We start from the raw sequence: 542502 nt of genomic DNA, 5'->3' as shown, positions 1-542502 counted from the left end.
GAGTTCCTGCTTCTTTTCGCCCCAGGAGGAGAAGACCTGCATGGAGCCCGCCGGGGCCAAAGTGCATGCGGAACACCGGCCTCACCCTCTCGCCCAACCCTTCTCTCTGGGGCCACCGCCAACTGGGAGCGCAGCAGCAGCGGCACCCACCGGGCAGGCCAGCGCCACCCACCGCTACCATCCAAAGAGGCTGGCGGGAGCTAAAGGCGCGACCTCGCCCAGCCCCAGCCCCAGCCCCCACCCGCAGCTTCACCATGGAAACTCTGGGCTGGGCCCTGAGTGGGCCACCACCCAGAAGACCATGCTGGGCAGACTTTGTTGCCCCCATCAAGAGTTTCCTTCCCACCTGCCCCCTCCCACCTCAGATAGAGGGTTCCTGCCAGCTGCCCTTTGCTTCCTCTTGGGGAGGTACCAGCTGTGTGCCAACTGCCTTTGCCCTCCACCCCCAGCCAAAGCCACCCCCCAGCCCTCCTCCACCTTCTTCCTTCTCAGCAAGATCAGGAGGGTTCCCTTCCCACCTGGCAGCTGGAGAACTGCCACCCACCATCTCTCCCTGGCCACATCCAGGAGGAGCCTCCCCCCCCACCCGCGACACATGAGCACCCAGCACCACCTTCCAGGAATCCAGATCTTCCGACCTGAAGGCTCAACTCAGAGCACTGAGTGGCGGGTGGCCTTTCGGTCCAGGCAGAGAGAGAAGAGCTTGCAACCTCATCTGCCTATTTCCCTCCAGCTGTAGGGCTGAGAGCAGCTCAGGGCCCTTTGCCTGGCGGTCAAGCCACCCCATCCGACCCTTCCCTCAGGACAGGCAGCTCTCTGCCTCCCCAGCTGGGCAGCAAAAGACCCTCTTCTGCCTCCCTGCTGCTCCACTCCCCCCCCAAGAACCTACAGGTGAAACTTGAAAAATTAGAATATCGTGGAAAAGTTCATTTATTTCAGTAATTTAACTTAAAAGGTGGAACTAATATATGAGATAGACTCATGACATGCAAAGCGAGATATTTCAAGCCTTTATTTGTTATAATTGTGATGATTCAGGGTTCCTGAGCCTTTAAATGGTCTCTCAATCTGGTTCAGTAGGAATCACAATCATGGGAAAGGCTGCTGACCTGACAGTTGTGCAGAAAACCATCTTTGAGACCCTCCATAAGGAGGGAAAGCCTCAAAAGGTAATTGCAGAAGAAGTTGGATGTTCCCAAAGTGCTGTATCAAAGCACATTAATGGAAAGTTATGCAGAAGGAGAAAGTGTGGAAGAAAAGGGTGCACAAGCAGCAGGGATGACTGCAGCCTGGAGAGGATTGTCAGGAAAAGACCATTCAAACATGTTGGGGACTTTCACAAGGAGTGGACTGAGGCTGGAGTTAGTGCATCAAGAGCCACCGCACACAGTCGGATCCTGGAGATGGGCTTCAAATGTCGTATTCCTCTTGTCAAGCCACTCCTGATCAAGAAACAATGTCAGAAGCGTCTTACCTGCGCTAAAGAAAAAAAGAACTGGTCTGTTGCTCAGTGGTCCCAAGTCCTCTTCTCTGATGAGAGCAACTTTTGCATCTCATTTGGAAACCAAGGACCCAGAGTCTGGAGGAAGAATGGGAAGGCACACAATGCCAGATGCTTGAAGTCCAGTGTGAAGTTTCCACAGTCTGTGTTGATTTGGGGAGCCATGTCAGCTGCTGGTGTTGGTCCACTGTGCTTCATTAAGTCCAGGGTCAACACAGCCGTCTACCAGGAGATTTTGGAGCATTTCATGCTTCCTTCCGCAGATGAGCTTTATGGGGATGCTGACTTCATTTTCCAGTAGGACTTGGCACCCGCCCACACTGCCAAAAGTACCAAAACCTGGTTCAATGCCCATGGGATTACTGTGCTTGATTGGCCAGCAAACTCGCCTGACCTGAACCCCATAGAGAATCTATGGGGCATTGCCAAGAGAAAGATGAGAGACATGAGACCGAGCATTGCAGAAGAGCTGAAGGCCACTATTGAAGCATCCTGGTCTTCCATAACACCTCAGCAGTGCCATAGCCCGATAGCATCCATGCCATGCCACATTGTGGCAGTAATTGATGCAAAAGGGGCCCAAACCAAGTACTGAGTACATATGCATGCTTCTACTTTTCAGAGGTCCAATATTGTTCTATTTGCAATCCTTGTTTTGTTGATTTCATTTAATATTCTAATTTTCTGAGATTGTGAATTTGGGGTTTTCATCAGCTGTACGCCATAATCATCACAATTATAACAAATAAAGGCTTCACATATCTCGCTTTGCATGTCATGAGTCTATCTCATATATTAGTTTCATCTTTTAAGTTGAATTACTGAAATAAATGAACTTTTCCACGATATTCTAATTTTTTGAGTTTCACCTGTACTTTAACAAGCAAAGACCCTCGCAGGCTCCCCCCCTTGCACAGCATAGAGCAATGGGGGTCTGTGGAATCCCCTGCTTGCCCACCTTGCCGCCCCACAGAAGGGCTGCCCCCCAGGCCCACTTGGCTTGCTTCTCCCCCCTTGGGAAGGGCCTGCCTGGCACAGCTCACCCGGGGAGCTCTGGAAGTGGCTTCAAGGTGGTGCCAGACTGGTGAGCCCCAGGCAGGTGAGCCAGGAATCCCAGCCCAGGAAGGAGACGGAAGGTGCTATGCCCCCCCCCCACTGTGTGCCAGTCGAGCTCACCCAGAGCTGGCCGGCTGTGCCACTCGCTGCCCCCTTTCCCCCATGGGCTGAGGCCTCTGCAAGGAAAGACACCCAAGTACAACAACAGTAGAAATGGTTTATTTCCCTTTAGAAAAGGACATTAAAAACTAGTCTTTTTGCTACAAAGCTGTGATTTGGCAGTGATGAGCAGCTGGTGGGGAGGGGAGGGGGCTGCCTTCCCACCAGAGCTGGACGGCGGGGGGGGGGGCAGCAGAGGGAAGGATTTATCTACACTCAACACAGCCCTCCTCAATATAGGGTGGGTGAGGACTGACGGGAATCTGAATGCTGCCCCCCCCCAATGTTCAGGCCTCAAGAGCACCATGAGGAGGCCTAGTGCACCCACCCCCAAGACTCATGCTGCCCCACCCTGCAGAAGAGGTCCTGGGGCTGAGGATCCCTGCTGAATGCCCCACGGGCCAGCTGGGTGAGGGGCTGGCCTGGGTTGCTGCTGAGGGTTCCCAGGGGTGGGGGGCAGCTGGTCCTTTGTGGGTGACAGACAAGGGGCAGCAGAGGCTGTGCTGGAGATGAGCAGTGGAGACACGGCGAGTGGCAGGAGAAGGATGAGGAGAAGCAGCCTCAGAAAAATGTCCCTGGAGGCAGGCAGCTGCTGGGGGGGCTGCAGCCCCAGGCCGCCACTGACTGGAAGCGGGCAACTGGGGAGCCCCCAAATGCAAGCCCCCCCACACCTGAAACACACAAGGGCATCAAGAGGAAGGAAAGAGACAGAGAGAGAGACGGGAGGGAGAGAAGCGTACAAATGGACGAGTCCGTGTGAAAATGCAGGCCTCCCCAGCTCCCCTGGAAGAAGGGAAATGAAAGGCCTTCAAAGGGATCCCCCTGCCCCTTCATCCCAAGCAAAGGTTGAGGGCAGGGTCATGCTGGGGGGGGGGTCAATGGTTACCTGTGGTGGGGCGGCCCCTCTCCTCTACGCAGCTTGGGGCAGAGAAGAGAAAAGATCAGAGCAGCAACAGCAGCAGCAGCAGCAGCAAGGAGAGCCCCCCAGCCAGACCATTCCTACTCCTGCAGCAGCCCTTCAATGTGTCCCCCCCCGAAACAGAAAACCCACACCTCTGACTGCCTTGCCCCCCAACAAACAGGGGACCTTGATACAGCCATCAGGCCCCTACCCGGAGAAGGCTTCATTGAGATCTTCTTCCTCCTCCTCCTCGTCCTCCTCCTCTTCCTCCTAGGGCCAGAGGAAGCCAGGTCACTGCCAGGCCCCGAGAGAGAGAGAGAGAGAGAGAGAGAGAGAGAGAGAGAGAGAGCAGGCAGCCCCCGCTGACATACAAAGGTCAGGGTTGGTGAGGGTGGGAGCCTCTCGGCCATGAGAGCCAAGGGGGCCTGGCAGTGGGGCAGCAGGTCACTCCCAATACCGTACCTCAAAGTTGGTCTTGAAGGGGGGGCTGCCAAGGGGAGACCTGCCAGGTGGGCGGGTGCTTTCCACAGGGGGGCACAGCGGACTCAAGGAGGGCTTCTTCTCCTGCTCCCCTTCCCTGGAGCCTGGTGGAGAAAAAACGCCCAGAGGCTGAAATACCCAAGACCCCCAACAGCGCCCCCTCCCTTTCCCACTTGCTGGAGACTCAGAGGCAAGAGGCACTTCGCATCCCCTGCTGTGCCCCCTGCCATCCTCACCACCCCACAACCTTGGAAAAGAAGGGTGCACCCGGGATGGGTGGCACCTGAGCCACCAAGGAAGCCAGACGGGAGCAGTTGACGGGTCCGGCATAGCGATGGCAAGCGGCATGGCCACCATCCGTACCTGCCTGCGCAGCCTCCCAGAGATCCAGGGCCACCTGGAAGGCCTGAGCCACCGTCAGAGTCACAGCCTGGGCCTGCAAGGGCGACATGAGGCAAGAGAAGGCGACCGGGGCAGCTGGCGAGGCAGCGCCCTGCCAAGGGCCCCGGGATAGAGGTGGGCAACCCTTCTGCAGGGCATGCAGGAGCAGAGGGGCCAAGGCACTGAGGCCAGCCAGTGGGCAAACCCCACCCCAGCCCTTCCCAGAGGGAGAACGCAGCGCTTACTATCTTCTTCTTGGGTGACAGAAAGGCGTGGCACTCGAGGGCACCGCTCTGGGGGTTCTGTGCCACGTAGGCAAAGACTTTGTTCTGCAGCTTGTCTGTGGTGCAATAGGAAATCCTGAAAGGGGGGGGGGAGAGAGGAGGCAGCACTTGGCATCCCCACACACCAAGCGCCCCTGGCAGGTCAAGAGCAGGACAGGGGGCTGTGTTGCTGCCCTGCCTGGGGAAGGAGTGGGGCGGAGAGGGCTTCGCCCAGATGTACCAGGGGAGGTGCCCATGGGAGATAGCCACCCTACTGGGCACGCAGGACTAAGGCGGAGACGCAGCACAATGAGAGCATTTTGCGCCAGCACTGGATTACGGAAACAGAAAGAGCAGAAAGTGTCCCTGTCCTGCAGGCAGCAGAAGCTGGAACTGGGGAGCAGCCCCTCCGCACACACCCCAGGGAGCAGGGAAGGACCAGGATGAGGCTCCCCAGCAAACCACGTCCCCCAGGACAGCAGGTCTTTGTCCCAAAGGAGACGCCTGTGGGCTGCCCCTCACTTGCCTTTCCCCAGTGCCCAACTGGGAGCATGTCTGCTTGCTTTTTATGCAAGGGGAAGTGGCTGCTCACAGCCAGGCAGTCATGCTGAAAGGGGCTCAGACGGGCAGCTTCCTGGTCTCCTACAGCCCTACCTTGCAGGAGCATCCTCACATACCTGTAGATGGAGATGGTCTCAATGGTCTCCTTTGTCTCAGCATCTTGCAGAGAGAGTCCTCGCGGGGAGACAGTCAAGATCACCTTCCGGAATTTCTTGGGCCCCACCCGAGCCTGAGGAGGGAAGGGAGAGATTGGGAAGGAGGTCTCCTGGATAATCACAGAAGACCCCCTAGCCCAGTCCTCAGTTCCTAACAGACTTCCAAGAAGCCCACCCCTCCTTTTGCACATACGAGAATTCCCCCTGGGAGGCATCTCCTTCTCCATAGATTTGTCCAATCCCCTTTCAAAGGTAGTTCTAGGCTGGTGCTCATCCAGACACCTGGAGTCAGCATGTCATGATAAAAACCTTCTCTCCAAATCAGGAAGCCCCAAATGCAGTAAGGTTTCTTCCAATCCCTGCATCATTTGGGCTGCCCTTAATTCTGGCTCTACAGTAGCTTATTTTCTTAGGCTGGGAAACCAGAACAAATCTGATCTCCACCAAGATCTGTAGCCAGTGGCTCCTGAAACCAGCCACCACAACAGTAGCAGCAGCAGCAGCAGCAGCAGCAGCAGCCTGTCTGAGGGGAGCAAGACCTCCAGTGAGACCCTCAGCAAGCAGCCAACTTTCGCAGATTCCTCAATTACAACATTCCTTTAAGAAGGCAGCTTTTTCTCAGCTACTTCCAAATATATTAGCTGCAATGTTCTTTATACAGGTAGATAGCCGTGTTGGTCTGCCATAGTCAAAACAAAATATAAAATCAAAAAAATCCTTCCAGTAGCACCTTAGAGACCAACTAAGTTTGTTCTTGGTATAAGCTTTCGTGTGCATGCACAAATACACAGGTGTATCTGAAGAAGTGTGCATGCACACGAAAGCTCATACCAAGAACAAACTTAGTTGGTCTCTAAGGTGCTACTGGAAGGATTTTTTAATGTTCTTTATGTAGGTCTTCCCTTAAAAGGAGCTTGATCTGTTGACAGTTTTGCCTGGCACCAAACAATCCAAGCACATGACTCCTCCAATCTTGTCCCAGATTCCCTGGTTACTGTTGATCATGTCGAGGCTCAGTAGAAAACAGGAGAAACCCAAGAGCAGGATTTCCAGCAACTGGAATCCTGCCGCCTTGATTGTGGAGGCAGAGCAGTAGCCATGGACAGCCCTCTCCTCCTCTTACCCCAGGGTCTCCCAAACTTGGGTCTCCAACTGTCTTTAGACTATAACTCCCATCCCCCCTAGCTAGCAGGGTCAGCGGTCTGGGATGGTGGCAGTGGTACCGGTAGTCCAAATGGGAAACCCTGGTCTAGCCCCTCTTTGAAAGCCGCCTCCTGCGTGCCTCGGGTCTCCCTTTCTTTCGCCTCATACCGTGGCGAGGATCCGGTGGATGGCGGCGCTGGCCATGTCCTCCCCCTTGGGCTTCTCCACCAGCGTCATGCCCAGGTACTTGAGACCGAAGCCCATCCCCTCCAGCAGCGGCTCCCGCATGTCGGACCACGACTCCGGCAGCTCTGCAGGGCGGGAGGGAGGGAGGGAGGGAGGGAAGGGGCGCGGGAGCCCCGTCAGAGCAGGGCGAAGGCAACCCCGAGAGACCCCCTCCGCAGTCGGGGGAGCCTTCTCCGGGGCTGCTCTGGACCCCCCGGCCCGGCCCCCACGTGGGGAGGGGCGCCGCCGTCTCCCGGCAACGGCCGCCCCGGGAGGGACGGAGGGACTCACGGTGGCGGCGGAGGCGGGCGACGCCCAGGCGGTGTCGGGCGAGGCTGGGGCTCCGCAGCACGGCCCGTCCCGCCGCCCGCAGCGCCTCCATCGGGAAGGGACCGGACGGGACGGACGGACGGACGGACAGAGGGAGGGAGGGAGGGAGCTCCAAGACACCGCCGCCCGTCTCCTCCTCGGCTGGGCGAGGGCGCATGCGCGGCCAGCAGCCCTCTTCTTCTCCCCCCCCCGCGAGGTCACCCATAGAGATAGAAACAGGTAGAGAGATCGAGGAAGGGAGAGTTGCCGGGAGGACTCGGAGAACTCCGCCCGGCACAAACAGCTCCTCCTACACGAGCCCGGAAATCCCTATCCAGGTGGTGGCGGGCGCCACTCTGTTTAGTTGATCTCTGTGCCTTGGCGCGCCCTTCCTCCTTCCACGCCTCGCGGCGCCGGTGACGTCATCAGTGGCGGCCGCCTTCCCGGGGCGGTTGCTGGGGCAACGGGCGGAGACGCCGCGCGGCCTGCGGGGACTGGAAGGCGATGCAGCTGCGCCACGTCCGGACCCTGCTCACCCCGCAGGTGGGAGCCGCCCGCCCGGGCCCCGCCAGCAGCGACCCTCGCGGGGACCTCTGGACCGTTGGGAAGCATTAGCCTCCGGGGGCGGCCCAGAGAGAGGGCCGGGCCAGGCGGGGAAGGCGATCCAGTGGCGGGGGGGGGGGGGGGGGGGCGCAGAGTCCCGGACCCGCTGTGCGGGACCCTCTTGGTGGCGGCGCCTGCCGTGACTGGTCCGGCCTGGGCGGCATCGCTGAGCCTCGACATCTTCCTCCTCCTCCCAGGATGGGGCCGCCAAGGTCACGTGCATGGCGTGGGCCCCCAACAACGCCAAGTTCGCCGTCTGCACCGTGGACCGCGTGGTCCTCCTCTACGACGAGCACGGCGAGCGGCGGGACAAGTTCTCCACCAAGCCCACCGACCCCAAGGTAGCTCAGCCAGCGCCTCTCCCCGCGACTCAGGTTCCGGTGCCCTGCTCAGTCCCGAGGGGAGCTGCCATCGGAGCCCGGCCCCCAGCGGACATGGCTCTGGTAGCTGAGCCCTTTTATCTGCCCCGGTCGTTGTTGGTGGGGGGTGACCCCCAGAGCCTCCGGGGAACAGGTCCTGCCTCAAGCCAGAGCAGGCGACTTGCCCTAAGCCAGGGTGGGCCCCTCCAGATGTGGCTGAACTGCATTGTCCCCAACCACTGGCTGTGTCACCTGAGGCTGGTGGCAGTTTGGAGTACAACAACACCTGGAGGGCAAGGGCTGCTCCCCACCCCTGGCCTCAAGAAGGGGCTGCTGCAGAGCCTGTGGGTTCAGTCTTGAGCCCCAGGAGGTGGGGTGGGGTGGGGTGGGGGAGACAAGCAGCCTTGGCTGCCAGCTATAGGCTTCTTTGGGAGGTAGGACAGAAATGGGATTTTTAAAAATGCTTCTAGTGGCAGTAATTCAGCTGATAAGCAACACCAGGAGAAAAATATTTAATGGCACTGGAGCTATTGGGTCTTCCTGTACCTGGAGCCAGTCAAAAGACAAAACTGTCATTGGGCAACACAAAACTGTGGGATGAAGGTGTTGATGCCTCCCAGCCGTCAGAGCAGCTCCTGAACTCATAGCTTGCCACACATGTGTGCTCTCAGCTGCCCTAACCCTGGAGCAGAATGAACCCCCAAAGCCCTCCCAAACCCAGGGACAGCTCAGTGACAGATGAGGGCAGTGGCAAGTAAACTTGCAAAGCAACTTAAACCAAATACGCACAACTACTCACTGTGGCAACGATGGCAAGTGAGTCTGTGGAATCTCAGAATGGGTCCTCACTCCCGCCTTTATCCATGTGTCCTCTCTTCTCCTAGTATGGCAGGAAGAGCTATGTGGTGAAGGGCATGGCATTCTCCCCAGATTCCACAAAGATTGCTGTTGGGCAGACGGACAACATAATTTTTGTCTACAAGATTGGGGAGGAATGGTAAGAGTCTTTGCATGGAGTAGGGAGACCAATCTGGGGTGGCCCCTTTCCCCACTTCTTTCCATCCCAAGAGGATGGAAGAGTCCAGCATTCTGCTCTCACAGTGGCCTTTTCTGTAGTATTCTTTTCTGTAGTATGATTGGAATGTAATAATAGAGGGATACAATCTATTTCAGAGAAATAGACCAAACAGGAAAGGAAGAGGAGTGGCATTATATGTCAGGGATGTGTATACCTGTGAAGAGATCCGGGATTTAAAACTTCAAAATCAAATTGAGAGTTGTTGTTGTTGTTCAGTCGTGTCCGACTCTTCGTGACCCCATGGACCAGAGCACGCCAGGCACACCTATCCTCCACTGCTTCTCGCAGTTTGGCCAAATTAGGAGTATCTGGGTCAAAATGAAGGGAGAGAAAATTAACAGTGATCTCATTGTGGGAGCCAAACTGAGGACACAGATGATGCCTTCTTGGAACAGATGACCAAGCATTCAAAAGGAAGTGAGATAGTAGTAATGGGGGATTTCAACTATCCTGATATTTGTTGGATGTCAAACTCAGCCAAGAGCATAAAGTCAAACAGATTCCTCACTGGCCTTGCAGACAATTTCATTGTCCAGAAAGTGGGAGAAGCAACAAGAGGATCAGCCATTTTAGATCTGGTCCTAACCAATAGTGATGACCTGGTTAGTGGGGTAGAAGTGGCAGGATCATTAGGTGGGAGTGATCATGCTCTTCTGGAGTTTATTATACAGCGGAGAGGAGTAACCAAGCATACTAAGACTCAAATTCTAGACTTTAAGAAAGCCGACTTAAGGAAACACTGGGTGTGATCCCATGGTCAGTAATACTAAAAGGGAAGGGAGTTCATGATGGATGGGAGTTTGTTAAAAGGGAGATATTAAAAGCACCTGGCTTGAGAGCAGTACATGTGAAAAGGATCTAGGAGTCTTGGTAGACCATAAACCTGACATGAGTCAACAGTGTGATGGAGCAACTAAAAAAGCCAATGCAATTCTGGGCTGCATCAATAGGAGTATAGCATCTAGATCAAGGGAAGCAATAGTACCACTGTATTCCGCTCTGGTCAGACCTCACCTGGAATACTGTGTCCAGTTCTGGGCACCACAGTTCAAGAAGGATACTGACAAGCTGGAACGTGTCCAGAGGAGGGCAACCAAAATGGCCCAAGGCCTGGAAACGATGCCTTATGAGGAACGGCTTAGGGAGCTGGGTATGTTTAGCCTGGAGAAGAGAAGGTTAAGGGGTGATATGATAGCCATGTTCAAATATATAAAAGGATGTCCTATAGAGGAGGGAGAAAGGTTGTTTTCTGCTGCTCCAGAGAAGCGGACACGGGGCAATGGATTCAAACTACAAGAAAGAAGATTCCACCTAAACATTAGGAAGAACTTCCTGACAGTAAGAGCTGTTTGACAGTGGAATTTGCTGCCAAGGAATGTGGTGGAGTCTCCTTCTTTGGAGGTCTTGAAGCAGAGGCTTGACAGCCATCTGTCAGGAATGCTTTGATGGCGTTTCCTGCTTGGCAGTGGGTTGGATTGGATGGCCCTTGGGGTCTCTTCCAACTCTATGATTCCTGCTGCAAGGACAGCTGCCTGCACTCATAGCCCAGGTGGCTGTTGCTGATGGAGGCTTGCTTTCCTCTCTGGAGCCTCACTTGCTATGGGGCAGGGTTGAGGGGTGCAGTGCTCTTTACTGCTAGATGCTCTGCATCATCTGATCAAGTGGGATGTCTTAGCAGCCCTATGACATGTTTCCTGGAACCACAGTGGTTTTTGAGGATGACTCTCTCTCTGTTTGCTCTTCTTCAGGGGGGACAAGAAGGTGATCTGCAACAAATTTATTCAGACGGTAAGACCCAGCAGCCATCCTCCATGTGCCTGCGGAGACCCTCAAGGCTGCTGTTGGGGTCTCCTCACCTCCAGGTTTTCATTTCTGGGCAGTTGGGAGTTCTCAAACTCCAGGGCATGTGCTCAGTGGCTGCAGGGTGGTTCCCGGTTACAGAAGACATGAGCCTTTCACCCAAGAACTCACCAACAGGGTTGCAGATAAAGCTCAGTCCAGACAAGCCAAGGCCAAGCGTAGAGAACCAGTCTTGGTCCCAACATGATCCAGAGACAAAGTCACTCCTCTCTTCTTTTCTGTGCTCCCTTTTTCTGCTGGGCAGGACCCATCATGCTCCAGCAGGGTGGGGGCGGAGAGTAGGCGGGGGTGGGGATGACGTGCATCCTGAGGGTGGGGCGTGCCACCTGCGGGGGGTGGGGCGCCCAGCGTGGGGGGGGCAGCCACGATGGCACCCTGCTGTGATTGTGCTGCCAGGGGCAGTGCGCTCCCCCCGCACTTCTCTTCCTCTGCCTGTGGCAGGACCCCCACTCTCTTTTGGTGCTGGAGGGGAGGGGGCAGCATCAAAAGGGCTCTGTGAGAGAAGCCTCCTCTTCCAGACTCCTCCTTCAGAGGAGTCCAGGTGCCTCTTTGCAGCTCCTCCTCCTTGAGCCGCCCATCAGAGGTGGAGCTGGCCCTCCTCCCTGCCTGCTTTCCTCCTCCTGACCCCCTTCTTTTTGCCCTGTTCCCCACCAGAGCGCTGTGACATGCTTGCTGTGGCCGGAGGAAAACACCATTGTCTTTGGGCTTGTTGAGGGCAAGGTAGGAGTGACCTGGCCATGGGCTTCCACCTCTTAGCTCTTGGAGTGGGAAAGAGCCCACCTGGAGCCTCCTGCAGAGGAGTCCCTCCATCTGGCCCTGATGCCTCCTGGGACTCCATCTTCTCCCTAGCTCATTGCCCTGGAGGGAGTGTGGGGTTTCCGGAGGTGCCTCTCCTCTAGCTTTGCTCCCTTGCACATCAAAGACTGACCAGACTTTTCTCTCTGGAAGGTTCGCCTGGCCAACACCAAGACCAACAAATCATCCACCATTTATGGGACAGACTCCTACGTCGTCTCCTTGGCCTCCAAGTGAGTGTGGGAGGGTGAGGAAGCCCCACGGGGCATCCCTGACCCCCCCCCCCCGGCAGGTCTCTCTGATCTGAGGGCAAGGCCCCACTGGGGCTCCCTGATGACCTCCTTTTGTCTTTCAGCATCTCAGGGAAGGGAATCCTCTCTGGACATGCAGATGGAACCATCGTGCGCTACTTCTTTGACGATGAAGGCTCTGGGGAGTCACAGGTGCAGGCAGGCTCTCTTCTCTCAGGAGCCCCTTTCCCCAGCCAGACCAGGCCTGCACGGAGACCAGGGCAGGGGGAATCATACAATTATAGAGGGAGAGGAACCCCAAGAGCCATCTAGGCCACCCTCCTGCAATGCACAATATGCATCCAACCTCTGCTTAAAAACCTCCAGTTAAGGAGACTGGTCACACTGGCTGCCTCTGAGGCATGGAAGGGCCCCAGAGAGCACCTTCGGTTGGGGGAGGTGATGGTGAGAGGGGAGAATTATTCCCAAGCAGCTGTTCTGCCAAGGTGGGTGGAGGGGCTGCTTTCGGCAGGGAGCTCATGGGGGGTGGCTCTCTCACACTCGTTTCAAAGCCCTTGTGTGCTCTTTGCTTGTACCAAGCACTCAGGCAGCCCTTTAAATGAAGCGGGGGCAGATCAGTCCCAGCAAGGCTGCCCCCGCCACCCTCCAGCAACGCCTACTATAACATTCAAGTCTTTCCTGCCTTCCTGGTTTCCCACCTGCACCTAGTGGTGCAGTGCAGGCCTCCCCTGGCATTCAGAGAAGCCAAACGTCAGGTGTTGCACCCCCACCCCCTTGCTGTGCTAGGTGGGGAGAGCAGAGAGTTTGCTGCTGCCCAGGGGTCTCAGATGGCTTTAGCACCAGGAGGAAGGGTGGGAAGGTTCTAGCTTTTTCTCTCTCCGGCTTTGCATTGCTCACTGTTTCTTACTCCTGGTGCCTGGACAGGGCAAGCTGGTGATCCACCCCTGCCCCCCCTACGCCATGGCCTGGGCCTCAAACAGCATTGTGGCCGCCGGCTGCGACAAAAAGATGGTGGCCTACGGGAAGGAGGGCCACGTCATCCAGACCTTCGACTACAGCCGCGACTCATCCGAGAAGGAGTTCACGGTGGCGGCAGCCAGCCCGGGGGGTCAGTCCGTGGTCATCGGCAGCTTTGACAGGTGCAGCTGAGCCAGAGGGCTGGGATGGGGGGTGGGCGCTGTACTGAGGGGTAGACCTGTTCCCCCTCAGACCCTCACTGCTTGCCCCCTTGATTTCCCCAGGCTGAGGGTGCTGAACTGGAGCCCCCGCCGGAGTGCCTGGGAGGAAGCCAAGCCCAAAGAGATCCCTCACCTCTACACCATCACCGCCTTGGCCTGGAAGCGGGACGGCTCGCGGCTCTGCGCGGTGGGTGGGGCAGGCCACCTTCACTGCCGGATCATGCCCGCTTGATGCAGCTTCCCTGCAGGGCATCTTGGGTTGGCGGGCAGGAAGGGTCTGAGGGGTGGTGGGCTGAAAAGGCTTTTGTTCCCGCAGGGCACCCTCTGCGGCGGAGTGGAGCAGTTTGACTGCTGCCTGCGCAGGAGCATTTACAAAAACAAGTTTGAGATGACCTACGTGGGGCCAAGCCAGGTATGTGTTGCGGTCGTGAGGTAGTGACCTATGGCTGCAGTGGTGGGCTCTGGCCATGGACTGTGGGGTGGAAGAAGAGGGAGGGGGCTGCTGGAGGGAGGGCCGGTTGCCCAGAGCAAGGCCTGTCCTGCTCCTTTTACTCCTTGCTGCTCTTACTGAGGGTAGGTGTAAGAACTCTAAGCAAAGGTCAGTTTTGCTGCAGACCACGATGCAAGTGAGGTCCTTGATTTGCTAAGGGGCCGAAAGAGTGGTGAGCAAACTGCAGAGGCTGCACTCTGTTCAGAAAGATTGTCTTAAATACTGTTAGTGGTCCAAGCCAACTTTTGGGAAAATAAAAGCTGTATCCATCCAAAACTGTTCATGAGCCAAATATTCAGGCCCAAGAAGGTTGACTCAAAGAAAATGAGTAAGAGCCATTTGACAAACGGAGGGAGGAGCAAGATCAAAGCAAGAACTCCAAGAAAGGGCCAGCTGGGTTCCAAATCTCTGAAAGATGGCAATCCAGCTTTGTTCAAAAGCCACCACTTTCTGAGGAAGTCTCAGGTTGTAGCATTGAGTGTAGTCCCCCCCCCCCCCCGATCCTCCTTTGTCACCCCAGATTTTCTGCATTCTTATTTGTCCTTTTCTCTCACCAAATTTCAGTTGGTTCAGACGTCACTATTTTCTTTCTAAAACATTTCTTTCTTTGCTTTTTACCTGGACTAATATTGTCTTTGGATTTTTCTGGATCATGTGGCACACATCTAAGACCCCGGGAGCCTTTTCCCTGGGATTTGACTCTAGATTGGTGGCTGTATTCTTCTCTTAAACTCAAAGGCAGCTAATTAAACTAATTAGGGCAGCTGGGATCATGGAGTCAGCTTATTAATGAGAGGGCTGGCAGAGTTTAGCTGGGCCATTGTAGGATTCATTTTAATCTTGTATGTTGTGAACCTGGCATGTAATAGCTACTTAATCATTTCTTAGATTTGCCCCTCAAGATGCATTTTTGTATTATGTGCACGTACTTTTCCTCTTTGATATATTGATTCTGTCTTTCATAAACCAAAATGCATTCACTAGTCTTCTGCTGATGTGGTTAAAGTAAATCTTTCTGAATGGATTATAGCCCCTCAGGCTTCATTTGGCCATTGTCCCTCTCGCTCGGTGGGGCAAATGAAGCCTCACTTCCAGCCCTTGCTGCTTTTCCAGGCTGGAGCCCACAAAAGCTCCTGCCACCCCCAGGGTAATACTTTTTAAGGTGCTACAGGAATCTTCTCCTGCTTGGCGTTTCCCCATATGACTCAAATTGAAAGCCCTCAACGGCCTCGGCTCAGTGTACCTGAAGGAGCGTCTCCACCCCCATCGCTCCGCCCAGATACTGAGGTCCAGCTCCGAGGGTCTTCTGCTGGTTTCCTCACTGTGAGAAGCGAAGTTACAGAGAACCAGGCAGAGGGCCTTCTCGGTAGTGGCGCCCGCCCTGTGGAACACCCTCCCATCAGATGTCAAGGGGATAAACAACTACATGACATTCAGAAAATACCTGAAGGCAGCCCTGTTTAGGGAAGTTTTTAAGGATTGATGTTTTTATTACGTTTTTAGATACCCAGCCAAATTGGTGGGGTATAAATAATAAAATTATTATTATTATTATTAAATTGATGAAATCCCACCTTTTTTACTTGTTTATCCTTGAAGGTCCTCAACCAAATATTTCAGAACGTATACATTTTCTTTAAGAAAACAACCACACACACACGCACAAACATGAAATGCAATTTCTTCCATCAGCATCTTTTAAAAATATGAAATAATAGAAACCGCAAACTTGTTTGGAAGCATCTGTGTCCCCGGAAGGAGGCTGCCTCCTCCTGTCAGCCAGCCTTGCTTCCCTCTGGGCTGCAGAGTGGGGAAGGGACCGGCCAGCTCCTTCTGCTGCAAGTTGCCCTTCTGTGTGCCGGGGGGGGGGCGGGCGGAGGCAGGAGAGGATCTGAGTTGTGTCATCTGTCCCCCTCTCCTAGGTGATTGTGAAGAACCTCTCCACCGGGATGCGGGTCGTGTTGAAATCCCACTATGGCTATGAGATTGACGAGGTGAAGATCCTGGGGAAGGAGCGCTACCTTGTGGCCCACACCTCCGACACGCTTCTCCTAGGGGACCTCAGCTCCACCAAGCTCAGTGAGGTGAGCATCCTGCACCTGCAGGGAGGAATTGGGCAGACTCCCAATGGGCTCCTGGGGTCTTCGTGCAAGAGAGCATCAGCGGGCTCCCAGAGAGTCCAGAGGCCTGCAGCCAAGTGGGGCGGCTTGGCCGATGCCCAACCTTGGTGGGAGGACAGTGGGGGTCTCTGGGTCTGTTTGGCAGGGAGTGGGCTGGGGGATGGGGCAGCCTTGCTGAGGGGTGGTGTGGCTGGCCTGGAGCTCATGGGCACCTGCCCCTCTCCCCGTCTCTCTCAGGTCGCCTGGCAGGGATCTGGTGGGAATGAAAAGTTTTTCTTTGACAACGAGAATGTAAGTTGGCAGGGCCTGCAGTAGTACAAGGAGAAGCCTTTTCCTTCCTTCTGCAAGGAGAGCAATGGCATTGGGGGATGGGTAGTTGCTCTGAGGGTTTGTCCCTACACCTCAGGGCCTCTTTTGTGGGGCAGAGGTGGCTTCTCTCTTCCTTCTCCCAACCTCTCCTTTCTCCTAGGTCTGCATGATATTCAACGCAGGGGAGCTGACCCTGGTGGAGTACGGGAGCAATGAGATCCTGGGTTCCGTGCGCACCGAGTTTATGAACCCCCATCTCATCAGGTGAGCGAGGAGGCCCTCTTTCTCCCCTGGGAAAGAAGAAGAGGGAGCAGGGCCCCCCCATGTATTATTGCCTTTCTCTCTCTCTCCCAGTGTCCGCATCAATGAAAGGAGGCAGCAGGGAATGGAGGAAAACAAGCGTCTGGCTTACCTGGTGGACATCAAAACAATAGCGACAGGTGAGCGAGGACCCCCTTTGTCCCAAAACTCCCCACCCCCTGGCAATGCTTCAGGCTGGCCCCAGGCACCTCTCCTGAGACACCTGCCTTTTCTCTGCCTCCTCTCAGTGGACCTCGTGGGCAGCTACAATATTGGCACCGTCAGCCATGACAGCAAGATAGACTGGCTGGAGCTGAATGAGACCGGGCACAAGTTGCTCTTTCGGGACAAGAAGATGAAAGTGAGCAGGAGGCCCAGGGGTGGAGCGGGGGCTGAAGGCACGGAAGATTGGCGAACTAGCCTCCCTCCCCGCCTCTGCTGATCCTGTGCCTTTTCTCCCCCGCCCTCCCCAGCTGCATCTCTATGACATCGAAAGCGCCACCAAGACCACCATCCTGAGCTACTGCTCCTACGTGCAGTGGGTCCCCGGGAGCGACGTGGTGGTGGCCCAGAACCGGAACAGCCTCTGCGTGTGGTACAACATTGACACCCCCGAGCGAGTGACCATGTTCCCCATGAAGGTGAGGTGGCTTCCGTCCCGAAGGGCTGAGAGGTCCCTGGGTGGGGCAGAAGGCAGGGCTTAAGGTCTGGGGCTTGGCTCCCGGCAGGGTGACATCGTGGACCTGGAGAGGAGCAACGGCAAGACCGAGGTGATAGTGACTGAGGGGGTCAACACCGTGTCCTACACCCTGGACGAAGGGCTGATCGAGTTTGGCACCGCCATTGACGACGGCGATTACCACAGGTGAGCGGCTGGGAGAGGAGTTTGGGGGGGGGGCCTGTGTCACCAGCAGAAAGCTGGAACCGGCCAGGGAACAGTCCCTGGCAAGGCCTTGGCAGAGATGGAGCAATATGTGAAGATACAGAAGGGGTGCAGACCAAGGGATAGACAGACTCCTGTAAGCTGCCCAAAGTGGCTGGAGAAACCCAGCCAGATGGGTAGGGTATAAATCATAAAATTATTATTATTATTATTATTAAAGAAGAAAAGGATTGTGTAGTATTACCTCAATATAATCACATATAGTATAAAAAACCTTTATTGTGATCATCTTAAATATATCATTAAGTTGATGGTATTGTAAACAATCAGTTAATAATCCTCTTATATCTTCAGAACTCTTTAATTTCAACTCATGATCTATTTCCATTCATAATTCTTTATAAGATACCCAGTCATTTCTCATATATATTTTTTTAAGAATATCCCCTCCAGTGGGTTTGAGCCTCCAGGGTGTTTTTTGTTCTCATAAAATTTTACATTTCCCCATACTTCATACACCGCTTCCCTTACTACATGATTCAAAAAAGCTTTATGAACTTTAAAAAAGCTTTTATAACGAATTAATGGGGGTGGGGAGGAAGGAAGCTCCTTTGAGCAGCTGGGCTTCCCCCTCCCTGTTAGCGGTCCCAATCCTCACCCCCTTCTGCCTTCCACTCCCAGGGCTGTTGCCTTCCTGGAGACACTGGAGATGTCTGCCGAGACGGAGGCCATGTGGAAGACGCTGAGCCGCCTGGCTCTGGAGGCCAAGCAACTGCACATTGCAGAGAGGTCTGTGGGGAGGGGGGAAGGGGCCTGGTTGGCCTCAGAGAGCAGCTGGCAGCCCAAGGGCAGTGAGGCAGCAGCCTGTGGGCTGGTCGGGGGATTCCTCACGGCTCCCTGCCCCCTTGCACCAGAAAACTGCCTTGCTTAGTTCTACACGCCCACCAGGCGTCCTGGGACTCAGCTCATCCTCACCTCCAAAGGGAGCTGCACCTCTGCCCATGTCACCCACTCAGTTTTGTTTTTGTGTGGGGCAAAGATGGGCGAGATGACCCAGCCCCACCCCCTTCCCCATTGCTGCTTCTGCATCAGATTCAGGCCGCACAAAGTATCACATGACCCCCATGACAGCGTCTCTCTCTGTCCCCCACCCCCCCAGGTGTTTTGCTGCTCTGGGCCACGTCTCCAAGGCCCGCTTCCTCCACGAGACCAACGAGATTGCTGACCAAGTGGCCAAGGAATATGTGAGTGGGTCACGGGGTGGGGGGTGCTGCCCCTTTGCGCCCTTGTGTGCTCCTGACCTGCCCCTCCCCAGCCTCGCCTCCATCCTGCATCCCACAGCCTCTTTCCCTGGCAGGAGGCAAGAGTCCTGCGGGGTGTCTGTGCTGCGCCTTGCCTTGCCCTTCTTGCCCACGGCAGAGCCCCCTGTCCCCTGCCCTGGCGCTTCACCTGATTGAGAGCTGCCCACTTTCTTCTAGGGAGGGGACGGCACAGACTATTACCAGGTGCGTGTCCGCCTGGCCATGCTGGAGAAGAACTACAAGCTGGCGGAGATGATCTTCTTGGAGCAGGTGAGGCCCAGAAGTGGGCAGGGGGCATGTGTGGGCAGCTCCAGAGTCCCCCACCCACCTGCCCTCACGCTGTGCCATCTCCTCTCCCCGCTCCAGAACGCTGTGGAGGAAGCCATGGAGATGTACCAGGAGCTCCACATGTGGGACGAGTGCATCTCGGTGGCCGAGGCCAAGGTAAGGAGGGCCAGTGTTTGGGGAGGGGGCTGCTGGGGAGCAGTCACAGCCATGTCCCTTGTGTGCTGCCACCCTCCTTCCCTCTGCCCACAGGGCCACCCTGCGCTGGACAAGCTGCGCCAGGGCTACTATGAGTGGCTGCTACAGACCCAGCAGGAGGAGCGGGCGGCGGAGGTGCAGGAGGGCCAGGGGGACCTGCAGGCGGCCATCGGGCTCTACCTGAAAGCAGGGCTGCCAGCCAAGGCGGCGCGTCTGGCCACAGGCCGGGAGGAGCTGCTGGGCAACACCGACCTGGTCAACCGCATCGCCACGGCCCTCATCCGAGGGGACCTCTTTGAGCAGGTGAGGCCCCCTCCCCGCTCCGGAGCAGGAGGGGGCAGGCGGAAGGGAGCCGTGGGGTGAGAGCAGCTGCCTGGAGGGGAGATGCAGGCGCCAGCAGACTCACTCCCTGCTCTACCCCAGAGCCCTTCTGGCAGGGGCGGAGGAAGGGGGCAGTGGGGGCGGGCGCCCCGGGTGTCACCACTGAGGGGGGTGACAAAATGCCGGACAGCATTCACCGTGGGGCCTGCAATGCACCCAAGCCACGCGTCTCTCCTGGGAGTGAATCGGTGGCTTGGGCACCCGCAGGATTCACACTGCCCCAAACCGTCCACCTGTCACCTCCCCCTCAGCTGTAATGCGGCTGAGGGGGAGGAGGCAGGCAGACTCCTCGGAGGCCATGCGCAGCTTCCTGCCCCGGCTGGCCCCGCCCTCGCCCTCTTGGCTTGCCTCCTGGGAGTCACCTGCCTCTCACTCATCAGCACCCGCACGCTCAATGGGTTACAAGGGAGCCCGTTCAGGTGCAGAGCAGGAAACGCCAGGCAGGGCCAGATGATAACGCCCTTTTCTCCTAGACATGCCTAGAACTGAAGCTGGAGGGGACCCCAGGGGCCATCTAGTCCAACCTCCTGCAATGCAGGAAGGGCTCAGCTCCCTTGGATTCCACCTGTCAGACCTGGAGGCTGCAGCTCAGGGATAGAGCATCTGCTTTGCATGCAGAACGTCTTGGTGACTTGTGGAAGTTCAGCGCACCTCAGCCAGCATGATGCATCAGCAGAGGCCTCAGAGGTTTCCTGCTGCCAGCAGAACAGCTTCTTCCAGAGGCCCCTCCTTCCTTGAAGGTTCCCCAGGATTCTTGAGCTGTGGCTCCTGCACTGCAGGGGGTGGACTGCATGACCCCTGGGGGTCCCTTTCCACTCGGCCATTCTGTGATTCTATGACACCTTTTACCTCCTCACATCCAGCTTTGTTGGATGATGCTCCCGCTGGGCTCCAGGATTATGAGATGGAGAAAAGGTCTCTCTAGCCAGCATCTCCACACCCTGCAGAATCTGCTGCACCTCTCTCATTAACCCCTCACTTGCTCGCCGTCTTGCTAAAAGACCCCCCTGTTGTTTCCTCCCCCCTCTGCCTCAGGCTGGGGAGCTCTTTGAGAAGATCCGGAACCCCCAGAGGGCCCTGGAGTGCTACCGCAAGGGCAGTTCCTTCCTGAAAGGTATTGCGGGGCCTCCCCTGGCCAGCTCCAGTAGGCAGGCGGGCATTTCATGTATTTATTTAAAGTTGACCCACACCCTTTCCCCTTAATATTATGAGGCAAAAGAAGCCAGCAGAGTCCTTGGGCACGCCTCCCCCTCCCTTGATCCCAAGGAGGAACATTGCGTTTTCTCAGCAACGGAGGCTGCTGGGTCTGGCCTGTGATTTGCAGCCGTGGCCCCTCCTGCCCAGGCTGGCTGCCCCTGGCAGCTGCCCCGCTTTCCCCAGCCCCGCCTGCCTCTCTGCTCCCTAGAGTGCTTGTCCTGGGCCAGGAAGGCCCCATCCTGGCCCCAGGCTGCCTGCCCATGTCTCCCCCCCCCCCCGCAGCCGTGGAGCTGGCACGCTCCGTCTTCCCTGCCGAGGTGGTGAAGCTGGAGGAGGCCTGGGGGGACCACCTGGTGCAGCAGAAGCAGCTGGATGCTGCCATCAACCACTACATTGAGGCCAGGTACAAAGGCAGCTGGGGTGGGGGTCTGGCAGGGCCTGGCCTGGGATCCTCTCTCCTGCCATGGGGACCTGGCCCTGGGGAGAAGCCTGGTCTCTTCCAGGGGATTCCTGCCTTGCAGAGGGTTGGGCTGGGTGGCCCTGGGGGTCCCTTCCAATTCCTCGGTTCCACGGTTCAGGTGTGCCATCAAGGCCATTGAGGCAGCCATTGGTGCACGGCAGTGGAAGAAGGCCATCTACATCCTGGAGACGCAGGACAAGAAGACAGCCAGCAAGTATTACCTCCGCGTCGCCCAGCACTATGCCGCTCTGCAGGAGTATGAGGTGAGAGCCTCCTCCCTAGAGCCCCGGGCAGCAGCAGCAGCAGCAGCAGCAGCTGTCCTGTGGGCAGGAGCCTGACAGGAACCTCCTTCCTCCTCCTCCTCCTCCTCCTCCTCCTCCTCCTCCTCCAGATAGCGGAGGACCTGTACGTCAAGGGAGACCACAGCAAGGAGGCCATTGACATGTACACGCAGGCGGGGCGCTGGGAGCAGGCACACAAGGTGAGGGTTTGCGCTTGGGGGGCTCATCCCGCTTGGGGGATCTGGCTGCAGATCCACAGCCAAGCCTTCATGGGAAGCAGTGCAGGAGCCACAGATGGTGTCCTTTGGCTGTTCCTTGAGCTGCAGCCATTGAGGCCCTCTGGAATCATAGACTGGTAGAGTTGGAAGGGACCCCCAGAGTCATCTAGTCCAACCCCTGCAGGGCAGAAATCACAACAAAAGTCTCTGGGAAGCAGGAGAAGGAAGGGGTGGCATTTGGACTGGCTGGCCTTGTTCTTGGGAGGTGCTCTTCTCTCCTGCGGGGGTCCCTCCTTCCTTCTGGCGCCTGCTCCCAGCCCCGACTCTCCTTGCAGCTGGCGTCCAAGTGCATGCGGCCGGAGGACGTCTCTGTGCTGTACATCACGCAGGCCCAGGAGATGGAGCGCCAGGGCAAGTACAAAGAGGCCGAGAGGTGGGTGCTGCGCAGGCTCCTTGCTGGGGTGGGGGGCCCATACCCTTCTCCTCGGGGGCCTTGCCAGTGAGCCTGGCCCTCAGTGCCCAGCTCTGCCCTCCCCAGGCTCTTCATCACGGTGGACGAGCCGGACCTGGCTATCACCATGTACAAGAAGTGCAAGATGTACGACGAGATGATCCGCTTGCTGGGCAAGTACCACAAGGACCTGCTCAGTGACACTCACCTCCACCTGGGCAAGGTAGGTAGAAGATGGGGAGGGGGCAAGGAGGAACCAGGCTCAGGGGGCATCACTGGCTTATTTGTGCCCCAGGAGCTGGAAGCTGAGGGGCGCCTGCAGGAGGCGGAATATCACTACCTGGAGGCCAAGGACTGGAAGGCGAGCGTCAACATGTACCGCGTCAACAGCATGTGGGATGAAGCCTACCGGGTAAGCAAGGGCAGCTCCCAGCATGGACTGCTCCACGGGGGGCAATGGACTGAGCCATCGCTCTGACCCAGAGTGGTCCAAACACATTAGCAGGTCTGCTGCACTCACTAGCGTAGCTAACTGGGGGGCGCACTAGGCAGCACGTGGGGGGAGGGGGGCACAGCTCCAGGGAGGCAAGGCCAAGCTGCTCCCAGCCGCCCTTTGGGTTGCTGGTGGTGGTGGCTCTTCCTCTCGGCCTGCGATGGGATGCCCACTTGCACCGCCTGCTGCCCCTGGGGCAGGCAAGAGGGAGGGAGGGCAAGAGGGTTGAGGCCAGGGCCGGGCCATGATGGAGACCTGGGGAGGAGGTGGCTCCAGCGCCTCTCTTCCAGCCTCATATGATGGCCAGGCAGTGCCACTCCTGGGTCATGCCTCACCGGGTGTGTGTGTGTGTGTGTGTGTGTGTAGAAGCAGCGGAGGGGAGAGGCAGCGGCTGCATATCTTGCCCCCCCCCCTCTGCTGGGTTGTGTGTTGCACAATGGCTCGGCACCACCAGGCTGAGCACTCCTGGGCCAGGCTTGCCACAGGGTGGAACCAACAGAGGGGAGAAGCAGCAGTTGGGGCAGCATTCTTTTCCTGCTGCCCCTCTCCCCAGCTGTGCTCCCTCCGTGCCCCCCCATGTGCGCTCACCCAGCCGTGTGTGTGCCCATCTGTCCCAGGTGGCAATAGGGTGAGCTACGCCAGTGGCTGCGGTGCGTAGATGTGTCATGCAAAGGCTCCCTGTGCTCCTCCTGGGGCTGGAAAGGGGTTAGGTTAACCTCCAGTTTGCTAGTAAAACTGAATTGCTGTGTTGCGAAATGATGCATCCCTAAAAAGTGTGTCACCAACAGGAAAAGTCTGGCTAGCTCTGCTGTAGCCTGTCCAAAGGGGATGTTGGAGGCAAGTTGGTTCCCGGGTCCCCCCCCCCAATGCCCTGTACAGGCTTACTCCTGGGGGGATTTATTTATTACTATTGTTTATTAAATGTGTGTACTGCCCTATGCCTGTAGATCTCAGGGTGGTTCACAGCATAACTGAAGGATTGAGCGTTAATTCGTAGATTAAACCCTCCTATTCTATATGTGTGGGAGAAATACAAAAAGTCGATGGGCTGTGAAGCTTTTTAGCAGAGTAAAACACTTAAATGTTTTGCAGTTTGCTAAAGCTTAGGAATTAGGCAATTGCACCTTTTTTATCCCCTTTATTTGTGGTCTGCTGACCTCCACCTCTTCACCCCTGTTGCAGAGAATGAGCCATTGGTTTTTAGCAAGATAAACACACAAACAAAAAAGGTTTACTTACTCAGTGCAGGCAGCAAAGCAGTATGCAGAAAAAAGAGCTTCAAGAAAGCTCGTTTGCTTAGCTTGAAAGCGTGGTGAAAAGGAAGTTAAAGGATTATCTCATTGGTTACAGAATTCCTGCCCAGAGGAGGCAAGGGAAGTGGGTCAGACAGAAGGTCCTCTCTGGGAGTTTCAGAACTCTCTGTGCCCTCACCCTCTGCTTGTCTAGCAAAACAGGCAGTTGTGATTTGGCTGCAAACCCCACAGAGAGAGGTGGGTGGGAGGCCTTCCATCCTGCCTTGGGCAGTGAGTTAGGGGGGCAGGCAGCTTGCTCACCCGTGGCCTCCTTTCTGCCCTGGTCTGAGACAGGTGGCCAAGGCTCACGGTGGAGCAAACTCCCACAAGCACGTGGCCTTCTTGTGGGCGAAGAGCCTTGGCGGGGAGGCCGCTGTGAAGCTCCTCAACAAGTTTGGGCTCCTGGAAATGGCCATTGACCACGCGGCCGACAACAAGTGAGTAAATGGCCTCAGCTGTGAGTCCCGCATTGGGGGTTGGGCTGGATGACCCTCAGGGGTCCCTTCCAGCCCTGTGATTCTGTGGCAGAAGGGCTTCAGTGCCCTCTTCTGCCCACATGCTTCTCCTAGTTAGGTAGCGCAGGGTGGGATCCCAGGATGCTTTGCTGCAGCAAGGGTGGCTGGGTGGGGCAGGGTCTTCCTAAAAACCAGTGGTGGCCCCCATGTCCCTGTCCTCCTTGGGGCCGCCTCCCAGCAGGGGCCTGTGGGTGGTGGCTCCACTGCCCAGCCCATTATCTTCTCCTTGCTCCTCCTCAGCATGTTTGACTTTGCCTTTGAGCTGGCCAGGCTCTCCCTGAAGCAGAAGCTGCCAGAGATCCACTTCAAATATGGCTCCTTCCTGGAGGACGAGGTAGGAGGAGGCGGGTGAGGAAGCTGCTCTGTTGGGCACCGGGCAGAGAGAGAGGCTAATCTCTCCCCCCCTGCATGCAGGGCAAGTTTGAGGAGGCCGAAGTCCAGTTTGTGAAGGCCGGAAAGCCCAAGGAGGCCGTTCTGATGTGAGTGCCGCCCCCATCTCCCAAGACGCCCATCTCGGCCTGGCCTGGCTCAGCCACCTGGGAGGATGCCCTCCGTGGCTCCTCTCCTGGCTGCCTGGCCACCCCTTCACTGGCCACCTTTCCTTCCCGCCCTGACCCTGTGTGCTCCCCCAGGTATGCCCATGCCCAGAACTGGGCGGCTGCTCAGCAAGTGGCCGAGGCGCACGACCCCGACAGTGTGGTCCTTGTGCTGGTGGGCCAGGCAGATGCCGCCTTCAAGCAAAAGGAGTTCCAGAAGGCCGAGGCGCTGCTGCTGCGGGCTCAGCGCCTGGACCTGGCCGTGAAGCACTACAAGGTAGCGGGCGGGGGGGGGGGGCTGGATGCTCTGCCTGGGGAGGGCGGGAAGGGTTCATGCACCAGGCTCTGGCCCCTGGCAGAGGTCCTTTCTCGCAGGGCACTGTTGCTCTGGGGCAGCTGCCTTCCGAGGCGGCGTGTGGTGTCCTCCCTCCTCCCCAGACGCTGAGGCCGGAGGGGATCCCACAACCCTGCCCTGGCTCTCTCCCCCAGGAGGCTGCCATGTGGAGCGACGCTCTGCGCGTTTGCAAGGAGTTCCTGCCAGGGGACCTGGAGGCGCTGCAGGAGGAGTATGAGCAGGAAGTGGCCAAGAAGGGGCCCAGGCAAGCAAGGGCGGGGAAGGGGGGCACGTGCCCGGCTGCCCAGCTGTTCCCAGGGGCCCAGTCATAGAGTTGGAAGGGACCCCAGCCCCCGGCAGTGCAGGAATCTTAGCGAAATGCCTGCACCCGGTGGCCGCTGTAGGATCCAGCGACTGCACTGTCTGCTCCTCCACCACTGGGGCTGCCTGATCCAGGATACCGCAGTGGCCCCCAATGCCTGTATGCTTGCCTCCCCACGTGATGATGGCTCCCCAGGGAGGCTTTAGTTGCAGGCCCTGCGGTTCCAGGGGCTGGACTAAATGACCCTTGGGAGCACCTTCCAACTTGACAGTTCTGGGAGTTCTTGTTTCCACCCAAGACATATGTGTGACTCAAGGCAGCTTACAAAAATTCCACCCCCTCCAGCACTGCAAGAATCAGAAGGTAGCCAAGGAGGGCATGGCAGAGACCCAGCCATTAAGCCCCTTGAACCTGTCCTGAAGTCAGTGAAGAGCCGTCCTCCCCAAGTCTGCTCTTTTTGGGGATGGCGGGTGGCAGGGACCCCCCAGCGCTTCTCCTCCTCCTCCTCTCCCTCCCTCCCTCCCTCGGATGTTGATTTGGGTGCTGTTGGCCGGCAGGGGCGTGGAGGGGATCCTGGAGCAGGCGAGGGAGTGGGAGCAGGCAGGCGAGTTTGCCCGGGCCGTGGATTGCTACCTGAAGGTGCGGGACCCCGGAAACAACCCCCTGATGGAGAAGTGCTGGATGAAGGTGCGTGTTGCTGAAGGCCAGGATCCGTTCCCTGCCAGGCCCCATTGGTGCCCCTGGAGCCAGAGTTCCAGCAGGGGGCCCAGAAGTAAGAGGGGGTAGCAGCCCCCCCCCAGCAAAGGCAAAGGGCTGTGGCCAACTCACCTCGGGAAGCGGTGGCCTCTCCTTTGCTGGAGACTTTTTAGCAGAGGTTGGGCATCTGTCTGTCTGGGATGCTGTCACTGAGATCCCTGCGGTGCAGCAGGTTGGACTAGATGACCCTGGGAGCCCCTCCCAACCCCACAGGTCTGTGATTGTGCCTCCCCCCCCCTCCCTGCAGGCGGCTGAGCTGTCCATCAAGTTCCTTGGCCAGCCGCGGAGCATCGAGGTTATGCGGCTGGTGGGGCCCCAGCTGGTCAGCATTGGGAAGTTCAACGTGGTAAGGGAAGGGCCAGGAGGGGGCTGGCCTGGGAGGAACCATGGTGGGGAGGGCTCCAGGCCCCTGGCCCAGGCTGACCCCCCCCACCTATGCCCTCCGCTCTCCCAGGCAGCCGAGCTTTACCTCAACCTGGACCTCATCAAGGAAGCCATAGATGCCTTCATGGAGGGAGAGGAGTGGAACAAGGCCAAGCGGGTGGCCAAGGAGCTGGACCCCAGGTAGAGTGGGGGGGAATCCCCCAGGAAACCCCCTTCCCTCTAGGCTAGCCAGGGCCACTGAGTTGGGCCCCTGGGTCTTCCAGCTCAGGATGTCTGACCTATTGCTGTTATGAAATATTGGCCTATGGCCTTATGAACTGGGGGGTATTGCATTGTTTACTATGTTATGTGTTTTTGTGTTTTTATATTGTACACCAGCCAGAGGGCAGTATAGCAGAGGGCAGTACAGAGCTGGGGGGCGTCTGGATGGGTTCCTACCTGCTCCAGAGGGCCCAGCCCTCCACTTAGGGGCCCAGAGGCTGGGTTGGGCCCCAGGTCACTGCAGGGGCCTTTCTCTGCCCGGCTGCGAGTGATGGCCCCTCCCCCTGCTGCAGGTACGAGGAGTACGTGGATCAACACTACAAGGAGTATCTCAAGGACCAGGGCAAGGTGGACTCGGTGAGAAGATCGGGGGGGGGGGTGATTTCAAACACACAGCCAGCCCCTCTTGTTCCCTGGGGGTTCTGCATCCCACACATTCAGGCTACAAATGGCTGTGAGGTTTCTTGAAGGGCCTCCTAAGGAACTGACCCCCAACCTGCCCCACATGCCCCCGGTGGTGAGTTGTGAGACCTGCCATGGGAAGAGCTGTGTGGTTAACCAGCCAAGCCCAGGGTCAGAGCCTTCCGGGGGGGTCTCCGTGCCAGAACAAAAGGTGGCAGTTGGCTTTGGGGAGACACAGGCTGGTTTTGCCCCCCCCCCCCCCGCCCATCTGGTCAGCGCTTCCTTTCCCCCCGGCAGTTGGTGGGAGTTGATGTCATGGCTGCCCTAGACATGTACGTGGAGAGGGAGCAGTGGGAGAAGTGCCTGGAAACAGCTGCCAAGCAGGTATGGGGCAGGGACTCAGGGGGGTGAACGGGGGAGGGGGGGCGCTTGCCTTCAGCAGACCTGCCTCAGTTTCGCCTGCACCCAAGAGCTCCCACCCAGCAATACTGGCCGGTGTCTCCACCCTGCTACTGAGGGGCAGGCAACGTGCTGGGATGTGGGGCAAAGGACCTGGGAGCAGGGCTCCCTCCTCTGGGCTGCGGGAGCCACAACCTCTGGCCACCCACTTCCCGCACAGCAGCAGCTGGGAGACCAGCAGAACCTGGGTCACTTTGGGGGAGCGGTTGGCCAGTCTGCCCCTTCTCCCCACCCCCAAGAAAAGGGAAATGCTGAGCGTGGGCCCCACCAGCAAAGAAGGGGCCTGGCCTCTGCCCCTCGGAGCCCACCGTGCGTCTCCTGCTCCCCCTTGCAGAACTACAAGGTGCTGCACAAGTACGTGGCCCTCTATGCCACCCACCTCATCCGCGAGGGCTGCTGGGACAAAGCTCTGAGCCTCTATGTCCAGCATGGCGCTCCCTCCAATGCCCAGGTAAGCGGAGACCCCCAGTGGCCTGCCTGACCCACGCAGGGGGGGCGGGGGGCTGGTGGCCCTGGGACAGCATTGCAGCATCCTTCTGGCTTCTCCTCTCGGTGGGGCAAAGGGGAGCTTGGCTGTGGCAGCCCAGGCTGCCATGGTCAATGAAAGAGATCTAAATGACAGGTGGCTCCTGCAGCAGTGGGGTGGGCAAGGGGGCAGCCCCACCCAGGACAGGTGGTGCACCTGACTCCCGGACCAGAGACCACCCACCAGGTTGGGGTCCCATCTCAGTTGAGCTGCCCCCGCTGCCCCTCTCACACCTTCCTTTCCCCCCAGAACTTCAACATTTACAAGCGGCTTTTTGTGGAGATGGTGAACGTTCCTGGCATGAACTGCGCAGAGGCCTATCACAGCTGGGCAGACCTGCGCGATGTCCTCTTCAACCTGGTGAGAGCAGTGGCAGCCTCAGGACAGGGGCTGGGATCTGGATGGGGCCGGGGATCCTGGTCCCCCCCCCCACTGCGTCTTCGCTTGGGGCGAACTGCCTTCCGGGCCCAATGGGGACCTCTCTAGGCCTGCCAGATGGAGGCTCCTCCCCTGCTGTGGGGGTGCTTCGCTCTGTAGGGGGGAGGCTCCCTCCTTCAGAAGCATCCAGGCTCCCACCAAACACGTTCTGCTCTGAGGCAGAAAATCCTGTACCAGAATACCACCAATATGGAGTTGGAAGGGGACCCCGAGGGTCATCTAGCCCAACCCCCTGCAATGCCCCCGCTTTGGGCAAAAGATTCCTGCATGGCAGGGGTTGGACTAGATGACCCTTGTGGTCCCTTCCAACCCTACAATTCCAGGATTCTGGGAATGCAGCAGTTGCTGCTTGCATTTCTTGGCCCTCCCATTGAAGGCAGCAACGGGCTCCTATCTCCCCCCTCCCCAACTGCCCTGCTTTGTGTGCCAAGCCCAGTGTCCCCTTCTTCCCACAGTGTGAGAATATTGTGAAGTCCAGCGAAGCAAACACGCCGGCGCACGAGGAGTTTGAGACCATGCTGGTGGTGGCGCATTACTATGCCACGCGGTCAGCAGCCCAGAGCATCAAGCAGCTGGTGAGAGAACGACCGGGGGGGGGCAAAGAGGAGGGAGGTTTGCATCCTGCGCCACAGCTGCTCCCCAACAAACAGTGTCAGTGTGATGTAGTGGTTACGAGTGGTAGACTGGGGAACCGGGTTCGCGTCTCCGCTCCTCCACATGCAGCTGCTGGGTGAACTTGGGCTAGTCACACATCTCTGAAGTCTCTCAGCCCCACTCACCTCACAGTGTTTGTTGTGGGGGAGGAAGGGAAAGGAGAATGTTAGCTGCTTTGAGACTACTTTGGGTAGTGATAGAGCAGGATATCAAATCAAATCCAAACACAGTTCTGGCCCAGAATCCTTTGCTCCCGAGGGCCAGAGGTAGCCAGTTGGCTCCAGGAGGACCTTCCTCCAAGGTGGGAGGCCAGTGGGGTGGGATCCGAGTGATGGGGAGGGAGGGTGACAACTGTCCCTTTGCTTCCAGGACACGGTGGCAGCCAAGCTCTCCATCGCCCTCCTGCGCCACACAGAGCTCATCCCCGCAGACAAGGCCTTCTACGAAGCCGGGTTGGCAGCCAAGGCAAGAGGCGGGCAGGGCACCTTGGTCCAGGGGGCAGCTGAGGCCAGGCTGGGGGGAACAGGCTGGCTCCTGGAGCCCCTCCTGGGGATGGGGCTTTGGGCGGTCAGTCCCATCCCGGGGGGCGCAAAGAGCCCAGCTGGGGACCCAAGAGGCTGCGGCCCTCCCACTCACTGGCCTTTCCTTCAACCCTCTGAGCCCCACAGCTGGCCATCAGAGCTGGCCTCTCCTGGTCCCATGCCCAAAGACCTCGCTCCAGAGCAGCCTCCAGGGCCCAGTGGGCAGGGGACAGGCAACACCCCAGCAGGAAAGGCCCCTGGAGCAGCCGCAGCCTTGGCCTGGAGGAGCTACAGCCAGTGGCATAGGGAGCCACTTTGCCGTCCGGAGTGGCAGTACCCCCCCCCCCTTAGCACACGCGCACACACAGCATCCAGGGTGGAGTGCGCATGTGCGGGTGCGGTGGCGCCCTTCTGTGTGGGTGCGGCGGCAGCAACTTTGCGCACTCCACCCAAGATGTGGCCGGCATCCCTTCCGTGCGGGCGCAGCTGCGGTAACTTTAAAGGCTGCAGCACGTGAGCAGCAGCACAAACTGCTCCTCGCACGCTGCAGCCTTAAAAGTTGCTGCCGCCGCACGGAAGGAGTGGGGGGGCAGCTTGGGAGTGGGGGGGCGGCGCCTAGTGTCACCCTCCCCCCAGACTGGCACCCGGGGTGCTCCGCCCACATCGCCCCCCCTCGGTACGCCGCTGGCCACAGCTCCCTTAAACTCCTCCACCCTCACCAATTTCCCCCCAGCGGGTGGAGAGAGTTTGTGTGCTGTGGCGGGAAGAAGGACCCCTGCCCGCCCCCCCCCCGGCACCCCCATTCCTACCCCCTGCTCCATCTCTGGGGTTTGGGCGGCTGCCAGAGCGCTTCTGCTCTGAGGTGGCTCCTTCCCTCGCCTTGGTCTGCCTGGCCAGGAGCCTCTGGGGGTGGAGCCTGGGACCTCCAGCACGACCAGCTGGTGCCTCTCTGGTGCGGGAGCGGGCAAGAGTGCTTTGGGCTGCCCCCAATACCCCCTCCACCCTCCCTGCCTCCTGGCATCACTCGGCTGGCTCACCGAGGGACTAGTCTGGCAGCAGCCCCTCACGCCGCCCCTGTCTCCCTGCAGGGTGTTGGGTGGGAGAACATGGCCTTCATCTTCCTGAACCACTTTCTGGACCTGACGGACGTGAGTGTTTCCTTTGGAGGGGGCAGGGAAGGGGGCTGGAGGGGAGGGGAGGAGGGGACGGCCTTGCTCAGAAAAACCCCTTCCTGTGTCTGCTCTGCCCAGGCAATTGAGGAGGGCTCTCTGGACGCCCTGGACCACTCCGACTTCCAGAACACTGACATCCCCTTTGAGGTGCCACTGCCTGCCAAGCAGCACGTCTCGGTGGGTGCCCAGCGACAGCCGGGGGGAGGGAAGGGGCTCCCTAGGCAGGAACAGAGGGGAAGGCAGCCCTTCCCGGGTGCCCAGTCCTGCCCCTGCCCTTGCCTCGCGGCCTGCCTCCGTCTGAGAGGCCCTTGCACTCCCCCCCCCACCTGGCAGGAGGAGCAGCGTGAGGAGACCCGCGACTGGGTCCTGACCGTCTCCATGGACCAGCGGCTGGAGCAGGTCCTGCCCCGCGACGAGCGCGACACCTACGAGGCCTCTCTGGTGGCAGCCAGCACCGGCGTGCGCTCCCTGCCCTGCCTGATCACAGGTGAGAGGGGGAACAGGACCCTCGCAGGGGACCCTGGTGGCCATCCAGCCCTGCCCCCTGCTCCGTGCATCCCGGGGGGGGGTGGCTGGCTGGGGGGTGGCCACTGCTGTGCCCCCGTCCTGTAAGAACATAAGAGGAGCCTGCTGAATCAGGCCAAGGACCCACTTAGTCCAGCATCCTGTTCTCACAGGAGCCAAACAGATTCAAGCACAAGAGCAACACTCTCCCCTCCGGCAGTTTCCAGAAACTGGGATTCAGAAGCATCCCTGTCTCCAGCTGTGGAGGCAGGGCAGAGCCATTGGGGCTGGGAGCCTTTGAGAGCCTTTTTCTCCTCCATGAATTTGCCCCATCCTCTTTCAAAGCCATTCAGCCTCCTGCAGGAGGGAGTTCCACAGTTTAACTATGCTCTGCGTGAACAGGGACTTGTTTCTCCCTGTCCTGAATCTAACAATATTCAGCTTTACTGGACGTCCACAATTTCTGGTGTTGTGAGAGAGGGAGAAAAACTTTCCTCTGTCCCCGCATGCCATGCATCATTTTATACCCAAATCATATCTGCCTGCCTTCCATGCTCCAAGAGATTAGCTGCTTGCAAGTGTGTTTCCTTGAGCCTCAGTCAGGGGTTGCTGGTCTTCTGCGAGTCTCCAGGGGAGGCCTCCCAGCCTGAGCCAAGAGGGGGTCCACACCATTCCATGCGCAGAGCCCAGGGGCAGCAGCTGTCCCTGCCCCAGCCGAGCTCCCAAGGGAAGTGCCTTTGTTGGGGGAGAGCTGTGCCCAGCCCAGCTTCTGCTCCAGCCCAGCCTCCCCGACTGGTCTCATTTCCCTGCCCTTTGCCAGGCTACCCTGTGCTGCGGAACAAGGTGGAATTCAAGCGCCCTGGCAAAGAGGCCAACAAGGAGAGCTGGAACAAGTTCTTGATGGCGGTCAAGGTGAGAGGGAGAGCGGTGTGGTGGTGGTGGGGGGCTCCAGAGTCTGGCCTGGTCCCTACCCTGCCCTGACTCTCCTGCCCTCTCCTGCAGATGTCCCACAACCCCTCCTGCCAGGACGTGCTCAAGTTCATCAACCAGTGGTGCGGGGGGCTGCCCGGCACCAACTTCTCCTTCCAGTGACGCAGCCAGGACCTGACACTGGAGCCTTCCTCCTTTCTTATTAAATGTTATCGTTTCTACATTTCTCTAACCATCTTTCTAACCAGCTGGAGGGAAGAACTGGAAGCAGCCGAAGCACAGAGGGTTGGAGGGGGTCACTCTGTCAGTCCCCTGGAGAGAGTCACATTCCTGCTGATCCTGTGGCTGGGCTGGGCAGGGATGTTGAAACCCCTTTGTCCAACCCAGCACCACACTCAGGATTGAAATCGCTCCCTCTCCTCCATCTCTGTGTGTGTGTTGGTATACAAGGAGGGTGACCCTGTCTCTGGGTGAAGTTGGGGGTGTTCTTCTCAGATAAGAAGCGCTGTGCCCAGTTGCAGTGGCCAACCTGATGCTGGAAGGGAAGCCTGCAAGCCTTCTGCCCACTGGCACTTCCCAGCATCTGGTTTTCAGCTGGAGAATCATGCTTTTGGTGCCCCATCCACGGCTCACACACACACACACACACACACACACACACACACCCGGCAAGGTTGGAAGGGGGTGGCCATGTGAGCTGCCTCTGGTCTGGGGCTTGTGGTGCAAGCAGCACGCAGAGCAGCCCTAAAAGGAAGGTGGCAACTTTCGTGCAGGTGCTCCAGGTAGAGATAGGGGCCCTGGGGGTGGGGAGAGTGAGCAGCTGGGGAGCATATGGCACTGCCAGAGCCCCAAGCAAGGGTGTTTGGGTCCTAGTGGGAGCAGAAGAGACTGGGGGGGGGGGTCATATGAAGGAAATGACGGTCCACTCTGAGTCTGTAGAGTTTAATTCTGCCACAGCACTTGGATTCTGAGTTCTCAAAGTCCAGTACAACTGGCTGGGTGGGGGCCGGAGGGGCCCAGCTCTGGTCCAAAGGCCTCCTGGTGTGTGGGAAGCCACGTTCTGCTGGGCAATGGGGTCTGAGGCCGCCAGCCAGCCCCAGAGCAAAGGGACAGGTGACTTTCCCTCAGGAAACAAACCAATTCTCTCTAGTCTGATCCCCGTCTCTGTGCTTGCTCTCCTTGGAGTGATGGCTGCAACATGCCCCTTCTCCATCTGGGCATGGGAGGGGCAGAAGGGCAGTTTTGATGGCAAAGTAGGTGCAAGTGCTGCTCTTCACAGCGCCAGGCTCCACAGCGTCACTCCACAGCTACTCCCAAGAGCGCACAGCTGCACTGAGGAGCCCCAGACACAGGACATATTACAATGTGGGGAGGGGGGAATAAGTATGGAAGAAGCATCTCTCCCCACCCCCCTTGCAAAGGGGTGCCAGTTAAGAAGATTTCTGCCTGGCTCTCCTCTGCCTTGGTCAGACCCCACCTGGAGTCTTGTGTCTAGTTCGGGGCACCACAATTTAAGGATATTGACAAGCTGGATTGTGTGCAGAGGAGGGAGACCAAGATGATCAAGGGTCTGGAAACCAAGCCTTATGTGGAATGGTGGAAAGAACTGGGGATGTTAAGCCTGAGAAAGAGGAGACAGAGATATTTGAATGGCGGTCACACGGAGAATGGAGCAAGCTGCTTTTCTCCTGCTCTGGAGAGTAGGTCCTGAACCCATGGCTTCAAGTTACAAGAAAGGAGATAATAACTAAACATCAGAAAGAACTTTCTGATGGTAAGAACTGTTTGATAGTGGAGAATGGGAGAATGGACTACATTTGAAGTTGGTGGATTCTCCTTCTTTGGAGGTTTTTAAGCAGAGGTTGGATAGCCATCCGTCAGGAATTTTTCAGCTGAGATTCCTGCAATGTAGGGGGTTGGGCTAGACAACTCTCAGTGTTCCTTCCAACTCTATCATTCTGTGTCTGGCCATCCCAGCACAGCCCATTGTAATGGGCCTCTTGCAGCAAAAGTGGGGCAGGCTCTTTCTCCCCACCCCACCCCACTAAAGACAGCTCTCCTCCTCTTGCATGTCAACCAGGAGCTGGTGGTGAGGGTCTCTTCCGGAGCCTTCCTCTGCTGCCTCCTTTGCTGGGACAGCCTCCTGAAGCTGGAAAAGGAGCCCAAAGAGAAGCTGTTCAACTGCCCACTGGCCTGGGACAAAGCAGGGAGCAAGAGGGCCGCACTGGGTGGCCTCCAGGGGTCGCTCTGCAAATGCTGGGTTGGGGAGGATGTGGGGAGAGGGAGAAAGGTGCCCTCTTACCAGTGCCACTTTGTAGGAGGAGGTGAAGGGGCCGTGGCCCGAGAGAGAGAATGATGCTACACAGCACCAGGCGGACAAGCCAGCTTCCACTGCTGCCATCACCAAGGAAGGGAGCCAGAGGGCCAGGGCCGTGTCCTAGGGAGGAAAGGGAGGCAGAGCAGGGTCAGCTGGGGAGCCACCAAGAGCTTAGCTTTTGATACATCTCATTAGAACAACTGGACAGATCTTTTGAAACTGAAAATATACTATTACTTTCTATAGATATTTGTTATTTACTAGTAAGTTTGAGATGCAGACTTTAAGAAATGATTGGAATAAAGAACTGGATGCTCCTATACTGTTTGATAGTGGGAAAGTGTATGGATGGATCTTGAATTACAACTTTTACAACAGAAAATAATATTGGATTCCATACAATTTTCATACAAAAGGACTGTCTAATGCAGCTTTTTGTTGAAGATGTAATAAAGATAGTGCTTCTTTGAAAAATTAATTCTTACTCCCTAAGTTTTGGGAGAAAGTGCTGGACTGTATCAATATGAATGTGCAGAAAAAAATGAAATTTTGAATTATATACCTGCACAATTAAAACCCTATGGCCAAAAGACTGGTATGGCTGAACAGGAGGAATAAAGATCTGGTCCTCTTTAATCCAAGGAACCAAGACATGACAGTCCTTGCAAAAGATGAACAGATTGCTGAGAGATGCAGACTTTGGATAAATATACTGTATTGACATTTGGAATGAATTTATACAGAATATAGTAGGTTGTCAACAATCATGTATGTATCAGGGCAATAACAGTACATAACAGATGCACATATCTGTATCTGAAGAAGTGTGCATGCACACAAAAGCTCATACCAAGAACTTAGTTGGTCTCTAAGGTGCTACTGGAAGGATCTTTTTTTATTTCTTACATGCACATATATTCCTTTTATATTTTTCTTTGCACTTTTTATTCTTCTCTTTACTTAAACATTTTAAATATTTTTACAAGTTTTGATATCTCTATTCTATTAATGCTAATTAATGTTAATTGCTTTTTAATTATTGCTCCCCCCCCCCGTTTTTAGCTATAAGCCACCTTGAATCTCTGTTAGGGTAAACTACGGGATTCAAATAAATATCAATATAGTACCAGCAACTCACAAAGATGCGGGTGGTGTCGAAGGGACACTCGTCGGTCCTCACGGTGCGGGCGTCGGTCGCCAGAGCCGAGTGGTTGCAGCCGGCAACCAGGAAGCGGCCTCTGTTGGCCACGGTGAGCGAGACGGCGAGCAGGAGCCCCGCGCAGCAGGCGCCCGACACCAGCGCGTTGACCAGGGCCGCGCCTAGCAGCACCCAGCGCTGAGTAGGGAAGGGAGGCAACGGGTGAGCGAGCTCCGGGGGCCCGGAGCCCACCCTGTGGCTCCCCGCCCAGGGCGCCCTTTCCCCCGCCCGCCCTCCCCATGCAAGGTGCCGGTGCACCGGGAAAGAGCCGCGCGGCGCCCTTGGGTGCTCCGGCGGCGCCTGGCCCCTCCTCCTCGCGCAGGTGCGGAGAGCGGCGGGTCGCGGGGGAAGGGCCGCGCGGGCCGCACTCACCAGCCAAGGTGGGGAGCGGCTCCGCGACACCAGGATGGCCACGACGCCGGCGGCGATGCTCTGCGGGAGACACGGGGAACAAGCGGTGGCTCTCGGCTGCTCCCTCCCCAAAGGAGCTCGCCTGCTGCCGGGGCCAGCGCCCGAAACCCGCCCCGCCGCACCTCACTCACCAGCAGCCCCGAGACCACCGCGATCACGTTGGCCACCGCGTACTCGGAGGTGATGGTGCGCGCGGGGCGCGACACGTGGCGCAGGACGGAGCCGTGCACGATGGCACCCAGCACCAGGTTCAAGTGGCCCAGCACCACCAGCGAGATGCCGCTGCGTACCAGGCGTCGCGCGCGGGGTCCCGCATCTGCGGACGGGATGGGGGGGGAGAGAGAGACGTGAGGAGGAGGAGGAGCGCGGCGGGGGGCGCAGCTCGGGATCAGTGTCCTCATGGGCTGCGCGGGATTCGCTTTTGCTTGCCGGCGGGGAGAAAAGAGGGACAGCCGCGGGTGGGGGGGGGGAGGGGACTGCGAAGCCAAGCGCTCACCCATCCCGCTTCTCGCTCAGCCCCGGAGAGACCCGGCTGGCCCCGCAGCGCTGCGCTTCCGGCTCCTCCCGCAGGTGTGCGGGACCTTTGGCCCGCCAGGTGCGGCTCCTGCCATCCCGGCCACTGAGCGCGCTTGCTGGGCCTTGTTGCAGTATTTCCCCACACATGTTACATAAGCACCACACGCAGCTTCCCTGAACCTCAAGCCCTTTATTGCATGAGGCCGTCCTTGTAAATAAGAGGAAAATAGGCCCGAAGATCCCGTCCCTTCTCCTTCCGTGGATCCCATTCATTCATAAAAATGACGGTTCTAAATAGCGCCCCTGGTGGCTAGCCCGCTGGTACTGCAGGCCCTCCGCTTTGACAGCTCTGACAAGGTGCAAATACATTGTTTCCGTTTTCAATCGACCGTGACTAATCCAATCACAAATGTATCAATTCCTTTATACAATGTTTCCGCTCTATTTCTATGTACTTTTGGACCTTTTTCTGACTTGTATATGACTCCCTGCCACCGGTAACCAGCAGGGCTAGCTCAGGGCTGCCTCCTCCATATTGTTCACCCTCCTCCATAATCCTCGAAGCGTGACCCCACGTCCGCAGGAAGACAGGATTTTCCCGCCTCAACTCTGCCAGACGAGGAAATCTGTTTAATAAAGGACTGCCTCTTCGGAGTGGATTCCACTCAATAGGACTGTGCTTGGCCCTACCCTAGGGCAATATCACCTTTTGTCTTCTTGTGCCTCACTACCTGGAGGGGGTAGCCCAGGTGTGAAACCACTCAGGTTTCTGCTCCTAGCCCCTCCCGTCCTGGAATCTTTAATGTAGTCTGATGTAATTTGGGGGTGTATCTATGTGGGAGGGGGGGAAGGCAATAAAGGTCGGGGACACTTCCTTTTCGGGGCTTCCATCTTTCCTTCGTGCTGAGGAGTGGGAGCCCTGTCGCGACAGTATTTCTACCAATAAAGACCAAGCCTACTGGCTGCTGTTTGCTCTTTACTTTGGTGGTGGTCTCCAGTTTTTGCCCAAGGGAGCCCTCGAACTGCTGCCTTTAACAGCCTGATGGGAGTTGTGGTTCAGCGACACCTGGAGGGCCAAAGGTCCCGCACGACTGTCCTGCCAGGGAAACGGCAGGTGGCACAGAAGAAGCCTTCCTTTCCTCCCAACGTTTTGGCTTCCTGGTTCTTCTCACCGGCCACATTTTTTATCAGCAGCAACCAGGAACGGGAAAGTGGGTCGACAAGGAAGCACCTGAGAAGCAGCGACCTCCTCAGGAACAGAACGACCGACCCCCGGTGCCGAGAGGCGGCTACTCTAGATCGCGAGGGAGGCCGCCAGCTGCTCTTCCGCTCGCAAGGCAGCCGCTGTGGCGCCGCAGAACTGCAACCAGGCGGTGGCTGGAAGTGGCCGGCCTCGCTTCAAAGGCCGACTCTCTGCCACAGAGGTCGCTACTGACCTCTTGGGTCTGCTGTGCTTTAGAGCAGAGCGGGGATGTCCTCAGGCCGGGCTGGGGAGCAAAGATGACTGCCAGGCCTCTTCCTGTGCCACACTGGCTGCTGTTGCATCCCTCTCCCCTCACTGGTCAGCTCTCCTGCTCCCACCTCCCCTGCTTTCCCCTGGCTGGAATGGGTCCTTGAGCTGCAATTCTTGTTCATTTATAAAAGTATTTCTGAACTGCTAGATCATAAAACATTAGGGCACTTTACTACTGCTATTATTATTGCAATGTTAGAACATGGAACAGTTATAAAATGATACAAAGAACAATGCAGATAATTGTGTGATTGGCTAAGGCTGTCTATATAAAAAGGATCGAAAATTCTTTCTAGTAGCACCTTAGAGACCAACTGAGTTTGTTCCTGGTATGAGCTTTCGTGTGCATGCACACTTCTTCAGATACCTGAAGAAGTGTGCATGCACACGAAAGCTCATACCAGGAACAAACTCAGTTGGTCTCTAAGGTGCTACTAGAAAGAATTTTCGATTTTGTTTTGACTATGGCAGACCAACACGGCTACCCACCTGTAACTGTATATAAAAAGGGGCATCTGCTGAGGGAGGATTCCTTTGCATTGCAGGGAGGGAGGACCCCAAATGCCCAACTTCCAGCAGAGGCCAGTGGGGTATCTGGGACATTGCAGGGACCAGCGAGAGAACTGACATCACCCTTGAATAATGTCTCTTGCTTGCTGGCTGGAGAAGGATGTCTGCAGAATCCTCTGACTTGCAAGGCAGCCAGCTGTACAAAAGCCACATCCATTGCCCTGCCCAGGCCAGCATGTGGCCCCCCAGGAGGCTGTCAATGACAGAATGCAGTTTCTCTCCTGCATTTGTCTGGCACCAGCTTGGCTGCAGGAGTTGCAGGAAAGAGGCATACAAGATGCTATTCAACTGTCTTAGGGACTCGACTCTGGATTTGCATAAGGTCTACTCCTTAGTAACTTAAATTAAATACTGTAACAACTGAATTTCCTTCCCTTCTACCTGATTTAAGGAAGAAATGTACAGCACCAACAGTTCTGCTCAGGATGACAGGGGCCAGCTAGCTTCTATCACAAAGTGTCCACCTCTTTATTAAAAGAGGATAAAGGTTTTTGGGTGACCGAGGGAAGGCGGAACTGCTCAGCACCTACTTTGCCTGTGTGATGCCCAACCTGGTGATAACAGAATAAACGATGCAAGGAGGGAGCTGCAGCCCAAGATAGGAAAAGAGGGAGAAAGGGAACATCTGGAGACTTCAAATGAATTCCAACCTCCGGGGCCTGGTGAGCTGCATCCAAGGGTGCTAAAGGAACTTGCAGGTGTAATCTCAGAGCATCTGCCTTAGAACCTTGGAGAACAGGTGAGGTCCCTTCAGACTGGAGGCAGGCAAATGTTGTCCCCATCTTCAAAAAGGGGGAGAAGATCCAGGCAACTTAATCCAGTCAGCTTGATACCAGGAAGGGTCCTAGAACAGGCAAATAAACAGTTGATTTGTGAGCCTGAAGAAGACTGAGGGAGGAGTGATGTCAGTAATCTTCAAATATCTGAAGGGCAAGCATGTTTTCTGCTGCTCCAGAGGGTAGGACTCAAACCTATAGCTTCATGTGACAAGGAAGGAGACTGACTAGACATTAGGAAGAACTTTCTGAGGGTAAGAGCTGCTCAACAGTGGCACAAACTGCCTCTGAGGGTGGCTGATTCTCCTTCCTTGTAGATTTTTAAGAACAGGTTGGGTGGCCATCTGCCATGGATTTTTCACTTGATTCCAACTCTTGTGGAAAAATAATGACATATCACTAACGATGCACAGGGATAGTAATGTGGCAGGAGCCCTTCTGCAAATGACCATCTCAGTTAAAATGGTAACAAAATAGTCAGTTGTGCCTATTTATAGCAGATGCTTTCACTTAGCTCCGTTCTACCAATGAATCCATCAATTTATTGATGAAATATCACTTTACCAGTAAAACCTGAGCTGAAATAGTATGGAGAGCAAGATGTTTTTGATAAAAACTTTCCCTATAGCCTGGCTGAGTTCTGGACAGTGACTGGGGGTGGGGTCAAGGGCCAGGTAAAAAGCAGCGGAGCCGCTCAGCCAGGCCCCTTTTGACGCTCTGCTAGGCCCGAGAGGGCACCCGGCATCTCTGGGACCAGGCCGCTTGGCGGCCTCTCATTTACAGTGGTGGCCTTTTTGTCTGGCCGCATGTGGTGGTCTTCATTTGGGGGGCTTCAGGCCTGGCGGTGGCGCATACATTTGACCTTAGGAGGGTCCAGTCTATGGGATGCATATGGCGTGAGCTAACCTGTTATTTCCTTTTTCTCGCAGTTTTAGAGTGTGTGAGCAGTTAGGTTGGCTGGTTCTGTCATTAACCCCCCCCCCAATCTTCATAAACATAGCAGTTTAGCAGCAAACTTGACATGAGTCAACAGTGTGATGCAGCAGCTAAAAAAGCCAATGCAATTCTGGGCTGCATCAATAGGAGTATAGCGTCTAGATCAAGGGAAGTAATAGTACCACTATATTCTGCTCTGGTCAGACCTCACCTGGAATACTGTGTCCAGTTCTGGGCACCACAGTTCAAGAAGGATACTGACAAGCTGGAACGTGTCCAGAAGAGGGCAACCAAAATGGTCAAAGGCCTGGAAACGATGCCTTATGAGGAACGGCTTAGGGAGCTCGGTATGTTTAGCTTGGAGAAGAGAAGGTTTAGGGGTGATATGATAGCCATGTTCAAATATATAAAAGGACTAGTGGTTTAAGCCCATTAAAATAATGGGCGCTAGAACATATGTGTAGACCTGCGATGCTTGGGGGGGGGGCGAGCGAAGAGAAAGGCTGCCGAGTCGAGAGGGTCTGCGAGCCCGCCCTCAGCCCGTGCCTGCCTGAGGGGAAGCGGTGTGGGCAGAGGAGAGAGGCGGCAAGGTGGCCGGGCAAAAGAGGCCTGCCGAGCAGTGTCTCGCTGCCCCAATAGGCGGCCACGCCGGCGGGAGCAACCGGCAGCAGCAGCGTCGGCGGCGTCTCGCGCAGCCTCCTCAACGCCATAAACACCCGAGCCCAGCCACGTGCTCCTCCCTCCCTCCCGGGTCTGCTTGTGGCGCGCGCGCCTTTTCCCTCTCACCTGCCCGGGCCACGTTCTGCTCCCCGGGGGTGGGACGGAGCAGCTCCGGGGCAGAGCGCCGGAGCGGAGGGAGTCAACATGGCGGAGGCAGAAGGAGCGGCCGCCAAGAAGAGCAGCGGTGTTCCTGCTGCCCAAACAGGTGAGTCTTGCCCGTGGCTCTCAGCCGAAGGGGCTGAAGGGGGATCAACAGCAGCGGCAGCAGCGGCAGCAGCGTCTCGCGCAGCCTCCTCAAGATGGCCGCCTCTCCTGAGCGACCTGCGGAGGCAGCGTCGGCTGCCACCCTCCTCAGCGGTGCCACGTCGCCAATCATGATCTAGAAGTCCCCCGGGGCCGAGAGGGTGGGAAAGCGGCGTCGCTTGCCTGCACTGCCCGGTACCTGCGAGCCTAGGAAGTTTGGCTGAGCCCAGCACGGCGGAGCAGCAGGCGACCCCCAGCGTGGCGCAAGAGCGCGACTAGGGCGCAGATCATGACCCCGCTCCTGGGCAACGAAGGGCGGCGCTGAAAGGGATCCCCCGGAGCGGGTTTGGCGGCCAGAGATAGGCAGCGCCGCTTGCCCAGGGAGGAGGAGCCTGGCTCTCTCGGTCGCCGGGCTTGGGGGGTGGGAGGGACGGCCAAGTTTCTCCTGATCCTCGGGTAGCGGTGCAAGAAGCGCCAGCCAGAGCAAGGGTCAGGGAACGGGTGTGACTCTGGTTTGAACCGGGAGAGGAAGGAAGTTCACCCAAGGCCCGGGGAACGTATTAAACATATTAACCTCCTCGGATGCCTACGCTACCGCTCCCGGGCCGCTAGTCTTCGAGGCTCGGCTTTCAACGGCGAGAGCGGCAGCGTGGCCTCCCTTATCGGCCTCCCCTCGTCCTCTGCAGTGCCGGCGTTCGGATTCAACCGCCCCGCTTGAACTGCCAACGCTGCTCGCGGCCAATCTCTCTCCATCCAATCCCTGTGTCCGTGGGGCACATGCGCAGTAGCGCAAACCCAGAGATACACGGACTGGACGCAGAGACACTTGCATTTTATATATATAGATGTCATATAAAGGAGGGTGAAAGGTTGTTTTCTGCTGCTCCAGAGAAGCAGACACGGAGCAATGGATTCAAACCACAAGAAAGAAGATTCCACCTAAACATTAGGAAGTACTTCCTGACAGTGAGAGCTGTTCGGCAGTGGAATTTGCTACCAAGGAGTGTGGTGGAGTCTCCTTCTTTGGAGGTCTTTAAGCAGAGGCTTGACAGCCATCTGTCAGGAATGCTTTGATGGTGTTTCCTGCTTGGCAGGGGGTTGGACTGGATGGCCCTTGGGGTCTCTTCCAACTCTATGATTCTATGATTCTATAAGCAAAAAATAAGTAAGTAAGTAAGTAAATAAATAAGAGGAGTGTTTTAGTGTTCCGTCGCTTTAAGGCACAGCATGTCTCAGGCTGAGGTCGCTGAGGGCACCCTCAAAGCAAAAGGCACCCGGAGCAATACTGTGAAAGCAGCTAACAGGATTAAAAAAGGCAGGAAGGTCCCTCCCATGAAGCTAGTAATACCGAAGAAAAAAGCGAAGGGCGTCCCATGTGACAGCCCCTCTACTTCTGGTGCCAAGCCCTACAGGGCTCGCCCTACGAAGGCAAAGCTTGTTTCCCCAGTGGAGCTTGCTACGGAGAGCAACGACTCCCTGTCCAGCGAGGACGAGGTGCAGGATTTAGCCCGTCAGTGCAGCATCCTGCAGGGTCGCCTGGCCCATGCAAAACAGTGTTTAGATAGGTCCAAATCCCCTCGCCAATGCTCTCGGGTGGGCAGGCGCAGGCATAGGTCCCCTGTGTCAAGTTCATCTGACAGCTCTTCCAGCCCGGATTCGCACAGAACACAATGCAGGAAGAAGAAATCACGCAAATCAAGGAAGCATGGGCATAAGCGCCAGAGGGACACCTCTGATTCTTTGGATTTTTCAGGTACGTCTGATTCCTCCAGCAGTGAGTCAGAGGAGCGTTGTAAAGGGTACTGGGTTAACACACACAGGGCTCTGGGCCTTCCTAGTTGGATTTGGGAACGTCGCACCCGGCGCCATCGCCGCGCCTTTGGGGACAGTGAACCATGGGGAGAGGGTGGGCAGGACGCAAAAGGCAGGGTGAAAGCTTCTAATTTCAAGCAAATGGATCAGCCACCTGGCATGAAGTTTAAAAAGAATATGCGCAACCGCATCCTAAATGGGGAATTTGTCGATATCTTTGCGTTGCTGTCCCTGGCCGTCAATCGCAGTGCCAAGTTTAAACCAGAATCGCGTCGTAAAAAAGACAAAGCAGTAGAGATTGACAGGACGTTTGATAATTGGTTAATTGCCTACGCATCATACATGGGGGTGGTGTCAGCAGCGTTTCCTGACAGGGCATGGCATCTGGCTAACTACCTGGCCATTATCTTAAAAGCCAGAAAAATGGCAGGGGACGAGGCGGCATTAGCATACGATGAGGAGTTTCGCAAGAGGGCTGCCGCGGACCCTAAGGGGCGGTGGGATATCAAAGACAGTGATATTTGGTCTGAAACTGTGGCACCTCACTTTGAAAAGAAGGCCTCCGGACAGGGCCGTCTTAAGGAGATCGGCCGCCGTGGTGCAGTGATATCTCCGGCACTCCCCCGGCGTACCGCCTCTCCGTTGCCTCCCTCTCGCGCTTGCCGCCCCTCGGAAGGGGGGGTGGTCGAGCAGGGGATGAGGGGTGTGGCGCTGGAGCTGCGCGGGGCTCTGCGCACCCTTCCAGTGCTCCCGGGACGAGAGGCGAGGGCGGCGGCTCACAGCCCGCCGGGGACCGGCATGGGTGGCAGCGGTTGCGCTGCCGGTGTGCAAGCGCCCGGCCGACAGCCCGCCCTTGGGTATGCCAGTGGGCTCGATCCTTCCGGCGCCCCATGTGTCCGGGGCGTACGGGGGAGAGCGCTGGTGGCGCAAGCACCCGTCCGTCCGTGGGGGCGGTGGGGAGGCCGCCGGCGGGGCCGCGCTACTCCCCCCCGTTCACTGCGCTCGAAGACGGGGCTGTGCCGTCGGCACGCGAGCGCCCGCCCACCCGCCCGTGGGGTCGGGTTGGGGAGGGGGCACCCGGTATGCTGGCGGGCTCGCGGGGGCGCCCCTGGGGGCCCGGTGCCCCGGTGCACCGCACCACCAGCCGAAATGGATGAGACGGCCCTCCCTTCGGAGATAAGGCAGGAAAACCCCCATCCAAAGTCCAGAGGGTGGCCAATACAGCATGCTGGGAGTTTAATAATGGGCCAAGTAACAGGGACAGATGCCGCTTCGACCATGTCTGTGAACGCTGTGGCGGTTCACAGTCTCGCACCAGGTGTTTTAGGGCGAAACTGCCTTTTTGTGGCTTTCAGAAGACCGGAACAGGGAGTGGATCCAGGCAACAAGGGAGGCGGGGGAGCCTCTGGTACCCAGCAGGACAAGGCCGTTGCCAAGAGATGAAGTTTTTTCCTCCCTAGCCCCAACCCCTGCATGCACACGAAAGCTCATACCAAGAACAAACTTAGTTGGTCTCTAAGGTGCTACTGGAAAGAATTTTTTTTTTTTTTTTTACTATGGCAGACCAACACAGCTACCCACCTGTAACTGACTTATAGTGGACATCTGAAGGCAGCCCTGTTTAGGGAAGTTTTTAATGACTGTTTTATTGTGTTTTTAATATTCTGTTGGGAGCCGGCCAGATGGGCGCTGTGTGTGTGTGTGTGTGTGTGTGTGTGTATATATATAAATTTAATTGCTGGAGACAAGGGATCCTCGCCTAGGAAAGCCTTTCCTGCGCCCCTCCCGCTTAACACGGAGCCCCGCAAGCCTGTGGGATGGACAGGGGAGAGGCCTCATCCCACCCCGCCCTAAGCAGCCCACGGGCCGGACGCTCTTCCTAGGGGAGTCCGCACTGCGCACGCGCCGCCCGGCAAGAGAGCTCCCTGCCCCGCCCCCTCCTGCGGGCGCACGCGCACTTTGCTCCGCAGCCCCTTCAGCTCCTACGTCCCGGGCAGACAGACAGGTAGCAGCCCGAGAGGCGAGAGGCGGAGCCAGTCCCGCGGCTGCGGCCAATCCGAAGACGCTCCGGGGCTCGGCCCGCCCGTTCATTGGTCGACGTCGGGTCCCGGCACGCCTCCGCTGGCGTCGCTCCGTCCGCAGCGCGTGAGGCGGCGCGCGGCTCCGTCTGCTGCCCGTTGCCCCTCACTGGAGACCGGCCCGCGTCCGGTGAGTCCCGCGGCGCCGCTGCCCCGGGCCGGGGGGGGGGTTTGAGGGGTCGGGGGTCGCCGTCCGACACGCCCAGGGCGGGGCCCCCCCTCCGTACTCCCGCCCGCCCTCCCTTCCCCCTCCCCTGGTTGCCAAGGGGGCCGCCGAGGCCCCGCCCCGTCCGCGGGGTGAGGGGCGACTGGCCCCGCCCGCTGCGCGTGGATCCCCGCGCAGGCCTCGGTCCGCCTGGCTCGTCCCTGCGCCGCCCCGCCCCTCTTCCCTCATTTCCCTCCCGCCTCCTCCGGTGCAGGTCGTCCCTCTCGGTTCCCGGCGATGTCCGAAGGCGAAGCCAAGCAGGCCGGACACAACAGCGGAGGCGGCTCCGACCCGAAGGCCGAGGCGGCGGCGGCGGGGCCCGGGATGACCTCGCTGTCCCCTCCGCTGGCGGCCTCGGCGGCGCAGGAGGAGGAAGAGGAGGAGGAGAGCGAGGACGAGTCGGAGATCCTGGAGGAGTCGCCGTGCGGAAGGTGGCAGAAGCGCCGCGAGGAGGTGAGGGCGCGGCGGCAGCAGCGACGCGGAGCTTCTCCCCGGGAGTCTCGCCGCGCCCGGCTCGGGCTTCCCAAGCGCGGCTCCGGAAGCTGCCGAGGCCCTCCAGGCACCCCGGCAGGAAGAAGCGGCCCCTGGGCAGCCCACGGAGGGCCGGCTTCAGGGAGCCGCAGCAGCAGAAAGGAGCCTCTGCCTCTGCCTCTGCGTCCAGTGCCGTCGGGCCTGCCAGGGCTGCCTTCCACAGTCGGGTTCCCAGGCTGCATATTGGCTCCCTGAAGCTTCAAGGACAGGGATCTTCCCCACCCCTCCACGGAGATGTTGGGAGCTGAGCTTGAGACCTGCTGCTCGCCAAGCAGCGCATTTTGCTGTTCAGCTGCAGCTTTCCCCTGGGCACTGCTGTTTGACGGTGCAGTGGACTCTCCCCTCCTTGGGGGGAGAGGCGGAGGTTTTTAAGCAGAGCTTGGGTGGCCATCTGTCAGGGATGTTTTAGTTGAGATTCCTGCACTGTAGGAGGTTAGACTAGATGACCCTCAGGGTCCCTTCCAACTCCACAGTTCTATTGTTCCTTGCCCCTGGGCCTCTTTGCTTCCCAAGTTTTCAGTAGCTGTGGACTAGCAGGGGTGCAGAGCAGTTTCCTGCAAGGTGGGAGTCTGCTCTTTGATTCTCTAAGTCAGGCATCTGTGGTGGGGGCAGCTTGGTATTATAATTGATTTATATACCGTTTAATGCCTGGATGGCTTCTGAGTGATTTATGAAATTTACTGCTGAACATAGAGAGAATCTAGGTGTCTTAACTGATCGTCATAAAAGGAACGGGAACAAACCAATGGCTCATCCAGTCCAGCATCCTGTCCCCACAAGGGCCAACCAGATGCCCCAGTGGGAAGCCCACAAGCAGGACCTATGGGGTGGAAGTAGAACATAGTTGGTGACTAGCGGAAAGAGCTGCATATGCTTAGTATGGAAAAAAGGGGATGAAGGGATGAAGAGGTGATGATGATCTTCTGTTAGGCAGAAGATGGAGCAGACACCTGCTCTGTTGCTCTGGAGGGCAGGGCAGGAAGCAATGCATGGGAATTGCAGTAGGGAAACAGATTTTAGTACAACATTAGTAGAAAAGTTCCCAAGTAGAGGAGCTGCTTGACAGTGGAACAGAGGTGCCTCGGGGGTGGGGGGTGGGCTGGAGGCATCTGAGCAAAGGCAGTGAGCAGGGGGTTGCACAAGATGGCCTTCAGGGTTGATTTTTAAGAATATTTATAAACCACCTACTCATAATAGTATTGTATCATACATGCAGTATACGAAGAAATAATTAAAACACCATAAAAATTATAACTAGTAAATCAACATTTTCAGCAAGCAACAAAATATTGGAATTTTATAAGAGTATTTTGTCAAAGGTTTCTTGCCTGCTTCATGTTCATGTTGCTTCTTAGGGAGGGTGTGCCAGGTTGTTTGCAGATGAAGGGTCTCTAGAGTTGAGCCTGTCTTCTAGTTCAGCCTCTGTTCTGTATTGATGCACCATCCTTTATTTTATACCCAGCTTTCCTTCAAGGTGGCTGTGGGCTTTCCCCCCAGGTGGGATATAACTACAGTAGAGATGGACAAGTGACACGACAAGTAAATCTTACGTAAGAGGCCATGAATATATGCACATAAGGAAGCATTGGTATTAGAAACTGAATGCCGATCTCAGCATTATGTGCAGTTCTATATCAGAGTTGCTTATGAATAAAATAACTCAATAAAAATTAGCAGCTGCAGATCTGGCCAGCTGAAACTCAAGCTGGAGCTTAAACAGAATTTCAAGGTCTGGGCCAATCAAGTTTTCACCCCAAAACGACAAGTTTTCACCCCAAAACGACAATAAGGACTGCCGCAGGCAATCCTTTCTGGGAAAAGGAATTCCGATAGAAGTGGTGGCTCTGAGGCTCAACTTACTGGTCAGGCAGGTTTATGTAGGAAAAATTAGGGGCTACAACTCCCCTTAGCACCAGCCAGCCAGGTTAAGGAATGGGGAGTTGCTCCCCAGGTACTGTGGAACTCTCACCTCCTGCCATCCGTCCCACAACATCTGGAAGGCCACGGGGTCCCCAGCCGTGCTGTAGGTGTCATGGTTCAAAACTGTTTAGAACATTTATAAGCTAAAAGCAACATCTTTAAATGTGCTCAGATTAGAACCAAGATTTGTACGCATGTAGCTCCTGGTGATATTCTCCATCCATAATCCCGTTTAACAATTCTTATGCTATATTCTGCAGTCCCTCAACTTCCTGAACAATGTTCTAAGACAGCCTTGTACACAGCTGTGGTCTAAACCACTGAGCCTCTTGAGCTTGCTGATCAGAAGGTTGGCAGTTGGAATCCGTGTGGCGGAGTGAGCTCCTGTCTCTTTGTCCCAGCTCCTGCCAACCTAGCAGTTCAAAGGCACACCAGTACAAGTACTGTAGATAAATAGATACGGGTGCAGTGGGAAGGTAAACGGCATTTCTGTGTGCTCTGGTTTCCATCACGGTGTCCCATTGCGCCAGAAGCGGTTTGGTCCTGCTGGCCACATGACCTAGAAAGCTGTCTGTGGACAAAGGCCACCTCCCTCGGCCTGAAAACAGAGATGAGTGCCGCACCCCAGCCTTTGACTGGACTTAACCATCCAGGGGTCCGTTACTTTACCTTATACAGAGCTCTTTTCTCTCTTCCCCTGCCCCCCCCCATTTGAAGCTGGGTAGGGCCAGGTGGTGCTCAGTGTGTGTGCATTTAATTCCAGCCACCTACCCAGTACTTCTCTCTTCAAGGAATGGCACTGTTGCCTTGAGGAACTTTATTCCATTTCCATAGGTTGCCTCTGTGGGCTGTCCTTTGGAACATATGGGAAACTCCTGTTGGCTTTAGTAGGCATTGGTAGAAATGGCACCAGCTGCATCTAGAAGCTTTGGGAGCCCTGACTTGTGGGTGCAAAGGTGCTTTGCAGTCTCAGGATGTGGTTCCACACTTAGCTTCCATGCCCTTTCAGGAATTGAAAGGCTTGAAACCTACGGCTGCCTCCTGCTTCCTTGGCTCATGCCTGCCCAGAGAGCTTGGCATTTCCAGGAGAGGGTGCTCTCCCCAGGCACCTGGGTGCCAGAAGATGTTCCTTGCTTGGAAGGGACTTGTTGCTCACCCAGAGGCTGAATCGTCCTTTGGAAGTTGGGGGTTGGGAGGAGGTTGAGAGCATAGCTCCCCTTTTTGTACCAGCTGGCTGAGGCTGGGAGTGGCAGGATGGTGACAGGTTTCACCAGTCAAGGCGGGCTGACTGCTGGTCTTGGGGGGCAGCTGACATGCCCGCTTTGCACAGGGCATTCCTGGGGCTATCCTGGCTGTCTTGTGGTCTGGAGCCTTTGATGGAAAAGCCTCCCCTCCCAGGGAGCAGTTCAAAATGGCCATGCCTCTTACACTAAAATGGGATAGGGGGATCTCCAGAAAGACTGGCCATTGCTAGCCTGGCCTGACTCTTCTTTGGCCTCTGTCAAAGCTGGAAGCAGGGCGAGCAGTTTGAGAGCCTGAGACCAACACAGGGGGGCTTGTTTGGCTTTCAGGGGGCTGTGCCTTTGGTTGGGGGTGTGACTATTTGATTGGCCTTGGGTGGGGGAAGTGTGTGTGTCAGGAGAAGAGGCACCTTGGAGGGAGGACAAGGTGGGAAGGAATTCTGGGCAGACTCTCCTGGAAGCCTTGTCTGATGAGCGTTTTGGGGGTGCAAAGCGGCCTGGGAGCTTCCTTGGCCATGGGCTTGGGTTGCCCTCCTCCCCTCCCTTTCCCCAAATAGATCTGCCGCCAGCAGACCTGAGTCTGGGGGCCTTTTTTGCTTGGCTGCAGTTTGGCCCTCCCTCTTCTTGCAGCTGTTCTCATTCATTGTTCCTTTGCCCCTCCCTCTTTGGGGGGGTCGTGTTGCTAGACATCTCTGGGCAGATGGTGAGGAGCAAGCCTGCCTGCCCTTTAGTATTATTCTGTGTCAACTCACTTTGGCTGACTCACTGTGGCTTGACCTGGTGAGGACTAGAGGAAGTGGCTGTGCCCCAGAAGAGGGTTGGGCCCTGGGGAGGAATGTGGCCCTGATGCAAGGCAGGCTGCTGCGTCATTTCTGTTGCAAGCTGGGGCAGGGAGGAAGCCAGGCTGGCTGGCTGGGCAGGGGCAAGGGAAGCAGGCCTGAAAGGGCAACATGGGCCCCAGAGGCAGGAGGGGCTCTGACCTCCTGAATGGAAGGCCAGGGAAAGGACCAGAGGAAAGATTCCTGCCCTCTTCTGCAACATCAGGAAGGAGATGTCTCTCCTGCCACTGCCCACCCAGGGAAACTGTCTCTGCGCAATGCTCCAGGCTGCAGAGGCAGCAAGAGGGACAGGTGCCTTTCTCCAAACTGGCTATAGAAGGAGGAGTATTAGGCAAACCATCCAGGCCAAGCTTGTTCCAGGTGTGGGTCTAGCCAAGCCTTGGGGTGCCCCCATACCCCTGGCAGCCAGAGGCAGCCCTGTCTTTTGCAGAGGCACAGGGAGGGGGGCAAGGGGAGGAGGAATCCTGGCCCATTCTTGCTCCCTTGCCTCTCCTCTGCTTGGGGAAGGGACCAGCATGGCCTCTTGCTCTTGGCGTTGCTGCTTTTGCTGGTTTCTCCCATGCCACAGGGACAGGGGAGAAGTGGAAGGTGGCAGGACCATCAGAGGTAACCCCACCATTCAAGGGATCCATGGACATTGTAGACCTTTCAGCCGAATGTCTGTCCTAGCATAGCTGGGGGAAATTCTTGCAATGTGACTTGTTCAGCCTAGAAGAACAAGCCTTGTTGAGGAGGAATGACTTCCACAAAGTCTTGCCTTCCAGTCTTCTTGATTTGTTTCTCTTCAAATGTGTAGATCTACCTTTTTTGGCTGGAGGGCCATACATAGTATTGTAACTTGGTAGTTTTTTTTTTGGGGGGGGGTTAAAGTGTTGCAGGGAGACAAAACCTCCGGCATCATGCCATCACATCCGGGGACCCATGGGAGGGGGTTGTTATCAGAGTTACGGTTAATTGAGGCATTGCAGGCTTTGTGGTCCCCAAGGATCTGCATTGGGCTCAGTTTAAAATTATTCTGAATTTTCCAGGGTATTGCCATTATTTTTATCATCAGCATCAATTCAACTTACATCTCACTCTTTCTCTCAAAGGTGCCCAGGGTGGCAAACACATTAATAGCAATATCATTGAAAGCATTTAAAACAATTAAAAACATTTGCCCCAACAGGGATTTCAGGAACAGCATTTCAGCCATCAAATGCTTGGAGAAGCAGGAATGTTTTTAATTTCCTCCAGAGAGTCAGTGATGAGGGAGGCAGTCTCCATAAATGACCCATAATTGCTCATGGTGGTGAAATTTCAAGCATATTGTGAAGAGTACCAGAAGTCTTTTCCTGTACTCTAGTATCGGAACATAAATCTTTGATATGGAATAGGATGTCAGGGAAGCTTTTACTGTTTGATGTTTTATTGTGTTTTTAATATTCTGTTGAGAGCCACCCAGAGTGGCTAGGGCAACCCAGTCAGATGAGTGGCATATAAATAATGAAATAAAATAAAATAATTAAAATAAACCAAAACAACCCCCCCCCTCCTATGGGAACCCTGCAAGCAGGGCCTGAGCACAAGACCCATCTCTCCTGTCAGAAAGCTCTTCCTGATGTTGAGTTGGATTCTCCTTTCTTGAAACTGGAATCCACTGGTTCAAGTTCCAGAGCAGGAGAAAACAAGCTCATTCCCTCTTCCATGGGACAGGCCTTCAGATAGTAGAATATGGCTTTCGTATTTCCTCGCAGTCTCCTCTTTTCCAAGGTAAACATACCCAGTTCCCTCAACCATTCCTCATAAGGCTTTGTTTCCAGACCCTTGATTATCTTGGTTTGGATATTTAGTCAACCATGGTTTCCATAGAATCATAGAATTGTAGCATTGGAAGGGACCCCAAGGGTCATCTGGTCCAGCCCCTTGCAAAACAGGAATCCCCTTTAGCATTATGCCATTCACTTTCCTATTTTCCAGAGTCCTTACTTCGTTCTATTCTGCTTTGGGCAAGATTTCTGTTCTCTGAATGAAGGCACCCTCTGTCATTAAATCTCTCTGCTGGGCTGGGGGGGGGCATCTCCTAATCAGTGGTCTACATTCTAGCTGAGCTTCTGTCATCATGGTGTTAAATAGCCACTGAGCACCTTGGGGAATCTTCATCCTCTCAGTTATTAACTGATCCCCACATTTTTAGGTTTTCCCCTTCAAAACTGTCTTGTGCTGACTTGGCAACCTTCTAGTCATGTCTTGAAAATGATAAATGTCAATGAGATTGAGATCCTGCCCCAGATCCTAGGCATCACTCAGGATAAAGCCCAGGCTTCCACCCCCCTCCAGTTGGTTCCAGGACTGACTTTCTCAGCCACTGTCATTTAGGGCACAAGAGCTTTTTGACTCTTTGTGACATGAATCTCTGCTGTGATTCTCAGAGCAGCAAGACTGACTTGCCAGGAAGAAGTCTCTGGAACAAATCTTTCTGGGCTGCTCCTGTCCTCAGGAGTTTCCTGACTCAGACGTGGGGGTCTCTGCGGGCACCAGCCCCTCGTCTCCACAGCTCCCTGAATCGCTGCTTTTATTTTTGGCCCTCTCCATGCAGGTGAATCAGCGCAATGTTCCTGGGATTGACAGTGCTTACCTGGCAATGGACACAGAAGAAGGGGTGGAAGTGGTTTGGAATGAGGTCCAGTTCTCGGAGCGCAAGAATTTTAAGCTTCAGGAGGTTGGTGAGCCTGGGATGGGAAGGATGGGGAGTAGGTGGCCATCATGCTCAGGACGCCTGGGAGGTAGTGGCATAAATCCCAGCAGTACAGAACCCTGTGGGAAGACTGGCTAGCCTCCCTGTGGCAGGTGGGTGCTGGTTGCTGCCTGCTGCTGCCTGGCCAGCCCTTGGGGGTTCTCCCATAGCACTGCATCCATCCTTCCACAGCTGTGAGACTGGGGTAAGCCAAGGGCTCTCCTCTTCCTGGGGTCTGGCATTCCTCTGCTTTGTCCCTCCAGGAGAAGGTCAAAGCTGTCTTTGACAACCTGATCCAACTAGAACACCTGAACATTGTGAAGTTCCACAAGTACTGGGCAGATGTGAAGGAGAACAAGGCCAGGGTAAGTGGGGTGCCCCCCAATGTCTTCCTGATGGGCTTGTGGAGAAGCAGCAGCAGATGGTGACTTCCTTCTCCTTCCCAGGTGATCTTCATCACAGAGTACATGTCCTCTGGCAGCCTGAAGCAGTTTCTGAAGAAGACAAAGAAGAACCACAAGACCATGAATGAAAAGGTGACCCTCCCTTCTTTCTCCTACCTCCTCCCTCTACTCCTGGGTACCAGGCCTCCTGCTGGGGCCATCCTGCCTTTGAGCACAGAGAAGCAGCTTCCTTTCCCAGAATGACAGGAGGCTGGGGGGGAACCAGGAAGTGTCTGGCCTGTTCCTTCTGAGTGGCATGGAAGGAAGCAAGGAAATAAGGAAGGAAAGTGTTTGCCTGGTGCAGTCAAGCTACCTGTTGTGGGTGTTGCTTAGAGCCTCTTCTTTTTATCTGTCTTTAGGCCTGGAAGCGCTGGTGCACCCAGATCCTGTCTGCTCTCAGGTACATGCTTTGCATCCCTCAAAGGCTGGGGTGGCCTTGATTTGAGAGCCTGGCTGCTCATGCCTCCTTTGGTTCTTCCAAGGCCAGGGTGGAGAGCAGTTGCTAGCACTTGTGGCAGGACTTGGCTTGCCGCTTTGCCTGCCTGCTTGCCTCCCCTCCTTCTCAAGCTGACTGAGGGTAGGAGAGTGATGGCTATTGCTCTCTTGGGGAGACCCTGGCAACCTCAGGCACAAGGCCTTGGTTTTGCCCCTGTGAAAGTGGCCTTTTGTTGGGGGCGGTGAGTGCTGGTGCCAGCCTCTTGGGCCCACCATTCCTTGTGTTGCCTTTCCAGTTACCTTCACTCTTGCGATCCTCCCATCATTCACGGAAACTTGACTTGTGACACCATCTTCATCCAGCACAATGGGCTGATCAAGATCGGGTCAGGTAAGCCTCTCCTCCAGAGCCACATGCCAGTGATCTAAAGAGTCACTGGAAAGGGAAGGAGCTCCCCAGAAGGCCCAGGGGCTTGGTGGGCTCCTGCTGCCCTGCTCACCTGGGATTCTGAGCCTCAGCTGGTGCCTCTCTCTGTAGCCTTCATTACTGACTTCTGGAAACCTCCTGGAGAACTCTGCCACCTGGACACGTGTGGCCCTGAGCAGCTACTGCTGCTGCCGCCGCCACCTTCTCAGGCTTCCCAGCCCCCAGCTTCCTCCCACCCCACGCTCTGTGTCTGGATAGGCTGCCCAGACCATGGGTGCCTGCGTCCCTCCAGGGCATGGGGCAGGAAACTGCTTCCAGGTGGCCTTTGGTCCCTCAGGGAGAAACCATCCTTCCTCTTCTTGCTGCTTCCCTGCCAGCTGGGCGCTTGGACAGGCAGGTAGCTGGGGCTTTGAGGAAAGGGAAGGGCAGCTGGAGTGCTCTGCCGAGCTGCCTTTTGGGTATCTCCAGCCCCCGAGAGCTCTGAGGAGGAAATGGGAGCGTTCCCCTTGGGCTTTTTCTGTGGCTCTCCCACTTGAGATGGTTCTGGGAAATCTCTGGATTCTCTTGAGAGCTCCTGGGACAGACTAGCCAGAACTCTCTTGTTGCCAAGGGCAGTTAGGTTGACTTTCCTGGCAGAAGACAGGGGCTGGGACTTGGCTGGTGAATGCAATTTCCTGGGCACTAGGGGGAGACCTGTGGCAGTTAAATCGGTAGGAAACCCATCACAGTGTAGAGCTGCCCAGGGATGCAAGGGGTGAGGAGTGTGTGTGTGTGTGTGTGTGTGTGTCTGTCTGTGTGTGTGGTGCATGGCAATGGACTGCTGGCCTCTGTGGTTTCAAGTCCTAAAACTCCTTTCAGAACAAAGCCCTTCAGTGGTTGCAGAATTCCCAGTCCTGCCTTCACTTAGCAGCAAAGGTTCCTGCAGTTCTGGGGCAGCCAAAATGTCACCCGGCTGAGTGCAGAGGCCTTATCTGATAAACTGCCTCTGAGGGTGGAGATTCTATTCTTGACTTTGAAGGGCCTGTCCCACCACCACCACCCTGTGACTTTGCCTTTTCCTGGCTCCCACCCCCCCAAAAAGGAGTTCAGGGTGGTGGTTGTTTTTTTCCAATGGAGTTTTGCATCACCCTTTTTTGTAAATGGCCCTGGGAATTTTTGCTGAAGGGCAGCATAGACCTTTCTAAAATAAACAAAGGTGGCCTCCATGGTTTTCCCTTTTATCGTCACAACAGCCCTGCGAGGGGCCCGCCTAGACTCATGTCCCTTCCCTTGCCACAGTGAGGCAGGGAAGGGCCCAGAGACCTGCCTCCCAGGGATGCTTCTACCAAGGCTGAGGAAGACCAGCCCTCCTGGGGGAACAAAGACTCCTCTGACGCAAACTGCAAGATTGACTGGCCTGCTTGCTCTGTGCTTGGGATGCCTTTGGCTGAGTGTGGTGGGCAGAGAGTTTTGTGGGGGTGCCAAGGGATGCCCAGTCTTCCCTGCTGCTGGATCCTTTGCTGCTGCTGCTGCGCCTGCAGGGCCATCGCTTGGAGCCACTCACCTCAGGACTCTGCCCCAGCGTAGAACAGACTTCAGAACCAGTTTTGAGCAGAGGTTCCCCCCCCCTTTCCAAGAAAATAATGTGTGTGCAAGTTTTCAAGAATTGCTAAGATCACCACAGAGCAAAGAGCTCACTTTTTTGCTTTGTACAAGTTTGGGTCTACGATATTTCAGCCAGACAAGACCAGCCATAAGGAGCTATGGGCCAGTGCCATCTTCTGGCCATCTCTAGCGGAAGAAACTCGTCACTGCTTCCAAGAGAAGAGCCTTTCCTGGCATGCTTTGTGGGTGAAAGAGAGCATGGATGAGGCCCCCGAGGTGCTTGGACAGGGAACTCACTCAGGCTAGAAGAGCCACACTTGGGATTGGGGAACTACAGGGCGGTGGCGGCTGGCAACCTTGCACAATGCTCAGAATCCGTCCGAGCACAAAGGCTAAGATACAGGAGGACCAGACTGCCGGATCATGGCAAAGCTTCCTGCCTGCCTCCACACGGGGACAAACGCCGCTTCTGCTTGACATCTCTGGCAGAGCTCATCTCACAGGTGTTTCTGAAGCAGCTGAGTTGAGGGGCTGAAGCACCTGCTCTTTCAAACTCTCTTGCTCCCCAGGACATGGCAAGGGACAGCAAGTGCTGTGATTTAGGAAAGCTCCACGGCACCATTTGCGCTTGCCAGCAGCGCCTTTGGGTGGATGGGTGCAGGGGCTGGAGCCCTGCTCTGCCGTTGTCGGGATCTTAGTAGCTGGTGTGAGGCCAGCAAATGCCCTTGGCTCTCCCATTTGAGAAGAGGGAAGAGAAGGAAGCGCGGCTGTGGTATGACTGGCATCTGTTGCGTGGATCTGGCCCAGAAGCAGACTTGGAGGGCTCCACCTGTTCCATCCTCATGTGGGGCAGGTCTTGCTTCAGTCCCCACGGAACTGGGTGGCTCCTTTGGGTCCCACCTGCACCTGGGCATTGGCACGCTGGGCTGGGCACAGGCGGCGGAGGGAGAGCCTTTGGCTTCCTGGGTGCCACTTTCCCACAGCCTCTTGATGAGCCATTTTTGTTGTCTTATGGGTTTGGTGAGCTGAACCTAGGGAGGAAATCAGGAGGTGGGCCAGGACTTTGCCCTCCTTTTCCAGGGCCTGCAGTGCTGCTTGGGAGGCTGCCTGGCTTTGCCACCTCCTCCCCTGTGTCTGGGAATAAGTGGATGTAGGCTTGGTTGTGGTCATTGTCCCAGCACCTGAACCCTGACCTTAGGATCCCCCCTCTGTCCTCCGCATGCACCTTATTCAGAGACATTTCTCTCCCTTCATGCCTCCCCCAAAATCTGTTAAGATTCCCACCCCACCCCACCCCCCAAAGCCAAAAAATCTTTGGAAAAACACAGAGCCCTTTTCTGCCTCTTTCCCTGCCTCTGTTTTCTCTTCCCTCCATCTCCACTCCCAGCCCCATTGATGATTCAGGGGTGGTGGGGAGCTTCTTGCAGCCCCAGTGGCTGGCAGTTTTGTCCAGGAGGTTCCCACTGCTCAGCCCCTGAGGCTGCCTGTGAGGTGTGCAGAGGAGGCCCTGAAGCGGTGTGGGGGGAGGTCAGGGGGGCTAGTGAAAAGAGGGGAGGGGGAGGCTGCTGGACTCCTTGGACTGGAGAGGCCTCTGAGCTTGGCTTGGCTGAGGGTAGCCGGGCACTCATGGGCTCCCTTTTTCTGGCACCCATGGAAGAGGAGCTGCCTTGGGGAGAGGACTTCAGGCCTCTGTGTTCCCCCATGACCCACTGGAAATCCGGGGGGGGGGGCTTGGAGCTGACCTGGGGGCAAGGGAGATGGGAAGGCAGTGAGGATCCTGCACTACTAAATCACATGTCCTGGGGGGCCTCCCCTGCCCAAGAAGCGCCTGGGCCCCTTCCCTACCCCCTTCTCCAGGCAGGGAGTCTCTGGTCTGCTCCTGGGCCCACATGGTGGCTGAGCCAGAAGCAGCTCCTGGCTGTGCTGCCCAGGTCAGCCACTTTTCCTGATGGCCTGGTGGGGTGGCCAATGGGCAGCTTCCTGGGGATTGAACTCTGTCCTGGCAGGAGCAGGGAAGGGCCTTGTCCCAGGAGCCCCCCCACCCTCCATCGCCTTCTGCCTTTCCCTGCCCGGTTGTGGTGGCCATGGGCGCTGGGGCTGCTGAGGTGAAGGGCTGACCCTCGGCGCCCGCCATGTCTGTTTTTACTTCCTGCTTTTATGGGCTGCCTCTTTCTCTCTCTCTCGCCAACAGTCTTTCATAGGATTTTTGCTAATGGTGAGCAAATCTCTCTGCTCTGTGATGTGGCTGTGACCTTTGGAGCATCTATCTATAGAGATATAGATACGAGAGCATCACTTTGTATAATGGCATATATGATGCTCCTTTTCCTCCCCGGTGGAGGCTGGCACCTGGGCTCTCCACCCCAGTCCTGCCACCTGTTGGGGCTCCTTGTGTGGGGTGGGGGGCTGCCTTCCTGCTGCATGGCTGCCTCCTGCATGTGTCCTGGGCTGCTTGTGCCCTTGTGGCCCTGGGTGGGGTCCTGCTTGCTGTTTGCTTGTGGCTTTGCTGCCAACACCAGCTCCCTGGGGCCAGCTGCTTGGCAATGGGTCGGACGCGTGTGTCGGAGCTTGACTCTTGGGCAGCTGCGTGCCTGGTGTTGCCTGTGCAGGGGCCTGGAGGTGCTTGGGAGACCCTGGTGGAGCCTTGGAAGTGCTCAGGCCCTGCAGTTGCTCTGCTGCCGCCCCCTCTTTTGCAGGGAGCTTTTGGGGAGCTGCCTGCCTCTCCTGCCTTAGTGGTAGGGAGGCCTGCCTTGGGAAGGGCCTTCCCTTGCTTCCAGTGCCAGCAAGCAGAAGACAGGGCTGGCAGAGAAGGCCAATGCCTGGTGCAAGATGAGCTGTGCCCTGCAGGCGGAAGGTTCTGGCGGTGAGACAGGGGCCCTGGGGTGTCCTCCCCCCCCCCCCGGCATGGCCAAGGACTGAAAGAGCCCTTCGCTTTGGGCAGGCAAGAATTCCTTGGGCACGTTGGTCCAGGCGAGCTCAGTGGAGCGGAGCAGGTGGAAGCTGGACGGGAGCAGGGCCGAGAGGAGAGGTGGCGCTCGTGGCGCAGAGGCGGCAGGTAACGAGAGGAGGAGGAGGACGCTGGCGCTGCTTGGGCTGCATGCAGGTGGCATGTCTTCTGTGGAAGGGAGCCTGGGCCGGGAGCAGAGCTCAGCTTTTCTGAGGGCCCGTCTCTGGGGTGGGTGAGTTTGGGTGGTGTGCTCAGTGAGTCTCAGGCGTGGCTGTGTCTCTCGGTGAGGATGAAATTCCAGGGTCTGGCAAAGGCCTTGCCCTGCCCAGAGGCAGAAGGAAGTCTGCAAAACCAAGCCCGCTTGCTTCCTGGGCGTACCACTGGACGGTGCATTTGATTTGGACACTTGAAGCACTAAGTCCGGCAAAGACACGGCAGCTACACCGGAGGGACCTCTTTGGGGCAGTGGGCGCCTGCTATGCCCCCCCCCATTCCTGGTGGGCCAGCCTTCCCCAGAAGACACTTTCCGGAGCAGCCAAGGTGGTGGTAGGGGGATGGGTCTTCATCTGCGACAGAGAGAGAGAACACTTTCAGGGAAGGGAAGCCCAAGCTTATTGGACTGCTTTAAGAAAGTGAAATGTTTTGAGCTGGATCCCAAAGACGGTGGGCCGCAGGAAGATAGCTGCTAGCTGTGTTGGCAAAGGCTTGCCTGGGCAAAAGTGAGCCCAGCGCTCCAGGAAGCAGAAGGCCCTGCCGTTCTCCGCAAGAGGAAGGACAGAAGCTGCCCTCTTCCGAGTCGAGAGCCGCATGGCCTTGTCTCTCTTGCCTGGTGCCAGCAGCTCCGCCTTGCTTCGTTTGCCTGCCTGAGAGCCTCAACTGCAGGTGCTGCAACTTGAATGCCAGACTTTGTTCCTGAAAAGCATGTTTCCCCACCGCCACCTGCAGCAGAAGGAAGCCTTTGAGCAAGTTTCTCACTTTTGGCATGAGGGATAAAAACACCTTTCTGTGACTAGAATACGTTGGCTGTGTACAGAAACTCTGCAGACAGATGGGATTAGCACATACAATTATATTTGGTGGTATATTTCTGAAATTAAAATTATAGGTGCCTTACATTTATTCTGATCAGGACAAGTGTGCCTGAGCTTTTGCTGGTTGAGAAGCTAAGGTGAAAAGCACCATTTTAAGCTCGTCAGTCTTGAAAATTGAAAGCAGAGAACATGAATCCTGCCTTCCTGGCAGTGATCTAAGTGTAAAGAAAATATTGTAGGGTGCCAGTCAGGAAGTGTTTGGCTTCAGTGTCTGGGAAATGACCTTTAAAACCACATCTGAATTGGTGGGGGGGGGAGTAAATTTGGGGCTCCTCTAGCAGGCGCCTCTGGCCATTGAAACCACTAGGTTGGTAATTTGAGTTGTGTTGAGGTTGTCCTATGATGGTTTACTGCTTCCAGAAGGGAATCTGGGGCACTTTAGGAGAACGGGAGAGCTTTGCAGCAAAGGAGGTGGTGGCAGCAGCTAATGGAGCTCCAGCTTGCCTGAACTGAGCTCTGTCTGCATTCCTGTCATGAAGTCTCTCTCTCTCTCTGCCTTTCCACGCCAAAATTGAGCTTCCTTCTCAGGTGCAGGCTACCAGGTCACAAACTGGATTTTAGGGGTGCTTTGCCACAGGCCGTAGCTGGTATAATCATCCCTTCTAAGGCAGCAGCAGCAGCAGCTGTTGTATTAGAAAGCGACTGGTTCTGCGTCTGGCTTTGGGTGCCGAGGAGGAGGAGGCTTGGTGTGGCTTTTGCCCCAGTGTCCATCTCCTCCTGCTCATCGCTGTTACCCTCAGGGTGCCCACCAAGTTCCGCCCTCTGTGTGGATCCCTCCTTCTGGTTTCAGAAGCTGCTTTGGGGCCTGGGTCTGCAGCACCCTTGGCTCCATGGCCACTACCCCCTCCCCTTGGCACTTCTAAGGCGACTGGGCCATTGGGATCTTTGATCTTGGGTGAATGGATGGGGCAGCAGTGGAGGGGAGGCAGCCCTCTTTGGTGGGGAGACAGTGGCTGGTGCAAACCGGATCAAGTGGGAATCCCCCTCTCCGTTGCTGGGCTTTCAGGAAAAGGCCTGAAGCAGGCCAGTGTGTGTGTGTGTGTGTGTGTGTGTGTGTGTGTGTGTGTGTGTGTATGAGAGAGAGAGAGAGAGATGAGGACTGTCTTGTCTGTACCCTACCCCGTCATTCAGGTGTCTGTGGGTGGGTCAGTGTGGGCGTCTGTGGGACATCATCATCATCTGCTGCTGCTGCTGCTAAGGATCCTCCCTTCTTCTGCAGCCCCTTGCGCCTGCCTTAGTGCTGGTCCAGCTGATGCTCCCCTGCAGTGGAGACCCAGGAGCAGCAGAAAGGGCTTCCTCTGCCCTCTTCCTCCAGCAGTGCTGCCTTCCCCCCCCCCCAGCTCCCATTGGGCTCTTCTGCTTTCCCTGGTGGGGTTGCTTTGGCTGCTGGGGCTTGGAGCTCGCCCAGGAAAGATGGAAGATCTGGAGGAGCATGTGGCCCTGCCCCCCCACTCGCTTCTGAGCTGCGCCTGCCCTCGTCTTGCACTGGGACTGGACTGAGGTGGCAGCAGCTGTGCCTGAATGCCTTCTGCCCGCCCCTGATTCCTTGCTGTGTTTTCCCCCTCTTCCAGTGGCCCCAGACACCATCAACAACCACGTGAAGACGTGTCGTGAGGAGCAGAAGAACCTGCACTTCTTTGCCCCGGAGTATGGCGGTAAGAAAGGCGGAAGAGCGGCTGAAGTGGCTCTTCAGTGTTGGTGTAATTTGGGGAAATGGGTGAAATTGCACTAAGTATCCATGTCTTGAGGGCCCCCACGTTGGGTTTCTGTTCAGAGTTCACATGCCAGCTGCACTGGGTGGCTTAGATGCAGTCCAAGGCTAAATGCCCGGAGCATGACTCATCCACCCTTCCTTTCTCTAGGGCAGTGCTTCTCAGCCATGTTGTTGGACTACAACTCCCATCATCTCTGACACTGGTCCTGCTAGCTAGGGATGATGGGAGTTGTAGTCCAACAACAGCTGGAGACCCATGGTTGAGAAACACTGCTCTAAGGAACGCGTATGGGCAGAGGCGGCTATAAAGCTGAGGTTGCATTCAGGAGTGCTGCCAGGAGTGTGAGCTCTTCCCTGAGGAGAGCTTTTGCTCAGTGCGAGGTATCAGTGGAGAAGCTGGAGGTTACATGCTGTGTGGTTCAGCACAGAGAGGTGAGCTAGCAGGGTAAAGTGCTAGTGGATTTCTTTGGAGACTTGTACTTTGGAAGGTCTACTTCTAAGACCAGAAGAACAGTATTCTAGTAGGTTAGCTCATAATGTACCAGCCTCTCTTAAAGGTTCATGCTTGGCCCTCTAGCTGTTTGGGGACTACAACTCCCATCATCCCTAGCTAACAGGACCAGTGATCAGGGATGATGGGAATTGTAGTCCCAAAACAGGGCCAAGTTTGGCCATGCCTGAATTGTAGTTGGTGTCAAGTGGGAAAGGAGGTTTTTTAACTGAGAACTCTGGGAAAGGCTGGCTACTGGAAAACAGGAAAACACTGATATTCATAGAATCATAGAGTTGGAAGAGACCCCAAGGGCCATCCAGTCCAACCCCCTGCCAAGCAGGAAACACCATCGAAGCATTCCTGACAGATGGCTGTCAAGCCTCTGCTTAAAGACCTCCAAAGAAGGAGACTCCACCACACTCCTTGGTAGCAAATTCCACTGCCGAACAGCTCTCACTGTCAGGAAGTTCTTCCTCATGTTTAGGTGGAATCTTCTTTCTTGTAGTTTGAATCCATTGCTCCGTGTCCGCTTCTCTGGAGCAGCAGAAAACAACCTTTCACCCTCCTCTATATGACATCCTTTTATATATTTGAACATGGCTATCATATCACCCCTTATTCTGCTAGAAGACTCTGCTGGATTCTGGAGCTTTGCATACTCTGCTGTTTGCCCTGGTCAAAGTGGGGTGTAGTATCAGTTACAAATGGTGGGTCCAAATTTAACAGGTTATGGGCCAATAACAACTGGGCCCCCCAACGCCCCAAGCCCGATGACTGAGTGGCTCTGAATGGCCATTGCCATCCAGCCAGGGGGGTCCTGATTCCTGGTTTTGTGTTCCAGAAGTTGCACATGTGACGACCGCGGTGGACATCTACTCCTTTGGGATGTGTGCGCTGGAGGTAAGGCAAGGAGAGCTGTGAAGAGGGAGGGTTGGGGGGCATAGCTGCTTCCCCCCCCCCGCCAACCTCCAATCCTTATGGGCAGGGGTGGCTTGTTTGGCATCCTGGTCTTATCTCGACAGGGTTAGGAGTGCACAGTGCATCTCCTTGTGTTGTGGAGGGGGTGTCATTTGGTCTCTGTGATTTCTGAAAACTCTGGGAACAGAGGTGTGAGCCAGTCCCCTTTCTCTCCCTCGTTGTGTGTGATGGCGGCTGGTGGAGCCCTTTGGTTTCTCTGGGATTGCAGCATGCCAACTGTGGGGCTCAGCCCCCCACTGAGCTGTGCTTCTGCTGTCCCTGCAGATGGCGGTGCTGGAGATCCAGGGCAACGGTGAATCCTCTTATGTGCCCCAGGAAGCGATCAACAATGCCATCCAGTTGCTGGAGGATCCCTTGCAGCGGGTGAGGCGCCTCTCCCTCCCTCCCTCCCTCCCTCCTGGGACGGGCACAAATCTCAGCCTTCACCGCCTTCTCCTTACTTACTTTCCCTCCTTCCAGGAGTTCATCCAAAAGTGCCTGGAGCTGCAGCCCAGCAAGCGACCCACGGCCCGCGAGCTCCTCTTCCACCAAGCCCTCTTTGAAGTGCCCTCTCTGAAGCTCCTGGCAGCCCATTGCATTGTGGGCCATCAGCGTGAGTGGAGGCTGGGGTCTGCAAATGCAGCTCCTCAGGGAAGTGGCTGGGGAGGCCTCATCCCTTCCTCCGGAGGCAGAGAGCGGAAGCAGCCAAGGGCACTGAGCAGAGCAGCCCTTGCTGGACCTGGCCTGACCCTTTGGCCCTCTGTGCCTTCCCAGCTCCTGGCTAGAGTCCTCCTGCAGAGCTCTTTGGGGCAGGAAGGAAGGCTGCTGGGGTCTGGGGCCTTCTCAGCCCCGAGGGCCCTTGGAGCTGCTCTGACAGATGGCCCTGGGTGGGTCCCCTCCTTCCATGCATCAGCCTGGCCCTCAGTTTGTGCTGTGATTTACATCTTGTGGTGCCGCATTCTGCTTGGGGAAGGGTGGTGGCACCCACCCGCTCTGAAGGCAGGAAGTCCCTGGACTACTTTCTGGAAGAACCTGCAGTTTCAGAAAGGGGCTTGGGTTGCCACAGGTGTCCCTGCAGCCAGACAACTGCATGGAGGCCCCTCCAAGAGTGTTTGAAGGGGAGATAACTTCCCCTGGGCTCCGTCCCTCACCCCACTCTGGTTGCTTCTCTTCCTAGTCCTCCTCCTCCTCATTTTCCCTAAACTGAAAAGGCCCAATTATTTTCACATTCCATTTTTAGGGAAGGTTCCCAGTATCTTGATTGGCCTTTTCCAGCTCTGCAAAGCCCTCTTGGAGATGCTCAGTCGTCCGCGCCCCTCTCCTGCCTTTATGGACAGGCGCTAGGATGTTGGCAATACAAAAATGCCTCGAAATTCAGTTGCTTTCGTAACACACTAGGTGTGGTGTTTTTCTTCCTGCCATCACTCACTGAGCCAGCCTTTTCCACTGCAGCCCAAAGGCCTCTCTCATTGGCCAGCCCCCGTCTGTTTGGATCCCATGGGACATCTGGGAAGTGTGAATGTTTCTGCCCCAGAGGCCACTTGCTTCACTCTGACTTCCACTGCACTTCTTTCAGCCAGTTTGGAAAGATCCTTTGGGGGCTCTTTGCAAACCACTTAGGCTTCCATTGTCCTGAATATTTGCAGATTGGGCCACTTTTGATGGCTCAGATCATTTCTAGTCCAAGTCATAGAATTGGACCCCGTAGAGACCCTTGAACAGCCTCTCTCCTGCCTTCCATCAACTGCGATAACCGCCTGCGCTTCCTGTCCTCTATTAACCCACCACCCGCCCTTCATAGGAGGCAAGGAGTGTCCTTTGCCTTCCTTGCAGAGAGCGAGGGGATGTTTGAATTGTAGATGGGGAAGGGACCCTGAGGGTCATCTAGCCCACCCCCTGCAATGTTCCTGAAAGACTCCTTTGCCTCCTGACAGACATGATCCCAGAGAACGCCCTTGAAGAAATGACCAAGAACTTGGACATGAGTGCAGTGTTGGCTGAGATCAACCATGCTGACCGCGAGGGCGTCCGCATGATGTGAGGCTTCTCTGAGGGGGGCAGGCAGTGGGTGTCCCTCTGGCCCATCCCCAAGGAGGCCGGGGGGGGGATTTTGCATTCAGCACTGAGGTCCCCCTTTATCTAACTCTGTGCTTTGCCCACCTCGCAGCTTCTCCCAGTCCCCAGCCCTGGAGCTAGACAAGTTTCTGGAGGATGTGAGGTGAGAATTTTGTTCCACCACTTTCTTGTGTGCCAGGGGGCCTCTCCTGGGCTGGCCAGCCTAGACCCTTGCTGCCTTCCCTTCTCTTCCAGCAAGTGGAAGGCCTGCAACTTTGCTGCCCACTTGGGGAACACAGCCTGACCCCTCTCTCCCTCTAGGAACGGCATCTACCCCCTCACGGCCTTCGGCCTGCCCCGCCCTCATCAGCCGCAGCAGGAGGTGGTGACATCTCCCATTGCGCCCCCATCTGTCAAGACACCCACGCCGGAGCCTGCGGAAGTGGAAACCCGCAAGGTGAGTTGCTGTCGTGGGGCCTGGCCAGCAGGCACAGCCAGGGCCTCCCACCCCACTCACTGCCTCCCCTTGCCTCCCGCAGGTGGTCCTGATGCAATGCAACATCGAGTCAGTCGAGGAAGGGGTGAAGCACCATGTATGTACCAACCTGGGCTGAGGGGGGGGGGTGTCCCTTTTGCAACGCTGCCCTACTTGAAGGGGCCTGGGTTGGGGCCAGGGACTGACTTTGGCTTCTCTCTGCCCAGTTGACACTGCTGCTGAGGCTGGAAGACAAGCTGAACCGACACCTGAGCTGTGACCTGCTGCCCAGTAAGTCCTGCCCTCCCTCCCTCCCTCCTGGCTGGACATTGCTGGGCGAGGGAAGCCCTTCTCCTCCTGATTTTTGGCTGCCTCTTCTCCTCCTCTCCCAGGTGACAATATCCAGGAGCTGGCGGCCGAACTGGTCCAGCTGGGATTCATCAGTGAGGTAGGATCCTGCCCGCTGGCAGGCTGGGGGGGTGGTCTCAGCCCATGGGTGGGGCTGTCACTGACCTCTCCTTCCCTTTCCCCCCTTGCAGGCTGATCAGAGCCGGCTGAGCTGTTTACTTGAAGAGGCATTCAGCAAGTTCTTCTACTCTCGGAACGGAGCGCTGGCGGCCGTCACTGTCTCCTCCTAGGGGCTGCCCTCATGCCAGCAGTGCCCGGGCGCTGCCTCCGCAAAGGGCCCCCTCCTCCTGCCAGGCCGCTGCTGCCGCCTGCACAGAACCAGCTTGGCTGTGCCTCCTGCATGTGCCACAGCCGCCAGGAGCCCCGCAGACAATCGCTGCCACCATGGGGCGGGGGGACAGGAGGGAGGGGGCAAGGCGGGGAAGGGGGGCTGTGTGCCTTGTCAGTATTATTTCCCCCCGGGGCCAGTGGCCTCCCCCCCCCCGGCTCACGCATGGAGTTTTGTTTTGCTTGAATTGTACAGAGGTGTTTTTTTTTTGCACAGCACAGAGATGTCTGTCTTGTTATTTAAGGGGGTGGGTGGGAGGGAGGGGGAAAGAAGAGTGAGGTTGGCTCCTCCCCCTGCCCCTCCCCCTCTCACACATGGTTTCCAGCCCCACAGTCACCCCCTTCCCTGGCAGCCTCACCCTCTTCTGGGCGGCTCCTTTTCTCCCCCTTCCTTGGCTGCCCTTCTTGCCCTGGGTTGTGCAGCAGAGGCACCGCCTCCTGAGCCCTGGCGAAAGTGGGTGGGCAGGTAGGCACAGTGCCATGAATGTTGCAGGTGCAAGAGGCAGCCAGCAGCTGGCCAGACCCCCCCCCCCGAGCTGGGTTCCCCCCTCCCCGCCTCCCCAATAGGGCTGGGGCTGGTTGCTCAGCAACAGGCACCCATTCCCATCTCCAGAGCTGAGGCTGCTCCAAGTGTTTGTTTCTGTTCCTATTTTTAATAAACTGTTTTGTAAATAAGCCACAGTGTTCTCATTGTCTCTGGTCTTTGGGGAGGGGGCCAGCCTCCCAAGGGTAGTCAGCTCCTGCCTGCAAAGGGGGTGTTCTTCTTTCAAGGCCCCCTTTGAACACAGAGCTGCAGGAAACAGCTTGTGCCTCATGCCTCTTCAAAGAAGTACTTGGGCTGGGCAAGGCTGGAGGAGGAGAGGGCCCCCCCCCAGCAGCACTATCTCTTCCCTTGCAGTTTTTAAATGGAGGTCAGATAGTCATCTGTCAGGGATTCTTCAGCTGTGATTCCTGCATTGCAGGGGGTTGGAGTAGAGGAGCCTCAGGGTCTTCCATCTCTATAAGCCCTCCTGCACTGAGGGTCAAATTCTCTCCTCCCCTTGTAGCCCTGGCAGCAAGGGGGGCGGCAAGTGTGCTGCTGTGGAGAAGAGAAAAACCGCTCCTTGAGGCTGCATCTCAGACAGACAGCTGTTAGTCCTGTAGAGGAGGAGCTGCTGCTGCTGCTGGAGTCCTACATGTCTCTACTTTTTGAGCCCCCGTTGTGCCCTATTGCTCTGCGCAGATTCCATTGGATGTTAAGGCCACAAAGCCAAAGGAGGAGGAGGCCTGGAAGCCTGGGCAGGCAGCTGGTGGGCTTCAGACATTTCCACTCAACTTTTTGGCTGCTGCTGGCTAGAGTTTCTTCCACACAGTGACTGACACTGCTGGTGGCAAGGAGTTCCCTCAATAGGAGCCAGAAAAAGGTAATACTGCATACATTTTTTTATTAAAGCTTTTTTGATACAACAGGATAAAGGTGGGGAAGGGGAAAGAAGAGGAGGGAAAGAATAAAAGAGAAGAAAAGGGACTTCTGATTCTCCTGTCTGTTACATAAAAATAATTGAAAGCATTCATTCCATGACAACATGCAACTACTTTCCTTTTTTTAATCAAAAATTTATTAGGTTTTTACAATTTAAAGCACTTTACATAATAGTTATATTTTTCCATACTCCCCCCTCTCCCACTGAGGGGAGCAATTATCCAAGCCCCCCTCTCACAGGAGCACATATTAACACATTTCAAATTTAACTGGATAACATATACCAGTATAAGATCATTGCTTAGGCCTGGCCTTTCTCCTAGGCCAGACATTCTTACTTTTCTTAATTTCATTATCGATTGACTTCCTCAGGTCTCCCCCTATTGAATTCAAAAACAAATCTATTTACCAGTTTTCCAAATTCATAATAAATTCTAATTTTACATCACAATAACTTTTCTCCTTATCTCTTTTAAACATATATATACATCAAACTAAATTTCTAATAATTTTGACTCAACCTCGGCCTCTAGATACTTCTGAACTTTTCTAAAACCTTTATCAAATTTCAAACAAACTTTATAAAACTGAATTTTCCTTTTTCTACCCCCTTCCCTCCCTCTGGTCTCAAAATTTTTGACTAATAGTTATTAACATTTTCCATTACACCAGCGTCCATGTCCATCCGTCAAAACCATATAAAGAGAAAGAGTCAAAGAACATGTCCCATTTTTTTTATTTTTTTTTTTTATAAGAATTTATTGGCATTTTTCCAAACAACATATACCCTCACCCACACCCACAAATACAAAACAAATATGACAAATACAAACAGTGTCAAGATTCTTGTAATATCTTTCTAAAAAGAAAAATTTCTTTTTCCATATCTTGACCATTGACTTCCCCTGCCTTTTCACCTTCGATTTTATATCCTTAATCTATTTTATAACCATTTCTTCTGAGAAAAAAAAAAAAAAAAAAAAAAAAAAAATTAGTTCAATTATATGTTTACATCAAATTATCTTTTCAACACCTTACTAGTAAATACATCACCATAATAATACCTCATCCTAGTTCTTCTTAATTCAATCTTATCAATTTCTTAACTTAATCTAAGTCTTAATCTTGCTCCTCGCATCAAATCTAATTCTTCTATCCTTAAGATTACTGCTAATAACATAAAAACTTGAAATATCTCCTTTCATATACAAACAAAAATATAACAGAGTATTGTTGACAGTATTCACCCTCCACTTTCGATTTGCCGTGGTAGACTACTTTAAATTTTGTTTAAGACTTCACCCCACACCCCCTCTGTCCATTATTCTTCTCCTGGTGGCATCGGCACTGAACATCCGTGTAACTTCTCTCTCCCAACGTCCACAGATCCAGGCACAGTCCATGTCTCTTCTTGCCACGAGTTCAGAGGTGTCCATCTCATCATCTCCCTGCTTCTTCGGTTCTTTGTAACGTTCCTTTTCTTCTTGTAAATACCTTAATTCTCTGTCCCTGGCCCCCGAGCTCACACCCCGGGGACTGGATATAACAAATCTTAACGTCGCCTTGGGGCTGCCACCCCCAAAAAGCGAATTTCTTCTCCGAAGTTGCTCACTCAGTTCTCTCCATCTTTCCATCCACTCTCTCAGCTCATTAGCAAGACATTCTTCATAAGTGTCAAAAATTTTAAAAGCCTCCTCTGTGGGCAATTGGTTCCCTTTCAGATCCCCACACAAGACTTTGACTTTCCTATAAACAAGTTCCACCTTCAAGGCAATGAGTCTCTGTTCATCTGTTAGTCCAGAGTTCAATACCAGTTCAAGGACAAAACCCAGCATACTGGCAGAGGAGGAGGAAGTGGGTGTTGTATTTCTGCTCTCCTCTTTGTTCAACGCCATTTTTCTGTGCTGAAGCGCAAACACCGCAACTTTAAATGGAGATATTTTCCTCTAATTAACTGCCCGAAAAAAGAGTTTGCCAGTCTCATGTGTCAATTTTAGCTACATTGAAACCAGTTCTGTAGCAGTAAACCCTCATTTGGTTACATTCTTCGGCTCGAAGGGAGGGAGGCAGGCTACCTTTCCCCTTCCCCCCGGATCGTTCCAAAAACGCGATTTTTAATCCAAATCTTTACTCACGACCACCGGGTTTTTAGCTCCATTCTTCGCAGGTAGAACTTGGACGCTCACCGCGGGCTTTGTCGCCGCATTTGCATCCCGGTTGGGGCATGTCCCCTGAAGCCCGGCTCCGGTTGTCCCTTCACCCCCACTCCCCCTTTACAGGGGGGGCAGGGGAAGGGTTCGGAGCCTCCGCGGGCACAGCCGGGGAGCCCAGGGTGCGGGACGCTCTTCCCGCACCCCAAACGGAGCCGCGCGCTGCGGTAGCGCGGCTCCTAACCCCCGGGATGGACAAGGCGCCTCGAGACCGAGGCAGCCTTCGACCACCCGGCGATGGCGTCGCCGCCGGAAGTCCCATGTCCCATTTTTTTTTAGCCCACTCCAACCCTCCCAAAAACCTGAACCCAAAAGTCAAAACATGCTAGCTTCTGTTTTTCTCTTGTCTCTTGCAGAATATTCTTCCATGTAGCATTTTCATGACAGAGTGCAGCCCAAAATGGTTGCACCTCTTTTCTTCTGCAATATAGCTTTTCTGTTGTCAATTCCATTTAGCAGGGAGTCTCTGGCTGGTTTTTCCTCTTCTACTTTCTCTCCTTCAATTAGTTCTGGTATTGTAACATCCACACTTTAAATATTTATCTCCAGTCCACTGTTTTGCAAAGTCAAATTTAAGAGTCTCACAGCCTGATCCATCTGCTCCACATTGACTCTGCTCCACATTTTCTGCCATCTGTTGCAAAAGTTCCAAAGTCTTTATCTGAAAATCCACCGACCATTTTCCTGTAGTCATATTCAAGGTCAAAAAAACAACTTTGCAGTCTAAACAATGCATATGCAGCCATTTTTGCTTTGTTCTTGCCAAACCTTTCAAGACCTCCGGAAAGAAAGAGTAATACTTTTTCAAAGAGAAATTTCAATCAAAATGCATCCAAAATCCATCTCCCCTTTTTGGGGGAACAGTTTCAGAAGTCTTCTTTATTTTAACACTTTGACAGCAGCCTCGGATACAATGTTGCACTGTTCTTTCTGTTTCAACTGTCAGGAACCGACCTCCATTTTTTAAGTCCCTTCCAAGCCTAATCATTTTAAATCCTTTTTGTATTAAATTGGTACTTACAAAGTCCAAATACAGTCCAAATTCTGGAGAAATTGAGCACTCTTTCTGCCAGCAGCCGCTACTTCTCACTGCGGGGGTAGTGTTTGATCCACAGTACCCGCACCTTCTACCCCGCTCGCTCACGGCAGCCCTTACTAGGGCTTACCGGAGAGCAGGGGAGGCGCCCTGGGCACCCGCCGGATCCCACATCTCCAGGAACCCTTCCTGGAGTTTTTTCTGGGGGGTCGCAGCGCAGTTGCGACTCCCCCTTCCCCCCACCGCGATGGAGAAACCTCGGAGCCGAGGTTTCTCCCGACTGTTCAGAATGGCGCCCAACCAGAAGTCCACAACTACTTTACTTTCCATAAACTTCTGGCAAGTGATGGGCTGCACCTCACAAAGGTTGGAAGGAATGTTTTCGCCAACAATCTCAAAAACCTCATCAGGAGGGCTTTAAACTGTCTTATGTGGGGGAGGGAGACAATGGTCCTGAAGGTAGGAGTCTATCAAGTGCTGAAGATGATCATCCAAATGGAGCAAACAGCACGCAGACCTAGTGGTGGGAAGAAAAAATCCTTAAATAAGAGACTAGGGGGAATGATCAATGGTCTTCAGTGTCTGTATACTAATGCACAGAGCATGGGAAATAAACAAGATGAACTTGAGCTCTTGGTACACCAAACTAAATATGACACAATAGGCATCACTGAAACCTGGTGGGATGAGTCTCATGATTGGAATGTAGTAATTGAGAGATACAATCTTTTTCAGAGAAATAGACCAAACAGGAAAGGAGGAGGAGTGGCGTTATATGCCAGGGATGTGCATACCTGTGAAGAGATCCAGGATTTAAAACTTCAAAGCCAAATTGAGAGTATCTGGGTCAAAATTAAGGGAGAGAAAAATAACAGTGATCTCACTGTGGGAGTTTACTACAGACCCCCAAGCCAAACTGATGACACAGATGATGCTTTCCTGGAACAGATGACCAAGCATTCAAAAGGAAGTGAGATAGTAGTAATGGGAGATTTCAACTATCCTGATATTTGTTGGATGTCAAACTCAGCCAAGAGCACAAGGTTGAACAGATTCCTCACTGGCCTTGCAGACAATTTCATTGTCCAGAAAGCGGGAGAAGCAACATGAGGATCAGCCATTTTAGATCTGGTCCTAACCAATAGTGATGACCTGGTTAGTGGGGTAGAAGTGGCAGGATCATTAGGTGGGAGTGATCATGCTCTTCTGGAGTTTATTATACAGCGGAGAGGAGCAACCAAGCATACTAAGACTCAAATTCTAGACTTCAAGAAAGCCGACTTCAGAAAATTTAGGGAAATGCTGGGTGTGATCCCATGGTCAGTAATAATAAAAGGGAAGGGAGTTCATGATGGATGGGAGTTTTTTAAAAGGGAGATATTAAAAGCACAACTTCAAGCAGTACCAATGAGACAAAAACATGGAAGGTGCCTAAAGAAGCCAGGGTGGCTATCTAAAGAACTTTTAACTGATTTAAGATTTAAAGGGGATATGTACAAAAAATGGAAAAAAGGGGGAAATCGCCAGAGAGGAATTCAAACAAATAGCCAGCACGTGTAGAGACAAAGTCAGAAAAGCTAAAGCACAGAATGAACTCAGGCTTGCTAGAGAGGTTAAAAGCAATAAAAAGGGCTTTTATGGGTATGTCCGTAGCAAAAGGAAGAACAAGGAAACAGTGGGGTCACTTAGAGGAGAAGATGGTGAAATGCGAACAGGGGGCAGAGAAAGGGCAGAACTCCTCAATGCCTTCTTTGCCTCAGTCTTCTCCAAAAAGAAAACAATGCCCGACCTGAAGAATATGGAGCAGATGATTCAGCAGGGGAAACACAGCCCAGAATAAGTAAGGAGGTAATACAAGGATGCTTGGCTACCTGTAACTGTGCCTGTTGTCGAGCATCTCGCGCGGCCACCCCGGCCTCGGCTCGCCCTTCTCCTGGCGCCCCTTCGCTATGGGCTGGGAAGGGGCGAGCGAAGGAATCCGAGGCTTCCCTGGGCGAGGATGAAAAGTAGGACGCCGAAGGAAAAACTCGCCCACCCAGCCGGGAAGCGGACCTGGGCTGTCTCCGAGGAGGCTCGTCAGGCGCCCCTGGGGCCCTTCCTCCACCGAAGCCCCTCGGGGGTCTCGCCCATCCCGGTCTCCGGATCCCTTCAGCGGGCGGGCGGCGGCCTCACCGCCGTTGCCGGGCAACCAGCCGCTCGGCGGAGCCGCTCCTGCGGACTCGATGATGCCTCCGCTTTCCCGTCACCCCCCGCGGTAGTCGCTCTGGCCGCGGACCTCGCTGCTCTCGCTGAGCGCTTTCCGCTCCCTCACTTCCGGCCGCCCCTTAATCCTCGGCGGCTCTGTCGCTTCAGCTTCCGGTGCTGGTTGTTGCGCGCGGCGGCGACTCTCTGGTGCCCGTTTCCGGTTCCGCCTGCCGGTCTCCTTCCCTCGCTCGGTTCCTTTCGGCGCCCGCTCCTCCCGGCCTCCCTTCCTTCTCCCGGCCCGGCGGGGCTCGCGCCTGCCCGAAGCCATGGGGGCCTACCTGTCGCAGCCCAGCACCGCCAAGAGCTCCGGGGACGGCGCCGGGGACGGGCCTCGCCCGCTGCGCTTCGGCTTCAGCGCCATGCAGGGCTGGCGGGTCTCCATGGAGGTGCGCGAGGGGGGCGGGGGGAGGGGGCGGGAGGGAGCCGGGCCGACCGATCCCCCAGGCGCCTCCCCACCTCTCGGCTCCCCGGCGCTCACGGCCGCGCCCGCTTCTCTTTCAGGACGCCCACAACTGCATCCCGGACCTGGACGGCGAGACCGCGATGTTCTCCGTCTACGACGGCCATGGAGGTGAGCGGGGCTCCTGGGCTCGGTGGGCCGGACGGGAGCCCCGAGGCAGCGGCAATGGGGGCGGGGTCCTTCCCCCCCCCACCGGGAGTCTCTTGGCGCCCCTCCCTGCACTGGGGCCCTCTTCCTTATCCTTCTGGAGAGGACCCCGAAGGCCATCTAGCCCAAGCCCCTGCAATGCCGGGATCCCGGCTGCATCCTCCTCTGACGCCCCCCCCCCTCTCCTTTGCTCCAGGGGAAGAGGTCGCTCTATACTGTGCCAAGTACCTCCCAGAAATCATCAAGGACCAGAAAGCATACAAAGAGGGCAAGCTGCAAAAGGTAAAGGGTAAAGGGCCTTTCTCCAAAGAACCGCTTCCCCCTCACCAGGCTTCAGAGCTCAGGGCCAAAACAGGGAGCCCTTCGCAGCACATGGGCGGACAGGTCTTCTTGCCAGGTTTGGACCACAATCTGTGCAGTGTGGGGAGCTTAGCGCCCAAAGCTGATCCCTGGGGAAATGTTGCAAAGGGACGTTAGCACAGCCCTTTCTTGCGGCTCTGAAGCAAAATGGTGCCTTGCACTGGCAAATTTCAACAGGGTGGCATGGCCAGGATTTGGGGACTGTGATCCTTCTTGGAATTGTAGAATTGGAAGGGGCCCCCAAGGACCATCCATGCCAACCCCCTGCAATGCAGGAATCACAACAAAAGATGTGGCCATCCAACCTTCCCTTAAAAACCTCCAGTGAAGGAAAGTCTGTTTCCTTCTGGCAGATTCTGTTCCGCAGTAAAACATTTCTTATGCTTATTATTATTAACGGATTTCTGGATGAAACATTGGCTCTGGATCCATTTCAGTCCAGCTTCCGTCCTGGTTATGGGACCGAGACGGCTTTGGTTGCACTAACAGACGATCTCCGTGGACAGCTGGATCGAGGCGGTTCAGGCCCGCTGATTCTTTTAGATTTGTCAGCAGCCTTCGATATGGTCGACCACGATCTTTTGGACCACCGCCTTGCCAACGTGGGGATTCAGGGCACAGTCTGACAATGGCTGCGCTCCTTTATCTCAGGCCGGGGACAGAGAGTGACGCTAGGGAGGGAGTTGTCGCCGCAACACTCCTTGGTGTGTGGAGTTCCGCAGGGCACAATCCTTTCCCCGATGCTTTTTAATATCTTTATGCGCCCTCTTGCCCAGATTGTCCGGAGTTTCGGGCTGGGCTGTCATCAATATGCTGATGACACCCAGCTTTATCTGTTGATGAACGGCCGCCCTGACTCGGTCCCGGACACACTGGCCAGGTGCTTGGAGGCTGTGGCTGCATGGATGCGTGGGAGCCGGTTGAAGTTAAATCCTTCGAAGACAGAGGTCCTCTGGCTGGGTCGGGATGACATGGGGTTGTGAGGCCAACTCCCATCTCTTGCGGGGGCCCAATTAGTGCCAGCGCCTTCTGTCAGGAGTTTGGGTGTAACCTTCGACGCCTCTCTTTCCATGGAGGCGCAGGTTGCAGCCACAGCAAAGGTGCCATTTTCCCATCTCCGCCGTATTAAGCAGTTGGCCCCCTACCTCTCTCGCCCTGATCTGGCCACAGTGATCCATGCGACGGTCACCTCCAGACTTGATTATTGTAACTTGCTCTACGCGGGGCTGCCCCTAAGGCTGACCCAGAAACTCCAGCGGGTGCAGAATGCTGCGGCGAGGCTCCTTACCAGGTCTTTGCCGCGGGACCACATTCATCCAGTGCTCTACCAGCTGCACTGGCTCCCGGTGGAGTACAGGGTCAGGTTTAAGGTGCTGGTTTTGACCTTTAAAGCCCTATGCGGCTTAGGACCCTCGTACCTAAGGGACCGCCTCTCCTGGTATGTCCCATGTAGGACCTTAAGGTCCTCAAATAATAATCTTTTGGAGGTCCCGAGCAACAAAGACGCTAGGTTGGCCTCAACTAGGGCCAGGGCTTTCTCAGTATTGGCCCCGACTTGGTGGAACAGTCTATCACAAGAGACCAGGGCCTTGCGGGATTTGGCATCTTTCCGCAGGGCCTGCAAGACGGAGCTGTTCCACCTGGCCTTTGGGTTGGTTTCTGTTTGATATTTATGCTTCATTCTTTTATTGGTGGGTTATTTGAAAATGAGACTGCAGTTTTAATATTGAATTTTTAAATTTGTATTTTAATCTGTTATTTTAAATTGATTGTGTTTATGTTTTTGCTGTGATTTTAATTAGTGTTAGCCGCCCTGAGCCCGGTTTTTGGCTGGGAAGGGCAGGGTATAAATAAAAACTTATTGTTATTATTTATACCCCGCCCATCTGGCTGGGTTTTCCCCAGCCACTCTGGGCTGCTCCCAACATCAGAAAAGTCTTCCTAAGGTTTGGACAGAATCTCCTTCCTTGTCATTTGAATCCGTTGGTTTGGATCCTGTTCTGTGGAGCAGCAGCAGGAAACAAGCTTGCTCCATCTCTCACAGGACAGCCCTTTTGGTATTTAAAGTGGCTCTCAAGTTACCTTTGCATTGCCTCTTCTGCAGGCTAAACATCCCCAACTCCATCAATCATTCATCAGAAGGCCCATGATTTTCGCATCTTTATTTCCCTGAATGTGATGTTATATGGTCAAGTAATTGTTAGAACAAGAATTCTTTGTTGTTGTTCAGTCATTCAGTCATGTCCGACTCTTCGTGACCCCATGGACTAGAGCACGCCAGGCACTCCTAACCTCCACTGCTTCCCACAGTTTGGCCAAACTCATGCTAGTCGCGAAGAATTCTTAGGGTGTTTCATTCCTGAGACCTTCAGGGGTTGCTTGGTTATTTGTAACAAGCCTCCAGAGAATGGCAGAATTGCTTTTCCCAGTTATCTCTTGGCTCCTAACTGGCCAGCTTGATGGGTTTGGGAAGCTCCCAAGCCGGGTTCAGCCTCCCCACCCCCAATTAGATTAGAGCAAAGGCTGGAATTTGAACTGGCCGTTGTTCTGAGCTGAACCAAGTCTGTCCGCAGGACTCAATATTACCAAGAGACTGAGGCAAAGGACAGAAGGCCCTCCTGTTTCACTTGGTTAGCTGTTCTGGTGCAGTGTTGGGTTGCCCCGCTTGCAGGGGTTCGAGAGGACCGCTGGGAATGACGCCCTTTCTGTGCTGCTGTAGGCTCTTGAGGATGCCTTTCTCGCAATCGATGCTAAGCTGACAACTGAGGAGGTGATCAAGGAACTGTCGCTGATGGCAGGTCGACCCCGAGATGATGGGGAGGAGAAGGAGGAAAAGGTGGCGGATGAAGATGATGGTGAGCAACGGGGCAGTTTATTCTCCAGACAGGAGGGTCGCTAGGGACAGAAAAGAATCAGAACCAGAGGGGGTGGGGCGGGGGCCAAAGGATTATTTTACCCTTGTCCAGAAGGGACATTTCTCCACTGGGGTAGGCAGAGAGGCAAACATTGTCTTGGACACAGTGAGATTAGAATTGCACCACAAGAATGTGGAGACTTGGCCGGGGCTACTAACCTGATTTGGCTTCCTTGAGAGGCTGCAGCTGGCCAGAGTCATGGGCAAAGCAGCGCTGGTCTATTGTAGGCAGTGGGCCTGAGGGGTATGAAAAGCTTTGTATGTTCAGAGAAACCAGGTGAAGGCGGGGCAGGGGGTGTTATGGGGTTCCAAGGGACTCTGGTGGATTGGCTGGGAGAACAGATACTTCTTTCCTTGTTTCTAGTGTAGGCTGCATGGGCAGGATCCAGCAGAGTGGATATCTACTTGCACAACAAAACTCTTCTCCTCTCCCTACATGTTCTCCTCAAAATGGGAACCCAGAACAGGGATTTTAGAGGGAGGGGCGACACATGGAGAGGAAGTCCTCGCAGTAGCAGAGATGCTTGGCTGGATCCTGCCCTGGGCCTGGAAGCCATTTTCCTCCTGAATGGCACTACTGGGCCAGGGAACAGTGACCCTGACCACCCCCCCCCCATTTCCTTTCTCTCTGCCCCGGTTCAGTGGACAATGAGGAGGCTGCCTTGCTGCACGAGGAGGCGACCATGACCATTGAGGAGCTGCTCACGCGCTATGGCCAAAACTGTGTCAAGGGCAAGTTGGGGACCTCCAGCAAAGACCTGGCCCAGGAAGAGGCACAGAAAGGGCGGAGCCTGAATGGGGAGGTGGACACAGAGGAGCTCCTGAGGCACCGCCAGGAGGAGGAGGAGGAGGAGGCAGCAAACGGCCAGACATGCCCCAAGTCCTCCAGCACCTGCCCTGGCCCAGACATGGCTGGCGGGGGGGATGCTGCCACTCCTTCCCAGAAAAAGGCTGCTGAGGGAGGGTCAGCCTCCAGCACGGGCGAAGCAGAACCGTCCTGCTCCTCTGCAAGCAAGGCCCAGCGGGGGGCTAAGTCCAAGTTCTTTGAGGACAGTGAGGAGGAGGAAGAGGAGGAGGAGGAAGAAGAGGAGGAGGAGGAAGAGGAAGAAGATGACAGTGAGGTACCCAGCGTGGGTGGGTTGGCCACTTGAGCCCCATGGTCTTCCCATGGCTGGGCTGGGGGCAGGCCCCTTTGCTGCACTCAGCTCCAGCCTTAGAAATCAGGCAGCCGCATTTTGCGACTGGCACAGGGCCAATTGTGACCACACGGCGCTCTGGATGCCAGGCTGGTTTTATTCTGGATTGTTTTATTGGATCTTTTAACGTGTTGTAAACTGCTTTACAATTTCTTCTAAGTATAAAGCAGTATAGAAATGAAATCATAGAATTGTAGAGTTGGAAGGGAATGCGAGACTCATGAGTAATAACAGTCATACCTTGGATCTCGAATGTCCTGGAACTCAGATGTTTTGGCTCCCAAACGCCGCAAACCCAGAAGTGATTGTTCCGGTTTGCGAACATTCTTTTGGAACCCAAACGTCCGGCGGGGCTTCCACAGCTTCTGATTGGCTGCAGGAGCTTCCTGCAGCCAACCAGAAGCCGCAATTTGGTTTCCGAATGTTTTGGAAGTCGAACGGACTTCTGGAACGGATTCCTTTCTACTTCCAAGGTACCACTGTAATTTTAAAAACCTCATTGTTAAAAATAAAATAGAGCCTAGACATTCTACTGTGGTGAGCTCTAACATGACTGTTAGTTGCTATTTGGTTATCAGACTACCGTATATGGTGCTATGATCTAAACCACTGAGCCTCTTGGGCTTGCCAATTGAAAGGTTGGCAGTTCAAATCTGTGCAATGGTGGTGAGCTCCCGTTGTTCTGTCCCAGCTCCTGCCAACCTAGCCGTTTGAAAGCACACCAGTGCAAGTAGATAAATAGGTACTGCTGGAGCCAGAAGGTAAATGGCATTTCCATACGCTCTGGTTTCCATCACAGTGTCCCGTTGCGCCAGAAGCAGTTTAGTCCTGCTGGCCACATGACCCAGAAAGCTGTCTGTGAACAAATGCCGGCTCCCTCGGCCTGAAAGCTAGATGAGCGATGCAACCCCATAGTCACCTTTGACTGGACTTACTTCACCGTCCAAGGGTCCTTTACCTTTAACTTATTAGATTATATATAAGAGTTTCTAACAGTGCTCACTTCTTTTCTTGGGGGTGGGTGGGTTCCTGTTTCAACCAGGAATGCAGCGAGGATGAGGATGGTTACAGCAGCGAGGATGCAGAAAACGAGGACGAAGACGAAACCGAGGAAGCCGAGGAGGATGAGGACGAAGACATGATGCTCCCAGGCATGGAAGGCAAGGAGAAGGTCAGTCAGTGCCTGGGCAGGAGGAGGGGGTCTCTGAGGAGGAAGAGTTGCGTTCCGAGTCTTGGTCCCCCTCACTAGCCCAGAGGGGCCCTGGGGGGCCTCCGGCCAGGCCTGCCTTGCGCTTGCTGAGCCCTGCCCTCTTGGTCTGCAGCCCGGCTCCGACAGTGGCACGACGGCGGTGGTGGCGCTTATCCGGGGCAAGCAGCTGATTGTGGCCAACGCCGGAGACTCTCGCTGTGTCGTCTCGGAGGGCGGCAAAGCCGTGGACATGTCCTACGACCACAAGCCGGAGGATGAGGTGGAGCTGGCCAGGATAAAGAACGCTGGTGGGAAAGTGACCATGGACGGCCGGGTGAATGGTGGCCTGAACCTCTCCAGAGCCATTGGTGAGCGGTTCACCAGGCTGCCAGGCAGTCACTTCCTCTCTGCCCCTTCCCTGCTAGGGAGAGCCCAGCGACCCTCCTTCCCCTGACCTGGAAGGCCCATAGCTCCATCGTAGAGCCTTTTGCTCTGAGGGGCAGGCGAGGTCAAGGTTTGAATGGGAGGAAGATGGCCTGTTTCCCCCCCACACACACACACACACTACTTAGTATAATAGAATCTAAGAGCTGGAAGTTACCCCCAAAGGCCATCCAGTCCAACCCCCTGCAATGCAGGAATCTCAGCGAAAGCATCCATGACAGGTCCTACTCTTAGAAATCTCCAAGGAAGGCAAGTGTACCACCTTCTGAGGGAGCCTGTTCCGCTGTTGGACGCCTGTTGCCCTCAGAGAGTTCTTGCGGAAGGAGAAAGACCAGCCCAAAGGTTCCACTCCCCTTCCTGCGAGCCCCCTCACCTATTTCTCTCCTCTGCAGGCGACCACTTCTACAAGCGCAACAAAAACCTTCCCCCAGAGGAGCAGATGATCTCTGCACTGCCAGATATCAAGGTGCTGACAATCAATGAGGACCACGACTTCATGGTCATTGCCTGCGACGGCATCTGGTAGGTGTCCAAGGGAGGGCGGCTGGGGGGTGGGAGGAGCTGCTGCCCTTGTTGCTGCCGCTGGGCTTCCTCTCTCAGCTCACATGGGATCCCTGGAGTGGGCTGCGTTGGTCCGAGAGCAGCCTGGCCTTCCCTCTGCGCCTGCCGACCTCCCTTTTCTTTGCGTCCGCCTCTGCCCAGGAATGTCATGAGCAGCCAGGAGGTGGTGGACTTTGTCCAGTCCAAGATCACCCAGAAGCAGGAGAATGGAGAACTGCGGTCCCTTTCGTCCATAGTAGAAGAGGTGAGTGGCAGGCCTTACAAGCCACTTCAGCTCCCCCTTCCACACTGTTGGGCTCAGGCACTTTTAAGAGGCAGGGGTACAAAAATTATTAGGTATTGAATTTGTATAGCACTCTATACCCAGAGATCTCGGGGCGGTTCACAGCAAAAGGACCATGGCAGGAGGACCGGAATCCTGGGTTGGGGCAGCCCGACCCAAACGCAGGGCCCTTGGCAGGGGTTGAGCTCTGGTTGTGCCAGCAGGCAGGAAATCCCACCCCCCCCCAAGCTGGCTGTGTGAGGAGGGGGAGCAGGGAAAGGCCTGCGCAGAGCTGGTCTGAGGCCCAGAGCGGGGGTCTTTTCCATGAGACACCTGCAATGCATGGTCGTTTTGCCCATTAAGTCTGCAGTCGGCTGGGAAGCACGGGGTGTTCTTGGCACATCCCTGGCTGGCCGTCCCCTCTGAGGCCCAGGGCAAGTGTACCTCTGGGAGCCCTGGGCCCAGCTGGGGGTGCCTGCCTGCCTGCCTACCTTCCGGGCTTTTGTGTATGCCTTTCCCTCTCTCTGCCCAAAGAGGGACCTACCTCCTCCACCCATTTGAGGAGAGGTGTCCTTGTGCCCAGCACCAGGCTGCCTGCACATCATCTCCTGCCAGCTGGCTGCCTTGAGCATCCTTGATACAGCTGCTGCTCCTGGCCAGGCCCTGTGAGACACATCTGGCTCTTTGAGGTGACGCTGGGCCTCTTCTCTCTCTCTGCCAGCTCCTGGACTGCTGCCTGGCTCCAGACACGTCTGGTGATGGGACCGGCTGCGACAACATGACCTGCATCATCATCTCCTTCAAGCCTCGCCCCACCCCGGGGCCCCCGGGCGAGGGCGGCAAACGGAAACTGGAGAAGGAAGAGGAGGAGGAGGAGAGCAGCAGCAGCAGCACAGGGGCGGCAGCAGCAGAGGCAGCCCCCTCAGCCCCCACGGAAGAGAGCTGCAGCAAGAAGGCCAGGCAGGACTAGCAGCGCCCGTGTTGGGCTGGGAATTGCCTGAGCTCGCCCTGGACTCTTGTTTTCTAAGCGACGCTGAACTCTTGGTGCCAGAGTTAGGCCTTTTTTAGCCTTAGGGAGGTCCAGTTTGTCTGTGTCATTTGGAGGAGGGGTTTCCTGGGGGTCCCACTTGCTGTTCTTGGCAACCATTCCGAAGAGGGAACGGCAGGGGGAGGTCCAGGGCCCCGAAGGCGGCCTCCCCACTCCCCCCATCCCCTGCAGCGCCTCTCCAAGTGGTTGTTGCCATTTCCGTGCCTGTGATGTTTCTGTTGGAGGGAAGCAGTTTTTCATTGTCGAGGTTTCTCAGCTGCCCCCTATTTAAGGCCTCTCGGGTTTTTTTAATTTGTGGGATTGGCGCCCACCCCCCTTCCCATGTTGGCCGCCAAGCCTCACTATCTTTCAACTGAGATTTTTCAAACTAAAATCCCAAAAACTGAAGAGTGGCTGCAGTGTCCTTTTGTGGGGTGGAAGGAGCTGAGCCTTCCATGCGACGGAAGGAGTCTGTGTTCCCTCCCTGCTCCTTGCTTGCTCTCTCTTGAGGGGATGCTCATCAAATTTGCAGATGTCACCTAACTGGGAGGGGTAGCTAATGCTGCAGAAGACAGAATCAGAATTCAAAATGATCTAAGCAAATTGGATAACTGGGCCCAAATCAACAAAATGAATTTCAATAGGGACAAATGTTGGGTTCTGCACTTAGGCAGGAAGAACCAGATGCACAAGTATAGGATGGAGGACACCTGGCTTACATGTGGGGTCTTGGTGGACTGCAAGCTTAACCTGAGGCAACAGTGTGATGCTGCAGCAAAAAAGGCTAATGCTATTCTAGGCTACATCCACAGTCTAGTGTCCAGATCAAGGGAAGTCATAGTCCCACTCTATTTTGCCTTGGTCAGACCACACTTGGAATCCTGTGTCCATTTCTGGACACCATAATTTAAGGAGGATGTTAACAAGCAGGAACATGTGCAGAAGAAAGTGACCAAGATGGTGATGATGATTTATTGAAATTATATACCACCTGCAGGTCTCAGGGCAGTTCTGATCAAGGGTTTGGAAACCAAGCCTTATGAGGAAAGACTGAGGGAGCTGGGGATGTTTCGCTTGGAAAAGAGGCGACTGAGAGGCGATATGAGAGCCACCTTCAGAGATCTCAAGGGCTGTCATATGGAAGATGCCTAAAGCTTGTTTTCTCCTGCTCTGAGGGGTAGGACTCGAACCAATGACTTCAAGTTTCAGGAAAGGAGATTCAGACACAGCATACAGAAAATCTTTCTGACAGTAAGAGATGTTCAACAGTGGAACGGTCTCCCTCGGAAGGTTGTGGACTCTCCTTCCTTGGAGGTTTTCTAAGCAGAGGTTGGATGGACACCTGTCATGGGTGCTTTAGTTGAGATTCCTGCGTGGCAGGGGGCTGGACTAGATGAGCCTTGGGGATCCCATCCAACTTTACAAATCTGTGATTAACAGGGCTTGGTCCATTTCAGGCACTTCTCTCCTTCCCCCACCATGAAACAGCTTATAATCATTGAATTGTAGAGGTAGAACGGACCCCTAGGGTGATCTAGTCCAACCCCCTGCAATGCAGAATTCACAGCTGATGGATGGTCACCCAATCTCGCTTGCAGAAAACCCTCCAAAAAAGAGCTTTCCCAGTTGGTCTCTGCTTGCAAAAGGGGGCTCCCAGATGCTTGCCTGGTGGCCACTCAACCAAGGGGGGCACTCTGCTCTCACCAGGGACAGAGAGATGGCTGGGGGCTGTGCGCACCACCAGGTGATCCCAGGGCTGTGGCCGAGGTAGCAAGAAGGCTGTATCCTCTCCCCCTGCCCTCCAGCTGATCACCAGGGCCCTCTCCTTTGCAGTGGGGTCTTTTGGCAGGTACATCCTGAGCTTTTGAGGTGCCTGTCTGGCCCAGCCCAACAGGGATGGAGGAGGGGTGGGTGGATCTGTTCCCCCAAGCTGCACAAATCTCTGGCCTGGCATGAAGGCTGTGCAGCCCCCATTCACCCTGCGTCTGGATGATGAACCAGCTGACCCCTCCTTTGTACTGAGCACTGCATCAGGAAACATGGCTGCCCCACTGCTCCCTGGCTGCTTGGACAGGAGGGCTGTAGCTCAGTGGCAGAGCCTTTGCCTTGGATGCTGGAGGTCCCAGGTTCAATCCCTGCTGGCGTCTCCAGAAGTATCCTAGAAAGTCTACAATTCTGGAGAGCTGCTGCCAGTTGGTGTATGCGGTACCAAGCAGGAGAGACCAATGGTCTGGCTTGGCATTGGGCAGCTTCCTATGCCAGTTCCACAGGCCCAGTTCAAGCCCACATGGCCCCTTGGCTCACCTGACTTGAGAGATAGACCCCAGACCCTGGTCTGGCCACCAAGAACACAGCTGGGCCATGTAAACATAATATAAGCCCTTCTGGATCAAGGCAGAGACCCATTGAGTGCATCCTCCTGTTCTCACAGAGGCCAACCAGGGGCCTCTGGAAACCAGCAAGCAGGATCTGAGCGCCAGAGCCATCTCCCCTCCTGTGGTTTCCAAAAACAGATTCCAAAGTATCGCTGCCTCCAGCTGTGAACCAGAGTGGAGCCATCCTGGCTAGGAGAGCATTTCCCTCCTCCATTAATTGGTCTAATCCTCTTTTAAAGCCATCTAAGTCATCTAGGCACCTAAACACAGATCCTACTCTTCTTTCTCTCTGGCAGGCCGGGGTATTATTAGTATTATCACCATCATCCTCTTCCAAAGGTGCCTTTACATGACTCCAAGGACAGCTGCTGCCCCCACTGCTACTCAGTCCTCTCCACCCTGAGTGACCAGCCCTCCCCCCCCCAAGCTGTGCTCTGCAGGATCCTTGAGGGGGGGGTGCAGGCGTCTTCTTGGTCCCTGGAGAGGGGAGGGGTGCGCTGGGCCCTAGCCTGCTGGGGAGGAAAGATGAGGTCGGCTTCTCTGTGAGCTGCAAATTTATTGCCTCAAAGCACCAAAGTCCAGAGCCTGAAGTTGTTGACGGGTATTGGGGGGGGCACAAGTGCAGAAGGTGTGCAGGCAGGGGGCATCGGGTGGAATGGGGGGCATCTGCGCTGGCCAGTCCGGAGGTGGGTGAGTCTGCCTTTGCTGCAGCAGCAGGAGGCAGGCAGGCAGGCGGCGATCTGGGCACGAGCCTCCCTCACGGCTGCTGCGTGCCGCCCTCTGGGGAAGCGGCGTCACTCCGTCGTCACTCCAGCCAAACTGCAGCTGTCGCTGGTGTAGGTGAGTGAATCGGTGGAGAAGCTTCGGCCCGACGCGGCGCTGCAGAGGCTGTCCTCGTGGCCGGCCGGAGGCTCCACCTCCACCGCCACCTCCACCCTGTTCTGCCCGTCCCTGCGCGGGGCAGAGACCTGTGTCACCGGGGGTGGGGACCACACCTCCTGGCGGTAGTGGCGTCAAAATTGTTGGGGGCATAATTTTATAATTACATTTCTATCCCACGTTTTCCCTTTAAGGTGCTCAAGGTGGCTTAGATGGTTCTCCCTGCCCCATTTTATATCTGGGACAACCTTGTGAGGTAGCTTGGGCCCAGCACTCTAGCCACTAGGCCCCACTGCCCCCGCCCACTGGACTGACCTGTGGGTAGCGGCCTGGGCTGCTTCTTTGTTCCACGGGCTCTCCGGGCCCTTCGGGCAGGACTCCTCCAGCTGCCCGCTGCTCCGGCTGGGCAGGAAGGGCGCAGCCATGGCGGCAGTGGCAGAAGAGCCCCCTCCCTCAGCCCCCATCGGCGTGGGCAGCGCCGCCAGCAGCTCGTTCACTGCAACAGGCAGAGGGAGGAAAGAGGATTTGCTCGGAGGCGACGGTCGGCTAATTTATATGGCACCTGAAATCAAAAGTTCTCCGGCTGGCTTTAATAATGAAACTACAGCAAAAGCAGCAGATAAATGCACAACCAAAAGAAAATGTTTTGAGTCCGGTTGGCAGCTGCAGGCACACGCCCGGCCTGGAGAGGGCAGAGAGGACTCCGGGCTTCAAGGATGGCCGGCCGAGGGTCCCTGCCACAAAAGCCCCTTCTATATCGCAGCGCCCCCACCGATTGAGAGCTATCCACCCACCGGTTAGGACGGAGCCTTGGGTGAGGGAGAGGGGCTTCCGGGCCAGGCCGCCCCTCCCGCTGCTCCTGCCGCCCAGGACTCACGTACGTTTGGTGAGGTTCTCCAGCTCCACAGCATTGAGCTCCCCGGCCTTCCTGCGGGTGCCTCCGCAGCCCCAGCGGTTCCGGCACAGCGAGAGGACCACGATCCCATAGACGTAGGTGAGCATCAGGGGCACCCCGACGCCTGTGGGCAGAGAGGCTGGCGTGAGGCGCGGCCGAGGAGCAGAGAAAGCCGCCTCCCTCGAGCTCTGGCTGGCAGCAGGGGCTCTCCAGGGTTTGCAGGCAAGGAGTCTCTCCGAGCCCCTCCTGGAGATGCCCACAGGGATTGAACCCGGAACCGTTTGCATGCAAGGCAGGTGCTCCACCGCAGAGCTACAGCTCTTCTATGAAAATGAATTGAGATTCTAGTCCTGATGGGTCTAACAAGAAAAAGAGCAGCTGCATTCAATAGCTCCATACCCTGTACACTGACTGGCAGCAGCAACTGCTCTCCAGGGTTTGGGGTGGGGGATTCTCAGCCCTTCCTAGAGACTGAACCCTCCGGGACCTTCTGCTTGCGAGGCAGGTGTTCTACCCACTCAGCAGCAGCGGGTAGGTGCCCCCTGGTGGCCCTTACCCACAGTGACGGCGGTGATGACGGGTGACACGAAGAGCGAGAGCAGGATGCTGCTGCCAACCGACAGGCACTGCTGGCAGCCGGAGAGCTTGCTCTTGCGCCCATGGCTCAGCACCTGTTGGGGAGAGAAGGAGGCGGCAGTGGGTCTCCTCCCTTTGGGCCCCTTCAGGCCGGGTGCAGCAGGATGGGGACCCCCTCCCTGTGAAAATGTCCAGGGATGCAGGAGAGGATATATTGTTTATTATATCCTATTCCAACTTGTGATAACAAGTTCAACAATATCAGCAGAATAAAACAAAATAAAAATCCTTCCAGTAGCACCTTAGAGACCAGCTAAGTACGACAAGGCTGTATATTGTCTCCCTGCTTATTTAACTTATACGCAGAATTCATCATGCGAAAGGCTGGACTGGATGAATCCCAAACCGGAATTAAGATTGCCAGAAGGAATATCAACAACCTCAGATATGCTGATGATACTACCTTGATGGCAGAAGGTGAGGAGGAATTAAAGAACCTTTTAATGAGGGTAAAAGTGGAGAGCGCAAAATATGGTCTGAAGCTCAACATCAAAAAAACTAAGATCCTGGCCACTGGTCCCATCACCTCCTGGCAAATAGAAGGGGAAGAAATGGAGGCAGTGAGAGATTTCACTTTCATGGGTTCCATGATCACTGCAGATGGTGACAGCAGTCACGAAATTAGAAGACGCCTGCTTCTTGGGAGAAAAGCAATGACAAACCTAGACAGCATCTTAAAAAGCAAAGACATCACCTTGCCGACAAAGGTCCGTATAGTTCAAGGTATGGTTTTCCCAGTAGTAATGTATGGAAGTGAGAGCTGGACCATAAAGAAGACTGATCGCCGAAGAATTGGTGCTTTTGAATTATGGTGCTGGAAGAGAATCTTGAGAGTCCCATGGACTGCAAAAAGATCAAACTTATCCATCCTTAAAGAAATCAGCCCTGAGTGCTCACTGGAAGGACAGATCCTGAAGTTGAGGCTCCAGTACTTTGGCCACCTCATGAGAAGGGAAGACTCCCTGGAAAAGACCCTGATGTTGGGAAAGATGGAGGGCACAAGGAGAAGGGGACGACAGAGGATGAGATGGTTGGACAGTGTTCTCGAAGCGACTGGCATGAGTTTGGCCAAACTGCGAGAGGTAGTGAAGGATAGGCGTGCCCGGCGTGCTCTGGTCCATGGGGTCACGAGGAGTCAGACATGACTGAGCAACAACAAGTTTGTTCTTGGTATGAGCTTTCGTGTGCATACACACTTCTTCAGATACACTGAAACAGAAGTCACCAGACCCTTATATATGGTGAGAGAGTGGGGAGGGGTATTACTCAGAAGGGTGGTGGGAATGGGTGATAGGCTGTGGTAAACCTGTTGATGACTGTTAACGACTGCAATTGGTCTTACAAGAAAAAGCAATGGGTGAGAAGGTTAAAAATAGCTCTGTCATGTAAAATGAGATAAGACTCTAATGTTTATTATATATATTTTTCCTGTAAGACCAATTGCAGTCGTTAACAGTCGTCAACAGGCTTACCACAGCTATCAGCCTATCACCCATTCCCACCACCCTTCTGAGTCATACCCCTCCACACTCTCTCACCATATATGGTGACTTCTGTTTCAGTGTATCTTAAGAAGGGTGTATGCACACAAAAGCTCATACCAAGAACAAACTTAGTTGGTCTCTAAGGTGCTACTGGAATGAATTTTTTTATTTTTTATTTTGATTTGACTATGGCAGACCAACACGGCTACCCACCTGTAACTGGAATATCAGCAGAGTTTACATTCCCCTTTTAAACGCACACAGCAGATGCGTTGCTCAGGTTCGCTAAAACCTCTATAATAATACTATCCTGGTATTTCCCCCTTATTCCCCCTTAAAAGACAAGGCACAACACAGTTTTCTATAAAGGTATAAAAAGTTTACTTACTTTACACATCTGTTCACAATAGGATCCCAGAAGGCAGACTTTAGCTTAGAAAAAGTAACATACTTGTTGGAGACTATTCCATAGGGGAGATAGCTCCTTTTGTCCTGCCAAGAGAGCACCTTTAGCTAAGCAGATGTTGCTTGCTTGAAGAGTGAAGTCAAAAGAGAGAGATGGCGTCTGGCCCCTTTGCTTTTGTTACCTGAACACAGGTGAGGCCACACCCACCTCCAGTCACATGTGGAGGAAGTCTGTCCCAGCCCAGGAAAAACAGGAAGTTCCGACTGGCTGGACCAGACATCCCTTTCTATGTCCACTCTAGGGATGCTGTACTTGACTGCTCCTGTGTTTCACATCCCACACTCCCAACCTCCTGCCTCCTTACCTTCTTGCCCATGTAGATGGGGATGCCCAGTGTGATGACGGGCACGGCGATCCCTGCCACCAGCGAGATCACCATCGGGGCGCCCAGCACCATCCCCAGCTGCCACAGGACCTTCCGCGTGCGAGACCAGCGCTTCTTCCCCCAAAAGGTGCAGCCGGAAGGACTGAGGAGGAGGAGGAGGGGGGAGTCAGCAAGGGGGGTGTCGAAGAGCACCCGCGGGAGCACCAGAGCACCTCTTCCAGGGGAGCCCCACCACCAGCTCCCCATTTCGCTTTTGGGGGCTCCGTCCAACTCGACACTTCTATGAGTCTATGAATTTTGCAAACCTCTCCCAGATCCCTTTTAAGATTGGAGGGGAAAGGATCTTTGATAGGTGGGGCAGCCCAACTCACCTGCCTATCTCGTGACATCCTAATGAGTGCCATGTGATTGACAGGCGCCCATCCACCTGCCATATTTTTGCCTCCCTCCCTCCTGATAATCCTCCCGCCCCTCCAGAACATCTTTTGCTCCGGCGGGACTTTGCTTGTGGCTGCATTTCATAGAATCACGGAATTGTAGAATTCTAAAGGGCTCCCAGGGGTCATCCAGTCCAACCCGCTGCAATGCAGGTGTCGCATCCAAAGCATCCCTGCTGCCAATCGAGCTGATTCTTTTCTTTGGGTTGCATTCCATCCTGTCATTTTAGCAGGAGAGAGGGATGGAATATTTCACTGTATAAAAAAGCAGCTGCCCCCCCCCCCAGAAGCAAAAAATAATAATTAAATGGTTATTGGCAGCCTAAAAGGAAAAAAAAAATCTCTCCTCCTAAAAAAGCTCAACTACTGGTCTTTCTTCCCCCTCCCAAAATCTCAACAACAATTGAGCTCTTGTGCCAATGCTCTGTGTGTGTGTGTGTTGTGTGTGTGTGTGTGTGTGTTGCGCTGCTTGATCGTTGCAAGGGAGCTTGGGAAACTGAGTTCCCTTGCATGGTGAGTAGTTCCTTTGCGAGGGCTGAGGATCCTGGGAAACTGAGTTTTTCAGCCATTTGGGGCTTTCTGTTTGGGGGGGGGAAGTTTTTCTGTTTTTTTAAGCTGTTTTTGTTTGCTGTTTACATAACATGGTCAGTAATCAAATATTTCAGGATTTAGTGTGCTCTTGCTAAAGTTTCCAGTGCTACTGCTTAGAAAATTAATTTAAAAGAATAAATAATTTAAAAATAATAATCATTGTGCATTTTAAGTTATCAAAGAGGGTAATTGAGTTTGTGTGCAGCTTTGGTTGTGCAGTTGCAGGGGAATACAGCTTTTGTTTTAAGTTCAGTTCTGAGGTTTGCTATTGCATTTGCATTTTAAAACTGAAGCCAGTGGGGTCAGGAGACAGGCACTGGGTGGGTTGTTATTTTCCTCTGCCTTCTGGGTGGATGTTGCTCTTGCTAAAGTTTCCAGTGCTACTGCTTAGAAAATTAATTTAAAAGAATAAAAAAAAATTTTAAATAATCATTGTGCATTTTATGTTATCAAAGAGGGCAATTGAGCCATTGGTGCTTCAGCTTGTCCCAGGTTCCTTTTGTGGGGCAGGTTCCAGCCTCCATTGGGGGTGGCATTGTTTTGCAGCAAGGTTTGATTTCTAGGTGGTTTGCCTGTGCAGTTGCCGGGGAATACAGCTTTTGTTTTAAGTTCAGTTCTGAGGTTTGCTACTGCATTTGCTTTTAGCTTTTTGGTTTACTTTGGAGGTAGTGTGGTGTGGGTACAGTTGTTTGGGCGCCATATGTGAAATCGAAGGCCTAGCACGCATCAACTGGCTCCTCAGATCTGTGTAAACTAGTTAGCTGAGTTGGTTTTCCTTGTCTGGGTGTTTTGTACCTCACAGGTTGTCACACTTTACAAAGCAGGCTGAGTTAGTTTTTAAATCAATTATTTCAGAAGGTCTAGTCCCTAAAAAAAGCTCAACAACTAAAAACGAACCAAACCCCTAAAAAATGGGGCATTCCTCATCCCCCAAAAGGTCAACAACTTTGAGCTGAACCCCAAATAATGGGGGTAGATCACTGCCAGATTTTAATTCTGAAAGTAGATCACAGTCTCTTGGGAGTTGGCCACCCCTGGTATAAGACATGTAACTAGAATAACAAAAATAAATCAAGCAAATAATTGTAATAACTATCATATTAAAGCACTGCTATAATTATATATAATTTCCCAAAATTTTTGGTTTCATTCGCCTTTCCGTGCTGAAATGTCACAACCTGAACGACCATGGCTTGCCCCCCCCCCCAGTTTTGATCCTGGATACGCCCCTGTAAAGGACCCCTGGACTTTTAAGTCCAGTCAAATTCGACTCTGGGGTGCGGCGCTCATTTCCGCTTTCAGGCTGAGGGAGCCGGTCTTTGTCCGCAGACAGTTTTTCCAGGTCCTGTGGCCAGTAGGACCAAACCGCTTCACTTGCCTAGGGAGGTGCATGCAAATCCAGCGGAGCTCGCTTCCTCCCTTTTGCGTCTGCTTCGACGGGGCTTCCTCCGGGCAAGCGGGGCGAGGAGGATGGCAGCCTTAGGCGGCTTCTGCAGGCTCGGAGGGGCCAAGCCTGGTCCTGCTGCCATTTCCTTCGGCCGCCCGGACGCCCCCCGCCTCTTCCTGCCCCCAGCTCGCACCTGAGGAAGTGGACGTCGGTGATCTCGCGCAGGCAGAGCCAGCAGAAGAGGCAGCCGCAGATCGTGCAGTTCATGCGGTTGCAGCTGCCGTCGTCGACCTTCATGATGAGCGCCCCGCAGCGCGGGCAGACCTTGATGGCGTCCTTGTCTGCGGGGAGAGAGGCGGCAGGTCGGGGCCGGGACCTTATTAGGCCCGGGGGCCCAGCTGTCGACGGGTGCGGGGGCCAGGCCCAGCAGAGAGAGGGGCGTCAAGGCGGGGAGAGGGCCCCCTAAACCCCCCTGCCCTTCCCACTGTGGGGTGCTGCTGGGTGTTGCAACCTGCCGTCGCCCCCCTCCCCCATGGAGAAGGGGGCTTCACTCACCCTGCGCAGCCCCCGCCGCCCCGGCTTCCTCCTTCCGGATCAGCTGCAGGGAGAGCTCCATGGCGCCCAGGGGCGCTTGCTGGCTCCATTCTCGCCAGGCCTGCTCGCACGAGGCGTCGGGGTGCCAGGGCTGCCGGCAGTGGAAGCAGAACTCGGTGCGGCAGTCCGGGCGGGCGCAGACCAGGCGTGGACACTCGGCGCAGCCGTAGGCGATGACCGCGTAGCTGCAAGCAGAGGCGCTTTTAGAAGAAAGGGGAGCACGACAGACCCGCCCCCCAAGTCCGCCAGGGCTGGAAGCGGGAGGAAGAGGGGGGCTCAGAATGGGAGGTTGTCCTCGCCCTTCCTGGTCCTCCCCGCACAGTGGCCCAGTGGACACCCCCCCCCGCCCCTTTACCGGGCTCTCACGCAACCAGATGGTGCTCCTTTCCTGACATGGCAGAGGAGGGGGAAGCAGTGAGCTCCACTCTCCATCCCCTCCCCTCATAAGGAAGGCCTCGTGAGACGGCTGGCCGGAGCCGCAGCCTGCTGCAGTCTGGGGGCCCCGATTCTGCAGCCGGGAATAACCAAACTCTGGTCTCTGGCCTCCTTCTGAGCGGCGAGCGGGGGGTACTCCCGGCCAGCTGCGCTTCTGATGTGCCTGGACAACGGTCTTCCTTCCCCGAGACCTTTAGAATAATAGAATCCTAGAGTTGGAAGAGACCCCAAGGGCCATCCAGTCCAACCCCCTGCCAAGCAGGAAACACCATAAAAGCATTCCTGACAGATGGCTGTCAAGCCTCTGCTTAAAGACCTCCAAAGAAGGAGACTCCACCACACTCCTTGGTATCAAATTCCACTGCCGAACAGCTCTCACTGTCAGGAAGTTCTTCCGAATGTTTAGGTGGAATCTTCTTTCTTGTAGCTTGAATCCATTGCCCCGTGTCCGCTTCTCTGGAGCAGCAGAAAACAACCTTTCTCCCTCCTCTATGTGACATCCTTTTATATATTTGAACATGGCTATCATATCACCCCTTAACCTTCTCTTCTCCAGACTAAACATACCCAGCTCCCTAAACCATTCCTCATAAGGCATCGTTTCCAGGCCTTGGACAATTTTGGTTGCCCTCTTCTGGACACGTTCCAGCTTGTCAGTATCCTTCTTGAACTGTGGTATTTAGATCTTAATACTTCCACAATCCAATTCAGAATTACACGTGTTTCATCTTAATTGACGGGAAATGTGTGATGTACTGCGCGGGGAGGGAGGGGGATACCTTTTCTGTTTTCAGCTTTGCAGTTCTAGCCTGGGAAGAGACTGAGCTGCCTTTCGGCGGAGTCCCCAGCGGCCTCCCCGGCCAACCCTTCCTCCCTCCTCTCGGCTTGCAGGTTCTCTGCAAGGCAAAGCAGCTCCTCCTCACCCCACCCCGGGCCCAAGGGTGCTGAGGGAGGCTTGGGCATGTGGGTGCAGCCAAGGGGGCACAGCTCCCAACCCCAGATCAAGTCAAACAAGAGAAATAATTAACTAACTGAACAATGACGTTTATTCTGCCCCCCTCTAAGAAAAGCTCTGATCTCCCTAAGCAAGTCCTGCCCTCCCATGGGGGGGGGGGGGTGTCGCAGCATCGTCAGGCGGGAAAACAAAGTGAGCGGACTTGGGGGGAGCGGGCGGGCTGTGCGCAACAGGCTGGACAGGCGGCCCGCAGGTGCCTTGAGCTCTGCAGGGGCGCCTTCCCGGCATCCCGGGGTCAAGGATCGGACCCTGCTCTCTCTTTCTGGGGGGGCTTCCTGAGAAGAACCAGCCGAGCGGCCTTGAGCGCCCTCTGGTGGGAGTCAAGCGCACAACCGGTCACAAAGCAACCTCCTCAGAAGCCGCCTTCTTGCGAGGCAGCTCTGGGTGGCCCCACCATCTCCCTCTCTCTCTCCAGGGCGTCAGGCAGGGGAGGGTCTCCCCCAGGACCGTCGGGGATTGGCCACCGGGCCCTTGGGCGCGCAAAGCGGGTCCTTTCCTGGAGCAATCGGGCCTTTATCCCACTCACTCACTCGCCCACCCACCCATTCACGCCGCCCCGCGCCGGCCTAGCGCACCTGCAATCCGGGGCTGGGCACCAGCGCGTTCCCGGGTCGGCGGCGAGCAGGCGACGAAGCAGATACTCCTCATACTTGTCCCGCAAGGCGGGCTCCGGGCGCAGCAGCTGGTGCACCTCTGCCGGCTGGAGCGGGGCCGGGCAGTGCGGACAGGCCACCTGCACGCGGCTCTCGCTGATCTCGATGCGCAAGTACTGCTGCAGGCAGGTGAGGCAGGACAGGTGCGCGCACGACGAGAGCTCCGGGAAGGCCGCCGCGGGCTGGGGCAGCAGGCACAAAGGGCACTCTCGCAAGCCCCCCGACGCCGAGCCCGACGCCTCGTCCTCCGCAGTCGGCGTTGGGATGGACGGGGCCCCCGCAGACGCCTCCTCGGCCGGGCTCAGCGCATCCTCCGGCTCCGGCGTCGCTGCGGACTGCCCTCCGAAGAGGCCCGAGGCGCCCCGGGGGGGAGGCCCCGCCAGCGGCCGCTTCATGCCGCTGCCGGGCGACGCTACTGCTGCCCCAGAGACTCAGGCTCGCGGGCTGTCCGGGCGGCGGAGGGACGCCCCGGGGCCCGGCTCTTCCCCATCACCCTCATAGGGGCCGGCTCATCGCCTGCACTTCGCGCGTCCCCGTCCACTCAGGCTCCGAGCGACCTGCGGATGGAAGGCAGCGAGCGCAAGCAGAGCCGGAGCGGCCCGCGCATCCGCTGCGCCAAACCGCTCGGCTAGGACGACGGCGGCCGTGCCAAGATCGCCCGGGGAGGAAGGGGGACCCCGCTCTGGCAGGTCCGGCTTCCTCCGGGCCTTTGGTCCTCGGAACCGGCAGGGCTCCGGGGTCGCCGCCGCCGGCGCCGCCTTACCGGCCTAGGTCTGCTCGGCGCTCAGCTGAGCGTCCCCGCAGCTCCAGCGCCGCCGCCGCCGCACAGCATCTTGGGAAGGTGTCCCCCGCCCCCGAGAAAGCCCCGCAGTGACGGCTGCACCGGGAGACGCCACTTGGCCACAATGACGCGAGCGCAGAAGGAAGGGAGCGAGCGAGCGGGGCGCCTCGGAGACGGAGCCTTGGTCACCAGGGCCGGCGCGGGGCGTGGTCCGTGGGTTCCCGGCTGGCATGCAACGAACATCCTGGTCGAGGTGCTGCCGTGGAATGGAGAGGCGTCCGCGGCTGTCGCGCCTTTAAAACGGGGACCGGCCTGAAAAGGCCCCCACGGGAGGCCGGTGAGAGTTGAGGAAGAAGAAGAAGAAGAAGAGTTTGGATTTGATATCCCGCTTTTCACTACCCGAAGGAGTCTCAAAGCGGCTCACATTCTCCTTTCCCTTCCTCCCCCACAACAAACACTCTGTGAGGTGAGTGGGGCTGAGAGACTTCAGAGAAGTGTGACTAGCCCAAGGTCACCCAGCAGCTGCATGTGGAGGAGTGGAGACGCGAACCCGGTTCCCCAGATTACGAGTCTGCCGCTCTTAACCACTACACCACACTGGCTCTCAGGAGCCTCGAGCAGCCTCCCCGCCAGCGCCGCTCTTCCCACGGGAGCCGGATGGAGCCCCCATGGAAAGGAGCAGTCCACCACCGAGGAGCGGCTGTGACGATGGCAGCGCTGGGATTTCCCTGGCCAGCTTCTGAGCTTCTTGTCTGCCCCCTGCTGGAAACAGAGTATTGGGGGGGGCGGGTGGGGATTGCCTCATCCACCTGCAGGCCTCCTTGGGCTCTTCCAAAGGCGGGGAGAGGGCCCCAACACCCAGGACCTTGGGTCCTTAGTGTAAAGGGCTTTTAGGGGAGCACCATTCTCCTTGCAGGATGCATCGCCAGCAGCCCTGGGAGGCGGCCCCCTGCTGCAGTCCCTCCTGCAGGAGAGCCCCTGAGGCCAGTTCTGTCCCACAGCTCTGACCACTGGGCAGTTCCCGCTTATGGTCAGCCAAAACCGGCTTCCCTGCCCGCTCACCCCGTCTGCCTCTAGCTATTTTATGTATTCAGCTGGAGTCGGTTTTGGGGGGAGCTGGGCATGTGTGGCAGAAGAAAACTGGTTTATTTTGCAGCCTTTGAGTCCCATCCGGATGGACAACCGATATGCCCTCCTCTGCCCTGAAAGACGGAGACTACAAGAAAGAAGATTCCACCTAAACATTAGGAAGAACTTCCTGACAGTAAGAATCATCGAGTTGGAAGAGACCCCAAGGGCCATCCAGTCCAACCCACTGCCAAGCAGGAAACACCATCAAAGCATACTTGACAGATGGCTGTCAAGCCTCCGCTTAAAGACCTCCAAAGAAGGAGACTCCACCACACTCCTTGGCAGCAAATCCCACTGTCCAACAGCTCTCACTGTCAGGAAGTTCTTCCTCATGTTTAGGTGGAATCTTCTTTCTTGTAGTTTGAATCCATTGCCCCGTGTCCGCTTCTCTGGAGCAGCAGAAAACAACCTTTCTCCCTCCTCTATATGACATCCTTTTATATATTTGAACATATATAAGAGCTGTTTGACAGTGGAATTTGCTGCTAGCTTGAAGGGTTTGAGGAAGGGAGCCCACAATTGTTATGGCACTGCTTCTCAAAACTATAGGGTGCCCAATTTTGGGCAGAGGATGCCTGGCTGAGGCTCCTGAGGTGTGCAGTTTCCCTTTTGGCTTGCCGCTGTTCCTCTCCATCCCTTGCTGAGTCTTGGTCCAGGGATGCTCGCGGGGTCCCTCTGTCGGCAGCTTCTCTGGGGACTTAGCTACACCATCTGTCGCTCCTTCTCCTTTGTGTTCCCCAGTCAAAAGCGCGATGCTTTCTCACTGGCATATGTGAGGGGGCTCCAAAGGGGTTTCAAACTGTGGGCTGCTTTCTGGTGCTGAGTTGCTGGGCTTACATTCCACTGTTGTGCTGGGAGCGTGCAGGATCCCATGTAAGGACTGCAATCTTATGCACACTTACTAGGGAGCAAGTCCCCCTGATCTGAACGGGCTTACTTCTGAATAAATATGTTTTGGCTTGAAGTGCAAATTATATTTCTCTGCTGATGTTACACCAGCGTAAGATGGCCAGTTCTGCAGGGCCAGAGTACTGACCGTGATTCTCCCGTACCCTCACGAAAGCAGACCTGGGCTAGAAAGAGCAGAGAGAGTTGTCTTCACAGCTCTCATTGTTTCAGGATGGAGACTCTCGCAGCTCCGCTGAAACCGCACATGTCTCCATTTCTCTCTCTGGAGAGTTCTCCCTTCTGCCCTGGGAGAGAAGACCCGGAAAGTCCTTCAACCGAGACTGATATGGGCGACTCTACTCTTTAACTCTGTGCTCTCGGCATCAAAGGGGCCAAAAGGGGGCGGGACTGTGTAGGAGGAGGCGGATTGCGACGGGGGGGGCATGCAAAGCCCCCCCCCGCAGACCCCCTTTTCCCACTTTATTAAGGGGACAGCAGGAACCCCGCCTTCTTTTTGGCCCCCCACCCTCAACACGGGTCCCACAGGACCCCCCTGCCCCACGCGATGACGTAGCCGATGGGCGGATCCATTGTGGCTTTAGCTCCGCCTCCCTCGCTTCCGGATTCCTGCGCGTGCGCGGGTGGAGGAGCATCCATAGAGATAGAAGAGGGTAGAGTGATAAGAGCATGGATAGGGCTCCCTGGATCGGAGCGTGGCTCCTCCGCTTCGGTCTCTCCTTGGCAGATGCTCTGGCGAGATGCTCTCGTGGAGCTGCCGTCCAACTGGGGCTTGTTCTTCGGGGAAGCTGGGGTTGCCCCGCGTGGTTTTGAACTTTAAATGACCTGCCAGCCCCAAAAGACTAGCAGAGCGGCTGACCTATAATGAATTAAACCCCAGGAGGTCCTTGCTCGTAGAGCTACAAGCTGTGAAACGCAAGGGGAAAGGGACGGGGAGGGAAGAGTTCTTAAAGAGGAGGACGCCTCATGTTCAGCTGGCAGAGAAACGGGGGGAAGGAGGGCGCCTTTCAGTGGCTGCTTCCTGCCAAGGTTCCCAGAACTTCCCCCTGTTGGCGAGGACCAGGCGCCAGACAGTCGATCCCCTCGGGCAAATGGAAACTGACACATTGCTGATCCCACACGCCCCAGATCTATCCCCCTTTCTCTTCCGCCTTCCCTCGACGTGGTTCTCTCTCTCTCCGAGGCAGAGCAGGCGACGAGGCTGGACTCTCGCCAGGTGACTCGGCGAGTTTCACCCCGTCGGGCAGCCCCGCATCTCCCGACGTCCTCCTCCGCCCGGCCTGCGTCGCGGCAAGAGGCGGGCGAGGAGGAGGAGCAGGACGAGCAGCTGTCAAGGCGGCACCCGGCGCGACCTCCGAGTCCGGCCCGGGCCTCGCCAGAAGCGAGCCCGGAAGCCGGCGCCCCAAGACGCCTCTACCCTCGGCGCGGAGGCTGAGCTCTCGCCGCTTCCGGCCTGGCTCTCGCGAGGTCAGGGACTCCGCTTCCCGTCATGCCGCGTTGCCGGGAGCGGAACCGGAAGCGCGCGCTTCTCTGGCCGCCCGCCCCGCGGATGGGCGGGAGGAGGCGGAGCGGGAGCGGCGGCGGCGGCGGCGAGAGACGGGGCGTCGCGGAGGAAGAGGCGGGGCGGCCCCGAAGCAGCGGCGCCGAGCGGCCCGGCGAGCGGGAGGCGCCCAGGGCTGGAGCCGCCCGTCGCCGCCCCGCGAGCCCCGCCGCCGCCGCCGCCTCGGCCGGGCAAGATGCCCCGCCGGAAGCAGCGCCACCCGCAGCCCGTCAAAGGTCAGCGCGGGCCGGGATCGGGGGGGGGGCGGGCCGCGTCGGGAGGCGGGGGCCCCGTGTGGTCCCTCCGGGGCGGGGGGGGGGCGGGGAAAGGGAGCCTCTTCCTCCTCCGCCGATGAGGACTCGCCGCTTGGACCAGGCGGCGGCGGCGGCGGCGGCGGCGGGGGGGATCCTTTTCCGGGTCCGGGCGGGGGGGCGGGGCTCCCCGGGACCGCCGCGCCCGTGTCTGACCGGGGCGCCCCTGCGTCCCTCCCCGTCTCGGTTTCTCGCAGTGGACGCGGCGGGCGCGGCGGTCGATCCTCCGGGCGAGGAGGGCCTGGCTCCGCCGGGCGCCTTCCTGTCGGAGCACGAGCTGGAGCTGGAGGACGAGGACGACGAGGAGGAGAGCGGCGGCGCCAGTCTCGCCTTCGAGAAGGACTCGGAAGGTACGGCGGGAAGCGGGTCGAGGCAGCCGGGAGGGGGCGGAGCGCAGCGTGGAATCTGCCCCCCTGGGGGGCACAGGGGCGGGTGGGCAGGGGGGACTGCAGGCCGAGGAAGGGCTCCCCCAGGGCTGCCAGAAAAGGGTTAGGGATCGCTCCCCCCGCCTGCCACTGTGGTAACCCCCTGTTGTGCCAGCAGGAAAGGGACAGGCCGAGGTGAGGATGCCCCCCGCTGCCCCCCTGATGCCCCCTCCTTGTCTGCCACAGACTCCCTCGGGGGGACACCCGGACTCTCGTCCTACGTGCTGAGCGATGAGGAGTTCCCGCCGCTGTGCCAGGCCCAGGACAACGGCGAGGGGCCCGGCCAGGCTTGCCAGCACTGCGGCCTGCCCGCCCCCGCCTCTGCCGCCTGCTGCCCGCCAGAGGAGGAAGAGCTGGAGGAGGAGGAGGAGGAGGGTTCCACCAAGGGACGGGTGGTCTTCTCCTGCCAGCTGTGCCCCTTTGCCTCACACTACTCCAGCCACCTCAAGCGCCACATGAAGACCCACAATGGGGAGAAGCCCTACCGCTGCCCGCACTGCCCTTACGCCTCGGCCCAGCTGGTGAACCTGACGCGCCACCTGCGCACCCACACGGGAGAGAAGCCCTACCGCTGCCCCACCTGCCCTTTCGCCTGCAGCAGCCTGGGCAACCTCAAGAGGCACCAGCGGGTCCACGGCCAGGAGCGCCCGCTGCGCTGCGGCTCCTGCACCTGCCGATGCGCCCGGGGCAACCCCCTGCGGCGCCACAGCCCCATGGCACAGGGGGAGTCGGAGGCGGAGATAGAGGGGCCAGCGGCTGCGGAGCAGGAGACAGGTATGTGGGGCATGCCAGGGGTGGGGGTGGGGGTCCAACCCCTTGCAAAGCAGAAAGACTTCCTGACAGGTAGCCATTCAACAGCTGCTTAGCAACCTCCAGTGAAGGAGAGTCCACACACCCTTATTAATGAGCAGGTTCCACTGCTGAACAGCTCTTCACTGTTAGTAATAAATAATTATAATAAGGTTGATGATGATGATGATGATGTTATTGTTTATATCCTGCCCGCTGACTGGGTTTCCCCAGCCACTCTGGGCGGCTCCCAACAGAATATTAAAAACACGATAAAACATCAAACATTAAAAACTTCTCTAAACAGGGCTGCCTTCAGATGTCTTCTAAAAGTCAAATAGTTGTTTATTTCTTTGACATCTGATGGGAGGGCCATAGCTGTCAACTTTTCCTTTTTCTTGCAGGAATCCTATTTGGAATAAGGGAATTTCCTTTTTAAAAAAGGGGAAAGTTGACAGCTATGGGGAGGGCGTTCCACAGGGTGGGCACCACTACCAAGAAGGCCCTTTGCCTGGTTCCCTGTAACTTGGCTTCTCACAATGAGGGAACCGCCAGAAGGCCCTTGGAGTCTGGGCTGAATGATGGGGGTGGAGACGCTCCTTCAGGTATACTGGGCCGAGGCCGTTTAGGGCTTCAAAGGTCCGCACCAACACTTTGAATTGTGCTTGGAAACGTACCAGGAGCCAATGTAGATACTTTAGGACTGGTGTTATATGGTCCCGGTGGCCACTCCCAGTCACCAGTCTTGCTGCCGCATTCTGGATTAGTTGTAGTTTCCGAGTCATAGGTAGCCGTACCTAGAGTGCATTGCAGTAGTCCAAGCAGAAGATAACAGAGCGTGCACCACTCTGGCAAGACAGTTTGCGGGCAGGGTGGGTCTCAGTCTGCATACCAGATGGAGCTGGTAGACAGCTGTCAGGAAGCTCTTCCTAATGTCTAGTGGGTATCTCCTTCCTTGTCCTTTGAATCAAAGAAAGGAGATTCTGACTGAATGTTGGGAATAACTTTCAGAAAGTAAGAGCTGTTTAGCTTAGTAACGAATGGATATTGACAAGCTGGAAGGGAGACCAGGATGAGAAAGGAGTCTGGAAATCCATCCTTACGAGGAATGGTTGTGGGATTGGGTCTGTGTAGCCTGGAGAAGAGAGCCAGAGTTTGACCCCAGGAAGGGAGAAGACTCTTGGCCACTGCGAGTACAGGAGGCCCGTTGGCCTGATCCAGCAGGCTTTTCTTATGTTTTTATGAATCCTAGCAATGTAGAGTTGGAAGGGGGAGCTGAGGGTCATCTAGTGCAGGAATCTCAACTAAAGCATTCCTGACAGATGACCATGAGAAGCCTGGAAATGCTGCCCCTTGGAAGATGGAGCCAGCTTATTTTCTGCTGCTCCAGGGGGCAGAATCTGAAGCCTTGGCTTCAAATGACAAGGGAGGAGATTCCTACAACATTAGGAAGAACTTTCTGGAGGTGAGGGCTGTTTGAGAGCGGAAGGGGCTCCCACATACGGTGCAGGACTCTTCCGTGCTTGCAGGTCTTTCACCAGAGGTTGCTTGGCCGTCCATCAGCGATTCCTTAGCAGCAGCAATTCCTACAAAAGGGATTGGACCAGGGGACCCCGGAAGTCCCTTGCGACTGATTTTAAGCCATTCCTAGCAAGGTGGTGGGGAACACTCTCCTCAGATCCCTCCTTAGCTAAATACACCAACAAATCCCTTTTTCTGCTTCCCAAGATGGTGGCCTCCTCATTGGAAGGGATCTTCAGCCTAACCTCTACGGGGTCGGCAGAGTCCAGCAGTGTGGGAACAAGCTCTGGAGCAGATAAGAGGAAAGGGGGGCTCTTAGGTGGACGCTGCGTGCGGGAACGCAGAATGTGGGTCACATGTCCTGGGCCGCAGGGGTTCCCTTGCGCAGCCCCCTTTGCCCCACTCACTGCTCTTTCTCCTCCGCAGAGCCTCCACTCTTGGCCCCGGGCTCCCCGTTCCTGAGGCCCGAAGACTCTGCGGCCGTCCTCCCGGAGCTGCTCTTCCCCTTCACGTGCCGGGCGTGCGGACTTGTCCTGGAGGCGGACGAGGGCCTGGGCGAGCCGGTGTGCGGGCGCTGCAGCCTGACGGTGCTGGGGGCTGAGCCGTCGTCGCCCAAGGGCTTCTCGTGCCAGCTGTGCTCCTTCGTCACCACCTACCCCAACCACCTGGCGCGGCACATGAAGACGCACAGCGGGGAGAAGCCCTTTGCCTGCGCCCTCTGTCCCTACGCCTCGGCACACCTCGACAACCTCAAGCGCCACCAGCGGGTGCACACGGGAGAGAAGCCCTACAAGTGCCCGCTGTGCCCCTACGCCTGCGGCAACCTGGCCAACCTCAAGCGCCACGGCCGCATCCACTCGGGGGACAAGCCCTTCCGCTGTCGCCTCTGCTCCTACTCCTGCAACCAGAGCATGAACCTCAAGCGCCACATGCTCAGGCACACGGGCGAGAAGCCCTTTCAGTGCCGCATCTGCCCCTACACCACCGGCCACTGGGACAACTACAAGCGCCACCAGAAGGTGCACGGCCAGGGCCTGCCCGAGGAGGAGGGGGGGCCCAGCCTGGACAGCAGCCTGCCTTGAGGGCCAGCGGGGGGAGACCGCCAGCCCCCGCCTCCTCTCCGGGTGCCTCTGCATAGGAATAGTCTCAGACTGCAGGAGGAGGAAGAGGGGGCCTCTTCCATTCGCCAAACAAGCCCCCCCCCCGACTGGGGGGGGAGTGCAGTTCGTGCAGGCAGCGAAGCACTCGTCACCTGGACAAGATTGTATCTGTGGGGTAGCAGAACACTCCCCCCCCCAAAAAAAAACTCCGACTGAGGGCGGTTCTTGGTGCTTTTCTGTCCTCTCTGTGCCTCCTCCCCAGCCCCTTTTAACTGTGGTTGCTGCTTGAGTCTGTGTAATTTATATCGTGTATTAATGCATTAAACTGTTTTCTTATCTTGCTTTATTTTGGCTGGGGGAGAGCAGCAGAACTGAAACTCATGCGGCAACTGGCATTGCTGGGAGGTGGCTTCCCCCTCCCCCACAGGAAGTAGCTGGTTTGAGGAGTCCTCCCCAACTCCCCGGTAAATAGCACAGAAGGGGCAGTAACCCTTTCTCTGTAAAGCAGGAGAAACGCAGCTCACACAACACTCTGCAATTACAGTATTTTTCCATGTATAAGACTAGGGTTTTTTCACTTTAAAAGAATGTCAAAAATGTGGGGGCGTCTTATACACAGAGGCCATCTCCCCCATTTTCTTAAATCGGAGTCCCCAAAATAGGGGGCATCTTATACATGGGGGTGTCTTATAGATGGAAAAATGCGGTATATAGAACTTTGCAAAGACTGGGCATTTATATTCCACCAAATGCCCCAGCTGCCACTGCAGTTGGAGCGATGGAGAAGAATGCTACAACACTCCCAGGGATGCGGATTATCCTTTAGAAACAAATATACTTGTATCTGTTATTTTCTCTTTATTGAAAGGAGCAACATTGGGAGGGACTTTGGTTTTGGGACATCCTGTATTGCACTTGAACATGATTTTGGTATTGCATATTTTAAGGAAAGGCTGTTATTGAAAGAAACAGACACTTGGTGGAATATCAATGCCCAAGTTCTAGAGAACTGCAGAGAGTTGTGCGAGCTGTTTCTTCCTCTCTCTGTATTCCTTTGTGTTGCATAAAGCAGGAGGAGACGCAGACAGGACTTCCCAATCATGATCTATTTAATCATTGCCACAAACATTTGTTCGTGTTCATCTGTAAACAGCAGGGAGATTAAAGGAGGAGATTACAAGCCTAGCAGTTACACAGAAGTCTATTGGCCAGCGCCAGAGCTGCGTCGGATCGCTGTGCAAAATGTCCACTCTACCCTAATTTGGCATGTATGGAGCTGAAGCCGCCAGCTGGCAGCCCCACCCACTGCCTGTCCCGGGGCCCGGAGGGAGGCGAGGTGGGGGGCGTGGAGCCGGCTGGGGTCGAGGCACATCGAGGTCAACCCGGGAGGTTGTACATTCCACACGAAGGCGGGGGGGGGGGAGGCTGCCTACAGGTCCTCGTCACCGATGCCCTCGAAGGCGTAGTTGCCATGGAAATCGTGTGCCCCGATGTCAGTGGCGGAGCTGGAATGGCTGATGGCCCTCAGGCTGACCGAGCTGAGCTTGCTCTGGGGGGGGGAAGGACAAAGGGGGAGAGTGAGAACAGGCAGCCCCTTGGTGCTGGGGCTAGATGACCCCTGGGGTCCCCTTCCACAAGTCAGGGATCGCGGAGAGGGGCAAAGGGAGGCACTACTCACCGCAACCTTCGTGAGGGAGTCCCGGCTGGCATCGGGCGAATCCTGCTGGGACAGGCAGACATGTCAGAGGAGACCAAGCGCCCCACAGGCAAGCTGGGCCAGGGGTCTGGTGGGGTTAGGGGCTTCTTACCAGGAGAGGGGGGGACTTCACGGCTTGCTGGCTGTCGGAGCGCTGCAGGGTGCCATTGGCTCGCCGGCGAAACATCTGGTGGGGGGGGGAATGACCAAAGTGGGTTTGTCTTGTGCCCCTCAAAAACAGGGTGGCTCTGTTTCCACCCCACTTCGATTGGAACAACCAGTTGCCTCCCCCGCCCTGCCCCCCAGGTCTGCTGGGGGCCCAGAACCTCACCTTGCGGATGCTGCCCCCAGACTTCTTCACCATCAGCTCGTCCACCATCGACTGCAAGCAGATGCTCAGCATTATCGCCTGAGGGGGGGGGGAACAGAGACACCTTGTGATGTTAGTCCCATGTGCCACGCTGCCCCGGTTTTGCTGACCTCAGGCAGGAAATCCAGCCTCTTGCGCCACAATTTTGGGGCTGTGAGTCAGACTAGAATAAAATCTGGTTTGCATTTCTCAAGAAGTGTTTGGAGTGCGTTATTGGGCAGGCATGCTCTTGAGCTCGGAAGCGGGTATGGGGCAGGGCAAGGGGGTCCCAGTGTGGGTGGACGGGGCCGCCCCCCAGGGCCAAGCCCTCCTGCCTCGCTGCCTACCTGGGGGCTGGTGATGGTGACCCACTGCAGGCGCTCCTTGCTCATCAGGTACTCAAAAGCCAACTCCAGCTTCACCTCCGACTTGCTGCCTGCTGGGCCGGACGTCCCGTTGTGCACGGGGACCTGGAAAGGAGCAGGGGCGTGTGTGTGTGAAGCCTTTGCGCTTGCGGGGGCGACGAGACACCCACAAATTGCCTGGGGAGAAAGAGGGCCGAGAGGCAGCCCCCTGCTCGATTGGCCAGACAGGACTAGGTGCAATGGAAAGGGGATCTGCTCATCATCACTCACCGAGGACGTGACCCTCCAGCAGCGCATGCGGGTCACTTTGAAGCTGCCCTCCTTGACCTGGTCGTTGGGCAGCTTGACCTGGAAGTTCAGCTCGCTGTTCCCGGCGCCCACAATGACGTGGCAGCCCTTCTCGGGGAAGTCCGTTACGCAAGGGTCAAACTTGAGATAGCCGTAATACTTGAGCGTCTGCGCCAGGCGGATGAACTGCGGCGTGGGAAAAGAGGAGAATCTCAGTGTTGGAGGGAGTACTAAAAGGTCCTCCAGTCCAACCCTCCAAAACACAGGAATCGTAGGCAGCGTTGGAGCCCCCCCCCCCCCAAGCAGAGGAGCTGGCGGCCGGCAGCCCCCGACCAACGCAGGGTCTCAACCAACCTCCTTCTTGGAGACTTTCTCCTGCAGGGACTTCAGCTGGCGATGCTGCTCTTTGTTTGCCAGGATCCAGCCCCTCTCAATGTCGGCCACTGTCTGGAAGGGGACAGGAGAGGAATCTTGGGGCTGTAGAGAGTTGGAGGGGGCGCCAAGGGTCATCTAGTCCAACCCCCTAGCCCAGCCAGGGTCCCAGTGCTCACCTGAGCGTAGAGCAGGTTCAGCCCCACTCGCTGCTCCATCACGTCATCGTCGTAGGCAGAGTCCCAGTAGCTACAAGGAGAAGAGGGAGCAGGTGCCATTAGAGGGATTGCGCTGGCTGGGGGTTTGGGGTCCCCCCTGTGGCAGCGGCAGCCCCCTCACCTCTTGCGCAAAAGGATCTTGTACTCGGGGTTGCGGAGGCTGGTGACCGACACGTAGGGCAGCTCAAACTCCTGCAGCTTCCGGATGACTGGGAAAAACAACACAGAGCTGCAGCACCAGCACCCAGAGCGCCGCCCCTCCTACCCGCCACCCCCAGAACCCCCCTCCTTTCCCTCCCCGATCCTGCCAAGCAGCGGGGCAGGTCAGGGGAGGGGACACTCACAGGAAAAGGCCCCGTCCTTGGCTTCTCGCACCAAGAAGAGGTGGAAGTAGCCTATCAGGTCCTCCGGCAGGTCCAGCTTGGAGGCCACGGCCTGTGGACAATGGGGAGCAAGGGGGGGGTCACCAAAAGCAGCTGCTTCCTCCCTCTTTCCCTCCCTGCCTCCCTCCCTCCCTGCTCTGGGGAAAAAGACCTGCCATCTTACGTTAAGGAAGGCAGAAAACACATTCAAGACATTAAATTCCAACCTGCTTCAATGTTTTAACTTTGGTACATCTTGCTAAACGCCACCGTTCACTTCCTCTTGCTTTTGCTAATAAACCCCGTCACCCCCCCTTCCTTTCTGGACATGTTGATCGCACTCCCCCCCCCAAAGGACTCACCTCCAGGACGTCCTCCGTCTGGTCCGAGGTGAGGAGGTTGACCTTGACCGTCTGTCCGTTGGACAGAAGCACCTCCAGCTGCACCTCCTCCGTGGGGATCTGCTGGGTCTCCTGGGAGGGGGGGGGCACAAAGAGGGTCAGCGCCTGGCCCTTCTTCACCCACCGGGCCCCTCCCCCGCCTCCCCTGCCCTGCCTCACCTGCTGAGCCTTGCGCAGGAAGCTGTTGAAGATCTCGCTGCCTCCCAGCAAGGGGTCCTGGCGCACTGCGGGGCACGAGGAGAGAAGGGGAGCCATCAGCCCAGGGGGGTTCCTTGCTAGGCTCCCCCCCCCAGGACCCTCCAGCCCTCCTTCCCAGGGACTCACCCGCCTGCATGTATTTCTCTAGCTGCTCCCGCCGCTGCTCCACCTCCACCGGGGTGAGGGTGAAGATCTTCTTCGGGGGGAAGGCGGGGACCACGTTGGCCCCATACTCCTTCCTGAGCTGCAAGGAGGGAGAGCGTTTCTGCCCCCAGCCTGACTCCGGAGCAAAGGGGCCAGACCCCCACCCCCCATGGCCCAAACACTGGGGGAAATCTCCCAGCCAACACTCATCGGCCTGTGCATGCAATCCGTTGGAAGGGAGCCCCAGGGGTCATCCAGCCCCACCCCCCACAATGCACCCCCCTACCTGTTCATGCAGGCCCAGCAGCTGGCTGTAGCGCACCTGGCAGTGCAAGACCCCGTTGACATGGATGTTGTAGGCCTGCCAGGTGAGAGAAGGGGGGGGCAGGTCAGGGGCCAAGCGGGCCTCACCCCAAGTACAGTCCCCAGGGTGGGGGGGATGGGCCGGAGCGACTGAAGGGGCAGCAAGCACGGCAGGGGGGCCCTGAACCCGCTCCCCCCCACCTTCTTCTCCTCTGTCAGGCTTCCAGGGACTGGAGTAGGAATGTCCGTGCCCCCCCCCAGCAGGAGCAGAAGGGGAGGACATGGTGCCCAAGCCAAGGGACCAGTCGGTGGCAGAGATGCAGACCCGGTGCCCGCTTGGCGCAGCTGGCACGCCCCCCAGGGCCCTCCTCCTCCACCGAAGGGGGTCCCGCTTGGAAATGGACGGGGGGGGGAGGCGGGCGGCACTGGCGTGACTCTGCCCCAGTAAGTGGCGCAGGACGGGAGGCACCAAGCGCTGCGCTGCGCCCCACACTAAGGCCCTCTGGCCTGGCTGGGGGTTTTTTTGGGGGGGGGCAGACGGATCCCGAGCCCGCGGAGCCCTTGTCCCGCTACTTCCCGGGGGAGGGCGACCGGCCAGCCCGGCAGCGGAGGCCGCCCCGTCGGGGCCCAAGCGGACACCCGGACACCCCACCCACCCGCGGCCTTTTGCAGGCCGGTGGAGGCTCCCGCGAGCGGCTGGGGGGACGAGAAGAGCGGGGTGTCCCCTCCGGGGGGCGTCGGCGTTTCCCTCCCCAGTGCGGGCACGCACCACGTAGGCGGCGTTGGCGCCGTCCGCGGCGCGGCTCTCGGTCTCGGGGATGGAGAAGTGCATGGCCGCTCGCTTCGCCTCGCCCTCCGCTACCTCCGGCCCAGGCGCGGGCCCAGCCCCGCCGCCCCGACAGCCGCCGCCATCTTGCGCAAGGAGAGGCAGGCCCCCGTCGGGGCGGGGCTCGGGAGGGGGAGGGGCGTCCTTCCGCGGCTGCTCCTCCCCCGCTCAGCAGGGGGAGGGCCCGCTAGAGACCGAGCGGCGGCCACGAGGGGCGCGAGCAAGACGAGCCGCCCCGAAACCCCGTTGGCAAAGGGCAGGAGCTGGACGGCGCCTCCCAGCCCTCCGCGGGAAGGAGGAAGCCGCACCCGTCAGGGCTTGCCGCCGACTGCGAGTAGCCCCGGGGTTCCGTCTCGGGAGGAGGAGGCTCCGCCCGCGACGGCATCCCCGCTACGTGACGCTGCCTAAGCAGCCGCGGAAAGGGGGGCATCTCAGCCCCGCCGCCACCGGGGGAGGCGAGCCGCACGGAGGGGGCGGGGCGTCGGGCCTCGCTCCTCCCCCTCCGCCGCCGCCGCTTCTGGTCCGGCCCGCAGGGGGCGCTGCAGCATCCGGTGCCGTCAAGGAGGGGAGGGGAGCCTGCGATGGCGGAGCGCAGCAGCGGCGAGGCCGGCGAGCGGCCCGGACAGGTAGGGGCGCCGCCGAGGCCGGGTTCCGGGGGGGGGGGTGAGGGCGCCGTCGGGGCCGGCTGCCCGCCTCTGACGCCTTGGCGGGGCTCTGCTCTTGCGTCCTCTGCAGGCGCCGTCGGGGTTTCCGAGCGCCGAGGAGAAGCTGCAGCAACGCCGGGAGAAGAAGCTGCAGAAGAAAAAGAAGCAGCAGCGCCGCGACGCCGGGAAGGACGAGGCGGGGGGGCAGCAGCAGGCGGAGGCGGGGGTCCCCGTCGCAGAGCCCGCCCCGCCGCCTCTAGCACCAGGTCCGCGCACCGGAGGGCGGGCGGTGGGCTGGATCCCCCGGCTCTTCCCCAGCTGCTGTCCGCTGACCCGCCGCCGTCTCCCCCTCCTCTTTCCCGCAGGAGCGGAGCCTTCCACGCCGTCGGCGGCCGACAAGGCGGGCATCATGCCGGGCAAGAGCAAGGCGGAGCTGCGCGCGGAGCGGCGGGCCAAGCAGGAGGCGGAGCGGGCGCTCAAGCAGGCGCGCAAGGGCGAACCGGGCCAGGCTGCCCCCGCCGCCGCCGCCGCCCCGGCGATCCCCAAGGCGCGCCCGCCGCCCGGCGAGACCCAGCCAGGTAAGGCGGCGCCGCCCCGACGGGGAGGGCGCTCTGGGGAAAGCGGCCGCTGGCCGGCCCCGCCGAGCCCCTCACCGCCTCCTCGGCCTCGTCCTTCTCCGCAGGGCTGAAGCGGCTCCCGGAGCACGTGCAGGTGGATGATGTGGCGGCACAGAAGAAGCTGGCCAAGAAGCTGGAGCGACAGCAGGTAGGCGGGTGGGGAGGGGAAGAAGATGCTGAGTGGAGGAGGCACCAAAGCCTCCCACCCCCCTTTCCTTCCGCCCCTTTTTGTTCCCTTAATCCCACAAGTTTTGCGCATTTGTAAGAACTTCAGGCGTGTATCTGGCAGCAGCACCTGTCCTCTGGAACTCCCTGCCTCTTGATCTCAAGCAGGTGCCCTCACTGTAATCTTTTTGCGCTACAATGTGGTGCCTGCTACAAACATTCTATTTGAAACGGGGGAAAAAATTCCTTCCATTGCAGTATCTGAAGAAGTGTGCATGCACACGAAAGCTCATACCGATAACAAACTTAGTTGGTCTCTAAGGTGCTACTGGAAAGGGAAAAAATTGTTTCGACTACAGCTGACCAACATGGCTACTTACCTGTAACATTCTATTTGAGTTTGTCTAGAATGCTTAGGAAGCAATGTAAGTTTTAACCTTTTAGCGTTTTAACTTTTTGTATGTTTTAAAGTGCTGTTGTGTAAGCAAACCTTTAAAACAAGAAAATTAAGAAGCTATTATTTATTATTATTTATTAAATTTTTATGCTGCTCTTCACCCTAGATCTCAGGGCAGTTCGCTGCATAAAAATGCAAGATAAAAAACACAAAAGACATAATAAAAACAACCTCTGCTGCCCTCCCCCCGCCCAACCCTCCTGCAAACAGTAATACAGTACAAATGTTGAGATGTGTGGGACATTCAAAGGCAGGCTGCTGTGGGCCCCTTGGCTGAGGGTGGGGGGGGGGCTGTTACGGCTCAGGAAGGGAGAAAGGAAGGGAGAGCTGGGATGGGGGGGGCAATCTATCTCCCCCTTCCCTTCGGCAACTGGTTCTACCGATGGGGCACAGGAAAGGGAGACAGCAACCATTGCAGAAAGTTTCCCACGGGGCATGTTGGGCGAAGGGCGGCGGGGCACTGCTGCCACTTCCAGGGGGTGCAGAGGGTCCCACCTCCTGCCCTCAGCCCCCCTTTTCTTCTTCTTCCTCTTCCTTGCTGCAGGTGCCTCTGAGGCCGGATTACGGGGCCAAAGTAAGCCTCTTCTCCCACCTCCACCAGTACAGCCGCAAGAAGCTCCTGACGCAGCACATGAGGTGGGTGCCCTCCAGGGGGGGGATAAAAATCAATGGTTTTTTAAAAAATGGATTTTTTAAAAATTTAAATCAGTTTTTTTATTTAAATCTGATTTTTTTTATTTAAATCTGATTTTTAAAATAAAATGCTTTTGGAGGAAAAATCTTTCTAAAGATATTTTTCTAGATAAGTTACATTATAGTCCAAAGGCTATTCATCCAGAAGTAAGGATTTGTTTCATGTTTTTCATGTGTGCTAAAACTCAGTCTAAGGTGTGTTTTTTAATAAAAAAAAGTTTAACCACATCAGTTAACAAACAGATGCATATGTTATAATGTTACTGTTTTAGGTAAATAGTTTAAATTGTTATTAAGGAAGTGATTATTTTTCTCCTTCCAATAAAGTACAGCGGAAAAATTGTCCAAATATAAACAGTTAACTTACTAAACCTCACAATAATTTCATAATTATCTGTCTATGTATTTCTAATAGTATAACCAAATCAGTATAATTTTTGATATAACTACTCTGAAAACTTATTATTCCAAAAATGAAACCTTCCCCTAGTTGATACCACTAGGAATGAATCTTTCGGGGGGGATGATTTAAATGATTTAAATCAATTTGATTTAAATCACATCCACCCTGGTGGCCTCCTGGCGCCCATCCGTCACGCTCCGACCCCGAAAGCTTTGTGTTTCTCCTTCCTAGGAGGGCTCCGTTTCCCCATCAGGGCTGTGGGGCTGCCCCATTCATTTTATGCTGCTTCTCGCTGGCTTTTGCAGAGTTTGTGATGGGGCTGTTTTTAGATTGAAAAGGGAGGAGGAAGTTGGGGAGCTGCTCCATCCAGCTCAGCCTCGCCCCTTTCAGCCGCTGTGGGGCTGACCCCAGGGGGTTGGGCAAGAAGGAGCCTCTCCCAGAGGGGACCTTGTGGGGTGCACAGCAGAGGGGCATTCCTACTGCATTGGCACTTCTTAATATTATTTATTTCCCAGGGTATATAATTAATTGGCTAGAGGATGTCATTGAATTCCCATATAAATGCACAGTGTCTCAAATGTATCTGCCCCATCAGGCTGCCTGCACTCAGATGCCACCCCTGCCTGAGGATCCTCAGCAATGGGGCACCCAGCCAGTCTCCCCATGAATAATGAGGGTACTAATAATAATAATAATAATTTATTATTCTTTGTACCACAGCCATCTGACTGGGTTGCACTCTGGGTGGCTTCCAACAAAAATATAAAGGGGAGAAAAACCACCACCAAGCATTAAAAGCTTCCTATAAGAGGACTGCCTTCAAGAAGTCTACAAAAAGTTATCTAGTTGTTTAATTATTTGGCTTCTGCCAGGAGGGCATTCCACTGGGCAGGCACAACGTCTGGTTCCCGCTAATTTCACTTTTTGCAATGAGAGAACTACCAAGAAGGCATTTCATTTTACCACCTCAACTTTTCACTTTTGTGGAATCTGAAAAAGTGGAGGGGGGGGGGTACAGCAATACCAACGCTGCTTCACAGCCCGCAACCTTTCCCCTTCAAAAATGTGTTGAGGTTTTGTGCAGCTTTTTAAAAATGAATCTGTGAAGCAGCAAAAGTACCAGTTGGCAGTGAGCACGCAAACCACATATGTTTTACTCCAGTTTCTTTATTATTGCTGTTACTTCAGTTTATATACCACTATCCGAAGATCCCAGAGCGGTGCGCAACATTTAGAACATGATTTATATGCAGCATAATAATAATAATAATAATAATAACAGAATGCACAGCAAAACAAAAAACAATAAAAACAACAGCCTTTAACAAGGCGTAAGTTAATTAATGGCCAGAGGCCTGGGTAAAGTGAAATGTTTTCACTTCACGCCTAAAGATGTTGTTGTTGTTGTTGTTATTGTTGTTAAGATTTATATACCGTATTTTCTGGCGTATAAGACGACCTGTAACCTTTCCAGTTAAAATATAGAGAGAGAGATATACTCAACCGCAGATTCTCCACCCGGTGTATAAGACGACCCCCGACTTTTGAGAATATTTTCCTGGACTAAAAAGTAGTCTTATACACCAGAATATACAGTACTATACGCTATCCTACATCATAGGATCTCAGGGTGGTTCACAGGATGCAATGATGGTGCCAGGTGAGCCTCTCTGGGGAGAGCATCCTGCCACAGAAAAGGCCTGTTCTTTAGTGGGTGATTTAATCGTCGTCGTCGTCATCACCATCATCAATTTATTTCTACCCTGCCCATCTGGCTGGGTTTCCCCAGCCACTCTGGGCGGTTTTCAACAGAACCTTAAAAACAGAATAAAACTTCAAACATTAAAAACTTCCCTGAACAGGGCTGCCTTCAGATGGGAAGCCCTCGCAAGCCAAGGTGTGGGGAGAAAGGAAAGTGCGGCACCCCACAGGCCGAGCTCAAAGCACCGAGCGAGTGCAGAGTCACGAGGGGCGTGGAGTTGGGTCGCCAAAGTCCTCCTAAGGGAGGGCAAGAGTGAAAAGCAAACCTGTTCGGTCCCTTCCTGTGTGAAATGACTCGCGGTGCGTTTGTGTGTTCTTGTGCTCCCTGCAGCATCCCAGCCTCCGCCATCCACCCGGCGGTGGTACGCCTCGGCCTCCAGTACTCTCAGGGCACCATCAATGGCTCCAACGCCCGCTGCATTGCCCTCTTGAGGGTCTTCAAACAGGTGTGTGCCGCCGGGCACCGCAGGGAAGGTTCTGGGTGGGGTTGAGCCAAGGCAGCCTAGCTTCACACCCAGACCCTGCCTGGCTGCCAGTCAGCGCTGGCATCGTACTGGGCGCCATCCAACCATCTTGGAGACCCCACTAGGGTTTATTCCTGAGCTCCCCTTGCTCTGTCCCACCTCCTGCCAACCTAGCAGATAAATAGGTACCACTGTGGCAGGAAGGTAAACAGCATTTCTGTGCAATCTGGTTTCCATCACAGTGTCCTGTTGCGCCAGAAGCGGTTTGGTCTTGCTGGCCACATGACCCGGAAAGCTGTCTGCAGTCAAACGCGACTCCCTTGGCCGGAAAGCGAGATGAGCCACACAACCCCATAGTCACCTTTGACTGGACTTCACCGTCCAGGGGTCCTTCACCTTTTTACTCCTGAGCCTTTTCTTCCCCCAAAGATGTCCCACAAGCAGAGGTTTAGGATTAGAGTTTTCCTTCTCATTATTGTTATTGTTATTAATATATGTATATTAAATTTCATTTGACTTCTGTATACTGCCTCTTCAAGGCAGTTCACAGCAAAAAAAGACACAAATACAAAAAAACAAACAGAACAAACTGATAATCCACCACTCCCTCCAACAACAACAAAAATTATTTTTAAATTTGTATCTCCCCCCTCCAGTTTTCCTAATATTGGTGCTCAAGATCAGAGTCGTACAGAGAAGGCAGAATTAACATATGGAAGCTGCGTTGGCAACTAGCCCTGGGGGCTTTGGAAGGGCCGGGTGGGATTAGGAGAGGTCTGTGGGTGGCCTCTGTCTCCCGTGCCCCTGCAGAGGTCGGTCTGGCTGGTCCATGGCGGAATCCGGGTGCTGGGTGACCTTGCCATCTCATGGCCACTGCCTCTCTTGTCGTCCCGGCAGGTGATCGGGGACTACACCACCCCAGCCAACGAGGAGCTCTCGCGGGACCTGGTGAACAAGCTGAAGCCCTACATCAGGTGACGGGGCTGGGGCTGGCCCCCCTTGGGGAAAGAGAGGGAGGGGGCAGGCAGCCCTGGAGAACAGATGGGGGGGCCATGAGGCTGGGCTGAGCGCTCCTTTCCTCCTGCAGCTTCCTGAACCAGTGCCGGCCCCTTTCTGCCAGCATGGGCAACGCCATCAAATTCCTCAAGAAGGAGATCTCAGCGCTGCCCCCCTCCATGCGCGAGGAGGAGGTGAGTCCAGCAGCGCCTTTGGTGCAGGGGCCTGGGCTTGCCATGGGGACTGTGGCAGGCGCAAGAGGGGCACTGTCTCTCTGCCATGCCCCCTGGCGGGTTTGAATGGCAGCGGAGCCCACCACAAGCTCTCAGACCTCTCTGGGTTCATCCTTGGGGGTGGTAGCCCTGTCGCTGTGCCAGCCTTGGTGGACGGTGGCTTGGGAGGGGGAGGGCTTCTCTGTGTCCCCCGGGGGCCACGCAGGGGGCTCTTCCTCTCTCGGAGATGGGTGAGAGAGCAGGGTGTGATCGGGCTCCCCTCTCACGACAGGCCAAGCGGGACCTCCAAAAGGCCATTGACAGGTACGAGCGGGAGAAGATTGTCTTGGCGGCCAAAGCCATTTCCAAGTTTGCCTTAGAGAAGATCATTGACGGGGACGTCATCCTGATCTATGGATGGTATGGAGTTGAGAGTGTGGGGTGGGCACCCTGCTGTGGGCGGCAAGGGTCTTGTCAGCTGGGGAGCCGAGGTGTTGGAGGGGGCTGGCTCCCGGGAGGCCTGTTGGAGCCTGGCCTGCAGCTCCCACTCCTGGCTGGGCTGAGCCGTGCCCCAGGAGCAGGGCCATCTTACCCATAGGCACTAGAAGTATGGGGTGCCGGGCTCTCAGGTGTCAGACCAAGAGTCCAGGGCCCGAGAGTAGAGTCCGGTGAAGAGCCCGCCCATCGGACAGAGTGCCGCAGCGGGCTCTTCTGCTGCGGGCGGCTCTGCACCGCGAGTTCGGGGGCGGCTGCCTCAGCAAGACGCCGAGGCGGTCAGCCGACTCCGCTCTCCTGCACGCCAGGGACTGGGCAACCTGGGGAGGGGGTAGGCCTCTGGGCGGATCTTTGCACCCCGGCGCCACATATGCTTAAGACAGCCCTGCGCGTGAGATGGGTTGTGTGAGAGCAGCAGAGGGTGGGAGGCGGCAGGAGCAGGCGAGGCCCCTCCTCACCCCTTGCCCACGTTTGCCTGGCAGCTCCTCCCTGGTGACGCGCATCCTCTGCGACGCCCACACCCAGTGCCGCGCCTTCCGCGTGGTGGTGGTGGACAGCCGCCCGCGGCTGGAGGGGCAGGAGACGCTGCGCCGACTGGTCAAGCGGGGCATCTGCTGCAGCTACGTCCTCATCAACGCTGTCTCCTACGTCTTGCCCGAGGTGAGGAGGAGGCTCTTTCTGCTGGCAGACTGACTCTGCAAAGGCTTTGTGCCTCTGCCCTGGCCGAGTCTGGGTGGCGGCTTCCCCCCGGCACCCTCCCTGGGCATGGAAGAGTGCCGAGATCTCCAGCTCCGCTTCATCCCCTGGCAGGTGTCCAAAGTGCTTCTTGGTGCGCATGCGCTGTTGGCCAACGGCTCCGTGATGTCACGCATGGGCACCTCGCAGATTGCGCTGCTTTCAAAGGCCCACAACGTGCCGGTCCTGGTCTGCTGCGAGACCTACAAGTTCTGCGAGAGAGTCCAGACCGACTCCTTCGTCTCCAACGAGCTCGGTAAGCTGCAGGTCCCTTGGGGTGGGGGGGGGTCGGGGGACCCGCTAACTGTTGGCATCCTTCGGGGGTCGGGAAGCCAGCTGCTAGCCCCCAGCTGGGTTATGCCCTTCCAGCTGTGATGGTCCCCCAATCTCTGGTGCGACATAAATCAGCGACTCAGACTTCAAAGCCTGAGCACGCTATATTTGCAGAGCCAGTGGGGCGAACAGAATAGGCTTGTGGAAACATACTATTCAAGCTACGGATTTATTACACATAAACCAGGTCAAACAAAACATGCCGTCGCTCTCTGTCTCCTCCGAGAGAGAGAGTCTCAAAAGCAAAAGCTATACACAACAGAAGTTCCCAGTGATCTGCGCTGGTATGCAAACAGACATGTGACATGTAACAATCTCACACGTCTGCAACTTAAGGTGGAATGGAGAGGGAGCAGCAGGGAGATGCCCAGCTGGCACTTTTTGCTAATGCTGTGACAACACCCGTTCCCCTCCCCACAGCCCCTTGTAAGTTGAGAGGGTCCTGGGGGTATGTACAAGGCACTCCCTCCGTCAGTTAGCAGGGGCAACTGTCTGCCAGGGCAGCAAGCGGAGTGTGGGAGGCCTGTAGGGCCCTGGGAAGCCCCTCTAACCTGGAGCGGGGCTGCTTCCTTGAGACTGCCCAGGACTGTTGCCTAATCTCTTGCCTCTGAGCTCAGGAAGCCGCCTTGTCCTCGAAGATGGTGAGCTCCTTCTGCATGCCAAGCAGATGCTCTGCCATGGAGCCCAGGCCCTTGCCCTCCAGCCCCATTACTGGGGCTGCCCTAGAGCTTGGCCTTGGGAGGGAGGGGGAGCCCTAACCTGGGGGTGGGGAATGACGTCCTCCCGCTGACCCTGGCTGTCCGCTGTGCCACTCGCAGATGACCCCGACGACCTGATTGGTGGGAAGCCAGGGAGGACCCCGCTGGCTGGCTGGCAGGAGAGCAAGTCTCTGCGCCTCCTCAACCTGGTCTATGACGTGACCCCCCTGGAGCTGGTGGACCTGGTCATTACGGACTTGGGGATGATCCCTTGCACCTCCGTCCCAGTCGTGCTGCGGGTCAAGAATGTGGAGCAGTAATGCCAACGGGGTGGGGTGGGGTCAATAAACCTGTGTGTGCCCTGCTCCCTGCCTCCGCTGTGTGTGTGCCTGACCACTGGAAGACCTACCCGAAAGGGGGTTGTTGCCATGGATGCATCTCAAAGTGGGGGGTCAACACGGAGCCCAAACTCTGGGCTGGGATGTGTGAAGGGGCTTTTCTGGTTCCCCCTTTTGTTCCTCATCAGTTGGACAAGCCAGCTCTGTAGATCCAGCCCCATCAGCCTTGCGCTGCATCTCCACATTTCCTTCCCGATAGGCCCCAAGGTGGTTAGAAGTCTTTTAATGTAAGTATTATTACTTACTTAATTTCTATAGTGTACTTCATCCAAAGATCACAGAGCAGTTCACAGCATTAAATGAAGTGCCAATCATAGAATCATAGAGTTGGAAGAGACCACAAGGGCCATCCAGTCCAACCCCCTGCCAAGCAGGAAATCATGGCAGAGCCTGATTCTGTTCAGATCCTGGTTGATACCTGCGGCCCAAGGATGCTCATTTATTTCTTTGCCCACTTTTTGGGCCACCTTCTCGGAACAAACCCAGGGTACTTTACAAAAAAAAATTGTGTAAACATGAAGGGCCTATCCAAATGTCCCCTTTTCTCTGGGCTTATTTTTCCTGCTAAACTTTTGTCCAGAAGTCCCATGATCCCACCTGTCTGCTTGTGTCAGATTATACGGGGGGGGCATGTTTCAGACGAAGACCACCGAAAGCCTGTGGTCTCCCTGTGTTGAAAGAAAAAAACTGCCCTTACATCTGTTGTAAGAAAAAATCTGCCCTTATTCCCTTATGGGGTACACAAGAGCCCTTGTAAAATCCTTTGCAGGTTCTCCATCAGTAGGAGTAAAAAAGAGAGGCCAATTTTAAACACAAACCAATTTTAAACGCAAACACTTAAAAGTTTCTTAAACACAAATTGAAGGGGTCTGTCAAGAGTCCAGGAGGGAAATAAACACCATTGTGAATCTGGGAACTTGTCTCCTTTTGATAGGGGTGCACCCATCTTTCATTTGCAAACTCTAAAGAACCTGGACCAAACTCCAAAGGGGAACATGGGAATCTGGGGAACTGGACATACTCCGATCTAGGAAAGTGGGCTTTACTCCGACAGGAAAGTGGGCTGGGAAAGTGGACACACTCTGACTAGGATTGTTTTACCCTCCCTCTGGTTATGTTTTGGGATATCACAGCAACCCCCTGCCTCTTACAATCTAGACTCGTTTGCAGAATGCAATGTCAGATTGGAACTGAGGAACACAAAAGTAGGAAAGGAACAGGTGCACTTGCGTCCTCTGGTCATGGGTCATCTCCAACAAGGATTGCCATGGCAGAGGGGCGTCTTCACCTGGGAGTTATAGTTTGAAGGAAAGAGGACCCACTTAGCTCTCTATCTGGGCTGACTCCGACGGATTTTGAGTTTGTGGGTGAGTGGTGAGAAGGGAGAGGAAAGAGGACCCACTTTGCTCTCTATCTGGGCTGAATCCGACGGATTTTGAGTTTGTGGGTGAGTGGTGAGAAGGGAGAGGAAAGAGGACCCACTTTGCTCTCTATCTGGGCTGACTCCGACGGATTTTGAGTTTGTGGGTGAGTGGTGAGAAGGGAGAGGAAAGAGGACCCACTTTGCTCTCTATCTGGGCTGAATCCGACGGATTTTGAGTTTGTGGGTGAGTGGTGAGAAGGGAGAGGAAAGAGGACCCACTTTGCTCTCTATCTGGGCTGACTCCGACGGATTTTGAGCTCACGGGTGGAAAGGTGAGATGGAAGGAAGGAGATTCAAATAAAGTAAAGGAAGGTGGGAAGAAAAGAAGGAAAAGTTCTGGGTTGCTGTGATTTTAGAACCCGCCTGCGATCAGTTTTTCCCTACTTATACTCACTTCAGCGTGCTGTTTTCTGGCGATCCCGGGATCTCTTGACTGGCCTGATCGAACTTTGCTTCCTCTGATTAGCCCCCCCCCCCAGAACTCCAGTTATTTCCAGACCCTGGGATTGCTGCAGGAATGGTGCTCCTCCTGGCAAATGGCCGGGTGCGCGCTAGACCACCATATTCCTTCCTCGCCCCCAGAATCTGGGTAACTGAAGCTCCTGGGCTGGCTCGTCATCTGTTGTAAGAAAAAATCTGCCCTTATTCCCTTATGGGGTACACAAGAGCCCTTGTAAAGTCCTTTGCAGGTTCTCCATCAGTAGGAGTAAAAAAGAGAGGCCAACCAGAGGATAATTAGAAGCAAAGCAGCTGGTAAGCTTGATCTTTATTGTTCTGTTGCAACAGGGTCCCTTCCTCACACACAAAGGGCTGTTGTTGTTGATCAGTCGTTCAGTCGTGTCCAACTCTTCGTGACCCCATGGACCAGAGCACGCCAGACACGCCTATCCTTCACTGCCTCTCGCAGTTTGGCCAAACTCATGTTAGTAGCTTCGAGAACACTGTCCAACCATCTCATCCTCTGTCGTCCCCTTCTCCTTGTGCCCTCCATCTTTCCGAACATCAGGGTCTTTTCTAGGGAGTCTTCTCTTTTCATGAGGTGGCCAAAGTACTGGAGCCTCAACTTCAGAGAGCCAGTGTGGTGTAGTGGTTAAGAGCGGTAGACTCGTTATCTGGGGAACCGGGTTCGCGTCTCCACTCCTCCACATGCAGCTGCTGGGTGACCTTGGGCTAGTCACACTTCTCTGAAGTCTCTCAGCCCCACTCACCTCACAGAGTGTTTGTTGTGGGGGAGGAAGGGAAAGGAGAATGTTAGCCGCTTTGAGACTCCTTTGGGTAGTGAAAAGCGGGATATCAAATCCAAACTCCTCTTCTTCTTCTTCTTCTTCTTCTTCTTCTTCTTCAGCATCTGTCCTTCTAGTGAGCACTCAGGGCTGATTTCTTTAAGAATGGATAGGTTTGATCTTTTTGCAGTCCATGGGACTCTCAAGAGTCTCCTCCAGCACCATAATTCAAAAGCATCAATTCTTTGGCGATCAGCCTTCTTTATGGTCCAGCTCTCACTTCCGTACATTACTACTGGGAAAACCATAGCTTGAACTATACGGACCTTTGTCGGCAAGGTGATGTCTTTGCTTTTTAAGATGCTGTCTAGGTTTGTCATTGCTTTTCTCCCAAGAAGCAGGTGTCTTCTAATTTCGTGACTGCTGTCACCATCTGCAGTGATCATGGAGCCCAAGAACGTGAAATCTCTCACTGCCTCCATTTCTTCCCCTTCTATTTGCCAGGAGGTGATGGGACCAGTGGCCATGATCTTAATTTTTTTGATGTTGAGCTTCAGACCATATTTTGCGCTCTCCTCTTTTACCCTCATTAAAAGGTTTTTTAATTCCTCCTCACTTTCTGCCATCAAGGTTGTGTCATCAGCGTATCTGAGGTTGTTGATATTTCTTCCGGCAATCTTAATTCCGGTTTGGGATTCATCCAGTCCAGCCTTTCGCATGATGAATTCTGCGTATAAGTTAAATAAGCAGGGAGACAATATACAGCCTTGTCGTACTCCTTTCCCAATTTTGAACCAATCAGTTGTTCCATATCCAGTTCTAACTGTAACTTCTTGTCCCACATAAAGATTTCTCAGGAGACAAATGAGATGATCCGGCACTCCCATTTCTTTAAGAACTTGCCATAGTTTGCTGTGGTCGACACAGTCAAATGCCTTTGCGTAGTCAATGAATCAGAAGTAGATGTTTTTCTGGAACTCTCTAGCTTTTCCCCATAATCCAGCGCATGTTTGCAATTTGGTCTCTGGTTCCTCTGCTCCGAAATCCAGCTTGCACTTCTGGGAGTTCTCAGTCCACATACTGCTTAAGCCTGCCCTGGAGAATTTTAAGCATAACCTTGCTAGCGTGTGAAATGAGTGCAATTGTGCGGTAGTTGGAGCATTCTTTGGCACTGCCCTTCTTTGGGATTGGGATGTAGACTGATCTTCTCCAATCCTCTGGCCACTGCTGAGTTTTCCAAACTTGCTGGCATATTGAGTGTAGCACCTTAACAGCATCATCTTTTAAAATTTTAAATAGTTCAGCTGGAATATCATCACTTCCACTGGCCTTGTTGTTAGCAAGGCTTTCTAAGGCCCATTTGACTTCACTCTCCAGGATGTCTGGCTCAAGGTCAGCAACCACATTACCTGGGGTGTATGAGACCTCCATATCTTTCTGGTATAATTCCTCTGTGTATTCTTTCCACCTCTTCTTGATGTCTTCTGCTTCTGTTAGGTCCTTTCCACTTTTGTCCTTAATTGTGGTAATCTTTGTACGAAATGTTCCTTTCATATCTCCAATTTTCTTGAACAGATCTCTGGTTTTTACCATTCTGTTATTTTCCTCTATTTCTTTGCATTGCTCGTTTAGAAAGGCCCTCTTGTCTCTCCTTGCTATTCTTTGGAAATCTGCATTCAATTTCCTGTATCTTTCACTATCTCCCTTGCATTTTGCTTGTCTTCTCTCCCCCGCTATTTGTAAGGCCTCATTGGACAGCCACTTTGATTTCTTGCATTTCTTTTTCATTGGGATGGTTTTCGTTGCTGCCTCCTGTAATGTTATGAGCCTCCATCCACAGTTCTTCAGGCACTCTATCCACCAAATCTAAATCCTTAAACCTGTTCTTCACTTCAACTGTGTATTCATAAGGAATTTGATTTACCCCCGTGGTTTTTCCTACTTTCTTCAGTTTATGATGGAATTAAAGCTCCAGGTCTTTAATTCCTGGGACAATGGAAAAAAACTCCCTCACCCCTCCTTCCTTGCAGAGACCCATTTGGTAAACATTTGGTCAGTTCTGAGAGTCAAAATGGTGTGAGGCCTGTCCGCCTCAGACATGTGGCCTTGTTTGCTTGGAACACTTACAAACATTTATTATATATATATAATAAAGACCTTAATTTCTTACAACACCTGTTCCTCTTGGACCAGCAAAAATGAGAGTGTGAATAAGCCTTCCTGGCCAAGGGTAGAGAATGGCCACCTGTCACGGAGGCTTCAGCTGAGATTCCTGCCTTGCAGGGGGTTGGACTGGATGACCCTTGGGGTCCCTTCAGACTCTACCGCCCTATGATTTGGGATGTTAGTGTGCAGCGGGGGGAGCCACTGCCTTATGCCAAAGGGCACCCTGCAGCCCCCTTAAAAGCTGGGGGGGGGAACCTGTGGCCCCAGTCAACGGGCCTGAGAGAGCCACGGCTCGGTTGGCGAAGGTACCTCGCCGGCTGCTTCGGGAGGGTTGCCCTTGTGGCCTTTCGCGGGTCCGACGCGTGTCTCCGCGTTCCCACGTTCCTCGACCCGCCGCGGGAGGAACAAAGCAGCTGCGCGAGGCGCCTCGGCCGCCATAGGGCGCTGCAGCCCTTATCCCAGCGAGGCGCGCGGAGGAAGTGACGTAAGCGGCAGCCGCGGAGGGGGCGGGACTCGCGCGGTTCCGCTCGTCGCCGCAGCGGCCGAAGGGACGGCGGGACGGGAGCACGAAAGCGGTTCCCGAGGCTGCGACGCCCGCGGCGAGTGGATGAACTAGGCGGGGAAGAGTCGCCGCCAACGCCGCCGGGAGAGCTTCCGCGTCGCGGGACGGAAGTGACGTCAGGGGCGTGCGGTCATCGTTGTGCGCCTGTGGCGGCCGCCATCTTGGCTGCTGGGGCTGCCGCTGCCGCTGGTTCGGCCAGAGACCGGCTTCGGCGAGCGAGAGGTGAGGCGAGGGCCGGAGTCGCCCAGGCCGGGGCCAGCGCTAATGCCGCCTCCGCTGGCGCCGGGGGAAGCGGACGGGCCTCGGCCTGCGCGGAGCCCCCCGGGCGGCGCGGAAAGAGCGCTTGGCCCCGCCCCCCGCCTGCCCTGCGAGGAGTGGGGGGTGGACGCGGCTCAGGAGCTCTCGGGGGGCCGGCGGCGCTCCAGGCCTCGTTCTGCTGCGGCGTCGGGATGGGGAGGGCGGGGGGCCCCGAGATGCTGCCCCCGATGCAGGAAGCGGCCCTGGCCAGGCAGCATGTCCGTGTCAGGGATACCACTGGGTCCCCCAACACACCAGCTCGGGGGGCCAGAGGAGGGCAACCAAAATGGTCCAAGGCCTGGAAACGATGCCTTATGAGGAACGGCTTAGGGAGCTGGGTATGTTTAGCCTGGAGAAGAGAAGGTTAAGGGGTGATATGATAGCCATGTTCAAATATATCAAAGGATGTCATCTAGAGGAGGGAGAAAGGTTGTTTTCTGCTGCTCCAGAGAAGCGGACACGAAGCAATGGATTCAAACTACAAGAAAGAAGATTCCACCTAAACATTAGGAAGAACTTCCTGACAGTGAGAGCTGTTTGACAGTGGAATTTGCTGCCAAGGAGTGTGGTGGAGTCTCCTTCTTTGGAGGTCTTTAAGCGGAGGCATGACAGCCACCTGTCAGGAATGCTTTGATGGTGTTTCCTGCTTGGCAGAGGGTTGGACTGGATGGCCCTTGTGGTCCCTTCCAAATTTATGATTCTATGATCCTTAGCCAGTCCATAGAGAATCATAGGGTTGTAGAGTTGGGAGGGACCCGGAGGATCATCTAGTCCAGCCCCCGTGATGCAGCATTAGGCAGCTGTCTCTTGCAGAGCTCGAACCTGCAACCTTGGCGTTATCAGCACCAGACTGTCACCAGCTGAGCTAGACAGGCTATCTGGCACGGCATTAAACTCTCCAGATTAATCTGTATCATTTGATCGATTGCCCACTTTAAGGGGTAATTAAGGTAACAAAAACCATTGACGTATTTCAGACGAATGAGTCAATCCGTATCTCGTAGAATAAAATAAAAGCAGGATATGTTGTGAGTGCATGTGCAACAGCCTGTCTTATTTTACTATCTAACATAGCTGGTGGGTGAATTTTCCCTTGTCTCTTGAGCTTTGAATCCTTCCCGGGTTTGCGACATTTATTTTTACAGTTGAGCTTCACCTGAGCCCTATGGATGCTCCAACCCCTTAGGGATGAGCAGGCTGCTGTGCCCCCTGAGGGGTCCAAATGGTGTGAGGAGCCTCCCTGAGTGCAGAAGGTTTCCTGCTGCTGAAGCAAAGGGCCCACAGGCTCCCCCCCCCTTCTGCTCACACAGTGATGGTGCATGGAGAGGACAGCTGACCCAAGAGACTAGAAGAGACTAGAGTTCAAATTCCCACAACAAGGAAGCTCACTGGGTGAGCTTGGGTCATTCACTGTCTCAGCCTAACCCACCTCACAGGGTGGTTGTGAAACTAAAATTCATTTATTTATTCATTTTGTTTATTAAAATTGTATACCGCCCTTCACTTGAAGATCTCAGGGTGGTTTACATATGGAGGAATTTCAAAGATCATTTTATGAAACCCAAGGTAACTATAATAAAACGTTAGGTTTATACTAGTTATTTGGCTCACATTACATTTCCACAGTTTTTCTAATACTGGAAAATTACCATCTCAGTGCTGTATATTCGTTACTAAGTAACGTCTTACATAAAACTCAGATGTTGTGTGAGCATGTTCTTGGCAAAGTGTGTTCAAAGTAAGCAGAACAATTTAGCCCCAATGATATTTATGAAAGCTCCTTGGAGGAAAACATGGGATCTAAATGCAATAAAATAATTAGAAGAGCGCCGTTGCTTTCATCTGCTTATTCAATCTGAGATGACTGTCCTCCCCACAGCTTTCCTTGTTCCTTTGCCTCTCTCTTTCACAGGCAGGTCCCAGTGCAAGATGGGAGTCGCACCTGCCTGAGTCACTGTGGTGCCTTCATGGAACCTTGCCCTACACCAAGCTGTGCCATGGGGATAGCCAGGGAAGCCGCAGACCGAGCAGATGGATGTGCCAGCCATATCCTTTGCATGGAGCCTTGCCGTAGAGACCCTTGCTGGGGTGGACAGAACTATCCTGCCCCAGAAGCGCTGGCCTCGGCAGGAGCAGCGTGTCTGAGCGAGGCAAGCGCAGCAGCAGCAGCAGGAGCAATCGGCCCCGCTACAGAAAGCTGTCCACAGGAAGAATGGCCCAAGCCACAGAGTCCCCCCTACAAGAAGAGAGGCCTAGAGACCAAAGGCAAGCTGCCTTCTACACAGCTGAAGAGGCAGGCAGAGGAGACAGGCCCTCGGGAAGCCCTTGGTACGTCTCTGGGGGCCAGTGGCTGGGATCCTGTGAACCACATGGAGGAGGCTTGCAGAAGGGGACTCCCCACCCGCAAGGCCTCCAGGAAGCCTCTTCTGAGTGTCATGCAGGACCAGATTAAGACCTTTAGAGGCCCTAAGCACCTAAAAGATTTTGGTGCCCCTGTATGTATTGAATTCAAAATATAAATAGTAATTAACCATAAAATAAAAAATTATTTTTGAAATGAAATGAAACGAAACCTACAGCAAGATGGAAGATAATGTATATTTTGTATGCTTCCACTTTATATTTGAATTTTGTATCCTACTTTTTCAAATTGCAAAGTCTTTGATTAGATTCTCAAAACTCATCTTACATCACACATCTGCTTCTGCACTTAGTAGAGATGAGACATTCGGCCTCCCTTGTTGCCTAGTTGTGTTGTTGGGATTTTAAATAGACTTCAGCTGAGAAAATGAACTCAGTGGAGCGATCTGTGACCATTAATGTTAGAAATTTGGCAATGGAAAATGTCTGTGGTGCCCACCTTCCCTTGATGCCCTAAGCAGTGCTTATTTTGCTTCATCCAGACCTTGGGGACCCTCTGGAATCTGCCTGGATGAGGCCCAGGGCTTGCGGAAGGACCTGCATCATTAGGCACAGGCCTCTTGGGCAAGCAGGTCCTCCTTACTAAACATACCGGGAAATGGGGGGGGGGTCTCCTTCCATTCTGCCATGCGGGGGGTCCTTGGTGAGCTGAGGGAGATAATCTTATGCAGAAGGAGTTTGGTTCAAGGGGGGGGGATGAAGGGGCGGTTCCTGCCTTTATCTTAGGGGGGTGATGCCTTTGGGAGTTGTTGGAGGGAGGGAGTTGTGGCAGCATCGCAGCACCTGAAATCTCTCCGCAGAAAAGGTTCTGCAGGAAGGAGGCTGATGAGATTCTGGGGAGGATTTGAGTAGAACCTTTAACTCCGCAGGGACTGGGAGGGGCGCTGAGGAAGACCCTGAGGTCCCAGGCGAGCAGTTAAGGACACAACCACACGCACACTCCGTGGTCACTGCCACGGTCACAATGTGGTGCAATGGTTGGAGCATTGGACTGGGACCTGGGAGACCAGGGGTCGAATCCACGCTTAGCCATGAAGCTCACTGGGTAACCTTGAGAGCCAGTCACTGCCCCTCGGCCTCACCTAGCTCACAAGGTTGTTGTATGAATAAAATGAGGAGGGAGAACCATCCCCATGACCTTGAGCCCCTTGGAGGAAAAGGGGGGATAGAAATGAAATAAATAAGTGCAGCAATGGTGGTTTTTTGCAAGGGGAGGGGCTCCCATCGACTTGATTGGGAGGTGTTTTTTTGTTAACCCTAATTACAGTGCTAATGAGGTCTTTTTTGCTGGGGTTGGAGTGTGTGTGGAGGGGTTAATCCTGCTCTACCTGTGTGCTGCAGTCCTGACAAAGTGACCCCTGTGGAGAAAGAGGCCGTGTGCAGCCCTCCATATAAAAATAAGTCCATCCCTCTGGCTCCATGTCCTCAAACCTGGCAGGCTTCAATTGTGGGGAAGGGGAGGCAGGAGCTGGGAGCCTTCTTCAGCCCGGCCCCATGGCAGCGGCTACTTACCTAACCTGGCCCTTCCTTTTCCAAGCAGATGGACTCTGTGCTTCCCCAGAGGCAGCCTTGGTTCCGGCCAAAGAGCAGCCGGCAGCTCTCCCATCCGCGCAGAAGCGCCCACGTGGTCGCAGGCCCCGCAAGAAGGGAGGCGCTGGCTGCACAGGCCCTGCCCGCCAGGAGCCCAAGGGACCCCCCGAGGCCCCTGGGCCTTCGGAGAACGGCCCACCCCTGCCTGTGAAGGTGCCGAAGAAGCGGGGGCGCAAGTCCAAGGCTGAGCTGCTCCTGAGGAAGCTGTCGCAGGGACTGGAGTGCCAGGCGCCCGATCCCCTCTGCCAACAGAAGCTGCTGGCCGGTGACGGAGATGTGGACTGTCTGGAGACGATGCCCGGGGGGCGCCCAAAGCGGAGGGCGGCAAAAGTGTAAGCGAGGCATTGGCGGGCAGGGGGAGGAACTCACTGGTAGTTCTTTGGCTACTGAGCAGGAGTGGTGCTGCCTTGTTAGGCACAGGGCGAAAGGAGGCAGCGATGGCCACCAGCTTGGAAGGCTTTAAAAGGGGATTGAATGTAAAAAGAGGCTGCTGGATCAGGCCAGTTGCCCATTGAGCCCAGCATCCTGTTCTTACAGTGACCAATTGCCCCAAGGAACCTAGGAATCTAGATAGACTGCCTCTGGACCTGGAGGTTCTATAAGAACAGAAGAAAAAACTGCTGGATTAGGCCAGTGGCCTATCTAGTCCAGCATCCTGTTCTCACAGTGGCCGACCAGATGCAAGCAGGAGTTGAGCACAAGAGCCCCAGTCTCCCCTCCAGCGGTCTCCAGCCCCTGGCCTTCAGAAGCTTTGCAGCTTCCAACTGTGGAGGCAGAGCCGAGCCACCGTGACTAGTAGCCATTGCTAGCCATACATGGAATCCTGGATTCATTCTCCTCTTTTAAAGCCATCCCAGTTGGGGGCCATCCCTGCTGCCCATGCTTTGGGGAGGAGAAGGCCATGAGCGGTTACTAGCTACCATGGCTGTGTTCTGCCTCCCCTATCAGAAGCAGCAGCATCTGAATCCCAGATTCTGGGAGTCACAGGTAGGCAGGGGGCTCCCATGCTCCAGACATGCTGGTGGGCTCATCCGTGGAGCATCAGGTTGGCCACCCTGAGAACAGGATGCTGGACTAAAGGAACCTTTGGGCTGATCCAGGCACCTCCTTGTGAGCAGGTCAGGACTTCCTAAGAGGTTTTCAAGAAGGGAGAAACAGGGGCCTCGCCTGGGTGCAGGCAGAACACCCCACCCACCCCACCCACCCCGACACCTGCGACCTCATGGACTTGGAGCCAAGAGGAGCCTGTTTTCTGCTGGTCTTTCAGTGGAAGCTGTCCTCTAGCTGTTCGCGTTTTGAATTGAATTCCTAAAGCAAAAACCAACTGGGAAAAGATTAAAGAAATCCTAGTCAACAAACTGTATAGCATTGACTGACTCTGCAGATATCTGCATGCAAGGCAAAGTTCCGCAGAGGAGGGAGCTGGTGCGGCGCCTGTGTCACAGTAACTGGACAAAGACACTTAAGAATATAAGAACATGGGAAGAGCCCTGCTGGATCAGGCCAATGGCCTTCCTGGCCCAGCATCCCGTTCTGACAGTGGCCAAGCAGATGCCCATTATGGAAAGCCAGCAAGCAGGACCCCAGTGCAAGAGGGCTGTAGTTTCAAGCAGCTGTGATTGCTGCCTCTAACTGGGGGGGGGGGGGCGCAAAATCATCCTGGCTAGGAGCCACTTATTCTCCATTATCAAAGCAAAATAAAATAAAAACTTCCTTCCAGTAGCACCTTAGAGACCAACTAAGTTAGTTCTTGGTATGAGCTTTCGTGTGCATGCACACTTCTTCAGATACCTGAGTGTGCATGCACACGAAAGCTCATACCAAGAACTAACTTAGTTGGTCTCTAAGGTGCTACTGGAAGGAATTTTTTTTTAGTTTTGTTTTGTTTTGACTATGGCAGACCAACATGGCTACCTACCTGTAACTTATTTTCCATGAATTTCTCTAATCCTCTTTTGAAGCAGCTATCCAAGTTGCTAGTCCTTACTGCCTCTCATGGGAGCTTCCAGAATTTGTGTGGGACTTGGAGCTGCAGGACTTCTGCAAGCAGCACTTTGGCTCATAGGATGGGGAGGTTCTGGATCCAGGCGGGCTGTGTTTGGCGCCTGCCGCAGCCCCACCCTGTTACCCCCCTTCTTCAGTTCTTGCTCTTGCTCTTGCCCGTCTTGTGACCATTTGTCCCTGCTCCCTCCCCTTTGGCCCGCAGAGCCCTTCTGTACCTGCAGGAGCTGGCCGAAGAGTTGACCTCTGTGTACCAGCCGCCCGCTCGCAGCCAGCCCTTGGAGGACGCCCCGCGGCCGGAGGAGCCCAGCCGGAAGCGGCGAGGCCGGAAGCCCCAGAGCCAGAAGCGGGAGAGTGAGGAGGATGCGGATTTCGTCCCCTCGGAGGAAGGGCTCCTGCAGGAGGAGGAGGAAGAGGAGGAGGAGGCGGAGGAGGAGGAAGAGGACAGCGACCTGCGGCTCAGCGAGGCCTCCAACTCTGACCTGGAGCCCGGCCTGCGTGGAGCAGCGGTGACTAAGCCGGGGGGCGGGGAAGGAGCGCTCCTCTTGGGGGGGGGAGTGTGCAGAGGCCTATGTGAATGAAGAGCAAGCCCGGCCTTCTCTGGGGGCTGTCGGCTTGGGAGGGTGGGCTCCGTGGGCCTCTGTCCCTGACCCCCTCCTCCTCCTCCCCAGAGGCCCAAGAGCCACTGCCGAGGGTTTGCATCCAACGGCTTACACAAGTCCATCATGGCCCCCATCTGGAAGGCACTCTCCGTCACCCACCGCGTGTAAGTGGGGCTGCCTGCCCGTCTCTCTCTCTCTGCCTTGCTGGTGGGGGAACTGAAGCACAGGAATGGGGAGGGGGGAGCAAAGGGGAGGGTCCCCTGCGTTCCTGGGACAGAGCTCAGCTCCTTTACCACACTGTGCGCCTGAAACATTCAGGCCGGTGCAGGTTCCAGGGGCTCCAGCCGGGGCCCCGGAGGGTGAGGACTGCCTGGGTTTGTTCCACCTGAGGTTGCAGGGATGCCCTTGTGATGCTGTCGCCCTCTGTGCTGGCCCCGTTCCCTGCTGCAGTTCTCTCTGACGCCATGTGGCTGTGTTGGTTTTCAGGCGTGAGAAGCTCTACTCAAACTGGGAGTTTCCAGAGTGGGTGCCCTCTGCCCGGAAGTGGGTCTTCCTCTCGGAGAGGTGAGTGGCCTCCTGACAAAGAAGGGGGGGCAGGTGCCAGCCTGGCTGCTGCTTAGTAACTCTGAAGAACACCTGGACCCAGGTTGGCGGTTGCAATGATGGGGGGGGGGTGCATGCTGAGGATAGAGGAGGGAGAGGGTGTCCCGTGTGGCATGCCCTCTGTGCCCTTTGCCACTGCCACCACCAGCAGGAGGAGCCCCAAATCTCCACCAGGAAAGCGGCCGCTTTGCATATGCAGCCCAGCCTCTTTCAAGAGCCCAAAGAGGTCAGGGTGGGCGGGTGGGTGTGTCAAGCAGGTCCTTGGAGTGAGTTTCCCCTCTTTCCTCCTTCCTCTTCCAAAGCGAAGCTGAGGAATACCTCCCCCGCGAGACCAAGTCCCCGCTCTTCTGCATCAAGCGCGAAGGCCTGCACGAAGACAGCAGCGTCCTCTACCGGATCAACAGGTGACGGTCACTTGATGTAAACGCCTCTCCCGCTTTTCATCCGAGGGTCCATCTGGCAGTGCTTGGAAGAGCCTAGGAACCGCCTGTGGGACGGGGCCAAGGGCCCCAAGAGGCCAGCTTCCTGTTCTCAGTTGCCTGTGGGAAACCAGCCAGCAGGTTCTGAGCGCAAGAGCAAATCCTCCGCCCTGTGGCTTCCAAAGCCCGACTCTGGAGGCAGAGAAGAGCCATCCTGTCTGGTAGCCATTGAGAGCCCTTTCCTCCTCCATGAATTTGCCTAGTCCTCTTCTAAAGTCACCCAGCTTGGTGGCCATCCCTGCCCTCCTTCCGGAAGGAGTTTCACAGAATGTGAATGCCCTGAACCTTGTGCATTGCAAACCGCCCTGTTTGAAGCGAGACTCCCGGCCTGTGAGCCCCTTGGCAAGACCCACCCTCCTCTTTCCCCTCTGGCAGGTTCAACGCCTTGCAGCCCCACGAGGAGCGCCTGGACGTGACCTTCTTTGTGGGGGGTCCTGTCTGGGCCATGGAGTGGTGCCCCACCCCAGAAGGCTCCGGGGCCTCCCAGTACGCAGCCATCTACTGCAATCCTGGCATGGACGACCGGCACAGCTTGGCGGGGACCCACACCGGGCCAGCGCTGCTCCAGCTCTGGGAGCTAGGGCCCCTCCAGCAGGAGGCAGGGTGAGTCGGGAGCCACCAGGCCACCTGCAGCGCTCCTTGGCCCATGCTTCCCCATGGCTTCAGCCCCAGGGCAGCCTCATGGCCCCCCATTGGAGCTCAGCAGGGGCAAAGCGGGAGAGCAGGCAAGGAGGTGCTTTCTCTGCCGCAGGACCAGAAAGGCTGGCACCTGTGAGCTGTTCCTCTCTGGTCCTCTGGCATGAAAGAGGGCACAGGTGGGGGAGGGGAGAGGAGGGGAAGGAGAGAGGAGCTGCCACAAGGGAGACAGGGCGAACCTGTTCCCTGCTGCTCTGGAGGGGAGGCACCAAACCAAAGGATTCAAGTTACAAGAAGGGAGATTCTGAAGAAACCTCAGGAAGGACTTCCTGACAGTCAGAGCTATTCAGCAGTGGAATGGGCTCCCTCCCTTGCTAAGCAGAGGTTGGATGGCTGTCTGCCAGACTTGCTTTAGCTGTCACCCCTTCGCTGCAGGGGGTTGGGCTAGATGACCCCTGGGGTCCCTTCTATGATCCCTCTCCAAGACTGGGCCATGCGTCTATGCTGGGTTCTGAACAACCAGGCTGCACCTGTGCTATGACAGCTTCCCCCCACCTTCTCTCTTCTTCCCAGGTCAGCCAGCAAGCCAGGACTGGCCTACGGCATTGCCACCGACCACGGCTGCATCTGGGATATGAAATTCTGCCCCAGTGGCGCCTGGGAGCCTCCTGCCACCCGCCACAAGGTACGAGGGGCCTCTGGGCACCCGGTTCCCAGTGTGCTTGAGAGAGAGCACAGAGGCTGCCCTGGAGGGATGGGGGGGGCAGGCTGGCAAAGCCGGCCGCTTGCTGGGGCCCCACAGCGTGGCGTCTCCCAGCTCTCTTTCCTGTCCCCAGCAGTCGCCCTCCCAGATGAGCCGCCTGGGGCTGCTGGCCGTGGCCTTCTCTGACGGCAAGGTGGTGCTGTACAGCCTGCCTCACACAGAGGACCTGCGTGGCTCCCGGAGAGCCCAGGTAACAGGTAGGAAGAGCCGTGAAGGGACCCCTCCTCCCCTGGGTCACGGGAGGTTTGGGTGCCAGAGCCTCTGCCATTGTGGTTCCCTTTGTCGGTGGGAGGGAGCATCTCTTTCTTTCTTTCTTTCTTTCTTTCTTTCTTTCTTTCTTTCTTTCTTTCTTTCTTTCTCCCTCCCTCCCTTTCTCTCTCTTTCTCTGCCTTGCCTGGTGTTTTGCCAGCTCAGGGCTCTTTTATGGGGTTGCGGAAGAGAGTCTCTCACCCCAAACATTCTGGAAGAGGCAGCTGCCCCCTCCCTGGTGGGGCTGGGGGGTGGGCAAGCAGCGGCCTGGGTGCTCAGCCAGCCGTGTCAGCTAATGAGCCTTGTAATGATATCTGTCTGCAGGAATGATGGATGAGGGCTGCAGGCGGGCGGCATTGGGGGTGCTCAGCCCTGCCTCCTCTGGCAGCCTCGGTGGGGATAAAGGAGGCTCAGTCCCACCTCCCCTCTCCAAACACGCCCTCCATGAGACTCCACTGCTCAGGCCTCTGCCTGGCAGAGTCTTCCAGGGCACCTCTGGCTGGCAGCTGGCTCCCTAACTGAGGTGCAGCCAGCCAGCCTCGCCCCCCCCCCCGGTCCTGCTTTGGCTTGAGCAGCCTGAGAATCCTAACCTTGCTTGCATCAGGTAGGAGGGGGCGACCTGGCTTGGCTGAGGTGGGGGTCGGGTGGCGCTTTCTCTCACCCCACAGAGGCTGCTCCCTGCCTCACAGCATCTCTCCCCCCCTCCTAGGTGGGTCCTCCCCCCGGCACACCATCTGCAAGGTACGTCCTGCCAGCCCCACAGAGGATCTGTTGGAGCCACATCCTGAGCCCTTCAAGCTGCCCATGTTCTGAGGGGCAGGGACAAAAGGGGGGCTCCCTGAGCTTGCTCATGTGCAGGCAGCTGCTTCCCTCATTGGTCCGGCTGCAGCTCTGGAAAGGCTGGCGCAGGAGTCGCGGGGGGTCAGGCCTGGAATCCTTAGCGTGCCAAGGTGGCACCCAACCCCTGAGTTTCCGTGGGGGTTCTTCTCTGGCCTCCCCCCCCCCAACAGCTCCTCCTCCTCCTCCATCCCTGCAGGTCCAGTGCGTGGCTTCCCTGCAGGTGGGGGCCATCCAGGCCGGGAGCCCCTCCGAATGCGGACAGTGCCTCAGCTTGGCCTGGATGCCGGCAAAGCCTCACCAACGCCTGGCGGCTGGTTTCTATGATGGTGAGAGGGGAAAGCTCTGCAGCTGAAACTCCCAAGTGCCAAGGAGGCTCTGAGGAGGGACGTGTCCCGGCCCCTGGCTCAGGCTCAGGCTCCCAATCCCAGCCTTCTCCTCAGAAAGTGATGCACCCTCCTCCTCTGGCAGTTGGATGGCCGCCTGTCAGGATGCTTTAGTTCTGATTCTCGCTTTCAGGCGGTTGGGCTGCATGACCCTTGAGGTTCCCTCCATTTCTACTCTTCTCTGCCTTCCAGGCACAGTGGCCCTCTGGAGCCTGGCCAGTCGCTCCCTGCTGCAGCGCGTGCGTCAGCCCGACGGCTCCCTCAAACTCTACCCCTTCCACTGCTTCCTGGCCCACGACCACGCCGTGCGCAACATCCAGTGGTGCAAAGCCAACAGGTGGGGGCCGGGCTTAGCGGGGGGGGTGGCTTCCTCCGGCCTCCTTCCCCTCACTGCCTGGCGGGAGACCCCCCAAGGGACCAAGCCCAGAGTTGATTGGGCCCAGCCAGGACCTCCATCGCTGAGCTGCCTCCCCCTTGCTCACTCCAGCAACTTCATGGTGACGGCCGGGAACGACCGCAAGATAAAGTACTGGGACCTGCGGCGGCTGCACGAGCCGCTCAACAGCATCAAGCGCTTTCTGAGCACGGAGATCGCCTGGCTGCTGCCCTACAGCGGCATAACGGTGGCCCAGGACAACTGCTATGCCTCGTGAGTTGGGGGAACGGAGAGGGGAGGCGGCAATGCTCCCCGATCCCCATTGCTGGAATCCTCAAGGGGGGGAGAGGGCTGTGGCTGCTCAAATCCAGGGGATCTGCTTGGCCGCTGTGCCCTTCTGTGCGGGGCAGAAGAAGAAGAAGAGTTTGGATTTGATATCCCGCTTTTCACTACCCAAAGGAGTCTCAAAGCGGCTCACGTTCTCCTTTCCCTTCCTCCCCCACAACAAACACTCTGTGAGGTGAGGGGGGCTGAGAGACTTCAGAGAAGCGTGACTAGCCCAAGGTCACCCAGCAGCTGCATGTGGAGGAGCGGGGAAGCGAACCTGGTTCACCAGATTACGAGACCACCGCTCTTAACCACTACACCACACTGGCTCTCAGGGTGTGCTTGGCAGAGGGTGCCCTCGCTCTGAGCCTCGGGGCAGCTGAATACCTGCTCCCCCAGGACAACCCAACCCCAGCAGGCGTCAGGCTGGCTCCCATGAAATTCGTGAGCTGTTCTGGGATGGCGGTGGGGAGGGGGCAGGAATTAAGAAGAGCTCTCTGTCAATGAAGACTGATTGGCAGGGGAATGGTCTGCTTCCCGCCCCCCTGCCCCTGCTCCTGCTCACGGGCGCTGCCTCGCTCTTCACCCGGCCCCCCTCTTGCATTGCAGGTACGGCCTGTGTGGGATCCACTACCTGGACGCCGGCTACCTGGGCTTCCGGGCTTACTTTGTGGCCCCTCGGAAGGGCACTGTGTGGGTAAGCGGAGTCTCCTCCACCTCGTGCGTTGGAGAGCAACACTGGGGCAACCTCGGGGCGCTGGGGGCTCTCTTATTTCTGGGGAGGGGGGGAATGAAGAAGGGGGTGGGCCCAGGTGACGTCCCTCCCTCCCTCTTCCAGAGCATCTCTGGATCTGACTGGCTCAACACAGTGGCTGCCGGAGATGTCACAGGGGAGCTGGTGGCGGCCATGATGCCTGACCTGTCCGTCAACCCACACAACGTCAAGCGTCCGTCGGAGCGCCGATTTGTAGGTGTCACTGCTGCTGAGCGGGAGGGAGGGGGGCTTTGCCTTCAGTCCAGCAGGGGAGAAAGCCAGGCCTGCCCCACCTGCCCATCCTCTAGATCCAGGGTGGGGGTCCCTGGGCCACCCCTCCCCTCAACCAGGGAATGAAGGGAGCTGCAGCCCCATGGATGTATCTGCAGAATAGTCCAGGCTGGATCCAGTGGGTGGGAGCAGCTGCGTTGGCCTCTCTCTGTGTCACAGGGTCTCCCTCTCGAAGGCAGTGGTGGGCTTCTGTGCCCTCTGAGAGAAGGGCTGAGGTCCAAAGGAGCTTTAAGGCTTCATGACGTCCCTTTCCTCTCAGACAGGTTTGGGGGCAGGGGCTGCTCAGTTGGTAGAGCAGGAGACTCTCAATGTTGGTCATGGGTTCAAGCCCCACTTTGGGCAAAAGCATCCAGCCTTGCAGGGAGCTAGTCTAGATGGCCCTTGAGATTCCGTGAAGCGCTTTGAGTTGGAACCAAAAAGGTCTCCTCCAAACAGCAAAGTTGTAAGCTATGTCCTTCAGCCTCTTCAGAGCCTGGGAAATTGCCAGGAAAGGGGACTCCTTAGGGGTGGGGGCAGATTGTGGTGCTGGAAAATTAGGGGTGCCTGACTTGGGGCTTGTGGCTCCTGCTGTGTGAGGGGGCGCAAAACCTCCCACTTGGGGGAAGCCTTGCCTCTTAACAGCCCACCCATAAGAACGTCAGAGGAGGCAGCTGGATCAGGCCAAAGGGTCCATCTGGTCCAGGCTGCTCTTCCCCACATGGCAAAATACCCCTAAGACCCTAGGAATGTAGATAGACTGCCTTGGGACCTGGAGGTTCCACAGAAACATAAGAAGAGCCCTGCTGGATGGAGTCCCATCTAGTCCACCTGTTCTCACGGTGCCCAACCTGGTGCCCACAGTGGGAAAGCTGCATCAGGGATCTCCTTTGATTCTGAAGCAGGGCTGCCATTGCGCAAGGCTGTTGTGCCTGGCAGCGCCCCCTAGCCCTCTCCTCCTCATCATCATCATCATCTTCCGCAGCCCGTCTACAAGGCCAGCCTGCTCCCCTGTAGCCTCCACAACCAGGAGGCATCGACAAGAGCCCCCGGCGAAAAGCTCATGGCCAGTGTGGAGGGCAGGACGTACCAAGAGTCCGTGGCCCAAAACTACATCCTCTTCCGAGACACGGACCTGGTGAGGCCTCAGAGGAAATGGGAGGCTGGTCAAGGCGGGGGGCAAGGAAGGGGGAGGCAAGGGGCTGCTTGAACCCCCTATGTCTTCCTGGAGGGGCAACTGGGTGGCTTGTGCCAGGCAGAGTCCAGGTAGGTCTGGTGCCACGTTGTGCTGGGGGGGTCGCAGGGTGTGTTCCCCCTCCCCCCAAGTGTCCAGGATTCGTATCACTGATCCCCAGTGCGCTGCTGTTCTGTGGTGTGTTCCTGGCTGATAAGGCTCCTTCCCAAGCCCATCAATCGCCGCCTGTCAGCAGGAGGCCCCCATGGGATTTGGCTGCAGCCCCCCCCCCCGCTTGGCCTGGCCCCACCAACTCTCTCAGCCCCCCCCCCCCCTTTCCCTCTCCAGAGGAACTTCAAGAACATCTTCAAGCGGAAAGGGAGGAAGAAGCCTCTCCCAGCAGAAGAGGAGAAGGAGGGGGACGGACTGGGGCGCCTACAGCTGGAGGCTGTGCACAAGGTGAGCGGGGGGGGGGCTCTACCCCTGTGAACTCCAGAATGGATTAGTGGGATCAGGCCATTGGGGGCCCTGTAAATCCTACTTCCTTTCTCACTGTGCCCCCAAGCAAAATCTGGCACAAGAGCAACTCTGCCTTGTTTCCAACAACAGACATTTGGAAGCGTCATGTATTGGCTCTGACTTGCGGGGTCCCATAGCAGCCCTCCTGTAAGAGCATCCGGCTGGATCAGGCCATGGGGGGCTCAGCTAGTGCAGCATCCCGTCCTCCCAGTGCCCGGCGCCAGGCCTGGGGGAATCCCAAAGGCAGGATCCAGGCAAGAGAGCGCTCTCCTGTCTTGGGCCTCCAGCCCTAGAGGCAGAGCAGAGCCCTCTCCTCCACGAATGGTGGCCGTGGCTGCTTCCTGCAGTTTAACTCTGTGCTGTGTGAAGAAGGAGTTTCTTTTATCTGTTTTGCATCCTCCAACCTTCTGCTTCATGGGGAAACCCAGCCAGGTGGGTGGGGTGTAAATAATAATAAAATTATTGTGATGGCGCACCTGGAAGTTCTAGCGTGGGGGGGGGGAGGAGAGATTTCCCTTGGACACTTTCCTCAGGCCTCCCAGAGCTCATGGCCTGGCCGTTCAGGCTCTTGGTCTCTCTGAGCCCCCTGGATCAGGCAGGGAACGAGTCTGTCCCTCCTGAAGGGGGGCCTGGTGTGAAGGGGAGGCAGGGTCCATCCCCCTTCACGCTTCGCCGCCTGACGCCCTTCCTCTCCTGCAGGTGCGCTTCAGCCCCAACCTGGCCTGCCACACCTGGCTGCTGTCGGGGGGCCAGTCCGGCCTCGTGCGTCTCCACTGCCTCCAGGCCCTTGCCTCCCCCCCCAGCCGCAAGCTCCTCCGCGAGTGCCAGGCCCAGTTCAGCGCCATGTTTGACATGGAGGAGCAGGCAGGCAGCCCTGCAGCAGAGCCCCCCGGGGCACACCCTGCGGTCAGCTGAGCAGCCCCCCCTCGGCACCGGCAGAAATCGAGGAGGGGGAGGAGGCGGGGATCTCGTTCGAGGTGCCCAGAGCCACGAGGACATCTTGCAGGTCATTGGCGGACTGGCTGGATCCTGGTTGCATTGTGAGGATGGACACGGCTACGAAGGAGCACAAGGAGGGGCCAGACCCCCAGTGGGCTTGTGGGCGTCTCCTTTCCCCTTGGGTGGGGCTGGGAGCGAGAAGCAGCCCCTGCCCCCAAACTGGACATCTCTCCATGATTGTGAGCGAGGGGTCTTTGTGTGACCCACAGCTCCAGGGCAGGGAGGGGGTTTCTGCCTCCTTTTGGCTGACCCAGTGGAACAAACCTCCCCCCCCCCAACATGGGCCGGCTGGGGTTGGCTAGGCACATGGGGCCCAGACCAGCTCCCTGCTAGATGCATTTTGGGCATTTTGCCCCGGCCGGCCTCTTGGGGGGGCAAGGGGGGGCACAGCAGCCTTGCTCACATTGAGCTCATTCCTTGTCTTTAATTGTTGTTCTTATTAAAGTGACTTGTTTTGTTTCAAAGGCCGGCTCTTTTTTCCGAGGCCTGTGCTCTTTAAGGAACCCCCCCCCCAAATCCCACAGCAGCTGCTGATTCTCTTGCCAGGAATCTGGCTTGGCATCTACGCTGGGGGAGAAGGTGGCAAACCCTCCTCCATTTTTAGGCAAGGGGTTATCGGGTTCCTTAGCCGGCATTCCTGCGTTGCAGGGGGCTGGACTAGAGGACCCTTGGGGATCCCTTCCAACTGGATGTAGGGGGCACAGACACAGCTCCCCACCCCTGCCCCCTTCTTTCTCTGCCCCAAGGACTGGCAGACAGACGAGCAGGTTGGGGTGAGGCAGCTCACTTTATTGGAATCTCTGGTACTCTGAGCACTTGGTTAAGACAACACTTGGACACTCGACACAGTCGAAACACGCACACACACAGACGTGAACTCCACAAGGTCACAGACACAAGGACACGTGAGTGTGGGGAGGGCGGGGCTTGCCCCCTCCATGGGGGGGATCTCCCAGCAGCAGCGCTTCCTAGTTGTCACTGGGCCAGGGGGGGCTGGCCTCTCCATGTGGGCTCCTCGCCCAAAGCATCTGGCAGGCAGTGGAGACATTCCTGATCAGGAAGGCTGGGGAACTGGTTTCGCCCCCCCCCCAGGGCAGCTCTGCAGAGGCCAAAGTGGCTCCCCCCTCCATGGCTTGGTCCCCATTGATGAGCAAGGAGTTTGCTTCCCTGCCATGGCGCCTGGCCAAGCGGGTGGCGGGGGAAGGATCTGCCTTTGTCTGTCATGGCTGCTTCAGTTAGGATTCCTGCCTTGCAGGGGTTGGACTGGATGACCCTGGAGGGGGGGAACCCTCCCAATTCTGTACAGCTGTTTAAACTCATAGGATGCCTTGCAGACTCGACTCCACGGCAGGGAGCTTGCTGGAAAGGGGACACACTCGTGCAAACACCGACGAATGGCAGGCCTCGCCTGGAGGGCTGGGTTGCATTTGCACACCAAAGACACTGAGGCAGGCAATGGGGTGGGCAGGAGCAGAGGGGCCCCACGTGCCTGCCTGGAATGTGACACGAAGAAGAACAAGATGCACGGGCAGCAGGGGCTCAGCCTCCTCTCCTTTCTGGCTGGAGGTGGGCAGAGGAGACACACACACCCCTGCTGACCCCGGGATTCCCAGCGCCTCCCGGCTGAGGTTGGCAGTTGGAGGGCACCAAGGGGGCAGCGCTGGGCTCAGTCCTGTGGGTCCTGGCACTGGCGGCAGCTGGCCATGTCGTCCAGGTAGCGTTCCACCTGGATGGTGCAGGAGACGAAGCCAAACTTGCTCTGCAGGACAGCTGTGGCCTCTTGCAGCACCGCCTCCATGTCGGCACCAGAGTCTGGAGGGGGAGAAAGGCCGGGTGGGGGAGACAGAGTAAGGGATCAGTTGGGCAAAGGCTGCACCAGCCTCTGCCTGCCATGCACACCCAAGGAGAGGCTGCTGCCGACAGGCAGGAAGTCCCAGGTTCTGTCCACAGCAAGAGCTGCAGGGGGGTGGGGAGGGACTCTTCTCTGAGACCCAAAAACAGTGCTGGGTAGGTTGACCACAGAAGAGTTTGCAGGATCATCTAGCCCAGGCCAGCATCCTGTTCTCACAGCGGCCAAATACCTCTATGAACCTGGGAATTGAGATAGACTGCCCCTGCACCTTGAGGCTCCATAAGAATGAAAGTAGAGCTTGCTGGATCAGGCCAGTGGCCCAGCTTCCTGTTCTCACAGTGGCCAACCAGATGCCCATCAGGGGAAACAGGATCTGAGCACAAGAGCAACTCCTCCTACGGTTTCCAGCCCTGGCATTCAACTGCGGAGACACAGCATAGCCATTGTGGCTGGCAGCCATTGCTAGCCCTCTCCTCCATGGATGCATTTTTCTTTTAATGAAACTTTGAGTTTTTAAAATATGTGGCTTATGAAATGCCTTTAAATGAATAGATGACATTCCCAGCTATACCAATTGATTTTTGTCCTGGATAAACATGTTTTGCTTTTGAGACATTTTAAACTCGGGGTAGCATCCCGAAATGTGGTCTCCCCACCTGCAGTCTGAAGTGGTAGAGTCCCCACCCCCCTTGCAGGGGGTCCCAGGCACTCAGAGCCAGGGTGGGGTGGGGGGTGGGCTCACCAATTGCCAGGTGCACAGCCACCACGTGATGGCTGAGGGTCAAGGCCCAGAGGTGGAGGTTGTGAGCCCCCTTCACGCCTTGGACGGACAGCAGCACTTCTTTCACGGCTTTGAACTCCACGCCCCGCGGAGAACCTGGAAGAGAGGGAGGCAGGGTGGGGCACAGACTTGGCTGGGGTCCCTCCAAACCCCCAGCTCCTGTGGTGCCATTCTCCCTTCCTGACTGGCATACCCTGGAGCAGAGCAAGGGAGGGGCACCTCCTGTTGGAGATGGTCACTCAGTGGTGTAGCGGGGGATGGGTCACAGGGGCAGTTGCCCCAGGCAAAAAATTGTTAGGCCGTGCAGCCTTAAAACAGCTGTGCACTTCTGTTGCTGGGCTCTGTTGAAAACTGCTTCTCCATGCGAACCATGCAGCCACCGGCAGACAAGGCAGGTGTCAGGAGAGGCAAGCTGGGCTGCCAGTTGCAGACTCCAGACCAGTGAGGGATAGACATTGGGGGGGGGGGGGGCTGAAGGTTAAACTGTCATGGGGACCCATTTGCAACCAGCAACAAGGTCTGCATAGCCACTGTCCTCTTCTTCAGTTGGTCTGTTCCACAACTGATCACCCCGCCTTGGCAAGATCTGTGCTACTGACTCTTTGGGACTGTTGAAATGCATACAACAAAAAGTAATCAAATCGTGTGAATCCGATTGGGTCTACAAGACCCAATGTTTTTAAGCCATGTGGACTCAAGTCACTTCTGGGGCTCCTCTGGGATGAGGGGCCCTGAAGCTCCTTAGTTTCACAGCAGATCTGCCCCTGAGCCTGGCTGTCCGGCAGGAACCCTGAGCAGGAGCACACCTGTTTGGAGTGGAAGATGTGCTCAAGGCCTTCTTGGGGGGGGGACATTTTGGAAGGTGCAGCCCTGCATCCATGGCAGATCAGCAGCAGGATGACTCCCTGGCAGACTCCGCTAGGTCAGGGCTTGGCAAGTGGTGCCCTCTGGAGATTGCTGGACTACAACTCCCATCATCCCTGACTGGCTGGGCTGATGGAAGTTGGAGTTCAGCCGTATCCAGAGGGTGACAGGTGAGCTGCCCCTGGTGCCAGCCTTGGCTACGTGAGTCTCCTGTTGCAGAAGCTTGGAGACGGACACTCCCTGGGCAATACAGTATGTCTTTACGCCTGGAGTCTACAGGTGCCTCATGCCAAGGCTGAGCCAGTCACTTGCAGAGGGACTTGGCCCCTGTCTCTTCCCCTCTGCCTTTCCCTTGCCCCTCCCAGCTCCTCCTGCTTGCCTGCTGGATTTCGGGTGGTCTTGGGCACCCTTTGATGTTGGCGTTGCAACCAGTGTCCCGAGCATCACCAGGCCTGGGGCAGGGAAGGGACAAGGAGGTCTGGGCTGGAATTGCACCAGGATTTTATTCCTCAGACTTCCCTTGGCCGGTTAACAAGGTGGCCTCATTTGACCCGAGAGGGTCGGGGTTGGAACTCACCTTCCATGAGCACCCGGAAGACGTCACGGAGGATGGTCACAGTGGAGCCCACCACAAAGACCGAGAAGAGGAAAGTGCTGATGGGGTCTGCAATCTTATACTGGGGCTGCAAAGCAGAGGAAGAGGAGAGGCAGGGATAGACACAGACAATATCCCTGCACTAACACAGAGGACAGAGGACCCCTAGAACAGATTTAGGGGGCAAGGGAGGGGGCAGCCCCACTCCCCAGGCAGACGTCCTTGCACTGATGTGACACACTCCTCGGCGCTACTTTGGATCCAACCCGATTGTTGCTTTGGTACGTAAATTTTGTTAATTACTTAAGTCTAATAAGTGGAGGGGGAGTAGCCTTCCAAGATCTCTGGCATCGGAGGTGCAGTTGCCTCGCTCTCTGTGGTTCCAGCAGGGGGAACTGGACCCATTGAGTGGAAGCTGCAGGGAAGCAGGTTTGCCTGGACATTCGGGGGGGGGGGGAAGAGGACCTCTTGGGCCACAGACAGGCAGGGTGGACTTGAAGGGTTGGCTCCACCACCATTTGCCAGGACCAGGAAATATTTAAATAAGAACCCCCAGGGTGCTCTGATTCTTAAGTTGTGCTGCTTTTTTAATTTGGCAATTTAAACTGATCTACTGCATCGTTTGTATTTGATGCATTGTCCCTCTTAATTGCGATAGGCGTGGTCAATGCAAAAAAAAAAGGAACATCTCTTTAGCTGTAATTTCTGCATGGCAGGGGGTTGGACAAGATGACTCTTGGGGGTCCCTTCCAACTCCACAATTCTATGATTCCATGGAAACAGACAGTGCTTCAAGGAGGGAGGCTCTGGGTCCCTATCCAGAACAGGATGCCTGGTCCCCCTACCTTGAAGTAGATGACGGTTGCAGCCACGAAGACCCCGATGCTCTGGAGCAGGTCCCCCACCACGTGCACAAAGGCGGCTCGGACGCTGGTGTTGCTGTGGGTGGGCACCGCAGGCGCACCGCAGGGGCTCTCCCCAATCCGCTCGTAGCCCCCCGTGCTCACCCCGTGGCTGTGGGGGGAGCCCGACTGGTGCAGAAGGTAGGCCATGCTGCAGAGAGGGGTGGCAAGAGCTATGAGCCAAGGCTTTGGGGGCAGGGGACACACCCTTCTCCTCCCAGGGCAAGGCAAGCATTTGGGTCCCATCCCAGACCCTCCAAGTGTTTTCCGGGGACATCCCTGATTTTGGTTTCTGATTTGATCCTGGAATGTCCCTATTTCCATTGGAGAAATGTTGGGGGTTATGGAGTTATCCGGCCCCCCAAGCCATCTGAAGGCAATCCTGTATAGGGAAGGGGGTGTTATTAATGGTTAATGTTCTATTATGATTTTCTATATGTTGGAAGCTGCCCAGAGTGGCTGGGGCAACCCAGTAAGGTGTGTGCCGTATAAATACTGTAGTAAAATTATCATCATGGAATGGGACATCCCTATTTTCATCAGAGAAATGTTTGAGGGTATGTCATCCATGTCAGCAGCCTCTTGCCCACCACAGCTCTTGGGCCCTGCTTGTGGGCAGTATGCTGCCTTCTACAAATATCTTAAGGGCTGTCATGTGGAAGATGCAGCAAGCGTGTTTCTTCCTGCTCTGGAGGGGAGGACTCGAACCCATGGCTTCAAGTGACAAGAATGGAGATTCCGACTCAACATCAGGAAGAACTTTCTGACGGTAAGAGCTGTTCAGCAGTGGAAGAGACTCCCTCAGGAGATGGTGGACTCTGCTTCCTTGGAGGTTTTTAAGCAGAGGTTGGAAGGCCATCTGTCATGGATGCTTTAGCAGAGATCCCTGCATTGCAGGGGTTGGACTAGATGACCCTGGGGGGTTCCTTCCAACTCTATAGTTCTATGACACTATGGAGGTTTTTGAGCAGCGGTTGGATGGCTCCCTGAAAGGGATCCCTTAGCTGTGATTCCTGCATGGTGTGGGGTGACCAGAGGTAGCCCCTGGGAATGGGAGTGTGTTGTGCGATAGATGGAGCCTGAGAATCCGCCCTCCGCCTCCCCCAATGCCCCACGCCAGGCCTCACATGATGTTCACGCCCACAGCGCAGGCCGAGGTGCCCAGCATGGCAGAGGCTTCGATCTCGTAGTCGTTGCTGATGATGCGGGCCAAGGCCAGGTAGACCAGCACTCCTGTGACGATCCAGATGGAGAGGACCGAGGCCAAGGCGCCCAGCGTCTCTGGGGGGGGGGAGAGGGAGATGCCATTCAGGGTGCCTTGCCAAAGTAGCCCTGTGCCCTCCCTCCAATCTGGGGAGCACCAAGGCCAGCTCTGGGCCTTTCCCCTGAGGCTGCCTGGAACCCGAACCCGGATCAGCAGGTTGGGGGGTGTTCCTGGGTCTCTTGGACCTGCCTGCTTGTCCCCAAGTCCAGTTCACAGAGGAGTCCTTTGCCCTGTCCCAAGAAGACAAAAGGTTGGCACTGGGCCAGGGAGACCTGCTGCTGCCAAATCTCCACTTAGCCCCCAGGTTCATGACTTGGCCCACTCTCATTCTCACCCTGGCCTACCTCACAAGGTTGGCGGGAAGCTGAAACACCGCTCCAAGGTCTGTTGAATAAAGAGCAGGGTGGGGAGCTTTTGGTCCAACAGGTGTTCCTGAACTACAACTCCCATCAGCCCCAGCAAGCAGGGCTGGTAGACAGAGGTTGGTGGGACTCGTAGTTTGGAGGGTTCCCTGCAGCTGGAATAGGACACGATTGCCTCCTGCAGGGAGTTCTTTCGGCTCCCCAGAAAATGGGCAGCAGAGAGGAAGAAGAGGGGAAATGGACCTCCACCAGCAGGATCAGAGAAGAGGCACAGAAAGTCTATGGGGCAGCCAAGCCAAGCCCTGGCAGCAGGGAAGGCCCCTTGGAGAGTCGGGGGGGGGGTCTTTCACTTTGTGGGGACAAATGGGCTTTGGGGGAAGCCATAAAAAAGCCTTTTGATCTCTTGCTGAAGAGGCAATCTCAATCCATCTCTTCGTCTCTTTTATCCTCCACCTATTTGCCTTCTGCCTTTTTCAGGGAACAATTTGTGAGCCTCTCTGGCTCCTTGACTGCCTGACTCTATTCTGCCACTACTTCAGAGGGAAGCAAGCAGGGAAGGAGGGAGGGAGTCACCCCCACCCCCTCCAGCAGCCTTTGAACTGTAATGGGAGAAGCATCTCGCTGCTGCTGTCGCCACTCCAAATGGGGCACCCAGAGGCCAGTCGGTTTGGCAGGCCCTCCAAAGGCTTCCTTTTGGCACTGCCTGATGAAGGCTTTCCTGCTTTTTGGGGGACGCAGTGCAATTGCTGAGAGCCACCAGCTGGCCTCTTTGGCTGAAGATTGTGATGGCGAAGGGGCAGTGGGAGAAGCAGGTGGGCAGCTGAGCCAGGAGTGAGGCGGCAGCAGCAGCAGTGACCCTCGGCTGCCCCTTGGGAGAGCCCCCTCATGCCCTGGCGGGACTGGCGGGGTGGGGCCTGAGAGGATGGAGGATCTTTAGGTACCTGAGCGGTGCCAGCCGAAGCTCATGATCTTGGTGGCCGGGCGTGTGGAGACCCAGAGGGAGAAGAGGCTGACGCCCATGCTGCCCATGTCTGTCAGCAGGTGGGCTGCGTCTGTCATGATGGCCAGGCTGTGAGCCAAGTACCCACCTGAAAGGCAAGGGAGGGAGGGGTGAAGGACTGGGGGGGGGGAGGCCCTGGCTCTAACCAGGATCCCCTCTCAGCCCCTTTCAGGCAGACTAGCTGCTTCCGTGTTTTATCTCCTCTGCCCTTTGAGGGGTTTTTTTTGCTGTGTCAGCCGCTTTGCTGTCAACTGATTCCTGCTCATTGTCTTAATAAACACCTTGAAAGAGACCTTGGAAAGTCAGCAAGGAACTGCAAGACAGATAAAATATATGTGAATCAAATGAAAATTGGAACGTCCTCTCTCAGCCACAAAGTGTAGGAATGGATTCAGGCACTTGAAGAGAGTATATATATTTTTAGTTATTTTTCTTCTTTGCTCACATGAGTGAGATCAGCAGAGTTCCACCCTTTGCAGCTTTAAACTTGGAAGCTGAAGCAGGTTTGATTTAACCTTCTAGAAACAATAATCCAGGATGCTTTAAGACAGGCTGGATTTTCCTGGTCTTACCCCCTGAAAAACAACAACCACACCAACATTGTTTTGTGAAGAAGTAAAAGTAGTATTTACTTACATCATCTAAGTCTTGAGGCAGCCATTACAGTAGCAAAACGAAGGCAGGTTTATAACTACTATCTAAGTTACAAAAGTTTAAAATGTAAATTCAAAAATGGTGCGTGTGTGGTCAGCTTGAAGAAAGAGAGGGCTTCCCAGGCAGGAAAGAAGCATGTCAAGACGGGACAACGGAAGTGATTTCACAGAGTTCTCTCTAGCAAATTTTACGGGGAAAGCTCTGTGAGCCTCAGCCGCTTCATGTGCCCATCTGGCAAAACATGACTTGTTGGCTTGACTGCAATAATATCCCAGAGGAAGCTCCCTGGGTGTCTGGCCCTTTGTCTCTCAGGTGACCTCATCCACCTGGAAGGAGAAAAGCAGGTGACCACCTGCGCTCCCACCCAACAGGTGTGTCGTCCTATGTTCCTTGAAGAAAGAAGAGGACCCCCATGGAGTCACGGAGAGCTTTTCTGTGGCTCTGAGCCTCTCTTGGGTCAATGGAAGTGCCTGCCACCGGCCTGGTGATCCATGAACCTCCCTCCCAGAACCGCTTCCCAGCCCCACTGACCTATGACCTCTCCGATCATGAAGAGGAAGCAGACCCCGCAGGCGATGCTGAGCTTCCGCTGAGCCTGGAGCTTCAGCTGGCTCTGGCTGGGGGGGCAGGGCCCCTGGTGGCAGTGGGGGGCCAGGCGGAGCTCCATCTCGAGGCCCGCGGGCACCTCTGCATGCCCGTTCTCCAGGGGAAGGCTGGGGAAGGCATCCTGGGTGCCTGCAAACAGACTGAGAGAAGGCCGGGACATCAGGGGAGGCTCAACCCCCACAAAATACACAGGCAGAGAATTAGCCCCCTCCTCCCTCATGCCACCCACTGCTGCCTTGTAGAGTCATTCCCCCACCCCCACCCCATTTAACATCTTTAATTTGTATGTAAAGCATACAACCCAATAAAATATAAAAGAAACGGGAACAAACACCCGACACAAAGCAGAACAAATCACAGACTGGGTGTCTACCCACAAACTAAAGCGAAGGAGTTAGAAGTGTTAAAGGCAGCAGTTCGAGGGCTCCCTTGGGCAAAAACTGGAGACCACCACCAAAGTAAAGAGCAAACAGCAGCCAGTAGGCTTGGTCTTTATTGGTAGAAATACTGTCGCGACAGGGCTCCCACTCCTCAGCACGAAGGAAAGATGGAAGCCCCGAGAAGGAAGTGTCCCAAACTTTTATTGCCTCCCCCCCTCACATAGAGATACACCCCCAAAATTACATCAGACTACATTAAAGAATTTCAGGACGGGAGGGGCTAGGAGCAGAAACCTGAGTGGTTTCACACCTGGGCTACCCCCTCCAGGTAGTGAGGCACAAGAAGACAAAAGGTGATATTGCCCTAGGGTAGGGCCAAGCACAGTCCCATTGAGTGGAATCCACTCCGAAGAGGCAGTCCTTTATTAAACAGATTTTCCTTGTCTGGCAAGGTTGAGGCGGGAAAATCCTGTCTTCCTGCGGACGTGGGGTCACGCTTAGAGGATTATGGAGGAGGGTGAACAATATGGAGGAGGCAGCCCTGAGCGAGCCCTGCTGGTTATCGGTGGCAGGGAGTCATACACAATTCAGAAAAAGGTCCAAGAAGTACACAGAAATAGAGCGGAAACATTGTATAAAGGAATTGATACATTTGTGATTGGATTAGTCACGGTCGATTGAAAACGGAAACAATGTATTTGCACCTTGTCAGAGCTGTCAAAGCAGAGAGCCTGCAGTATCAGCGGGCTGGCCACCAGGGGCGCTATTTAGAAACGTCATTTTTTATGAATGAATGGGATCCACGGAAGGAGAAGAGACGGGATCTTCGGGCCTATTTTCCTCTTATTTACGAGGGCGACCTCATGCAATAAAGGGTATAAAGTTCAGGGAGACTGTGTGTGGTGCTTATGTAACTTGTGTGGGGAAATACTGCAACAGTTTCCCCCCTTCGGAGATAAGATCGCAAGGGGGGGGGTCCTTGCGATCCTTTTCTCCGCACAAAGTTGGAGTTAAAGGGCAAACTCTTTGTTGCGAAGGGCAGCTATGGGTCTCATCTCAACGTAGTCAGAGTGATCATAGTGCAACCCTGCTGCCCTGTTCTGCTGAGTCGGAATAGTCTGTCTGGGGAAGCACGCACGGCATGTCTGGCAGCATAAAGGGAAGCAATGCATCGCACAACAAAATATGGCAATACAGAGGACAACAGCGCATATAACAACAATGATGTTTCCCACCAAGTGTTTTAGCCACCCAGTCCCAGGCAACCAACTCCAAAGAGAAGCGTCAGATAGCCCTTCATGCTGGATATCCCTTAGATCGTTGGCCAGCGCATGAATGTTATTTAAGTGTCCGGTGATGTTGAGGGTTTGGTCAGAGACAAACGTGCAACATTCTGCCCCAATTAGGGCACACACACCTCCAGTCGAAGCTAAAACATAGTCCAAAGCAAGTTTGTTCTGGAGCGCCACCTGGCGGACCTCCGATAGTTCTGCAAGTACAGATTGCGTGGCTGCATTTGATTCCTCCATAAAAGTTAGTAAGATGTCCGTAAGTTTAAGGATATCAACATGGTTGGCACCTGCCCCATATGGGGGAAAAAGGGCTCTGCCATAGGTCTCCCCGTTTGCCTCTGCTTGGGAGTGGTCAGATAAAGTCTTGTCCCTCTTATTGCGCCTCCTTCCTATGGGCAGTTCAGGGGTGACTCTAATTCCTGGTAAAATTAATCCTAAATAGCAATTTCCACGTGAGTGGGGACTGGCCCAAACATATCCCCGGTGGCCACACAACCAGAATAGTCCTTGCAGGCAAGTGCCAATATGACCAGTTGCAAAGGTCCGGAAAAAGCACTTTGAAGTGGGAGTTGGGACCCAGGAGTCAGGTAGATTCATAACTACTTTCCAGGCAGAGAGAAGGTCTGCCTGGGGTTTGGGTACATTATCATGCCAGAGGGTTACCCGCCCCGACAGGGAGATGGCAATAGAGTACTTACAGGTACTGTCTCCGATCATTCGTTCGTCCCCGACAAATTTGCGGCATAAGTCCCCATTGGTCGGTCCAGTCAAGTAGATGTACTGATGGGTCAGGTTCACCGCTGTTAGGTTCCATGCAGCCACATTGGCAGAAAGGTATTGCTGCAGAGTGAGAGGAACTCCAAGGAAAGGAATGCCACTTTGAATGTGGGCAGGTGTGTTTGCACACACCCAGCAGTTGTCCATTTTCGCCTGTTCAGCTACCTTGGCAACCAGCCTCACGTAGGAGTTCGAGTGCCAGGTGGATAGGAGATCCTTGTTGGAAAGAGTGTTTGACACCAACAGTTCCCCCCTTTGTCGAGGTGCCGTCCCCACTGGGTGGAGGGGGTCCTGTCGATGTAGCAACGACAGAGAAGAAGCCAGTCCACCGCAACGTTGGGGGCCAGTATTATCCCACGTGTTTATGGTGTCCGGGGTGGAATGATGCCAACCTTCTAAGTAAGCCTTCCCGTCCCAATATTCTGCCATGCCAATATCCCAAATGCAGCAAAAGCGACGGAGGCAGACACCTTGCAGGAGACTATGTCTGGGACGTGAATCAACTCGCTTGCAATAAAATCCGTACAAAAGACGATGAGAAGGGTGATGTTTGTCAGTGTACGTGGTTTCCGCGCCCCCAATATCCATCAAAGTCCAGTTTAGGGGTTGTAGGGTCTCCCCGTCCTGGAATCGGGTATAGGAACCGTTGACACACCGTGCCCGATACCAGGTGTCGTCCAGGGTAAGCGTAAATGTCCCTATGAGAGCGAAGGAAGGAGAGCGGATAAAGAGTTCCCAGCTATGGGAGGATGTCAGCACTGGCAATATGGAGTAGCGCAGCAGTACTCGGGTTTCTGGCAGGCAGAAGTCAAAATCTCCTAATCGGTCCGGGGTACCTTTCCGTACCATATCTACTGTCCCATAGTCCAGGTATAGTTGGGTTATGTTCAGTCCAGGGCACCATTGATTAGTGGCTGGGGTGGGAGCAACGGTAGCGGAAGCGAGGGCACCGAAAGAGAGGAAGAGCAAAAATAGGGACATGATTGGCGGGGTGTGACGTGGTTGGAGCCGTGGAACGTGGTGTCACACGAGCTGGCAGAGGTGGCCGTCCGATGAGATGTCGGAGGTAGCTATGAGACGGGCCGTCAGAGGCAGCTGTCAAACGAACTGTTAAAGGCAGCTGTCAAACGAACTGTCAAAGGCAGCTGTCAAACGAACTGTCAAAGGCAGCTGTCAAACGAACTGTCAAAGGCAGCTGTCAAACGAACTGTCAAAGGCAGCTGTCAAACGAACTGTCAAAGGCAGCTGTCAAACGAACTGTCAAAGGCAGCTGTCAAACGAACTGTCAAAGGCAGCTGTCAAACGAACTGTCAAAGGCAGCTGTCAAACGAACTGTCAAAGGCAGCTGTCAAACGAACTGTCAAAGGCAGCTGTCAAACGAACTGTCAAACCCGCCTGAAGCGCAGTTTGATGCCAGGGGTGTCTGGGACGATCTCTGAAGTCCAAGGGGCGGTAGAGGCGGCAGGCAGGCAATCCTGTTGCGGTAGCGCGGTAAGGTGAGCCCGATCCTGGCTCCGATCAGCAGGCGGCAGAGCCCGATCCTGGCTCCGATCAGCAGGCGGCAGAGCCCGATCCTGGCTCCGATCAGCAGGCGGCAGAGCCCGATCCTGGCTCCGATCAGCAGGCGGCAGAGCCCGATCCTGGCTCCGATCAGCAGGCGGTAGAGCCCGATCCTGGCTCCGATCAGCAGGCGGCAGAGCCCGATCCTGGCTCCGATCAGCAGGCGGTAGAGCCCGATCCTGGCTCCGATCAGCAGGCGGTAGAGCCGGTGGGGTGGTGAAAGGGTGGTTGGGGTCCTCAGCGTCCACAGAGTCCGGAGGCGGGGGTACAGCCTTGCAGCGAGTGTGATGTAGCCAAGAGAATTTCTCTGCAACTTTAAGAGAGGTTGGAGTGGTCAGTAATACCTGGTAAGGTCCTTCCCAGCCGGGTTGGAGTGGCTCCTTCAGGTAAGTTTTTGTTAAGATCCAATCCCCGGGCTGGAAGGAGTGGACGTTCTCATCCAGGGGTATGTTCTGACTGGCAGCGGCATATCTGTGGAGGTGAGCAAGCTGTTTCTGTAGTTGAATAACATAATGGGTTAGTTCGGACTCCCCAACCTCCAATTCAGAGGGTGGGAGTTGCGTATTATACACAGGGGATGGTCTTCCAAACAACAGTTCATATGGGGACAAGTTCAGTTTACCTCTTGGGCAGCTGCGTATGTTATGCAGCACCAGTGGCAGCGCATTTACCCACTTAATGCCGGCGGTTGTGCAAAGTTTCCCCAATTGTAATTTCAGTTGTTGGTTAACCCGTTCAACCTGTCCGGAGGAGGAAGGGTGGTAGGGGGTATGTAACCTCCATTTAATGCCCAATGCCCTGGCGATTTGTTGAACTACATCCGCAGTAAAATGAGTTCCTCTGTCGCTGTCTAAATGTCGTGGTACGCCGTACCGGGGAATTATTTCATGTAGTAGGGCCTTTGCAACAACCTGTGCTGTTGCTCTTCTGGCGGGGAAACATTCGATCCACCCGGTTAGCTGATCAATGATGACTAGGGCATGTTTAAATCCCTGGCAAGGGGGCAAGTCAATGAAGTCCAGTTGCAGACTCTCAAAAGGGACAAATGCCCAGGGTCTGGCCCCTGGGGGGCTTCTAGCGGTGTGTTTTGGATTGAAGCTCTGGCAAGTATGGCAATTCTTGACGGCGCTTTTGGCAGCAAGGGCTAATCCAGGGGCATACCAACATCGCTGCATGCTGTCGATTAGCTTATCCCGTCCCCAATGCGTGCAGTGGTGTAATACCCTGAGGTGTTTAGGCACCCAAAGTTTTGGCATTATTAGGCGCCTGTCGGGAAGATACCATATCCCGTTCTGGAATGTAGCCCCATTTTCCTTCCAACCCTCAACTTCCTCAGGGGTCGCTGTTTCGTACATTAATTGGAAATCTACATCAGCGGGCAGTTGAGCGCCCTGAAATTCATGGTGAGGAGTGAGTGGCTGAAGAGCCGCTTCTTGGGCCGCGTGATCCGCATAGCGGTTCCCGGAAGAGATCGGGTCCTTCCCCTTAGTATGGGCTTTGCAGTGGACAACAGCTATCGCCTCAGGAAGATGGATGGAATTCATGAGGCGTTCCACTAGGGGGGCATGGGCAATGTGGGATCCTGCTGCTGTAAGGAATCCCCTCTGTAACCATATCTGTCCTGTTGCATGCACAAGTCCAAAACAGTATTTTGAGTCCGTGTATATGGTAATGCGTTGACCAGTTCCTATCTCGCAGGCTCTGATTAAGGCAATGAGTTCTGCTGCCTGTGCGCTATATCGGGAGTTGATGGGGTTGGCCTCCAGGATATCATCATTAGTAACAACCGCATACCCGCTCTTCCGTTCCCCTCCCACTACTCTGGAACTACCGTCTGTGAAAAGTATGAGGTCAGGGTGTTCTAGAGGGAGGTAGTCAAGGTCTTCTCGCGGTTTATCTGCGTGACGGACGACTTGGGAACAGTCATGATGGGGGGTCCCATCGTCTGGAAGTGGTAGCAAGGTGGCTGGGTTGAGAGTATTGACTCTTTTAATGGTAACGTTAGAAGGGCTTAACAGGATGGCTTCGTACCTATTCAGCCGCTGAATGGTAAAGCGCTGGCAGCCACGCATATTTAGGAGGGTTGCAACCGCGTGAGGAACATTTAGAGTCATTTGATGTCCTAAAACAGTTTCTTGTGCCTTTTCCAAAAGCAAAGCGGCTGCAGCCACTGCTCTAAGGCATCCCACATGGCCCAGTGCCGTGGGGTCAAGCTGAAGACTATAATATGCCACAGGTCTGTTTCTACCCTGAAACGGCTGGGTAAGTACTCCGGAGGCTATGCCTTTATTTTCATGGACAAACAAGGCAAAGGGCAACCTGTAGTCGGGGAGTCCTAGAGCAGGGGACGATCTCAGCTCTCTCTTAATTGCCTCAAAGGATTCAAGGGCTTCTCCCGACCATTCTAACTTCTCCGGAGCTGCCTCTTGAGTCATAGCAGTGAGGGGTCTGGTAAGTTCTCCAAATCTTGGAATCCACTGGCGACAATATCCAGTGACCCCGATAAAACCACGGAGCTGTCTCTTTGTTTGTGGGAGCGGGAGTCGGGCTATAGTTTCTATTCGGTCTGTGGTTAAAGCACGTGTCCCTTCTCCTAGGATATGCCCGAGATATTTCACCTCCTTCTGGCAGTATTGGATTTTCTTGGGAGATACCTTGTGTCCCTTGTATGCTAGGGCTGTTAGAAGGGTTTTGGTGTCCAGCTTGCAGGATTCTACGTCCCTCCCACACAGAAGAAGGTCATCTACATACTGGCATAAGGTGGACCCCCCAGGGAGGGTGATGTCCTGCAGGTCTTGATAAAGAATTGCGGAAAAAATGGCTGGCGATTCTACATAGCCCTGTGGCAGCCTAGTCCAAGTTAACTGGCCCGTCTGCCAGGTGAAGGCGAAGAGGAACTGACTGTCAACATCTATTGGGATGCTGAAGAAGGCAGAGCATAGATCTATGACAGAATAAACTACAGTTCCCCCCGGAATTGAGCTGAGGAGGTGATGAGGATTTGCTACCACTGCGTGACGGGGTATAACAAAGGAATTGACAAGTCTTAAGTCCTGAACTAAGCGCCACCTCACAGGGTTAGTATTAGGCTTTTTGACGGGGAGCAAAGGGGTGTTGCAAGGGGAGGCGCATGGAACTAGAACTCCCATTTTTAGGAACTCCTCAATCATTGGGGTTAGCCCATCAATCGCTGCCTGTGGTAAGGGGTATTGTCTGGTGCATGGAAAAGGAAGATCCCTTCTATAGTTTATCTTCACCGGAGTGGCTGACTTAAGCAGTCCTACGGAGGTGGACTCGGTGCCCCACAGCCAAGGGGGAACAGCGTTTAAAAGGTCTGCGGGTAGGTCAGGGTCCTTAGTATCCAAATCTTGAAGCATGCCTTGGAAACTAAACACAGCCTCTTCGGGCATGTGTAAATATATGCCATCCTGTCCACACTGTATGGTGGCTTTTAACTTGCAGAGCAGATCCCTCCCCAGTAGATTAACTGGACTGGAGGTCAGTAAGAAAGTATGTTCTACAGAGAGGGGGCCCAATGAGACGTGGGCGGACTTTGATAAGGGGCAGACTCGTGGAATCCCATCTAATCCCATCACTGTCCTGGATTCCTTTCCGGGAGCAAGGTGGCTGTCAGAGAGGGTGGAATAAGTTGCCCCGGTGTCCAAAAGACAATTATATAGTTTGCCATCTATTTCGATGGTGCACATCGGGTCAGTTGAAGAGAGCTGTAGAACGGGACAGAGAAACTGGAAAGGGGCTGGATCTGCTTCTAATTGTCAGTATTCAATGTGGTCCGCGACCATCATTTCTCGAGAGGTGCCGGGGTTGCGGTGGGGTTGGGCGAAAGGGTTGGCGTTACTGTGATTGTTCCTGGGATGTGGCGCTGGAGGAAAGGATTGTCTTGGAGGCTGGGTTCGGGTGTGATCATAGCCTGCGTTGGAGTCCTTGTAAGTGGGAGCAGGATTTGCTGCGTAGTCCACTTTTTGGTGTGGAAAGTTCCCATCACTCGGTCTATAACTTCCTGGCTCGCGGTATTTGGCCAGTAGGGGGCAATCTCGTTTGATGTGGCCCCTCTCGTGGCAGTAGTAGCAAGCTCGAGCCTCTAGGGGGGGTGGATTTGGTGGTCCCTGTCCCCTTCCCCTCTGCCTTTCCCGCGGTGGGGGAAAGTCACTAGAATAAGCCAATACGCGTGGGACCTCAGTCTTACAATCTCTCCGTTTTCTGTCATCTCTGGAATTAAAAACGGATTTGGCAATGGAAAGAATTTCATTGATGGACTTCCCATCATAACCCAGATGGGCATTTAACGCCTTTCGTATATCGGCCGCAGCTTGGTCTTTAAAGAAGCCTTTCACAATTACTTCGTGTTGGGCACTCTCCGGATCTATCCCTCCCCAGGTTTTGATTGCAGATACCAAGCGGGAGTAATAGTCTGAAGGGTGTTCCTCCGGACCTTGGAGGACGGATTGGACCTTTGTCCAGTTTACTGTCCGCTGCCCAGCAGCTTGCAGTCCATCTAAGATAGCTTTCTTGAATATCTTAAGGCACCATGTTCCCCCCGCAGTATTATAATCCCAGTTGGGCTCAGTTTGCAGATTTTGGGGAGTCAATGGAGCGGTCCCGTCTGGTGGGTCGGGTTGATAATTAGGCCGGAGTAAAGCTTCTCCTGCTTTGGCGACTATCTCTCTCTTTTCCGCGTCATTGAAGAGCGCGCTCAAGAGCATGTGCACATCAGCCCACGTAGGATTGTGTGTAGAAAAGATAGTAGCTACCTGACGGTAGCATTTGTCCGGATCATCCCTCAGGGAGGGCATTTTATCTGACCAGTTCATTAGGTCAGAAGTGAGGAAGGGCTGGTGGGTGAAAACCATGCGTGGGGGATCTCCTGCTCGAGCTGGAGGTATGGGCAAGGCTCTTAGAGGCAATATATTTTCCACTTGCCCATCTAGCAAAGTGTCTCTATTTCGTAGCCTATGAGCTATAGGCGACTCGATTTGTTCATCGTGGGTAAGAGTAGTTGGGGCGGTGGTTAACGGCCCCCCTCCAGCTTCCGCTCGCAGCGACTGAGAGTTATCGTTGTTCGGGACATCAGCGGGTAGATTATCCCTTTCCTCTGTAGGGTGTGGGTTAGAGGGGCCCCGATCCACGCTGGGACCTGGGTTGGCACCTCCTCCCCCTGTTCCGGGACCGCGGGGAGGGGCAGTTGGTCGGGGGTAGTAAAAGGGAACAAGAGAGCGATCCAGTTGTTCCTCCTGTATCCTTATCTCATCATATGGTGGAGGCCGGACTGGGTTCAGTATAGCCATCTGCCGGGCAATCTGTGCTTGTTGCATTCTAAAGATTTCCCGTGCCTCCATAAAGGCATTTAAATAAAAGATCTGACGTGGCTTCTCGTCGGCTAAGAGAAGTTTGAGCGCTTGCAGCTTGCCTCCATTAAAGGAACCTTGTGGCGGCCACTGGGTCTCTGGCTCTAGATGCTGGGTATATGCCACCCAGGACAGGTTACAGAGATCTCGGAGTTTGGATTTCGACAGATCCTTTCGTCCTTTCAAGCTTTTCCAATTAGCCAACACAAAGTTCAATGGGGTGTCAGAGTCCGTTCCAAGGCAAGGAGGCTTCAAGGAAGCCTGATTGTCGGAAGGAGTCCACCCTTGCTGTTTGGAAGACTGGGCTCCCATTTTGTGGCAAGACCCAATTCGGACGAACCGCCCAACCAAGAAAGGGGACACACTTCAAAGGATAGAGAGGAGACACAAGAGGGTGGGGTGAGAAAGGAAACACTCTGTCAGTTTGCAAACCTAATGGCTTAGTGCTTTAGAAGGAAATCACACACTTAAAGGGAGTCCACCTCCCTGTACCCCCCCTTTCCCAGACCGTCTGGACACACTCCGACGGATCGGACTGGGACGGGATCACTACACTTTCAGGCAAACCCTTTTCCTTGCCTTGGCTTCGTCTGACTGTTCTGCCTATCAGTTTCTCTCTTGCCCTGTCGTTCAACTCACAGACTAGACCCGAACTCAACCAACACGTGTCAACTAGAAACCCTAGTGCGGGGCCCAATCCTCCACATGTACCTCCCGTTCTGCTACTCACGACAGCCCCTACCTAGCCATGAACCTAGGATCGGAATTCTTTGCCGAACGCTCGCCCAGCGCGATGCCGGTTCAGAACCCGGAAAATAAAGGGTGGAAAGGAACAAATGACCTTGCGTTCTCACATACACGGGTCATCCTCAACAAGAGTCTCCATGCAGGAGGTGCGGCTTCATTTGATAAGAAGTGAGAAGAACAGAGCGTAAAGAAAGAAGTAGGTGTCTCTCTGGCCCCCTAACACCGTTCTGGACCCTTTCCGACGGAGCCGGGTCAAGGAGCCAGGAGATGGAGAGAGAGAGAGAGAGAGAGATCCTTATCCTTTACTCAGCACCGTTCTGGACCTTTTCCGACGGAGCCGGGCCGAGAAAGGAAAAGGAAGGGGAAGAGTTCCTCTCTGACACCGTTCTGGACCTTTTCCGACGGAGCCGGGTCAGAGAGAGAGAGAGAGAGAGAGAGAGAGAGACAGAGAATTTGTAGAAGGAGAGAGAGAGAGCAAGGAAGGAGAGAGAGAAGGTTTTAGCTGTCGTGAGTAAATTCACACGTTTCCCCCCCCTCCCCGTGTTCTAAATCTGCACCATACTCACGTCCAAAATCCTTTGTAGATCCCGGGATCCTTTGCCGGCCGGCTTGACCGTGCCTTTGCTCCCTTTGGCTGGTCTTCCCAGGTAACAGTTGATTACCGCCCACGAAGAGAGGACAGAGAGAGGGAAAGAATCCCTGAGTCAAAGCTGCCCAGTGGCGCCTGGTCCTCTCCGCCTCACCCCCTCACCCTCGTGGGAGAACCAAGGGTCCCGCTCCGTGGTCGCCAAGCTGTTAAAGGCAGCAGTTCGAGGGCTCCCTTGGGCAAAAACTGGAGACCACCACCAAAGTAAAGAGCAAACAGCAGCCAGTAGGCTTGGTCTTTATTGGTAGAAATACTGTCGCGACAGGGCTCCCACTCCTCAGCACGAAGGAAAGATGGAAGCCCCGAGAAGGAAGTGTCCCAAACTTTTATTGCCTCCCCCCCTCACATAGAGATACACCCCCAAAATTACATCAGACTACATTAAAGAATTTCAGGACGGGAGGGGCTAGGAGCAGAAACCTGAGTGGTTTCACACCTGGGCTACCCCCTCCAGGTAGTGAGGCACAAGAAGACAAAAGGTGATATTGCCCTAGGGTAGGGCCAAGCACAGTCCCATTGAGTGGAATCCACTCCGAAGAGGCAGTCCTTTATTAAACAGATTTTCCTTGTCTGGCAAGGTTGAGGCGGGAAAATCCTGTCTTCCTGCGGACGTGGGGTCACGCTTAGAGGATTATGGAGGAGGGTGAACAATATGGAGGAGGCAGCCCTGAGCGAGCCCTGCTGGTTATCGGTGGCAGGGAGTCATACACAATTCAGAAAAAGGTCCAAGAAGTACACAGAAATAGAGCGGAAACATTGTATAAAGGAATTGATACATTTGTGATTGGATTAGTCACGGTCGATTGAAAACGGAAACAATGTATTTGCACCTTGTCAGAGCTGTCAAAGCAGAGAGCCTGCAGTATCAGCGGGCTGGCCACCAGGGGCGCTATTTAGAAACGTCATTTTTTATGAATGAATGGGATCCACGGAAGGAGAAGAGACGGGATCTTCGGGCCTATTTTCCTCTTATTTACGAGGGCGACCTCATGCAATAAAGGGTATAAAGTTCAGGGAGACTGTGTGTGGTGCTTATGTAACTTGTGTGGGGAAATACTGCAACAGAAGTAATTTTGCAGATTCAGGATAAAAATGAATAGCAGTGTAGAGTTGGGTATGTTTAGCTGGGGAAAGAGGAGGCTGAGAGGTGATGGAGCGGGCTTGTTTTCTCCTGCCCTGGAAGGGACAACCCAGATCAAGGGATTCCAATTTCAATAAAGCCATTTCCGACTGAACAATAGGAATAACTTTCTGACGGTCAGAGCTCTTTGACCAGGACTTGGAAGGGGGTGGGTTCTCCCTTCTGGGCTGCTTGTCAGGGATTCTCCTGCTGCAATTCTTGCATTGCAACTGATTGGACTAGATGACCCTTCAAACTATACAATTCTATGATATCAGAAAGTGGGGGACTCTCCTTCCTGGGAGGGCATCTGCCTGAGATTCTCTAGCTGTGATTCCTGCATTGCAAGCAATACAGGGTCATTAGGAAAGGGGTGTAAAAAAGACACCAAATTGCCAATGCTGGTCTCCTGGCTTTCCTAAGGGAGCAAATGCATCTTGATCTGTCAAGGTATCTGTGTTAATCCACCCAGGGGATTCTGGGCACACAGGTCAATACCAAGCCCTGAATTAAGGGCGCTTTCTTGCAGAAGAATGCTCTTCTTCTGGGTTTGGCCGCCCCTGCCATGTCCCTCACCAGCTCATCAAGCCTCCTCACACCCCCTTGGAGCAAGGCAAGGTCTTTTGTCAGTGCCTGGCCTGATCAGAAAGATGCTCCCAAGAGCCTCGCTGGGGAGGGAATTAATAGCCAAGCTGGCTCCGGGACTGTGGCTTGTCTCCTGGGGCTGCGGGGAGATTTAATCATCTTCCGCCTGGCAGGAACTGGAGAACTGTGATGCCCCTGGACAGTTTTGGCCACGGTGGCTGCCTTGCTGCCAGAAGGAGCCATTTGGGGAGGCAGCTGGGCCCAGGAGCCGAGCTAGGGGGTGCTGCGCTTGCCGGAAGGAGGCAGCCCAGAAAGCCAGAGGGCAGAATCCTAGAATAGTAGAGCTGGAAGTGACCCCAAGGGTCATCCAGTCCAACCCCTTGCAATGCAGGAATCTCAGCTCAAGCACCCAACACTGTGCGCCTTGGCCAATGGGCTGGGCCATATCCTTATGAAAACCTGCTTTTCTCCAAATAGTCTGGCACAAGGGACTAAAAAGAGGAAGGTCGGAAATGCTGATCTGTTAATAGGTCTCAGTGTAGAGAAGCCATTGGTGGCTGGCAGAGAATCTTCCACTCTTCTGGATGGCATTGAAATCTGTACTTGAGTCTTCGTTTGAAATATATCAAGGGCCCCCCAGTTGGGTTCAGGCTGAGGGCTTTCAGTTCAGTGGGTGGGTGCACACGCCCAGACATAAACGTGACTGGTACAGCGTCCATTTCTCCCACTGCACCTGATGACTTTCTGTCTGCTGCATCAAGAGAGTTCCCTTTACTTGTCCCTATTTCCCAGGAACAGTCCTAGATTTACAGAAGCTGTCCCGGTTTCTGATTTGATTCTGGAATGTCTTACTTTTCCTTAAGACATCCCTATTTTCATCAGATAAATGTTGGAGGATATGGAGTTATGCTGCCCCAAAACCAAGGAGAGAAGTAACTAGAAAGTGTTTTTTAAAAAATGTTTAATGTTTTATTCTATTTTTACATATGTTGGAATCCACCCAGAATGGCTGGGGCAACCCAGTCAGATGGTCAGGGTATTATTATTATTATTATTATTATTATTATTATTATTATTATTTTCGTCGGAGAAATGTTGGTGGGTATGGAATGGCTGCCGTGAAAAACTCAGGAAGAATTATCCTCCATTCCTGTCCCACCCCCCACCCCACCCCCCGAGCTTGCAAGCCTTTCTCTCCTCGATTATCTCACGCCTGGGAGCCTCCCAAGCGGCTCCCCCCCCCCACCTGCAGAGCAGTATCACGTGGTCCCCTCCGCCCCCTCCCTCCCACGGGCTGCTGCTGCTGCTCTTCTCTCCATCACTTGCCCCCGCAAAATCCTTTCTCCTTCTCCCGCCTCCCCCCGCAAAGACTGGCTCCCGCAGGCGGTAGAAGGAGAGAAAGGAGCCGCCGAGGGGCGCTGCGCCTCGTCTGAGCAGGGCCCCGATCCAGGGAGCGTAGCGCATGCAGTCCAGACATGGGGGGGGCGTTCCTTCTCGTCTATACGTACAAGCTGGACCAAGAGACCTACGTCAAGAACATGTGTGTCCGTGTTTCTTTTTTCTTTTTTAAAGAATTTTATTAAACACCTTTAGCAGAACAAATCATCATATAATCAATTACATTTCCCCCTTTTTTATTCCCTCCCCTCCCTCCTCCAGAGACTTCCCTCAGCTCCCCTCTCTGATTTGTTTATACGTATTATTCTCTGCATGTTATAAACTTGTATATATCATTACTTTATCTATCATATGTTCTACTCATGCGTATCCGTGTTTCGAGTTTGTGTGAACGCGCGTGTGTTTTCCTTTCTGCGGCTCAGACGCCCCCTTACTGAATTCAGACCTACTGGACGGCGACCCTGGGCTGAGACAGGAGCTCCGGAGCCGGGGCTGGAGCCATTCCCGGGGCAGCCCCGCTGCTCTTCCGGGGCAACCACCAGGACATCGCAGCCGGTCTTGGAGGCGGGTGCGGTTCTCTCCCTCCGCCGGGATGCGCAAGGAGTCCGTGGCGGAGCCCTCGAGGCTGCGGGGGAACAAGAGGGGAGAACGGGCGGGGATCCCGTCGAGGCCTCGAGAGGAAGGAGCTATGGAGAGCGAGAAAGCGGTGCGCCCCATCCCACTCGAAGTTGGGGGTGCCCCCAGACAGGAGAAGCGAACGGGCAGGAGGTGCAGGCAGAGCAAAGGAAGCCTAGGGCACGCGGAAGCACAACCTCCGAAGGCCAGAATTTGGGGGGGACGGGACGGGACGGGAGGGGACATAAAAAGAGCCTGGATCAGACCAACGGCCCATGAACTCCAGTACCCTCTTCTCACAGTGGCCCCCCAGGTAAGAATGGGAAACCCGCAAGCAGGACCCGGGCCCAAAAGCAGCTCTCTCTCGTCCTGGTGAAGCAGCAGCGGGTATTCAGAAGCATCGCTGCCTCCAAGTCCAATCCTGCAACTTTTCCTCGCTCCAGCCCCTGGATAATTTGGGCTGCCCTCTTCTGGACCTTTTCCAACTCTGCAATATCCTTTTTGAGGGGAGGCAACCAGAGCAGGACCCCAGTCTTCCCACTTGCCTTTATCAGCCCCTTGGGCTGGCAATGCATCTTCACTGAGCTCTCCTAGGACCCCAAAATCTTCTCACCTCCAGTGTGTGTGTGAACTCATCGTCGTCGTCATTTATTTTGTCCTGACATACATAATTTTACACTTGTTTACACTGAATTGCATTTGACATTTTAACGCCCACTCGCTTTGTGGGGAGAAATCCTTTTAGAGCTCTTCGCAATCTCTTTTTGTTTTCAGGACCCGGAGCAATTTGGCATCCTCAGCAAAGGGAACAAACACAGGTCACAATAGGATGGGGGGGGGACACGATTCCATTTTCTCCATCCCTCCATTTGTTCCTACTCTCTGCTTCCTGCTACTGAATCCATTCCTGATCTACAGGAGGAATATACTCTTACTCCGTGGCTGCTGAGCTTACTCAGGAGTCATGGGTGAGGTATATTGTTGAGATACCACGTGCACTTTGTCAACTGGATCACCTCTATCAGCTTCTTGTCACTCTCAACCAATAGGTTGGTGAGATAGGGCTTGTCCTTGTGGAAGCCCTGCTGGCTTAGCCTCAGCAGGGCTTGTTCTTCTGCTTGTGTGGTTATTCCATCTTTAACAATAGAATTCTGTTGTCTTTGTCCATGGAGTTTTCTTGGCAGAGATACTGGAGTGGCTTGCCAGTTCCTGCTCCAGGTGGGTCGCGTTAGAATCATAGAATAGTTAAAACTCTCCACTATGACCTGTCCATCTTGGGTGGCCCTGCACGGCATTGCTCATAGTTTCTCTGAGTTATTCAAGCCACTTCGCCATGACAAGGCAGTGATCCATGAAGGAGTAGAATTCATCCCCTGTGCACTCCAAGCATTGCCCCCTCCCCACCCACAGAAAGGCTCAGAATACCCAGAGAGATCAGGGAGGGAGGGGAGAGAATGTAGATGATGTTTCACCTGCATCCCATCCACCTCGGTCCTGTTCAGCCATGTCTCCCCATCCCACGACTTCCCCTTACTCAGTTTCCCTCTTGGAGGATATTTCACACTTTCCCCTGGACGAAACAAAATAAAAAATAAAAAAATTCCTTCCAGTAGCACCTTAGAGACCAACTAAGTTTGTTCTTGGTATGAGCTTTCGTGTGCATGCACACTTCTTCAGATACACTGAAACAGAAGTCACCAGACCCTTAAATATAGTGAGAGGGTGGGGAGGGGTATTACTCAGAAGGGTTGTGGGATGGGGGATTGGCTGATAGGTGTGGAAAACCTGTTGAGGACTGTTAATGACTGCAATTGGTCTTACAGGAAAAAGCAAGGGGTGAGATGGCTAAAGACAGCTTTGTCATGTATAATGAAATAAGAATCCAATGTCTTTGTTCAGACCAGGTCTCTCCATGGTTTTAAGTTTGGTAATAAGTTGCAATTCAGCAACTTCTCTTTCCAGTCTATTTCTGAAATTCTTTTGTAATAAGACAGCTACTTTGAGATCTTGTACAGAATGTCCTGGGAGATCAAAGTGTTCTACTACTAGGATTTGTTGTTGTTCAGTCATTCAGTCGTGTCCGACTCTTCGTGACCCCATGGACCAGAGCACGCCAGGCACGCCTATCCTTCACTGCCTCTCGCAGTTTGGCCAAACTCATGTTAGTAGCTTCGAGAACACTGTCCAACCATCTCATCCTCTGTCGTCCCCTTCTCCTTGTGCCCTCCATCTTTCCCAACATCAGGGTCTTTTCTAGGGAGTCTTCTCTTCTCATGAGGTGGCCAAAGTACTGGAGCCTCAACTTCAGGATCTGTCCTTCTAGTGAGCATTCAGGGCTGATTTCTTTGAGAATGGATAGGTTTGATCTTCTTGCAGTCCATGGGACTCTCAAGAGTCTCCTCCAGCACCATAATTCAAAAGCATCAATTCTTCGGCGATCAGCCTTCTTGATGGTCCAGCTCTCACTTCCGTACATTACTACTGGGAAGACCATAGCTTTAACTATACGGACCTTTGTCGGCAAGGTGATGTCTTTGCTCTTTAAGATGCTGTCTAGGTTTGTCATTGCTTTTCTCCCAAGAAGCAGGCGTCTTCTAATTTCATGACTGCTGTCACCATCTGCAGTGATCATGGAACCCAAGAAAGTGAAATCTCTCACTGCCTCCATTTCTTCCCCCTCTATTTGCCAGGAGGTGATGGGACCAGTGGCCATGATCTTAGTTTTTTTGATGTTGAGCTTCAGACCATATCTTGCGCTTTCCTCTTTCACCCTCATTAAAAGGTTCTTTAATTCCTCCTCACTTTCTGCCATCAGGGTAGTATCATCAGCATATCTGAGGTTGTTGATATTTTTTCCGGCAATCTTAATTCCAGTTTGGGATTCATCCAGTCCAGCCTTTCGCATGATGAATTCTGCATATAAGTTAAATAAGCAGGGAGACAATATACAGCCTTGTCGTACTCCTTTCCCAATTTTGAACCAATCAGTTGTTCCATATCCAGTTCTAACTGTAGCTTCTTGTCCCCCATAGAGATTTCTCAGGAGACAAATGAGGTGATCCGGCACTCCCATTTCTTTAAGAACTTGCCATAGTTTGCTGTGGTCGACACAGTCAAATGCTTTTGCGTAGTCAATGAAGCAGAAGTAGATGTTTTTCTGGAACTCTCTAGCTTTCTCCATAATCCAGCGCATGTTTGCAATTTGGTCTCTGGTTCCTCTGCCCCTTCGAAATCCAGCTTGCACTTCTGGGAGTTCTCGGTCCACATACTGCTTAAGCCTGCCTTGTAGAATTTTAAGCAATACCTTGCTAGCATGTGAAATGAGTGCAATTGTGCGGTAGTTGGAGCATTCTTTGGCACTGCCCTTCTTTGGGATTGGGATGTAGACTGATCTTCTCCAATCCTCTGGCCACTGCTGAGTTTTCCAAACTTGTTGGCATATTGAGTGTAGCACCTTAACAGCATCATCTTTTAAAATTTTAAATAGTTCAGCTGGAATATCATCACTTCCACTGGCCTTGTTGTTAGCGAGGCTTTCTAAGGCCCATTTGACTTCACTCTCCAGGATGTCTGGCTCATGGTCAGCAACCACATTACCTGGGCTGTACTAGGATTTATGTCCATTTATAAACTACAGCTCCTAGGGCTTGCTGATCAGAAGGTCAGCAGTTCAAATCCCCGCAATGGGGTAAAGTCCTGTTGCTCGGTCCCAGCTCCTGCCCACCTATCAGTTCAAAAGCACATCAAAAGTGGAAGTAGATAAATAGGTAGGCCCAGGCCTGCCGCTCTGGCGGGAAGGTAAATGGCGTTTCTGTGCGCTGCTCTGGTTCGCCAGAAGCAGCTTTGTCATGCTGGCCACATGACCCGGAAACTGTACACCGGCTCCCTCAGCCAGTAACGTGAGATGATCGCCGCAACCCCAGAGTGAGACATGACTGGACCTAATGGTCAGGGATCCCTTTACCTTTTTATCCTTTGGCGTAGGGTTTGGCCTTTTTGTCCAATATAGAGAGCTGAAGGGCACTGTTGGCATTTGATGGCATACACAATGTTAGAAGATGAGCTTAATTAAATAGTCCTGAGATCATAGAATCATAGAGTTGGAAGAGACCACCAGGGCCATCCAGTCCAACCCCCTGCCAAGCAGGAAACACCATCAAAGCATTCCTGACAGACGGCTGTCAAGTCTCTGCTTAAAGATCTCCAAAGAAGGAGACTCCACCACACTCCTTGGCAGCAAATTCCACTGTCGAACAGCTCTTACTGTCAGGAAGTTCTTCCTCATGTTTAGGTGGAATCGTCTTTCTTGTAGCTTGAATCCATTGCTCTGTGTCCGCTTCTCTGGAGCAGCAGAAAACAACCTTTCTCCCTCCTCTATATGACATCTTTTTATATATTTGAACATGGCTATCATATCACCCCTTAACCTTCTCTTCTCCAGGCTAAACATACCCGGCTTCCTTAAGCCGTTCCTCATAAGGCATCGTTTCCAGGCCTTTGACTATTTTGGTTGCCCTCCTCTGGACACGTTCCAGCTGGTCAGTATCCTTCTTGAACTGTGGTGCCCAGAACTGGACACAGTACTCCAGGTGAGGTCTGACCAGAGCGGAATACAGTGGTACTATTACTTCCCTTGATCTAGATTGTTGTTGTTCAGTCGTTCAGTCGTGTCCGACTCTTCGTGACCCCATGGACCAGAGCACGCCAGGCACGCCTATCATTCACTGCCTCCCGCAGTTTGGCCAAACTCATGTTAGTAGCTTCGAGAATACTGTCCAACCATCTCATCCTTTGTCGTCCCCTTCTCCTTGTGCCCTCCATCTTTCCCAACATCAGGGTCTTTTCCAGGGAGTCTTCTCTTCTCATGAGGTGGCCAAAGTACTGGAGCCTCAACTTCAGGATCTGTCCTTCTAGTGAGCACTCAGGGCCGATTTCCTTGAGAATGGATAGGTTTGATCTTCTTGCAGTCCATGGGACTCTCAAGAGTCTCCTCCAGCACCATAATTCAAAAGCATCAATTCTTCGGCGATCAGCCTTCTTGATGGTCCAGCTCTCACTTCCATACATTACTACTGGGAAAACCATAGCTTTAACTATACGGACCTTTGTTGGCAAGGTGATGTCTTTGCTTTTTAAGATGCTGTCTAGGTTTGTCATTGCTTTTCGCCCAAGAAGCAGGCGTCTTCTAATTTCGTGACTGCTGTCACCATCTGCAGTGATCATGGAACCCAAGAAAGTGAAATCTCTCACTGCCTCCATTTCTTCCCCTTCTATTTGCCAGGAGGTGATGGGACCAGTGGCCATGATCTTAGTTTTTTTGATGTTGAGCTTTGTGGGAATGTTTAGGAGTGTGGATGAGTATATATTATTTATATATCTCAATCCCAGCTTGTGTGAGCAAGCTCCAAACTTAGCAGAGTTTACATTCCCTTTTAAAACACAGCAGAAAAACGTTTGCATAGGCTTGCTTAAGCCAGCTATATTCCTGGTATATTCCCCTTGTTCCCTCTTAAAAGTAGAAAGACACAATACTGATTATAAGATATAAAAGGAGTTTACTTACAGACATCCATGAGTTACAGTACATGCTTCAAGGAGGCAGACAAACTTAGATAAATGTATTTACATGCAGTGAAGCTGCTTCCATGAGGGAACAGGCTTCACCTCTGCTTCTCTCAGCTGCAGGCTGAGAGAGAGCATGCTGCTTCTTCAAAGGATGAGGCAAAATGGAGAGTCTTCTTTGGGATCTTCCTCCCAGGTAAGACCACACCTACTTCTGGTTCCTGTAACTCAGTCCAGGTAAACAGGAAGTTAAGCCTGGAGGACTGAGTTACCTTCATGTCCTCTCTAGGAGTGTTGTGTTTGGCTGCTCTGTGTTTACATCCCACAAGCTTCAGACCATATTTTGCGCTTTCCTCTTTCACCCTCATTAAAAGGTTCTTCAATTCCTCCTCACTTTCTGCCATCAAGGTTGTATCATCAGCATATCTGAGGTTGTTGATATTTTTTCCGGCAATCTTAATTCCAGTTTGGGATTCATCCAGCCCAGCCTTTCGCATGATGAATTCTGCATATAAGTTAAATAAGCAGGGAGACAATATGCTATACTCCTATTGATGCAGCCCAGAATTGCATTGGCTTTTTTAGCTGCTGCATCACACTGTTGGGGCCAGTAATGGTATTATCCTGGTGTATGTGGCAGCAAAGTTGGCATCTGGGTTTATTGCAGGCTCTGGTACCAGTGTCCATGTTAAGTCCGGTTGCTGAATTATTGTGGGGGAGGAGTTGTTTAAGATTGGGTGGCTGTCTGTAGGCAATGAAAGGTCTTCCTCCCAGAGCTTGAGAAAGAGAACTGTCATTGTCTAGGAGAGGTTGTAGGTCTCTGATGATGCGTTGTACTGTTTTAACTTTGGAGCTGTATGTGATTACTGGTGGTGTTCTGTTTTTTTCTCTTTTGGGTCTGTCTTGCAGCAAGTTCTCTCTGGGTATCAGTCTGGCTCTGTTGATCTGTTGTTTAACTTTATCAGGCGGATATTTTAGTTCTAAATTCCCCTGAATTTACTCACACTGAGGCACTGAGTTTAGGGATACAAGAACTCTCCATTTATTGTGGGAAATACTAACTTGACAGGGAAAACTCTCATTTTAACTAAGGAGAAGCAATGAGCCCGGCTCCCTCTTGCATCTCAGATGCCGAGAATCCACCCTAGAGGTCTCCTCTCAAGATGGAGAAGGAGAAGGTGAGGCCAGAGACCTGAGGAGTATCGGTCTAGCACCGGATGGGAGGTCAGCACAAGTTAAAGGCAGTCTTGGAAGCAGGTCAGTTCCCCTCTCGAACTGTTCTTCTTCCCCCCCCCATGGCAGCCCCCAATGCAAGGTGAGTCCTGCCCCCTAGCCCTCCCCACAGGCAGCCAACCTCACAGGGCGGCAGAATGTCAGCATTCCCACACAAAATAGCAGCTCGAGTTTGGTCCGAGCCTGTTGGCTGAAAACGTGGCAGGCAGGCATTCGTCAGGGGTTGTTCCCCCGTTGCCGCAAGGCTTCCAGGGCTCCAGATAGGCTGGGCTGGATTCCAGGGGAGGCGGCCCCCTCCCCTGCTCCCCCTGGCAGCATCTCAGCCTCCAGGCACCTGTCCTTGCCGTTCACCTCAGTGACCTTCAAGGCACCTTTCCTTGGCCAGGCTGCTCTGGAGGACGGCGAGGAGGTGAGCTGGGTTAGGGGCCGTCTGCACAGGGATGGGGCACGTGCCCTCCATGTGTGCGCGTGCGGCCCCCCCCCATCTCCTCAAATGCAAGCCCCGGAAAACGAGGCAGCCACGCTCCCCCAGCGCAGATTTCGCCAGCCCACCGCTCAGCTGTCCCTCCCTGGCACCCGGCAGAGCCTTCTGGAGGCAGATGGGGGCACAGAAAACAGGCTGGCGCGTGCCAAGGAACAGGCTCGACGGCACAGGGCGGAGGAAGCGCCTCGTGGGCTGGCAGCGAGGACCAGGCATTCCCCACCCCCTCCTTTTTGGAGACAATCCACGGGGGGCTCTTTCCAGCCACAGCTGTCCTGCTCCCCCCAAGATGTAACGGCATCGCCAGCGGCTGACGACCGGCCCGTCCATGGGGCGCCCTCTCGGACAGGCGAAAGGGCCCGACGGGCCTCCTCACCGATGCTTGGAGAGCCTGTTTCTCCCCCTCCTCGGGCAGTGAGGCTTGGCTGACTGGTTGCCCCACGAGCGGGCCCTTCTGGGGGTGCAGAGAGGGGTTCTCCGGCCGCTAACTCTATTGAGGGACTCGCGGCCTTTGATACAGCGGCCCAGACGCGACGGGTGAGGAGGGAGGGGTGTCAATGCAGACGCCGCAAGGAAAGGCTCCTGTGGGCTCTCCGGGAGCGCCCACCTCCCGCGAGGGGCGAGAGGGACCCCCGCCTCCCCCCCCCCAGTAAGAACTGAAACGCTCGACCCTGGCAGCAGAGCGAAGGCATAAGCGAAAGATGCCCCGCAAGGAACTGGGAAGGAGACATCCCCACCTCCACGATTCCCGTTCCCCCACACACTTTTGCGCCTACCCCTCCCGCCGCTCACGTCCCACTGCCGTGGAATTCCCCATGAGCCGTCGGGGGGGGGGGCAGGAATCCAAGGATGCCCTGGAAGGAGGAGATGGAGGAGCGGCACAAGGGGACCCCCTCTAGCCGACCCCCTCGTAACAAGCACACGAAGTTCCCCAGAAAATGCGGGGATTCCCGAGCAGGGGGAGATGCTGGGGGGAGGCAAGGCGGGGAACCTGCCGGGTGGGGGCCAGGGGACTGGGCAGGGAGGGGCCAAGAGGCGGCGGGGGTCCTTGGCTGTCTAGGGAGTACGGGCGACCAAAGGCCACTTCGCTCGGCAGGAGCGTATCAGATTAAAAACCTCGGGCCGCTTGTGCAGGAAAAGGCAGCCATGGGCCATCTCAGCGGGGTCTTCAAGTGGGTCAGGGGAGCGCCTGGCGGAGTCTCCGGAGGATCCCGATGGCGGAGAGGAAGGGAGGAGTGGGGACCCCCTTACCTCTTGAGGCGGACGCTGCTGGAGCTGCTGCTACTGCGGCTGCACACCAGGCGAGCGCTCTCTGAGGGGTCTCTGCCCTCACCCGAGGGGGGCTCCATCGTGTCCAGAAAAGGAGAAACCCCCTGGCTGCGGCGCTCTGGACCTCGGCCTCAGGCAGAGGCGCACCGGGCACTCTCCATGTGCTCTCAGGAGACTCCTCTTCCTGTTGCTGCAGCCGCCGCTGCCGGCGCCGTCGAGAGGTCCAAGCAGAGGCAACCCCCGGTGGGCGGTCGGGCGACAAAAGGCCCCGCCCCTAAGCCACAGGCCCCGCCCCCTGCGGGCAGCTAGAAGACGCGCCTTCAGACGCCCCTGCCTTGCCTCTTCACTGCCGTGCCGTCGTGGCGCCCGGGAAGGAGGCAGACGCAGCGCCCAGCGGAGGAGATGCCCGATTCCGCCAGGCCCCCGGAGGTGGGAAAGCGCCTTGGCGGTCTTCTGGCTCGGCGCTCCCTTGTGGTTGGGCGTCGAACCCGAGGAGAGCTCCCCAGGCTCGAGGGGGTGGCCGCCCGCAGCTGGGCTCCGGGGTGGGAGGCCAGGAAAGGCGCTTCGCTGGCGATGTCTCCCCTGCCCAGCCAAGAAGAACGGGGCCGGACCGCAGCCACCGTCCGTCAGCGGGGCGGGGTTGCGGGAAGAGACCGGCGAGAGACGCCGCGCGCGGAGCGAGCCGGTTCCGCCTGGACGGGCGCGCGGGAGGCGTCGCGGGGCTGAGTCGGAGCGCTTTCTTCGCCTCGCAGGATCGATATTGATGGCTATCTAATGAAACGGTGATGGAGGTGATGACGGGGGACGCCCCGGCGGCGGCGGCTTCATCAAAGAAAAGGGTCTCTCCTCCCAAGAGGACAGGCAGGGACCATTGACGATCTTCTGCTGCAGCCTGGAGAAGGGATCGCAGGAGAGCCCCGCGGCAGATCCATTGTGTGGCAGGCGGGATTGCTCCCTCCAGCGCAGGGGGAAGAGGCAGCCGGATTTGGGCCTAACTTGGTCCCCCAATCCGGGGCCCGGCAGCCCCCCCCCGCACAATGACCCCCCCCCCCAACAGAGAGCCTCAGCCCGTGGACCGGCGGTGCCCATCAGGCTCCCCCACTTTCTTCCTATCTTACCCGACCAGGAGGAAGCGGCTGCCTAGTTCCAGGCACTACTTGGATCGTTTTCGCTCGATCCCGGCGCGCTTCTCTGCCCTCTTCCAGGGGTTTTGCGGCGTGAGAAGCCGAGCCAGCCTCGCCCCGCTCCTCCCGAGGGGGCTCCGAGGTTAGAAAAATGCGACCGCCCGTCCGAATCCATTTCTCACGGGCCAAACCCTCTGCGCGGCCCAATTTCGTTTCTTTGTTTTTCTCTGTGAGGCGTCAGGGAAGCCGGAGGGAGGAAGGGAGGGGTGGGAGAGCGGGGGGGAGGCGCGTCCTTTGGATGCCTGGACACCTGAAGCCCCCTCACCCGGAGGGAGCAAAATAAACCTGCAGTCCAGAGCCCGGGCGGGGGGGGGGCACTGCGGCTGCCCCCCAAATCTCCCCGTCCATCTTGAGGCCCCGCAGAAATGAGGACGCCTCTCGACATCTTTCCGTGAGGCTGGGAGGACGGGGCGGGGAGACGGACGTTTCTAAGGGGGCGGCTGGATTTTTTTTACTGGAACCGGTGCTGGGGTTTTCCCCAATGAGGGGCGAACGAAGCGCCTCCTTCCCGGCCTTCCTTTATGGGGCCCTATGCACCGCGGTGTGTTTTTACCGGCGCCGCTGGTGGGCTGGACGCCTTCCTGGAGAAGGAATGTCGCGATCCTGGGAAAACGCCCCGAGAGGCGGTTTCCCGGCGCTGCTAGACGGCGCCGCGGACTCCGAGTCTCCTTTGCAGTTGGGTGCGGAAAAATTCGCTGCGGTGCCCCGCAGGACGCAAAGGAAAGAAGGTGGCGGGCGGCGGCACGGTGGGGGGCTGCGAACCGGTGCCAAGGCCCTGGCAGGGGCAGGAAGAACTGGTCGCCGCCGGTGGGCAGAGATAGGCGGAGTGGCGGCGGAGGGTGGCCCTTGCCTTTGTCTTCTGAAGCCACAATGCCCCTGTTTTAAAAACAAGAGCCCGCTCTGCCACAAGAAGCTGTCCCTGTCGCAAATGTTGGGGTGCAACACCCATGGATGGACCGAGACTCCGAGCGGCCGTGTGGGGCTTGGCGCTGCTCCCAGTTACACTTCCCCCCATCTCGATTATGGACCCTCAGATAATGCGCTTGAGGTTTACCTGCGAAGGTGAGGAAATTGACGCAACGGATCGGAAGCTGGTCCCTGGTGCCCCTCAGAATCGGACCCCCCCCTTTATTTCACACAGACCTCACTTCCAAGCCCTTTATCTACTCTGTAGGCAACGGGATCATTAACATTTTGTTTTTGTTTTATAGTTTTTGTAAAAGGCTCTGCGGTTTGCTCTTTAAACAGTAAAATAGGAAATAAATAAGAGTGATTTCAAAATGCGAGGACGGGGAGAAATGCTTCTCCGTGGGACGAGGGAGTGGGAAGAGGACCCGCCTGCACCTGGCGCAGGAACCCCGAAAGCGAGGGGAGTCTCCTGCTGCCCATGTTCTTCCCGAAGTCCTCTGGCTGCTGCTTCGCCTTTTTCTTCGGAGTTAATAGTATTAATATTTCCAGATGGGAAGTAACCATTACGATTTGGATGAAGCGTCGTCTATTAAGAAAATCCAGGGATCCAATGTATCTGTGGAGTTTTTCATTGATGCTGAAAAACAATAAAATTCGATTATATCTAGATATTTCTATCGAGTGATTCTGTCGTCCCAGTCGCGAGTCTCCGGTCTTTGAGTCGCTGGCCGGATGCCCGCTCTCGGAGGGCTGCTCTGCAGATCCAAACCCAAAGGATACCCACCAACATGGGAGCATCTGCCCCCCCATCAAGTAAGACAATAGAAATAACCAACTGACCAATCAAGCCGGTTTCCCCCTTACCCAAACAAAAATCCTGGCTATGCCCCTGGCCACCAAGGAAGCGCTCTCTCCTCTATCTCACACACACTGCATGATGTGATAAACTATCGTGTCGCCTCCGACTCCCCCTTTCTCTAAGCTAAAAAGTCCCAAACGCGGCAAATCTCTCCATGATCCGCTGGAACATTTGGGTTGCTCTTTTCTGAGTCTTTTCCGGATCTCCGATATCCTGTTTGAAGTGAGGCGACCAGAACCGTCCACAGCACCCCCCCAAAAATGGCATTGTTAGCACGATATCTGATTTCCAATTCCTTTCATCGTGATCCCTAGCAGGGCGCAGCTGCTAAGCAAGTGTCCTTCCTCGCCACCCACCGCCAGGTCAGACTCTGTATAGGGGAAATTAAGCATATTAAAATTAATTATTATTATTTTTTAAAAAAAATACTCCGACATGCAGCTTACACTTGTTTATACTGAATTGCTTTGGACTTTTTAACGCCCCTTCGCTCGGTTTGGAAAGGTCCTTTCGGAGCTCTTCACGATGTGTTTATTTCAGGACCCTGAACAATCTGGTAATTTCAGCAAAGTTAAAATGTGCAGATTCCTATAGCGTTGCACTTTCTCCATCGCATTCTCCATTTATTTCTGCTCGCTTGTTCCTGCGACTGAACCCACTCCTGGTCCGCACGAGGACGAGCTCTCCCCTGAGCTTACGGGGGGGGGGCACTTTAAGGAGACGCCCATGCGCTGCAAACGGAGCTGTGCTTCGGGCGGCTTTCTTTGAGGTGGGAGAGCGCCACCTCCGAACTGCAATGCTGTCCGTGGACTACCTTACAGGGCTGTCCTGGGGCAAGATTTCCCAGCCACATACTCACAACCTGCCATTTCTCCCAGCCTGCAGTATCCCTCCTCCGCTTCGCCAAAGCATAAAACCAAAATGCAGACCAAGAAAAAGACACTAGAAATAATTTCATTATACACTTACCTGTATGTACACTTTGCCTTCACAACAACCTTGCGAGGCAGGTGAGGCTAAGGCCTCCTTCGGCCACGAAGCATGCCCCCCTTGCGAAAGAGGATGGGAGAGAGAGGAATGGTGGGGAGGGGTCTCCGCCCACCGTCCAGGGGTGATGCCTGGTGCAAAAGGCAGCTTGTTCCCCCACCAAAAAGTATCCAATTACAAACCATCGGATCAAAGGTGAAACATTATGATAAGAAATTTAATGAAATATGATGCACGCTTCCAGAGAAAAAAACCCATAACAAACGGAAAAGAAATGATCGTACAATGAAGTTATGCTACATGATACACACCAAATGCATCAATATACGTGGATACATGACGATATATGCCTTTTATTTATCTAGATGCGGTTTTGATCGATTTTGTTTTAATTGGTTTTAGTCTTTCTGTGGTATTTGCGAGTCGCTCTGAGTCATTTCCACAAGTAAAGCCATGAAGACATCTACTTAATAACAACAACAAATATACATGAGATATATATGCTATATTATAAGGGTCACATATGACGCTTTAAGGAGATCCATCCCTGGGTTTGGCGGGCCCTCTGGCACCGCACACCCGAGAGGGCCGCCAGATGCGCCCCCCCCCCCCAGCCTTGGAGCACGGGATTGCTCTGCGTCAGCGCCCGGCAGAACGAGAAGGTCGTGCGGGAGATACAAGGAAGAGAGCGAGCAGCGGACAGGGGCCACCGCCAAGAAGGCCTTGCTGGGAGGCTGCCTTCCTTCCCTGGCGTGACTCGCTTCCCGGGAAGCAGCGTCGCCCTACAAAGAAGTCAAATGCAAGGCAGGCTTTCTGGACGCGCCTTGAAGAAGGAGCCTCGGCAAGCTCCGAGCACTTTTTGCGGGGTGGGGTGGGGGGTTGTAAGCAGGAGACTGATTTTCCTCCCCTGGGTCGGGAATCGCCGGGAGGGGCTCCTCTCTGGGCAGCTTCATTCATTCCTTCCTTCCTTTTATGTCCCAGTAGTGATGTATGGAAGTGAGAGCTGGACCATAAAGAAGGCTGATCTCCGAAGAATTGATGCTTTTGAATTATGGTGCTGGAGGAGAGTCTTGAGAGTCCCATGGACTGCAAGAAGCTGAAACTCCAAATCTGGCCGGCAGACAGTCCGGGAATCAGCGTGTTTTTACATGAGTAGACTGTGTCCTATTATTTAAAATGCATCTCTGGATTATTTGTGGGGCCTGCCTGGTGTTTTTACATGAATAGAATGTGTGCTTAATGCACCTCTGAGTTATTTGTGGGGCATAGGAATTCGTTCATATTTTTTCCAAAATATAGTCCGGGCCCCCCCCCCCAAGGTATGAGGGACAGTGGACGGGTCCCCAGCTGAAAAAGTTTGCTGACCTCTGCTCCAAGACTTTGGCCACCTCATGAGAAGAGAAGACTCCCTGGAAAAGACCCTGATGTTGGGAAAGATTGAGGGCACAAGGAGAAGGGGACGACAGAGGACGAGATGGTTGGACAGTGTTCTCCAAGCTACCAACATAAGTCTGACCAAACTGCGCGAGGCAGTGGAAGACAGGAGTGCCTGATGTGCCATCTGGTCCATGGGGTCGCGAAGAGGTGGACAAGACTAAACGACTAAACAATAACAACAACATGTCCTTGAAGCTCGAGGTCCTCGCCCTCATTTGATCCTCACAACCCCTCTGCAAAGGGAGGTCAGGCTGAGAGAGAAGACGATGACGGGCCCAGGAGCTTTTCTGTTGTGAGCCAGCCGCCCTGGGATCTTCGAGGGAAGGGTGGCATACAAATTAAATAAATAAATGAATAACAATAACGGCCGAGTGGGACGGATTCGAACCCTGATCTCCCCCAGACCGTAGTCCGGCACTCTAACCATTAGGCAACTGCCCCCCCCCCCGTTTCTGCGGCCAGCCCTCCGCCCCACTAGCCCAGACAAGGACACAGTCGGAATCGGATCCTCCGACGGCAGTCCGGAATTGCCCCATTCGGACCACGCGAGGGCTGGTCTAGAATTTCTCGCCTCTGTTCTCTCCGTGCGCGCGGTGCCTGACGGGAATGGTAGTTTCGCCGAGGGAGGAAGAGCGGGGGCCGCCGATGACGTTCGCTACGTCGCCCTGCCCTCTCCCGCCCGCCTCCCGGCAGGCTTTGCGGCTGCCGGCGCTGGAAGAGCGGCGTGAGGCGGCCAAGATGGCGGCTGAGGAGGCGGCGGTGGCGGCTCGGGCGGGAGGGCGGCTCGGCAGCAGGTGAGACGGGCGGGGACAGGGCGGGGACGGGCGGGAGGGCAGCAGGCCTCCCCTTCCCCCGAGGGGCTCCAGGGCGCTCTGCCCATGCTCAGAGGCACCCTTCTCCTCCCCGGCGCAGCGGACCCGCAGCCCTGGACAGCCTGGTGTGCCGCCCGCCGCCGACGCCGTCGCTCTCGCCGCGGAAACGGACCACGAGCCAGTCCAAGACGGAGCCGCCGTTGCTGCGGACCAGCAAGCGCACCATCTACACGGCCGGCCGGCCGCCCTGGTACAACGAGACAGGCACCCCTTTCAAGGAGGCCTTCGTCATCGGTGAGCGGGGGGCTGCCTAGGCGATCGCCAGGCCCTCTGCTCTCCGGGGCCGCCCTCGCAATTGCAGCACCTGCTGGGCTTGGGGGCGCCGTCTGTTGCGGGGGCGCCTTCTGCAGAGGGAAGGGGGCTTGGGGCCGCCTGAGGACATGGCGAGGGGGCTGCAGCCCAGTGCGGGCGGGGGAAGAGGCTGCAGGGCGGGGGTGGGGTGGAGAGCTCTTTTCAGGGGTCTCCCACCTCCCTTTGTTCCCTCCTGCCTGCTGAGTCGCCCTATTGCTTCCTGGCAGTCAGAGTGGCACAGACGACATCAGAACACAGTTTCAGTGGGTGGGAAGGGTGACTCCTGCATTGCAGAGGGTTGGGCTAAATGACCCTTGGGAGTGCTTCTAACACTACAGCTCTGTGGTTCTGTGTGTGCAGCTCTCTCCCTCTTGCCTTGGGCTGAGACATGGCTCTTGCGCTGCAGAAGAGTTGGCCTTGGATCAGGTCTCCCTGCAAGGCCGGCCTGGACCTTGCCTCGGTGGTGGCTACCAGAGCCTCTCGGCTTGCCCTCTGCAGCTGGAAGGGTCCAGGTACCTCATGGTCCTCCCTCTCTCTCAGGCTTGTGTGGCGGAAGCGCGTCGGGCAAGACCACGGTGGCCAACAAGATCATCGAAGCCCTGGATGTGCCTTGGGTGGTGCTACTCTCCATGGACAGCTTCTACAAGGTGGGTGGGGTCTCCTGCCCAGCTGCGTTGGGGAGAGCCTGGCCGGCCAAGCCCAGATCTGATCCAGGGGGGTGGGGTCCCTTCTGCCTCTGATCCACCCCCCTCCCCCTGCGCTCTCCCAGGTGCTGAACAAGGAGCAGCAGCAGCTGGCTGCCTGTAACGAGTACAACTTTGACCACCCCGATGCCTTTGACTTTGACCTGCTGATCAGTGTCTTACGGAAGCTCAAGGAGGGCAAAAGCGTCAAAGTGCCCGTCTACGACTTCACCACGCACAGCCGGAGCAAGGAGTGGGTATGTGGGGCGAGACTGGGAAGAGGGAACTGAGGCCCCCTCCCTCAGTGTTTGCTGCATCATTCCCTGAAAGTCCAAAGGAGCTGTCCGTCAGGCTGGGCGGGAGCCACAAAGAGACCTGCGCTGTATTCCGTAGCTGCAAGGAGTGGCGCAGTTGGCTTGCGTTTACCTGAATCTAAAGTCAATTTGCGAGGGGAAGCAGGGAGCAGAAGCAACGTTTCTGCAGTCGGGGCTGTTTTGAACCAAAAGACAGCTCTGAAGGTGGGTGGTGTCCCCCAGGCGCTGCCAAGGTCTGCTGCTGTCTTCCTGCTGCTCTGGTCCCTTGCAGCCGTGTCCGCCATCTGTGTCTGTGTGCCGTTGCCTCTGTCAGCCTGTGAAAGAGATGTTGAAATGCATTTGTTAAAAAAGGCCACTGCTGCAGCCATGCTAGGGCCCAGCTACAAAACGCTGCTCTGAATTCCCAGACACTGTGTTGCTTCTGAAGCCCACTTAGGGTGAGGAAGGGAGCTCTTCTTCTGGGCTGCGGCCTCTGGGAAGGCTCCTCTATGTGTGATCGTCATCCTTCCAGGGTGGCATATGACTAAAGTCAAAATACGATGATAAAATCAAAGTGACTGTCTTGAATTATAGCTCCTTGTGGTCCTTCCCACAGGAGTGGGGGGTGTCTGTAGATCCTGGCTGGTGGGGGGGGGGGCGTTAAACTGGTGGAAGAGGAGACTCTGGTGTGCAGAATGTTGCTTTTTTTGGTTGGCTGGACAGAATATTATGGAGTGCTCAGCAGGAGGGTAAATGCTCTGTTATCAGCACCCTGAGATACCTGAAGAGAGCACAGAACAGGCATTGTCTGTTGGTGTTGCAGGGATATCTTCTGGGGGTGGGGTGGGTGATGGGGCTTTGAGAGCAGAGGACGGATCTGTATAGGATGCGGAGGGAAGAAATGCCAAGCAGACCCGCTTTTATTTTGAAATCATTAGCAGAGGCTGCCCACACCTTCCAATGAATATCTCCCCAAGGATGGCACACCAGCTCTTTTTATGTGCATGTCTGTGGGGGTGAGGGAATGGGCACACTCCCATGTGCGACTTTCCCTGTGGAGGCTCTCTGCACCTGTGGGACCCGGATGTGTGTGGGACGGCTGGGACCAGGAGGCAGGCTGGTGGGACTGAGCCTGGGCTCTGGGAAGTGAGAGGTTGCCTTCTAGCCTCGAAGAGGCCAGCTGACCATCTCCTGGGTGGCTTGAAAAGAGGGTGAGACAAATTCACGGAGGGGAGGGCTATCAATGGCTACTAGCCAGGATGGAGGCAGCCGTGCTTCTCAGTGCCAGTTGCTGGAAACCACAGGAGGGCCGTGTGCTGCTTTTGTGCTCGCATCCTGCTTGTGGGTTTCCCTCAGGCAGCTGTTGAGCCACTGTGAGAACAGGATGCTGCAGTAGATGGGCCCCATTTGGCCTGATCCAGCAGGCTCTTCTGAGGTTCTTAAGGGTGCTGGTTGCTCCCCAGTTAGTCTGATGCGTCCTTCCTCCTCCCTCTGCAGAAAACCATATATGGGGCCAATGTGATTGTGTTTGAAGGGATCCTGGCCTTTGCCAATAAGGAGCTCCTACAGGTATGGAAAGGGGGTGTGTTCCAGGCAGGGGCTGCCTTACAGGCCCTGTGGCAGGAGAAGAGCTGGGTGGGGGTCTCTTACGGTGTTTGTGTCCCAAACGTGTCTCGTTTGTGGGAGCCACATGCAGGAGGCTGCCTCCCCAGGACCCACATTTGGGCTGGTCAGAGGGGGAGGCCTCCCCACAGAGGCCTGAACCCGCCGCCCTCTTCCTTGCGACTCCTGCAGCTCCTGGACATGAAGGTGTTTGTGGACACTGACTCAGACATTCGGCTGGTGCGGCGCCTGAAGAGGGACATCATGGAGCGCGGACGAGAAGTGGCTGGCGTCATCAAGCAGTACAGCAAGTTTGTGAAGCCCGCCTTTGAGCAGTACATTGAGCCCACCATGCAGGCGGCGGACATTGTGGTGCCGCGAGGTGAGGAGGCGAGGCCCACGGGGTCTGCGCAGGAGGCAGCAGCTTTGTTCCCTGTGTCCCGATGGGAGAGCGTTGGGGAAGGCTGGGAGATTCCTCTGGAAAGATGGGCAGGATCTTTCTCCCTTGGGCCCCCCAAGTGGGGTGGGAGGCAACCCCCCTCCCTCTGTGTTTAACTCTGCACTGTGTGAAGGAGTCCTTTTCTTTGTCTTGGATTTCCCGGCATTTGGCTTCCCAGAGGAGGAAGTGCCAGGGCTCCAACTCCGCCCTCCTTGCCCTGGTGGAGCAAGTGCGCAAAAGTATCTCTGACAGGCTCCTCCTCTCCTCCCCCGTTGCTGTTTCTCCAGGTGGGGAGAACTTTGTGGCTCTGGATCTGATTGTCCAGCATGTGCACAGCCAGCTGGAGAAGGTGAGGAGGTCAGGGGGGGCCCTTTGGGGCAGCATGGGGGGGACCTGTCTCCACTGCTGCAGGGTGGTCCACAGCCCCGTGCGGTCACTCTTCCTTCTGCCCCTTCCCACGTTGCTCGTCACCCGCTTCTTGGCACCTAGGTCTGTCCTGCTCTCCTCACTGGGTGACCCTGGGCAGGCGCCCGAAGCTCCTTGCCCCAATTCACCGGAACGAGGCTCCGTCCCGAGCTGGGCTGCCTCTGGGCTCCCCTGCTGCTGCCCCCCAATGACTGGGCCTGGGGTTGGGAGGTGGGGAGCCTGCGGGCGCAGAGCTTGGGGTGTGCAGTGACGGCTGTTCTATGTTTCTCTCCACCTCCCCCCGCCCCCCTGTAATGACTCTGCTGCCTCCCGCCGTGGGCCACTCCTGCCACCGCCCAGCGCGAAATCACGGTCAGGTATGACGGCGGCCCTGAAGGAGCAGAGCTTGGACCCTCGCCTCCCCTCCCTAAAAAAACCCCTTTCTGGTGCTTTCCCTCCCACTCAGCAAGCAGGTGGATGGGCCCTGCCTGCAGCCGGGGGGTGGTGGTGGAAGAAGGCAAGGAGGGGGTGCAGGTTGTCTGGGGAAGGGGATAGACACCCACCCCTTGTTGGGGCTACCTTGTGCTGCCAGGCCGTTCTGGGTGGGTCCCTCTGGGGGCATGCTGGGCTGGGCTGCCACCTCTGGCAAGTCCCCTCCGCCTGCCCCCCCCTGCTTGTCTTTGGTGGGGCTGCTGATAGTGGCAGGAGGGGCCCGGCAGTCCTCCTGCTTCCCCTCTGCATTCCTGGGGGGGGGGGCTCCAGCCCTCTTTGGGGCGCTTCTGCTTCGCCAACCCCCCTCCCTGCTTTTTGAGCCCTGCTTGCTGGGTGGCAGCATCTGTGTGGATCCTGCATTGCAGGGGATTGGACTAGATTCTACGATTACCTGTTTGTTGGTTAAATTTGTTAGTTGCTTTATTTTGTCCAAGGCAACCCAGAGCGACCTACAGCCACCTGAACAACGTTCTCCCCTGCCTTGCCTGGTCCTTCCCGGCTGCTGGAGGCGGGAGGAGAGGGGAAGGAGCTGCTCTGGGCCTTTCTACAGTGGGGTACAGGGGGAGGTGGCAGCTGCCCCCTCGCCTGCCTGGCTCCTGTGGGGCACTTCTCCTCTTCTCCCCCTCCTGCCACCCCCCTGCACCTGGCAGGAAGCCGCTGCCCTCTTTGCCCTCCTCCCTAACACCCTGTCTGTCTGTCTGTCTGTCTGTCTGTCTCTCTTCCTTCCCTCCCTGCTGGGCCTGGGCGTCTTCACCAGAGGAAGCTGCGCTGGCATATGTGAGGACACTTGGTCTCCTTTGGCTCTTCCCCGCTGCGCCTCCTGCCCCTCCCCTGTGTGTTGTGCTCGGGTTTGAGTGGGGCGGGGTCTGGAGAAAGGAGGGGCAGGGCGGAGCGGAGCGGAGCTGGTGGAGAGGAAGCAGCTGAGAGGCCCAAAGAGGGACAAAGTGCGCCTGACTCTTCTGGGCAAGGGCCTCAGGGCTGGGGGGGGGAGCAGGAGCCTTCACCCTCCGGCAGAGTAGTGCAGTGTGACAAGGAGCCCCCTCCCTGCTGGGAGATGAGGGCAGCCCCCTTTGCCTGCTTGGGAGTGGGAGGGGGGCAGTGTTAGAAATGCAAGCTATGTAAGCTAGGCGCCAAATGGCTCCTTAAACCAAGGTTGCAGTTGCCAAAACTGAATGTCTAGTTGCCATTTGGGGGCCAGGCGGCTTGAAAGTTGTATTTTTCTTTTTTTAAATTATTTTTATTCATTTTGAAGGATATAAAACATAACACACAAATACACAACACACAAACAAAACAAAAACAAATCACATTTTTTCTATCACATCTTGGGGAGACTTCCCCCGATCTCCCCTTCCTGGGTTTCATTGCGTTTCTTCTTTATGCAGTTTCATCCTTTCATTCTCAAACCCTGGCACGTCTAATTACTTGTTAATTTAAAACAAAATAAAATAAAAAATTCTTTCCAGTAGCACTTTAGAGACTAACTAAGTTTGTTCTTGGTATGAGCTTTCGTGTGCATGTACACTTCTTCAGATACATGAAAGCTCATACCAAGAACAAACTTAGTTGGTCTCTAAGGTGCTACTGGAAAGAATTTTTTATTTTATTTTGTTTTGACTATGGCAGACCAACACGGCTACCCACCTGTACTTGTTAATTTATTACCCAATATGATTTCCTTTAATCTTCTATAATTTTCATAACCCTGTTTTCTACCAGAAACCTCTAAATACTTCCCTAGAATTTCAACAATTTCAAACATTACAATATTTCTTTAAATATATTTTGAATTTCTTCCAATCTTCCTGCACTGCTTCCTCCCTCTGGTCACACAGTCTCGCTGTCAGCTCGGCAAGCTCCATAAAGTCAATCATTTTCAGTTGCCAGTCTTCCACTGTTGGTATCTCTTGAGTCTTCCAGTTCTTTGCAATTAATAATCTAGCTGCTGTTGTGGCATACAAAAAGATCTTTTCCTTTTTGGGGATTTCCTCCCCTATAATCCCCAAGAGTAAGGCTTCCGGTTTCTTTAAGAAGGTGTCTTTTAACACCTTTTTCATTTCATTATAAATCCTTTCCCAGAAGTCCTTTATTTTGGGTCACGTCCACCACATATGGAAAAAAGTTCCTTCTCCTTACACTTCCAGTATTTGTTATCTGATGTATGATACATTTTAGCAAGTTTTACCGGAGTTAAATATCATCTGTACATCATTTCCATCATATTTTCTTTTAAAACAGTACATGCAGTGAAATTTAAACCTTTTTTCCACAACCTCTCCTAGTCATTCAACATAATATTGTGCCCCACGTCCTTAGCCCAATCAATCATAACAAATTTTACTTGTTCATCTTTTGTATGCCATTCCAGCAGTAAGTTATACATTCTGGAAAGATTCTTGTACTTAGAATCCAGCAATTCTGTCTCCAATCTGGATTTTTCTATCTAAAAACCTGAGTTTTTACTGTCTATTTTAAACATCTCGTCCATCTGATGGTACTGTATCCATTCAGTCAACTTAAGTTGGTCATATGGTTTTAACTTAAATTTGTTATCTTCTTCCATCAATACATCACTATACTTCAACCAGTTAGATTCCATGTTTAACCTTTTCCGTGCCTTAGCTTCCAAAGGTGAAATCCACCTGGGTGTCTTTGGTTCCTGAAATTCATTCTCATTGTGCAGATAAAACATACCTGGTAGAATTCTCCAGGATGTGTTGCTAGAGTGTGAAAACAGTCCAGAGCCAAGGTTCCCCAGGCATGCACCTCCAGATGGTGGAGATGTCAGGCAGCATCCTGGTGGCTGGGCATCTTCACTTGGTCACAAGTGGCTGATAGCCAGGTGCAAAATGCACCTGGAAAAATTCTAGCACTGGCACAGGGAGGAGGGGCTGGGAATTTGGACTTCCAGTGGCAGGAGGGTTATCCAAGAACTCTCTAGAGCGGGAACAGTAAGGGGGGATTCTTTGAGGTGCATTGGGTGGCCCCACTTTCCCCCCTGGTCAGGGGACTGAGGGATGTGAGCCAGGCGAGGCTGAACTGCATGCGGAGCAGCTGCCCCTGTCCTGCAGCTGGCCAGCGGATCCCTTGCTTGTGAGCTCTCAACTTCCTCCTCCTCCTCCTCCTGCACAGAGCAGCCTTGGCCTCGGCCCACCAGGGACAGCCCTTGCCAAAGACCCTCAGTGTCCTGGACAGCACACCGCAGGTCCGCGGGATGCATACCATCATCAGGTACTGGGGGGGGGGGAGGTCTGAGAGGGCTGGGTTGGGGGGCAGGGGCACCTGCGCTTCCTCCTTTGATGGAGGTTTTGAAGGAGAGGATATTTTATCTAGTTATGACCCTTTCACTTTTTTATCTCTCTGAGAACACAAATGCCTATTTCAGTAGAATTAAAAATCACCATCTGTCCACCTCTGAAAACTATTAGGACACGCTTGCATAACTTTCTAGAACAACTATGATATCCAAGGATGCTTTAGGCAGACGCGTTATCTTCTTCCTCTTAACAAAAAAGACTCACTCAGACTAAATAAGAAAATACAAGGTTTACTCACATCATAGTCTTTCCAGTGATGAAAATCAGGCAGACAATAATCCTTAGACGCCACAAATATCCAGATCAAACTGAAGATTGCTTTCTGTGGGAGAGCAAAGAAACTTATTTCCCCACCACAGGTAGGAAAAAGAGCATGGAGTGACAGGAAGAAATGGAGATTATTTCTATTGTTCCTCTTCCTGCCAGAAAGGTTTAGAGGAGAGGCCACCATAGAGTCCCCTGTCTGGGACTAGCCATCATGCAACCTGCGATTTGGCTGCAGATCCTCCCGCAAGAGGGGCACTTTTTAGGGAAGCTTCAGCTGCCACTCGTAGCATTGTGGGGGGTTGGACTAGAACAGGGGTCGGCAAGGTTTACCGGCCACGGGCCAGATCACTCCCATGGAGATTGCCCATGGGCCGGACTGGTGAAGCGTGATGCCGGAAATCGCTTCTGCGCATGCCCAGACGCCGAAAATTGTGCCTGCGCAGAAGCGATTTTCAGCGTCTGGACATGCGCAGACACGATTTCCGGCGCCGCTCTGTGCTGGTTTAGCACAGCATGTGGGGCACTCACTGAGCGGGTGGTTCGGTTCAGGGGCGGCTTGTGGGCCGGTAAAACGGTCTTTGTGGGCCCATGGGTCGCTTGTTGCCGACCCCTGGACCAGATGATCCTTGGGGGTCCCTTACAGTGCTCTGATTCTGACGCTGTGCCAACCCTGCATTCTCCCCCCACCGCCCCTGCCTCTGCTTTCCCCCTCAGGAACAAGGAGACCACCCGGGACGAGTTCATCTTCTACTCCAAGCGCCTCATGCGCCTGCTGATTGAGCATGCCCTCTCCTTCCTGCCCCTCAAGGTGCGTGCGCCTCCTGCTCCCATTGTTGCATGGCGGGGTGGACTAAATGGCCCTTGGGGGACCCATCCAGTTCCACTTCTGGGATTCAACTCGCGCAGCCACTCCCAGGGTGGGCGCGATGGCTGGCTGCTTGGCTGCTTGGCTGCTCCCCCTGGCGGGCAAAGCCCAAGAGCCCTGGTGCCCCTGCAGGGCCTGCCGGGCTCCTGCCTCCCGCCAATCCTTGTCTTCTGGGGTCTTTTGCAGCCGGTGACGGTTGAGACGCCGCAGGGGACGGTCTACGAGGGGAAGCGGTTCCATCGGCAGCGGGTGAGTCGCACGAAAGGGTCTTGGGCCCCACTGGGTGGGAGATGACCCCCTGGCCAAAGCAGCTGCCAGGCCGCTCTGGCTGGCAGCCAATGCACAGGGCCTTTCTGCGGGAGCTGCAGCTGCTGGGTCTTTGGCCCGAACCCTTGTGCTGCCAAGCTGTGGGCTTCTCCAAATTGGACATAGGGCAGGGACGATCCTGTGCCGGGCGCTGAGGGCCGCCGGAGACAAGACGGGTTCCTGTGCTTCCTCCTCTCCCCCCAGATCACAGGCGTCTCCATCCTGCGGGCGGGCGAGACGATGGAGCAGGCTCTCACGGCCGTCTGCAAGGACATTCGCCTGGGCAAGATTCTCATCCAGACCAACCACAACACGGGGGAGCCAGAGGTAGCGAAGGGGAGGGGGCTGGCGGGAGGGCAGGGGCCGCCTCTTCCCCACGGCCAAGGCTGATGTGCGCCCCCTTCCCCCTTGCAGCTGCACTACCTCCGGCTGCCCAAGGAGATCAGCGAGGACTACGTCATCCTGATGGACAGCACAGTCTCCACGGGGGCAGCAGCCATGATGGCCATCCGAGTGCTGCTGGTGTGTGTGTGGGGGGGGGAGACCCTGGCGCAGGGGGGAGCTTGTGGGGTCGGGACCCCTGCGTGGGGCTGATCAGGGCACAGGAACAAGCAGGCCTTAGTCTTTGCCTGTGCTGTTGGGGGAGGGCAGGCAGGCGACGGGGAGAGGGTTATGATTGGCAGCCTAGAATCAGAGTTGGAAGGGACCCCCAAGAGTCATCTAGTCCAGCCCCCTGCCATGCAGGAATCTCACAAAAGACCGTGGCAGGAGGGAGTTTGGGGTGTGCGTGTGGAAAGCAGTGTGTGCCAGAAGCAGTTTGGGGCCTGCTTGGCTGCTGGCACCGCCCTCCAAGTGAGGTTTGCCCACCTGTGCATTGTAAGCGGCAGGACTAGAGGACCACTGGGGGTCCCTTTCCACTCTGCGTTTCTCTGCCTCAGGACCACGATGTCCAGGAGGACCGGATCTTCCTGCTCTCCCTGCTGATGGCCGAGATGGGGGTCCACTCGGTCGCCTATGCCTTCCCCCACGTTCGCATCATCACTACGGCCGTGGACAAGAGGGTCAGCGAGGAGTTCCACATCATTCCAGGCATTGGTGAGCAAGAGCTCTGCTCGGGGGGGGGGCATCGCCTGCTCCTGAGCGGCCCCCACTTCCCGGGGAGAGGCAGGACCAGCCCAAGGTGGGGGGCTCTATTCCCTGTCAGAGAAAGAAGCCGCTGCCCCGGGAGTTCTGCAGTTCCCCGATGGGCTGTTTCAGTGTTGCCAGATCCCTTGTGGGCTGGGCTGGGCTGGGCCTCCTTCCACTGGAGAGAGAACTCTTGTGCGCGGATCCTGCTTGCTGCTTTGCTCCTATAATGGGCATCTGGTCGGCTGCTGTAAGAACAGGATGTTGGACTAGATGGGCCACTGGCCTGATCCCAGCAGACTTTTCTTACATTCTCATGGAACCTCCACGTCCAGAGGAAGTCTGTCTTGATTCCCAGGTTCTTTGGGATATTTGGCCACGGTGAGGACAAGAGGCTGGACTGGATGCCCCCCTTTGGCCTGATCCAGCAGGCTCTGCTAATGTTCTCCTCCCTCGCCTGACTCTGTGACCCCTGCGGCTTGTTTTTCCTCAGGGAACTTCGGCGACAGATACTTTGGCACCGACACTGCCCTGCCCTCCTGGTACGAGGGAGACTGCATGGACTGCTGAGCTGGCCTCGCTTTTCGACAGGGCTGGGGGATGTGGAGGGAGCTGGACCCCCTGCGCCGCCAGACCCTGGGGGCGCTGCTGTGACTGCATGCCTTTCTCCCGGGGAGGGGGGAGTGCTGCTGCCGCCACTGCCCTCCCCACACCTCCATATTTATTGGGGTCCTTTCTTCCTCGCCAGTGCTCTGGCTGCTGGCCCACCTGGGGCCAAACTGGCTGCAGTGAGGTCGCTGCGCTCCTTGGCAGGGACGCTCCCAGCTGGAAGGGACCCCCCTGCTCCATCCTGCCCTCGGGACCCCCCGCGACTCCCCCTGTGCTGCCGGGGCTCAGGGCCAGCCAGGCTGTGCAGGAAACGTCCCTGGCCACCTCTTTCCCTCAGGCCGTGGCGCCAGCCGCCCCCACTCCCTTTCTCATGCCTCCGCAGGCAGGTGGACCTGCACTCCAGAGGCCTGGGGGGTCCTCCTCTCCCCCCCCCCCCGTCCTTCGCCTAAGGTCAGCTGGCCAGCCTGCCTGCCTTCCTGGACCTCTTTCTCCAAGTACTGTACGGGACTGCCTTCTTTGCTTTTGTACGTGATAATAAAGACCAAGAGTGGCTCCTGCTTCTCCCCCTTTTTTCAGTTGGGGGAAGGAGGGTCTGTAGAGAGGAACACACTGGGGGGTGGGGGGCTCTGGCTGGGCAGATGGCAAGGGGGGTCACTTCCTTCAGCACAGCGCGTTCACGGTGCCACTCTCAGCTTGAATGACAGACTTCCCATTTAGAAGACTATATAATAAAACAAGCGACTCTTGTGTAGTATTATGTGATACGATATAGTAATACAAGTGTGAAAATCGCACAAGGGGGGAGCACCCTTTAAATGCTCTCTGTGCTGCTCTCTCCAAGGATATGCAGTACCAAAATTATCCACAACTCGAACTGAGGCTGTGAGGCTGGCTGGACTCTTCTCTGCCCTCACTGAAATCCCCTTCAGGCTCTGGGGAGGGTCTCCTCAAGAGCCAAGAGGACTTTCTAGCTCTCTCCCTCCATTCCAGGGTATGGATTGTATTATTTAGTGATTTCCCAGTGCCGTGAATATCTTCTTCTTTGGCAATCCCTCGTAGCCGAGTAAGATTGTCTTCCATAAAGGTGGTTTTAACAAGGAGTCCGTAAGTGACTGTGGAGGCCAATTCTGGATCCACATGTCCTTCCACAGTGGGGACATTGGTTTCCAGGTGGGAGTTGACCACGGTGAAGGTTTGCCAAGTGTGCCTTCCTCTTAGCACGTTTCTCCCTTGCGTCCTGAGTTTGAGCATCTTCTAAGCCCATGACGCCTTTGGTAAAGGCTGTTCTCCCATTGGAGCACTCACAGGCCAGTGTTTCCTAATTGTTGGTGTTTATACTACATTTTTAAAAGATTTGCCTTGAGACAGTCTTTAAACCTCTTTTGTTGATCACCAGCATTACGCTTTCCATTTTTAAGTTCAGAATAGAGTACAGTGGTACCTCAGGTTACAGACGCTTCAGGTTACAGACTCCGCTGACCCAGAAATAGTACCTTGGGTTAAGAATCAGTTACAGGTGGGTAGCCATGTTGGTCTGCCATAGTCAAAACAAAATAATAAATAATAAAAATTCCTTCCAGTAGCACCTTAGAGACCAACTTAAGTTTGTTCCTGGTATGAGCTTTCGTGTGCATGCACACTTCTTCAGATACACTGAAACCGGATTCACCAGACCCTTGAGTGAGAGGGTGGGGAGGGGTATTACTCAGAAGGGTGGTGGGAATGGGGGATTGGCTGATAGGTGTGGAAAACCTGTTGACGACTGTTAACAACTGCAATTGGTCTTACAGGAAAAAGCAAGGGGTGAGATGGCTAAAGATAGCTTTGTCATGTATAATGAGATAAGAATCCAATGTCTTTGTTCAGACCATGGTTTTAAGTTTGGTAATGAGTTGCAATTCAGCAACTTCTTTTCCAGTATTTCTGAAATCTCAAAGTAGCTGTCTTACTACAAAGGAATTTCAGAAACAGACCGGAAAGAGAAGTTGCTGAATTGCAACTAATTACCAAACCATGGAGAGACTGCTGCAGCTGCCCCATAATACTGCATTTGTAAGAACTCTCTGGAATTCCCTGCCTATTGAGATCAAGCAAGCACCTTCACTATATTCTCTTTGGCACCTGCTAAAAACATTTTATGCACCAACTACCGGTGCTGAAGAAACCGAAATTGACCAATTCTATGAGGACTTACAACACCTTCTAGAAATGACACCGAAGAAGGATGTTCTTCTCTATTAAAGTAACAGGTGGGTAGCCGTGTTGGTCTGCCATAGTCAAAACAAAATCGAAAATTCTTTCTAGTAGCACCTTAGAGACCAACTGAGTTTGTTCCTGGTATGAGCTTTCGTGTGCATGCACACTTCTTCAGATAGTGTGCATGCACACGAAAGCTCATACCAGGAACAAACTCAGTTGGTCTCTAAGGTGCTACTAGAAAGAATTTTCTATTAAAGTAGGAAGTCAAGAGATAAAAGGAACAACTGGAAAGTTTCGTCTTGGGAGTTCAAAACGAAGCAGGGCAAAGAGAACAGAGAGAACAAGCTGGTCATCACACTCTTTTCCAACACAAGAGACGAAAAATTTGGGTAAACCAAAATACAAAATCAGTGTATAAATTTTATGAATCAATAGTTTTCTGGGAAAAGAGACCCACCCTTTCCCCTCCACTAAACCGAGTGAGTTTCTTTTTTCCTCCTCCTCCTCCTCCTCTTTCCTCGGCTGCTCCCCTGTCGCTCGGGCGTCTCTCTCTCCCGACCAATTGCAGCCGCGCGGGACCCTCCGGCTCCTCTCCTTGCATCTGGAGCCAAGGGAACAAGGAACCCGGAAGCGCGGAAGGCGGCCGACTCTCTCTTCGTACCACTACGGTCCCAACAGCCGCGGGCGCTTCGGCCTGCTCTAGCGCGCATGCTCGCGGCCCGCCACTTCCCTGGGCGCACAGACTGCTTCCGTGCATGCGCAGTGCGGGCGCCTGGTCCTGGTCGGTCGGTCGGTGACCGGGAAGCGGAGGAGGAGGAGGAAGAGGCCGCCGGAGACCCGCCTGGTGAGCTCGAGGGGGGAGCGGGGGGAAACCCCGGGCGTCGCTTCACGCGCCTTCCTCGTGACGTCACGCCCCGGGCATTGCGTCACGCGGAGACTTTCCGGTGGGGCCGAGACATTCCCGCCCCCGGGCTGCGGGAGGGGGGGAGGGGGGCAGCGGGGTCTCTCCCTCCCCGCCTGGCGCTCGCTTCCCCGGTTGGGTGGCGGCCTGGAGGGGGGAGCCGCCTCGGGACGGGGCGGGAGGCCGACCTGGCAGGGCTGTCGTGCGGGGGGAGGGAGGGAGGGGGAGGGGTGTGTGTGTGTGTAGGGGGGGTGTTCCTCCCCCTCCCCCTCCCCCTCCCCCTCCCCCTCCCCGTGGCCTCGTTTCGGGCTAATCTGGCTCAGCCCTTCGGCCTCCTCGCTGCAAAGCCAGATCAGGCGGGCTTAGCCTGGCGGGGCAAAAGGGGAAGGAGGCGGGCGGGCGGGTTCTGAGACGGGGAAACTGCTCCTTTTCCCCGAATGGGGAACCCAAGAGCCCCGGCCTGAGAGTCCTTAGGAGAAAAGAGCAGAGAATATGGAGAAGCAAAGCAGCTAGGAAGCCTGATCTTGTATTAACTGTTGCAACAGGGTCCTCACTCACCACACGCAGGAGGAAGGAGAACCCTGAACAATGGTGCCCAAGCCCTTTTATGGACTTTTGAAATTGCCCACCCTGTAGTCCAAGACCACCACCCCCCCCCAAAAAAACCCATCGTACATGCATCATAGAAATTGGAGCGTGTTGCTTCTCTCTGGTCTGCCTGATAATACCTTACTTGGTCTCCTTTTTCTGGGTAGCCTGGCCATTCCTTTGAGATGGTAAATACTTAGTTCCTGAAACTATATGGAGAGTGTGCTCAGCTTCACAGATCCTTGCCAGGCTGTATTTGAAAAGGGAGGTGTAAGCCCCTACAGTCAAAAGACAATTGGAAAGCTTTTCCCATGTCCTTCCTCCTTGCAGAGAAAAATTTGAGGTCAATTTGGGAGAGTCAAAACGTCTTCAGGATTGCTCTCCTGTACTATTTCAGACACGTGGTTTATATACTTATGTATGTGTGTTTGCCTTGTGCATTTATGAGCATTTAATTTATATATATAAGACCTTAGAATATAAGATCTTAGAATGGAGGCAGCTGGTGTCCGTCTGGGCTGCCCCACCCCGGGAGGAGTCGCTGCCACCAAGGCAAAGCAGGATGGGGGGGGAGTGACCCCCATTCTCCCCCCCCCTTCCCTGAGTAGCTCTGGGTCTGGCGAGGGGGCCAAGGCACCATCTCAGCTCCGGCTCAGCCTTTGCCTTCCATCCCCTGGGGCCCATCAGCATGTTGTGGAGCTGCTCCCCCCCCCCCACTTAAAAACCTCCTAAGAAAGAAGGCTTTCAGCATGTGTTGTCTGTGTTTATGGCACTTATCTTCCGCCTTTTTCTCCAAGGAGCTCAAGGGCGGGCATGGTTAATCTTCACGACAACCCTGTGAAGTGGGCTAGACTGGGAGAGAGAACAAAAGTGCCCCCCCGGTCACCCCCAGGGAGCTTTGCAGCCGAGTTGGGACTTGAGCCCCAGTGACTCCTCCCCAGCCCAATGCTCTAACCTTGACACCGCCAGAAAATACAACAGAAGGGGTTGGAAGTTGCATATTATTACAAAGGCACATGTAAATACAGTATAGCTTATCAGTTCTTTTTTCCTAGATACATAGAGCTGGGAGGGACCCCAAGAGTCATCTAGCCCCCACCCCCATGCGGGAATCTTTTTGCCCATGTGGGGCTCGAACCCACGACCATGAGCTTAAGTGATACTCTACAGACTGAGCTATTCTTGATTTTATCATCTTAAGCTTATCATCTTGTACCCCCCCCACACTCCCTTTTTTATTCTCCTGTAACAGATGAGTGTTTGATCTGCTGACTGGGTGCCACCCAGCCCCTTTTCCATGCCAGGGTCCCTTTCCAGAGCAACCAAGGCTATGCCAGGCAGAGGGCATTTGCCAGCTTTCTGTCTGTCTGTCCTCATGCCTCACCCCAGACTGGGCCTCAGGTCTGCTCTTTATTGGGGGTGGGCAGGAACTGCCCCCCTGCTCTTGAGAGTTGGAGGGAGACCTGGCTGGGCATGCATCCGGGGGGGGGGAGGTTTAGGGACTCTTCCTCACACCCCACCCAGAGCGAGGTCACTTGGGCCCCACTGCCTCCCACCCTAATGTGATCTCTGAAGCTTGTTTGGTCTTGGGCAGGGGTCTCTTGAGATGTGGGGCCGAGCCCAGCTCCTTGCCTACAGAATCCTAGAGTTCTAGAGTTGGAAGGGACCCCCGAGGACCATCTAGTCCAGCCCCCCGCAATCCCTGACCCAGTTTTTTTGTGCTGCTCAATCTAGAGCAAGATGGCGGACGCCGGTCGGCCGCAGCGGAAGATGTCACGGGCCGGAGAGAGTTTGTACTGCATCCTGGGCCTGGAGAAAGGGGCTTCCTCTGAGGACATCAAGAAGGCATACAGGTGGGCTTCTCTCCTCTGCCCTCTGCCCGGAGGTGGGCTTGGAGGGGCTGCTCCCACTCTGCTCTCCTCCTGCCCCCAACTGGATCTGGGTTCTTCCCCAACCATTTTTGCTGGCTGGATTCCCAGCAGGGGCGTCTGGGTGGTGGCACCCAGAACAGGGTCTTTGATCCAACCCAGCGGCAGGGCTCTCCATATGGATAGGCTAGCAGAACCTCCATGCCCAAAGGCAGTCTACCCCTGAATGCCAGGTGTGGGGGAACCGTAGAGTTGCAAGCAGGTCCTGCTTGTGGGTCTTCCGAAAGGTGGCCACTGTGAGGGTGCTGGATTAGATGGACACCCCCCATGCCCTGATCCAGTCGGCTCTTCTTACATTTGTACATCCTCTGGCTTAAATAAGGAGAATTCTCAATCCTAGAGTGAGAGACTTGTGGGGCAGGAGGGTGGAATGCAGATCCCTCTTGCCACCCCCTACTCCCCGGGGGGGTGCCTTAGCCCTTGCCAGCATCTCCCCTTCCTTCATCTGCCCCCTTGCCTCCTGGTCACATCGGTGCAGATGCCCCAGTCATTAGGAGCACAGGATGAGGCCTTCCATTTCCCAGCTCCCTTTTTTTTCAAAAAAGGCAAACATCCTCAGCCTTTGTGCATGTGCAGAGAGGGGGCCTTGGGCAGGCGTCTGGTGACATCTCAGAAATGGAAGGGGGCGTCTTCTGCCCTCTCAGTGCTTGATTTGTGTGGGGCGCCCATTGGCCTCAGCATCCAGGTTTCCTTGTCCTGGAAGCCTTCCCCCCCCCCCCCGGTCATTGTGTCTCTTCTCCCTCCACCCCCCCAGAGCACATTTGCTCTGAGTTCAAGGCAGCCTGGTTGTTCCTTACCAGCCCTGAGAGGTGAGGGGCACCCCAGAGATGGCGATGCCTTTGCAAACACTTCCTGGATGGGCTTCTTCCTGCCCCTTTGATTTTGACATCCAGGCTTTCTCTAGCCATTTCTCTCGGTGCTTCCGGGTTTCTGCAACCTTGTGAAGCTTCATATTAGAATTCTAGAATTGTGGAGTTGGAAGGGACCCCCCAGGGTAGGGTCATCTAGTCCAACCCCCTGTTAAAGCATCCCTGACAGATGGCCATCCAGCCTCTGCTTAAAAACTTACACGGAAGGAGAGTCCCAAGGGAGTCCATTCAACTATTGAACGGCTCTTAATGTTGGAAAGATATTCCTAACACCGAGTCGGAAATTTCCTTTCTTGCAATTTGAATCCGTTAACTCTGCTTGCCCCCAACGCTGCCGCCTTCCCCTTTCAGGAAACTGGCTTTGAAGTACCACCCGGACAAGAACCCAGAGAACCCCGAAGCCGCGGAGAAGTTCAAAGAGATCAACAACGCCAACACCACCCTCAGCGACGAGAACAAGCGGCGGATCTATGACGAGTACGGCTCCATGGGGCTCTATGTCTCGGAGCAGTTTGGGGAGGAGAGCGTCAAGTACTACTTCCTCATGTCGAAATGGTGGTTCAAGGTGGGTGGCTGTCGCCTGGGGGGGGAGGGAACCAAACGACCCCCACCCCTGGGGTACAAAGTAAAGGGTGGGAGATGGAGCCGAGTGTGTGAGTGAGAGAGAGAGAGAGCGCGCACCCGTATGGGTGCCCCCCCCTCCATGTATTCCCCCCACACACATCAAGCTTAGGACCTTTTGCTGGAGTTACAGCGTGTGTTTGTTATGAATTGGTGCCTTCTGCCCACTGGCCTGCGTTATCCTTTATTTGGCCTGCTCCTGATCACAGAATCATCCCTGCTTGTAGGATTAATCTTAATGCCACTTCGTTTTAAACAGCCTTCTAGTTGTTCCCACTTGCTTGTTAATATCTTTCAATCTATATTTCATAGTTAGGCTATCATACCTGCTAGTTCAACATATTCTATTAGTTTAAACAGCCATTGGTCCTTTGTCGGGAAGGCTTTCTCTTCCCACATTTTTGCATATAGTATTTTTGTGAGAGCCAGTGTGGTGTAGTGGTTAAGAGCGGTGGACTCGTAATCTGGTGAACCGGGTTCGCGTCTCTGCTCCTCCACATGCAGCTGCTGGGTGACCTTGGGCTAGTCACCCTTCTCTGAAGTCTCTCAGCCCCACTCACCTCACAGAGTGTTTGTTGTGGGGGAGGAAGGGAAAGGAGAATGTTAGCCGCTTTGAGACTCCTTCGGGTAGTGATAAAGCGGGATATCAAATCCAAACTCTTCTTCTTCTTGTGGCTCCTATACGGAAGTATAGAAATAGGTTTTGAACTTTGTCTGGTATTTCCTGACCTACTATTGCTTACAGGAATGCTTCTGGGTTTTTTCGGGGGTTCGGGGAGTGCACTTAAGCATCTTTTAAAATTTGTCAGATACAGTGGAACCTCAGTGTTCGAATGTAATCTATTCCGGAAGTCCATTTGAGTTCTGAAACGTTCGAAAACCAAGGATCAAAGGGCTAGCAGCAAAATCCATTGGAAAAAATGGAGAACTGCGCCTCGGAAGCCATTCGACTTCCGAGGTGTGTTCCAAAATGGAAGCATTCATTTCTGGGTTTTCAGTGTTTGGCTTCCGAAACGTTCGGCAGCCGAGATGTTTGAAAACCGAGGTTTGACTGTACCATTTCCCATATTGTTTTTTGGCGAATTTGCATTGCCGCCACATGTGAATTACACAGCTCCCTGTATCTGAACATTTCCAACATAAACTTGATCCTCTTTTATACATTTTGGCAAGTTTTCTGGGTGTCAGACATCATTTTTACTGGGTGTCATGTACATCATTTTTTGAATGTTTCCCTTAATTGTGTCACATGCCGAAAAAATTAGCATGCTTTCCCGTTTTTTCCCGTGCTGAAAGTTCTATATTGTACCTGAAATCTGATGCCCAGTGAATCATCGCTGCCCTCACAATCTCATCCTCAGTTTCCCTTTGCTTTGTTGTTTCTTTCCTAATACGGAAAGAGAATCCACCACCTTCCGAGGTTCGGGAATCGGGGAATGGGAGCTGTCCGGGACACATTCACGATAAGCGTCTGTGCCAGGGTCCAGAACGTTCACTGAGGGGTATAGATTATGTATGATGGTTGTGCCAACCGGATAGATGCCATGAACTTCAGTAATAAACCAGGGGGCAAGCTCCGGTTGCTATGCACCCCGTGGCAGTGTGTCGGGAGGCTGCGCTCCTGACCGGCTGCTCTGCCCCTCTCTGCAGCCCCTGATGGTGTGCTGCAGCCTCGTCACCTGTTGCTGCTGCTGCTGCTGCTGCTGCTTCTGCTGTGGGAAGTGCCGCCCCCCAGAGGAGGAGGAGCCCTACAAGTACGTCAACCCCGAAGACCTGGAGGCCCAGATCCGTGCCGAGAATGAAGGTACGACTTTGAAGGAGGGGACGGGCTTTCTTTTTCACTGCCTCTGGGTGCTGACCCCCAGGGACCAAGCAGAGGGCAGTGGAGCAGAGTCCGTGGGGCCTGGAGGAGGGAATCGCCCGCTCCTGGGCCAGCCTTGGGGGGCTCTTGATGGCAGCTGTGCTTGTTTCCTTCCCAGCAGGCGGCGGAGAGGCCATCCGGATGCAGCCCACAGCCAGCGCCTCCTTGCACACCACAGACGAGACACAGCGGCCGCCCAAGCCCTGACCCGTAAGCAGAGCCCTTGCCAAGGGGTGGGGGGCAGCGGCAGGGGGAGGCTCTTCCTGCGAGGGGAGGTGGGGGACCCCAAGGGTCATCCGGCCCGGCCCCCTGCAATGCGGCAACCACAGCCGAAGGTGGCTTTTCCTGTAATCCCTGCGGGAGCTGCAGAAACACCCCCACTCCCTTCTGGGGAAGGGGCAGAAAGAGGCATGTCTTAGCCTGGCTCTGAGAGCTGAAGCCTTTGAAGCAGCTTTGAGAGGTGGGGGGGGGGGAGACGGGTAGAAGCCCTTGCCAAGCAGTAGGCTTGTTTGTGGGTGGGGGGGGGGGGTCTCAGTTGGCCTTTTAGTGCCCAGCTCACATGGTTGGCATGCCTGGGACAGATCCAGGCGAATGACGCAGCCAAACTGGGTGGGTCAGGTGGGAATCTGCAGCAGGGGCTCCATAGTCTTGTAGGGACCCCCAAAGTCCTGCAAAGCAGGAATCTCAGCTAAAGAATCCCGAGCACCCAAGCTCTGATGAAGACCAGCTGCTTGCAGCCCCTTCCTCCCCCACCAGGAGGGTTTGGGGGGCTGCTGGGGAGGGGCTGGTCCCTTGCCTCCTGCTTGGCAGGGGGTGATGTGCCAGACAAGGCCCTGCTCAGGTCCTGAGGGTGCCCTTGGGGATTGGCAGGCACTCTGGGGAACCCCAGCCATGGCTGCAAGCATCAGAGGGCACCCCGGCCTCTCTTGGTTGGAAGAGGCCCCCTTCCTTTGCTTGCAGAGGGGAGGACTCTGGGTGACTCTTGGCTTGGGGGGCTCCTGGCCAGGATGGCTCTTCTCTCGCTCGGCCTCCTTGGTTGGAGGAAGCAACGCTTGTGCCCACCAGTTACTGGAAACTTCAGGAGAGCAGAGTCTCTCTTGCGCCCGGATCCTGCTTTAGGGCTTCCCAGTGGGCCATCTGGGGGGGCCCTTGTGAGAACAGGGGACTTGGAGGAGGCTTTTGGCCTGATGCAGCAGACAGGCTCTTCTGAAACCTCCAGGTCCAGAGGCAGTCTATCTGGGTTCCTAGGTTCTTGCGGTTATTTCACACTGTGAGACCAGGATGCTGGGCGGTGGGCCCCTTTGGGCCTGATCCAGCCTCCAGGCTCCCTCCATGTTCTGATATCCAAGCTGCCAGGCTTGCCACCCCAGGCCTGCTCCTCCAGTCATTCTGCCAGGGCCCCCTATCCATTGCTCCCCCCCGGGGCCTCTCACCCCCCCTCTTCTCTCTTCCCTGCAGAGTTCAGCTGACGGTCAGAGCACAGCCCCCCCTTTTCTGCAGCCATTCCAGAGACCACCCCCAGGCCCACATGACTGAGTCAGGCCTGCCGCTGCACTCTGGGGCAGAGAGACCCCCACCCACCCACCCTGGGGGTCCTTGCCAAATGCAGGGCGACCACACACCTGACCGACCGCCCCACCGTCATTGGGAATCTGCTCAGGGGACGTTGCTGAGGGCACAGCAGAGGCAGAGGAGGAGGAGAGCAACTTCCAGCCTCGCGGGAAGCTGGCGGGGACCAGAGAAGTGGCCCCCCTCCAATTTAGGGCTGGCGGAAGATGTCGCCCGCTGCCAGCCCATCCGCTTTTTCCAAACGCTTTCTGACCCCCGTCTTTCTCCTTGGCCAAAGGCTCCTGCTTCCCAAGGCCAGGCATCTGCTGTGGGCAGGGCTGGAGGCTCCCTGTTGAAGCTGGCTCTCTCCTGCTGGGAGGGGGGGTTGTGGGGCTTCCCACCTCACTGGCCCTGCCCCCCGGGAGCCAACACTGCTCCCCTTCTGCCCTGTGCATCGGTGCCAAAGTGCATTTGTGGGGCCAATGCAAGCGAGTCCCTGCCTCCCTCCCTGGCTGGTGGGTTTGGGGGGCTCCCTCCCCCTCTGCCCTGAGCTGCAGCTGCTCTGGGTGGATTCAATCACTGTGCGGAAGGAGCCTGGTGTGGTTCCCCCCCCCCAGCTCCCTCCCTGGCCCTGCTGTGGGGAGCCCCCTCTTGGGCAGGGCCCCTCTCTCCACACTGTGATAAGGAACTTCTCTAGGCTTTACGGACACAATTAAATGTTTCTGAAGGAAGAAGCCGCTGTTTCTATGCTGTCAGTCCGTCTCTGGGGTGTCTCGCTGAAGGGGCGAGTCGGAAGGGACCCCCCAAGGTCACCGAGCCCACCCCCTGCAACACAGGAATCACAGCTGAAGCATCACCGAGGGACCTCTGCTTGAAAACCTCCAAGGAAGGACAGCCTGCTGCCTCCTGAGGGAGCTGTTGCCATCAGGAAGTCCTCCCTCCGAGCACAATTTTCCTAGAGAAGCCAAGGAAGCTGGAAAATCCAGGATAGAGAGAAGGAACTCCTTCTCCACAGAGTTAAACAATGGATCTCACTTCCGCAGGAGGTTCGGGTGACAGACAGAGTTGCAAGGCAGCAACTGCCCACCTGGGGGCGCCTCTCCCTCCCAGCCTGCCAAATCCAGCTGCCCCCCTCCATCCATCAAAGGAGGGCCTGGGTGGCAAGGGTGGGAGTGGGGTTGAGAGGGGGAGGCCCCTGTGGGGCAGGGATGTGGGGAGGTCAGTGGCAGAGACTGAATGGCCATGGGGGAGGCTTGGCAGCCCTGTCCTTGCCAAGGCTGGGCATTCAACTGGTTAAGTATTTTTGGAGCCTTGATTTAATGAGGAGAAGAGAGGACGGCCCTCGAATCTTTAGCAGGCCCGGCAGCAATGCTGAGTGGGTGGCTTGTCAGGGGCCCACATCGTCTGGATGGCCTTGGTGGCCACCCAAGGGTGTCGCTGGTGGTGACAGCGGCCTGCAGGCCTTTCCCTGGCCACCCTTCCCTGCATCCATACTTTTTATTAAAAATAATAATACATAAATGCGCAGTATTTAATTTCCAGTGTCTCTGGCCTGGTTGTGGGGGGAGGTCCTCCAGCTGCTGTCCAGGCAGACAAACACCCCCACCCCCCGCCGGAGGTTGGGGGAATTGCAAGGAGCCCCCCCCCTTGCTGGCCACAAGCCCTCCTCTTGTGGGGTGGGGGGAGCGGCCTTTCCTGAGGGTCCAGAAAGCTCAGGGAACACCCAGAGTACTAGCAAAGTGAGCTGCATGGGGGGGGGGCTCTGGGGGAGGGCATTGCATTGTTATTTCCACTTGGCCCTGCCTGCCCCTCCAGCAGATGCCCAAGGCCGGCCTCATGGGCTAAATATAGAGGGAGCAGCCAAGGGGGCTGGGTGGGCAGGCGGCGGGTGTGTGTGTGTGTGTGTGTGTGTCCAGCCAAGGCTCTTTCTCCCAGCCCACTTGGGAGCCAGGAGCTGCTTCTCCTGGGACTCTCTTGGGAGGCGACCAACACAGAGCAAGCCTTGGGACTGGGGCTGCCTTTCGCTCATTCGCAGAATCCCAACCCTCTTCAATGTCTCTTGCTCTGAACTGATTGGGATCCATTGTGTTTTGCCACGGGGTATCTTGTGTGGAAAGTTTGCAGTGTTTGGAACTTTTTACCTCAGAGAAAAGGCGAGGAAGAGGTGACACAATCGCAGTTGATAAAATTCTGCACAGCCTGGAGAAAGTGGTAAGAGAGAAAAATCTAACAGTAGGAACTCGTGGGCACCCAATGAAGCCGAGTTGTGGAAGATTTGGGATGGATTAAAGAAAGTCTGTCTAAATGCAATTAACCTGTGGAACTCCCTCCCACAGGAGGCGGTGATGGCCACCAACTTAGAAGGCTTTAAAAGAGGAGTAAACCTGGAGAAGTCTGTGGATGGCTACTGACCACGATGGCTATCTGAATCTCAGTTGCTGGAAACCTCAGGAGGGGAGAGTTGCTCTTCTGCTCGGATCCTGCTTGCGGGTTTCCCATTAAAGGCATCTGGTCAGCCACTGTAGGTACAGGAGGCTGGACTAGATTGGCCGCCTGTGGCCTGATCCATCAGGACTTACCTTGCACTCTTATTAGGACTGGATGATAGGTTGATACATCATCCCAAACCAGTTTGAAGCTCCTGTCATGATACCGGTTTCATACTTTTTGACCTGGCAATATATCACAAATCATGGTGTCTGTGTGCTATGCAGAAATCACTACGTGGGGAAAACGGAAGGCAGCCACAGCTTCTCTCGATTCCTGCAGCCCCTGTTGGCTCTACCTGCCTGATGCAGGGGGGCAGCGAGCAAATCACAAAGAGCAGCCGCTGGCAGAAAGCACAATGCGGGGAAAAGTGAAGGCAGCAATACCTCTCCATGGCTGCATCCTTACTTCGGACATTGTCATATATCAATGCATCACAATGTTTAGCTGGTGATAAATCACAATGTTTGGATCCAGACATGGGAGGAATCCTATTGCTCCAGGGTGAGGCTTCCCACGCAGGCGACCCCCTGGATCAAAGGGTCTCGGGAAGCCAGCTGGGAAAAGACCCCCTTCTGCCCAGCACCCAGGAGAGTCGATGACCAGAGTCTGTGGGAGGCCCCTCCCGTCGTGTCTGCTATGGCTTCCCTTCCAGATGCTTTGGATCACAGCCCCCATCAACCTCAGGCAGCACAGCCGTAGGATGCAGGGGCTCCTGGGAGTTTCAAAAAATCTGGAGGGCACCAGGATGGCAAAGGCATGATTCTCTCCTGAGGTTCAGGGCGGGGGCCGGTGACTCCTTGGCAACTGCTCACAGAGTGGAACAATCAGTAGCATGGCATAGACATAGAATTGTAGAGCTGGAAGGGGACCCCAGGGTCATCTAGTCCAACCCCCTGCAATGTAGGAATCGCATTGAATGCCAACTTCATTCAAGGTATCCGAAGAAGTGTGCATGCACATGAAAGCTCATACCAATACAGTAACAAACTTGGTCTCAAAGGTGCTACTGGAAGGATTTTTATTTTGTTTTGTTTCGACTACGGCAGACCCAACACGGCTACCTACCTGTAGTTGAATGCAACCGATAGCTTTTGCAAAGTGTGGGGTGATCTCTGCATTCTTCACATCTATCTATGTGTTGTTGTTTTTATCCTTTCCGCCTTTGGATTATTCATTCTGGATTTGGGCCCATTGAGCTTCTCATTCAGATGAGCACCAGCCTGACCCCAACATGCTGTCAAGGCAGCCTGAAATTGCAGCTGCTGAATGAGCTGCCGCATCACAGCACTGACTCACGCGGAGCTTGCGGTTGGCTGGAGACCTCTGGATCCTCTTCACAACTTCTGCTGCCAAGGCAGGTGTCACCCCCAAATGCAGAACTTGGGAAATGCTTTATTCATTGCTGACGCTGGTGGCTGTGGAGCTGTGATGCCCTGGCCTTTGCCTCCCCCCACCTTGAGAGTATTATGGTGTAGCTGAGCAGTTCGGGGAGTCGGTGGGGCTGGGCTAGCACTTCCAGGGCTCCAGTTTCAAGTCATCCTTAAGGAGCACAAGACAAAGAAGGAAAGAAAAGGCAAGTTGGGGAGGAGGGAGAGGAAGAAAAGCACAGCGTTTTCCAACTTAAACCGAGGCTGGCATAGCAGTTTCCTGATGCCTGGAACAGAAGGACCCTCAGCTCAGCTGATTCTTCCACGATGGGGCTTGTCTTGGAGAAGTAACAGCCCAAATCCCCCCAGGTCAGTGAAGAGGGAGACCAAATATTCCCTATTTGCAGGATGGCTGCATGACTTTCATGGTGTTATTTATGGCGAGGTGGAGAGGCAAGAATCCAATTGGAGAGGAAACACACACAACACAATGCTGAGCACATTGTTAAATTTGTGGAAGTGGCTTTAAGAGGCGTCTGTCTGTCTTTCCCTCTTTAGGGCCTGCTGCAAAAACCCTGTCATGGGGGGGGAGGGACTTGTTGAGCATTATGGGTGGAAGCAGAAAGGGGGGCCCTGAAGGGAAGCCAGAGGGTTCACAACAGGGACAGATTACAGGGCAAAATATTGTGCTCCAAAGGACTTGCTCTGATCAGATCCACAAGATCTTGGCAGGGGACCCCCCACCCCACTTGCATCACACCTAGGATGCATCTTTGCTTTATGGAGAAAGCTAGAGAGTTCCAGAAAAACATTTACTTCTGCTTCATTGACTATGCAAAAGCATTTGACTGTGTCGACCACAGCAAACTATGGCAAGTTCTTAAAGAATTAGGAGTGCCTGATCACCTCATCCATCTCCTGAGAAATCTATGTGGGACAAGAAGCTACAGTTAGAACTGGATATGGAACAACTGATTGGTTCAAAATTGGGAAAGGAGTACGACAAGGCTGTATATTGTCTCCCTGCTTATTTAACTTGTATGCGAAAGGCTGGACTGGATGAATCCCAAACCGGAATTAAGATTGCCGGAAAAAATATCAATAACCTCAGATATGCTGATGACACTACCTTGATGGCAGAAAGTGAGGAGGAATTAAAGAACCTTTTAATGAGGGTGAAAGAGGAGAGCGCAAAGTATGGTCTGAAGCTCAACATCAAAAAAACTAAGATCATGGCCACTGGTCCCATCACCTCCTGGCAAATAGAAGGGGAAGAAATGGAGGCAGTGAGAGATTTCACTTTCTTGGGTTCCATGATCACTGCAGATAGTGACAGCAGTCACGAAATCAGAAGACGCCTGCTTCTTGGGAGAAAAGCAATGACAAACCTAGACAGCATCTTAAAAAGCAAAGACATCACCTTGCCGACAAAGGCCCATATAGTTAAAGCTATGGTTTTCCCAGTAGTAATGTACGGAAGTGAGAACTGGACCATAAAGAAGACTGATCGCCGAAGAATTGATGCTTTTGAATTATGGTGCTGGAGGAGACTCTTGAGAGTCCCATGGACTGCAAGAAGATCAAACCTATCCATTCTCAAAGAAATCAGCCCTGAGTGCTCACTAGAAGGACAGATCCTGAAGTTGAGACTCCAGTACTTTGGCCACCTCATGAGAAGAGAAGACTCCCTAGAAAAGACCCTGATGTTGGGAAAGATGGAGGGCACAAGGAGAAGGGGACGACAGAGGAGGAGATGGTTGGACAGTGTTCTCGAAGCGACTGGCATGAGTTTGGCCAAACTGCGAGAGGCAGTGAAGGATAGGCGTGCCTGGCGTGCTCTGGTCCATGGGGTCACGAAGAGTCGGACACGACTGAACGACTGAACAACAACAAAAACTCTATATTAAAAGGTGTCTTGAGCGCTGTACATAAATGAAATCAGGAAAAAATATGATAAAAAAGAGAAGAACGAAAAACCTATTACAGTAATAACAGGGGTCCAATCTTATGGGTCAGGGGAAGCTGCGGGGGGGGGGGGATCCCTGTCTCCACAAGATGCCCGAAGTGACTGGCAGAGTGTGCTTCACCCACAGCAGGGGAAAGGGCATTCCATAATGCAGAAGTAATAGTGGGAAATGCCCATTTTCAGATCACAGTTCAGCCATGCCATGAGTGACATTTCCCCAGATGATCTACAAAGGGGCAGGCAGTCCTTCAGGAAACTTGGTCCCAAGTTCATAGAATCATAGAGTTGGAAGGAACCCCAAGGGTCATCCAGTCCTACCCCCTGCAATGCAGGAATCTCAGCTAAAGCATCCCTGGCAGGTGGACGGCCAACCTCTGTTTAAAAACCTCCAAGGAAGGAGAGGCCACAACTTCCCAAGGGAGACCATTCCACTGCCAAGCAGCTCTGACTGTCAGAAAGTTTAGCACTTGACGTATATGTTGGCAGCATGACTTTGCCCATGGGCCAGGTAGCTGATGAACAGCCAGTGTAGGTTCCCTCAGCACAGGTGGGATACCTGCAAGCTCAGGTGCTCCACTCAGCAACCTGTTGTGAACAGCTCTGTGATCTTCAGATGAAGGGGGGGGGAATATGAATTTAATAATTATAAATAATAATAACCTGGCTGCCACATTCTGCATCCGATGCAGCTTCCAGACCAACCCTAAGGGAAGCCCCACACTGCGTGCATTGCAGTAGTCCAGCCATGAGGTTACCAACATGGGAATCATGGCAGCCTAGACAGGAAAGGGCACACCTGGGATACCAACCTGTTGCTACTCAGCACTTCTCACTGGGGATGTTACCTGGCCACCCAGGGACAAAAGGAACCTGGAGCACCCCTGTTCCCTCTGAGGGGGCGCAACCCTTTTTAGAACTGGTAAACTCTCCAACACCAGACCTGGGAGCCCCCTCACCCACAGAGTCTCCACTTTACATAAATTCAATTTACTGGCCCATATCCAGCCCCCCAGTTCAAAACAGTCACAGCCTCCTTTGGTTCAGATGTAACAGAGAAAGAGATCTAAGGACTGCTCCTTATAGGGATGGTGGCTCCATGCAGGGAGTGTGTTCCCCCGCCCCCCAAGGCTGCCTGGCTCCTCACTGGTAACATTGGAGAAGGAGGAGGAGATCTTTTTGGACTTTCCAGTCGCGCACTTCCTCTCGCAAGGGACTTCTCCATGCTGGCCCCTTTCCGATTCCGTCCAAAAGAGCTTGCTGGAACCTGACCCCATGTTCCTGCCCTCAGACAGAAATGCGAGATCTCCCTTTTCACAAAACTTTTTAAAATAACTCAGTGGTACTACACGGACTTCCTCCACAAGCTATATTTTGACTATATGTTTGATCCAGATTTCCTAACATTTTAAAAATAAGTGAATGGAATGCCTACGGAATTCTCGAGTGATCGAGTTCCCCCACAAACTCTCTGCCGGCGTTTGCTGCTTGGATGCTTTCAAAGGTTTTATGCAAAAGAATCTGAGCTGAAATCCAAAGGGATTTTGGGGTGGCGGGTGCCTCAGTCCTTGGACTGAATCAGGGGGGTGTACCCTGTGCAGTTTATGATAAAAGCTCAGCTTCCAGCTCAGCTTGAGAGAAGTAGGCAGAGGCAGAGTTTTGATCTTGCCCAATACACACAAACATGGAGTCCATTAAATGCCATTCCTCCTATTTCGGTCTCCTGAATGCAACTCTTGCTTTTCTCGCTACAATAAAATGTGGACAAGGGAAAGAGGCGGTTCCGGGGCTGAAGCCTGAGATGGAAAACATGGCCCGTATCAGAGGAGACCCCCTCTGGCCGCCCCGCCCCCCACTTCCCAGGCCCAAGATGTCAGTGCCCTGTTGAGGAACAGTGACTAAGTGTCACCTGATGCCGCTGACAGCTGCTGCTGCTTCTCCCCTCTCTGCCCCCCCCCCAATTGCTGGGACAAAAATGGCAGCTGGGATGCCATTGGGATCATGTGACCCCCTAAAAATAGCCTGGTAGGCCCAGGACAGGGTTTGGTGGCCAGAAGCAGCTCCAGAAGCAGAGAGGGGAGAATCGAGGCTGGCGAGGCAGAGAGGACTTCCAGGAGCGAGGGCAGCACAGGCAGAGGCCCAAGGACCAGGCCAAGTGAGAGGGAGCCAGGCAGGGGCAAAGGGAGGAAGGGTCCAAGGCTGCCAGGCAGGCAGAGAGACCCGTGAGGGGCAGATAGGGGGCAGGGAGCGGAAGAGGGCAGAGGGAGGCCCAGGGTGTCCAGAGTTGCCCACCGAGCCCCTTGGAGTGCGCAGGGGGCCGCTGCGGGGATGAACTTTGCCGTGGGCTTCAAGCCGCTGTTGGGGACTTCGCAGAGCATGGACAACCTGGAGAAGCAGCTCATTTGCCCCATCTGCCTGGAGATGTTCACCAAGCCGGTGGTCATCCTGCCCTGCCAGCACAACCTCTGCCGCAAGTGCGCCAATGACATCTTCCAGGTGAGGGCAAGTGGCGTCTCTGCACCTGCCTGGCCAGCCCCCAGCCCCATCTCAGCTCTGGGGTGGAAGTGGGTGGGTTTGGAGGGTCATGGCCAGAGACTCTTGCCCTTTGCTCTTTGCTGTGATTTTGCCTGAGGTATTTCAGAACAGCTTCAGCCAAACAAAAGTGGAGAGGAGCCCCTGCCCCAAAGAAGACTTTGAGGTGTGGGGAGAGAGTGGGCAGCAGCAGGATGAGCAGGCTAAGGAGGGTGGGGGGGGGCTCAGGTATCTGGACACAGCCATGGGAAGGGAGACGAGGTCAGGAGAGCAGCACTGGCTGACGTTGCACAGAAGCAGGGCGGTGCAGTGGTTAGCGTGCCAAACTAGGACTTGGGTTCGAATATCCTCTTGGCCACGAAGCTCATTGGGTGACCTCGGGGGTCAGTCATGGCCTAACCTACCTGGCAAGGGTGTTGTGCAGATTAAATGGGGAAGAGAATGATGTACAGCTCCTTGAGGTCCTGGGAGAAAAGGGTGGGATAAAATTACAATAATTAGATAGCAATCCACCCTCCCTTTTGGATCCCTCAGGTGATCCTCAGGCACGATAGGACTACTTCCTATCTCCACCGTGGTCCATCCCAGGCCTAATGAGGAAGGGAAGGGGAAAGGGAGTGGATGGGGAGGAGCAGCCAGGTGTAGGAAGGCAGGTTGCTCTCCATCAGATATTTTTGAGCTGTGATTCCTGTGTTGAAGAGGGCTGGACTAGATGACCCTTGGGGGTCCCTTCCAACTCTACAGTTCTATGATTCTATATATGCAACCTGTATCAGGCTTCCACTACCTTCAGCTGCTCTGGTGTGTGTGTTCAGGCCTTCACACATCTACATTGCTGGGAGGGGGAAATGCTGACTGCAAGTAATGAGGTCGGGAGAAAATGAAATGCAGGGCAGATGAAGTTAACTAAGAGCAAGTCATCAACAGCACAGACATTATTTAAAGCCTGTTTGCTGGATCAGGCCTACGGCCCACGTAGCTCAGCATCCTGTTCTCACAGGTGCCCAAATGGGAAACCAGCAAGCAGGTTTTGAGCCCAGGAACACCCCCCCCCCCCGCTTGTGGTTTCCAGCAACTAGGAATTCCAGCATCGCTGCCTCCGACTGTGGAAGCAGAGCAGAGCCATCCTGGCCAGGAGCCGTCAAGAGCCCTCTCTCCCTCCCCCACTCCTCTTTTGAAGCCATTCCAGTTGGTGTCCATGGCTGTCTCCTGTGGGAGGGAGTTCCGTAGTTTAACAACGGACGGCGTGAAGAAACGCTTTCTTTCGTCTGTTCTGAATCTTCCAATATTCAGCTTCCTTTGATGTCTACAAGTTCTAGCATGATGAGAGAGGGAGGGGAACTTTTCTTCATTCTCTTTCTCCAGGCCAGGCATCATTTTATAAATTTCAGTGTCCCCATCCACTGCACAAGGCTTTTAGCCTCTTGATAAATTGCAATTCTGTGGTTTCCTGTTGCAGCCTCCCTTCTGAAGTCCTTTTGTTCCAGGATCTGATCACGGAAGGTCAGCTCCAGTCTCCTGGGTGGTCAAAATGTTCCCTTGCTGTTCTTTGAATGTTGCCATTTCTGATGACGGATTTGTATCCATTTATACTTTTGGGTTTGCAATGTGCAGAAGGGGTCTTGTTGGCAGGCGAAGGCAGGCGTTGCAATGAATGAATCCCAGATGCTGTGGATGGCAGGATTAGGCCCCATACAGTGTCTCTACTAGTACGGGACCCAATCCTGCCAGGATGAGGATAAAGGGAGTCTCTGGGTCTGGGTCTCTGTTGTGTGGCCTGTTGTTAGCAGGAACTGTCCGTAAGAAAGTGGAGTCCTACAGCCCACGGCTTGTCGGAAGAGAGCTGTCCGTCATCGCCCAGGATGGTTTTAAATGGGACCTTTGGAAGTCCCATGGAGCAACCTTCTTTTCTGCTGCTCCAGAGAGGCCAATAGATTCAAATGACAAGAAGGGAGATTCCACCTGAACATTAGGAAGAACGTCTTGATGCATCTCGGGGGTTGGGCTAGATGACTCTTGAGGTTCCTTCCTACTTTATGATTCTTTAAGTGGGAGCAAGTGGCGACCTGTCGTTTTCCTTCCACATCTGCCCTGTGGTGCAATTGATTCTTCCTTCCTGGGATCCTCCTGTTCTGCAGTTTCCTCCGCTTCCAGTCTGACGAATGCCTGGTGTACATTTTTGTTGTTGTTGTGAGCTTCTGACGAGTCTGAACAGATGCAGTTCCCTGGTCAGGCTTGGCTGTGGACAATGGATTTTGTGATGTGTTTTGGGTGGGAGCCAAAAGCAGGTCAGCATGCAGAGCAGCCAGTGGGTTTCCTATTTAAGGTGAGGTTTATTTGTCCATTATGTAGGCAGAGAAGAGTGGACCTCTTTTGTGGAACAGTCTAGGGAAGGGGTTCCCAAACCCCTTTTTTTAGGGGGCACCCCCTTGGTTCCATAAACTACTCCCCAGTGCCCCCACCCACCCTACCCTTGACTGGTTGGTTGGATGGCATCTGTCAGTGGAGGAGTACGCCTTTGTGGTGAAGACAAACTGTTGGGAGGTTACAGAGCCTGCTTTGGCTGTAGAGACTCAGGAGAGACATGTTTTGTTGCAGCTGAGGCAAGCCACTAAGGAAGATAATAATGAAATTCAAAACAGTAAGAATTAATTTTATTCAAAATCCAGTATACCTGAAGGAGCATTTCCACCCCCATCATTCAGCCTGGACACTGAGGTCCAGCACTGAGGGCCTTCTGGTGGTTCCCTCCCTGCAAGAAGTGAGGTTACAGGGAACCAGGCAGAGGGCACCTGCCCTGTGGAACGCCCTCCCATCAGATGTCAAGGAAATCTCTGGCATAAGAACATTCAAAGAGCCCTGCAGGATCTGGCCATTTCACCCAGCACCCTGTTCCAACAGTGGCCAACCAGATGCCCATTATGGGAAGCCCGCAAGCAGAATCCGAGCGTAAGAGCAACCCTCTCCCCTCCCTCTCCCCTCCCAGCAACTGGCATTCAGAGGCACTTTCTGCCTTGGGCTGTGGAGGCACAGCATTGCCACCAATCAAATAATGATGTGAAATGTGGGGCCCTTGGCTTCCTTGGTTTCTCTCTCTCTGCCTTCCTCCCACCCATAACCTGCAGGTGCCCCTTTTCCTAGACTCCAGGTACAGGGAGGTGATGGAGGGGTTCTGGGAACTGAGATGCCCGAACTCACCATGAACACCTCCCTCATTCGCTGAGAATGGCAATGGCGCACACCTGAGCATACATACCCAAGGTCCAAGTCTGAGGACCATTCAAGAAGCGGTGCCACCCAGACCCCATGGCGGCACAAATCATGGGGGAAGAATGTCTCTGAAGCTGAACACATCTCTGTCCGCCTGCGACCCTTCCCCCAAAAACTGAGGGGTCATCTTGGAACATGCTGGCAAATCCTACACCCAAACTCACAGTTGCAGGAGGGCTTCGTTTTGGTTTGGTGTGGAGGCTGCTCGGCTGCCGCTTCCAGGGGAAAAAGCTGGAGCAACTGTGTTCTCTGGAGGCTGGTCATGGGGGGTGGGAGTGGGAGGGAGGGAGAGCAGTTTTCCCAAGGGTGGGGGCGTCTCTCTGTGCCTCAGCAGCGCCACCTCGTGGCCAAAGGGAAAACCATGAATGAAGAAATACAGCAGGTCCCTGGCCACACCCACCCCTAGATTCAAAATGTGGGGCTTTGCGCACTCAGGCAGGTGGTGCTCCCTTACCTCCTGGGGGAAGAAGTGAAGCTGCTTCTCTACCAGCTATTTAACCAACCAGGACTGAACTTGCTCCAAAGTACAGACCACATGCTTCAGACCATAATCTATATTTTGCACACAAGACTATGCTGCTGTATGGAATAATGCATGACTCCAGCCTTGGGATTTAGTAAGTAAAGCTTTTAAAGTTACTGTACTCAAGAGTGTGTGCTCTGTTCCTTGCTGGAGGGGGTAGAGAGGAGGGGTCATGAGCTTTAAAGCGAATTCAACAGGATATTCAAAAGGGTTTTACAATCTACATTCCCACATTATACTGCTGCTTAATTTTGGGACTGATTTAAACTTTGCTGGGGGCTCTCTCCTGTTGGAGAGGGTGCAAAGCCCCATGTTTTGAATCTAGGCACCCAGTCAACTATATTTTAAATTACCCACATGTGGGTCAGGTCTATTTCCCACCCCCACAGTGACTCCCCCCTCCTGCCTCCCCCCCCCCAGGCCTCCAACCCTCTCTGGCAGTCGCGTGGCTCCACCTCGGTGTCCTCAGGAGGTCGGTTCCGGTGCCCATCCTGCCGGCATGAAGTGGTGCTGGACCGGCATGGCGTTTATGGGCTGCAGCGCAACCTCCTTGTGGAAAACATCATTGACATCTACAAGCAGGAATCCTCTCGGTAAGCAGTGGGCAGGGGAGGGGCGCTCAGGCCTCCAAGCTTCCCTTCCGGCCAAATGAGTGAACAGCCCTCAGATTTGGCTCTTCCCCTGAGATTCCCGCATTGCAGGGGGTGGACTAGAGGACCCTTGGGTTCCCTGCATACTATATGATCTATGATTCAATAACCAGCACACCTTCCCCCCCTCCTGCCAAGGGGCAAATGAGCTTTCAACCTGCAGGACACTTTTTGCATTAGCCCTTATCAAGATACTCACAAGCCAGAGGTTTTGTGCTATTCCCCAACCTTGCAGCATCCACAGAATATGAGCTGCTTTTGTTGGCTGCCTGCCTGCTCTGCTCTCACCTTTATCTCAAAGGAGCTCCAGGTGCTGCAACATGGTTCCCCCTCTCCTCATTTGACCCCCACAATACCCCTGCGAGGCAGGTTAGGCAGAGAGAGGCAGTGAGTGGCACAAGGGCATGCCCACCGCCCAGTGAGCTTCATGGCTGAGTGGAGATATTTAAACCATGGTCTCCCAGGTCCCAGTCTGACACTCTGACCACTGTGCCACACTGCCTCTGAGGGTCGGGCACCGTGGCCTGCTGAATCCTGGGTGAAGGCGGTGCCCCAGTTCTACATTGGTTTGAGGTGACCATGACAAAAGACACCCTGTTCAGATCCTTTCCTGGCCAAATCAGGAACATTAGTCTCAGGGGTGGGTTGAGGAGGAGGAGGAGGAGGAGGAATGTCTGGGGGGGTTCACCCAGCCTTTCCTTCTCTCTGCTGTGCCCCCCAGACCCCTCCATGCCAAGGCGGAGCAGCAGCTGATGTGTGAGGAGCACGAGGATGAGAAGATCAACATCTACTGCCTCACCTGTGAGGCCCCCACCTGCTCCATGTGCAAAGTCTTTGGGGCCCACAAGGACTGCGAAGTGGCCCCTCTGACCAACATCTACAAGCGCCAGAAGGTACCAGGCAGCAGAGGCAGCGGGGGGGGGGGGAGGGCCTGCCCTCTCCCTGCAGCCCCACTGGCACTCTCTGGCCTGGGCAGGCAGGGATGGGGGCGGAGGGGGCAGGAGCTGCCTTTGGCTTTGGAGCCCCAGACACGGTGGTCCCACACCCCTCTGAGAGACTCCAGGGGCTCCAGTCACTGACACAGGTTTTGTTTCCTTGGAATGAAGGTCAGTGGAGACTGTGGTGCCTTTAGGGTTTCATTTACCCATATATGCAAAGGATGAGCACAGGATGGAGGGGCTCCCAGCATCCACACCCTGACAGGTCTTGCTTCTCCATTAGCGGCAGCTTTGGATTCAGCACAGAACCATCGGGTTTCTGTGTCTCCAACTTCCAGCCTTCTCCCAACTCAGCTCAGCTCAGCCACTCCACACTGGCATCCAAGGAAGGGGGTGCAGGAGAGGTCCCCCCATTAGCCTGCAGGGCCCCCTTACGTAGCTGCAGGTCTTGCAACATGACGAGGACACTGAAGTGGTCAGCTGAGGTTGTCTTTGTGGGAATGTTCAGGGTGGCAGGAGAGGATATATTGTGCTAGCAAGTTTCTTTATGTAGCAGAGTTACCGGTACATTCCCTTTTCTTACATGCACAGCAGATAGCTGGTTGCAGGCTTGTGTAAGCCTCTCACTGTTATACAATTCAGTCTGTCTCAGATTGAATTGTGAATTCCTGGTAAATTCTCTTTAATCCCTCTTAAAAGACTAAAGACGCCACAATCTTATTGTCATCAGTTCACAGCGGGATTGTTTTTTGCTGTGATTTTAATTGGTGTTAGCCGCCCTCAGCCTGGTTTTTTGGCTGGGAAGGGCGGGGTATAAATAAAATTTTTATTATTATTATTTATTATTGCTGAAGGCAGACATAGTTACAAATATGTACATGTGGATCTATCCCATATGGGGGATAATCCCAATGCTTCTGCTGGCTGGCAACTAGCAGAGCATTCCTAGCTGAGAAGCTGGTTGAACGAAGAAGGAAGTGAAAGAGAGAGAGAGAGAGTGCTGTGTGACTCGTCCTTTTGTTACCTGGACAGGTAAGTAAGGTCACACCCACCTCTAGTCACATGCAAAGGAAGAATGCTCGAGCCCAGGAGGAACAGAAAGTTTCAACTGGCTGTACCAAACATTCCCTTGCATGTCCACTCTAGGAAAACAAGGAATGTTGTATTTGACTGCTCCCAGTGGATTACATCATTATTATTATTTATTTATTTATTTATTTATTTATTTATTTATTTATTTATACCCCATCCATCTGGCTGGGCTTACCCAATCACTCTGCGTGGCTTAAAATACAACAATTCATCAAATATCAAAAGCTTCCCTAATCAGGGCTACCTTGAGATGTCTTCTAAAAGTCAGATAGTTGTTTATTTCCTTGACATCTGATGGGAGGGCATTCCACAAGGCAGGCGCCACCACTGAGAAGGCCCTCTGCCTGGTTCCCTGTAACCTCACTTCTCGCAGGGAGGGAACCGCCAGAAGACCCTTGGTGGACCCCGGTGTCCGGGGTGGAGACGCTGCTTTGGGTCTACTGGGCCGAGGCCATTTAGGGCTTTAAAGGTCAGCACCAACACTTGGAATTGTGCCTGGAAATGTGCTGGGAGCCAATGGAGAGCCATTCCCCTCACCCTGATGAACAGGGGACTGAGAAGGGGCTCTCTGGGGCCGAGCTTTGTTGAGTCCTGACACCCTCCCCTCCTTTCCTCCTTCTTTCTGACTCGGCAGGGGGAGCTGAGCGATGGCATTGCCATGCTGGTGGCTGGGAACGACCGGATCCAGGCCATCATCACCCAGATGGAGGAGATCTGCAAAACCATTGAGGTGAGTGGGAAGGAGCCTCCCACTGGGAGCCTGGCTGGGGCTCGTCTCTTCTGGTGGATCTCCTGCCCAAGTGGAATCTGGAGAGAAGAGCCCCCCCCCCGGTAACATTTGCAGGGAATTCTGAAGCCCCAGGAGATATCTGAGCTGATTTTAAAACCTGCCGTTATATAGCCTTAAACCTTTAGTTGCAATTGTCTTCGGACCCCCCTTCGGACCCTAAAAGGTGACTCACAAAGAAAGGAAACGGGTCAGTCCTGCCAAGGGGCAAGCTGAGCCCTACTCAGGTGGTGGCAAGAGGCCTTTTCAAAACCTGGCAGGCTGGTGGTTTCTAAAGTGGGTGGGGGTGTCCCCTGGGGGGCAGTGGGATTACCTGGGAGGGGGGCTAAAATGCAGTGGGGTGCTGGAGGTTCAAATTAATATCTGACTTCAGGGTCACCGGATCAAGTTCATCCAATTTGGCGTATTAATTAAACTTAATAGTTTAAATTGCATTTTGAATAAACGTGCAATTCATTGTTTTGAATTTTATCGTGTTGCTGTTGAACGATCCATTCTATAGGGTAGGGTGGGGGGCCTCTGGGTTCATGCGTTTATGGAACCAAGAGGCCCAGAAAGGTTTGGGAGCCCCTGTGCTAACCTGCTTCCCACCTCCCCTGGCAGGACAATGCCCGGCGGCAGAAACAGCACCTCTGCCTGCGCTTTGACACCTTGTACAGCATCCTGGAAGAACGCAAGAAGGAGCTTCTGCTGGAGATCGGGCGGGAGCAGGAGGACAAGCTCCAGCGGGTGCGGGGGCTCATCCGCCAGTATGGGGACCACCTTGAGGTCTCTTCCAAGCTGGTGGAGTCGGCCATCCAGTCCATGGAGGAGCCCCAAATGGCCGTCTACCTCCAGGTACGTGCAGGTGGAGTGGAAGGAATAGGAGAGGGGGCTGGGCAGGGCAGGATGCTACAGACAGCTCAGGTCTGTGGGTGGGGGGGGGCAGCCGCAGAGACCCACAGAAAAGAGTGGCCCTGGGGAACTCAGTGGTCCCCTTTTGGTTTGTGAAGGGGGTTGTTCAAATGGTTCTGTCTGCCAGGGCTGGTGCTGAAATGCTCTCTTTCTTTTCCTGCAGCAGGCAAAGGAGCTGATCAAAAAGTGAGTAGCACGAGATGAGGAGCGAGGAGCAGAGCCTCTTGCATCTTTCCTGGGGGGGGGGCTCAGCACCACCCCACAGACCGGGGGCACAACAGTGGGCCAAGCCAACAGTAGGGAGCAGCCCTCACCCAAGTACCAAAGTTTCACCCCCCTGACTCAGCCACATATTGGCTATCCTGGATCCCCTTGACCTTGAGGTTCCAAACTGGGAGCCTCCCCCCCCCACTCCCCCCCCCCGAGCAGCTGGGTCTCTCTCTGGACTCAAAGTCAGCCTTAGTGGATGCATCAGGCCCGCAGAGCAAGTCCAACTATGGAATAAGCTGGCTCTCCTTAATAAACAGTCTGGCAACAGCTGGGGAAGTAAGTTTAAAAATAATATTTACTTGGTTTACAATCATGCATTGGTTCACAGCAATGGCAGCAGTAAAAACTCTGCAGGCAAAATATTTATATGTTCAGGCATGTGCTGGAGCAAGCAGGGGCATGTCTGCATCCAAAGCTGCTCAAAGGAAGAGGGGCAGGGACATGCGTTCTCAGTGGCGAACGGAGCCGTTTGGCCGCCCGGAGCGGCAAACACGGGGGCACCCCCCCGGGGCGGGGTGTCATACCGTAGCATGCATGTATCATGCATCCTGATGCATGCGTCGTGTGTTGTGATGTCACGGCGCATGCATCAGTTCGAACGGCGCGTGTGCGGCATACCACACATGCGCAGTCCATCCGTGCTGCTGCTCCCGCGGCAACCCTACGAGCCGCCGAGCGAGGCTTTTTTTACCAGGTGGCGGGGCTCAGCTTGGGAGTCGCGGGGGGGGGCACCGAGTGTCACCCCCCTCCAGGGTGGCACCCGGGGCATACTGCCCGCACCTTGCTCTGCCCCTGTGTGTTCTTTCCTCTCCCAGAATGCAGGGGAAATGACCTCACACAGAGCCCTCTCTACCAATCATATCTCTATGGTTTGAGTATCTGCCTACCAACAAGACAGCCCAGTGTTGTTAGTCCCAAGAATATGCATTTGTTAAATTTGGCTGCTAATCTCCCATGCTATGGAAGGGAAAGGATATCGTGTTTCTTCACACACTTTGTGCTGCAACCCATGTGAAAAGCGGGCCTGTCTGTCTGCCTGGTGAATGGGCTCGGTCCCACCTCTCTCCTCCTTTTCCCTGCAGAATCACAGACATGTCCAAAGTCTCCATGAGCAGCCACCCAGAGCCTGGCTACGAAAGCATGGACCACTTCATGGTCAACATCGACCACGTGGCGGAAATGCTGAGGACAATTGAATTCCAGACAGGTGAGACTCTGTCAGGTTTTCTAGGCATTATAGAGTTAACTATGCAGGAGGCGTTCTGATCCTGGGTGCCTTGCCCTCACTAATACGGGCACTTTTCATTTGTCTGCAAAAAGGGGAGGTTTGGTTTCGCTTTCCCCTGCTTGCTGACTTAGGCTGTTTTCTTTCTGATGTCTGAGTGAGAACGCTGCAGACATGCAGCTCGAGTCTGTAGGACGTTTTTGTGTGTGCTACTAAATAAAGCTTCGTTAGATTAGTAGCACTGGTGTCCAGTTGATTTATTTCAAGACACCACGCAAGAAGCAGACCTCAAGAAGCCATCCCACCCCGTGCTTGACTCTGCTACTGAAGAAGTTTTAAGCGTGCAGCTGGGAGAAGCGTGACTGGGCGGCCATTTGATGTCGGAGAAGATCGTAAAACTGATTGATTGCAGTGCCAGGCAACAGCACTATTTGGGTCAAAGGTTTTATGACCCAGTACCACAACACCTGGACCAGAAGAGGATGGGGAGGAAGAAGGGAAGACTGCCACCGGCTGGCCATCTGCTTCCCTGGGCAGAGCTCAGGATCGCTGGCCTGCTGGCCTGAGCCACAATCAGGGAAGGAACTGGCATCACCTAGGACACAAGGAAGAGTGAGCCCCACTGAGCCTGTCTGCACCCCCCCCCCCCAATATCCTGGCAGACAGCGATGAAAAGCTGGCAGTTTTAGTCTGAAGAGCGTTCACAGAATCCTAGAACTGTAAGGCTGGAAGATACTCCAAGGGTCATCTAGTCCAGCCCCCCCCCCGTGTTGCAGGTACGATTGTGTCTGTGTCTGCACAGAAGATACCTAGAACCCTGCTTGCACCTGCCAGCACAGCATACACTTGGGCTTCCAGAAAACCTTTGACAAAAAATTATGCACGATTGATGCAGAGAGAGAAAATGCCCCTTCCCCATCTCCACGGGATTCTGCGACTTTCCCTGAAGTGGTAGGTGGGCAACAGTGTGGGATGTGACATCACAGAAAGCAGTCAAGTACAACATTTCCTGTTTGCCCAGAGTGGACCCACAGGGGGATGTTGCTCCAGCCAGGAGGACTTCCTGTCACACCTGGTCTGGAGCATCCTCCCCCTGCATGTGACCAGGTAGATGGGAGTGACCCTGGGAGACCCCATAAAAGGGCTGGTCTTGATGCTGCTCTCTTGATGCTCTCTTGCTGTCTGCTGGCTCTTAGCCAGCAGCACATGGGCTCAATCCTCATATGGGATAAATTCACACTCTCTTCTGTAACTACAAGCTAAAGCCTGCCTTCAGGATCATACAGTGAACTGGATGTAAGTAAACGTCTGATAACATTTAAGAGAAGACTGTTGTGTCTTTATTTTTTTTTAAGAGGGAACAAAGGGGATTTACCAGGAACTAATGCAATCTGGACAAGCCAGACTAGATTGCTTAACTCAAGAGATTCTAACGAATCTACCAACTAGTTTCCTGCAAAATACAGGGGGAAATACAGCTCTGCTACTAGCTCACTAGCATGAGTGCAGAAAGATAAAATTAAATCAATATGTCCTCTCCTACTATCCACAAATTTTCCACAAACAGATCGCAGGCAGCTGAAGGAAGGGCTTTCTTCACAAGGTTCCGCTTTCTCTCCTCCTCCCTTTCAGATGCTGCTGGAGAGGACGCTGAGCAGGAGGGGCTTGGCACAGAGGGGGGCTTTGAGGCAGAAGAGGGAGAACATCTGGAGGCGACAGATGCCCCCGAGGGGACGGAAGGTGAGTTGGGGCTGGAAGGGAGAGGGGGGCAAGGGGCTGCTGGCCTGGGGCTGCTTGGCAGTGGGACTGGGGGTTGGCACAGCCATCGAGCACCATGAGTTCTGGGTGGGTCAACGAGACCTGGGCTCCGGAAGAGTCCATCAATCTCACACCTGCAATTTACTCAGGAAGCCAGGAGTGGATCCGTTGGAAGAGGCATGATGGATAAGGGAAAGAACTTCTTCATGCAGTGAATAGTCAAACTGTGGAACTCCCTTCCCCAGGAGAATATCAAATTCATGGAGGAGGAGAGGGCTATCAAGGGCCGCTAGTCAGGACATCTGGATCCCAGTTGCTGGAAGCCACAGGAGGGGAGGGGGCTCTTTGGGATCAGATCCTGCTTGCTGGTTTCTTTGTGGAGCATCCAGCACTGACAGACTTTGGGCTCTCAAATGTCAGCAGCACCCTGTGGGACACTAAAATTGGCTCCCTCCTCCTCCTCCATTCTACAGCATTGCTGTGGCGCCCCCTGCTGTGCAGCACCCAGTATGACTGCGCTGCTCAGGCGGCTGTGAAACCGCCTCTGCACCTGCCTCTGGTGGCCCCCGTGTGAAAGAGGAGGCTGGTTTGGAAGGGCTGCCTGACCCTGTAGGTTTCTCTTATGTTCTGAAAGCCAATCTGGTGGGGGGGGGGGGGTGGGAGAGCTCTTCCTGCCCCTCTTCCAGCGATGGGTCTCCATGGAACTGACGGGCTTTGCTGCTGTAGAAGCTTCTGTGTAGAATCATAGAACGGTAGCGCTGGAAGGGACCCCAAGGGCCATCTAGACCAACCCAGAGGTGGCTTTAGGGTGGCGTGACCGGTTTGGCCACAGGGGGCACCGAGATGCAGGGGGCACCACCACGATGCTGTAGAACAGAGGGAGAGGGAGAGGGGCCCCCACATTTTAGCACCACAGGGCACGTCAGCCCCAAATTCTCCACTGCTAACCCCCTGAAATGCATGCATCACAGGTAAAGAAGACAAAGAAGAGGAGGCCAGGACTGCTCAGCCGGCTTTGGCCGGAAGCATTCTCACTCCAGCAGGGTCCAAGCAGAAGTCACACCCCATAATAGAGGGGAGGGCCATTATGCTTTGTGGTGGAGCCCCTGCTCTGCTTGCAGGTCCCCTCCCCCACCCCACCCCAGTGGCTTCCCAAGGCAGGGCTGTCCCCTAAGCTCAATGGTCCAAGCAAGGGCCTCACTCTGCTCCAGGCAGCTGCTTCCTCTCCTTCGCTGAGCTTGGGCTCAAACACGGGCCCTCCCCACTAGCAGAGCCTGACATGTAAACCAGAGAGTCGTTGAGTTGAATGGGATCCAAAGAGTCATCTAGCCCACCCCCTGCAACGTCATGGGCTTGAGGGCTCTCGGGTCTTTCTTTTCTCTGCCTAGATGGAGAGAACCTGCCCCGGCTGAGGCCAAAGCCAGCGAGTGCCTCTCATGGTAAGTTGGTGGCTTCCTCCTCCTTCCCCAGCACACCTGCCTCAGGCCAAATGAGGCTCCGGGGGGGGGGGAGTCAGGAATGTGGGTGTGGCTCCAGCTCCTCCCGCCCCCATTGTGGATCAGCCTGGCCATGAGCTCCGTTGAACACCCACAGCCCATTGGCTCAGCACTGAGTGGGGCACAGTCCGGCTCCCCCCCCCAAGGCATCTCCCTCTCTCCAGAAGTTTAAAAATCAGAGGTTTTGAAATAAAACCTGAGAACTTCCAGATACTGTACACAGTTTTCAGGGCTCCCCCACCTGCTTGCTTTTCTGCTCCGGGCTGGAGCAGAGAAGTTCTGCCTTCCTCTTGGGGGCGGGGGGCTACCCTCTATCTTCCCGGCCGATGAGCCCAGGCGGGTGTGCGTGGCAATCCTGCTTGCCCCCCTCTCTTTCCCCCTTCTCTCCCAATGCTGATTGTGACTCTTTTCCCCTCAAGCAGGTCAGCACTGAAGAGTCAAAGCAGCAGCGCCCCCCCCCGCCGCCCCCGCCCCCGCCAAAAGACTCCCTGGCTTTCGCCTGCACTTTGCTGAGTTTTTAATCTGCCGAGAGAATAAAGTTGTGTCACGTTTGCTAAAGCCGCTCGTTCCAGATCCCGTTTTTCTTTTGGTGGGAGGGGGAGCTCTCTTGGCCTGCGAAAGCGAGGCCACGTCGGAGGAAAGCGGAAGTGGTGGGGGGGGGGCGAGGGAGTCCAAGGATCACCTAGAACTATAGCGTTGCAAGGTACCCCCAGGGGTCATCTAGTCCAACCCCGCTGCAGTGCAGGAATCGCCGCTAAAGAATCCCTTAAAAACTGCCCTGCGGCAGAGCCCATCCCCAGGGTCTCTGGCCACGAGGGCACGGCATGCATGGCAGTCGCTTTGCTGGTCGAGGAGCTGAAGGACTGAGACGGGGCAAATGGAAGAGCCTGGGCAAGGGCAGCCAGCGCGGAACCCGGAGACAAGCGCTCTAATTAGAAGAGGAGGAGCCCAGGCGTGGACCACCCGGAGACCCCGGGGGAGGGGCGAGGGGCTGGAACAAGGGCAGACGCTTAGAGACCTTCACCAGACCTCTCCTTTTCCCCAAAGCTAAAAAGATCCGAAAACTTTTCTAAATAGGCGAATCGCTCCAGGAAAACTTTCGCACGCCATGCATCATTTCATAAACATCGACCACGTCGCCTCTTCCTCCCTTTTCTCTAAACTAAAATGCTGCAGTCTTTCTGCACAGGGGAGCAGCCACTCCACCCCCTTGAACGTTTTGCTTGCGCTTTTCTGAACCCTGCAATATCCCTTTTGAGGTGAGGCGGCCAGAACTGCTGCACACAGTTATTCCAAGTGTCGTCACACCATAGATTTGCATTTCTATAGTCACAATACTGGCAGTTTTATTTCCAACGCCTTTCCCGCATCTGCCGCGCGTGGTGTCCACCTCCTCACTCAGCCTCCTCCTCCTCCTAGGATCCCGGATCATGTCGCTCCTGGCCCGTCAGCTCCAGTTCAGACCACACGAGAGTGTATGTGAAATTAAGATTTTCCGCCCCAAAATCTTGCACATTTGACACTTGTTAACATTGGATTGCGTTTGCCATTTTATTGCCCGTTCACTCAGTTCGGATAGATCCCTTCGGAGCTACTAATATTAATACCGTCAACAACAATAGTAGTAGTAAATAGTGGAAAATAATAAATCCATATATTTTAAGAGTGATGGCTGCCGCGTAATAACCAGAGTGGCGGCGGGAAGGGGGGTGTCTCAATTTCCTCCTCTCCATTTACGTTCCCTGCAGACTCTCAATGCAGCTCTGGCGGGGGCGGGGAGTGGGTGCCGTCCACGGTGCTGATGGTCGTGGCCAAAGCCTGTCTGGGCAGGAGCCTCTTGCGCCTTCATTTGGGGAGGCGGCAATTTGGGTGGGATAATCCTGCACCGTCCCAGGACCAGGATCGGGGAGCCGCGTCTGCATGGACAACCCTGAGATGGTCGAAAACGTCTATTCCCCTACCCACCCCCTTGAGTTGGGCTATGGGGGGCAGGATTTCAGGAGAGGAGAACCGCAACTTCTATCATCACCTCCCGCTGCGCTTGCCCACCCTGTGACGCGCTTCTTTGGAAGGAAGCCCCGCGGAATGACCGTGGAACTGACTTCCAAAGACACGTGTGTAGGGTCGGCCACAGAAGGAGCAGGATGAGGGCGCTTCAAGTTCTCCAGCCTCTCTTGCAGCGGCTTAGCTGTGTGTGTGTGTGTGTGTGTGTGTGTGTGTGTGTGTGTGTGTAACTTCAAGGGAGGAGAGGACTGCCTCTTCCCCCTCCTTCCCACTGAGATTCTCTCTCCCCCCCAAAAAAACCCCTCCCTTCCCAGTGCCCCCCGCAAGAGCATAAACGGAGCGTATCCCGCTCGCAGTTCAGCGGCTGATTCTTGGGGCAAGTGGTTGCGCTTCCACCAAGCGCTTCTCCTGGACTTCTGCGCTTCTTCCGCCGGGCAGCCTCCCCTCCCCAGGTCCACAGAGGAGGGATTCCCCGTCCAGCCTTCGTCCTCCCCTCCCGGCCCTTTCGGCCCTCCTCCTCCCCTCGCACGCCGAAAAAAGCGCTCCATCTCCCCCTTCATTGCACCAAGAGCGTCCCGTCTGCGCCTTGTCTTCCCGGGGCGGCTGGTCTGGGGCTGTCTCCTTCTGGGGGCGGGCCGGGCGGAGGAGACAGAAGACGGTCCGGGGCCGGCCGGCCTGTCCGGGTCTCACTTGCCCACCGAGTCGAAGAGGAGGCGGTTCTGCTCGGCCTGGGCTTGCTGGCTCTGCGCCCGGGAGATCTCCATCATCTGACGGAGGAGGTGGAAAGTCAGGTCGATGGAGAGCGGCGGGTCGCGGCGCTTCAGGCGCTCGGCCAGGCGGCGGCGCAGCAGCTCCCCGTCGGGGCCCGAGCGCGGCAGCGAGCGCAGCAGTAGGGCCACCCCGTCGGGCCCCGGAGCTGGCAGCGGGGGCGGGAGGGGCCAGGCGGCGGCGGCACGGTCCTCCCCCAGAAGCAGCAGCCGCAGCCGCAGGCTCAAGCCTCTCTCGGCGCTGCCGTCGAGGGCCGGCGCTGGCCTGACTCCGAGAGCCGCATGTGACACCAGCAGGAGCGAAGCCACGAGGATGGGCAGCGGCGCCCGCCTCATGCTGGGGCGGTCCAGGCCTAGAGAGGGAGAGGAACAGAACATCAGGAGAGTCCCGGAGCCGCCGGATCAGGCCGAAGGGGGCCCGTCGGGACCCGCAGCCGTTTCTCGCAGTGACCAGCCGGAGAGCAACAGGGCTCAGTCGCAGCGCCCACCTGTAGAGCCCCCCACCTCCCCGTCCCTCCTCCAGCTCTGCTCCCCTGATGTTCCCCGGGCAAACTCTAGGGCGGACAAGACTGCGCCCCCACCCAAGTCCCTCACCAGCCATCTCTCAGCCGCTCCTGGGGTCCGATGCCAACAGGGGGCGACACGGGGCAGGCCGGCCCCGGACCAGGCTCCCTCCTCAAGAAAGATGTTTTTCTTTGCCTTGGCGTGCAGCGATCTTCCTCTCTTCTTCTCCTTCTTCCACCCTGCGACGCCGGGGAGTCTCTCACCACGGTGTCCTTGCCAAGCCGGGAAGAAGGGTGCGTGGAGCCGCGGGAGGAATCTTTATATAGAGCAGGCCGGGAGATCCATTGACGTCAGCTCGGGACATGGACTGATTGCCGATGGAGCGGGCGGCGGCGGCCCCCGAAGGACCCTCCTGGGACCGGGCGGAGGAGAAGGAGTCGCGGCTCCCTCGCCCCCGCGGGTAAGCGGACTGGATTCTCGGCGCTTCTGCAGCTGAGCTCAGAGTCCGTCGCCCGCCCCAAGGCTGCGTGCAGGAACCTCTGGACGTCTGTCCTGAACTCCAAGGCACTCATCCCCGCCCCCGCCCCGCTCCCTGCTTTGCCTTCTCGCGCACCCCGGTCACCCCTCCAGGCTCCGCTGCACCGACTGAGAGCGATGGACTGGAGAGGAGGGGCCGTGGGTGCGGGACAGCGATACTCCCCCCGCCCCAATAAAACCACAGAATGAATGAATTCTAGAGTTGCAAAGGACCCCAGGGTCATCTAGCCCAAACTCCTGCTATGCAGGAATCACAGTTAAAGAATCACTGACAAGTGACTCGGAGAATCATAGAAATGAATAGTTCCAAGGGCCCTAAGGGTCATCTAGCCCAACCCCGTCCAATGCAGGAAGGTGATGACTGGGTGGAGTTCGGGCTGGAAGCATTTGTGACCAGAAAGGGGAGCAGAAACAAGGCCGCGGGTTTTGTTTCTAGTCCACCGCGCTTCCCTGCACATAAAGGTAAGAAAGTTGAAACTGCAGGCGGCACACTGAACCTTCAGACACCACAGGAATCTGATCCTCAGGGAGTGTGGCGGGGTACGCGCGAGGATGGGGGGGGGAGTAGCACCTAGCAGTCGGCGTGTTCAAGGGAGGGTTCCGGGGAATTTGTTCCCAGTTGGTCACTTGAAGGGGCTTTCTGCCCTCAATGCAATATCTAATTTACTTTAATTATTAATTAAAAAAAAACCAAAGCATAGCTGAAGAGGAGGACCATTTTGTCCCATCTCCGCACTAGGTGCAGTTAGGAGGGTGAGATTCTGAAATGTTGCTTCAGGCTCAAGCATTCAGAGACCAGGAGGAGATCCAAACCTGGGCTGCGGGCTGGCAAAATTGGGGTCAAGGCCAGAGAATCCCCACAGGGCAGAGCCAGGAAGCAGAGGCCAGCAGCCGAGCTGACCCAACACAGGAGGGGGAAATTTGGCGGTGGGAGGGGGGGCAAGATAGCGCTTGCTGAGGAGGAAGCTGTGGTTTGGGAGAACCTCGTCTCCCCCCTCAGGCGAAATCTCACAGGGCACAGACTGCCTTCCATGCCCAACGGGGAGAGACATGGCCACATGCTCAGGAACAGGGGGTTGCAAGGGGTTGGGCTAGATGACCCTTGAGCGCCCTGCAACTCTACAATTCGAAGATTCCAAGCACGCCGAATTCGGGCGGGAGCAGCCGCTGTCCGTGGTGCTGAACAGGCGCGACCGCGACGGCTCTCCATGCCTCTGTCCAGCTTCCGGGTCTGGAGAAGCGCCTCGCTCCCCCAGAGCGCAGGCCCCCCACCCCGGTTGTCCTCTGCTATGCTATCCCGACTCCTTCTTGCTGGGATGCTGCCCAAACTGGCGCCCGCGACCCCTTCCGCCCAGCGGCAGGAGGGCGGGTGGGGGAAAGGCTGCGCTCGGGCTCCCCAACCACCAGTCCTATAGCCATTAAGGTCTCCCTCGGTGTCAGGGGGTCAGGGAGGGGTCCTGGGGTCGCTTCCCGACCTCCACAGCGGAAGGAGTGCTCATAGTGGCTGGGAAAGGCCTCGGCTCGGAAGCAGATGCCAGGAGTGCAGAAGGTCCCAGGTTCAATCTTTGCGTCCTCAGGTAAGGCTGGCAAAGACTTTGGAGACCCTGGAAGCGGACTGTCTGGGGACAGAGGGGTCGCTCCGAAATGCCCTTTCCCTCCCCGTGGGGTTTCAGGGTCCGGCGTTTCGGGAAGGGCTCCATAGGCTGCCACGGAAGGCTCGGCCCGGCTAACCTCACCGCGCGGCCCGAGAGCGCCTTTCTTCCCCCAGCCTCTTAATGCGGCAGCCTGCTCCTCGCCTCGCAGCCGGAGCCCCCCGGCCCCCCCCCCCGCAGGCCATTGCACTGACCTCATCCAAGTGCCCTTTAATTGAGCGTCACTAGGGCTCCCGCTTCTGGAATGGGGGAACGCAGGGGAGGGAGGCAGACTCTGAGGTGGGGTGTCCCTATAGGACAGGTCCTTGCAAATCGTGAGCCACGACGGGAAGCGGGACTCTGCATGGCTTTCCAGGGAGGAAAGACCCGAGGGGAGCTTGCTTGCGCTTCAGAGAACTGGGTCTGGGGGTCTCATGCCCAAGGATGGATGGGGGAGCAGGCCAGCACAGGCTTGGGCCACAGCAGGACTTAGAGCTGGAAGGGGGGTGCTCCAGCCTTTCTTGGGGTGTCCCTCCCCCAACGACGAGCTGTCTGCCTTGCTGGGCCAAAGAGAACGCCTGGAGGCTCTGGCTGACCGCCAGGTTTATTTTCAGCCATTGTGCGGCCCGCCCCCCACGCCCACCTTCTGGCCCAGCCGAGTGCAGAGCCGGCCTTGCGCCTGAAGCCCCGCTGGCCGCGGAAGGGGCCCGGCCTCTGCGTCGCCTGGAGCTGAGGCTGCCTCGCTCAGGAGGGAAGGCGGCGCAGCGCAGCGCGGAGCTCAGCTGGCGCGCTCGGCCGCCGGGAGACAAAGCAAACAGCCGCCGGCAATTGCCTGGCCTCTGGGCAAACACGCGCCGGGCAGGAGGCGAGCGAAACCGACCCGCCCGCAGAAGAGGCCGCGTCCCGCCGTCGCAAGCAGCGAGCCGAAGCAGCGGGCGGCGCAGGCTCGGCCCTCGGAGCCGCCCTGACACCTTCACCGGCCGGACTCCTTGCGTCCTTTTGCAGACGCTCGATTCCACCTTCCCGCAAGGCAGCAGTGGTTTAAGCACTCGTAAGCGCACCAGCTCGGGTGCAACCATCATGTCCAGCACCCGCCGCTCGAGTGACCCACCACCCCCTCCCATCCGAAGGTAGACCCCTCCTGCCCACGGAGGCTCCATTTAGCCACGGATAGACATTTCGGCCACGTTTGCCTATTCCCCTTTCAAAGCCACCTTTGCGGCTTTCACGTTTGCCTGTTCCTCACTTCCTCTGGGGGCCACACAAGCACCCTCTACGTAAATCCTGCCGTGCAGGTTGTCCACCTTTTCATCAAGAGGCCGAGCGGCACCTCCTGGGCCTGAGAGACCTTCGCCCAGAGACTCAAGTTGAGTCCATATGCCGGCATCAAAGACAGAAGACACTGTTTTTCACAATGGATTTATTTGGCTCAACAGCCACCTTCACGGGAAGGTCAGAGAAGCCCACGAAGGGGGCCCATGCAGTCTATCACAGTGGTCAGCCAGATGCCCTCCCTCGCTTCCCTTCCCTAGCAACTAGGATCGAGGTAGAGTGTCACTGCACATGGAAGCTCCATGCAGCCATCCAAAAACGGCCCCCAATAGACCTTTCTCCTTCATACAGTTGCTGAATACTTTTTGGAAGCCACGTAAAGTGACGAGTGCATTGAGGGTTGTGCCCAGTTGATAAAAGGCTGGTCTCTCACGGGCTGCCCCCTCACTTGACACGAGAGGGTGCCATGCATTCTGCCAGGGGAAAGAGCCAAGAGATGGGCTAGACGAGTCTGCCTGTTTCTCCCCACTGTGCTCTGACAAAGGAGGCAAGTGAGGAGCTTCCAGTGGGGGGGCAGGGGTCACAGCACCCCTGGGGCCTCCCAATGACCACAGAATGATGCCCTTGACCCTCATGTGTGGCTGGAGCCGGGTGTCAAGGCAGAGGGGGCTTCCCTTGCCAGAGACCATCCAAAACAGATTCAGCAAGGACCTCCAGGCGATACGTCCCATCGGGGGTGAACCTGCGGCTGGACTCCAGCTCCCACCATCCCTGAAGCTGCTGGGAGCAACTGGGGCCAGAAGCCCAACAGTATCTCAGGGCTTCCGGGCTTCTCTCTGCCTCTTGGGGGCCAGTATTGGGGAGGGGGTGCATGGAGCAGCCTGGCCCCTTGGTTGTGGGGCAGGTGGGTGCACAGGACCCAGATTGCTAGACAGGCCGTAGTGGATGACAAGAGTAGGGTGCAGAGGGGCTGGAGTCAGGATGAGTCTCCTCCACTGGTCACAGCTGGTTGGCCTTCCAGGAGAGATAGGCGTTCCAGACAATGGCAACACACTGGACCACGGCCAGCCTGGGGGGCAGAGAAAGAGCTGAGGGGCAGCGACTCTGCCAACAGGGGCTGGGGGGGGCAGGTCCTGCAGGCAGGAAAGGCAGGTCTTACCTGTAGTTCAGGGGGACGAAGTAGAAGTTGGCCACTTGCACAGCCGGCCAGATCTGAAAGGGAGAGGGAGCGACAGATGCGCCACTGGGGAAGCAGGGTGGCTGCAAAGTGCATGGCCCCAGGAAGACCCCTCCCCAAATCCTCAGGCCCAAACCTCTCAGTGCCACGAGGGGAAGGGAAGCTGTGATTCCTGCATTGCTGGGGGCTGGGCTAGATGACAATTGGGGGCCCCATCCAACTCTACGATTCTATGGTGTGTTGAGCTTTGAGGCTGCCAGAGATGCTGCCTGTAGGGCCTCTGGAAGGGCAGCCAAGGGCCTTGCGGGAGTGGGGGGGGGCACACGGATGGCAGGCGGCACAGGGAGGCAGGTCCTGCCAGGGGCAGCTGGAGGAGGACTCACGTAATAGTTGGTGATCAGGGCATCCGCGTAGTCCTGCAAGAGAGCAACCCAGAGAGGAAGGGGAGGTGAGGGCTGGCTGGCTGGCTGGCAGGGCCCCACCATGGCTCAGTGAATCCAACCCCTGCCCCGAGAGGGACTTCTCCATGCCAGGCATCTCCTGTGCAGGCTCAGAGCCAGGGAGCGTCTCCAGAAGTTTATCCCAGACTCCTCTCTCACAGACAGAAAAAGGCTGCACTCCTTGTGCTTTGGCCTTGTAGTTTGATCTTGTGAACTGCCCTGAGATCTTGTGATTAAGGGTGGCATATAAATCTAACAAAGAATAACAATAAAAACCTTGTTGGTCTTCCTTTCATATACTTCGCCTCACCCCCTCCTCTTAGAAAACAACCCCCATTCCTTCCAAGACTCCCCCCTCCCAGGTCACCTTCACACCACTCCTTGGAAGGGTTGTTTATTATTATTATTATTTATATACTGCCCTATACTCGGAGGTCTCAGGGTGGTTTCAGCTGAGGGACACCGGGGGGGGGGGTCCCCTTCACAAGGGTTCAGCCCCACCCGCCCCACAGCACAGGCCTGCCCTTGGGGCCTCTGGAGCCAGCTGGGTCTCGGTCCTGGAAGAGCTCTGGTGGGTTTGGGGAAGCAGAAACCCTTCTGGTCCAGGCAACCCCACCAGGGGACCCCCATACTTCTGGCTCATGGGACCCCCAATTGTATACTCCTACATGGGGGTCAGGCAAAGGAAGAAGGCAGAGGGGTGCTGGTGTGTTAACCCCCTCCCCCAAGGATCCTGCTTGGCTCAGTTGCCCCTCCCTCTGCCTCAGTGAGACTTGGTGGCACATCCAGCTCCTCAGGAGGGAGGGGGTCACTGTGACATTTATCCTCCGGTGACTCATCTCTGGTGAGTAAAGCAACCAAGATGAGATGGGAATAAAAGGCTCTCCCTGCTCTTGCAAAGAGATGGGGAGGGGGCTGTGTGTGTCTCAGGCGGGCCGGCTCCCTGCACCAGGCTGTCCAGGTGACTCGAGAGACATTGGCAGGGGTCATGCAGGTCCCTCGCAGGACAGGAGGCGGCAGAACGGCAGGCAGCTGGGGGGGGCAGATGCTGCAGCTCAAAGGGCAGAGGGGCTTGAGGGATGAGCACGCCAGGACATCGGAAGGGGAGCCCTGCAGGGCCAGACCAGAGGGGACCGCCACCTCGTCCAGTGGCCCCCTCTCCCACCACCATGCAGCCAACCTCAGAAGATCCTGCTTGCCAGCTTCCCTTGGGGGCACCTGGCTGTCCACTGTCAGAACAGGAGGCTGCCCCAGAAGGGCCACTGGCCTCATCCAGTCCCCTGCTTGCCTGTGACACCCCCTCCCCAGCCTCTATCTAATTCAGCCACGAGGACTAGCAGCTTTGTCCTGGAGGAATTTCATTTATCTAAGAACCATCCAAATGGGTGGCCGTCGCTGCCCCTTGTGGAAGGGAGTTCCGCTGCTTAACTAAGTGTTCTTGTGTGAAGAAGTCCTTCCTTTTGTCAGACCTGGATCCAGCCATGGAAGACGTCCCCATACGCCTCTCCAAAGGCGGAATGGAAACCTCTGAGGAATAACTCTCTGGCACAGCAATCGCCTACAAGCAGAGGCACAGGGACCCCCCAATACTGGTAGCATGAAGGGAGGAAATCAGGGATTCTTCATTGCGGGAGTGGGGTTAGATGACCCGTGGGGTACTTCCAACTCTGCCCTTCCAGAGATGGCTACACCCCTTCCCTGCCAGCTGCCCTGCGGCCAACTCACCCGCTTGATCTTGTCCCAGTTCTCCTCCAAGGACAGACCATTGAGTGCTCCTGCCACAGCCAGGAAAGAGCCCAGGAAGCAGGGGGCAAACCCGGCCTGTTGGAGAAAGAAGGAGAGGGGATCCATGGGGAGAAGGTGGAGCCAGCGGCATCTCAGCTGCCAGGGAGATCTCAAACAAGGAGCTGGGAAGGAGGAAGAGCTCCCTGGCCCCCCAGTAACCACCTGGGTCGGCAGCACTCCCCGCCCCCCCATGCACATGCAGAAGGGCCTGCTTAGCACTGAGCCCCCTCCCCACCCGCCCCTGTGCAGCTGACAAAAAGATGGGGAGGACCCTGGCCAAACCAAGCATCAGAAAAAGTCGTCATGGGGGCTGGAGCAGGGAGAGGTGATCTGACAGCCGTCTTCAAATGCCCAAAGAAGGAGTCAGCTTGTTTCCTGCAGCTCCTCCAGAGGGGGGGACCCAAACAAATGGATTTAAATGGAAGAAAGGAGATTCACCACTAGGGAGAACTTTGCTGAACAGAGACCCCTGTGAGGTGGTGGACTCTCCTTCCTGGGAGGATTTTGAGTGGAGGTCGGATGTCCACTGCCAGGGATTCCTTAGATCTGGAGGAGAAGGCCGCAAAGCCTTGGGTGACCTGTTGGCTTTGGGATCCCAAGGAGAGAGCCCCCTGACCTGATCCAGCAGCATCTTCTGGAACGCAGCCACCCTGGTCGTGCCGGGCACCAGACGGTCAAGGATGTGGTACCAGCCCCCAATGACTGGACCCTGCAGGGGAGAGGGGCAGTCAGGGGTTACAGCACAGCAATGAGGCAGAGCCTCCCCCCACAGCCACAGAGGAGGACCAGGGAGACCCAGGCCTGTCAGGTCAAGTCCTCTTGGTGAAGCAGTCTCTCCAGGAGCCAAGAGGGACGTCTCCCAGCCCTGAGGAAAAAGCCAGGCCTGGCCCTTCTGGCTTGGGGCTCCTGTGCCCCCAGTTCTCCACCCCACCCACCCAACTTGCCCTGGCTCACCACAAAACAGAAACCGATAGCCATCATCTTCAGGGTCCGCCGGCTGCTGTGCCCAGCCAGCCCCCTCCTCTCCACCACCTGTTGGGAGATCACATCTCCCACACCCACCAGGGTCCCTGTGCAAAGCAAGCAAGCAAATCAGTTTATTGTGAGGACCATGCCTTTACACAAATATCTGCACAATATTAATTTAATATAGTTGGGTCCCTGTGCAAAAGCAACATCGTCTCATGAGTTGGGTGCAACGTCTGCCCAGTCCCAGAGGACAAGTCAAATGACTCACTTCCTGGCTTGAGCCAAACCACAGTTGGCTTGTTGTTGCCTTGAATATCCAGATTGAAAACTGGAATTAAACCTGAAGGTTTTGATCCTGGTTTGCAAGGCAAGCTCAGACCCCAGTAGGGCACCCTGAAGACAGCTGTGGGCTTGAGTTTGCTCCAGACAGAAAAGGGGCTGCAGTTCTTGTGAGACTGAAACGCTTCAAGCTTAGCTGTGTGGACACTCTTCACGTGGAAAACCTCATGTGCACAAAAAACAATGTATTTCTTTCCTAAAATTCACACACCGCTTGATTGGGGAGGGGGGGAATCCCTCAAAGTGGTTTACAAAAAGATAAAAGTTTGGGTGGCCATCAGTCACGGATGTTTTAGTTGTGATTCCTGTGTTGCAGAGGGTTGGACTAGATGACTCTCAGGGTCCCTTCCAACTCTACGGTTGATGAAGCAAAAGATAGGCTGCTGGGTTGGAACGAGGAGGAAAGGGGGGATGCAAAGCCACACATTCCCCAGCCCAGGCAGGCCTGGCTTTTTCCTGGTCTCTGGCCAAGGGGGCACAGCCTCTGATCCACTGCCTCCCCCAAAGTGCCTGCCAGTTATCTCTTGACGTCAAGCTTCCCTGCTTGGAGTGGATCCAGTGAGCTGGCAAAGGGAGAAGACACAGCCCTGTGCCCAGAAGAAGAGAAGCCGCCTCTCTTCTCCCAGAGAGGAGAGACGGAAGGGGGCAGGGAGCGCTGGGAGCCATTGGCAAGCGAGGGAGGGGGCTCAGCCAGAGCCTGCACAGCTGCCTCCATTTCGTCTGCATGCTCTGAGCGCTAGGTCCTAAGGAAGGTGGGGGGCTCCCCTTCCTTGGAGGTTAGACTGGATGGGCCTTGGGGGTCCCTTCCAATTCTACAATTCTAAGAATCTGCCAGAAATGTGAAATGTGTTACCTGCTCTGCCCGCCAGCTATTTAACAGCCCCTGGCAGGAAGGCAAGACAAAAGGAGTTGGGAAAGGGTGCAGGGAAATCCACAGAGACGGCAAAGCAGATTGAACATTGAGATGTCATTCCTGCCTGCAGCATGAAACTGGGGCCCTGCAAAAGTATGCGCGAGCCCCATGACTGGAAGACGCCCCCCACGGAGGGTCACAGAACCCCCCCCCTTCCTGAAGAACACCAGAGTCCCCAGGAAACAGGGGGAGTTCCAGATCTGCAGCGGCAGAGGAGGAAGAGGAAAGTCGGTGTGAATCTGGAGGGTTGAAAGGAAGCAGTACACAGAACTGAGTTGGGCTCAGGTCCTGCTCTGGGCGGGGGGTGTCATTCATCTGGGGGCACCTGGCTGGCCACTGTGACGGACCCCCGTTTGGCTCTTTGGATCTTCTCATGCAAGCGCCCCTTCCAATGCCTGCTACCCAAAGCCTCCCTCCCTGAGAGACAGGGAAACCCCCCCCCCCCCTGCTTTGGATGCCGTGTCAGAAACACCGTGGTGTTGGCTCCACTTCTCCACTTGCTCATTGAGAAATTCACAGCTCCTGTCGCCAAACGCTTCCTCCCAGCTTCATTCATTCATTCATTCATTCACTCACTCACACAGATTGGCGGGAAGGGGGGGGAAGGGGCACCTGTATGACGCAGCTGGCAGCCAGGCCAAATGTAATGGATGAGAGTCGCTCTGTGCCAGCCGCACCACAGAGATTGACGACTCCCCGGGCGATGACTTCACCCGCAAGGAGCCTTGGGAGGCTGCCAGCACCATTCAATGGCCACTCCCTCCCCAACACACACAGCAAGCGGGCAGATTCCATGGCACCTGGTGGAAGGATGGATGGCCCCCCAGGAGAAGTGATGAGGTTGGGGAGGAGGAAGGAGATAAGAGAAGCCTGGTTGGATCTAGGCCAAGGGCCCACCCTTTTATTTTATACTTTCATTTTTATACATTTCAATAATATTACAATCATTTTAACATTTCAAAACTTGACTTCCTTCCCCTTCTTTCTAAGGTTCCTTAAATTTTTAACATTTTTTGCATATCCAAATTAACTTAATTTGCTCAGTTATTCATCTACTTTAAATATATACTGTTTTAAAACTGCAGGCTATTACAATAATCCTGCCAATGTTCTTATCTGTTTACAGTTTGTTTGTAAATATTCCCTAAACCATTTCCATTCATTTATAAAAAGTTGCTATCTTGATTTCTTATTTTTCAAGTAAGTTTTCCCATTTATGCATATTCCATAAGTTTTCATATCCATTCTTCTTTCCCTGGGACTTCTTCTAGGCCAAGGGTCCACCTTGTCCAGCATCCTGTCTGTCCCCACCCCCACCCCCGCAGCAACCAACCAGATGCCCCGATGAGAAGCCCCCAAACAGGGCAGAAGCAAGAGAGCAGCAACTCTCCCCACTTGCAATGTCCGGCAACAGGTATCAAAAATGTTAGAACTTAAGAGCCCGATAAGAAAGAACTGGATCAGACTGATGGTCCTTCTAGCCCAGCATCCTGTTCTCACAGAGGTTGGCCAAATGCCTGTGGGAACCCTGCAAGCAGGATCTGAGCACAAGAGCCACTCTCCCTTCTTGCGGTTCCCAGCCATATTCAGATATTCAGAATAATGATGTTCAGAAGCATTGCCGTCTCCAACTGTGGGGGCAGAGCTGAGCCATCATGGCTAATAGCCTTCCATAGCCCCCCCCCCCAATGAATTTGTCTCATCCTCTTTTAAAGACATCCAGGCTGGTGCCCAGGAGCTGGGGAATCCGGAGTGAGGAGGACTGCTGCTTCAGAACTTGTTTGGGGCACAGAATCCAGAGCGGCAGTTGCTGCAGGGAGGGTCTAAATCCCAGCCCAGGCAGAGGGTGCTATCCTGGCTGCACAAGGGGACTCAGCCCTGCTAAGGTGGCAGGTGGGTCTTCCCTGGTTTGCAGGTGAGGCCTTCACCACTCACAGCTGAGGTAAAGGCAAAGTTCCTCCCCCCTCGTGCGGGCTGTGCATGGCGTCAGCTACAGCTAGACAGGCTTGTCACCCCTACAGTCACACACAACATTCCACCACCTTTTGATTTTTAAGGGCACTTATAAGCCGTGAATATGGCTTTGTTCAGTCGTGTCCGACTCTTCGTGACCCCCTGGACCAGAGCACGGCAGGCACGCCTATCTTCCACTGCCTCCCGCAGTTTGGCCAAACTCAGGCTAGTCGCTTCGAGAACACTGTCCAACCATCTCATCCTCTGTCGCCCCCTTCTCCTTCTGCCCTCCGTCTTTCCCAACATCAGGGTCTTTTCTAGGAGTCTTCTCTTCTCATGAGGTGGCCAAAGTACTGGAGCCTCAACACTAAAATCATTTTTGAAAACTATAAAAATGCAGAACAATGACCAAGAGGGAATCAAATGAATTCTCTAAAAGCACTTGGCAAAACAAAAACATTTTCATCAGGCGGCCAAATGTTGGCACTGTGGGAACCTTCTGATTTCAAGAGAAATGGAATTCCTAATTCCTGGAGCCTGTGTGCAAAAGGCATTTGCTTGTGGAGGAACTGGAAGGATATAAGACGACTGTGAGGCACCTCAGGGAAAGACCTCAGGACACTCCCATCTGGGCTTGGTCCCTGGCTGCACCCTGTGATGGTTGGCTGAAGGAGCCCACTTCCGTAGCTGCTGACTGGGGAGGCTCCCCCCGCCTTGCTTAGCACTTCGCCAGGGAAGAGCTGGGCCGCCAAACGTCCTTCAGGCAGGTGGGCGGCTACTCAGAGCCATCTGCAGCATCCCCAACAATTCAGCAGAGCTCCCTGCACCACCCACTCTCCAGGGTCAAGCAGGGGGCTTGTGACCCCCCACTCAGCCACTGGGGGACTAACCTACCTCACAGGTCTAGTTACAGGTACGTAGCCGTGTTGGTCTGCCGTAGTGGAAACAAGATAAAAAAAATTCACCCATCACCCATTCCCACCACTCTTCTGAGTAAAACCCCTCCCCACTCTCTCACTATATATAAGGGTCTGGTGACTTCTGTTTCAGTGTATCTGAAGAAGTGTGCATGCACACAGAAGCTCATACCAAGAACAAACACAGTTGGTCTCTAAGGTGCTACTGGAATTTTTAAAATCTTGTTTCGACTACCTCACAGGGTTGTTGTGAAGACGGAGTGGGCTACACCTACACACGCTACTTTGAGCTCCGTGGAGAAAGGGCGGGAACAAATGCAACGGGGGGAGGACATCCGTGACTGATGGCCACCCAAAGCACTTGCTTGCCCTTTCCTGGACTTCTGAACTCAGGATGGGCAGGGAAATGAGATTCCTGCCCTGGAGGAGGCCGCCCCTGAGACGCCCCTCTCCAAGCCCCAGAGCCCTTCCCCGCCCCGGCCCAGGAGCGCCGGCGGGGCCTCGTCTTTGGAAGCGCTGGAGCCACGCCGGGATGAATCCGGAGCAGGCCAGGGGAGTGTCCCTCTCTCTTGGGGGAAGCAAGGCGGGCGCGGCCTCCCTCTTACCGGCGGTGCCGATCTGCACCTTCCACGGGTGCCGGGCCATCAGTCTCTGGTAGCCTCTCCACAGGGCCGCCATGCCGCCTCTTCTTCCGCGGCCTCGGAGGCCCCCGGGGAACGGGATCCGAAAGCGACTCACGTGCCGCGAAAGGGACTTCCGGCGCCCGGAGATGACGTGCAGGCGCCTCCGAAGGCACGCACGCTTATTGGCAGGAAAAGAGGGAGGGAAGGAGGCGCCGAAGGATCACGTGAGGGAGGCGCGCGGACCATAGACAACGGGTAGAGGTGCACGCGGGAGTCTGCTGCCTGCTCTTTTGAGAAAGAAGAAAACATAGATCGAGAGAGGGAGCCCGAAGTTCGGCTCTGATTCCGGCGCCCCGGAGCCAAGCGGAGCTCCCCCTGTCATTTTGCAAACTGCTCAGGATCTTTGTGGGCGTGCGCATTAAAAAAAACCCGCTAGGCATGGAGGATGTGGACCATTTGTTGTGTTGTTTTAATGGGATTCTTTTTGGAGGAAGGAATTGAGGGGATGCTCATCCAATGAACAGACGGTACCAAACTGGGAGGGGAAGCTGATGCCGCCGAAGACAGAATCAGGATTCAAAATGACCTTAACGGATTGGACAACTGGGTGCGAGCTAACAAAATGAATTTCAATAGCGACAAATGTCAGGCTGTGCACTTAGGCAGGAACAACCAGGTTGGCAAAGGGGCATCGTAGTAGTTTCCCCACCCTCAGAGATTTGGGTGGAGGCCATCCTGGGGGGCGGGGGGGTCCTCAACTGGGGGAATGCTCTTTGCGCCGCCACCCCCTTCCTGTGACATCTGAAATACTGAATTACAAATGTAGTAGTAATCATAGCAAAAAGACTTAACAATCAGAACAAGAATCACATAAAGTGTCAAACGTGGGAGGGGGGATTAAGCCTTGAAATTTCCTTTTGTTTTTACTTAATGGGTGTGAAGTGGAGGGATAGGGGCAAACTGCTGGAAAAACTTCCCAGATTGTGATGTAACTGATGTCTTTGAGGTGGCCTCTTGCCTGGCACTCTGGGGCCAGGATGCCAGCGACTAACACTTGGGAAAAGGGTTGCTGGGCACGTGAATTGTAGCATGGGTAGAGAGGGCTGGTGGAAGAGGGTTTTCTAACTATTCTGAGCACTTGGGGGGGCTCTTTCAGGGAGCCCCCAAAGAGGTGGGGAAGGGGGCTGGGCGCATGCTGTTCTCTGGGGCTGTAGGAGCTGGGTGCCTGGTTTATGTTTATTCTCTTGAAGGGAGGAGAACTGGTCTTGGGTCTGCTGAGGGAAGGGGGGCCAGGGGTCCTGCTTTTTGCCCACCTTTCTTCCATTTCTTGTACATGCCCTTCTTAACTCTCAGCTCATCTGTAAGCTCCTTATGCAGCCACAACGGCTTCCTTAGATGTACTTTTGGGTGGCACTTTTTCTTTTATGAACCCACCCCCCTTTAATACTGATACTTTAGTGAAGGTTTCGGTACAGAAATGGAGTTAAAAAGGTGGAGAAAGGTTGAAACAAAGCAAAACGAACTGCTTGAAACATGATACAATACAACCAGTGTGGTGTAGTGGTTAAGAGTGGTAGACTCGTTATCTGGGGAACCGGGTTCGCGTCTCCACTCCTCCACATGCAGCTGCTGGGTGACCTTGGGCTAGTCACACTTCTCTGAAGTCTCTCAGCCCCACTCACCTCACAGAGTGTTTGTTGTCAGGGAGGAAGGGAAAGGAGATTGTGAGCCGCTTTGAGACTCCTTCGGGTAGTGAAAAGCGGGATATCAAATCCAAACTCTTCTTCTTCTTCTTCTTCTAAATAAGTAGACAGGTTATTTTTATAAATGCATTCAAGATATTATATTTGCCACAGGCAAATATAGACTAGAACATAGTTGTTCTAGTCGTACTGCCAATGAAGAAAAGGGCTGCCATGAGGCTCATACAGGAGTTTCAAACACAGCACATGAAGAGTCATAAAATTCAGGATCGTAAATAATAATAACATCAAAACATCCTACTACGCACATTGGAAAGATTGCAGGCCATGGGATATACACACGCATGGCTCTAGACTGATACCATTTCCCTTATTTATCTAGCATACTCCCGGTCCATTTGGTCTTAACTTACAACTCATCAGACAGTTTTCTTACTAACCAGAAAATCAGTGAGAAGGGACGAGGACCAGAATTTTCTCTCCTCTTTCTGGGCCTCACATAGCTTCCAGGAGAAATGCTGGTTCTTCCCCAGATGCTAACTCCACAAGTAACCCTTTGGCAAAACATTAATTTCCCTCCTAAAAGCCCATGCAATGTTTACACAGCACAGGAAGAAAGCATGAGGGTTACAAAATGCAGGCATACAGGAATCATTCACTGATGCATTCTATCGGAAGGTTAAATGCAATTACTACTGGAACAGTTAGAACAAAGTCAAAAGCTATATCTAATGCAGGGGTCAGCAACCTTTTTCAGCCGTGGGCCGGTCCACTGTCTCTCAGACCATGTGGTGGGCCGGACTATATTTTGAAAAAAATATGAACAAATCCCTATGCCCCACAAATAACCCAGAGGTGCATTTTAAATAAAAGCACATATTCTACTCATGTAAAAACACGCTGATTCCCGGACCGTCCACAGGCCGGATTTAGAAGGCAATTGGGCCGCATCCGGCCCATGGGCCTTAGGTTGCCTACCCGTGATCTAATGTTGAATTAAATACCCATATTTTACATTAGAATCAATATCAGTCTTTCAGCAGAACGAAGGGCGCGAGTCATCCACATATAGTTGTTGGTATGTGGGTTTGGGTAATATTATCCCCTGACAATTTCAATTCCCTGCCCCCAAAGTAGTATTTATACATCATAATACTTTCCTCCCAAAATGTGCAAGTGTTAGACATTGCATCCAATAAATTATAAACATTTTTGTTGTATAAGACATGATTCATAATCTAATGAAACATTAGCTACCAAAGTTAAAACTTTGTCCCACTGACAGGGTAAGACAGGAACCTACAGTTCTTTACTCTGTTCGTTTTTCAGGTTTTGTATGTCAAATTGATTGAGTGTAACAAGGTATCTATAGAAAACAATCCCTGGCTTTTTAGTCTCAAAGGATTTAGCCAATTGTTCTAATATCTCAGGTGTCTTAGATTCTGTAAAAGCTGCTGGTCCAAATAAAGATGTTAAAAGATGTTGCAGCTGCAAGTATTGCCATTGATCCAGCCTCTCTCATAAACCATGATGGACACCTGGTTAGCCAGAGTCTCTTCCAACTCTATGATTCTATGTGAAAACAACAGGGCCCTTCTGATGTTCTCAGGCTCCTCCGGACTGGTACCTCCTTTCATAAAACACCCTCCTGCCTGCTGCGTCTATTCTCTATTCCTGCATTTCAAGGGGTTGAGCTGGATGCTCCTTGGGGTCCCTTACAATTCTACTGATCTATGATCCAACAAAGATGATCTCCTCAGCTCCCACCTTTGGGTGCAAGGTCACCTGAGGCCACTGGTGCGCTGGCAAACTGTCTTGCATTCAACAGGGACCCAAAGCTCTTACTCAACATCACCCTGGGCTCCCACATCCAAGATAGATCGTTCAACAGCACGACTACTTCTGGTGCCATGCTACTGGTGGAAAAGACAACATTCCAGACTACACTGGTGGAGAATGGAATAAACTGTTGGCTGTTTCAGAAGGAGCCAATCCTGAATTCTCCAACCAGACATCAAGAACGTAGAGCATGTTGACTGAGGTCCTCCTCTGAGGGTCTTCTGCCGGTTCTGTCACAGGAAGAAGTGAACTTACAGGGAACTTGGCAAAAGGCTTTCTTGGTAGTGGTGCCCTCCCTGTGGAACGCGCTCCCTTCAGATGTCAAGTAGATAAAGAACTAAATAACTTTTATAAGACATTGGGAAGTTTTTAATGTTTGATATTTTACTATGTTTTATGTATGCTGTAAGCTGATAAGAGTGGTTGAGGAAACCCAGTCAGATGGGTGGAGTATAAATATTATTATTTTTAATCCTGCAGGTTCCTTATGAGGAACGTTTGAGGGATTTGCATATGTTTAGCCTGGAAATTCAAAGGATATGTGATAGCCATGTTCAAATACTATGATTCTCCTTGCTGTGAGTTCCTTGATGGAAACTGAGACTTTTTTTCCATTTGAAGCTCTTTCCACATTCCAAGCACTGATATGGTCTCTCCTCACTATGAATTCTTTGATGGGAAATAAGATGTTCCTTCCTACTGAAGCAATTTCCACACTCCAAGCACTGATATGGTTTCTCCCCTGTATGTATTCTTTGATGGGAAGTGAGTGTAGCCCTCCAAATAAAGCTCTTCCCACATTCCAAGCACTGATGTGGTGTCTCTCCTGTATGAATCCTTTGATGGGTTGTGAGCTTAGATTTCTGACTGAAGCTCTTTCCACATTCCAAGCATTCATAAGGTTTCTCTCCTGTATGAATTCTTTGATGAGCCATGAGCTTAGCTTTCTGAATAAAGCTCTTCCCACATTCCAAGCACTGATGTAGTTTCTCTCCTGTATGAATTATTTGGTGAGCTGTGAGCTTAGCCCTTTGACCAAAGCTCTTTCCACATTCCAAGCATTCATAAGGTTTCTCTCCTGTATGAATTCTTTGATGGGCTGTGAGCTTAGCCTTCTGAATGAAGCCCTTTCCACATTCCAGGCATTTATGGGGTTTCTCCCCGCTGTGAGTTATTTGATGGGAAGTGAGACGTTCCTTCCTAGTGAAGCATTTTCCACATTCCAGGCATGGGTATGGTTTCTCCCCTGTATGAATTCTTTGATGGAAAAAGAGAGAGCTGCTGTGACTGAAGCTCTTTCCACATTCTAAGCACTTATGGGGTTTCTCCCCGCTGTGAATTCTTAGATGGCAACTGAGATTGGAGCTGCGATTGAAGCCTTTTCCACATTCAGAGCACTTATATGGTTTCTCCCCTGTATGAACACTTAGATGAGCTGTGAGCTTGGCCTTCTGACTGAAGTTCTTTCCACATTCAAAGCACTGATAAGGTTTCTCCCCTGTATGAATTCTTTGATGGGAAGTGAGACTGTTCTTATAGGTGAATCTCTTACCACACTCCAAGCACTGATATGGTTTCTCCCCTGTGTGAATTCTTAGATGGGAAGTGAGACTTTCCTTATGGGTGAATCTCTTTCCACATTCCAAGCATTCATATGGTTTCTCCCCTGTATGAATTCTTAGATGGGATGCAAGGCTTTCCTTATGGGTGAATCTCTTTCCACATTCCAAGCATTCATATGGTTTCTCCCCTGTATGAATTCTTTGATGAGAAGTGAGCTTAGCCCTTTGACAGAAGCTCTTTTCACAATCCAAGCACTGATAGGGTTTCTTACTTGTATGAATTTTCTGATGGGAAGTGAGATGGGATCTCCGACTGAAGCTCTTTTCACATTCCAAGCACTGATATGGTTTCTCCCCTTTATGAATTATTTGATGTGATGTGAGTTTAGCCCTTTGACAGAAGCTCTTTCCACATTCCAAGCACTGATATGGTTTCTCCCTTGTATGAATTCTTTGATGGGCCATGAGGTTAGAACTTTGCCTGAAGCTCTTTCCACATTCCAGGCACTGATACGGTTTTTCTCCTGTATGTATTCTTTGATGGAGAGTGAGTGAGCCGCTGAAACGGAAACTCTTCCCACATTCCAAGCACTGATATGGTTTTTCCCCACTGTGAGTTCTTTGATGGGAAGTGAGATTGAAGCTGTGACTGAAGCTCTTTCCACATTCCAAGCACTGATACGGTTTCTCCCTTGTATGAATTTTCTGATGCGACACCAGATTGCACCTCTGACTGAAGCTATTTCCACATTCCAAGCATTGATGGGGTTTTTCCCCACTGTGGGTTCTTTGATGGGATGTGAGACTATCCTTCCGACTAAAAGTCTTTCCACATTCCAAGCACTGATAGTGATTCTTCCCAATTGGATTTATTTGATGGGATGTCAAATAGGAGGTCTCTCCTCTGTCAGTTTTGTAATGGTCTCCATTGCTGATGATTTCCAATCCATCACCATCTGCATCAAAGAGAGAAATGGATTAGAACCTCAGGAAGAAATGGAGCCCCAAATTATTGAACACCCTTACTACAGGCTTTCCTGCCTTTGTTGATGCTCATTAACATACACACTGATAGGAACCTGAGCCTGGCACCTTCCAGGATAAATTATGTTTGGCCCAATCATGGAATCTCTACCATCTGCAAGGTCAGTCGTCACTTTGGTCAACCAAAAGCCAACAGAAGCAGAGACAAAAAACCTGACAGAAGCTATTTTAACTTCTTTCACCACTGTGAAGACCAGCATTAACATGGTTTAAGAAGCCATATGTGGAGGAAGAATATTGTCAGACCAAATGGTAGCTCTCCATTCAAGGTGAGCTGTGGGGTAATTAGAATGTGGTGCTGTTGTGCTCCATCAAAATATTGAAAATTCCTCACATATAGATATGTATTGGATTTAAAAACAGATACTATGGTAAAGCAGGAAGCCTTACTGAGAGAGTCCACAATCCTACGATTCTCCTCCATGACTTCCTTATGCAGAGCTCTCTGGTCAGGATCCAGCAATGCCCACTCCTCCTCTGTGAAATACACAGCGACATCTTCAAAGCACAGAGGACCCTGAAGGAAAAGGAAAAAGGTCCTCTTCTGAGGCAGCATAATCTACTATACATTGCTCAGTTGGTTTCTGTCTGTTGATTGTTGTGTTGATTGTTAATGTTGTTTTAATTACTTTGCTGCCCATTTTAATTATAGACACTTACTTGAACACTTTGTCTTATTGTGCGTTTTAATGGGCCCAGAGGCTCCCTCTTTCCCCACAAAGCTCCTTCCCAATACCTGATCTGTTTCCACAGCTGCAGCTTCCCCTCCAATACCATGAAAAGATGAGTGAGGAGGTCTTGAGGTGATCCTTCTGTCACCTGCGAGAGACAAAAGTCAACGGGAAGCCATCAGTTCCTGCATCTCTCAAGAGGTTCAGCACTTCATCTCTAACTATAGATGGGCCTTATAAAATGGTTTTCCTTGCTGAGTGTATTGAGACATTTGCACCCATTTCAAATTTTAGTTGTGTCAAAATACATCTCCCCTCCTTGGGGCTTTCGGTCTCCCTTCAAAAGATGAACACAACCCACAAATTAGTTTCAAAATCCACAGAATGAGAAAAAACTTCTTCTTCCTTACCCAGCGGCCTCCCTCTGGTGTCCAATGGAGTCTTCTCTGCCTCAGGGGAATCCAGGCCCATTTCTACAAACAGGTCCTTTGCCTGAAAGAGTAACAAGGATTCAAAACAGAGAATGGGGAGAAGGATTGGAATAGGAATGTCACTCCGTGAATGCTTTCCAAAGTAGAGAATTTGGGGATACTCTCCCTCATGTTGGGGAGCCCCTTGGGAGTTTCCAGAGGAAAGTCTCTCTCACTTGCTGCTCTGCCTGCTTTCTCTCCTCTGCCTGACTCAGGAGGAAACCTTCAGCCAGAGCCACAGCCTGGGAAGTGGTCTCTGCTTCACATTCCCTCACCCAGCTCTCCATCTCCAGTGGAAGGACAGCCAGGAACTGCTCCAAGATCACCAGGTCCAGCACCTGAGGTTTTGTATGCCTCTCTGGCTTCAGCCACTGACAGTGAAAGTGGTGGAATCAGCTACAAGCCTCTTGGGGTCCTTTGGCCTCCTGAGAGTAGAACTGTCTCAACTGCTGGCTCTGTACATCTGAGCAGAGGGTGTCCTCCTCACCCAGGATCTTCTGCACTGAATTTCCCCCAAATCCCCCACTGCTCCCAGTTTGGAGGTCAGGGCCTCCTCCTGCTTCAGGGCCAACTGAGTCTTGCTCATCCATCTGGACTCTCATGAAGCCTCCAAGAGATCGAATTGTTCTGATTGTCCAATTTAGAGGTGCTAGCAAATCCCACAAAGCAAATATGCTGTTCTGTTATCAGATCGATACATGGTGAGGAGGAGAGAAATGTTTCCTGAGCAAGCGTGGCTGAGTCCTGCTAGGAACCAGGGCTGGACTGCACCACAGCCCTGACTCTAAAGTTTCATTAAAAGGAAAAAAAGTAAGAAGAGAAGTAAGCCTCTAGCCCTGGTCTAAGGAATGTAACCATGCAGAATTGCTTCACTGACAATTTCATGACCCAGAAGGTGGAGGACACAACAAGGGGATCATCTATCTTGGACCTGAGACAGGGACAAAGTGATCAACAAAGTGGAAGTACTGGGAAACATGGGAGGAAACCCAGCCAGATGGGCAGTGTATAAATAATAAATAATATCATCATCATCATCATCATCATCATGTCCCCCTGGGTTTCATGATTCACAGACAAGGGGAAGCGGAGTGTAGTCAGACATGCACTCTGGACTTTAAGAAGGCCAAATTCAAAAAACTTAAGGCAGGGGTCAGCAACCTTTTTCAGCTGTGGGCCAGTCTACCGTCCCTCAGACCACGTGGTGGGCCGGACTCTATTTTTTTTTGGGGGGGGGGAATGAACAAATTCCTATGCCCCACAAATAATTCAGAGATGCATTTTAAATAAAAGCATACATTCTACTCATGTAAAAACACCAGGCAGGCCCCACAAATAACCCAGAGATGCATTTTAAATAAAAGCACACATTCTACTCATGTAAAAACACACTGATTCCTGGACTGTCTGTGGGCCGGATTTAGAAGGTGATTGGGCCAGATCCGGCCACCGGGCCTTAGGTTGCCTACCCCTGGCTTAAGGAGATACTGGGTGAGATCCTATGTTCTGAAATACTAAAAGATATTGGAGTTTCTTAAAGGTGAAATATTGAAGGCCCAAATGCAGGCAGTCCCAACAAGAAAGGAAAGTGGGAGGCATCTACGGAAAACAGTGTGGCTGCCCAACCAAGTAATAAAAGAATAAATGATGTGAGGAGCGGCACTCCTTCCTCTGGCCAGAGACCATATTCTCCTCAGAGGATGGAGGCTCCAACCAGAGCCACTTCTCCCTCAGTCCAGGCCTTTCCAAATCCCTATTCCTGCCCCCCCTCTCCCAAAAGGATCCCTATCTCACTTTAATGCCCTGTTTGGGGAAGCTTCGCTTTGCATGGTTGACGTTTTATTATGGTTTTATATGTGCTCCAGTACTTTGGCCACCTCAGGAGAAGAGAAGACTCCCTGGAAAAGACCCTTACGTTGGGCAAGATGGAGGGCACAAGGAGAAGGGGACGGCAGAGGACGAGATGGTTGGACAGTGTTCTTGAGGCTACCAACGTGAGTAGGCAGTCTTCTCCGCCTCACACAAATCCAGGCCCATTTCTGCAAACAGATCCTTTCCCTGAAAGAGCAACAAGGATTCAAAACGAGAATGGGGAGAAAGATTAGAAAGGGAACGACCAAAGAAAACACTTTAGGGAAGCAGATTTTATTCCTTGCTTCCCGAAACATGGGGAACCATTAGAAGAGCAGTTTGGGAAGATTCTCCATGTTGGGAGCCCCTTGGGAGTTTCCAGAGGAAAGTCTCTCTCACCTGCTGCTCTGCTTGCTTTCTCTCCTCTGCCTGACTCACGAGGAAACCGTCAGTCAGGGCCACAGCCTTGGAAGTAGTCACTGGCCCACAGTTGGGGTCTTAAGCTGTGGACCCTCCAAAGTGACTCTCTTCCTCTCCCACGCTGTTCTTGGACGAGAGGGAGGGGAGAGGCCTCGAGCTGAGCAGCCCCTCGCACGCCAGCCCCCCCCCGCTTCCCTGGGACCCCCAATGCAGCAGTAGCCAGAGGATGAGCTGGGCTTCCCCCCCCCCGACCCAAAGCCCCCTCCCCAAGTTCTTATTGGCTGCGCTTATTTTATGTCCCAAGGTCTGCGTCCGGCTACAAAGGGACTTGTTCCCCTACCTGAAGGGGGTTTAATTTATTTGCACCCCTCCTCAACTGGCAGGACCCCTCGCTTTGTCGCCCTCGCACGTCATCCCTGGGACCCCCAATGCGCCCCGAGGGGGGAGAGAGGAGCGCGCGGAGGAGACAAGAGAGGAGTCAGGGAAGGGCTCGCGCGCCGGAGGACCCGCCCCTCACCCTTATTTCCTTTCCTCTCTAGGAAGGCTGCTCAGCTGCTCTTAACCCTTGGCAAGCCGAGCGCGCCCAGCTGGTCCCTCGGTCCGTCTCCCGAGCAGGAGCGCAGAGAAGGAGGAGGAGACGCCAGAAGCAGGGAGCCCGGGCCAGGATCCGAGAAGGGCGCCTGCCGCCCGGGCCAGAGGAGCCCCCTGCTGCCTGGGGATCTCCACCCCAAGCCTACCCCTTGGGGTTCAGGGAGCCTTAGGGGAGGCGAGGCAGGGGGCTGGGGCTGGGGGGAGAGAGAGAGATCGAAGCATGTCCCAACCAAGCGCCCTGAAGGCTGGCTGGGGGTCAAGCAGGTTCCCCACACCTCCCAAACTGCGCTCCAGGGACGCGCACGGGCAGAACTCTCCGCCGCTTCCCCCGGCAGGGCTCCAGGAGGCCGGGCAAGGCTTCCCGCTGCGCCCCTTCGGCCCGTTCCCCCGGGTCTCTGCCGCCAAGGATGCTGACCTGGGCTCAGCAAGGAATCCGCGGCCGAGCAGGCGGAGCTGGGGCCAAGCGGAGCCCGGGCTGCACAACCGGGGGCTTCCGGAGATCAGGGCGCGCGCACTCCCCATCACAACTCCCTCTGCGCGCTCACGCGGCCCCGGCCCCCAAGCGCCTCGCCCGGCCCCGGAGCTGCAGCTTGGCGCGCAGAGGAGAGGCAGCCAGCCAGGCTCCGAGGGGAGGCTGTTATGTATTAAGTTTAACTGCAGTTCTCAATCTGCCCACAGTGCTGCTGTTTCCACTCAGGTCCTCCCCAATATGCAAATGAAGACGAGATTGTTGTTCAGTGATTGGATAGCTAAGGGGAATTGGTTACTGTTGCGGGTTACTGAGTACTATATAAGCCAGTCCAGGGCTCAGAGCTGAAATAAAGAGCTGGTTGTTTTAAGAGCTGTGTCTTCGTCCTTCTACCCACTACTCAACAGAGGCTCTTCGCATCGGGAGTAGGAGGTGAGTCGCAGCTGCTAAGGGAAGGGGGCGCAGGGGGGCACTCAAGGCTCCCCTCCTCACTGAAGCTTATGGCGCTGCAGGGTCTGCCGTTGAAAGCAGATGCCTTCTCGGTTACTCCCTAACAAGGGAGGGCGAAGCTTCAAGGAGCCGCTGCCCACCCCGAACCTGGAACGGGCGGGAAGGGCCCGATGCCCGGAGAGGGTCTGCAGACTGTCTCGCAGATAGACTGTTTCTCCAAAGGGCTGGCTGGCTGGGGGAAGCCCTGCATGGGCTGAAGCTCTGCCTCCTCTGGGAGGGGCTCCATAGCTTTGTTACAGGAATTTCCCCGAACCACCCAGTTCCACAAGCACGACACACACACACACACACTTGAGTGAAAATGTAGAAGGGGAAGAAATGGAGGCAGTGAGAGATTTTACTCTCTTGGGCTCCATGATCACTGCAGATGGTGAAAGCAGTCACGAAATTAAAAGACACCTGCTTCTTGGGAGAAAAGCAATGACAAACCTAGACAGCAGCTTAAAAAGCAGAGACATCACCTTGCCAACAAAGCCAGTAGTAATGTATGGAAGTGAGAGCTGGACCATAATGAAGGCTGATCGCCGAAGAATTGATGCTTTTGAATTATGGTGCTGGAGGAGACTCTTGAGAGTCCCATGGACTGCAAGAAGATCAAACTTATCCATCCTTAAATAAATCAGCCCTGAGTGCTCACTGGAAGGGCAGATCCTGAAGTTGAGGCTCCAGTACTTTGGCCACCTCATGAGAAGAGAAGACTCCCTAGAAAAGACCCTGATGTTGGGAAAGATGGAGGGCACAAGGAGAAGGGGACGACAGAGGATGAGATGGTTGCACAGTGTTCTTGAAGCGACTGGCATGAGTTTGGCCAAACTGCGGGAGGCAGTGGAGGATAGGGGTGCCTGGCGTGCTCTGGTCCATGGGGTCACGAAGAGTCGGACACGACTGAACAACAAGTGTTTCTGTTATATATTCCTTTGAATTCAACCGTACGTCAGATTCATGCCGTTCCACCTTTCTTTCTCACCATGGAAAAAGGAGTATCAAAGGGGGGAGACATGGAACACGGGGCAGCCATAACCCTAGATGTAGCAGCAGGTCCACAGCGAACTCTGCTCAGCAGACATACCAACACCAATGGTGCCACTTACAAAGAGGCACCTTTTGGGAATGAATTCAGTACTGACTGAAACAAAGGAGAGTGATCAAACCCCCTCTGGAAGGGCAGGAAACTGAACATCTCTTTGTTCTCTGGAATGTGTGTATGGGAGGGGTGAGGGGAGGAACAAGACAGGTGTCAAGATACTCAGGTTATCTCAAACCCTCCCTTTTTGTGATGTATCAATGATGTAGTTATGATGTAGCGATGATATAGTTTTTAGGGGTGTAGCTTGGGGATTAGGAACTGATAAGGAAAGTTCCAGCTATCACCTTCCCCCACCGCGCGGCCCCACCGCGAGGCTTCCATGCCAGCGAGTGCGGGACCGTGGAGCCTCTACCTCCCGACGATGAGCGGGCACCCCTTTCACCCTGTTCTGGTCTTCCCCCCCCACACAAGTTGCACAAGCACCCACATAAACCCTCGCGATAAAGGGTTTCCCCAAAAGCCCCGATTTGCGCCCCTATAAACCTCCGAAATTGCTCCTGTCAAGCCCGTTCCTCGTACGGGCCATTTTCTCAATGAACGGCAACCCACCAATCAGAAGCATGCATTTCAGTCTGCAGGATGGAACGTTCAGCTGCCGCTCTGCACGCCTCATTTAACCCACTGACAAGGTGATGACAGATCAACAATGGAACTGAAACTACGGTGTACTTAGCAAAGGAAGTTATTAATTATGATTCGATACAATGTAACCACTAGACAATTTAGACTCAGAGGTGGTCTCTTTTACTTTGTAAAAGGTTTATTCATGTAAAAATCATATCTCAGTAACCCCTTATCCGATCTGCTTCATTCGGGTGTCTATCTTCTCCTTGGGGGATGGCCTCTCTAGTCCCACAGTCCCCACCATTCTCCAACCATCAGAAGGTTATGATTTCATTGCTTATGATTTTTCTGTCACCTAAATGAATTTTATCCCAGTGGCTTTCATAATCCCTTAGGCGAGGGAGCACGTACAACCCAGGTGTTGGAGGAAATGCCCCCACCCAAGTGATTCACTCAAGCACCCTCCAATCCGTTGCCATGGTGACATACATCCTCCAAGATGTTTCCCCATTCTTCTCGCCCGGTAGAAAATCTGGATGTATATTGTACCCACCCTAAACCCATTTACTTGTTTCCTGCCACCCTTCCTGATATGCTAAACTTGTTTACCTGTATATAAATCTTGCTTGGACCTCCTCTTTCCCCCTCCTTTCCCTAACGTAATTATGATGTAGTTTGCAATGTATCCTGGGTGATAGCAGGAAGTTTTAAAAGTTCATGACACGCTTTGTTCGGGGTTCGGATCCTCCGGAACCTTGTTGCGCAATAAACTCCTTTGCTTTTGCTCCAATCTCTGGCTGGTCTCCATTGACTCCGCAGCGAACCATGGGCTTCTTCCGTAGGACCGGGAGCAGAGCAGCCTCTACCCGGTGTTTTCCGTAACAGAACTAATAAAAGTTGGGGCCCACTTTTGTTCGGGGATTCCATCTTGTTCCACCTGGTGGCAGGTGCAAGTCCTGTCACGACAGTCTTCACTAAAGACCAAGCCTACTGGCTGCTGTTTTGCTCTGGTATTCCTGGCTGGTGTCCTTGTTTTTTGTCCAAGGGAGCCCTCAGATTTCTCCCTTAACAGTTTAGCAGAGGGGAACCCAAGGATTTGGTGGGTTGTTTCTACACTGCAGCGGGTTCCCCCTCTGACCCCCAGCATGAAATAACCACTTCTCACAGGGACGGAGGAAGACTAGCCTTTTAATTCATTTAGATGAGCAAACAGGCAACCAGTCCAATACAAGGTCTCAACACAAAGTCTCACAAAGCCAGTGTGGTGTAGTGGTTAAGAGCGGTAGACTCGTTATCTGGGGAACCGGGTTCGTGTCTCCACTCCTCCACATGCAGCTGCTGGGTGACCTTGGGCTAGTCACAATTCTCTGAAGTCTCTCAGCCCCACTCACCTTACAGAGTGTTTGTTGTGGGGGAGGAAGGGAAAGGAGAACGTGAGCTGCTTTTGAGACTCCTTCGGGTAGTGAAAAGCAGGATATCAAATCCAAACTCTTCTTCTTCTTCTCTCACCAGAGGGTGCAGTCCTTTTAAGTGCAAGAACAACAGTGCAGTTGTTCCAGGAGTCCAAGGTTGCCCGCCTGGCCCATTATTCTCCTGGAGGGAAGGTTCTCCGGCCTCTTCCACGCTCTGCCCATTCTCCCAGCTTTGGGCCACTTGCTCAACGCCTTCCACATGGGCTGCATCAGGAGTGGCACTTTTCTCTTTTATGAACCCCTCCCACGGGAAAAACCCCCAAAGGAAATGCACCATCCAGCCTCTCTTTGTCCCTTAACATTTCTATTTTGTTGTCTATTTTCAGTAGTGAAATGAAGTGACAAAGATGGAGAAAGGTCAAAACAAAGGAAAGGAAACTGCTTGAAAATGTGATACAATATGTAGATCTTGCTCTGTAAATTACTATTGTTTGTATAATGTATTTTACATTGTAATGTAGCCAAAGCAAATTCCGAGTATATTGAAAAATGTACTTGGCCAATAAATTATTATTCTATTCTATTCTATTCTATTCTATTCTATTCTATTCTATTCTATATAAGTAGTACAATAATCTAACGAGTAAAATATTATTAACAAATCATTGTTTTTCTAAACGCATTCTAAATATTCTATTTCTCCAAAATCTACACTCCAATGTTCCAAGAGTAGTACTATATTGTATCCATTGTTCAAAGGGGACCATGGTGTTATCTTTCCAATGAATCAATTTTTTCTGATTATTATATAATATTTCCCTTTCCCAGACTGATATCTTTTTATCCTTCTCACATATTGATTTTAATTGATAGAATTCTAGCCAGCTGAAACTGCTTTGTTTTAACTCTTCGAATTTTTAAATTTCTGGGTGTTGATTAGTCTCTTCTACTAATTCGTTACATTTTGGCCAATTACCCTTCATGTTTCTCTATTGTCCTGCTTGAGCTTTTATAACCACCATGGTGTTATATGTACCTTATTTCTTTCCCAGACCTCAAAAAGAGCTTTTCTTACTGCATGATTGGTAAAGCCCCTATGCGCTTTAATCTTTTCATAGCCCAGGTAGCCATGCCAACCAAATATTTTATCCCACCCTTCTTAATCTAATATCTTAGTATCTTTAAGTAGCATCCAGTCCTTTAACCACATCAGACTTGCCGAGTCATAATAAACTTTGAGGTCCCGAACTCCGAACCCTCCTCTTTCCCTTGGTTCTTTTAATAATTTAAATCTAACCCTAGGTTTCTTACCTTCCCATATAAATTTTGATAGATCTCTTTCCCACTCCTTAAAGCACCTCATTCCTATGATTATTGGGATATTTTGGAATAGATAAAGCATCTTTGGGAGGATTACCATTTTAATCAATGATATTCTTCCCCACAAGGACAACTTTAATTTTCCCCATTTCGTTAACTCCCCTACACCAGTGTGGTGTAGTGGTTAAGAGTGGTAGACTAGTAAACTGGGGAAACTGGGGAACCGGATTCACGTCTCTGCTCCTCCACATGCAGCTGCTGGGTGACCTTGGGCTAGTCACACTTCTTTGAAGTTTCTCAGCCCCACTCACCTCACAGAGTGTTTGTTGTGGCAGAGGAAAGGAAAGGAGAATGTTAGCCACTTTGAGACTCCTTTGGGTAGTGATAAAGCAGGATATCAAATCCAAACTCTTCTTAGTCTTCTTTCCATTTTTAAATATAATTATCTTTAAATATATTTGTATTATTATTAGTAACCCAAATCGCTAGATATTTCGCTTCACTACATATTTTTAATCCTATTATCCTCTCCAATTCTTCCTGTTCTTTCCTCCCCAAATTTTTTGTCAATAATTTTGACTTTTCTTTATTTTGAATCCTGACACCTCCCCAAACTCTGCTATTTTATTTAAGGCTTCTTGAATTCCTTCCTGTGGATCCTCTGTTATAATAACCACATCATCAGCATATGCTTTAATTCTGTAACATCTATTACCTATACAGTGGTACCTTGACTTACGAAGTTAAAGCGTTCTGAAGGCGCCCTCGTAAGTTGAAATCTTCGTAAGTCGAAGGTGCCATCTCCAAACGGCAAAAAATTCGTATGTCAAAAAAACCGCATTCAAAACTTCGTAAGTAGAGGTATCGTGCTGCCGCTTTCCCTTCGCAAATCGAAAAATTCGGAAGCGGTGGCCATTTTTTTGCTTCCGGAACTCATTCGGAAGTCAAAAAAAAGTAAGTCGAGTCACTCGTAAGTCGAGGTACCACAGTATTAATGCCTTTTATTTTGGTCTCTTTTCTTATTGCAGTCAACAGTAACTCCAACGTGGCAATAAATAGAAGCGGGGACAGTGGGCATCCTTGCCTTGTGCCTCTTTCTATTTTGAATTCCTGCGTAATTTAATTATTGATTATTAATCTGGCCTTCTGGCTTTCATATATTGCTTTTATCCCATTCAGAAATTTTCCACCTATTTTTAAACTCTCCATGGTATATACCATAAAGCTCCATGCCACACTGTCGAAAGCTTTTTCCGCATCCACAAGGAATAAAGCTATTTTTAAATTAGAATTCATTTCAATGCATTCTAAGAGATCTATCACTATCCTTATATTATTTCTTATCTGTCTCCCTGGTAGGAAACTGTTCTGATCTTTGCCTATTATCTTATTTAAATAATCTTTCATCCTATTTGCCATTACTCCTGCAAAAATCTTATAATCAACATTTAACAGAGAATCATAGAATCATAGAGTTGGAAGATACCACAAGGGCCATCTAGTCCAACCCCCTGCCAAGCAGGAAACACCATCAAAGCATTCCTGAAAGATGGCTGTCAAGCCTCTGCTTAAAGACCTCCAAACAAGGAGACTCCACCACACTACTTGGCACCAAATTCCACTGTCCAACAGCTCTTACTGCCAGGAAGTTCTTCCTGATGTTTAGGTGGAATCTTCTTTCTTGTAGTTTGAATCCATTGCTCAGTGTCCGCTTCTCTGGAGCAGCAGAAATTTTTTTTCAGCGGAGGTTGGATGGCCATTTGTCAGGGGTGCTTTACTTGTGAAAATGACCTAGGGGTCTTAGTACACCACAAAATTAACACGAGTCAACAATGTGAGGCAGCAGCAATATAAACTAATGCTATTTTAGGCTGCATCAACAGACACCTGGCGTTCTAATCATCGGAAGTAATATTACTGCTCCCTTCTGCCTTGGTCAGAACACACCTGGAGTACAGGGTCCAGTTCTAGACGCCACAATAAAAGAAGGATATTGTCAAGCTGGAACACGTGCAGAGGAGTGAGATCAAAATGATATATCGCCCTATATCCAGAGGTCTCAGTTGGCTATGTTTAGCCTTGAAAAGAGGAGATTAAGAAAAAATGTGTCAGCCATTTTCAAATACTATGATTCTCCTTGCTGTGAGTTCTTTGATGGATCGTCATCTTAGACCTCTGCATGAAGCTCTTTCCACATTCCAAGCACTTATAGGGTTTCTCCCCTGTATGAATTCTTTGATGGAATGTGAAACTTTTCTTCCATTTGAAGCTCTTTCCACATTCCAAGCATTGATATGGTCTCTCCTCACGGTGAATTGTTTGATGGGAAGTGAGATACGCCTTCCGATTGAAGCATTTTCCACATTCCAAGCACTGATATGGTCTCTCCTGACTGTGAAGAATTTGATGTAAAGTGAGACTTTTCTTCGATTTGAAGCTCTTTTCACATTCCAAGCACTGATATGGTCTCTCTTCACTGTGAATTGTTTGATGTAAATTGAGACTATTCTTCCATTTGAAGCTCTTCCCACATTCCAAACACTGGTATGCTTTCTCACCAGTGTGTGTCATTTGTTGGGAAATGAATTGGGATCCCTTAATGAAGTCCTTTCCACATTTGAAACTTTTATATGGTTCCTCTCTTTTGTGAACTCTTTCATGTAAAGTGAGACTATCCTTCCGACTGAAAGGCTTTCCACATTTCATACAAAGATATGGTTTCACCCCTGTATGAGTTCTTTGATGGGAAGTGAGATGGACCTTCTGACTGAACTTTTTTCCACATTCCGAGCACTGGTGTGGTTTCTCCCCTATATGAATTCTTTGATGGGCTGTGAGCACAGCCTTCTTACCGAAACTCTTCCCACATTCCGAACACGGATATGGTTTCTCACCTCTGTGAATTTTTTGGTGGGCCTTTAGCACAGCCCTGTGACTGAAGTTCTTTCCACATTCCAAGCAGTTATGGGGTTTCTTCCCACTGTGTGTTATTTGGTGGGAAGTGAGATTGTCCTTCCTACTGAAACTCCTTCCGCATTCCACACACTGATATGGTTTCTCCCCTGTATGAATTCTCTGATGAGCCTTTAGCTGATCCCTCTGCATGAATGTCTTTCCGCATTCCATGCACTTATGGGGTTTCTCCCTGCTGTGAGTTCTTTGATGGGAAGTGAGATGGGCCCTGTTCCTGAAGCACTTTCCACATTCAAAACACTGATATGGTTTCTCTCCTGTATGAATTCTCTGGTGAGCCATGAGTTTAGCTCTCTGACTGAAGCTCTTTCCACATTCCAAGCACTTATGGGGTTCCCCGCCACTGTGAGTTATTTGATGGGAAGTGAGATCGGTCCTATTCCTGAAGCTCTTCCCACATTCCATGCACTGATATGGTTTCTGCCCTGTATGAATTATTTGATGGGCAGTGAGCACATGTCTGTGACTGAAGCTCTTTCCACATTCCATGCACTGATATGGTTTCTCTCCTGTATGAATTCTTAGATGGGCTGTGAGCACATGTCTGTGACTGAAGTTCTTTCCACATTCCAAGCAGTGATGGGGTTTCTTTCCACTGTGAGTTATTTGGTGGGAAGTGAGATGGTCCTTCCTACTGAAAGTCCTTCCACATTCCATGCACTGATATGGTTTCTCCCCTGTATGGATTCTTTGATGGGCCGTGAGCACATGCTTATAACTGAAGCTCTTTCCACATTCCAAGCACTGATGCATTTTCTCTCCAGTATGAATTCTTTGATGGGTCTTCAGCACAGCCCTGTGACTGAAGCTCTTTCCACATTCCAAGCACTGATATGGTCTCTCCTCAATGTTAATTATTTGATGCGGCGTGTGACTACTATTCTTACCGAAGGTACTTCCATATTCCAAGTATTTATATGGTCTCTCCCCTCTGTGAAATCTTTCATGTAAAGTGAGACTTTTTTTCCATTTAAAGCTCTTTCCACATTCCAAGCACTGATATGGTCTCTCCTCACTGTGAATTGTTTGGTGTGAAGTAAGACTATCCTCCCGACTGAAAGTCTTTCCACATTTCATGCACCTATATGGTTTCACCCCAGTATGAATTGTTCGATGTGAAGTGAGATGACCCCTCTGGCTGAAGCTCTTTCCACATTCCAAGCACTGAAATGGTTTCTCTCCTGTATGAATTCTTTGATGGGTAATGAGCTTAGCCCTCTGACTGAAGCTCTTTCCACATTCAAAGCAAAGATGTGGTTTTTCCCTGCTGTGAGTTTTTGGATTGAAAGTGAGACATTTCTTCTGACGAAACATCCTATCATCTTTAAAGCACTGATAGAGATTCTTCCAAACAGGATTTATATTATGGGAAGTGGAATAGGAGCTCTGACTGTAGCTCTTTCCACACTCCAAATATTTATACAGCTTCCCCATTGTGTGAATGTTGTCATGGGCTCCGTTGTTCATAATTTCCAATCCACCACCACCTGCATCAAAGAAAGAAACGGATTAGACCATCAGGAAGAAATGGAGCCTCAAATTATGGAACACTGCTAATGAATGTTTGTGATCGATGTAGAATGTAGGGAGTTAGATCTGAGGTCTTGCTACAGGGATCACTGCCTTTGCTTACTCTCACTGACACACAGAATGATGAGAACCAGAGATTTGAACAGCTTGGCATCTTCCAGGATGGATCTTGTTTGGCTTAATCATGGAATCTGCCCCATCTGCAAGGTCAGTTGTCTCTTTGGTCAACCAGAAAGCGACAGAAGCAAAAACAGAAAACCTCACAGAAGCTGCTACTTCTTCTGCCACCACACAGAAAGTTACATTCAAGAAGGTCTTGGCAACTCAGACCAGCCTCATGGTTTAAATAGGCATATGTGGGGTAAGAATATTCGCAGATAAAACAGTAGATTCAAGGAAGGCTGAGGGGAATGAGAATCCCAGATGCTGTCAAGTGCCATCAAAATATTTATAATGTACTGGATTTCAAAAGAGATATAATCCAGCAGGAAGCCTTACTGAGAGAGTCCACAATCGCACGATTCTCCTCCATGACTTCCTTGTGCAGAGCTCTCTGGTCAGGATCCAGCAACGCCCACTCCTCCTCTGTGAAATACACAGCGACATCTTCAAAGCACAGAGGACCCTGAAGGAAAAAGAAAAAGGTCCTCTTCGGAGATAGCATAAAGAATATCCACTATACATTGCTTGGTTGTTTTCTGCCCATTCATTGTTGTGTTGTTTTAATGGGATTATTTTGCTGCACATTTTAGGTCCGGATGCCGATTTTAGCATTTCAATTGAATTATTTTATTGTGCATTTTAATGATGGGTATTAATCTTTGTGTGAATGGGTGTAACTCTGCATGGTGTTCTTCAAATCATTCTGTCTGTGGAATTATTCCTGATCAGGGCTGTCTTAGGGAGATCGGCCGCCGTGGCGCGGTGATCGCTCCGGCGCCCGCGGCGTGCCGCTTGTCCACCGCCTCCCGCTCTTGCCGCCCCTCGGGAGGGGTGGTGGGCAAGCGGGGGATGAGGGGTGTGGCGCTGGAGCGGTGCGGGGCTCTGTGCGCCCTTCCAGTGCTCCTGGGACAGGAGGCGAGGGCGGCTAGCTCGCAGCCTGCCTGGGAGCAGCATGGGCTGCAGTGGCTGCGCTGCCGGCGCGCGAGCGCCCGGCCGCCAACCCGCCCATGGGGGCGGGGGCGAGCTGGGGAGGGGGGCACCCGGTATGCCGGCGGGCTCGTGGGGACACCCCCGGGGGGCTGGCACACTGCGCCACTAGCCCCTATGGATGAGACGGCCCTGTTCCTGATTGCCAGACAGAATGATCCCTTCTCTACTCCCACTATGCAATGCTGGGGGGGGCGATGGAACCCTCTCTCTGCCCTACAGCCAACTTCAATGGGCTCATGGGGGCACAGGGAGGAGGAGGAGGAAGGGGATTCCCATGGTGCGGCTGATGAGGCTGGTTAGGTGAATCCTGGCCACTGTTTGTAATGGCTTCTCAACTGCTTAGAAGCCTATTTTGATCAATACAGAAATATGATTGCAGCTACTGATAAATCATAATAATAGTGACATTCCAAAGGCTGGTTAAGGAGAGATGGCTGTTCATTCCTGTCAGCACATAAACTTTCTCAATTGGCACTGTCAATCTTTGTTCAGGACAGAGGCTTTGACAGAAGCAAGAGAAGGATAATTGTGGAATTTGCTGCCAAGGAGTGTGGTGGAGTCTCCTTCTTTGGAGGTCTTTAAGCGGAGGCTTGACAGCCATCTGTCAGGAATGCTTTGATGGTGTTTCCTACTTGGCAGGGGGTTGGACTGGATGGCCCTTGGGGTCTCTTCCAGCTCTAGGATTCTATGATTTTTTTTCTGGCCCAGAGGCTCCCTGGCTGCCCCACTCCTCTGACTCTTTCCCCACAAAGCTCTCCCCCAATACCAGATCTGTTTCCACAGCTGCTGCTGCTTCTCCTCCATTATCGTGAAAAGATGGATGAGGAGGTCTTGGGGGCATCGTTCTGTCACCTGTTGAGAGACAAAAGTCAAAGGGAAGCCATTAGCTCCTGCGTCTCTCAGAGCTTCAGCAGCACATTTCAGGCTACAGATAAGCTCATCAACAGTTTCCATTTTCTTCCTTCCACCCATCTGTCCAGAGCTTTATCAATATGTCTACCCAGTTGGGCAGAAGTCTCTCCTGGTTTTTCAATGTCACAAAAGGCTTTTCTAGTACCAAAGTGACCTTTCCCTCTTTCTTTGAATGTGAGGTAATCAGAGGTTTCATCTTCTCTTAAATCTGAGTATATTTCCCTCAAACTCCACATATCTGTGATGTAAAGAAAGCACCCAGATTTCCTCCGGAATATTTAAGTCCTTACAGGTCCGATGAAAACTAAACAGGAATGCCTCTACATCAACACCTTGGACATGAAATGAGGTAATAAACTGAAATGAGGTAATAAAATATGATTGGTTAAATTGAAATCTTTTGTCTGAAATGTTACAAATACCCCTGCTCAGACCTTTGGGCGGGGTTGCAGGCTTGCGAAAATGATTCGACTGTAACCCTTATTGCCTTGCAATAAAGAAAACAAAATGGACTCCAAGTTCCTCTCAAGTCTCTGAGTTTTATTGGCGTAGCTCAGAAGATAGACCTTTCTGGCCAATGGAACAAAAGGTCAGATCCTGAAGCTGAGGCTCCAATACTCTGGCCACGTCATGAGAAGGGAAGACTACCTGGAAAAAACCCTGATGTTGGGAAAGATGGAGGGCACAAGGAGAAGGGGACGACAGAAGACGAGATGGTTGGACGGTGTTCTCGAAGCTACCAACATGAGTCTGACCAAATTGCGGGAGGCAGTGAAAGACAGGCGTGCCTGGCGTGCTCTGGTCCATGGGGTCACAAAGAGTCGGACACGACTGAACAACAACAACAACAACAACAACAACCGTGTGGGGCTGTGTCTTGTCTATTTCTATAGGGTTCTGAAATTCAGAGCCAGACAGCATCTCTTGAGAGTTCTCGACTCTCCTCAGCTCGACCCCTGACCAGAACGAAGAAATCTCCGGACAGAATCCCCTCAGAGACGCCATGAATCTCCCATACAGTCTCTCCCTCCACTCCAACTGCCTCCATAGAACTCTGGCCAATCAGGAGCTGTTGTCAGGTAACTGTTTGCTGGTAGGGGGAAAACACTCAGGGACTCAACCCTCTAAAGATGAACAGAACCCACAGATTAGATTCAAAATCCACAGAATGAAAAAACTCCTTCCCTACCCAGCGGCCTCCCTCTGGCATCCAACTGAGTCTTCTCTGCCTCACAGGAATCCAGGCCCATTTCTGCAAATGGATCTTTTCCCTGAAAGAGCAACAAGGATTAAAAACAGAGAATGGGGAGGATTAGAAAAGGGATGGCCGAAGCAAACAATTTGGGGGAGCAGAGCTCATCCCTTGCTTCCCAAAAGAGGGTGAGCCATTAGAAGAGCATTTTGGGGATACTCTCCCTCATGTTCTGAGCCCCTTGAGAGTTTCCAGAGGAGAGTCTCTCTCACCTGCTGCTCTGCCTGCTTTCTCTCCTCCGCCTGACTCAAGAGGAAACCTTCGGCCTGGGAACTGGTCTCTGCTGCACATTCCTTCACCCAGCTCTCCATCTCCAGCGGAAGAACAGCCGGGAACTGTCCTGCTCATCCAGCGGTGCTGCTCTCAGGAAGCCTCCAAGAGATCGGAAGGAATACTGTAGTCTTCTGCCAGGTTCTGTCTATACAATTAAGAGTTGCTCACAAATCCTACAAAGCAAATACATTGTTCTGTTATCCGATTGATACAAGGCCAGGAGAAGAAGCGAAGACAGAATGATGATGGACAGGTGAGTAATTCGTATTGGATGTAATTTAGACACTAGGCCATAGTTGGGGTCTTTAGCTGGGGACCCTCAAGAGCTGCTCTCTCTCCCTCCCCCTCCCCCACTTCAGGGCCTGCTTCTGTCTTATTTTCTAGCACTTGGACCAACGTCCTCAAGGCACACTACTTGGGTGGGGTCCTTTCTTGTTGTTCTGAGGGCCAGATGATTACCTGGCCACCCCCCACCCACCCATAAGGGGCCCAAGCAAGGCTTTCTGTTCCGTCACCAACGATCCTCTGGACATGTCTGAAGCGACACCCATGCACACACACACCACACACGTGTGTCAGCCAGGAGTCGAATTCATGGGGGGTGGGGAAAGCTTTCCTCCTAACTGAAGGGCGACGGAGGACCATGCTTGCATTTGGAGGAACTCAGTATCAGAAGGTCAGGCAGCAGGATCAGGCCAAATGGGTTCCCTCTGAAGTCCCCCTCCTGTTCTCCGAGGGGCTAAGCAGGGGGCTCTTCTGGGAAGCCCCCCCCTTGGGGCGCCAGACCCCCTGTCTCCCCCTTCGGTTCCAGCAACTGGGCTCCATCTGCCTGTGGAGGAAGACCAGGTCCATCGTGCGGAGGAGCCAGCCCTCCCTCTGCCTCTCCTCCATGCATGGGCCTCATCCTCACCTAGAGCCTTCTAGGCGGGGGACCATCCCTGCCTCCTGCAGGAGGAAGTACCTGTCATGACAAAAGCCTATGAGGGCAGAATCTGGAAAGTGCCCGAAAATTCTGGAAGATTCTCTAAGGTTCATTTCTGTTGCAAATCTTTCCCTGACGATCTGGAGGTCACGCTGAGCCACGAGAGAAATGCCTGCGCTCAGCCAGCGGCGCTTTCCTTCTCTCGACTGAGCCTCGTATGTCTCCAGTTCATTTCTGAAGGTTGTGTAACTCAAGCCCTTCTTCCTTTGGACCTTGGACTCGGCGAGTTTTCCTTTCTTCCTTCATGACAAGGCGCTGCCCGTCGGTCCCAGAGGCTTCACTGGGCGAAGAACTTCCTCTTCCCCGCCCTCCATCTCGCCCCTCTCTCTCTTTAGGGCGCTTTCCCCCTCCGGCTGCGTTCTCCGTCCACCAAGGGCACTTGTTCACCTACCTGAAGGATTCTCCCTCTCCTCCGCCGAGAGGGAGGGCAGAGGCCTCGAGCTGAGCAGCCCCCCGCACGCCAGCCCCCCCCCCCAGGACCCCCTTCTCCCCAAGGCCGACCCAGGGGAAGACTCACCGGAGGCGAAGCAGCGCGCGGAGGAGACAAGAGGGGGGCCAGGGAGGGGCTCGCGCTCCGGAGGACCCGCCCCTCACCCTTATTTCCTTTCCTCTCTAGGAAGGCGGCTCAGCTGCTCTTAACCCTTGGCAAGCCGAGCGCGCCCAGCTGGTCCCTCGGTCCCTCCAGAGCAGGGAAGTCTCGTTTTTTTGGGGGGGGGGGGGATCCTCGGGGCTGGAGGAGGAGGAGACGCCGGCCGGGGAAAAGGCTCTGCCCCGAGCCAGGATCCGAGAAGGGCGCCTGCCTGGGCCAGAGGAGCCCCCTGCTGCCTGGGGATCTCCACCCCAAGCCTACCCCTTGGGGTTCAGTTACAGGTGGGTAGCCGTGTTGGTCTGCCATAGTCAAAACAAAATCGAAAATTCTTTCTAGTAGCACCTTAGAGACCAACTGAGTTTGTTCCTGGTATGAGCTTTCGTGTGCATGCACACTTCTTCAGATACCTTGGGGTTCAGGGAGCCTTAGGGGAGGCGAGGCGGGGGGCTGAGGCTGGGGAGAGAGAGATCGAAGCATGTCCCAACCAAGCGCCCTGAAGGCTGGCTGGGGGTCAAGCAGGTTCCCCACCCCCACGGCGCCCCTGTCTTCTTCCAGGCTGCGGACGGGCAGAACTCTCCGCCGCTTCCCCCGGCAGGGCTCCAGGAGGCCGGGCAAGGCTTCCCGCTGCGCCCCTTCTCTCGCCTCCCCTTCGGCCCGTTCCCCCGGGTCTCTGCCGCCAAGGATGCTGACCTGGGCTCAGCAAGGAATCCGCGGCCGAGCAGGCGGAGCCCGGGCTGCACAACCGGGGGCTTCTAGAGATCAGGGCGCGCGCACTCCCTCTGCGCGCTCACGCGGCCCCGGAGCTGCAGCCTGGCGCGCAGAGGAGAGGCAGCTACCCAGGCTCCGAGGGGAGGCTCTTCTGGCTGCCCTCCGGCCCGGCCCGTCCCCCAGGCTTCGCATCGGGGGTGGGAGGAGAGTCCAGCAACACCTGGAGGGCCGCAGCTGCTACCTGGGGAAGGGGGCCAATGGGGGTGGTGGCTGGCGCTGAAGGTGCCCCCTCCCCGCTTCCTCCGCCCGGGGGCAGAGCTGCCCTCCCCCCTTCCCTGGGCGAGCTTCTCCCTGTCTCGGCGGCAACTCTGGAGCTTCAGGGTCTCCTCGGTTCCTCCCTCGCGAGGGGAGGGCGAGGCTTCAAGGAGCCGCCGCGCACCCGGGACCTGGAGCAGGATCGAGCGGATGCCCGGAGAGAGACTGCAGGCTCTCTCAGGTAGACCGGTTGTCTGCTTGGGGGAAGCCCTGCACGGCCGGACATCCTCCCTCTCTCCACCAGTCGGGTCCGCCGGGGCATGGACGACCCCAGGCATCCCCAGCGTGCAGCTCTAGGGAGTTCCGGCGACAGCTTTCCCCGACGATTTATAGTGACTCATGTCTTGGAGACATTGAACACACATCCAGAGTCCAGCAGAGAGAAACCGCAGTCAGAGCTAGGCTGGGGTTGTGAGCATGAAGAAGCTCCTTTATTAAGCATAGGTAAAGGTAAACGTACCCTGACAGTCCAGTCGCGGATGACTTTGGAGTTGCGTGCTCATCTCGCTCTATAGGCCGAGGGTGCCTATAGCATAAGGCAGAACAAAAGAAAGCATGTCTCTTTCTGGTCTTCCTCGGAGAGAAGTCAGAAGTGAAAGCAAAAACAAAGTACAGTAAACATCCACTCCCTGATTCCAACTGTTGGTGCTGGAATGCATTAACACAGACATGTTGTTCAGTCGTTCAGTCCTGTCCGACTCTTCGTGACCCCATGGACCAGAGCACGCCAGGCACGCCTGTCCTTCACTGCATCCTTGGTTTAACACAGACATGGGATGAACCAAATCCCACACAATATCTGCAGAGTGAGAGGAATAGAAACCCAACACCCCAAGGCATGATTCTTGCACAGGTGGCTCCAGGGGCATAGCCAAGGGTTTTTCGGGGGGGGGGGCAGGCCTTTGTTGGGTTGGTCACTTAGGAGAGTACCTCTATTGTTTTACTTGACCTAGGGAGGTGGATGCCTCCCTGACCCACCCCCATGGCGGCTCCCTCCTGCCATCTCTCTCAGGGGCGACCTTGCTCCTAGAGTCCTGGCCTCTGGGGGTAGACCGGGTGGGTGGGCTTCCAAAGCACAGAGCAGCTAGACCAGGAGATGGCAGATAGACTGAGCCAACAGGTGCCTCCCACTCTCTCGGCTGCATCCCCACTGAATCTCTTCAGCTTGTCCAGTGGAAGGTCAGCCCTTAAAATCCACACAATGGGGTGAGCTCCCTTTGCTCTGTCCCATCTTGTGCCAACCTAACCGTTCAAAAAGCATGCAAGTGAAAGTAGATAAAGAGGTACTGCTGTGATGGGAAGGGATTTGGCGTTTCTGTGTGCCATCCACACCTTCAATGGGCTCTGGTGGAAAGGGCCGGATGCCCAGAGGGGGGCTGCAGGCTCTCCCGCAGGTAGACCAGCTCTCCAAAGGGCTGGCTGGCTGGGGGAAGCCCTGCATGGGTCGAAGCCCTGCCTCCTCTGGGAGCGGGTCCAAAACTTAGCTGAGGGGGACCCAAGGATCTGGTTGGTTGTGTTTCTACACTGCAGTGGGTTCCCCCTCTGACCCCCAGCATGAAATAACCACTTCTCACAGACGGAGGAAGACTAGCCTTTAATTCATTTAGATGAGCAAACAGGCAACCAGTCCAATACAAGGTCTCAACACAAAGTCTCTCTCTCAACAGAGGGTGCAGTCCTTTTAAGTGCAATAACAACAGTGCGGTTGTTCCTGGAGTCCAAGGCTGCCTGCCTGTCCTGTTCTTCTCCTGGAGGCAGGTTCTCCAGCCTCTTCCACGCTCTGCCCATTCTCCCATCCAGCTCCCACAGCAGTAATCCTCCTGCTGGATGTCCTGGGTGAAAATACGAGCTCACCCTATAGACTCTTCCCCCCTCCTTTCATGTTGTATTCTTTGTAAAATACACCATTGTGAAACATAGGCCAACCAATCTGACTCTGAGGAAGACAGAGGGTCCCCAATGAGATGCTGGGTCAAAAGGAAGTTGAAAGTCAAGGTCACATGGCTTCAATTCAAGGAGCGATGGGGGTCTGTTCAACCAGGCAGAAAAGCGTGGCGGGTTTTTATTTTGTTGTCAATTTTCAGTAGAGAAATGAAGTGACCAAGATGGAGAAAGGTCAAAACAAAGGAAAGGAAACTGCTTGAAAACGTGATACAATACAATATGTAGGTATAGAAGTAGTATGCTTATTCTAAGGCAGGGGTCAGCAACCTTTTTCAACCGTGGGCTGGTCCACCATCCCTCAGAAAATGTGGTGGGTCGGACTATATGGGGGGGGGGGGAATGAACGAATTCCAAATAACCCAGAGATGCATTTTAAATAAAAGGACACATTCTACTCATGTAAAAACATGCTGATTCCCAGACTGTCCGCAGGCCAGATTCAAAAGGCAATTGGGCCGTATCCGGCCCCCGGGCCTTAGGTTGCCTACCCCCATTCTAAGGAGTAAGCTATTATTAACAATTCATTATTTTTAAAAATGCATTCTAAATATCATTATCTTTCTCCATGCACTATCTACACTTCTAAGTTGCAAGAGCAGCCCTATCTAATATCCATCGTTCAAAAGGGACCATGGCATTCTCTTTCAATATCAGTTGTTTAGCAGAAGGTGGATGCAAACAGTCCATTAACATTAACCCATTATCAAAGCACCTAAAGTTGGTATGTGGTATTTATGCACCTTAATACGTTCCTCCCAAAATGCGCAAGCTTTGGACATCCCATGAACATATGTTTCAAAGAAGCATTTTCCTAATTACATCTCTAGCAGCAAGAGCACATTTAGAATTTATTGGACTTTGATATGCTTGTACAGAAAGGGACTATCTACAAGCTTAATGGAGCCTGATAAATTCTAAGCATTTTTCCTTGTAGAAGACCTAATTCATAAACTAATGAAACATAACTCCCAAAGGTAAAACATTGGATAAGACAGAGATCTCCAGTTTTTTATTCTGTTCTTTTCTCAGGTTTTGTATGTCAAATTGACTTGAGTGAAACCAGGCATCTATAGAAAACAATCACTGGCTTTTTAGTCTCAAAGGAGTTAGCCAATTGTTCTAATCCTGGTGCCAGCAGCCCTCCAGGATCTTCTTGGTTCTCTTCCTCTCCCAGGGCCTGATGGATCAAGGCTGCTTGCTGCTGCAGGACAGGGGAAGAGGACAGACGAGGTCCTGGCAAGCCTTCATCCAGCTTCCTCTGTCATGGAAGGGCCTCACTGGGCAGAGACACTCAGGTTGCAGGGGATCAATGTGTTGCTCCACCCAACGCCACCACCTGAGGCAAGACTCTCACCATGTCTCATGGATAGCCTTTGCATGGACCATTGGGCGAATGCAGCTGCAGGGCTCTTAAGTTTTCTTGAAAATAAAAAGAAACTCCCACCACAAGGAACCACTGTTGAGGGAGCTGGGGATGTTTAGCTTAGAGAAGAGGAGACTGAGAGGAGATAAAACAGCCAACTTCAGATATCTCAAGGGCTGTCCCATGGAAGATGGAGCAGGATTGTTTTTTCCTGCTCTGGAGAGTAGGACCCAAATCAGTGGTTTCAAGTTACAGGAAAGGAGATTCCGACTAAACATCAGGAAGAGCCTACTGACAGTAAGAGCTGTCGACAGTGGAACCATCTCCCTCGGGAGGTTGTGAACACTCCTCCAGTGTGGTGTAGTGGTTAGGAGCGGTAGACTTGTAATCTGGGGAAGGGGAACTGGGTTCGCGTCTCCGCTCCTCCACATGCAGCTGCTGGGTGACCTTGGGGTAGTCACACTTCTTTGAAGTCTCTCAGCCCCACTCACCTCACAGAGTGTTTGTTGTGAGGGAGGAAGGGTAAGGAGAATGTTAGCTGCTTTGAGATTCCTTCGGGTAGTGATAAAGTGGGATATCAAATCCAAACTCTTCTTCTTCTTCGTTAGAATTTTTCAGCAGAGCTTGGATGCCCATTTGTCAGGGATGCTTTTACTTGAGATTCCTGCATTGCGGAGGGTTGAACAATGACTCTTGCGGTCTCTCAGGACTCTGCAATTCTACAATTCTATGATGAACCCCAGGCTTGACGCCCGTACATGTGAAAAGGACCTAGGGGTCTTAGTACACCACAAGATTAACACAAGTCAACAATGTGAGGCAGCAGCAAAATAAGCTAATGCTGTTTTAGGCTGCATCAACAGACACCTGGCATCCTGATCATCAGAAGTAATATTACCACTCCCTTCTGCCTTGGTTAGAACACACCTGGAGTACAGGGTCCAGTTCTGGACGCCACAATAAAAGAAGGATATTGTGAAGCTGGAACACATGCAGAGAAGGGAGATCAAAATGATATATCGCCCTATACCCAGAGGTCTCAGTTGGCTATGTTTAGCCTTGAAAAGAGGAGATTAGGAGATGTGTCAGCCATCTTCAAATACTATGATTCTCCTTGCTGTGGGTTCTTTGATGTTTTGTCATCTTAGACCTCTGCATGAAGCTCTTTCCACAGTCCAAACACTTATAGGGTTTCTCCCCTGTATGAATTCTTTGATGGAATGTGAAACTTTTCTTCCATTTGAAGCTCTTTCCACATTCCAAGCACTGATATGGTCTCTCCTCACGGTGAATTGTTTGATGGGAAGTGAGGTGTTCCTTCCGACTGAAGCTCTTTCCACATTCCTGGCACTGATATGGTTTCTCCCCAGTATGAATTATTTGATGTAAAGTAAGACTTCTCTTTGATTTGAAGCTCTTTCCACATTCCAAGCACTGATATGGTCTCTCTTCACTGTGAATTGTTTGATGGGAAGTGAGATGTTCCTTCCGACTGAAGCTCTTTCCACATTCCTGGCATTGATATGGTTTCTCCACTGTATGAATTCTCTGATGTAAAGTGAGACTTCTCTTTGATTTGAAGCTCTTTCCACATTCCAAGCACTGATAGGTTTCATCTGTTGAATGAGTTATTTGATGGGACGTGAGACTTTTCTTCCTATTGAAGCTCTTCCCACATTCCAAGCAGTGATATGGTTTCTCCCCTGTATGAATTCTTTGATGGGAAGAGAGGTGGGAGCCCCTACTGAAACTCCTTCCACATTCAAAGCACTTATATTGTCCCTCCCCTCTGTGAATTCTTTCATGTGAAGTAAGGGTATACTTCTGACTGAATTTTTTCCCACATTCCAAACATTGAAACGGTGTCTCCCCTTTATGAATTCTCTGATGGGAAATGAGATTTGTCTTCCAGGAAAAGCTCTTCCCACATTCCCAGCACTGATATGGTTTCTCCCCTGTATGAATGCTTTGATGGGAAATGATACTTCTCTTCCACTTGAAGCTCTTTCCACATTCCAAACACTGGTATGCTTTCTCACCACTATGTGTTATTTGATGGGAAGTAAACTGGGATCCCTTAACAAAGTCCATTCCACATTTGAAGCTTTTACACGGTTCTTCTATTCTGTGAATTCTTTCATGTAAAGTGAGACTATCCTTCCGACTAAAAGTCTTTCCACATTTCATGCAGAGATATGGTTTTACCCCAGTATGAGTTGTTTGATGGGAAGTGAGATAGCTCCTCTTCCTGAAGCTCTTTCCACATTCTAAGCACTGATATGGTTTCTCTCCTGTATGAATTCTTTGATGGGCCTTCAGCACAGCCCTGTGACTAAAGCTCTTTCCACATTCTAAACAGTGATGGGGTTTCTTTCCACTGTGAGTTATTTGGTGAGAAGTGAGATGGGACCTATGACTGAAGTGTCTTCCGCATTCCAAGCACTGATATGGTTTCACCCCAGTATGAATTGTTTGATGGGAAGTGAGAATATTCTTCCGCCTGAATCTCTTTCCACATTCTGAGCACTGATATGGTTTTTCCTCTGTATGAATGCTTTGATGATCCTTTAGATGAGCCCTCTGCCTGAAGCACTTTCCACATTCCAAGCACTTATGAGGTTTCTCTCCTGTATGAATTTTTTGATGAGCCATGAGCTTAGCTTTCTGACTGAAGCTCTTTCCACATTCTGAGCACTGATATGGTTTTTCCCCTGTGTGAATGCTTTGATGAGCCATGAGCACAGCCTTCTGACTGAAGCTCTTTCCACATTCCGAGCACTGATATGGTTTCTCTCCTGTATGAATTCTTTGATGGGCCTTGAGCACATGCCTGTTACTGAAGCTCTTTCCACATTCCAAGCACTTATATGGTGTCTCCCCTCTATGGATTTTCTGATGGGAAATGAGATAGGATCTCTGATTAAAGCACTTTCCACATTCCAAGCACTTATGGGTTTCCCCCCCACTGTGAGTTATTTGATGGGAAGTGAGATGGGATCTCCGACTGAAGCTCTTTCCACATTCCAAGCACTGATATGGTTTCTTTCCTGTATGAATTATTTGATGGGCTGTGAGCGCAGCCCTTTGACTGAAGCTCCTTCCACATTCCATGCACTGATATGGTTTCTCCCCTGTATGAATTCTTTGATGGGCCTTGAGCACATGCCTGTAACTGAAGCTCTTTCCACATTCTAAACAGTGATGGGGTTTCTTCCCGCTGTGAAGTATTTGGTGGGAAGTGAGATGGGCTCTCTGCCTGAAGCTCTTTCCGCATTCCATGCACCGATATGGTTTCTCTCCTGTATGAATTCTTTGATGAGCCTTAAGCTTAGCTTTCTTCCTGAAGTTCTTTCCACATTCCAAACACTGATACGGTTTCTCTCCCGTATGAATTGTTTGATGGGTTGTGAGATTGGACCTTTGACTGAAGCTCTTTCCGCATTCCATGCACTCATGTGGTTTCTCCCTGCTGTGAGTTTTTGGATGGAAAGTTAGACATTTCTTCTGACGAAACATCTTACCACCTTCCAAGCACTGATAGCGATTCTTCCCAATGGAATTTATTTTACGGGAAGTAGAATAAGAGCTCTGACTATAACTCTTTACACACTCCAAATATTTATACAGCTTCCCTACTGTGTGAATGTCTCCATTGTTCCTAATTTCCAATCCATCACCACCTGCATCAAAGAGAGAAACAGGTTAGAGCCTCAGGAAGAAATGCATCCCCAAATTATTCAAATGCTAATGAATGTTTGTGATCAATGTAGAACTGAAGGGAGTTAGATCTAAAGCCTTACTACGAGGTTCACTGCCTTTGTTGACTCTCATTGACACACATAAAAAATGATGAGAACCTGAGATTCAACAGCCTGGCATCTTCTAGGTTGGTTTTTGTTTGACCTAATCATGGAATCTGTCCCATCTGCAAGGTCAGTTGTCTCTGGTCAACCAGAAAGCGACAGAAGCAAAAACAGAAAACCTCACAGAAGCTGCTACTTCTTCTGCCACCACACGGAAAGTTACATTCAAGAAGGTCTGGGCAGCTCAGACCAGCCTGGTCATAGTTTAAATAGGCATATGTGGGGCAATAATATTTGCAGACAAAACAGAAGATTCAAGGTGAGCTGCGGGGAATGAGAATCCCAGATGCTGTTGAGTGCCATCAAAATATTTATAATGTATTGGATTTCAAAACAGATATTATGATCCAGCAGGAAGCCTTACTGAGAGAGTCCACAATCCTATGATTCTCCTCCATGACTTCCTTATGCAGAGCTCTCTGGTCAGGATCCAGCAATGCCCACTCCTCCTCTGTGAAATACACAGCAACATCTTCAAAGCACAGAGGACCCTGAAGGAAAAAAAAGGTCCTCTTCTGAGACAGCATAAAGATTATCTACGGGGGCGGTCTGTTTTGAGGACAGCGAATGGAATGGTTATGTTTGTTGGGTGGGCATATTTCTGGGTTCAGATCAGATGGGAGAAACAGCCAAGCAGACTAGAAATAAGTCATAAAGATCAAACAGGATTCCTTCCAGGAAGACATATGAAGGATAATCTAAGGAACATAATTGATATTATTGAGTCGTTGGATGTAAGGAATGAAAAATAGGCAGCAATGATGTTTGTGGATACAGAGAAAGCATTTGATTATGTTTCCTGAACCTTTATGTTAAAGGTTCTTGAAGAAATTAATTTTGGAGAAATGTTTAAAAGAGTAAATAGAAGCCATATATTTAGAACAAGTGAGGTTAATAATTAATGATATAAGAATGTAAAATAATGAAAGGAATAAGACAGGGATGTCCCCTCTCAACATTGTTGTTTATTTTAGTAGTAGAGGTCCTGGGGAGGGATATAAGAGCAGATGAAAGTATTAGAGGAATAACAGTAGGCAAAAAAGCATATAAATTGAAAGCATTTGCGGATGATTTAGTGATGATGATGATGATGATGATGACTCATTAGTAAAAGTATTAGAAAAAATACAAGAATTTGGACAAGTAACAGACTTTAAATGGAATAAAAATAAAACAAAGCTCCTAGTAAAAAACATTCCAGAACAAGTTATAAAAGAGTTACAACAGAAGACGGAATATACATAAAAAAGTGAAATATGGTTAACAGCAAAAAATATTAATATATTCAAAGACAACTATGAAGAAAGATGGAAAGAAATAAAAATAGATTTAGAGATTTGGGGAAGAACGAACCTATCATCATTAGGAAGGATGTTGGTAATTAAGATGAATGTATTGCTAAAAATGTTATTTTTATTTCAATCAGTTCCAGTGATAAGGAATGCAAATGGCTTCAAAGAATGACAGAGAGATATTTTAGGATTTATTTGGAGATGGAAGAAGCCAAGAATAAAATAGAAATTACTAACAGATATTAAAGAAAGAGGCGGTTTCTCCCTAGCAGATATAAAATTACATTATGAAGCTTCCTGCATTTGCTGGATTTGGGATTGGTTAACTTAAAAAAATATAGATTTAGTAGATTTAAAGGACATGACAATAGATTTGGTTGGTATGCGTACTTGTGGTATCAGAAGGCAAAAATACATAAAAGCTTTTAGAATAAATTTCCACCCCCCTAAATTAGCAGGCCGAGCTCTGAACGTCCTTTTGTATGCGGATGATGCCGCTCTCCTAGCTAGATCTCCCATTGGGCTGAGGAGAATGCTTCAAGCACTCTATGAATATGGTAATCAACATGAGCTTCAACTTAATTATGCCAAGACTAAGAAAATACCTGAAGGCAGCCCTGCTTAGGGAAGTTTTTAACCTGTGATATTTTAATGTATTTTAATCTGTTAGAGGCCCCCCAGAGTGGCTGGGGGGACCCAGCCAGAAGGGCAGGGTACAAATAACAAATATTATTATTTTATTTTATTATTATTAGGTCTTTTACGCCCGACCAAAACTCCACTTGTGGTCGATGAATGGTATTACTCTGGAGCAGGTTAACTGTTTCAAATATCTGGGTCAAGTAATTCGATCAAACAGGTCTTTTCTGGCTCATAGAGATTATATAACTACAAACGCATCTAAAGCAGCCATGCTGATTAGATCTCTATATGCTAAGAAACAGGCTCAACCAGTGAAAGTAGCCTTGAGAATTTTCCAAATGAAAGTCCTTCCACTACTTTTGGTGGGCATCTCTTAGGGTTCCTGTAGGGATTTTCTGAGACTAGAATCCATCGAATCGTAATTTCTTAGAGCCATCCTCAGGACCCCCCCTTCTGTAGTGGGTGCGGTCATGAGATTAGAGGTTGGCTGCCAAGCTTTTCGGTATGTGGCCTTGAAGGCAAAGCTTTGGCTATGGCTCAAACTATGCTTTAAACCAGTGGGTATGGCTCACTTGATACTGAGGGATGATTTCCAATCATCGTGGGAAAGGGAGATCATAAATGAAGTACAGGCCTGCGGATTGTCACATCTTTACCTGGAGTCTATGACATATAGTCAAGCCAGAGCTGTGATCTCCCAGAGACTGAGTGATATTGCTAGACAAGAGGACATAGCCCTTGTGAAACCAGGGATGTTCCTGGGGGAGCAGATATATCAGGTTACACCAGCTCCTTATCTCGTGGAAATCCACTATGTGGAATACCGTAGACGCCTCACAGCGGCTAGATTAAATGTCCTCGAATCTGCGGTATTGTGGGGAAGGTACAGGGGAGTCCCATATGCCCAGAGAACTTGTCATTGTGCCCTGGGAGAGGTAGAGTCCATTGAATATATTCTCTCTTGTTCAAATATATCAAAGGATGTCATCTAGAGGAGGGAGAAAGGTTGTTTTCTGCTGCTCCAGAGAAGTGGACACAGAGCAATAGATTCAAACTACAAGAAAGAAGATTCCACCTAAACATGAGGAAGAACTTCCTGACAGTAAGAGCTGTTTGACAGTGGAATTTGCTGCCAAGGAGTGTGGTGGAGTCTCCTTCTTTGGAGGTCTTTAAGCGGAGGCTTGACAGCCATCTGTCAGGAATGCTTTGATGGTGTTTCCTGCTTGGCAGGGGGTTGGACTGGATGGCCCTTGGGGTCTCTTCCAACTCTAGGATTCTATGATTCTATACAGATTTCAGGCAAAATCTTATAGCCCCACACTTATCTCAACTTAGCTGTCTATCCAGAGAAAGACAGGTTTTATATTTGTTGAATAATGTTACGGGAAAAACAGCTTCCTTGGTGGCCAAATTTCTTTTTCTAGCTCTTAAGCGTCGTAAGACTAAAATTGATTGCATTGACATGAGTTTATCTGTATAGCTTCATGTTAGTGCTGGCTATGTTTTATTCTAAAGTTCCTCTAGATGTTTTAATTCTGTATGGATAAATGTATCTTTTCTGACTGACGGTTGATTAAAGAATGATGATGAATAATAAAAAATCAAAATCACACAATAAGAAATGCGATTTTTAAAGTTTGGGGAAAATATAAAGACTTGTTAGAACAAAAAATACTATGGTGGCTTTCCCCATTGGAAGGAATATCACTGAAAAAAGTAAACATGAAACCCAATTGGGCAACTAATAGAGAGCTATTAATGGAAATGGATAACCAATTGAAAGTGAAATCCTTTAAAGAAGGAAAAGGAAAGGGAACAGATTGGTTAACTATTTTCAATTAAATGAAGTATTTAAGAATGATAAAAAGAAAGGATTTGCTTCTGAAACTTCAAATTTCCATAGAAAAATTATTATTATTATTATTGGAGTTTGGATTTGATATCCGGCTTTTCACTACCCGAAGGAGTCTCAAAGCTGCTAACATTCTCCTTTCCCTTCCTCCCCCACAACAAACACTCTGTGAGGTGAGTGGGGCTGAGAGACTCAGAGAAGTGTGACTAGCCCAAGGTCACCCAGCAGCTGCATGTGGAGGAGCGGGGATGCGAACCTGGTTCACCAGATTACGAGTCTACCACTCTTAACCGCTACACTTATTATTATTATTATTATTATTATTATTATTATTATTATTATTAAAATGTATAATATGTGGTTGGAATGGTCAAATGTGTTGATAAAGTGGGCAAAAGATGTGGGACATAATATTCAGATGACAGATTGGGAAAGGCTATGGAAGAATGATATAAAATTCACGGCCTGTACTTTGCTTAAAGAGAACTACATGAAAATGATGTATAGATGGTATTTAACACTGGTTAAATTGGCAAAAATGTATAAAAACAATAGAAATTTAGTGTTGGAAATGTAAAGAAGCAAGGTTTAAGGAAACATTCACAAATATAGATGTAAATGTATTAGGAATTAATTGGGGAAATAATACACAGGATGAATAAATTGAAAGTAAAACAAATTGGAAGTATGAGGGAAGTCCAGGGGAGGGGAGCAGGAAAAAATGGAAAATTGTTAAAGAGATATTTGACAGAGACTTTGACAGAAGCAAGAAGAGGAGAAATTCCTTCTGGTCCAGAGGTTCCCTGCCTGCCCCACCCCCTACAATGCCTCTTTCCCAATACCAGATCTGTTTCCACAGCTGCTGCTTCTCCTCCGTTATCGTGAAAAGATGGAGGAGGAGGTCTTGGGGGCATCCTTCTGTCACCTGCGAGAGACAAAAGTCAAAGGGAAGCCATCAGCTTCTGTGTCTCTCAGAGCTTTAGCAGTACATTTCAGGCTACAGATGGGCCTTAGAAAAAGTCTTTCTTGCAAAGTGCATTTAGACATTTGTACTCATTTCAAACTTAATTTGGGTCAAAAAATACATCTCCCCTCCTTAGGGCTCTTGGCTCCAAGTGCTTCCCCGTTACGGAAATTACGGGGGTGGACACCTAAGCAAAGTCTCCTCCCGAGTAAACTTGTTTGGGTACGGAGCGATGCCCTTAAGGGAACCCATTAGGGAAATGCATTGGCTCTGCAGCCTCTGCAGGACAAGCTCAGCTCAGCCTCTCACCAGATACATTGTAACAAGGAGTCAACCTAGACTGCTTCCGAACTCAATTCAATTCTAGAATAAGCCTCAAATCTTTGGAAATTCATATAAAATAGATACTTTCATGGATTCTCTTCATTCCAAAGCCATTTTCTAACCCTGGTCAAGGACCCACAAACGCTTGGCTCCTCCATAATCCTGCAAGTGAGAGATCACGTTTACAGGAGAGATAATCTCTGAGCAAATGCTTTCCTCCAGACTTTGATATGTGGCAAGCTATGCAGACCAAGAGCCCACTGTTCTCTCCCAGTGGGTGCTCAAGATGGTCCTCCCAACACTTAACACCCATTCACATCTTGCCCAGAATCATTACCCTTATGTTAATCTAGTTTACCACAATGTCAATCATTTATAACCCTCCCCTTTCCGCCCCTTTTCTGACGTTTTACCTATGGAATAGTGTGGTAATGATGATGTTTTTCGAACTGTATCTTGGGATGGGATGGGAAATTTTAAAAATTCTTGTCACCCCATTCCCGGTGTTCAATCTTGCCTTGAACCTGTTGCGCAATAAACGTCATTCTCCTTTGCTCCGGTTGGTGGCTGGTCTCCTTCTTTCTCCCGTAAAGAACCCACAGGCTTTGCCTGACTGAGCAGGTGGCAGAGGAGCCTCGCACCTGGATTTCTGTAACACCCCCCAAAGATGAACAGAACCCACGGATTAGTTTCAAAAACCACAGAATGAGAAGAAAAACTCATTCCTCCTTACCCAGCGGCCTCCCTTTGGTGTCCAACTGAGTCTTCTCTGCGTCCGAGGAATCAGGGTCCATTTCTGCAAACGGATCTTTTGCCTGAAGCAGGATTAAAACAGAGAATGGGGAGAAGTGTTGGAAAAGAAAGGGCAGAGGCAAAGCCTTTGGGGGTATCAGATCTCACTCCTTGAATGCTTTCCCAAAAGAGGGTGGGCCATTAGAAGAGCATTTTGGGGATACTCTCCCTCACGTTCTGAGCCCCATGAGAGTTCCCAGAGGAGAGTCTCTCTCACCTGCTGCTCTGCCTGCTTTCTCTCCTCCGCCTGACTCAAGAGGAAACCTCCGGCCAGGGCCACTGCCTGGGAACTGGTCTCTGCTGCACATTCCCTCACCCAGCTCTCCATCTCCAGCGGAAGGACAGCTGGGAACTGTCTTGCTCATCCAGCGGTGCTCTCAGGAAGCCTCCAAGAGATCGGAAGGAATCCTGTAGTCTTCTGCCAGGTTCTGTCTATAGGATTAAGAGTTGCTCAGTGGCGGAGGAAGCCTCCGCACTGCCTGGGAAGGCGGTGCGGAGGCACCTCTGTAGGGGTGGGGCGTTGCGCCGTCACGACACATGCATGTTGCGATGGGCTGCGCATGAGCGGATATTTCAGGCGGTATGGGAGCAGCGGCACCGACTCGGATGCACTGAGCATGCTTGGAATTTCCGGGCATGCACAGTGCATTCGGCCCGGCACTGCTTTACGGATGGGGCAGCCCCATGAGCCACCACTCGCTTGGCGGTGCACTCAGACGCTGCGGAAGCAGCGGCACCGGGCGGGATGCATCCTGTGGCGACCGGGGGAGCCGCTGGGTAAGCGGCGGCTCATGGGGCTGCCCCGGCCATCCGTGGAGCAGCACGGATGGGGTGCCAGGCAGCAGGGAGTGGCAGGAGGGGCTGCCAAGTGTCACACCCCTCCCCTGGAACCCGGGGCGCAGCGCCCCCTACATCCATCCCTTGCTACGCCACAAATCCTACAAAGCAAATACATTGTTCTGTTATCAGATTGATACAAGGTCAGGAGAAGCGAAGACAGAATGAGGATGGACAAGTGAGTAATTCGTATTGTTCTGGGCACCACAGTTCAAGAAGGATTCTGACAAGCTGGAACGTGTCCAGAAGAGGGCAACCAAAATGGTCAAAGGCCTGTAAACAATGCCTTATGAGGAATGGTTTAGGGAGCTGGGTATGTTTGGCCTGGAGAAGAGAAGGTTAAGGGGTGATATGATAGCCATGTTCAAATATATCAAAGGATGTCATCTAGAGGAAGGAGAAAGGTTGTTTTCTGCTGCTCCAGAGAAGCGGACATGGAGCAATGGATTCAAACTACAAGAAAGAAGATTCCACCTAAACATTAGGAAGAACTTCCTGACAGTAAGAGCTGTTCGGCAGTGGAATTTGCTGCCAAGGAGTGTGGTGGAGTCTCCTTCTTTGGAGGTCTTTAAGCAGAGGCTTGACAGCCATCTGTTGGGAATGCTGTGATGGTGTTTCCTGCTTGGCAGGGGGTTGGACTGGATGGCCCTTGGGGTCTCTTCCAACTCTAGGATTCTATGAGTTTTCCGCCAGTTCTAGCCATTTCACCAATTGTTTGATAACCCTCAGCCCTGGACAAAACATGCAATTGGAGAGGGCACTTTGGAGCCAGTCAGTCGATAGCCCTGGTTAACTCCGCATTTGAGCAGGCCATCAGGGAATCAGCTGAAAGGCCATCAATATGGTATAAAACATCCACTACCACTCTTTGGAAATCATTTGGATCCATTAAGTGGCAAGGGCAGAACATCCAAATTGGTCCCAACTCCCTGCAGAGGGGAAGGGTCGCAGAGAAGTCCAGTTGCAGCAGGATGTGATCCGACCATGGCACTTCTTTTGCTTCGCTTTGACTTATGTATCAGATCACCCATGTCAACTGATCCACAACCCCAACTAAGCAGTTATCCCACCTCCAACAGAGCAAAAACAAAAGAAAAAACAAAAATTTAAAACGCCACAGATTAAAAACTATTAAAAAGCATTTTACAGCATTTTCGACATTTGCTCCAGCCGCCCTGTTGAGTCCTGTGAGTCTGGGCTCTTGTGGACTCACAGCAGGGCAATGTCCCTCTGGTCTCCCAGGAGTCTCTTCTGCTGAGCGGGGGGAGCCTGGGCCCTGGCCGGGAGCCGATGCTTGGGGGTCCCCCTGCACCCCCCTCTCAGAGGAGGCTCAGCTGCGTCCCAGGGGATCCTGGCCCAGCGCTCCCGGCGGAGCAGCCCGGGGTCCCCAAGGCAGAGGATGGGCTGGGAGTCCCCCCACCCACCCAAAGCCCCCTCCTCGCTGTTCTTGGCCGAGAGGGAGGGGGAGAGGCCTCGAGCTGAGCTGCCCCCCCCCCGCATCCCTGGGACCCCCAAGGCGCCCCCCCCCGGGGGGGAGACTCACCGGAGGCGAAGCAGCGCGCAGAGGAGACAAGAGGGGGCCAGGGAGGGGCTCGCGCTCCGGAGGACCCGCCCCCTCACCCTTATTTCCTTTCCTCTCTAGGAAGGCGGCTCAGCTGCTCTTAACCCTTGGCAAGCCGAGCGCGCCCAGCTGGTCCCTCCAGAGCAGGGAAGTCTCGCTTGGGGGGGGGGGATCCTCGGGGCTGGAGGAGGAGGAGGAGACGCCAGAAGCAGGGAGCCCGGGCCAGGATCCGAGAAGGGCGCCTGCCTGGGTCAGATCTCCACCCCAAGCCTACCCCTTGGGGTTCAGGGAGGGAGCCTTAGGGGAGGCGAGGCGGGGGGCTGAGGCTGGGGAGAGAGAGATCGAAGCGTGTCCCAACCAAGCGCCCTGAAGGCTGGCTGGGGGTCAAGCAGGTTCCCCCCCTCACCCCCCCCCAAGCTGCGCTCCAGGGACGCGCCCACGGCGCCCCTGGCTTCTTCCAGGCTGCGCACGGGTAGAACTCTCCGCCGCTTCCCCCGGCAGAGGCTCCAGGAGGCCGGGCAAGGCTTCCCGCTGCGCCCCTTCGGCATGTTCCCCCGGGTCTCTGCCAACAAGGATGCTGACCTGGGCTCAGCACGGAATCCGGGGCCGAGCAGGCGGAGCTGGGGCCAGGCGAAGCCCGGGCTGCACAACCGGGGGCTTCCAGAGATCAGGGCGCGTGCACTCCCTCTGCGCGCTCACGCGGCCCCGGCCCCAGAGGAGAGGAGAGGCCCCCCCCCCAGAGGCAGCTACCCGGGCTCCGAGGGGAGGCTCTTCTGGCTGCCCTCCATCCGGCCCGGCCCCCAGGCTTCGCATCGGGGGTGGGAGGAGAGTCCAGCAACACCTGGAGGGCCGCAGCTGCTACCTGGGGAAGGGGGCCAATGGGGGTGGTGGCTGGCGCTGAAGGTGCCCCCTCCCCGCTGCAAGGGGCTTTGCTGCCAGACTCCAGGCCGGCCTCGCTCTTGGGGGCACCTGTAACGGATTAGCCCCAAAATGGAAGATTCATTACACTCTGGCTTAGTAAAGAGTTAATCCACCTCCAATTTAACTGACACTTAACTGAGTCCTTTAGGGGCGGGAGGGTTCCGGTTTAAAAAGGAGGGAACAGCCGTTTTTTTGGCAGTTGGAAAGAAAAGAAGAAAGGTGTGGGGCCAGAATAGTGGGTGTTTTTGGTTAGGATTAGGATAACGTGAAGTAAAAATTTGATGGAATTGATGTATAAATGCAACTAAGATTGTAACCTTATGAATCTTTAAAAACTATGTTTGCAAAAAAATAAGATTCATCCTTGTTGTGCCAAGAAAAATCGTCTTAAGTTGTTCTAGCAGTGTATCAAAACTCAAAGAGGTGAAGAAGAAGAAGAAGAAGAAGAAGAAGAAGAAGAAGAAGAAGAAGAAGAAGAGGAGGAGGAGGAGGAGGAGGAGGCGGAGTTTGGAAGGAGTCTCGAAGCGGCTCACATTCTCCTTTCCCTTCCTCTGTGAGGTGAGTGGGGCTGAGAGACTTCAGAGAAGTGTGACAAGCCCAAGGTCACCTAGCAGCTGCATGTGGAGGAGCGGAGACACAAACCCGGTTCCCCAGATTACAAGTCTGCCGCTCTTAACCACTACACCAAACTGGCTCTCTTGAAGACTCAAGAGAGGGTAAAACTTGCCTAAGGAAAAAGAGGATAGTTTGTGTCTTAGAGTCACACCGAAGGGTCAAGGGGGGGGGGGGGGTTGAAAACCTAGAGTGACACAAATTTGCCAGGGTGATGATTTGGCAGGGGGTTGGACTGGATGGCCCTTATGGTCGCTTCCAACTCTGATTCTATGATAAGGCAAACTGATACAGTGGAGATCCGTGCTGAGGAAGGCCCTTTACTGTTGGTAAGAGGTGGTTCATTCAAATAGCCTTGATGGGTTATGATGTTGTTGTTCAGTCGTGTCCGACTCTTCGTGACCCCATGGACCAGAGCACGCCAGGCACCCCTATCCTCCACTGCCTCCCGCAGTTTGGCCAAACTCATTCCTGTCACTTCGAGAACACAGTCCAACTATTAAATATTCAGGAACAGTCAGAAGCCCAATATAACTTCGTTTATTCAACAGCTCACTCCCATATTAAAACAAGAACACACTCTGAAAAGCCCAACAACAAGAACTGCCAGTTGGCAGGTGACAGTTGACAGAGCTTGCCATTAGAACTTTCATCCACCTACGCTCTGCGATTGGTTAGAATCATAACGTGTTAAACCCAATACATAACACTCCTCCCCCCAACTTCCTAACAAAAGGAACAAACATAGTCATCAAAGTGTGCTGGCCTTTTCCGCTCCCGCTGGGACCGTCGTGGTTCCTGTGCCCGAATGGGTGACCCAGGAGGTTCCTCCGGTACCTGCGGTCTAAGTGGAGAGGCCAGCTCTGAAGGGGTAATGGCCAATGGCACCATTGAGGACTCCGGCCTGAAGTCACCTTGCTGGGGTAACTCGGTCACCGGCAACCCATCTGGTTCCCACCCTGGCCTGGGCACAGATTCTCCCAAAGTACCCATTTCTCTGTACTCTGATTCCGCTTGAAGTTCCCTGTTTGGAGGTGTCCTGGTTCTGATCTGGTCCAGGTGTCTCTTCCAAACCAGACCCCCCTCCAGCCCTACCTCGTAGGAGACCGGGCCTGTACAGCGGGCAATGGTACCTGGGACCCAACCCTGTCCGGGCCCATAGTTCCGGACGTACACAGTGTCCCCAGGGAAGAACCCTCTAGGAGCCCCCCGCACCACAGTCGATGGCCGTTGCTCAAGAGCCCGGTCGGGGTGCATACGATCAAGGAGGGTAGTGAGCCTCCTTCCCATAAGCAACTCCGCTGGGCTCCGGCCGGTCACTGCGCTTGGAGTGGTGTGTTGGGCCAATAAGAACTCCGCTAACCGGAGAGTCCAGTCACCATGCACTATGCGCCTCAGTGCGTCTTTGGTAGTACGGACCATGCGTTCAGCTTGGCCATTAGTGGCTGGGTGAAAAGGAGCGGAACGAATATGGCGGATTCCATTCTTTGTTACAAATTCTTTGAATTCCGCCGAAGTAAAAGCAGTCCCATTATCACTCACCATTGTGTCTGGCAAGCCATGTGTTGCAAATAGCTTCCTAAGCGCGTTTATAGTTGCTCTCGTGGACACGGTTGAGGTAGGCACCACCTCTAGCCACTTGGACTGAGAGTCGACCACTATTAGGAAGAGTTGGCCCTGAAAAGGCCCCGCGAAGTCCACGTGCACCCGGGACCATGGGGACTGTGTGGACTCCCAGGACTGTACTGGAGCCTTGGGTGGATCCGGCCGGGAGACCTGGCAGGGCTCGCAACGTTTCACCCAACCCTCTATCTCCGCATCTATGCCTGGCCACCACACATAGCTACGGGCCAATGCCTTCATCCGGACAATTCCCGGGTGAGACACATGCAGCCCTTCTAAGACTTTTTTCTTAACGGGGTGGGGACTATAACACGGCTACCCCATAACACGCATCCTCGGTGAGTAGACAGCTCGTCTTTGCGGGCTGTGTAACATGAAAATTCTGGACCCGGCTTCCCGGGCCACCCCCTCCCCACCCAGTCCGAGACACAGGACAATAGTCTGTCCTTCGCGGTTGCGGCAGCAATGTCCTTCACATGCAGGGGCTGGTCAGGTAAGTCTTCCAGCCGCAGGATCTGGTGGGCAGGAGCAGGGTCAGGGCCGCTCTCCGGCAGTGGCAAGCGGCTGAGCGCGTCTGCGTGACCCATGGCTTTCCCAGGTCGGTGCTGTAGTGAGTATTGGTACCCGGCCAGGAAAATGGACCAGCGCAATACTCGTGGCGAAAGCATCTGGGGTGTCTGGCGGTCGGGCGCAAAGAGTCCCAGGAGTGGCTTGTGGTCTGTAATGATTGTGAAAGGCCGACCATAAAGGAAGTCATGAAACTTTTTGACTCTAACTATTGCCAAACCCTCCTTGTCGATCTGGGAGTAGTTGCGCTCTGCCGACGTGAGAGTTTGGGAGAAGTAAGCCACTGGAACTTCCCTCCCATCTGGGAGCTGGTGGCCCAGTACTGCGCCCACTCCATAAGGGGAAGCATCGCAAGCCAACACCACCGGAAGCTTTTCGTCGAAGTGTGCCAACACTGAGTTGGACACAAGCAAGTCTTTGACCCCTCGGAAAGCCTTGGCCTGTCGAGGGCCCCAGATCCATGGTGCTTTTTTGTCCAGGAGCCTGTGCAAAGGCTCAGCTACGGCTGCCTTGTGTGGCAGGAATGCATGATAAAAATTAAGAAGTCCCAAGAAGGCTTGTAACTCTGCCTTGTTCTTTGGGTCTGGGGCATCGCAAATGGCGCGCACTTTGTCCTCTGCTGGATGCAGGCCATCCGCGTCAACCCGGAACCCCAGGAAATCCACACTGCTAACTCCCAACAGGCACTTTTTCTGCTTTACTTTAAGTCCTGCTGCCTGGAAGCGTTGGAGCACTGTCCGTAATCTGGCGGTAAAGTCCTCTTTTGATGATGCGGCAATCAGCACATCATCGAAAAACGGTGTGACTCCGGGAATGCCTTTAAGGAGACGATCCATTAGGCTCTGAAATAACCCTGGGGCCACGCAAACTCCAAACTGTAGGCGTTTGACCCTGAAAGCACCCCTGTGAGTCACGATTGTCTGGGCATCTGCGGTAGCCTCATCAACGGGCAGCTGCTGATAAGCTTGCGCTAAATCTAACTTCCCGAAAATCTTGGCCCCAGCCAGGGTCGCTAACACGTGGTTCACTACTGGAACCGGGTATGCGTGGTCCTGTAAGGCCCGGTTCAGGGTGCATTTGTAATCACCACAAATACGGACTGAGCCGTCTGGCTTAACCGGTGTGACAATTGGGGTTTCCCAGGTTCCCGAATCTACCGGCTCTAAGACCCCTTGTGCGACTAAGCGATCAAGCTCCTCATCGATCCTGGGTTTCAGCGCAAACGGGACTCTACGGGCCTTGACCCGGATGGGTTGCACTGTGGGGTTCAGCCGTAGGGAAATCGGGGGTCCGTTGTACAGGCCCAGGGTTCCATCAAAGACTGATGGAAACTCCTGGCAGATTGATTCGAATTCTGCCCCTGGGGAAATCTGATTAAGCCCTGAAATGCTTAAGCCTAATGGCCCGAACCATGCTAGGCCTAGAAGGCTAGTGAATGAGCCTTTAGTTATGATGAGGTTCAAATTCTTGGTGTACTTCTTAAACTGGACCTTGAAGGTGCCCATACCCTTTAGCTGTATTCTTTTCCTCTGGAAGTCCCGCAGAACTATGGGGGCCGGGCGGAGAGGAGGACCGCCGTCAGGACAAAGCTCTTTCAGAGTCTTAGCAGATATTATGGAGTAGGATGAGCCGGTATCCAACTCCATAGTACACGGGGATCCCTCTATCTTGAGTCGCACCCTAAGCTTATTGGGCCCCGGGGACGGAAGTTGCAGTACCCTGGCTGAAGAGGTGGACTGTAACTCCTCCTCTATGTAGGCCTCATGGACACGTTGCTTGGGTCGTGCTCCAAAGGTCTTGGAGCGGCAGACTCGACCAATGTGCCCAGTTTTCCCACAGCGGCGACATGTGGCATTCCGAAACCTGCATGTCCGCCGCTCGTGGTTTTCTCCGCAGCTGGCGCAGGTCCCTTGAGGTGCGTCAGATGATCGCTGGTTCGACAATGTGCTCGTAGCATGAGAGCTGTGGTGTCGGTCGGATCTGTCCGAAGCTCGGTGGACATCCCCATTGTGGGAATCTACTGAAGGTGACCGGTCTCGCTGTATGCGGTGAGTTCTCACTTCGGCATGTAGGCTGTAGGCCGCCTCATGGGCGTTATCCTTCTCAAAGGCTGTGGCCATATTAATTGCTTCCATCATTGTGATGTCATCTTTTGCCAGCAGCTTGCGGCGGAGACGGCTGTCTCGCACGCCAGTGATGAATCTTTCGAGAAGCCGTTCCTCGATGTCCGTGAATTGGCAATACATCGCAATTGCCCGGAGCGCGGTGATGTATTCACTCGCTGACTCTTGCGCTTGTTGCACTCTGTGCGCCAAGTCGTAGCGGCAGTGGTTCTTAGTTGGCTGAGGCGCGAGGTGTCTTGTCATAGCCTGTGTCAGCTCATCGAAAGTGCAGGCCTCTATGTCCCTGGGTGCCATCAGACCTTCCAGTAGAGTGATGGTGGAACTTCCCAGCACAGTGAGAAGTACATCTACTTTATCAATTTCCCTAGTAAACCCTTGAAGCCGAACATAGCTCTTTATTCGGCGGAGCCATTGTGGCCATTGCTCGGGGTGACTCAAGTCGAAGTCTGGTGGTGGCCTAGTCTGCCCAGCGGCCATTTTCGTACCTTGAGCTGTCGCTTGTGTTGTGCTGGTTGATTGCGAAGGCGCTGCTGGCCCTTCCTCACTACCGGAGTTCTCCGCAGAGTCCAGCGTGACTTGATGTCGCACTCACTATGAGTGGCAGGGCGGTGCTGCAGTGCCAACTCAGGCCTCAAATCCAGGCCTCCAACTCAAGCTCACTGTGAGTGGCAGGCCTCAAAACCGGGAGGGCCAGCATCCCATCCTCGTCGCCAGTATTAAATATTCAGGAACAGTCAGAAGCCCAATATAACTTCGTTTATTCAACAGCTCACTCCCATATTAAAACAAGAACACACTCTGAAAAGCCCAACAACAAGAACTGCCAGTTGGCAGGTGACAGTTGACAGAGCTTGCCATTAGAACTTTCATCCACCTACGCTCTGCGATTGGTTAGAATCATAACGTGTTAAACCCAATACATAACACCAACCATCTCATCCTCTGTCGTCCCCTTCTCCTTGTGCCCTCCATCTTTCCCAACATCAGGGTCTTTTCTAGGGAGTCTTCTCTTCTCACGAGGTGGCCAAAGTACTGGAGCCTCAACTTCAGGATCTGTCCTGCTAGTGAGCACTCAGGGCAGATTTCCTTGAGAATGGGTAGGTTTGATCTTCTTGCAGTCCATGGGACTCTCAAGAGTCTCCTCCAGCACCATAATTCAAAAGCATCCATTCTTCGGCGATTGGCCTTCTTGATGATAATAGGCCACTAAAGCTGGAATTAGGCTCTCATTTCTAAGAAGTCCAGAAATATAGAGCTGTTTAAAATAAGGACGGAAGGATTTGAGGGTGAATTGCTTCACCCCTAGACTTCCTTCGTCCTTCAAATTTATTAAAATTTTAAATTTGTTTCAAATTTATTGAAAGTGTCTGGGATTCGTCACAGCGCCCCAGTTAGCTTCCTCCACCCAGGGGCAGAGCTGCCCTCCCCTCTTCCCTGGGTGAGCTTCTGTCTCGGCGGCGCCCCTGGAGCTTCAGGGTCTCCTCGGTTCCTCCCTCGCGAGGGGAGGGCAAGGCTTCAAGGAACTGCTGTGCACCCAGGACCTGGAGCAGGATCGAGCAGATGCCCGGAGAGAGACTGCAGGCTCTACCGCAGGTAGACCGGGTCTCCAAACGGCTGCCTGGATGGTGGGAGCCCTTCGTGAGCTGAAGCCCTGCCTCTCTTGGAAGGGGGTTCGTAGCTTAATTGGCCTGCGGAAGGTCTGAGGATCAGTCCTGCTCAGCTCCAGGTCTAAGGGGGGGGGACAGCTGCTGCCAGTCGAAGGCAACAATAGTGAGCTAGAGGAAGCCCAGGATCTGGTTTGTAGTGTTTCTACAGTGCCGCAGGTTCCCCTTCAGATCCCCAGGATGAAATAACCACTTCTCACAGAGAGGGAGCAAGAAGAGTCTTAAATTCATTTAATGAGCAAACAGGCAACCAGTCCAATACAAGGTCTAAACAAAAAGTCTCTCTCTCACCAGAGTGTGAAAGAACAGCAGGGCAGTTGTTCCAGGAGTCCAAGGCTGCCTGCCTGTCCCGTTCTTCTCCTGGAGGAAGGTTCTCCGGCCTCTTCCGCGCTCTGCCCATTCTCCCAGCCCGCTCCCATGGCAGTAATCCTCCTGCTGGATGTCCTGGGTGAAAATATGAGCTCATGCTATGGACTCTTCCCCCCTCCCACCCATGATAGTTCACATTCTGCATTCAGACCCTCCTCCCGCCCTCCACTCTCTACTGCTGCTGCTACTGGCATGCAAACATGTTCCCCCTTCTTTTAAGGGACAGTGAATGAGAGTCACAAGAAACAGTCAATCAGGAGCTTGAACGTAATTACATTCACCTGGATCACCACGGTCCCAGTTAACTCCTTCATGTTGTATTCTTTGTAAAATACACAATTGTGAAACATAGGCCAACCAATCTGACTCTGAGACAGCAGCGTAGGGAGCCAGTTTGCCGCCCGGGGTGGCAAATGCGGGGGGGTGGGGCATCGCTCCCTGGTGCGCGCTCGCCCTGATGTCAAAACATGTGTCATGACATCACGACACATGCGCAGCGTCCTGGGTGGACTGTGCATGTGTGGACATGCGCAGTCCACCCAAGATGGCGGACGCAAACGGCCGGCATCCCTTCCAACCGGCGCTGTGGCGCAGCAAGTTTTAAGGCTGCAGCGGGCGAACAGCAGCACAGCATAGTCCGCCCAAGATGGCGGGCACAAGCAGCCGGCACCCCTTCTGTGTGGCGGCGCAGGAACTTTTTAAAGGCTGCAGCGCTCGAACAGCAGCACAGACGCTGTGCTGCTGTTCGCGCGTTGCAGCCTTTATAAAGTTGCAGCACTACACGTGCCCGCACCAATCGTGGGGGCGCGGCCTGCCCCGAGTGTCACCCCCCCCAGGGCAGTGCCCGGGGCAGCCCGCCCCCCACCCCCTTGCTCTGCCCCTGCTCTGAGGAAAACAGAGGTTCCCCTTTGAAACGCTGGGTCAAAAGGAAGTTGAAAGTCAAGGTCACGTGGCTTCAATTCAAGGAGTGATAGGGGTCTGTTCAACCAGGCAGAAAGGTGGCGGGTTTCTCTTTTGTTGTCAATTTTCAGTAGAGAAATGAAGTGACCAAGATGGAGAAAGGTCAAAACAAAGGAAAGGAAACTGCTTGAAAATGTGATATAATACAATATGTAGGTATAGAAGTGGAACAATTATTCTAACAAGTAAAATATTATTAACAATTCATTGTTTTTCAAAATGCACTCTAAATATCATTATATTTTTCCACAATCCACACTCTTACGTTGCAAGAGTAGTCCTATCTTGTATTCATCGTTCAAAGGGGACCTTGGCATTATCTTTCCAGTGAATCAATATCAGTTTTTTCTTGGTTCTCTTCCTCTCCCAGGCCCTGATGGGTCAAATCTGCCTCACTGCTGGACAGGGAAGAGGACAGACGAGGTCCTGGCAAGCCTTCATCCAGCTTCCTCTGTCATGGAAGGGCCTCACTGGGCAGAGACACTTGGGTTGCAGAGGATCAATGTGCTGCTCCACCCAAACCCACCGCCTGAGACAAGACTCATGACACCTTGTCTCATGGCAGGGCCGGTCCTGTCTTTCTTTTTAAAAGAAGGATTGCTTTTGGATGGAGCACTGAGTGAAATAGCTGCAGGGCTCTTCTTAACTTTTCTTGAAAATAAAAAGAAACTCTCCCACCACAAGGAACCACTGTTGAGGGAGCTGGGGATGTTTAGCCTGGAGAAGAGGAGACGGAGAGGAGATACAACAGCCAACTTCAGATATCTCAAGGGCTGTCCCATGGAAGATGGAGCAGGCTTGTTTTCTCCTGCTCTGGAGAGTAGGACTCAAACTAATGGCTTCAAATTACTGCAGGAAGATTCTAACTAAACAAAAGGAAGAACCTTTGGACAGTAAGAGTTACCAACAGTGAAACCGTCTCCCTCGGGAGGTGGTGGACTCTGCTTCGTTGGAAGTTTTTAGCAGAGCTTGGATGTCCATTTGTCAGGGATGCTTTACTTTAGATTCCTGTATAGCGGAGGGTTGAACAATGACTCTTGCGGTCTCTCAGGACTCTGCAATTCTACAATTCTATGATGAACCCCAGGCTTGCTGGCTGTACATGTGAAAAGGACCTAGGAGTCTTAGTACACCACAAGATTAACACGAGTCAACAATGTGAGGCAGCAGCAAAATAAGCTAATGCTGTTTTAGGCTGCATCAACAGACATCTGGCATCTTGATCATCAGAAGAAATATTACCACTCCCTTCTGCCTTGGTTAGAACACACCTGGAGTACAGGGTCCAGTTCTGGAGGCCACAATAAAAGAAGGATATTGTCAAGCTGGAACACGTGCAGAGAAGGGAGATCAAAATGATATACTGCCCTATACCCAGAGGTCTCAGTTTGGTATGTTTGGCCTTGAAAAGAGGAGATTAGGAGGAGATGTGTCAGCCATCTTCAAATACTATGATTCTCCTTGCTGTGACTTCTTTGATGGATTGTCATCTTAGACCTCTGCATGAAGCTCTTTCCACATCCCAAGCACTTCTAGGGTTTCCCCCCTGTATGAATTTTTTGATGTAAAGTGAGATTTCTCTTCGATTTGAAGCTCTTCTCACATTCTAAGCACTGATGTAGTCTCTCCTCATGGTGAACTGTTTGATGTGAAGTGAGATGGGCCTTCCGACTGAAGCTCTTTCCACATTCCAAGCACTGATGTAGTTTCTCTCCTGTATGAATTTTTTGATGAGTCATGAGATGGCCTTTCTGACGGAAGCTCTTTCCACATTCCAAGCACTGGTATGGTTTTTCCTCACGGTGAATTATTTGATGTAAAGTGAGACTTCTCTTTGATTTGAAGCCATTCCCACATTCCTGGCACTGATATGGTTTCTCACCTGTATGAATTCTTTGATGGAATGTGAAACTTTTCTTCCATCTGACGCTCATTCCACATTCCTGGCACCTATATGGTTTCTCCCCTGTATGAATTATTTGATGTAAAGTGAGACTTCTCTTTGATTTGAAGCTCTTTCCACATTCCAAGCACTGATATGGTCTCTCATCATGGTGAACTGTTTGATGGGAAGTGAGATGTACCTTCCGACTGAAGCTCTTTCCACATTCCAAGCACTGATATGGTTTCTCTCCCGTATGAATTGTTTGATGGGTCGTGAGATTGGCTTTCTGACTGAAGCTCTTTCCACATTCCAAGCACTGATACGGTTTCTCTCCCGTATGAATTGTTTTATGGGTCATGAGTTTGGACCTTTGACTGAAGCTCTTTCCGCATTCCATGCACTCATGTGGTTTCTCCCTGCTGTGAGTTCTTGGATGGAAAGTGAGACATTTCTTCTGACGAAACGTCTTACCACCTTCCAAGCACTGATAGCGATTCTTCCCAATGGAATTTATTTTATGGGAAGTGGAATAAGAGCTCTGACTATAACTCTTTCCACACTCCAAATATTTATACAGCTTCCCTACTGTGCGAATGTCTCCGTTGTTCATAAATTCCAATCCTTCACCACCTGCATCAAAGAGAGAAACAGGTTAGAGCCTCAGGAAGAAATGCAGCCCCAAATTATTTAAATGCTAATGATCAATGTAGAACTGAAGGGAGTTAGATCTAAGGCCTCTTACTATGAGGTTCACTGCCTTAGTTGACTCTCATTGACACACATATCGATGAGAACCTGAGATTCAACAGTCTGGCATCTTCTAGGTTGGATTTTGTTTGGCCTAATCTCTCCACATAAAGTGCTATGTATGGAGGCGCCTCCTTGCAATTATATTAATCCACTCTCTTCAAATGTGAGCAAGTTGAATACATCCATAGACATTATCGAATCGGCAACAGAACCAGCTGATCCAGCCCAACTTCTGAAAGAATCTTCATCCGTATCAGGAAAAACGCTGAATAATTCACCAGTGCCTATGCAGAATTCTCCCTCTAGACAACCAGCTCAGTCAACAGACTCCAGGTGAAATCATCAAATGAGGGACGATTCTGAGACATCCGTAGGCCTGAAGATGGGCTCAACAGAAGACCCTTTGGGTCTCATAAATAAAATTACCTGCCCAAGGAAGAGCCAAAAGAAAATTACTGAGTTTGTTAGAACTGGAAATCCTATGAATCTGGACCCCCCCTCCCTTCTTGACCATCAAATTTCCAGACAGATCAATCTCTGCTTTCATTTCTGTGCTGGAATATTGCTGGGTGGAGGGGAAAAAAATCAGACCCAGAATTCTTAAAGTTTATAAACCTATTCCAGATTTTATTGTTACAAGAAACATGGGAAGATGAACTAATGGAAATGAATGGGTATGAATTTATTTTACTTCCTGCATGCCCATCAATCAAAGGGGGTTGTGCCAGAGGTGGTGTAGTGTAAGACCAAAAATCCTTGGTTCTGAAGCAGGGGTTTCTGGGTGCTGTGAATTGTGGGTACTGTGTTGTGGGAAACTGACCAAGAGTTGCCCTCGCCCCAGAATGTAAAGGGTTATCTGTAAGTTTTATGACCCGCAGAGCTGCTAGGAGTGTGAAGATCTCAGCTGCAAGGAGTCACTCTGATGCCCTGATAAGGACTTAAGGGGGGCCAGCTGGGAATCGTCAAGTCAGTGAGAAAATTAGGGAGGGAACATCAAAAAGGGTTACAGCTGCCTTTCTTGTCTGGCAGGTGAAGAGTAATGACCAAGAGACGTTGATTGGTCAACAAGAGGGATAGGAACCTGCCCATAGGTGGAGGGCCAGTAGAATACACATGGGAAGATCCTTTATCTGCCCAAAAATATGGAAGGTGGCAATTATTATTCCAATCTTTAAAAAGGGTGCACCAGAAAACCCAGAGAACTACAGGAACATCAGTCTACTGTCCATAATTGGGAAAATTTACGCACACTACTTGCTAAAAAAGCTTACAAAACGTGCGGAAGATAATAAATTGATTGGCTTCGAACAGGCGGGATTCAGACCCAATCAATCCACCACTGACCATGTGCTAATTTTACATCACTTAGCTCAAAAATACTCTTCCCCAAAAAGAGGACAACTTTGTGCGGCCTTTATTGATTTAAAGGCCGCTTTTGACAGCATCCCCAGAGAACTATTGTGGGAAAAATTAGCCTGATGGGAAATAGACAGAAGGCTCTTGTGGCTGATAACTCAACTACATAGTGGATCGGCTGCCAGGGTGAGACTTACCGGTACCCCTGCTGGCGACCTTTCAAACTCGGTTCCTATCAATAAAGGAGTACGCCAAGGATGTATACTTGCCCCATCTCTTTTTAATCTTTTTATCAGTGATATGAGGATGCCTTTGATAGAATCACAGGAAACTATCCATGCCCCACGTCTAGCCCAATATCGTTGTCCCCTTTTACTTTATGCGGACGATACGGTGGTCCTATCCTTTTCCAGAGTTGGCCTAAGGAGAGCATTAAATATTTTTGATTCATACTGCAAATCCAACCTTCTTATGATAAATCATGCCAAATCTAAAGTTTTAATTTTCTCCAAAAGCCGGAGATCTTATCATTGGAAAATAAATGGAATACCCATTGAGCAAGTTTTTAAATTTCAGTATTTGGGTGTTTATTTGCAGTACAATATGGTCTGGAAGGCACATCTCGCCTATACAGTAAATAGAGCTAAAGCTTTTTCATTTGCGCTTTTGCGCTTCTTCTTTTCAGATGGAGCCTTTCATATCCCATCTGCACTAAAAGTCTTTAACGCTAAGGTGATCGCCACATTGGCTTATGCGATCCCATTATGGGGGCCTTTTGTAAACCTAAACTCTTTGGAGACAATCCAAAACCAGTTCCTGAGACGGATATTAAAACTACCCCGATGCGTAAGCAATTCGGCGATACGCCTGGAATTGAATGTAACATCACTGGGAAGCACCCTATGGAAACGCATGTTCAGTTACTGGTTGTCAGTATGGCATAGACTCCCTAACCTTTATTTGCTGCAGTGTCTCTGGAGAGATAACTTTCCCAGCCCTTGGGCAAAAATTCTACATTCTAAACTTGTGTCCCTTGGATTATCACCATCTGAATTACTGGGAATGGATCTAGGCCCTGCCAAGAGAGCTGTTAATAGAAGGCTAAAGGAGGTTGATCTCCAGCATAACACTCTGACAGGAGGTGGCACTTGTTCACCAACAAACCTGGGGTTAGCACCAATAACGAAATTACCATCTTACTTATCTTCTGTTTCTGTTGCGGCACATAGGTATGCCTTTATCAAGGCCAGATTCAATGCCTTCCCATCAAATGTCATGGGCAACAGACTCTCTAATGGCCAGATTTCATTGCTATGCGACTGTAATAGTGGTTCCGTAGAAACATTACAACATATACTTTTTTGCTGCCCAGCTTATTCGGCACCCTGGTCTAGATTTCTGTCCCCCCTTCTGATAGGACAGGCAGACGGAACCCAGGAGGCTAAATTAATCCATTTATTGAATGACGAGGAACCGAGTAGATCTCTTACAGTCGCTAGATTTTTGATAAATGTCCTATCCCAGAAAAAGAGAAATGGGTCACTTCATAGTTTTGATAGTTTAACTAATACCCAGTATTATTAAGAGGAAATTAAGTTATTAATTAACTCTTAAATAAAGTTTTAGCTGAATCCCTATGCTGCATATGTATTAACCAAATTGAGTTAAAATGTTATTCTTGAAGGGCTGTTTAGAATTGATATTGTTCAAATTGCAGCAGTTGCTGCCTCGTTTTTTAATTGTCTTATGTTGAGTTGCTCCAAATTGTACGTTCTGTTTGCTTTGTCTGTTTTGTTTTGATATGGGCCAATGGCCGTAATAAATTTACTCCTGTTTGACCTAATCATGGAATCTGTCCCATCTGCAAGGTCAGTTGTCTCTGGTCAACCAGAAAGCAACAGAAGCAAAAACAGAAAACCTCCCAGAAGCTGCTACTTCTTCTTCTTCTGTCACCACACGGAAAGTTACATTCAAGAAGGTCTGGGCAGCTCAGACCAGCCTGGTCATAGTTTAAATAGCATATGCGGAGGAAGAAAATATATTATCCAAGAGGAAGCCTTACTGAGAGAGTCCACAATCGCACGATTCTCCTCCATGACTTCCTTATGCAGAGCTCTCTGGTCAGGATCCAGCAACGCCCACTCCTCCTCTGTGAAATACACAGCGACATCTACAAAGCACAGAGGACCCTGAAGGAAAAAGAAAAAGGTCCTCTTCGGAGACAGCATAAAGACTGTACTATACATTGCTTCGTCATTTTCTGTCCATTCATTGTTGTTGTGTTGTTTTAATGGGATAATTCTTATGCACGTTTTAGGAACGGGTGGCGATGTTAGCATTTCAATTGAATTATTTTATTGTGCATTTTAATGATGGGTATTAATCTTTGTGTGAATGGGTGTAACTCTGCATGGTGTTCTTCAAATCATTCTGTCTGTGGAATTATTGCTCATTGCCAGACAGAACGATCCCTTCTTTACTCCCACTGTGCGATGCTTGGGGGGGGGGCGATGGAACCCTCCCTCTGCCCTACACCCAACTTCAAGGGGCTCATGGGGGCACAGGGAGGAGGAGGAGAAGGAAGGGGATCCCCGTTGTGCAGTGGATGGGGCTGGTTAGGTGAATCCCGGCCACTGTTTGTTCTGGCTTCTCAACTTCTTAGAAGCCTATTTTGATCAATATAGAAATATAACTGCAGCTACTGATAAATCATAAAAATGGTGACATTCCAAAGGCTAGTTAAGGAGAGATGGCTGTTCATTCCTGTCAGCACATAAACCTTCTCGATTGGCATTGTCCATCTTTGTTCAGGACAGAGGCTTTGACAGAAGCAAGAAGAGGAGAAATTCCTTCTGGTCCAGAGGTTCCCTGGCTGCCCCACCCCCTACAATGCCTCTTTCCCAATACCAGATCTGTTTCCACAGCTGCTGCTTCTCCTCTGTTATCGTGCAAAGATGGAGGAGGAGGTCTTGGGGGCATCCTTCTGTCACCTACGAGAGACAAAAGTCAAAGGGGAGCCATCAGCTTCTGTGTCTCAGAGCTTTAGCAATACATTTCAGGTTACAGGTGGGCTTTAGAAAAAGTCTTTCTTGCAAAGTGCATTTAGACATTTGTACTCATTTCAAACTTAATTTGGGTCAAAATACATCTCCCCTTCTTGGGGCTCTTGGCTCCAAGTGCTTCCCACCCCCAAGATGAACAGAACCCACGGATTAGTTTCAAAAACCACAGAATGAGAAGAAAAACTCATTCCTCCTTACCCAGCGGCCTCCCTTTGGTGTCCAACAGAGTCTTCTCTGCGTCCGAGGAATCAGGGTCCATTTCTGCAAACGAATCCTTTGCCTGAAGCAGGATTAAAACAGAGAATGGGGAGAAGTGTTGGAAAAGAAAGGGCAGAGGCAAAACCTTTGGGGGTATCAGATCTCACTCCTTGAATGCTTTCCCAAAAGAGGGTGGGCCATTAGAAGAGCATTTTGGGGATACTCTCCCTCACGTTCTGAGCCCCATGAGAGTTCCCAGAGGAGAGTCTCTCTCACCTGCTGCTCTGCCTGCTTTCTCTCCTCCGCCTGACTCAAGAGGAAACCTCCGGCCAGGGCCACTGCCTGGGAACTGGTCTCTGCTGCACATTCCCTCACCCAGCTCTCCATCTCCAGCGGAAGGACAGCTGGGAACTGTCTTGCTCATCCAGCGGTGCTCTCAGGAAGCCTCCAAGAGATCGGAAGGAATCCTGTAGTCTTCTGCCAGGTTCTGTCTATAGGATTAAGAGTTGCTCACAAATCCTACAAAGCAAATACATTGTTCTGTTATCCGATTGATACAAGGCCAGGAGAAGAAGCGAAGACAGAATGATGGACAAGTGATTAATTCGTTTTGGATGTAATTTAGACACTAGGCCATAGTTGGGGGTCTTAAGCTGGGGACCCTCAAGAGCTGCTCTCTCTCCCCCCCCCCCACCTCAGGGCTTGCTTCTGTCTTATTTTCTAGCACTTGGGATCCCCAACGTCCTCAACGCACACTACTTGGGTGGGGTCCTTTCCTGTTGTTCTGAGGGCCAGATGATTACTTGGCCACCCCCCACCCATAAGGGCTAACTGGGCGAGGCCAAAGTACCATACTGAAGGCAGCCAGGTGTAGGGATTGTCTTGTTGTTGTTGTTGTTCAGTCGTTCAGTCGTGTCCGACTCTTCGTGACCCCATGGACAAGAGCACGCCAGGCACCCCTATCCTTCACTGCCTCCCGCAGTTTGGCCAAACTATTGTGCTTTAATTTGTTCGAAGCTGCCCAGAATGCCTCGGAAACCCAGTCAGATGGGCGGCATATACATTTATTCTAGGAGTCTTGGTAGACCACAAACTTGACATGAGTCAACAGTGTGATGCAGCAGCTAAAAAAGCCAATGCAATTCTGGGCTGCATCAATAGGAGTATAGCATCTAGATCAAGGGAAGTAATAGTACCACTGTATTCCGCTCTGGTCAGACCTCACCTGGAATACTGTGTCCAGTTCTGGGCACCCCAGTTCAAGAAGGATACTGACAAGCTGGAAGGTGTCCAGAGGAGGGCAACCACCGCCCCCTCCTCGCCTGCTCGCTGTTCTTGGCCGAGAGGGAGGGGGAGAGGCCTCGAGCTGAGCTGCCCCCCCCCGCATCCCTGGGACCCCCAAGGCGCCCCCCCCGGGGGTGGGGAGACTCACCGGAGGCGAAGCAGAGCGCAGAGGAGACAAGAGGGGGGCCAGGGAGGGGCTCGCGCTCCGGAGGACCCGCCCCTCACCCTTATTTCCTGTCCTCTCTAGGAATGCTGCTCAGCTGCTCTTAACCCTTGGCAAGCCGAGCGCGCCCAGCTGGCCCCTCCAGAGCAGGGAAGTCTCGCTGGGGGGGGGGGAATCCTCGGGGCTGGAGGAGGAGGAGGAGACGCCTGATAAGGGAAACCCCGGGAGATCACCTTCCCCACTTCGAGGGGTCTCCCTCCATCACAGCGTCTTCGGGGGTGACGAGTGCAGGACCCTCGCTTCCCGATGCTGGGCGAGCCCCCTTTTCGCTCCTTTCCCTTCTTCTTCCCCCCGCATGTAAAACCCTCGCGATAAAGGGTTCCCCAAAACCCCACTTGGCGTTCCTCCAGAATTGGGACGATAGGACTCCGGCCGGGGAAAAGGCTCTGCCCCGAGCCAGGATCCGAGAAAGGGGCAAGTGCAGGCTCTTTCACAATAGGCCGGGTCTCCAAAGGGCTGGCTGGCTGGGGGAAGCCCTGGAGGGGTGGGAGCCCCGCTTCCTATGGGAGGGAGGGGTCCGTGGCTTAGAGGTCTGGACAGCGCGTCCTCGTGGGTAGAGCGGGTGGCCATACAGAAGACTGGAGTTGGGCCGGGTTTGTGGGGATAAAGGGTGTTTTCCATGTTTCTTAACAAACGCAATGATAATGTCAAACCTTATGGTGCTTTCAACCTGTTGGAGCAGTACATATATACACACTTTTTTAATTTTCAGATATCTGAACAAGAGTCACAGAGGCAGATCTTCATTTGCAGTCGTAATATCACCTTCACCTCCTCTTCCTCCTCCCTTGTCAACTCTTTGCACTGCAAAACCATGCTTCACTGGGGTTTCATTGCTTGTTTGTTGGGGGGGGGGGAGTTTGTACAGCGGTACCTTGGTTCTCAAACTTAATCCGTTCCAGAAGTCCGTTCCAAAACCAAGGCGCACTTACCCATAGAAAGTAATGAAAAATGGATTAATCCGTTCCAGACTTTTAAAAACCACCCCTAAACAGCAATTTAACATGAATTTAACTATGCAATGAGACCAGTGATCCATAAAATGAAAGCAATAAACAATGTACTGCAGTCACACAATCAATCAATCAATCAATCAGTAACTGAACTGGGTCGACGCAGTCACAGAAACAAACAAACAAAGCCGCAAAAACAAAAATGCAAAATAAATAGCAAAAACAGACAAGACCTCAGCGTGCCACTCAAAACAGAGCACATTTGGCTTCCGAAAAAAGTTTGCAAACCGGAACACACATTTCCAGAATTGCGGTGTTTGGGTTCCAAGGCGTTTGAGAACCAAGGTAGCACTGTAGTTTAATGGTAACACTGTTTTTTGACTTTTGTCAGTTGGGAAGGCCTTGGGAGTTTTCTCCATTGGAAATTCTGGGAATCGTCCAATCCCTGTGCAAACCGTTTCTCTGGAATGGATTTATTAATAAAACTTCCACGCTGTTGGGATTAAGAAAGCCACACAGGCACCTCAAAGCAGTTCACAAAAGAGCAGCAGGTTGTATTCAACTGTTTTTATTTAAAAAAAAGAAACGGAAACAAAGGGATCCGCTTGGCTCACAAGTATGCGTAAAAAAAGTCACTGCGGGCAGCAGGCCATTTGAGGGAAGCAGCGAGGGCTGAAGTGTGTTGCAGCCTGCCAAAGGGGGCTGCCGGCCCAGACCCAAAACGAACAGAACTTGGTCCTCGGGAAGGAGGAACGTCTCCAGGGCTGGGCCCACGAAGCAGCTCAGCCCAAGAGGGGAAGGCAAAGAGCCCCACAGAGCCCATCCTGGAGGCTGGAAGACAAGAGCTGGAGAGGCAGGGAGGGTGGGGCCGTTCCTGAGCTTGCTCCCCCCCCCCAGGTTCCCGTGCCTGCCCCCCCCCCAGCATGGAGCTGGCCCAAGGCTGCCTTCCAGCAGCGCCGTTTTTTGCTCTTTGGTGGAGGACCCGGGTGGGCCAGGTGGGCAACGCGGACCAGGGCCCAGAATCCCGCCCAGGCAGCCTCAGTACCGTCCCAGCACGGTGGCCAGCAGTGCCATGCGGATGTACATGCCGTTCTCTGCCTGCCGGAAGTAGGCGGCGCGTGGGTCCGAGTCCACCTCCACGCTGGAAGGAGAGAGAGGGAGGGGGGGGGGGAAATTCATGATCGCCACTAAGTCAGCAAGTGCTCCAGACCGCCACCCCCCCACCCTTCAGAGGGCCCAGAGCTCTGCACACGATGTGCTTCTCCTGTACAAGACGCTTTGCCTTGATCCTGCGCACGGCCACCTGCCCTGCGAGGTAGGCCGCTCTTCTAACTTAGCTCCAGTTCCTGCATTGCAGGGGGGGGGGCTAGATGACCCCTGGGGGTCCCTTCCAACTCTGATGCTCTGTGGTTCTACAGATCCCAAGGTGACCGACTGAGGCTGGGCGTTCCCATCGCCAAACTAGCCCCCCCTCCCGCATCTGACACCCCCTTCTACTGCTCCAGAGTCTCAAAGCAGCCAGAGGCAATGAAACAGGCTCCTGGGCAGGGAGGAAGCTGTTGACTTCTGCTGCTTATGACCCCCCCCCTGCCGACCCCCAGGTCTTGATCCTCCTACATGGGGGCTATGCTGAGTCCCACCACCACTGCTCCAAATTCCTAGGCTCCACCCAAAATGCCCCTTCACCCCATTTGGCCCCCGAAGCAATTCCCTGGCCAGCAGCGGCCCCTCCCTCCCCGCCCCCCCCCCTCCGCACCTGATCTCGTTGACCCGGGGCATGGGGTGCATGACCACCATCTTCTTCTTGGCCCGCGTCATGATGTGAGGGGTCAGGATGAACTGCCCAAAACACTGAGGAGGGAGAGGAGCAGAGCAAGTGAGCAGGCGGCCACAGGGGGTGGTCCCTCCCCTCCCCCCTTCCCCATCCCCTCTGGGGGGGACTTGGGGCGCAGGCTGTCCTCGGGGCCAAGCGCCATGGGGTGGGGGCAGCAGTTCAGGGCCCCTTCCTCACTCACCGCCTCAAACTCCTGGACTGAGGCGAAGCGCTCCTTCTGGATGCGGGTCATGTAGAGGACGTCCGTGTCGGGCAGCGCCTCCTCGATGTTCTCAAACTCCTCCTGAGAATTTATTACAGCGATTATGGCTCCTACATTTATTTACTTGCCGTTTTGTTATTCCATAAAATCCATACGCCTCTCGACTGGAACAACAGCAACAGAGCCCACCTCAACGCCGTTTGCAGAAAGATAACGCCAAGGGAAAAAAATCTACAATGGCTGAAGGCATCAAAATACCCCACGGTTTATACTCTGCCTTTTTCCGCAGAAGGGGACTCGAGGCAGCTTGCACGGATCACAACAACACACAAATCAAACATGGAAAAGGGAGAAGAAGAAATTGCTTTAGCCACTCAGCAGCCTTCTATCCCCAATTGGACCATATTGGCCCAAATATAAGCCACACCTTTACAATTGGAGGAGAGAAAAGAAAAAAAGAAAAAATACCCGAATATAAGCTGTTCCCTTCCTCGCTGCTCTTGGCTGCATACCATAAGACTGCGAATATAAGCCACACTTTTAACTTTTCAGTCGGAATTTGGGGAGAAAGTGCGGCTTATATTTGGGCCGATACGGTAATTGTATTTATTCTCTATGTAGAACCTGGGTATCAATGCCTGATTGGATTCTTGCATCAGAATTGGATTTTTTTTTTAAAAAAATGATAATTGTATAAATGATTTGGAATGTAATTTGGAATGTTTCAATGTGATTTTGATTGGCTGTTGTATTGAAATTTTTAATAAAAATGATTTGGCAAAAAAAAGAAAAAGATTTGATTCTTACATCTCTCCTGCAATGTGTAAACTGCTGGACTCTGGCATTCCTGGCTTAGCTATCCCTGACGCGTGGTTTGCAAAGACTGAGGGCGCAATGCAGCTTCCTTGAGATTCCCCAAGGTGCGGGAAGCTACAGGAATGGTAAATGAAGGTCTGGTTGTCAAGGAAGCAGGAGAATCAGTGGGTGAAGCGTGGCCCTTGAGGCTCCAGAGTCCAAAGATAACAAAACAATGCAGGATAGTTCTAGTTCCCTGACCTTCCAGGTATGCATCCTATGAGCTAATGACGTGCGACCACTGACATGCCACGCAGGCGCCCTTTTCGGACTTGGAAGGGTGTGGGGAGGGCTCATGTGCCATCCACCGACACACACGATAACCCTGTGCAAGTTGGGGATTGCCTGTACTGCGTTTGGGGGGGGGGCTTTGTTAAAAGGTGCCTTTGGGGTAGTTCCCCTAACAGGTTTAGGGAGCCTGCCCTGTGGCAATGTTGTTGTTCAGTCGTGTCCGACTCTTCGTGATCCCCTGGACCAGAGCACGCCAGGCACTCCTGTCTTCCACTGCCTCTCGCAGTTTGGCCAAACTCATGCCAGTCGCTTCGAGAACACTGTCCAACCATCTCATCCTCTGTCGTCCCCTTCTCCTTGTGCCCTCCATCTTTCCCAACATCAGGGTCTTTTCCAGGGAGTCTTCTCTTCTCATGAGGTGGCCAAAGTACTGGAGCCTCAACTTCAGGATCTGCCCTTCCCTGTGGCAATAGCTCCTCTAATAAACGGGGTCGCTGCCGGATGCTGAGCTTGACTGTGCTTTCCTTTAAGGTGTTGGCATGAACCATTAAGAGGGGGCTTAGAAGTTAAAAAGTTGCTCACCTCAGAGTTTAAACGGTCTAAAAATGCCCAAATCGGTTAGATTTAGGAAGGGAACTGCTTCCGTAGAGAACAGCAAATTAAATCAAACGCTTTTGATACTGTTTTAGCTCTATTACAATGCAGAAGGGGAGGAGCCGCAACGCAGCCCCCTCCCCCCCCTCACCTGCTTGATCCCCTTGGAGGCCACGAAGTGGAAGATGTCGGCCGGCATGCGGAGGTTGGGTGGGGTGACGTAGCGCAGGCTGACCCGGTAGAGAGTGAGGAGGCGAGCCAGAGAGTGGACGGTGCGGCCGTGCTTCAAGTCGCCCACCATGGTGATCTGGGGGGAGGGCAGAGGCGGCCGTGAGCATCCCTGGCCAGGGGGGAGCCCCCTGCAAAGAAGCCACCCTCCCTCCCGAGCGAGCTCCCCTCACCGTCATGCCGTTGACTGTGCCCAGCTCCTCCCGGATGGTGAAGATGTCCAGCAGGCCTTGCGTGGGGTGCTCCCCGACCCCGTCGCCCGCGTTGATGACAGGCTTGCGGCAGTGCTTGGCAGCCAGCTGGCACAAGGAGGAAGGAGGGAGGGAGGGAGGGAGGGAGTCAGCAGGGGCGTTCCTGCAGAGCCCTTCCACAGCCGCCGTGGGGAGTTTGTACCGACAGCGGTGCCCATTTCATCCTTTCTGGGAGATGGGAGCCCAGTTGCCCATGGCAGTTCCCAGGGCCACACGAGAGCCCAGGGCTCAGATTCCCACTTGGCCATGAAGCTCTCACTAGGTGTGACCCTTGGGCCAGTCGCCGCCTTCTCAGCCTAGCCTACCTTGCAGTGGGAGGCGGTTGTGGGAAGGAAAGGAGGGGCAGGACCCTGCAGAGACCGGGGTTCAATCTCCACTTGGCCATGAAGTTCACGGGGTGTGATCTTGGGCCAGCCACCACCTCTCTCAGGCTAACCTACTTTGCAGGGTTGTTGTGAGGATGAAATGGGAAGGGGGAGAAGCACGGACGGCACTTTAAAGAGCTCCTTGGAGAATAAGGTGGTGCAGAAATGCCATTAAATAAACAAATAAACAAGATGCCTGGGGTGGGAGCAAGGTGGTTCAGAGCCTCCTCTGGGCAGAAGAAGAAGTCCACCATCCGCAGACCCAGGGAGGGAAAGCAAGAGGCTTTAGGGAACTGAGCCCCGCTGATAGTACGGGCTGGATCTGTTCCTTCTCGACAGTGGAACAGTCTCCCTCAGAAGGGAGCAGCCTCTCCTTGGATGGTCAGAGATCCCTTTGCTGTAATCCCTGCACTGCAGGGGGTAGGACTGGATGACCTTTGGGTTCCCCCTTCCAACCCTACAGTCCTAGGACTTCCAGGATTCTCTTTGCTGGGGGCCCCAGAGGGCCCTGCGCCCCACCAGAGCGGCCTTTGCCAGAGCTCACCTCCACGGCCCCCGGCTGGGGGTGCCTCAGCACCAAGACGTCGGCGTAGCAGCTCATGGTCTGGACCGAGTCCGCCAGCGACTCCCCCTTCTGGCAGGAGGAGGTGGCCTCCGAGAAGGGCAGGACGGAGCCCCCCAGGCGGTACATGGCGGCGGCAAAGGAGCTGCTGGTGCGTGTGCTGGCCTCGTAGAACATGGAAGCCATCACCTTGCCCTGCGAGGGAGGAAGCAGCAGACTTCAGTACAGGCGGGCGGGGGGGCTCCCCCTCCCCCCACCCTCCCCCCACCCCCCCAGTCCCCACCTCACCTTGAGGATGTCAATGTTGCGCTCCTTCTGGACCATCATGCGCAGGTTGTGGGCCACGTTGAAGAGGTGAGACATCTGCAGCAGAGGGGAGAGGGGTCTCAAGAGGCTACCAAGGGCATTGTACTATTCTATGGTGTGAGGCGTACCGTTCTGGTCGGCTCACCTCAAAAAGGGTACTGAAAACTTAGGGACGGGTCAGACAAGACCAGTGACTAAGGGGAGGGAGCGACTGCCCCATGAGGAATGGTCGCAGCGGTTGGGACTTTTTCAATTTAGAGAAAAGGCGACGCGAATCTTAAAAAACTATCCCTGGCCTGCGAGAAAGTGGACAGGAAAAAGTTTTTCTCCCTCTCTCATAACACTAGATCCCGTGGAGATCCAATGAAGCTGAATGTTGGAAGATTCAGGACAGACAACAGAAAATCCTGATTCTCGCAGAGAGCACATGGTTAAACTGTGGAACTCCCTCCCTCAAGAAGAAGAGTTTGGATTTGATATCCCGCTTTTCACTACCCGAAGGAGTCTCAAAGCGGCTCACATTCTCCTTTCCCTTCCTCCCCCACAACAAACACTCTGTGAGGTGAGTGGGGCTGAGTGACTTCAGAGAAGTGTGACTAGCCCAAGGTCACCCAGCAGATGGAGGAGTGGGGAAGCGAACCCGGTTCACCAGATTACACTGCTCTTAACCACTGCACCACGCTGGCAGGAGGCAGTGAAGGCCACCCACTTGGGCGGCTTTAAGAGGATTGGGCAAATTCATGGAGGAGGAGAGGGCTTTGGGTGGCTCCCGGCCAGGATGGCTCTGCTCTGTCTCCCGAGTCAGGCTTTGCAATCCCAGTTGCTGGAAACCTGGGAGGCGAGGGGGCTCTTGTGGGTTTCCCAAGGGGGCACCTGGTCAGCCACTGGCCTGATCCTGCAGGCTGAATGAACAAGGCAGGCAAGGGGAATGGGTCTCCGTGTGTGTCTCTGCGTGTGTACCTGTCCCTTGGTGAACTGCTTGACGGACAAGATGTGCTGCCCGACCAGCGGGTGGAGGAGCGGGGAAGTCTGGGGGTGCGGCAGGCTCTGCGGGGACGTCTGCCTGGGCAAGTGGCCTGCCAAGTACAGGGGGCCGTCCTGGATCATGGCCAAGTCTGCGGGAGGAAAGGAAGGTCAGCCCCGCCAGGAGGACCAGAGAGGCACCACCCAGCGGGGGCAGCAGGATCCGCCACATGGTATGGCAGGAAACCCCAGCCCCTCTCTGAACCTGGAAACACCCCAGGAAGTCTATCAGTATACAAAGCCTTTAACAATTTGGGAGCAGTTTACCTATGAGATCCCCTTGCCCCACACGGACCCACTTGGATCAGCGGAGTGGGCACTGCCACAGGGGTCACGTAATACCCCGTCCCACTTTGCGAAAAATCAGGTCTTTGCCCTCTGGAACTCCCTGCCTATTGACGCCAGGCAGGCGCCTGTGCTGTGCATTCTTGTTTAGGAAAGCACATCCAGAGACCTAGATATACAGTTGCTGCGAGTTCCCATCTGCTTTTGGTCCACTGCTATCTTAACTTTCCCACAGCCTTAAATTATTGCTGCTAACTCTTGATCGATCATTTTATGGCGTTATCTTATTTGAGGTGCGTGGTTTTATTAATTTCCTTGAAGCAACCAGGCGGTGCATCCGTTTTACGCGAGAAAGGAAACGAGCCGCTCTGCAAGGAGGAGGAAGGAAAGCTCACCTGGAGGCTCCACTGGTTTTTTGACCACCTTTTCCCTGAGATCTTCGGCTGCCGGAGGATGGAGAGAGGAAGAGGAGGACCAACGTTAGAGAAAGACGGGAGGCCTTTGCAACAGCACCTCTTTGCCCCCAGGAAGGACCCCCCTCCCACCCACCCCCCTGCGCCCGTCACCTGGCAGCCCGGGGTCCGAGGCACGGTGGATGCGGGGGGCCAGGAAGAAGCGGGCGTCCCCCACCGGTCCGGCTCGACGGGGGCTGGGGGCTCGACAGCGCAAGGCCTCTGGCTGGACAGTAGGGAGGGGCCGCTCTGGCGTCTGAAAGGGGCGAGGGGGGGAAGAGTTAAGAAATGGGGGGGGGGGAGAGAAATGGCACCTCCCACCTGCTTGGGTGGCGTGTGAGGGTGGCTTAGCCACGCAGCCGCAGCACCCCCCCCTTTGCATGGGGAGAAGGCGTCACAAGGGGTGTGGCCCTGAATTTATAGGAAATGGACAGCAAAGGAGCGCAGGCGCTATGGCAAAGACCCCCCTCCCCATAGCCCAGTGTTGGCTCAAAGCAGACCAACCCTCCTGCCTGGATTTTCCACGACTGGTGGGGTCTCCAAGCTCCAACACAGATACCTCTTTCGCTCTGTGCTCGGAAGGGCTGGCCTGAAGCTCTGCTTCTGAGTCACCAAGTGACTGTCCCTTAACAGGTTGGGAGCAATTTATCTTACCCCACATGCGCCCACTTGGGTCCCACAGGGGCCACCCAATAGCCCTTCCGCATTGGGAAGAACTCGTGTGTGGCAGGAACTGCCCTTTGGAACTCCCTGCCTCTTGACATCAGGCAGGACTTTCACTGTACTCTGTTGGGCCGCTGCTAAAAACATTCTGGTTTAGACAAGCCTGCCCAGGTGTTTGGAAAGTTGGTGCAAAGTTTAACCTGTTTTAGTATTTTAACTTTTGTATTTCTTAAAGCGCTCTTGGTTTTCTTAGTGTTGCGTAAATTTTGTGAATTAAATCAATGTCCCTCTCCCTCTCCCTCTCTCAGTCCTCCAGCCTGTGTTTCCTGAGGGATCTCCTGCCTGCTTAGACTTGGAACTTTGCTGTCCGAAAGCAGCACCCAAACCCCCTGCCATTTTCCTTTCACGGACGAATCCAGCTCTCCCTCATCCCTCTTGGGGGCAGAAGGTTAAGGATAGAGAGAGACACTCATAGCCCCACAAAAAGGGCTGCAGGAGGTGGCGTGGGTGCTGGGCAGCCTGGCAGTGCGTTTCCTCCCCCATCCTGGCAGCAGAGGGACTTTCCTGCCCCCTTGGGGGGCATTCTGGGCCCAGTCCCAGCGCCTACCTTCAGGATCTCTTTGGCTGGCACAGCGCTTGGCCATTTCCGCACGTCCTGCCCGTAGCCTGGAGCTACAAGGACCTGGAAGGAGAGACAGAAGGAGCTCAGAGCCCCAGAAACCCTCTTCAAGCCGGGGCGTCCGCAGGCCCCTTCAGACAAAGGAAAGCGGACGACCCTCAACATCAGGATCCCAGGATTAACAGCAGGCACAGGGATTATTTTTGCCAGGACAGCAGCAGGGAAGGAAAGGGTTAAACCCCACCAGGCTGAATATCCCTGCACCTCCAGTTCCGAAAAGCTGCTCATGAGATGTTTCCCCATGGCAAGCTTGGCATCCCCTCTAGTCTTCCCCTGACAAGGAGAGTTAACAGGGAGGGCTGGTTTGGGCTCATGGAAGCCAGTGCAGCCTAATGGTTAGAGTGCCGGACTGTGACCTGGGAGAGGAGGGTTCAAATCCCCCACTCAGCCACAAAGCTCCCTGGGTCACCTTGGGAGTCACTCACCATCTCTTGGCCTGACCTACCTCACAGGGTTGTTGCGAGGATAAAATGGGAAGGAAGAGGCCCATTATGGGAAAGTTATGGTAGTGTATAAATGTAATTAATAACAAGGGAGAATGTTCGGATAGCAAGAGCTGCTCCGACAGCGGAACGGTTTCCCTCGGAGGCTGGCGGACTCTCCTTCCCGGGAGGTTTTTAAGCAGAGCTTGGGTGGCCCTCTGTCCCGGATGCTTCAGCTGAGATTCCTGCCTTGCAGGGGGCTGGACTGGATGACCCTGTGGGGCCCCCTTCCTCCTCTGCCATTCTAGGATTCTATGGCCCTGCACGCCACACTCAGCCCCTTCCCTCTCCACCCCCCCCACTTGCAGCTTACCTGTCCGTCAATGTAGGCCACTTCCCCACGGAGGATGACCCGGCGCACGGTCCCCTTCACTCGCATCCCCTCGAAGGGCGTCCAGCGGGCCTTGCTGAAGGCCGTGTGGGTGGGCACCAGCCACTCCTGCTCCAGGTCCACCTGCCGGCAGGAAATGGCTCAGCCCCACGGAGCCTCAGCCCCTGGGGGACCCATGCCAAGGGGGGGGGTCTTTCCTGGAGGACCAGGAGCAACAGGAGCCCTGCAGTTGGTGGATCAGGCCCACCTAGTCCACAGGAACCCCCACAGGAAGCTGCTTTAGACAGTCAAACCAGGGGGTCCCTCTCCCTCTGTGCTGCCTGCAGTGATTGGCAGCAGTAGATCTCCATGGTGTCGGAGAAGGGATCTTTCCCAGCTCCCCCCGGAGATGCTGCCAGCGGGGATGGAACGGGGGACTTTCTCTGCATGCAAGGCAGATGCTCTGCCCCTGAGCCATGGCCCTTCAGCAGCCTCTTCTGGCCCCCAGGGGCTTGCAGGAAGCAAGCAGGGCTTGGGGGCAACCGCAGCAGCTTCCTCTCGGAACTCCCTGCCGAAGGAGACCCAGCCTAGGAGGCTGGAAAAGTGGCTTGGACAAATTCATGGGGGAGGAGAGGGCTTCGGCTGGCTCTGCCCTGCCATTGGGGGCGCCTGGTTGGGAAATGTATGACTGGGATACTGGCTTGATGCAGCAGGTCCTTCTTATGGAACCTCCAGGTCCAGAGGCAGTCTATCTGGATTCCAAGTTCTTAGGGGTATTTGACCCCTGTGAGGAGGAAGCTGCTGGGCATTGGCCTGATCCTGCAGGCTCACCTCCCTCCCCTTGCGCTCCCCGGCAGGGCCTTTCCTGGGAGGGCCCCCCACCCCTGCAAAGGGACACCCCAGGAGGGCTCCCCCCCCCACCCACCCTGCCTCACCTCGATGTAGGTGTCCTCTTGCATGGGGAGCCCAAAGATGCGCCGGGGGTTCTCGTAGAGACGCTGGACCAAGTCTTCCACGCTCAGCCGTCCCTCGGAGACAGCGGTCAGCAAGAGGGGCAGCATGGTCTCCAGGCCAGGGAAGCCGGGCGGGGGCTCCTTGCCCAGCTTCTCTTCCAGCGTGTGGGGAGCTGAGTGCGAGAGAGACGCGTGGCAGAGACCCGGGCCCCACACAGCACCCCTTCCCCCAATTTATCTATCCCACCTTCTCCTCCAAGAAGGTCAAGGGGGTGGCGCGGTTCTCCCTCCCTCTCCTCATTTAATCCTCCACAACAACCCTGCCAGGTAGGCTATGCTGAGAGAGAGGACGCTTGGCCGTCCCGGTGAGTCCCAGGGCTGAGTGAGGATTTGATCCCTGGCCTCTCGAAGGTCCTGGGCCAAGACTCTAACCACTGAGCCACACTGCCTCTTTATTAGTTCTGGGGCTCTGACTGGGTGTGGCAGGCGGATCTCCCCCCCAGCAGCTGCATCCCCCCGAGAGGCCAACCCCCCCACGCCCCCCATTACCGTGGTCTGTGGCAAAGCAGTCGATGGTGTCCATGTTTTCCCACAGGGCCTCCATGTCCTCGCGGGTGCCCAGCATGGGCCGCACCTGCCCCCTGCCCTCCCCGATGCGCCCCAGGTCCTCCTGGCACAGGAAGAGGTGGTGGGGGGCCACCTCACAAGTCACCGCAATGCCCTTCTGCTTCGCGGCCTTGATGATCAGGATCTGGGCAGGGTATAAATAAATAAAATTATCATCATCATCATCATCATCATCCCTCAGCCTGAGAAGCCCCCCCCCCCCGGTCAGAGATCCTTGTGGGGTGAAAAAGCAGGCCTGCATCATGACGACCTTCTCTCCCTAACCGGCTTCCTGACTCTCCGTTGCAGGAAAAGTGAGACCTGCCTCTGCCCCACATCTCCCCTTCCAGTGCCCCCTCCCTGGGTGGACCCCCCCCCCCCCGCGCACTGCTGTTGGTGAACTGCCCCCCGTTCAGCTGTCGCTCAAAACTGCCCCAGTGCCAGCCCAGCCCACAGCCTGCTCTCTTCCCACTGCCTCCAGAGGCAGCAAGGACAGACCCCTCGGACCACTTTGTGTGCCCAGGTGCCTGCTGGATCAGGCCAGCAGCCCCTCTCGCCCGGCATCATCCTGAGCCCCAGCAACCTAGGACTCAAGATAGACTGCCTCTGAGCTTGGAGGCTCCATAAGAGCACCAGAAGAGCCCAGATGCTGCATGCCATCTTGTCGGGCATCCTGTTCTCAAACCGAGCCCAGGAGCCCTCTGCCCTCCTGTGGTTCCAGCCACTGGGATTCAGAAGCATGGCTGCCAGTTGAGTATGGAGTCAGCGCAGAGCCACGGAGGCCGGGGGCCATCGATAGCCCCCTCCCCCTCCGTGAATCGGTCTTGTCCTCTTTGCAAGCCTCGCTTGTCTTCTTGCCCTGCCTCCTTTGAAGGAGAAGTCTTCCCGGCAAAGGACCTCCTGCAGCCCCCCTGGGCCGCCACCCCCCACCCCTTCCGACCCGCTCACCTCCTCCTTCCATGCCACGTGGCAGATGTGGACGGGGCGCTGGTACAGCTGGGCCACCATGAGGATGGCAGCCACCGTCTGCTTCTCTGCATGAGCCACGATGGGGAGATGTTTGGGCCACTTTTCAAAGTGCTGCCAGGGCAGAGAAAGAGGAGCGAGTGAAGGAGACCCCCCCAGCACAAAGGGGCAAGTGAAGGAGACCCCCCCAGGCGCAAAGAGGTGGGTCAACCACCTCCCCAATATTCATACGCCACTTGATGGTGAAATGGCATACAAGTGATGAAACAGATTCACACTGACTTCCTGAGCATCTTGGCTTGTCTAAACAAAAGAGCCCAGTGATTCCTGATGTCAATTGGCAGGGAGTTCCAAAGTGTAACTGCGGCTGCCCTAAAAGGCTGAATTCTTACAAAGGTTGAAAGGGCACCTGTAGCTGTGCCAGTTCCCCCCAAAATGAAGCAGCGGAGTAAGGCGATTTTGTGCTCTGGGGTGTTGGCCAAAGGCCTCCCCCAGTTAAGATAGGACGGGAAGGTCTGCCTCGACCTGCACCTGGCGTGCCCACCTCCATCCACAGGGAGACGTTGTCCATCTTGAGGTCCGAAAAGGTGTCATTCAAGTACATCTTCAGGCCAGCTGCTGCTCCGGCCAGAGGCCCCAGGGAGCCGGCGTTGTCCGAGGAGGCGCCCACGTAGAGCGCATAATCGCAGCGGGCCCCGGTCTCCGCCAACTGGGGGGAGAGGGCAGAGAGGCAAGACCAGTTTCACAATGTGCCTGGCACACCCCTTGCCACCCCCGAACCAGGAGCTGCAGGAGGTGACCCCCCACCGAGGAACAGCCCTGCTGGGTCGGGGCAAAGGGAGCTCATCCAGTCTCACCCAGTACGGGAAACCCGAAGGGAGGATCCGAGCCCAAGAGCAACTCTCCCCCTCCTGGGGTTTCCAGCAGCTGGCATTCAAATGCAGAGAAAGGCCTTCCTCTCCTCGCCCACTTCCCTTCTCTGTAGTCACAGAACTGTGAGGTGCAAGGGGTCCGGGGGGTCATTGAGTCCAACCCCCTGCAGGGCGGGACCCACCATGCAGGAGCCTCTTTACCTTCTGCGCCAGGGCAAAGGATCCGGCGTCAATGATAGCCGGGGAGGTGTTGGGCATGGCGCACACCATGGTGATGCCGCCAGCCAGGGCGGCCGCTGTGCCGGATGCGAAGTCCTCCTTGTGGGTGGCCCCTGGCTCCCGCAGGTGCACATGGACATCGATGAGCCCTGGAGGGGGAGGCCAAGGTCAGCGGAGAGACCCCCGGGAGCACCCCTGGGGAGTCAGGCAGAACTTGCTGCTAGGCAAAGGTGCTCAGGACGGCAGCCTAAGTTGCATCTGGTCCAGCACCCTCTTCTCACAGTGGCCAAAACCCCCTAAGAACTTTCAATCCAGGTGGACTGCTTGTGGAGCTGGAGGTTCCACAAGAACATAATGCCAAGCGTAAACCAAAAAATGACAAGTGTGCAGGCAATGGATCACACCGCCAGGGAAATCGAGGCAGGGCTGGCCAGCCATGGTCTGCTCAGAGTGGCAGGATTTACTGTCTGGGGCCCAGAAGCCATGGGGATCCAAGGGACTGTTGCTTCACTCCAGCCCCGTGGACAGAACTCAAGCCAGGTCTGCCCTCTGACCCCACGGATGAAGGCAGGACTCCGCCGCTGGTCTCAGGGCCAAGATGGGCTATGGGGAAGAGGCTCTTCTGGCTGCCTAACACCCCCCTCCCTCCCTCCCCCCAGGCACCCCCATATCCCACGTCCCACCTGGCAAGCGGATGAGCTTCTGCGAGGTCATGCAGTCCACGTGCATCTTCAGCGGAGGAGGCCCCCCAATCTGTCCAAGGGCCTGCGGAGAGCAGAGGAGGGTCTCACAACTGCCCTGCAATAGCTGGCAAAGCCCCCCCCCCCGAGACCCCCCATGCATGCTTTCCTCCCATCCTCCCCATTCAGAACCTCTAATTGGGGTCTCCCACCCCCAGAGCCCAGCCCCACCCCCAAAATGCGCCCCCCCCGCGCACCTCGACAAAGAGCTTGGTGCACTTGATGTCAATGATGAGGGGCACCGAGTAGTCGATGGCCAGGCGCCGGGTGCGGTAGCCCTTGGTGACGAAGGAGGAGAGGCGGCGCCCCCCCGAGTTGCGCATGGACAGGTTGATGACCAGGTCAAAGTGGTTCTCCGCCAGGTAGTCCAGGATGCTGCGCTCCTTGCCGGCCACCTCGCCCCCGTCGGCCTCCTCAAAGTGCCAGTCCACAGCCATCACCTGCCGCGGGAGACAAGAGGGGAGGCACCCACCCCCCCAGGTCAGCCACACCCAGCAAGGACGGAGCCCCAGTTCTGCCCACGGTGCCAATGGCTGGCCCAGAAAGGGCATGCCTCAAGGGCCACTGGAGGCGGGGGATCAGGGAGCCATTAGCAGGGGAGCCACCGGGACCAGATTCCTGCTTTGCAGGTGGTTGGGCTAGAGCAGGGGTAGGCAACCTAATGCCCATGGGCTGGATGTGGCTCAATCGCCTTCTCAATCTGGCCTGTAGGCGGTCCAGGAATCAGCATGTTTTTACATGAGTAGAATGTGTGCTTTTATTTAAAATGCATCTCTGGGTTATTTGTGGGGCATAGGAATTCGTTCATTCCCCCCCCCCTAAAAATATAGTCCGGCCCCCCACATGGTCTGAGGGACGGTGGACCGGCCCATGGCCGAAAAGGGTTGCTGACCCCTGGACTAGAGGACCCTCAGAATCCCCTTCCAACTGCACAGCTTTAGGATATAGGGCACCCCATGCCTTGCCTCCTCCCCATAGGAAGTTTCTCCTGAGCCCCACATACAGTAGGGCACAAACTGGTGGCTAAAGAGGGAGGAAGGAAGGAAATCTGTTCTGTGTGATCTAGTGGAGATTCCTTGGGGTCCTTCCAACACTACAATTCTATGATTTGGAGGGAGGGAGGCGTTTGTAAAAATGTAAGCTGGGGGTGGGGTGGGGGAAGTTATAATGCTGTATCATGTTTTTAATATTCGGTTGGGAGCCACCCAGAGTGGCCGGGGAAACCCAGCCAGATGAGCGGGGTAGAAATGAAGTATCATCATCATCACGGGCCAAATTTCCAGTCCCTCCAGGGCTGGTTCAGAGGGAACTGGCCTTAAAAATCTCCACTCAGTGCCCCCCGCCCAGGGGAAGGGTCTACTGCACTTGGTGAGGGAGGGGGCCAAATCACGCTCCGGTTGTTGAATGGAGTAACATCTGCCCCCTCCCCGACCCCACATGGCCTTGGAAATAGATGGGAAAGGATCCCTTGCCCCACTCCCACCTGCAGGGCCCTTTTCCATCAGCCAAACTGACGGGGATGTTCACCGCAGCAGCCCCTTGCCCAGCCCACCTTGATGCCATGCTCCGTGTAGAAGTCAGCCGTGCCCAGGCTGGCATAGAGGTTGTAGCCCAGGCCCTCCAGGGTGCGCACGGTGGACAGCAGCTCACTCTTGTTCTGAAAGAGATGCCAAGGAAAGGCCACATGGCAGCGCGCCTCCCTGCCTCCCTCCCGGGGTCCAGGGTGGGCACTGCCACCACCCTGCCTTCTCCTGCCGCCTTGTGCCAAGCGCCCTCTTCCGCAGGCTGTCATCAAAGGACATAGGACCCTAAGAGCCCAAGGGGGCCCATCTAGTCTCCCAGCTCCTCTTCAAGCAGTGCCCCCAAGGGAAACCCAAAAGTAGGATTTGGGCGCAAGAGCCCTCTCCCTTCCTTGGGTTCCCCCCAGCTGGTCCTCAGAAGCATGGCTGCCTCCAGCTGTGGGGGGCAGAGAAGACCCAAGGGGGCATTCTTCACCATCTCTCTTTATTTAACAGCCCTGAACAGTTTGGCGCCATCAGCAAACTGGGCCACTTCACTGCTCACCCCAAACTCCAGATCAAGTTAAAAAAAGCTCCAGTCCCTTTTCCGACCCTTGAAAATTGACCATTTATTCCAGCTCTCTGCTTCGTGTTTCTTAAGCAGTTGCTGACCTACAAGATGGTCCCTCCTCTCATTCCTTGACTGCTCATCTTATTCGGGAGCCTTGGTCAAAAGCTTTTTGGAAGTCCAAAGATGCTACATCTCAAGAAACACAGGCAACCAGCCCAGGATATTCCCCTCTGCACAGGACTTCTTCCTCTCTTCCGCTTTGAAATTCTTGGTGCTAAATGAAAATGCCTTTGGGGGTGTGTGGGGCGTTGCCGGGCCCTTTCCTCCCTCGCCCAAAGGGTGCCACCCGTTCCCCTCCCTGCCCGGCTCACCTTGTAGCTTCCGATGGTGAGCAGGATGTTCTTCCTGGGGATCTTGAACCCGGTGCTGAGCATGGCCTTGAGGTAGGCCTCGCAGCGGTTCTCGCCAAAGCAGGCCACCTCGCCCGTGCTGGTCATCTCCACGCCGAGGACCACGTCGGCCCCTGCCAGCCGCGAGAAGGAGAACTGGGGCACCTGGGGGCAAAGAGTGGCACGGGAGGACCATGGGCCCCGAACGGAGGCCCCTCGGAGAACCCGGGGGGAGACCCGGCTGCCTCAGCACCCCCACCCCCCGAGGCTGCTCACCTTGACACCCACGATGCCTGTGCCCGCCATCAGACCCACCGGCTCCACTTCTTCGCCCATGATCACCTGCGTGGCCAAAGCCACCAGGTCGACGCCCAGGGTCTTGGAGACAAAGGGGAAGGAGCGCGAGACCCTCACGTTGCACTCAATCACCTTCAGCTGGTCATGCTGTGGAGGAGGAGGAGGAGGAGGAGGAGAGGGAAGTTGGGCAGGAGGCCAAAGGGAGGCCACACGGCCCCAGCCCAGAGCGCCAATCGCACGGGGATGCGCCAGTCTCAAGCCAAGTTCAATGCCAAACAACAGCAACAGGTGCTGAAACGTTACTGCACAACCGCAGGCCGGGGTTCTGCATACACACGAAAATCCCATATGGCCAAGCCCCTGGAGCTGCCCTAGGAGAATCCTCCCTTCTCGCAGAGATCCTGTGCCAAGTGGGAATGTGCACGGTAAACCCAGCGCACAAGAATGTTAAATTCATTGCCTGCTCAGCGCAGTGGCTCTGGGAAGATCGTGCAAGCATGTCAGAGCCTGCACACAGCCCCCAAGCGTGAAAGCTCTGCCTCCATAGAACTGTAGTGCTGGAAGAGACCCCGAGGGTCATCCAGCCCAACCCCCTGCAGTGCAGGAATCGCAACTAAATGCATGAACGCAGAAAATAAATCTTATAAAGAACGAGCCTGAGATATCAACCCCCCTGCCTCCAACCCTGTCTGGTTGAAACATGCGCATCAGATGCAATTGTACTGCAATAGAAAACTCGGCAAAGCAAACCTGCTAAAGAACCCCACAGCCTGACATCGGGGCACCCGAGGACGGACAAAGGGGTCCGCCACCGCCCCCCTGGCTGCCCCGCTCGCCCGCCCCCCTTCACCTTGGCAATGAGCTGGAGGTTGAAGGGCCCCGTGACCTGCAGCTCCTGTCCAATGGCGTGCACAATGGCCTTGATGCGCTCCAGAGTCTTGGGCGTGATGTCCTGGGGGGGCGTCACCAGGGTGGCGTCCCCCGAATGCACCCCGGCGTTCTCCACATGCTCAGAGATGGCGATGGCCACCACCTGCCCGTCGCAGGCCACGGCATCCACATCTATCTCCTGTGGCAAGGGGGGGGGGAGAGCGCGAGAGCCGAGTCAAGCATGTGTTGACCCCACCCCCCAGCAGCAGACATCCCCCCCCCGGATTCATGCTCTCCGAGGGGCGTAAGTGCGCCTCTGAGCTTCATTGGGTACCCAAAAGCGCAAATCCTGCCCCCTGCTCCCCTCATTCCAACATCCAGCTTCGTGGCAGTGAAAGGCACAGGGACGAACATCCGCTGCCCCACTTGGAGGGCTCACCCCTAGATCACAAAACCACACCCTTTATCTCCCCCCCCCAGCTCTGAATCAGGAAGGGGTAGAGATGGGAAGGACTGGGGGGGGGGAACGGAAAAATTGGAAAAACCCAGTCACCCCCCCCCATTCCCCCCCCAGGCTTTCCAATCTCCAGGAAGGGGAGGATAGCATCTGTTTTTGCATTAGGAAGGCTGTCTGCTGGATCAGACCACTGACCCATCCAGTCCAGGATCCTGTTCTCACAACAGCTGACCAGACAGACGGCCGTTACGGAAAACCCACTAGCAGGATCCGAGCACCAGAGCCCTCTCTCCGCTCCCGTGGCCTCCAGCAAGTGGGATTGAGAAGCATTTACTGCCTCCGACTTTGTAAGGAGATCAGAGCCAACTTGGCTGTGTGAGCCACCGAGAGCCCTCTCTTCTCCTGCCCGAATTCGCCTGGTCCTCTTTTGAATCCGCTGGCCACCCTTGCCTGGTCCAGTGGGAGGGAGTTCCAGAGTCTAACTCCCCTTTCCCTCTGCCCACGCACCTTGGCCTCCTGGATGAACTTGGAGATGACCACCGGCTGCTCTTTGGAGACGGCCACGGCGTTGCAGAGGAACCTCTCCAGGTCGCTGTCCGAGTAGGCCACGTTCATGGCCGCCCCGCTGAGGACATAGGACGGCCGCACCACGCACGGGTAGCCCACCTTGCAGCAGAACTGCTTGGCCGACTGCGGGGAGGGGGAGGAGGAAATTGGTCAGCGGGGGCCATGGGTTCCCAGGGAGAAAAGATCCAGGGGGGAGCTCCGTCTGGCATGGGACCCCAGGGTCCATCCATTCTGGACCTCCGCCCTGAAGAAGGGCAGCAAATGACCCACAGGCCCTGGCCATCAGCTCTCAGGGGGAGCATCTGGATTCAGCTTCCAGACCCAATTCCAAGTGCTGGTCTTGACCTGTGAAGCCTTCAATGGACCAGGACCGCCAGACCTCAAGGACCGCCTCTTCCCATATGAAGCTGCCAGACCCCAATATCATCTTCTGAGGCCCTCCTTCGTGTGCCTCCTCCTCGAGAGGTCCGGAGGGTGGAGACACAAGAACAGGGCCTTCTCTGCAGTGGCTCCCCGTCTGTGGGATGCTCTCCCCAGGGAGGTTTGCCTGGCACCTTCACTACACACCTTTAGGCACCAGGCAAAAACGTTCCTTTTAAACCAGGCCTTTTCGGGGAGGGGGGAGTTATCAGGTTGTTGTTTTTATTCTGATTATGTATGTTGTGGTGTTTTTCTGTGAACCACCTTGTGACCTCTGGGTATAAACTCAATAAAGAAGAAGACGATCAGAAGAGATGGGCTGGATCAGGCCAGTGGGCCACTAGACTAGCATCATGAATTTAAAACAGCTTACAACCATGAAAATAAGGTGGGTCCTAAAATTGTACCCCTCGAGAGGCACAGGTCAGGGGGGCAAAGAGGAGGGAGTCCCAGGAAGAAGGCCGTCTCTCCCTGCCCCCCCCCCCGAGGGTGGAGGAACTACCAAGAGGGGCCCCTCTGCACCCACAAGGGGTCTGCAGGGAAGGAGGGGGCCTTGAAGGGATTTGGGGCCATTTAGGGCCGTGATCCCCTTACTATTCTTCCTGCATAATAATAATAATAATAATAATAATAATAATAATAATAATAATAATTTATTTATACCCCGCCCATCTGGCTGGGTTTCCCCAGCCACTCTGGGCGGCTTCCGACAGAACATTAAAATGCAATAATCTATTAAACATTAAAAGCCTCCCTAAACAGGGCTGCCTTCAGATGTCTTCTAAAGGTCTGGTAGTTGTTGTTCTCTTTGACATCTGGTGGGAGGGTGTTCCACAGGGCGGGCGCCACCACCGAGAAGGCCCTCTGCCTGGTTCCCTGTAACTTGGCTTCTCGCAGGGAGGGAACTGCCAGAAGGTCCTCGGAACTGGACCTCTGTGTCCGGGCTGAATGATGGGAGTGGAGACGCTCCTTCGGGTATACAGGATCGAGGCCGTTTAGGGCTTTCAAGGTCAGCACCAACACTTTGAATTGTGCTCGGAAACGTACTGGATTGCAGGGGTTTGGACTAGATGACTCCTTGGGGTCCCTTTCCAACTCTATTCTATGACCTGGGCCTGGAAAACTGGCAACCAACCCTGTTCTCACAGTGGCCACCCAGATGCCCAGGCAGGATCCGAACCCTCTCCCCCCCTTGGGGACAAGAGAGAGGTCCGCCCACCCCCTGTGCCCCACCAGCTGCCCTCCCCGGCCCCCTCCTCACCTCGGTGTCGGAGAGCTCCTTCCAGAGGGGCTGGCTGATGCTGATGGTGTCCAGCAGGCGGGAGAACTTGAAGCGGTTCTCGGCCGAGTCGATGGCCTCGGGGGACGTGCCCAGGATGCGGCACTGCTGCCGGTGCAGCGCCATGGCAATGTTGTTGGGCAGCTGCCCCCCCATGGACAGGATCACGCCCTCGGGGTTCTCCAGCTCGTAGATGTCCATCACCACCTGGTTGGGGGGAGGGAGGCCGGGTGAGGATCCCCAGGGGGGCAGGATCAGGCCCTCCATGCACAGCGGCTCGGGGTTTCCCCTCCTCCTGCTGCACCAAGGAGACCCCCCCGCCCCGCCCAACTGCGGTTCTAGCTGCAGAGAGGAGGCCCCTTTCCCCCACTTGGGGGTCATTTACACAGCCATCACTAGAAATCATTTTGGGAGAATCATTATGAGGTTTTATTCCATTGTTTTACAGTTTTAATAGCACACTACCACCTCAAATATTTTAGGGTAGCGGCACAGAACCTTTGGAACTCCCTGCCTATTGAGATCAATGCACTCTTTTCGGCACCTGCTAAAAAAAACATTCTCGCAGCTTCAACAAGCCTCCCAGGAGAGTGGATGTGAGTTTCAACTTGTTTCAGTCTATTGCGGCTGCAATTTCCTGTATGTTTTGAATTATGGCTGAAACTCAGTGATAATTGTATTGCTCCGTCTTTTCTTTCTTTGTCAACTGCTTTGAGGTGTCCCGCCCCCCCCACCCCCCGTGATCAAGGGGCATATAGATTTTGTGAAACAAGTAAATAAAGGATGGCGGAGGAATAGCGTAAAATGAATAAAGAGAAGTCCTACAAGACAGGTGAGACTTGTTTGAGGCCCTGATCCCCCCCAGCCCTGGACGGGACCCACCTCGAAGGACATCTCGTCGAAGTAGAGCCGGTCACACATGTCGTAGTCGGTGCTGACCGTCTCCGGGTTGTAGTTCACCATGATGGTTTTGTAACCCATCTGCAGAGGAGAGAAGGAAGGCGTGGCGTTGAGTCCATCCTCCCAGAACTCACATCCCCACTGCAGCCAGAAGAAAGCTGTGGGTCCGGCCCCCTGTCCTGCCACCCCCCACCCTAAGGACACCCTAGAACAGGACTTCTCAAACGTGGGTCCCTAGCTGTTGTTGGGACTAAAGTTCCCATCGTCCCTGACCACTAGTGCTGCTAGCTAGTTCAGGGTGATGAGAGTTGTAGTCCACCGACAGCTGGGGCTTCAGATGAGAAACACGACCCCCAAACCAACGGGGGCCGGACAGAAGGGCCTCCCTCCCCAGCGCCGGTGCCACCCACAGCCTTCAGCCCAGAGACAGCCAGTGGGATGCTCCCAATGGTGACAAAGGACAGGACAGGGCCTTCTCAGTGGTGGCTCCCCATTTATGGAACACCCTCCAGATTGAGATAAAAGAATCCTCCACATCGGCTGCATTTAGGAGGAAACCTATCCGATATGGATGCCGCTTACGAGTTCAGCCCCAGGGTTGCTGTTTTATAATGGATGCATGGTTTTATTCTGTTTTATTTTGCATTATCTGAAGGGCTTCTTTTCTGCTGCTCCAAAGGCTTCGAGTTACACGAAAGGAGATTCCAACAAAACACCAGGAAGAACTTTCTGGCGGCAAGAACTGCTTGACGGTGGAACGGTGGACTCCCTCGGGAAGCGGTGGACTCTCCTTCCTTGGAGGTTTTTAAGCAGAGGTTGGACGGCCCCCTGCCATGCCTGCTTTAGCTGAGGTTCCTGCACGGCAGGGGGCTGGACTAGATGTCCCTTGGGGGTCCCTTTCAACCCTACAATTCTATGGAATACAACGGCTAGCATCACCGAGGGAGACGGGGGGGGGGAATAGACTGGGGGTCCCTTGGACCCAGCCCCCCCCCCCCGGGAAAAGGCTCACCTTGCGCAGCTCCTGAATGCAGCCCACGGCGCACCAGTCGAACTCCACGCTGCTGCCGATGCGGTAGACGCCGGAGCCAATGACCATGACGTGGGGCTCGCGGAAGGCCAGGTCGTGCTCCACCCCGTTGTAGGTCAGGTAGAGGTAGTTGGTCTGGGCCGGCCACTCGGCCGCCACCGTGTCGATCTGCTTGACCACCGGCAGAATCTTCAGGTCGTGGCGCATCTTCCTGACGGCCAGCTCCGTGCTGCAAGAGGAAAAGTTCCCTTGTAACACGCTGAGCGTTAGGGATTTTGGAAAGGGCTCTTCCCTCACCTTGCCTGGTGCCACCTGGGGTCTATAGAATCACAGTCGGAGGTGACTCCTAGTCCAGCCCCCCTGCCTGCCATGCAGGAATCTCCGCTAAAGCATCTCTGACAGACGGCCATCCAAGCTCTGCTCAGAAACCTCCAAGGAAGGACAGCCCACAACCTCCTGAGGGGATCTGTTCTGCTGTCAAACAGCTCTCACCTGCATAAAGTTTTTCCATCTGTCGGAATCTCCTTTCTCGTCACTCAAAGCCGTGGGTTCGAGTCCTACCCTCCAGAGCAGCAAAAAACAGGCTTGCTCCCTCTTCCGTGGGGCAGCCCTTCAGATATGGGAAGGTGGCTCTCGTGTCCCCTCTCACACCTGAAGGGCTGCCCCATGGAAGAGGGAGGAAGCGTGTTTCCTCCTGCTTCAGAGAGAAGGACCTGAAGCAAGGGAGCCAGGAAACAAGAAAGGAGATTCCGCTAAACATTAGGAAGAACTCTTCTGACGGGAATTGCCGTTTGGCAGTGGAACAGATGACGTCGGAAGGGGGCGGACTCTCCTTCGCTGGAGGTTTTTGAACAGAAGTGGGGTGGTCATCTGTCAGGGATTCTTTAGCTGCGATTCCTGCATTGCAGGGGGTTGGACTAGATGGCCCTCGGGGGACCCTTCCAACCCTAAAATCATATCTTGGCCTAGCTTAGCCATGGCCAACCTGGTGCCCTCCAGGTGGCTTGGATGACAACTCCCATGAGCCGCGGCATCTTTTCCTGTGATTCCTGTGATTGCAGGGATTTGGCTGGATTACTATGATTCCATAACAATTGCCCCGGGACAGCTGAAAGAAGTGCCGAACACGCTGGCACCCTGGCAGTCAGGCCTGCAGCGATGCCCTCCCTCCCTTGCTATTCCCCACAGGGGGAGAGGGGGCTGCTGCTCCTGGCTGGATGGGGGGGGGCACACCTCCAGGTACCTGAGCACAGCTTGGGCCACCTGTTTGTCTGAGAAGCCAAGCTGCTTGGCCAGCTTGAGGACGGCGGTTGGCATGGAGCCCGGCTCAGCCTGGCGGTAGGACTCGAGGCACAGGGCATGGTCCGCGATGTTCTTCATCTTGTGCAGGAACCAGCGGTCAATCTTGGTCAGCTCGTAGAGGCGCTCGATGGAGTAGCCGGCCCGCAGGGCGGCCGCCAGGACAAAGATGCGCTTGTCGGTTGGTGTCTCCAGCTCCTGTGGGTTGAGGAAAGGGGGGGGGCAGGCAGACAGAGAGGGTCAGAGCTCTGAGCCCGGTGGGGCAGGCACAGTCTTGCCAGGAGGGCAGCCGGACTCTCTCCTTACCATGTCTGAAGCGGGCTTCACGGTGTGGTCAAAGCCCACACAGTTCTCATCCACCATGCGCAGAGCCTTCTGGAAGGCCTCTTCAAAGCTGCGCCCAATCGCCATCACCTCGCCTGGGGGGTGGGCAGGAAAGAAGGGGGGTGGGCAAGAGGCAAGTTATCAAATGATCCAAAGGGAGCCTGTTCCCCAAAGCAAGATCCGAGGGAGAAGGGTGGGGGTGGGTCCAGATGCCGAAGGGGCAACAGAGAGTCGGCGACAGGGAGCAGTTCAGACTCTGAGGCTGAAGCAGAGGAGGGGGGTCACGAGGCTGCTGAAGAATCGCAGGAGTCTCCCCCCCCCACTGGCCTCCAAGACTGCGCAGGATCACGAGGAGGGCGGAACAGAGGCCAGAGTTGCAGCTTAGAGACTGCTGGGGAATCGACATCGCTTGTAGGGTTAAAAGAAGTTTTGTTAAGTAGTAATTTATAAATTACTGGGAGGGGGAGAGTTAAGAATAGATGTACTGGAAATTTGAGTTTATAGCAATAATTATAGTAACAAAATGCATAATTAGAATGACTTTAGAAAACCATCAGTCGAGATTGAAGGACGTCTTAGGCTGTGATAGCCAAACATTTCGAAATGCTTAAATGGATGCTATGTTGGAAAATATGTGTAAAAACTAATAAAAATGAGAGAGAGAGAGAGAGGAAGAGAGAGAGACTGCCGGGGAAACATCCGAGAGAAGAGCCTCAGAGAGGGTGGAAGCTCAGTCCTGGAAGCTGCTCTGTAGGGGCAAGACCTGCTGTCGGGGAGGGTTGCAGAGTTGTCTCCTTGAATAGAGTTAACTTTGCTGAACGGCATCTGACTCCAGTCCTGACTCCGGGTCTACGCTGGTCCGGGGCTTATGCTCTTAACTGAAAGTTCTAGACCCGCGAAAGGCAAAAGGACCAAATCCTGCCTCTTCAGTGTCTCAGAAGGACCTCCAACCAAGCGAGCTCAGCTGGGTCTCCCAGGGACCCCCCCTCCCCCCCCCGCTCACCCACACTCTTCATGGAGCTGCCAATCTTGGTGCTGACGCGCAGAAACTTGCTGAGGTCCCAGCGCGGGATCTTGACCACGCAGTAATCCAGGCTGGGCTCAAAGCAGGCGGTGGTGGAGTTGGTGACCGAGTTCCTGGGGCAGAGAATCGTACGGTCGGAAGGCACCCCCGAGGGCCATCTAGCCCAACCCCCTGCAAGGCAGGAATTGCCTGCCCAACACGGGGCTCAAACCCACGACCCTGTATGTGGAAAGCTCTCCCCAGGGAGCCTCGCCTAGCACCGTCATGATACATCTTTGGTGCCAAGCGAGGGCAGCTCAAATCCAGGCCGCTTCTGTGTTTCAAGGGACGCTTCTTGCAAGGAAAGCAGGGAAGGACCCTCGGATCCTGTGAGCAGCAAGCCCCCAGTCCCAGCCAGGATTCGGCGGAGCGATGCCCCACCCCACGGCGGGCATTACCTGAGGACGGGCAGAGGGATGCCCAAAGCCAGCTTGGCAGCCACGTATGCCAAGGGGTAGCCGGTGGCCTTGCTTGCCAGCGCTGAGCTCCGCGACAGCCGGGCATTCACCTCGATGATGTAGTACTGCGGGGGGGGGGGGGCAAAAGAGAAGGTTGCGGGAGCAGATCCAGCCACAGGGGGCAAGGGGGGCTTGAGCAGGCAGCCGGGGGCCAGAGAGGGCAGAAGCCGGCGTGCGCTGCTCGGGCACAGGGCAGCCACCCCACCCCACCCCAACCCACCGGCCGGGTCTCACCTGCTCAGATTCAGGGTTCAGGGCATACTGGATGTTACACTCGCCCACGATGCCCAGGTGCCGCACCACCTTGATGGCCGTGGTGCGCAGGAGGTTGTACTCGCGGTCATTGAGCGTCTGGCTGGGGGCCACCACGATGGACTCCCCCGTGTGGATGCCCAGCGGGTCCAGGTTCTCCATGTTGCACACCTGGCTCGGGGAGGGGAGGGGGAGAGCAGGTGAGGCAGGTGGGAAGAGGGGGTCCCTTCTGGGGCACAAACACGCCCCCTCCCCAACCACACAAGCTGTTCCGGCAGTGGGTGCGACATCGAATAATGTCTATATGTAGCTGGCAGATGAAGAATCGGAAATTCCTTTGTTTCTTAACTGTATTTCTTTCTTTTACCTTATTGGCCGGAGCGTAAGCCTCACGTTTCACTCCAAATTCCGACCGTGAAAAGTTAAAGGGTGGCTTATATACACCACCTTACAAAAAATTGCTTTTACAATATCACTGCTAAAATAGACATACGGTAAAATGGAACGGGAGCGGCCTATATTCAGGTATTGTTTTCTTCTTTTTCCCCCTTGGATTTTTAAGGTGAGGCTTATATCCGGGCCAATACGGTAATCCTTCTCCTATCTCTTTTTATCTATTTCTTTTCTCTCTCTTTTCCACTGGATGTAAGTTTTTATTGTATCTAGATAAATGTTTTAGTCCGGGGGGGGGGGGGGAAGAGAATTAATAATAACCTTTGTTTAGGGAAGTTTTTAATGTTTGATGTTTTACTGTGTTTTCAGTATTCTGTTGGCAGCCGCCCAGAAAGGCTGGGGAGGCCTGGGCAGATATGGGGGGTAGATATAAGTAATAAATTATCATCATCATCATCATCATCAAATTATTATTATTATTATTTGTATCTCTCTTTATAAAATCAAATGAAATTTACTCGGAGGAGGAGGAGGACTCTCCCTCACAGGAAGTTTTGAAGTAGAGATCATAGAATTGCAGCGTTGAAAGGGACCCCCGAGGGTCATCTAGTCCAACCTCTTGCAATGCAGGAATCTCAGTGCCAGGTGGTCACCCAACCTCTGCTTAAAAACCTCCAGTGGGAGAGAGTCCACAATCTCCTTTAGGGATCTCTCTCAGGGATCCTTTAGCTGCGATTTCCTTTCAATTCTATGAACCATTAGTGACTTTCCCGGACTGGCCGCTTCCAGGCAGAGATCCAACGGGTGAGGACCAAGCGGGTCCTGCGAATGCCAGCCCTGCCCCCTTGTCTCCAACAAAGACGCCCCCCCCCCCGCTGCTCACCGTGACGCAGTTGTCGTAGGCATCCCGCACCACCTCGTACTCGATCTCCTTCCAGCCCTTGAGCGACTTGTCCACCAGCACTTGGGAGGTGTGGGCAAAGGCCTGGCTCACCAGCGCCGTCAGCTCCTCTCGCCCGTTGGCAAAGCCGGAGCCCAGGCCGCCCAGCGCATAGGCAGAGCGCACAAGCACCGGGTAGCCCAGCCTCTCAGCCGCCGCCTGCGCCTGGGGGGGAGGAGGGAGGGAGGGAGCAGTGAGGGGCCCGGCCTCCTCCAGGAGGCCCCAAGGGTGCCCAGCGACTGGCACCTCCAGTCTCCGGGTCCGTTCGCACTGCATATTCTGGGGCAGTGTGTGTGTTTAGTGGGGGTGGACCCCTCTGGCCCTTTGTAGCCACTCAGATATAGCAGCCCCCCACCCCGATTTTCAGAAGCTCCCCCTCTACAAAGAGAAGCCAGCAGGGCTCTTCCAGACCTTCTTCCTGCAGGAACAAGCCCCCCCCCTTGCCTTGGGGACCACCTCCCGCAAAGGAAAGGCCAGCCTTGAGAATGAAGGCGGTCGCCCTGCGTGAGCCCCCTCACCTGTTCGAGGGAGCAGGCGGCCTCGCTGGGCGCCACATGCTCCCCGATCTCCTCCATCTTCTCCACAAAGACCTTGCGGTCCTCCGTCATCTCGATGGAGGTCACCGGAGTGCCCAGAACGCGGACGTGGTAGCGCTCCAGGACGCCCGCCTTGGTCAGCTCCACGCCGCAGTTCAGGGCCGTCTGGCCCCCGAAGGTCAGCAGGATCCCATCGGGGCGCTCGTTCTTGATGACCTGGTCGCGGGGAAAGGAGGTGTCGGGAATTGGCAGGACTCCAGCGGAAAGGGGGCTGGAGCCTGACCGGGGAGTGGGGGGCAGGAGAAGATTCAGAGCTGGAGGAGGAAGCAGGCCAGGCAAGCAAAGGATCAGATCCTTCCCTACCCTTTCCTGCAGAACCAGGAGGGGACTGAAAAGGGAGGAGCAGAGGAGGTTGCCACACGGGCACAGTCTCCATCGAGCACCCGCCTCTCCTCTCTCCAAAACTCTGGGGGCCACCCAGGCACCGCTGAGGTCCCTGCTATGTGAGAGTCTTTTCTCCCTCCCTCCCTCCCTCCCTCCCTCCCTCCCTCCCTCGTAACAGTATGACTCTGAGGCACCCAAGAAAGGTTCAGGACAGAGAGAAGAAAGCCCTTCTTCATGCAGCGCAGAGTTAAACTGCGGAACTCGCTGCCACAAGAGGCAGTGAGGGCCACCGATCTGGACAGATTTAAAAGAGGATGGCACAAATTCTTGGAGCAGAGGGGTAGCAGCAGCCACTACTTGCTGCCTCCAGGTGACTCAGGATACCACTTGCCCCTTGAGCGTCCCTCTGAATTCTACAATTCCACGGTGAGGGGGGAGAAGGGGGGAGGCCAGCTCACCTGAGCCACGTAGTCAGGGGTGATGGGCAGGAAGTAGACTTTGTCCGCCAGGCCTTTCGAGGTCTGCACAGTGGCAATGTTGGGGTTGATCAGCACAGTCTGAATGCTCTCCTCCTTCAGGGCCTTGATGGCCTGGCAGGGAGGGAGGGAGGGAAGGAAGGAAGAGGGAATTGGGTCAGGCGTGTGTGTGTGTGTCGTCCGTCCGTCCCCCTGCCAATCCGCCTTGCCAACAAGGACGCCAGCCAAGGGAACAACCTCGAATTTGCAACCACGACGTTCACAATCTGAAGGAACGCAAATGCGTAGGGAGGCCGCCCTATTGTGGGAAGGGAGTTTGCCAAGCTTCACGTGGCCTTGGCTGATAGGGAGAGATTAGCACCTCCAGGAGATGCTCCCGGGGGGGGGGGGTCTCAGCTGCACCCACACTGTGACAGTCCCCACGTGCTCCCAGCACCCTGACCTCCCTCCCATCACCCCCCCCCAAAAGCCCCAAGCCCTATCCCCCCACCAATAACTTTAAAGTCTAGATTAGCTGCAGATACTTCTGTGAGATCAGGGACCTTCTGTGTGGCTTGTGTATTTTAATAAACAGAGTGAAGGAGTATGAGTCATCGGGGCAGGGGTAGTATTTGTGTGTTAATTTACTAGGGCTTAGCATATTTTCGGGTTGCTATCTTGTTTATTGTTTTAGAGATTATAAATGCCTCATTGATTTGTTTAGCATAAAACATGACTTCTGTGGTCATTGTGATGTCTAGCTTGTTTTTTTAGTTGCAGGTTTGCCAAGAGTGTTCTACAGATTGCAATTGCTTTATTGGTGATTTGTTAATTACAAATATATGATTTTTGTTGTCCCTGTGAGGATCTGAAATTTTTGGCTAATATTTATTCTGTTGTAGATTTGCTTGTTTATGATAAAGTTATGATAAATTTTAGTTCTTTATTGGTGCTGTTGACATGTTTCTGTAATTTCTGAATGTTGCTTTTCTGTGTTTTTATTACTTGCTCCCAATATAAATTCAAGTTGTAATTTTGCTTGTTCACGATACAATTGTTTAGTTGTTTACTGATGTTGTTTACATGATTTTCTGATTTTTGTACACTACTTTTCTCTATTTTCATTACTTTGCTCCTCACTTTGTGGAGTGAAGGGTAGTCTGCAAACAGTGTAAACAAGGAAGGTAAAATAAAATTACATTATTGCTACTTATTGTTTTGTAAGCCGCTTTGGGATTCGTCTCAACGGGGGGAAAGTGGCACAGAACTACGGTCAATCAAATCAAATTGATGGCCCCCCTCCCCTCCCCTCCCCCACTCAACTCACCTGGGAGCCAGAGTAGTCAAATTCGCCAGCCTGCCCTATAGAGAGCCCCCCTGAGCCCAGGATGAGCACCTTGTGGGGCCGGGCAGTGCTGCTGGCGGGGGGCATTTTGGCAAAGCAGAGGCGGTGCTGCAGGAGCTCACGAACTGAGGTGGGGGGGGGAGAGAGAGAAAGAAAAAGGGGGCATCTCAGTTAACTCAGTGGTCCAGCCCCACCTGAGGTGCCTACGATACCTCAACCCGGACAGGGCAGAGTGGGGCAGGCCCCACCAGCACGCAAGGTGGAAATGAGGGTCTTCCGCAGCCCCTCAGGGACCAGACCTGCCCCCGCCCCCCCCCCCAGCGGGCACCTGTCTCAGGGCTCTGCGCTCCCTCCGCCTGGCCCCGCACCGTCTCCAGGAAGATGTCAAAGAGACACTCCAGGTCTGTGGGTCCAGCATTGTGCTCAGGGTGAAACTGCACACTGAAAGGGGGAGAGAGAGAAAAGGCTTTGGGGGGTCAGGAGCCCCAGGGGTGTAGGGAGACCCTGCCAGCGCACAGAAACCTGGAACTGGAGAGTCGGAGGGGATCCCAATGGTCACCTGCCCCAACCCCCAGCAGGTGCTCTGCCACGCACCGTACTCCCCACTCCAAAAGGGGGCAGGAGGGAGGGAAGACACCCCCCAATGCAAACACACCCCCACCGCCTCTCACCTGAAGAAAGGCTTGGAGTCGTGGACGAGGCCCTCGTTGGAGAGGTCGTTGGCGTTGCTGAAGAGGGTGGACCAGCCGGCCGGCAGGCTAGCCGAGTCGACCGCAAAGCCGTGGTTCTGGGAGGTGATGAAGCAGCGCTGGGAGCCCTGGTGGAGGCACGGCTGGTTGTGCCCGCGGTTTCCGTACCTGCCCAGGTGGGGAGAGGAGGGAAGTCAGGCCTGGCCAGAGGGAGCAGCCAAAGGACTTCTGTGCCCAATGCGAACTTGCAATGGCCAGAGGTGGCCTCTGCTACCCTCCAGAGCGCAGGAAGGGCCCTGCAGCTGGATCCGGCCCGTGGCCCCTTGAGTCCAGCCTCCTGTTCTCACGGGGGCCAACCAAATGCCCATGATGGGAAACCAGCAAGCAGGATCTGGCCACCAGCCCTCCTGTGGCTTCCAGAAACGGGGATTTGGAAGCACCAACTGAGCAGGGAGAGCAGAGGCAACTTGGCTAGGAGCCCTCCGTGATTTTGTCATCTCCTGGTGCTACTAATAATATATTACTTGTCCCCTGCCCATTGAAACGGGTTGCCCCAGCCAGGGCAGCGGCTTCCAACACAACATAATAAACACATTAGGCGTTAAAAACTTCTAATCGTCTTTTAAAGCCACCCAGGTTGCAGGCCATCTCTGCCTCCTGGGGCAGGGAGTTCCACAGGTTAACCGCAAGCTGCAAAAAAAGAGAGCGGCTTTCGCCCTCAATCTCCCAAGACAGAGACCTACTTCATCTTGTAGGTCTTGGCCCCGATGGCCAGCGCCAGCAGCTGGTGGCCCAGGCAGATCCCAAAGACGGGCTTTGGCGTTGGCAGCTCCAGGACACGGCGCAGGTTGGCAACCGTCACTTGGCAGAGCTGGGGGTCTCCGGGGCCGTTGCTGACAAACAGGCCGTCGAACTCTGGGAAGAGAATCCAGAAATGGGGCAGGCTGGGACAGACCCTCGGCACCCCCAAGACCCCCCCCTCCCCGTGTCCTTCTGCCAGCAGCCTCCCCCTGGCCCCGGCTGCCCCGCTCACCTGCGCTGTCCAGGGGGTGGTCCCAGGGCACCACTCTGACGGCTGCGCCACGGCTGCAGAGGCACCGGATCTGGTTGTACTTCAGGCCACAGTCGACGGCCGTGATCCTGACGCATCCCCCGGGGTTGAAGAGGCGGGGTGCCTAGTCAGTCGGGGGGAGGCAGGGAGGAAGAGTGACGCTGATGGCCAGCAAGGGAGCGTCCTGGGGTGGGCAGGGGGCGCTCAGGTGCCAGGCTGGCCCACGAAACACCCCCACCCCCCAGGATGCTCGCTCATGATGGCTCTGTGCTCCTGGCCACATAAGGAGAGCCTGCTGGATCAGGGCAATGAAATCGAACCCAGCACCCTGTCCTCACAGTGGCTAACCAAGTGCCTCTTTTGCGAAACCCACAAGCAGGATTTGAGCACGAGAGGCCTCTCTCTCCTTCTGTGGTTTCCGGGAAATGGCATTCAGAAGCGTTGCTGCCTCTTGCCAGGAGCAAGTCAGCAATAAATCACACGGCGTCAGTGAAGTTAACTCCTTATTCAAGGAAACAAGGTCTACTCAGGAGGCCAGGCCTAGAGAGCCCAGCAACATTTCCTGGAAGATCTTGCCCCTACAAGGCTGATATTTGCCTAAGTCTCCTCCTCTCCCAGGTTTTTCCCAAGCAATCTGAGACTTGGTTGGCGTGCCTGTCTCTGCCCCTCCCTCTTCATGCCTCTTCTGGTTCTGGGACCCCGTGGCTCTTCACCAGCGGGACCCATCTCTGCCTCTTGGTCTCCCTCCTTCAGCTTCTGCCTCTGATTCTGGACTGCTCTCTGGCACAGACTCTCCCCGCTCACTAAGTCCTGTTACCCCTTCTGCCTCCGACACCTCCTCCCACTGGCCACTCACCACCCTCCCACCACCTCTCTCTGGGCTCTGAGCATTCTTCCCTTGGGGGTCTCCAGCTGCTTCCTTCCACCATTCTGCTACGTCCAAGCAGTCCATGAAACCTGCAGCCGTGGAGGCTGGAGCATAGCCTGCTCTCCTGCTAAGCCCCCCAATGCCACGGGGCCACATCCAGGCCCACAAGCAAACTCCGCCATGCACAAAAGCAGATCCCTTCCTGGGCAGCCAAGCCCTGCCGCAGAACTGCAGGCTCTGAGAAGCCCAGGCGCCCCACACTTAGCAAGGAGGAAGGCCCACCCACCCACCCACCCAACCGGGCAGGCGGCCAGAGGACACAGGAGGGGGGCTTGGGCTCCAATGCCAATCTGGCGCCAGCAAGCAGGGGAATCTCCCTCTTTTGTCAAATTGCAGACGGGCATTTTCCCTGCACCTTTGGACCGGTGCTTTGCAGACCAGACTAGCCCCCCCCCCATCAGACATGCCACCTCCAGGTCCAACCGCCCAAGGTCCCCACTTACTTGGAGGGAGACCTCCTTCACCAAGTGTCTCTTGTTGGGGTCCTCAAAGGGCAGGTGGGTGTTAGGGACACCATCGGGCACCAGCCTGCCCAGCAAGCTGCCCTTTTCCCGGATCCTCTTGGTCAGCGCTCGAGTGTCCACTCCTGCAAGGGCAAAGGGCCAGTGAGATCCAGGACAGGCTCATCCGCACATGCGTCCCTTGCAGACCCTGCTGGACTCAGCGGGGAAACCGAGGCACGCACAATACACCGAAACGGAAGTCACCCTTATATATAGTGAGAGGGTGGGGAGGGGTATTACTCAGAAGGGGGGTGGGAATGGGGGATTGGCCACCCTCCTCACCATATATAAGGGTCTGGTGACTTCCGTTAACTTAGTTGGTCTCCTGGGGGGGGTCTCTATAATCCCCCCATTTCTGCATTTCCCACCTATGTGTTTTCCCCTACTGGACTCTATAATGAAGGCCACGTCTTACACATGGGAAACTGAGGCTGACAGCACAGCCTGGGTGCAGCAGAGGGAGCGCACCCCCAGGCTCAGCCCTCTGCCCCCCTCACCAGCCCCTCCTGCTGCCCCCCAGGGCCTTCCCGTCGGGCCCTCGGCTCACCTTCCAGGCCAGGAATCCCCTTTTCCTGCAGCCAGCGGTCAAGCGAGGTCGTGGCACTCCAGTGGCTGGGGTTTCGGGAACACTCGCCCACGATGAGGGCCGACACGTGGATGGAGCTGGACTCAAACCACTAGGAGGAGGAGGAGGAGGAAGAGGAGAGGGAATCAGGACCAGCATCCCACCACCGCAGTCTTGAAGAATGTAAGAAGCGCCTGCAGGATCCATCCAGGAGGGGCCCATCTAGCCCAGAAGCTTGTTTTCCCAGGGGCCACCACGAGAGCAACTCTCCCGTAGTTTTGGGAAGCGAGGCTGCCTCCAGTTGTGGAGACGGAGCTGCAGCATCTTGGCTGGCAGCCATGGAGAGCCCACCATGAATGTGTCTCATCCTCTTTCAAAGCCATCTAGCTTGGTGGCCACCACGGCCTCCTGTGGGAAGGAGTTCCGCGGTTTAACTACTTATTATTACAGTATTATTAATAGTATTATTTGAATTTATATACCGTACATGCCCTATACCTGGGGGTCTCATGGCGGATCACTGAATAAAATCAAGGTATAAAACGACAAAATACATAGTCAAAATAAAAGCTACAAGGCAATAACCCCCCCCCCCCCCCAAGAAAACAGCCACATTTTAAAAGGGCATAGGGTGCCAATCAAATCAACCAAAGGCCTGGTTAAAGAGGAACCTTTTTGCCTGGCGCCTGAAGGTGTATAATGAAGGCACCAGGTGAGCTTCCCTGGGGAGAGCATTCCGCAGACGGGGAGCCACTGCAGAGAAGGCCCTGCTCTCGTGTTGCCACCCTCTGGACCTCTCGCGGAGGCGGCACACGAAGGAGGACCTCAGAGGATGATCTCAGGGTCCAGGTAGGTTCATATGGAAAGAGGAGGTCCTTGAGGTATTGGTGTCCTGAGCTGTTTAAGGCTTTATAGGTCAAAGCCAGCACTTTGAATTGGGCCTGGAAACTAATTGGTAGCCAGTGCAGTTGGACCAGGATTTGTGCAATATGCTCAAACCGTCTTGCTCCGGTGAGCAACCTGGCTGCTGAATTCTGCACCAGCTGAAGTTTCCAAACCGTCTTCAGAGGCAGCCCTACGCAGAACGCATTGCAGTAATCTAACCTTGAGGTTGCCAGAGAACGGACAACAGTAGTTAGGTGATCCCTGTCCAGAGAGGGGCGTGGCTGGGCCACCAGTCGAAGGCCACATGTTGCGTAAAGGACATCACAGTGCATGTTGGGGGTCCCTCCTCCCCCACTTGATGCACCGGGGGGGGGGGCTGTGAGAGAGTGGGATAAGCCCCACAGAGAGGCCCACCTGGGACCCACATCAGTATATTTGCAGAAGCAGGGAATTACCATTTCAGTCCTGCAAGATTGCTTCTTAGCTCCCTGTGTGAACCCTGGTGATCTGATCAAGGCTTTTTAAACAAGTTTAATTTACGACTTCTCTAAATACAAGCACAGGCTGGATTCCAAAGGACTAATGCTTGACATTTCCGACAGCTTCTTCTCAGGGCTGGATGGGGCTCCTATTGTGAACTCCAGCTGTGTCATTCAGAGCGGCCTTTGCCGAGGAGCCGCAAACCAAAACAGACGACAAGCTACGAGAAGCGGAGCCTGGAAGGAGTCTCTGCCTGCCTACTCACCCGGCTGAGGCCGTACGGACCCTCCTCATCCGGCGGGACCCCATAATTCCCGACAAGGGGGTACGTCAGCACCAAGATCTGCGATTTGTAGGAGGGGTCTGTCAGCGCTTCCAGGTAGCCCACCATGCCTGTCTGGAAGACTGCGGAGAGAGAGGGAAGGCGGAGGAGGCCTGGTCAGCCCCGCAAGGCCCTGGGCAAGGGGCCCGTCCTCCCCCCCGCCCCAGGGGCAAGCACTGTGCCCTCCTGCATCCTGCCCCGATCCGTGAAGGGTTGCCGGCCACAACCCCAGTCACCTGGCCAAAGCCACCTCCAGGGGCTGGTGGGTCACCAGAGGGAACTGCGCTGCCGCTGCGCCATCAGCCCCCCCCCCATGGGGCAGGGCGCCTGACCCTCCAGGGGGCTTCAGAGGAAGCAGAGGTGCAGCGACCCTGGACCTAGACCTCCCTGCCCCCCTCCCCATGTTCTCTGGGGCTGCGCTCCTCTCCCCGTCCACATCCCTTCTCAGGTGGCGGATAATTAGAAGTGCGCCAGAAGCCGCTCAGGTATCAGGTGTTGCTGCTCCTGCAGGAGGGAAGGGGGGGGGCAGGAAGGGCGGACCCACAGCAGCCCCAGGGCCCACTTCTGGGGACCCCCCAGGGCTAATTGAGAGGGTTCCGCAGGAGGGGGGCTACCTGGCCTGGACCTCAGCCTCAAAGGGGGCTTCACATGCAGACATCGATCCATTTGTTGGCGTTTAGTGTGTTTCACGACTTGTTTTAGGCTCGTCAGGTCCAGATCATCGAATCTCAAAATTGCAGAGCTGGAAGGGACCCTCAGGGGTCATCTAGCCCAACGCAGAGCTCTGTCTCAGCTTAGAGCTGCACATTAGTCTCACTGTTTTGGGGCTGTCTTATTTTGTTTTCATGCCCTTTCATTTTACTATTATTATGGGCTGGGGTCTGAAAAACTGAAATTAGCCAGAGGTCTCTGTGGGGGCCTGAGAGTGCTTGCCCCCCCCCACTTTATGCAGAATTATTTCTGCAACACAAAGCGAAGTCGCAGAAGCATAAAGGAGGGTCTGAGAGGAGACCCGCCCCCACCCGGGCTTGCTTCCTCCGGGGTGTTCCCCAGCCCCCTCTGCAGGGGACAGAGAATGGGCCCAATCCAGATGCCACCGTAGGTGCTCCAGTAACTGCGGCAGCCGGCGTGCTTCGGGGCTGCTGAGCGCCCGGCCCCGGACCTATAGGGGGACCCCCGATCGCCCCCCCCCCAAGCAGGAGAGGAAGGAGAAGCCCCGCGCCCACGTGGAAGGAGAAGGCTCTGGGGGGCGGGGCAGCTGCGGACCCAGAGGAGGATGAGGATGGGGGAGGGGGATGGGGGAGGGGCCCGCCTTTGTCGCTCCCCCGCACCAGCCCCCCCCCCGACCCCGACCCCCCACTCACCCACTTCCCCGGCGGCGGCGACCTTGGCGGCTCCGAAGGGGCGTCCGCGCACCACCGTGCCATCTTCCAGCACCAGGCTGCCCATCGCGGCGCCGGGCACGTGGGCGCGCTCGCCGGCTGCACGGAGAGGCGGCGGCGGCGGCGGCGAGCAGGGAGCGGGAGCGAGCGGGCGGGCGCGTGGCCGGGGAGGCGGAGCGGGAGGCGGCCGGCGGGGAAGGAAGGAGGGAGGGAGGGAGGGAGGGAAGGATCGGCGGCGGGAGGAGGAGGCGGGAGGCGTCGGGGCCGGCCTGGCGCGGCGCGGGCAGACAAGGCGGAGAAGAGGCGGAGCCGAGCCGGAGAGGAAATGACCCGCCGAGGGGGCGGGCGCTTTGCCGGGGGGGGTCGCCACCTGTACTCCTCGCAGGAGGAAGGGGAGGCCTCGATCCGGGGAAGGGGAAAAGGACCCCCACGCCCCACCCAAGAGCTACAGCTGGGAGCCTCCACGCCCCCCAGCCCCGCTCCAGGCGCAGCACACCGACTCTTCCTGCCTTGCTTTTAATGGAGGGCTGCAGCGTCGTCCTTTATTTTTTTTCCCATTAAAAAGCGCTGTTTATGAGGGCTACCCGCTTACACGGACGGACAGAGGGAAGACCCGACTCTGCTTCCTGCACCCAGGCTGTGCCCAGGCAAGCCTCAGAAATGCCGTTTTGTGCAAGCCAAATTTCAGATGCACCCAGCCTGTTCTGGGGAGGCAGTGCAAGGTTGCTGGCGGCCCCCAGGGAGGCCAGGCCAAGAGGCCAGCGGACTTCGCTTCTGGCATCGCCAAACGGAAGCCGGTAGCTGGGCAAGGCCAGTGGGAGGCGCAGCAGTGCAACATCCTGGAGGGCGCCAGGTTGGCAGAGGCTGCTCGGACATCGCCCCATGCCCCGGGGCACGGGCGGGGAGCAGCAAATGCCTGGTGCCGCTGCACAGCCGCAGAGAACTCTTGCCATGCCCCGGTTCCCGTTGCCCCAGGCGCCTCTTTCAGCCCTTGGCAAGCGGCTCTCCTCGGCGTGTCTTTCCCGGGGAGTCCAGCAGGGGGCGCTGCTCTGCCTCCAGACGCGCGTGCGGCTTAGGTGGGAGCAGTGCATTGTGGGAGCACGAGGCGGGGGGGGCGGGGTTGGAGGCTCATCCTGGGCACATCTCCGGGCGGGGCAGCCAGCAGGCGGCGCTTTGCAGCAGGGGCAGCGCATGCGTAGAAGAGCCAGACAGGCTTTGAGCTCCTTTTATATGTGGGGCGCCTTGAGCAAGGGGGCAAGAGGCGCATCGGAGGGAAGCAAAGCCGCCTTCAGGCAACGCAGAGTTAACCTGTGGAACTCCCTCCCACAAGAGGCAGCGAGAGCCACCAACCTGGATGACTTTAAATGAGGACTGGGGGGAAATCATGACGGATGGCTCTGCTCTATAAGAATTGTAGCAAGACTCAATAATAATAATTTATTATTTATACCCCGCCCAAGCCACGGGGGGGGGGGGAGTTGCTCTTGTGCTCGGATCCTGCTTGCAGGTTTCCCACAGGTTGGCCAGGACGCTGGACTAAGATGGTTCCCCCTTTGGCCTGATCCAGCCAGCTGAAGGCTCTTTCTTATGCCCTCGTGGAGCTTCCAAGTGCAGAGGCAGTCTACCTGGATTCCGAGTTTCTTAGGGACTTTTGGCCCCCGCGAGAACACGAGGCCGGCCTGGGCTGTCCCGATCCAGCAACACGACCCTCCTCCTCCTCCTCGGTTAAAGCAGCACAGAGCCCGCCCGCCCCTTCGCACGTTCCTTAGCCGGGCCAAGGGAGACTGCGCATCGAAGGGCGGGGCCTCGGCCGTTCACGTGATCCCTCCCGGGGCGGGGTCACGTGCCGCATCATGGCTGCGCCCAGCGGCCGCTTCCCGGGGCGGCTGATCGTCCTGCCCTTCCTGGGCTTCTGCCTGGTCGCCGGAGCCGGAGCGCAGGCGGCGGGAGGCGGCGCGGGGCTGCCGGAGGTGTGCAGCGGCTGCTGCCCGGGGTCCGTGCGGAACGGCTCCGCGGTGGCCGCCCAGTGCGCCTCCCGGCCGGGCGCCTACCTCCGGGACCGCTGCTGCTTCTCGGGAGGGGCGCCGGGGAGCGAGGCCGCCGCCGTGGTGGGGTGAGTCCGGCCCGGGAGGGAGCCCGGGTGCTGCAGCCGGAGGAATCCCGCCCGGCCATCTTAGAGAACGGGACCCTTCCCTCCCTGACATTCTTCAGCTTTTAACGGAGGGAGGGGTGAAGACGCTGACCTCTGTCCCCGACCCTGATGTCAGCATGCCGGGAGGGGCGTTGCTTTCTGTTAATGTGTTATTTTATTTTATGTCGGGTGGCCATCTGTCCTGGATGCTTTGCTTGAGATTCCTACCTCGCAGGAATTTGGACCGGATGACCCTTGGCGTCCCTTCCAACTCTACCATTCTGGGATCTATGATTCACATTTGTATCTGGTGCTTTTATGCCGTGTTTTAGAATCGTAGAATTGTAGAGCTGGAAGGGACTCCCAAAGGTCATCTAGTCCAAGCCTCTGCAATGCAGCAGTGTCAACATGCAGACCCGATCCAATCTGAACCTACACCAGACCTTGCTTAGCTTTGCAAATGGTAGCTTTATCCTTGAGTGAAGGGCAGTATATACATTTAATAAGTAAATGCCTGAAGAACGGAATGCATAAATATTTATTTTATTTATATCCCACCTTTTCCTCCAAGGAGCTCAAGGCGATCCGCATGGTTCTCCCCTCCCCATTTTATCCTCACAACAACCCTGTGAGGTAGGGTTAGACTGAGAGACAGGTCCAAGGTTCATCCAAGGAGCTTCACGGCTAAGTGGGGAATCGAAAGCTGGTCTCTCAGGTCCCACTCGCAGCACCACTGCCTGTCATGTGTGCTCCCAAGGGATAGTCACCTGGAAAATATTACCTGTCACTCTGAGCTTAGATGTGGGGCAGGATGGTAGCTGCTCCAGTCGCCCAATGTGAATGCATTCACAGTGGCAAGTGTAGCAGATGTTGTGCCTCCCAGATGTTGCTGGACTACAACTCCCATCATCCCTTGACAATTGGCCATCTTGTCTGGGGTGGGGGGAGGAAAATGTTCATCCCACATCACCGCTTGGACTTGGATGCATTGCAGAAAGTCCCTCGTGGACCCTTGGGGAAGAGATGATGCTCTCAAGTGGCCCCCGACCTGCATCCCTCCCCAGCCTGATGTGCAGTGCCCGATTAACCCCTAGGCCCCTAGGCAGTCAGAATCTGCAATGATGTAGGCTTCTGAGTTAACAGGAGTTTCTCTTCCAAATTAAAAATTATTTCAGAATGAAATCAATATTTTGATCCGTTGCCGTGGGGCCCATAGACCGATGTCTACTCTGGCTATTTGCTAATCCGGCACTGCTGATGCGCTCCAGATTTGTGGGACTAGAACCCCCACTAGCCCCTGCCAGCGTGACTGCATGGTGCTGGGCCTGATGAACATCTGGAGGGAGACTGCATTGTAGTTGGTTGGACTAGATGACCCTTGGGTTCCCCTCCAACCCTACAATTCTATGCTTGGAAGCCTGGAACAGATTGTGACCTGATGCTGCCTAGTTGGTGGCTGTTTCAAAGGCCCAACGGAAGTGTGAGGCTCTGCAGCTGAGGTTTGGGATGAGCCCCATATTATTGCTGCTGTGAGAAACCAACCCTTCACCCCCAACATTCAATAGTGCCCCCTCCAAAGCTGTTGGAGGGCAGGGACTGGGGACTCCTGTTAACTGATGCCGTTGCTCCTCTCTCTTTGTCCTCTAGGCTGGACCTGGGGAACTGCTCGCTGCACCAGCTGTGTTCCAGCTTCCAGGAGGCCAGCACGGCTTTGGTCATGTGAGTCCATAAAAACCTAAGAGGAGCCTGGCTGCTGGATCAGGCCAAAGGGGCCCATCCAGTCCTGCATGCTGTTCTCACAGTGGCAGCCAGGTGCCCGTGGAACTCTGGCATTCCAGGCCCTCTTTAGGCTCCTTTGTTCAGGCTGGATTGGTGGGACGGATTCAGCTGGTGGGTCCTAACCTGAAGTCGCCTGTCCTTCCCTGCCCCCCGCCTTCTCAGAGGAAGATGGAGTGACAGAGTCCTGGTCTCTGCTTGCCTTTGTATTTGCTTACTCACGCGTAGTGCCAGGCTGCCCTGGAATAGGGTTGAGTCACAGTCTTGGTGCCCCATTGTACAGAGAAGTATGAGGAAAGGTGCCTGCGGTTTGTAATCAAGCACTCCCTTCTGGATTGTTCTCCTGGGCTCCGTTTCAGGCTACAGGTAGAAGCAATGCCTCAACATGATACACTTGCCCTTGGGTTTTGGTAGCCCAGTCCCAGAGGGGGCAAGGACGCCCGTGTGATGTGCCACACCAAAAATGGTTAGCAGACCTTGGCAGGAGGCAAAGTGGTGGATGGGGGTGCAGAGGGGCCCCAGCCCTGTGGCATAGCAGGTGCCGTGCATGCAGAAGGCCTCGGGTTCAACCTCAGGGGAGGGCAGATGCGAGTAGCGCTGGTAAAAGCTTTCATGCCCCCAAACCCTGGAGCAGAGGCTCTCAAAGGGTGTGGCGCTATGCTATGAATCAAGCTGATAGGAGCAGTTTCTTTTCGTTTCCCAAGGTATTTCTTGCCAATTAAAAAGTTGGTGCAGCCAAAGCAAATAAAAAATTATTCTGTGGCCCAGAGAAAAAAGTATGAGAACCATTGCCCTGGAGAGCCCCTGTCAGCGGGCCTGACTCTGCGTAAGGCCGTTTCCTGTGTTTCCGTGCCAGAGCGCAGGGCCTGACTGTGCTTCCTCCTTCTCAACGCAGCGACCTGACTGACAACCCCCTGGAGCCTCTCCCTGAAGACGCCTTGCGGGGCTTCACCCAGCTGCAGACTCTGTGAGTTGGGGGTGGGGGGAGAGCTGGGCTGGAAGCTTTTTGTGGCTCCTGTGGCCCCTTGCTGCCCCTGGGACGTGGCTTCCAAGTCCTGCTGTTGGGACAGTTGGGGGGAAACCAGTCCTGGACTTGGTGAGATTCAAAATCCCCCTTGGTCCGCAGAGCTCTGCCCCTGACGCTGGACTGCCCTGGAGGCAACGAAGGCTGGGACAACGTCACCATCCGAGGGAGCAGCCGCATCTGTCACGGCCAGAGGAACCCCTGCAACGGCTCAGGGGGGCTTGGTATGGAGGGGGTGGGCAGGGGCTGGAGGAGCAGCCTCGTGTGGAAGGGGGGTGTCAGGGCAGCTGTGGGGGGCAGGAAGCATCGCTTTGGGAAGCCCTCAAAGTCCTTCCTATATCGGCCGCAGTGAAAGAGTTGCAGGATGATGCTGTGTGTAGGAACTGGAGCCGTGCTGAGCACAAAGGGGCACCCAAGGGACACCCTCCTCCCACCCCCCACCCCTTTTGTATCGGGAGAGCGTGAATGCCACACAATGTGCATTGGAGTGCTGCCGCCACTGAGTCTTCCCTGACAGGGCTCTCCCTTCTTCAGGGTGGACAATACACGATGGTGGAGGGGGGGTTCTGAACCATTCAGGGGTTCCAAAATTGCCCTGTGGGCCGAGAGCGACCCCCCCCCCCCGGATCTGGGACTGGTGCTGTGTCTGTCTGGTGTTCAGATCAGGCCAGCTGCCCAAGCAACGCTGAGAGAGCTCAGGGGAGGGCAGGAAAACAGTTCAGAGTCCAGGGGCATCCCAGAATCCCTCGTGCCACGTGGCCCAGTTGCTCAGGGCAACCAAGTGTCTCCTCGAAAGGGCCACTGCAGCTCTTTTGTGTTCCTGCCAAGGGCTGCAGGAGGGGAGGGCACCAGACCTGTGGCCTTGTGTGGGATGCTCTGCTCAGACCTCGCTGAAACGGGGGAGCCCTGCAAGGACCTGGGGGGCTCCCTGGGGGGTGCTCTCATTGCCTCCACCTCCGAGACATCATGGCGTGGTCCTGGTAGCCTGAAAGGAGGCTGACCGCATCCCGCTTGCAGGTTTCCCATAAGAGCCATCTGGTCGGCCAGTGCTAGACTAGATTTGCCACTAGCCTGATCCAGCAGGCTTTTCTTCTGTTCTTCTACAACCTCCAGTTCCAGAGGCAGTCTATCTGGATTCCGAGGTTCTTCGGGGTAGAACGAGATGCTGGACTCGTTGGGCCACTGGCCTGATGCCACAGTCTCTGATGCCTTTGTCCTCTTGCTCCTCCAGGCCACCTGTGCCCAAAGGACTCCTTGTGTGCCCCGGACGGGCCCGGCTTGCCCCAGTGCCTCTGCATCAGCCCCCACTACGGCTACAAGTGCCTGCGCCAGGTGAGCTGGCCCCACAGGGTGGGGGGCTTTGTGTTTGAGAGGAGGGGTGCAAAGAGGGGGTCGGGGGAGCAGAGCAGCTTTTTTCGTGCCCCGGGAAAGCCTGGGGGCTGGGAGACAGCGGAGGCCAGGAATGCAGGGGCACGCCCCCCCCCCTGGCCCAACTGCGGGAGCCCTGCCCCAGCCCTGCAGCTGGGTTGGCGGCTCAGGATCGCAGGTTCGAGCCCCACAATGGGCAAAAAGATTCCTGCATCGTAGAGGTTGCACTAGATGATCCTCAGGGACGCTTCCAACTCAACAAGTGTATAATTCTCTTATTCTGCAAGAAGGCAGACCCTCTGCCCCCTCCCGGCCTTCCCCAGAGGCGCCTGGCAGACTCTGGCTCGGGTGTTGGGGGCTGACCCAAGAGGAGAAAAGTTTTCCTAACTGACCTTTTTTCCCCAGGGCACCTTCCCCTACCTGCTGTTCTATGGGACCTTGGGAGCTGTCACCATCGCCCTCTCCCTCCTTCTGTGGGTCACCCAGAGGCGGAAGGCCAAGGTCTCCTAGAGGCCTCTCTTCCCTCTCCTCCTCCTGGCTGGCGGCTGGACAGACACCCTTTGGCTTGTGCCACAAGTTTGTAATAAAGTATGGAACTGGAACACGGAGAGGAATGGTCCTTGTGGTGGAACCAACCCCCCCCCCCCGGGCTCAGGGGCTGTCGCATTGCTCCCTCTGCCTTGGGGCTGCTGGCCAGAGGGTCCCAGAGGAAGAGGCGCCAACAGCACCCCTGGGTGCCCCTGAGTTCCTCCCTTCTCCACCAAGGCCGCTCTGGTGTCTTGGGATTCTCACAAGGGGCAGAACCTGCATCTCAGAAGCCACGCTGCAGCTGCTGCCCTCTGAACCCGGTGTGTGGAACTCTCTCCCAGAAAACCCGCAGGGGGCTATTTCCTGGGAAAGGTTTGTCCGTTGCCCCCCAGCAAGAGTCAAGTTGGAGCCAGGGCACCTGTGTGTTGACATGCCCACCCGCAACTGCTGAAATTAAGGAACTTCACACTTTTGCTTCTATCTAAGCAGCTATCCTATTTTTAAAAGACATCTGAAGGCAGCCCTGTTTAGGGAAGTTTTTAATATTTAATACTGTATTGTTTTTAACATTCGATTGGGAGCCGCCCAGAGTGGCTGGGGAAACTCAGCCAGATGGGCAGGGTACAAATAATAAATTATTATGTGTTGAGGACGAGTTGGAAATACTGTACAGAGGTAGCAGCCTGTGAGCTGCTCACGGCCCCCTCAGGTTCATTCCAGGCATTTAAGCAGGATTGCCCAAAGGTTGCATAAGAACTTTGTTTTTATTTTGAAATTAGTTTTTATCAATACAAATTTACAATCCAACACTTATATAACCGTCTCTTGAGATTCTCTGAATCGCTTAACTTCCCCCTGTCCCATACATGGTTCCTTCTTAAAATGTTTCTTCTTCTTTGGCGATCCCTCGTAGCTGAGTAAAATTCTCCTCCATAAACACAGTTGTAACAGTGAATCCTTAAGTGACTGTGGAGGCCAATTCTGGACCCACACGTCCTTCCACAGTGGGGACATTGGTTTCCGGGCGGGAGTTGATCCCGGTGAGGGTTTGCCAAGCGTGCCTTCCTCTTGGCACGTTTCCCCCTTGCGTTCTGAGTTCGAGTGTCTTCAAAGCCCACGACACCTTTGGTAAAGGCTGTTTTCCAACTGAAGCGCTTCCGTTCTCCAAATTTCAATTTTCAAATCATCCATACTTTCATTACATTGCAAATGAGTCTTAAGAGTCCAGCTAAAGTATTAATTTCATTACAATGGTCTCCTAAATAAATTATAAATTTCTCCCATTCTTTTTATTAAATCTTATCCTCTCGATTCCTGTTAGTTTTGCCATTTTGGCATAGTTCAGCAGTTTGGCTGGTCGCGTAAGAACTTCAGTTGCGATTCCTGCGTTGCCCTTGGGGGTCCCTTCCCCCTGTAGGATCCTATGAACTCGCCCCCCCCCATTGTGAAGAGGCTCCTGTGGTCACTTGGGGAGACCCAGGCTGGCTAATTTTCCTTCTGTGAAAGAGGAGGTCCTTCCTGAGACTCTTGCATTCCAGGGGACTCCTCCTTCATCTTTGCTGCTCCCTTCAGCTTGCCATGGGGCCATCCTCCAAATACAGAATCATGTACAAGCAAGGGGGGAACGGCTGTGTCTTTTGCCTGCCTGCCTGCCTACAACTCGGATGGACGCACGCTCCAGAACTCTCTTGGAAGGAGGCTGTGGGACTCAGCTGGCCCCCTTGCTTCATGTTGTTGTTCAGTCGTTCAGTCGTGTCCGACTCTTCGTGACCCCATGGACCAGAGTACGCCAGGCACGCCTATCCTTCACTGCCTCTCGCAGTTTGGCCAAACTCATGTTAGTAGCTTCAAGAACACTGTCCAACCATCTCATCCTCTGTCGTCCCCTTCTCCTTGTGCCCTCCATCTTTCCCAACATCAGGGTCTTTTCTAGGGATTCTTCTCTTCTCATGAGGTGGCCAAAGTACTGGAGCCTCAACTTCAGGATCTGTCCTTCTAGTGAGTACTCAGGGCTGATTTCTTTGAGAATGGATAGGTTTGATCTTCTTGCAGTCCACGGGACTCTCAAGAGTCTCCTCCAGCACCATAATTCAAAAGCATCAATTCTACGGCGATCAGCCTTCTTTATGGTCCAGCTCTCACTTCCGTACATTACTACTGGGAAAACCATAGCTTTAACTATACGGACTTTTGTCGGCAAGGTGATGTCTTTGCTTTTTAAGATGCTGTCTAGGTTTGTCATTGCTTTTCTCCCAAGAAGCAGGCGTCTTCTAATCTCGTGACTGCTGTCACCATCTGCAGTGATCATGGAACCCAAGAAAGTGAAATCTCTCACTGCCTCCATTTCTTCCCCTTCTATTTGCCAGGAGGTGATGGGACTAGTGGCCAGGATCTTAGTTTTTTTGATGTTGAGCTTCAGACCATATTTTGCGCTCTCTTCTTTCACCCTCATTAAAAGGTTCTTCAATTCTTCCTCACTTTCTTGCTTCATACACAGAATTAAACAAAATAAAAAAATCCCTTCCAGTAGCACCTTAGAGACCAACTAAGTTTGTTCTTGGTATGAGCTGTCGTGTGCATGCACACTTCTTCAGATAGCAACAGGGCCGTCTTAAGCATTTCTGGCGCTGTGGTGCAAAGATCCCGCCGCCGCCGCCCCCCGCCCCCGTTTCCCTGAGTTGTCAACCTTTACCCAAGAAAGGGAGAGCCCAGCTTGTTCAAACACCCATGTCTACAGAGCGGTCAGTGCAATATTAATGCTGAAACACAAACCCCACAGCAGCAATCACTGGAGGAAACTGTTCTAAAATTAAGGAAAAAATATGCATTCTAATATTTGGAAGGAAACTGGAGTGAGGGAATCTTCCCCACTCCCCCCCCCCAAAAAAAAAAAAATTGACAAAAAGCTCAAGAAAGTAGAGTCTAGACAGGCTGAGTGCACACCATACATTTAAAGCACCTAGAAACAGTAGCACCCAGGAAGCTGTAGTTTGTTGAGGGTGCTGGGAGTTATAGCTCGTTTGAGGTAAGCTACAACTCCCAGAATTCTTGGCGTGTGTGTGCTTTAAAAGTACGATAGGTATACAGCCTTGGATAGCTTCAATAGGGAATATAACAGTTTTATAGAGCTTTCGTGTGCATGCACACTTCTTCAGATACAAAGAATTCAGATTCGTGCATGCACACAAAACTTCAGACTTCAGATTCGTGCATGCACACGAAAGCTCATACCAAGAACAAACTCAGTTGGTCACTAGATGACCCTTGGTGCCCTCAATTTATTTTTCATCCCGACCTCCTCCTATAAAAAAAAAAAACATGCACGGGCCTCCTTTCCTCAGCGCTTCGCCCCTCACACAACACCCCCGCGAGGTAGGCTTCGCAGTGGAGGATCCGTTTCCCGCCGGCCGATTTTCTTCTTTCGGACTCCAACTCCCATCAGCCCCAGCGGCGACTCCTATGGTCGGGGGATGACGGGAGTCGTAGTCTAAAGCGCCCGACGGGTCCCCAGCCGGGCTCCTCCTTCCCGGGGCGAAAGGTGGCGACTGGCCTCGCCGGAGGAGAGCGGATTATTTGAACCCGAGGAGTCCGGAATGGAGCCTCCAGGGCCAGGGCCAGTCTGCCTTAGAATGGCCGAGCACAAGGGGAGGCGCTCTCTTCCTGCTTAGGGCAGCCTGGGCCGGGTGGGTCCCCTTGGGTAGTTTCTGAGGGGACGGAGCCTCCCGGGACAGAGGCAGTCTACCTTAGAGTGGCCGTCCCGTTTGGGGACACGATGGCGGGCCACCCGCGCGCCCTCCCGCCGCTCCCCGGGGCCGGACCGAGTCTCTGGGCGAAGGGCTCCTTCTTCCCCGGCGTCATCCTCGGGCGCCGGGCGGAGGGAGGCGGCGCCTGTCCTTGCTTGGCAATGTCAGCTCCGCCGCGCAGCGCAGCTCAGCGCCGTGCAGCGCGCACCCCGGCGGCCGCGGCGGCGGCGGAGAGCAGGAGCAGGAGGAGGAGGAGGGACCTGGCGGCGGCGGCGGCGGCGGCGGCACGTGGGGGCCGGACGGAGCAAAGGTCGCTGTCGGCGGGCTGGCCGGGCGGGCGGAGAGCGCGCCAGGCGGCCCAGGAAGCGCCATCCCCCCCCCCCCCGGCGGACGCCCGGCTGGAGGTAGGTGCGCGCTCGCCCCGCACGTGGGGACCGGGCCGGCGGCGGGACGCGTGTTCTCTCTCCCTGCCCCTCTCGGGGGCCGCGTGCCTGGAGCGGGCGCTCAACAGGTGCGTGCAGCAGCCGCGCTCCCGGGTCGCCAGCCAGGGACGCGGCTCCCTCCCTCCCATGGAACAGATCTAGAAGGGAAGAAGCTCGGCGGCCCCGACACGACAGCCCTGCGAGTTTCCTGGCTCAGAGAGAGAGAGAGAGAGAGGAGCAGTGGAGCCGCGCACTCCCCGCCCCACGCGGGCTCTCGGGCCGGCCCGGCAAGAAGGGAGGCCCCCCGTTGCCACCCGCTGGGGTCTGGGCGCAGGCGGGGGTGCCTGCTGTGCCGGGGGTGCCCTTGCTTAGAACCATTCTGGCTTGGTCCCATTCCCCTTCAGAGGGGTGCAGGCAGTGCCCGATTTACTTATAAGCTAAACAAGCTATACTCTCTTGCCCCCCCCCCCCAAATTCACTATTAATAGACTTTTTAATTGCATTTCAGTTCAACAATTACTTGGATAAAATACATATTTTGTTATGTGCAAATAGCTTTAAATACCTCTTAGGTCCATAAATTACCGTATAGCATATATTCAACACACAAAACAGGGACAATTTGTTGTGGACAAAGGACAGCCGGACATAGAAAGGGCCCCATTACCTTCAGGAGCTGAGGGCCACATCAAACCTAAATCCGGCCCTGGGTGGAGGTGGAGGCCCCTCCTTGCCTGCCTGCCCCAAAGAGTGGGGCTGGGGGGGGAGTGCACCTCTAGCCGCTGGATGCGTGACCCACTCCTAGAATCCTAGAGCTATAGATTTGGGCAGGGACCCCCAGGGGTCATCTAGTCCAGCCCCCCTGCAAGGCACGAATCGCAGCTCCAGAATCCCTGGCAGGCAGCTGCCCAAGCTCTGCTGAAAAGCCTCCAGGGAAGGAGAGTCAAAGGGGGCTCTTCTTTCCCCACAAAGACCCCACATCCCTTGTGTGTGATTCAGACACAGGATATCAGGAGCTTTCCCTTAACAGTGTGATCTGTTTGCCAGTGGGGCTGGCTGTGGGGTGGGGAGGGGGCCACTTTTGCTGGAGGGGGTGAGGCAGAGGGATTCCCTGGAGGGGTGGAAATGGCCCCCTGTGAGTGAGGCTGTAGCTGGTTTCCACTCAGCAGGGGGGTGGGCTGGATGTCCTCTGGGTGCCCTTGCCGCTTTAATATTCTTTCTTTGCGACAGCAAAGCTCTGGGTGACTCATTGGAGCCGGGAGAGCCTTCTGGAGGAAGCCAGCCTGTTCCTAGCGGACCCCCAGTGGGCAGGAGGAGGGGAGGCTGGCTTGGCTGCCAGCACAGAGCACCCTTGGGTGAGGGGCATGTGGCTCATCCCCCAGGGAGAGTCTCTTTCTCAGCTGGAGGTCTGCAAGTTGCAACGGGGATTGGGGCCAGTGTCCTGGGCTATGGAAAATCCCCACTCAGCCTGTGAGGTCATGAGTCTCCCTCTCCCCCCCCCCCCCATTTGGATGGTTGTGGCTCTGAGGCTCAAACGCAGCTCCTCTGATGCTGTCCTTGGGTGAAGGTCAGGAAAACGTAGAGGGGGCCCACAGATGGCAGGGGGCAGCCTGGGGAGCCCACCTTCCCTCCCCCACAGACCCCCCACCCCACCCCTCTGGCTTATCTCTGGGGTGCAGGAGAACTGGGCTGGGCTGCCAGTCACATCTCTGGGGAGAAGCAGTTCTTCAGCCCTGGAATGGGGGGTGGGCCAGTTTGCCCGGGTGGGTGGACTTATGGATTGAGGGCGGGGAGGCATGTGAAAGACAGGGGAGTCCTGAGGCAAGGGGGCAGCTGGCCACACATGCCACCCCTCCTTATTCCTGCCCCCCCCCCGTCAGCCGTGGAGACCCCTGAACTCAGAGGGCCTTGAGCAGCTTGCCACAGCTGTAGAGAGGAGGGAGGGCCTGGGTTGCGCTTGCAGGGGGGCCCCCCATTGGAGCATTTGTGTGGCTGCTGTGACAGGACAGGATGGTGGGGGGGGCACTTTGGCCTGATCCAGCTGCAGCCAGACGCTTCTTTGCTTCTTATGCTGCAAGGCCTCAAATGCCGATACTCTTGCAAACAAAATAGGAAGCAGGTCCCCCCCATCCTGCCAGTTCCTTCTGCACTTTAGAGAAAGTCCCCTCCTGGATCCTCGCAACCCGCCCCCCTTCTCCTGGGCCCCTATCCTGACCCTCAGACCGGCAGTTCGGCTTTTTCCCTGCTAGGATCAGACAAGCCCTAGCAAGCCACGGTGGGCCGTAATCCCAGGAACTATGCATTCAACACTCCTGGTTCTGTGGCTCAGTGCCCTGCAGGACCATTGCCCTCCCGGCTGTGTTGCTCAGCAGCTTCCCCCCCTCCCTGCACCCCCCCACCTCTCCTTTGAACTTGCGCTGACTCCTCCAAGTTTGCCAGTTGTAGAGGCTAATCTCCCTGCCTCCCTCCTGCTTAGATGCCTAATCTCTCGCCTGGCTGATGATTAAGGAGCACTTTCTTCCAAGCCCAGAGCTTGCTTGGTGGAAGCAAAGCACTTTGCAAGATAACTGCCCCTGCTGCTTGCTTTGCTAAACCTGAGCTGCTCGATGGCTGTGCGTAAGGTCTTGCAATGCACCCGGTGCCTCGGTTTACCCAGAATTTGTTTCTATGCTAAAATGTCTCCTTTCTCACTCTTTCTCTTCACGTGAATCTTTTTTATTGTAAAATCACAGGCTTGGCGTTGCCGTGTGGGACAGCTCTTGGCCTTCTCAAAATACTTTGCAAATATTGGTCATGCCTAGATGAGAATGTGCAAATTGGGAGAGTAACAGAGGCTGAAATGTGAGTCTGGTTGAAATGCGAGTCTGTCTTACTCTTTCTCGCTCTGTTCCAGGGAAGGCTTCCAAGCCACACAGAGGAGCCTCACTTCTCTTCTTTGGGGGGGGGGGTGTTCCAAAGAGGGCAGCCTGGCAGTGCCCCCCTCCGCTCCACGCTGACCCTCATTCCCACCAGGCTGCCCTTGCAGGTCCAGCTTTGGGGGCCGGAGCTCAGATTTCCAGCAGTGCATCCTGCATGTGGGACCCCCACAAATGATCCTCCCCCCCCCCCGCATTGGACTGAGGTCTGTGGGGCTCCCTCTCCCCATTTCTGCTCAGGCTACCAGGAGCTATTTCAGGCTGCAATTTCACAACTGGCTCCATCCTGCTGAGCCCCCCCCCCCCCACATTCTGGGATCTCAAGACCGCCTTCCTCCTCCTGGCTTTATGGGGGCTTCACTCTGTGGACTCTCCGTAGGAGGTTTGCAAACAGAGGCTGGGGGGCCACCAGTCAGGGATTCTGGAGCTGCAGTTCCTGCATTGCAAGGGGCTGGACTGGATGAGCCTTGAGGGTCCCTTCCGACTCTGCAGTGCTATGATTCTGTGAACTCTTCCCAGGCCCCCTCAACAGGGACACCCCCTTTATCCTAGAATGGCCTTCCTCCCCCCCTAACCTGGGCATAGATGGTTCCCTTCCACGGCCTCTGGTGGGAGGCCTGGCTGCCCCCTCGGCCTGCAAGCTGAGAGCAAGCAGGGCTGGATCAGGCCCGTTTTCTGTCCCGTGCCTTCTCAGAGCTCTTGCGAGATCTCCTGGGTTGCTCGACTCTCTTTCCATGCGGATGAGAGGACATTCTGTGCAGCTGACCCCAACCCTCAGGAAGCGTTTTGCCTTGCAAATGTGAGCCTAACATAAGAGAAGCCAGCTGGATCCGGCCAATGGCCCATCTAGGCCAGCATCCTGTTCTCACAGTGGCCGACTAGATGCCCATTTGGGGAACCCGACAAGCAGGATTCAAACACAGGAGCCCCCTCCCCCTCCTGGGATTCAGGAGCATCGCTGCCTCTGACTATGGAGACAGAGCAGAGCCATCCTGGATAGTAGTAGTAGTAGTAGTAGTAGTAGTAGTAGTAGTAATAATAATAATAATAATAATAATAATAATAATAATAATAATAATAATTTTATACCCCACCCACCTGGCTGGGTTTCCCAAGCCATCCTGAGCGGCTGCCAACAGAATATTAAAATATGATAAAAGGTCAAACATTGAAAGCTTCCCTAAACAGGGCTGCCTTCAGATGCCTTCTAAAAGTCAGATAGTTGTTTATTTCCTTGACACCTGATGGGAGGGCGTTCCACAGGGCGAGTGCCACCACTGAGAAGGCCCTCTGCCTGGTTCCCTGAAACCTCACTTGTCGCAGGGAGGGAACCGCCAGAAGGCCCTCGGAGCTGGACCTCAGTGTCCAGGCCGAACGATGGGGGTGGAGATGCTCCTTCAGGTCTACTGGGCTATCAACAGCCCTCGCCTCCTCCATGAATTTGTCCATCCCTCTTTTAAAGCCATTCAAGTTGGTGGGCGCCCCAGCCTCCTGTGGGAAGGAGTTCCACTGTCTAACTATGTGCTGTGAGAATAAAGCCTTTCTTTTACCCGTCTGCAAGTTCTGGTGTTACGAGAGAGGAAGAAGAGCTTTTCTCTCCTCTCCCTCCCTCCCTCCAGGCCAGGCGTCATGTTCTGAACTTCCATCGCATCTGCTCCTACTTGCCTCTCCTTTCAACTAAAACCCCCAAATGCTGCTTTTCCTGGGCTGGGCAGTTGGCACCAGCAGATGCGTCTCCTGGCGCCACCCCCCACTGCGCCCTCGGCACTCGGAGGCTGCTCTTGGCGGCTCAGGCTGTGTGCTTTGGCCCCGGGGGCAGCCCCTGGGGTGCTTCTCCCGAGTCCTCCCTGCCCCCTTGCTGGGAAGGCCTGGCTCCCCGGTGCCAAAAGCCCTCCGGGCCGGGAAGATTGACAGCCAGCGCTTGCCTCCCTTGGGGTCCTGCCAGAAGTCTTTGCTCGCTCCCTCTCTGCCTCGCAGTCCTTGAGACGGGGAGATTAGCAGCAGCAGCAGCAGCAGCGGCCGAGCGAAGGTCTGCTGCCTCCCAGAGCTGGGGTGTCTGGGTCACGCGGTGCTGGGTCCTTGAGCTCATTCCTGCCTCCCTCCCGCTCTCTTCCAGATCGCCTCGCCAGGGTCATGGCCGCCGCAGCGGATCCCTGGCAGCGAGGCCACCGCTCGGCATGCTGGTGATGAGCTGGCGCCCGGTTCTGGCAAGGCAGGCTGAGTGGTTGGAGCCGGCTTTCAGCGCAGGGGTCCCTCCCGCGATGGCCAAGGGACAGTAAAAGGCCCTCTCCCTCCAAGAGGCTCCCGAGAGCCAGCACCTTCGGGGACAGCCATGCCGGCGTTGACGTTTGGCGTGGCCGACTACTCCATTTTCGTCCTGCTGCTGGTCTTCTCGGCCGGGATCGGACTCTTCTACGCGCTCAGTGGCGGGAAGCAGAGGACCACGCAGGAGTTCCTGCTGGCCAACCGCAGCATGGGCTTCTTCCCCGTGGCTCTCTCCCTCCTGGCCACCTTCCAGTCGGCCGTGGCCATCCTGGGCGTCCCCTCGGAGATCTACCGGTTCGGCACCGAGTACTGGTTCCTGGGCTGCTCCTACTTCCTGGGGCTCCTCATCCCGGCTCACGTCTTCATCCCCGTCTTCTACCGCCTGCGCCTGACCAGCACCTATGAGGTGAGTGGCCTGGGTAGGTTAAGGGTCTCCTTGGAAATGGCCTGGCCTGGAGATGGGATCAGAATTGGACCCACGGCCCTCTTCCCTCGGTGTCTCTCTCCCGCTGCAGCCGGCACCAAGGCACAAAGTGTGGTGCTCTTTTAGTGTGGTGGCATCTACACCGCGGAACTCCCTGCCTCTTGAAAATCAGGCTTCATTGCACTCTTTTCGGCACCTGCTAAAAACATTCTCTTTTTTAATATATAAATTTATTTATTTGGTTTTTTCAAATTAAAATTTTACAGAGATGTATCAGACATAAATTATAAAAACAAGATTCCAAGGAATCTCCTGGACTTCCCTCCTCCCCTTTGTGGGTCCTATTATTTATCATTTCCTCCTGCATCTTCTATCCAAATCTTTCACATCTCCGTTGTATTCAGAATTCCCCCTCAAACTACAAGTGAGATTCCAATCCTATTAACCAAATCTTCTCACTTAGACAAGCCTGTTGAAATGTCTGGAAAGTTGGTCTGTTTTTATTTTGTTGTTGTTTTAACTTTTTGAAAGTCTTACATTGTTGGTGTTATTAATTCTTCTTGCTAACACTTTTATTGCATTATCTTCTTGGCAAAACCGCCTTGAGATGTTTTCTTAGTGGGCGCTGCCAAGTTGAGTCCTGCAAGGAGGCCCCACTGGGAAGCTGGCAGTTGGGGGGTCTCTGGCTGTCCCTGGGGTCCTCCCCTCTTCTCAAGTGGTGCCTGCAGCTGGGGGAAGCGTATGTGGATGCGGCAGGTGGGGTGGGGGCCAGGAATGCTGCCCCAGATGCCCCGGGAGAGCAGGGGGGGGGCTGTCCAGGGGTCCTGGGGCACCATCTTGCGTGGCTCCTGCCCTCCCACCAGCAGGGCAAAGGCTGCGCCTGGAAGCCAAGCCATATTTGCTCTCTGCCATAGTGACAACCCCCCCCCCAATTCTCTTTGTCGCCCCCACCCAGTACCTGGAGCTGCGTTTCAACAAGGTCGTGAGGGTATGTGGAACAGCCACCTTCATCTTCCAGATGGTGAGTACAGAAAACCACCCTGGTCTCTGACTTGTCAGTCAGTCGTGGGAAAAAGGAGTCCTCTCCCAGTCCTCCTGCTTAAAGCCAGTCCTGCCTCTCCCTGCCTCCATCCCTTCCTTTCTGACTTTTCCTTCCTTCCTTCCTTCCTTCATCCCTCCATGCCTTCCTTTCTTCCTTCTTTCCTCCCTCCCTCCCTCCCTCCCTCCCTTCCTTTCTTTTTCCTTCCTTCCTTCATCCTTTCATGCCTTCCTTCCTTCCTTCTTTCCTCCCTCCATGCCTTCCTTTCTTTCTTCCTTCTTTCCTCCCTCCCTCTCTCCCTGCCTCCATCCCTTCCTTTCTGACTTTTCCTTCCTTCCTTCCTTCATCCCTCCATGCCTTCCTTCCTTCCTTTCTTTCTTTCTTCTTTCCTCCCTCCCTCCCTCCATTCCTTCCATTCTGACTTTTCCTTCCTTCCTTCATGCCTTCCTTCCTTCCTTCTTTCATCCCTTCCTTTCTGACTTCCTCCCTCTCCTTCCTTCCTTCCTTCCTTCCTTCCTTCCTTCCTTCCTTCTTGCCTTTCTCTTCCTCCCTCCCTTCCTGTCTTTTCCTCCCTCCCTCCATCCCTCCTGACTTTCGCTTCCTTCTTTCCCCACCCCTCGGGGTCCCACCCATCCCTCCCTCTCATTCTTTGTGCTTCCTTCCTTCCTTCTTTCATCCCTTCCTCCCTTCCTTTCTGACTTTTCCTTCCTTCCTTCCTTCCTTCATCCCTCCATGCCTTCCTTCCTTCCTTCTTTCCTCCCTCCCTCCCTTCCATTCTGACTTTTCCTCCCTCTCCTTCCTTCCTTCCTTCCTTCCTTCCTTCCTTCCTTCCTTCTTGCCTTTCTCTTCCTCCCTCCCTTCCTGTCTTTTCCTCTTCCTTCCTTCCTTCCTCCCTCTCCTTCCTTCCTTCCTTCTTGCCTTTCTCTTCCTCCCTCCCTTCCTGTCTTTTCCTCCCTCCCTCCCTCCTGACTTCCGCTTCCTTCTTTCCCCACCCCTCGGCGTCCCTCCCTCTCATTCTTTGTGCTTCAGCCATGGAGCTCAGTGGGTGGAGCAGAGCAAGTCCTTCTCTCCCAGCCTGGCCTCCCTCGCAGGACTGTTGTTGGGCAGGTGGGGGAGGGAGGGAGACCCTGGGAGGGGGAGGGAGATCAAGGCCATGATTCTCCTCTGGAGTCGGCTTCCCTCCCCCCCCCCCACCTCCGGCATGTGGGGCTGTTGTCAGTTGTACGCTGCCCCCCATCTTCCAATCTCAGGGCGGCTCACACCCCGTGGGTTCCAGTTCACAGTGGGGCTGCCTTTCTCCCCACAGGTGGTGTACATGGGGGTCGTCCTCTACACCCCAGCGCTGGCTCTCAATGCAGGTGAGGAAGTGGCCCTGATCCAAGGAGGGGGGCAAGCTTTTTCGTGCTGCAGGCAGCTGGAACATTTTGGGTGGTCTGGGGTCAGGGAAAGTGGGCAGTCTGGACCCAGCCCCCCACTTGGCTGGCGCAGGGGGGTGGGAGCCAGGCCTCCGGGCAAGGGGGGTGTCTGATGCTGGGCTGCTGCTCTCAAGGGGCAGGCGCTTGGCCCCTCCCTGAGGTCTCTTTCTTGCTTGCAGTGACCAGCTTTGACCTCTGGGCCTCTGTGCTGACCATTGGGCTGGTCTGCACCCTCTACACCTCCCTGGTGAGTAGGGACCCTGCAAGGGGCAAGGGGGCAGCCTGAGCCCACCAGATAGTCTCCCCCCCCACACACACACTTCTGGGCTGCAGGAGGTTGTGGGCTCCACAGGGCCTCCAGACAGGGCAAATTCTTAACCAACGGCCATAAACAGAGTGGCCCTTGATTGGGGGTTGGCTAGATGGCCCTTGGGAGTACCAGCTCTGCAAGTCTATGATTCTGTGGTGAGGCTGGAGTTGTGAGTGGCCATGCAGAGCACTGGGGGTCTGTCCTCCCCATCCCCTCTCGCAGCCCCTGGGCCCCTTCTCCTGTCTGGTTCCGCTGGGAAAGTTGAGATCGGTGGCTCCGTGCCCCCTTGTTCCCATAAGCCCATCCCCAGCGCCCCTCACCCTATAAAATGCATTGCAGTGTTCAGATGGGCAGGTAATAAATAACAAATTATTATTAATATTATATTTTATATTATTATTATTAATAATAATAGCAGTTTGCGCTCCTTACTAAGGAAGAGAACGACACGAGAAAATCCAAAACAGCGACAATTAATTCTGCGCTTATTCAAAATCCAATTTAAACAACAGAATGGATGGACTTGATCCAGGGAAGCCTGATATTCAGGGACCCCCTCAGTGCTCCCCTTTCACCCCTTTGCCTCTTAGAGTCCCCCACAAAATCCCAGAGGCCAGGACCACCCACTGTGGAAACCGTGGACCGAGCCCAGCAGTGCGATCGCCCCGAATGTTGCCGCCCCCCCCTATTAACCGCCCCCTCCTTCCTTCCCTTTGCAGGGCGGCCTCAAAGCTGTGATCTGGACAGACGTTTTCCAGACCTTCGTCATGTTTGCCGGCCAGGTGGCCGTGATCGTGGTGGGCACCGTCAAAGTGGGCGGCATGGAGCGCGTCTGGCAGCTGGCGGCAGAGAGAGGCAAGGTGTCCGGCATCGAGTAAGTCGGGTGGGGGCAGGTGGGGTGGGAGGGGCGGAGGTGGGGGCTGGTCCTTCCGTCTGCTGCCCTGCCGCTGCCTTTGGGCGCCCCAGCAGAACCCAGAATCCGGGCCCCGGAACCCATGGTCCTAGAGCCACGGGTGCAGATCCTTCCCTTTGCACTACACCAGTGTTTTTCAACCTTTTTTGGGCAAAGGCACACTTGTTTCATGAAAAAAATCACGAGGCACACCACCATTAGAAAATGTTAAAAAAATGTTAAAAAATTTAACTCTGTGCCTATATTGACTATATATAAAGTAATTTTTCAATTTTTCCCACGGCACACCAGGCAACATCTCGCGGCACACTAGTGTGCCGCGGAACAGTGGTTGAAAAACACTGCACTACACCTCTGCACAAGGAAAGCATGTGGGGAAAGGACCGAGGGGTCTTGGTGGACCACAAGCGGAACCCGAGCCAAGAGGGTGATGCAGCAGCAGAAAAGGCCAATGCTACTCCAGGCTGCATCTACAGAAGTCGAGTTTCCAGATCAGGGGAAACCAGAGTCCCACTCTATTCTGGAATACTGTGTCCCGTTCTGGGCACCGCAATTTAGGAAGGATGTTGGCAAGCTGGGAGGTGTGCAGAGGAGGGAGACCAAGATGATGAAGGGTTTGGAAACCAAGCCTGATGAGGAGCAGTTGAAGGAGCTGGGGGTGTTAGGCCTGGAAAAGAGGAGACTGAGAGGAGACAGGAGAGCCCTCTTCAAATATCTCAAGGGCTGTCACACGGAAGAGGGAGCAAGCTTGTTTTCTCCTTCTCTGGAGGGCAGGACTCGAACCCATGGCTCCAAGTTACAAGAAGGGAGATTCTGACTAACATCCGGAATAAATTGCTGGGGGAATGGACTCCCTTGGAAGGAGGTGGTGGACTCTCCTTCCTTGGAGGTTTTAAACAGAGATTGGATGGCCAACCGTCAGGGATTCTTGAGCTGCAATTCCAGCATTGGGGGGGGCTGGTCTAGATGACCCTTGGGGCTCCCTTCCAACTTTACCATTCTCTGCTTCCCTTTCCTCCCCAGCCTGAACCCCGACCCTTACGAGCGGCACACCTTCTGGACCCTGGCTTTTGGGGGTGTCTTCATGATGCTGTCTCTCTACGGGGTCAACCAGTCTCAGGTCCAGCGATACCTCAGCTCTCGCTCGGAGCGGCAGGCTGTGCTGTGAGTGGGGGGCCGTGGGGCGGGGCGGGGTGCTTGGGAGACAAATGGCTGAGGGCCCCGAGGTGCTCCAGTTGCCACAAACCTTGATCCCGCCTGGAAGCAGGAACAGGGGGAGCTGGGAGGAGGCTGGGGGTCAGCCTAAGGATTTTCCGTGAGAGAGCGCTATGGGGTGCCTCTAGCTGGGGCGGCTGACCTCTTTCCCTTTGGAGCATCTCTCTGGCCGCTGTGAGAAGAGGAAGCTGGGCCAGATTTGCCTCCTTTGGCCTGATCCAGCAGCCTCTTCAGATGCCCTTGTGGAACCTCCAGCTCAAGAGGCAGTCTATCTGGAATCAAAGCTCTTAGGGGCTTTTGGCCACTGTGAGAACAGGAGGCTGGACTGGATGGGCCTGATCCGGCGGCCAGACTCTCCCTACCTCTTTCTGTCCCCTCCCTCCAGGTCTTGCTACGCCGTCTTCCCCTGCCAGCAGCTGGTCCTCTGCCTCAGTTGCCTCACCGGCCTGGTGATGTTCGCTTACTACCAGGAGCATGAGCTGAGTCCGGAGCAGAACAGCGCCTCCTCGGATCAGGTGCGTCAGGCACTTGCCCCCTCCAAATCCCAGAGAGGCATTGCTGCTGCCAGTCAGTGTAGGCAATACTGTTACACAAAAAAACAGGAGTGGGCTTTTGCAGCCCAGCTCCCCATCAAGGGACCCAGTACCCCCTAAGTCCATTATCGATCAGAGAAGAATGGGTGGCGTCTCTGTCCCAGGAGCTGCCCCAGATGATCTTCACGGGCCGGCTCCTGTTGGGGGGGCATCTGCCCTCCCTGAGTTGCCCCCTGATTCCCACCTCTCCCCCCACTCCACTTTGCAGGTGGTCCTCTACTTCGGTTTTATTATTTATTGAAATTTTCCAACAAAATTTACCATAATCAATATTAAAAACAAAAAAACACAAATTGCATTTTGCATTTCTATTTCCGCCCCCCTCGGCTTCCCTCAACTTCTCTTTCTGGTTTATCACTTAATTATTTTTTCTGCATGTAATTTTCTATACCTTATATATTGAAATTGAAAGCATACCTGATTGACATGTTCTTAACTTTTTACCCTCTTGTTTCCATTTGTAAGTGTCTTAATCAAATCCTGCAAGTGAGTTCACTTCAGTGCATTGTTTCTGTGTATACATCACCAAAGGTTCCCCATCTTTCCTGAAAGTCCTTCTTGTCCTTAAGTCTCTCAGTTGGCTTCGCCATTTCAGCGTGCTCCATCAACCTTTCTTTCCCTTGTTCTTCCGTTGGTATTTCATTGCTTTTCCATCTTTGAGCTTATAAAATACTGGCTGCTGTTGTCGCGTACATCAATAGATTCTTCTTGTCTTTTGGTGAATCTTGCAGATGGTCCTCTACTTTGTGATGGACGTCCTGCGGGAAGTGCCCGGCCTCCCCGGCCTCTTTGTGGCTTGCCTCTTCAGCGGCTCCCTCAGGTGAGCTCAGCGGGCAGGCAGCCCTTCCTTGGCTGGGGATCATGAGGACTAGAGCCCTTCATTATTCCCACGGAAGGACCAGAGCGCAGGGCTGGGGGGAAAAGACCCAGGAGGGCTGCTGCTGCTGCCGCTGGCCAGTGTCTAGGATTCTATGACAGTACGGAGCCTGTGTTCCTGCTTAGATCTTCCTTCGGAAACATGAGGACTAGAGCCTTGTGTTTATTTCCAGGGAAGTGCATTGCATTTCCTGGGAGGGCTGGGAGAAAGAGCCAGCCCTGAGCTGGAGGGGCTCTGCCCAAGGGGCTTCCTCTGCCCCCTTCCCTTTGCCTGAAACCCCCCCCCCCCGTCTCTTCTCTTGGCAGCACCATCTCCTCCGCCTTCAACTCCTTGGCCACCGTGACCATGGAGGACCTGATCCGCCCTTATGTGGCCAGCATCCCCGAAGCACGGGCTACCTTCTACTCCAAGCTGCTAGGTGAGCTGCCCCTGTGGGGCTGGGGGAGCCAGGGGAGAGAGGTTGGGGGGGCAGGTAGCGTCCCAGTGCTCCAAGGCTCCAGCCACACAGCCCAGGGGTGCCCCTCCCTCTCTGGGGACCTGACTGGACCCCCTTGTCTCCCCAGCTCTGGCCTACGGACTCCTGTGCCTGGGCATGGCTTACGTCTCCTCCATGATGGGTTCGGTGCTGCAGGTAAGGGGTCAGTGGAGGAGGCAGCTGGGGGGGAAGGAGCTAGGTTTGGAGGCGGTGCATGTTTATTTTTTTAAAATAATAATTGGGGGTTGGGCTGGATGACCTCTGGGGGTCCCTCCCAACTCTACGGTTCTACGATTCTCTCCCCCCTCAGGCTGCCATCAGCATCTTTGGCATGATGGGGGGCCCTCTGCTGGGAGTCTTCTGCCTGGGCATGTTCTTTCCTTGTGCCAATTCCGTGGTGAGTATGGCTGTTTATTTGGGGGGGGCAGTGTTAGGAGCTGTTGCCTCACCCCTCTTTCTCTGGGGTCAGGAGCTTCCCTTCCTCTTCCCACGCTCCAAAGGGGGCGGCCAGCGATGCAACTGGCAGAATAGGGGGTGGCTTGGCCTAGCTTGCACCGGGGGGGGGGGGCGGGGGGCGGGATCCCCTCCACACTCTCTTCCTCGCAATGGGATATCAGCTCCGCCCAAGGCAGAGTGGAGAGCGGCAGCGGCTGGGAAGACGTGGACATAACATTTTACAAGGACAGGAAGAAGCACCAGGGACAGAATAACCAACCGTCACCCACAGGAGGAATAAGGAGATCGTTTGAATGCTTCATATATAGATTTATAAAACATTTAATGGGTCTAGACATATGGATTTCGTTGACATTGCAGTTGTTGTATAAGGGATTATGATTTTGACTGGAATGTAATTGAGATGGACAGGATTTTAAGACGCAGAAACCAAAGCAACATCATCCAATCACCAATTCCACAACGCAGAGGGCCACCTAAATTTTGGGCCTCTGAATGATTGGGATTAGTCATTGTATTATAATTTGGCAGAGTTACAATGAGGGTACCATTGGATTATCGTAATTGAAAACTCACAAAAATTATGGTCCAAAAACAACCCTCTCTCCTTCCTCCTCCTCTTCCTCAGGGGGCCGTCACTGGCTTGGCTGCCGGGCTGGCCATGGCGTTTTGGGTGGGCATCGGGAGCTGGGTGGCCAACCAGGTCTCTGTGCCCCCCGGGACTGGCGTCCCCCAACTGGACGGAAACCTCACAACGGCCGTCATGACAACGCTGCAGACCTTGACGGTGGCCCCACAGAGGTAATGGGGAAAGGGGCATGGGGACCCCAGGAGGCGGGCGGGGGGGCTGTGTGTGTGTTTAGGTAGAGCTTACTATTATTTGTGACATTCCTATCCCAACCTTTTCCTCCGAGGAGGAATCCATGCTTCTCCGCGCTCCTCATTTAATCCCCACAACGACCCTGCGAGGTATGGCAGGCAGAGAGCCAGCAGGGAAGGAGCCTTGTGGCTGAGGGGGAGATATGAGCCCATTTAACCCCCACCCCCGAGGAGGCACCTGGGGTTGGGATCCTGTTCCCAGGAGGCCTTTCCCATGTTTGCTTAACCTGACTGTTGCTGGAAAGAGAGTTTTGGTTGCCCTGAGCGACTGGGCCGTGGGTCAAAAGGGATTCTGGGGTGCCACTCTGGACTCTCTCCGCCCCACCGACCACTTGGGCTCCCTGGGCTGTGGATGGGATCTGAACACCCAAAGCCCCCTGCCCAGGGACCCCGAGGGTCATCCAGTCCAACCCCACCTGCACTGCAGGACTCAAAGAGAGACGGTGCCTGTCGGATACAAACTCAGTCTCTTGGTGGGGCAGCAGCTGCACTCTGGAACTCCCTGCCTCTTGATACCTCTTTCCGGCGCCTGCCACAAACGTTTCTGCCTTTTGCTGCAGGGTCACGGGGCTGCGCAAGTTCTACAACCTGTCGTACCTGTGGTACAGCGCACACAACTCGACCACTGTCATTGTTGTGGGACTGCTGGTCAGTCTCCTCACAGGTAGGTGGGGAGTACGGGTAGCACTGAATGTTGGAAGGTTCAGGACTTCTTCCTGCAGCTTTTCGTTAACCTACGGAACTCCATCCCTCAGGAGGCAATGATGGCCGCCAACTTGGATGGTTTCAAAACGGGATCAGACAAATTGATGGAGGAGGAGAGGGCTCTTGGTGGCTCTGCTCTCCCTCCAAAGTCAGAGGCTGCAATGCTGGAAACCACAGGAGGGGAGAGTGATGCTCTTGGGCTCGGATCCCATCATGGGCACCTGGTTGGCTTTTGTTCTCCCCTCCCCTCCTTCTTTTGGACCAGATGGGCCACGGGCCCTTCAGAGGTTCTCACGACTGGAGGACCAGAGCCGGCCCAAGTCACAAGAGGCAGAGGGGGCAAGTCCTGGGGTCTGTGTGTGTATTCTGCACCCGGCAAGCCAGGGTGCGAGGCCTTGGGGGATCTCTGCCCCCCCACTTGCCATTGCAGACTAGTGGCCTTCAGCAGAAGGGGGGTGGGATCCTTATTTCATTCCTCTTAGAAGCCACCACCAGCATTTTATAGTGGCGGGGGGGGGGGTTAAGCCTCCCTAATAAATGTATAAAAGAAGCCTGGAGTTGGGGGCATGAAAGGCAGAAGGGGGAGGTGGGGCGGGTGCCAGTGGGGCCCTTGGTGAGCCTTCGCTGTGCCTTGGCATTCTGCCTGGCACCTGGGTTCATGCCAGGGCTGCTTCTCCTGGCCCCACCAGGAGGGAGTGTGACGCTGCCTTCTTCCCCACCCCCCAGGCCCCACGCGGGGGGAGGACGTGGACCCCCGGACCATCTTCCCTGTGCTGCCCCGCCTGTTCTGCTGCTTGCCGGCCAGGTACCGAGAGAAGCTGCGCTGCGGGGTCGGCAGCCCCCGAGAGGTGAGGTCTTCTGCGTGCGCCTTGAGTGGGGGGGGGGCTCTGGGAGGGGGCAGGCTGGGTAAGGCCACCTCCCATGCGCTTTGGAGCCCTAAGGAAGCGCATGGAGGGGGGTCGGAGCAAAAAAAGGGGGGACTGCGAGGAGCTCCAGAAAGACCCCTCCAAACTGAGAAAGGGGCGCTAAAGCAGCAATTGCAATTAAGGGGGAGCAAGGGGGAAGCTTAGCATCCTGGGGAAAGGGGGCAAGCGGGGGCTGCAGGCTCCTGTCCTGGGCCTGTTGTTGTTCAGCGTCTTTATAAATGACTTGGACGAAGGAGTCAAGGGGATGCTCATCCATGCCACGGAAGTCAGAATCAGAATTCACCATGACCGTAACAGACTGGAGAACCGGGCGCAAGCTAACAAAATGAATTTCAATAGCGACAAACGTCAGGTTCTGCATTTAGGCAGGAAGAACCAAAGGTGGTTATTATTATTAGATTTTTATATTGCCCTTCATGACAAAATCTCAGGGCAGTTCACAAGGTGAGGGACACCTGGCTTGCTAGCAGTACATGTGAAAAGGATCTGGGGGTCTTAGTAGACTACAAGCTGAACATCAGTCAACCAGTGACTTCTGTTTCAGTGTATCTGAAGAAGTGTGCATGCACACGGAAGCTCATACCAAGAACAAACTTAAGGTGCCACTGGAAGGAATTTTTTTATTTTTTATTTTCTTTTGATCAGTCGACCCTGTGATGCAGCAGCAAAAATGGCTAATGCTATCCTAGGCTGCATCAACAGAAGTCCAAATCAAGGGACTCTTCTGCCTTGGTCAGGCCACACCTGGAATACTGTGTCCAGTTCTGGGCACCACAATTTAGGAAGGATGATAAGCTGGAAGGTGCGCAGAGGAGGGCAACCAAGGTGATCAAGGGTCTGGAAACCAAGCCTGATGAGGAACAGTTGAAGGAGCTGGGGATGTTTAGCCTGGAAAAGAGGAGACTGAGAGGAGATAGGAGAGCCATCTTCAAATATCTCAAGGGCTGTCGCATGGGAAAGGGAGCAAATTTGTTTTTGCCTGCTCTGGAGGGCAGGACTCGAACCCATGGCTTCAAGTGACAAGAAAGGAGATTCTGACTCAACATCAGGAAAAACCTTCTGACAATAAGAGCTGGGTCTCAGTTTCACTGGAGGTTTTGAAGCAGAGGTTGGATGGCTGTCAGGGATGCTTTAGCTGAGATTCCCGCGTTTCAGGGGGCTGGACTAGATAATAATAATAATAATAATAATAATTTTATTTATACCCCGCCCTTCCCAGCCAGAGAACCGGGCTCAGGGCGGCTAACATCAATTAAAATCACAACAAAAAACATAAAAACGATCAATTTAAAATAACAGATTAAAATACAAATTTAAAATTCAATTAAAACTGCAGGTCTCAATTTCAAAATAACCCACCAATAAAAGATGAAGCATAAATATTAAACAGAAACCAACCCAAAGGCCAGGTGGAACAGCTCCGTCTTGCAGGCCCTGCGGAAAGATGCCAAATCCCGCAGGGCCCTGGTCTCCCGTGATAGGCTGTTCCACCAAGTCGGGGCCAATATTGAGAAGGCCCTGGCCCTAGTTGAGGCCAACCTAACGTCTTTGTTGCTCGGGACCTCCAAAAGATTATCACTTGAGGACCTTAAGGTCCTACATGGGACATACCAGGACATACTAGATGACGCTTGAGGTCCCTTTGAACTTTAAAATTCTATGCTGGTGCGGAAAAAATGCACCCCTGAAAAGTCTGGGGTGGCTGGAGTTTGACTTGCGCCATCTCTCTCTCTCTTTCTCTCTGCCCAGGACAGAAACTGCTCTGAGCCGGACCCCCTGGCTGTGGAGAAGCCCAGCAATGGGCTGCTGAACGGGCTGCCGGAGGGCCTTTCCCTTGGGGGGGACGATGAAGGAGAGGAGCCCCCCGGGGAGGGGGTTGCCCGGCCAGGTGGAAGCCACAGCTACATCCTGCGGGAGACGGCCCTCTGACCTGGACGGTGTGAGCAGGCGGGGGGGGGGGGGCATCTGCAGGGCTTGGCTCTGTTCCGAGAGAGGACACCCCCCAGGGGGAAGGGGGTCCCAGACCCTCCTTGGGGCCACTGTGGGCTGCTCTGCACTGGATCCTGGATGAGCCCCGGCTGTTGCAGCACTGGAGGTGATGGAGCAGACTTTCCCGGGGTCCCTCCTGCTGCTCCTTCTCTTGCCGTATTGTGAATGTGCCAATCTCTGAAGTGGGGGTGTTGCCCCCCCAAAAAAACTCAAGCACAACTGGGCAAGGGCAGGAGAGTCTGTGTCTTCCTGTCACCCAAACGCCCTCTGAGCCCTCCAGCCCACACATCTGAGACCTCACCAAAGAAGCCCCCCTTGACCTTCAGTGGGGTGGGGGGCTACCCTCTCATTCCACTCCCCCCCCCCCAGATCTGCTGCAGAGCTTCTTCGGCAAGAAGCAGCCCTTCCACCAAGTGGGGGGGGAGCAGGTTTAACCCTGTTCCAAAGTCCTGCCTTCCAGTGGGGGGAGCACAGACATTCCTCCATCTCAGCGGCTCCCGCTGCCTTGATGGCAGCCCCTCCGCCCACTCGTGGGCCTCGTCTTCCCCTCTCCTTTTCTGTACCCCGTGTTGCGCTTCTCTGAGCAGTTCTGTTTTCCCCGGTTCCTTGCCTTTCTGACGATGCTCAGCGAGGATTTTGGCTGCTGTTAATAAAAATGTTTCTTGTTGCTGCTGGTTGCTTCATGGGTGGAAGCTGGGCGTTGGGGGAGCTGGGTTCTAATCCTGCCTCTTGGAAGACGTCTGGGGCTCTGCTCGAGGGGGGCCGCTTCGTATGTGGGGCCCGTCGCCGTGTCCGCTGGAACTTACTTATTACATTTACAACCCACCTTTGCTCCCAAGGGGCTCAACGTGGAGCACACCATTCTTCCCCCTCTCCTTCTAATCCCCACAACAACCCTGTGAGGTAGGCCAGGCTGAGAGAAAGACAGAGACTGGCCCCCAAGGTCACCCAGTGAGCTTCATGGCCAAGTGGTGATCTGAACCCTTTTCTCTCAGGTACCAGTCCAACACTCTAACCACTACTCCATATTGCCTCATGCAAACAACTGTCAAGGATGCAGGGGGAGGGGGGAACCTGGAAATTAGAGGCTGGTTAGTCCCAGGAAGTGGTGGCCAGCACCTTGGGAACAAAATTAGATAAATGCATGGAGAAGGAGAAGGCTCTGGGTGGAAACTGGCCAGGAAGTCTCTGCTCTTCTGCTCGAATCCTGCTTGCCCGCCTCCCACAGCCACCTGGTTAGCCTCTGCGAGAACAGGATTCCTGCATTGCAGAGGGTTGGACTAGATGACCCGCAGCCTCCCTTCCACTGCAATTCTAGGATTCTGTGTCTAGATGGGTCCCCTTGGGCCGGATCCAGCAGCCAGGTTCTTCTGGGCCAGGCTACAAAAGAGGCATCAAGGCAGCTCCTGGGTTTGGGGGTCTCTGGCAGGGCGGTGACCATGTCCTTCCCCACAAAAGAGGTCAAAGGGGGGGGGGAAATTTGGGAGGCAGAGCGGAAGCAATGGGGTCTTCAGAGCTTTGCAGAGAGAGCAGTAGCTACCTGTGACCCTCTGGCTTTTCTTGCAGACATGATTGCCCAAGTTCAGGGGTCAGCAACCTTTTTCAGCAGAGGGCCGGTCCACCGTCCCTCAGACCATGTGGTGGGCCGGACTATATTTGGTGTGTGTGTGTGTGTGTGTGAACGAATTCCTATGCCCCACAAATAGCCCAGAGATGCATTTTAAATAAAAGCACGCATTCTACTCATGTAAAAACATCCTGACTCCCGGACCGTCCATGGGCCGGATAGAGAAGGCAGTTGGGCCGCATCCGGCCCATGGGCCTTAGGTTGCCTACCCCTGCCCTAGTTTAACACCTTTGGGGGCTTCAGCTCCCAAATCTGGTCCATCTCCTGCTTGGCCCATCGCCTTCAAGCAGCACAGAGTTAAAGGAGGGCAGCCAGAATGAGCTTGTCTAGAAGCCAAGCCTTGTGAGGAGCGCTTGAAGGAGCTGGGTATGTTTGGGCTGGAGAAGAGGAGACTGAGATGAGATATGGGAGCCATCTTCAAATATCTCATGGGTTGTCACATGGAAGAGGGAACAAGCTTGTTTTCTTCTGTAGAGGGTAGGACTCGAACCCATGGCTTCAAGTTACAAGAAGGGAGATTCCGACTCAACATCAGGAAGAACTTACTGATGGAAAGAGCTGTTCAACAGTGGAAAGGACTCCCTTGGGAGGTGGTGGACTCTCCTTCCTTGGAGGTCTTTAAGCAGATGGAATGACCATCTAATCTAGTTTAGATTGCTGCATTGCAGGGGGTTGGACTAGATGAAAGGCACAAATACAGGATGGGTGACACGTGGCTTGAGAGCAGTACATGTGAAAAGGATCTAGGAGTCTTGGTAGACCACAAACTTGACATGAGTCAACAGTGTGATGCAGCAGCTAAAAAAGCCAATGCAATTCTGGGCTGCATCAATAGGAGTATAACGTCTAGATCAAGGGAAGTAATAGTACCACTGTATTCCGCTCTGGTCAGACCTCACCTGGAATACTGTGTCCAGTTCTGGGCACCACAGTTCAAGAAGGATACTGACAAGCTGAAACGTGTCCAGAAGAGGGCAACCAAAATGGTCAAAGGCCTGGAAATGATGCCTTATGAGGAACGGCTTAGGGAGCTGGGTATGTTTAGCCTGGAGAAGAGAAGGTTAAGGGGTGATATGATAGCCATGTTCAAATATAGAAAAGGATGTCATATAGAGGAGGGAGAAAGGTTGTTTTCTGCTGCTCCGGAGAAGCGGACACGGGGCAATGGATTCAAAGTACAAGAAAGAAGATTCCACCTAAACATTAGGAAGAACTTCCTGACAGTGAGAGCTGTTGGACAGTGGAATTTGCTGCCAAGGAGTGTGGTGGAGTCTCCTTCTTTGGAGGTCTTGAAGCGGAGGCTTGACAGCCATCTGTCAGGAATGCTTTGATGGTGTTTCCTGCTTGGCAGGGGGTTGGACTGGATGGCCCTTGTGGTCTCTTCCAACTCTATGATTCTATGATTCTATGACCCTTGGGGGTATCTTCAACTCTATGATTCTTTGAAACTTCCTCCCAGATGCCCATTTTGGGAAACCCACAAGCAGAATTTGAACACAAGAGCCCTCTCCTCTCCTGCCCTTTCCAGCAACTGGCATTCAGGAGCCTTGCTGTCTTGACTGTGGAGACAGAGCAGAGCCATCGTGCCTAGGAGCCACCAAGAGTCCTCTCCTCCTCCCTGAATTTGTCCAATCCTCTTTTAAAGGCATCCGAGCTGGTGGCCATCACTGCCTCCAGTGGCAGTGAGTTCCATAGGTTAACTGCAAGTCCTAGCAGCTCTGGAGGCCTCGCCTTGGTGCCCCACATGCCAAACCCCCCATACACCTCTGCCCCCTAAGCCACTCTTCCTGGCTCCTGCTCCGGGCCCTTAAGCCGTGGGGAGGGAGGGAGGGGGTGGCCCAGCTGCTGGGTGGCTGAGCCAACTTTTCCTGGGAACGTAAACGCCAATTCACCCCTAAAAATAGCTCTTGTCTGGGAGCAGCTGGAGTATTGCAGGGCTGGGGTGACCCCTCTTTCCGCAGACCTTTGAGGGTCCTGCCTGCACCTGGAGGAGGAGGAGGAAAGCTCGTTAGCTCGCTCGTTAGGGCAGGCTCTGGTCCGGGGCCAGGATGGATTTATGAGCTCGGCCTTGGCCCCAGCCCCTTTCCCAGAGACAAACGGACGTGGCTGCCTTCCCTCTCCCCGCCCCCATCTTGAAGCCTGAGCTCATCTTAGCCCCCCAGGCAGACCCTGCCAAATGTGGGGTTTTTCTCCCCCCCCATGCCTCCCATGGGGTTGTTCCAGAAGAAAAGATGGCTCAAAGCTGCCCAGACCCCCTCCTCAAGGACCCAGAGGATCCAGCCCAGTCTTCTTGCAGCCGCAGAAATGCACTCTGCATATGCTCAGAGCCACACTGTGCAAAGGATGCTGTTTTGTTAATAGCTGCCACAGACTGCGTGTGTTTCGGGAGCTGGTGGGGGTGGGGGTTACCTAGGGGGTGCTGAGAGGGAGGGGGCCTGGGAGGTGTTGGAGGGGGAGATTACAGTCAGCTGGTATTACCAGATCAAATTCAACTGGTTTGAATTGGAATCTGAGTAAACGTGCAAATGATTGTGACTGCTATGGATGTGATGGAGTTACCTTCCTTACAACGAGTCATGCAAACCACCATTCTGAATAGGGTTTACTGTAGGGTAGGGGGCCCTGGGGGTGCATTGAGGGAACCTAGGGGGCAGGCCCCTGAAAATATTTGGGACCCACGGCACAAGAAGAAAGACTCAAAAAAGAACAGCTGTCCAAAGCTGCGGCAAGTTGAAAAGGTCTGGGGAGATAAAAGGGTTTTGTCCGTGCCAAACCCCCCAAAATTCAGGAAGGCCTTTCTGGGGGGGGGGGGTCTTTGGCAAGGAAAGGCCTGTCTTCTTGGCTCCAGGCCAGAAAGGGTCTCTGGCTCTGACGATCCCACAGGAAGAGGCAGCCCAGCCCAGCCTTCTGCTCCCAAACCCTGAAGGGCTTTAGCACTCAAAACCAGCCCTGGAAACAGACTGGGGGGGTGGGGGTGGGGAGCCAGTGCCGGTGGCATAGCGGGGGGGGGGCATAAGCTCAGCACTGGAGCACCTGCTCTGCATGTGTGTGGGGAGGGGGTGGACTAGAGGACCTTTAGAGTCCCCTCCACCTCTACAGTTCTAGGATTCCAGAAGAGGCAGCAAGTCTGAGCACACACGGGGGGGGGGGAGCCCCACGCGAGGGCAAGCTGCTTATATAGAACGGTTATAAAATAAGTTTATGAACAAATGCCTGCATCACAGGGGGTTGGACTAGATGACCCCAGGTGTCCCTTCCAACTCTAGGATTCTAGGAAATGCCAGAAGTGGTCTTGCACCAGGTTGCCTCCCTCTGACCCACCTAAGACCTCCTGCATTAGATGAGATGGACATCAGTGAACCCCACAAACAGCTTTTAAGGAGTCCAGAGACCCTCAGGGGGGTCCCTATGTATTCCCCTAACCCCCCCACCTGGTGGGCAGCAAGAAGGGTTAGAGGCTGCCTCTTTCTGGGGGGGTTGCTCCTTCAAATGCAGCCCCAGAGGGCAGAGCAGAGTTTTGAGGGCACCCAGGCTTTTCCACGAGGCAGAAAGCACCCCATGGCACCCTCACCCCTGGGAGAATCATAGAACTGTAAAGTTGGAGGGATCCCCAAGGGTCATCTAGCCCAACCCGCTGAAGTGCAGGAATCTCAGCTAGAGAATCACCTCCCTTCCAAGGGAGTCCGGTCCACTGTCAGTCTTGCTTCGCCGAGAGGAGTCCTGCCCGGGTCATGGCTGTGCCCCCCTGGCGTCAGGACCCATCTGAGCCCACCCACTGGGGGCAAGCAAGGGTGCGACTGCTGCTTCTGCGGAAGGGCGACCTCCAGGCCAGGAGCCCACGTAGAGGGTGCAGCGCATGGGCCACTTCTGCAAGAAAGGAAGGTGAGACGGTGGGGGGGGGGGTGAGGGAGTGAACGAGCGAGAGGAGCCCTGCCACTCTGGTGCAAGAGGCTGGCTCTGTCGGGGCCCTCCTGCTTCTGATCTGGACCAGCCGATCATAATAGGAACAACTGCTTCAAAATTAGTGCTTGAGTTTTCCTCTTCCCTCCCTATTGCTTTTACCTTGCATGCCGTGGTTTTTTTGGGGGGGTGGAGGTTAGCTTGCTGGTAGGGCCTGTCTCATTTCAAATGTATACAGGCCACTCTGGAAGCTATTTTGGCAGAAGAGCAGGGTACAAAGGCCAAAAATGAAGCAAACAAACAAACTTGGGGGAGGAAGGGGCTGAGCCAGCCATGTCCCTGCAGGGGAGGGGGTGATGCCTCCTCCAGGCCCAGGGACCACCACTACCCACCCCTCCAGGGCTTGTCCTGAGGGTGCGGCCAGGGCTTCCCCAAAGGACTCTGGGACTCTGGCTGCTCAATAGATATTCCCACCCGCCCACCCGCCTCGCAGGGCTCCTTGTGAGGAAACTACCCGTGCTTCAACATGTGACTTGGGCTTGCCAGTTCCCTGGCAGATGCTGCCAAAGCAAGCCCCCTCCATTGCCCGTTTGCAGCTGCCAATGCCAGACGCCAAGAGGTGGAGACCAGCCCCCCCTTACCTTCAGTGGGTGCAAGAAGGCTGCTGGGGGCATCCTGGGTGTGAGGGGCCCCTGCTGGAGGGTCTGGCTCAGGTGGGTGATGTAGCTGGTGGCCAGGAGGAGGGTGTCCAGCTTGGAGAGTTTGGTGCCAGGGGGCACAGTGGGCAGCGCCGCCTGCAGGGCGAGGAAAGCCTGGTGGAGGGTCTGCACGCGGCTCCGCTCCCGGGCAGCAATGGGGGCCCTCCTGTGGCCCTGAGGACGAGGAAAGGCAACAGCTTCAGCCCAGCGTGATGCTACCAATGGCCCCCTGCCTGTTGGCCTGCTGGGCTGGCCAGGCCTCTGCTTGCTGGCTGGCCATGCCCACGCCACGCATCCCCCCCCACGCTCTGCAGAACTGGGGGCTTGGCTGAGGGTGCCCTTGTGCTCCTTTTATGTCCCTTTGTCCCAGCTGTTTAGTTGCGATTCCTGCACTGCAATGGGGTGGACTAGATGAGCCTTGGGAGCCCCCTTCCAACCCTACGACTCTAAGCTCCCAACATTTCCAGCCGCATAAGAGCCGGTGTGGCATGGTGGTTAAGAGTGTCCGAATGGGGCCTGGCAGAGACCAGGGTTCGAATCCCCACTCAGCCATGAAGCTGACTGGGTGTGGCCGTGGGTCGGTCAGTCACTTGCTCTCGGCCGGACCTCCCTCGCAGGGTTGCTGTGAGGATAAAATGGGGAGGGGCAGAACCACGGGCGCCACCTGGAGCGCCTTGGAGGGTCGTAGCTCAGTGGCAGAGCGTCTGCTTTCCATGCAGAAGACCCCGGGTTCAATCTCCAAGTAGGCTGGGAGACACTGTTGCTGCGGGTCAGAGTAGGCAATACTGAGCTAGATGGAACCTAGGTAGCTTTCTATGTTCCCTATGCTCTCTGGTGGGATAGAAGTGCAATCAATCAATCAATCAATCGCTGCTTTGTAAGGGTTGGGCCTCAGCGCCATCTCTCAAGCTGCAAACCCCAGCCAGGCTCCTCTGCAATGAGAACAGGGAATCAGCCTGGCCAGCAATCGGGCTGCCAGCATGGCCAGCAATCAAGGCAGGAGCTGTTGCCCAGTGGTCTCTGGTGTGATCCACCACACATCCGCCCAGCCTGGCTCTGCAAGCAGCTCCAGGTGTGGCATGTTGCTTAAGAACAGAGGAACATGAGACGAGCCCTCCTGGATCAGGCCCAGGGGAGCCCACCGAGCCCAGCGGCCAAATACCTCGAAGAACCCAGCATTCTGTTCTCACAGTGGCAACCAGGTGCCCATTGTGGGAAACCCACAAGCAGGATCCGAGCGCAAGAGCAGCCCTCTCCCCTGCTGCGGTTTCCGGCCCGTGGCATTCAGAAGCATTGCTGCCTCCAGCTGTGGACGCAAAGCGGAGCCACCCTGGTTAGCAGCCCTCGACTGCCCTCTCCTCCGCCAAGCGCCCCCTGGCTGCTCCCCTCCTTACCCTCCTTGCAGCTGCGAGTGGCATTTCGTCACCAGGCGGCCGGCTGGCCCCTTTGGCTCTGCTGCCCCGTCTCTGGCTCCTGCTGAGCCCCGCTGGTCCCCTCGGCGGCTGGGACTCCCTCTGGCTGCCTCTGCTGCTCCCACAGCACAGGAGGCAGGCAGCTTTGGGGGCGCAGGGGCCAAGCGCCTTCTCCCCGGTCCCCGCCACGGACTCTGGCTCAGCCATCCCTCCAGCTGCTGCTGCTGCTGCTGGCCCTGATCCTCCTCCTCCTCTGGGGCCAGATGTGCTTTGCCGCTGCGAGGCAGGCGGACTCCAAGCGCCCCTATCCCAGCTGGGAGGAACCAGCACCAGCCCACCCTCCTGCTGGGACAGCTCAGCCAGCTCCACCCAGACCCTCTGCCCCACCCACAGGGGCTCCGAGAACTCAGGCCCACTGCCTCTGTGCCAGCCCTGAGCATGGCAGGAGCACCTGCAGCCCTCCGGGTGGGGCTGGCCATAGAATCATAGAAATGCAGAGTTGGGAGGGACCCCCGAGGGTCATCTAGTCCAACCCCCTGAAATGCTGCGTCTTGCTTTGGGGCAGGCAGGCTCAGCAACACACAGGACACGTAAGAAGAGCTTGCTGGATCAGGCCAGTGGCCCATCTAGTCCAGCATCCTGTTCTCACTGTGGACAACCTGAAGCCCATTATGGGAAACCTGATAGCAGGATTCGAACACAAGAGCAACTCTCCCCTCCTGCGGTCTCCAGCAACTGGGATTCAGAAGCCTCGCTGCCTCTGACTGTGGAGGGAGAGCGGAGCCAACCTGAATTGGTCTAATTCTTTTTAAAGGCTCTGCAGCTTGGGGGCCCCCACTGCCAGCCTGCTGGGGACCCGCCTGGCTTGCTCTACTTAGGGGGCAGGATGGGACCAGCTTCTCCTTTCAGCTCTATCCTTATGCAGATGTGCTTGCAAGTAAATCTCCACAGGATTGCACCCTTCGCCTTGGGGCCTTTTCAGCATTGAAGACAGGCCTGCCTCATGGGCTCAGAAGGCACTCCTGGGAATGTCTCCTAGTCAGGATGGATGGCCATGCTCTGCCTCCACAGTCATAGAATCCTAGAGTTGGAAGAGACCCCAAGGGCCATCCAGTCCAACCCCCTGCCAAGCAGGAAACGCCATCAAAACATTCCTGACAGATGGCTGTCAAGCCTCCGCTTCAAGACCTCCAGAGAAGGAGACTCCACCACACTCAAGGAAGCAAGGCTTCTGGATCCCAGTTCCTGGAGATAACAGGAGGGGAGAATGGTGCGTGTGTTCGAATCCCGCTTGCTGGTTTCCCAGAATAGGCATCTGGTTGTCGGCCACTGTGAGAACAGGATGCTGGAAGAGATGGCCTGATACTTGGGCCTGATCCAGCAGGGTCGTCTTCTGTTCTTCTGAAACCTCCAGGTACAGAGGCAGTCTATCTTGATTCCTAGGCTCTTCAGGGTCTTTGCCGGACCAAATGGGCCACTTCTCCTCTTAAGTCTCTGCTCCCCAGGAGCTTTCGATCGAAAACTGTTGGTGCAGCTGTGCTCCCCGCAGGGAGGGAAGAGAGGGGTGAGTGAGAGAGGAGGGCCAGAGCTGGGACCAGTGCCGGATTTACATATAGGCTAAACAAACACTCTCTTGCCCCCCCCCCCCAAAAAAAATTTAAAGGAAGAAAACTGGATGTACATTTCCAAAATATAAAATAAAAAAAGAAATAAAATAAAACCTACACACAGCCAGAGTGTTTTGTGTTGGCTCCCTAAAATATCCCTGGTTTGCTCCTTTCTATATATAGGGTGCCGACATTCTGCATGGACTGGTTGCATGGCAACATGTGCAAGTGTCTTGAGATACCTAGAAGGTCCATAAATCACCATATAGCATATATTCAACACAAAAAAACAGGGACAATATGTTGTGGACAAAGGACAGCTGGATATATAAAGGGCCCCATTACCTTCAGGAGCTGAGGGCCGCATCAAACTTAAATCCGGCCCTGGCTGGAACCCAGGAGAAGCAGCAGCCGGCGGGTCGGCCCCACGCCACGCGCAGCTGCAATAGTTTTGAAACTGCAAATAAATAAAGGAGGATCGCGCGTGCCACTCTGCAGGCGCAGCATCTCGAAAGCCCCAATTAAGCAGCAGACATCTCCGCTTCAGTCCCGGAGTCCGCTGTCTCTTTAAGATACCCGGGCTTCCGCCCTTCCCAAAGATGGCGCGCGACGCGACGGAGGGACGGGGCTGCCACGTGACGCGTGACGCCTCTCACGCCGGCCGGGCTTGCAGCTGACGTGGGCCGGGAGTCCGCGCATGCCCACTCCGGACCTGAGCGCCGCCGCCGCCGCCGCCGCCACCGAGAGGGTCTGCGGAGGAAGAGGAGGCAGAAGAAGAGCGGGGAGGGGGCGAGCAGAGGAGGGGGAGGCGCGGGCATGAGCTGACCTTTGACCCGCCCGCTCTCCCGCCTCCCCGCCATGGCCCCCCGGCGGCCCCCGGAGCTGTACCGGGCGCCGTTCCCGCTCTACGCCCTGCGCGTGCACCGCGAGGCCGGCCTGGCGCTGATCGCGGGCGGCGGCGGCGCGGCCAAGACGGGCATCAAGAACGGCCTGGTGAGGGGCCGGGAGACCCTTGGCTGCCCCCTTGGCACGGGGGGGGGGGCGAGGGGGAGCAAGGCCTGGAAGACACCCCCCCCAGGGCCCGGGGGGAGAGGGGGAGCCCGGTCCCCCGGAGGGGGGGGAGGAAGGCGCGAAGGGGTTAATCTTCTTCGCAATGGCTGACCTGCCCCCTTCTCCCCCCCCCCCAGCATTTCCTGCAGCTGGACTGGCGAGGAGGGGAGCTGTGCGCCTCGCTGCTCCATGCCCACGACACGGAGACCAGGGCCACCATGACCATGGCGCTGGCCGGGGACCTCATCGCGGCCGGGCAGGACGCCTCCTGCCACATCCTCAGCTTCCGCCTGCAGAAGCCCGCCGGGAAGAAAGCGGAGGCCGGCGCTGAAGGGGCTCCCGACAAAGCAGGTGGGGGCCCCCTGGAGAGAGGGGCAGACCCCTTAGCGAGGAATCAGAGGATGGTAGAGTTGGAAGGGATCCCCAAGGGACATGTAGTCCACCCCCCTGCCACTCAGGAATCACAGCTGAAGAATCCCTGAGGGAAGGCCGTTTGGTCTCTGTTCATAAACCTCCAAGGAAGCAGAGTCCATTCCTACCCTTGGGAAGATCTTTCATCAGAATCTCCTTTCTTGGTTTGGGTTCCCTCCGGAGCAGCGGAAAGCCAGTGGGTGGGGGTGAGGATGGAAAAATGGTAAATGTATGATAAAAATGATATTGTATGATATTGTGAGAATGTATTGGATGGATTGTGTTTTAATCAATAAAGTTTTTTTGATTTTAAAAAAAAGCCAGCTTGCAGCATCCTCCATTGCAATCTTGCTCCATCTTCCATGAGGGAAGGGGCATGGTGGGCAGCGAGTGGGCAGAGTTGCCCACAGCCTTCGATCTCTTCCGTTGCGCCCCCAGGTGCTGGCGACAAGGGCCCCCGGAGGCGCAAGGCCCCCACCCCCGGCGGATCAGGCAGCAACGGCGGCATGCGCAGCGAGACGAGCGAGGTGGCCGTGGAGACGCTGCACTGCGTCCAGACGGACACCAGCCCAGACGCCCTGCAGAAGGCCGTCTGCTTCAACAACGACCACACTCTCCTGGCCACGGGGGGCGTGGACGGCTTCTTGCGCGTCTGGGAGGTAAGGAGAGGGAGCCTGAATGGGTGTTGGGACGGTGGGGAGGGGAAGAGGGGGTACTCTGGTGCCAGGGGGGTAGGGGGACAGTGGTGCCACATATCTCATTTTGTCTGCAGTTTCCCAGCATGAAGAAATCCCTGGAGTTCCAGGCCCACAACGGGGAGATTGAGGACATAGCGCTCAGCCCAGACAACAAGGTGAGGGGATGCCGGTCTGGTCCCTGGGGGTCTGTTAGGGGAGCACCCGAGACCCCAGTCCTGGTGGTCCTTGGAATAGTCACTCGCTTGCAGAGGGAAGAGGCGCCTTCGCTGTCTGGCTTCAGAGACCAGGACTTTGTTGAGCAGGAGAAGATGGGTGATGCCAAGGCAGGTGCCCTTGGGGTGTCCATGGGGGTAGAGCAGGGGTCGGTTCCTCCAGGGCTGATCGCGCGGTGGGCCGGAAGCGGGGGAGCGTGCGCCCACACACGTGTGCACATGCTATTTCTGGTGCTCCGCCGACCCGGAAGTGGGCAGCCATGCCGGTAAGAGCGGGTGGTGGCAGCGGATGGTGGGGGTCACCATGGGCTGGAGAACTGAGTCCCTCAGGCCGTATCCAGCCCACGAGCCTTAGTTTGGGGACCCCTGGGTTAGGGGGGTGCTCCTCTTGTGACTGTAGAGGAGTCTCCAGCATATTACTTCCTGGAGCAAGGGAGGGGGCTCCAGAGACCCCAGAAAGGCAAGTTGAGCAGAGGATTTGACAAGTTTATGGAGAAAAGGGCTGTTTATGGCTCCTGGCTGTGCTGTCCCCCACCCCACCCCCCTCCGTTGCAGCCACCATTGCTTCATAATGCCAGTTGCTGGAAACTGCAGCAGGGTGGAGACATCTTGCGCTCAGATCCTGCTTGCTGGGTTCCCATGGGGGCATCTGATCGGCCGCTATGAGAACAGGATGCAACCCCATATCTAGCAGCCAGGCTCTTCATACGTCAAGGAAATGAAGTGCAATTTTTATTTTGGTTGGGGGGGGGCTTTGCATCCTTGTCTCTCCTTGTCTCTCAGCCCAGGGGCTCAAGCAAACGGCACCCTTTTAAAAGTGGGGCAGGCAGTGGGGCTGCGCCGGACAGCCAGGCCCAGGGAGCAAAAAGAGCACATGGTTCTGAGCCGACGTGGTTTCCCCCCCCCCCCCCGGGTCACTAGGCCTTTTCCAGCCCTTCCTTGAGGCCATTTGGCTTCTTGGAAAATGCTCCCCCTGGGCAGCGTGCTGTGAATGCGGGCCAAAGTCCCTGCTTGTGGAAATGAAGCACTCCGTTCCAGTCCAGACCATTCAAGCCTCCTTAGGCTGGGTGCAGAAGGGAGGCAAGGCAGGAAGGAAGCAGCCATCCCTCTGCCTTCCTTCCTTCTTCCTCCAGCAATGAAAGCCACGGACCCAGGAGGGCCTCCCTCCCCTGAGCAAACCCCGGTGGGCTTCTTGACGAGGGCTGGGGGTTGCGGGAGGGGTGTGTGTGTTTCTGGGGTCCCTCATCCTCCCTCTTGCTCCTCCGCAGGTGGTGACGGTGGGCCGGGACTTCCAGTGCTGCGTCTGGCAGAGGGACCAGATGGTGACGGGGCTACACTGGAACGAGAACCTCCCGGGCATCCCGGAAAAGGCCTACCGCTACCAGGCCTGCAGGTAACGCCTGGGCAGATGGGCAGGCGGGGCCCCTGCATGGACTGCCCGTCCCCTGACGCCTCCTCCCCCTTCTGGCACAGGTTCGGGACGGTGGAGGACCAAGCTCAGGCGCTGCGGCTGTACACGGTGCAGATCCCCTACAAGCGGGAGCGGCGCCCGCCTCCCTGCTACATCACCAAGTGGGACGGGCACAGCTTCCTCCCTCTGCTCACCAGGCCCTGCGGCAATGAGGTCATCTCCTGCCTCTCCGTCAGGTAGAACAAGGCCTCTCTTGCTTTCCTCCTTCTGGAGCCTGCAGGGGTCCTCCCGGCATTGAGGGGCTCCAACTCCCCTTGTCCCTGACCATTGGCCAGGTTGGGGGTTGGAAGAGGGCCTTAGTTGAGATTCCTGCCTTGCAGGGGGTTGGGCCAGGTGACTCTCGGGGTCCCTTCCAACTCTGCAATTCCATGAGAGGCCCATTGGAAGTGCTCAGGGAGGGAGGGAGGGAGGCTGCCTTTCTTAGGAATCCTACAATCATAGAACTAGGATTGGAAGGGTCCCCAGGGGCCATCTAGTCCAACCCCCTGCAAGGCAGGAACCGCAGCTAAAGGGTCCTTGATGGCTGGTCATCTGACCTCTGCGTAAACGCCTCCGGTGAAGAATTCTTCGTGTGCTCTGGGGGTGAGATTCGTCTGACCTTGAAAGGGCTCTCTGTATATATTCTAAAGAACTTTTGACATACTGAGCGATTGCTGTTAGGCAGACAGAAGCGCAACCCAAGAAGCCGTTGCACAATCTAGCCTAACAGGCCTGGTGTCAGTGTCCTTGCGACATTGCAATCACCCACAACCCACTCTTGCTGTAGGTTAAAGGGAGTGACGGGGTGAGCTCCTGTTGCTCGGTCCCTGCTCCTGCCAACCTAGCAGTTTGAAAGCACATCAAAGTGCAAGTAGATAAATAGGTTCTGCTCTGGCGGGAAGGGAAACGGCGTTTCTGTGTGCTGCTCTGGTTTCGCCAGAAGCGGCTTAGTCATGCTGGCCACATGACCCGGAAGCTGTACGCCGGCTCCCTCGGCCAGTAACGCGAGATGAGCGCCACAACCCCAGAGTCGTCCGCAACTGGACCTAATGGTCAGGGGTCCCTTTACCTTAAAGGGAGTTTATTTTATCTGCCTCCGGATCACACAGACAAAGAGCACCTGTCTGAAAACGCCAGAACAATTTGTCCTGCACGATCTTCTCCCCATCGAGGTCCAGCTTCTGTTTTTGCATTTGCAGTGACTCTTGCCTCCCCCTGACATAAGATTTCCGAAGATGTGGTGCCATTGCTCCTGCTCTCCTGTTTTGTGATGGGGGAAGGAGAGTGTTTTATGCTTCATTTGTATTTTCTCTGCAATGGAAGTGATATGTTTCATATAACATATATTTTGGGGTGGGGTCCCCCACAAACCTGCATGCCTTGTTTCTGAAGCTGACAGCTGTCTGTCTGTGCTTGCAGTGACACGGGCACATTCCTGGGGCTGGGCACCGTCACGGGCTCCGTGGCCATCCTCGTGGCCTTCTCCTTGCAGGTAGGCAACTTCCCGCTCCTCCTGGGCAGGTCCTGGGGCTGGAGTCGAGCTGGGAGGGATCCACCTTGCGGAGCTGGTCTCAAAAAAGAAAAGCCCCCCTAAGCCGGCTGGGCAGGGGTGGGGCTGAGCCGGAGGACAGGCACATTGCAGGCCTGGCCAGCTTCTTCCCTCCAAGGGGTGGGGGCCTAAATGGCATCAGGGAACAAGTGCTGATCCTGAGAGCCCCATCGCTGTTCCACCCCCCCCCCCAAATTCCCTCTCTGGAAGACCTTCACGCGATGCATTGTTAAACTGGGGAACTCCCTGCCACTGGAGACTGCGAGGGCCACCAACTTAGATGGCTTTAAAAGAGGATGAGACAAATTCATGGAGGAGGAGGGGGCTGTCAATGGTTTTATTGTGGTTTTATAATTGTGGCTGGGGCAACCTAGATAGGTGGCACAGAAATTTATTATTATTATTAGCCGAAATTGCTGTGCTCTGCCTTCCCAGCTGGTTCAGTGCTTCTGAATCTGTTTCTGGAAACTGCAGGAGGGGAGAGGGTAGCTCTCGCACTCAGATCCTCTTGCGTGGGGAATATGCTGGGGAATATGGTTGGCGACAGTGAGAACAAGATGCGGGGCGTGGCGGGCCCTTGGCCTGACCCAGCCGGCTCCTCTTCTCTCCCCCAGAGGCTGTACTACGTGCGAGAGGCGCATGGCATTGTGGTGACGGCGTTGGCTTTCCTGCCAGACACCCCTGACCTGCTCCAGGACAACGAGGCGGCGCTGCTCAGTGTGGCCGTGGATAGCCGCTGCCGCCTGCACCGCATCCCTTGCCGACGTAGGTCAGGGGGTGGGGAGGCAGCGGTGGAGACCCTGCCCTACCAGCAGTGGGGCTTGGGGGGCCTCTTCTCCCCTGCTTTGCTCAGTCGTCTCCCCTCTCTCCTTGCAGGGAGCTTCCCGGTGTGGCTGCTGCTGCTCTTGTGTGCCGGACTCATCGTGGCTTCGGTCCTGCTGCTCCAGCTGGCCTTCCCCGGCTTCCTCTAGGCCTCAGCTCTGCCCTTCCTCACCCCACAGACTGCAGAAGGCCCTGGGGTCCAGGGCAAAGGCTGCCCCCTCAGAGCCTGTGGACAGGTGTGCTTGGCTGAGCCGGGTGTTCCCTGAGCCAGGGGGGCAGAACCCCCCACAAATGAAGTCTTGCGGTGGGGCATGAACTCTTTCTCTCTCACACCCACACCCACGCACCCCGTGCTGGTGACTACGGGGTGGGGTGGCCCGACTCCTCCGTTTTGGACTGCCACGTTGAAACATTCCAGCCTTGGCTGCGTTGGGCAAGCGAGGCCCCTCCCAGCCCCACGACGGGGGTCTTGCAAGTTGCCATTAAACATGATGGAGCAGCAGCTCTCCTGCCTGCCTGCCTGCCTCGTCTGTCCCCTCCTGGCAGGGCAGGGCTGGAGCACCCAGCAGGGGCGCCAGGAGTGGGGCTGGCCAGGGGGCTGTGGAGGTGGACTGCCACGTGGGACTCCTTTCCCCGTCTGATAGCCTGGCAGCCCCCACCTGGCCTTGTGCGGAGGGGAGCAGGGGAGGCTTGTGTCTTTTGTGGGCTTTTTAGGGGCTGCATGTGCCATCAAGCTGCGGAAATGCTGATCAGAACTCAGATTCTTGCCTCGCAGCGGGTTGGACTTAGATGACCCTTGGGTTCCCTTCCACAACTTAGGAGATGACCCAACTCAACCACTCAAATCCCCCTAAGCTGTAAACTGACCTCCTTCCTCTTGCTCAACCCCAGGATCTGCTTTCCCTCCGTGTAACTCTAAACCCCTCTCTTCCTGCGGCTAAGGGGATCCTTTGCTCCACCATGTGCAAAGCCTGTCAGGAATCTCTCTGCTGCTGGGCTCCTCCAGCTTCCCAGGGAGCTCACATTTCTGCAGATCAGCGGTGAGGATCCTGCCTGCCTGCTGACGCCATCGGCTCCCAGTTGCCTTGTCCGAAATGATGCCAGCCCTTTATTTCCCCAGCAATGAACTTGTATTACGAAGGGCCTTTGCATGACCTCTGCCCTCACTGAGGTGCAAGCAAGTCTTACCCAGTCCAGCGGCAGCCCAGGTGTGCTCTGAGCGGGCTGCCCATCACCCCTTGTGGAAGTGAACTAGGAAATCCGAGGGTGGAGGGCGACAAGGCCAGTTGTGGAAAGGACAATGAATGGTCTTCAGAGGGTTGGTCTCCACACAAGCCCCCACCTGCTGCCCCAACCAAGATGGAGCCTGGCTCTGAGTGGCTTTGAGAGATTTTTGTGGGGTAGGTGGGGGTAGAATGTGCACATTCGTGTGTGTTTATTTTACAGGAAATTGACCCAGCTCATTCAAAGATCTCAGACATTTCTCTCCTTTCACCAGTTTGGCCTTCTGTGGTCGCTGTTGGCTGGGAGTGGCTCTCTTGGGGTTTATTTTGTTTATTGATTATTGATTAAATTTGTTAGTCACTTAGGGCAACCCAAAGCGACTTGCGAGCATTTTAGACAAGTGTCTTGCCAGCTGTTCTATAGTTCTTTAACTGGCAGCAGCTCTCCAGGGCTTCAGATGGAGAGTCTTCCCCCCCCCCCAGCCCTCCCTGGAGACACTGCAAAAAGCCATCTTGGATTCTGCTTGGTCCTGGTGCCAGCAGCACCGCTGGCTGGAAGCCCCTCCTGAAGGACAGAGGCCAGGCCCTTGGAGGGGCTGCTGGCCCTCCTGGCCTCTGGCCTCCCCCCATGGAAGGAAGAGGGCCACAAGCTCAGGCCCTCCACCTGTGGGGCTCACAGGGCCTGTGCTGGGGGCCGCGGGGCCCTCCTCCTCCTCCCTGGCTTCTGCTTAGGAGGTTGCCACCTGGGCTCCTAGCCCCTGTTCATGGCACTGCTGCTGCGGCTGCTGCTCCTGCTCTGCTACCACGGCTGCCGCCAGCTCTTCCTGGTGCTCAAAGACGGCATGCGCAAACTGGGTGAAGACGCGGTCCATGTAGCTCTGGTGGCGCGGCAGGAGCCCCTCCAGGAAGCCAATGTGCCCCCCTCGTGCCGTCACCAGCAGCGCCAGGGTGGAGACGCTCTGGGCTTCCTTCACAGGGATGGCTGCAAGGAAGGCGGCGGCCGGGGGTCAGTCAAGAGCAGGAGCCCCGGGGGGGGGAGAGGGGTGCCCACCTCCCACCCTGCCTGGGGGACTCACCGTGAAGCGGGGAGAAAGGGTCGTCGGAGGCGTTGAGGCACAGCACCGGGACACGGAAGCTGTGCACCTTCTGGCAGGGGCTGGCGGCCTGATAGTATTCCTCGCAGGAGTTGTAGCCAAAGACCACGGCCGTGTAGCGCTCGTCAAACTCCCGGATGCTGCGCGCCTGGGAAGAGAGGGAGCGCAAGCACCAAAGCGTTAGGTGCAATTGCCGCGTCGCAGGGGGTTGGACTGGATGACCCTTGGGGGTCCCTTCCAACTCTACCAGGGAGGGGGCAGTACCTTCAGCACGTGGTCCACATCAATTCGCTCAGCAATGACCTTCCTGTGCCTGAAAATAGGGTGGAGGTGTGAGCAGGGAATGGAAAAGGGGCCAGCTGGGGGGAGGGGGGTTCTGGGAAGGAAAAGCCGAAGGGCAGGGTGGGGGTCTTGGGGCCCCTCCCTCCCTCCCTCCCAGACCTGCCTCTGGTCCCTCCCCACAACAGCAACGCACCGCTGGATGAGCTTGCGGAGGTTGGATGTCAGGTGTTGATTGAAGAGCACCTGGTTGAGGGGTCTCTCCAGGGAGTGGGTGGTCTCGAAGGAGTCCCAGCTGACGGAGCACGTCATGGCGGCCACCAGTCCGGCTTCGGGGCCTTTGCGCCCCAGGTAGTTCAGCACCAGGATCCTGGGAGCAGGAAGAGGGATGCTTCAAACGGATGGAGGGGTGGCATTCCCCTGGTACGTTCTGGGCACCATCAAGCCCTGCCCTGCCCTCCCCCCCCAGACCCTCTCTATTGCAGGCTGCCACTGTGACTGACCAGCAGCTCTCCAGGAAGCCCTCTCAGTTTGGAGAAAAGGCAGCCTAATAGAAGTTTATAAAATGAAAAAAAAGTCCTTTATGCAGCACATAGTTAAACTGTGGAACTCCCTGCCACAGGAGGCAGTGCTGGCCACCAACTGGGGTGGCTTTAAAAGAGGATGAGACAAATGCACGAAGGAGGAGGAGAGGGCTATCGATGGCTACTAACCACAATGGCTATGCTCTGCCTCAACATTGAGAGGCAGCAATGTTTCTAGATTCATAGAATCATGGAGCTGGAAGGGACCCAAGCATCATCTAGTTCAACCTCCTGCAATGCAGGAATTCCAGTCACCGGAGGGGAGAGGACTCTTGCGCTCAAATCCAGCGGGATGCTGGACTAGAGGGGCCGCCGGCTTGATCCTGCAGGCTGTTCTTGTGCTTCTGTGCAGTGAACTGCAAGCAGCACCTGCAGCCGCCTCTTTTGGGCCAAGACTCGGGCCAGCTTCCAGGCTGCTCAGAACATTTCTTCAGGTCAAAACAGCTGCAGGCCAAAGGCTCGCACCCCTCCCAACGGAGCTGCTCCAGTAAAAGCCCACCCACCCCCATTCCGGAGCGTCACCCTTGAGCCACTTCTGTTTTGCACTTATGGGTCTTGGTTTCAAATTCTCCGCACTGGCAGAAGAACGTGGGCAAGTTCTGGAGGAGCAGGCCTGCCAGTCCAGAGGGGCAAACGGCAGACCTGGAACATCTGGAGCCATCAGAACTGCCACACCGTGGCTTGTAGGAAACAAACACCAATGGCTGCCACAGGCCACTTCCGGAGTCACACCAGACCATTCCTCTGGGGGTCCCTTTCTCAAGCAGACCGGGTCTGGTGGTGGAGGGGGGGTACAGCCCCTTGGCAGCCCAGAGCTGGACTGAGCCCGTTGCTCTTTTTGGTAAAGGTTATCAGCTGGACCTTTGGAAGGCTGCCCAGGGGCTTCCCTGCGTCCCAGCTGGCAAACGTGCTCTGCTAGTAAGGGAAACCTTTCTCTAGCACTAAGCAGAGACTTGCGGCTGGGAGCAACTCCTGAGTCATGCGAGGCTCTTTCCTCAGGAGCAGGAAGGCTGACTCACCAGCTCCCTGTACGCACCAGGGCCAGGCAAGCTGGGCTCTGCCTTCCCTTTCACCCAGATGATCAACCGCAGCAGCAGAGTGCCAGTTGTGGGTGCGCAAACGCCTCTCCAGCATTTCAGTTCCTGTCCCCTCCCAGCATGGCTTGATTCAGGGGCACAGGAGGTCCAGGCCTGTGGGTCCCTCTCGTGGCACATGGAGAGCGAGGGTCGCCTCCTTCCTTCCAAAGGGTTCACCCAAGGACACCCTCGCTCCTAACCAGCTTAAGGGAAAGGGAAGGGGCAGGAGGAGCTGCTAGGAAGGAGACCCACAGGCTGTGCCAAGTTCAACAGAAACGGCAGGAGAATCCGCTCCAATGTCCTCGCAGAGGACTTGTGCACCGTCAGGAGCTATTTCTGTGCCCTTTGCACGGAGAGGCAGCTCTGCTCATAAAAAAAGAGTCACGGCACAACGACGCAGAGGTCATTCTCCAGCTCCTCGTGCCTTGTGTGAGGACAGAATCCTGGGCTAGAAGGGCCACTGGCCTGATCCTGGAGGCACTCCTGGTGCTCTTTCCTTCCTACTAGAGAGAGGGCCGAGCTGGGAGGCCACGGGACTCCCCATCCTGGGGCAACGGAGCCACTTCTCTGCAGCGCAACTTGCATTCCCCCCCCCCCCGCCTGAGTCTCACCCGCCCAGCGAAACGCCCACCGCCATCAGGGGGGCCCGGGGGAAGCGGCTCTTGATGTGCCCCACCACCAGCTCCAGGTCTTCAGTGTCGTTGGCGCAGAAAGCCCTGTGTGTCTGCGGAGAGGGAAGGAGAGAGGGGAGATGGTGGGTGAGGCTTGCCTCTTCTGCAGAGACAGGGAGTCGGGGGGGGGGGCATCCTGCCTTCGCCTTGCAGTCCCACAGCACCCTCTCCTCCCCTCCTCCAGCACCCAAGGGTGCACCGCCCCCGGCTATGGCCACACTCACCAGCAGCTCCTCTCCTTTGCAGCCTCGGTTGTTGAACACAACAGCCCTTCGAGGGAGACAGGAAGAGAGTGAGCACTGAGGAGAAGGGGAGTTGTGGCTGCAAGTCACGATGGGAAATAGCAGCTGGGGGGAGAGGGCGAAGACCCTCCTGCCCTGGTGCTTCTGGGGGTCCTGGGCGGGGGGGGGCACCTGGTTGGCCGCTGTGGGAACTGGATCCTGGACACAATGGGCCCCCTGTGACCAGATCCAGCAGCCGGGCTCCTCTCAGTTTTTTATGATTGCTAAATGGAACCTCCATAGACAGAACCAGTTTACCTTAGGGTGGAAAACAAGAATGGGAAAAGGCAGTGGTGCGTAATGGTTAGAGTATTGGACTAGGACCTAGGGGAGCAGGGTTCAAATCTCCCCTAGGCCATGAAACTCATCTCTCAGCCTCCCCTACCTCCCAATGCCAGGACCACCCAGAGCACCCTTTCCCACCTGTAGCCCTGTTGCTGGACGCTTCGGACCATGTGCAGAATGTAGGTCTCCTGGCTGTTGCCCGTCAGTCCTGGCAGGAACAGGACAATGGGGCAGCTCTCTGGGTCAGGGTGCTGCCCGCTCTCGCCATCGGCCCAATCCAGCAGCAGTTGACCTCCGTCTGCGGTCCTCAGCACTTCACTGGATGGGAAAGGACGAGGAGCAGGCGGGTGAGATGGGCTCCGTGGCATCACAGCCCCATGCCCACCACCTCCCCAAGCAGACTGGTACCGCCCCCCCCCCGCCCCCATCCGGCCGACCTGTGGTAGGAGACGGGCGGGCTGGACTTGAGGAAGACGCGGACGATGGTCTGGAGCCGTCCTTCGAAGCACCACGGTGTAGGGTAAAAGGTCTCATTCACAATGGGGCAATATTTCTCCAGGAAGGAGCGGAAGGGCTGGCAAGCCACCAGCAGTGGGGGCTGCGGGGAGGGGGGTGGAGAGAGGAAGGTCACAGGGAGCTCAAGCTCAGGAGGCCACAGGGCTACCCCAGAGCTCTCCTTCCTTGGAGTTCAATATTCCTGCATTGCGGGGTTTGGACTAGATGACTCTTAGGGGTCCCTTCTAACTCCTCTACGATTCTAAGCTGCTGCTGCTGCTGCTGCCAACACAGGTTACTTTCCTGCCTCTTGCCAAAGTGGGCTGCCCAAGGGCCTCCGACTGGCATTTATCGTGCCCCTGGGCAGGGTCCTCTCCTCGTTTCACAGGGAGATTTGCTCGCCCTTTCCTGCAAAAACACCTTTGCAGCTGAGCTGCCGATTCCACAGTCAAACACCTCTTACTGCCCAAGAGTCCTTCCTAAAGTTTAGCTGGGAATGGGATCTCCTTCCTTGTCGTTGGAATCCATTAGTTTGGGGCCCACCCTCCAGAGCAGGAGGAAACAAGATGGCCATCATAGAATCATATCAGTGGCGGATTTGGGGCTATCCAATTTCAGGGGTACCATGTGTGCAACACCAATAATCGAGTCAGTTGTACTTCCCTTAATCTTTCTTTGATCGTATTGCCTCTCAGTCTCTCTTTTCCAGCCTAAACGCCCCAACTTCCTCTACCGTTCCTCATAAGGCTGTTTTCCAAACCCTTCGTCGTCTTCCGCCCACCTTCCAGCTTGTCAATACCCTCCTGAAACTGGGCTGCCCAGAACCTCAGAAGGTGCTTCTCTGCCAGGGAGAGCCAAAACCAGGCGTGGCCACTGGGCTGGGAGGAATCCAGTTTCTGTCCCTTATTATTGTTGTGGCAGATACTTAATGAATACTTCCGAACCTGTTTTCCAAATCGGGGGTATGCCTCACGTGTGACAGTCTCACGCGCCAGCCGGAGGCGGGCGGGCAGGCAGGTAGCCCACCCCACCGCCTGTGGCAAATGCCAGGCTTGGCCCCGAGACCCCCAAGGGAAGGAGCGAGGCACGTGCAGCCTCTGGATCAGAGATCCTCCCCGCCCCCCGTGGCCCTCCCCGGTGTCTCTTGCCTCCATCTCGGAACCTGGCCAAGGGTTACGCCGGGCGGTCGTCGGGGGAGCTGGGCTCGTGGGGGTGGGACGGAGAAGGGTCCCCCCCCCCAGCCTACTCCCTCGCCCGAAAGAGGGGTGCCAAGGATGCCCGGGGTTCCCCCTCCCCCTTGCCAAGAGGCTCAGCCTCCGCCCGCCCCGTCGAGGCTGCCCGAAGCAGCGCCAGCGCCCGCCCCATGCTCACCTTAGGGACGCGCGCCCAGTAGTAGGCCAGCCAGCCGGTGCTGAAGCCCAGCAGCAGCGAGAGTCCCAGCATCTCTTCCGTCGTCCGCGGCGTCGGGCCGGTCAGGTGCTGCTGCGGCAAACAAGGCGCCCACGAAAGTGGCCCGGGACGGGAAAAGCGCACGCGCAGGCGCACACACCGCACGGCCTCACCGGGGGCGGCCATCTTTGAGACGGGCAAGAGGCCGCGCCCCGCCCACCTGCGGCCATTTTTGGGACGGGCGCTCCATTCCGTGCCGTCCAGCCTGAAAGAGCCCAAAGAAGAGGGAGGCTTTTAAGGCTAGTTTCTTAAGGAAAAGCTGACCGGACTGGAGTCTTCCAGAAGAAAAGCGGCGCAAGGGTCTCCCTCTGAGAGCTCTGTCCATGCTCAGAGGCACTCTTCTTTCCCTCCCTCCCAGGCTGAGCAGTGGAGAGAGGGAAGGAAAGAGGAGTGCCTCTGAGCATGGACGAAGCACCTTCCTCGTTCTTACCCCCGAGGCAGCCGCCCTCTCTCTTCTCGGGATGGGCAGAGAGGGGAGGATCGAGCGGGGCTCTGCCTGCACAACCAGCGATTTCGATCCATTTCACGTCACACAACAACCTGCGAGGCAGGACTTTGTGGCTAGCTCAGTCGGTACAGCGTGAGACTCTCAATCTCAGAGTCGTGGGTTCGAGCCCCGCGTCCGGCACAAGATTCCTGCATTGCAGGGGGTTGGGCTAGATGACCCTTGTGGTCCCTTCCAACTCTGCGATTCTTTGACTTGGAATCCTGATCCCATCCAGTGGGCTGGTACTGGCTCAGGGCTCTGCCCGCTGGCAACTGCCAGGAGGGGGGTTGCGAAGCCAGTGTGGTGTAAAAGCGGTAGACTCGTAATCTGGTGAACCGGGTTCGCGTCCCCGCTCCTCCACATGCAGCTGCTGGGTGACCTTGGGCTAGTCACACTTCTCTGAAGTCTCTCAGCCCCACTCACCTCACAGAGTGTTTGTTGTGGGGGTGGAAGGGAAAGGAGAATGTGAGCCGCTTTGAGACTCCTTCGGGTAGTGAAAAGCGGGATATCAAATCCAAACTCCTCCTCCTCCTCCTCCTCCTCCTCCTCCTCCTCCTCCTCCTTCTTCTTCTTCTCCCTCCCCCGGGGCCCCCACGCTACGCCACTGCCCCCAGCTTCCCCTCCTGGACTGGCACGGCCGGTTGAAATAGGTGGAGGCTGAAGCACCGAAGACGCGCCTGCTGGATCAGGCCCAAAGGGCATCTGCTCTGCCCCGGGGCAAAGAACTAAGGCGCATAGTGGAACTTTGCTGAACCTGAGCTGCTGCATAGCCGAGGTCTTGCGCCCCCTCACCTGCCACTGTCGCAGGACCAGCGGGACCACGGGACGAGGCCGGGCCGGCTGCTGCTTTCTATTTCTTTTCTAATTATTATTCATGCACTTTTCAGTATATATTGTACGTACATTTCCCCATCCTACCAGATGATCTAATAAAAGACTTCCCTCCCAACCTATCAGGCGCCTCTTTTCTGGATCCACGGATCTGCCAGCGCTGGTGGGCTCAAGAGGGAAGATTGGGGGGGGGGGGTCTGCAAAGAAGGGTCTTGGATAGCTCAGCTGGTTAGAGCGCAGTGCTGACAACGCCAAGGTTGCAGGTTCGATCCCCACATGAGACAGCTGCATAGATGGTGCTCAGGGTCCCTTCCAGCTGTGCAATTCTGTGCTTCTTTGGCAATGATTTTTCTATACAGCAGCTGCCGCCTGGCCTGGATCAAGAGCTCAGTCAGTGGCACCAGAAAGCGGGGCCCCTGTCGCCCCCCCCCCCTTTGTTGCACCAGCTACTTTCCAGATGAAATGTTCCTTACGAACAGTTCGGCAGTAGAACCGACTCCCTTGGGAGTCCCCCCCCCCCTAATAAGTTTTTAAAGCAGAGGTTGGGGGGGGCATCCTGGCAGGAATTCGTCCTGCATGGCAGGGGGTTGGACTAGATGACCCCTGGGGTCCAATTCTACAGTTCTACGATCCTAAATTCTCATAAAATCCACTGTACGGAGTCTTTCCATCTTGGAAAACAACTAGATATCTCTGTACGCCTGCATGTCTGGTGCCGTTGCGCACACACACACACCCGCCAGTCGCAGGAAAGTCCCCCTCCCTCGGAGAGCGCCACGTCGGAGCCGGCTGCCGCCCAGACCGGCTGCGATGCCCAATGGTCGGAGCGCCTGGCAGGTAGCTCCCGAGGGAGGGCGCGAGGGGTGCGCCTGGTAGCTCAGTCCCGCCTCCCCCGCCACGTGGCCCCAGGCCTGTGACCGGCCGCCAACAGCCGGGGATCAGCGTCGTCAGTCGCTCGTGGGTCCCTCGGTCTGCCTGTCAGCCCAACCCCGCAGCCTCGCGATCTCGCGTGGAGCGGAAGATTCCTCGTGCTGCGCGTGGCTCGTGCCGGGGCTGTGCAGCAGCCGGTCAGGGCGAGAAGGAAGAAGGCGCCGGGCGGGCGGTGGCATCTCTCGGGAAGCTCCAGTTCCCCCTCCCCCCGGCCCCAGGTTCTCCTTTCCGACGTGCAGAATATTAGTCAGGCAGGCAAGGTGATCTCCGCCCCCCTCTCCCCCGCTGCAGTGGTACAGTCCATTCTGCCGCCGCCGCCGCCGCGCGCGCACCCTCACATCTTCTTGGGGCGTCCCCGGGGAAGGCGCGTGCCTGCGTGTGAACGGGTCTGACTGTCCGCTGTCCGAATCCGTGTTTTGGGTTGTCCCCCGGCTTCCCTGCCCGTGGGGACGCGTCCCCGTGGCCCTTGCCACCTTCGGCAGCTCGTTGGCAAAGCCCCGGTGCCCACCGAACAGAGGAAGCGGGCACCCCGCTGCGTTGGCAGGGCATGAGCGGACGGTGGGTTCCTGTGCCAACTCCTGAACGGTGACAGGATGAAGGAAATGCTTCTAGCCGCGCTGCTCCTCGCCGTGTCAGCCAGCTGGGCGGCCCCAAAGGATGGCACTAACAGGTACCAGGTGGGGAAACTGGGGGTGAGGAAGGAGGCACGCTGGCGTTTGAAGCTGGGGGGCGGGGCTGGGGGGAGGGTCCTTGGTGCCCCCTCCAACTGCACCTTCTCTTTGTGCACTTTAGGTCTGATCCCCTCCCACCCATCCCGAACCCCCTCGACCCAGGGCAGGAGTCTGCGAGGTGAGTTCCTTCCTTGCCCATTGCACACCTTGCCCCCATCCCTTTGCCACCCCCCTGGGGGGAGACTGACCCAGTCATATTCCCACTCCATTGTTACCCTCAAAGGGTCCGCCCCCCCAGGCTTGAAGCCCAGGAACACCCTCCATAGAACCATAGAAATATAGAATTGGAAGGGACCCCAAGGGTCTTCTAACAGGTAGTTCATCCCTGGCATATAGTAAGAGGACCTCTGAGCATGTGCAGAATATCCACCCTCCCCTTCCCAATGAGGAACTGCAGGTGTCCCTCCCCACCCCTTCAAGGCACAGTTTCCCCACCAGGCATTTTGATCCTGAGCAAACAGGAGCTGCCCAAAATTCTTTGTCTGCAAATGCCCCAGTCTGCCGGTCCCTAGAATGGGCAGCTCTTGGCTCCTTCCTGACCTTTGCACCCGTTGCCCAGGCCCAGAGTCTCCCTGCTGCCCCCTGCCCTGCCCTTGCCAAGCCCCACAACCCTCTGCCTGCCCCCTGGTTTGCTGACCTGTGCCTTGGCCTGGCTTAGGTTGATACAGGACTACCTGAAGAGCGTTGGGCAAGAGGATGGGAAGCCCAGCGCCATAAGCAGGAGGCAGGGTAAGTTCCAGGGGGTACCAGGGCCATGATGGCCTTAGATGGCACCCACCTCTAGGCCTGAAAGCCAGGGCCTGGCAGGGTGGGGAGCGTGAGCTGGGGGCAAGGGTGGAAGGCTGGCCCTGAGCACCCTGGAGGCTGGGATGGGGGGGGGGCGTTCTTCCAAGAGGGGCCTCAGCCCTCAGGGAATCCCCTGGGGCAGGCGAGGCTGTCCTGCTCACTTTATTTGGGTTTGAGGAAGAAATGGGTAAAAATGAACAAATTCTGCTGGGGGAGCCGAGCAAACCTCAGAACACACACAGGTATGTGTAGCAAAAAGCAGGGTGGGGGCAACAGCTGGAGCAGCAGCTGATTTTGACAAGAGGAAAAAAGAAGAAGTTGGAAGGGAGCCCCAGGGGTCATCTAGTGCAGCCCTTGCAATGGAGGAGTCCCAGCTCAACCCCTCCCCCCAAGATGACAATCCAACCTCTTGCTTGAAAACTTCTAACGGAGGAGACTCCTCCACCCTCTTCCACCGTCCAAGAGCTCTTGCAGCCAGAAAGTTCTTCCTAAGGTTTAGTCGGAGGAATCTCCTTTCCTGCAATTCGAATTCGGGTGCCGCCCTCTGGAGCAGGGTGTAGACAGAGCAAAGGGAGGGGGAGCGGAGAGCGGAGAGCCTACCTGTGTATCCCAGGAGAGGGCAGTCAAACAGGGTCAATGGGAAAGAGGTGCTTTGGGTCTTCAAGAGAGAAGGGGGCGCCCTGATCAGTTTGCGGGGGGACGGACGGACATCTTGAGCCAAACCAGCAACCTCCATGCCCCTTTTGATGTTAAACCACTCAATAAACAGAAAAAGACCTTTAGGTAACAAGGCGTCACTTTAAAAGCCACCCTTTTTAAGCCATAACAAGGATGCTGGGAAACATGGGCATACCTGGGGGGGGGGGCAGCTGCCCCCCCCCCGAAGCAATCTTTTTAAATGGTTATCGGCAGCCTAAAAGGAAAAAAAGCTCAAGACTGGTCTTTCCCCCCCCTCCCAAAATCTCAATAACAGTTGAGCTCTTCTGCTCTTGCTGAGGCAGTTGGCCACTCTCTCTCTCTGTGTGTGTGTGTGTGTGTGTGTGTGTGTGTGTGTGTGTGTTGCGCCGGCTGTTTCCCCCTCCCTCATGCCGACAAAGAGCTGGCGTGCCTATCAGAGACCGGATCCTAGCCTGCACCCTGCTTGGTCGAATGGGGATGCAGGCTGAGACTTGGGCAGTGTCAGGGGGCGAATTCATAGTTGCCGGGATTCATCGTTGCAAGGGAGCTTGGCAAACTGAGTCCCCTTGCATGGTGAGTAGTTCCTTTGCGAGGACTGAGGATCCTGGGAAACTGAGTTTTTCAGCCATTTGGGGATTTCTGTTTGGGGGGGGGGAGTTTTTCTGTTTTTTGAAGCTGTTTTTGTTTTTTGAAGCTGTTTTTGTTTTCGAACCTGAACGACCATGGCTTGCCCCCCCTAGTTTTGATCCTGGGTATGCCCCTGCTGGGAAAGGGGCGTCCTTGCTCCAGAGACGTGGCCCCCTCAGATGTCCCCCCCCCAGTGGCCAGCATCTTCCCACTGAAGCACAGCCTGTGATTATGCAGAGCCTAAAATAAGTCCCTGGCTGCCCACACAGCCCAGCCTGCCTGGGGGGGGGGGGGGGGGCGCGCGGCGGCGGCTGCTTTGCTCTCCTTTCCCCAAGGGAGGGGAAGGAAGGGACACACAGAGGAGGGCAGCCAAGATGGTCAAGGGCCTAGAAACCAAGCCTGATGAGGAGCGGTTGAGGGAGCTGGGTATGTTTAGCCTGGAAAAGAGGAGACACAGTGCAGATAGGAGAGCCATCTTCAGATATCTCAAGGGCTGAACCATGGAAGATGGAGCAAGCTTGTTTTTCGCTGCTCCAGAGGTGAGAACCCAAAAGAATGGATTGAAATGCTAGAATAATGGCAGATCAAATTGGTGGATTATGCTGAAATGGCTAAAATGACCGAAAGAATCAGAAATCAGGAAGATCACAATTTTAATAAGGAATGGGGGAAATTTATAATTTATCTTAAAGACCATTTGGAGGATTGGAATATCACTTGTAGTTTAATGGTGAATTTTGGATACAGTGGAGAGGTAAAATATGTGGATTATTATAAAAGATGCAGGAGGAAATGATTAACAACAGGACCCACAAAGGGGAGGAGGGAAGTCCAGGAGATTCCTTGGAATCTTTGTTTTTTATGTTGCATGCTGAATATGTGACTGTGAAATTTTAATCTGAAAAACCAAATAAATAAAAAATTAAAAAGAAATGCAAGAAAGGAGATTCCCAGTGAAGCAGCTGCAATATCTGCCCAGCAACTCTGGTCTGAGTGCCGGGGACATCCTGGAAAATAGGGGTCGTGTTGTGGTGGGGAGGGCTCTGTGGGTCAGGACGGAGAGCCGAGAGGGTGGGTGGGTGTCCCTGGCCGCAGGAAAACCTCAGCTCCACAGCTGGAGTCACCCCACTGGCTCTTGCTCTGGGCAGGATTTGGGCTCCTGTGCCCTTTGCCTCCCCCCACCCCAATATCTCACCCCACAACCCCCCTCTGGTGTTTGCAGCTCTGTTGCTCCTCTTCGCCCTCCATGACTACGACAAGAGTGGACGGCTGGACGGGCTGGAGTTCATGAGGCTGCTGAGCGAGATGCCCTCCCAGAGAGACAGGGGGCGCTCTGTGCTGGACTCGGTAGGTGCCACTTTCACTCCTTGGCCTTTGGTGTGCCAGGCAGAGAGAGGGGGGCATCTCTGCCCAGGCTGCAGGGGGTGTGAATCTGAGTGCCTTTCCTGCTGTGGCTGTATCCACCTGTCTGTGATTTCAAAGCTCATCTGCTTAGAACAGGCACAGGCAAACTCAGCCCTCCAGATGTTTTGGGACTACAACTCCCATCATCCCTAGCTAACAGGACCAGTGGTCAGGGATGATGGGGATTGTAGTCTCAAAAATATCTGGAGGGCCGAGTTTGCCTATGCCTGGCTTAGAATCATAGAATTGTAGAGTTGGAAGGGACCCCCGAGGGTCACCCAGTCCAACCCCCTGCTGTGCAGGAATCTCCGCTAAAGCATCCCTGGCAGATGGCCATCCAACCTCTGCTTCGAGATTTCCAAGGAAGGAGGCTCTCCAGCCCTCCATTTCTGCGTACACTGGACAAGCAGAAAGCTGTGCTTCTGAAGGACCGTTGCTGGAGACCCCAGAGGGGAAGAGTTCCTCTTGTGCTCAAATCTTGCTTGCAAGTTTCCCCTTGGGGCATCTAGTCCACCTCTGGGAGGACAGGATGCTAGACTAGATGGGCCCTTGGCCTGATCCAGCTGCCCTCTCCTCCTAGCCCCTTCCATGAATTTGTCTCATCCTCTTCTGAAGCCATCCCAGTTGGTGGCTATCACTGCTCCTTGTGGCAGCGAGTTCCAAAGTTGAATTATACGCTGCATGAAAACGTCCCGTTTTTAATCTGTCCTGACTCTTCCAACATTCAGCTTCAATGGACGTTCATGAGCTCCAGTGTGATGAGAGAGGGGAGGAAAACTTTTCTCCACCCGCTTTCTCCAGGCGTAATTTTATAAACTTCTGTCCTGTCGCCTCTTCCTTGCCTTCTCTCTAAATTACAAAGTCCCAAACGCTGCAACCTTTCCTCACAAGGGAGCGGCTGCGTTGCCTCGATCTTTTGGGTGGCCCTTTCCTGAAACTTCTTCAACTCTTTAAGAGAGAAGTGCAAATTCAAGGTGACTCATCGCTGCATGCCAGCCGGGATGGGCACATGCCCCCTGCAGAACCAGGGACCTCTTGCCTGTGCGAGACCTTTTCCGGGGGGGGGGGGCGCAGGGCAGAGGCCTTGCAGGGACCCTCAAGTCCTCTTCGTGGGCTTCTGTTCTTACTCATAATTTTATGGCTTTATTCTCCTTGAGGTGGGATTTTATTATTTTCAATCAAGGGGTGTATAAATGTTATGAAATAAATGGAAATGCCCCCCCCCCCGACCCCTACAGGTGGTGCTGATGGTGGACAACATCCTGGCGACTCAGGACCTGAACCACGATGGGCTGCTGGAGCCCTCAGAGCTGCTTCAGGGGCCCTGGCACAGCCAGACCCCCACCCTCCTTGCTGCCCCCAATGGAGAAGAGGGCAGCGTGCTGCGGGACTCCCCTGAACCTGACGGACAAGGCGTCGGCCACCCGGATCCCCTTGGCCAACAAGGCACCGCGTCAGACCAGGGCGTGGTGGAGGCCCCCTCGCTGAGCCCCCCGGCACACAATCAGGAGGGGGCACCGGGGCAAGGAGCAGCGGCTGATGCAACTCAGCTACAGGAGCCTGGGGAGCCGCTCATGCCAGGAGACTGAAACACCCCCCCCCCAAGGAAGGGGAACCAGCGGAGGAGGACTGAAAAGCAGAGGCTGCGCAGGATGGCAAAGCTGACTCTGTCCACCCATCCCATAAAACCATAGTTGGAAGGGGCACCGAGGGTCAACCTCCAGCAACGCAGGAATCACAACTAAAGACTCCTTGGCAGGTGGCCATCCAACTTCTGCTTTCAGATCTCCAAGGAAGGAGAGTCCATCGCCTTCGGAGGGAATCTGTTCCGCTGTTGAGCAGCTTTTATTGACATAAAGTTCTTCCTATTGTTTTTGTCAGAAATACATTTATTGCCATTTGAATCCATGGGTTCAAGTCCTACCCTCCAGAGCAGGAGAAAGCAAGCTTGTTCTCTCTCCCATTTGGCTCTCCTATCTCCTCTCAGTCTCCTCTTTTCCAGGTTAAACAGAACCCAGTTTCATCAACCGTTCCTCATAAGGCTTGGTTTCCCAGACCCTTGATCATCTTGGTTGCCCTCCTCTGCACACCTTCCAGCTTGTCCACCTCCTCCTTGAATTGTGGTGCCCAGAACTGGACACAAGACTCCAGGTGTGGCCTGACCAAGGCAGAATAGAGGGGGACTATGACTTCCCTTGATCTGGACACTAGACTTCTGTTGATGTAGCCTAGAATGGCATTAGCTTTTTTTGCTGCTGCATCACACTGTTGCCTCATGCCACACGTACTTTTCTCATGTTCTACTCGTAAGCCAGGTGTCCCCCATCTTATATTTGTGCCTCTGGTTCTTCCTGCCTAAGAGCAGAACCCGACTTTTGTTCTTGTTGCAATTCATTTTATAACTTTGGGCCCAGTTCTCCAATCCGTTAAAGTCATTTTGAATAGGGATTCTGTCTCCTCTGGCATTAGCTACCTAGTGCCCCCTTGCCATGCATTGCCCCACAAGATCAAATGACCCACCAGCAGTTCTTCGCAGGACCTTGTGCCCCCTCCCCAGCTCTCTTGATTTATGCACCCTCTTCTGCAGCCCGGCAGGACAGAGCTCCCTCCCTCCCCCTCTGCTGTGGGACATCCTTGGGGGAAACAGGTCTTGAGTGCTGCTGCTGCAGCTGCAGAAGAGAGACCCCCACTCACTGCTCCACCCTTGCTGCCTTGGGCTCCCTCTTCTGCATCCCCCGCAGCCTGTGCTTCTCCCTCCAGTGGGATACTGTGATTGGAGCGTCAGATTAAGACCCAGGTTCAAATCCTCCCTCAGCCACGAAGCCCACTGGCTGACTGGCCCTGCCTCTTAGCCTAATCTACTTTACAGGGATTAATTGAGGGGGAGAACCATGCATGCCACCCACAGCTCAGAATATAATTGCAAGAGATAAATAAAGTATCTGGGGCAGGCCAGCCCTTTCCACCCTACCCCCTCTCCCCAGCCCACACAGGTGGGGCTTCCACACAGAGGCCACTGCTCCAAGCCTTTTATTGATCTGCCTTTGCAAGTGTCTCTCTCTCTCCAGACCCAGGCCGAACCAGCTTACACAGGGCGGTACGGGCAGAGCAGAGAACCTGCTTTGGCTGCCCAGCCCCTCAGGACCTTTCAGAGAAGCAGCACGAGTGCAGAAGAACAGGGTCAGGGTGGGTGTGTGATTTGGTCCACAGCGAGGTGAAGCTCCCCAGACAGATGGGCAGACATGGCTTGCAGCTTGCAGCTCACACGATGCCATCGTAGCCATGCACCCCGCACTTCCGGCCAGCCACCTGACACCCATAGGTGATTGCCTCAGCCAGGGGCCTCCCTGGAGGGGGCAGAGAGAGGGGGGGTCAGTCTAGCTCTGAGGCAGAGAGGTGCCCCGGGGTTCAGGCAGCAAGACCCCTCTCCCCATGCTTATTAGGGGCGGGCAGAATTCAGGGCTTGCAAGATTTAATTGTTTTTCTGCTAAGAAGCCAAAGATCCACCAAGTGCAAAGTTGTGGCCGCAGGAGGGAGGGGGAAGAGCACAGAAGGAAGGGACATGATCTGTCCATGCTCAACCTTCCCAGGAATTTGGGCTACCAGAACTGAACTCACAGTCCGAGAACCATAGAATTAAAGAGCTAAAAGGGTCCCCAGGGGTCCTCTAGTCTAACCCGCTGCAATGCAGGAACCATGGCTAAAGAAATTCTGCCTGGCCGCCTTCCCTCCTCTGTTGAAAAACCACCTTCAGACGTCTCCACCCCACTGTCAAATGACTCCTGAGCACCAGAAAGTTCTTCCTAAGGTTTAGCTGGAATCTCCTTTCCGGTCATTTGAATCTATTGGTTTAGTTCCCACCTTCTGGAGCCGCAGGAAACAAGCTTGCTCCACGGGACAGCCCTTGAGATATTAGAAGATGGCTCTCCTATCTCCTCTCAGTCTCCTCTTTTGCAGGCTAAACATCCCCAGCTCCTTCAACCGCTCCTCATCAGGCTTGGTTTCCAGACCCTCAGTCATCTTGGTCGCCCTCCTCTGCACACCTTCCAGCTTGCCAACATCCTTCTTAAATTGTGGCACCCAGAATTGGGCACAGGACTCTGACCAAGGCAGAACAGTGGGACTATTCCAGGGGGCCCTGGGCACCTACAATTTTTGTATGGGTGCTCAGGGCTTCCGACACGACTTCTGGGGCCTCGCAAAGAACTGGAAGTTATGTCGGAGGCCTCACAGGGCCTTGGAAGTCTTCCGGGGCTCCCAGGCGCTGCAACATGACACCACCATGTCACGTTATGTTGCGCATATTGCTGGGCACCCATAATCTGGGGTCCAAGTTGGCGCCAATTCCTTGATCTGGGCACTAGACCTGCTGATGCAGCTGAGAATAGCATTCACTTTTCTTGCTGCTGCATCACACGCTTCATGGAATTGTATGTTGGGACCCTGAGAGTCATCTAGTCCAACCCCCTGCAATGCAAGAGACTCATTTTCTCCCCAAACTTCAGTCCTGGTCTCCCACCCCACCCCCAAAAACCCTTTCTTCTTTGCAGAGCCTAATTTAGAAGCATGTTTGGCCAAACTTCTTTGTTGCTCCTATAGTTAAAACTGACAGAAAGTCCGAAGCCCATGGTGATCTACTGCAGACCCCCAGAGATCTCTCAGTAGATCCCATGTCTTATAAGCAGGTTGCAGAACAGATCAAAAAGGGGAGATATGGACAAGCAGACAGCGGGGGGGGGGGGTTAAGCCCCCATGACTCACCCCTGCTGAGGGCCAGGATCACGGCCGCGTTGAAGGTGTCCCCAGCACCCAAGGTGTCCACAACCACTTCGGGGGGGAAGGCGTCTGAGTGCACCAGCACCCCGTCCGGTCCTATTGCGTCAGCCCCCTCCTCAGCCCAGGCACAGACCAAGGTGGCTCTGGGGGGGGGGGAGAAAGAGGGGAGAGGAGGAGGAAGGAGCCTTTAGCCTTTAGCCTTGGGACAGAGACCCCGCAGGTGCCTGGGTGGGGAGGCCCAGGGGAATCCAGAAAATGGCATCCCAAAATACCCTCCCCACTTCAAAAAGTCCTTGTTCTTTCTCACAAGGGAGCTGGGCTCAGCAGGGCCTGTTTGGTTCAACCCAGGGAGGGGGAATCTTGGGGACTCCCAGCAGCCAGTCCCATCCTGCAGACCAGCTTCACGGGTCATTATAGCAAGTAGAATTGCTTAATAATAATAATAATAATAATAATAATAATAATAATAATAATTTATTAATTATACCCCACCCATCTGGCTGGGTTTCCCTAGCCACTCTGGGCGGCTTCCAACAGAACATTAAAATACAATAATCTATTAAACATTAAAAAGCTTCCCTAAACAGGGCTGCCTTCAGATGTCTTCTAAAAGTCTGGTAGATGTTTTTCTCTTTGACACCTGGTGGGAGGGTGTTCCACAGGGCAGGCGCCACCACCGAGAAGGCCCTCTGCCTGGTTCCCTGTAACTTGGCTTCTCACAGCGAGGGAACCGCCAGAAGGCCCTCAGCGCTGGATCTCAGTGTCCGGGCAGAATGATGGGGGTGGCAATAATAATAATAATAATAATAATAATAATAATAATAATAATAATATTCACCCTTCACCCTAAGGTTCCAGGGCAGGCTGCAGCATTGAAAAACATATTAAGCACTACGTAAAACAACTTACAATCACTTTAAACAAGGTGGCTCCTAAAAAACAGAAACTCCAAGTGTCAGAAGCTGCTTTGTAATTATTTTTAAAAAAATATAATTCATTTTTAATGTTTGCTCGTGTGGATACTTTAAATGAACATATCAAGGTCATCTTTCTGCAAAGCGCTTGGGAGCCTTCAAGTAGATACGTTTTGTTCAATAAAAACATTCTGTAAAGAAAAGATGACGGGAAGGCAGCGGCTGAGGAGCAGTTCTGGAGCGTTGCGTAGAACTGCAGAGTTGGGAGGGACCATGAGGGTCATCTAGTCCAGCCCCTTGCAAGGCCCAAGATGGGGTTCGAACCCACGACCCTGAGATGAATTGCCTCATGCTCTACCGACTCCACTGTCATGTGGAAGCCCCCTCCCTCCCCTAAGTTCTTTGCAGCCCCCTTGGCATTTTCCACAGAGCACCGAAGGGCCAGAGGTCAACTGCACATTAAATCTAGTTACGATAGTTGGCACAAGTGCCCCTCACATGCCAGGGGGTGGGCAGGGGGGCTGAGGGGCACCCCAGAGGCAGCCCAGCCTGCCCCCTTCTCCTTGGGTGGTCTCCACCTACCCCGGCTTCAGATGTCTGCGGAGCCCCTGGACAGCTTCAGCGGCCGAGTAGAAGCCCCACGCCTTGGCCACGTCCTTGCTGACAAAGACCTGGAGTGGGGGGGGGGGAGAGAAGCCAGAGTCACCTTCTCCTGATCGCAGAGAAAGCGGGCAAAGGTTTCCCCCCCCTCTCTCATAACACTAGAATTCCCAGACACCCAATGAAGATGATGCGGGGCTGATGAAAGAAAGGACTCGTTCCTGCAGCACAGGGTTAGACTGTGGAACTCCCTCCCACAAGGGGCAGCGATGGCCACCTACCTGGGTGGCTTTAAAACAGGATTGGCTAAACTTGTGGAGGAGAGAGGGGCTGTCAATGGTCACTAGCCAGGATGCCTCCGCTCAGAGGCAACGATGCTTCTGAATGCCAGGGGCTGGAAACTCGCACTCGGATCCTGCTTGTGGGTTTCCCATGATGCACATCTGGTTGGCCACTGTGAGAACAGGATGCTGGACTAGCTGGGACCCCCACTGACCAGCAGCTAGGCTCGTGTGATAGAACCTCCAGTTCCAGAGGCAGTCTATCTAGACTCCTGGCTTCTTAGGGGTATTTGGCCACTGTGAGGAGAAGAGGATCCTGGGCTCGATGGGCCCCCTTTGGCCTGGTCCCATGGAGCTCATTTTATGTTCTGAGGTCAGTCCTCCACCTGCAGGGCAGCTCTGCCTTCCTGCTGCTCAGCCCAGGCAGGGCTTCACAAGCAGAACTTAGAATCATAGAACGGTAGAGTTGGAAGGGACCCCCAAGGGTCATCCAGTCCAACCCCCGGCCATGCAGGAACCACAACTAAAGAGGACGTCCTGAGTATGGAGGAGCCTGCCTCACAGTACCGCCAGGCGAGGTGGGCTGCCTGGTCCAGCGTGTGGTTCTCTGGAGCTGCGCAAAGGCCTCTTCCGTGCGAGAGTCGGAAGCAGCAGCTGCTGTGCTCAGAGGCTTTTGCTGCTGGGCAAAGGACCTGGGCATCGTTGGGCAGCCCCAGGGAGGTGGAACTGGAGCAGCCAAGCCCTGACCCTGAATGGGGCTCCTGGTCCGAAGTCAGGGGGCTGTTTCTGCCCCATCATCCTGGCTTCTCCCTCAGACAGAGGCCTTCCTACCACGTCTCCATAGCTGAAGAGCTGGTACAGCTCCGGCCGCGTCTTCTCCACCTCCACGGACGTGGTCACTCGGTCGGACGGCGGGCAGGTCCTGTTATGCGCCTCCACACGCTGGATCATCTTCACCTGCTCAGAGGCATTCCTGCCCTAGGGGTGGGAGAAGGTGGCTCTCAGAGGGAGGCAGGAGCTCGCCCTGGCACCCAAGGGAGCTGCCGAGGCCAGGACAGCTGCACCCACAGCCAGAAGGTGGCCACGGCAGTCCTGGCATTCACGCTCTGCTGAGCTCTAGATTACTGCCATGCACTCCCCCTGGGGCTGCCCACGAAGACTGCCTGGAAATGCCCCCCTCCAGGGCACCAGATGGCTAATGGCCAAGAGCTGGCATCCTCAAGGGCAGTGGCTTATAGGCAGTGGGTCCCAAACTTTTCTGGGCCCCTGCCCCCTTAGTTCCATAAAGTCACCCCCAGCGACCGCTACCCTATGAAAAGCATTCTTCTGCGTGCACACGCCACTACAGAGGAGAAAAACCCAATAAAATTAAACGGGAATGATTGCACATTTATTCAAAATCCAATTAAAAACTATTTAGTTTAATTAACTCGACAAAACTGATAAACTTGATCCAGTGATGCCAGCTTTTCGAAGTCTGATAGGTCATGGATAACTCCAGCACCCTGGAGCCCCTCCTTCCCTCTTAGTGCCCCCCTCCTGGTAACCCCACTACTCTAAGATCAGGTAACAACAGACTTTAAAGGGGGCCACCCCTGAATCAAGGCCCTGCAAATGCGACACGAAGGCCCCTTCACAAAGAGGTTTGCGGGGTGAGCTGCTTTGTTTTCAAATCATTGCATGTGTTCCCTGGCTCACAGGAAGTCTTGTTCCCAAGAGCTGTTTCTGTGTGCGAATGCCAGTGTTGAGAACTTACCTTCCTGCTGATGGCAGCCCCTCGGGGCACCTGCACCCCCTGCAACTCAGGAAGACCCTTCCTCCCTCTTGCCCCCCCCCCCCAATCTCCCCCGCAAGGGCTTCCCTCACTCACCTCCCAGTGGATCCACTTGTATCGAGACAGGTTGACCTGCTCAAAGTCAGCAGCCGTCACTTCTGGAAGGTTGCTGGGGGGGGGGGGTGTGGAGAGAAGGAGGAAGGCGAGAGGGTGGGATGGGGGGTGGGTAGAAAGGTCTATGAGATGCAATGCTTTCACAACCTCCTCTCCCACCCGAGATTATTCATTTGAAGAACCTGAAGCCCCCGATCTGGTCATTGATTAAAAAGCACAAAACAGGGTGGGTGGGTGTTTTTAAAAAGTAACTGACCCAGGAGTTCCCGAAGGTCTTGGCCTCCCACCGTAGCACAACCCAGGCCAAACTGGTGGGGCCCATGCAGCCGGACACCCTCTCCCTATGGGCCACCCAGGCGCCCCGCAAAGTATGTGTGGAGGGGGCATCGAGGCAAGAGTCAGCCCCTCCTCTCTGACCCCAAGAAGCACGGAGGGCCCATCTATGTCTCGGATGCAGGGCTGATCTTGCAAAGAGGTATGTCCCCTTGGAATCCCCTTCTGTGTACAGTGGTGCCTTGGTTCCCAAACGCCAAAAACCTGGAAGTAAGCGTTCTGGCTTTCGAATGTTTTTCAGAAACCGAACGTCTGATGCGGCTGTCGGCTATTGTTTCCAATCAGAAGCTGCGCCTTTTCGAACATTTCAGAAGCCAGACTTCCAGAACGGATTAAGTTTGGTGTTTTTGTTTTTGCTATTTATTTTGCTTTTTTGTTTTTGAGGGTTTTTTTTTGGATAATTTGTTTTTGTGAATGTGTGGAACCCAGTTCAGCTACTGATTGATTGATTGATTGTGGAAATGGATAAAAGCCCCCAAACCAAACAATGACTCTGAAGAAATGTGCATGCACAGAAAAGCTCATACCAAGAACAATCTTAGTTGTCTCTAAGGTGCTACTGGAAGGATTTTTTTTAATTTTTAATTTTGTTTTGACAATGACAGTGCAGGTGAGGAAAAAATAATTTTAATTTTAATCATCTACAATACTGTCTTATTTATTTTATAGTACAGTACAGTACATTGATTATTGCTTTCATGTTATGGATCAATGGTCTTGTTAGATAGCAAAATTCATGTTAAATTGATGTTTTAGGGGTTGTTTTTAAAAGCCTGGAATGGATTAATCTATTTTGCATTACATACCATAGGAAAGCACACTGGAATGGATTGAGTTTGAGAACCACTGTACCCCTGTATGCTGGGAAGCATCCCAGGTGCTGGCTTCGATCTGCACAGCCCCAAAGAGCTGAACATTATTCAAGGGCTGACTCTGAGCCTGCGGTTCCTGTATTGCAGGGGGCTGAGCTAGATGGCCCTTCGAACATGACAGTTCTACGACTGTGGCCTAAACCCTCACACTCGGAGAACCAGAAGAAGCATTATCATAAGAACATCATAAAAGTCTGCAGGATCAGGCCAGGGGCCCATCTAGTCCGGGATCCTGTTCTGACAGTGGCTGACCAGACGCCTGCGGGAGCCACAGTCTCCCTGCCTACGGTTCCCAGCATCTGCCTCCTCCATGAATGGGACGGATCCTCTGCATCGCTCAGATCACCCAAGCTCAAAGGGCAACCCGGCAGATCCAGGGGTTGGAGGAAAGGGAACAGGCTCTTCAGCTTAGCGGAGAGGGGACCAAGGAGGGCTATGGGAACATCAGAGGTTTACCAAAGAGCAGGGAGGAGATGGGAGGGAGGGAGACGTTCTTCTTCCTCTCTTGTAGAGGCAGTGATGGCCGCCAACTTCCAAAGGGGAGCAGACCAACAACGTGAAAGTCAATAGCTACAAGTGATTGCAGATGCATAGAATTGTCCAGTCGGAAGGGACCCCCAGGGGCCATCTAGTCCAACCCCCTCCCCTGCAATGCGGGAATCACAGCTCAAGAATCCCCCGACAGATGGGTGCCCAAGCACCTTGGGAGGGAGTCTGTTCCACTGTCATACGACTCTTACCATCAGAAAATTCTTCCTGCCACACAAGATCCCAGCAGGAAAGGACGGTGTGTCTGTCCCCCCCCCCCCCCCAGCAGCCCTTGCTCCCAGTAGGCTTCCTGTTGGGGCACCTGGGAGGTCCCTGGAGGAGGACTTTCCTTGGGCCTGATCCGGCTGCAGCAGCCAGACGCTTCCCACATTCTAAACTCTTTGCTCCATGCGTCTCTTGCCCTGAAAACTGGGGGTGTGGGGTGCACGCTGTCGGTGGAGAGGCACCCACTGCAAAGGGTTAACCCTTGGCTCTAAGCCCCCTTCCTTCGGGGACAGACCTCTAGCCTCAAAGAGGAACTGTCTCAATGATTAACTGGCCAAACAGCAGCAGCCGGATCCTGCCCCCTGAGCAAAGGCCGGCCAGAACCCCATCTAGGGCTCAGCTGCCATTTCTCTCCCTGGCTGAGAGGGGCCAAGGATCAACTCCAGCTGGAAGGAGAGCGACTGAGAACCATCTAGGGAGGGGGTCAGGGGGCCCTCTCTCTCACCCATGCTCAGGGGGAAGAAGGAGTGACCCCTCTCCAACCCTCTTGCTCCCCAACGCACCCGCTGCCCTACCCCCTCCCAACACCAGATCCCACTTTCCAAAAAGCAAGGCGAGGGAACAGCTCCCCCCCCAACTGCCACTCTCCCCTAAGAGCACCCATTTGCTCCCTCCTCCAGACCAGGCAATGACCAGGAAGGCAGATCAGGAACGGATTGACGAAGATGATTGGCTGCTGCATCTGAGCCGAATTACCAGGTGAATCTGCAGAGAATTTGCAGCGATTGGGCATGCATGGCTGTGCTTTCCCCTCTTCTCCCACTGGGTGGCGCCACTCAGGGAATGCCTGCGGGGGGGGGGGGCAGCGGCATTCCAACTCCCTTTCAGGCTTCTCAAGCAAACTGCTACCCTCTGAACCGGGCCGTAAGCCAGAGGGTGCAGACAAGCCTCAGGCCGCTTGGCCACAGGTGTGGCTCAAGGAATCGGAAATTGAACCTGCCACTCCTGAAGTTGCATTTACGATCACTTTGATGTTTGTTTTTTTTGGTGGGGTAAAGGGGGACAGGGGAGGGTTTTAGACAATTTTATTTACTTTTCCTATGTCAAGTTGTTTCTTAACTGGTTCATTTTTAAAAGTAGTTTCAAAATAAATAAAGTCAGTGAGAGGGAAGCTGGAGGTCTTGGCAGATCAGCCGCCAACTTCCTCAGAGGCCTCTCACCCTCAGTGCTTCCAGTCTGTAAAATGGGAAGAGAGCATTTGAGCAAGGGGGGGGGGGCTGGGCTGGGCAGCTTGCCTTTGGGAAATGCGTGGCAAGCAGAAATTCAGTCCCCACAGCTTTACACTCGAGCAGATCAGCTTGCAAATCAGTGCTTCTTCTGCTTGTGGTGCAGCTGTTAAAAGTTCAAGGGAAAAGCTGCCTACTATTAATGATCAATGATAAAACCTTAATGAACTTTGCACATTAATAGTGCAAAGTTCAATCATTAATAGATTAATAATTAATATTAGGAATAAGAAGAAGGGGGAGGGGGCAGGAAGAGAGCAGGTAACACTGAGGCTTCCCTTTGCTCTCACGCGCCTTGCCTAGATCTCTTGACAATTTATTTCTCATTTATCATATTTTTCCATCTATAAGACTCCCCCCATGTATAAGACGCCCCCCTATTTTGGGGGACTCAGATTTAAGAAAATGGGGGGGGGGTTGTATCCGTGTATAAGATGGCCCCTAATTTTTGACATTATTTTTTAGGGGGGAAACATACATGGGAAAATACGGTATTTTAAACGCTGTAAAAACGGCAACCTTAAAGCGGTTTACAAACCTAAGCACCATACAAATCTTATTGAATTGATAAAAGGCTTGGGATGGTCTCTAGAGAAAGCTGGGTCAATCCCCCCCCCCCCCGGATGAGTGACAGCATGCCTGCCCTGTGGCAGCCGGCAGGGATATTGTTTTGCTTGGGTATTTCGTGGGTTTTTTTTTTCATCTTGTAGCTTTATGCCCTGAACTGCCCTGAGGTCTTCAGGCAAAGGGTACCATGCAAATTTAATAAATATTATTTAAAAAATTCCTTTCAGTAGCACCTTGGAGACCAACTAAGTTTGTTCTTGGTATGAGCTTTCGTGTGCATGCACGCTTCTTCAGATACACACGGAAGCTCATACCAATAACAAACTTAGTTGGTCTCCAAGGTGCTACTGAAAGGAATTATTTTTATTTTGTTTTGACTTTGGCAGACCAACACGGCTACCTACCTGTTAATAATAAATATTAAGGTAAAGGGACCCCTGACCATTAGGTCCCGTCGTGGACGACTCTGGGGTTGCGGCGCTCATCTCGCTTTACTGGCCAAGGGATCCGGCGTACAGCTTCCGGGTCATGTGGCCAGCATGGCTAAGCCGCTTCTGGCGAAACCAGAGCAGCGCACGGAAACGCCGTTTACCTTCCCGCTGGAGCGGTACCTATTTATCTACTTGCAATCTGACGTGCTTTCGAACTGCTAGGTGGGCAGGAGCTGGGAACGAGCGACGGGAGCTCACCCGTCGCGGGGATTCAAATTGCCGACCTCCTGATCGGCAAGCCCAAGAGGCTCAGTGGTTTAGACCACAGCACCACCTGCGTCCCACTAATAAATATTTATCTGCAATAATAAATAAAGGGAGCCTTCTGGCGCCACCCAGTGGCAGGGTGGGGACTTGGCAGGGCGGTGGCAGCAGCTGCCCTGCCCGCCTGGCCTTACGTGTCATAGAGAGTGACCGTCCGAGAGCCGTTTTGGCAGTTGACCAGGCAGCAGGCGCAGGGCATCTCCCCCCGGCTGTGCCTCACCAGGTGGGAGACATCCACGTTGCAGCGGCCGAAGTCGGAGACGATGAATCTTGGGGGCAGCGGAGGGGAGAGAAAGAGGAGGTTAGAAGCTGTGGCCCAGGCGGGGGACCCCTCACCCCAAGCACCTCGCGGCGTGCAGGATGGTCCGGGTGCCCGTCGTGGAGTTGCTGATCACCATGGAGGTGGGCAGGGCGCACGCCGGGCGCGGGACCACGTGGGCGAGCTCCACCTCGTAGCGCTGGAAATCCTCACGGACGAAGCTGGGTGGGCAGAGAAGAGGAGCCCACTTAGGGGTGGGGAGGGCGAGAGAGGCTGGAGCCCCCCAGGGACCCTCCTCTCCCACTGCTTGGGAACAGGAGTTGGGACCTAGACTGGCAGGGGTCAGCAAACCTTTTCAGCAGAGGGCCGGTCCACTGTCCCTCAGACCTTGTGGGGGGCCGGACTATATTTTTTTTTGGGGGGGGAATGAATGAAATCCTATGCCCCCCTAATAACCCAGAGATGCATTTTAAATTAAAGGACACATTCTACTCATGTAAAAACACGCTGATTCCCGGACCGTCCATGGACCGGATTGAGAAGGCGATTGGGCCGGATCCAGCCCCTGGGCCTTAGTTGCCTACCCATGGCCTAGAGAGTGGTAGGAGCTGCAGGCACCGTTGGCCCATGAAAGAGGGCCCCAAATCCACCCTGAGCCCTGAGTGCGAAATCTCTGCTCAGGTCCAGCTTCCTGCCTGCAGGAGCAGAAGTGTCTCACAGAGAAGGTGGGAATTGGGTGAGGATTCCTGAGGGTACACGGGGCAAAGCCTTTGTCTTGTTCGTGAGGGGAGCATGAACTTCACTTCCCCATAGAAATCTGGTCCCAAGCAGGCTGCGATTGAGGGATTTCTCAGTATCTGCAAGACCCAAATGCTTACATTCAGCTTTTCAATGCAAGAGGCACCAGGGCTCATGATTCTTGGGCCATGTCCCACCCCTGGAAAGCAGCTGCCCCTGGCTCTTTAATCCAGCTGTGTGGCCACTAGAGGAACTCTACACATGCTCAGAAGGACCAGGGAAGGTGTGTGAGCCTTTATATTTCACATATGCAGAGCAGAGTCCCAGGACTCTTAACAGATCCTTTCTTAAATAACACTGCCCTGCCACATCTCAGAGAATCACAAAATAGTAGAGCTGGAAGGGACCCAATGGGTCATCTAGTCCAACCCCCTCTAATATCATCATTCTCCCAGGCTTATTCCCATTTTGCAGACTGGAGTCCTACCATTCATACTGGTTCTCAGAGCTGAATTCAGTCGACTAACTTCTTAGGCAAATCCAGGCACTGTCTGGAAGAAAACTGCAGGCCCCCGGAGCCCCCTTGGGGTGTTTGTGCCTCTCCCTCACTGCCCAGCAAAGCACCAGGATCTGACCCTGCTCCTCAAAACCAGCAATGGATGGTCGGGTCAGAAATCAGCAATGGGGTTTTTTCTGGCATGTTTTGATTTGAGAAACTTTCTGTCCCCCTGATTCCAGCATGTACATCTGACATAAACAAAACTCACATGTATGCAGTGTTAACTTTACATACTGTAAAACAATCTCAGTACTATATAAGTATCTTAAAAGTATTTCTAATTGTCAAAAGTAGTTGGAATCGAAGGGGGTTTGGATGACCTTTGGGGGCCCCTTCCCACCTCTACAGTTCTTTGATTCTATGAAATGAAATTTGAGGCCAGAAAGCAGACAGAAGCTCAGGCTGCCTTTTACTTGGGAGTAACCCTAATAAAATACAATTCGACTTACTTCCAGATAAATGTGCAGGGGGATAAACTATGCCGTTGGAACAAATTTTATTGTAGATAAAGCTTTTGTGGGCAAGAGTCCATTGTGTCTGATGCAGAGAGAGTTTATCCTCAATTGACAGGTGCGTCCACAGGTGTAGAAAAAAATGGGAAATTGTGAGGTCCAATCTGCATACACCAGGGATGTCCAACAGGTAGATCACAATCTACTGGCAGATCGTGGGGTAACTGCGGTGGTAGATTGCAGGACCTTTCACTTCCCAAAAAAAGCTCAACAACTTTGGTAGATCACTGTCAGCTTATTTTTTGTTATAGTGGGAGTAGATGTCAGTCTCTTGGAAGCTGGACTGGCATGCATGAATGGAGTTGCCACGTTTGACCTCAGGTAAGCAGAGTGACCAGGGGCGTAGCAAGGGGGGGCATAGGGGGCAGGCCGCCCCATGTTCCATAATGGAGGGGGTGACAAATGATCAAGGAACAATTACTGCCCTACTAGGGCGGTTCATAAAAAACTTTTTTAAAAAAAATGCCTGCTCCAAAGGTCTTATATTACTATACTAGGGATTATATAGCTATATATGAAATTTCATGTGTATCGGTTAATATCTTGACCCTCCTCCACCAAAATAGCTGTTCACTTGGCTGTTTTCCTATGTCGTGAAGGCTGAAATTTCAGTTCAGTGGAGCACTTACTGTTCCCAAACCTAACCCTGTGGAAAGCCATCTAATTAGACTTTAATTTGATTTTGAGATGTTTTTAGGAGGCAATTTAATTATTGTTTGATTTTATACCATTGTTATGTATCTGGTGTTAGCCACCCTGAGCCCGACTTCGGCCGGGATATAAATAAAAGTTTATTATTATTATTGTTATTATTGTTATTATTATTATTATTTGTTATTATTCCTTTGTAAGAAAATATGAAATAACGTAAAACCATTTTTGCAGGGGGGGGGAATCAAGGGGGGTGACAAGAAATTTTCCGCACCGGGTACCACCTGACCTTCCTATGCCTCGGGGGGGGGGGCGGGGCGGGGCGGTGACAATTTTTTTTTTTGCCCCCGGGTACCAATTTACCTTGCTACGCCCCTGAGAGTGACCATTTACACAGAACTAGTTCTTGTCCATGGGGTCACGAAGAGTCGGACACAACTGAATGACTGAACAACAAGTTGGTGCTAATGCAATCAGCCTTTCCTTGCCAAGCGAAGTGACCCTCTCTCCCACCACAGGCCCTAATGCAGTTGCAGGATGATTCTGGTACCCCCAAGTGCTGCTGCTGGAAAGGGGCCACTGGGCTCATCATATTTATGCCACCTTTCTTTTCCAAGGACCTCAAGGTGGTCCCCACATTTCTCCTCCCCCCCATCTCCTCCTCATAACCAGTGCTTTTTTCTGGGGGACGCAGGGGAGACCTAAACATTTTGTGAATCCAAGTTTGTGAGGGGCAGCATTTCAATATGAGTAGGAAAATGAGAGGACCCCTAACCATTTTTTTTAAGAAAAAAAGCACTGCTCCTAACAACCCTGTGAGGTAGGTTCAGCTGGCTCAAGGTCACCCAGTGAGCTTCGTGCCTGAATGGGGATTCGAACCCTGCTCTCCCAGGTCACAGTCTGATACTCTAACCACTACTCAACACTTGTCAGTCCTAGACATTGATACAGAATTGTCACAGGTAGCCCTCATTGAATTTCATTGCCATTTGACTTACATTCTCCTTCCCGCCCCCCCCACCGTCATGGATGCTGAAATTCCTGCATCGCAGGGGGTTGGACTGGATGACCTTCGGGGTCCCTTCCAGCTCTACGGTTCTATGATTCTTTGACTATGCCCCTCTGCCCCAACCCCTGCCAGCTGCTGAGCCTTAAATGGCTTCACTTACTCATTAAAGTCTTTAATGTCCCACAAGACTTGGCTATTCCTTTGTCATGCTACTTATTAATGTTACAAGAGAATGTATTACTAAAAGTAGGGAAAGGGCCCTGGGAAAAATATAGGAGTGGAAATTCCCCCCTCCCCCCCTTCCCTCTTGGAAAAGGCATCAGGGGTGAGGATGGGACCAGCACCTAAGTCTCTCCACCCGTGCCCACTCCAGAGCCTGGTGCCAGGCAGGCTTCCACCCTGGGGCCCCTGACTTCTCTGGAGGAGGAGGATGGCTGGATCCTGCAAGAAAAGGAGCTGAAAGGGACCCCAGAGGGTAATCCAGTCCCACCCCAGTCCAAAGGACACCCGGCTGCCTCCTTTGCCAGGGTGTTGGGCAAAGGGCCCATGGCCTCACCCACCCTCACCTGAAGGAGACCCACAAGGCTCCCCCCCCACCGTCCCTTCCCAGCGAGAGACACTTACTCTGCGGCGTGGCCAGGCGCCAGGGAGCCCATGAAGGCGCAGGGGGCGCCCAGCAGGGCCAGGACGGTGCACGTGTTGGAAGCGTTGCCCCCGCGCTGCCATCGCTGCGACAGGCACCTGCGAGCGAGGGAGGGAGGAAGCAAGGAAGCAAGCGAGGAAGGCCGTCTGTCCCGGGTGCTCCAGCTGCGACCCCTGCACTGCAGCGGGTGGGACTAGATGACCCTCGGGGGTCCCGCCCAACTAGGCTCGAAGGACGGGAGCCAAGCCAGCGGCTCAGCGGGGACAGGGAAGTCGCGCGCCCTTCCGCCCTTCCGCCCCTGGCACCCGGCGCATCTCCAGGCCGGGCGCCTTCCAGTTCCCGGGTGCCAAGCCTGGCATCTTTCCCCCGCCGGATAGGGCGCAGGAGTGCCAGCTCGGCCCCGAGACCACGAGTGCCCAGGGCCGTGGTGCCATGCAGCGTGCCGTGCATGGCCCTGTGGGTGCCCGGCCCCTTCGGGGGGCATTGTGTGGGTGCTCTAGACTGGCACCTCTGCCAGGGGGGGGGTACCTGGTGTCCGAATCCTCGGCCGGGTATCGCTCCACGACGCTGATGATGTCCAGGCACACCAGCCCCACGCACAGCACCCGCTTCTCGCCCATGGGCGCCGCTGCTGCTGCCAGCCCGGCCCGCTTCTCCCTCCGCGCCGCCCCAGCTCCGCTCTCCCCGCGCAGGCAGGCAGGCAGCTCCGGCCCCCAGCGCACTCGGCAGCCATTGGCCGGCCCGCGCCCCACCCGGCTCCCGGGGCTCATGCAAATCACCGCTTCCCTATTGGCCGGCCGGGGCAACGCCCCATCTCTCCACAGCCCCGCCCCGGATGTAGTGCCGCCAATCAGGAGAAAGGGGAGGCAACCACATGTTCCTGCGTGCTGGACTCCTCTCACAAATTGCGCAAAACCAAGGTGAGCTTGCAGTACTGTATCTCCAAATCTGGCATTGCTGTGTACAACTATTAACCAAAGTCATTGGACCTGGTGGGATACCTGCTGAAGTCTTCAAAGTGGGTGGAATTGAGCTTACACAGCGACTTCACAAGCTGATCGAAAAAATCTGGGAGAGAGTAGAGATCCCAGCAGACTTCAGGGACACCAAAATTTATCAATCTCTTCAAGAAAGGGGACAGAACGGATTGCGGAAACTATCGAGGCATCTCTCTCTATTAGCTGCAGCTGGAAAAATTCTTGCAAGGATCTTAGCAAACTAATACCAAGAAATTCTTTCTAGTAGCACCTTAGAGACCAACTGAGTTTGTTCCTGGTATGAGCTTTCGTGTGCATGCACACTTCTTCAGAAGAAGTGTGCATGCACACGAAAGCTCATACCAGGAACAAACTCAGTTGGTCTCTAAGGTGCTACTAGAAAGAATTTTCGATTTTGTTTTGACTATGGCAGACCAACACGGCTACCCACCTGTAACTAATACCAAGAACAAACTCAAATACCAAGAACAAACTCAGTTGGTCTCTAAGGTGCTACTGGAAAGAATTTTCTATTTTGTCTCTTAACAATATCCGAGGTGACCCTTTCCGAATCCCAAAATGGTTTTCGGCCTTCTAGGGGGACAGTGGACATGATTGATCGACAGCTTCAGGAAAAATGCAAGAGAGCCAAACCAACCCCTGTATATGGCATTTATCAACCTGACTAAGGCTTTCGACCCTGGAAATGGTGGTGCCCTGTCGACTGTCCTTCTGAAAATTGGCTGCCCAGATAAATTTGTAAACATCATTCGGCTCCTCCATGATAATAGGACAGCAACAATGGCTCTCAAAGTGAACCATTCTGGCAAACCTGTTGGATGCCATCCCAAATAGCTGCCATTTGCAGGAAGAGGGGGATGGCGGGGGCAGTTGGAGGCACCCACAGAAACCCCAAGGAGACCAGAGCTGCCAGCCCGGAGGCCAAGCCCCTGGAGATCGAGATCAGCGCCACCCTGGGCCGCGAGGTGCAACGCCTGATGCCACTACGCCCGAAGCCCCGAGGCCGCTGGCAATCCGCAATGCGATGTGCGCCACCCACCCACCAGTCCTGGACCCGTTATTCAAGTGGCAGTCTCAGTTGGAGATACTCCGCTTGGGCCTGGGCCCAGCCAAGCTGTTGCCGGTGGAGTGGCAGCCTGCTGTGCCACCCGGCAAGTCCAGGACCAAGCCGTGGAGGACCAGGCCAAGCAGCTGGAGGAGTGGTGCAACCGGCCATGGGTGGAGTTGCCCATCTGCCTGCTGTGCGGCAGCTACACCCCCTTCTGCCCCCACCCGCCCTCCCCTGGTGGCCTACCCCCGACTGAGCGTGTGGGAAGGCGAGGTCCATAGGGACGTGGGCCTCTTGCTGAAGACCAAGGGATCTGAGGCCAACGAGCCAGAACTCCGAGGGCCATCCCCCAGCACGGTGCTGGCCGTGCCCCCCAAGAATGCCCCGACATCCTGAAGTGGCTGCTTCTCCGCATCAAAACGTCTGGGTGAAGAGGCAGGGCTCGGCTCCCTGCCTCCCCTCCCAGCCCCAGGCAAAGTTCCCGGAGGGTGTCCCTGCAGCTCGGCATGCCCAAGGCGCCACAGAGCCCGCAAAAGTCCGGGCAATTGAAGAAATTGTCCGGGCAATCCTGGGCAGTGCAATTCAGGAAGGCCTCGTTCAAGCAGAAATCCTGCAAGAGCAGCGCACCCTAAGGGGCGAGGGTCAATAAACATCTGTGTAAGGTTTCTGTAGTGGTTTCTCACCAGTAATGAGCCAGGATTCCGTTCCGTCTATTTACAGATTTTATTGTGCAAATATGTACAGTGCAGAGCTCGAAAGTTCATAGTCACTCTGAGATCCTGGAAGTGACACTTTTCGGGAGCGCCCCCAACAAAGGAACTTCGGCACCCCAAGTCTCCTCTCCCCCTCTACGCAACTGGAACCCACACCTTCTCTGACTCCGGAGCACCCTCCCACGCTAATAAGTACTCTAGTTTACCCCGGTGCCACCTGGAGTCCAGGATCTCTGTTGTTGTTGTTGTTCAGTCGTTCAGTCGTGTCCGACTCTTCGTGACCCCCTGGACCAGAGCACGCCAGGCACGCCTATCCTTCACTGCCTCCCGCAGTTTGGCCAAACTCATGTTAGTAGCTTCGAGAACACTGTCCCACCATCTCGTCCTCTGTCGTCCCCTTCTCCTTGTGCCCTCCATCTTTCCCAACAACAGGGTCTTTTCCAGGGAGTCTTCTCTTCTCATGAGGTGGCCAAAGTACTCCTTCATGGATCACTGCCTCTCCTTCATCACTGCCTTGTTGTGGCGAAGGGGCTTGAATAACTCAGAGAAGCTATGAGCAATGCCGTGCAGGGCCACCCAAGACGGACAGGTCATAGCGGAGAGTTTAGACTAAATGTGACCCACCTGGAGGAGGAACTGGCAAGCCACTCCAGTATCCCTGCCAAGAAAACTCCATGGACAAAGACAACAGGATTTCTGTTACCTCATTGCAAAGCTCCCATTCCTCTACGCTCGGGTGTGTGGGCATCTCGTGGTCCCTTCCCTGAAATCTGTGCCCCTCATGATAAGGAGAGAGCGGGGACCTATGAAACACTGGGTGTATCCTCATACTCTCTGGCAGCTTCAGTTTAAAAGCCACTGGGTTGATCTGCTGTATCACCCCGAAATAAAGACCATCAAGAAGGCTGATCGCCGAAGAATTGATGCTTTTGAATTCTGGTGCTGGAGGAGACTCTTGAGAGTCCCATGGACTGCAAGAAGATCAAACCTATCCATTCTCAAAGAAATCAGCCCTGAGTGCTCACTGGAAGGACAGATCCTGAAGTTGAGGCTCCAGTACTTTGGCCACCTTATGAGATGAGAAGACTCCCTAGAAAAGACCCTGATGTTGGGAAGATGGAGGGCACAAGGAGAAGGGGACGGCAGAGGAAGAGATGGTTGGACAGTGTTCTCGAAGCAACTGGCATGAGTTTGGCCAAATTGCGGGAGGCAGTGAAGGATAGGCATGCCTGGCATGCTCTGGTCCATGGGGTCACGAAGAGTCGGACACGACTGAACGACTGAACAACAACAACAACATTACCCCGAATGGCCCCAACCCCCTGTGCTCTAACTTCTTGCACCTTCCACCTCCCCTGTAAAGGAAAAATCCCAGGCTGTCCTCCTATGCCCATCCACGGCCCTCTTGAATGCCTCCTTGGCCCTTTCCAGGTTCTGCTTGAGCATTTGGTGTATGGCCTCCATTTCCTCCGCAGACTGTTCTGTGGCTGGCACACACAACTCCTCCTCCCCTCTCCCTGGAAAAGCTCCGGAGAAAAGACGTAACTTAAGTAGCAGAGAGATTTGGGCCAGACGCCCCTCAGTAGGAAGGGAGTTCCACACTTGAGGAGCCACCACAGAAAAGACCCTTTCCCAAGCCCGTAAAACACATTGGAAGATTCAGGACACGTAAAGGGAAGTGTCCAGCAGTAAACCTATGGGACTCCTTCCTGCAGGAGGCAGGGGTGGCCAAAGGATTGGACAAATTGGAGGAGGGTGGCTCCTAGCCACGATGGCTGTGCTCTACCCTTCACGGTCGGAGGCAGTCATGCTTCTGAATCCCGGTTGCTGGAAACCGCAGGAGGGGAGAGTTGCTCTTGAGTTCGAATCCTGCTTGGGGGTTTCCCCACAATGGGCGTTTGGTTGTCCTGGACAGACCAGGTTGTTCTCTGGAGCACAGGGTGGGCTGGACAATGGCAGTAGAGCTGTGGGGTAGGACCCCCGCCTTGCCACAGCCAGCTGGGACCCCTTCCTCCTTCCCAGCTTGAGCCACCCACTCTGGGCTTGGTGGGGTGTCCTGCCTCCTTTCCTTGCTGCCAGTGGGGAGCAAAGGAGGCAGCTCTTCCTGGACAGGCGTCTCTGGGGGGGGGGAGGCAACTCCTGAGTTAATGCCTAACTTGCAGGCAGGGTGTGGCCGGCCAGGAGCTCAGGGACACTGGGAAGATTCCAGGGCTGACATGGAACCCCACCAGGTTTGCTCAGGGCAAGGAATGGGGCTGGGGGGTTGGAGGGAGGGGTGGGGCGCACGGGGGAGAGAGGACACCCCAGTTCCACCCCAGGGCAGATTCACGCCCTCCAGTGTCAGAGGCAGGATACCGGGGGTAACTAGACCGGGGGGGGGGGAGGCCCGTTGCCCTTGCATTCCCAAGAGGCGTCTCGTGGGCTGGGAGGCTAGACTGGAGGGGGGGGGCCCTTTGGGCCTGATCCAGCCACTGCTGCAGGGCTCTTAAGAGGTGCATGTGGCTCAGGCTTTGGAGCTGGGATTCCCAGAAGTGGCTGGTGGTCTCTCAGGTGGAGGGGGGGCAGGTGTCCCCTCCCCAATGTGTCCAGGGGTCTTGGGGTCTCCCCTGTGTGTCTTTACAGCTGTGTGTCTCTGAGACATGCTCTTTAGATGCGCAGGAGAGCCTTTATGTGTGTGGGGGTGCCCCCACAGCTTGGTTTTTCCAGGGGGTGGGAGTCTCAGTTTCCTTTCAAAGGAAAGTCAGGTCTCTGCCCTGATCCAGGCAACAGAGCTTGGAGCCTGGTTAGAGGGGCATCTCTCTCTCTCTGCCTCTTCTTTATTTTCCATCTAATTATATACATTCACATCATCATTATCCACTTTGCCACCCTGCTTCTTTAGAGCCTATCAACTTCCTTCCCTCCCGGCACCTCGTGGCTTTCAAAATTAACTTTATATCATTGCATTTTGTACGTTTTCCAATTCTAATTGCACCCATCACAAAGTGACTCAAAATGGAAATAAACGTAGGAAGGTAGAAAATTTCTCATTACAAGTCTTCAGACTACCCTGCTAATGATGTTAATTGCTTACAATACTCTTTCAAATATCAGATAAAGTTACTCCAGTCCTTTTGGAATACTTGATCATTCCCGTTTCGGATTTTCCCCGTCAGCTTCGCCAGTTCCGCAAAGTCCATCATCTTCAACCGCCACTCTTCAACTCATTATATACCATTTCCCAGAAAGCCTTAAGGGGCAGAGGGGCATTTCATGCTCATGCCCAGGGGAAGGGCCCTGGCGCTGCTCTCTCAGGGCACAAGGCAGGCACACCGGGCAGCTTCCAGCCCCCTGCCTAGCTGGGCACCCTCAAAACCAAGCTGCAGCTGTCCTGAATTTTGTCAAGCTCTCAGTAAGAGGTGACATGTGAGAAGTCTCTAAAATTACACAAGGTGTGGACAGAGGAAAGTTGTTCTCTCTCCTAACACTAAAACTTACAAACTTACAAAACAAAATAAAATAAAATAAAAAAATCCTTCCAGTAGCACCTTAGAGACCAACTAAGTTTGTTCTTGGTATGAGCTTTCGTGTGCATGCACAACATCAAACATACCATCAAACATACCATCTCAGGTTGCTCATCTTCCAACATTGTGTATGCAATCAAATGCCAACAGTGCCCTTCAGCTCTCTATATTGGACAAACATGCCAAACCTTACGCCAAAGGATAAATGGACCTAAATCTGATATCTGGAATCACAAGACAGAGAAACACTTTAGTCTCCCAGGACATTCTATACAAGATCTCAAAGTAGCTGTCTTAATACAAAGGAATTTCAGAAATAGACTGGAAAGAGAAGTTGCTGAATTGTAACTCATTACCAAACTTAAAACCATGGAGAGACCTGGTCTGAACAAAGACATTGGATTCTTATCTCATTATACATGACAAAGCTATCTTTAGCCATCTCACCCCTTGCTTTTTCCTGTAAGACCAATTGCAGTCATTAACGGTCAACAGGTTTTCCACACCTATCAGCCAATCCCTCATCCCACCACCCTTCTGAGTAATACCCCTCCCCACTCCCTCACTATATATAAGGGTCTGGTGACTTCTGTTTCAGTGTATCTGAAGAAGTGTGCATGCACATGAAAGCTCATACCAAGAACAAACTTAGTTGGTCTCTAAGGTGCTACTGGAAAGAATTTTCTATTTTGTTTTGACTATGGCAGACCAACACGGCTACCCACCTGTAACTGGAACTAAAACTTACAGACATCCAATGAAGCTGAAGATGGAGGAAAGATGGAAGAAATTGCTTGTTTATGCAGTGTAGTGTTAACCTGTGGAACTTGCCCCCTCAGTAGACAGTGAAAACCACCAACCTAGGTAAAGGTAAAGGGACCCCTGACCATTAGGTCAAGTAACAGACGACTCTGGAGTTGCGGCGCTCATCTTGTTTTGCTGGCCGAGGGAGCCGGCGCCAGCACGACTAAGCTGCTTCTGGTGAACCAGAGCAGCGCACAGAAACACCATTTACCTTCCTGCCAGAGTGGTACCTATTTATCTACTTGCACTTTGACGCGCTTTTGAACTGCTAGGTTGGCAGGAGCTGGGACAGAGCAACGGGAGCTCACCCGTCGCGGGGATTCGAACCGCCGACCTTCTGATCAGCAAGCCCTAGGCTCTGTGGTTTAGACCACAGCGCCACCCGCGTCCCACCAACCTGGGTGGCTTTAAATCCCAGTTGCTGGAAAGCACAGGAGAGGAGAGGGCTGCTCTGGTGCTCAGGTCCTGATTGCGGGTTTCCCATAATAGTCACCTGCTCAGTCAGATGGGGCACTGGCCTGATCCAGCAGGCTCTCCTCGCGTTCTTGTGGAGGAGGTGCAGACCCTCCAAGTGTCCCAGAATTACAGAAGCCGTCCCAGTTTCAGATCTGATCCCAGAATGGCTTGGTTTTCCTTTTTTCCTCCTCCCCCACGGAGAACAATCAAAAGTGGGGGCTGGGTGTGTGGGTGGGAAAGTGGAGTCCTGTTTCCCCTGAAAATAACATATTCCCTGCACCAGATGAAGGAAACGCTCCTTCTCACAGTTTCCCTTAGTATTATTTCAGTGTATCCCACTTTCCCCCCTGACAGCCTCAAGCCAGCTCACCGCTCCGTTTTTATTTCCTTCCGTTTATTCCTACCCCTTCTCTCACACATTTTTTCTTCACAACAATCCTGTGAGGGAGGCAGAGAAGCGACAGGTCTCTGTGTGTATACGATGTCCGTTTGTGCGGGAGATCAAAGGGAGACTGGAAAAAGGTAGGAGGGCATGGAGGTGCCCCCTCACCATGGCCTGGCCCTCTGGAAGGACCCCTTGCCCAGAGGCGGAGAGCTGAGCAGAGCTTTGAGGGCCACTTTGAGGGCATCCAGTTGGCCCCAAGGGCCAGGGCCGTTTCTGGCGGAAGGTGCTGGGACTTAACCCCTCCCCCCCGTAAAGCCCCTTCCAGATCCCTGGAAGGTGCCACCTGGTTGCCCCACGGCTCTCGTGCTTCTGACATGCTCAGAGGCACCCTCTTCTCCTTTGCTACCTCGCAGGCAGCTGCCTTCAACCAAGTCTTGGTCCACTTAGCTCTGTCTTGTCCACACGGACCGGCAGCAGCAACAGCTCTCCTGGGGTTCTGGGTAGGGGGCAATTCCTGGCCCTGCACACCTGGCAACCTTCTGGATGCCAAGCAGGTGCTCTGTGGCCCTTCCTTCGGGCTGACTTGGGAAAGTCTCCTGCAGCTTTGCAGCAGGAGGGAGAGGGGTCGTTTTCTGTCTCGGAATAAACCCTGGAGGAGCTGGCCAGGCTGAGACCACGAATCGTGGCTGCCTCTTTGTGGCCCTGGCACGTCAGCCTGGCATCTGCCTCTTGCCTCAGGGTTGCCTCAAGCCACCTGCTGGCATGCAGGTGCCGGGGGGGGGGGAAAGAGAGGATTTGCTGTGTCTCCTGGGTCCCCACTGCCTTGCCTTTCTCTCTGTGGTGGTGGGTGGTTTAGGACAAGTTAGGAGGCTGGACTAGATGACCCCTGGGGTTCCTTCCCACTCCACAATGCTCTGATTCTGCGATATGAATGAATGGGCACAGTGTTTGGCTCTGCTGGACGCCCCCTCGCCTCCCCACTCCTATTCCATCAGCGATGGAGTTAGCCCCCCCTGCCCCCCTGGTCCAGGACGGGTGCCCCCTTCCCCCAGCCCCTCCCCCAGCTCACCCCACTTTGCTTTGCCCTTCTCCCCCTCCCCCCACCCCCTGCATTGCTGATGCCTTCTCTGGGGAGAATCCTGCGCTTGAGTGAAAGGCGCTGGAATTGGGCTGGTTGCCCTGGCAACAGGTTGGCATCATGTTTGGCGGAGGAGCTCAGAGGGCAGGGAGCTAAGCGGCGGCAGCGGCAGCCGTGCCCAAGCGGGGATGTTGGCACGCCCCCCTGCCCCCTCCCCCCTCCCACAGAAACTGGGGTGACTCATTCGCCCACCAGCCCCTCACTCGGCAGCTGGAGCGGCGGCAGAGCGGAGCCACCCGGGCACTTGGCAGTGCTTGAGAGCTGGGCTACAGGTGCCGCCTTGGGGAGGGTGGCACGGCATGTGGGGCAGGGGGGCTCAGGGACTTTGTGGACGGGTCCCTGGGGAGATGAGGGTCCCTGGCATAAATGGTGCCGCTGCCCCCCCAACTGGCATCAATGGCAGTGGGGAACTACTGGGGGGGGCGTCTTTCTTCACCCTCCCCAACACACTTCTGTTTCCTGACAGCCTCAAAGAAAACGGAGTTGACGCCTCTTGAAATCCGTCCCCCCCCCCCCGAAAAAGGAGATGGATCTCCGCTTGAGGGATCTGCGCTTGCAAGAGGAGAAGGAATTCCTGGAGAGCGTGGCACTGCCCCAGGCAGGTAAGGAGACCCTGGGACAGAGGGTGTGGGGTGTGGGTGGGTGGGTGTGCCCAGAAAAGCCCTTTGCCCTGCTGGGGTCAGAGGAGAGGGGGGACCCAGAAAGAGGTGGGGGCGCCCCCTTTCTGCCTCTTTCTCTCTCCGGAGTTCCACCGAAAGAGCAACAGGTTGCAGAGGAATCTCACCCTCTGCACAGAGTTGCGGAAGATCATTCTGGGATTCTGAGACATCAAGGTCTGCAGGCAAAAATCTCGGGCGGCACCTCTGCGCCTTCCCATTCATCGCAATGGGACATGATCTGCCGGGAAGTTCTCCTGTACAAGCACAGTGTCATGGGCTCCCGTTCATCTCAATGGAGAGCTCTCAGGGGAGATGGGTATGTCACAGGATCTTGGGGTTGGGGAGTCGGGACCCTCAAGCGCCATCTCACCCGGCCCTTTGCAATTCAGGAATCGCAGCTCAAGAATCCCTGACTGACAGATGCCCAATGTCTGTTTAAAGATCTGCAATGGATCACAGAAACACAGAACTGATCAAGTTGGAAGGGACCTCCAAGGGTCATCCAGCCCAACCCCCCGCAATGCAGGAATCCGTGACAGATGGGCAACCGACCAAGGAAGGCGAATCCACCACCTTCCAAGGGAGCCCCTTCTGCTGCCAAGGGGCTCTTCCTAAAATTCTCCCTGTGGGTCAGATCTGTCCGTCCCCCAGCCTGCTGCCTAGGGGGTGCCCCACATAATCTGCCCACCCCCCGGCCCTTGCCTTGCAGTAAAAGCAGCGACTGTCTTGAATGCCTCTGGCTCCTTTGTCTGGATTTCTAGGCTGCCTCCGTGTGGGGGCAGAGACTTTTTTTGTCCTCTTTCATAGGGGCTGCCCCCTTTGGCCTGATCTGGCACACTCTTCGGATACTCTTTGGAGCATTGAGTTCAACAGGTGCCTCACCCACAGCTCTTCCTGCCCCATAGGTCTTTAAGGCATAGGAGCCCCTACTGAGGCTGCCCAAATGCCCCCCCCCAACTTCAGAACCCCTCAAGGAGAGGTTGGGGGGGGCGTGCAGAAACCAAGCCTTATGAGGAGCGGTTGAAGGAGCTGGGTATGTTAAGCCTGGGAAAGAGTAGACTGAGCGGAGATAGGAGAGCCACCTTCAAATATCTCAAGGGCTGTCACATAGAAAAGGGAACAATCTTGTTTTCTCCTGCTCCGGAGGGTAGGACTTGAACCCATGACTTCGAGTTGCAAGAAAGGAGATTCCGACTAAACATCAGGAAGAACTTTCTGACAGCAAGAGCTGCTGGACAGTGGAATGGGCTCCCTTGGGAGGTGGTGGACTCTCCTCCTGTTTAAGCAGAGGTTGGGTGGCCATCTGTCAGGGGTGCATTAGCTGAGATTCCTGCATTGCAGGGGGTTGGACTAGATGACCCTTGGGGGTCTTCTCTTCCAGCTCTACAATTCTATGATTTCAGAAGCATGGGAAGCTGCCTTACACTGAGTCAGATCTTCAGTCTGTTCAGCTCCATGTTGTTGGCTGTCCAGGCTTTCGGACTCCGGCCCCTCCCAGCCCTGCAGGCGATGTCATGGAGGGGGGGCTGGACCTGGGGCCTTGCAAGACAGGTGGTGTGTCACACTAAAGCCAGGGTGGCCTCTTTCCAGCATGGTGTGAAGGGTTCCTCTGCCCACCCCTGTTTTATCCCTGCTACGCAACGTCCCTGTGAGGTAGGCTTCGGCTGAGAGATTGTGACCGCCCCAAGTTTACTGTGTGGTTTTTGTGGCTGTCCGTTGCCGGCTCTGAAATTGGGGTGGGTATCGGAAGGAGATGGGCTCTCCTCCGCTGGAGGTTTTAAAACAGAGCTCAGATGGTCAGGGATTATTTAACTGCAATTTGTGCACTGCAGGGGGGTTGGACTAGATGACCCCTGGGGTTTCCTCCCCCCCTACGGTTTCCTGTGTGCTTACAGGCAATGCAGTGTGTGTGTGAGACCACTATAGGAAAGAGCCACGTCCAGTTGAAAAACAGGAGGGAGATGGCAAGGACCCTGGAGCCCCTCTGGGGGAACAAGGGAGAGATCTGGAATGGGGGGTTTCTTGGGGGGGGAGCACAGTAAGGCTTATTTTTGCTTCCTTCCTTCCTTCCTTCCTTCCTTCCTTCCTTTTGCTTTTCACAGACTTTTATTATTATTTTAAAATTTATTTATTTGATTTTTCAATGTACAATTTTACAGAGATGTATCAAACATAAATCCTAAAAACAGGATTCCAGGGAATCTCCTGGACTTCCACCCTCCCCTGTGTGTGTCCTGTTACGAAGGCAGCCCTGTTTAGGGAAGCTTTTCATGTGTGATGTTTTAATGTATTTGATTTTTGTTGGAAGCTGCCCAGAGTGGCTGGGGAAATCCCTCCAGATGGGCAGGGTACAAATAATAAATATTATTATTATTATTATTATTATTATTATTATTATTATTATTTAATATTATTAATCAGTTCCTCCCACATCTTTTATGATAATCCAAACCCTTTACGTCTTCCGTTATGTCCAGAATCAACCTTAAACTACAAGTGATATTCCAGTCCTACTAACGATTTTAACTCGCTTACAGTGGTCTTTAAGATAAGTTACAAATTTCATAATTTCTTGCTTCCTCTTGGCTGCAGCTGAGGACTCGGAGGAGGCCAGGGACCCAGCGGCCGAGAGTGCTCTGGACCAGTCCCCGGTGGAAGACGCCCGGAGGGGCAGCCGAGGCCAAGCCATTGTCCCCGAGCCTCTGGACTCCGATGGTGACTGGCAGCTGCCCTGCATCCCCAAGTCCCCCAGGTAAGTGGGTGGCCTGGCCTGGCCAGGGGGGGGCTGCTCTGCTCAGGTAGGTGGCGGCTGAGCTGGAGATGAGAAGGGCATGAGAATTGCCGCATGGATGAGGCCAAAGGAGCCCAGCATCCTCTTCTCATAGCCACCCACAGATCCTCTTCCTGCTTGTGATTCTGGGACGGTGGGTTCTGGGGGTAGGGTGGGGGGGCAGTGGCTGCCACCAACTCCCTCCTCTTCCCTCCCCAGGGACACTGGCCTGATCCTGGATGCGGTCAAGCGCAGCGAGTTCCTCCGGTGCCTGGGGGACGGGAAGAGCCAGCCGCTGGTGGAGAGCTTTGTCCCCGAGCAGCACCAGCCGGGGGGCACCGTGGTGGCCGAGGGGGAGGACGGCCACACCATGTACATTGTGGCAGGTGAGCAGGCAACCAAGGGCTCAGCTCCCTCCTTGGCTTGGAAGACCCCAGCCCCAAAGGAGGGCTTATCGGCAGGCAGCTCCACCCCCCCACCCCACCCCGCACCTGCCTTGGGATGGCCCCTCCACGCACACACCCCAAATTGTTCGCTGCACCTCCTTGCACCCAGGGCCAAAGAGGTTTTTTTCTGCCTGCCTAAAACCAATAAAATCACAGAATTTTAGAGTTCGGAAGCACCCCAAAAGGGGGAGGGTCTCAATTTGCTTTTCTAAAGGGTGGGGCCCTTGGAAATAGCCTTCATTAGACACCTTTAGGTGAAAAAGTTCCTCTTTAACCAGCCTTTTGCTGATGGACATCTGATGCCCTTTTAAAATGTGTTGTGGGGGGTTCTTTTTGGTATGTTTTTGTTCTTATTTTTATCCTGTATTTTGTGGTTTTTATATTGTAATTTTTTGTTGCGAACCGCCCAGAGGTTTATGGGAATAGGGCCGTATACAAATTTAATTAACAATAACAACAACACCAGTGGCAATTTCCTGGCTCTGCTGGGAAACCAGAGCGGCCCTTCTCCATGGATGGGAAGAAGAGGCCACAAGAAATAAGAAACGAGGAGAGAGGGTCACTGAGCTGCTGCAGAGTGCTTTCCCTTAAGCACCTGACTTCCCCCAGAGAATCCTGGGAACTGTAGTTTGTTTAGGGGGCTGAGGTTGGATGGCCACCTGTCAGGGGTTCTTTAGCTGTGATTCCTGCGTTGCAGTGGGGTAGGTCTGGATGACCCTTGGGGGTCCCTACAATTCTGTGATTCTAATTGTAGCTCAGCAAAGGGAAACCAAAGTTCCCGGGATATATTTTTTTTTGGGGGGGGGAGATATGAGAGCCACCTTCAGATATCTCAAGGGTTGCCACATGGAGCAAACTGGTTTTCTCCTGCTCCAGAGGAGAGGACCAGAACCAATGGATTTACAAGGAAAAATTGAACTAAACATCAGGAAGAACTTCCTGGCAGTAAAACCCCTTTGACAGTGGAATGGGCTCCTTTGAGAGGTGGCTGGCCACCTGTCAGAGATAGTTTAGCTGTGATTCCTGCATTGCTGGGGGTTGGACTAGATGACTCTCAGGGTCCCTTCCAACCCTACAATTCTGTGATTCTTTCCCACCCTTTGCCCAGCCCCAACCCCCTGCAAGACATTTCCCAACCACCTTGCACCCGAAAGCTGCTTCTACAAGTGCTGAGATTCCAAAGTGGCGAGAAGAGGAGTGTTGTGTGTGCATGTGTGAACCCACCCTTGTTCTCCCGTTGCAGACGGGGAGCTGAGTGTGACGCAGAAAGGGCGCCAACTCCGCCGCCTGCTCCCGGGGGACGTCTTTGGGGAGCTGGCTGTGCTGTACAACTGCCGGCGCACAGCCACCGTCACGGGTAAGGCAGTGCGCATGCGTGTGTGTTGGGGTGTGTGTCCCTGCGACCCTCTTTGCCCCCTTCTGCCCCTGACACCAGCTGCGGCTCTTGACCCCTTAGGTCATCCTGCCCTTTCCCACCCACGTGTCCCACTGCAACTTTCCTGGGCACCGGGGAGGGATTTTCTGAATCCTGCTCTCTCCAGATGGTGGGAGGTGCATAAGGACAAGAGAAGAGCTGGCTGGATCAGGCCAATGGCCCATCTAGCTGTTTCCGTTTAGCATAAGCCTCCTTGAGTCCGTGTCGGGGGAAGAGGTGGCATAGAAACAGGTAAAGGGTAAAGGAACCCCTGACCGTTAGGTCCAGTCACAGATGACTCTGGGGTTGCGGCGCTAATCTCGCTTTATTGGCCGAGGGAGCCAGCATACAGTTTCCGGGTCATGTGGCAGCATGACTAAGCCGCTTCTGGCGAACCAGAGCAGCGCACGGAAACGCCGCTTACCTTCCCGCTGGAGTGGTACCTATTTATCTACTTGCACTTTGACGTGCTTTTGAACTGCTAGGTTGGCAGGAGCAGGGACCGAGCAACGGGAGCTCACCCCGTCATTGCGGGGATTCGAACCGCCGACCTTCCGATTGGCAAGCCCAAGAGGCTCGGTGGTTTAGACCACAGCGCCACCCGTGTACCTATAGAAATAAATATCAGCATAACCTAGCCAAAGCATCTTCTTCTCACAGTGGCCAACCAGATGCCTCAGTGGGAAACCGCCAAGCAGGATCTGCTCCTCTTGCGCCTTTCAGCAACTGGGAGGCAGAGCATAGCATGGCCATTATTATGTGTTTTGTGTTTTTATATTGTGATTTTATGTTGTGAAGCACCCTGATACCTGCCTGGGTGTAGGGCAGAATACAAATCCAGTCAGTCAATAATAGTAATCCTGGCCACTAGCCACGGGCCGCCCTCTCCTCCTCCTCCATGAATTTGTCTGATCCTCTCTTAGAGCCACCCAAGGTGGAGTCCGTGGCTGCCCCCTGCGGCAGCGAGTTCCACAGTTTAACCCTGCGCTCCATGAAGAAGTCGTTTCCTTTGTTGGGTCTCCCGAGGAGAGCAGGGCATGCGTGTGCCGAGGGCATCATCCGTGGCCGCAGCTGCTCTTCCCTGAAAAGGTTTAATTAAGAGAATAATAACCAGAATAATAACCCAAACGCGGCACGTCACCCCGGCTCCTGCGGCGCCTTAAAAATGAACAAATATATTGAGGCAGAAGCTTTTGTGCCCCAGATACCACTCAAGTTTTTTAATGCACTACAAAAGGCGGAGTGTGAGCTTTTATGTAATAACTTGACGGCAGCAGCAGCTCCTCATAACACTGAGCAGCTGGGGAAACGGTTTCCACTTATCTAAAATAATTAGGCGGAGAGCCGGGAGGGAACCAAGTGTTGGGTAAGACTTGACCCAGTTAGCAAGCCCACCCCCCCACCCCCCGCATTAGCAATGGGGCTGCCCCAAGTGGGTCTCTGCCCTGGGAAGCCACACTTGCCCACAAGTGTTGGCTTTCTTGTCTGAAATGCCTCCATGGGTCGGCTGGGGCATCCTTGTCCTGTTGCCATGGCGATGATACAATGGCATCCTCTACCTATTGAACAGAGGCTGCATCAGCCTCCCCTGTTTCTCCCGTCCCTCATGTCTCCAGAAGATTGCTGGGGGGGGGAGGGGGCATCAGAAACATTGCAGCGTGTGTGTGTGGGGGGGCCTGCTTTTTAAGTTCCAGCCCTTGGCTTTAGTTCCGGAACGAGGACTTTTTGGTGCCACGTTTATCATCCGCCTGAAGCGTGGCAGGCGAGATGCAATGGTGGGGTTTTTCAGAAAGTTAATGGCAAAAGAGCTGCCCACGCCGCATCTTGGAAATTGCCGTTCCCTTTATGCGCATTTATGGCATTGGCATGTGACAGTTGCGCTGTGTGAGATGGAGTGGGGGCATTGTGGTGCATTGTGAAGCAGGGAGCATTCTTGCGCAGGGGAGGCCCCCATCCCTGGCAGGCACCAGGGCAAGGGATGGGGGCAGCCCCCTTGGCTCACGGGCATGTGGGTCATGGGGGAGCCTCTGGAAGGCAGCCGGGCTTCCGAATACCAGTTTCTGCAGGAGAGGAGAGCTGCTCTTGTGCTCAGGTGCCGCTTGCAGGTTTCCCTTTGTGGCATCAGGTCGGCCAGGATGATGGACTACCGTGTTTCTCATAAAATAAGACGTGCCTATAAAATAAGCCATGGCAGGATTTTCAAGCGTTCACAAAATATAAGACATACCCCGAAAATAAGCCGTAATGCTGGGCAGTTCTGGAGGGCGCCAAGGAAGAGGAAGAGGTCTGTCGGGTTGGCGCCCAGAACCGGATGTTGCTGCTGCTGCAGCCCCGATCCAGCAGGACCCAGCAGGAGCTGCAGACCGCGCCGCATGGATCCCCGATCCAGCGGGACGCGGCAGGAGCTGCAGCGCGCGCCGCGTGGAGCCCCGATCCAGCGGGACCCGGCAGGAGCTGCAGCGCGCGCCACGTGGATCCCCGATCCAGCCGGACCCGGCAGGAGCTGCAGCGCGCGCCGCATGGATCCCCGATCCAGCGGGACGCGGCAGGAGCTGCAGCGCGCGCCGCGTGGATCCCCGATCCAGCGGGACGCGGCAGGAGCTGCAGCGCGCGCCACGTGGATCCCCGATCCAGCCGGACCCGGCAGGAGCTGCAGCGCGCGCCGCGTGGAGCCCCGATCCAGCCGGACCCGGCAGGAGCTGCAGCGCGCGCCGCGTGGAGCCCTGAGCCAGCAGCAGCCAGCAGCAGCAGCCGCAGTGTGCGCCACGTGGAGTCCCGATCCAGCAGGACCCAGCAGGAGCTGCAGACCGCGCCGCATGGATCCCCGATCCAGCGGGACGCGGCAGGAGCTGCAGCGCGCGCCGCGTGGAGCCCCGATCCAGCGGGACCCAGCAGTGCTCTGTACGGTAGCAATTTGAATCCTCCTCCTCCTGTCGCGGCTTGGGGCGATCCGCGCGGCGCTGCTGGGCGCTTTATCAACACTTCAGCAGCAACAGCCAGTTCCGGGCTCCAAGCCATGGCAGGAAGAGGAGGAGGCTTGCCAGGTCGGCGCCCAGCAGCCCCCCGAGCCTCCGGGAGCCAGGAGGAGGAGGAGGTGGCCTGCCGGGTCGGTGCCCAGCAGGGCCGCGCGCCCCGAGCCAGCTGGACCCAGCAGCACCAATGCTGGACACAGCAGGAGGAGGCAGGCGCCCAGAACCGTACGGTACTTAATAAAAAAATAAGACACCCCCGAAAATAAGCCATAGGCTTATTTTCCTGAGTAAAATAAATATAAGACGGTGTCTTATTTTATGAGAAACACGGTAGATGGGGCCCCCTTTGCCCTGATCCAGCAGGGCCCTTCTGAGGGTCTTATGGAACCTCCAGCTGCAGAGGCAGTCTACCAAGATTCCTAGAACAGGATGCTGGACTTGATGGGCCACTGGCCTGAAACAGCAGACTCTTCTTAAGCCATTCAGCCGGACATTTTCTTCGGGGGGCAGATTGCCTCTTCCTGTTTTCCGAATGGGGCCAGTGCAGAGTTGCCTGGCAGGGAGGGGCTTAGATGTCGGGGGGGGGGGTTGGGGGTCGCCTGTCTCCTCAATGCAACCCCAGCCCTGCTTTTCTCCCCCCAGCGCTCACCCTGGTGGAGCTATGGGCCATCGACCGGCAGACGTACCGCACCATCATCACCGAGAAGGCCAAGCGGCAGAGGGCAGAGGTGCTGGCCGGCCTGCGGAGGTGAGGGGGGCCAGGGAGCCCCCCTAAAGCAGCTGGACACCCCACTCCACCCCTTGACTGTTCCAAGCAGGAATCTGGTGCTCCCTTCTCTGGGCAAACCTGTTGTGAAACCTCTCTCTCCAACACAATCGCACATCTCCTCCTTCTGCAGTGCCCATCATGGTGTCTGATTGCTTCCTGCCTGGGATGGTGTGGGGACAGAGGACAAACAAGTGGCCTGACTGAGTGCAGTTGGGTTCCCTTTAGGGCAGGGGTAGGCAACCTAAGGCCCGGGGGCCGGATCCGGCCCAATCACCTTCTCAATCTGGTCCGCAGACGGTCCGGGAATCAGCATGTTTTTACATGAGTAGAATGTGTCCTTTTATTTAAAATGCATCTCTGGGTTATTTGTGGGGCATAGGAATTTGTTCACTCCCCCCCCTCAAATATAGTCCTGCTCACCACATGGTCTGAGGGACAGTGGAAGGGCCCATGGCTGAAAAAGGAGAGCCAATGTGGTGTAGTGGTTAAGAGCAGTGGACTCGGAATCTGGGGAACTGGGTTCGCGTCCCCGCTCCTCCACATGCAGCTGCTGGGTGACCTTGGGCTAGTCACACTTCTCTGAAGTCTCTCAGCCCCACTCACCTCACAGAGGAAGGGAAAGGAGAATGTGAGCCGCTTTGAGACTCCTTCGGGTAGTGATAAAGCGGGATATCAAATCCAAACTCCTCCTCCTCCTCCTCCTCCTCCTCCTCCTCCTCCTCTTCTTCTTCTTCTTCTTCTTCTTCTTCTTCTTCTTCTTCTTCTTCTTTTGTGATTCCTGCATCCTAGCGGGTGGGACTAGATGACCCCTGAGGGCCCCTTCCGACTCTATGATGCTACGTCTGGGATAGCCGGGGCATTTCTGTTTTCTCTTTCAGGGTGAAGCCTCTCCAAGGCCTTTCCGATGCTTCCCTGTCCCAGCTGCTGGACTCTGCAGAGGAGGTAACAAGGGCAGGAGGAGCCAGCTGCTTCAGGGGGCAGGCAGAGGAGAGTGGGGGTGGCACAGAAGGCCTGGGCCTTGGCACCCCCAGGGCCTCCTTTGCTGCTGTCAAATGCCCAGTAGGATTCAGCTGCTGCTCCATCTGGCTCTGGGCATCACATGTAGGGTGTGGGGGCAGCAAAATGATGTGGGCTGGGTGGTCATGCACCCCCCCCCTCTCCTCTGCTACTGGGCTGGCCAAAGTTGTGATCTCCAGTAGCAAGACAGACTCCACTTCTCCCCCCTCCCTCTGTGCATGCCTATTTCTTTATTTCATATAAGGGGAAACACTAAAACAACAAAATTCATAGCAACACGAGAACGGGGCCTTCTCTGCAGTGGCTCCCCAATTGTTGAATACTCTCCCAGGGAGGCTCACCTGGCACCTTCATTATACACCTTTAGGCACCAGGCAAAACCGTTCCTCTTCAACCAGGCCTTGGGCTGATTGACACCCTATCCTTTTTAAAGTGTGTGGAGGACCAGGGGTTATTGTTTTGTTTCATTTTTGTTCCTTATATTGATCTTGCATCTGGGTGAGCTTGTCTAAAAAAGAATGTCAAGCGCCAAAAAGAGTACAGTGAAGGCGTCTGTTTAGCGTCATGGGGCAAGGAGTTCCGCAGGGTAGGTGCCGCCACACTAAATGGTTGGGTTCTTACAAAGGTGGAATGGGTATTCTGTGGCACCTGTGGCAGCTCCAATGCCGCCGATCGAAGCGGCCAAGTGGGGTGAGGCGACCGTGTGGGTAAACTGGTGCCAGGTTGCAGCACCCCTTTCTCTGTCCCCTCCAGCGCACCTTCGCCCAGGATGAAATGATCATCCAGGAAGGAGACGAGGGGAGGACCTTTTTCTTCATTCTCAGTGGACAGGTGGGTCCCAGTTCGTCCTTGCCGCCCCCCCCCCCCCCGCTCCACCCCAGAGTTTTTTGAAGGGGGAATGCCCAGTGTCTGTCCGTCCCCCCAACTTCACTGACAGCCTTCCACATGTGTGGGGCTGAGGGTGTGCCTCTCAAGAGCCCCAGAACCTTCCCCCCTCCCCTCTGCCCCAGCTGGGCTCTGCCGGGACGAAAGTCTCTCTGCATTGCAGGGGGCTGGGCTGGATGACCCCGGGGTGTCCCTTCCAACTCTATGACCCTATAAAGAGCAGCAGGGTAGCTGGGCCAACTGCAGTGACCTCCAGGGAAGTCCCTGGCCAGCCACATCCATGCCAGGGTGACCTGACGGGTGGGGAGAGGGCTGCCCCCCTCCTGGGCCATGGGGCAACAGGGAGCTGGGGAGGCGTGCCATGCACCCGCCTAGTCTGCTTCACACCCTCCCTGGGCTCCGCAGGTGGAGGTGACAAGGAGCGTGGAGGGGAAAGAGGAGCACATCCGAGTCCTGAAGGCCGGGGATCACTTTGGGGAGCTGTCCCTCATCCGGTAAGCCAGTGGCTTTCAACCCATGTGCCGTGGCACCCTGGGGTGCCTTGAATGATGGTCAGGAGTGCCGCAGGCAACCCTGGCCTCTGTCCCTCTTCCCTGCCTCCTCTGATGCCCTCTCTCGTATCTCTGCCACCCAAAGGCTTGCACAGCTGTTTGTAGCAGCAGCCCTGGCTACAAGCTCCCCAGGAGAAGGGTGCCTCTGGGGCTGGCCAGGGGGTGCTTCCCAGGCTCCTGTGGGGCAGTGTGAGGAGGCACCTCTCTTTGGGGCAGGGGGCACAGCTCAGAGACCAGGGGCGGCAGCAGCGGCTGCCCAGAGGACTCCCAAGGAGAGGGAACACCCCATGAGGAGGGAGGGTGTTTGAAAATGGGTGAGAGGCTGCCGACTCTGCAGGCAAGGGGTGACGCATCTAGCCCCCCAGGGGTGCCGCAGAAAGAACGTAGTTGGTCAAGTACGTAGTTGAAAACCTTTGTGGTAAGCGGTCAAGCAGGGGGTTGGTGGCCCTCTGTTTTGGAGAGGACCCACCTTCCTGGCAGGCAGTTCTCCATAAAGCCACAGCCCCCCCCCAAAAAAATACCCCTGGGGTAGACTTAACTCTCCTCCTTTTTCTCTCCCTTCTCTGCTTCTTCTCGTCGCCTGCAGCAACATTCGCCGGACAGCCAGCTGCCGGGCCCAGGAGGAGGTCACCTGCATTGCCATTGCCAAGGAGTAAGTCAGGATCCAGTCGAGCCCGTCTGTGGGGAGGAGGGGGAGGGGGAGGGGGCTGCTTGGGAGTCATCCTCACATTTCAGGAGACTCCCCCCATCCATGTGCACCCCAGCTTCTTCTGAACCCCAAATTCAGCTCTGGCAATGATCCCCAAAGTGGGTGGCATCACCCCCTGGGGATTCCCTAGGGGGTGCTAAGAGGGAAGGGGGCAGCAGGCGGGCACTGGAGGTTTCAACGAGTACCAGGCTTTGCAAAACTGGTATCACGGAATGGAGTTCATCCATTTTGTCGAGTTAAACTAAGTACTTTTAATTGGGATTTCGATAAATGCGCAGTTTGAATTCTACCTTCCTTCGTGGGCTGTGCATACTGCTGTTCTTCTGAATAATGCTTTTGGCTAGGGTAGGGGGCACTGGGGGTGAGTTTATGGAGCCAAGGGGACGGGTGCTTGAAAACGTTTGGGAGCCACTGAGCTTATAGCGGTTCCCCAAATGGCACAACTCTCAGCCATTTGCATGGCTGGGTGTTGGGAACCCAGCTCAGTCGGAAAACGGAAGGTCCAAGGTCTCTGAACTCCCAAGTCAGTGTTTGCCTTCAACCCTGACTGCCAGGAAGGAGCTGAGAACCAGCTCCACCATTGGTCTTCCTGGTGGCAGGTCTGCACCTGAGCCCAGGTGGGATCTCAGACTCTGACATCTCCTCTCTCTCCTGCCTTTCCCCACAGGGACTTTCAAGAACTGAGTCCAATGTGCAGCCAAGAGACGTAAGTGTTTGGCTCCATGCCGGGATACTTGAGGAAGGAGTTGCAATCCTGTCCTCCTTCCTCTCTCCGTATCAAGACCACCCAAATCTGGGGTTCCCTGGCAATCTGTCTTTGGGGTTCAGCAAGACTTTGCAGGAGGAGATTCTGGCCCCAGTTTCTTTCTTTCTTTCTTTCTTTCTTTCCTGAAAATCATGCTCAAAGTGAGAATCAGGAACACAACCAAACCATGCAAGAAGTCGTTTCATAATAACACAGCAAAACAATACAATGGCCAATGCAACAGCATACAAAAAAACATGTTTCAATACCAAGATTATATAATCAACATCCAGCGTTCAATAGGCAAAATAAGAAGGGGGCTTGAGAGACAGAAGCAGCGCTGCCAGGATGTGGCTCACAGTCCCGTTCTTGCAGCAGGCTCTTGGGTCTTGCCTGCACACTCTTCGTTCTCCCCCGCCCCCCCAAAACATATTTTATTGTTTTCACTTATTTATACAAGAAGCAACAATCGATATTCAGCAATCCCACCCACTCCCAGCAGAAGCACCAAATGTCTGTTTAATTGCGTTTAATTTCCAAGTGGTTTTGGTTTTCAAACAAAGGCCTCGTTCCACAAGTTGCCATGTGTCCTCAGAGTCCCATCGCCATGTTCCGTTGTTGTTGGGGAATCTAATACAACTGTCAGGTGGATGGGAACGGGGCTTTTTTAAAAAAAAAAAAATATTTTATTAACTTTATTACATCAAATACAGAAAGAAAAAGAAAAGAACAATGAATAAAGAGAAAAAAATAAATAAAAATTCCATGTTTGTTTGTTTTTTTTATAAAGATTTTATTGTTTTCCATTAAAACAAAGAGAAACATAGCATAAACATAAACATAAACACCATAAAAAACACAATACATAAACACAATAAAAACAATAACAATATAAACAAACATAAAGAAAAACATATACTAACCTTAACCAACACTTATCTTTGTAATATTCTTGTTACAATCTTCTCTATTCAGGGGACTTCCCCTGTTCCCTCCACTGTCTTCAGAATCGTATATATATTATAGGTAGCTTTATGTCTTATTCCATTAACATTTACCATATTTCTTGATGCACTTAGCTTTACTTAATCAAATATAAATCATAACTTAAACATGAAAATCTTAAGATACTTTTTAACAATTAAATCATTCATACAAAAAATTTCTTCTAAACAGTTTTAACTAACATAACCCTGCTAAAGCCAATCTTCTGCTTGATTCTGCTCAAATATTCAATTTTACAGATTTGACTAAATAGTCTTTAAATTTTTTCCAATCCTGCGACACCTTCTCCTCCCTCTGGTCTCGGATTCTAGCGGTCAGTTCTGCGAGTTCCATATACTCCATTAACTTCATCTGCCATTCTTCCACTGTTGGAATCTCTTCACCTTTCCAGGTTCTTGCCAATAAAATTCTAGCCGCTGTTGTGGCATACATAAAAAATACTCTGTCCTGACTGGGTATCTCTTCATTGGTCATGCTCAAGAGAAATGCCTCTGGTTTCTTACCAAAGGTAATTTTCATTACCTTTTTAAGCTCATTATAAATCTTGTCCCAGAAAGCATTTACCCCTGAACACGACCACCACATATGAAAAAAGGTACCTTTCGCAACTTTACATTTCCAACACACATCTGACATTTTAGAATTCATCTTAGCTATCTTAACTGGTGTCAGATACCATCTGTATACCATTTTCATTATGTTTTCTCTTAAACTGTTACAAGCAGTAAAATTGATACCTTTCTGCCACAATCTCTCCCAGTCATCCATCATGATATTATGTCCCACATCCTTCGCCCAATCTATCATTGTCGATTTAACTAATTCATCTTTCGTATGCCACTCTAGCAACAAATTATACATCTTGGAAAGGTTTTTAGAGTTCGATTCAATCAGTTCTGTTTCCAGTTTTGATTTTTCCACTTGAAAACCGATTTTTTTGTCTAATTTAAATGTTTCATGTACCTGGTGATATTGCAGCCAGTCGGGGACTTGACTTTTGACTTTAAAAATTCCATGTTTGAATTTCTTCGTAGAAAGAAAAAGAAAAAGAAAACCATAAAATACATTCGAGTAATACATTCATATATTCCAAATAATTCGGTTCTATATTAAAAATAGTGAAGCAAAACAAAAATAATATTGAATAATAATTCAATAATCACATAAATCAATTTCTACTAACCTTTAGTGATATTTCATTCTTCCATCCTTCTGTATATTCTTGTCTATTTCTACTATATGTTACTTCTCCCACTCATTTGGCTTCCACTTGTCGTCATCCCGGGATATCGGTCTTTCCCTTCTTTTTTACTACTATAATATTCCTCATATTCCTTCTATCTTATTTTCTTCTATCCTTCCTTCCTAACTTTGGTTCACAATACAGGATGTTTAGAAATGGATCCAGCATTTCACAGTGGGGCATTGCTTTTTCAAGTAGTCTCCAAATTTCCCCCAGTTTTGTTGGAATTTTTGGTCGCTGCGTCCTCTGATTGTATCAGTTAATTTAGCCGGATCTATATAATTAAATAACTTTTCCTGCCATTCTTTAATTCCCGGTACTTCTTTCCTTTTCCAATATTGAGCAATCAGAGTTCTAGCCACAGCCAAGGCATTTAAAAAGGTTTCTCATCTTGCTTATTTATTTCTTCGCCCACTATCCCCAGGAGGAATATTTCTGGGTTTTTCTTTACATTATATTGGCTTTGGCTGTTGAACTCTCTCAGATGGTTGATACTAAGTCCCAGGGTTGTGAGGTCTGCGTTTAGGGTCTCCCGATACCTTGCAAGGGGGTGTCAGGGGCCTCTGACCCTTTCCGGTTGGGGGGGGGCTCTGCCTGCGGGGTTCCATCAAGGTCCTTCCTCTTCCTTGCTTAAACCAAGGGTTCACCTGAGGCCCCAATCCAGCATCCTGTCATCCCCCTTGAGCTGTGGCGGCATCCCAGAGCAATTCCTTCACATCCCAATTTCTCCTCCAAGGAGCCACGCATGGTTCTCCTCTTCCTCATTTTATCCCCACAACGACCCTGTGAGGTAGGTTCGGCTGAGAGAGGCAGCGACTGGCCCAAGTCACCCCCCAGTGAGTTTCATGGGGATTGGAACCCTGGTTTCTTGCAGGTTCTAGCCTGGCGCTCTAACCACTACACCACGCTGTCAAGACGACTGGGCTCTCAGTCCCTTTGGCGAATGCTGCCAAGAGGTAGAGTTGGCTTCGAGTCTCCATCTGAGACTGTTTAAGTGACCCTCAGTCGGTAGAGCACGAGACTGTTAATCTCAGGGTCGTGGGTTCGAGCCCCACCTTGGGCAAAAAACTCCTGCATTGCAGGGGGCTGGACTAGATGACCCCCCAAGGTCCCTCCCAACTCTGCAATCCTATGATTCTATGACCCGATTTCTGCGCTTTGCCTGTGTGCTCAGTTCACCTCCTCTGGGACAGAGTGGGCTCTTTGGAGCCCTAGAGGATAACGAAAGGGGCTGTGGGAAGAGAGGAAGGGTGGTTTGGGATGGGGGGGGGCTCCTTTGGCCCTGGGAGTGTTTGTGGGTGCATGTTTGGGAAGAGCTGGGAGGGATGGGAAGGGACCTTTCATTTTGCTGATTTCGCCTTTTCTTCCCCCTCCCCGCAGGGAAATGGCAGCGCCAGAGGCTCCCCCTTTCTCTGAGCCCAGACGGTCAGTGCTAAAACTCCTGTGGTTTGGGTGGGGGCATCAGGGCTGGTGGGGGCCTCTGTTGGGGTTCCCTGTGGTGGTCCAGGGAGCCCATTTGTGGAGAAAGAAAGAAGCGGGGGGTGAGTGCCCACATTTTGGACTAGACTGACCCCTTGGACCCCTTGTAACTCTGCCAGGCAGCGGTGGTTGTGGCAGCAGCCAAGCCCTTTGCCCTCTGTCCAGGTGGGGGGCACCAGGGCAGCCTCCCCCCTGCCTGGCCACTGTCTCTCTGCATCCCTGAGCCTGGGCAGCCCCCCTTGCCTGGCTAGTGGCCAGCCCTCTGGGGTTGCCCATTTTTGGAAGACCTCCCCCACAGCAAGGTGGGATCCCTTGCTAGAGACCCAGGGAAGAGGCAGAGCAGCTGTTTTTCATCCTGATCTCCAGCCAAGCTTGGGCATCTCCGGGCAGAGAGACACCCTGGTGTTGCTGCCAGCCGGTGTCAGCACTATTGAGCTAGAGGCACCTGGCTCTGCAGAGCTTTCTCTGCTCCGGTGTCTCTTCTGATTCTGGGGCGCCACTGCAGGGCTGGTGACAGACGTGGGGAGGGGCTTGGCGAGGGGCCAGCGGCGGGCCCACAAGCAGGGGCATTGGCAACTGCCCTTCCCTGGGGCTGGGCATCAGGGGCATACGCACAGCCTGAAGAAGGCAGCTGTTCCAGCTAGCCATGGTGGCAACGAGAGCGAGGGTCCGCCTCATTTCCCACTCTGAAGAGGGACCTGAATCTTCACCCCAGGGAGGGAAAGCCTCCAGTAAGATTTCATGGCTGCTGGGCACCCAGTCTCTCTCCCCCCTCTCTCTCCCTCTCCCCAGGGGGTCCTTCCTGGAGGGAGCTCAGAGCCCCCTGCAACTCCAGGACCTGCTGCCTGTTTTCTACGAAGATGGGGACCAGCGAGGGAAGCCAGTCGTCTTGGGCACGGGGGGCTTTGGCACCGTGGAGCTGGTAAGGTCTGGGGCAGGAATGCAGGTAAAAGAGGATTGGGAAATGATCAATAATGAATTGGGGGGGGGGAATGTTTAAAAGTACTTCCCCCCTCAAAAACGCTTTTCTGTTGGGGATAATTCAGACTGAAATTCCCAGGTGTCAAAAAGGGTTATTTATGCATGCCACTTCTGCGGCCCAAAAATGGAGAAGGAGTGAGGCCCCAACTAAGGAAGAATGTCAACTTAAACTGATGGAATATGTGCAGCTTGCAGGCTTAACATACAGAATAAGAGAACAAGAAGAACATACGTGATTTCAGCAAGGCCTTTGCCAAGGTGCCCCATGATATTCTTGTAAAGAAGCTGGTAAAATGTGGGCTAGACAATGCGACCATTCAGTGGATTTGTAACTGGCTGACTGACCGAACCCAAAGGGTACTCATTAACGGCTCCTCTTCATCCTGGAGAGAAGTGACTAGTGGGGTGCCACAGGGTTCTGTCTTGGGCCCAGTCTTATTCAACATCTTCATCAATGACTTGGATGATGGGCTTGAGGGCATCCTGATCAAGTTTGCAGATGACACCAAATTAGGAGGGGTGGCTAATACCCCAGAGGACAGGATCACACTTCAAAATGACCTTAACAGATTAGAGAACTGGGCCAAGGCAAACAAGATGAATTTTAACAGGGAGAAATGTAAAGTACTACACTTGGGCAAAAAAATGAAAGGCACAAATACAGGATGGGGGACACCTGGCTTGAGAGCAGTACATGTGAAAAGGATCTAGGAGTCTTGGTAGACCATAAACTTGACATGAGTCAACAGTGTGATGCAGCAGCTAAAAAAGCCAATGCAATTCTGGGCTGAATCAATAGGAGTATAGCATCTAGATCAAGGGAAGTAATAGTACCACTGTATTCCGCTCTGGTCAGACCTCACCTGGAATACCGTGTCCCGTTCTGGGCACCCCAGTTCAAGAAGGATACTGACAAGCTGGAACGTGTCCAGAGGAGGGCAACCAAAATGGTCCAAGGCCTGGAAACAATGCCTTATGAGGAACGGCTTAGGGAGCTGGGTATGTTTAGCCTGGAGAAGAGAAGGTTAAGGGGTGATATGATAGCCATGTTCAAATATATAAAAGGATGTCCTATAGAGGAGGGAGAACGGTTGTTTTTTGCTGCTCCAGAGAAGCGACACGGACAATGGATTCAAACTACAAGAAAGAAGATTCCACCTAAACATTAGGAAGAACTTCCTGACAGTGAGAGCTGTTCGGCAGTGGAATTTGCTGCCAAGGAGTGTGGTGGAGTCTCCTTCTTTGGAGGTCTTGAAGCGGAGGCTTGACAGCCGCCTGTCAGGAATGCTTTGGCAGGGGGTTGGACTGGATGGCCCTTGTGGTCTCTTCCAACTCTAGGATTCTACATTTAGAGAAGATTGGAAAACGTTTATTGAATGTATAGGAAATAATTGTGTGCAGCTGAAAAGGTTGGCAGCATTAAGATAAATTCAACAGCGTAAATAAGTTTTGGTGGATGCAATAATGGAATAGTGAATGGTATAGTTTTTGTAAAATATGCAGGGATTTAGGATACGTAAAATGAATCATGGAAAGAGAAGAAGGGAAGTCATTGATATCTTAAGGATGTAAAAGTGTGTATTCTAAGTTGTAAAACAGAAAATTTAATAAGAATGCTATACCAAGGGCTGGGGGAGAAATGGCCTCCCTCGGGAGATGCTCTCCTTCCTTGGAGGGGTTCAAGCAGAGGTTGGGTGGCCATCTGGCCAGGGGTTCTCCAGCTGTGGCTCCTGCTTATTGGACTAGATGACCCTCAGGGTCCCCTTCCGATCTTTGATTCTGCTCTAGACAGATCCTTCCTTTATCCTTTCATCTAATGCCCACCCTGGGCAATGCCACCTCCAGTGCCCTGCTGGGGTCTGGCTGCGCCACCAACAGGGTGGGGACAAGAGAAAGAACCTAAGAAGGATCCAGCCAGTGGCCCATCTAGTCCAGCATCCTGTTCTCACAGGGGCCGACCAGATGCCTGTCAGCAGGACCTGGGTGCAAGAGAAGCTCTGCCCGCCTGGGGTTCCCAGCAGCTGGGATTCAGAAGCATGGCTGCCTCCCAGCTGTGGAGGCAGAGCAGAGCCGTCTTGGCTACCGGCCATCGACAATCCTCTCTTCCTCTCTGAAATTGTCCAATCCTCTTTCATAGCCATCCATGTTGCTGGTCATCCCTGCCTCCTGCAGCAGGGAGTTCCCTAGTTTGACTGCGTGCCGTGTGAAGAAGGACTTCCTTTTGTCTACAAGGCTTGTAGAATCCTAGAATTGTAAACTTCTAGGTGACCCCACAAGGGTAATCTAGTCCAATGCAGGAATCTTTTGCCCTCCGTGGGGATTGAACCCACGGCCCTGAATTTAAGAGTCTCATGCTCTGCCAGCGGAGCTATCTCGGCCTGCGCTGTGCCAGCGTCTCCCCACTTCTCCCCTCCCCTCCCTGCCTACCTCGCAGGTCCGTTGTGTGGAGGAGGGCCAGGAGCTCTTCTTTGCCCTCAAGCGCCTGCGGAAGGACCACGTGGTGCAGAAGCGGCAGCAGGAACACGTCCTGATGGAGAAGAAGGTGCTCCGGCAGAGCCGCTGCCCCTTCATCGTCAGGTGCCGGCTCCTTCCTCTTCCCACTCCCCATCTCCAGCTTGGGGCAAGGGGTGGGCTGGGGCCCGGAGCCCACAGAGGTGGACATCAGACAATCCCTGCAGAGGCTGCATCAAGCCAGAGGTGTCCCCCCCCCAGAGCCCAGCCTCCTGTTCTCGCAGTGGCCAAATACCCCTAAGGACCCTGGAATCCAGTTAGACTGTCCCTGGAGCTGGAGGTTCCACAGGGACATAGGAAGGGCTTGGCTGCTGGAGGTCTTTCTTGTTCCCTGTGGGACACCCTCCCAGAGGTGTAGGAAGGTCAGGTGGTACCCAGTGTGGAAAATTTCTTGTCAACCCCCCCCATTGATTCCCCCCCCCGCAAAAATGGTTTTACGTTATTTCATATTTTCTTACAAAGGAATAATAACAAGTAATAATAAAAAAATTCTTTATATCCCACCCTCCCCGGCCGAAGTCGGGCTCAGGGTGGCCAACATCAGGTACATAACATTGGTTTAAAATCAAACAATAATTAAATTACCTCCTAAAAACATCTCAAAATCAAATTAAAGTCTGATTAGATGGCTTTCCACAGGGTTAGGGTTGGGAACAGTTAGAGCTCCACTGAACTGAAATTTCAGCCTTCACGACATAGGAAAACAGCCAAATGAACAGCTATTTTGGTGGAGGAGGGTCAAGATATTAACCGATATGCATGAAATTTCATATACAGTGGTGCCCCGCTAGACGAATGCCTCGCTAGACGAAGGTATTCGTCTAGCGGGAGGCTGCCCCGCAAGACGAAAAAGTCTATGGGGCTGCCTCACAAGACGAATTTCTTTCGGGGGGGTTTTTTCATCTAGCGAAAACCGCGGTTTGCATTACTGCTTCGCTAGATGAAAAAACCGCTAGACGAAAAGATTCGTAGGACGAATTATTTTCATCTAGCGGGGCACCACTGTATAGCTATATACAGGTGAAACTTGAAAAATTAGAATATCGTGGAACGGTTCATTTCTTTCAGTAATTCAACTTAAAAGGTGAAACTAATATATGAGATAGACTCATGACATGCAAAGCGAGATAGGTCAAGCCTTTGCTTGTTATAATTGTGATGATTATGGCGTACAGCTGGTGAGAACCCCAACTTAACAATTTCAACTTTGGGGTTTTCATCAGCTGTGCGCCATAATCATCACAATTATAGCAAGCAAAGGCTTGACATATCTCGCTTTGCATGTCATGAGTCTATCTCATATATTAAACTCTAGTAGCTAATGAAAACAATTGCTTACATAAATGGACTTTTCCACGATATTCTAATTTTTCGAGTTTCACCTGTAGTAAGATAAGACCTTTGGAGCAGGCATTTTTTTAAAAAAGTTTTTTTTATGAACCACCCTAGTAGGGCAGTAATTGTTCCTTGATAATTTGCCACCCCCTCCATTATGGAACATGGGGCAGCCCGCCCTCTACGCCCCCCTTGCTACACCCCTGCACCCTCCCATCAAATGACGTCAAGGAGATGAATAACTGGACGACTTTTAGGAGGCAGCCCTGTCTAGGGAAGCTTTTACTGTTGGGTCTTTTTTATATCTGCCGGTTTCTGGGGGCCCCTCCCTGCTGTCCCTTCTCTCCCCTGCAGGCTCTTTGCCACCTTCCGGGACAGCCGCCACGTCTACCTGCTGCTGGAGTTCTGCCAGGGGGGCGAGTTGTGGGCCAAGCTGCGCGAGGCGTAAGTGGGGGTAGAGGGAGGGGCGGGGATGTAGGGCAGGATATTGTATTTTAATATTTGTTGGAAGCCGCCCAGAGTGGCCGGGGTACAAATAATAAATTATTATTATTATTATTATTATTATTATTATTTCAACAGGCGGGTGGGGGCTGTGAACCGGAAATGAGGCTGCTTGGGACAAATCGTAGAATGGAGACCTAGAATGGCAGAGTGGGCAGGAACCCCTGGGGCCCTGGGCAGTAGCCCCACCTCCTGGCCACTAGAAGCCCCGCCCCCAGGGGAGAAGGCCACGCCCCCTCAAGCCCAAGCCCAAGCTCTCCCCATGAGCAGAAGGGGCCCTGGGGGTGCATTACAGTGCTGGGTTTAAGCCTGGGAGTTTCTTGCTGGGGTTTGGGGAGGAGAGCAAAGCATCCTTGCAGGGAGTCCTGGGCCCCCCAATAATGGCGCTAACGGTTATTAACCTCTCCTGATTGTGGGAATGTTCAGGGTGGCAGGAGAGGATATAGTGTTTATTAATATCCTTCCTAACTTGCGCTAACAAGTTCCTTTACGTAGCAGAGTTTACATTCCCCTTTTTTACATGCACAGCAGATAGCTGGTTGCAGGCTCGTGTGAGCCTCTCACTAATATACAATTCAGTCTGTCTCAAATTGAATTGTACGTTCCTGGTAAGTTCCCTTGAATCCCTCTTAAAAGGATAAAGATGCCACAATCTTATTCATAAGCAATAAAAATACAGTTTATTCACGACCAGGCAGAGCACAGTGTGATCCCTGAAGGCAGACTTTAGGCTTAAAGTTACAAACGTACAAAAACAGGTTTAGCCTGTAAGGGAGATGACCAGGCAGCCAGCAGTTCATCCGACGAAAGGAAGATGGAAAAGAAGGAAAAGGGGGTGCTGCTGCGTGACTCGTCCTTTTGTTACCTGGACAGGTTAGGTCAGGCCCCCCCTTCTATCACTTGCAAAAGGAAGGCTGCTCCAGCCAGGAGGAACAGGACATTTTGACTGGCTGGACCAAACATTCCCTTGCATGTCTTCTCTAGCATTACACAGTCGTACTTGACTGCCTCTCATGGATCACATCCCACACCGATCATGCCTGATCCGAAGAACCAACCTTTCACCATTGGAGACCGTTTGCATTGCAGGGGGTTGGAGTAGATGACCTTTGGGTACATTCCATCTCTACAATTCTACGAGACTCTGAGTCCCTCCAGTTCAGTATCTGCAGTAGCTTCACACAGAGAGCCTTTCCCAGCCCTGCCTGCAGCTGCTGGAGACTGAACCGCAGGCAGACCTTCTGCATGCTAAAGCAGCTGCCCTGTCGCTGGCCTATTCAGCTAAAGGCAAAGCAAGATTCTAGTCCTCCTCGTCCTGAATTAAAGGGTTGATTACAAGAAAGCTGCCTTACTCTGAGTCCACCAAGCTCGGTATTGCCTACACTGACTGGCAGCAGTGGCCTTCCTGAGACCCCAGCCTTGCCCAGAGCCTCTGGGGATGGAACCCGAGGCCTTCTGCATGCCAAGCAGCTGTCCTGCCTCTGAGCGTGGCTCCGTCTCCTCTCGCCCCTCCAGCCGCTGCTTCTCGGAGCCGGTGGCTGTCTTCTGCTCTGCCTGCGTGGTCGAGGCCCTGGACTACCTGCATGCCCAGGGGGTCGTGTATCGCGACCTGAAGCCAGAGAACTTAATGCTGGACGCCAAGGGCTACGTCAAGCTGGTAACGGAGAGGGAGGGGGGAGGGGAGGGGGCACGGAGGGGCAGCCATCCCACCTCAGAACAAGCCCCACCCCAACCCCTGACCGCTGAGGGTGGAGGGGTGGACATTGGCGGTGGCAAAGGGGAACACACTCTGCATGTGCTCAGAGGTGCCTTTCGCCAGTCAAACGTTCCATGTGAAAAAATGGCCTGACGTCTCGTTCCGCTGAAGCTCTGCAGGAAGAAAATGCCCTCTAGATCAGGGACTCCCAAACTTCTTCAGGCCCCCACCCACTTGGCTCCAGTGCCCCCTCCCCTCTAAAAAGTGTTATATGCTTCAGTTGATATTCCTGTATTGCAAGGGGGTTAAACCTTGGGGGTCCCTTTCAACTCTATGATTCAGAATAGTGGGTTTGCAAAATCCATTAAGGAAAATAAGAGCACAGCGAGATTCAAAACAGTTAGAATGAATCCCACATTTATTCAAAAATCCAATTAAAACCATTTAGTTTAAGTGATTATCTTGATCCAGTGATACCAGCTTTTCCAATGTCTGATAGTCATTTACACCTGCCACAGCGTGCCCCCTGCCCCCTGCCCCCTTTTAGGTCCCCACAGGTAACCCCACCACCCTCCATGGGGCAGAGCGCCCACTTGGGAAGTGCTCCATTGATGCCAGCAGGGAGAAAGGGCAGGGACAGAGATGCAATGGGAAAGGTGGTTGCATTAGCCCAAGCTAATGGTCGCTGTGTCCTCCTTACCTGTGCGAACCGATGAGGTCAAATGTGGCAACACCATTCGTGTATGCAAATCTGACCTCACAGCTTAACCATTTTCCCCCCTACACCTGTGCGTGGACACACCTGTCGGTTGAGGATAAACCAAGTGGGCAGCTCCAGCTCCAATAAAATTGGTTTTGACATTACCCAGTGCGTCCCCTGTAACAGTGCATCCCTCTGGACATTTATTTGGAAATAAGTCCAACCGTATTCAAGTAAGGGGACCGGGTGCCAACGGGGTGTGTGTGTGTGTCAGCATAACTCTCTCTCTCTCTCTCTCTCTCTCTCTCTCTCTCTCTCTCTCTCTCTCTCTCTCTGCGTTATTGGTGTCCCATTGGGGCACCTGGTCGGCCACTGGGAGACAGGATCATTGGCATGATCCATCTGGACAACTACTGTGATAGCAGAACCTCCATACCCAAGTGCACTCTACCGCTGGATACCAGACAGTGGGGGACACAACAGGAGAGTGCTTGTGGGTTTCCCATTGGGGCAACTGTGAGAAAAGGAGGCTGGACTCATGGGCCTGATCCGGCCGGTTTCTTCTCAACGCCCAGCTGCTTGTTTCTCTGTAGGTAGACTTTGGCTTTGCCAAGGCGCTGAAGCGGGGGGAGAAGACCTACTCCTTCTGCGGGACCCCCGAGTACCTGGCTCCCGAGATCCTGCGCCACGAAGGGCACGACTTTGCCGTGGACTTTTGGACCCTGGGCGTGCTCATCTTTGAGATGCTTGTCGGACGGTGAGACATGCACCCCCCCCATATGCACAAGATGACCGGGGGGGGGAAGGCCCTTGTGCTGTGTTCTCTCACTTCCAGCAGCAGCAGCAGCTGTGGGGTTGGTTGGTGGGGGGAAAACACAGGTGCAAAGGCAGGGAGGACTAGCAATGGGTGCACCCTAAAGTTTGGGGGTGCCAGAGCTGCCAGCTGGAGCCCAGCAGGGGAAGGGGCTACAGTGCTGCAAGGGAGCACCCCAGATTGCATCAAGCAAGGCCATAGCACCCTCTCGCTCAGCTCCTTCTAGTCGGTGCTGAGGGGTATCTTGTGATTTGGGGGAGGGATGGGATGGTCAGGGAGTGGCTTTGGGGACCATAGAGGCACTCAGCACCACTTTTTGGTGGATCAACATATTCAGGGCTGACCCCCCCCCCCCCGTGGGGCAGGCTGAGGCAGCCTCTGCAGGTGGGGAACCCCAAGAGGCAGCAACCCCAAGAGACGGCCGCCCCACTGCAGAAACGGCTCCTGGCGAGATACTGCAGAAGTCTTGCTCGATCTTGTGCGCTCCGCAAGATCTTGCCAAAATCTCACAAGATCTCCTTGGAATCTTGTGATATCTCGCTAGAACCAACTTGCCTCAGTTTTGACTAAAGCAGTGAAATGGGGCATGCTGACCCTGTACATACACGGATAGGTAGCCTAGAGAGGAAGAAATGTGGAAACAGGGAGTGAAGGGATCTCATTTGGAGAATCTCCTTTGGAGAACTGTATTAACGATGAGCCAAGAAAGTTTGTGCAGTTCAAACTCTTGGCCTTGAGCTAGAGAGAGAGAGGAGGTGGGGGCCCTGATCTTCTCTCAGAACCAGGCTTGCTTCTCTGGGAAGGTGACTCAATTCCTCTGCATGTGTGAAGCGTAGAGAAGAGAAGAGAATGCCTGCCTCACTGTAACTCGTAGACTCCTGGACAGGGGTGGGGAAAGGGGGTACGGTTTTGGGCGGTCCGCCCCGGGTGTCACCACTGAGGGGGGTGACAGAATGCCGGGCGGCACTCATTGTGGAGCCTGCCGCGCACCCGAGCCACGCATCTCTCCTGGGTGAGACACAGTGGTTTTGGCACGCGCAGGCTCCCCGAACGGTCCTCCCACTGCCTCCCCCTCACCTGTAGGGCAGCTGAGTGGGAAGGGGCAGGCAGACTCCTCGGAGGCCCCACGGAGCATCCTGCCCCGGCTCGCCCCCCCCACCTTGTTCCACCGCTGCCCCTGGACTCTGCTTTTAAGGGTTACCAGAGGCCACTGCTTCTCTGCCCAAGTAAAATCCCCCTTAGACTTTGCAACGGTGTAGTTGATAGAAGAAAATTCACGCCAGCTTCCCCCGTCTCCCCAACCCCAAGCCCCCCCTTCCACAGTGCTGAGCCTCAGAAGATCTACAGCAAGATCATGGACGGCGTCTTCTCCTTCCCGGTGTTTGTGAGCGAGTCTGCCTGCTCCCTCGTGGCCAAGCTTTGCAGGTGTGTCTCCTCACCACCTTCCGGGGGTCCTTTGGGGTGCTCACGCTCCCCTCTTATCGCACTGAAAGTGCATGCGCCATGTGCAAACGAATTAAGCTGAACCTCCTCTTCTCTCTCCCCCTCCCCCCGGCCTTTCCTGACTCTGGTCTATATGGCAGGCGCCGGCCTGGGCAGCGTCTGGGCAACACCAGCAGCGGCATCCGTGGCATCCGGAAGCACAGGTGAGTCGGCAGGGCAGAAGCTGCAGTGCCTGTCTCTGCCAGCAGGAGGCGCAGGAGAGGCCAAGGGTTTCTCTTCCCTCCTTTGGCCTTCCTGCACCTGGGGCCTTCCAGCTGGTTTGAACTACAACTCCCATCAGCCCCAGCCAGCACCAGGACAAGGGGCAGGAACATAGGAAGCTGCCTTATACTGAGTCAGATCACATTGTGGTTATTGATATTGCGCACTTGGAAGCCCTAGGATGAATCAAAACTGACTGTTCTTGAAATAAAAATTGCCCGGGTAAAAAATATGGTTCAAAAGCTTTACTAACAGAACTTGCAACAAAACAAACTTAAATTGATAACGTTACATCCAGATAGTTGCATAATATTGTGTGCTGATCCTAGCCCTGATAGAACTTCTTTGAAATATGAAATACAGGTATCTTCCTCCAGAGCTGAAATCAAAGCTCTGCCTCTCCAAACCCAGTCTGCATTCGCCGGAGGCTGAGTCCCTAAACGGAGAGGATCCTTAGCACAGCCTTTCTTCTTCCCGGCTGATTTCAGAACAAAGACTAAAAAAAACACCCAAAATGGAGACTTGTAACTGAATGCTGCATGTGACCGAAGTTAAACCTCCTGAGAGCTAGCAGAGATGCATTCTCACCTGATTATTAACTCGTTAGGCACTCTGAGAGGTTTAGTTCAGCTCCATCGAACCTTCCATACCATGCTATACTTTTAGCAGTACAGTAGTACCTTGGTTCTCAAACGTAATCCATTCGACTCTCGAAACTGTTCAAAAACCAAGGCGCAGCTTCTGATTGGCTGCAGGAACTTCCTGCACTCAATCAGAAGCCGCAGAAGCCGTGTCGGATGTACGGCTTCCGAAAAACGTTCACAAACCGGGACACTCACTTCCAGGTTTGCGGCGTTTGGGAGCCGATTTGTTTCAGAGCCAAGCCATTTGACTGCCATTTCAATGAACAATTAAACAATTTTACTTGACAGACCATTGGTCCAGTTTTGACTATGTGTTGGGTGAGGAAGGATTTCCATTGATCTGTCCTGAGTCTTCCACCCCGCTGACCCTTGCCTTGCCTTCCTGCCCGCAGGTGGTTCAGCTCCCTCTCCTGGAAAAAGCTGGCGCTGCGTCAGATCGAGGCCCCCACCACCGTTCTGCTCAAGCAGGTATTGGGTGGGGGGCGAGGGGCTCTTTTGGGGCAGCAAGGACTCTCCTCCAGCTGCCTCACGCTTGCCTACTTTCCCCTCCTCCTCCTCCTCCTCCTTCAGGGCTCCCCCTACATCAACTTCAAGCGCTACTCCGTCTCCCGGCAGCAGCCTGAAGAGGAGTTTTCTGGATGGGATGAAGACTTCTAAGCTGCTGGAACCACGGAGGGGGGAGGGCAGGAAGACCCTTCCTTTTTGACCCCACAGACTGGAACCGCAGATGAGAGGGAGCCCCAGCAGCCTCTCTCTCCCCTCGAAATGCTTTTCAGCAGGGGCCCCCCCAGCCTGGATGTCCTCAGCCCCCTGCCCCCAGTGCTTGGCAAAGGCTCTCGTGTGCCCCTTCCTCTCCCCCCACAACTGCCTTCTCTGGGAGCTGATGGCTGCAGTGGGCAGAGTCACTGTGAAAGGGGGAAACCCTCCAATCTGCCTTGTCTCGTCCTGCTCAATGTGGAAAATAAAATTAGTTCAGGGAACAGTCTGGCCCCCGCCTCCTCCTCTGCGATTTGGGCATGCAGGGGGGGGGGCTGCTGCTGGTCCGCATTCTGTCTCCCCGCAGCTCTCCAGGTGCGACAACATTTGGAATACACTCTGTGCCGTTCTGGTCACCTCACCTCAAACAGGAGATTGTAGAGTTGGAATAGAGGGGATACAGCAACTCCCCTTTGAAGGAAAGCTGCAGCGTTTGGGACTTTTCGGTTTAGAGAAAAGGCCAGGAAGAAGCGACTTGATGTAAAATTAGGCCTGGCCTGGAGAAAGTGGCTACCGAAATGTTTTTCTTCCACTCTCATAATGCTGGAACTCATGGCTATCCAGTCAAGCTGAAGGTTGGGCGATTCAGGAGAGAGAAAAGGAAGACCTTCATCACACAGCACAGAGTTAAACTGGGGAACTCCCTGCCACAGGAGGCAGTGCTGGTCACCAGCTTGGAAAGCTTTCAAAGTAGATTGGGCAAATTCATGGAAGAAGAGGGGGCTATCAATGGCTCCCAGCCCTCCACAGTCAGAGGCAGCAAGGCTTGTGAATACCAGCCTCTGGAAAGCACAGGAGGAGAGAGAGCTCGTGTGTTTGAATCCTGCTTGCTGGTTTCCCATAAAGGGCATCTGGCTGGCACTGTGAGAAAGAAGGGGATGCCAGTGGGCTGCTGGCCTGATTCAGCTAAAGGCTCCTCTTCTGTTCTGACGTTCTCCACCCAAGGCAAGATCGCGGAGCCTTCCAGGTGTTGCTGGACTCCAACTCCCAGCAGTCTCTGCAGCCAGCAGGCCAGTGATTAGGGGCTGATGGGAACTGGAGACCAGCAATACCACAGGAGGCACCAACAGACCCCCCCCAAGTGTCTCTCCCTCCCCATATTTACAGAAACTGTCTTGGTTTCCGGTTTGATCCCAGATTGTCCCATTTTTCCTTAGGATGTCCCTATTTTCATGGGAGAAATGTTGGATGGTGTGAAATGGGACATCTCCAGGGCTCTCCCCCCCCCCCCCAGCTGGAGCTCACAGGAACTCTGTTGTAGCACCTCCCTCTATGAGAATGAGGGAGGCATTCATGGCTAGTTCCGGCACCTCTTTTGCTAGAGAAATAGCATCAGAGAAATGTTGGAGGGTACACACCACATCCCCCAACTTGGACTCTGCTGTGGCTTCAGGTTCCATCTGGTCATAAGCAGTGCTTTTTTCCCTATTTAAAATGTTTAGGGGTACTCTCATTTTGACTCAAGAAAATCACCATTTTATAGTTCAAATCAGAAAAATAAATACAGTAAATGGACAAAAGCACAAAGATTCACAAAATGTTTAGGGGTATGTGTACCCCTGCCCCCCCCCCCCCCCGAAAAAAGCACTGGTCATACAAGACCATTTCTTCTTCTTTGGAAGCTGCCCAGAGTGGCTGGGGAAACCCAGCCAGATGGGCGGGGTACAAATAAATTATTATTATTATTATTATTATTATTATTATTATTATTATTATTATTATTATTATCTTTTTCTCAGGAGTAAGTAGCCCTGATCCTCTTACAAGAACCATTTAAATAATATAAACAACATAACTTAGAATCATAGAATCATAGAATCATAGAGTTGGAAGAGACCACAAGGGCCATCCAGTCCAACCCCCTGCCAAGCAGGAAACACCATCAAAGCATTCCTGACAGATGGCTGTCAAGCCTCCGCTTAAAGACCTCCAAAGAAGGAGACTCCACCACACTCCTTGGCAGCAAATTCCACTGTCCAACAGCTCTTACTGTCAGGAAGTTCTTCCTAATGTTTAGGTGGAATCTTCTTTCTTGTAGTTTGAATCCATTGCCCCGTGTCCGCTTCTCTGGAGCAGCAGAAAACAACCTTTCACCCTCCTCTATATGACACCCTTTTATATATTTGAACATGGCTATCATATCACCCCTTAACCGTCTCTTCTCCAGGCTAAACATACCCAGCTCCCTAAGCCGTTCCTCATAAGGCATCGTTTCCAGGCCTTGGACCATTTTGGTTGCCCTCTTCTGGACACGTTCCAGCTTGTCCGTATCCTTCTTGAACTGTGGTGCCCAGAACTGGACACCGTATTCCAGGTGAGGTCTGACCAGAGTGGAATACAGTGGCACTATTACTTCCCTTGATCTAGATGCTATACTCCTATTGATGCAGCCCAGAATTGCATTGGCTTTTTTAGCTGCTGCATCACACTGTTGACTCATGTCATGTTTATGGTCTACCAAGACTCCTAGATCCTTTTCACACATACTGCTCTCAAGCCAGGTGTCACCCATCCTGTATTTGTGCGGGGGGGGGGGGCTTTTAGTCTAGTTCTTCCTTTTTCTTTTTAATGGGACCTCTAAAGAAAAATAGATGAAGCAAGACAGTGGCTTTGAAACGCGCCTAGTGGCTCGATCGCCTTCTGAAAGGGCTACATAAGCATTCCTGCGTTTTAGCGAGCAAGTGTCCACCATTTAACCTTCCAGGACAGGCGGGGAAAGGGGGGAGCATCTGAGGAGCTCTCCAAGCTGGACTGCTGCTGGGGGTGGGTGGGTGGAAGACGTGCTGCGTGACATCCAGGCCAGGTGCAATAATCCATCTCCGTGGCAAGGCGGCCGCTCCTGCTGCCTCCGTTCCGGCTGCTTGGAGAAACCAAGGCTTCAAACACAGCTTGAAAGCCAAGCGCTTAAAAAACAAAACAAAAACAAAAAAAACCCCAACAACAACTACAACCCCCCCCCCTCGAGAAGAATAGCTTTTGCGGAGCTGAAATTGCCTCGGGGAACAAACAATGCATGTTCCACCTGCTCTGAAAGAGAGAGGACAAGGGCTCCCGCGCCTCTGAAAAGATTTACCATCTTAGTCACTCCTGGTTTCCAAGGTAAACTGTGATTCGTGTCGGCGGGGCGGGGGGGGGGGCGGCTGTGGCGCCTCATGACGCCTGGCAGGGAAGCCTGGCTGGAGTGCCCCAGCCCCCTCCTTGCTGGCAAACCCCCAAAGTGCCCCCTGCCCCTAGAACTGAGTTCCCAGCTACCGGTGGCAGGACTTCCGCCCGGTCCCTCCATCTCTGCCCCCTCTGCCTCTTGCGGACGCAGGACCTGCACCAAGAGATGATGGGGGGGTCTTTGTCCTGGACAGCAAGGCTTTCTCTTCCCCTGCGCCCCCTTCCGTGGGTCGTTCCCGGGGACGGACGGCCTGACAGCCGCGCGGGCGCAAATCTTGAGGTGCTAAGTGGAGGGGGTGTCGGAAGCAGGGGAGGGGAGGATCTGGATAGGGACCTTGGGGCAAGGGGAGCTTGGACGGGAGGAGAGGGCTTGACACAGGGGCTTTGGGTGGCATGGGGAGATCAAAGGGGACTGGTACCCTCAGGGTCAAAGGGCAGAGAAAAAAGTTGGGTTGGGGCAGCCAGGGTCCCAGAGGGCTTTGAGGGTTATGGATGTGGGGCTGTGAATAGGGGAGAGTGTGGCATGTTTGAATCAGAATGGTAACGGTGGAAGGGGCATTCAGCCCACCCCCCTGCAAATCCCTGACATGCCCCCCAACCTCTGTATAAAAAATTCTGATGAAGGGGAGTCAAAGGACCACCTGCTTTTCCGAAGGGAGAGCCAGCACCTCTCTGAAGCTAAGCAGGTCTGAGTCTGGTCAGTGCCTGGATGGGAGACCCCCGTCTGTGCCTCCCTGGGTTCCACCCCCAGAAGGAAAGTGGGATGTGAAGGTAGGGAAGGAAAGAAATAAGGTTCCTTCGCATCAGGCCAAGGCTAAATGTGCTGGAGGCAGGCTGAGGGAGGGGTTGCCTTGTTCGCCAGGAGCAAAAACACCAGAGGTGGGTAGTTGGTGAAATAACAGTTTAAAATTAACCGTTTTAAGTTGGGCATAAACTTCCCAAACACTGATTCTCAATCCTTCCATAGCCAGAAGGCCACCTTTAGATATATATTCACTGAGGAAGGAGATCGAATCCTGCCTCTGTCTCTTTCTGTAGTTCATGAACAAGTGGTTGGTGTCTGACATCACCAGAGGGTCCTGGGCAGTGTTTGAAATTCGCCGGGTTATCGGCCACTTGCGACCCAGTGAAGATGCCCAGAGGCCAGGATGATGCCTGACGTCTCCACCACCTGGAGCTGCATCCCTGGAGAGCCTGGGATCTTGACTGTTTCCACACATACTAACAGCACATCCTGAAGAATTCCGTCAGTTGTATTTTATCTGCACAATCAGAATGAATTTCGGGGGTGGAAAGGTCTTCTCGAAAAACATGACTTTTGAGCCACCTGGCCCCCAAAGGGCAACTAGGGGAGTTTTGTTTAAGGAGCCATTTGGCGCCTTGCTGATATACAGGTGAAACTTGAAAAATTTGTATATCATGGAAAGGCTCATTTCTTTCAGTAATTCAACTTAAAAGGTAAAACTAATATATGAGATAGACTCATGACATGCAAAGCAAGCTATGTCAAGCCTTTATTTGTTATAATTGTGATGATTATGGCTGATGAGAACCAAATTAACTACTTCAACTTTGGGATTTTCATCAGCTGTACACCATAATCATCACAATTATAACAAACAAAGGCTTGACATATCTTGCTTTGCATGTCATGAGTCCATCTCATATATTAAACTCCAGTTGCTTATGAAAACAATTGCTTACATAAATGGACTTTTCCATGATATTCTAATTTTTCGAGTTTCACCTGTATCTGAGTTTCTAACACTGGTTCCATCCATTGCTCCCTCAGCCCCTGTGAGGGAGACCCCACCCGCAGGCTCACCCCACTGTGCCCAGAGGAAGCCACATGGCCCTCCCTCTTCCCCTGCCCAGCCATCCAACCAGCTGCCAAGAGACAGGGCCACTTGCCCACCTCTCCTCCCTGCTGAGAAGCTGTTCTTGTGACTCCCCCCCCCTCACACAAAGTCCAGCCTCATTCAGTAAAGACCTCATTCAGTAAAATATCTGAGACCTAAGCCCAGAGTGTGGCATTTGTGAATATCCCCCTCCTGCTCTGGTTGAAATTCTGACTGTGGGCTCTTGGAGGCAGAGACCCGGGATGGATCTACACACAGGGAAAAAATGCTATAAATAAGTCAGAAATTAGGGTTCGTTTGTTTTTTGTTATCATGATCTATGTAAAATTGTGTAGAAAAGCTTTCTGCTCTACAGCGCCATCTGGTGTCACAGTGTTATAACGCATGTAGAACGTTTTTTCTTTACTAATGTAGCAGAGTCCCGGGTTTCGACCCGTGTTGCTCTGAAAAACACCACGTGGCACGGATGGTTCCAGATGGAGGACGGTGGCAGCAGTGGCTGAAGGAGGTGGTGCCCTTTTGAGGTGCAAGGGAGACACACACAAACGCCCCCCCATCCTTGGAAGCCTCTGTGCCAGTTGCTGCAGGGGGGGGGCTGCAGTGAGCAGCCTCAGGGAAGGGCTGCTCATTTCAAGGCCCAACGCAGAACTGCAAAGCCTCCTTGTTCTTTTTGCTCTTGGGTGTGTGGTTTATGCAATCCTGTTATCTTTCTGGTACTGAAATGCCTTTTTTCATATGTTATTACATTTGGCAGTGTGTTGTTTTGCTATGTTGTTATGAAACAGATGTTTGCATCGTTTGGCTTTGAAATGCATTCCTGTTTTCTTTGCTGCTTTCAGCGTGACATTTTGTGTGTGGAAAAACAGCATATAAATAAAAACAGTGAGTGAATGAATGAACGAATGAATGGTCCCTGGATGACAGAGAAAGCTCAGGGCAGTGGTTGGTGTGTGTGGTTTTTTTATAAAAAAGTTGTGTTTCTTTATTCAATAATTATAATGATAGCTGAGTTGGGCCTTTACACAGCATATACATGAAGGGTGACCCACACAGGAGATGGGGTTGGAGCACGGGTGTCGCGAGGGGGGCGGTGAGGGCGGTACGCCCCGGGTTCCAGGGGAGGGGGGTGACACTTGTCCGGGGTCCCCCCGCTGGTGCCGCTATGGGGTTGCCCCGCGCGATTGGGACGGGGAAGCCCCAGGAGCTGGCGCTCGTTTGGCGGGTTGCCACTGGAGCAGCAGCACTGGCGGGATGGACTGCGCATGCCAGGATTTCCACGTATGCGCAGTCTGTCTGACGTATGCGTTGCGACATCACATGTGTCAGGTCGCCCTGCCCCCAGGGGGGGTGCCTTGGTGCGGCAATGCCGCCCCAGGCACCCGAGAGGCTTCCTACGCCTCTGGGCTGGAGGAAGGCCCCTTCCTCCTCCTCTTCTTCCTCCTCCTCCTCCCTCCTCCCAGTCTTGCGAAGGGGCCTCTCCTCCTCATCTCACGTAAATGCGGTTTTGGCTCCTTGGGGTGGGGCTCCCGTGTCTGGCCCATCCATGGCAAGCATGGCATAGCATTGGCATCTGAGCAGCTCTGCAGTGGACGTGGCGAGAAGAGGCAGCCCCAGCGGTGGCAAAGCTGTGACAAAGAGCCAAGGGGGCAAGCCGGCTGGTGGTGGAGGGCAGTGGCACGGGGAGGGGGGGGTCCGTTCTCTGGGGCACGACAGACACAGATAAATAACAAAACGAACCTTTTCATTCCCGCTGGGCCATGGATGCAGCTGGTATTGAGGTGGCACTTTCTGTTGGTCTGGGCAGTGGCACCTGGGGAGCTGAGTGGGCGGAGGGCAGAATGCTGCCTTCAGGACCCACTCGCTCCCCCCCCCCCACAGTCTGCAGCGCCTTGGGAAGAGAGAGAGTCCTTGCAAACTTTGTGCCGCCCTGTGGCTGGCAGAGAGGCCAAGGGGCAGGGGGTGCCAGCGAGAGAAGGGACGCCCTCCCTGTGGTGTTGGCCCAAATGCTGGGTGGCCCAGAGGTGGGAGGAGGGGAGGCTTGGCTGGGGCTGCAAGAGGGCAGTGTGGAGGGGTCCTCAGCTCTCCCTTCCCAGGCTGGACGGAGGCGCTGCTTCAGCCAGCCCCCTTTCCCAGCCCAGAAGACAACTAGACCCCCAGGTCGTCCTCATAGAGCAGGGCTGCACTGAATACAGTCAGTGGCTCGTCCGAGGAGCGGGCCAGCCGGCCGGAGACCAAGTCCACGCAGAGAGTTTCTCCAGCTTCCATGGGGACGACGAGGGTGAAGACGGCCAGGGCTCCAGTGCTGGGCTGGCTCTCGGCCACCGGCTTGTTTTCCAGGCCTTCGGGCTGGTAGCCGGCCGAGTCGCTGCGGGCAATGGCCTGGTTGGAGCGGGAGAGGACCGCCTCGATCTTCTCCCCCCGGTGGCCGGTCAGGATGGCGCTGACCAGGTAGCGGCCAGGAAACGGAGCGGTGAAGATTCCTGCGGGGAGGAGAGACCAGTTACAGGTGCCTGCCATTGGTCCTGCCTCCTGCCTGGCACCCCACCCCAAGCACACACACACACACACACCCGGTTTTGGGAGCCCAAGTTCTTCAACCCCTGAGAACATCAGAACATTAGAAAAGCCCACTGGATCAGGCCAGTGGCTCATCAAGTCCAGCATCCTCCTCTCAGTGTCCAACCAGATACCCATACCCCCAACGGTCCTGTTTTAACCGGGACATCCCAGATCACAGAAGCCGATTTCAGCTTCTGTTTGGATTCTGGAACGTCCCGTTTAAGACTGACATCCTGGCACAAGTCATCAGGGTCACGCCAGAGCACCTCCTGGGAGTGGGAATGTTGAGGATAGAAGGAGAGGATATATTGATTAACTATTATCCTTCCTCACTCACACTAGTGAGCTAGTAGCAGAACACATTCCCTTGTTCATTGCAGGAAACAAGTTGATGGATTTGTGAGAATCATTTGAGTTCAGCAGTCCAGTATGGCTTGTCCAGATTGGATTGTTCCTGGTAAATCCCCTTTAAAGGTAAGGTAAAGGGATCCCTGACCATTAGGTCCAGTCGTGTCCAACTCTGGGGTTGCGGCACTCATCCTGCATTACTGGCCGAGGGAGCCGGCGTACAGCTTCCGGGTCATGTGGCCAGCATGACTAAGCCGCTTCTGGCGAACCAGAGCAGCTCACGGAAATGCCGTTTGCCTTCCCGCCAGAGCGGTACCTATTTATCTACTTGCACTTTTGACATGCTTTTCAACTGCTAGGTGGACAGTAGCTGGGACCAAGTAGCGGGAGCTCACCCCATCGCGGGGATTCGAACCGCCAACCTTCTGATCAGCAAGCCCTAGGCTCTGTGGTTTAACCCACAGCGCCACAGTTCCCTCTTAAAAACAGTAATGACATAACAGTCTTCTTTTAAAAGTAATGATAAGAAGAAGAAGAAGAAGAGTTTGGATTTGATATCCCGCTTTTTACTACCCGAAGGAGTCTCAAAGCGGCTAACATTCTCCTTTCCCTTCCTCCCCCACAACAAACACTGTGTGAGGTGAGTGGGGCTGAGAGACTTCAGAGAAGTGCGACTAGCCCAAGGTCACCCAGCAGCTGCATGGGGAGGAGGGGAGACGCGAACCCGGTTCCCCAGATTACGAGTCTGCCGCTCTTAACCACTACACCAAACTGGTTACTTACATTCAGTTCACAGTATGGTCCTGAAGGCAAGCTTTAGATTGTAGCTACAGTTACAGGGAAAAGTGTGGCTTTGTCCTCTTGTGAGGAATGAGCCCATGTGCTGCTGGCTGAGAGCCAAAGGCATCAAGATGGAATAAGGTGGAAAAGGGAAGATGGCTGCGTGACCAGCCCTTTTGTAGGGTCTGCTAGGGTGATGCCCATCTACCTGGTCACATGCAGAGGGAGGAAGCTCCAGACCAGGTGTGACAGGAAGTCCTCCTGGTTGCAGCAACAGTCCCCTGGGTGTCCACCCTGGGCAAACAGGAAATGCTGTATTTGACTGCTTCAGTGATGTTCCATCCCACCCTGGGATCGTCTGGGTGACTGTCAAATGGACGTGGCGAAGTGCCTTTGCCCTGGAGCGTCCCTTTGAGAATCGCCAGGGTGCCTTCTGGGAAGGTGATCTCAAAGAAGGACCTCACAGAAGGGGGGAGGCAGCCTTGCTGAGGTGGGCCAAGTCTCATGGTGGCAGCCTGCCAGTGTAGGTAGGGCAGCGGGTCGTGATTGGATTTGGGTGTGCAGGGTGTCCCACAGAAAACGGTGGAGCCTATGGAAACCCACAACCAGGACAGAAGGGCCCTCCCCTCTCCCTTGGTCTCCAGCAACTGGGATTCAGAAGCATCGCTGCCTCCAACCATGGAGACAGAGCAGAGCCATCCTGGCTCACAGTCCTTGACAAGCCCTCTCCTCCTCCTCAAGCCATCCAAGCTGGTGGCCACAACTGTCTCCTGAGGGAGGGAGTTCCATAGTTTAACGAAGCCCACAAGCAGGGCCTGAGCTCTGTGAGGCCCCTCTTCCCCTTGAAGCCCCCCAGAAACTGGGTTTCAGAGGGAGAGCACAGAGTTAAGCGATGGGTTGCCAAGGGTTGATGGTGACCAACTGAGGAGGCCATGAAAAGAGGAGGAGGGGCTGTCTTTGGCTACTAGTTATTTGCGTTTTTATCCCGTATTTTATCTTGTGAACCACCCTCATCTTTTGAGGAAGGGAGGTAAATAAATTTGAACAAAATAAATACTAGGCTCTGAGCTCACTTCACTGGGGAGCCACACTGAGAGGCGGCTGCGGTGCTCAGGGCTTCCCCTTGTGGCATCCCAGGGTGAGGAGGGGGCCCTGGGTCTGATCCAGCAGCCAACTTCCCCCCACCTTGTGGGATGTGATCCATGAGAGGCAGTCAAGTACAACATTCCATGTAATGCGAGGGAATGTTTGGTCCAGCCAGTCAAAACTTCCTGTCAATCTTTACTATTTGCTCCCCACCTTAGGTCATCTCTTGACTCCATTCCCAGAAAGCGAAACCCCGAGACTTGTTCCACACACTTCCCCTCGACATTAAGTGGTTGAATATTCCATTTAAATAAGATTGTGGCGTCTTTATTCTTTTAAGAGGGATTCAAGGGAACTTAGCAGGAATGTACACCTCAATCTGAGACAGACTGAATTGTATATTAGTGAGAGGCTCACACGAGCCTGCAACCAGCTATCTGTTGTGCATGTAAAAAAGGGGAACGTACCGGTAACTCTGCTAAGTAAAGGAACTTCCTAGCGTAAGTTAGGAAGGATATTAATAAACAATATATTCTCTCCTGCATCCCTGAACATTCCCACACACCTGTCTTTCTGAGGCCTTCCCACCCCAAGCCCCATTTTCTCCTTCCCGCATTTCCCAGCCCCTCACTGACCAGATTTCGGGTCGTAGGAGTCCCCGTCATTCAGCAGCACCCGGTCGAAGGCGATGGTCCCCGTCTCCACGTGGCGGGCGGTCAGTGCTGCAGTGAAGGAGACCTTGGGTGTCGTTCCGGGTGGCCCAGGCAGACCTGCAAGTGGAGGGCAGGGGGTGGGGGGGGGGACAGAAAAACTTTCAGGGACTTCTCCATTTCTCCCTGCATTGAGCACCCACAAGAAACTGGCTCTCAAGAACTCTGTATGTGCCTGCTTCCCACATAACACCTGTTCTGCATTGGTACGAATTCAGTCTCTTAGTGGGCCACCACCTGCACTTCGGAACTCCCTGCCTCTTGATATCAGGTTGGCGCCTTCACAGGACTCTTTTTGGCACCTGCTGAAAACATCCTTGCTTAGACAAGCCTCCCAGATGTTTAGAAAGTTGACGCAACCCTGTTTTTAGTCTGTTTTCATTTTAACTTTTCAGATGTCTTAAATTACTGCCATTAATTTTCCTTGTGTTAATTTTATTATCACAAGGAAAAAATTTTGTAAACCTATTTGATGTGATTTTTTTTTACAATCAAGCAATTTGTAATTTTATGAAATAAATAACTAAATAAATCAGGACACTTCCACCCAGGCTTGTCCATCTGTCCAGACGCTCCTCATAGCAGGGACCTGGGGACTCAGACACATTAGTCAAAAAAGAAGCATTTTGAATGTGTTATAAACCTGCAACACCAGATGGTGCTAGAGAGCAAAAAATAATAATAATCTAAGCGTTCTTCCATAGCATTTTTTCCTTTCTTTAGTTTTAATGATTTAAATTCTGACTTATTTATAGTGGGGGCGGGGGGTTCTCTGTTTTTGCAAGCTCTTTGGGAGGGCAGTAGTGTTGCACAGCCCAGGTTCAGCCCCTAATCTCTCCAGAGGGCAAAGACCCCCGTTCACCTATTGCTGGGTAGCCCTTAGCTCACTCTAAGGCGCTGCCTGAAGTCCCAGGGCTCACTCCCCCCCCCCCCGACCCAGACACTGCCTGGAATATAGCTTCCCCACAGGGGAGGGAACAGGGTATGTGGAGGCATGGTTAGATGACTGACTGTGCTGGCTGCTGTAGATGCTGGAACCCAGTGGCACTGGGAGGACACCAGTTCCCCCCCCCCTCTGCTGCAGTGGACAGGAGCAGCAACACCTCCAAAGACCCCCCCCCCAGCCCTCGCAGCTGTGCCCGGTCATTACCTTGTTCTCCGGGGAGACCTGCAAGAGACAAGGGAAGACAGGTGAGACTCACAGGGGACAAGGGAGAGGTGGGAGGGGTCACCCCCCACCCCACTTGTTAATTAATTAATTGTAAATTAATTAATTAACAATTAATTAAGTTGTAAAATGGCTCCACCCACATATACAGGTGAAACTCGACAAATTAGAATATCATGGAAAGGTTAATTTCTTTCAGTAATTCAACTTAAAAGGTGAAACTAATATATGAGATAGACTCATGACATGCAAAGCAAGATATGTCAAGCCTTTATTATAATTGTGATGATTATGGTGATGATTAATTGTGATGATTATGGATTATGATTATGATTATACAATTATAACAAGCAAAGGCTCGACATATCTTGCTTTGCATGTCATGAGTCTATCTCATATAGTAAACTCCAGTAGCTAATGAAGACTGACAAGCTGGAACGTGTCCAGAAGAGGGCAACCAAAATGGTCCAAGGCCTGGAAACGATGCCTTATGAGGAACGGTTTAGGGAGCTGGGTATGTTTAGCCTGGAGAAGAGAAGGTTAAGGGGTGATAGGATAGCCATGTTCAAATATATAAAAGGATGTCATATGGAGGAGGGAGAAAGGTTGTTTTCTGCTGCTCCAAAGAAGCGGACACGGGGCAATGGATTCAAACTACAAGAAAGAAGATTCCACCTAAACATTAGGAAGAACTTCCTGACAGTGAGAGCTGTTGGACAGTGGGATTTGCTGCCAAGGAGTGTGGTGGAGTCTCCATCTTTGGAGGTCTTTAAGCGGAGGCTTGACAGCCATCTGTCAGGAATGCTTTGATGGTGTTTCCTGCTTGACAGGGGGTTGGACTGGATGGCCCTTGGGGTCTCTTCCAACTCTAGGATTCTATGATTCTAGGATTCTAGGATTCTAAGACAATTGCTTACATAAATGGACTTTTTCACGATATTCTAATTTTTCGAGTTTCACCTGTATTTATTCAGATCCCGCCTTTGAACCCAGGACATGATTCAAGGCTGCTTGCGCAAATTAAGACACAGGTAAGAGATGCAAAGCTAAAAACATATCACAGGTCATTGTTAAAAAGTAATTAAACCCTAACAGAATGAAAACAAATCTCTTAAGATACAGATAATACCATATTGGCCCAAATATAAGCCGCACCTGAATATAAGCTGCACCTTTAAAATTGGGGGGGGGGAGTGTTATGGAAATTACGGGGGGGGGCACCTAAGCCAAAGTCTCCTCTGAGTAAACTCGTTGGGGTATGGACTCTGGAGTGGTGCCGTTAAGGCCTCTGCAGGAGGAGCTCAGCTCAGCCTCTCACCAGATACATTGTAACAAGGAGTCAACCTAGACTGCTTCCGAATTTAATTAAATTCTAGAATTAGCATCAAACGTTTGGAAATTTATATAAAATCGATACTTTCATGGATTCTCTTCATTCCAAAGCCATTTTCTAACTCTGGTCAAGGACCCACAAACGCTTGGCTCCTCCATAATCCTGCAAGCATACACACATGTACACACTGAGAAGCATCCCAGCAGGCAATCTATGAGCCATTTCAGTAAATTACTGAGCAAATGTTCTCCTCCGGACCTTTCCTTGTGGCAGACTATGCAGACCAAGATTTTATTGTTCTTCCTCTTGGTGGGTGCTCAAGATGGTCCTTCCAACTCTTAACACCCATTCACATGTTACCCAGAGTCTTTATTGATAAGGAAAATTCCAGCCGCCACCTTCCCCACCGCGCAGCCTCCTCGCGGGACTCCCGCGCTGCCAAATGCGGGACCTGGAAGCCTCTTTCTTCTCTTTGCCCCCCCCGACGATGAGCGGGTACCCCACACACACATATAAGTCACACAAGCACCACATAAAACCCTCGAGATAAAGGGTTCCCCAAAAATCCCATTCTGCGTTCCGAAAAGCCCCTGGAAAAGCGCTTCTGTCAAACAGCGCTCCGCTCACCCTCCATTTTCTCAATGAACGGGAAACCCACCAATCAGGAGCATGCATTCAGCTCAGCCTGCAAAATGGAACGTCCAGCTCAGCTACTATGATTCAATCATCACCTTCACGCTTCAGTGCACGCTAAGTGGGTTTTGACAGGCTCCCTGCTGGGAGAACAATGGAATCGAAACCAAAATGTAACCAGTTGGGGAAACTATTAATTATAACTTGCAACAATGTATCAAATGGACAATTTAGACGCTGGGTGGCCCGTTTTTGACAGCTCGAAATGTTTATTATTGTAAAAATCCACAACTCCTGAACGCAGTGTCCGATTTGCCTGGTTCAAGTGTCTATCTGCTCCTTATAAAATAACCTTTCTAACCCCTCGGTTCCCGACATCCTCCGATCATCGGAAGTATATTATTTCGATATTGCACTATTTTTGGACTCTCAACTCAGCAGCTTTCATAATCCCTTAGGCGGCGAGTCACGTCCTCATCCAGCTGCAGGAGGAAATGCACCCCTCCCGATAATCCAGTCAAGCACCCGTCCATCAGTTACCATGGCAGCAGACATCCTCCTAGGAGCGTTCTATTGTCCTGACGCAGAGGAAACCTTCAATGTGTATTACACCCACCCTAGATCCATTCACCGGTTCCTGCCATCCTTCCTGATATGCAAAACTTGTTTTTCCCCTATGTAAATTTTACTGTAACCTCCTCTCTCCCCTCCCCATCTCTGACGTTTCTGTGATGTATTTCGCTGTGTATTCTGGGCAATGGCGGGAAGTTTTAAAAGTCCGGGACACCCTTTGTTCGGGGTTTGGATCCTCCTGAACCTTGTTGCGCAATAAACTCCTTTGCTTTTGCTCCAATCTCCGGCTGGTCTCCATTGCCTCCGCAGCGAACCACGGGCTTCTTCCGTAGGACCGGGAGCTGAGCCTCATCAACCCGGTAATTTCCGTAACAGTCTTGGTGCCGAAACCCGGGACCTGCGTTCTCCCGTGGTGGCCGGGGACCCCATCGAGTCTTCAGCCGGCATCGGGACCCTCTTCTCCCGTGGAGACCCATCGGATCCCTGGCCATCCTCCGGGCGGTAATTGCAGGTCTCAAGGGGAGCCAACCGGGGAGCAAAGGCAAAGTTCAGCCGGCTTCGTCTCCAACGATCCAGCGGATCGCGGTGGAAGACGCGTAAGTATAAATCCAGTGCACTGGTGATTGGGGGGAGGGGGGAGGTAAGCCTGGCAACCGCAATCTACTGCTCTCTTGCCTATCATTTCTTGCCTGTCTCTCAGTCTGTCCCGTGGACTGCTGCTCAACTCGAAAGGGGAGTCCTGAGCTCTATCTCTTTTTCTCCAATACCCAGTCAGCCGCCCCGTTAGCTGGTCTAACGAACGCAAGGGACTGGGCTCTTTTTCTACTTTGCCAGCTGCCAAGGGGCAAAGGACTTCTCTGCACTATCCTAAACCTCAGCCGCCCCGGTCGGGCCATGTAAAACACGCTGGTCGTGCGTGAGCCCGCTTCCGAACGCAAGGGAGGTTTTTCCGGACCGTTTAACCCTATCAAAAGGGCTGCCCGATCTGGCACTGCTGTGGCAGGCGTCCAGTAGGGCTCCCTTCCTTAGCTGTTAACGATAGGCAGGAGGTTGCCAGGTGGGGGTACCCTGTAATGGGTGGAAAATGGGGGTTGAGAAATAGGAATAGATGAGAAGAAACGGAAGAGAAAGGAAGAGGAAAAGGGAGCTCCAGAAAAAGGAAAGGAAGAGGTAGTTTAGAGTAGATCCCCCTGGTCAGCCGCCCCGCTAGCCGAACTAGTGAACGCAAGGGACCAGGCTAGATTATTGGAACGTCGTGTACTGTATTTTGCTTATGTTAAGAAACCCCCCTGTCCCACTCCCTTAGCAAGAAAACCCGACTTACTAAGATACCTTTCCCATTCCTCCTTTCCAAAACCCAGGTTCCTCTTAAAACCCAAGGAACAATGGGTGCCAAGGCTTCGAAGCCCAGTCGTACTTCCGCTGGGAAGAAGGCTTCTTGCAAGCCTTCTTTTGCCCAGCCGGAACCCGACTCCCCCCTCGAGTTTGTACTGGACCACTGGAAAGAAATTCCGGGCTCAGAAATATTATCCAGGCAGAAGTTGCAAGACCTCTGCGAAAACTCCTGGCCATCTCTTACTGATAACATGCCATCTGAACTCCGCTGGCCACCGGAGGGATCCTTCAACCAGGATCGTTTAAATACCCTAAGGAAGCACTTACTAGAAGAAAGACCCCGCCAGTTGGACTACCTAAAAGCTTTCGAGGTCGTATATCAAATCCTCACTACTCTGAAGGATTCCCCGGTTCTCCAGATGCCTATGATAAAACCCCCTAAGAAAGCCTCTAGGAAACCCAAGGGAGGTCCTGCACCGCCCCCTTATGAGGATCCATCGGACGATGACTCTATGGATCAGGCCATGGCGCTATACTATAATCGACCCAGACAAGCCCCTACAGCTCCCCTTGCACAGAATGATGGCCCTGGACAAAATAATCTCCCAGGACCTGAAAATGATACAGACCCGAATAATCAGGCAGGAGCTCAAGGTGAGCAGCTACTGGTCCAACCCATTGACCAGGGAGAAATAGCAACAGCATCCAACAACCAAATGGAAGCTGACCCGGTCTTAACGCCAGTCAGTGACCACGATGCCTATGCTTTGTCACCCCACTCCAATCTCTCTGAGAACATGGAAGGCATGACCACCCGCTCTATGGTTCAGACCGCTAAGGACTTGGCCATCCGCATCCAGGGTGCCTTTTCGCCATCTGCTTCCCGGCAGCCAGTAAAAGTAAAAACTAAAGGGAGTGGGGGAAACAACCACCAAATGGCCTCTTACCAGATGCCCCTGCGTGCCTTTCCCATCCCCCCTGCAACTCCTGATGGGGCCCCACGGATGATTTACACCCACCAGCCCTTCCGGACTGCGGATTTAGTAAACTGGGCTAACGTGATGCCCTCCTTGAGAGATGACCCTGATAAGTGCCATCGGCAAATTGCTACCATTTTCTCTTCCCATCACCCGTCTTGGACTGATGTCCATGTACTCCTGAACGCTTTATTCAATGAGGCTGAAAAGGCCGATATTTTGAGTAAGGCTGAGGAAGCCTTAAACCAAGAAAATTACCAGGAGGGTAGACCTGTAGGGGTAGAGGCTTTGACCCCTAGAGATTTGCGGATAGAGCCCAACCCTGCATGGGACTACAACACCCCAGGGGGCATTTGGCGTCTAAACGTGTTTAAAAAGGCCATCCTGGACGGCATCAAGGCGTCAGGACAGCGCTCTATAAATTGGACAAAAGTCCAAACGGTAATACAAGGGCCCAACGAACATCCGTCGGACTACTATTCCCGGTTGGTGGCGGCTATTAAAACTTGGGGCGGAATAGACCCCGAGAATCCGCACCATGATATAATAGTGAAGGGTTTCTTCAAAGACCAAGCAACACCAGACATAAGGAAAGCTTTGAATCTCCTAGTTGGTTACGACGGGAAAACCTTTAGTGAGATATTACCCTGTTTCTCCTAAAATAAGACATAGCCATAAAATAAGCCATAGCAGGATTCCTATGCATTTGCGAAATATAAGCCGTTCCCCAAAAATAAGCCATACCCCGAAAATAAGCCATAGTGACGTGGTACCTCCCATTAAAACAGCCTGGAGAGGCGTGGCTATGCAGCGTACCGATGCGATGCGGTTAAAATAAGACATCCCCTGAAAATAAGCCATACTGTGTTTTGTTGAGCGAAAAAAAATATAAGACGGTGTCTTATTTTAGGAGAAACACGGTATCAATTGCAAAATCCGTCTTTAACAATCGAGACGAAAAGAAAAGGACGGACACCAGGGCAGAGGACGAGACAGTGCTTGCCCTCAGTATGGAAACCCCTTACTTCCCAGCTCCAGGGTTCCCGGCCAGGGGAGGAGGCAGGGGGCGAGGAAGAAGGGGAGGATTGAATGCAAGCCCATCCATGCCACGACCCTGGGGCCCATCCACCGGCCTCTGTCACCTGTGTTTTCAACCAGGGCACCTAAGACGTAACTGCCCATATTTATACCCAGGGAGCCCATGGGTCGAAGCCAACTCTTACCCATTCCCTGGAGGAAACTCACCATACCCCACCTTTCCTTCGCACCCTCCTTGGGCCCAGGGTTATGAGAACCAGCAAATGGTGCCACCTTACCCCCAAGGGAATTGGCCACCCCAAGGCACCCAGGTCTCGGTGGCCCAACCAACCGCAGAGTCACACCCTCCAAATCCTTTCCGTGCCCCTCTGCCAGCTCAAACTGACCCGCAATTCGTTCAAGCCCCTCCTTCCGACTTGAGAACATAAGGAGAGCCCCAACAGGACCTTGAAGCCCTTCCCCTTTGGACTGCGCTCAATTCCCACCCCTCGTATACCCGGGGGTACAGCCCACCGTACCCCAGCATCGCACCCCAGTTCCTGTTCCTCGTACCCCAGCGCCGCACCCCAGCATCGCACCCCAGTTCCTGTTCCTCGTACCCCAGCACCGCACCCCAGCATCGCACCCCAGTTCCTGTTCCTCGTACCCCAGCACCGCACCCCAGCATCGCACCCCAGTTCCTGTTCCTCGTACCCCAGCATCGCACCCCAGCATCGTACCCCAGTTCCTGATCACCGCACCCCAGCATCGCACCCCAGTTCCTGTTCGTCGCACCCCAGCATCGCACCCCAGCATCGCACCCCAGTTCCTGTCCATCGCACCCCAGTTCCTGCTTCACCATTCCCGAGTCCCCGTACATCGTTCCCACCGACCATTTTCGGACTTGCCGCTATTGACAGCTTTTGACAGCTGTTTGACAGTTCTCCACATTTTCGGACTTACCGCTTTGACAGCTTGCCCTATTCTGACTGCTTGCCGTTTGACAGCTTTTTGACAGTTCTCCACATTTTCGGACTCACCGCTTTGACAGTTTGCCTTATTCTGACTGCTTGCCGTTTGACAGCTGTTTGACAGTTCTCCACATTTTCGGACTTACCACTTTGACAGCTTGCCTTGGTCTACCTGCTTGCCGTTTGACAGCTGTTTGACAGCTATTTGACAGCACACCCTGTCTCCTCGTTGGCCACCTTTGACAGCTCGCCAGTGTGACTACCTGCCACTTTGACAGCCGTGTGACAGCTCATCATACTCTCCGATCAGCTGGCTTTTGACAGCCCACCGTGCCTGCACCCGATGTTGGCATCCAACCATGACCGGCCCGCTCTCCCTGAGTACGACCAGCCGAGGAGCGTGGGGAAGGTGAGTACCAAGTCTCGAAGGTGTAGGTGTGGAGAAAAGGATTTGTGGTTCTGCGAACCAGAGACAAATCTTATCTCCAAATGCGGGACTGATAAGGAAAATTCCAGCCGCCACCTTCCCCACCGCGCAGCCTCCTCGCGGGACTCCCGCGCTGCCAAATGCGGGACCTGGAAGCCTCTTTCTTCTCTTTGCCCCCCCCGACGATGAGCGGGTACCCCACACACACATATAAGTCACACAAGCACCACATAAAACCCTCGAGATAAAGGGTTCCCCAAAAATCCCATTCTGCGTTCCGAAAAGCCCCTGGAAAAGCGCTTCTGTCAAACAGCGCTCCGCTCACCCTCCATTTTCTCAATGAACGGGAAACCCACCAATCAGGAGCATGCATTCAGCTCAGCCTGCAAAATGGAACGTCCAGCTCAGCTACTATGATTCAATCATCACCTTCACGCTTCAGTGCACGCTAAGTGGGTTTTGACAGGCTCCCTGCTGGGAGAACAATGGAATCGAAACCAAAATGTAACCAGTTGGGGAAACTATTAATTATAACTTGCAACAATGTATCAAATGGACAATTTAGACGCTGGGTGGCCCGTTTTTGACAGCTCGAAATGTTTATTATTGTAAAAATCCACAACTCCTGAACGCAGTGTCCGATTTGCCTGGTTCAAGTGTCTATCTGCTCCTTATAAAATAACCTTTCTAACCCCTCGGTTCCCGACATCCTCCGATCATCGGAAGTATATTATTTCGATATTGCACTATTTTTGGACTCTCAACTCAGCAGCTTTCATAATCCCTTAGGCGGCGAGTCACGTCCTCATCCAGCTGCAGGAGGAAATGCACCCCTCCCGATAATCCAGTCAAGCACCCGTCCATCAGTTACCATGGCAGCAGACATCCTCCTAGGAGCGTTCTATTGTCCTGACGCAGAGGAAACCTTCAATGTGTATTACACCCACCCTAGATCCATTCACCGGTTCCTGCCATCCTTCCTGATATGCAAAACTTGTTTTTCCCCTATGTAAATTTTACTGTAACCTCCTCTCTCCCCTCCCCATCTCTGACGTTTCTGTGATGTATTTCGCTGTGTATTCTGGGCAATGGCGGGAAGTTTTAAAAGTCCGGGACACCCTTTGTTCGGGGTTCGGATCCTCCTGAACCTTGTTGCGCAATAAACTCCTTTGCTTTTGCTCCAATCTCCGGCTGGTCTCCATTGCCTCCGCAGCGAACCACGGGCTTCTTCCGTAGGACCGGGAGCTGAGCCTCATCAACCCGGTAATTTCCGTAACATTATCTTATGTTAATCTTGTTTACGGCTAAGTTTGCCTCTGTGCTAATCATGTGTAACCCTCCCCTTTCCGCCCCTTTTCTGACTTTTGCTGATGTAGGAGTGATGTAGTTTTGAACTGTATCTTGGGATGGGATGGGAACTTTTAAAGGTTCTTGTCACCCGTGTGTTGCCAGCAGCCTTTCCCCTTCCTTCCTCGCTCTCTCCCTTCCCGGCCTTGGGGGAAGAAGACGGGGGACCAAAAGGTTGCGAATATAAGCTGCACTTTAACTTTTCATGGTTGGAATTTGGGGGGAAAGTGAGGCTTATATTTAGGTCAATACGGTAAAAACAGTCCGGCACTATTACAAGCCCTTTCCTTTAAAAACAAAATAAAACAGTCAGTTCCCAAATGCCTGTTGGAATAAGGGGGTCTTTAGCTGCCGGTGGAAAGACAGCAAGGAGGGAGCCAGTCTAACTTCTCAAGGCAGGGAGTTCCTAAGATGCCTAGGAGCCACCACCAAGAAGGCCCTCTCCTGCTTCTGCAACAAGCAGGCCTGGAGGTATTAATGAATGGACCCCCCAACCCCCTGAAGACAAGACTGGGTGCTCTCCAGAAGGGAGGCGGTGTGTGGTCAACCAGGCAGGTGTGCACACCTGATGTGGTGGAGGGGCGGCTGTGGGGTTGGCAGCTGCCACTCACACAGCTCACAGTCTCAAATGAGGCAGAGCAACCCAGCATGGGGCAGGGAAGGAGACCCCCCCTCCCAGTGCACCTCCCCCTCTGTCCAGGAGAGGGCGCCAGCCCACTGCAGCACATTGTTCTGGGGAGACTCTTGTGACACCTTCCAAAGGCCCCGATCCCCTGGTGCTCCCAGGACAAGGAAAGGGGGTTGTTGGGGCACAATTGGCTCTGGGAAGCCAAGCAACCCCCAAATTGTAGCGTTGGAAGGGATTCCCAAAGGTCATCTAGTCCAACCCCCTTCCGAGGGAGGCACAGAACCATAGGCCAGTAGGAACCCAGAGGGTCATCTTGTTGCTCCACTGTCAGACATCATGATACAAAAACTCAGCCTGGCCAGCTGCTCACCTGGAGGCCCCACAGAGCCGGTCCTTCCGTCCTTGCCCGGGGGACCAACTGGGCCTATGGCCCCCTGCTTCCCCATGGGGCCCTCTGGTCCAGGGGGCCCTCGAGGTCCTGTGAATGGAGAAGAAAATTAGATGTCTAGGCAGAGACAGAGGCAAGAGGCCCCGCCTGCCCCCCGCCTGCCCCAGTCTGTGTGGGATGTAAGCACAGAGCAGCCAAACACAACACTCCTAGAGAGGACATGAAGGTAACTCAGTCCTCCAGGCTTAACTTCCTGTTTACCTGGACTGAGTTACAGGAACCAGAAGTAGGTGTGGTCTTACCTGGGAACAACATCCCAAAGATCACTCTCCATTTTGCCTCATCCTTTGAAGAAGCAGCATGCTCTCTCTCAGCCTGCAGCTGAGAGAAGCAGAGGTGAAGCCTGTTCCCTCATGGAAGCAGCTTCACTGCATGTAAATACATTTATCTAAGTTTGTCTGCCTCCTTGAAGCATGTACTGTAACTCACGGATGTCTGTAAGTAAACTCCTTTTATATCTTATAATCAGTATTGTGTCTTTCTACTTTTAAGAGGGAACAAGGGGAATATACCAGGAATATAGCTGGCTTAAGCAAGCCTATGCAAACGTTTTTTGCTGTGTTTTAAAAGGGAATGTGAACTCTGCTAAGTTTGGAGCTTGCTCACACAAGCTGGGATTGAGATATATAAATAATATATACTCATCCACACTCCTAAACATTCCCACAAAGGGTTATTGGGCCCAGAATTGCATCAGTCTGTACCTGTGAAGTCTTGCAGGGTGAATCCGTGCAGCTGCCCCTGCAAGGTCTGGAGAGAGCCGTTGAGGGTGCTGAGCCGGCGGTGGATGGTGCCCAGCTGGCTGCCGTGGATCTTGTCCAGGAGGGCTCCGTGGGTCTGCAGGGTCCCGTTCACGTCCCGCAGGCAGCCCCACAGGGCCGAGACGTGCTTGTCCAGCCCCTCCTTGATCTTGCGCAGGCTCCCGGAGACCGTGTCCAGCCTCTCGCACGCCCCCTCCAGCTTGGCCAGCCTCTCCGCCAGCCCCCCGGAAGCCCTCCGGCAGTCGGAGGCCTCCACGCGCAGGGCGCCCCCAAAGCGCTGCACCTCGCGGCCCAGCACCTGGAAGCGCTCGTCGCTCTCGCTGACGTGCTCCGTCACCTCCTGCTGCACCCGGTTGATCTCGGCGATGATGTGGTCCTTGGTGGTGCCCAGTTCGTGGATATCCGTCTGGTGTTTCTCCACGGTGGCCTGCAGCCCGGCCAGCGTCTCGTTCAGGGAGCTGAAGCCCAGGATGACCTCCGACAGCTCGCCCTGCAAGGACTGCAGGTGGACGCTAGAGCTGCCCCCGATCACACTGAAGCCGTCCAGCGGCCGGGAGGCGTCCCCTGACTCCTTGCCGCCACTGCCCAGATCAGGGCGCCGCCCGGGAGGCTGGCAGGCAGCCTGGCAGACCTCCACCTCAGACCGCAGCTGGCCCACCTCCTCTCGCAGCTCGGCGCACTCCTGTCCACAGGAGAGCTGCTCCAGCCCCCGGACCTCCTTCTCCAGCTCCTCCAGACGCTGCTGGGTCCGGTTGGCCTGCAGAACCAGCTCGGGGGGCCCGGCACTGACGGAGACCACCACGCGGTTCTCCAGCTCGCCAACCTCCCCTGCCAGTCTGCTGAGGGCGTCGCTGTGGGAGCCCACCAGTCCCTGCAGGCTGCGCAACTTTCCCGAGATGTCCAGCTGGTGGAGGTTGCTGCCCAGGATGCGCAGCTGTCCCTCAGTGTCAAGCAGCCTCCTCTCCAGGTCGCTCAGAATGGTGCTGATCTGAGAGTCCTGGTTGCCCACAGGGGCGCAGATCTGCGTGCAGGCGTGGACGGTGCTGTGCACCCGCTCCAGGGCCCCCTGCTGCTGCAGGCTGCTGTCCTTCAGGGCACCCACGTCCCTCGACAGGTTGGCCAGCGCCCGCCCCACGTGGCTCTGGAAGTCGTTCAGGCGGGAGAATACTGAGTCCAGCTGACCCTCGGCACGGCGCAGCCGCTCGCCCGCCCCTTCAAGCATGGCCTGGAGGTCCCCAAAGTGCTCCTCCAGGCTGCGCTGCGTGGTGTTGACGCGGCTCTCCACCTCCGACATGCGCTGGTCCACGCTCCGCGGAGGTGGCGGAGGCGTCCTCCGCCCGGCCAGGTGCTCGCTGAGGGTGGAGAGGGCCTCCGTGATGACATTGAGGCGCTGCTCCATCCCGCTGACCCTGCTCTCCGCCCGGGCGCAGCATTCCTCGGGCGGCTGGGAGGCCAGGCGGCTCACGTGTTGCCGGACGGTGTCCACGGCATCCCGGTTCCGCTGGTCCACGGAGGCCACCAGCTTCTCCAGAGCCCGCATGCGGTCCTGGTCCTCTTCCCGCTGCTGCCGCAGCTCGTAGATGCCCGTCACGCAGGAGGAGCAGGTTTCGTGGATGGTCCTCTCCACCTCCCGCAGGACCTCGCCGTGGACGTCTGTCCCTCCTCCCTGTGCCACCCCCTGCCCGTTCTCGTGGTTGGAGATGCGGTTGTCGAGGCGCTGCAGGTGGCGCTGGATCTCGTTGAGGGTCTCCTTCATTTCCGGGTGGGCGGCTGCATCCGCCGGCTGCTTGCCATTCAAGGAGGACTCGACGGCCCTGCGGACGTCCTCGGCCAGTTTGGTGTTGCTGGTCTCCATGGTGGACTGCAGGTCCTGCAGCTGCTTGCTCAGGCTCTGGACTTTCTCTTCCAGCTGCTGGACCTTCTCAGAGTCCCTGTGCCCTGGGAGAGGAGAGAGAGAGAGAGAAGAGAGCCACATCAGGACACTTCCACTCAGATCTGTCATCTGGCAAAGCAGCTGCTCCACACAGCAGGGAATCAGACCCTTTATGCAAGGGAACTAAGCTACACTGTGCTGATCCTGAGCTGCTGGTGAGCTCCCATTCCTTGCAAAGATGCTTGGAGAATGTGCAGGAATGGAAACAGCTGGATTAGGATAATAGAGACAAAATTGGGCTCAGCTCCACTGACCGAATTTACTAAATGCCTTTTTTAAAGCTAACCTCCAAGGCTGAGGTTATGAGCTTAAATCTCCCAAGAGTTGGCCAGCCTCATATAACCAACATGCATGTGGGATGTGAAACACAAGAGCAGTCAAGTACAACATCCCTAGAGTGGACATAGAAAGGGATGTCTAGTCCAGCCAGTCGGGACTTCCTGTTTCTCCTGGTCTGGGACAGACTTCCTCCACATGTGACTGGAGGTGGGTGTGACCTCACCTGTGTTCAGGTAACAAAAGCAAAAGGGCCAGACGCCATCTCTCTCTTTTCACTTCGCTCTTCAAGCAAGCAACATCTGCTTAGCTAAAGATGCTCTCTTGGCCAAGAGAGGACAAAAGGAGCTATCTCCCCTATGGAATAGTCTCCAACAAGTATGTTACTTTTTCTAAGCTAAAGTCTGCCTTCTGGGATCCTATTGTGAACAGGATGTCTGTAAGTAAACTTTTTATACCTTTATAGAAGACTGTGCCGTGTCTTATCTTTTAAGGGGGAATAAGGGGGAAATACCAGGATAGTATTATTATAGAGGTTTTAGCGAACCTGAGCAAACGTATCCGCTGTGTGTGTTTAAAAGGGGAACGTAAACTCTGCTGATATTGTTGAACTTGTTAACACAAGTTGAAATAGGATATAATAAACAATATATCCTCTCCTGCATCCCCGAACATTCCCACAATGCTTAAGTCTAATTAAGGCATGAAGGTGTTAATACCATAGAGTAAGTTGCCCTGCCAGGCTTAGCTAGCTCCACTTCCCTTAAGGCTAATCCAACCTATTTTTCTGCTAGTCTGCTTGTGAAGAGGTTTGAGTTGGTTGCTCCAACTCAGACCGCATGGCTCTCACAAGCCACTCTTGAGTTCCTGTGGCAATAATTTAGGAACTTTCACACTTTCTAACAGCAAATTTTTACTGCCTATGCAACTTCTCTGAAGCACACAAACGTGAACTTAACAAATGTGTGGTCTTTTTCCTTTGCTGGGGGGAGGTGGAAACTTTGGAACTCACATTAAAGGGCATATTTTAAAGGTCTAGACACAAATCTTCCTTGACCCAGGGTTGGCATTGTGACATTGATGACTTGGCCTGCAGTGGTGGAGGAGAGGTGAGGGTCCTGGCCAGTGTGTGGGTCCAGCCCCCGGCCTCATCCTCCTGGGTTGGGGTGCCAGAGCATCTTCCCCCCCGGATCCTCCCCAGGGTACCTTCTCCGCCAAGACCGCTGAGCGTGTTGCTGAAGCCGGAGAGGTTGGGACGGATGGGCTGAGTTCGTGGGCGGGGGGTGGTGGGCGGCACCCCACCTTCGGCACAGTCGTCACCCGAGTAGCCGGGGCAGCAGCGCCACTCCATGTCCGAGACAGTCTTGTAGGCCACCTTGTAGCGAGGGCGAACGAAGCTTCGGTACCTGCTGGTTGGGAGAAAGAAAAGCACCTGGTATCCAGACTGGGACTGGAACTGGGGGGAAGGGGTCCCCTGGGTTCCAGCCACATGCCCAGGGCAAGGAGCAAGTGTTTCAGTTAGCTGCCAGTTTGGGATTCTTCAGCTGTGATTCCTGCGTTACAGAGGGTTGGAGTGGGTGACCCTTGGGGTCCCTTCCAACTCTACAATTCTAGAAATCGTTAGAGGTTTTAAAGCAGAGGTTGAGTGGCCATCTTCCACAGATGCTTTAATGGTGTTCCTGCATTGCAGGGGGTTGGGCTTCATGACCTTTGGAGGTCCCCTCTGTGGGATGTGACATCACAGAAAGCAGTCAAGTACAACATTTCCTGTTTGCTCAGAGTGGACCCACAGGGGGATGTTGCTCCAGCCAGGAGGACTTCCTGTCACACCTGGTCTGGAGCATCCTCCCCCTGCATGTGACCAGGTAGATGGGCTTGTGATCCTGGGAGACCCCATAAAAGGGCTGGCCTTGATGCTGCTCTCTTGATGCTCTTTTGCTGTCTGCTGGCTCTCAGTCAGCAGCACATGGGCTCAATCCTCATATGGGATAAACTCACACTCTCTTCTGTAACTACAAGCAGGGGCGTAGCAAGGGGGCGGGGGGTGGTCCACCCCGAGTTCCAGGGGAGGGGGGTGACACTTTGGCCGCCCCCCACCAGCCCCACTGGGTGGGCCCCGAACAGGGGCATGTCACCTTTTCCCCCTTCCAGCAGCTATTTTTCAGCGTGAGGGGCAGGCCAGCGAGGAGGGGGTGTCACACCCCCTCCTCGCTGGCCCGCCCCCCGCCAAAAACAACCACTGGGAGGGGGGAAAGGGAAGCAGAGCAGCGCATTCCAGCGTACGTTCTGTGCGAGGGGCGGGCCAGCGAGGAGGGGGCATCATGCCAGCGACAAGCGTGACACCACCTCCTCGCTGGCCTGCCCCCCCCCCGCCGAAAAAAAGCCACGGAAGGAGGGAAATTCCCCCTTTCAGTGGCATCCACATGCGTTGTGACATCACGATGACGTCACGACGCACACGTCATGCCCCTCCCCCAGGGGGGTGCCTCTGTGCCGCTGCCGCCCCCAGCAGCGCAGAGGCTTGCTACGCCCCTGACTACAAGCTAAAGCCTGCCTTCAGGATCCTACTGTGAACTGGATGTAAGTAAACTTCTTGTTACTTTTAAGAGAAGACTGTTGTGTCTTTATTCTTTTTAAGAGGGAATTTACCAGGAACAAATCCAATCTCGACAAACCAGACTGGATTGCTTAACTCAAGGGATTCTAACGAATCTACCAACTAGTTTCCTGCAAAATACAGGGGAATGTGCTCTGCTACTAGCTCACTAGCGGAAGGATAATATTTAATCAATATATCATCTCCTACTATCCACAACATTCCAACACCTTCCAGTTCTATTACTCCAGGCATGTCCAAAGTCCGTTTTGGGGGCCTAATCCTGCCCATCGGTCAATTTAATCTGGTCCCCGTGGCAGTATATGTCCTGGGATGAAATCCTGAAAAACAACTTCAATCCTCAGGAACTTTGGTCGGCCCTCATGCATGTTCACTTCATTAAATCTGGCCCTCTTTGAAACAAGTTTGGGCCCCCCCTGCTTTTGGTCTGGTCTAGTGGGCCTCCATCTGCCTTGAGAGACAATGGAGTATACCTCTGGGGGTTGAAGTAAAATCGCTGCATTGGAAGCACTGAAGTGACCCCCCCAGGATGCAAGCCTGGGCCTGGTGTCTGGAGGTCCTTGGCTGCCCAGACGACAAGACACACACACACCCCGGCCTCACTGATGGGGTCCAAAGGAAAGCAGAGCGAGAGGCTGCAGGAGTTGCTGGAAAGAGGCGTGCAAGACAACATCCAACTGTCTCAGGGACTCCACCCTGGATTTCTGTGGGGTTTCACTCCAGAGCCTTTTCTCTTCCCAAAGATATCTCACAAGGCAGTGGAGGTTTCGGATCAGAGCTTTCCTTCCCAGTAGCCCTGCCAGTTCGAGAGGAAGAGTCTCTGTAGAGCTGGGCCCATTGAGAAGGTTACTGGAGGGGCTGGACACTCTGCCATCGGAATCAGCACAGCAGAGGAGAAGGCCAGAGACCCCCTCTGCACCCCCACCCGCCTCTCCTGGGCAGCTGAAGGAGCTGCATCCTCTTGCAGTCCCGAAGATGCCCACCAGGGGGCAGGCAACCCCCTCCCCACACAGCCTGGGCCATCTGGCTCCTGCAGGGCAGCCTCTTCCCTTGATGGGCTGGGCACGCGCCAGGCAGCAGCCACAGGCATCCGCCACTCCACCCCATCTGCCCACGGAGGCCGTGACCCCGCAGTGCCCCACCCAGGCAGCCAGCAGCAGCAGCAGCAGCAGCAGCAGCAGCAGCACAGCCCACCACCAGCCCTCAGTGCCCCCCTCTAATTCTGCTTCCCCTGGGGAGGGGCTGCCCCACACTCACGTGATGACGCGGGGGCACTGCAGCTGCCCCCAGACGCACGGCTGGTAGTCTGGCTTGACGTAGGTGTCCACGCCATCCTCCACGACGCAGCTCACGCTGCGAGAGACCACGTAAGCACACCAGTTCCTGCAGGAGAGAGAGGGGGGGAGAGCCTGGTTGCAGAAGGCACTGGGAAGACCCCCCTGCCCCACACTGCTTTCTGCCCAGCCCCGCAGCAGCAGACCCAGAGCAAGCCCAGGGGACAGCCCCACGCCAGACCTCCACATTCCAGGAAGGCCTCGCTTGCAGGCGGACATGGAATAAAAGGGATGAAGAGGAGCCAAGGCACCAGAAGCCGCAGGTTCAGTGCCAAGGCTTCATCCTCTGAGAGGTTTTCTGCACGCATGCAGAGTGTGTTCCGACAGCTGAAGGACAGAAGAACAGAAGCGTTGCTCTGGTGGATCAGGCCCATGGCCCATTGAGCCCAGCATCCTCTTCTCACAGTGGCCAGCCAGGTGCCCCCCCCCCCCCGGAAACCCGCAAGCAGGATCTGAGCACAAGAGCGTCGCTTTCCCCCTCCTGCGGTTTCCAGGCATTCAGAATCATCTGGCGGCAGAGGCAGAGCCAGGGGCGTAGCAAGGGGGCGGGGGGGGGGGGGGGCGAGCTGCCCCGGGTTCCATAATGGAGGGGGTGACAAATTATTTTTTGACTTTTTAAAAATTCTTTTTTGGAAATGCCTGCTCCGAAGGTCTTATCTTACTATACTAGGGATTATATAGCTATATATGAAATTTCATGCATATCGGTTAATATCTTGACCCTCCTCCACCAAAATAGCTGTTCACTTGGCTGTTTTCCTATGTCGTGAAGGCTGAAATTTCAGTTCAGTGGAGCACTTACTGTTCCCAAACCTAACCCTGTGGAAAGCCATCTAATTAGACTTTAATTTGATTTTGAGATGTTTTTAGGAGGCAATTTAATTATTGTTTGATTTTATACCAATGCTATGTATCTGATGTTAGCCACCCTGAGCCCGACTTCGGCCGGGGAGGGTGGGATATAAATAAAAGTTTATTATTATTATTTGTTATTATTCCTTTGTAAGAAAATATGAAATAACGTAAAACAATTTGGGGGGGTCAATGGGGGGGTCGACAAGAAATTTTCTGCACCAGGTACCACCTGACCTTCCCATGCTTGTGGGGGGGGGGGTTGACAAAAATTTATTTTGCCCCCAGGTACCAATTTACCTTGCTACGCCCCTGGGCAGAGCATGGCTGTTGTGCTGACACTCCCTCTCCTCCGTAAACATGTCCAATTCTCTTTTAAAGCCATCCAAGTCGGTGGTCGTCACTGCCTCCTATGGGAGGGAGTTCCACAGGTTAACCTGTTTACTCCTACCCACTTGGGATGGAAGAACCGAGCTGCTCCTGGACGCTTTGAGGTAGGGCAAACAACCACAAGCTCTTTTTCAGAAATAAAATTCCGGTGGCTGAGGCCAGGAGGGAAGGGAAGGGAAGTCAGCCAAAGGCTGGTGCCTCGGTGGTGCTCTCTCCTGGACTAGGAAACACCTCAGCAGAGCCGCATCCTGGCCATGAAAACCCACGTCTGGTCCCTCCCTGTTCCCATGCTTCGCTAGTCTCCACACCCACCAACATTTGCATTCAGGGCTTCAGATGTGCCACCAAGCTTGGAACACCGTAGAGCAATAGAATTGCAGAGTTGGAAGGGACTCCCAAGGGCCATCTAGTCCAACCCCCTGCAATGCAGGAATCGCAGGTAAGGAATGCCTGACAGATGGACACCCAAACTTCCAAAGCCCTCAAGTAAAAAGGTACGGTGAAGGCCCCCTGGACGGTTAGGTGCCGTCAAAGGTGACTATGGGGTTGCGGCACTCGTCTCACTTTCAGGCTAAGGAAGCCAGCCTTCGTTGACAGACAGCTTTCCAGATCATGTGGCCAGCAGGACTAAACCGGTTCTGGCGCAACGGGACACCATGATGGAAACCAGAGTGAACGGAAACGCCGTTTATTTTCCCGCCGCAGCGGTGCCTATTTATCTACTTGCACTGGTGTGCTTTCGAACTGCTAGGTTGGCAGGAGCTGGGACAGAGCAACGGGAGCTCAGTCATGGGGATTCGAACCGCCAGCCTTCTGATCGGCAAGCCCAAGAGGCTCTGTGGTTTAAATCACAGCCTCAAGCAGGAGGCAAGCGCAGCAACAGCAGCCCCCAACTGTGACCCTCCGCAACTAGTATTCAGAGACACCAGTGGAGAGATACCTTGGCCTTGATGTGGTCCAGGATAACCTGTTGCCCCCCCTCCCCCCTTTTCACCCAAGTCCTCTCTATGGCCCAGAGGAAGTGGACTAGTCCTGCCTTCCTTTCCTTCAACAAATCCCAGCTCTAAACCCCTGCCTGCCCCCCCCCCCCGTTCTTTTGCATCTGAATGGCCAAGAGCGGATTGCTGTGGCATTTTTTGCAAATGGGCAAGAGACAATTGGGTGGGAAGGTCTGAAAAGGATCTTTCTCTCAACCTGCATTTGCCATCTTTTGTTGCTTCAACACTAATTATGGAATTACGGAATTGTAGAGTTGGAAGAGACCCCAAGGGACACCTGGCCCAACCTCCTGCTTTGGACAAGGACATGAGAACCGTTTCATTAGGTGGCTCTTAATTCCGACCACACAGTGACTTAAACTTTAGAAGTTCCTAATTGCTGCTGGGATGAAAATAAGCGACAGTTTTTTTAGAGAGCTGAAGGGAGCGTGGAAGAAGGGTGATGTCTCACGGCACAGGACTCTCTTCCCAACATTGCCTGTGGCCAAAGAGTTCCAGGAGGTTCTGGTCTTAATTCCAAAACCTGCAAAGTCTATTTGACCACATGCAACAGGCTCATTCTAAAGAAGATGTACCAAACGCACAACAGCATGTCTCTTGGATGCCTCTTTCAACTTGCTAAACTCAAGCCAGGCGTGAAGGCTTGAGAACCGACCAGCTGATTCATGGCAAAAAACGACTTCTTGGTCCTGCACTCTGGATCAAGCCCTCCCCCATCCCAGATTAACTCCACTCCTTCTTCTGCTTAGTGTTTTACAAAGCTCTGTGTAAATTGATTAATTAGAAAGAGAAAGGTTTTTCCTCCCTCTTTCATAACACTAGAACTCATAGATGTTCAATGAAGCTGAAGGTTGGAAGATTCAGGATGGGCCACATAAAGTCCTTCTTTATGGAGTACAGAGTTAAACTGTGGAACTCCCTCCCACAGGAAGCAGAGGTGGCCCCCAGCTTGGATGGCTTTACAAGAGGATTAGGCAAATTCATGGAGGAGGAGGAGAGGACTATTAAGGGCTACCAGCCACAGTCCAAAGCAGCAATGCTTCTGAATCCCCGTTGCTGGCAACCGCAAGAGGGAAGAATGCCTCTCTTGTGCTCAAATCCTGTTTCCTACAGGCACCTGGCTGGCCACTCTGAGAACAGGATGCTGGTGAGGTGCCGCAAGATGAGAAGGGTACTGAGCAGAGGGGAGGAGGGGCAGGGGCATCAGAGTGGAAGTTCTTCAGACAGCAGGCCCCAAGGGCTTGGGGTTGTGCTCACTGATACAGCCTGGGACTTTGCTCAGAAGGGTTTGTCCCACGGGAGCAAGGAAGGAGTCTCAAAACCGCTCCAGTTTCTCGGAGATGACCAGGATCTTGAGCAACAGAGGATGTGGCTTCAGCTAGGAATCTCCCATTGCTTCTCTCCAGGGGACGGTGGTGGCTTTTTTCTGGCAGAGGATGTGTAAAGGGTGAGCACTGCTCCATGGTCAGCCCCTCCCTCCGTGCACAATTGCAGTCAGTGGGGGCTGGTCCATAGGGGACATGGGTGCACTTCCCCACCTGCCCTCCGCCAGCTCTTTCTTTCTGCACTTATATAGATCATTTTTTTTCTCCAAGGAGCTCAAGATCCTTGGTTCTCCCTCTTCTCATTTAATCCCCACAACAACCCTGTGAGGAAGGCGAGGCTGAGACTGAGGGACTGGCCCACAAGGACTCAAACCCTTGTCTCCCCCCAGGTCCTAGTCTGACACTCTAACCACTGCACCACAATGCCTCTCACAAGCCCTGGCCCCTCAGCTTCCTTCTCCGCCTCATTTTGGCCCTCCTAAAAATCAGCATGGAGGAAGAGGATGGGGTCAAAGCGATGATGAGTTGGCCCCGCCTCTCATTGATCCAGGCTCCGCCCATCACTGGCCTCCCCACCTCCCCTCCCCCCCCCAGTCCCAATGGGCACCAGTCACCACTTGGTCACGGCTGGGTGCTGGCAGAATTGGGGCTCCTTCCTGCCGGCCTTGGTCTCCCTTGTCCAGGGACCTTTGATCAAGGAGGGGTGACCTGGTTGGGATGGGCGGGGGACACACACACACACACACGCAGCTGGGAAGAGGCCAGAGGAATTGCCTCCAGGCCTTCCGAGCTGACCCTGTTCTGAGCCAACATTCCCGGCAGCTGGTTAATATTTGCCGGTTTCACCTCCTCACCTTCCCCACCGCTGTCTCGCAGGAAGCCCCGTTTCCAGCATTTTTTACTGGGTGAGGCAGGGCTCAGCCCGAGAAGGCTTTCCGTGTGGAATAATCACAGGGGGCGCCTCTGAGCGTGTGCAGAGTGCTTTTCCTGCACCGCAGCCACAACGGGAGGGGTTTCACTTCGTGGGTGGGGCAGCCCCTCGCAAGCCTCAACCCAGCCTGTGTCTCCGACTCTTTTTCTCCATTGGGAGGGGGGGTCTCTCAGGCGCCCCCGGAGGTATCGCCCTCATCCTTTGGGGATTTCTGGAGGGCGGTTCAAGCCCCCCGACTCTGCCAAGTCTTTGAGATCAGTGTTCGACTTCCGTCTAGCTGCTATTTTGATTTCAAGTCTGCGCACAACCTCCTAACATTGTTGGACTCTCTTCATTCCTTTTAAACAATTTATACCGCTTAGCTGAAATTGTCTTGAGGAAGCAGAGGGCAAGAAATGCAACACCGAAAAGCTAAAACTATAAAGGAAGACTTCGATTAAAAAGCCTGCTGGGTTTATTTGTTTTTTAGAAGTCTTCAATAGGTGGCAGAAGTTCAACAGGGAGAGTCTGACCTCAACTGGGATACAATTCCCGGTGAACACAAGCCCTGCACCGGAGCCATGGCGGGGGGTGGGGGACTAGCAGTTACTCCCCTGGAGATCTCCGTGATCTGGCAAGGGAGCAAGGGATCGGATGGTCCTCCTCGTCCTATTCCTGGTTGGTTATACCTGTTGCTGCAGCGCTACCTGGAGGGTCTGAATAGCTGCCTTGCATCCCGTTGCGAATCAATAATCTCGAGAGCCCCAAAAAACTGCCCACGAGGCTAGGAGAAATCTGGGAAATCTGGGTTGCTCTGGGAATCTCCCGGAGTACTAAGAAAGACCGGGGGGGGGGGGAGTGAAGGTGGCCTACAGAGAAGAGCCCCTCTTTTGCGGCATCCCGCCCCCTCCCTTGCTGCTTTTCCCATATCCCCTGAGGCGATGCTGCTGCCTCCGCCGCCTCCCACTCCGGCTGTTGGGGTTGCAGCCTCAGACTTGCAACGTGCCCGACGTGCCCCCCCCCAAGACTGGCTTTCCCGACAACCCCCCTTCTCCCAAGCCTGGCACCCACCCAAACCTTCGCTTCGCCTCTCCCACAGAGTCCTACAGGGGGAGTCTCACGCCCCCCGCCCCCGGCCAAGCGCCCCGAGGCCCTCCGTCCCCTGCCCGGACTCCGAAGCAGCCACGTCCCAAGTCCCCATGGACACGCCCCGGCCCAGCACCCTCAGCCCATCCCCCACAACCCGGGAGGGCCAGGGAGGAGCCTGGCTCAGGTCTGACGTGGGGGCCGGCCGGGGGCTCTTCCCCCGTCTCTACATGGCGACGGGTTCTAAGGCCTGTTGGCACGACCCCGCCCCATAGAGCCCCCCTATCCCCTTGGCAGCACAAGGCCCTCCAGAGCCCCTGGCTGGAGCTGGGAGGGGGCGCCCCGCTTCTCTCCTCCACTTCAGTAGGATGTTGTGGGGAGGCAGACCAGGAAAGAAGCCCCTCGCCCCGCTCTGTCTTCCCGCCCCCCGAGCTGCTCTGGGACTTCCAGCCTCTAGAGCCCCGTGCCCTCTTGGCGGCTCAGGGGCAGGGCGTCTGCTTGGCATGCAGAAGAACCCCGGGAGGGAGAGCGCTGCCTGAATCCCCAGGCGAGCGCGGCTGCCAGCCAGTGTAGGCAACGCGGGGCTAGATGCGCCCCTGGCCTGCTTCTCTCTCTCTCGGCCTCTGCCCCCCTGCGCGCCGGCTTACCTGTGGCGACTGGCCACGCGCGCCCCTGCGTTGGCCGCCTGCCCGGCGCCTTGGACCTGCGCGGCGAACGGCAGGCCGGCGCCCGTGTAGAGGCTGTAGCGGGGCGGGTAGTTCATGGTCCCCGCCGGTCCGGCCAGCAGGCCCCACCAGAGGCAGAGCCACGCGGCGGCCCCGGGGCCGGCCATCCCGGCGCCTGGTGCTTGGGGGTCCCGGCGAGGGGGCGGTCAGCTGCGCATGGCGGGGGGCCCCGACGCCAGCCCGGGACTCCTTTCTGGCTGCTGCGCTCGCTCTGGGCTCCGCCTGGACGCGCAATGACAGCTTCGCAAACTTCGCAAGGCGAGCAGGCTGGCTCACTCACTCCCCCCCGACTTCCTGCCTGGCCGGCCTGGGCCCCCGCGCCCCGCTGCCCCCGCCCGCCCGCCCCATCGCGGGCTTCCCCGCTCCCTCGGCCCGGGCTGGCCTTGGCTAGCCCCCCAGCTAGCCCCCCTCGCCTCGCCAGCCAGCGCCCCGCCACCACCAGGGAGGGAGTTTCGGCCGCTCCTTCGGGCCGCCCCCTCCGCTCCCTCCTCGCTGCGGCTGCCGACATCTGCTTCTCGTTACTGTCGGGGACGGGAATAGGAGGGGGTGGGGAGGAGGCGCGGGGAGGGGACGGGAGCGGGCCCGCAGCCAGCCCGCACGGCCCTGGGGAGGACGCGCGGCGCGGCTACCGAGCGAGGCGCCTGCGACGGGGCGGCTGGTCGCCACGCCGCGGGGGCCCCGTCGGGGCAGACCCGCCGCTGCTCCGGGTGGACTCCTGGCCCCCGTCCCACCCCAGCCGTCACACGTCACTAGCCAGGAGAGTTGCCAGGCAGCAATCCGTCTGGACGGTCCCAAGGGGTGTATGTCACGTCTGAGACAGGGAAGCCTTTGTTTCTTAGACGGGGAGACACCGCTCCCCCGCCTGGTTCCTGCCCGCCAAGATCGCTTCTGGAATCTCTTTCATCCACATCGATCCCTGGGGCCAAAACCCCGGCCCTGAAATAACCTCCGTCGTCCCACGCCTGTCCAGCCAGGCTCTCCCGGGACCCCAGCCCGCCAGGCCTGAAGACCACGAGGCCCACAGGAGGCAGTGAAAGGCAGGGGTCATCCCACGGGGGACCTCGGAGGCCTGCAGGAGAGCCTAGGTGACCCAGCTCAGCCTGCCAGGAGGCTCAGCAACCAGCCCACCCCCACCCCATTCCCCAGGAAGGCCAGTCTTCTGCCTGTGAGGTTAGGTAGCCCTCTGGAGCTACAAGTCCCAGTGCCCTTAGAGAACTACAGTTCCCTGGGTTCTTGCAGCGTAGAGGAAGCCATGTCCTTTAGAAGTATGTAAACAGCCAGTCTCAAATTGAGTGATAAGAACAATTGTGTTCCCCACTGTCTGGTATTCAGAGGTAGACTGCCCCTGGGCATGGAGGTTCTGCAATTGATATGGAGAGCCAATGAACCAAAGAAGGACCAGCATCCTGTCCACCCAATGCCCCAATGTCTCTGGGGAGCTGGCAAGCAGGACCCGGGCCTCTCCCTGCCCTGTTGTTGTTGTTGTTGTTGTTGTTGTTGTTGTTGTTGTTGTACCGCCCTTTCCCCAGAGGTCTCAGGGTGGTTCACAGTGCTAGGAAAAGGCTCCCTCCCTGCCTGGTCGGTGTGGGCAAGGCTGGGCCAGGAGAACCAATGGACTGACTGGGCAAAAGGGCACATGCCTGTGTTCCCGCGCATGCCAGGCCCTGAACAGAAGTCAAAGGGTCACAATGAGCAGAGTGGAGCAGTGTGTATCATCCGTGCCATTTATAGTCAACTCTTGCAGCCCCTTCCAAGTCTACCATTCTAGGATTGCAAGCCCAGTCTTGGGAAATGGGTTGTTTTGAGAAGAAAGTCACAGGGACCAGCAGAGTCAAGCTTCTCTCTCTCTCTCTCTCTCTCTCTGATGGAGGGGGCTCTTTCCCTTGCCCCAAACAGCCCTCCCTGGCCCACTTGCAGCTTGGCTACTCCTTAGCCGCAGCCAGCTCTTGGCTCTCGCCCTCTCTGGCCTGCCTTGCTGCAAAAGCCATCATTTCAGGGATAGAGCAGGAGAAGGCCCGGCAGAGCCAGTGGCCCCCACTTCCTCTGGCCTCTGGAGCTGTGGGGGGAGGTGGCGGGGGGGGGGAGAAGAGAAGAGAATGTGCAGGCCACACACCGCTCGCTCTGCCAGCTGGGATTTGCCCGTGGACACAACTTCAATGTTTGACTTTTATTGTGGGGCAATGTGATGTTTGGCCTCAAGGGAGGAAGCAGGAGAGGGGTGTGTGTGTGTGTGTGTGTGTGTGTGTGTGTGTGTGTTGCACGCCCTACTTGGGCCCTTATTGCGCAGGGGAGCAGGGCTTCAATTTCTGGCAGGGCTTGCCATAAAATACCTCCGCCCTCCTAATAGCTTTTGAGACAGGCCCCTTAGCTACTGTTTGCAGAAGAGCAGGAGGGATGATCAGAAGTGAGCCGAGTGGGGCGGGGGTTGTGGGCCCCATTTCCTCCCCACCCCCATAATTGTGCATGGGGTTTTTTTTGGGTGGTTTCCCAAATGAAACCCCCCCTTATCAAACCACACCAAGTCTTTCTTCCTTCCTGGTTGCGGAGGCTTGCCTTTCTCTTGGGCAAAGGACTTCCCACCAGCAAGCAGGAGGTTCAGTGGGGGCTGCTCTTCCCTACCATTAGGCAAAGTGAGGCAGTTCCTTCAGGTGGCAGTTCCTAAGGGCTGGCAGCAGCAGTCTCCCCCTCATCCTTCTCCTGCAGGCAACAGGTGTGGTGGAGGAAGTTGCCCCATAGACTCAGTTTATTCAGCTGCCAGCCTGGTTGAATTCTATGCAGGGACTGTGGGGATGCCATCTTGTCCTTTGCCTCAGGCAGCACAATGTATTGGCATGCACTGTGTGTGTGTGTTGTTGTTGTTGTTGTTCAGTCGCTCAGTCGTGTCCGACTCTTCATGACCCCATGGACCAGAGCACGCCAGGCACGCCTATCCTTCACTGCCTCCCGCAGTTTGGCCAAACTCATGCCAGTCGCTTCGAGAACATAGCCCAACCATCTCATCCTCTGTCATCCCCTTCTCCTTGTCCCCTTCTCCATCTTTCCCAACATCAGGGTCTTTTCCAGGGAGTCTTCTCTTCTCATGAGGTGGCCAATGTACTGGAGCCTCAACTTCAGGATCTGTCCTTCTAGTGAGCACTCAGGGCTGATTTCCTCTGGAATGGATTGATTTGATCTTATTGCAGTCCATGGGACTCTCAAGAGTCTCCTCCAGCACCATAATTCAAAAGCATCAATTCTTTGGCGATCAGTCTTCTTTATGGTCCAGCTCTCACTTCCGTACATTACTACTGGGAAAACCATAGCTTTAACTATACGGACCTTTGTCGGCAAGGTGATGTCTTTGCTTTTTAAGATGCTGTCTAGGTTTGTCATTGCTTTCCTCCCAAGAAGCAGGCATCTTCTAATTTCGTGACTACTGTCACCATCTGCAGTGATCGTGGAACCCAAGAATGTGAAATCTCTCCCTGCCTCCATTTCTTCCCCTTCTATTTGCCAGGAGGTGATGGGACCAGTGTGTGTGTATACTTTTTACATTTCTGTCCTAATAACCGTGCAAGAGACTTGCAATGCTGTCAAAAGTGGCAGTCCCAAGATTGCTCCCTGATCTCAGGTGGCTAACAGAGAAAGAGCGAGAGAGACAGAGAACTATACTCTTTGCATGCACAGATGCAAGCTTTTAGTTTGGAGCATTGAAAACAGCAGCACGCAGGGATCCAAGTCTGTTTCCTAGTGTTGTGTAGCAGGGTTAGCCCTGAGCTCAGAGGACCCAGCAAGCAGAGACCACCCCCCCCCCAAAAAAAGCACTCCTCCTGTACTACAGCCAAGAGCAGAACTGTGTAGGGTAGGGGTCCCTCTCTCCTCCGCCAGTGTCCCCTTTAAGACCCCTCCGTCACATGTGTTACATTATGCCTCCAACTCATGATGCTCCCTTCCACACCCTGACCCCCCCCCCACCACCAGAGCTTAGAAGTTCATTTCTTTGCGTGCTGGGGGGAGAAGTTCAGAAGGGTAGGTGGGTCTATGGGAGGAAAGGCGAGAAGGGCAGAGTGGCTTTGCAGTGAGGGGGGGGGCTCTTGAAGAAAGTGCAGCTGCCCCCTCCCTTGCCGTAACTAGGTGATATTGTGCTCCTGGCAGAACCATCCAGAAAATAGGGGAAAACAGCCCCCCCTGCACATCATATAAAGACCCTCTATTTAAAACCTTTTCTTATGAGGCAACAATCAATATTTTTATTTATAGGCATATTTCTGGACATATTTTAAAGCCAAGGGGGCCCTCTTCTGCGCCCCTGGCGGGGGCCTTCCTCACCACCCCCTAGCTATGGCCCTGCTGCCCCCTTCCTCTGTGGCCTGACTTGAACAACTAAGGTTCTGCCCCACGGATGTCACATGACTCAGTCTCACCCCGAGATCACCCACGACCACCAACAGGGGGGAGGAGAGCCTTGTGTGGGGCTGATTGCTTCCTGTAGAACAAAGGAGGCATTGTGTGTGATGCCCCAACACAAGCCCTGCATCTGCCTTTTGGGACCCACAGCAACCCAGAGCAACTCCCTGTGGACTGCTGAGTGGTTGGGGCTGAGCAAGTCAATGCCAGCGATACCCCCACCACCACCACCACCACCAGGGTGCCAGCTCTCCCCCTGCATCATCTCGTTCCTGCTAGGGATGCCCTCCATCCCACCCAACACTTTGCCTCAGATAGCTGATGGGGTGTGGAGAAGACCCCTCCTCAATATGGTTCTATTGGGAAGCAGGGAGGACCCAGAGAGGCTCCTTGGTTTGTTTGTTTTTTAATGTATGGATGTTAATGTAAAAAAAAAAGATGAGTAGCAAAAGCTCCACATTTTCACATCCCATTCTTGGTTACAGATCATCTTTTTGTTATGCAAACAGATAACACGTTCAGATTTTCTTCTAAGGAGAAGAGACAGCCTCTGTTTTCTCATTTGGTCTTTAAAAGGGGGCAAAGTGACAATCAGTTACACGGTACACTTGCATCCGTTGCTACTGCTCACCATTGAGAAAATGATCTTTTCCAGTAATGTGTTTTCAAGCAGCTCCATGTAAGTTTAAGGACTGCATAAGCAGTTGCTCCTCCGAATCGTGAGAGGCGCTAGTCCCTATACGGCCTCTTGGACTGCCCTTTCCCGCCTGCCATATCTTTCATGCTGTATAGTGGATCCACAAGCTTGTTGTGAACAAGCATCAAACCTTGAAAGTACTTCACCGTTTTCACTTTCAGTTCCAGCGTGGCGTCTTCATCGCATACAAAGACAGTACGGGGATGTTGCTGGAAGGCAGACACGGTCCACATGTGACTGACTCCTTCCTCAATAGCCTTGTACAAAGCAAAGGCCTTGTGGGCTCCTGTGATCAGAATCATCACCTCTCTGGCGTCCATGACTGTGCCCACTCCAACAGTGAGTGCCATTGTGGGCACTTTGGAGAGGTCTCCCCCAAAGAATCTGGTGTTAGCCAAGATCGTGTCCATAGCTAAGGTCTTCACTCGGGTTCTGGACACCAGGCTTGATCCTGGCTCATTGAAGGCAATGTGACCGTCTGGGCCAATCCCTCCAACAAAGAGCTCGATTCCTCCAGCCTCTTTGATTTTCTCTTCAAAAGCCTCACACTCTGCTTCTAGGTTTTCTGCCTGTCCATCCAGAATGTACGTGTTTTCAGAGGGGATGTCGATGTGCTTGAAGAAGTTGTTCCACATGAAGGAGTGGAAGCTCTCGGGGTGATCCCTCGAAAGACCCACATACTCAGTCATATTGAAAGTTTTCACATATTTGAAAGAAAGATCCCCATTCTTGCAATATTCTATCAGTTTTCCGTAGCATGCTAACGGAGTGCTTCCAGAGGGAAGTCCAAGGGTGAAATATTTGCTTGGACCAGGATTAAACTGGATTATCCTATTCCTGATGTACTTTGCTGCCCATTCGCTGGCCTGAGCATGGTCCTCTAGAATGACGAGCCTCATGCTCACCGTTCTGCTCCAGCCCCGACTTCTCCACTCCACTACTGGCCTGCCTCCTCGTTGAGCCTGGAGAGAAGCTCTTTGGTGACATCACTTGAGCCGCAGCTCACTCCTGTGGAAGCGATGATGTCACACAGCAAAGAAGAATGATGTCACTGAATAAGATATCCAGCCAGCCTGGCTGTTATCATTGGGAGGGTTCTGCATGTCTAGAAGGCCCTGGAGACTTGCCTCACAACAGTTTGTTGCTAGTTTATAAAACTAGATACCCCTATATCATAGAAATACTGTGCGTCACAGTGGTTTACAACTTTATAAAACTATATAGTAAAATTTAAAAAAAAAAAACTTGCCTTTTTAAACTATTTACTTGCTGGTCATCCAGTACTTGAATGAATGAAAACAGAGCAGTAGTTTTAAATATGTAGTTTTAAATAGAGCAGCGAAGTGCATTGCCTTTCCCCTCTCTCCCTCTGTGTCTCTCCACTTTCAACCTTGTGGTCCAAGCTGCCAGGTCCTCCCTCCAGTATGATAGCATGGGAGGGATGATGGGGGGGGGCGTTAAGGAAGGCCATGCCCTGAGGCTGGGACTTATGGCAGCCCCCAGAGCTCCTGGGGTCCCTTGGCCTGTCTGCAGGGAGACTGCACTTACTGCCACATAATCCCTGGGGCGTGGCTGATTGACAGGAGGGAGATCAGATCCTGGATCAGCATAACATGGGTGGATCTGGGTGGAGCGCCAGAGTCAACAACAAAGCAGAGCTTGCCATCCGCAAACAGGCAAGCAGCCAGAGACAAGGTCGGGGTTGGTTTGTGCCAACCATTTCTATAACATTTTAGTTTCTCACCATGAGGTTGCAAAAGTGATACAGGGAAGTCAGTTGAAATGGACCGTGACATCGTAAAAGCGTCCTTGAAGTGGCTGCTGCAAGAATAGTAATGTAAAAACTCGTATTGGAGATATGAAAGGAACATTTCGTACAAAGATTACCACAATTAAGGACAAAAGTGGGAAGGACCTAACAGAAGCAGAAGACATCAAGAAGAGGTGGCAAGAATACACAGAGGAATTATACCAGAAAGATATGGAGGTCTCATACACCCCAGGTAGTGTGGTTGCTGACCTTGAGCCAGACATCCTGGAGAGTGAAGTCAAATGGGCCTTAGAAAGCACTGCTGATAACAAGGCCAGTGGAAGTGATGATATTCCAGCTGAACTATTTAAAATCCTAAAAGATGATGCTGTTAAGGTGCCACACTCAATATGCCAGCAAGTTTGGAAAACTCAGCAGTGGCCAGAGGATTGGAGAAGATCAGTCTACATCCCAATCCCAAAGAAGGGCAGTGCCAAAGAATGCTCCAACTACCGCACAATTGCACTCATTTCACACGCTAGCAAGGTTATGCTTAAAATTCTACAAGGCAGGATTAAGCAGTATGTGGACCGAGAACTCCCAGAAGTGCAAGCTGGATTTCGAAGGGGCAGAGGAACCAGAGACCAAATTGCAAACATGCGCTGGATTATGGAGAAAGCTAGAGAGTTCTAGAAAAACATCTACTTCTGCTTCATTGACTACGCAAAAGCATTTGACTGTGTTGACCACAGCAAACTATGGCAAGTTCTTAAAGAAATGGGAGTGCCTGACCACCTCATCCGTCTCCTGAGAAATCTCTATGGGGGACAAGAAGCTACAGTTAGAACTGGAAATGGAACAACTGATTGGTTCAAAATTGGGAAAGGAGTACGACAAGGCTGTATATTGTCTCCCTGCTTATTTAACTTATATGCAGAATTCATCATGCGAAAGGCTGGGCTGGATGAATCCCAAACCGGAATTAAGATTGCCGGAAAAATATCAACAACCTCAGATATGCTGATGATACAACCTTGATGGCAGAAAGTGAGGAGGAATTGAAGAACCTTTTAATGAGGGTGAAAGAGGAGAGCGCAAAATATGGTCTGAAGCTCAACATCAAAAAAACTAAGCTCATGGCCACTGGTCCCATCACCTCCTGGCAAATAGAAGGGGAAGAAATGGAGGCAGTGAGAGATTTCACGTTCTTGGGCTCCATGATCACTGCAGATGGTGACAGCAGTCACGAAATTAGAAGACGCCTGCTTCTTGGGAGAAAAGCAATGGAAACTTGTATAAAATCGATACTTTCATGGATTCTCTTCATTCCAAAGCCATTTTCTTACTCTGGTCAAGGACCCACAAACGCTTGGCTCCTCCATAATCCAGCAAACGTTTACAGGAGGGGACCCTGAGAGATAATCTCTGAGCAAATGTTTCCCTCCGGTTTTGCCATTTGGCAGACTAGGCAGACTAAGATTCTATTGTCCGCCTCCCAGTAGGTGCTCAGGATGGTCCTCTCCAACACACCTGTTCACATGTTACCCAGAGTCATTACCTTATGTTAATCTTGTTTACCTCTAAGTTTGCCTCTATGCTAATCATGTGTAAAGGTAAAGGTAAAGGGACCCCTGACCATCAGGTCCAGTCGTGTCCGACTCTGGGGTTGCGGCGCTCATCTCGCTCTATAGGCCGAGGGAGCTGGTGTTTGTCCGCAGACAGCTTCCAGGTCATGTGGCCAGCATGACTAAGCTGCTTTCTGGCGAACCAGAGCAGCGCATGGAAACGCCGTTTACCTTCCCGCTGGAGTGGTCCCTATTTATCTACTTGCACTTTGACATGCTTTCGAACTGCTAGGTGGGCAGGAGCTGGGACCGAGCAATGGGAGCTCACCCTGTGGCAGGGATTCGAACCGCCGACCTCCTGATCAGCAAGCCCTAGACTCTGTGGTTTTACCCACAGCGCCACCTGGGCCCCTTAATCATGTGTAACCTTCCCCTTTCCTCCCCTTTGCTGACGTTTCACTGATGGAACTGATGTGGTGATGATGTCTACTGAATTGTATCCTGGGATGTGGTGAGAAGTTTTAAGAATCCTTGTCACCCCATTCCTGTTGTTCAATCTTGGCTTGAACCTGTTGCGCAATAATAAACTCAAATCCTTGCTTTGCTCCATTGGTTGGTCTCCTTCCTGGACTCCGCAGAGATCCTCGGGCTTCTCCCGAAGGCCAGGTGGCTCAGTAGCTTCCCACCTGGATTTTTTCCCTAACATAACCAAGGCAGAATCGAGAGGGTCTATGACTTCTGGTCCATGGGGTCAGGAAGAGTCAGGCACAACTAAGCAGCAACATGACTTCCCTTGATCTGGACACTAGACCTCTGTTGTGTGGGATGTGATCCATGAGAGGCAGTCAAGTACAAAATTCATTGAAATGCTAGAGAAGACATGCGAGGGAATGTTTGGTCCAGCCAGTCGAAACTTCCTGTTCCTCCTGGCTGGAGCAGCCTTCCTTTTGCATGTGATAGAAGTTGGGCGTGACCTTACCTGTCCAGGTAACAAAAGGACGAGTCACGCAGCACCCCCCTTCTCTTTTTTTACTTTCTTCTTCATTTGACCAGCTTCATTTGACTCTTCTGCTACTGGTAGCTCTCAGCAGAAGCACTGGGATTATTCCCCCGTATGGGGTAGATCCACATGTACATATTTTCCTTCAGGAATCCAACTGATGTATGTGAACTTATTTTATTGACTTTGAATAAGATTGTGGTGTCTTTATTCTTTTAAGAGGGATTCAAGGGAACTTACAAGGAACGTTCAATTCAATCTGAGACAGACTGAATTGTATACTAGTGAGAGGCTCACACGAGCCTGCAACCAACTATCTGCTGTGCATGTTAAAAGGGGAATATAACTCTGCTACGTCAAGGAACTTGCTCGCGCAAGTTAGGAAGGATATTAATAAACACTATATCCTCTCCTGCCACCCCGAACATTCCCACATTTTGGAGAGTCCACCCCCTTCCGATGTCATGTGTTTCACTGCTGAGCTGCTCTTGCGGACGAAAATCTTTCCCTGGTGTTGAATCAGAATCTCATTTCTTGACATTTAAATCCCTTGGCTCAAGTCCTACCCTCTGGAGCAGCAGCAGCAGTAGCAGAAAACAAGCTGTCTCCACCTTAGCTGTCTGGTGATGGTTCAGACTAAAACTCCCAACAGGTTCACTCCTGCTGAAGCCTCATCACTGGTGATTCCTGAAGTGCAGGGGGTTGGACTAGATGACCCTTAGGGATCCCTTCCAACTCTACATTTATATGATCACAAAAGGTGGGGAACCCATCCCCGCCACGCCTTATAGCAGGCCCATCTGGTCTGGCATTTCCTTCTCTGAGGGTCTGGGTGGGGGTCTTCCCCATCACCTGATGCAGCGACATACTTGCCCGGCCCCCTGAACACACACACCCGGCCCCTCTAGTCTCCAGAAACACCCCCTCTTAGCCACAAGTTTCCTCCTGAAGCCGGAGCCCGGCTGATCCCTTCGCTTCTCGCCTTCCTCTCTCCTGCCTCGGTTGCGGTCTGCGTTGTGTCTCCCGCCTCCTGCCAGAAGCAGCCCTAGGGAAGGAGCAGCGGGGGGACACGGGGGTCCCAAACAGGCCATCAGAGTCCCACGCTGGATGTTGGGGGGGGGGGAGGCGCTGGAAGAGGTTTCTGAGTATTAATGGTGGGGGGGGGGGCATCGCAAGGCCCTGGCAAGAGGCTGCCGCTGTCGACACGGGAGGGGGTATTTCTCCCGCCCCCCCATCTTTTTGAGCTTCTGGAGCCAAAGAAAACCTCCGCGCCGCGTTTTGGCCGGGGAAGCGGCTCCGGTTACACCCGCCAGGATGCTGTTGGTGTCGTTCCCCCCCTCGCCGCCCCTCCCGGCCCCCCGACTTTCCTAAGGCAAACAAACCGGGGAAGGGGGCTCCCCTCCCCCCTCCACACACCCAGCACGCGCTGGCAGGTAGATCATCATCTCCCAGACAGAAATAGGACCCTGCCCTCCCCCTCCGGCTATTTTTAGCTGCCTCCAAATAACTTGTTTTGAGCCTCGAAATGGAGGCAGCCCTGCCTGCCCTCCCCTCCCCAGAGACTGGGAATTGGGGTGCGTGCCATTTCCACCCAGAGTGGAGAGTGGAGACTGCTGAGTGTGTGTGTGTGTTGGGGGGGGGGGGGGGCTCCTCTTTGCACGCGCACTCATCCCGAAAGCAGCCACTCTGGGGACGTTTAGAAAGCTGCTCATCGAAGGACACGCTCTCTTTCTTTTGCTGGGGCGCCGAGGGCCAGGCAGGCTCCGGGACCTCAGCACCTAGCCCCCCCCCCTCTCTAAATACCCCTCTCTCCAGCTGCCGCCTTTTCCCTCCCAGCCCTGCAGCGCCTCCTAGTGGCGGCAGGAGGAAGCGGCCATGCCTCAGTGGCTGCCGGACCGGGATGCCTGCGCCTGCCTGCCTGGGTCCGACGCCCCAGGAAGGGCGGGGGGGGCCTCCCCTCTTCTCTGATGGAACCCACGACTGAGGGGTCTGGGGTGGAGAGGGAGGCTTAGGGGGCGCCGCCTGTCTGGCTCCCCGACTCCCTCACCCCACCATTTCCTCGCAAGCGGAGGCTTCTGGTCCTCGCCCCCTCCCCTCCCCTCCCCGACTGGCTCCCATTAGCTCTGGCGGCTCCTTCCCAGTCGAGGCTCTTTTGCCTTTTATGGGAAAAGCATCTGGAAGGCGGTTGGGGGAGGGGAGAGGCCACTCCCCACCACAATTCAGCCCGATGGCACTTTCCTGGCCGAACCCCCGAGAGGGGCCTGGACGGGAGGGGGGCAGGGAGGGGCCTCTGCTGGGAGAGGTAGCGCATCCCTCGCCCGCGCCCACCGAAGTTTGGCCAAACTGCGAGAGGCAGTGAAGGATAGGCGTGCCTGGCGTGCTCTGGTCCATGGGGTCACGAAGAGTCGGACACGACTGAACGACTGAACAACAACAAGATGACCACTTTCTTCCTCCACTGCCTCTGGTGGTATGACCCTGAATGCCAGTGGCTGCTGCACTCAAGTCCTGCCTGGGGGGCTTCCCTGAAGAGGCCCCTGGTTGGCTCCCATGAGAGCACTGGCTTGGTCCAGCTGCAGCCTCTTCTGATACATCCCTGCGGCCAGGAGAGATGTGCAGGTATGTGCAGGTGCAGCTGAAGAAAAGGAGACTGGAATAGCACTAGACCCCAAAGTCAGCCCCATTCTGTGTCCATGCACCTGTGACAGGCGTGCTACACCATCTCCCAGTTGAGGGAGAAAATCAGGCCTTCGCGTTGTGATTACAGTAAAAATCTGTTCAGTTGCGTTGGAGAAGACCCCTTGGGACAGGTGTCCTTCTGAGATCATCCATAGCGTGTTCTGCTCACATACAGAACTTAGCAGGTTTATTTTTTATAGGAAGATCAACCCTATCCATTCTTAAAGAAATCGGCCCTGAGTGCTCACTAGAAGGACAGATCCTGAAGTTGAGGCTCCAGTACTTTGGCCACCTCGTGAGAAGAGAAGACTCCCTAGAAAAGACCCTGATGTTGGGAAAGATGGAGGGCACAAGGAGAACAGGACGACAGAGGACGAGATGGTTGGACAGTGTTCTCGAAGCTACTAACATGAGTTTGGCCAAACTGCGAGAGGCAGTGGAGGATAGGGGTGCCTGGCGTGCTCTGGTCCATGGGGTCACGAAGAGTCGGACACGACTGAACGACTGAACAACAACAACAACAACAACATAGAGATGGCAGAGCTATCACAACCTGGTTAATCGGAAACCACAATAAACTAGCTTTGCAGGGGAAAAACTAAGGAAAACAGCATTGCCGGTCAAAACTCTCATAGAATCATGGAGTTGGAAGGGACCCCCCCCAGTCATTTAGTCCGACCCCCTGCAATGCAGGAATCTCAGCGCATCCAGGAGAGATGGATGCTTTCTTTAAACGTTCTGTAAACAAACCAACAAACCCTCCAATACTCCACACTTCCGTCACCTTTTCTCCCGCTGGATCAGGCTTACTGCAGGCCAAGGTCCTTGCAGACCAGACCCAGCCCAGATTTGGCTCACTCTGGTACTTGAGCATCCTGTCAGGAGAATATGGACGCTGCCCGCCCCCATCACCACTGAAAGGGACTCAGAGAAGCTCCTTTTGCCTGCAGCCCCCACATGGGCTCAAGTCCTCCGCACCCCAGCCACGTGCGTGTCCGCAATGGATTCAAACTACAAGAAAGACGATTCCACCTAAACATTAGGAAGAACTTCCTGACAGTGAGAGCTGTTGGACAGTGGGATTTGCTGCCAAGGAGTGTGGTGGAGTCTCCTTCTTTGGAGGTCTTTAAGCGGAGGCCTGACAGCCATCTGTCAGGAATGCTTTGATGGTGTTTCCTGCTTGGCAGGGGGTTGGACTGGATGGCCCTTGGGGTCTCTTCCAACTCTAGGATTCTAGGATTTATCGCTGCCAAGGCTGTTCAGATACAGTAATTGTTCCTGCTTTTCAAAGTCTACTTCAGAAGTCCTTCTTCTGAGGAGGGGGCGCAAGGAGCATCTTGTCCCCCATCCCCCCAGAGATCTCCTTTGGTTCCCACTCAGGAAGCCTCTGAGTGCCTGCTTTGCAGTTTGGCTTCCCCTGGCTCTCTTCCCTTGCAATGTCTGCTGTTCTCTTCAGTTGCTGTTTCTGGCTCTCTGGTATTATAGTTCCTGGTCATTTTATTATTGTAATGTGCCTTGTTTTTTATTTTATTTTTACTTTGTGAGCTACTCTGAGGACTTTGAAGTAAACAATATTTTAAATAAGCAAACCATCTGCTTATTTATATTTTAAGCATTTATAGGCTGCCTTCCTGGACAAAAGTCCCCTTGGGGTGACGTGTGACGCAAAAAGCACCAGGAGCTGGGCATCGGGGCAGCCCTTGTGACAGGTTCAAAGGAGTCTGCAATGCTCAGGCTTGGGTTCCAGCACACCTGCAGCCAGGGAGGGTCCCACAGGTGTGGGGGCAGCCTGTGGGGACACCTCAGCTCTGTAGGTGTCTCAGTTGGGGGTGGAGGGCTGTCATGGGACAGTTCTGCCATCCTCTCCTTGGTGCAGAAGCTGGGTTGGGGAGAGAGAACTGGGTGAGTCCCCCCGTCTTCCTCTGGGTCGTTGTTTTGGTGGTTTCAATGGCCTCTCTGCACACCCTGCCACTCTTCCAAGCTGAGTTCTCCCCCCATTGGCTCCCCCCTCCCTGCCCACCTTCCAGGGAAGGAAGCAAAGGGGAAAGGGCAGCAGGCAGCAGGGAGCCAGCCTGCCCCACAGAACAGATGCTGGGTGGTTCCCCAGGTGCTTCCTCCACAGTGGCGACGCTGGACAGGCTGCCCGGATGCCTCCCTCCCTCCCCCTGCTGGGATGATTCCTGGAAGGGCAGGGACACAGAGCCAGCAGAAGCACAGAGCAGGTGCCCTCTGGAATATCAGCCTGCGCCATCAACACCCCCAGCACCCCCCACTCCGAGAGAGGAAAGGGGGGAAGCCCTGAAACAGAGTCAGGCCACAGAGAGCCCATCAAGCCCTGCCTCCTGTTTTGGTAGTGGCCTTTCCTGGGAGCCCATCAACTTAAAATAGCATTTGGTTTTTAGTTGTTGCAGCATCACACTATTGACTTGTGTTATGCTTGTGGTCTGCTAAGACTCCTAGATTAAGGTTACCAGACGTCCCCGGATTTACAAATCAGTCCCCGTGCAAAATCCAATGAAGTTGAAAAGTGTCCCCGGATTCATTGGAAAAAAATGTGGAAACCTTACCCTAGATCCGTTTTTCACTTGGACTGCTGGCAAGCCAGGTGTCCCCCATCTTATATCTGTCTTAAGGGCAGAACATTGCATTTGTCCTTACTGAAATTCATTCTTTCCAGTGGCACCCTGGAGACCAACTAAGTTTGTTATTGGTGTGCTTTCATGTGCATGCACACTTCTTCAGATATCTGAAGAATCAGGTATCTGAAGACATGTGCATGCACATGAAAGCTCATACCAATAACAAACTTAGGTGGTCTCTAAGGTGCTACTGGAAGGATTTTTTTTTTTTTTTGAATACAGCAAACCAACACGACTACCTACCTGTAACTGAAATTCATTCTGTTAGCTTAGGCCCAGTTCTCCAATCTGTTAAGGTCATTTTGAATTTTGGTTCTGTCTTCTGTGGCATCAGCTACCTCTCCCAGTTTGGTGTGTCATCCACAGATTTGAAGAGCATCCCCTCAGTTCCTTAATCCAAGTCATTTATAAGGATGTAGAACAACATTGCGTCCAGGAGAGGACCCTACAACACCCCACATGTCACTTTCCCCAGGATTACGAGGAACCATTAATGAGCGCCCTTTGCCTGTTTTCCTTCTTGCTTTTGACATAGCCAAAGAAATGTTTTATTATTATTTTTAATCAGTGCTTTTTTCAGGAGGTACTCAAGGGTACATAGTTCTGGCACCTCTTTATTTTTTGGTTAAAAAGTGTGACACTTACTGTAACGACTTCATGCTGTGTATTGGGACCTATTTTTCGGGGGGCGGGACGGGACACACTGTTTTTAACCTCTCTTGCAAGCCTGAGCTCATTCTGAGCTTTAGCCAGCCTGACCTTCCCCTTGCAACTGTTGGCTACTCCTGTATACTCCTCCTTTGTGATTTCCCCTTTCTTCCGTGTCTTGTACATGCCCTCCTCCTTAACTCTCAGCTCATGTTTAAGCTCCTTATGCAGCCACACCGGTTTCCTTAGATGCTTCCCAGGCTAGAAGCCTCCTGGAGCCTCGTCTGCTAGGAGCTGCCTTTGGACACCAGCAGAGAGATCTGGCCCCCTGCCTGCCGCATTCAGCTGTTCGCTCCTTTGCACACGGAGTGTTGAAGAATTCAGAAAGAGCCACCTGTTTACATACATACAGATCTTCTTGGAAACGCTTTTTTCTGTCCGTTTAAACTCTGCTTTATTCTTTATTTTTTGTAATTCTCTTGCTTTTTTATACGGGCATGTTCCAGATGCCTTGCCAACGCCTCCCTTAACAAGAGAGATTTTGAATGTAAACTCCAAGTTGCAAAAGGGAGAAGGGCGCCTTATCTGCCGCATCTTCGATGTGTAACCCGATTCCCGCAGCACCTGGGAGGGCCGTCTTGGAGCGGAGCCCGAACTCCGGGGCTGCAAGCCCAGCCTGGTTTTTCTAAGCTCCTGCTCTTCGTTTTACCTCCTCCTCCTCCTCTGCTCTGTGCAACATCCTGCTTGGCAGAAGAGCCCTGGACAACTTTCGTGACATGCTGGCAGCTCCCAGCTGCGTATTTTGCAAGCCAGCCGTTGCTGTTCCAGGCTGCGAGCTGCGCTTTCGGATCCAGCGGCTGCACCCAGTTCCCTGCCGCTGATCCAGGGCCTGCTCGGTGCAGTGGTTTGTGGGTCGGACCAGGACTTGGGAGACCAGGGTTTGCATTTCCACTTGGGCATGAATGAAGCTCACGGAGTGACTGTGGGCCAGTCGCTGCTTCTCTGCCTAACCTACCGCCCCGCACAAGGTTCCACCTAAAGAATTCTGGGCCATGTAGTTTGTCAAGGGCTGGTGGAAATGGCAACTCTGCGAGGGGTCAAGTACAGCGCCCAGAATTCCTCGAAAGGGAAATGTGCCTCCAACATGCTTCAAAGGGATGTGTGCAGCCTTTAAAGGATCCTGCAAATACATTTTTTCTCCTTTTCTCATACAGCTCCACCGAAACTTAAGATGGAAGATTTGGAACAGAAAAAAGGAAGTCTTTCTTCACCCCAGCAGATCACAAGAGGCTACCAATTTGGAAGGCTTTCAAAGGGGGTGATGGTTGTTCCTTGCATTTATAGCCCACCTTCAATCTGATTAGCTCAAGGCAGCATACATATCTCCTCCTCCCCATCCTATCCCCACAACAACCCTGTGAGGTAGTCAAAACAAAATGAAAAATAAAAAAATTCCTTCCAGTAGCACCTTAGAGAGCGGCTAAGTTTGTTCTTGGTAAGTGTGCATGCACACGAAAGCTCGTACCAAGAACAAACTTCGTTGGTCTCTTAAGGTGCTACTAGAAGGAATTTTTTTATTTTTAATTTTGTTTTGACTATGGCAGACCAACACAGCTACCTACCTGCACCTGTGAGGTAGGTTAGGCTGAGAGGCAGTGACTGGCTCCCAAGGCCACCCAGTGAACTTCATGGCTGAGTGGGGAATCAAACCCTGCTCTCCCGGGGCCTAGCCCAGCACTCTAACCACTAGGCCACCCAGTGAACTTCATGGCTGAGTGGGGAATCAAACCCTGCTCTCCCGGGGCCTAGCCCAGCACTCTAACCACTAGGCCACACTGGCTCTCAAGACAAATCCATGGAGGGTAAGGAGACTGATTGCGACCTACCTCCTAAGAACACCAGAAGAGCCTGCAGGATCAGGCCAATAGCCCACCTAGCCCAGCATCCTGTTCTCACAGTGGCCAACCAACAGGTGCCCTTCATGGTAGGGTTAACACTTTAGCTGCTTTTCAAAAATTCCATCTTGTTGTTGTTGTTCAGTCGTTCAGTCGTGTCCGACTCTTCGTGACCCCATGGACCAGAGTACGCCAGGCACGCCTATCCTTCACTGCCTCTCGCAGTTTGGCCAAACTCATGTTAGTAGCTTCAAGAACACTGTCCAACCATCTCATCCTCTGTCGTCCCCTTCTCCTTGTGCCCTCCATCTTTCCCAACATCAGGGTCTTTTCTAGGGAGTCTTCTCTTCTCATGAGGTGGCCAAAGTACTGGAGCCTCAACTTCAGGATCTGTCCTTCTAGTGAGTACTCAGGGCTGATTTCTTTGAGAATGGATAGGTTTGATCTTCTTGCAGTCCACGGGACTCTCAAGAGTCTCCTCCAGCACCATAATTCAAAAGCATCAATTCTACGGCGATCAGCCTTCTTTATGGTCCAGCTCTCACTTCCGTACATTACTACTGGGAAAACCATAGCTTTAACTATACGGACCTTTGTCGGCAAGGTGATGTCTTTGCTTTTTAAGATGCTGTCTAGGTTTGTCATTGCTTTTCTCCCAAGAAGCAGGCGTCTTCTGATTTCGTGACTGCTGTCACCATCTGCAGTGATCATGGAACCCAAGAAAGTGAAATCTCTCACTGCCTCCATTTCTTCCCCTTCTATTTGCCAGGAGGTGATGGGACCAGTGGCCATGATCTTAGTTTTTTTGATGTTGAGCTTCAGACCATATTTTGCGCTCTCTTCTTTCACCCTCATTAAAGGTTCTTCAATTCTTCCTCACTTTCTGCCATCAAGGTAGTATCATCAGCATATCTGAGGTTGTTGATATTTTTTCCGGCAATCTTAATTCCGGTTGGGGATTCATCCAGTCCAGCCTTTCGCATGATGTATTCTGCATATAAGTTAAATAAGCAGGGAGACAATATACAGCCTTGTCGTACTCCTTTCCCAATTTTGAACCAATCAGTTATTCCATATCCAGTTCTAACTGTAGCTTCTTGTCCCCCATAGAGATTTCTCAGGAGGCAAATGAGGTGATCCGGCACTCCCATTTCTTTAAGAACTTGCCATAGTTTGCTGTGGTCGACACAGTCAAATGCTTTTGCATAATCAATGAAGCAGAAGTAGATGTTTTTCTGGAACTCTCTGGCTTTCTCCATAATCCAGCGCATGTTTGCAATTTGGTCTCTGGTTCCTCTGCCCCTTCGAAATCCAGCTTGCACTTCTGGGAGTTCTCGGTCCACATACTGCTTAAGCCTGCCTTGTAGAATTTTAAGCATAACCTTGCTAGCGTGTGAAATGAGTGCAATTGTGTGGTAGTTGGAGCATTCTTTGGCACTGCCCTTCTTTGGGATTGGGATGTAGACTGATCTTCTCCAATCCTCTGGCCACTGCTGAGTTTTCCAAACTTGCTGGCATATTGAGTGCAGCACCTTAACAGCATCCTCTTTTAAAATTTTAAATAGTTCAGCTGGAATATCATCACTTCCACTGGCCTTGTTGTTAGCAAGGCTTTCTAAGGCCCATTTGACTTCACTCTCCAGGATGTCTGGCTCAAGGTCAGCAACCACATTTCCTGGGGTGTATGAGACCTCCATATCTTTCTGGTATAATTCCTCTGTGTATTCTTGCCACCTCTTCTTGATGTCTTCTGCTTCTGTTAGGTCCTTTCCACTTTTGTCCTTAATTGTGGTAATCTTTGTACGAAATGTTCCTTTCATATCTCCAATTTTCTTGAATAAATCTCTGGTTTTTCCCATTCTGTTATTTTCCTCTATTTCTTTGCATTGCTCGTTTAGAAAGGCCCTCTTGTCTCTCCTTGCTATTCTTTGGAAATCTGCATTCAATTTCCTGTATCTTTCACGATCTCCTTCGCATTTTGCTTGTCTTCTCTCCCCCGCTATTTGTAAGGCCTCATTGGTCAGCCACTTTGCTTTCTTGCATTTCTTTTTCATTGGGATGGTTTTCGTTGCTGTCTCCTGTATAATGTTACGAGCCTCCATCCACAGTTCTTCAGGTACTCTATCCACCAAATCTAAATCCTTGAACCTGTTCTTCACTTCAACTGTGTATTCATAAGGAATTTGATTTAGATTGAATCTTACTGGCCCAGTGGTTTTTCCTACTTTCTTCAGTTTAAGCTGGAATTTTGCTATAAGAAGCTGATGATCTGAGCCACAGTCAGCTCCAGGTCTTGTTTTTGCTGAGTGTATAGAGCTTCTCCATCTTTGGCTGCAGAGAATATAATCAATCTGATTTCGATGTTGCCCATCTGGTGATGTCCATGTGTAGAGTCGTCTCTTGTGTTGTTGGAAAAGAGTGTTTGTGATGACCAGCTTGTTCTCTTGACAGAACTCTATTAGCCTTTGCCCTGCTTCATTTTGATTTCCAAGGCCAAACTTGCCAGTTGTTCCTTTTATCTCTTGACTTCCTACTTAGCATTCCAATCCCCTATAATGAGAAGAACATCCTTCTTTGGTGTCATTTCTATAAGGTGTTGTAAGTCTTCATAGAATTGATCAATTTCGGTTTCTTCAGCACTGGTAGTTGGTGCATAAACTTGGATTACTGTGATGTTAAAAGGACTGCCTTGGATTCGTATCGAGATCATTCTATCATTTTTGAAGTTGCATCCCAGTACAGCTTTCGCCACTCTTTTGTTGACTATGAGGGCCACTCCATTTCTTTTACGGGATTCCTGCCCACAGTAGTAGATATGATAGTCATCCGAACTGAATTCGCCCATTCCTGTCCATTTTAGTTCACTGATGCCTAGGATGTCAATGTTTATTCTTGCCATCTCATTTTTTACCACCTCCAGCTTACCAAGGTTCATGGTTCTTACATTCCAGGTTCCTATGCAATACTTTTCTTTACAGCATTGGACTTTCCTTTCGCTTCCAGGCATATCCGCAACTGAGCGTCCTTTCGGCTTTGGCCCAGCCGCTTCATCAGCTCTGGATCTACTTGTACTTGTCCTTCGCTCTTCCCCAGTAGCAAGTTGGACGCCTTCCGACCTGAGGGGCTCATCTTCCAGCGTCATATCTTTTATATGCCTGTTGTCTTTGTCCATGGAGTTTTCTTGGCAGGGATACTGGAGCGGCTTGCCAGTTCCTTCTCCAGGTGGATCACGTTTGGTCCAAACTCTCCGCTATGACCTGTCCATCTTGACCTGTCCATAGCTTGCCTGAGTAATTCAAGCCCCTTCGCCACGACAAGGCAGTGATCCATGAAGGGGAAATTCCATCTAGACCTCGCCATTTCCAAGGGGCGAATCCTGGCTACCACAAGCAGGGTTCGAGTGCAAGAGCCCTCTCCTCTCCTGCCGTTTCCAGGGGCTGGGATTCAGAAGCATTGCTGCTTTTGACTGTGGAGGCAGAGCGGAGCCATTGTGGTTGGCAGCCCCCATTAGCCCCCTCCTCCTCCTCCCTGAATTTGTCTCGCCCTCTTCTGAAGCCATCCAAGTTGGGGGCCATCACTGCCTCCTGTGGGAGGGAGTTCCGCAGTTTAACTCTGCGCTGCGTAAAAAGGACTTTCTTTCATTTTATAAACTTCTACTGCGAAAAGTCCCAAACGCTGCCACCTTTCTTCCTAGGGGAGTCTCTCCATCCCCCAGTCCCTGTCCTCCACTGCTGGATGCAGTAAATGCCTCTGGACGCCTGTAGGTGGGAATCCCTAGTGGGAAGAGAAGGACCTGCTGCTGCTGCTGCTGCTGTGCTCTGTTTGCATCTGGCTGGTCTCTGAGAACAGGATGCTGGAGTTGATGGGGCCCCCTCTGGCCTGGTCCAGCAAGCTCTTCTCACTCTCGCAGCCCCTTCCTGCCTCTTGTCCTCCAGGGTCCCTGGAGCTGGCTGAACCCACTCCTGGAAAGGTGCAAATGTTTTCTCTACAGCTACTAACCCAGAAACAAGAACAATTGTAGGGGTGGGTGGGCAGGGGGGCTTGAGGGGGTGGGGAGGCCATAGCAGCAGTAAAGGCGGCGGGGGACGGGGACGGGACTGGAGTCTGGTCCAGCTGTTCCTCCCCCTTTTCCCTCCCCCCCCACCAACAGTTCTCCAGCAGGACAGCCCCCCTCGCTCCTTTCCCAGACCCCATTCCCCCTTCTTCCCAATCCATCTTTCCTGATCTCTCCCAGCTGCTGCTGGAGGAAGGAGAAGGTGACCGGAGCCTCCTGGAAGGGGAAAGAGGACTGGATGAGCAGAGCTGAGTCAGCAGAAGCACAGGCAATGCAGGGCCCCTGGGAAAGGAGGAGGGGGGGCCTCCCCCGCTGCTTGTGCTCTGCAGGGTCCCAGAGAGAGAATCACAGAGTTGGGACCCCCAAGGGTCATCTAGTCCAACCCTCTGCAATGCAGGAATCTCAGCTAAAGCATCCATGACAGAGGGCCATCCAGCCTCTGCTTAAAAATCTCCAGGGAAGGAGAGTCCACCACTTCCCATGGGAGTCCGTTCCCACTTGGCTCCTGCTCTTCTTCCTTTCCCCCGGATGAGGGCCTCCCCCAGCACACCAGGCCTGCCATTTCCCTCCCAGGTGCTGAAGTGCTCCCAGGCCTTTGCTGCCACTGCCCCAGAAGTCTTCCATCGCCAGGTAAATGGCCTGCAAACATTCCATGACATCCAACGCAGCCAATCTGGGACGCAGCCTCCACCAAGTCCCACCCCCTCCATGTGCTCCTGCTCTGCAGGCCGCTCTCTTCCCAAAGGCCACTTTGTCCCCACTTTAGGCTGTAGCAAAACACACCAGGAGGGTTTCCGTTCCGGAGTCTCAGGACCTGGAAGAGAGGAGCGTGGGCCTTGAGCCGCTTTCCTGCTGTCACATCAGGAGGGTAAGGAGAGGTTCCTGCGCTGTGGAGATTTCCTGCCACCAGCCAGTCTGATGGGGCTGGCCTGCATTTATTTATTCAGAGAGTTTATAAGCTGCTTTTGTTGTTTTAAGTGGTTTAAATCTCTTAAGTGGTTTCCAGCACATCTGAAACCTTCATAGATAAAGATCAGCAACGATAGGCCTTCGCTGGCAGTGTGTGTGTGTGTGGGGGGGAGGGGAGTCTCTGGGACCAGGCAGCCCCAGCAGATAACACCAATTCTGGCCCGTCTGCAATGCGTGCCAGTCGGGGTCTGGTACAACTCAGAGCAATGGCTTGGTGCTGTAAAGCAGCGAGAGGGACCTGAATCCTGCCCGAGGGCCAGATCCAGAACTCTCCCATCCCTCTGAATCAGTCAGATCTCAAATTCCAGATACAGCTGCAGTGGAGCCTTTCTGGACCTTCTTCAGATATTGCATTTACTTCCCACCTCCTTTCTCCAAGCAGCTTAAGGTGACCCGGACCATTCTCCCCCTCCTCATTTAAGCTTCACAACAACCTTGTGGGGTAGGTTAGGCTGAGAGGCTGATCCCCTAGTCACCCAGTGAGCTTCCTGGCCCAGTGGGGATTTGAACCCTGGTCTCTCCCAGGTCCTAGTCACTAACTGCTACACCACACTGCCTCTCTGGTCCAGCTTCCACCCAAGCCAAAGGTGCAGCCCAACATGGGCATCCATGAAGTCAGGCCAGAGAAAGGCGGGTTTCAAAGTGACTCAGAGCGACTTGGCAGATGCCCATCCCATCCTCCCCATTGCTAGAAAGCCTTATAAGGTTCGGGACCCCAGGATCTCAAGGTCTGTGTCTCCCCCAGACTGTCCTCCCCAAGAAGCCTTCCTTGGAGGGAAGCGCAGAGGTTGGCAATGGGAGGGAAGGCAGGCCTTGCCAGTGGTGGCCCCTTGGCTGTGGGGTGCTCTCCCCCCTCGCTTGGCGCTTTCAGGCAAAGACATTCTCATTTTGTTGCCTTTTTAATTTGCTTCAAGACAACCAACTTGTTTTCTTGAAAGTGATGGATGGAAGAATGAAATAATCCAAGGGCGCTTGAGACAGGATGGAGCCAGGCCCCCATTTAGGGGTCCAGACTCAATCAAGGGCCAAACCAGTTAAGCTTTTTGTTATGTAAATAACAGCTGCTAAGGAGCCTGAGAAGGACCAGAACTGTAGGAGTTTTGAGAGGAGGAGGAGGGAGCCAAGCCTGTCCCTGAGCAGAGCCTCTTCCTCCTTGGGAGAGGAGGGGGGGGGAGCCCTGTGCAAAGACCCTTTTTAGCACGTTGCTGACATCTGCAGGGCAAACGTGCAAAGGAAGCCAAGCCGAAGTGAAGGATGTGGAGAAGAACACTTACAAAGTTGTCATTAGAGCCACTGATAACAGAATCATAGAACTGTTGACTTGGAAGGGACCTCGAGGGTCATCTAGTCCAACCCCCTGCAATGCAGGAATCTTTGGCCCAATGTGGGACTCGAACCCACAATCCTGAGATGAAGACTAAGCATATTAAAACTCACAACTCCATGGCCAGGTCGGGTCTCAGGCTGAGTGCCCGAAGAAGCTGAGCTGCCTGTAGGGTTGGCGGCTGCCGGCTGGACCTAGCAAGCTTGGGGGGGGGGCGGACTGGCGTCTCCAGAGTGACCAGGCAGGTAATGGGGAGGTGGCTTTGGGCTGCTTCCCCACTGAGTCCACGGCCTCAGAGGAGCAAGAGGAGCTCTCCATCAGGACCAGTCTCCCTCCTCTGCCTAGTCTGCATCCCTGGTTGCAGCCCTGGCAGCTGTTTAGTCTGGAGAAAAGGCAAGTGAGAGGCGACAGGATGTAGGGAGACCCCATGGGACCCCCTCACCACCCCTGCTGGGGACACCCACACGTGTCTTGGGCAACAAATGCCCTTGCTGGTCGTGGAATAACAGACTTGTAGAGTTGGAAGGGATCCCAAGGGCCATCTAGTCCACCCCTCGCAATGCACGCATCCCAGCTTCCGAAGGGCAGGGAGGTGTCGATCAGAAGCTCCTGCCTGCCAAACCTCAAGGAAAGCGGGGGGGGGGGGGCAGCACCCCAGAGTCGAGTAGGGAGCGAAGGAGCAGAGCCCATGCTCTGCGTGCAGAACGAGGCGAGGGAGGAGCGGCAGCCCTGCGTGCAGAAGGCCGTTGCCCGGAGCCATTCCTTGCAAGAGGCGGGCGCCCGGCCGCTGCCCTGGGCTCTCCTTTGAGCGCTTCTCCTTCCAAGCCCCCGCGCTCTTCTTCTGCCAGGGCAGCTCCATGCACGGGCTTCGACGGGGCGCCGCCGCTGCACGCCTGACTCGCGGACTGCGCGTAACGTGTGAATCTGCGGAGCGGGCCTTCCGTGCAGGAAGGCGATGGGCTGCGAAAGGGAGGGCTCGACCCACGCCTGAAGGGGGACTCGGGGCCGGGAAGGGCGCGCGGCGGGAAGCCCCGTTCCCTTCCCTCGCCTCCTCCTCCCGTGTCCGCCAGGGGGCGCCCCAGAGCCGCGCCTCCTTCGCCCGGCAGGGAGACGAAGAGCGCTGCCAGGCTCTGCCCGCAGGGGGCGCCGCTGCCGCCGCTCGGCGAAAGAGAGAGAGGCGGAGCATAGAGTAGCCGAGGGCCAGAGCGGAGGGGAGAGCGAGAGCATGGGCTAGCTAGAAGATCGTCCCCTGTCTGCATAGAGCAGGCGAGGGGCAGAGCGCCGCCGGAAGTCCGGCGCGCTTCCCACAAGGCACCGCGGCTGGAGCTGGGAGGACGTGTCTCCGCGACCGCCGGCCGAGAGCGCGAGGGATCGGGATCCGCCAGGTGAGCAGCCTCGGCCTCCGCCGCCCCCCCCTCCGCCGCCCCCCCTCCCTCCCTCCCTCCCTCGCCTGACTCTCTCCTTCCCTCCCTCCCCCCCTCCCCCCGCTAGGATGGTGACGGACGTGCAGCTGGCCATCTTCGCCAACATGCTGGGCGTCTCGCTCTTCCTGCTGGTCGTCCTCTACCACTACGTGGCCGTCAACAACCCCAAGAAGCAGGAGTGACGCCCCGGGAGGAGGAGCAGCGGCAGCGGCAGCAGGACAGGTACCGCTGGGGGGAAGGAGGAGGGGGCGGGGGAGGCCTCGCCGGAAAGCGCCCCCCCCCCCGGCCTCACCTCTCCCCGTTTCTTTCCCACCTCCAGAAGCAGCAGCAGCCGCCGCCAAGCAGGAAGCCATGGCTGGAGCGACGCCCCCCACCCGACGCCCCCCTGACGCTCCTCCGGCTCCGCGCGGCCCCTGCAGACGCCGGCAATGACGCCCGCTGGTTGCTTTTGTTTCATTTTGTCAAACGAAATTTATTAATAGAAACGTGTTCACAAGACAAATCTCATGTCAAAAAATAGCTTCCGAGCCAGTAACCAACTATGTACACAGCTGCTGCAGAAAGGGCCTGGTGGGCGGGCGGGGGGCGAGGGCGAGGCTGGCCTTTCCTGGGGGCGCCTTGCCAGGCCAGCGTGGCGGAGCGGGGCCAGCTGGTCCGCAGGGCAGAGGAGATGAATCCCGGGGAGCAGAGCTAGGCCCTGGGCGGTGCCTTGTGCAGCTGGCCGCCGCGAGGAGAGAGTGGCGAGGGGCCCTCGTAGGCGGGGAGGGGGCTCAGAGCCAGGACCATCGGCTGCCGCGTCCCAAAGAGCAGCTTGGGCTTGAAGGGGCAGGGGCGGGGGGGAGGGCTGGGGGGAGGCCGGGGTGAGCGCTCGCCAGACGCCAGCGGGGAGCGTGTCTCGGGCTGTCTCTGGCACACCACGGGGGGAGGCGTTGTTGTCGGCGTGTCGCTGGCGTGCTGTGGGGCGGCTGCGGAGGCGCTGGAACTGGTTGGCCGCAGCTGCTCCGGCCCCCCTGGCGGATCAGGCCTCTGTGCAGAAAGACAGGATCTTGTGGTAGGTGAGCTGGGGGGAATCTGCTTGCCCCGGGATGTGCTGCAACAGAGAGATCTGGCTCAGGGGGGGAGGCGAGCCGTGTCACCGTCGGGGCAAGGCTGCCCCCCGAGCTGCTTCAAGGGGGAGGGTGGCCGCTGCCTATGCTGCGGTGGACGCGCTTCGGCTTCTTCTTCCTCCTCTTCGGCCTACAGGGCGGGGGCTCTAGGGGAGGGCAGCGGCTGCAGGGGAGCCATACCTCGTCCAGCAAGACGTTGGGAGGGTTGCACAGAAAAAGCGGCTCTTCCCTCTGACCTGTGACTGTCAGCTCTGGCACTTCCAGCGGAAACTCTGCAAGGAGAGCAGACCATCAGCAGCAGGAGCAACTCCGCTATGGGAAAAGGCGGAAACGTGGGAGGGAGGCTTCGCAGGAGGTTAGTCTAACATGAAGAAGTGTGCATGAACACGAAAACTCATACCAATAACAAACTTAGTTGGTCTCTAAGGTGCTACTGGAAGGAATTAGGTGTTCGATAGGCAAAAAGGGCTGCCAGGGGAGGGGCAGCCTGCCAGGGATGCTGTCATGGTGGAACTCCTGAATCAGTAGAGGCTGCTTAGACTAGATGAGGCTGGATACCACTTTTTTATAAAATAAATACCTCTGTATCACTAAAATACACTAGCAATTTACAACAATATAAAACAAAACCATACAGTAATACCATAGAAAGTTTAGAACAAGTTAAAAGCCTCATCAGCTCTGGGAACTTGCAACCCCCATTCTAAGGAGGAACATGTTAGAGCAGGCATAGGCAAACTTGGCCCTCCGACTACAGCCCCCATCATCCCTAGTTAACAAGACCAGTGGGTCAGGGATGATGGAAACTGTAGTCCCAAAACATCTGGAGCAGGGGTCAGCAAACTTTTTCAGCAGGGGGCTGGTCCACTGTCCCTCAGACCTTGTGGGAGGCCAGACTATATTTTGAAAAATAATAATAATGAACCAATTCCTATGCCCCACAAATAACCCAGAGATGCACTTTAGATAAAAGCACACATTCTACTCATGTAAAAACACCAGGCAAGCCCCAGAAATAACCCAGAGATGCATTTTAAATAAAAGGACACATTGTACTCGTGTAAAGACACACTATTCTTGGACCGTCCATGGGCTCGATTTAGAAGGTTATTAGGCCGGATCCGGCCCCCGGGCCTTAGTTTCCCTGCCCATGATCTGGAGGGCCGAGTTTGCCTATGCCTGTGTTTTACAGAATGGATGGTGTGGAGAAAGTGCCCCCCCCCGCCAGACTCCTAATACTAGAACCTTTGAATGTGGGATGCCATGAATCTACTGCAGGAGAGCAGGTTGAGGAGAAACAATAGGAAGGATTTCCCCACAGGATGTAATTAAAACTACTAAATTCACTTCTACAAAATGTGATGTTCACCAATACTGCAGGTGGCTTTAAAAGGAGACTACTAGATGACTTATTCCATTTATGGGTTCCTTCTCTACAGGGCACCCCAAAGCGGTTTACTATGCAGTAAAAGCAAACAGAACAATGTGTGTGTGTGTGTGTGCGTGCGCACACATAGACACACACACAGAGCTAAAACACATATATAAAAAAGGCTTTAGAAAAATAGTTTAAAGCAATGCATACATAAATCCATTCAGTTCTGAAACAGATACCAGTTGGGGTAAAAGCTTCCGCTTGAAAGGTTTGTGTTAAAAAAGGAAGAAAATGTGCCTGATGCTGCTACACTGAAAGCCCAATTCTGACACTACGGATTGGACCTCCTGGTGCAATAGTATCTGCAGGTGTCCCCTCCTGTAGAAGACAGTGACTGGTTGGGTGTGTAGGAATTCGTGGAGGATAAACCATCGATGGTTAATAATTAGGAAACCAACCTCACATCCTAGTTGCTTTGCAGGGAGAATGACATGCTCTGTAACTTGGAGGCTCCCCACAGGCATCTGGTTGCCACTGTGAGAACGGGATGCTGGACCAGCAGCAGGCTTGTCTTATGCTGCTGCCTGACCCAGGAAATGAGGGAGCTGAAGCCTCCTACGGTGTCACCTCTGGAAGTCCAGCAGGCCTGGGCATAGGGAATCTCCTCCCCCCGGGCACTTTAGCAGAGGAACCTACCTGGCAGGGAACTCTGAGCTGGCAGCTGTGAGGGGGTATATTTCCACACCTTGAGGGAGGAGTCATCACTGCAGTCATTAAGCCTGAGCAGATGCTGGGGTTGTCCAGCCGGTCTCCTGCGGATGGGGATCCGGCTCGGCCGAGGCATCAGTATTTCCAGCCTGTGGGAAGAGCACAAGGCTAGGCGTGGGCTCAACAGCCAAGCCATTCAGGCAAGAGAATTCGGAAATGTTGAGCAGCAGCCCCAATGTCTGCCTCGGTCCCTGGGGAGGGATAAACTTCCAGACCGCCGAGGCAGGCTCTGTTCTCCTGATCTCATGCCTGTTCCACCTCAAGCACAGCAGGGAGGTCAGTGCACACTCTGCCCCACCCCCACCCCCTGGGGCTTTCACTCTTTGCTGTCTTGCAGCCATTACCTGGGTGTCTCTGAGAGCTGCTCGCTGTTCAGCCGCCTTGAAATATTCTGTCCAAAGAAAGAGAAGTCAGAGGCTGCCTGGCTTGCTTGGGCTGCCATGAGCAGTGGGTGAGGGGGCAGTGGAGCAGCCACAGGCAACTGGGAGCCTTAATTTGGGGAGGAGAGGGAAGTAGATCCAGGCCCACGTCACCTCTTGCTTTCTGGTTGCAAAAGAGAGAGAGGACTGCTGCCCATAACTTCTGGCTCAGGGCCGCAGTCGAGCTGCAAGCTAGGAGCCGAGTCCAGCCCCCCCACCCCCCAGCTGCCCTTTACCTGCAGCAAGGCTAGGCCACAAGGTGGGGGCGGTTTCAGCTCCTCACTGGGGTGCTCTGCCTCCTGCAGTCCATTGCAGCCAGGCCCTGCGTGACCAACCAGAGAGGGAGGGAGGGAGATGAGTGTCTCTGGTTACAAGGATTGGCTGGCAAAGGGTTGTGCTGCCCCACAGCAGAAGGAGAGAGGCCAGTAGCCAGTTCATGGTAGCCCTCCTTGGCAGGAGGGGCCAGCTTCCGCTGTCCTCTGCCTGCCCAGCCTCCAGGCAGCAGCAACACAAGCTCCAAGGTTTGTCAGGGAGGATGGGGCGATCCCCTGAGAACGTTGGTCCTTGCACATACCACGAGGCTCTAGGACTGGTTGTACCCTCAACCAAAGCCCCGGAAATTATGGAGAACTCCCCTTGTTATTGGTCAGCAAATCTTCAGAGTAATCGGCCAAGCCAAAAGCAAAAGTGCTCAGGCTGAATGCCAAGCTCCAGAGAGGCAGAAAAGCATCCAAGTACCACTTGCTGGAAGCCACAGGAGGGGAGAGGGCTCTTGTGCTCAGGGGTTGGCCACTGTGAGAACAGGATGCTGGACTAGATGGGCCACTGGCCTGATCCAGCAGGCTGTTCTTAGGAGAGCCTGCCACACCCCTTTCTCCCCCTCTTCTAAAACCATTGAGTCTAAAGTTTTACATTATCTGACTGCACTACTGGCCACCCCTTTTGAATGATAAAAAACAAAAAGCTTGAGTTTTACACGCTAATAGGGAATACAGTTGCAATGCTGGGTTTTCTCAGTCACTGTGTCTTCATGTTCCACCCTGCAGCTCCACCCCTTCCAGCCTCTGGGGAAGGCTGCTCACAACACCCATGTTGCTGGGAGGGGTCCCTGGGCAGCAATGCAAATTTCTTTTTTTTCTTTCTTTTTTTTCTGGCCAGAATCCTTAATAGGGTCGCAGGCAGAAGCAGCTTCAAACACCTGTTACTTACTGTCAAACCATGTCATATTTAAAGGGTTACAACTGGAAAGAGACACGGAATAAATTAAACATTTTAATACTTTGGAAGCAGCATGAGACCCAGATGAGGTGAAAAGCAGGGTGCATCACTTAACAAGAAATCACTAAAAACATGTGATGCTGAGACTCGGGTGGGGACCCTCTGCTCAAAGCTGCTTCCCAGGAAGACCCTGCAGATCCTGGAGCAACAGAGAAGAGGCATCATCCGCAAGCCTCTCTGAAGGCACCTCTCCTGTCTGTCTGCCTGCCTTTCCTTCTCTTCCCCGGGGTAAACAAGCCACGGATAGAAGCGGCACCAAGGGTTAAGCTCTGCTCCTGCCGGGGCGCCCAAGCAAGACGCAGCAGAGTCAGGGGCTGTGCTGGGAAAGAGCAGGAACTGGGAGGCAGGCCCCGGTGCAGTAAGAATTCGCTTCTACGCCTTTGAAATTATTAAGATCAGAAATATACACCTTGGGTCCCTAATTCTTTTATCACCACCTCGCAACTGACTACTGGGGACTTTTGGCAAGAGAAAGGAAGGCAAGAAGTCCCCTGCTCCTGCTGCTTCCCTCTCGCCTGACTCAGCTTGCATTGGTGGCACCTGAGAACCAGCAGGAGGTGGCCAGCGTTTTGACTGGCATGCCGGCCTCTGCCCTGGGCTTGCTCCAGAAGCCAACGGGCCCCCACTTGTGTTAGTCAAGCTGGGCGGGGGGTGGGGGGGCAGGTTGAATGAAGGCATACGCACACACCTGTCACGTTGAGGGTGGCTGGGAGGGGGCAGGAGCTGAGGCCGGTCGGCAGCTGGAGGTGAGAGGCCGCCCTGGTGGAAGAAGAGAGAGGTGGGGGCGCCTGGATGTTGCTCACTGCGGCTCGCAGCAAGGACTGGTGCTGGTGGCGGCGCTTCTCCTGGACGCGCGACTCTGAGCAGGGAGAAAGGACAAGGCAAAGCCTAGTTCTGCGAGGGAGGGGGCAGCGGGGGTGGGGGGCGGCCCCATCATGCCCCTCCCCTCCTTCACAGGGATTGAACACATTGTGCAGAGCTGTCAAACTTCCTTTTTTGCGCTGGAATAAGAGAATTTCCCGCAAAAAAGGGAATGTTGACAGCTATGCATTTTGCCCAGAAGCAGCCGGGGTGTGTGTGTGTGTGGGGGGGATCCATTCTCTTCTCTCCAACAAAGGCCAATTCTTGAGAGCGCGGCTGTTCTGTTCACTTGGGGAGGGGGGGGCAGATCTGTGGCGTCAGACAACGCCTGCACAGTGGCAGCCAATTCTGGAGGGCTGTCGGGCACCACATAGCACCAAGAACGGGGCGCAGCAGCGGGGAGAGGCAGTGGCTCGGCTGGGGAGATGTGGCCTTTTGAGGGCAACCAGCCTTAGCCCAGGGAGAAGCCCATCTTGTGGGGGAGGCAGGGAACAGCAGCAGGTTGCTGCACCTGCAGAGCTACAAGGTGGTGAGTCCTTCCCCTCCGGAAAGCTTCCCCTCTCTCTATCCAGACTCTTTCAGTGCCCCCACCCTTCCTTCAGCAGCAAGAGGAGGAGGAGGAAAGAGAGAGGGGGGTCATCTCGGCAGCAGTGCTAGGGCTCAGCTGCCTGCCTGTGCTTTGCCCAGCTCCTTCCTCCTTTCACAGCACACCACTCTCTTCTTCTTGAGGTGGCACTTGCCTGATGGTGCAGCCCACTGGACCCCCGGCTGAACTCCTTGGCTGTGGGTGGGTGGGAGGGAGGGGGCTACTCCATGGGGAAAGCTGGCTGGGTCACCTTGGAGGCAGCAGAGCTGCTGATGGAGGACGGTTGGCCCCTGGCAGGGAGAGGCTCAAGATCTCATCTTTGCCTGGGCACAAAGCTCACTGGGCAGCCTCAATCAAATTACTCTTAGAATAATCTGCCTCGCAGGGCTACAAAGGATCCCACAGGCCAGGGGTGGCCCAGCATGTTTTTGTGGGCAAAATGCTCAATGCCACTGCCCCCCTGCAGATCCGGCCCCCTTTCCTGCCCCTGCCATTGCCATTGCACACACACTGCTGCTGGCCTCACCTACTGTGGCATCTGCAATGCCATTGAAAAGCAGCAGTAGCCGGGGCGTCAAGGGGGCGTTGGTGCAGGTGGGGCTGGCAGTGGAGCAATGGCAGGGAGCCCGAGGGAAACGGCTTCGCCTCGCCTCATGGAAGCACCCTGAGCTTCTTGCAGGAAGCGTGGGAGAGGAATGTGACCCACTGCCACATGGTGGCTGGCCTGGAAACCTCCACAGGGGCTGGAAAAGAGGACCCCCCCTCCCTAGCAGGCGCCCTGCTGCTGGAGAGCTCCCTCCTTCCCTGCAGGACCAGCTCACCTGCCGCTTCCTCAGGAGTGGTGCCACCAGTAGCAGCAACAGCAGCAGCAGCAGCACAGGCCTCTGCCCAGCGCTCTACATAAGACCCCCACAGGTCCCCTGAAGCCTGGGATTCCCCTCGGTTCAGAGAGCAGGGCGGGGGGTTCGGGTTGACTGGGGGCCAGCTCTCACAGGATGACTGAGATCTATTGTGGAACACTTTTATTTCACGAGAAAGAGGGAGGGAGAGACAGAAAGAAAGAAAGAGAAAAGGCGAGGTTCTTGGAAGGCCGTCACTTCTGCCAGCGCAGCCACTCCCAGATCCTCCGGATTGCGCCCAGCACGGATCCTCCGCAGAGCTTACCTCGCACGAGCGCCAGCACCCTCGAGGCACCTCTCTGAGGCCCCTGGCCCATGCCCAGGGGGCCGTCAGGGTGGGGGCAGCTGAAGGCGAAGCTGGGCGAGGTCTTGACCTGCGGGGACGGGGCCTGCTGGTTGCTGCTGCTCCCGTTGCTGAAGCTGCGGCCCCGGCAGAGGGAGTTTTCAGAGCTGGAGGCAGAGACCCCGCTGGGAGGGAAGGCCAAAGGGAGGGCGTCAACGCCGGGGCAGAAACCCAGTGCGCCCACCCTGTGAGGTGGCCCAAGAGGCGGCAGCCTCTGACGCACCAGGTTTCGTGTCTCAGCGTGTCTGAATAGGGGCACTGGTGGGGATCCGCCCCCCCTCCCCAGGCACCCATCATTTACTCTGTCTTGCAACACCACACCATCCCTCCTCAAGATCTACCCTTTAGCCCAACCTCACAGTCCCTCTATCCTGCTGGAAATGTACGTGGGCAATGGGCACAAATGCACATTCTCTCCCTTCCCCCTCCAATATTTAAATCCGTGGAGTTGTATGCTGCCAGCCATCACTGTGGTGGGGGGCATTTATCCCACGCAGGTTCCAAAAGGGTAAAATGGGTCCTCTTTGGCCCCTGCTGAAGCCAACCACAGGGAACCAAGGCTAGGGAAAAGGAGGCTTCTTTCTGCAAAATCTGGCGGGTCCAATGCTATGCTTCAGACCAAGCCTGCCCCCTCCATACTAAGACATGCCTGTCCCATTTGAAAACTGCTGTTTCAAGCCTCGCAACCTGTCATCAGGCCTGAAGGTGACTGAGTGGGCCACCCAAAAATGAGATTTAGCAGTAATTCCTGCTATCATCCTCTGGGGAGAGGGGCTTCCGCCAGCTCTACTGGCATGCTTGGCAAAAGGTTAGCTCTGGTTCTCCTCCTCCTCCTGAGGCTTTGGCGGCAGCAGGAGCAGAAGAGCAACAGGGAGGGGCGTGTGGGACATAAGCCAAGGTCCTGCATCCTGCCTAGAGCAGGAAGGCCTGTCGGAAGGGACCCTGGGAGCCCTGGCATCACCCCACCAGCCTCTCCCCAGCCCCAGCCTCCATACATGGTCCCCTTGGGAGGAGTCTTGGCCCCCTTCCTCCGGGAGCAGCCGGCCACGCCCCTCATGCTGCGCACATGCTTCATCATCCAGGCACGAAGGTTGCTAAGGCAGCTGTGTTCGGAAAGGACGATCCGGGGCCAGGGGTTGCATTCGGCCATGTCCAGCGCTGCGATGGCCAACGCTCTTCCCACCTGGGCACAGAGAGACACCAGCAAGCCCTGAGCCCTGTGACCCCCCAGGCAAATTCACAGCGCTTGCAGTCAACACAGCTAAGAGACGAAGACCTGCTCCTGCTGCTGCTGCAGTGGCCAAGGCAGCCTCCTTTTGCCTGGCCAAAACCACTCAGGGAGGCCCCATCCGGCTCAGGGGCAAGTCCTTGAAATTATGCACCCACTGACACCCGCACAAAGCTCATCTAATAAAGGGGGGGGAGGCTGATACCTGCTCAAAGAGCTCCACTGTGTATTTGGAGGGGAATGCTGGCAGAGGAGGGGGGGTTGCCCGCCCGTTATCATGACAAGCGGCTGGAACTGCGTTGACAGACCGTCCCGTGTTGTAATTGCACTCCAGCGTGTAGCTAGAAGGAACGGGGGGGGGGGGGGGGTTATAGGTTGCCTCCTGTAAATGTCTCTATGCGTGTTACAAAAGCACACTTTTGACAGTTTAAAAGACAGCAATTCAATTCTTGTGAAAGTTATCAATGAAACGTGTTCCTGTGGACACCCAGCTCCACTGACATGCTCACCACAGGCTCCCCCCCCCCTCCTTTTTAAACTGATCCCCCACCAAGAAGCAACCTGGAAGGATGAAAGACATTTCCACCTGGCAGTGTTTAGGAACCAGCAAGTATCAGGCCTGAACGGTGGAGGGGAAGAGGACTAACTTTGGACCGAGGAGGAGGAGAAAGAGGAGAAGGAGGCCCCGCTGCCCCCAGGCCAGGAAGACAGGTCGGAATATAACCACCCTAACCAACACACTCTACCTCTGCCCAAATGCGGACTCTGATCCACAATGAACTGGGCCTCATCCATCACTCCTGCCCTCAGCCAGCACTGCCACTATGGATACAAAACTACTTTGGCCACCCAACTCTCCCCGGCTGTCTTATTCTGCCAGGATCTCAAAGGAGGTGGGGACTGATGCTCCCAACCACATTTATTCCATGGTCCAAATCAGCTCTGAGCTGATCTAGAAGGGGTCTCTCTTTACGGAGGCAGAATCTTTCATACTCTGAAGCTGTCTGAAGGCGTAAGTGGCTGGTCTGCCGGTGAGGCTGTGTCCTCTGCTCACCTGTGAATGATGCCCAAGGCCTTGTAGATGGCCACACGCCCGCTGCCCTCCTTCGACTGCCCGTCCCGCTTGTCCTTGGCGTACATGTTCTTCTCGGAGAAGTTGCAGCCCGCAAAATCAAAGTGAGCAGAGTTCATTGCGATGAGCTTGGGGAAGAGCATGTTTTCAACCTGCAAGATCGACCAGAGAGGTTGGGGCTGCCGTTTCTCACCTACGCTCAGGCATAGCGAGCTGAGCTCACCCAATGAAACTGACACCAGCAGAGTCCCCAGTGCTACTCAGCAGCCACCCCCAGCGGACAGCTGCCCGTCTCCAGCCCAGCTCAACCTCCTGCCACAAGGCCAACACAACAGCTGGCTGGGCATGCGCAGAAGGGAGCAGGCACAATGCAGCTGATGGAGTTGGGATCCCAGGCAGCAAATGATAGAGGCCAGGAGGGGAAAAGGCTGAGGCTCCACAGACCAAATGGAGACACCCAAGAAGGGGAGGAAGTCAGAGAAAAAAGCACAGCAGCAGTAGCTGTTGCTCTTTCCAAGGCACTAGAGCCTCGGCTGGACTTGGAAGGGGGATCTTCAAACACCTCCAGCCTGGGACCGTGGGTTCCCCTCCCACCCCCTTCTTGCCCACTGTTGACTCACGGACCTCCGGCTGCTCTCCTCTTCCTCCTCACCTGGTGAGCCTCTTCGAAGATGTTGTTCCCGTACATGAAGCACCCTCTCTTGGAGGCGTGCCCGTGCAGGTCAACGTAGTAGGCCAGGCCACTCTGCTGCGGTGGGATGGCTTCTGGGGCGGGAGGAGAGCGGACCTCGGCTTCCTCCTCGCAGAGTGTGGGAGGCAGGTCTTCCGGGAGGATCCAGACATCCTGGTCCTTGCTCCCTGGTGCCTCTGAGGGCTCCTGGTCCTGAGGCGAGGGGACGCCAGCATCCCTGGGACAGTTGCGAAGGTTGTTGGCCTTCTCCAGCTCAGAGAGGGGGGCCTCCTCGCTGGGAGGGCAGTTGCGGGTGGAGCGCTGGTTGGCAGCCTTGGTGCCGAGGGGAGGGACGCAGGCCCGCCAGTCGGGCGAGCCCGGCTGAACGCGGTTGTGGACGTGGTGATAGAGCATGACGGCCTTGGCCCCGTAGACGGCCGGGTGCAGATCAATGTCAGGGTTCAGATACTGGCGGTTGAGGTTCACGCCACGAGAATCTGTCCTGTGGGGAAGAGAAGGGGCCAGGGGGGTCAGCCACGCTGGGAAAGGACGCCTTCCTCCTGGGTACTGAGTGCAGTCGCTTGGGTGGCTCAGGCAGGAAGAGACAAGCACCAGCCACCACCTCTGGGCCCACGCTCCCTTGAGATGGGTTGGGGGTGGGAGAGGACTTGAGTTGGGGCTGGCCACCCCTCTGTGCTTATGCTCACCGGTAATGGCCCCGCACCACTCCGTCCGGGTTCAGCATGGGGATGAGTTTGAAGACAAACATGCGGCGCAGCATCTGGGCCCGAGGGTCCTCTTCACGGAGGATGAACTCCAGGAACCCGTTGAAGACGAAGCTGGAGGGTGTCTCTCCCGGGTGCACCCTGCTGCTTAGGAAGAACACCTGCTGGGGCAGAGAGAGAGAGGGGGGGGGGTGATCTGCTCCTTTCCCAAACTGGACGTCTTCCGGGGTGCTCCTCTCAAACCACCACAACAGGCCTGCCTCCTGCCCACCCATCCGCTTGTGTGGTGATTTATTTCCACATCCCTTGGGAACTGGTTATCCCCATGCATCAGTTAGAAGGAGCTCGCTCCCGCCTGCAGCCTCGCCAAAAGGAAAGGGGGAAGAGGAGCAGAAGGAAAGAAAAAGCGGCAGGATGACAGATCTGAACTTGGGAGAGGCAGCTTTAAAGGGGGTTTTCCATGCTCTGTTTAAGAAGAGCAGAGCTGGGGATGGCCCAGATCAGGAGGAAGGCAAGAGGGTGGCAGGCAGGAGAAGGAAGCACATGTGGATGGTCAGGAAGACAGAGAGGAAACAGGGAAGGGACAAAGACCTATGAGACAAAGACGCCGAGGCATGATGAGCCAAAGCAGAGCAGGAAGGAGGCAGAAATCAGAAAGGGTGGGTGGGTGAAACTGGGGCAGCGGTTACAGAGAAAAGCACAGACAGCAAGGAAGTTGCTCAAGAGGCAAACCAGGAAGGATGGCGTTGAGGTGCCTGCCTGAGGCAATGTGGGCCAAAAGGGCTTCTGCTTGTGTCCAGAGCTGTCCAGAAACAAGGGCAGGCCGTGTTGCCCAAGCCCCATGCTCCCCACATGGGCAGCAGCAGCCAACTCACTCTCTTCCCCACGAAGCTGTGGGGCCGGGGTGTGTGCTTGTCCGGGAAGAGCTTCTCCAGGCGGGCCTCCCTCTCCTCCCGCAGGCCGTGGAAGGAGCTGATGGTGAGCAGGTCCACACGCAGCTTGTCCAGGGAGTAGCACAGCAGCTCCCGGTGGTAGTAGATGGAGTCCAGGGAGCTGCAGGTAGAGAGCAGAGCAGCCTGCTTTTCTCCCAGCCAGAAGGAAGATTGGCTTCTAAAGACTCTTTCTTTTTTCTTTCCCACAGACTCCCCTTCGCCTGCCCAGCATGCAAGGAAGCCTCTTCTTTCCCCACCCAGGATCTGATTCCCACTCCAAGATCCCAAGGATCTTTGTTGCCTGATCTTCCCTTGTGCTCATTCCCGCACCCCTGTTGCAAGAAGAAGAGGAGGAGTTTGGATTTGATATCCCGCTTTATCACTACGCAAAGGGGTGTCCAAGCGGCTCACAATCTCCTTTCCCTTCCTCCCCCACAACAAACCCTCTGTGAGGTGAGTGGGGCTGAGAGACTTCAGAGAAGTGTGACTAGCCCAAGGTCACCCAGCAGCTGCATGTGGAGGAGCGGGGACGCAAACCCAGTTCCCCAGATTACGAGTCTACCGCTTTTAACCACTACACCACACTGGCTCTCTGTCCTCTTCTCCTCCCTCCCCCTGACTTTGCACCTGGGGCGCTCCTCCCCCGTCAGTGGGGCCACCTGGATCTTGCAAGGGTACCAAAGCAAGCACTTACGGTGTCCCCCGAAGCGGGGCCTCCTTCCTCCCCTTTGCACGTCCTCCTTTAGGGCATTTCCTTGCTCTGTGGGCGGTGGGTCGCAGCTTCCCCTCAGCCTTCCTAGAGTCCGCACCTGCCTTCCGACTAACTGTGCTATAATGTTGGACATGAGTTTAGATGGGCAAGGGAGGGTCTTTCTGCCTTCTCCTGACCATCCCCCCACCCCCTTCACTGGTTCTGTCTCCACAACCCTGCCTCCCTCAACAACAGCAGACCAAATGAGCTTCTCCCCGCCTCCCTGACCAAGGCAGCCTCAGGTGAGAAGGTGGGAACAGTGGGGTGGGGATCCTCTTCCCATGCAGACCAGCCTTGCCCTTGGATCCCCCATGCCAGATATCTTGGAGAGCAACACAGGAAGCGCAAATGCCCAAGGCTGGCAAAGGGGCAGAGTCCCTGGCCTCGCCAGCTGGTCTGTCTAGACAGGGCCCTGCAGCTGCCACTCTGGCTTCTGTCCTTGCCGCTAGGCTAGGCTAGGCTAGCAGTGGCCACTGCAGATATACAAGGGCAGGCAGCTTGCAGGCCCCAGCAGCCCCTTCGCTCAGGCTGAGCAGACCTTCCTTCACGCAACGCTCAGTTTGCCTAAGGAATACTCCTTTAGACTTGACCAGGTCATGGAGAATTAGGGCAGTGAGTTCAGATAACTAAGAAGAAATCCGCACTGCTCGGAGGCAGACCAGCCGTGTCCCTCACGCCACCCAGCAATGGCTGTTCCATTCATGCCCTGCATCCAGGCTGCCAAGGAGGCTCTGCCTAGCCATTTCAGGACTAGAGAGGCCCTTTCCCAGGAGGGCTATTCTTCTGCCCGCAAGTGCTGCCAACGCAAGGGGTGGCCACAGAGGCCAAAGGAAAGCAGCTGCCCAGGAAGAGCCCCAGCCCAGGAGGGCTCCTGCAGGCTCCACTTTGGTGGAAAGAATCCAGAGCCCTCTTCTCTCATTAAAGAAAGCATCCTGAACAACACAGAACAACTAAACACATACAGCAAAAGACATCTTCAAACAACAGCCAGCTGGGGAAAAGGCAACACAGCAGAAACCAGCAGAAATAAGGCAGCATTTGTGCAAAAGCCGCTCTGTCCCCTGAGTGCTTTCAGGAGCGGGGGGCGGGGGGGGGGCAGGGAGCTAGGAAGGAAAGGGCCGAAGGGAGCTCCTGGGGACGGTTACCAAGGAACTGCAAACAAGCACAGGTGGGAAAGGAGCCAAGTGTTCCAGGCAGTGCCAGAGTCCGCACCAAAAGGGAGACAGACATAAAGTCCCCGCTAGGATCTTTGACATGACACAGAACCCTGGGAGAGACCCACAGTCCAACCAAGGATCTGGAAAAGTCCCCAAACAGCCTAAAGTGCCCTATCTAACACCTAAGGAGTTTTGGCCCAGCCAACTTCACAGGAGCCGGTGTGGAGTGACCAAGTGGGTGGGGGTTGGGGGGCGGAGAGGAGGATGGCAGCCATGTGTCAGAGGCCAGGCTCACCTGCTAGCAGAGAGGTGCTTGCACTCTGCAAAGTGGGCATCCAGCTGTGCCAACATTTCCTGGCACTCTGTGTATGAGAAGGGGTAGCAGAAGGCAAAGAAGGTGGTGGCACCTCGGCAGTCCAGGAAGCGGTGCACGAAAGAGAGGACAAACTGGGTCTCCACCATCTGTACGGGAAAAAGGAAGAGGCAAAACGGGCACTGAGTGGCCATTGCGCAGGCATAATCCTTGTGGCTGGAGCTTGACAGACATCAATCAACACTCGCAGCCTGCTGTGGTTCAGGGCCGGGCTGAAGAGTCTTTGCTCTCTCTCTGCCACCACCTGAATCAGATACTTGGCAAGCCCACCTGCCGGGTCTCCTGACCTTCAGCACTCTGCCCTACACTTTTGTGGCAGGGTCATAACACAAGCCTGTTGTCGGGAGAGGGTCATTTCGCTGCTCAGAGCCCGTTCAAGGGGCCAGGGCAAGATGAGGCAGAGAGGGGAATTATCCTGGCTAACATCTGTGACTCTTGCTAGTAGGACGGTGTAGGCCAGGTGCCGCCTTCAGTGCCAGCCTCAATGTCATGCCGTTGCTTGCTGGCATGACAGTAGGGAGCCAAACAGAAGTCTGGCATACAGAATCTGGAGTCTAGCTCACCTTTCTGGGCAGCTCACATACTTTTTCTCACACAAATAAACACAAGAAAACAACTTTCTGGTCCCTTGGAAGGACGATGGAAGAAGACTTCAGGCAGGGGAGCCAAAATGTCAGAACTCCACTGACTGGAGCCTGGAAATCTCCTTGCTCCCCTCCTTCTCCAGCCATTTGCATCCCAAAGCTGGTCTTGGCTCACAGAGGTCCACGTCCTCCCCACAAGGGAAAGCCAAGCCCTTCCCGTGACACGCTGCTTTCACAGGCCGTGCCCACACCAGTCCAACGTCCTTCCCCAAGGGTCTTGTCCAAGAGATACCTCAAAGGCAGGCCGCTCACGGATGCGCTCCCAACGAGGCCTGATGGGCACTGTCTTGACCAAGGGGGCCATCCCCTGCGAGTACAGCTTGGTCTGCTTGTTCATGTTCACAATGTGGATCTTGATCAGCTTGCCTGGGACTCCGCCCCTCACGCTAAAGTAAAACCAGGATCTGGGGAGTGAAGGCAACCAGGAGTAGTCAGGCAGGGGTCCTGCCCCCCCCCATCAGCCCAAAGCCCTCTCCACCTCTGACCTGAGAGGCCAGGTGGACGTGTCTCATTTGCTATGCAACCTCCCAACACTCCATCCTGGGTGCCCTTTGCAAAGCTGCCATGCCTCACACAGGAAGGAGCCAGCCACAAGACCTTTGCAGCATCAGGCAAGCAGAGAGCCAGGGTCAGGCATGCCTTGGCAAGGGGCAGCAGAAGGAGCAGCATTTTTAAAAAACAACAACAACAACAACAACACAGCTTTGCCATGGGGTTAGTGGCTGCCTAATGCCACAGGCAATGTTATCTTCCATTTGGAGGAAGACTTTGGAAGCAACAGCCCGAGAAGTTTCAGTACTTCCAATTCCAAAGGGGAGGTGAGACGAGGGCTGGTGTAAAGACCTGGGCAAGAAAGGCCTTACCTGACAGCCCCATGCCTGGTGCCTAGCAAGACCTCACAGAGGGCTGGTACCTCCTTTACCTGTTTGCATTCTCGTATTCTGTGTCTCCGCAATCCGGCTTGGTCCACACATTGAACTCGTAGTCAGCAACAGGGAGGGAGGTGCCAAACACCATTGAGGTAGCAGAGGTGCTGCTGCTGCCGCTGCCGCCATTCCCGACACCGTCCCCATCCCCCTCCAGGTGCTCCACCTTCTCCACATGAGCCAAGTTCCCCGAGTCAAACTTGGAGCTGAACAAGAGGCCACCACAGCGCACCTCCATCGTAACCTCGCTGGCAGCAGAGTGGGCTCATTCTCCTCTTTGCAACAGGTGATTCTGAGGATTTCCTACGGGGAGAAGAGAAGAGCTGTATTTTGTACGCACAATTCCTCCCCTCTTTGCTGCAGAATGAATCCAGTTTCTTTATCCTGCTAGTGGAAGAAGGCTGCTAGGAGAGGAAGCCCACAGTCTCAAAAGTTAAGGGGAAAATCCCACGAGTCTATTTCTGGCCTTGCCAGTCACAAAGCCCATCTTCTCTTTCCTTCTTCTCCCACCCCCCTGAGATGTTTTTCTGGCACACTCCAAGTACTGCAAAAGCAAAAGACAATTCCCTTCAAGGGCTTCCTAAGCACAACAAGGGAAGTGTTGAAACCCCCCCAAAAAAGGATTTGTTGCAGCTGCACTGGGGTGGGTGGGAGAAACCACTACACACTCCAGAATACAAAAGCATAAACACATACCCTTGGCCATTTACCTGCTGTGGAGAGCAGGCTTACCAAAGCAACCTCTTTGTCCAGCAGCACCTAGATACAGAACATCACCCAGGGAAACAAGGCCAACTCTTTGATGTTGGGGACTATTTGAGTGTCTGGGCAGCCTCCATCACCCCCTTTCCCCTCTCCCTCCCCACTGGTCTCTAGGACTGGGCCAGAATGAAAATGACACGCCAATAGCGAGACTTCTTGCAAGAGGCCCATTGTGCCATCATCACCACAACAACTATCATCATCACCAGCATCACCAGCAGGGCCACCTCCTGCTCCTCTTACTCTCTGGCCCCCAGGCTCAGCTTAGAAAGGAAATCAGGTGCTCAAGGGGGCACCCTGCCTGCCAAAAAGGAAGACAAGAAGGCTGCCCAGCCAGAAGGCTCAGCTGGTGTTTCCAAGGAGGAGACCCTGGAATGGCACAGGTCTGGCTGCTTGGCTGGCAGCACCCCGGGGACAACATGTCACGGGGAAGCAGGGTCTGCTGGGTCCCTAGTGTTGGGGGTAGGGACAGCAGTAGGAACCTTGAGCAGCCACCAGCATCATTGTGAGCACCGGCTAGATGGGCCGCAAAATAGCAAATCCAGCTCAGTGCAAGGAGCTATGAAACTGAGGGGTTGGACTAGATGATCATCAGGGTCCCTTGCAACTCCACAATCTATGATTCTATGATGCACCTCAGGGCAAAACCCCTTAACTGCGTATATACTGAAAGTGCCAGAATTTGCAGCAGCTAATCAGGTAACAGGCTTAAGTTGTCCTGGGACAACAAAATGAAAACATCAGCCTGGTTTGCAGCAACCGTGGAAAAAATATAATCAGGAATAGGAAGGAGGCTGGAAACAAACCTGCCAGTATCCACTTTGCCAAAAGGACACAGCGAACACGATGCACAGTTCGGGTCGCTGTGCCTTTTAAGCAGAGCACTGCGGGGCTGCTGGAAAAGTTTCAGAAAAGGGCAACGGAAATGGATCGGCGGGATGGAGAAATTCTCCCGCGAGGAAAGGCTGCGCCGCTTGGAGCTTTTATTATTGCTGTTTTTTCCCCCTAGGGTGGGGAGAGGATGAGCAGAGGCGGCAAAAGGGGCTTGGAACTAGGGCGGGGGGGGGGGAGGAAGGGGCTCCCTCTCCTCTTGACATCATAACTGGGGGGAGGGGTCAACGAGGCTGGGGAAAGGCGGCAGGGAGCTTCCTCCGGGCGGGCGGGCGGGCGGGCGGCAGGTCCTAGGAAGCCCAGTCGAAAGCGGAGCCTCCCTGCCCAGGGGCAGTCTACCTGCACTTTCCTGGCAGCACCCAGAGGGAGCGACGGAGGGGGCCTGGCGCCTTCACGGGGTGTGAGTGGGGGGGGGCACCGTAGGTCGGGCGCGCGAGCTGGAGGGCCTCGCCCAGAGGTGGGCTGGGGTCTGCTGTCGCCCCTCTGCCTGCCTCCTCCTCCTCCCACGGGGGGGGGGGAGGGAGCGAAGGGGCGGGGCCACCGAGCCTGGCGCTCCCCGTCACGACCCTCATTTGCATGCGGCCCTGGCCCGCCCCGCTGCTTCCCTCCAACCGACCGCCCCACCGACCTGCCTCAGCTTCAGCCTCAGTCAGTCTCCGCCGCCGCCAGGGGCCCCGGGCCAGGCCAGCCCTTCCCTCGCCCCGTTGCCCAGGCAACAAGAAGGCCGCCGCGCATTGGTCGCAGCTCACGCCCACCATCACCCCGGCGCGCCATTGGCCCGCCAGCCCTCTCCATAGCAACGCGACGCGCCATTGGCTGGCCGCGCCGCCTTCCGGGGAACTGTTTGGTCGCCATGGGAACCGCGCGGTGGGAGGTGCCGTCTTTGGAGCGGGGAGGCCGCCCAGCGTGCTGAGCCACGTGACTGCGCGAGGGGGCGGGGCTAAGGTGTCTGCCGAGGGTATAAAGTGCCGGGGCAGCACGTGGCGTCTCAGTCCAGCCAGGGAGGAGCCGCGGGGAGGATGCGGAGGGAGAAGAGTCGCATTCACGGAATCAGGAAAGAACAAAATCGAAAATTCTTTCTAGTAGCACCTTAGAGACCAACTGAGTTTGTTCCTGGTATGAGCTTTCGTGTGCATGCACACTTCTTCAGATACCAAATCAGGAAATCAGGAAAGGTTGCTTCAGACTGCCAGGGGAAGAACATGGCACGCCGATTGAATGTCTTCCATTAGCAGGTTGTCAGTGGAGAGATTTACAAGCAAAGGGGTCATACCCGAGGTATAAATCTTGCCTTTTACATTTGCTCTGGAGTCTGGACAGAAGAATGAGCATGGGATCAAACTGATGCTCTGCAAAGGTCCTTTTCTACATTGGGAGACTTAGGGGGGGGGGGCGAGTGCTTTAAGAGAGGAATCAACAGCTTGCCCTGTAAGAGCTCTATTGCGGGTTGGGTCTGCAAAAGCCTTTCTCTAGCTATTTCAGAGACGGTTATAATTTATCACGGAGAGGTTTCTGTGTCTGCTGGTTGAATTTTACACCTGGGGTGTGGCAACAAAATGCATGTTCTAATTGTTTCAACCATTAAAGTTTTAAGCAATCAAGGAAGTTCTGAATGCCAAGAATCTTTTTTCGTTCTATTTTCCCAACAAAAGTGTTGCCTTTGAACTGAACATAATTTTTCTATGTCACATTTCCTCTGTAGAAAAGGAATGTGGTTTGATAAAAGATTAAGCTGTGAAGATCTTAAGGTGCAGACTGAATTGTTAATAAGACCAGGAATAAAAACAAAATAAAAAATTCCTTCCAGTAGCACCTTAGAGACCAACTAAGTTTGTTCTTGGTATCATTAGACTGGATCTCCCATCACCCCAACCACAGGCCATGCTGCTCAGTCATTTTTCCTCCCAATACTAGGCTTTGCCCTAAAAAGCAACTTATAAATATGTTTAATAAAAAAGAATTGGGGCCGACCCCAGCAAAGAGAAATCATCAAAGCACAGCATGTAATCAAAGATATTTCCTTTATTGCGCATGACAAAAGCCCCAAGACCATTGTCATGACAAGGTCCCATCACCTTTGGAAGTCTGGCTGCACCAAGGAGAGAAATGTAACTGGGGCAAAGCAGCCAGATCCGAAGTCCCCACATGGCGAGCAGGACCTGCTGCTTCTGGCCCACTATTTCCCACTCATCCTTATGCCTGGCTGGGAGAGAGGAGGGCAACTCAAGGTCTTCAGGGCATGTTGGGAACAGGGTCACAACACGGATTTCAAGGCCACACACAGGCCCTGGGAAGAGACCAAGGAGTGGGCATTACAGAAGGCAAAGATGGACCTCAACTAAGCTAGTTTTCCTTCAAGCCAGGAGGTGGCAGAGTTGTTCTTTATGGAACTTGCAAGGAGTGGCAGCCCCTCCTTGTCACAGCTCACAGAATACACTTGAGGGGAGGGATCTACCAGCCCAGCTGACCAGCCCTCTCTCCCCTCCACCCTGTTCCTACTCTCTGAGCGCTCCCTGCTGCACAATATGAGCTCTCCCCTCCTGGGTCCACGATGATAAGGCCAAGGCAGCTCTTTGGGGGAAGGCGAAGACTCACAATCACCTGAGAGAAGGGGGCAGCTTAATGGCTCGGGGAAATGCCCACAGAGCCTCTGCTCAGGCCACAGGGTGATGGGTGGGAGACTGGCAAGGCAGGGTCCCAGGCAGGCACCAGCCCTTGAGACTGGCTTGAGCTGCCAGGGGCAGTTGTAGGAGCCGCAGAGAAAAGGCTGAGGGCAGCAGCAGCAGCAGGTGCTCTATGCACAGAGGGACAGGGAAGGGGGTCACTGCCCCAGCAACCTACAGTGGTGCCCCGCTAGACGAATTTGTCAATGGAGCTGCCTCGCAAGACGAATTTTTTTTTCGTCTAGCGAAAACCGCAGTTTGCATTGGTGCTTCGCTAGACGAAAAAACCGCTAGACGAAAATACTCGCAGAACGAATTATTTTCGTCTAGCGGGGCACCACTGTATTTATTTGGAGTAACAGCACTGAACGTAGGATACAGAAAGTGCTTGTCCACCGACGGGCGGAGGGGCCGCTTCCTGGGTGTGCACTGCTGCCTCCCATCAAATGGACAGCAGACAACTGGCTTTTTCAGCAAGGCTGGAGTGGAGACAAAGAACGACCACACAGAGGGTGGGGAGCTGGGAGGCTTCTGGCCTGCTGGGCAGACCTGGGCTTCAGCGGCAAGTCAAAGGTGGAGGCTGCCCCTCGCTTTGTGGTCTGCATGTGGAACAGTGAGTTGGCACATCCTGCTGCCAGCAGCAACGGGAGAGCAGTGACCCAAACCTCCTGAGCCCTGGGCTTCGACTAGTGCGCAGAGACGATGGCCAGGGCCCAGTCTCTGATGGCCACGGTGGTGTCTTGCAGGTACGTCCAAGAGGATTGGCTGAGGCTGGTCACATGTTTCCGCAAGCACTCCCAGGACCCTTCGCCACTAGAGGAGAGAGCAGAGGGTGAGCATGCATGCTCTAGGCCTCCTGGATTACTTTGGGACATGCCTTGTTTTGTCTCCAAGCAGATTGGATGCCCCCCCCCCCACTGAACCTGAAGTGGGTTCCTCCTCCCCATTCTGTGTTCTTCTATTCCTACTTCTCTTCCACAGTCAAGCAGCCCCTGCTGTCTGCTTTGTGTGGCACCAAGGATTCTGTGCGCAGACCATACTCACTTGCAGGAAGCCACCCAGTGTTTCCAGGCCCCCTCCAGGGACCCAGCAACATAGTCCACAGCAGGCAGGAAGTAGTTCCGCATGAGGAAGAGCAGCAGCTCCTTGAGGTATTCCGCCCCGTGCAGCACGGAATCTGGAACCCGGGTCTGGAGCTGGCAGGGAAGACGAGGTGGCTCAGCCAGGCAGGCTCAAGTGCCAATGCTGCCCTTGCTAGGCAGAGAATCTGTGGCTGGCCAGACACACCCTAGAAACTGGAACACTCCTAGCTAGAGGGTGGGCAGGGCCCAGATCCCTGATCCTCAATTACTGGCAGGCCACAGTTCCTTTTGATTCATATGCCAAAGAGAACAGGGTGGCCATCAGCAGATGGGGAACCATAAGCCCAGGTCCAGATCCCCTTAAGGAACTTACAGGAAAATAGGACCCAGGGATGGGGCGGGGAAGAGGAAGGCAGGCAGGCGGGCAGACTCTGAAAATACTGGGAGCCACATATGGCTCCTCTGCAAAGGGACAAGTCCCAGCAGCTCAGGTCAAGGGCCTTCAGCTGCCACTGCCACCTCCTCACGGCTTCTGCCTGTTCTTGCTACTCACTGGAGTGGCGGATACCTCTGCAGCTGTATTTCCTCAGCGGCACTGCCCACATGCGCAGAACCGGAGCCTGTTGACCCAGGTGAATGGGCCAGTGCAGAGGGTGCCTGCCAGTGAACTGGCTTTCCCACCCTCCACCTTAGCAGATAAATGGTTGATGGCCTAGAGAGGTTAAAACCAGACCAAAACAAAGACATCGCTTGACAGTTCACAGCCCGGCTGTGCCTCTGAAAGTGGGGGAACCACCTGCCTGGCGCATTCTCTGCACAGAACTCTGCCTTGCCTGGTCTGCCGCTGACCCCCTTAAGAGGAGGCAGTGGTCAGGGGCGGGCTGGGGGCATCTAGTCCAGCTTCCTGTTCTCTCAGTGACCCACCAGATGCCTCTTTTGGGAAGTCCACCGTCAGGGCCTGCATCTCACCGCCACCTTCAACAACCCTCTCTGCTGATGCCCGCCTCTCTCCTTTGACATCCCAACGCATCTCGCCTTCCCTGCCTCCAGCGAGCAAACGGGCGGCCAGCCCCACCCTTACCCATTCGATGAACCTGGGGAGGTTGTCACTGAGCCAGGTGAGCTGAGCAGAGCACTTCCCAGAGATGTAGGCGGCCGTTTCGTTTGTCTTCGCCCACACCAGCTCCAGGTTGGGTCCCAGCACGGTGGCCACACGGGAGTAGTAGAGAGGCATGTTTGCTTCCAGCCAGCTGCAAGGAACACGGGGCGGCAGCAGGGTGAGACCTTGGCAACAGGCTCCCTCCCAAGGGCCACCCAGAGGGAGAGCGCTCGTCTGCGCTGGTCCCCCTTGAAGGGAGGGGGCCTCCCTGCTGACAGAGAGCCAGCGCAAGCCACTGACCTGTACCCTTCCACAGAGAAGTGGGAAACTCTGCTCCAGGCTTGCTGGGATGCGGAGAGGATGCCGGAAGAGCGGAGCACCTGAGCCGAGGCAGAAGCTGGAAAACACAGCAGAAGCTCCCCTGAGTGGGCTGCTGATGCAGAGGGGGCGGGTGTCTTTGGGGCAGCCCCCTCCCAGGGGGCAGGGCCTCACCTTCAAAGGAGCCATGAGTCCTGATGTCATGCATCAGGAACCCTGCAGTGCATACCAAGGCGACCAGCAGCAGCCGAGCCCAAGGAAGGCCACTGGCTTTCATCTTCAGCAGCAGGTTCTGAAGGGGAAACACAGAGAGGAAACAGGTAGGAGAATCTCCAGGATGCAGATGGCTAGCCCACCTGGTCCAAGGATGGAGATTATTCCGGATCCTTTGCTGTCGCTTGAGGCTCGGGTGGCCTCAGTGGTCCAAAGTGCCTTCCATCGGTGGCCTAGCTTTGCCCCCATCTGGACAGGGACAGCCTAACTTCTGTTGTCTATGCCCTGGCAACCTCTACGTTAGATTACTGCAACGCGTTATACGTAGGGCTGCCTCTGAAGACAGTTCAGAAACTTCAGCTGGTGCAGAATTGGACAGCCTGGTTGCTCACGGTTTGAGCATATTACATCGATCCTGGTCTGACTGCACTGGCTGCCAGTTCAAAGTGCTGGTTTTGACGTATAGTCTCTTTTTGTTTCAAAAACTTTATTGATTAAAACACAATACATCCAATACATTCTCACATTCATTCCCATTTTTCCATCCTCACACCCACCACCAAACACCCCTCTGACTTCCCTCCATCACTCTTTCGACTTCCATTATAAGCTATTTGTTCACTATTTGTACAATCTTAATTTCTATATATTTCTATAATCATCTTTAATTCTTTATATTAATTTATTATTCTACAATTCCTTCATACCTCTTACTCCAAGCATATTAGCACTTCTTTCTTTGAGCAATGTTTCTGCATGTACTCTTCATAACATTTCCATTGTTCCTTCAAATTTTGATTTGTTTGGTTTCTTATTGCTGCTGTCAGTTTTGCCATTAACAAATACTCGTTTAACTTGCCTATCCACTCATCCTTTGTTGGGACCTGTTGTGTTTTCCATTTAGCTGCTATCACCATTCTGGCGGCCGTGCTAGCATACAAAAATACACTTTTCTTTCCACTAGGTATAAAGTCTTCAATAGCTCAAGGACCGCCTCTCTCCATATGAACCAAGCCGGACCCTGAGATCATCCTGTGAGGCCCTTCTTTGTCCAGAGGGCAGCAACGCAAGAAAGGGCCTTTTCTGCAGTGGCTTCCCATTTGTGGAATGCTCTCCCCAGGGACGCTCAGCTGGCGCCTTCATTAGACACCAGGCAAAAACATTCCTTGTTAACCAGGCCTTTGGCTAACACCCGGCACCCTTTGAAATGTGTTGAGGGAGGTGGGATTTGGGGTTTGTTTTTGTTCCGGTTTTTATTGTGTATTTTGTGTTTTTATACGATAATTTTATGTTGTGAACTTCTCAGAGATCTACAGATGAAGGGAGGTATGCAAATTGAATAAATAATAATAATAATACCTTGCAGGCAGCTCTGCAAGCTGCAACATCCTGTTCGTCGTTTGGTCCTTTCATGGTCAGTTCCTCGTTTGTTACTTTGAAGGAATGAACTGTTTCCTGTAAAGATTTCCGCACCTGGAAGAGAAACGGATGCTGAAGGGCCAGACAGCCAGGAGCTCTGCTGCCCTCCTCACTCCCCTCACCCGCCGGGGGCCTTGCCTCTGTGCACCCCACCCTTGAGCCCGGGTGGATAAAAATCAATGGGGTTTTTTTAAAAATAAAAAGCGTATTTAAAAAAAAAATTAAATTGGATTTTTAAAATAAAATGCTTTTGGAGGAAAAATCTTTTTAAAGATAGTTTTCTATTTAAGTTACATTTTAGTCCAAAGGCTATTCATCAGGAAATAAGGATTTGTTTTAAGTTTTTCACGTGTGCTAAAACTCAGTCTAAGTTTTTTAAAAAAATTGTTTAACCACATCAGTTAACAAACATGGATACATATGCTATTGCTATAATGTTGTTGTTTTAGTTAACTAAATTGTTACTAAGGAAATGATTATTTTTCTCCTTCCAATAAAGTACAGTAGAAAAGTTGTCCAAATATAAACAGTTAACTTATTAACCCTCATAATAATTTCATAATTATCTGTATTTCTAATAGTATAACCAAATCAGTAAGTTTGATAGAATTGTAAAAAACTTTGAAATTTATTATTCCAAAAATGAAACCTTCATCTAGTTGTAAATATTAAGATTACACCAGAGTCTTTCAGTAAAAAAATGATTTAAATCAAGTCTTACTGACTAGTGATTTAAATTGTGATTTAAATTGATTTGATTTAAATCCAATCCACCCTGCCTGAGTCCCACTCAAGCCAGATGGGCACCTCCCAGGCCCTGCTCTGAACCAGATGCAAACTATGGAGAATGTGGGCAGCAGCATCCCTTTCAGAGTTCAAACTCCTCCTGTCCATGCAGCTCATGGGGGATAGCAAAGCTCAGAAGCAAACAGAACTAGCAGGAAGCACAAGCTGTGATGAGCTGGCACGACTGAACCTTAGCAGTGGAGCAGCCTTTTGGGATGATGGACACTGCCTAGCACTGGCCTGCTTTGGTCTGGATCAGACAGGCAGGCCATTAATTCATCTGTGTTGTCTGTCCCTAGCGTACAAGCTGCTGCTTCAAGCAAGAGGCAGTCCAAAGAGCAGGAGCCACAAACCTTTTTGGAAGTGCTGTCCCAGGTCTGCAGAAAGTGATTCAGGAGCAGGCTGGGGGGGAAAGAGGAAAGGCATCAGCTTGAGGATCTCTGCAGAGCCTGGCCTGCTGCACGCACCTTCCCAAAGAGAGACACCCCACTGCTCTCCCTGCCAAACACGGGAGGCTCCTCCGCTCCCAGGCGGACTTTGCGTCGTTTTAGCAACCACGAGGGCTCAAAGCACAGCCTTTCCAAAGAGTTCAAGCAGACGTTCAACCACTGTGATTGTAAGCAGGATTGGTACCCTGCAGGTTTCCAAACCGTCAAGCTGGGCATGCAGTGGGGAAGCATCGCTGCTGAGTCTCACCTTGACTGTGGGAGGTGTTTGATGTACAGCTGCCTCCAGACATTGAAGCTGAGGGGATCCAGGCGGAGGCCCTCGGCCAGGCAGTTGAGCAGCTGCACAGGACGAAAGCAGAATTGGTCCCAGGAGTCTAATGGCTAAGCAGCAGCAGCAGCAGCCACAGCCACAGGACTGAAGACTTCAAGATAGCGCAACAGATTTATGACATTCCTGGTGCCCCTCTTATTGATCCCAGTTGGGGTCAGGAAAGGATGCCTTCCCTACAGCCTCCCCTCTCTCTGGAACTGGCTTCATGCCGCCTTTTGCGTGAGCTCTCCTTCCTATTCTGGCTCTCCGTGCTGTATTAGGAGGCCCAAAGAGATCCCTCCCATTTAATGGTTCCAGAAAGAGAGAAAGGAGGCTATAGCTCAAAGCAGTGGGGTTGGGTGCCACAGTGTGTGTGTGTGTGTGTATCTGAAAGCATCATTTGGCTGCCGCACACCTGTCTCTGCAGCAGAGGGAGAAGGTAGAGAGCCATTCATCACTTGCACCTGCATAGCAGTTGTAGTCAACCACATGGATGCTAATCAATTATATTTGCAAAAAATTGCACCTAAACAATAGCCATGGTTCCGAAGCTAAAACATGTTTTCCTTGTTTTTAGACTTTAATAGGACATTTAATTCCTCCAGAAGAGATGGGAAATTCAAGGCTGCCACATTAGCTACAAACATAACCAGTTTGCTTGCATTCCAATCTCTCGGGGGCTGAGGGAGGGTCCAGCACCTTTCCAGTCTACCTGGATTCCGACCCACACTCCCTCCTTCCATCCTATTCTTTTGGCAGCCAAGCAAGGGGGAGAGAAAGGGAACTGGAAGAGAGAAGAGCAGGAAAACCCTGGGGCTGAGCCTCCCCAGGAGGGCCCAGCAGGCACCCCCTTCTATTTCATAGAGAGAGAAACACGCCCAGTTTATCAGAAGAACTGCCGCCCATGGGTTTTGCACTGGAGGGAATTGAGACACAAAAGAGATCCTCTGACTCAACAAACCAGGGGCACCTTTTGATCCAGAGGTTTTAAACTGCTCAGTCTAGCTCAGTTGTTGTCTAAATGCGGCAGACCCACTAGATGCTTGAGGAAGCCCCCCCTCCTCACCTCTTTCTGCATATCAAGGGGGCAGCTGGGCAGGGCTCTGGAGAGGAAGGAAGGGAAGTAGGTGTGCAGGGTGGTCTCAGGCTTAGCCCCAAAGGCCAGGACTTTCAGGCGGGGATACAACTGGCGCAGCTGCTCCTGCAGGCTGGGGAGAAAGAACGTTTGCTGCATATGAATGGCTGTATTTTTACATGTGCACACATAGTTCTGCCTAGATTTTATAGAAATAGTTGTATCTGTTAATACTGTCCTAAACTATACACTGAATACATTTGCATTCTCTGGAAGAAATGCACAGCTTGTACAGTTACTGTTGGAGGCCTGAGTTCAACATTTTATTTTAAATTTGGCTTGAAACAGTTCAGTAACCTGTTGTGTAAACTAGAAGTGTCAATTTGAAAGCTATTAAAATATCAAAATTGAACTCTAACCATAACACCAGTTGAATTCTGTGCTAACGGCAGGGTTTTTAAAATGCTGCCAGGTTAGGAAAGGAAACTTGCTCAGATGTGAGGCAGCCTGCAGAAAGGCTTTTCTGTACCTCCTTGTTATTTACTTCATGTATGAATTGCTTCCTAGGAAACATCTCAAAGCAATTTCAAATAAAAATAAATAAAGGCATGCCCAGGAAGGAAGGAGGTGCCCTTCTGCTTTGGTGCAAACAGAGACACTCCAAAGTAGGCACGACCCCCCCCCCTCAGTCTCCCCAGTCATGGGGCGGGGCTCTAACTCTTCCCATCCATGCACTGTGAGCCAGTCTCCCTTTAGGGGTCCTACCTGGGGGATAGAGAGTTGTTGGGCATGAAGGCGAAGTCCATGAGAGGGAAGAAGTCTTTGGGTCCTATCATACCAAAGCCTTTGGTCAAGTTGGGATGCATCCTGCCAAGGAAAAAGCAATGCCTGTCAGCTGGGGAAAGCCACTTCCACTTCATTACAAAGTCCGCCTCCGCTCCCCGTGCTGCAACAAGGGCCTCCACAGGCCTACCTCGAAGGGCTACGCTGCACGAAAACCAAACCTGCCCTGCTTGTGCCCCCCATCCTTGGCTGGCTTCCTCTTGCTGTTGAACCCAGGAGCACCCCAGGCTGGTCCTTCCAGGAGTGCAACCGCGGCCAGGGCAGGCCGCCTCCCAGACATGAGAGCTCAGGGCATGCAACACAGCTGCCTTTTGGGATTCAGCTTCAGTTTATTGGCCCACACCCAACCCATCTGAACCTCCAAGCACTCGTCTGACTCCTTAACTGCCTCTCCTGATTCTGAGAGATAGAGCGGAGTGTTATCAGCATATTGAGGACACTTTGCTCCAAATCTCCCCACGACAGCTCCCAGAGACTTCAGAGAGATGTCGAATAGCATGGGGGGCAACTTGGAACGCTGCTGAATGAATAAACAAACAAACAAACAAACAAACAAACAAGGACACTGCAACTCACATCAGCAGCCGATCCAGGTAGGCAATGGCGTATGGGGAGAGAGATTTGATTCCCAGAACAGGGAACATAATGCCGAGCCACACTGTGGAGAAAAGAGTTGGGAGAGCAACAGCGTTACATTTCTGCCCTTGCCTTAGTTCTAGGATGGAGCTGCTGAGCTTCAGAAAGGCAGCTGCTCCATGTGCCTTCAGGCCATGCAACACGCTCTTGAGCCACACCACCAGAGGGTCTGGAGCAGGGGGAGAAAAGGGCATCACCGTTCAACGGGCTGCAGCAGCTCCTTCTAGCTCCTGATCAGCCCCTTTCCCCCCATATCTTTTTTATTAAGTCTCCAAAAATATTCCAAAGTGTTTATCATCATATACATTAAAAAAACCCAAAGTTGCTGGCGTCCTCACCTTTAAGTCCTTCTGTAAGATCAGTAAATCCAGCTTGACCCAAGGCCCACATGATCGTGAGACATTTGGGCGGACGGCTTTGATGGGAGCTCAGCAGCTCAAGATACTGAAGTGGAAAAGGGAAAGACTGCAGGATTAAAGCGCAACTCTCGGCACGGAGCCCAGCGGGAAAGGGTGCCCAAGCGACAGTGCTCCCTTGCAAGCAGCTGGAGCCCTCAGCTCCCGACTTCTCTGGGATATGAGATATGAGGGACTGAAGCTGGGACTCCCAGCACAGGGAAAGTGGGGACGGGGAGGGAGGGAGGGAGGGGCCCTGTTTCATGTGCACGCAGTGCAAAAGTATGCTTTCCTATTCCGCAGGTGACAGCTTTCACTTTTACTCCCTGTCTCAGTAAAATATACCAGGAACTTTGGGAAACATTGGTACCTTGGGCAACTGCAGCTACCCACCTTGCTCAAGTTCATGGTGGCAACTTTAGGCCTGTCCATCAGCATGGCCTGAATGCAGATCCTGTAGCCATGCAGGGAGTCCCCTGAAAGACAAGGATGGCAAGGAAGACTGTGAGGGCCCTTCAGGTAGGGCATTTCAGCCTGGGGCCCAGAAGAAGAGTTTGGATGTAATATCCCGCTTTATCACTACCTGAAGGAGTCGCAAAGCGGCTCACATTCTCCTTTCCCTTCCTCCCCCACAACAAACACTCTGTGAGGTGAGTGGGGCTGAGAGACTTCAGAGAAGTGTGACTAGCCCAAGGTCACCCAGCAGCTGCATGTGGAGAAGCGAACCCGGTCCCCCAGATTACGAGTCTACCGCTCTTAACCACTACACCACACTGGGCCCAGAGCCCTTGCATGCCGCAGACTCCATCGCACACTGTTATCCTGGCAAATCTATGCAGCTGCTGTGGGATCAGAGCGGGAGGAGAGGAACAGAGGGGGCCCCCCGGGCATGCGTGTCCCCCTGGTGTCCTGCTTTACTCAATACAATATGGAGCGGCAGAAGCAACAGCTTTAGAGCCCATAGTCCTTGCTGTGGCCCCAATCCCCCCTTGAAGTCCCCTATAAGAGCACAGCCAGCACCATGCTTGTTCACTAATGTAGCCAAACCCTCATTCCTTCACTGATCACACCCCTTGTCCTTCTTTTCTCCGACTTTCATTTGTTGCTTCTCACCCAACTCCTGGCTGTTCTTACTGGCCCACGGACAAGTCATCTAGTCCAACCCCCTACAATGTAGGCGTCACAGCTGGCACCTCTTTCCCCCTTGGGTTCCCCTCAGGTCTCCACCCCACACGCCTCTGCCCTGCTGCTCCCCATCTTTGAATACCTCACCACAAAAGTCACAGCTTCGCCAGAGGCTTTTCACCTCCTTGCCGCACCCTTTAGGATAACAGCATTAAGAAGTAAGTGGATGTGAAATCAGGTTTGTTCACAACCTCAGTGGGCAGCCCTGGTCACTTTTAGTGCCACTTCCAGCACATAAACTGCCTTGAGCTGCATAGAGCACCCACCAGGGCCCTGCGTACAAATACAGTGGGACCTCTAGTTGCGGACACGATCCATTCCGGGATGCGAAAAGTCCGCAACTAGAGCGGCGCTTCTGCACAAGCGCAATAGAGTGCTTCTGCACATGAGCAAAGCGCACAGAACATTTCTGCGCATGCGCAAAGCGTGCAGAACACTTCTGCTCATGCGGCGAACCCCGGAAGTATACACTTCCGGGTTTGCTGCATTCGCAACCTGAAAAGCCGCAACGTGAAGCAAACGCAACAAGAGATATGACTGTAGTTTGGCTCAACTGCTCTCTGCCCTCAAGGAAGCATGTGTGGCAGAACCTTTGACCCAACGGCTGGTTTACTGGGCTGCACTTCACACTCACCAGGAGTCTTGTCCAGCTCTTGCAACATTGTGTAAATGCAGTGGTCAAAGAAAAGCTCCAGGACACCCGCCGATTTTGACAGCAAGGACTTGATGGTGCTCCTCAGCTCTTTGTTCACAAGGCAGTAGGGATAGTCTGCAGCCAAAAGGAAGGTGGCAGTGTGAAGGAAGGGCTAGCGTTTGTTACCCTCACTGCTGCAACAACTTTCCCATGAGTAAAGCACAGGTGGGAAGCCACATCCCCAAACAGCAGAGCAGTCCAAAGCTGCGGCTTGAGCAGACTCTTGAGGAGCCCCAGTTCAGAATTCTACCTTGGCAACACAAGGATAACGTGGAGAGAAAGGGGCAGAGGTGACTGGCCTGCCCTACGAGAACCAAACAAGGCACAGCTGCTTCTTCACCAGCACAATGCCACCCTGCCAGAGCTATAAAGTCGACCACAATTCAAATATTGGTGAGTCTGTCAAGGGCTCCTGGGCTTTGGAGCAGAGATGCATTCTGGTCAGGAGGACGAGTATAAGAGCTCTTAGAATGAAAAGGAAAGTCTGCAAGACCCCAGCCCAGGATGCTGCCCAGCTGCCAAAGCCAGCCTCTTCTCATTAACTCCCCACATCCACGTCCCTGTGGAGTCGGCAAGAGCATCTTTGGATCTTCCGGCCTCTGCCCTGCTGCCAAACACCACTGGGAAACGCTGAAGACAAAGGCGGCATTGTGAAGCCACGCCGGGAGCATTCGGCACCTGACACCCTTCCCAAGCCAAAGCAGCAGACCCTGCCCATAACACCCTTGCTTGGCTTCCAGCTACTTGGCATATTGGCAGCAAAGAGAGGAGCTGCTTTTCACCCTCCCTTGGGTCAGAAAAGGTCCCGAAAGGCATTCAGATCAGAAACTGAACATGCTGTGGTTATGAGACTTGCTTCTCTAAGCACAAGCTCAGAGGGAATGGCTGGGAGGAGACCTCGCCTCTCTCTCCTGGGCTCTTCCCTGCTCAGGCCAAACCAGGCAGTGAAGCCCACATTCCTCATCCAGTGTAGGAGACATCATCAGCAACCCTGAAAATTTTATCTTCTTTTAAAAGGAGTAAGAAAGAAACCACCAGTGTATTTTCAGGTATTTGAAGAAAGAATTGAGACTCTGCTTTAGAATTCCAGGGGTTACAACCCTCTCCTTGGCTGCAAAAACTCTGCCGCTGGTGTCACAGCTGCACAAAAATGTCAGGTATTACTTTTGTTTCTGCAGCCCTCCAAAAACAGAGAACAACTTTCCAAATTCTGAAGAACAGGATTCCTAGCAAAACCATACAAATCCACGCAGCATATTCAAATGCTGGCAACTTCCCACCCAATTTACAAGCTTGAGGTTTTCTAACTGCAGAATTCAAAATCTTGCTGACAGGAGCTTACTCACATTTCTCCTGTGATCACTGAACTAGAAAGTCTGAATGTTGTGCAAGCAGCTGCCAAGCCCACAGCAGGACAGGTGCTCTGGGTGTTCAAGCGAGCAAGATGGCCTCTCTCTCTCTCTAACACACACACACACACAACTGATAGAAAGGCACTTTCCGAGGCAACACTTACCATGAGGGTGCTGGCTGAGGGTGGGGTCGCTCTTTGGAGCTTGCAGCTTGTAGTTCAGATATCCAGCCAGGTCTTTGACCCACACAGAAGGATTCTCCGGGAACATGCTCAAGCTTTTGTCCAGCTCCTTCTGGAGTTCTGACAAATCAAGCTGGGGGTGGGGAAGAGTTATCTGAGCTGCTGCAACGGGAAGACCCGCCACTCCCCCCTTTAGCAGGGCACATTTGGGCTGTTTCTGGAACCGCTCTCTATGTGAACCTATTCCACAAACAGAAGTGGCTGCCCCTCAGTCAAGGAGTCCCACCTCAACTCCACTGGCCCCCAAGGGAAAGAGGAATCTGTCTTATCCTGTCTGTCCATCTGGCCCAGGACTGCCCACCCTCTTTGGCAGTCGCCCTCCAGGGTCTTGGGCAGAGAAAGATGTTTGACATCACAGAGCACCTGATCATTTAGCTTGAGGTGTCAGGGATTAAACTTTCAGCATGCAGGAGAAATGCTCCACTGCTGGTTCCTTCAAGGATCAGTCAAATGACTGGACCCTGCCTCTCCTTTAGAGGTCATGACCGATCAGCCAAAGGCTCTTTCTCCAGCATCCCATCCATGCGCAAAGTGGAGAGCCCATTAAATGTTCAGAAGGACTCTGTCAGCTGCTTGCCCCCTCCCCTGGTCAAGGGGGGAGAGGGAGGCAGTGAGCCCCTAGAGAACACTCCCTCCTTCCTTCCTTCTGCAGCTTAAAGCTGGTCCCTAGTCTACATGAACAAGAGATGCATTTTCTGTACTTCACCTTCCAAATTCTAGGAAGACACAGGAAGGAGGCAACACATTTCCAGCTCATATACTAAGGAAGGCAAAGTTCAGTACTCCCTCCTCCAAAATAAAAAAAATACATGAGTTGCCTTTTTATACTATTACTATTTATTCTGAAGCAAAAGGCTGTGCATTAGGCAGACACCAGCATCAATGCAAAGGCTGGCAAAAGGCACAGTCCCTTCATGGAAACGGTTCAAACAACAGTCCTAGATACATGGGATGGGGAGGAGACCTTTATGCATGTATTGACAACTTGTGGTTTCTTCTAAAGTTCCTTTCTCTATCTAGGTGAAATATTCACCTAGGGAGCAAACCCACAGCAGCACAGCCATTCTGGATACTTTAAAGGAAAGATGCCCTGCCTCCTCATCAAAAGAAATTCAAGGCAGCTGACACAAATTAAGACATGGTACAGTATTTTAAACGATGGGGTGGGCGCCGCTGGAGAAGAAGCCCTGGCGCAGCCCGGATGGATGGAGCGGGGAGCTCCGAGGCGGAGGAGGACGGGAGCATCTCTTCCTGCCTCGCCCTAGTCCAGGCATGGGCAAACTCGGCCCTCCAGATGTTTTGGGACTACAACTCCCATCATCCCTGACCACTGGTCCTGCTAGATAGGGATGATGGGAGGTGTAGTCCCAAAACATCTGGAGGGCCGAGTTTGCCCATGCCTGCCCCAGGCCGACCTGGCCATGGGCTGAGGTTAAGGAAGGGGGCTGGGGGCCCATCGCCCACCCGGTGCAGCTTGACCTCCCGGGGCTTCTCCGCAGAGCCACTCACCGCCTTGAGCGCGTCCTCCAGGCTGCGGAAGCGGCCCTGCTTGGGCGCCGGGTCCCCGCCGGGAGGAGGCTTCTTGCCGCTCTTGCCGCCGCCGGCCGGGGCCTTCCTGGACGGAGGAGGCGGAACCTCATCTTTGCTCTGCTGCTGCTGCCGCCGCCGCCCAGACACCGCCGCCGCCTTCTCCAGGCGCAGCTCCACGAGGGTCTCCGGCGCGGCCGAGGGAGCTGCGGGCCCAGAGCACAGAGACCCGTCACAGGCCGAACGCGCGGGCGCCCCCGCCCCGCCCCCCGGTAGACTGCCGCGGGCCAGGGAGGCTCCACGACGCACTCACCGGCCGCCGCGGCCCCGCTCAACGCCTTCCGCCCCGAAGGGCCTCCTCTGCCGCCTCCCGCGGCGCCCCTCCGGCCGGGCTTCCCCACCACCTCCCAGCGCCCCAGCGCCGCCGCCGCCGCCGCCATCGCGCCCAACCGCCTCAGCCGCCTCAGCCGCCTCACACCGAGCGGCGCGCGGAAGCAGCGGACGGCGCGCATGCGCGACGGCGGGCGGAGGCGGGACTGCGCGACGCCCCGAGGCGCCGATTGGCCGCGCAGGCGCCCGCCTCGCGCCCGCACGCTCTGCCACGTCCCCTGCCGAGCCCGCCTCCTGCGCCCACGTGACACCGCAGGCCTCCGAAGAGGGAGGGCCGGCCTGGGGTTCCGTCCTTCGCCACTAGGGGCGCTCTGCCCGCGTCTCTTTCCGTTTCCTTGCCTCCGTGTCGCACCTTTTCTCCCCGCCAGGGGGCGCCCTGCTCTTCTTCCTCCCCATCGTATCTCCGCAACAACCCTGCGAGGTAGGCTGAGGCTGAGACACTGTGAGTTTCCTCTATTAGCAGCAGATATTCTGAGCGACAAAACGAAGATATTCTTATATGCCCCTACAGCAGCAATTGTTTGTTTGTTTGTTTATACCCCACCTATCTGACAAGAATGCTCATAATAATAATAATAATAATAATAATGATAATAATTTAGTATTTATACCCCGCCCATCTGGCCGGGTCTCCCCAGCCACTCTGGGCGGCCATTTCATTGCTAGAAAATGGAAGCGGGAAGAGGTTCTGACAAAGGAGGGAGGGCAAGTAAAGTTATTTGAATGCACTGAGCTGGCTAAAATGACAGGGACAATTAGGAACAGAACAAGCCAGAAGTTCACTAAGCCAGGAATTACCTAGAGAAACATTGTTCTCAAATAAAACCTTTATTATGCTTTGATTAATTTTTGCAAAAGACAAAACAGTTCTTCTAAGCAAACAAGTTAATACCAAGAAATGGAAAACAATTAAAGAAGGCAGTTAAAGGAAGGAAAAAATGACTCAAATTGAGGTGGTAGATGCAAGTCAAATCAAAAGATTAGAATTTTTAAGGTCTGATAATTAAACACATTAAATGTGGGGTACGGGTGGTGGGAAAGATATTTAGTGGCTGTGTCATTTTGTTTTCTCTTATGTATCTGTTTATTCTTAGGATCAGTCTGGATTATGGATGGAAAATGTATATAGATGTATGCAAACAAAACTTAATAAAAAGAAATGCAAAAAGGTGAGTTTCCTCGGGATTTGAACCCAGGTCTTGACCAGGTCCTGGTCTGACACGCCAAAGCTGAGAGCTATGGGCACCTTGGTCACTTTCTCCCCCTCAGACTCCCTTCCATTGCAAAGTCAGATGCAAAGAATGGCTCCTCGTCATCCTGGGGGAAAGTGACACATGGGCAGCTCCAGGGTTCTGTCCTGGGCCCGTTGTTGTCCAGTGTCTTTATAGATGAAGGTATCAAGGAGATCCTCCTCAAATGTGCAGGTGACTCAAAACTGGGAAGGGCAGCTAAGGCCTGTTACAGAAAAAAATCCCAAGTGTGCTTGTCCACCTGGCCCTATGAGAGAAGCCCACGGGTTCTGCGGAGATCAAGGAGGAAGCCAGCCAGGAGCAAAGTAAAGCAAAGAAGCTTTATTGCGCAACAGGAGCAGCCAAGACTGTTCAACGGGGAAAGGGGTGACATGGACTTTTAAAACTTTACAAAACATCCCAGAATACATTTCAGGAACGTCATCATCACATGGGGAAAACGTCAGATGATTGACAGGAGGAAGGGGGGGTTTTCAGGATCTGCATATGGGGAAAACAAGTTTAGCATAACGATCAAGGTGGCAGGAACAGGTAAATGGTTTAAGGGTGGGTACAATACACATAGAGAGTTTCCACTGGGGAAGAACAATAGGGGATCTTTGGGAGGATGTCTGCTACTATGGTAACTGATGGATGGGGATTGAGTGGATTATTGGGAGGGGTGTATTTCCTGGATGAGGACGTGACTGCCTGCTGAAAGGATTATGAAGGTCACCGACACAAAGTCCAAAAATTATATATGTTCAAGAAAGTGTACTTCTGATGGTCGGAGGATGGCGGGAACCGAGGGGATGGAGAGTCCATCTCCTGAGGAGAAGATAGACACTTGAACTGAGCAGATTGGACACTGCGTTCAGGAGTTACGGATTTTACAATAATAAACATTTCGAGCTGTCAAAAACAGGCCACCCAGTCTTTAAATTGTCCATTTGATACATTGTTGCAAGTTATAATTAATAGTTTCCCCAACTGGATACATTTTGGTTTCGATTCTATTGTTCTCCCAGCAGGGAGCCTGTCAATACCCACTTAGCGTTCAGTCAAGCGTGAAGGTGATGATTGAATCATAGTATCTGAGCTGAACGTTCCATTTTGCAGGCTGAGCTGGATGCATGCTCCTGATTGGCGGGCCTGCCGCTCATTGAGAAAATGGTGTGTAGCGAAGCGCTTCTGACAGGCGAAGCGGTACGGGTTTTTAGGCTTTATGTACAGCCTTTTGAAGGGGGTTTTGGGGAAAATCAGTGTGCTGCTTGTGAGACCGTGTGGGGAAACATGTGGAGGGGTTTTCGGGGCCCAGGGGAAGTGTCCTAAAGGCGATCCGGTGAGTCCCGGCTGGCCGCCTTGTCAGCAGGCCTCCGGGAAGAGCGCTCCCCCTGCCGGTTTCCCTATCATATCCCCCATTCGGAGAGAGGGTTGCGGCCCGTTCCGGAGGAACAGCAACCCCTTCTCTCCGCACCTTCACAGTTCGGTGATCTGATATTCCCCTTCCCCCAGGTGCCGCATCTGTACGTATTCAGGGAAGGGAATGGCGGTACGGGAATAGGCTCTAAGGGGAAATATAGTGTTAGGGGCTTTCCGGGAGGGACAACGAAGCAAAGAACAACACGGTCCCCAGCAGTGAGCAACACAACAAAAGGTCACAATGCATACGGTAACGACTAAAACAATCACAACTAGTCCCTTCAGGAGTTGCTTCGCCCAGCCCAAATCAGGCAGCCAACCCCACAGGTCGAGCCCCGACAGTCCTTCATGCTGGATGTCACGCAGGGTCCCAGCAAGTCTATGTATGTTGTTTAGGTGTCCCGTTATGTTTAGGGTTTGGTCGGTTACATACGTGCAGCACTCTGAACCAATCAGAGCACAAGTCCCGCCCTCCGATGACAGTAAAAAATCGGTAGCAATCCGGTTTTGGATCGATAATTGTCGTACCTGGGAGAGCTCAGTGGTTAGAGCATCGGTGACCTGTTCGGTTTCTCGCATGAATTTGAGGAGGATGTCCGTGAGTTTCAAGATGTCAACGTGATTGGAACCCGCTCCGTAGGCAGGGAACAATGCTCTCCCCCACGTCTCTCCGTTAGCGGCCACATCGGAGAGGTCCGAGAGAGCCTGTTCCTCTCTTTTGTTCCTTTGTCTCCCGGTAGGCAGGTCCTGGGTGACTCGGATACCCGGGACAATATATCCGATATAACAGGAGCCAGACATGTGGGGGCTGACCCACCGGTACCCGCGGTGAGCACAGATCCACCACAGGCCCGCGAGGTAGGACTCCATCCGGCCTGAGGCAAAACTCTGTAGGAGAGCGGGGTTCGGCTTTCCCACGGGTCCAACAACGGTAGTCCAAGCGGCGGAGAGGTCGGAGGCAGTCTGTGTGCCTCTCGGGCTGGTGATGATAACTTGCCCTGTCTCACGGAGTTCCAGGTTGATGTCGCACACACTGACCCCCACGTTAGGTCCTTGTCCAGTGAAGCGGCGGCAAAGGGGGCCCCTGGTTGGACCTGTCAAGTACAGGTATTGGTGGGTGAGATTCAAGGCGGTTAGGTTCCATGAGGCAACGTCCCCTGACCGGAACTGCTCCAGGGTGACGGCCACCGGAACCAGAGGTAGTCCTTGTCTCATATGGGTTGGAGCATGAGCACAGATCCAACAATCCCGAGTAGTGGTCTCCTTTGCCACCTTGCTGAGGAGTTGGATGAAAGAGTTCTGCTCCCAGGAGGAGAGGAGGTCCGGTTCTATGCCAGACCGGTTCAGTCCTAATTGTCGGGGAGCGGTGCCTATCGGGTGAAGGGGGTCAGTGGAATTAAGGAGGCTAACGTTGGAGGCAATGCCTCCACATCTCATAGGTCCTGTATGGTCCCAAGCAGGAGGATGGGAAGGGGCTACTGGGTGATGCCACCCTTCTAAGTACTCTCTCCCCTGCCAGTTTCCCGTAAGTCCAAGGTCCCAGAGGCAACAAAACCTCCGGAGACATACGCCTTGCAACTGGGATCTATGGGGTCCCGGAGCCATACGGAGGCATTGAAATCCAAAGAGGAGACTCTCAGAGGGTTGGTGGGTGTCCGTGTAGGCGTGTGAGGCTCCACCAAGCGCCACCTCAGTCCAGTTGGGAAGCCTGGTAACTTCCCCTCGTTCATAGAGGAGGTAGGACCCATTCACGCATTGCAAACGGTAATGCCCATGGTCCAAGGCGAGGACAGCGGCTCCAATGCGATGGAAGTATTGGGTACGGATAAAGAGTTCCCAATACTGAGAGTCAGAGAGTTGGGGTACTGCAGAGTGACGCAAGAGGGTCCGGGACTCAGGAACACAAAAGTCAAAGTCCCCCATTCGATCCTGGTTGTCCCTACCCCCTAGGTCAACAGCATGGAAGTCCAGGTAACGGTAGTCGGTGTGCAAGTGCACGCAGTAGTTGGCTGCGAAGGTGATAGTCGCAGCAGTTAGAACAAGGGATAGAGTCCGGGGAGAGCAGAGAAATTGGGGCGGCATGGTAGAAGTTGAAGGTGGAGCTGTCAGATAGCTGTCAGCTGTCAACGAGCTGTCAGAAGGCGAGGCGAAGCGAAGGACGAGCTGTCAGCGAGCTGTCAGAAGGCGAGGCGAGCTGTCAACAAGCTGTCAGAAGGCGAGGCGAAGCGAAGGACGAGCTGTCAGCGAGCTGTCAGAAGGCGAGGCGAGCTGTCAACGAGCTGTCAGAAGGCGAGGCGAGCTGTCAACAAGCTGTCAGAAGGCGAGGCGAAGCGAAGGACGAGCTGTCAGCGAGCTGTCAGAAGGCGAGGCGAGCTGTCAACGAGCTGTCAGAAGGCGGGGCGAAGCGAAGGACGAGCTGTCAGCGAGCTGTCAGAAGGCGAGGCGAGCTGTCAACGAGCTGTCAGAAGGCGAGGCGAAGCGAAGGACGAGCTGTCAGCGAGCTGTCAGA

The 542502-nt window shown here is 54.2% G+C and overlaps 36 protein-coding genes and 1 long non-coding RNA gene across 61 annotated transcripts in view; 17 read left to right on the top strand and 20 right to left on the bottom strand.

Moving 5' to 3' along the window:
- Positions 1 to 226, top strand: part of FNDC4 (fibronectin type III domain containing 4) — a 5414-nt gene extending 5188 nt beyond the window's left edge. Inside the window, exon 6 of the mRNA XM_033145313.1 lies at positions 1 to 226. This exon is cut by the window's left edge and continues 113 nt beyond it. The gene's annotated coding sequence lies outside the window, so the exon portion shown is untranslated.
- Positions 227 to 2754: 2528 nt separating this feature from the next.
- Positions 2755 to 7248, bottom strand: LOC117044499 (low density lipoprotein receptor adapter protein 1-like). Of its 3 annotated transcripts, XM_033145311.1 has the most exons (9): positions 7117 to 7247; positions 6769 to 6911; positions 5419 to 5531; positions 4724 to 4838; positions 4461 to 4533; positions 4080 to 4201; positions 3829 to 3887; positions 3603 to 3634; positions 3175 to 3387 (listed from the first exon to the last, which is right to left on the bottom strand). In XM_033145311.1, the coding sequence occupies exons 1-9, from the start codon at positions 7205 to 7207 to the stop codon at positions 3278 to 3280; spliced, it is 858 nt and encodes a 285-aa protein (XP_033001202.1). In that variant the 5' UTR covers positions 7208 to 7247; the 3' UTR covers positions 3175 to 3277. The 3 variants fall into 3 exon arrangements, with proteins under 3 accessions (XP_033001201.1, XP_033001203.1, XP_033001202.1); XM_033145310.1 differs by lacking the exon at positions 3829 to 3887 and having other exon boundaries at positions 2755 to 3387; positions 7117 to 7248; XM_033145312.1 differs by lacking the exons at positions 3829 to 3887; positions 7117 to 7247 and having other exon boundaries at positions 2755 to 3387; positions 4724 to 4818; positions 6769 to 6874.
- Positions 7249 to 7558: 310 nt separating this feature from the next.
- Positions 7559 to 32854, top strand: IFT172 (intraflagellar transport 172). 4 transcript variants are annotated; one of them, XM_033145306.1, is made up of 48 exons: positions 7639 to 7677; positions 7935 to 8078; positions 8981 to 9093; positions 10923 to 10962; positions 11689 to 11754; positions 11983 to 12062; positions 12185 to 12272; positions 13005 to 13219; positions 13322 to 13445; positions 13575 to 13670; positions 15671 to 15832; positions 16106 to 16159; positions 16338 to 16441; positions 16532 to 16617; positions 16726 to 16838; positions 16951 to 17118; positions 17206 to 17342; positions 18042 to 18149; positions 18520 to 18604; positions 18839 to 18931; positions 19028 to 19105; positions 19199 to 19447; positions 20561 to 20639; positions 21005 to 21125; positions 21301 to 21445; positions 21574 to 21663; positions 22017 to 22114; positions 22220 to 22355; positions 22428 to 22544; positions 24212 to 24354; positions 24673 to 24766; positions 24847 to 24911; positions 25065 to 25245; positions 25458 to 25567; positions 26182 to 26311; positions 26628 to 26726; positions 26835 to 26944; positions 27319 to 27382; positions 27725 to 27811; positions 28221 to 28337; positions 28662 to 28772; positions 29306 to 29425; positions 29874 to 29969; positions 31114 to 31173; positions 31276 to 31374; positions 31531 to 31684; positions 32522 to 32613; positions 32704 to 32854. In XM_033145306.1, the coding sequence occupies exons 1-48, from the start codon at positions 7639 to 7641 to the stop codon at positions 32791 to 32793; spliced, it is 5250 nt and encodes a 1749-aa protein (XP_033001197.1). In that variant the 3' UTR covers positions 32794 to 32854. The 4 variants fall into 4 exon arrangements, with proteins under 4 accessions (XP_033001198.1, XP_033001199.1, XP_033001200.1 ...); XM_033145307.1 differs by lacking the exon at positions 29874 to 29969 and having other exon boundaries at positions 7559 to 7677; XM_033145308.1 differs by lacking the exon at positions 31276 to 31374 and having other exon boundaries at positions 7559 to 7677.
- A 1669-nt stretch (positions 32855 to 34523) lies between these two features.
- Positions 34524 to 37140, bottom strand: KRTCAP3 (keratinocyte associated protein 3). Of its 2 annotated transcripts, XM_033145543.1 has the most exons (6): positions 37054 to 37140; positions 36689 to 36873; positions 36519 to 36578; positions 36087 to 36284; positions 34934 to 35068; positions 34524 to 34780 (listed from the first exon to the last, which is right to left on the bottom strand). In XM_033145543.1, exons 1-6 carry the CDS (start codon positions 37055 to 37057, stop codon positions 34676 to 34678), a joined length of 687 nt encoding a protein of 228 aa, XP_033001434.1. In that variant the 5' UTR covers positions 37058 to 37140; the 3' UTR covers positions 34524 to 34675. The 2 variants fall into 2 exon arrangements, with proteins under 2 accessions (XP_033001434.1, XP_033001436.1); XM_033145545.1 differs by lacking the exon at positions 36519 to 36578.
- An 8640-nt stretch (positions 37141 to 45780) lies between these two features.
- On the top strand, positions 45781 to 67204 carry NRBP1 (nuclear receptor binding protein 1). Of its 2 annotated transcripts, XM_033145304.1 has the most exons (19): positions 45781 to 45851; positions 46141 to 46379; positions 53036 to 53158; positions 53437 to 53538; positions 53620 to 53709; positions 53976 to 54016; positions 54348 to 54442; positions 58254 to 58277; positions 61672 to 61755; positions 63149 to 63207; positions 63550 to 63648; positions 63745 to 63877; positions 65199 to 65301; positions 65432 to 65482; positions 65641 to 65776; positions 65859 to 65912; positions 66022 to 66085; positions 66187 to 66242; positions 66334 to 67204. In XM_033145304.1, exons 2-19 carry the CDS (start codon positions 46164 to 46166, stop codon positions 66430 to 66432), a joined length of 1629 nt encoding a protein of 542 aa, XP_033001195.1. In that variant the 5' UTR covers positions 45781 to 45851; positions 46141 to 46163; the 3' UTR covers positions 66433 to 67204. The 2 variants fall into 2 exon arrangements, with proteins under 2 accessions (XP_033001195.1, XP_033001196.1); XM_033145305.1 differs by lacking the exon at positions 58254 to 58277 and having other exon boundaries at positions 45784 to 45851.
- Positions 67205 to 73673: 6469 nt separating this feature from the next.
- Positions 73674 to 82449, top strand: PPM1G (protein phosphatase, Mg2+/Mn2+ dependent 1G). The gene is made up of 10 exons (XM_033145298.1): positions 73674 to 73867; positions 73983 to 74052; positions 74285 to 74370; positions 77168 to 77303; positions 78005 to 78483; positions 79601 to 79729; positions 79881 to 80115; positions 80584 to 80713; positions 80894 to 80996; positions 81736 to 82449. Exons 1-10 carry the CDS (start codon positions 73748 to 73750, stop codon positions 81982 to 81984), a joined length of 1737 nt encoding a protein of 578 aa, XP_033001189.1. The 5' UTR covers positions 73674 to 73747; the 3' UTR covers positions 81985 to 82449.
- Positions 82450 to 85129: 2680 nt separating this feature from the next.
- Positions 85130 to 94608, bottom strand: LOC117044693 (E3 ubiquitin-protein ligase RNF19B-like). The gene is made up of 8 exons (XM_033145504.1): positions 94136 to 94608; positions 92072 to 92295; positions 91710 to 91857; positions 89081 to 89243; positions 86747 to 86861; positions 86177 to 86314; positions 85611 to 85791; positions 85130 to 85367 (listed from the first exon to the last, which is right to left on the bottom strand). Exons 1-8 carry the CDS (start codon positions 94606 to 94608, stop codon positions 85211 to 85213), a joined length of 1599 nt encoding a protein of 532 aa, XP_033001395.1. The 3' UTR covers positions 85130 to 85210.
- A 4136-nt stretch (positions 94609 to 98744) lies between these two features.
- On the top strand, positions 98745 to 103063 carry ZNF513 (zinc finger protein 513). The gene is made up of 4 exons (XM_033145303.1): positions 98745 to 98807; positions 99080 to 99232; positions 99494 to 100081; positions 102044 to 103063. Exons 1-4 carry the CDS (start codon positions 98768 to 98770, stop codon positions 102697 to 102699), a joined length of 1437 nt encoding a protein of 478 aa, XP_033001194.1. The 5' UTR covers positions 98745 to 98767; the 3' UTR covers positions 102700 to 103063.
- Positions 103064 to 103808: 745 nt separating this feature from the next.
- Positions 103809 to 108339, bottom strand: SNX17 (sorting nexin 17). Of its 3 annotated transcripts, none has more exons than XM_033145299.1 (15): positions 108183 to 108339; positions 107397 to 107471; positions 107093 to 107210; positions 106928 to 106992; positions 106730 to 106840; positions 106350 to 106440; positions 106127 to 106214; positions 105967 to 106036; positions 105770 to 105892; positions 105398 to 105601; positions 105110 to 105232; positions 104745 to 104822; positions 104526 to 104600; positions 104396 to 104437; positions 103809 to 104266 (listed from the first exon to the last, which is right to left on the bottom strand). In XM_033145299.1, exons 1-15 carry the CDS (start codon positions 108243 to 108245, stop codon positions 104147 to 104149), a joined length of 1446 nt encoding a protein of 481 aa, XP_033001190.1. In that variant the 5' UTR covers positions 108246 to 108339; the 3' UTR covers positions 103809 to 104146. The 3 variants fall into 3 exon arrangements, with proteins under 3 accessions (XP_033001190.1, XP_033001191.1, XP_033001192.1); XM_033145300.1 differs by having other exon boundaries at positions 105770 to 105862; XM_033145301.1 differs by lacking the exon at positions 104396 to 104437.
- A 471-nt stretch (positions 108340 to 108810) lies between these two features.
- EIF2B4 (eukaryotic translation initiation factor 2B subunit delta) lies at positions 108811 to 117277 on the top strand. The gene is made up of 12 exons (XM_033145297.1): positions 108811 to 108865; positions 108975 to 109149; positions 109249 to 109461; positions 109566 to 109648; positions 110667 to 110758; positions 113311 to 113425; positions 114341 to 114417; positions 114531 to 114633; positions 114944 to 115071; positions 115629 to 115806; positions 115957 to 116137; positions 117033 to 117277. Exons 1-12 carry the CDS (start codon positions 108821 to 108823, stop codon positions 117230 to 117232), a joined length of 1590 nt encoding a protein of 529 aa, XP_033001188.1. The 5' UTR covers positions 108811 to 108820; the 3' UTR covers positions 117233 to 117277.
- Positions 117278 to 122688: 5411 nt separating this feature from the next.
- GTF3C2 (general transcription factor IIIC subunit 2) lies at positions 122689 to 138428 on the top strand. 2 transcript variants are annotated; one of them, XM_033145296.1, is made up of 19 exons: positions 122689 to 122906; positions 124894 to 125309; positions 126943 to 127324; positions 129199 to 129502; positions 129665 to 129759; positions 130082 to 130159; positions 130501 to 130602; positions 131053 to 131280; positions 131887 to 131998; positions 132153 to 132273; positions 133035 to 133066; positions 133362 to 133491; positions 133741 to 133885; positions 134036 to 134197; positions 134861 to 134948; positions 135090 to 135218; positions 136258 to 136410; positions 136795 to 136905; positions 137665 to 138428. In XM_033145296.1, the coding sequence occupies exons 2-19, from the start codon at positions 124949 to 124951 to the stop codon at positions 137878 to 137880; spliced, it is 2949 nt and encodes a 982-aa protein (XP_033001187.1). In that variant the 5' UTR covers positions 122689 to 122906; positions 124894 to 124948; the 3' UTR covers positions 137881 to 138428. The 2 variants fall into 2 exon arrangements, with proteins under 2 accessions (XP_033001187.1, XP_033001186.1); XM_033145295.1 differs by having other exon boundaries at positions 126940 to 127324.
- A 757-nt stretch (positions 138429 to 139185) lies between these two features.
- SLC30A3 (solute carrier family 30 member 3) lies at positions 139186 to 170110 on the bottom strand. The gene is made up of 8 exons (XM_033145293.1): positions 169858 to 170110; positions 146770 to 146984; positions 145526 to 145672; positions 144086 to 144239; positions 142902 to 143109; positions 142039 to 142144; positions 140559 to 140693; positions 139186 to 139776 (listed from the first exon to the last, which is right to left on the bottom strand). The coding sequence occupies exons 1-8, from the start codon at positions 169953 to 169955 to the stop codon at positions 139631 to 139633; spliced, it is 1209 nt and encodes a 402-aa protein (XP_033001184.1). The 5' UTR covers positions 169956 to 170110; the 3' UTR covers positions 139186 to 139630.
- A 6120-nt stretch (positions 170111 to 176230) lies between these two features.
- Positions 176231 to 187374, top strand: LOC117044489 (uridine-cytidine kinase-like 1). Its single transcript, XM_033145292.1, has 14 exons — positions 176231 to 176357; positions 176955 to 177061; positions 177184 to 177354; positions 178888 to 178959; positions 179185 to 179374; positions 179719 to 179780; positions 181086 to 181105; positions 183461 to 183559; positions 184627 to 184720; positions 184964 to 185026; positions 185288 to 185410; positions 185498 to 185605; positions 186022 to 186178; positions 186702 to 187374. Exons 2-14 carry the CDS (start codon positions 177044 to 177046, stop codon positions 186776 to 186778), a joined length of 1254 nt encoding a protein of 417 aa, XP_033001183.1. The 5' UTR covers positions 176231 to 176357; positions 176955 to 177043; the 3' UTR covers positions 186779 to 187374.
- A 2391-nt stretch (positions 187375 to 189765) lies between these two features.
- Positions 189766 to 198063, top strand: DNAJC5G (DnaJ heat shock protein family (Hsp40) member C5 gamma). 2 transcript variants are annotated; one of them, XM_033145291.1, is made up of 6 exons: positions 189766 to 189860; positions 192240 to 192358; positions 193654 to 193867; positions 195574 to 195727; positions 195906 to 195994; positions 197243 to 198063. In XM_033145291.1, exons 2-5 carry the CDS (start codon positions 192246 to 192248, stop codon positions 195989 to 195991), a joined length of 567 nt encoding a protein of 188 aa, XP_033001182.1. In that variant the 5' UTR covers positions 189766 to 189860; positions 192240 to 192245; the 3' UTR covers positions 195992 to 195994; positions 197243 to 198063. The 2 variants fall into 2 exon arrangements, with proteins under 2 accessions (XP_033001182.1, XP_033001181.1); XM_033145290.1 differs by having other exon boundaries at positions 195903 to 195994.
- Positions 198064 to 205226: 7163 nt separating this feature from the next.
- On the top strand, positions 205227 to 219148 carry TRIM54 (tripartite motif containing 54). 2 transcript variants are annotated; one of them, XM_033145289.1, is made up of 10 exons: positions 205227 to 205648; positions 209898 to 210070; positions 210849 to 211020; positions 212792 to 212887; positions 213548 to 213781; positions 214002 to 214024; positions 215191 to 215315; positions 216966 to 217073; positions 218480 to 218530; positions 219010 to 219148. In XM_033145289.1, exons 1-10 carry the CDS (start codon positions 205481 to 205483, stop codon positions 219018 to 219020), a joined length of 1161 nt encoding a protein of 386 aa, XP_033001180.1. In that variant the 5' UTR covers positions 205227 to 205480; the 3' UTR covers positions 219021 to 219148. The 2 variants fall into 2 exon arrangements, with proteins under 2 accessions (XP_033001180.1, XP_033001179.1); XM_033145288.1 differs by having other exon boundaries at positions 219007 to 219148.
- A 2044-nt stretch (positions 219149 to 221192) lies between these two features.
- UCN (urocortin) lies at positions 221193 to 221706 on the bottom strand. The gene has a single exon (XM_033145542.1). The coding sequence runs from the start codon at positions 221692 to 221694 to the stop codon at positions 221278 to 221280; it is 417 nt and encodes a 138-aa protein (XP_033001433.1). The 5' UTR covers positions 221695 to 221706; the 3' UTR covers positions 221193 to 221277.
- Positions 221707 to 225446: 3740 nt separating this feature from the next.
- MPV17 (mitochondrial inner membrane protein MPV17) lies at positions 225447 to 234495 on the bottom strand. Of its 2 annotated transcripts, none has more exons than XM_033145286.1 (7): positions 234401 to 234495; positions 229659 to 229774; positions 229321 to 229413; positions 228645 to 228740; positions 226863 to 226895; positions 226462 to 226514; positions 225447 to 226390 (listed from the first exon to the last, which is right to left on the bottom strand). In XM_033145286.1, exons 1-7 carry the CDS (start codon positions 234471 to 234473, stop codon positions 226279 to 226281), a joined length of 576 nt encoding a protein of 191 aa, XP_033001177.1. In that variant the 5' UTR covers positions 234474 to 234495; the 3' UTR covers positions 225447 to 226278. The 2 variants fall into 2 exon arrangements, with proteins under 2 accessions (XP_033001177.1, XP_033001178.1); XM_033145287.1 differs by having other exon boundaries at positions 225454 to 226371.
- A 3962-nt stretch (positions 234496 to 238457) lies between these two features.
- On the bottom strand, positions 238458 to 241723 carry LOC117044485 (zinc finger protein 420-like). The gene is made up of 4 exons (XM_033145284.1): positions 241648 to 241723; positions 241303 to 241385; positions 240957 to 241083; positions 238458 to 240478 (listed from the first exon to the last, which is right to left on the bottom strand). Exons 1-4 carry the CDS (start codon positions 241706 to 241708, stop codon positions 238515 to 238517), a joined length of 2235 nt encoding a protein of 744 aa, XP_033001175.1. The 5' UTR covers positions 241709 to 241723; the 3' UTR covers positions 238458 to 238514.
- Positions 241724 to 253666: 11943 nt separating this feature from the next.
- LOC117044692 (zinc finger protein 239-like) lies at positions 253667 to 255314 on the bottom strand (the record flags this gene model as incomplete). The annotated part of the gene is made up of 2 exons (XM_033145503.1): positions 254933 to 255314; positions 253667 to 254391 (listed from the first exon to the last, which is right to left on the bottom strand). Coding segments are annotated over exons 1-2 (891 nt in total), but the record flags the coding sequence as incomplete, so codon positions are not given.
- A 974-nt stretch (positions 255315 to 256288) lies between these two features.
- On the bottom strand, positions 256289 to 258014 carry LOC117044484. The gene is made up of 3 exons (XR_004426296.1): positions 257963 to 258014; positions 257688 to 257769; positions 256289 to 256438 (listed from the first exon to the last, which is right to left on the bottom strand). It is a non-coding gene; the product is annotated as an uncharacterized LOC117044484 (long non-coding RNA).
- A 6508-nt stretch (positions 258015 to 264522) lies between these two features.
- Positions 264523 to 267371, bottom strand: LOC117044691 (zinc finger protein 850-like). The gene is made up of 2 exons (XM_033145502.1): positions 267246 to 267371; positions 264523 to 266816 (listed from the first exon to the last, which is right to left on the bottom strand). The coding sequence occupies exons 1-2, from the start codon at positions 267369 to 267371 to the stop codon at positions 265020 to 265022; spliced, it is 1923 nt and encodes a 640-aa protein (XP_033001393.1). The 3' UTR covers positions 264523 to 265019.
- Positions 267372 to 286021: 18650 nt separating this feature from the next.
- Positions 286022 to 293649, bottom strand: LOC117044482 (zinc finger protein 501-like). The gene is made up of 6 exons (XM_033145283.1): positions 293574 to 293649; positions 292418 to 292660; positions 292142 to 292223; positions 291789 to 291871; positions 290944 to 291070; positions 286022 to 287405 (listed from the first exon to the last, which is right to left on the bottom strand). The coding sequence occupies exons 2-6, from the start codon at positions 292526 to 292528 to the stop codon at positions 286423 to 286425; spliced, it is 1386 nt and encodes a 461-aa protein (XP_033001174.1). The 5' UTR covers positions 292529 to 292660; positions 293574 to 293649; the 3' UTR covers positions 286022 to 286422.
- Positions 293650 to 295153: 1504 nt separating this feature from the next.
- CAD (carbamoyl-phosphate synthetase 2, aspartate transcarbamylase, and dihydroorotase) lies at positions 295154 to 330912 on the bottom strand. Of its 2 annotated transcripts, XM_033145282.1 has the most exons (44): positions 330795 to 330912; positions 329374 to 329513; positions 327726 to 327855; positions 327119 to 327261; positions 325730 to 325871; positions 325440 to 325611; positions 324679 to 324864; positions 324336 to 324448; positions 323990 to 324132; positions 322666 to 322797; positions 321806 to 322039; positions 321231 to 321452; positions 319937 to 320125; positions 319643 to 319767; positions 319185 to 319318; positions 318164 to 318276; positions 317802 to 318055; positions 316541 to 316787; positions 315511 to 315609; positions 314611 to 314835; positions 312870 to 313052; positions 311886 to 312104; positions 311015 to 311182; positions 310721 to 310903; positions 309832 to 309936; positions 308477 to 308719; positions 308223 to 308304; positions 307522 to 307688; positions 306993 to 307157; positions 306431 to 306562; positions 305426 to 305627; positions 304859 to 305049; positions 303927 to 304067; positions 303060 to 303134; positions 301904 to 302045; positions 301733 to 301780; positions 300990 to 301144; positions 300012 to 300086; positions 299706 to 299918; positions 298719 to 298844; positions 298469 to 298624; positions 296617 to 296718; positions 296358 to 296452; positions 295154 to 295742 (listed from the first exon to the last, which is right to left on the bottom strand). In XM_033145282.1, exons 1-44 carry the CDS (start codon positions 330877 to 330879, stop codon positions 295640 to 295642), a joined length of 6699 nt encoding a protein of 2232 aa, XP_033001173.1. In that variant the 5' UTR covers positions 330880 to 330912; the 3' UTR covers positions 295154 to 295639. The 2 variants fall into 2 exon arrangements, with proteins under 2 accessions (XP_033001173.1, XP_033001172.1); XM_033145281.1 differs by lacking the exon at positions 301733 to 301780.
- Positions 330913 to 332663: 1751 nt separating this feature from the next.
- On the top strand, positions 332664 to 337752 carry ATRAID (all-trans retinoic acid induced differentiation factor). Its single transcript, XM_033145280.1, has 6 exons — positions 332664 to 332925; positions 334591 to 334662; positions 335615 to 335686; positions 335846 to 335967; positions 336975 to 337075; positions 337517 to 337752. Exons 1-6 carry the CDS (start codon positions 332666 to 332668, stop codon positions 337619 to 337621), a joined length of 732 nt encoding a protein of 243 aa, XP_033001171.1. The 5' UTR covers positions 332664 to 332665; the 3' UTR covers positions 337622 to 337752.
- Positions 337753 to 341411: 3659 nt separating this feature from the next.
- On the top strand, positions 341412 to 347026 carry LOC117044690. Its single transcript, XM_033145500.1, has 4 exons — positions 341412 to 341616; positions 342974 to 343159; positions 344537 to 344645; positions 346836 to 347026. Exons 1-4 carry the CDS (start codon positions 341412 to 341414, stop codon positions 346996 to 346998), a joined length of 663 nt encoding a protein of 220 aa, XP_033001391.1. The 3' UTR covers positions 346999 to 347026.
- A 2-nt stretch (positions 347027 to 347028) lies between these two features.
- On the top strand, positions 347029 to 359353 carry SLC5A6 (solute carrier family 5 member 6). Its single transcript, XM_033145279.1, has 15 exons — positions 347029 to 347390; positions 348364 to 348429; positions 349754 to 349805; positions 350042 to 350109; positions 350892 to 351046; positions 352109 to 352249; positions 352686 to 352815; positions 353625 to 353713; positions 354076 to 354188; positions 354334 to 354401; positions 354556 to 354642; positions 355330 to 355502; positions 356141 to 356244; positions 357012 to 357133; positions 358961 to 359353. Exons 1-15 carry the CDS (start codon positions 347052 to 347054, stop codon positions 359138 to 359140), a joined length of 1887 nt encoding a protein of 628 aa, XP_033001170.1. The 5' UTR covers positions 347029 to 347051; the 3' UTR covers positions 359141 to 359353.
- Positions 359354 to 364556: 5203 nt separating this feature from the next.
- Positions 364557 to 367044, bottom strand: TCF23 (transcription factor 23). The gene is made up of 3 exons (XM_033145499.1): positions 366820 to 367044; positions 365369 to 365599; positions 364557 to 364694 (listed from the first exon to the last, which is right to left on the bottom strand). Exons 1-3 carry the CDS (start codon positions 367042 to 367044, stop codon positions 364557 to 364559), a joined length of 594 nt encoding a protein of 197 aa, XP_033001390.1.
- Positions 367045 to 369284: 2240 nt separating this feature from the next.
- Positions 369285 to 375135, top strand: PREB (prolactin regulatory element binding). Its single transcript, XM_033145278.1, has 9 exons — positions 369285 to 369437; positions 369632 to 369845; positions 370344 to 370564; positions 370678 to 370758; positions 372084 to 372208; positions 372289 to 372462; positions 373685 to 373757; positions 374429 to 374579; positions 374691 to 375135. The coding sequence occupies exons 1-9, from the start codon at positions 369303 to 369305 to the stop codon at positions 374783 to 374785; spliced, it is 1269 nt and encodes a 422-aa protein (XP_033001169.1). The 5' UTR covers positions 369285 to 369302; the 3' UTR covers positions 374786 to 375135.
- Positions 375136 to 376362: 1227 nt separating this feature from the next.
- On the bottom strand, positions 376363 to 382204 carry ABHD1 (abhydrolase domain containing 1). Its single transcript, XM_033145277.1, has 9 exons — positions 381996 to 382204; positions 380567 to 380727; positions 380268 to 380447; positions 379788 to 379833; positions 379504 to 379616; positions 377429 to 377602; positions 377218 to 377266; positions 376936 to 377101; positions 376363 to 376841 (listed from the first exon to the last, which is right to left on the bottom strand). Exons 1-9 carry the CDS (start codon positions 382197 to 382199, stop codon positions 376588 to 376590), a joined length of 1347 nt encoding a protein of 448 aa, XP_033001168.1. The 5' UTR covers positions 382200 to 382204; the 3' UTR covers positions 376363 to 376587.
- Positions 382205 to 384555: 2351 nt separating this feature from the next.
- Positions 384556 to 390294, top strand: CGREF1 (cell growth regulator with EF-hand domain 1). Its single transcript, XM_033145541.1, has 5 exons — positions 384556 to 384991; positions 385114 to 385170; positions 385711 to 385781; positions 388366 to 388490; positions 389786 to 390294. The coding sequence occupies exons 1-5, from the start codon at positions 384915 to 384917 to the stop codon at positions 390134 to 390136; spliced, it is 681 nt and encodes a 226-aa protein (XP_033001432.1). The 5' UTR covers positions 384556 to 384914; the 3' UTR covers positions 390137 to 390294.
- A 1459-nt stretch (positions 390295 to 391753) lies between these two features.
- On the bottom strand, positions 391754 to 406639 carry KHK (ketohexokinase). Of its 4 annotated transcripts, none has more exons than XM_033145276.1 (8): positions 406472 to 406639; positions 405925 to 406041; positions 401918 to 402052; positions 396989 to 397061; positions 395950 to 396096; positions 394820 to 394908; positions 393309 to 393466; positions 391754 to 391894 (listed from the first exon to the last, which is right to left on the bottom strand). In XM_033145276.1, exons 1-8 carry the CDS (start codon positions 406561 to 406563, stop codon positions 391809 to 391811), a joined length of 897 nt encoding a protein of 298 aa, XP_033001167.1. In that variant the 5' UTR covers positions 406564 to 406639; the 3' UTR covers positions 391754 to 391808. The 4 variants fall into 4 exon arrangements, with proteins under 4 accessions (XP_033001167.1, XP_033001165.1, XP_033001163.1 ...); XM_033145272.1 differs by having other exon boundaries at positions 391756 to 391894; positions 401909 to 402052; positions 406472 to 406637; XM_033145273.1 differs by lacking the exon at positions 401918 to 402052 and adding an exon at positions 401707 to 401841 and having other exon boundaries at positions 391756 to 391894; positions 406472 to 406637.
- Positions 406640 to 415452: 8813 nt separating this feature from the next.
- Positions 415453 to 443524, top strand: LOC117044475 (cGMP-dependent protein kinase 2-like). The gene is made up of 20 exons (XM_033145271.1): positions 415453 to 415593; positions 418243 to 418402; positions 418640 to 418806; positions 420110 to 420223; positions 423895 to 424000; positions 424900 to 424963; positions 425792 to 425869; positions 426329 to 426417; positions 427061 to 427126; positions 427851 to 427889; positions 431557 to 431601; positions 432448 to 432577; positions 435071 to 435213; positions 436837 to 436926; positions 438502 to 438643; positions 439976 to 440139; positions 441505 to 441621; positions 441780 to 441842; positions 442937 to 443012; positions 443115 to 443524. The coding sequence occupies exons 1-20, from the start codon at positions 415518 to 415520 to the stop codon at positions 443199 to 443201; spliced, it is 2016 nt and encodes a 671-aa protein (XP_033001162.1). The 5' UTR covers positions 415453 to 415517; the 3' UTR covers positions 443202 to 443524.
- Positions 443525 to 450259: 6735 nt separating this feature from the next.
- On the bottom strand, positions 450260 to 478005 carry EMILIN1 (elastin microfibril interfacer 1). 2 transcript variants are annotated; one of them, XM_033145269.1, is made up of 8 exons: positions 477791 to 478005; positions 471506 to 471631; positions 468838 to 469040; positions 465366 to 467360; positions 464584 to 464691; positions 454955 to 454972; positions 453730 to 453864; positions 450260 to 450801 (listed from the first exon to the last, which is right to left on the bottom strand). In XM_033145269.1, the coding sequence occupies exons 1-8, from the start codon at positions 477973 to 477975 to the stop codon at positions 450467 to 450469; spliced, it is 3105 nt and encodes a 1034-aa protein (XP_033001160.1). In that variant the 5' UTR covers positions 477976 to 478005; the 3' UTR covers positions 450260 to 450466. The 2 variants fall into 2 exon arrangements, with proteins under 2 accessions (XP_033001160.1, XP_033001161.1); XM_033145270.1 differs by having other exon boundaries at positions 450261 to 450801; positions 468838 to 469037; positions 477791 to 478004.
- Positions 478006 to 482983: 4978 nt separating this feature from the next.
- Positions 482984 to 483852, bottom strand: LOC117044762 (glucosamine-6-phosphate isomerase 1-like). Its single transcript, XM_033145540.1, has one exon. It carries the CDS (start codon positions 483848 to 483850, stop codon positions 482984 to 482986), a length of 867 nt encoding a protein of 288 aa, XP_033001431.1. The 5' UTR covers positions 483851 to 483852.
- An 18900-nt stretch (positions 483853 to 502752) lies between these two features.
- Positions 502753 to 503394, top strand: OST4 (oligosaccharyltransferase complex subunit 4, non-catalytic). Its single transcript, XM_033145268.1, has 3 exons — positions 502753 to 502859; positions 502966 to 503120; positions 503218 to 503394. Exon 2 carries the CDS (start codon positions 502967 to 502969, stop codon positions 503078 to 503080), a length of 114 nt encoding a protein of 37 aa, XP_033001159.1. The 5' UTR covers positions 502753 to 502859; position 502966; the 3' UTR covers positions 503081 to 503120; positions 503218 to 503394.
- Positions 503345 to 519335, bottom strand: AGBL5 (ATP/GTP binding protein like 5). Of its 7 annotated transcripts, none has more exons than XM_033145260.1 (18): positions 519008 to 519335; positions 518318 to 518489; positions 517364 to 517530; positions 515855 to 515989; positions 515104 to 515281; positions 514211 to 514389; positions 513486 to 514005; positions 512816 to 512985; positions 511967 to 512102; positions 511529 to 511716; positions 510456 to 510658; positions 510113 to 510310; positions 508533 to 508703; positions 506803 to 506888; positions 506492 to 506538; positions 506076 to 506236; positions 504185 to 504316; positions 503345 to 503988 (listed from the first exon to the last, which is right to left on the bottom strand). In XM_033145260.1, the coding sequence occupies exons 1-18, from the start codon at positions 519247 to 519249 to the stop codon at positions 503669 to 503671; spliced, it is 3405 nt and encodes a 1134-aa protein (XP_033001151.1). In that variant the 5' UTR covers positions 519250 to 519335; the 3' UTR covers positions 503345 to 503668. The 7 variants fall into 7 exon arrangements, with proteins under 7 accessions (XP_033001151.1, XP_033001153.1, XP_033001152.1 ...); XM_033145264.1 differs by having other exon boundaries at positions 503829 to 503988; positions 504185 to 504276; XM_033145262.1 differs by lacking the exon at positions 510113 to 510310.
- A 4427-nt stretch (positions 519336 to 523762) lies between these two features.
- TMEM214 (transmembrane protein 214) lies at positions 523763 to 537042 on the bottom strand. The gene is made up of 16 exons (XM_033145259.1): positions 536935 to 537042; positions 535348 to 535498; positions 533772 to 533906; positions 532346 to 532428; positions 531896 to 532001; positions 531498 to 531579; positions 530844 to 530945; positions 530070 to 530211; positions 528941 to 529032; positions 528598 to 528646; positions 527399 to 527512; positions 526001 to 526118; positions 525809 to 525905; positions 525491 to 525659; positions 524372 to 524523; positions 523763 to 524140 (listed from the first exon to the last, which is right to left on the bottom strand). Exons 2-16 carry the CDS (start codon positions 535451 to 535453, stop codon positions 524014 to 524016), a joined length of 1674 nt encoding a protein of 557 aa, XP_033001150.1. The 5' UTR covers positions 535454 to 535498; positions 536935 to 537042; the 3' UTR covers positions 523763 to 524013.
- Between the last annotated feature and the right edge of the window lie 5460 nt (positions 537043 to 542502).

The sequence above is a fragment of the Lacerta agilis genome, chromosome 3 (assembly GCF_009819535.1).
Source record: "Lacerta agilis isolate rLacAgi1 chromosome 3, rLacAgi1.pri, whole genome shotgun sequence".
NCBI lineage: Eukaryota > Metazoa > Chordata > Lepidosauria > Squamata > Lacertidae > Lacerta > Lacerta agilis.
This window is presented reverse-complemented; position numbering and strand designations above follow the sequence as displayed.

Bases quoted from the DNA above. Each gene is read 5' to 3' on its own strand.
- NRBP1 (XM_033145304.1), top strand. From the start codon at position 46,164: ATGTCCGAAGGCGAAGCCAAGCAGGCCGGACACAACAGCGGAGGCGGC. The intron at 54,443-58,253 runs GTAAGCCTCTCC...TCTCGCCAACAG, and splicing joins GCTGATCAAGATCGGGTCAG to TCTTTCATAGGATTTTTGCT. The intron at 63,208-63,549 runs GTAAGGCAAGGA...CTGTCCCTGCAG, and splicing joins TTGGGATGTGTGCGCTGGAG to ATGGCGGTGCTGGAGATCCA.
- TRIM54 (XM_033145288.1), top strand. From the start codon at position 205,481: ATGAACTTTGCCGTGGGCTTCAAGCCGCTGTTGGGGACTTCGCAGAGC. The intron at 210,071-210,848 runs GTAAGCAGTGGG...TGTGCCCCCCAG, and splicing joins TACAAGCAGGAATCCTCTCG to ACCCCTCCATGCCAAGGCGG. The intron at 211,021-212,791 runs GTACCAGGCAGC...CTGACTCGGCAG, and splicing joins ACATCTACAAGCGCCAGAAG to GGGGAGCTGAGCGATGGCAT.
- LOC117044485 (XM_033145284.1), bottom strand. From the start codon at position 241,708: ATGGGCCTGGATTCCCCTGAGGCAGAGAAGACTCCATTGGACACCAGA. The intron at 241,386-241,647 runs GTAAGGAAGAAG...TGTCTCTCGCAG, and splicing joins CACCAGAGGGAGGCCGCTGG to GTGACAGAAGGATCACCTCA. The intron at 240,479-240,956 runs GTAAGGCTTCCT...TCTTTGATGCAG, and splicing joins TAGGATTGTGGACTCTCTCA to ATGGTGATGGATTGGAAATC.
- LOC117044762 (XM_033145540.1), bottom strand. From the start codon at position 483,850: ATGAGGCTCGTCATTCTAGAGGACCATGCTCAGGCCAGCGAATGGGCA.
- LOC117044489 (XM_033145292.1), top strand. The intron at 179,781-181,085 runs GTGAGGAGGTCA...CGTCTTCACCAG, and splicing joins TGCACAGCCAGCTGGAGAAG to AGGAAGCTGCGCTGGCATAT. The intron at 185,411-185,497 runs GTAGCGAAGGGG...TCCCCCTTGCAG, and splicing joins ACAACACGGGGGAGCCAGAG to CTGCACTACCTCCGGCTGCC.
- ABHD1 (XM_033145277.1), bottom strand. From the start codon at position 382,199: ATGGCCGCCCCCGGTGAGGCCGTGCGGTGTGTGCGCCTGCGCGTGCGC. The intron at 377,603-379,503 runs GTGAGACTCAGG...TCCTGCTCCCAG, and splicing joins GTGGGCGTTTCGCTGGGCGG to GATCCTGGTGCTGAACTACC. The intron at 377,102-377,217 runs GTACTGCCCCCT...CTCTCTTCCCAG, and splicing joins ATGTGGACCACGTGCTGAAG to GCGCGCAGCATCCGGGAGTT.
- PREB (XM_033145278.1), top strand. From the start codon at position 369,303: ATGGCCCCCCGGCGGCCCCCGGAGCTGTACCGGGCGCCGTTCCCGCTC. The intron at 369,438-369,631 runs GTGAGGGGCCGG...CCCCCCCCCCAG, and splicing joins CGGGCATCAAGAACGGCCTG to CATTTCCTGCAGCTGGACTG. The intron at 373,758-374,428 runs GTAGGCAACTTC...TCTCTCCCCCAG, and splicing joins TCGTGGCCTTCTCCTTGCAG to AGGCTGTACTACGTGCGAGA.
- LOC117044475 (XM_033145271.1), top strand. From the start codon at position 415,518: ATGGATCTCCGCTTGAGGGATCTGCGCTTGCAAGAGGAGAAGGAATTC. The intron at 440,140-441,504 runs GTGAGACATGCA...CCCAACCCCAAG, and splicing joins TTTGAGATGCTTGTCGGACG to CCCCCCCTTCCACAGTGCTG. The intron at 441,843-442,936 runs GTGAGTCGGCAG...TCCTGCCCGCAG, and splicing joins CGTGGCATCCGGAAGCACAG to GTGGTTCAGCTCCCTCTCCT.
- ATRAID (XM_033145280.1), top strand. From the start codon at position 332,666: ATGGCTGCGCCCAGCGGCCGCTTCCCGGGGCGGCTGATCGTCCTGCCC. The intron at 332,926-334,590 runs GTGAGTCCGGCC...TTTGTCCTCTAG, and splicing joins GAGGCCGCCGCCGTGGTGGG to GCTGGACCTGGGGAACTGCT. The intron at 335,687-335,845 runs GTGAGTTGGGGG...CTTGGTCCGCAG, and splicing joins TTCACCCAGCTGCAGACTCT to AGCTCTGCCCCTGACGCTGG.
- LOC117044693 (XM_033145504.1), bottom strand. From the start codon at position 94,608: ATGAAGCGGCCGCTGGCGGGGCCTCCCCCCCGGGGCGCCTCGGGCCTC. The intron at 92,296-94,135 runs GTGCGCTAGGCC...CTCTGCTTGCAG, and splicing joins TGCCCAGCCCCGGATTGCAG to CTACGCGGTCATCGCCTACG. The intron at 86,862-89,080 runs GTAAGGAGGCAG...TCTCCCCAACAG, and splicing joins CCATCTACATGGGCAAGAAG to GTGCTGAGCCATGGGCGCAA.
- SNX17 (XM_033145299.1), bottom strand. From the start codon at position 108,245: ATGCACTTCTCCATCCCCGAGACCGAGAGCCGCGCCGCGGACGGCGCC. The intron at 106,037-106,126 runs GTGAGGGGGCTG...TTCTCCTTGTAG, and splicing joins AAGATCCTTTTGCGCAAGAG to CTACTGGGACTCTGCCTACG. The intron at 105,893-105,966 runs GTGAGCACTGGG...AACTCTCTACAG, and splicing joins TGAACCTGCTCTACGCTCAG to CCCCAAGATTCCTCTCCTGT.
- LOC117044690 (XM_033145500.1), top strand. From the start codon at position 341,412: ATGGCGGGCCACCCGCGCGCCCTCCCGCCGCTCCCCGGGGCCGGACCG. The intron at 343,160-344,536 runs GTGAGGGGCATG...GTAAAATCACAG, and splicing joins CCAGCACAGAGCACCCTTGG to GCTTGGCGTTGCCGTGTGGG. The intron at 344,646-346,835 runs GTGAGTCTGGTT...GCTCTCTTCCAG, and splicing joins AGAGTAACAGAGGCTGAAAT to ATCGCCTCGCCAGGGTCATG.
- AGBL5 (XM_033145260.1), bottom strand. From the start codon at position 519,249: ATGGAGGTGCGCTGTGGTGGCCTCTTGTTCAGCTCCAAGTTTGACTCG. The intron at 517,531-518,317 runs GTATCTCTTGGA...TTTCCCGTACAG, and splicing joins GTGAGCGGCCTGCCTTTGAG to ATGGTGGAGACCCAGTTTGT. The intron at 515,990-517,363 runs GTGAGCCTGGCC...CCAACATTATAG, and splicing joins AAGCACCTCTCTGCTAGCAG to CACAGTTAGTCGGAAGGCAG.
- DNAJC5G (XM_033145290.1), top strand. From the start codon at position 192,246: ATGGCGGACGCCGGTCGGCCGCAGCGGAAGATGTCACGGGCCGGAGAG. The intron at 192,359-193,653 runs GTGGGCTTCTCT...TTCCCCTTTCAG, and splicing joins GACATCAAGAAGGCATACAG to GAAACTGGCTTTGAAGTACC. The intron at 195,728-195,902 runs GTACGACTTTGA...TTTCCTTCCCAG, and splicing joins GATCCGTGCCGAGAATGAAG to CAGGCGGCGGAGAGGCCATC.
- OST4 (XM_033145268.1), top strand. From the start codon at position 502,967: ATGGTGACGGACGTGCAGCTGGCCATCTTCGCCAACATGCTGGGCGTC.
- LOC117044499 (XM_033145310.1), bottom strand. From the start codon at position 7,207: ATGGAGGCGCTGCGGGCGGCGGGACGGGCCGTGCTGCGGAGCCCCAGC. The intron at 5,532-6,768 runs GTATGAGGCGAA...TTCCCTCCTCAG, and splicing joins TCCACCGGATCCTCGCCACG to GCTCGGGTGGGGCCCAAGAA. The intron at 3,635-4,079 runs GTACGGTATTGG...CTCTGCCCCAAG, and splicing joins CCTTCAAGACCAACTTTGAG to CTGCGTAGAGGAGAGGGGCC.
- TCF23 (XM_033145499.1), bottom strand. From the start codon at position 367,044: ATGGCTGAGCCAGAGTCCGTGGCGGGGACCGGGGAGAAGGCGCTTGGC. The intron at 365,600-366,819 runs GTAAGGAGGGGA...CCTCGTCCTCAG, and splicing joins CACTCGCAGCTGCAAGGAGG to GGCCACAGGAGGGCCCCCAT. The intron at 364,695-365,368 runs GTAAGGGGGGGC...CCTTTCTTGCAG, and splicing joins CCTTCTTGCACCCACTGAAG to AAGTGGCCCATGCGCTGCAC.
- SLC30A3 (XM_033145293.1), bottom strand. From the start codon at position 169,955: ATGGAGCCCCCCTCGGGTGAGGGCAGAGACCCCTCAGAGAGCGCTCGC. The intron at 146,985-169,857 runs GTAAGGGGGTCC...GCCTTCTCTCAG, and splicing joins AGCAGCGTCCGCCTCAAGAG to TCTGTTTGCAGGCACCCAGG. The intron at 139,777-140,558 runs GTGAGCCCACCC...CTCCCCCTCCAG, and splicing joins GGCTGTGCACCTGGCAATTG to ACTCTGGTGCCGACATGGAG.
- EIF2B4 (XM_033145297.1), top strand. From the start codon at position 108,821: ATGGCGGAGCGCAGCAGCGGCGAGGCCGGCGAGCGGCCCGGACAG. The intron at 114,634-114,943 runs GTGAGTCCAGCA...CTCTCACGACAG, and splicing joins CCTCCATGCGCGAGGAGGAG to GCCAAGCGGGACCTCCAAAA. The intron at 115,072-115,628 runs GTATGGAGTTGA...TTTGCCTGGCAG, and splicing joins GTCATCCTGATCTATGGATG to CTCCTCCCTGGTGACGCGCA.
- KRTCAP3 (XM_033145543.1), bottom strand. The intron at 36,579-36,688 runs GTGAGTGAGGTG...TGTCTCCCGCAG, and splicing joins CGGTGGTCTCGGGGCTGCTG to AGCATCGCCGCCGGCGTCGT. The intron at 36,285-36,518 runs GTGAGTGCGGCC...TTCCCTACTCAG, and splicing joins GCCGCTCCCCACCTTGGCTG to CGCTGGGTGCTGCTAGGCGC.
- LOC117044482 (XM_033145283.1), bottom strand. From the start codon at position 292,528: ATGGAGAGCTGGGTGAGGGAATGTGCAGCAGAGACCAGTTCCCAGGCA. The intron at 292,224-292,417 runs GTGAGAGAGACT...ATCCTGCTTCAG, and splicing joins GAAAGCAGGCAGAGCAGCAG to GCAAAGGATTCGTTTGCAGA. The intron at 287,406-290,943 runs GTAAGGCTTCCT...TCTTTGATGCAG, and splicing joins TGCGATTGTGGACTCTCTCA to GTGGTGAAGGATTGGAATTT.
- MPV17 (XM_033145286.1), bottom strand. From the start codon at position 234,473: ATGGCGGCCCTGTGGAGAGGCTACCAGAGACTGATGGCCCGGCACCCG. The intron at 226,896-228,644 runs GTGAGTTGGCCG...GCTCTCTTGCAG, and splicing joins ACTGGGACAAGATCAAGCGG to GACTACGCGGATGCCCTGAT. The intron at 226,391-226,461 runs GTAAGACCTGCC...GCTGCCCCTCAG, and splicing joins TTCGTCCCCCTGAACTACAG to CTCTTTCTCTGCCCCCCAGG.
- SLC5A6 (XM_033145279.1), top strand. From the start codon at position 347,052: ATGCCGGCGTTGACGTTTGGCGTGGCCGACTACTCCATTTTCGTCCTG. The intron at 348,430-349,753 runs GTGAGTACAGAA...TTCTCCCCACAG, and splicing joins CCACCTTCATCTTCCAGATG to GTGGTGTACATGGGGGTCGT. The intron at 352,250-352,685 runs GTGAGTGGGGGG...CCCTCCCTCCAG, and splicing joins TCGGAGCGGCAGGCTGTGCT to GTCTTGCTACGCCGTCTTCC.
- ZNF513 (XM_033145303.1), top strand. From the start codon at position 98,768: ATGCCCCGCCGGAAGCAGCGCCACCCGCAGCCCGTCAAAG. The intron at 98,808-99,079 runs GTCAGCGCGGGC...GGTTTCTCGCAG, and splicing joins CCACCCGCAGCCCGTCAAAG to TGGACGCGGCGGGCGCGGCG. The intron at 99,233-99,493 runs GTACGGCGGGAA...TGTCTGCCACAG, and splicing joins CTTCGAGAAGGACTCGGAAG to ACTCCCTCGGGGGGACACCC.
- IFT172 (XM_033145306.1), top strand. From the start codon at position 7,639: ATGCAGCTGCGCCACGTCCGGACCCTGCTCACCCCGCAG. The intron at 16,160-16,337 runs GTAAGTTGGCAG...CCTTTCTCCTAG, and splicing joins TTTTCTTTGACAACGAGAAT to GTCTGCATGATATTCAACGC. The intron at 26,312-26,627 runs GTGCGTGTTGCT...CCCTCCCTGCAG, and splicing joins TGGAGAAGTGCTGGATGAAG to GCGGCTGAGCTGTCCATCAA.
- CGREF1 (XM_033145541.1), top strand. From the start codon at position 384,915: ATGAAGGAAATGCTTCTAGCCGCGCTGCTCCTCGCCGTGTCAGCCAGC. The intron at 385,171-385,710 runs GTGAGTTCCTTC...GGCCTGGCTTAG, and splicing joins CCAGGGCAGGAGTCTGCGAG to GTTGATACAGGACTACCTGA. The intron at 388,491-389,785 runs GTAGGTGCCACT...CGACCCCTACAG, and splicing joins GGCGCTCTGTGCTGGACTCG to GTGGTGCTGATGGTGGACAA.
- PPM1G (XM_033145298.1), top strand. From the start codon at position 73,748: ATGGGGGCCTACCTGTCGCAGCCCAGCACCGCCAAGAGCTCCGGGGAC. The intron at 78,484-79,600 runs GTACCCAGCGTG...TGTTTCAACCAG, and splicing joins AGGAAGAAGATGACAGTGAG to GAATGCAGCGAGGATGAGGA. The intron at 80,997-81,735 runs GTGAGTGGCAGG...TCTCTCTGCCAG, and splicing joins TTTCGTCCATAGTAGAAGAG to CTCCTGGACTGCTGCCTGGC.
- KHK (XM_033145272.1), bottom strand. From the start codon at position 406,563: ATGGGCGAGAAGCGGGTGCTGTGCGTGGGGCTGGTGTGCCTGGACATC. The intron at 402,053-405,924 runs GTAAGTGTCTCT...CTGCCCACCCAG, and splicing joins GCGCCTGGCCACGCCGCAGA to CTTCGTCCGTGAGGATTTCC. The intron at 391,895-393,308 runs GTGAGTCATGGG...TGCCCCCTCCAG, and splicing joins GATCCTGGCCCTCAGCAGGG to GGAGGCCCCTGGCTGAGGCA.
- LOC117044691 (XM_033145502.1), bottom strand. From the start codon at position 267,371: ATGGAATGCGGAAAGAGCTTCAGTCAAAGGTCCAATCTCACAACCCAT. The intron at 266,817-267,245 runs GCTCATCAAAGA...ATTTCCCATCAG, and splicing joins GGAAGAAAGCTAAGCTTAAG to AAAATCCATAGAGGGGAGAC.
- GTF3C2 (XM_033145295.1), top strand. From the start codon at position 124,949: ATGGAACCTTGCCCTACACCAAGCTGTGCCATGGGGATAGCCAGGGAA. The intron at 129,760-130,081 runs GTAAGTGGGGCT...GTTGGTTTTCAG, and splicing joins CTCTCCGTCACCCACCGCGT to GCGTGAGAAGCTCTACTCAA. The intron at 133,067-133,361 runs GTACGTCCTGCC...CCATCCCTGCAG, and splicing joins CCCGGCACACCATCTGCAAG to GTCCAGTGCGTGGCTTCCCT.
- EMILIN1 (XM_033145269.1), bottom strand. From the start codon at position 477,975: ATGGCCGGCCCCGGGGCCGCCGCGTGGCTCTGCCTCTGGTGGGGCCTG. The intron at 471,632-477,790 runs GTAAGCCGGCGC...TCTCTCCTGCAG, and splicing joins CGCGTGGCCAGTCGCCACAG to GAACTGGTGTGCTTACGTGG. The intron at 450,802-453,729 runs GTCAGTGAGGGG...TCCTCCCCGCAG, and splicing joins CTCCTACGACCCGAAATCTG to GAATCTTCACCGCTCCGTTT.
- UCN (XM_033145542.1), bottom strand. From the start codon at position 221,694: ATGAGGCGGGCGCCGCTGCCCATCCTCGTGGCTTCGCTCCTGCTGGTG.
- TMEM214 (XM_033145259.1), bottom strand. From the start codon at position 535,453: ATGTTCCCGGAGAATCCTTCTGTGTGGGTCAAAGACCTGGCTGGATAT. The intron at 532,429-533,771 runs GTGAGTGTGAAG...CTTGTCTTTCAG, and splicing joins AGAGCTGGACAAGACTCCTG to GGGACTCCCTGCATGGCTAC. The intron at 525,906-526,000 runs GTGAGGCCCTGC...TGTGTTTTCCAG, and splicing joins GACTCATGGCTCCTTTGAAG to CTTCTGCCTCGGCTCAGGTG.
- CAD (XM_033145282.1), bottom strand. From the start codon at position 330,879: ATGGGCAGCCTGGTGCTGGAAGATGGCACGGTGGTGCGCGGACGCCCC. The intron at 305,628-306,430 runs GTGAGCGGGTCG...TACCCTGCCCAG, and splicing joins ACGTGGCATGGAAGGAGGAG to ATCCTGATCATCAAGGCCGC. The intron at 298,845-299,705 runs GTGAGCTCTGGC...TCCTTGTGCCAG, and splicing joins CCCAGCCGGGGGCCGTGGAG to CTGGCTGCCAAGCACTGCCG.